General features: G+C 39.0%; 15 protein-coding genes across 34 annotated transcripts; 8 read left to right on the plus strand and 7 right to left on the minus strand.

Annotated features, from left to right (window-relative positions):
• Positions 1–48,984: 48,984 nt before the first annotated feature.
• On the plus strand, positions 48,985–55,929 carry LOC147216914 (leukocyte cell-derived chemotaxin-2). The gene is made up of 6 exons (XM_086177294.1): positions 48,985–49,056; positions 49,302–49,367; positions 51,497–51,757; positions 52,074–52,164; positions 52,467–52,612; positions 55,642–55,929. Exons 2-6 carry the CDS (start codon positions 49,325–49,327, stop codon positions 55,806–55,808), a joined length of 708 nt encoding a protein of 235 aa, XP_086033420.1. The 5' UTR covers positions 48,985–49,056; positions 49,302–49,324; the 3' UTR covers positions 55,809–55,929.
• Positions 55,930–58,003: 2,074 nt separating this feature from the next.
• Positions 58,004–115,763, plus strand: sh3pxd2b (SH3 and PX domains 2B). Of its 5 annotated transcripts, XM_086177289.1 has the most exons (16): positions 58,004–58,451; positions 61,416–61,496; positions 69,794–69,869; positions 75,038–75,114; positions 81,170–81,261; positions 86,466–86,491; positions 86,802–86,837; positions 88,200–88,331; positions 88,563–88,664; positions 90,065–90,148; positions 91,045–91,162; positions 91,609–91,820; positions 92,133–92,179; positions 92,299–92,424; positions 92,564–93,991; positions 115,499–115,763. In XM_086177289.1, the coding sequence occupies exons 1-16, from the start codon at positions 58,380–58,382 to the stop codon at positions 115,607–115,609; spliced, it is 2,820 nt and encodes a 939-aa protein (XP_086033415.1). In that variant the 5' UTR covers positions 58,004–58,379; the 3' UTR covers positions 115,610–115,763. The 5 variants fall into 5 exon arrangements, with proteins under 5 accessions (XP_086033415.1, XP_086033414.1, XP_086033417.1 ...); XM_086177288.1 differs by lacking the exon at positions 115,499–115,763 and having other exon boundaries at positions 92,564–96,112; XM_086177291.1 differs by lacking the exons at positions 90,065–90,148; positions 115,499–115,763 and having other exon boundaries at positions 92,564–96,112.
• stk10 (serine/threonine kinase 10) lies at positions 97,754–134,617 on the minus strand. Its single transcript, XM_086177287.1, has 20 exons — positions 134,063–134,617; positions 123,427–123,591; positions 117,936–117,984; positions 117,167–117,316; positions 114,596–114,668; positions 112,581–112,775; positions 112,163–112,244; positions 109,905–110,036; positions 107,162–107,503; positions 106,606–107,013; positions 103,790–103,914; positions 103,210–103,333; positions 101,113–101,292; positions 100,851–100,943; positions 100,626–100,755; positions 100,255–100,379; positions 99,878–100,066; positions 99,676–99,801; positions 99,452–99,565; positions 97,754–98,999 (listed from the first exon to the last, which is right to left on the minus strand). Exons 1-20 carry the CDS (start codon positions 134,219–134,221, stop codon positions 98,859–98,861), a joined length of 3,102 nt encoding a protein of 1,033 aa, XP_086033413.1. The 5' UTR covers positions 134,222–134,617; the 3' UTR covers positions 97,754–98,858.
• Positions 134,618–145,306: 10,689 nt separating this feature from the next.
• On the plus strand, positions 145,307–208,577 carry stk32a (serine/threonine kinase 32A). 2 transcript variants are annotated; one of them, XM_086177284.1, is made up of 14 exons: positions 145,307–145,390; positions 145,551–145,691; positions 148,240–148,674; positions 153,977–154,032; positions 156,374–156,525; positions 166,566–166,739; positions 181,771–181,808; positions 185,848–185,937; positions 187,677–187,780; positions 193,426–193,542; positions 195,131–195,256; positions 196,881–197,009; positions 204,501–204,565; positions 205,788–208,577. In XM_086177284.1, the coding sequence occupies exons 3-14, from the start codon at positions 148,623–148,625 to the stop codon at positions 205,903–205,905; spliced, it is 1,221 nt and encodes a 406-aa protein (XP_086033410.1). In that variant the 5' UTR covers positions 145,307–145,390; positions 145,551–145,691; positions 148,240–148,622; the 3' UTR covers positions 205,906–208,577. The 2 variants fall into 2 exon arrangements, with proteins under 2 accessions (XP_086033410.1, XP_086033411.1); XM_086177285.1 differs by having other exon boundaries at positions 145,334–145,691; positions 185,881–185,937.
• Positions 208,578–213,315: 4,738 nt separating this feature from the next.
• Positions 213,316–244,245, minus strand: dpysl3 (dihydropyrimidinase like 3). Of its 2 annotated transcripts, none has more exons than XM_086176711.1 (14): positions 244,041–244,245; positions 232,377–232,465; positions 231,099–231,283; positions 229,655–229,819; positions 228,376–228,437; positions 227,471–227,551; positions 225,818–225,886; positions 224,642–224,762; positions 224,278–224,434; positions 221,823–221,964; positions 220,241–220,411; positions 217,523–217,702; positions 215,791–215,944; positions 213,316–214,474 (listed from the first exon to the last, which is right to left on the minus strand). In XM_086176711.1, the coding sequence occupies exons 1-14, from the start codon at positions 244,077–244,079 to the stop codon at positions 214,380–214,382; spliced, it is 1,710 nt and encodes a 569-aa protein (XP_086032837.1). In that variant the 5' UTR covers positions 244,080–244,245; the 3' UTR covers positions 213,316–214,379. The 2 variants fall into 2 exon arrangements, with proteins under 2 accessions (XP_086032837.1, XP_086032836.1); XM_086176710.1 differs by having other exon boundaries at positions 215,773–215,944; positions 244,041–244,244.
• Positions 244,246–259,196: 14,951 nt separating this feature from the next.
• jakmip2 (janus kinase and microtubule interacting protein 2) lies at positions 259,197–312,176 on the minus strand. 7 transcript variants are annotated; one of them, XM_086176802.1, is made up of 27 exons: positions 312,024–312,176; positions 308,978–310,837; positions 305,612–305,704; positions 304,543–304,827; positions 284,943–285,190; positions 281,969–282,223; positions 281,118–281,360; positions 279,661–279,870; positions 278,403–278,501; positions 278,166–278,312; positions 277,290–277,430; positions 276,038–276,094; positions 275,636–275,758; positions 275,314–275,442; positions 271,570–271,653; positions 270,030–270,092; positions 269,639–269,737; positions 269,148–269,249; positions 266,237–266,290; positions 266,086–266,151; positions 265,342–265,410; positions 264,924–265,001; positions 264,690–264,740; positions 263,848–264,000; positions 263,638–263,703; positions 263,223–263,300; positions 259,197–262,046 (listed from the first exon to the last, which is right to left on the minus strand). In XM_086176802.1, the coding sequence occupies exons 5-26, from the start codon at positions 285,069–285,071 to the stop codon at positions 263,250–263,252; spliced, it is 2,469 nt and encodes an 822-aa protein (XP_086032928.1). In that variant the 5' UTR covers positions 285,072–285,190; positions 304,543–304,827; positions 305,612–305,704; positions 308,978–310,837; positions 312,024–312,176; the 3' UTR covers positions 259,197–262,046; positions 263,223–263,249. The 7 variants fall into 7 exon arrangements, with proteins under 7 accessions (XP_086032928.1, XP_086032921.1, XP_086032923.1 ...); XM_086176795.1 differs by lacking the exon at positions 263,223–263,300 and having other exon boundaries at positions 312,024–312,175; XM_086176797.1 differs by lacking the exons at positions 263,223–263,300; positions 308,978–310,837; positions 312,024–312,176 and adding an exon at positions 305,774–305,870.
• A 3,611-nt stretch (positions 312,177–315,787) lies between these two features.
• LOC147216920 (sodium- and chloride-dependent GABA transporter 2-like) lies at positions 315,788–328,648 on the plus strand. Of its 2 annotated transcripts, XM_086176949.1 has the most exons (14): positions 315,788–316,157; positions 316,267–316,401; positions 316,892–317,032; positions 317,303–317,390; positions 317,648–317,780; positions 321,454–321,588; positions 321,670–321,773; positions 321,892–322,016; positions 322,560–322,672; positions 322,755–322,892; positions 324,025–324,127; positions 324,238–324,338; positions 324,909–325,079; positions 326,870–328,648. In XM_086176949.1, exons 1-14 carry the CDS (start codon positions 315,983–315,985, stop codon positions 326,999–327,001), a joined length of 1,794 nt encoding a protein of 597 aa, XP_086033075.1. In that variant the 5' UTR covers positions 315,788–315,982; the 3' UTR covers positions 327,002–328,648. The 2 variants fall into 2 exon arrangements, with proteins under 2 accessions (XP_086033075.1, XP_086033076.1); XM_086176950.1 differs by lacking the exons at positions 316,267–316,401; positions 316,892–317,032 and having other exon boundaries at positions 315,794–316,157.
• Positions 328,649–330,492: 1,844 nt separating this feature from the next.
• On the minus strand, positions 330,493–353,509 carry p4ha2 (procollagen-proline, 2-oxoglutarate 4-dioxygenase (proline 4-hydroxylase), alpha polypeptide 2). 6 transcript variants are annotated; one of them, XM_086177039.1, is made up of 16 exons: positions 353,400–353,509; positions 348,321–348,397; positions 345,820–345,916; positions 344,597–344,693; positions 343,698–343,849; positions 342,144–342,281; positions 340,716–340,955; positions 339,764–339,963; positions 338,922–339,098; positions 338,618–338,688; positions 337,588–337,687; positions 336,676–336,729; positions 336,177–336,242; positions 335,266–335,334; positions 334,752–334,848; positions 330,493–331,623 (listed from the first exon to the last, which is right to left on the minus strand). In XM_086177039.1, the coding sequence occupies exons 3-16, from the start codon at positions 345,896–345,898 to the stop codon at positions 331,553–331,555; spliced, it is 1,611 nt and encodes a 536-aa protein (XP_086033165.1). In that variant the 5' UTR covers positions 345,899–345,916; positions 348,321–348,397; positions 353,400–353,509; the 3' UTR covers positions 330,493–331,552. The 6 variants fall into 6 exon arrangements, with proteins under 6 accessions (XP_086033165.1, XP_086033168.1, XP_086033166.1 ...); XM_086177042.1 differs by lacking the exon at positions 348,321–348,397; XM_086177040.1 differs by lacking the exon at positions 348,321–348,397 and having other exon boundaries at positions 353,321–353,454.
• An 18,135-nt stretch (positions 353,510–371,644) lies between these two features.
• Positions 371,645–416,207, plus strand: pdlim4 (PDZ and LIM domain 4). The gene is made up of 7 exons (XM_086176643.1): positions 371,645–371,924; positions 381,010–381,161; positions 391,158–391,239; positions 401,995–402,251; positions 403,774–403,931; positions 410,961–411,099; positions 413,123–416,207. The coding sequence occupies exons 1-7, from the start codon at positions 371,823–371,825 to the stop codon at positions 413,325–413,327; spliced, it is 1,095 nt and encodes a 364-aa protein (XP_086032769.1). The 5' UTR covers positions 371,645–371,822; the 3' UTR covers positions 413,328–416,207.
• A 44,337-nt stretch (positions 416,208–460,544) lies between these two features.
• Positions 460,545–467,592, plus strand: LOC147216923 (organic cation/carnitine transporter 2-like). 2 transcript variants are annotated; one of them, XM_086176804.1, is made up of 11 exons: positions 460,545–461,007; positions 461,775–461,957; positions 462,948–463,051; positions 463,808–463,962; positions 464,066–464,237; positions 464,484–464,610; positions 465,022–465,122; positions 465,714–465,928; positions 466,515–466,697; positions 466,815–466,950; positions 467,266–467,592. In XM_086176804.1, the coding sequence occupies exons 1-11, from the start codon at positions 460,786–460,788 to the stop codon at positions 467,333–467,335; spliced, it is 1,668 nt and encodes a 555-aa protein (XP_086032930.1). In that variant the 5' UTR covers positions 460,545–460,785; the 3' UTR covers positions 467,336–467,592. The 2 variants fall into 2 exon arrangements, with proteins under 2 accessions (XP_086032930.1, XP_086032931.1); XM_086176805.1 differs by lacking the exon at positions 461,775–461,957 and having other exon boundaries at positions 460,549–461,007.
• A 1,416-nt stretch (positions 467,593–469,008) lies between these two features.
• gstt1b (glutathione S-transferase theta 1b) lies at positions 469,009–476,574 on the minus strand. The gene is made up of 5 exons (XM_086177061.1): positions 473,851–476,574; positions 472,119–472,206; positions 471,891–472,041; positions 470,778–470,954; positions 469,009–469,975 (listed from the first exon to the last, which is right to left on the minus strand). The coding sequence occupies exons 1-5, from the start codon at positions 473,954–473,956 to the stop codon at positions 469,778–469,780; spliced, it is 720 nt and encodes a 239-aa protein (XP_086033187.1). The 5' UTR covers positions 473,957–476,574; the 3' UTR covers positions 469,009–469,777.
• Positions 476,575–476,654: 80 nt separating this feature from the next.
• On the minus strand, positions 476,655–482,654 carry ddt (D-dopachrome tautomerase). Its single transcript, XM_086177062.1, has 3 exons — positions 482,488–482,654; positions 480,237–480,412; positions 476,655–477,458 (listed from the first exon to the last, which is right to left on the minus strand). The coding sequence occupies exons 1-3, from the start codon at positions 482,593–482,595 to the stop codon at positions 477,386–477,388; spliced, it is 357 nt and encodes a 118-aa protein (XP_086033188.1). The 5' UTR covers positions 482,596–482,654; the 3' UTR covers positions 476,655–477,385.
• A 1,661-nt stretch (positions 482,655–484,315) lies between these two features.
• chchd10 (coiled-coil-helix-coiled-coil-helix domain containing 10) lies at positions 484,316–488,511 on the minus strand. Its single transcript, XM_086177250.1, has 4 exons — positions 488,312–488,511; positions 486,188–486,413; positions 485,285–485,426; positions 484,316–484,509 (listed from the first exon to the last, which is right to left on the minus strand). Exons 1-4 carry the CDS (start codon positions 488,350–488,352, stop codon positions 484,490–484,492), a joined length of 429 nt encoding a protein of 142 aa, XP_086033376.1. The 5' UTR covers positions 488,353–488,511; the 3' UTR covers positions 484,316–484,489.
• Positions 488,512–489,784: 1,273 nt separating this feature from the next.
• LOC147216927 (uncharacterized) lies at positions 489,785–506,675 on the plus strand. The gene is made up of 6 exons (XM_086176633.1): positions 489,785–490,270; positions 495,106–495,227; positions 497,128–498,083; positions 502,402–502,555; positions 503,987–504,053; positions 504,557–506,675. The coding sequence occupies exons 1-6, from the start codon at positions 489,982–489,984 to the stop codon at positions 505,426–505,428; spliced, it is 2,460 nt and encodes an 819-aa protein (XP_086032759.1). The 5' UTR covers positions 489,785–489,981; the 3' UTR covers positions 505,429–506,675.
• Positions 505,950–532,941, plus strand: LOC147216928 (uncharacterized). Its single transcript, XM_086176634.1, has 5 exons — positions 505,950–506,055; positions 513,939–514,379; positions 517,045–517,121; positions 517,684–517,792; positions 530,327–532,941. Exons 1-5 carry the CDS (start codon positions 505,950–505,952, stop codon positions 531,343–531,345), a joined length of 1,752 nt encoding a protein of 583 aa, XP_086032760.1. The 3' UTR covers positions 531,346–532,941.
• The last annotated feature ends 8,907 nt before the right edge of the window (positions 532,942–541,848 follow it).

The raw sequence follows: 541,848 nt of genomic DNA on the forward strand, positions 1-541,848 counted from the left end.
ATACCAGGAGCATTTCAGTATTAACGAGCTATCTGCACAGACTTACTGATTTAATAATTCTCATATTAGTTCAGTGCCTTTATCGCGCATATGAAATTATATGCTACTAAAGAGGTTCCCCTTTTAAATATTAAAATTGCATTTATTTCTGCCTTTTCCAAGAAAGTTCACAAAGTTCAGTGCACTTTCTACAAGTTTTCAAACTTCCAGGATGAACCTCTTGTAACCCATCGTACAGAAAAATAATCCTCTGGCCATTAGACTTCTGGCAGGCTTTTACAGACGGACCGTCAGACAGAATCCCAGGCCCGTATTATCTTCTCCATACACATTGACAGTCTAAAAGAGAGGGGCAGCATATTGCATGCAAAGGTGACCAGCAACATGGATGAATCTCTGAAGTCCTTTTTCCCCCTCCCTGCACATTTTTCTACAGAAAAACTATCTTGTACTTCTATTGGCCTAAATAAAAAAGAAAATAAAAAAAAGAATTAGATGAAAAAAACTTCTTTAAATGGGCAAATTGCTTTTAAAGCCACCCCTACTATTGTTTATTATTTGTGTATTTCCTGATCAGAGCCACAGATTGATAGAGATTGTCATGCACGGAGTAAACAGCACTCTGTCAGTGGAAAACTAGAGACAGAGCCACCAAAGGATTATGGATACAGTTCTGGGAATCAGTTGACAAAGGTGTGATTCTTTGCAGTCTACAGCATTTTAATATCTTTACACCAGATACCTCTTTAATGTGGGGGCCAGTTTAACATTAACAGAAGAAGAAAACTATGAAGCCAAAATTTGAAAACAATAATCCCTAGTTAATGGTTAGTGAACAATAACTGGGGATTAAAAAATAAATCAACATGACTATTTGGTATGATGTTAAAGAGTCCTCAAAGCCAAATACATTAAAAATGACAGACTTTTTTTTTTTTTTTTTTTGTGATATAGTAGTATTGGGGAGCATTGGAGTGAGGGAACATTTCTGTTTTGAGAACTTAGCAGGTTGGCACTGATGCAAATAAGCCTGACCCTCCCAGAGCTCTCGCAGTTTGCCAGCACTGGACACTTATGTTATTTTGATCCGGTGGCAGATGTCTGCAAACCATCACTACATAAGGCATGCGTATTTAGCAGGTAGCAGGTTTTTTAATATAGTCCCATTTAATTTTTAATAACTAACTCATCAATTTATGTTTTCTGTTTTTTTTTTGACAAATGTTATAAATGGCATAAGTCCCAGAGCAAGGGTAACTTATAATTATCAGTCAATGCAGTAGCCATTATCTTGATATTTTGTGTGTTTTTCTGACACTGAGGTGTGGTCAGATGTATTGTTACCATTCTCCATGTGTAATTTTGTGTATGGGCTGTTGATCAATTTTACAGCATGGTCATTGAAGAGCATTCCATCCCCTGATGACATTAAAAGAAGAAACAGATTAATGAAAAACAAAAATAGAAAAAAAATCAGTCACATTTCTTCTGGATATGAACATCCACGATGACATCACGAAAAAAATAAAGCCAAAAGTTCTGCCTACATCATTTCCTCTGTCTCGAACTATTTTCTCTTAAAAACAACAACTGAAGCCAACAGGTGGAAAAACCAAAGCTTTTCTTTCTAGAATTTTAATTGCAGGAGTAACTCGAAAACATAAATGAATAAAACTCTCCTCTCTAACTCCCTCAGCCCTTAAATATCCAGGTTCGTGCACTGGACCGGCAAATACTGCTGATGATTGAAATTGCCAGTGACACAATGCAATTAGACAGCACCAAGCACAAATTTGTACTAAGAGGTAGTACAGTAGTACAGCGGGTCACAATGCCCTACTGCTTTCAGAAGGCAGTTAAGACAAATTCATACTTCATAGTTTCCCAGTTAGATTATAAATACAATTTTTTGTCATGAAATACTTTCAAATACATATTCCTTTTTGTGTTGTAGTGCTGGTTAATTGATGGTAATGATCATATTACAATCTTATCTATGTATTTTAATATATTCAATTTTTTCGTCCACATATACATGTGTGGCCATGTGTTTTAATCAATCAGGCAGCGAATGACTGAATCAATCAATCAATTAATCAATCAATCAATTTTCATATTATATGTGTAATTGCCTACTTGCCATTCCTAGCTCCTAGTTCCTTGGATAGTGTAAGTAATCAAATAGTTCTATATTTTCTGTTAAATGATAAAGATAATCTAGTAAAAAGGAGCGCATTTTAAGAGACCCACAACACAAGCAATCCAGTTTATGTGTTCTGCACTGGTCATCATAAAAGGTAATCGAGGGACTCAGGTTATATGGGAGAATGTCAAATGATGTAGTGCTCAAACAGATCAATTTCCCCCGTGGTGAAATTCTCAACAATTGAGTGAACATCAATTTCACACAAACACACACACACACACATGCACACACATACACACACACACACAACCACACAATATTATTTTATTCATTTATTTAGTCTAGTGGCAGGCCGTGGTGACGGACTGAGTAGGTCTCTAATGGCACTCTGGTCTTACCATGATGTTTTCAGGCCAAAGAAGTTAAATATCCCCCCAGTGTATTCTGGTTTCAACAATGGGACCCCCTGTAAAGTACATTTACCCAGAATGTCTTTAACAGAAGGTCCCTGGTAGGTAAACATAACAAGTGACAGACCACCAAGAACAAAGTAGTTCAAATACTCCAATCCCCATTGAGATACATTGCATGTCCTCCTCATCCTGTATCTGATTCCGCCGTCCCGGCAGAGAAAGTAATTCAAATGAGTCAGACAATTGTATCCCAGACCTCCTTCTTTGGGTGATGGGCAAAAGGTCACGACAATAAGCGAGAACTTTGTAAAGTGTCAGTTTGGCTTTCAAGCTCAGCCCATCTTTACCACAGCAGCCCTTGAAGCAATACTTACCAACAAGCCTGTAGGTGCAGTCCAATGGTTTCCAATTAAGAGCAATGGCATCTCACTTTGAGATGTGGATTTTCACCACTTTACATTCAAATGCATAATCCTTCAGTGCCTGACAAAGATCAAATGGCACTGAGACCAATAGAACCCTATCATCCACAAAAAAGTAAAGAAGCAATACCAAGCTGCCCCACCTTTTCTCTGCAGAATACTTCAAAATGTCTTGTGCATGAGGATCAAAAATAGAAAGAGGGCAAAGGCAGCCTAACACTCAGGGGGAATGTGTTTGAGGTTATATCAAGTCAGAGTCAAAGGCTATATAAGGGGATGTAAAAATGTGGACACAGCTCATACAGTGTTTCTACAGAACTAGTTCACAATAACACCAAGACACCAGACTAACACCCTGCAACCTGTTACACCTCAAAATTCAACTTCCAAAACAAAATTAAAAAAGAAAAGGATATACCAAGCTACACAGTCCACTCACTTGCTCTGTTTTCTCTATGTTTCTTTGCTGTTGGCATACAAAGGATACATCCTTTTCTAGGTCAACAGCTCTGTTAATCATTTGGCCTGAATCACCACTTACATTACAAAGTCAGTATGTGTAGGGGATTGATCATCTGCCCACACACTCACTGAAGTTGGTTCAATCTCACTTGTCTTATTCACATCAAGTATAATTTATTTGTGCGGTGGAACAGACATATACAAAGATAACTTAATCAGTATTAGGGGAGAGAAGGTTGGGACTGGATCGATTGCTCAGGCATGCCTTCAGATGAGCGTGTTTGCCAGACAGAAGCGCAGACAGCAAGCCACTATTCTTTGTAATTAATTATATCATCAGTGGTGCCGGAATGGCAAGGCAACTAAAGGATAATGACACTGTTGGAAAAAAGTCAAAACCGGTAAAATGGGATGTAAACTAAGAACAATGTTCTGACATCTGACAGGGTAGAGGATAGAAAAGGATAAAAGCAAGTCACTTCATTGATGCGCAAAACAAAATAAAGCATGGATTAAACACAGTTTTGAAATAAGAGCCTGACATCTACCAAACAGGTTGGAAAAAACATTTAGTGATCAACTTAGCACGCAGATGCAATGGCAGATGTTCAAGCTTACACTGACTGATGTAATGAAACACAACTTTTTCTTTTTTTTTTAAAGGAGCCACTTAAAAGTAACACTCATTTTTTTTTTCCTTTTATTGATAATTTAAAAAGACCTTGGTCCTAGGATGGAGCTGAAAAGTCTATGAGCTATAAAGTTCTCATGGTGGAATTTATTGAGATGGCTATTCTACACTTTTATGAGAAGATTGAATGAAGTGCATTCATTTTTTACCCCTTTTTCAGTGGCATCCATTTTTATAAGATTCTTGACTGAGGCATTACACTTCATTGTTTACTGCTTATGTTTTATATCCCTTATCAGCATTCTTTACACACACATAGGTAAGGCACACATTTGGCCGAAGTAGAACGTTTAATTTAAATTTTGTTGTGGATCGTACAGCAGTGTAGGGGTGGTCTTACCTCTACTTGTAAATGAAATCCATTCGCCTATCCTTCTGGTCAAACATCTCTATGATTTTGGTGCAAAAATCCTCTTTAGTTCCAAGGAAAGCAGGAAAGGTGGTTTCTTGTTGCACAACCCCACAGCTACTCTTTTCGGGTGTACCACTTTGTTTGAAAAGTGTGTGTTATTTTATGTCCCATTGTTTGAAGCAAATCATTTAGCTCTGAAATTGGTCTTCTAGTTTTTATCACTTCCAGTTTTGATTAAGTCCAGTTTTGAGAAGTTTTTTAACTTAAATATATAGCCTTCCATTTTTGCAACCTGGGAAAAAACTAGAAGCAAATGGACTGATGCGGCACACTTGACTTTCTCTACTTGACTGTTTTTTTTCCCTTGCGTATTACCCACAATACTTTTTGTCTGTAACACGTGAAGAAGAACAATAGCAGAAAAATACAGTGTGCTCACACACGCCCCCTTCAATAAGGCAGAGGTACTGGCTGCCTCCCCTCCTGCTTTTTCACAGTGGGGTTTTGTCAGATGAGCAAGACTAATATGCTATACACATATGTGAAATATATGACCTAGACTATGGAATGTGCGGACATATATTTAAAGCATTTACAAACATTACATTGGGGACATGTAATGTCTAGTCAGAGAGATCAATTGCATGCGCTTAATGTGAGTAAAAACAAAAGATCAGTTAAACCCAGTTTGTGAGGGATTGCGTAATCAGAGAGGAGGCTCAGCTCATCACTGCCTCAGTTTGCGTTTTTCCACAATATTTGAACAGGAAAATGCACAAACTCAATGATGTTGGCAATAAAAATCACTGGAACGATTGGAATCACATTTCTGTCTCAGATCAGTGGACAATATTTACAAATTTATTTTTTAGCATTATTTGTTAGTTTGTGAAAAAAAAAACCTGACCGCACATCACTGATTAAAAGATATACAAAATGCAGGATTATGTAAATTCTGTTCAAAGGTTCATTGAAAGGACTTGATCTTCCAATCCCTAGTGTTAGCACCCTTTTTAATTGGGAGTTCTTCAAGGGATGGCTGCTACACGGCTTTTCCAGTGGGACACATCATCAGTTGTGTACCTCGACATCACAGGGTGTTTCGGCCACTTATCATAATACACCCTCTGCTGAGGCCAGCCCACCACAGGTTGATCAAGCCTGGGTGTGTGTCCCACGGTTAGCTGTATGACTTAGAGGCCCAAGTGGGGTCATTCCTATTCAGCCAGAGCTAATGGCTCGTTCTATCGGCAGTGTGGGCCAGTTTTTTAACAATTTGCCAGTGTGCCTATCCCCTGACTGCAACCTCCCTAAGGAGGTTTGGAGTTGAGCTAGCTGTAAAGCCCCTGCACCGCACCTCCACTGGATGCACCCTTATCCTCCAGCCTCTGTCCTCTGCATCAGCTGCCAAGTTGGAATAGCGCAACTTCTTGTGCTCATACGGTTCTTCAATGGCGTCCTCCCAGGGAACTGTCAGCACTGTGATGTAGGCGAGCTGGCAGGACCTTGACCAGAGGACAATGTCTGGTCGCAGGGTTGTTGTTTCTATCTCTGGAGGGAAAACAAGCCTCTGATCTAAGTTGACTCGCATCTGCCAGTCCCTGGCTGCATTTAGTGGGGACAGATCAGGGTCAGCCCTCAGCTTGTCCCCCTCCCAAACAAACACTGAGTGCTGTCAGTGCACATTCTGGTTGTTGAAGGGCCTGGCATTGATAGATACCCTTTTGCATTCAAGTTTATCAGCCAGTCAGCCACTTGAGGACCTGGTTGTATCTCCGAGTGTATCTCCCTTGAGTGAGGCTGGTTCTGCAGCCAACCAGAATGTGTTTGAGTGTTGCAGGGGTGGTACACAGGGGGGAAGATGGGTCCTTTCCAAGCCATAGCTGCAGATTTGTGGGAGAGGGCAACACATCATACATAGCTTGGATATTGAAACTCAGCCGGTTGGATTCGATGCTCCAGAGCTCGCTTCATGTAAGTTTTTTCCTCTCAACCCCCTCCCACCTCATCCAGCGGTCCTACTTGGCTTGTGCTACAGCTTTGGAGTGTCTGGCTGCTTCTTCCTGCCCATGCACCTCCTCTAACACCGTGGCTCAATGCTCAGTTGCAGATGCCTTGTGCCAGAGAGGTGTTGAAACTCCAAGGCCAAAGCGTCCTCTTCCTTGTTGGACATGGCCCACTATGTCATGATGCATGACGCAGGGGTACACTTTTTCCATGTTGCCAGGGTAGGAGTGGAACCTCTCACCATAATGTCCGGGGAGTAAGTAAGGGACATGTCCGGCGTCTCCCTTGGCACACTTGAAATCTTCAACTTGACCAGAAAATGGCAGTGACAGGGCTCCTTTGCTGTAAAGTCCTACACTGCTGACGCTTTGGGTAAGTCCAAGCCATTTCTCCACATGAGTGTTCACCAGCCTTTCCAGTCAGTTGGAATGGCTTAGCGAGACCTCGTAAATGGTCAATAACCACAGAAGTCTGAGTAGCAGCCCAAACCGGTTACAGCAGACCTCCAGTTTCCCCAGCACTGCAATGTTGTTGATTTGCCTAAGATTATCAGCCAAGTCCTGCCAGAGTTGCTGAAGTTGCTGGGTGTCTTTGAGGCTCACGTTATGCCATCGACCAAGGCTCTTGATGGGCTTCTCTCGGGCTGTTGGAATTGGTTCATCACTGATGTAGTACTGCCATCAGATACTGACGATACTGTGTGACTTGCTTGGCTTGAACTCCATTCTTGCTGACTGGATGTTTTCCTGGAGTTTCTGAAGCAACCGTCTTGTGGCAAGTCAAGCATGGTGTGAAATACAATATGTTCTTTTTTTTGTTGATTATATTAAAGAGGTTGATATGGCTGGTACTGTAAAGGAAAACAAGTAAATAAATGTAGGGTTTAACAGTGAAGAGATGATCCATTTTTATCTTGCTGAAGGCAGTTAGTGTAACAGTGTTACATTTTCAGTGTTTACAGTTTGCGTCTATCAACGATCAGGATTACCTAAAGAGGGGCTGTAAGTATTAGACACCATCATCGATAGGTACACTCATCCTATCTACAGCTATTAAAGGGTTATGGATATTGATTTAATATGCAGCACATGGGTCTTTTTTGGTTCTTTGAGGGAAATACTAATATTATTGTACAGTTAATAGTAATCTGAACCTTAGCAAAAGTAACATCTGTTTTGTTTGGTGGCATGTTTGTTTGTTTTTTGCTTGTTTTTGTTTTTCTGATCTTTTTGGTATGAATTAGAGCTTATATTAATACCATGGCATACACAAGGGAACCGTAAGGGAGAGTGATGAAGAAATGATGACTGAATGGGTCCCTAGTTCAGTAAAACAGTTGTGTCCAATAAAAAGTTAGTCATATTCTGTAAATGCAGCACATTGACCCTGTTTTTCATAAACCCTGTTTTAAAAAATTACCATTGATGGAATAAATGCAAATAGTGTCAGTAGTCTCCCTTTTTACCAGGTCATCAAAATCTGGTGGCATTTTTGTTGTGGAAATTAACAGGGCAGCATCAAATGTTCATCAATAAGCTTGGCCCTATGGCATCTTGTGTTTATGTTCATCAAACTTAATGTTTGTTCACAGACATTAGTAGAGCCAAATAACACCACCAACTTCTGTGCCATCTGCCATTTGTTGAAATTGTTGTCTCATTCATTAATTCAATCATTCATTCTATATGTCGCATATACTCTAATCAGGGTTGTATTGAGGCTAGAGCCAATCCCTGCAGTCATTGAGAAAGAGGCGATATTCAACCTGGATCAATGCCAGTCAATCGCAGGTCCACATATGGAGAAAGTAAACCATTCACCCTTCCCTGACACATCTCAGCAACTTATCCATTAATCAAACCAATTGCGTATTTTTGGACTCTGGGATGAAACCAGACAACCCAGAAGAAATCCATGCAGACAAGGGGAGAACATATAGAAAGGTCCCAGTCAGAAAAGAATGAGTAAAACTTCTTGCCTTTAAGATGCCACCATTGTTCATTCAGAGGCCTGGAATGTATCCAGTTTGATAAAGTTGGAATACTCCTATAGGACAGGGTCAGATCAGGGACCAATAAGCTGCAGCTATAATTCCTATGGATCTGCTTAATAGTACAACAAGAGGAGACATGACATGATCAGTTGAAGTCACAAATTAAAACCAGAGCTTCGATGACAAAATTCTCCTTGCAGACTGTCCAGCAATTTATTGTTTTTCCACTAACCTTGCAGCAGTTGCAGTTGTTTCCTCATACAACATCTTTCTTGCATAGTTAGCATGCTTGTTGGCATGGCTGATAATGTTTATGCCTTCTATACAGCCCCACTTTCTTCATAAATGAGACATGAACTTTCATAGCAATTTATTGAAAAAATGTTTTCCAGTCCACTCTTTGTTGAAAATCCAACATTAGCAATTTTTTTTTGCCTTTTTCCTGATAATTTTGAACAGAAGAAAATGCCTGGTGCAGTGTGATATGTCATCAGATAATTGTTAAATTAAGTCTTCTTCTTCTCTCAACTTCTCCCTAATTAAGAATTGCCGCCGTGTATGAACTGTTTCCATCTTGGTACCAATTAAGTATCGTAGGAAAAACAGTGAGATGAGTAATAGATGATAAATCTGCCTTTTGCCACCCTGACCTCATTCATGGATAAGCATCCAGAAATTAAGCGATGAAAAGAGTGGCTGGCGAGAATAAAATATAGTTAATGGAGTAATGTAATTACTTAGCCAGTATAAATTGTAGACATGTTACACATAGGTGGACTTATAGATTAAGCAGATATTCAATGACTGTGGACTGTGTCTCCTACAAAGCACATAAAAGCTGTTGAAATAGAAATGATTGCACAAAGGCTGAAAGATCAGTCTATACAAAATTAGCAATACAACCTTTGAGAGATATGAGATCTCTAATAATGAATAAGTCTCAGTATTGTAATTTTCCTTTATTTAATTAAAAATGTTATACTGAGAAAAGTATATGAAGATAATGGAGAAGTACTGAGTAGCTTCAAATTTGTGTTTGAAGCAAAATCCAGCCAAAGCCTGGAGCTATTTGAAAATTGTTCAAGTGACACCCCGAACTATCATCACATTTGAAAGCATATTTATAATAGTCCTACAATACATCACAGTATAATCAATATTGTATATTATGTTTATGTCCCATATCATGTAACCACGACCTTGAGTCAGGAACAAATAATATGCAAGTCAACTGGAAAATAAAATCTGACAAGCAACTGCCATGTTCTTTGGCAGAGCCCTACTTCCTATTTGTACATTACCGCATTGTATGCTGTTGTCATATATCATGTGTACGTGCATAACATTATACTTTCCTTTGGAGAACAGTTACAATTATGGCCTGACAAGCTGAGAGTCAAAAGTTTCCAAACCACTAGTTGAAGAGATGGAACATAAAAGATTTTGTATTAATTGCTTTACACTTTATTTTGTTTTATACACAAATACTGTAAAGATGATGACTGTAAAGAAATGTTGTTGTACCTGCTGCGTACAGAATGACGGTAAGTCTGTCTAAGTCTAAGTCTAATTACATTCTGAGGCAGCTCTGCTGTAAGTGGTAGAACGTGATTTTAAAAAATCCCTCCTTTGCTTTAGTGGTTCTTTGCCCAGATCATGAGCAAACTGCCCTTAGCCAAAACCAAATATATGAATCAAACCTGTGACTCTCATACCTGATCGGTTGAGGTCAGAGTTGATAACGACCGCCATAAGTGCCGATAATCTACAGGGTACCGGTGGAAATTGGGCAAATGTGGGTTGAAGAAGGAGCTGGATATTCTGGAGCAGAGAGAGAAGAGGAAAAGAGAGAGGAGGAGTCTGGGACTGAGGGTAGGGAATATTGGGACAATGGCAGGAAAAAATAGAAATGGTTGATATGATGCAGAGTCGGAAGGTGGATACACTGTGTGTATATATCCACGGTGGATAGGTAGCAATGTTAGAAGCTTCGGGGCACATTTTAAGTTGCACTTTCATGGTATTGGTAGGAAAAGAAATGGAATAGGATCTATCTTCAAGGAGGAGTTTGTTCTGGTGGTCCAGACTTCAGTGGACATGTTAGTGCAGGTAATAGAGGTGATGAAGAAGTGTAAGAAGCGTTGGTATCCAGGATAGGAACATAGATCGACAAATGTTGGTAGACTGCAAAAAGGATGTAAATGGCTGTAGTGAATGCTCTTATTCCGGAAGATGCAGGAACATAGGGTTTCTTATGAGAGCAGAGGTAGGACTACACAGGTAAATTACATCTTGTATACATAATGTAATCATGAATGAGATCAGTGACTGCAAAATAGCGGTAGGTGAGAGTGTAGTCAGACAACTAAGCTGTAAAATAAGGAGAAAGATTATGATTTATACAAGTTGGCAGAACAGAGAGATAGAGATGGAAAGGACAGGTTTGAATGGTTAAGGATAAAGAGGGATAAGTATAGAACGGTGCCAGAAGAGTGATGGAAAGATATAAAGAGCATTCTGAAGAGCAAATGAATGAGGAAAATGAAAGATAGCGAAGGGTAGAAGAGCTGACCATGAGGTAGCAGAGATTAGTAGGTAGAAGAGCTATAGCTAACAGAGATGAAGATGTTGAGGTTCTCTTTGGGAGTGACGAAAATGGATAGGATCAGGAATGTGTCGGTCAGATGACTTGGAGATATGGTCAGAGATGCCAGACAGAGATGGAGAAGAGGATGTAGAGAACAGGGTTAAATAGAGGAAAAAAGAATCTCGCACAAGTGTGCATAAATATAAAGTACATGCATACAACCCAAAGACACAGACACGGACACACCACTTGCTATAGACAACTTAACATATGGTCATCCATGTAAAAAGCTCTATTAAGTAATTGTCATGTTACCCATCCACCCTTTGCATCCTCTTTGCATAGTCAGTTGATTTGCAGGAAGCTGGAAATTAGTCAAGCAAGTGGAAAGTCGTTAAGAAACAGACACTTCATTTTCTCTGGAGTGAAACAACTAGGTGCAGAAAATATTCTGCATCTGTATAAATTGGATGAACCTCAATTATAAAACCCTTCAGTACTTTCTATCTACACCAAAGCTATGTACAGCAGCTCTGGAGGAAAACCATCATACTGAGCGAGGGGAACGCACTTTATACAGTTAGAAATAGAACCTACTTCTTTCCAAATTGCTTAGTCACAGGGCAATGACATGATTCAAAGATGCATAAACCCTTTCTTATTTACCTCTGTATTGTTCTCCAACAGTATGTCTTAATCTGCTCTATCATGTTCCGATAGTCAATCACTGTCTCTTTTCCCATAAAATTGTTTGTTTGCTGGTGCTCTTTGAGAGAAGATTAAGGAGACCTTTGAGATGGAGTCAGACAATACATAAAAAAATCAATGCAGAGATTGATGGTGAAATGCTAAGGAAATATCAAAGAGATGGCTGGGGTCAGTAACCAATCCATGCAGTATTGAAGTTGTTCCCACTTGTAGCTGTGCAGATCTCCAATACCCAAAACCATTTATGTCCGGTAGATATTCTAAATGAGAATATTCGATTAATTTTCACAAGGTTGTCGCTTGTTCTTTTTTCTGACTGCAACTTGTTGAGTTTTTCATTACTTCAGCAGTCCATTCATCCTGCAGCTTCCATTGTACATTGCTTTTTTTTGTCTATTGTTTCTCCTCTGAATGCAAATCAGTTCACCTTATTGATGTTAGCTTCCTGCAGAACATGCTGCAGGCAGTAAAAAAGATAACACTAACCCACACTGATCATGTATTTCAAATCTTTTAGATTGTTTATGGGGAAACTGTGTGCCTGGGGTTGTTACACTGCAAGTGGACTGTCAGATCAAACCTAATGAAAGGCAGCTATAGTCTATTATGTTGATTTGTTGCAAAGTTTATTTAGATTGGTTGTTGTGCAGAGAATGAAGAATGCAGCCTCAGGGGGCCACAAGCCAGTGTCTCTCTGAGCCGTTCCCAGTATCGATAAATGCAGATCTGGTGTAAAACTGGTGCCAGAGCCAGATATGCAAGACAAACCTACAAATCTCATACTGGATTGATCTTGGCCCGGGTTTACAATACCACCATTGGTGCCAATAGCCTGCAGGGGGTATCATTCGAAATTGGGCTGCTTAGGGTCGAACAAAGAGAGGGGGAAGGTGTGTTCAGAAGTGGGGAGAGAAAAAGGTAAAGCCAGAGTCTGGGATTGAGAGCAGGGACTTTGAATGTTGGGATGACAGGAAAAGCGAGAGTTGGTTGACATGACGTATAGAAGGACGGTGGTTATACTGTGTGTCCAGGAGACTGGGTGGAAAGGTAGTAAGGCTAGAAGCTCAGGAGCAGGCTTTAAGTTGTACTATAACGGTATTGACAGAAAGAAAGTTCAGTAAGAGTTATCTTGAAGGAGTCTATTCAGAATGTTCTTGGGGTGAATAGTGTCAAATAAACTTCTGAGTCTAAAACTGGTCAATATTGTGAGTGGCTATGCCCCACAGATGGGATGTGAGTTAAAGGAGAGAGAGAATTTCTGAAATGAGTTACATGAAGGGATGCAGAATATCCTCATTGTGGAGAAAATGATAATTTGGTGCAGAGGAGGTGCACAGGAGAGTAGTACTGAGACCTCGAATTTGATTTGCTCAGCTTCCGTATTCGTGACGTGGTTGTTGCGTATGGCTGTTTCCGTTGCCGTCATAAGTTCCATTGTTGGGATCCAATCTGGTGTGAACACAAAATTTTGACCGTTAGACAGGACGTAAACCTCGTCAGGGTTAAGTTGGCAGCTGAACTGGGCGGGCCTTCGCCAAATCAGAAACCACCAGGAGGAGGACAACAACAACCGAAAGAACATAGTCATACCTTATGTTACTGGTGTTTCAGAGAAACTCGCAAGGGTGTCCAACAAACACCACATCTTGGTATATTTCAAACCCTAAAACACACGGAGGCAAGAACTGGTACACCCCAAGGACAAAACACCCTGCCACAAGATAGAGAATGTGGTGTATGCTGTCACTGCCACTGAGGGGTGAATGGCAAGTAAAGAAATTCAAGTCCAGTTGCCAAGACAAGAGGATTTCGACAAGAATTTACCATGACCTGGATGACTGAGAACCTCCGAAGTCACTCTGGTGACAAGATAAGATAAGATAAGATAAGATAAGATAAGATAAGATAAGAGGACAGGGAATGAAGTGGTGAATGTTGAAAAGAGAAGATTGTTGTTTTATTTTCAGGAAGGCCTTGAGGAAGGCTCTGGGTGGTCAGGGAGATCCTCCAGATGACTTGACAACTATAGCTAATATAATCAGGGAAACAGGTAGAGAGAACTTGATGCAGCAGACTTCGGAGTGGCGTAGGAGGTAGAGCAATTGTCTGTAACCGCAAATTCCTGGTTGGATTCCCTGTTCCTCCTAGTGTGTTGAAGTGTTGTTGAGCAAGATAGTGGTAGACAACTGATTCCACCCTTTTTTAAGAAAGGATAAATTATTATTGTTATTATTATGTGTCATCTTGAAGGAAAATAGATATGGAGACATTGTGGTGGAATGAGGAAGTGCAAGAGTATATACTGAGAAAGAGGTTAGCAAAGAAAAAGTGGAACACTGAGGGGATTGAAGAGATCAGAAAGGAGAACAGGGTATGCAGGTAAAGGTATAGGTAGCAAAGGTCAAATAAAGGGTGTTTGATGACTTGTATGCTAAGTTGGATAGTAGTGAGGGAGAGAATGATTTATACAGGTTGGCAAAGATGGAGATGGAAAAGGTGTACAGCAGGTTCTTTGGTTCTAGGGATATAAAGGGCTGTAGAAGAGTGATGGGAAGATGGAAAGAGTACTTTGAAGAACTGATCACTGAGGAAAATGGAAGTGAGGGAAGGGTAGAAGAGGTGACAATAGTAGAACACAAAGTAGCAGAGATTATTGAAGGTGAAGTGAGGAAGGCACTGAAGAGGATGAGGAGCGGAAAGACAGTTGGACTGGATGATATACAGTTCCTATGGAGCTGAGAAAGTGTCGAGGAGAGGCAGCAACAGGGTATCTGGTTGGATTATTCTACAGGATCTTAGAGGTGAAAGGTTCCTGAGGAATGGAGACAAAGTTTAATGATGCCCATTTTTAAGAATAAGTGCGGATGTGCTGAATTGCACTACAGAAGGATAAAGCTGATACATTGTATCAAGTTGAACCATAGAATGAAGTTATGTGAAAGAGTAGTAGAAACTAGACTGAGAGCAGAAGTCAGCATTTTTGAGAAATAGTATGCTTTCATGCCTAAAAAGAGTAAAACAGATGCAGTTTTTGCTTCAAAAATGCCAAGAGATGAACTATGGTATTTTATGAGGAAGTCTGGAGTGGCAGAGAAGTATGTTAGAATGGTGCATGAAATGTATGCAAGACAAGTGGCGAGGTGTACTGTAGGTGTGACAGAGAAGTTCAAGGTGAAGCTGGGACTACATCAGACATCCGCTCCCCTTCTTGTTTCCAGCGGTGATGGACAGGCTGACAGATGAGGTTAGACAGGAATGTCCATAGACCGTGATGTCAGCTGATGACATCGTGATCTCTACTTAGAGTGGAGAACATGTGGAGGGAAATCTTGAGAGGTGGAGGTATACTGTGGAAAGGAGAGGAATGAAGCTTAGTCTCAGCAAGACAGAGTATATGTGTGTGAATGAGAGGAACCCAAATTGATCGGTGAGGCTATAGGGAGTGGAGATGAAGAAGGTGGAGTATTTTAAGTACTTAGGGTCAATAGTCCAGTGCAACGGAGACTGTGGATAAGAGGTGAACAAACTGCTTCAAGCAGGTTGGAGCAATTTGAGTAAAGTGTCAGGGATAAGATGTGATAGAAGAATATCAGCTAGAATGTAAGGAAAGGCATATAATTTATGACAGTTGTACAGCGATGCTGTATTGTTTGGAGGCATTGAAGAGAAGACAGGAAGCAGAGCTGCAGGTAGCAGAGATGAAGATGTTGAGGTTCTCTTGAGATTGACCAGGATGGATAGGATCAGGAATGAGCCCATCAGAGGGTCTTGTTCAGAAGAGGGATAGTGAATGCATTGGTAGACAGATGCTGAGTTGTATCTGCCAGGCAGAAGGTCTATACAAAGGCCAAAGGGAAGATTTATGGAGACAGAGAACAAGGACATGAAGTTAGTTGGTGTGGAGGATAAGGGACAGGATAAAAAAGAGGATACAGAGAATAAGGTTAGATAGAGGAGGTTGATTAGCTGTGGCAACCCCTGAAGGGAAAACCCAAAAAAAAAAAAAAGTTGTACAATGAAGGACAGTGTGACACATTATACTTGAACATATATAAATGTATGATTCTTTAAGGCCACTGTCCAATGTTGCATTACTTGGTCTTCTCAAAATTCTGAGAACTGTAATAACTATTACAGTGAATTTTTGATCAAAATACAAATACAAAATATGTCTTTGGAGGCAAAGCTTACCATACAATATCAGAGGTTACAATTTCTGTGTTAGAACTAAGAACAGGTTAATATTAATAATGACACTGTTACAAAGAGGTTTAGAACAGTAGTTGTATGTGGTGAAGTTGCATGTGTTCTTAAGGTTAGAGCAATGTCAGGTGCATGCTCACACTGGGATCTTGTGCATCTCATGAAGACCACAGTCATGACATTGAAACCCATCACAGGAAATTTAACAGATAAACATCAATACCGATCCCTCCACAGTCATTCGGGTGTTTCACTAAATTTTAAAATGCTCTTGCGTTGCACCTTGAAGATGTTTCACCTCTCATACAAGAGATTTCTTCATTAACCTTCACATTCCCTGAGCACGAGCTTCCACCAACTCCTTATCTTAAATACTGCCATCTTCAAATTGTAGGTCAAAGGCAAACAGTGCAACCTAAGGAATTTAATGTGTAACACCAGATATGAAGTTTAGTTGACAGCGACCAGACAATGCCAAAGAAAGGCATTAATAGAAGGTCAATGGAAACTCCCTCATACAGCCAGATCAGACAGTGCAGAATAATGTCAGCATTTAGTGTGTCTAAGATGAATGCCAAACAGCCAAGAAATATTAAAATATAGATAGAAACAGTAATTTGTGTCTGCTGGGGTACAGATGGTAGCCTCTCTGAACCAGAGCAAGCATTTTCATTGTCCAATGACACTTTCACACATTTCCATTCGCTACCTTCATGTCAAAGAACCAATCAAATAATTCCTATACAACCATGAGTGGTTCGGCTTACTTACAGGCTTAGATATTGACATTGTCTTGATCTTGACATTGAATTATGGTGGTAAATGGAAGAAGTCTTGAAAATTTGTGGTGAAATTTTGGTGGCACTTTCAAAAGAAGAACATCAGGCCTAAGATTCACTTTAATCCAATACACAAGAAGTGTAATTCATGATAATTTCAGATATGCATATTTGTCCTCAACTCTGTTGTTTTGCTTTAGTTTTTGTTTTGTAAGATTTTTATATGCTAAGATAACCCTTTCGTGGTGTGATTTTTTTTTTTTATCCTCTCCCTTAAACTGGCATTTCATGAAAAGAAGTGGAGGAATTGAGCAGTGTGATGGGTTCTGTCTTACAATTGCTTTTGGAAATTTTGATGTGGTTTTGAGATGTTAGAACCCACTGGTGGAATCTTTTTAATCTATGTACTGTACTAGTCTGTGTGTGTATATATACGGTGTATATTTGATTTTCTTTTAGGTTTTTTTTGGTAATCCCCCAACAACATATCAATAGAATGCCATTACTTTGATGTATCAATTTTCCTTACTATGCATCTCTATCTTTGTTTTTCTCTTTCAGTAAGACCACCATAAAGCTGTTGCTCCTGTCCGCCTGAGGATTTTAAACTAAATCAATTTTGACATTGACAACATGCACAAACTGGAGGATACTTGACCTCGCACTTTGTTGTGCAGACAGGCTTAAAAATGGCAACTACTCTGCTATTGCTACTCAGTATGACAACCATAGTTATTGTGCTAGGAGGACTAGGGTGCGATTTGTCAGACAATATGACAAATATCACTGCCTTTTTCAAGACCCTCTGAATGTTGGAGGCCATTTCCATGTCAATTTGAGTTAAACCAAGGAGCAATAATATGTATTTTCTTTCTGATATTGTGATAGTTTCATTCATACATTTGACTTCTTTTGGGATTAAATAAATTTAAAGAGAACAAAGTTCTTGAGTCGGTTTTCACATCGACTTAATTGCCTGAAAAGAAGGAAGCAGAGTGAGTGACAGCAAATCCTTTGTTGGATACAAATTCACAGACAACAGATATATAGATGTTTTGTGGGGCTGCTTGTCTCCCAGAAAAATTCTTTGCTTTAGATAGCACTTTTTCTGACAGAATAAATGCTGCAAAGACAGTTATTGTTCAAACTGTCTGTGTTTTATTTATTTTGCAGTTGTAGCTGGTGTGTTTTTTTTTTTCCTGTCCAAGTATCCCTAGAAAAAAAATCCAATCTCAAGGGACCTTACATAAAAGTTCAATAAAGTCCACTCCATCTCACTTGGTTTTTTGAGGGAAAAGATCAGCTATCAAGAGGAGCCAGAAATGAAACTCAATCTTTGCAAAAGTGAGTACATCCTCAAAACACCTCCACACAACAAACCATTTGAGTAAATGAGGAGAATTAGCATGAGAATCTTTCAGTGAATCTTTTCTGACTATATGACTATGTTTTGGCTCATTGGCTTCAGCCAGTGGTGCTCAACCAGTGCGTTGCTGGTTGTAACTGCTGCAGTGATTTCACAGAGATACTGCTCACAACAGATGGAAATTTTGTTGCTTTACAATTTAATGAGTCCTTGTTGTACATCTATAAATAGCACTAACACATGATTTGTTCAGTATTTGTTGTCTTTTCTTTTATAATGCATGAGTGTGAATATAATGTTTAGTTCATTTGGGTAAAAGTGATGCAGTATAATGTTTTTTGAAACAAAAGCTCTTAATATTATGACTGAAAACACAAAATTGAATGAGAGCCAAGCCCATTGTGTGTAGAAGCAGACAGATTCATAAACAAAATACTGTTGATTTTTCCAAATATAAACATTGCCTGTATGACACTTGTATGACATAAAGCAGATATGAAAAAAAATATTGAAATATCAATTACAATTGAAAGCCAGCATTTACAGAAAAATGTAAATAAATGCATGTACAGTATAGATATTTAACATCTTTGTTTTAGACACATGGATCTGATAATTTTCCTTCCCGGGTTAAATAAAATGTAGTCCGGTAAAAACATATATTTCACATTTTGATGTATACTGTACAATAGTGTGGTTTATGCAAAGAAGCAAAACAATTAGTCCACCAAAACAAATTAGTAACATAACAATATGCGTCATTTTTCATCTATAAAACATGTGCACGAAAAACCTTTTTGTACCCTATTGAGTTCCTTTTCATTGTGTTTTGAATAAAATGAAGATGACAGATTGATTTTATTTTATGGCAGTAGTAATCGTGTAAATTCTTTGGCAGAGGATAAACAGACTTTCAGCCAACTGGATTCTCACACTACTATAGCTGTTTAAAATTGATATTTAGAGGACTTCTCAGGGCAAGGGCAATGTTAGCTTAAAGTGTAGTAAGGGACTGTGCTCAGTGCATTTATTTTCTGAAGCTACACTGTGACAGCTTCTCCGGTCTGGCCCAGACAATGTTTTTTTGTTTTTTCTTTTCTTCTGTGAGCTTGAGAGAAGCCAGGATGAGGTAGTGGAAGGACGAGAAGAATGTCAACAGATATAGAAACCAAGATGGAGCTATTGTTTTCAGTCATCGTATCTATAAAAAACACAAAAAGGAAAGAAAGAAAGAAAGAAAGAAAGAAAGAAAGAAAGAAAGAAAGAAAGAAAGAAAGAAAGAAAGAATAGATAGACGCATGATGGGGTAATAAGGTTGACTATCAGCTGTATGTGTGAGTGACACATATGGCAATAGTGTAATATTGTTTTCTCTCTCTCAAGACCATTTCTTCTGTTAACACTTCTATGGGCATATAGACTCTCCATCATGTCACAAATCTTATGTTGCTGGTTGATTGGCTATTAGGACAGGATTAAAATTGTATGAACCTTAGGCATCATGGTAAATGAGGTATTTTATCAATTCAGATCATTCTTATTCATATTCACTTTGGTTTTTCACATTTTTCACATCATTCGCAATATTACTTTTTTCTGGTTTTGTTTAATCCTGGACTATAGCTGCAATAATCATCCAGTGAGGCATTGTTGATCCCCCCCCCACACTCAAAATCTTCATTCAAGGCACAGCACAATTGAAGGATTACATACAAGTGACCATCACATGGCATTAAAAGTTTATACCAAATGATTAATATAGTTAATGTCGCTCCCTTATACACAGTTAAGAGTCTAAGAAACAAATCTTTCTTTCCAGCAGTTTGTCCATCATTTTATATGAAAATAGCTTTTGCCTTAGTTGTCAAGTCCACTTTGGGAAACAAGTTCGATGAACTCACTGCATGGCACGTAGTCACAAGGAGTACGGAGAGGGTCCAATAAGAAGTTTACATAGAGGGAGCATTGAACACTGACTTGAACAGGTTAGGACAGGACACAGAGAGGGCCGGTTGGGGGACAACATCCACTGTTGGGCAGGGGACTCAAAGAGGTTAGGTGGGTGGGTGAAAATCTGACTGAATAGTAAATTATGAATGCTACGCATAGAAAGAACAATGGCACTGGAGATACTTTCGATGTAGTGGATTGAGAAGATTTCCAAATCACAATCTGTGCTGCCCTTGGAGATTCAGTGGAAATGGTAGGCACCGGCGTATGGAGTCCTCGAATGGGACTATGCATGTGGCAACAACATTTTTTCATGTCATCACTGGGGTTTTTCTTTGCATAGCAAAACAGCCATAACAATTAACCAATCTGATTATTTTAATTTCTCTACAAGAGCGACAACTCAATAGATTGGAGTCTGAGTAGTGTAAGTTCCATTTTGGCAAGCTATCCAGGGAATTTTTTTTTTTTTTTTTTTTTCAGAAAGTGTTATGGTTTCTTCCAGCAGAAAACTATCAATTCAGCAAAAAGAGATGTATAATACCAGCTGTAAAATCAGCTGCTCAACCATCTCCAGGGCTATACAAGGTTCTCAATAGCCTCCACCACTTGAAAAAGCAACCCCAATACAGTAACTATTCTGCAAGTGATTGTAATGCATGTCAGGCCTCACATATAGGGGGTGCAGATAACAACATCGACACAGACTTCTGAGTTTATGAACAGCCATGCAGACACCGAGCTCTTTCTATTTTTACTACAATGCAACCTGATAGACTATGGACACAAAAACATATCAAAACAAAGGTCATATTGAAATGAGTTATAGCACCGTCAAATTGTAAAACTCTCCTTTTCAGAATTACTAACAATATAATTTGTCACTGATCATCAGTGTATTTGATTTTCTGTCAATCTAATTCTTTGTCTGTGTGGATTTGAGGTTGCTATTTTTTCTAGGATGTGTGAATGGATTTGTCATGTACCAGAAAGCCCCAAGTGAACAAGCCGTGGATAGAGTCTGCCTCTTCTCTTTGTTTTTCAGCTCCGGTCTGTTCAACTGTCTGGTGAAAGGTAGGGACCCTGTCACTTTCCTCTCCCTTTAACAGAAGTGCAAAACACACAATCACTCTAACACACACACACACACAAGTATTCAGATTTAGATGTACATAAAATTCACGCATGCAGGATTCACTCTTGCAAAGTAATTTGCTTGAGTCTGTGCAAATGCATTAAGACAAAGACAGCTACATACACACTGAATACAGCAGAGCCTTACAAGAATGAGACAACTGAAAATGGTACTTGGCTCAGAGGCTTTACCTCTCAAAATTGGCCAACATTTAAAACATTACTGAAGTCTCACACAATGCTTATTTTGATTTCTCTTTTGTAATACATTTACAATTCTGTTTATTAATTGGATCACATTTCGGGAAAGTACATAAATAAAGCATTAAACATTGTAGTTCCACATTTGATCCTTTCTAATATTGTTTCCATGCCACATTTAAGGAGTCAAGGACCATTATAGCCAGATATCCATGGAACAGATCTGTGGGAACAGATTTACCTTACAGACCATCTGTCACATCTTTGTTATTGGCTCTTAAATGTCACCGTTCCACTTCTTGAAAGGAGAAATGTGATGTAACTAAATTTGAATTATAGTCTTTATTTCTGATTGTTTTAACATACCTTGAAAGTGCATGGGTTCTACGTAAGATTCAAATGTAACCTCAAATACATGACAAAGTTGTAAATATAATAGCTTGATAACAGCTATGAGTGTTGTGGTCACAAAGAAGCACTGCTATGTCAAGCACCACTAACAAATTAGTTTTTTGCATAGATGATGGAGAAACTGCTGACAGATAATAGCTAATTCCTGTCAATACTTTTATCATCAAAACACAAAATGTGCACTGCCCACTCTACTTCATTGAGGAATTTCTTTAAAAAAAAAAAATAAAGCATCATACAGCTCATTGTGTGTGCAACTTTTTTTGATCAGAGCTCAATTGAATTGTGCATGCTCTCAAAAATATAATTGGCTGTCTTTTCCCCCCGTAAGTCTTTTTAAAAAGCCTGCAAAATGATAAGATGAAAGATGAAAAAAAGAAAATCTAGGAAAAGCAATACCTGTATATGGGGATAAAATTCCTGACTACAAACTCTACATTTCATAATTACAATCTACCAGCAGCTTATCACTGATGCGTTTCTCCCATTCTGTCTAAAATACTCCTTGGGACAATTCAATTGGATTCTGATTAGTACTGAATAAAGTTGAATATACAGATTATTGTCTGTTCTCAAAACATAAAATATATAACTGATTTCAAACCAGGTTTGTTTTTTTCCAGAAGCACTAAAATCAAACCTAAATCATTCATGCTTAGAAAATCACTGTTTATTTAGTTTAGAACCCAGCTCTGAAAATACTGGTAAACAATCACCAATACACTGAGTGTTTAGGTCTTGAAGTGTGGTCTATATGTTTGTATGGTAATAACCAAAAACTCACAAAGCAATTTGAATATGTCTGAGAAAAGTATCCCCTTACACTTCATATACTTATTTACTGCATTCAATCTTTTTATTTCATATTCATATTACTAAACTCTGGCAGAGTGGTTAGCACTTCTGCCTCACAGAAAGACAGTCCCTGTTTTGATTCCAGCAGTGGGCCTTTCTAGGAGGGGTTGGTATGTTCTCCACATGTTTGCATGGGTTTCTTACAGGTGCTCTGGTTTCCTCCCACATTATAAGGCATGCTTTAGTTAGAATGAAGAATCTAAATTGCCCAGACATGTAAATGAGAGTGATTGTATGGTTGTATGTCTCTATGTGTGGTCCTGTGTTTGACTGGGCACCAGTTCAGTGTGTATCCTACTTCTTGGCCAATGACAGCTAGGTTCTTCTTCTTCTTCTTCGGTTGACAGTTACATCGTCCTGGCATGAAGGTAAACCATGACTGGACAAGAATATAATAGATAATACAAAGTGCAGAGTCCCATCTCTGTTTAAGTAATAAGATGAGATATATGATAAGATATACGTCATTGATCAAAATTCTTTTGTCAGACCAGTGCAACAATGACAATATCAATAAATATGAGTATAAATATAAATAAAAGAGACAATTAAAAGAGACAAAAGAAGCAAAAGACATCCACAAATAACTAGACAACAGAGTGAACACTAAAAAATAGACAATGGGTGAAGATGAAGAATGGGTGAATAAGGTGAAGATCTATAATATAGAATAATGTGGATTAATTTGGTCAGTCGGGTTGAGCAAAAATAAGGTTATTAGGTTAATAAAATTATAGATATACTGTGGTGATGATCAGCTACAGATGTTACAGATGTAGGTGAATGAATGAATGATAGCTGTTTACAGCTGCCAAAACTTAGTTCACTTCTACTTTACTCAAAAATTCGGCAGGATTCAATAGCCTGTGGTATTCTGTGGGTAAATAATTGGATGCTCTGCAAAATGTATGAGATAGATGTAATTTAGCTAGAGGTATTTTACATTCCCCTCAGTGATTCCAGTCTGCTCTAACTAACTTTGGACTGACACTTGATAATCCCTTACCCTGGACAGTTCTTTTGCAGTCACAACAGAGGAAGGGTCACTGTCAGTGCAGATGGTCTTTGTCGTCCCAGATATAGATAAGGCATTAGCATACCTCCAGTGACAGCAGTGCTGAGTATGGGGGATATACTTTGAATAGATGGGTCTCCCTTTACACAAGGAGAGAGTTGAAGGAATAGTTTTATCTCAAAAAGGGGTGATGATAACAGTACTATAGTTTTGTGGGACACAGCTCTATATGTATATCATGTAGTTGTTAGTGGCTGGTGAATGCTCTGCAGATGGTGAAAACAACTAAATGCTGGAAGTTGTTCTCAGTTCTTTCTTTTATCCCTCGATGCCACAATGTTAAAAGAGCAACGCTCACATTGCCATCTGTGCCGTCTCAGGTCTTTCTTATAATGCCTCTCCAAATCACTTTAACTTCTTTTCCTGTTTTCTTATCCATGGAACACTTTTTTTTCTCTGAAGACTGACTCTTCCTGCTTCGTAAATTCAGTAACGTTTACTGCGGTATCAGTGCATTCAGTGTGTGGGGTTTTCTTGTCGGTTTGTTTGTTTCCTGCAATATCTTTTTCATGCATTCTTTTTTTTTTTGCTTGTACATCTTATGGTTCTTATGTCAATAAGCCCATGTGGTCGCTTCTAACACTGAATTATCCAAGGTTTCTTTTCCAAATCTCTTAGTGTGCATTCTCAAGAAGCTATCTTTCCTACCCCTGTGCCCAAGATTACCAGCGTCTTGAGGTAACCAGACATTCACAGTTTGCCTGGGGATGCAATATTTTCCTTTGCCAAAAAATGGAGCAGCAGACCCCTGCGGAGGATGTTTAAATTGCAAAGTTTTTTTTTTTTGTTTTGGTTCGTTTTTATTTTTCTTGCCAACTGCTATATAAGGAGGTTTGCAATATTTTTGGGATCATTCATCTTCATGTAATATGCCTCTAAAAATGTGGTCTGATGAAACTGCTGTGGTAATATAATCACATTTATAAACATCTTTACAAAACAGATAATGATAGATAACGAGATAGTGATGAAGAAATCACAAATGATTGTATGAAAAAGTATATAGAGACTTAATAAAGTTGAATGAACTGTCAGAAAATATTGTCTGAAATTTTTAAGTATCAGTAAATAATGTTCTGCTTTATATTTAAAATGTGAGGATTTAACATTATTGGCCACAATCTGATCAAATGCATCTACCAACAAATCAAAAGATAATCTTTTGGTGGAGAAATCTTTGTAATATTAGAGCCACAATTGTTTAAATATCCCACAAAGAGAACAATAACAGAGGTGCAAAAAAAGAGAAGTAGTCAGCACAGGATGAAGATATGAACACCATGCATCCCAAATTTTTAACCCAAGCAATGTTTCAAGATAAAATAAAGCAATGAAGCATGCAATGGGATTTTTTTCCCCTCGGACGTTTTATCATAAAATGTGATATTTATCATTGCAATTGGAGAGCAAGGGGAAGAAAGCAAGATGAAAGATTCAACAAAACAAAAACTGTGCAAAGTAGAAAAAGAAGGTCAGAAGCAGGAACTGAGTCAGAGTATCTTCAGAACTGCTGCTCTTGTGGATTGGTCCCAGTCTGCAGTGGTCAGTACCTGCCAAAAGGTATCTACAGAATGAAAACTGGTCAGCCAAGGTCATAAGCAGCTATGTCTGATTAATTTACATGGGGAGCTGGCTTGTAGGGTCCTGTCTAAGAGAGGAACTTATATAAAAGTGAAAGTGGTGAAAGCTTTCATACCTGTGCATATGAAGCATTTCACAACACACAATCAATCACGATTACTTGCAATCCGGGATGCACGACTACCAAACTGTCGGGTTGCCCAGGCTGACCTTTGCACTTGCACACTCTACCTCTTTATTACAGATGTCTGGCAGCCAGAAACAGTCCCGCAACATTGGAAGGACAAAAAAATCATCACTATCTACAAACGCAAAGGAGGTAAGTCCATCTGTGGCCACAGCCATAGCATTTCACTACTTGCAGTTACCGGCAAAGTCCTGGTCGAAGTCTTGCTGCACAGAGTAGTCGATAACATCTCAGAACAACTGGTGCCTGAATTGCAATTGCAAGGCAACTTCAGGAGAAGTGCAGGGAACAAAACCAGGACCTCTGCATGGCTTTATGAACAGACAAGGGCTCTCACCACCATCAACACAGAGTTGAGGGAAGTATCCTTCTAAAATTTGGCTGACCAAGAAAATTTGGTCAACAGTTCCACATTGGAATGATAGCACATGTCACTACTGTACGTCAGGGATGTCTCCCTGCTCCAGCACTTTTTAATATCTTCCTTGCATCTTTGACACTGCTGTTACGTGATTAAAATTAAGAAGGTAAGTGGGATTACAGTGGACTTCAGACTCAAATGAAGCATTTTAAATATCAGAAGACTTCAGATTGTCACGGAAGTGACCTCTGAACACATTATTGAGCTACAGTATACATACAAATCTGCCGTTGTGGCCCACTCACCAGACGCACTTCAAGCCGTACTCACAGCTGCAAGTGTGTGCTGCTTCAAGTGCCTACGGCAGACTGAGTCTGTAAATGTAGCAAAGGCCAAGGTACTGAGCCAGTGGACAGCTACTCCACCACCTCACCCACCAACCTTCACCATTTCAGACAAGCCCCTCGCAGTCACAGAATTATTAAAATACCTCGGCAGTTTCCTCTCCAACAACTGCAGCTTGGAAAAACTGTATCAATCAAGCATCATCTTCTTGGGCAACTCAGAAATAGGGTCTTTCAGAATTAACACCTAAGGTGTGACACATAAGGATGCCCAAGGCCTTCCAAATCAGATGCATACAATGCATCCTGGGAATATCGTGGAGGTACCGCACTCCCAACATGGAAATACTCCAAAAGGCCCACTGCATCAGTATTGAGGCCAAAGTTGCCCAGCACCAACTCCACTGGATTGGCCATGTCATCAGGATGTCCAAAGATTGCCTTTCATGGGAAGTTCTCTCCAGCCAATTACATCGTGGCCATTGCTTAGCGGGTGGCCAGAAAAGGTGATATAAAGACCAACTGAAAATGCTATGAAGAAATGCAGCCCAAAGCCAACCCAGCAGGAGGAAGCTACCACGCAAAGCTTGTAGGCCCTGCCAACAAGGAGTGCATAGAGTTGAGGAGGACCGAACTTATAGACAAACGAAGAAACACATAAGGAGACAGCTAGCACCATATCAAGAACTCCAACCTGTGGATTCACCTGTTCTTACTGCAGCAGACAGTGTGGCTCAAGGATTGGACTCTAGCCACAGTAAGACTCACAAACAGCAGAGGCAGGATTATCATCATCAGACACAATGGACAACTGAGAGAGAGTCAGTGTATGTGGCCCCGCGATCGACTAGCAGCTAGTCCTGGGGTTACGCTGTCTCTCGCCCAGTGACAGCTGGGATAGGGTCCAGCCTGGATAGGCTCCTGTATAAGTATTAGATAATAGATGGATGGTCTATTATCATTATCATTATGATTAGTATTAGTTTTATGTACCCTATTACCATTTGCTGCTGTAACACTGTAAAAGGGCTTGCTTTGGGGCACATATAGGTTTGTCTGAAGGTAACTAATCTTATCTAATGCGCTGCTACTGTTCACTGTCAGATACTACTGCACACCTCCAGTAGTCAAGTGGAGTCAACACCATTGTGACAGGGTTGTTGGTGTGGCAAAAGCAGGACCCATGGCTGATCTATATAAATGCAATGCATTAAGCATATAATCTGACCGTTCTCCCTACTGTGTATTCATTTATGGCAAGTTTCACATAACGTGGCTCTGTTAAATATGTTGTCCCCACACAATTAATAAATTACCCACTTTTCAGTCCGCTTACATCATAGTTTATTACAGTAAAATAGTTACCATAAAGGCATTGAATTCCCGTTTTTTTTTTTTTCAGCATTGTGTCCCCCCCAAAGTCTTTAAGGAAATTCTTGACTGTTGCCACAATGCTGTGGGAGAGTGTGTAGTACCTTATCATTATCATTATTATTGATATTATCCTCATCATTATATCTCTGTTTTCTCTTCCTAAACACACAACATTTTCACTGTTTCTCTCAGTTCTTTGATAAACTGTCCCCAGGTAAACTTCAATTTGTATACTAATATTGCTGAAATACCTTTACACAATATTTGGGTCAAATCTAAACCCACATTGAAAAAAGAAGAGCTGAATCTTGTTTGTTGGTCAATACTTGGGGGACAATCTTATTCAAAACCTGACTACAATACCATAATCCTTTCCGTTGGCAACTAATTCCAACCTCATGTAGCTGTGCACATCAGAACTGCTGATCAGGGTATACATTTCAGTCAGATTCCACGGTCATATATCTGGGTCTATTTGAGACATGAGATAAGAAGGGATTTATGTAAGCAGCCCTGTCCAAAGACCAGAGATACAATATATTTGTGTGAAGGTGTTGCAAGGTGTGTGGTTCCCTGACTGTGTGACAGGTCATTCAAATCCATACATACGCTATTCTGAATGAACGGGAGTCTCTGTGCTCATTCACCACTGGCTTTGCTTTTTAAGCTCAAAGATTCCCCCTGTGAAATGCCGTTGAGATATTTCATGTCTCATGGCACTTCAAATATATCTTTTACTTTGAGTAGCACCATGCTCATTCATCTTTTCGTGCCCACCAAATCACCAGTCTTTTCCAAAATGTATTTTGTAAGATCTAGCAACAGAAACTTTATTTAAGTCAGTCCCACAGCTATACTGATGAGTACTTTTAACATTTCGGATCATTTTGACATGATCGGTAGGGTTGCTTCCGATTTAAATCCAATATAATATGTCGCTATCTTTTTAAATCCGTAAATGGTTTCTTAATTACATAGGCAAAGCATCAAAATGTTCTTCAGCATCTTAACTGTTAAGGTTTGAAATATCATCTTGGATTTATAAAAAAGTATCATACAGACACACAGCATGGTTAGAGTGGACTGGAAAGCCCTTTTCAATTGTTAGTAACCTAAACGTAAGTCGCTTCATCAGCTGTCATTCATTATTAGAATGTCATCATTTAAGAGTGCAATTCCACTGATCATTTTTTATATTGGTCAGTTGTCATCTTTTATACGTCATCAAGAAACCGCCTCCCTCCTCAGGCATCACCATTTTTCTTGCCCTTCACTTTGAGAAAACAAATTTGAGCATGTAATATGTATAATATTGAGGATCAGCTTTTCTGGGTATTTTGTAAAATTTAGTAAAGCAGCAGAAACCTCACGAATGATTCACGAACTGTCTGATTATTCTTATTTTTAAACAGTGTTTTATGTCTTATAAAGCTTCCATTCAGATTATGTTGAAATATTCAGTTGACAGAGTCATGGCTGTTGGTACTGGTGGGATTTAATGGAGAACAGTACTTCATAAATGTGTACAGTAAATGATAGTAAACTGCAGAATCCATCAATGGACGCACGAGTAAATAATTTCTGTTAAGTATTGGTTTGACACACAAAATGCGTCACATGTAATATGTCATAATGTATGTTATTTTAGCAACATAATTAATATATTTTTACTGGCTTATCTCAGAGCTGTCTTCTAAACAGGGTTTTTTGTGGTGGCAGTAGGTTGCAGTGTAACACTTTCTTCTTATGTCAAAGATGGCAAGTCTTGCACTGCTTCCACATTCTGCTGACTAAGGCGACAAAGACTAGAATTCATTGCCTGTTCTTTACCTTGTTTTATAGATTTTTAAGGGTTCAAACTTATTTAACAACATCTACAAGTTGATTAATGTTGCTAGTAAATGAAGTAGCCCGCAGATGTCATATCCAGAGTTATACAGCTAAATGTGAGGGATAATCTATTTAATAGAAGCTAGTCTGTGAACTTTGAGGGGGTTGAACTGGTTGGCCTTTTATTTATTTTCAAAAATAAAAAAATCAGATTTTGTGATTAGTCACCAAATGTTTTATTTTATGAAATAAGATTGAAATATTAATTCTGCCAAGCAAAGTCACATCAAAATGAAGCCTTTGATGCCTGTCCTGCCCCTCCTCCAGCTTTAGGAGAACTCTGCTACTGACATACGGAATACTTTTTGCTGAAGAAATAAGTGAGTTTGTTGGGGGTGGAGGGATAAGGCAAAAATATTGATTGAGAAGTTCAAAGAGTGTAGTATTCTGCTTGACATGTGTTTCATTGATCGCTGGTACTCAAATGCTTTGACTATGTCAAAGTCAACTACGAACATCATAACTAGGATGAGTTTCCCAAAACAATTGGTCATTCTAATGGCAAAATTGTACAAAGACCAACAAATTACATCAGCTGAGGATGTCGAGGAGTAAGGCAACAACATCAGAGTTGCAGAGGACACAACTCAGATTTAATAAGGAGAAGCTGCTGGAGATTGCATAGCTAAAGAGTGATAAACAACGTGCAGAACGAGATCATTTGAATGTTGTTTTAGAAAAAAAAAAAAAAAAAAGTGTCGACAAAGACAGGGAGGACAAAAGTCCTTCCATGATAAGCAGCGAGCAAATCAAGAAAATGGACAACGTTACCTAACTCTCAATCTTCTGCAAGGGATGGATGCATCCATCTTCCCCTGCTTATCCGGAGTCTGGTTGCCTCCTGGGGGAGGCAGCTCAAAACACACCGGCCAGTATCTACTTCGAGTCACACCATCCCCTTGAGGACAAACGCAGGGAAATCAGAACCCTACACCACCAGGCTAAGAACATCAACTGCCAAAGGAAGCAAGACTGAGGTAGAACACATTTGGAAAGCCTTAAGAGCCTGTGGCTACCCTACTTGGGCGTGCAACAGATCAGAAACCACCATAAGCAGGAACATAATACAGAAGGATGACAGAAGGCTCTTCTTATCCTCCGCTTGACAAGGCCTGATCAGCCGCAGGTGTGCCAGCACCCCCAGCTGGAACCATTTACCGGGTCAATCAGGCTCACCGGTGTCGAGGGGAAACGTCTACCTGGCGGATCCGAACAAGTTCTACCAATTAGAGCAGAAACGTTCAATAGCATGGACAGAGGTATGGTTTTGAAGTTGGATTGCAGGACCAGAGAGTGATTGATCAGACCCTGCTCGCAACCTGAGTCAATGAGTGCAGTAAGGCGGAAAATGTTGCTGTTCAAAACAAGAGTAGCAGAGACAGTGAGTCAAGAATGGGTACCTGTTCTGAGGTGGCCCAACAGTCTCCCTGCATCTTCTGGCAGGCCCTCGCTTCTTGGCCAAATGGGACAGGAGGCTACAAAGTGACCAGGGGATCCACAGTGGAGGAATTGATTGGCACATATTCACCACTGCTCTTCCTCCGGAGACAGGCGGGGCCGACCGACTTGCATTTGTTCTGGACCCCGAGTGGTGGACCTGTGGCTTGGATGTGGGAAGAGCTGGGAGAAGAAGAATGGTTAGTGCCATGCACGACCTGTTGTTAGCTTCTCTCCCTCAGGTGACTATCAATACTGATGGCCAAAGATATCAGTCCCTCTTGGGTTTCAGGCTCATCCAAAGGAGCTAATTTATCTTCAAGGACTCATTGAGGGTGTGAAAAAAGGTACTTTTCAATGCAGGAGAGTTCCATTCAGATGCAGCAGCAAGTGCCCTAAATTCAATGGAAAATTCAGAAACATTTCTCTGACCCTTCTTATTAGTCCCAAGATTTCTCAAGTGTGTAGTGTGATCAGAATCCTCATTGATGGTCTGTTTGAGTTCTTGAATGAATTCCTGAAAGGTGCAGCCAAAACTGGATGGGTCCTGGAACCGGGCCTCAGACCATCTTAGGGCCTTTCCAGAAAGGAGTCCAATGACAAACGAAATCTTGGCGTCGTCGTGGGGGAAGCAATGTTGGGAACAATTAAAGGCCAGAGTGCACTGTAGAAGAAATTCCCTATAACGGCATACCTCTCCCAGGAATTTCTCTGGCACGAGTGAGCTAACATTTCAAGAGGTGGCGAGGGCCTGGGAGACTGGGGGCGCACAGGGAACCTCTGTGGGAAGAGGAGGAGATGGACTAGGTGCTGAGTCAGCTGAACCAAACGTTGGTTTATGTTCCCTTTTTGTAAGCTGAGGGACCCAAGAGACAAGAGACAAGAGAACCCTGTTCAGCAACAGCTCTCCGGAGAGCGTCCGCCGGGTCAGAATGGCCAGATTGTTCTATTCTAGTTAAGGAAGGTGTCCCTGACGCAAACGCAAGGACACGCCGGAAGTAATACTCTGATGAGGGGTGAAACATCTTCAAGTGAAGAAAATTGAGTCCAATTACCAAGACAAGAGGATTTCAACAGGAAGATTGGCAATGGCAACAGAGGAAATGATGGCAAGCATCCGCAGGAGCAAGGGGATAAGCTTCAATCTCAAGTTGAGGCAAAATCAGTCTTACAGTGTTCTACTAATACAATGGACAGAAAAACAATCAACTTCTTGTTATTGACCGAAAGGCAAGCGGACATTCCAGAGCTCATAGAGAGGCGGAAGCTACATGTTTTTGGGCACGTCTGATCAACGCAGCTGACAGGAAAAAAACAATCTTCACAGGCAAGATAAATGCCAGGCGTATAAGAGGCTGCCCCCCTGTGTCATGGCTCACGGACATCAGAACAATGATAGGGTTGGATCTGGCAGAGGCAGTCAGAGTAGCAGAAGACAGGAAGGAATGACAAAGGATTGTGGGAAGCACAACATCAAACACTGCCATACCACACTAAGAAGAATATGCTAATGGTTTTTCAGTCTGAAACCTGACGCATTCATCGTCATTCATCATGTTTATTAACTATTTTTATAATTGAGAAATTTAACAATTTTATGTTTGCATGTGTGGGACCAAAGAGGTACATTTAGGGATGAAATTAAAGAAAACACGAAGTTAGTTGGTGTGAGAGGAGGATACAGAGAATGAGATTGAACATGGAAGGATTTGCTGTGATGACCCCTGAATGGAGGAGCCAAAAGGGAAATAAGATGTGTGTGTGTGTGTGTGTGTGTGTGTGTGTGTGTGTGTCCTGGAGGGATTGAAGCTGAATTTGTGTTTTGGCCTATAGAATATTTGTTAGACATGAGTAGCATGTTTCCAACAGGGAAGAGGAACATAATTGGGATACTCATTCACAAAATACATGTCATCAGTTGGCTAGTGTTTTCGTTGCTAACAGGGCAAAAGGCACCCTTGTGGATTTCTCCCAGCATTCTATTGCAATGCGTCCCTGTGATCACACTTACTTCTGGAAACAATGTCCAGGCTACTTATCCCTGTTTGCAAACTGTGTTGCACTCTTTTACTCACATCCCTCCGATCTATTCTAGATTTGATGAAACAGGCATATAAATTATATCATACGCTATGCAATAAACCCCCAAAAATTGTGACTTTCAAAAACAACATTGTCTTGTTTCCATGTCAAAGGATCTCAAAAACTTTTAACAGTATGGTTTATAGACCATCTTGTCCCAACTTAACTGAGTGTTTCCTATTTTGACTGCTCTTTTTTGACCCTAATTTTTTCACCTATATGATTTGTCTATTTTGAACATATTCCAAGTTTCAGCATTATTCCAAGACAAATCGATATACTATTATCATATATCACTTATATCACTTATCACTTGGAGTTTTTTCATGACTGAAATTGCTTGAGTAAATGTATTACACAGAAAATATAGTCACCAGTTTAGATTGCATCCTCCATGTGGTTAATTAACAGAGAGTATATGCTTGGCGACCACCAAAAATTAGTTTTGGGTTCTCCCATTTATATGCGGTAATAAAGCCTCTGATAATTACACTCTATTTCTGAATCATCACACGCCAAATGAATTTATAAGGTACGAGCTAAAAAGCCTGCAGATGATTAACTTTAACTTTATAAATGCATTCATAAAAATGAACAATTCCTTTTAACCAATCTATAGTTTGTAAAGAATGACAATACAATAGTTACAATGGTTACTCAGTTTGATGAATATCTCATCAATCAAGAATTATTCATGTAAAACAGTTTTTTTGATTGCCATTCTAAACTACTGAATAAAAAACGTCAGTGTAATGGGCAAATTTGCGTGTTATAAATGCATAATGCTGATATTTGCAGTTGCCGATTTTGAAGTCAATCTGTAATATTTAGGTAAACCTCTTTCAAAGACTAATTGTCATTTCAAACATCACTGTCTTTATTCTGAATGTCTTATTCTTTTTACACATCCAGTCTCCTTTATAAGTAAGAAAAACCCTCCCTAAACAGCAATTTTAAAATCCAACTCATCCTTATTTGAGCATAAATAGAGACTTAATTGTCATCTGCTTAAGAAGATTTCATACCTTTGAAAATACATACAGCCTTGTTTTCTTCATAAACTATTGGTCCTTTCCTTTCACACTTGGCAAAATAATACAATGCCTATTTTTTTCTCCACTCTTCTATTCATTCACAGTCTTTTCTCAAAGTAACGACAACACCCCTGATATACAAAAGATCCATCACCCTGCAACGCTGAGTGCTGGATGAAAGCAGTATAGATAATTAATTAATGAATTAATTAATATAATTAATCAATATAATTAATTAGTTAATGACTGCACACTAAGAATAGCTTCGGTCTTCAGAATTTGATCCATAAGAATCTTCTTTTGGATAAATCATAGTAGGAAAGGAACTAGTATGTTAGAGGGTTGCACTTACATTATATTGTCGGCGACTCCTGCTGTTTATGTGATGTATCTTAGTTTGAGAACTCACCTAATTGCCAGCGATTTGTCATTGTATTTCAAATTTCCTTAGGCTACATATATACTTTCTATCCAAGTGTCTGCTTGCACTTTCCAGTGAAGCCAAACTCCTGACACAACTGTACCCCGCTGTCAAGCTTCGAGAGCCCCTTCTGATGGGTAGTAGATGGGGAGATGATCGCAGTGATCTCGTCGTAGATTTCCTTGACCCCACACAGCACCGAGCTGTCTTCACAAATCACTTTTAAACCATTTTTCACTGTCTCCTGTTCACATATGCATGAGTGTGTGTGTGTGTGTGTGTGTGTGTGTGTGTGTGTGTGTGTGTGAAAAAGAGAAGGGAGAGAGAGAGAAAGCGAAAAGGGGAGAGAGAGAGAGAGAGAGTTATCTTACTGAGACCCTTATGTAGGGAATTTGAAGTTGAATGGAAGTTCAACAAAGTTCAGTCTTTATGTCATCACTCTCTGCGTTAAAAAAAGAAAACTATTGTATCATCAGCATATTAAAGGCACATGATTTTTTTACTGTCAAAGGGCAGATCATTTTAACTACAGAAGAAAAGGGAATAGACCAGGAGTACTACCCCAGGGTAATCCTGTATCAGAGTGGAAGGGCAAAAGGGTCATATGGACAACTTTGAAAACCAGTTTTCTTTAATAAATATGAGAAGAGTTGAATTTTAAAGTTTAAAGTGATTGAATTTCGAGAAGCAACATGGTGCCACTGTGGTTAAAACTGCCACCTCACAGCAAAATGGTTTCAAGATTAAATCCAGTGGGTGTCTGGGTTCTCTCTGTATAGAGTTTGCTTGTTCTTCCTGTGTCTGTGTGGTTTCCTTTCTGGATTCACTTACTTCCATGAATAATTCAAAAACATGAAATCGGTTAACAGAGGGCTCCTGTGTGTATACCAGTGTTTCTCACATTTTAGAAGTCTTAGTAATTGGATTACTTTTTTGTTTTATACACTCTATTTCAGCAAGCTGATGACTCTGTTTTTTTACTTTTCAATATATTGAGAAATATTGAGTCAATTTTGAGACAGCTATATTTGCTCTGTATTACCATTATAATTCACAATTCCAAATTGCTGTCAATAAACATTTGGTTGTTTCACACTTTGGAAATTTTCTGAGTCATGAGCAGGCTATTGGGCTCCTTATTACTTCTAGAATGTGACAATCATAAAATTCTTGCATGTGTTGTGTGTATCACACCCCAAAATTCATATACTGTATGTTGAGTTATACACTGCATTGATCCCTTGCAGATAATTTTTGGTTCAACATTTTGGAATACACACACATACACACTACATGTGTATGTGTGTGGATTCCAAAGTCAGGTAGACTTATGAGCATGAAGCTGGAAACTGACCTTTCAAGTGGGAGTTTGAGGAGAAGGAGAAGTTCTGGAATGAGTTAGATGACGTGATGCAGAAAATCCCCAGAGATGAGAAAGTAGTAATTGGTGCAGACTTCAATGGACATGTCGGTGAAGGAAATAGAGGGGATGAAGAAGTGATGGTCAGATTTGGTATACAGGATAGGAACGCAGAGGGACAGATGGTGGTAGATTTTGCAAAAATGATGGAAATGGCTGTAGTGAACACTTTTTTCTGGAAAAGACAGGAACATAGAGTAACTTATAAGAGCGGAGGTAGGAGCACCCAGGTAGACTTCATCTTGTATAGACGAGGTAACCTGAAAGAGATCAGTGACTGCAAAGTAATTGTCGGTGAGGGCATAGCCAGAGGGCATAGGATGGTGGTTTGCAGGATGACTCTGGTGACAAGAAAGATCAAGAGGACAAAGCAGAGCAGAGGACAAAGTGGTGGAAGCTGAAAAGGGAGAAGTGTTGTATGGTTTTCAGTGAGGAGTTGAGAAAGGCTCTGGGTGGTCAAGGAGAGCTTCCAGATGATTGGACAACTACAGCAAGTGTTATCAGGGAGACAGGTAGGAGAGTACTTGGTGTATCGTCTGGAAGGAAAGTAGATAAGGAGATTTGGTGGTGGAATGAGTAAGTGCAGGAGTGTATACAGAGAAAGCGGTTAGGAAAGAAGAAGTGGGATACTGAGAGGACTGAAGATAAGACATTAGTACAGGGAGATACAACGTAATGTAAACATAGAGGTAGCAAAGGCAAAACAAAGGGCATACCATGACCTGTATGTTCAGTTGGACAGTAAGGAGGGAGAGATCTATACAGGTTGGCGAAACAGAGATAATGATGGAAAAGGTGTACAACATGTCCGGGTGATTAAAGATAGTGAGGGAAATGTATTTACAGATGCTAGAAGAGTGATGGAAAGATGGAAAGAGTACTTTGAAGAGATGATGAATGTGGAAAATGAAAGTAAGGCAGGGGTAGAAGACGGGACTATTGTAGACCACAAAGTAACACAAATCAGTAAAAGTGAAGTGAGGAAGTCATTGAAGAGGTTGAAGAGTGGAAAGGCAGTTCTGAAGATATTAATGTGGAGGTGTGGAAGTGTCTAGGAGAGGCAGCGGTACAGTTTCTGACTCAATTATTCAACAGGATCTTAGAGAGTGAGAAGATGCCTGAAGAATGGAGACGAAGTGTGATGAATCTTATCTTTAAGAAAAGGGGATGTGCAGAATTGGGTCAACTATAGAGGGATAAGGTGATGAGCCATACAACAAAGTTATGGGAAAGAGTAGTGGAAACTAGACTGAGAGCAGAAGTCAGCATTGTGTACAGCAGTATGGCTTTCTTCATGCCGAGAAAGAGTACTACAGATGTAGTATTTGATTTGAGAATGCGAACAGAGAAGTACAGAGAAGGCCAGAGGGAGCTGCACTGTGTTTTGGAGACCTAGAAAAAGCATATGACAGGGTTCCAAGAGAGGAGCTCTGGTATTGTATAAGGAAATCTGGAGTGGCAAAGAAGTATGTTAGACTGGTGCAGGACATGTATGCTAGCTGTGAGACACTGGTACGGTGTGCTGTAGGGGTAACAGAGAAGTTCAAGATGGAGGTAGGACTCCATCAGGGATCAGCTCTGAGCCCCTTCTTGTTTGCAGTGGTGATGGGCAGGCTGACAGATGAGGTTAGACAGGAATTACTTTGGACCATGATGTTTGCAGAAGACATTGTGATCTGTAGTGAGAGCAGAGATCAGGTTGAGGAAAATCTAGAGGTGGAGGTATGCGCTGGAAAGGAGAGGAATGAAAGTTAGCCGCAGCAAGACAGAATATATGTGTGTGAATGAGAGGAACTCAGGTGTAATGGTGAGGCTCCAGGGAGTGGAGATCAAGAAGTTGGAGGATTTCAGGTACTTGGGGTCAACAGTCCAGAGCAACAGAGAGTGTGGAAAAGAGGTGAAGAGACGGGTTCAAGCCGATTGGAATAGGTGGAAAAAAGTGTCAGGGGCACTGTGTGATAGAAGACTATCGGCCAGAATGAAAGGAAAGGTGTACATGACAGTGGTGAGAGTAGCCATGCTGTATGGACGAGAAACAGTTACAATGACCAATAGACAGTAGGCAGAGCCAGAGGTAGCAGGGATGAAGATGTTGAGGTTATGTTTGGGAGTGACCAGGATGGATAGGATTCGGAATGAGTCTATCAGAGGAACAGCACATGTTAGATGTTTTGGAGAGAAGGTCAGAGAGGCCAGACTGAGATGATTCAGTCATGTACAGAGGAGGGATAGTGAATATATTGGTAGACGGATGCTGGAATTGGAACTGCCAGGCAAGATGTCTGGAGGAAGACCAAAGAAAAGATTTATGGACGTAGTGAGAGAAGATATGAAGGTAGTTGGTGTGAGAAAGGAGGATACAGAGAATAGGGTTAGATGGTGAAAGTTGATTCACTGTGGCAACCCCAGAAGGGAAAATGCGAAAGGAGAAGAAGAAGAAGAAGAAGAATGTGCAAAATTTGAAAACATGCACCAATTAAGATGTAAGTGAGAAGGCTTCCCCTTTTAGGCGGCAAATAGCTGTATAGGAGTTCCGTGCTTTGGTCAACTGACAGGTGAACTGACACCTCTCCAGCCACCAGTCCAACCTCTGAATAAATTAGCACAAGTGTGTCTTGGTCAGGCAATCCCTCCAATCCCTAGGCCAAATTCCTGGGGACTGCGCCATTATCGCTTGATCAAATTTTAACTTGTGAATGATACTGTGCTGAGGTTCTTGTTTCGCCAAACATACACATGCACTTGTCAACTCAAACTAGTGACAGTTCTGTATTGCCTTCCCATTTATTGATCACGCCCTCTTGACTGAAAAATAAATAAAATCAATTTCTCCTGGCTACCCTCCAAGCTACTCTGATTTAGTAGCGCTTCCTTCTCATTTTAAGTGATAAAATGACCAATTTGTCATGCTTAGCTTGATGAGAATGATTGTAGCGGGAACAAGACAAATGGTACAATGTCTGAAGTTTAATTTAATAATAAATGTGGTTTGGGAAAGAACTTGAACTCCCTCACAAAGTCCTTTCTGTATTTTTCATGTAAGTAATGGAACAAAATTCTGCAGAGGTTAATCGGTCTTACTTGATGAAGTTGGACAGCTAACTGAACTTCTGGTATTCATTTAATCAAGTAACTTTGAGAGCAGTAATCAAGATTCTAGCAGTTTCGAGTGATTGTTTAACAAGGTTTCTTTTTTAGTATCTTGTATCGATAGGACATTTTATATTGGTGATTTACATTTGTCTCAGGCTACACATCATCACTGCTGGCTGTCCCCCAGAGCCCAAATTCATTTAGGTCTTTACAATGAGCAACTCTGTGACATCAGTGAAATACTAAATTTGTGTGCTGCCAAGTCTTGTTTATCTTCAGTTATCAGTGGGGACAGAGTGAAACAGTAATGCCAGACTAAAGTGTGTGCTGCTTATTGGCAAGCTATCAAAGTGACACAAAAAATAAAACTAAAGATTGAACCTCTTTTACTTTCCTTACATTTTATTTGCATCTAGTGTTCAAAATCTCTGTTTTCTCCCAGTTTAATACTGTTGGGACGATCACGTTCACTGCCATGAGAGTGCGACGTAATTAACCTATGAGATTCATGCAATGTGCCTCCTGCTTGCATCTGTGGTCTCCTCTGGTAGATTTTTACTGCCATCTTCAGGACTGTCCAGGAAAATCAGGACTATTCTTGAAGTAGAAATGTGTCAGGGAAAGCGATTGACAATTAACCCCTCAAGAATTTACACAAAACACAAAAATCACTGATGACCATACTAAATGTGCAGCCTCTATGTCCCACTCCAGAGATATTTTGAGTCGAGGAACTCCAGTTTAGCATTTCAGAGCTTTAAAAAGAAGGCCACAGTTGTATGGTAAATGAAATGTATTGTTGTAAAGTTTTATTCATACAGCTCTGAATGGATGATCGTATGGAGTTATGACATAGAGACACAATCAAAAACCAATGAAGAGGCAAATGCTTAAACAACATACTGAATCTTAATTTGGTTTCTGTTTATTGCTGTTATTATTTTGTAATGCAGAAACTGGACTGTCCAAGCCAACTTTTCTACGGTAGCATTTACTTGACAATTATGATGTCACTTGCACAATTCTGCAAGTCAAAATTCTGTAAACCAAGCATTTCAGTATTCTGCCCAATTTATGCCCAAGCATTTCTCAATCAATTCTAATATGGAGCCTTGGACCAAAATCGAATGATGTTGCAATAAGATCTCTATCAGTTATAAAGCCTATATCAGTGAGCCTGTACAGAGTAGGAAATTGTATGCCTTTACCTTACCACCTATGTTTATGAACATACAGTGTGTGTGTGTGTGTGTGTGTGTGTGTGTGTGTGTGAGAGAGAGAGAGAGAGAGAGAGAGAGAGAAGAGAGAGAGAGAGAGAGAGAGAGAGAGAGAGAGAGAGAGAGAGAGAGAGAGAGAGAGAGAGAGTCACATTCCAGGTCAATAGTCATGCCAGAATTCAAGGAATTTAAACATTGACATATATTGCAATATTCATTTATTCACACCGGGCTGCAGGAGGGCTTAGCCTATCCCAGCTGAGAAATGGGGCTCACCCTGGACCGGTTGTCAGCCATTTGCAGGGCCTCATATAGATACAAATAACTATAATCTCTCATTCAAACATCTTGGCAATTAAGGGTCTCGAGTAGAGTTGCTTCATGTTTTCAGACTGTAGGAAGAAACTGGAGAACCCAAAGGAAACAGAAAGATCCAATCCAAATACAACAGAGGACGGTGTCAGTCTTCCATGCACATAGGGAAGAGTTTCCATGGCTAAAACAAGCACAGTAGACACAGCACCTACGTATGTATGGCGTGCTGACTCCACAAAATACAGCATTGTTATACAAAAGATACAGTATTCAAACTAACCATTGCACAGTTTGGAATTGAAAAAAAAGTTTTACAAAAGGTGTTACTGACTATGTTTGCTCAAACTGTCATTTCAACATTGACAGGAGGAATGAGCTATGGAGGCAGCAGGTCTCCATAGAGTCCGACTGTTCTGAATATGAAATACCCAGGAAAAAAAAAAATCAGAAAGGTAAATTCATCCAAGGAATGTGGAAAAAATTGAACATAAACTTTTAAATGCTAACCCTGTGTGAGCAAAAGCATCTGCTTCAACTGATCCCGGTCCTTACTGACATTGTGCCAGGGGCAGGGTACACCATCGCAGGGTCACATAAAGGAACAAACAGCCCTTCATTCATTTATTACCATTCACACATCTGGCCAATATTTCGGGTCGTGGGAGGGCACCCACGCAGACATGGAGGGAAACATGCAAACTCCATGCAGAATGGCCTCCTGTGGAAATTGGACCAGCGTTCTTGATGAAAGGCAGAACTGCTAAATGCCACACCAGCTTTATGGCCAGTGGAAACAATTTCAAGTGCTCAATGTTTTGACAGTGAGTGTCTTTCATTTTTCCAAATTTTTATATTTCTTCAGGTATGTTTTGTTTTGTTTTGTTTTGTTTTGTTTTGTTTTGTTTTGTTTTGTTTTGTTTTGTTTTGTTTTGTTTTGTTTTGTTTTGTTTTGTTTTGTTTTGTTTTGTTTTGTTTTGTTTTGTTTTGTTTTGTTTTGTTTTGTTTTGTTTTGTTTTGTTTTGTTTTGTTTTGTTTTGTTTTGGTTTGGTTTGTTTTGGTTTGGTTTGGTTTGTTTTGGTTTGGTTTATCTGTAGTGTTCTGTTAAATAATGGCCATATTTGGTGTGTTTGGCTGTTGATTTTTTTCATTGTTTTGTTTGCTGGTTGTAGATGTAAATAGATTTTCTCTCAATATTAGTATAGCTACTGCTTACTCGGACTTACACTGAAGTTCCTGGAGTTTCATCTCACAAATGTGAAGTTAAAAATGAATAAGTACAGACGATGACAATGTGATGGGATACTTCTTAATAAGCAAAGTTTAAATTAGTTGTGTCTTGTAAGAGAGCATGACAGACTATGACAGAAATTGTCAATGTGTCTCTACTTTTTTGGAGTCTATGTTTCCTGTCAGAGCCTCCAGCAATCGTCCTTGATGTGTAAATGTGGGGATCTGCATTGTTTACCCACTAACATGACCTCATGTAGAAGGCAAATCGATCCAGTAGCCGCTTCGTTGATGATTGCCATGTTTAACTCCTGAAATGCGCCCATGACTGACAAAATAAACCAACATAAATTCTGTCTCCAATAAATCTCAATGTCGCCAGTGCAATTATGCATTGTTCAGATGGTTTTGTTTTCTGGTAAATGTTGCAAGGTTATTTGCAGACTGACAAACTTAAATATGAATCTTAAGAAGTTACAACTGACTAGATGAAAGTGAGGGCTTTTAAGAAAGAAGCATTTCAAAAAAAGGCCCAGGTATGGCTGTGATCAAACACTTGTAAGGGTGACACAGCTGACTGTCACACTATTCAGCAGTGACTTCTCTTAATTCATCTGCGACCCTGTCCGTCCTCATCTTTTCCATAATACATCTTCCTTCCTGCTCATCAAAGAGAAGGGATGATATTTTACCTAACATCCCTGCTGAGTTTTATAATCTCACTCAATCAATCTAGTGAGAATCAATCAGCCGCACGGAACCCCGTTTTGAACCGAACACAATTCTCCAGGACGTTCATCATGATGGCAACAATCACTGCTGACATTTTGTCCATTTTGTACTCTGATGTTTTACTCTTTTGTGCATTTTTTGTGCCTCCTCATGAACTAAAGGTTATGAAATAAATACAAAACATCATGTCATGGATAAAATTACCATATCAAATTTAAACATTATCATCAAACACTGACCTTTTTAGAAAAAAAAGTCCATTCCAGTGTCCAGACACATCTTAAAGATAAAATCAGTTTACCCTCAATGTGATTTTTACAAGACTATTGCTCCAAGTGCAGTGTTCCTGATGCTGTTCCAAATAAATCCACCGTTAAATATCGGGTCATTTTTTTAAGTGCTCTCTCTTTCATCTAATAGCACAAGCCTTGTTGCATGATTGGCATTTAGATTCCACTTACATCCGGCCTTTGCTTGTTTGTCACTCTGCTTGTTGCTCAGTTAAACATGTACTGTTGGTTCATTGCAATTCACCAGAGGGATGAAGGACATGGAGTGACATTTGTATATTTTAAAGTATATGGTCAGTTGTTGTTGTTCCCCACAGACCTACACACAGGGACAGGGGTGTGTGATCAGACTTGTCCATCTGCTAACGCCTTCTGAAACTCCTCTTTCACCAGACATGAAAATGCTTTTAGTAAGGCATATTACTCACACTTTAGTGCCCCCTGTCAGCTGCCACCAGAACTGCATATTTTATTTTCTGCCCTATGGCATTCTGTTTGTCTACTCAGGCTTGCTAAGCGCCTGCTCCCAAAGTCCCATAAATATGTTTACAAATCAACAGAGCCAAGTGGGTGTAACTGGGCTGCTGTGTCGAAAAGCTGCTTTGGACCCACAGAGCTATTACAATCCATCAATAAACCAAAAAGTCCTTTCACACGCCAGTTTTTTTGTTCAAAGTTCCCTGCACCCAAATAGCAGAGGAGGAAAATTCTGTGAAAAAGTTAGTCAGGTTCCTGCAGAGTACATGAATAACTTGAAATGGGAACAAGGGAGCTGCGGTCTTTTAATATTTTGTCAGCAAGCAGTTCTGATTTGCAGGTTGTTTTAGCTGAAAAATTACATATTTTTTTGTTGTTTTTTTTTAGATGACTGTGCCTTGAAAGTCATTTGATGCAGGACTGGCTGGCGGATTGCCAACGGGCAGGGGAGACAAAGAGATGGAGGGAGGAAGGAGGGAGAGTTAGAAGAATTAGAATTTATTTCAGGTCTGAAGCAAATGGTGCATTGCCGCAACTCACATCTCAGAGAAGGAGGGACTTTATGGGAGGCGGGCGGGTGTCGGGGTGGGGTGGGGGGATCGGAGAAAGTAGGTGGGTGGGGGAGGTTGTTGCAGCAAACTGTTGCTAGGAAACACTTGTGGCATCTCTTCTCCCTCTCCTTGAAATGCCAGACTAAAGTGACAGAGAAGCCATAGTAAAATGTCAGTTCTATCCATGGAAGATTTTAAATAATGTTGTGTTGTTTGCATCTAAGTATCACTGTTTGACCGTGGGATTTTCAAACACAAGTCTTTTTTCCAGAAGCACAGCTGAGGATTTTGCATTCAGTCAGGCAAGCGAAGGTTTCATCTGCCACTGCAGCTTCAGTTTTTCTGTATCACTGTGTTGGATGTATTAGATGGATCATCAAATTCAGAGGTCCATACATTATCAGGACCAGTACAATGATCCTGCACATTGGCCAATCAATTGATCAGCAAATTGGTTTTCTCCAGAACTCTCTGCACCCACATTATTTCAGGCTTCTAGGGAGCGCTCACTTGCATTCAAATTTTTTTTCAGACTTTTGACTTACACAAATCCTACCTGTTGGGTCTGCAGAGCGCAACGACTTTGCTGGCAGAGCCATTTTTAATTGTCAGGAGGCCCTATGCATGAGCAGATGTTCAATGTCAAAATGCATTAATGTACTTTAGATTAAGAGTTTAAGGATAGATCTACAAAAAAATCATTTTTTGCAAGCATATAAAACATCTTTAACGTTTGATTTTCATTGAGATTCAAAACCTCTCATCCCTCTTCATCAAGAAAATTCTGAACACTTACAAGGTCAAACAAATTTGCATTGTAACAACCCCCAAATGCATACAGTTTAAGCACACCACTGCATTGTCTTTCAAAGTCCTTGTAAATTGCTGTTTTATCTTTTTTCTTTTTCTTTTTTATACTTCTCTATTTGCTAATGCAACAGTCATTAAACTGACCCACTTGACTGGAGTGACCGTTTCCATTAGATTGACATTTTTCTAATTGACTTTTCTTTTTAATTTTCGTGTCCTCAGTCTGCTCTCTGTCCAAACTCTATCTGGAGCCCAGACACGAAGCAAAACTCTCCATTTAAATACAACTGTCTCTAGTTTTATTTGTTTTTACATTGATGTATCAATAGACCTATTGTATCGAGCACTAGTATTGGATTAGTTTTGTTGCTCAGACAGTGAATGATTGGTATAGAAAATTTATATGACCAAATAAATCCATCATCATTGATTTCAAATACTTCAATGTTAAAAAAAAACATACAAGTGCATGTTTGCAGAATAGCTGGAAGTTTAAAATTGAATTAGATTTTTGTTTTGTAATTAAATAAGCACAAGGCTTGGGAGGTTCTCCAGTAGATTCTGTGACATTGCATACCACACTATTTGGAGGACACAACATTGTTTATGAACCTCATCACTGCAAATACTTGTTCTGTGATAGTGGAGGCATATTCTCTAAATAAAAGTAAATGAAATTCCATTTTCTTAAAACAGAAATTCATTCCCAGAGCTGCTAAATCAGTCAGAAACAATTATAGAGTTATATTTAAAAATGCCTTGCAAAACCAATTGCCAAGTACATCTATTTTCTATGTTTTACAAATCGCTTTTTATGTTACAATCTTATTTTCTATGAATCCAGGACTTTCTGCTATAGAGGACAAAAGAAAGAAAGCATTGGCTTTTGCTGTGCTATTTGTGAAAAAAATAAAGAGTGTTAGCTCTTTGGCACTGGTTTCTGCAACCAGTCCAAGTAACTATACATGACATTCAAAATGACTTTACATGTTGTCATAATACACTATTTTCAGAAATTATGGGTTTTTCTCAAGCCATTATGCTGTCCCTTACAGGTGAAAATGCCAGTGGTAGCCCCAACACCAAATTGACATGCAAACTCTAGGTAAGAGATCTCAAACATGGTCATTTCAGTCACAGTGACTCAACTATCTTGCTATAAGTACCACCGACTGAGTTTTTAAAGAACAACATTTAGGATTAAATGGAAAAAAACAAGCCAGTTTTATATCTATCACTACCTCCTCTCACCTATAAGAGAGTATCTCTAACTTTGTGACTCCCCAGTGTGATATTGCATTCTCAATCCACAGGTGGTCAAATTCAACCTTGCAAACCAATATTGTGAATTGTGCATATGGTAATTCTTAAGATTTAGCATTCAAGAGAAACAACAATGCCTCCTCCTTCTTCCTCTCATTTGAATTGGTTGCATTCAACAATGGGAATCATTCAGGGATGCATTCAGTTTCAATTTATCATTGTGTTTTTTTTTTCATGCAAGATTTTTTTACAGTCCTCTAACTTCTCCATCACACCCTTGTCACTCACTCACATTTATGAGCTATTACTCCATCTCACATTATTCTCCCCTGTCTTTTATTGGTCTCCCTTCACTCTACGGAATCCTTACTCATTTTCTAATCTGCCATAAGGTTCTTCTGTGCAATCCAATGCCATGATATTTGATTAACCAAGCTATCTGCCAGCAAAAGTCTTGAATCACAACTAATCCATCTGCCCTTGGGATGCAGTAATTCTGAAAAAGAAATTTATAGAGTAAAATTAACTAACATCCGTTATATCACCCTCTGTGCACAGCAATGAATTTGTGGAGTAAGTTTCCACTACTTCCTCCTTTTTTCATTGTCCAACATTTCGCTTGATTTTGTAATGTATAATGCCATTGATGAGAAGACAGGTGTTGTAGTAGAGGATATCACTGCATATGATTTTGCCACAAGTGCTGAATACTTGTGGCCTATTTAAATATAATAAAAATCCATCCAGCCATCTATTCACTGACGACGGCTTATCCAGGATCAATTCCAGGGGCAACAGCAAAAGCAGAGAAGCCCAGACTTTGCTCTCCCCAGCCACTTGTTCCAACACCTCTGGGGGGATCCCGAGGGGTTCCCAGGCCAGCCTAGAGACACAGACCCTCCAGCGTGTCCTGGGTCTTCCCTTGGGCCTCTTCCCACATGGAGGAGCAGCACCTCAACTCTGAGCCCCTCCCCGATGGCCGACCTCCTTACCCTATCTCTAAGGGAGACCCCAGACATCCTACGCAGAAAGCTCATTTCAGCCGCTTGGATCCACGACCTAGTTCTTTCAGTCATGAAGCAAAGCTCACGATCATGGGTGAGGGTAGGAACATAGATCTTCCAGTAAATCGAGAGCTTCCCCTTTTAGCTCAGCTCCTTCTTCACCAAGACAGACCAGTCCAGAGTCCACATCACTGCTGAGGCCCCACCTATGTCAGCCACCCCGTCAGTCTCCTGTACAATTCGTTAACAAGACCCAGATACACCTGAACTTCTCCACTTGGGGCAGGACCTCCACCCCGCCCCTATCTTCAACCAGGTGTCAAGAGCCACAGGCTGATAATTGAACTGCAGCCTAAGATGTGCTGTTGCCAAGTGCACATGTCCATACCTCGGACATGTGCACTTGAATGGCGTTTGTTTTGATGATGAGCACAGATGTCCAGGATCAGAACACCGCTCGAGTTCTGATCAGAGGGTCTGTTCCTCTCAATTATACTTTCCCACGTCTCGTTGTCCCACTGTCTCGCTGCCGCTGCCCAAGCCGTGTATCGAGACGAGTATATCTAGCCGCAACCTCTCAGCCTCCAGCAATATCTCAGGCTCCTTCCCTGCCAGAGATGACATTCCATGTTCCGAGAGCCAGCTGCGGTTCTGCAGACTGCCAATGTCCCCTACTTATGCCACCACCCAGCTCGCATCGCACCCAACCCCCATGGCCCCTCCTATGGGTGGTGAGACCAAGAGAAGGGGGACCCATGTTGCCCTTTCAGGCTTAGCACAGCTGAGCCCGCTGGGTGCTGGCCTAGCCACCATCAAGCCCCGTCCGTGGACCTGGCTTCAGGGAAGAGCCCCGGTGGGCAAGAGAAACCAGGTCCGTTCATCTTTTTCCTTTTTTCCTTTTCCATTTGGGGTCTTCTTGAGCCACACTTTGTCTGGTCCCTCACCCAGGACCTGTTTGCCTTGGTTGATACTACCAGGGGCATAAAGCCCCTGATAACATAGCTCATGGGGATCACTGGGATACACAAACCCTCCACCACAATAAGGTGGCAGCTTGAGGAGTTAAAGAGTAAAAATCCATAAAATATAAAAATGTTCTACAATGGGCTCTTGGTTGTTGAACGTGTGACACTTAAGGGCAGTCATGAAGTTGACTCAGTTCCCATCACTAGGTAATATTTCACAATAACCTTAATAGAAACCAAAAACACCTTCCTCTTACACAGTTTTACCCAAGCTGTGAGTTTTATTAGTTATATTAGTGACCACCGAACAGTCCTGGAATTCATATCTTTGAAATTCTAAATTCATTTTCCATCTTGTCTTCTGGTTTTCACCACATTTAGGCTACAAATGCAACTGTTCAGTATCCACTTTTACAGAATTCACAAGTTTCATGTTTTTACTTTCCCAAAGGGAGGAATGGGAATGTACACCATTGATTGATTTCCATTGCTGTGTGTAAGAATCATAAATGTCAGTCTCATGCACGGCCATAATGATTTTCATTTCTTTGATTTGACTATGTGGGTTTATGTGGCTCTGAGACACACAGTTGAAGATTATCATGCTTGCTCACTGCACAATTGATTTATTTAGGGACGTAGAATAACTTCTGGTGTTTAATGCAGGCCTCCTGCAGAGTCACTAAACCATCAAGTGGTGAAAACACATAGATAAAGCCACACAGTGATTTACTGTGCATAAAAAATGGTGAATATAAGTTGAGTTTTGTGATGTTGATTTTGTGCTAAACGCAAAATAAGTATCCCTAAAACAACAGTGGTAAATATGACTACACCTGCAATGCAACCAGAAAGTTGAACTGAACAGCATTTTCTCTGAACTGAAATAATAAGACTTGAAAAAAAATCTGAGCTTTTACTTTATTATTAAAACTTAAATACTAATTCTAATTTTGAATTCTCAGTTTACATTCAGAATGAACACCAGGGAATGAACTACGAATGAATAGCTCTTTGTAACTTCTGGCAAAGTATCCAAAAATGAATAAGGTGAGCCTTTAGCTGCATCTGAATGGGTGTATTTTCCAAAAGCCAGTATCAATATTGACAGAGAACATTCTGCGGTCCAGTTATGCTGCTTTCAGTGCAGTTCGGTTTTCAAACAGCAACTGCTGCGTGTTGCTACCTGCTACACTAACTAACCTCACATCTTCTGCAAAAGACTGGTATGTATTGAAAGATTAGGGAAATCTGAGCAGTAGTCAATCGAAAAGATCATTTGTCCTTCTTCTGTTGCATTCTCGAGAGATAAGACAGGATTATAGCTATGCAGTCACACGACAAGACATATTTAGACGTGAATCTTGGATTTACAGTAGTATGAGCAATGACCATTTAGTACATTTTAACCAGTTAATTATATGATACAGTTCATTGGGTTTGTTTTCTCTTTTCTCTCCCTTTTTCACAGATTTTCGGTTTATTTCTCCAACAATGCTGTTGAGGATCTGTATCATTGCAACTCTATTAGTATGCTGTGAGTATCCAATTTAAAGCCAAATGTACATCGTATTAGCCTCTTTGAACATACCGTATCTCTCATTCAGTACCATATGTCCAAAGCTATGTTTGGGCACTCTGTCAACACAACCACTCAAAACAAACATAAATGCATGCAATGTTTATGCCTAATGATGTATGTCTGAGCACTCTCAAATGCACAAACCCACATAGAGGACTTTGCAAATCTCTACTGTACATTAATAGGATTCTTATTATAGGACCAATAAATTGTGTATAAATACCCTGCGGACATTACCATGAACTGAGCTCCATTAAAAACACTGTAAAATCATATAAATATTACTGTCGGGGCTTGTATACTGGTGTGAATTTGCGCTTGGTTTGCTGGTCAGACGCTCAAAGCATGACTGGATGTCTATTGAATGTCACTACGGCCGTGGCGCGCGCTGATTTCTAAATGTCTGTTGACTGACATGAAAATGAGACAGCAATCTTGTTACTCAAAGGAATTCTAATGATTCAGTTTACACAACTTGTCTTCTGTTTTACATAAATGGGACAAATAAATTTAATGTCATATGGACTTGGAATTGCAAACTTGTCAGTAACCACCCAGAATACTGATCATAGAATACTAGCTTTATGCCTTGAAAAAAATGACACATTTTCAAAAAAGGGAGAAAAGACATGAAGGCAGTATATTATGATGTGATTTACATAAAAGTGTGGCGGACACTAAGGGTGGTTTAGGTCGGGGGCATTATGTTCCGCGGAAGTCCACTGTCAGTTTGGTGTTAAACGAATAAAGTTAGAACATGCCTTCATCTCTTGCACTTTTTGTAAGTCGCTTTGAATAAAAGCGTCTGCCAAATGACTGTAATATAATGCAGTCTCTGCAATTCTTCCTTTTCACACCACAAAAAAATCAAATATATAAGAATTGTCTTTTTTTTTCTTTCTTTTTTATTTTACTGTTTTAGTGTAACATACTTAGGTCAAATCAGAAAAAACTGTCAATGCCGCATATGATAAAATTTGGACAACGAACCACATTCCACAATGTGTACGTCTATTATATTGTTGAAAAAAATGTTTCCAGTTTTTCAGTCAGTGTTCATTAAAAAAAAATCAACCCATGGCAAGGAACAAGCTCAAAAGCAACCCTTAAAGCAGCCAAGCTTATCTATTTTACCATATAATGCCTCATCATCAGTCTGCTCTCAAAATGTCTCTATATCTACAAGCACCGTAGTCCCAAATCTATTAAATGCACTAACAACCGTACAGCTACTCTGTCAAACGCTTAATCTAATTTCTCTTCCTATTAGCACATTTCCAAATCCTCTGAAAAGTAGGAATTTCCCTGTTCAGGGAAACACGTTTCTACATTGTACATGTGACAATAAACACTTTGAATTTTGAATCTTGAATCTCTCTGGCAATTGGCATAACGTCTTCACAATGTTTTGCCTTTTCTAATTTTGGTTATAACGCTGGTGTAATGTTGTTATTTAAACACTACAGCCAACCATCTATCCTGATTGGCTCCTGGCCAATCAAGTCTTCTGGTGATAAGCAGCTTCTTTCAGTCACAGAGCTCAGTGTGTGCTCCTTTTGCAGGGCAGCATGAGGTTAATGGAGTTAATGAAGATCAGAGACTTGTGTCTAGGCTGAATAATTAGTATGCTGTCAGTACTAAAAGACACTGTGAATAACTGAGTAATGACTCATGTCTATGGACAAGTAATAAAGTTCATGAGAGGTTTGCCCCATCAGTGAATAATGTGTTAACCCAGAAGGGTCAGACTTAAATGTTATAATTACAGAATATAACAATTGTTATTGCCTAAACTTGATAAAATATTTTAAAACCATCAACATTCATCTGTGCCTTAAGAAAAGTATCAACCTTGCATCAGGATGCTAAAATTTTGGAGAATATGAGCTTTCTTTATCATCATGTCATCTATGTGTGATTTAGTAATGTACAGTCAAAATCAAAAGTATTCATAACCCTCAGGTATGAATACTTTCGGGCTTGACCCTTGACACTACATTTTAGAAAATGAAGAACAAAATGATTTTTAATCATCCTGTCTTGATTCATACTAATCTAACTCTCAGCATTTATCTCTCCTCAAGATGTCCTGTCATGTCATGCTTCAGAACATGACAAGAGTACAAGAGGGAGAAAAAACAACCCAGCGACACACAACAAGAGACCTAAACCTCCATCTCAGAGGACAGGAGCCACAAAGTCAGGAAATAAGAAAGTTTCCTCACAACCGAAAAATGACTCCGGCTGCACCAGGCTGGGAGGCAACTGCCAGCCAAACCAACTATCCTGTCAAGGCAAATTTCTGAGAGGCAAATGTTCCAAAACACAGCAGTGTTGTCTGTCAGGTGAGACACAATGAAAAAAAGGACATAATCAGAACACTGAGAATGGATTATGAAAAAAATCACATCAAGCACTGATAAGGAATCTGTGAATGCGGCAGAATCACAAACAACTTTTAAAACATAGTATTTCAGTAAAAATTTTTTGATTTACCTGGCTCAGAGTAAAATGTTTGAAGAAGTTGACAGGTTGGATCTCATTTTTATACTTGCCACTTTTGGGGGGGAAACACGTGCTTTAAAAACAGTAATTTTGGGTAGAACCATTAATAAAGAAAGAAATTAAATAACACTTCTGTTTTTGTATCTGCATTTGTAGATGGAGCCTGGAGTGTCCTTTGTGCTGGTCACCACAAAAACAGAATGAGGGCATGTGATCTGCACGGCTGTGGAGCATTTAATCCAAGAGGGTGGTTCCAATTGATCAGCTTCAATGTTGTTTGTTTATTTATTTATTTTTCTTGGTTTGTTTGTTTGTCCTTTTTTGCAGCTGATTGGGAACATTTATCTGTGGCCACAGTTCCGATTTGTTCTTATAGATTAGTGACATGCCACAATTCAGTATGACAGCATCACAGACTTGTAAAGGCTTTTGAACATTAAATGTGGTTAATTCATAACTGACGCTTGCAAATGCAAATCACGACGATACAAATCCCAGAGTGAACCAACATTGGAGTCGGCTTGATTTCAGTGTTTTCTGTTTCTCCAGAGGACATGGTATCCATAAAGCAGTGGACTTGGTGTGTGAGGAATATGGCCTTGTCAATGCTCCATTCTCAGGCTCCCTGGCAGGGCCAGTGAGTCGGAGAGACACTTCAGGTATCCGGTATGACGGGGTCAAGCTTCTGAATGATGGTAAGGATGGCAAAATATCAATCCAGGACTCGAATGTGAATACTGCAATCGAGGATAAATAGGATTAATAAGGATTACATTTGATGATCAGCTCTTGAAATAAAATTCTACTTTGCATAAATCTATTGTTTCGTAGTGTGTATAAGCAGTGAATAAAGTAAAATCATCCATCAATCTTCTTCCGCTTATCCTGCACTCAGGATCGCGGGGGATGCTGGAGCCTATCCCAGCTGTCTTCAGGCGAGAGGTGGGGTACACCAGTCAATCGTAGGGCCACATATATAGACAAACAACCATTCACACACTCAATCAATTGGGGCAATTTTCACAATTTTTTTCCGATTAACATGCAGGTTTTTGGACAGTGGGAGGAAACCAGAGAAACCCACACAGAAACAAGGAGCACATGTTAACTCCACACAGAAAGGTCCCCTGGTCAGAATTGAACCAGGGTCCTTCGTGCTGTGAGGCCGAAGCGCCAATCATTTCAATAAAAAAAAAAAAAAAAAAGTTTTTAATTTGATGTGCTTAATAGAAATTAACAGAATTATTATACCTCTGCCCCATGGTTTTATCCCATCATGCATCCAAAATAATTTTATTCAAAAGAAAAAGAAAAAAAAAAAAATTCCGACAGTATATTAAAGCAAGTGTAACATTGTACAGCTATCTACACAAGCACATTTGTGTAAATTGCAATGAATAGGGCCATGGCCGGGGCAAAGGTGATGTCATATTATTGAGGCAGATTCGTTTTGCTCGGATTAAAAAAAGAGAAAAAAAAAAGTGATTCATAGGGATTAGTGAAGTTCTGGGGAGCGGAGATGAGACTCCGCTGAACTCCATATTCCCTTTTAACACCAGGACCTGTGCTCTAAATGAAAGCCCATCAAAGGCTGTTGGTGAATCATAACCCCAACTGAGGCCCATCATTAAAGAAAGAAACAGCATGTCAGCATTTGTATCAGTGGAGCTGGCAGGTTGAGCACACATGCTCACACATATACATTTGTACATTATTTGAGTGTATTTTGAGAGCATCATTAGCCGCAATACAGTGATGAGAAAACATCATTAGTCCTCACCCCAACTCAACCCCTAATTAAAGTGTATTATCTGAAGAACACATGTGCTGTCAGCTTCTTTAATCACTGAATAAAACACAGACATGATTAGACATCATAGAAACACATTACCTCACCACGGACCACACATTAATGCTGAGACACTGATCATTAGGAGCTCCCAGGACATAATGATGGCCCTGAATCTATTATGTTCTTGGCCTCTTTTTCTTTGTGTGTGTGTGTGTGTGTGAGAGGGGGTCTTTATGACAGCCTTTTGTTTGTGTGCGGATTGGTAAACGTGGGATAGGAAAATAGAAGCAGTTCTGCCTAAATAAGCTATTGCCATATTTCATTGTAATAACAGGACCTTCGCATTATGTTCAACATACCCGCATTTGCCAACATGTTGTACGAAGCATTCTGCAGAAGTGGTGACATGTCATCAAAGATATCAGAGCAGAAACTGAAGTCAGTCTTTAAAATAATCACAACACCTTTAGCTCTTCCTTGAGTGAAGAAATCCCCTCCAGCTTTGACTATTTGAATATATTTTTTCCATAATCTACTTAGAAATACAGACTTGCAGACATTTTTAGCAGATTAAGTTCTTCCAGTGCGTTCTCCAAGTGTCTATTATATTTCCTTTGTTTCTTTGTACCATGATGTACCATGTATCATCCATTGTTCTTGTATTTTTTCAATTTAGTTTCTCTGTTGTGTTTCTCTCTTATTCCATGTCTCAACCTGTGTTCATCACTTCTTATCTACCTTTTCTATACTCCCCACGTCTTTTCCTGTCATCTTCCTACCCTGCCATTGTTTGCCTTTGTGTTCTTCATGTTGGATTACTTCTTGCCCAGGTTTTCAATTTAGCTTTCTTACCAGCTGCTGCTGCTTTGTTACTCTATTTTATCAGTGTCCTATGCTTATATATGCCTGCTCCTGATGATTTCAGCTTCCTCAGTTGGATATAGAGCTAGTCTTCAGTGCAGAAAACACCTTCTAATAGTACATTGTCTTCCAACAAAGTGTATGTTCATACTGCTTGAGTACAACATTTTTCAGTGTAAAATTGAACTGCTGAAACACAATATGGAGCTTGCTCATATTTTCTATATTGCAAATTTGCTTCATTGGCCTTTTCAATATTTTTGCATGAAAACAAAAGCCAAAGCACTCCTCTTGCAAATTACTGTAGATTTTATTGATTTGTATAAAGGCTTTGAGACTTCGAGGGGAAGCTTTATGGTGAACTTTTGAGTAATGTTTCGAAGGGCAAAATCATCACAGTGTTTGACTCCCGAACACTCTGGAATCTTTCTTCTATGAAGAGTTTTCACAGAAATGAATTTTTTTCAAAGCTGTAGTTAAAGAGCCATAGTGTATTTTGAGAACAGTCTTTCAGTCTGAGAGAGACTGTTTTGTTGTCTGTTTGGGATAAAGATGGTGAAACTGGAAAAAGATATGTTTCAAGATACCTTCAAACAAAACTTTGTGGTATGTATCTCTTTGAGAAAGCTTTTCTTTTCTTTTCTTTTCTTTTCTTTTCTTTTCTTTTCTTTTCTTTTCTTTTCTTTTCTTTTCTTTTGATAAATAAAAATGATGATTTTCCTTTGGTAGCAACTGTTCACAAATAATGCAACAAGCAGCCAACTATGACAAAGCCAGACCTATTGGTCAAAAATGTAGTTTTGTGGCAAAAGAATCAGTCATAAGTTTTAGTCTCTTAACGTCTTATGTTCAAAATCCTGCAATCAAAATGTAGGACAAGTTTTCTGTATTCAAAATATTTAAAAGACACTAGATTCTAAATCAGTGCAAAATGTATCACAAAATATCTTTATAGACAGGTCAATGTGAAACAAAATCGCAAGGCATTAAATTACTGTATTACTCATCAGATTATCAACACATGAGAGATCACAGTGAATTGAAAGTTCAGTCTTTGTGCATCTCTTTCAGTTCATTGTGTGAAGATCCTCAACATCCGTCCTCACCATTACTCTGGCCCAGTGAAACGAGGAGAACCGATGGGTTACGTGCTGCCACTGCAGGAGCAATTCTCCGGCATCACCCCACACCTGGAACTGCAGATGTGTGATGGCTCTGACCCTTCACCTTTCATCTGAAACTAAGTGTCACAATTTTTCTGCAACTTCTGTTACTATTTTTATGGTTTTATGCATGACAGCTCCCTTTTGCTTTCATGTTTCTTGTGGTCCAGAACCCAAAATTAGACTCTGATGCCTAACAAAGGGGATTGTCACCTTATGTTTAGTGCAGCAGTGCTTTCAAAAACATTTCAAATTGATTACTTTGGCAATTTTCAACCATAAAGCTATTCTGTCAAACACTTAATCTAATTTTTAATTAATTTTTAAATTAACAATAGGCACATGATTTATCACAGACATTGACTTTAACCAAAATTTCTAAATTGTTGTTTAAGACAGTCAAAAATGTTTTTTTCCCAAACTGCAAGGAATTCTGAAACATTGTGGCTCCTTATTATCATTTATGGCTTCTTGGTTTCTAATCATTATATTTTTATCTCCATATATTTTTTTCTGCTTTTGAATTACATTGCTACCACCTTCTGTTTCTACATTTGAAAATATACGATTTGAAATTTTCTCCGCAGTTTGGTCTGATTTCTGACCTGAGTTTCACGTTCACTTGCGGACTTGCAGTTATCATTTTTACAATTTGTGTGACTGCACCTTTACAATAGATGGACGCATTCGTCTCATAAAAGAACTGCCACATGTACAGTAATGTTGTAACTATGCAAACAGGCCAAAGGATGGCGCTGCTCTACAACAAACTCAAATTACACATTGATTCCGTTATACCCATACTGTATAAACTTACAAGATATGAGCTAAATCTGAGTGATCCTTAGCATCTGTGGTACGGAACTGGTTTATTTATAGACCTTTACCCAAATATGGCAAGAGTGTATCGTGCAACCCAGTCAGTAAAACCTTGTGTTTTCACCTTTCTTGTCAACTCCATAAATGCGTTACCTTTTAATTACCAAAAAGAACAGGAAGAAAATGTATATAAAAAACAACTTTATTTTCAAAAATTGGTGCACTACCTATTTTCACATGAGACTTAGCATAGGAGCATGTAAGGTACATTATAAAAGGATGCTTATTTTTACCACAGTATCCTAAAATACTGTATCTGGCAGCCTACTCGTCTGCTCCACCAGGGTGTATTAAAATAGGTCTATTCTAGAATAGAGAAAAGACCATAAGAAAATTTGATTTGTGATTGTCTGCAGTTCCCTTTGCACATCACTTCATAAGATTGCAAGCTAACAAATACTTTGCTCAATAAACAAATAAATTGTTATTATCATTCAAATGTTTGAAACTAGTGAAATGTGGACATCTTCAGAGAGCCTGTTATAAAGTAACTGCAGTTACTTTACAGACCACTGGATTAGTTTGCTCTGTGATTAATTCATGTGTATTTATTAAAGTTAAGAAAAGCCAGCATAACTATACAGTAAGCAATAGTGGATATGAAACTGAAACATTTGTGTTGATGGTCCAAGTTGGATTTAGCTGAAGGGAGAGAAGGGATATGAAATTGAAAACATGCTAAATTTGGGGTCAGGCCAGGCAGTTTTAAGGATGATAATTGAGTATTAAATCTGTTCGGACTTTGTTGTATTGATAGACCATGATATGGCGCTACAACTGCAAGAGCTAGCCACTGGAAAATATTATCATTGAAAACAAATAAATAGAAGATGGACCTTCAGACTTGTGGGTTATCAAATGTCACAAACTTGATTCATATGCTAACTGTAACAGAGTATTCGATGACAACTTCATTTTCTTTGAGCAATATAAGCAGCTTAAGTGGGCCAAGGGGATATTAAGCTGCTAATTGAACAATTTGGCCAAAAAGCCAGTTTCATTTTGGAAAATAAAATAGTAAAAAATGGTAAATGTATATCTCGGAGGGTGGATTCAGATCCGGTTGTTGCATTTTAGCCCGAACAAGACCGTCCGTTCCACCACCGGAAGATTCCATTTCATTAACATTCACGTGTTTGCTTCATATCAACAGGCAGTGATACGTCGAGCTATCGACGTTAAAGGATATCGCCATTCGTCGCGTTTCTTGTTTGAAAACGCAATGACTGGTTGTTAATAGCATTAAATGAGGAGTTAACAAATAAAATATATTACTTAGGAGGTTTCCGCGCAGCCGGGCTCAGTGCCCAATCCGGGGCGGGAGTCCTGGATCGGCATCCTGCGTCGGCGGGGCTGGCCCACTCAGCTACCGAGCGTTCCATTCGCTCACATGGGAGGTGGCTGAGAAGGAGTCTGCTTGGACGCAATCGGCCGGACGTGGGGAAGAAGGGGAAGAAGAAGAAGGAGAAAAAGAAGAAGACGAAGACGGAGAAGAAGGGAAACGTAGAAGGTCGACCTTCAGAGTCTCTGAGTGGCACAATTGTTAACAGCCTAGGTTGATTTGTGAACGATTGAAACAAACGAATACATACGTAAAAATCAACAGGAACAACACGTAAGTTGTGTTCGCCACGGATCTCGCAGGCGCGGGTGACCAAGAATCGACGCGGTTCAAACTTTCTCAACCAGGTTGAGTTGCTCATCTATTCCAAGGGGAAAAAAAAAGAATTTGTGTGTTTTCAAACGGGGACGGACTGAGAGGACATCATGCCACGGCGCACCGTGCAAGATGTTACCGTGCAAGATGTCCAGAAGCGAAGGAATCCGAGCAAACACTACGTAAGTTACATTTAATGGTCTTACAGAACGGCGCTTTGTTGCTTCAAGTGGGGTAGCATAGTGAAGTTATCCTGCTCTTTTCCACCCTCTCTTCCCCTTTGGCTTTGAGGAAAAAAAACAAAGAGCGTATCAAATTACCGTTTACAAAATGGCCAGATGTTCGAATTGTGACCGTTTAAAGGATTCTTTTTTTCCTTCTGAGGTTTACTCTGTCAGCGGAATTTGTCATTAGTAAGCCAAAATCACATGCAAAATGTAACTGGCGGACCGAAGGGGTTTTAAAGAGCAAGCAAGATTTAGACATCCGTTATTGACTTTATATTGGCTTGCACTGAAGCTGCCTGGCTTTACACATCAAACAGTTAAACAATTTATAAGAGGTTATTACTTATCTCCGTTAATATTTATTGTCCATTTATTAAGCCTATTTTTTCTAATCATTTGATGATTTATCGTTTTGTTTGTACGAAATTGAAATCGCTATGGGTCATGTGACTTGTGACCTTCTTCACTATATGGATGCTTCTGATCTTTGCTTCCGGTCTACAAATCTCTTTCCTGGAGAAGTTCTACAATTGACAGCACGATTCCAGTCCACTGAAAATTCAAGCTTGTCCCCATTTAGACTGAGCTGAAATCGATCATTCTAGCTTTTTAAAAAAACACTAAAAGATCTCAAACTCAATGTGGAAATACTAACTTGGTCATCATCTAACCAAATTGTGTAACCATGACAATTTATAATTTTGTGAAAACATGTAAGCAGTTTAGTTTTAGAAAAAGTTTCTATAAATCATAATTATAGCCTTATTTAAGCTAATGGAGACATCAGAAGAGATTATTGTATCATTATAAAGCCGAAAGGAAAAGAAGACTAGACATATAGTAGCAATTAACTTTCATATCACCCAAACCTTGTCTGTGGAGGTTCTCAGACATCCAGGTCATGGTTAAATCTTGTCAAAATCTTCTTCTTCTCAATTTCTTCGAACTGAAGAAGCCTCTCGGATGAGAGGTGAAACGTCTTCACGGGGAAGAAAAACAAGTCCAGTTGCCACAAAAAGATTTTGATGCTATGTCTGCAGTTTTCTGGAAATTTGATTTAGAGAGAGGAGAATGTATTTTTGTCGGTTTTGACAGTCCTTTCCTTTTGGTACCAAAGACTTCGGTGGGAAAAGACAATGTCAAAATGACAGAATCATGTATTTTCTTCTGCAAATGAAAAACAAACAAAAAACACCTGTTTTTTGTCTTACTTTTAGGATAGCAAGTAAGATACGATTAAAGCTCTTGAGTTTTATCTGCAGAAATGCACATATTCTGTTATGGTAACATGCATGACATCATGTGATCTCCAGGGCCAACAGAGAGAATGAGAGTCTGCCAAAGTCATAGCAGGTACTGGTGTTAGTTCCGATGACACAGCGATCCCCGGCTGTGCAATTGGATGCATATTTTGGTTTGCATCCATTTATGTGTGAGAATAATACCAACAGACCTTATACCGCTGTGTGAGCAAAAAAAGGACAAACAGTTCTGAGGTCCTCTCCTCAGAGGTTTTCTTCATTTGTGTCCTTGACACACCCTCAGGGCGTTGTGGCTCAGGGGATTAAAGCATCTTGGAGCCAAACATTCTTATTTCGATTCCTGTGCTCCTCCTAGCCTGTCAAAGTGTTGTTGAACAAGACACTGAACCTCTAACTGCCCCCGGTGCTGCTCACACAGCTCCATACTGTGTATAGTTCATCTTGATGTGTTAAATGCAGTGGTTGAATTTCTATGATATTGTGCTGTATGTATAACTGAATATTGACAAAGAAGTGACTTCTTCATCTTTCTTGATCTTTAGCACTTTCTACACAAATTTAAACTTTAAACAAATCTGGTCTCTAAATTGAAGCTGGAAGGGTAAATAGTCCTTGTCTGTTTATGTAAAGTAAACTTATTCTCAGTTAAGGGTCAACAACATTTAAATAACTCGGATAAAGAAAGGGCTTTTATTTATTTTTGCCAGTCATGATGTTTATCTACAAGAGCTTGCAGAGACTCTGATAGTGGTCCCTTAAAAATATGCTTCTACATACTCTCACAAGGATAAGGAAAATTTGTGCTATTAAAGTAATTATTATTTTATTACCTAAAACACTTTTCCCGCTGTCTCAACACAGTTATATTGTTGTTCCATCCACTGCCACATAGGAGTCTTTAGCCCTAAAAGAGAGACCAGAGAAGGTCTCGGACTGGGGCCAGCATTATTGAGCCAGACATAGTGAGCCACCAGGGAGTTTCCAGGCACCTCCCTGCATCTTGCGTCTTCTTCTTAAGGGAATAACGACAGAATTTGGTGTTTGGGGGGGGGTGATTCAGTCTGTCTGAAGACCAATCAACTTCATTGATGTTGTTTCAGATGTCTTTCGTGTCCAAAACGTTTTTTTTTGTTTTTTTTTGTTTTTTTTTGTTAACATAAAAATGAACTGAACAACTGTACTTGAAAACCCTCTATACGATTGTGTGTTAATGCACTATAAACCTGTTAAGAATCTAACAAAAGCATTTTATAGTGTAGTATTATAGTGATTTGGGACCCCACCTTGTCAAGGAAATTCTTTGATAGCCCTGGCATAATCTGAAAAATAAGTTCAGGAGACAAAGTAAACATTCTGCTTCCCTCTTGTGGAGTAGTTGATTGGGTCCTGACAAGAGAGCTTGCTCCACCTACATCTAATCTCATTAAGCTACCTCCTTATATATTTATTGTGGAGACAAAAGACTGAACTGAATAAAAGTGTCACCCTTATGGTTGAATGAAAATGTGGTTTATACAAATTTTAATGCAATTGAGACACCTACAACATCTGGCAACACATTCCTTTTGCCTTTACTCAGCTTTGTCGTCATTGCAAGGAATCACATTCAGTGCTATCTACTGGCAGTATGATTCAAAAGTGACTTTATCTCTTTCAGGTTTACATCATCAAAGTATCCTGGAGTGATGGCAGCACAGAAATCATTTACAGACGCTACAGCAAGTTTTTTGACTTGCAGGTGAGCAACTTAACCCATGTGTTTTTTGTGCTTGTATGTACATTTCTGGTATATTCAACTTAAGTGCTAGTTACTCACAGCATCGCATACAGGGTGTAAGTATATTCTCTATCAAATTACATTATACCTCTTTGTACCTATTATTTGTAGCCGAGACTGTCATCCCCAGCTCTACAAGTAATTAAAATGCAGTAATTATATTGTGTGAGAGCAGCTGGAAAAGTTCTCGATGTAATAGACAGAGTGAAGAATGACGACTGTGCTGATGACCACAGAAATGTCTGAATCACTCTCAACATCATGCTGGCAGTGACTGTTGCACAAGGCGGGAATCTCATCAGTATCTTGAGTTCCCCTTCCTCTTTTGAAGGTGATTATCCTGAGCCCATGTCTAGTATTCAGAGCGAATGACTTCAGCAAATTTATGTTGAAACTATCTTACGCACAGCATGCTCTCAAAACGTGATTGGATTAGGTTCATTGTAATATATTAGTATGGTAAATATATGGCCAATGAAATTATTATAGTGTTGTTGCTTTGGTTTCCAAGGCTGTAAATGTTATGGGAAACCGGGAAATGCAAACTACTGCAGTACTAATTTCATTGTATTTTTGATTTAGACCTCCACAATCTCCAGTCATGCTGTCTTATATATATATCATCTCCAGTTCCACTCAATTATTTAACAAATCATTGCACATTTTTGACTTCAGTAAGCAGAGATAGGTATTTATTTATAGTTACTGTCAATAAACATTGTGTAATGAACAGGGGTTTACTAAAACATTGAGTAATGGCTGTTTACTGACTCAATTTAAAGAGATGAAGTAATTTTCCCCCACTGATGAAACACGAGTAATCCTTGTGGGGAACACAGAAATATGACAACAATAAACCCCAACCTTCCTTGTTAGTTAGTAGTCTGGTCATACAACACAATAAGTATAATTATATTTTCCTCCAAGAGACTGGAGTGAACTTTTATTCTAGTTTTAGATGACCACAAAATCTACATACATTATGGTGTCACATCTGTCTCACAATGGTTATTGTCTGAGTTATTTTTTGTTGACCTTTAAATGTAAATTATGATTGAAAGTTATGATGAACCTTTGTAGATATCATTAATGCTGAATGATTTATGAGCTGAATTTGACTGCTAATATTAACATCTAAGAAAGTCAAATTATTTAATGTGAGTTTTATAGTGATTGTAGTAATATGACTTGATAGGGTTGGTGTTATTTTTTCTTTACTGATTTTGTGATATATTAAACAAAAAGAAAAATGGCACTTTAATTGGCACTTCTTAATTGTTGTCTGTGCCCTCCTGCTCTTTTACTGATATTTTAGATTTCTTATTTTTATTGTGTTGTTTTTCTCATGCTATTGTTCTTCCCTGCCCATTGTACAGCACTTTGGTCTAGTTCCTGCTTTTTAAAGTGCTTTATAAGGAAAGTTTATGAATATTGATGATGAAACCAAGGGGAACATAATCCTCACTTGTTCCAACACTTCTTGATCATATGACAAGCACCCATATGAAACCTCAGTATTAGATTAGTGGCACTTAAGTTATATTTTAAGCAGAGGAATTTCCCTTTTGTGCCATGCAGCTGCTTCCTGACATGTTGCAGCCTATGGGTGGGCACTCTCTGGTGAAGGAGGTGTAGACTTATTCAGTTGGGGAGATTACAAGCCAGTTTCTTACCTCCTTTTAGCATTGGCATTATGGCATTAGACTTCTTTGGGGTTGCGGTGCTGCAGTCGTTAAAACACTAAATAGTATCAAATCTACTCTCTTTGTTTGAAAATGTATCTGAATTTTGAAATGTTTCAAGTATCATATAATTCTCTTGATTCCGATCAAGAATAAAGTCTTAGTTTTGATACAATGTCACATTTGAGTGCATTTATCCAGCTATCTCAATTGTGTAATGACATGGAGCTGAATCAAACACCACTCAAATCTTCTCATTGGTCTTTCTTTAGACCTCCTGCCTGGTAGCTTCAATTCCAGCATCTGTCTAGCAATATATTCACTATCCCTCCTCTTTTCATGGCCATCTCAGCATGGCATCTCTGACCTTTTCTCAAAAACATCTAACATGTGCCATCCCTCTGATGGACTCATCCCTGTTCCCATCCATTCTCGTCACTCCCAAAGAGAACCTCAACATCTTCATCTCTGCGACCTCCAGCTCTGCCTCCTGTCTTTTCATCATTGTCACTGTTTCTAGACCATACAGCATTGTTGGTCTCCCCACTGTCTTGTACACCATTCCTTTCATTCTGGCTGATCTTCTTCTATCGCATAGTACCCCTGACACTTTTCTCCACCCATTCAAACCTACTCGAACCTCTTTCTTTACCTCTTTTCCACACTCCAGTGTTCTTGACTGTTGACCCTAAGTGCTTGAAATCCTCCAACTTCTTGATTCCACTCAGGTCCTCTCTTTCACACACATATTCTGTCTTGCTGCGACTAATCTTCATTTCTCACCTCACAAGATTTTCCTCAACCTGTTCCCTGCTCTCACTACAGATCACAATATTATCTGCAAACTTCATGGTCCATTGAGATTCCTGTCAAATCTCATCTGTCAGCCTGTCCATCACCACCACAAACAAGAAGATGCTCAGTGCTGGTCCCTGATGAAGTCCCATCTCCACCTTGAACTTCTCTGTTTCACCTACAGCACACCTCACTACTTTCTCACAGCTAGCATACATGTCCTGCACCAGTCTACTTCTCTTCCACTCCAGATTTCTTCATACAATACCAGCGTTCCTCTCTCAGCACACTGTGTTTTCTAGGTTTACAAAAACTTAATGCCTCTGCTTCTGACCTTCTCTGTACTTTTCTATTTGCATTCTCAAAGCAAATAATGCATCTGTAGTAGTCTTTCTAGACATGAATCCATCCTTCAGCTCTCAGCTTAGTTTCCACTACTCTTTTCCATAACTTCATTGTATGGCTCGTCATCTTTATCCCTCCATCGAACCGTCATACGTCTCCATTCCTCTGGCATTTTCTCACTCTCTCATGAGACACTTCCATACCTTCAAAGGTATATCATCAGGAGCAACTGCCTTTCCACTCTTCATCCTCTTCAAAGCCTCACTTTACTTTTTCTAATCTCTGCTACTTTATGGTCTACAATAGTCACTTCTTCTACCCTTGCCTTTCTTTCATTTTCCTCATTTATTAGCTGTTTAAAGGAGTCTTTCCACCTTCCAATCACTCTTCTAGCATCTGTCAATACATTTCCCTCTCTATCCTTGATCACCAGGACATCCTGTACATCCTTTCCATCTCTAGCTCTCTGTTTTGCCAACCTGTATCTGTTTTGCCAACCTGTCTACATCACTCTCTCCCTCCTTACTGTCCAACCGAGCATACAAGTCATCGTACTCCCTTTGTTTTGCTTTTACTACTTCTATCTTTACCTTACGCAGTATCTCCCTGTACTCCTGTCTGTTCTCTTCAGTCACCTCAGTGTCCCACTTCTTTGCTAATCGCTTTCTCTATGTGTACGTCTGCACCAACTCATTCCACCACCAAGTCTCCTTATCTACTTTCCTTCCAGACAACACACCAAGTATTCTTCTACCTTTCTCCCCGATCACATTAGCAGTAGTTGTCCAATCATCTGTACACTCTCCCTGACCACCCAGAGCCTTTCTGAACTTCTCCCGGAAGACCATATAACACTCCTTTGTCCTCTGCTCTGCCTTTGTACTCTTGATCTTCCTTGTCACCAGAGTAATCCTACAAACCACTATCCTATGCTGTCTGGCAACACTCTCACCTCCCACTACTTTTAGTCACTGATCTCCTTCAGTTTACCTTGTCTAAGTTACCCTATGTTCCTGTCTTTTCTGGAAAAAAGTGTTCACCACAGCCATGTCCATGCCATTTCCTTTTTGCAAAGTCTGTCACCATCCGTAACTCTGCCTTCCTATCCTGTTTATCAAATCTGCCCATCACTTCTTCATCCCCACTATTGGGTGCACCAACATATCCATTGAAGTCTGCACCAATTACCACTCTCTCATCTTTGGCGATATTCTGCATCATTTTATCTAACTCATTCTAGAACTTTTCGTCCTCTAACCAAGAACCAACCTGTGGCGCATTGCCACTGACAACATTGAGCATAACATCTTCAATTTCCTGGTTGTTTTTCAATGTATCTGACAAGCCAATTCTTTTGTAAGATGCGTTGGTTTGAAGATGAACTTGCAGCCAGAAGTTTGCAGCCAGATAATTACACTATTAACCAGTGTTTGTATTCCATAACTGTTAGTTTGCCCACATGAACGGAACTAGCAATTACCATGACAACCTTTAGTATTTACTGTAGGTAAGTACCTCTGTAGGTAAATATCTAAATACCTCAAATGCATAGTCAACATTGTTGAAAGCCTTGCATCATGCTACATTGATTGCAAGTATGAAGGCAATTGTTATTCTGGAACATGAACCAGTATTCCCACACAGGATATTTCTGATACTGCTCATCTGCCCCCCCTTTGGTATACCTGAGTCAGTATCTGCTTTGTAGGGGATCATCCCTGATCAGTGGGTTTTGCACTCACATAACCCAGTCATCAGCTAGTGAAAATTACAGCTACCTCACAAATGGATGGACTCCGCTCCTTAGGTCTGGACTCTTAAGTCCCTTTGGGACTAGGGGCACTCCTTTTGAAGACGTCTTGTTTAAATCTCGGCTGGGGGGGAGGGGGTTTGAGAGAGGAGCAATCAAAAAAAAATCTTTACCAAATGCAGTGATAATTGCTGAACAAAGAAGATAGGTTTTACTCAACTTAACCTTTTGAGGTCTCTTACAGCAGATTAGCACTCAAGTTTTTCCTTTTGACATTTTGACTTGCCTTTGACTGAGTTTTGTTAACCTTCACACTCAAATGGTGGACATTTAGGTTGATAACATGTAGGTGACTCTGTAGACTCCTTTTCACACAATCTCCCAGTAATGCTTTGACCCACCTTCTCCTTAGGTTGGATCAAGATGCTACAATAAGGCTGGATGGGTTGAGAAGTCAATTTTTTTTTTGATGGCCTACATACTTAAAACTCCCCGCAGGCATTCTGAACAGCCTGCATAGCTTGGACTTTCCACATATATCATTTGTTATATTTTAGTTGTTTTTTTTTTTTCCAGTAAGAATTTTTAATGTATAACTTGTGTTACTTCTCCCCATCCTTGTTGATGTCTTGAATCATGTGTAGAAATGAAGTGGTCTATTCCTTTACACATATGGATTGTATAGGACAGAAGTACTGGTTTTGGCATGGGGTTATCTTTGCAGATTTGCAATTTATTTCCATGTCACAAAGAACCTTTTTCCATGCCGCACACATGTCTACTTAACTTTAGAGTTAAATAAACCAGTATTCCCTATCATTTTAAAAACACAAAATACTTGGTAGCAGGTAAGCAAAGTCATTGCCAATGATGCAATTCATCATTTCAAAGCTGTCATATATTTTCCACTTTGAATCATTTTAGTATCAACAAGGAGACTGCTTTATTAGTAAAGACAATGGAGCTTAATAACTTGAATATAAAATACCCCTCATAGATCATTAAGTCATGCATTTATCTTTTGGATATTAACCAAAACCATGTGTGCCCCATAGGAAGTGTTTAAAAACTGTCAAAATGTATGAAAAATGTGTTAAGAATCTAGATGTTAATAGCAACTTAATTTTTGAACATTTTGAAACAAAAATTACAGAGCTTGATTACTTATTTTTGTTGATCTAAACATATAGCCCTGTAGTTTTTGGGAATGATAATTACAATAAATTTTCAGTTTGGTATACTTGAAAAAAATCTGCCATTTTAACACATGTATAGGCAATTGAATGTTCACCATGTGTGCAAAAACCTGTGAAACCAAGTTCAGACTGCTGAATAAGTTGGACATTGTTGTTAGAATTTGAGTGCCCACATGGGGTTAAAAATGACCTCAGAGAAGAATGTACAGTGAAGTGACTGAGTCAAAGAATCAGAAGGCTACTCGGCTGTGGAGAGAGCAGACATTGTTCATTGTCTGAAGGCTGATTGGTTGGTTAAGCGGATATGGACTAGACAAATTATATGCCCTTGGAAGATGACACAGCAAAAATCTGCTAAAATCAAACATCAATGTTTAGTGGTTTTCAGTGTCATATCCTGAGAGCATTAAGATTCTGGTAATGTAACATTTTGACAGTGGACAGTTTAGTTGTTTTGATTTTTCTTCTCTGATGCTCTTCTTAGGTCATGGCACGAAATACATATTATCAATTAAGGTTGGTCAAATTGACAGAATTGATTTTTGACATTGGTCCAATTGGATTTGTATGATTTTTTTTAGCAGCACCCAGGAGTTTATGAATGTTATTCACAGTATCTAAAGAGATCCTCTTTATTGTAACTGTAATGTCTATATGGTAATTTTGCATTCTGTGCCTTTTCATCTTCTTTTTAATTTTTTTATTGTGTCTTCTGCTTGTCAGCTTGATTAAAGGAATTACTTGGAATTTTAAAAATAAGGTTTGTAAAGCTCAAGGGTGGTTAATCAGTATTGAGGACATACAGTATCTAGACAAGGAAAGTAAGGAAAAAAGAAAAATTGCTAATCAGCGTTATAGGATTCTAAAATTTCTTCTATCTGCAGATTTTATATGCTTATTCTATATGTAAACAATCTTGTACATGGTACGACTAAATAATTATTTGGGTTCTACTTTTAAATAATTCCTCAGTATTATCAGTGGGTGAAATCTGAAAATCTCCATAGCATGCCAATGTGGCATGCATTTTCTTCTTTCAGACATAACGGATTACACATTCACAATAATGTATTTTGAAACTGACTTTGGAGGTCATGTCAAGGTTGATGGTTACACTTGCCTGTCAACTTGTGTGTGGTGTATGAACATTTGGTGTTGGTTGCATGATGTAACTGGTATCTTTGCTGTCACCAGATGCCTTTTCTTGACTCGAGTGCCACTGATTAGAGTCTGAGCAAGGTTTACAGTGGACATAGGCTGGGTGTGTCATACACGAGTGCACATGGGAACAATTACAGTGTGCGGGGGAGTGTATGTTCTCCTTCTCTTTCTCTCACTATCTGACTGCCTGTAGCATCTCTTTAGGTGACACTGTTTCAATAGTGAGGCCCCTCACACTGACATTTGCATGTGACTGTCCGGTTGCTGGAATCATATCTCAGAGCCTTGCAAATGTTTTCTGGGTCTCAAGGATGAAATCCTTAGGTTTTGGTTAAATGTTAAGGTAACCTAAAAAGAACCCAAAGTTAATAGGTAAAAATCTCTGGTCATAACTTAACATTTCTTGAGCAGATCTCAAAAGTAATAAAAATTAGACTGTTAGCTAAAGACTGCAGTATGCTCCTTTTCCCTGTTTAACATTCCATATGTGATTTTGTAATCTACAGCTGCATGGACAATGGGGAACATATGTACGTAAATGCATTTACATAGAAATAATAGTATACAGACATATTTTGTTGAAGTACTATAGGAGGGCAGAGTTTAAAGAATTTAGGACTGAATTCAAAACCTAGATAATAACAAATGCAAGTATTTTGCAAATCTTGCGAATAATTTTGCCCTTGTTTATGTGCAACATGGTTGTTTTACAAATAGCATTCGAAACATTTATCAAACATTTAAAGTTACTTTTGTCTGACAAAGCCACAGAACACTGTGCTTAAGTTGCTGTTGAGTCAACAGGTCACAAACATATTCACAATAAGCCAGCAACTAAGATCTAGAATTTGACAAGATCAAAATTAGCAACAAGAGGGCATAAGTCTACCTGATTGTACTTAACACTTGTAGAGAGGCTCTTTCTGCCCTATGTAGAGTAGGTCGGTTCTGTTATATGAGAAATGCTGCCTGCTAAGAATTATTTGATTTAAAGGAAGAAAAATAAATAAAACAAGCAGGTTAAAAGTATGAGGAAAGAGTTAAAAGTTTATGGAAAAAATAAATATTCCACTATGTCAGTGGTGCCTTTAACAGCCGATGAGCTGCAGCAATAGAGGGGGGAAAAAAACAAAACATCTGCTCAGAACATTCCTAATCATTGGCAGACTTCCCCTTTATTGGCTGAAATCCTGGCTGGAACTGCTGATTTGTAAAAATGTGAACTGTCTTTTTCATTCTTAGCTGTCTCATTGTTTGTAAAGAGCATGTTTTGTATGTTTGGGGAAAAAAAATCATGTGGTCAACATTTTTACTTCTTTGTTGTTTCAGATGGAACTTTTGGATAAATTTCCAGTGGAAGGAGGCCAGAAAGATCCTAAGCGAAGGATCATTCCATTCCTACCAGGTGCGAGTTAAAAACCAACCTTTGAGTATTTAACCACACACCCCCTTTGAAAACTTGCAGTATCAATAAACATTACCAATCACACTTTGGTTTGTTGGTCTATAATTTAAAGAAGTGCCTGTCAAATCATAGATTTATATTTGATTAAAAAAAATCCCAGAGAGAAGCACAGGTTCTAAACGTGTAAGATGCAGCTGTCTTGATTCAGCCCATCTGATGAAATAAAATATGATATTGAACTTGTGTATATAACCACAATAGATGCTTACGATTGATTTGCCATAACTGACAAATACCAGTGTGAGGATGTACCCTGCAGAAAATCATCATCAGTTGTGCTTGTTTTTACACCTTTAACATCTCTATCTAATAACAGGAAAATAGCATCATTTGACTAAGGGATCTTTTTCAAGAACAATCAGGGATAAGATCACAGTATTTTGTTTATAGAAACTGGACCCATAATAACATTTCATCATATCAAGATTTTTGGTACCACCATTCACTTCATTAAAATTTCTTCATCGAACATACATACAATGTGACATAATACCAACTGTAACAGTGATAAGAAGGGCCTTGTTCATCAAGTACATCAACCCATTTTTATTATTCTTAATAAATGCTGATGGAATGAATGTATTAAACTGTTATATTTAAACTTAGCCCTCTTATCTTTAGACATAACCCCTGTACTGATCTTTTTTTCATGTTTGTATTTATGTAAATCATTAACCACAGTTGAACACAGAACTGCTTGTCTATAAGTACAGTATGTCAGTCAGTTTTAATTTGGGTATTTTTTTCACATGGTATGATGAGGAGAGGGGCTTGCAGACTGCTTATCAATGAGAATGCGCTGTTCTACAAACAAAATTACAGAACATTTTTTTTCTTTCGAATGGCAGAAGAACACATGGCCCATGAGTCATAATATAGCCATGTATGTAGTTGTTAATATCCTGTCTTGAAAAAATTAGGGAAGTCCAGAGCAGTTTAATTTCTTTTTGTCTAGCAGTCTGAATAACCACATCATCCCTGCAGCGCCAGACTAGCAATACATAGCCCGGGGACTGGTTGAGATACGAATGCTCAGAGGAAGGTATTAGTCTGTGTTCAGTACCTCCAAAGTATTACATTTAACAGCATTTAATCATATATTTTTACCTCCAAAACTCCACCTAAGACCCCACCCGTATCTCTGTTCCCATGCCTGAGACTGGTGGGGGATAGGATTTCTCTGGCTGTGTAAGTCTGGAACTCATTGGGAGGATACACACTCAAAAACATGCAGTCTGTCTGTTTGATGAACTAGCAAGTAGGAGGAGGGGAAGAGAATATAGAAAAACACGTACTTTCATGGTACCGATTTCCAAACCCTAATAACAATGAAAGAAAGCATACTGACAATTGATTATATATAGATTGCGAGACACACTAATTTCTTTCCATCTAGTTTCTTCTTCCCTTGACTTGTAGTTTTCAATGTTTAGGTTTTTTCCGTTTATATTTTACAAGAAATCACAGAGTCCCTTTGCAGAAAGACGTTCCTTCCCAGAATTACTTGAATGTTTATGTTGAACATGTAAGATCTAAAATGAATATCTTTGTTCATGTTATTGTCTGAGGATCCCACAGTGGCATTGTTTGCATTAGCAGAGCATTGCTAAAAATCAGGATGAGGATTCTGACTCTTAGTGACTCAATGTGCTCAGTTGTCTGAGAATTCTAAGAAAGCATTCTTCTGATTTGGAGTCAACTTCCCGTCACTTGACCAAATCTTTCAGTTTTAGAGCAAAAGCCTGGATGGTAGACCAAATGAACAAGGCAGTGGTTTTACCTCCATGGTTTGATTATTTAAAGGCCTAAAGCTGTTTTCTGCTTTGGTTTATCCACATCAGCAAAGTGTGCTGTCTGTCTTTGTGCACAATGCGTGTTCCCTGCAATGTTTTTGCCAGGAGCACAGACCAAAACCGTAACTCCTGCATTTTCTTGAGTTACCATCTCTTGCCTTTAAGAATAGGTTCCAAGAATAGGCTATAAGGTTGTGTGGTACAGGATGACCAGTTTTATTATCTGAGGCAAGTATTTGTGCAAAATGTTTTCATGTGCAGTCATATGATGAGCTTCCTGTCTGTTGCTTTAATAAGTTGAAATGTGACAGTGGGATAACTGGTGTTTAGAATACTGTCTACTTTAGTATAGTAGTAGAATACTGTCTACTTTAGAATACTGAATACTGGTCTTGTAGTGTTAGTCTGAAAGGGATGCCTTGAATGGAACATGGATTTGATTCTTTTAAAGCTTTTTCAAATCCAGAATGATTTTTTTGTACTTAGTTTTGCTTTTCCATAATATTTGATATACATTTACTATTTGTACTGGTTACACCAGCCAGGATAATCTGTGTCCTCTGTATGATTAACCTTGTACTGTGAAGGTCAACTGCATTTTTTTCTGGAGTCTAATAACTCATTTTGCTGATAGTCCACTGATAAAGGTCAAGTGATGAATAACTAAGAATAAGAATGACCTTGTTGCTTATGCTTCATTCATATCACGTTCACCTGCAGAATGTAGTTAGTGCTGCAGTTGTTTGCTAGCAAGAGATGTGTATTTTGAATTTTCCCATTGTGTTGCACTTTCTAGTTTCTAGTAAATTACAAGTTAGTCTAGTAAGTCAGTAAAATAGTAATAGTATTGTTTGGCCATTGCTCGAATAGTGTCAGAATAGTCAATCCAAGTTAGTTGTAAGTTCTCAAAACGTTTGGTGATGACGAAGTAGAAATGAAAGCACAGAAAAACACAACACCTTTCTGTTGTATCTTGGTAAATAAGAGGATAGAGCTCTACCTTATTCACCTTCCTTGTTAAGAAACTGTGGGACCTTGGTTGTTGTAGGCCCTCTGATTTGCCTTAAATGTTGTCCTTCCTGACTACCAGCTTCTGGCTCCCTGATCTCAAATCAAACCCTTTTCATCTTCTGCACCCATGAGTCGCTGTGCATACAGAGTGGCTATTGTTGAGTCAGTATTTCTCTTCTGACCCAGAGTGCTTTGGAAGACTGTCAAGAAAGCTTTCCGTTTGAGGAGTAATGAGAACAGGAAAGGGATGGGGGGGCAGTGACGGAGCAGGGAGAGGGGTAGTAGGTATCCAGGGCTGACTTTGAAGTCAGTTTGTAGTTTTCAGTTCAATTCAACTTCATCTACATAGTGCCAAATGACATCTCAACCGGACTGAAACACTTATATATTGCAAGGTAAAAAGAATTTTTATTGTCATTCCACTGTGAGTGAATGGAACAAAATTAGTTTCCTGAGGCCTGGTAGATACCCAGAGATAGGATAATGACTGTATCACATCTATTATTACAACCATTCCCTCTTAGCCTGGTAGAAGCTTGCGGCAGAGCGAGACTTTCAGTGAGCAGGCTTGTGCCTTGATCAGTTTAGGAGAGAGAACAAAAGGGCCAAAAAAGAAGTAACAAGTGGGTGGACAGATAGACCAATGTAGACAGCAAGGTGATGGGACAAAGATCAGATGGTGCTCTGAGGCCAGAGAGCCTGTATATAAATATGAAGCGAGACACACAAAGGTGTGAGAGTTTACAAACATTGGATGATGCTCCGCAAAGTAATGGCTACGACACATTTCCAGTACAACTCGGTTTCCATTACTTCGTAGTACCTTCTCAGTGGGAGCAGTCATACAGTCGGCAACTGTCTAGTTGTCATTTTGAATGCAAACAATGGCTGCCATGGAGGCAAAGGCGTACTTGCTTTGTCTTTGGCTTCTTGTCACACACAAAGTAAGAGAAGCCAGAGAAGGCTACGGTTGGCAAAACTAGCCTTTTGTTGTTGCCTTAGTATTGGCTTAGTTCGCCTGGAAGCTCACTAAAACAGGTACTAATAAGTATCAGGCACTGGAAATCTGAAAAGAATCAAATCTAGCTATGCTAGACCTGTAGTGGATGTGCACCGTAAATGCATGTAGAGACCGTGAGAAAGAGCAACAGAGAGGAGCCTAGTGTATCATGGGAGTACAGCAGCTTCAGGTGACTCAGTTCTCAAACAATAAGCTTTGTCAAAAATAAGGGTTTAAGCTTGATAGTCAGTAAGGAGTGTCCTCCTTCCAAGAAAAACAGGGTGTTGGTTCCACAAGAAATGAACCTATTACTGAAGGTTGTGCATGTACTTCAAGATGTGCAAACTCTACAAATTACAGGTCATTGCATTGAGACCAAGGTTTTTCTAGTAGGATAATATTTGTAGTGTCTGGAGTTTTATATTGGTCTTCTGGAAATGTTGAACCTTAAATTAAATAATGTGGTGGCTATATGGATAATTTTATTGATGAATGGACAGATGAATTAATGAATTAATGAAATCAGATTTTAGTCATATCCACTGATGATAAGCTGATGGTGGAGAATTGTTCTCTCTCAGTACTTCTGTCTAATTGGAGAGTGTAGGATGTACTGCACCCTTACATAAGTCACATGACCTTACATGTGATGGTCATGTGACTCAACAGACCAAGGATGAGCAATTTTTCACAACCTCTCTTTTTCACTCCTTTCCCTTCATATTGAATTTCAGGTTACAGTTTAGAACGAGAGGTTTCTGACACAGAATAGAACAAGATAGCTTGATTTAAAGACAGACAATAACATACAAACATACATAAATATTCATGAGCCATATGTATGTGTGGGGAAAAAAAGGTCAGTAAATCTTTGACCCCAACACCTGTTTTCTAAGGCTGACTTTGTCATAACATTGCTAAAACGCAAGAGTATTTACTATCAAGCGTCCAACATACTGTGATGTTTAGGTTCAAGCTTGTGGTTATTTATGGTGGTTAATTAACCAAAAGCACCATGAGGCTCGAGATGAAATAAGCCAGAATAAGTCCCCTTTATATTTGTATCTCACCTATCGAGCTGTTTGTAATGTCTGAATATGAAATCATAAATCATGTTTTGTTAAAGAATGAACCTATGAACCTATAATGAAAATAAACATTCTAAAAGTTGCTATCAGAAACATGCTATGTATCCTGTTTAGTAGGCTACAGGTGGGACTAACAATGAATATATCTTTTCCTTTTTTAAAAATATTTGCTAGACACATTTGATGACTGAGTATTTTTTTCTGGCTTTATTCCAGGGAAGATCCTGTTTAGGAGGAGCCATATTAGAGATGTTGCAATGAAAAGGCTAAGACCCATCAATGAGTACTGCAGGGTGAGTATTTTGAACTGTTGCCGGTTTTTACTTGCACTAACAAGTTTCTATCAGTTACAGATATGAATAAATAAATAAGAATATAAACCTAAATACATAGATAGGTATCTATAGGCACACACATGGCAAATTTGTACCAATGAAATACGTAGACAACATTTTAGAAAAAAATCTTTCAAACATGTATATGAGACCTGAAAAATTTTGGCTTTAGTGGTCACAGACGGTTCTCACAGATTCTCTTTAAGTCATGAAGAGAACCTGTATTCACCTCACTTTATAAGATTTTGAAATTAATTATTTTAGAATATATTTCAAAAGATCTCCCACTGATCTCAATCTAGGGTATTTCATCTGGACATTTTTTTAGCAGCCAACTGCTCATGTTTTATCCATGATGGGTTAAATGCAGAGAATGAATGAGGGATGAATAAAGCACAAATTATTATTATTTTATTATTATTATCAAGGGATGAATGCAAGTGCTATGCAAATCTGGTACAGCACATAGGTAATCATGTGTATGCTAAATTGTCCACCTTACATACATAATGAACAATATACATGAAATAAAACCATTGGAATCATTTGGGCAGAACTAAAAATATACTGTAATGCAACTGAAGACACTTGATTGTTTTTCCAATGCAATGTTCAGCTGTTATGAAATCAACAATTAGCTGCAGCTGTGGACAATTTTCAATGGCAGCTGGGGATGTTTATAACCCCTGTTATGACAGTATGATTGTCTCTGATTTGGACTTGGAAGAGTCCTTACAAATTAATCAGTGTATTTTCTTTTTTTGGTTGTTGTTGTTTTGCCCTCCTACCTATGGGCAATCGTTGCCCAGGCACACAAGCAAATATCTTTTGTAACCTCCTTAATAACTCAGGCAGTTCATGAAATTAAGCTCAGCTGTCAACTAAAAGGACCTCGTCGTTTTTAGGGTTTACATTATTCGCAGGCATCAAAACCTCCCAGTTTCATAAGAATAGCCATAATTTTCATTGCTTTTTATTGTTGGTATGCTTCTGTTCTGACAGCTTCATGCTCTTCTTTCACTACGAACACTGAAGCTGATAATATAGGAGGAGAACTTGAGAAAAATGAATAAAGGGTACATACTGAACAATGCATTAGTGAAACCATGCATACCACTGATTGAGACACAGCTGGTATATGAAGGAGTGGGGTTGACGTGTGTTGAACTGCACCATGTAGAGGTAGCTGGACATACATGCTGTTGGAAGCTGTATAATTGAGGTTTGATAAATTACATTTTGTCAGTGGACTGCAGGGAATAGAATCAGCTTAACGAAATGCAGATAAAAGGGATATGAGTGGGCGTTCAGTTGATGTGAACTGACTTGAATCAGACGATCTCTGATGTTACATAATACTCTCAGCGCTTAACCCTTTTGCTTGTGTTTGGATCAAGATTCCAAAAATTGATATATTTATTGCTTTCCTTATTTTTTTTGTTTGACTTTGTCAATTTGACATTACAGGCTTGAATAGTGGTCAGACCAGCGATGCTGTATGGTCTAGAAATAGTGACAATGACGAAAGGACAGGAGGCAGAGCTAGAGCTCGCAGAGATGAAGATGCTATGGGTCTCTTTGGGAGTGACCAGGATAGATAGGATCAGGAATGAGTCTATCAAAGGAACAGCACATGTTAGATGTTTTATAGAAAAGGTCAGAGAAGCCAGACCGAGATGGTTCTGTCATATACAATGGAGGGATTGTGAATATATTGGTAGATGGATGCAGGAATTGGAGTTGCCTGGCAGGAGGTCTTGAGGAAAACCAAGGAGAAGATTTATGGACGTAGTGAGAGAAGATATGGAGTGAGTTGGTGTGAGAGAGGAGGATACAGAGAATAGAGTTAGATGGAGAAGGTTTATTCGCTGTGGCAACCCTTGAAGGGAAAAGCCGAAAGGAGGAGAAGAAGAAGAAGGCTTGAATGGTTGCTTCGTAGTCTTGTAAACTCATTCAATGTAGCAGTAAACCAAGAAGAATTCATTTTAACTTTTATCTCACTATTGTGAGATTGGATTTGCAAATCCAGCTTGTTTGCATTTTAGAATCAAGAAATGATCTTGAGTAGATACTTTGATGACAAAGTGGCCACACAAAAGTCTAAAGTGCACGGTGTGTATGTGCACAAAACAAAGTCAAAACTACCTTGGCAAGTTATTCCAAACAGGGAGGTGGAATCCATGGAGGAACGTACGGTAGCTTTGCTCTGTATCCGTCAGGGCCCTAGATGCCAAAGCTATTGGCCTATTACTGCAGTAGTGCAAGCATCACAGTTGAGAATGACAAGAGGAGTCAAAATGTGCAAGGAAAGAGGTTAACTGTACCTTCAGTGTAGAGAAAGCCTCAGGAAATTCAAATGACAGGAGTTAGTGAAGGGATGCTGTTGTGTCAGAATAGAGTAATCCCTTCAGCTGAGAAGTGGAGTTAAAATCAGAGAAACTTTATTAGTCCCTGTGGGGCATTGGAGGGCACAAGGGGTAGCATAACAACCTAATGCAGATAACATACATCTATAAATATATCAAAAATATATAGTAGAATAAAGATAAGATAAAAATAAAGTGAAAAATTTTGAAGTGAATCACTGGAATTCCGTGCCAGAATAAACATTTTTTTGAGTTTAGATTGATGTTTTTTTCAGCACCTCAAACAAACCATGGAGACGGGCATCATTAGTGAGCTGGTCCAGCTATCCCAAATATTTTGAGGGAATACACTTACAAATGCAAACATGAGCCATTTCATTGCAGTCTCGTGACATTGAGCTATCATAACCACACCTCATAAAGTCAGTCAGACAACAACACTGTTTGATACAGTTTACAAACTCCCAGGCTTGTGATGGCAGGTTTACAATCTAAAGATCAAATTAACATTTGTCTTAGCTGTTGTTAAATTTGACTATAGTTATGACTATGTTCGAAGATGTTTTACTGATATCTGTATTACAAAACATATTCTCTTGTATGTTGGGAAGTTACTCTAATAAGCCATTATTTGGCTTTTGACAGACATAAACATGTTTCCTTTAAAATGTTTGCTTTTGAAAAATCTATGTGTTCACTTCAGTAGAACTGCGACCATAAATCTGCCAACAGCTAGCAAGTAATTGGTAAAATTCCAAAGAACGATCTCAGGCTGCCTAATTGGATTCATCAAAATTAATGATAAGCTTCTCAACAACTAGGCATAATGTTTTGTCGCTCGGTATTCAACTGTAAAGCAGCTAAAGAATATGTACATGTTGTCAAAGCACTTTATTTTTTGGAATCAGACTGCTGCCAAATTGATGTCTTGGCTCCGGAAAACACCAAAACAGCTGTACAGTTGTTCAGAATTACCAGTGGATCAGCTATTTTTATATCTACTGTTGTGGGGATGAAGTTTAACCACAGGCAAAGAGTGTGATGATGGCTGCTGAGCTGGTTCTTGTCAGCACTTTTGCAGCCCATAGTCTATGTTTTTGCTCATTTTAACAAGTGTGCCTTACAGCCCATAAACTGGGCACATCTCCCTCTGTGTCTTGGAATTTTAGGCTTTTTTTATACCATTTGTTCTGATTTAGAAGTTGGTTCTGCCTTTTTTACTAAAATTATACATCACAGGATCAGTTTTTTTCTACACAGAGAACCTCATCAGTACAACTTAATAGTATCAGGGGCTGAGGAAACCCTTTGAAATAGGAAGTGTGGGAAGGAGTGGGTAGTGATTCGTTCATGTTAGTGGGTTCTCCTATACATGGGATCTCATCAATCACTTATCCATTTGTGTCATTGCCTTAGTCATGTTTTGCCAAAGGTAGCCCAAGATGCTTGCACATCACCAGTGTGTCAAAGACTATAGGAGCTTTGGTAGCATGCCTGGTCATATTGCAGAATTAAAGTCTTGTTGTGTGTGTATGAATTATATATATCATTATATATGTATGTACATATATATATAATTTTTTTTTCTTGTTTCCCTTCAGGGGGCACCACAACAAATTAACCTTCTCCATTTAACCCTTTTCTCTGAATCTCCCTCTTTCACACCAACTAACTTCATTTCCTCTCTCACTACATCCATAAATCTTCTCTTATTTGGTCTTTCTTTAGACCTCCTGCCTGGCAACTCCAATTCCAGCTTCCGTCAACCAATATATTTATTTACTATCCCTTCCCTGTACGTGACCAAATATATCTATATCTATATATATTTGTGTGTGTGTGTGTGTGTGTGTGTGTGTGTGTGTACATGCTGAGATAAATTAACTGAATAGTTTGCACTAAAGTTGTGTTTTCATCCACCCACCTGCACTGTCGTGTTTAATAGGTAAAATTTCATGTTTGTGTTTGGGGAAGAGCTGAGTCAGCCCTTTGGTTGCACAGCTGAGGCTTTGACTTGACTATCATGGAATTCCCCCGGTTATGAACCCTTTTGCTCTTATTCAAGTCAGGAAACTGTTGAATAAAAACAAGACTGTTTTCCTGAACCAAAAGTATGAATGTGGCTATTAGAAGACTTTCCAGTTCACAATTTTCAAATGCATTACACCAAGAAAGGAGCTATGCCTAAACCTTGTACTAAAATGAACCATGATTCATGCATCAGAACACATTTCCATTATAACATGTGTAATACAATATTTATTTTCTTAACATTGTGCTTATTTTTGATAATTTAAATCATTTATTTGCTATTTATCACTGTGACATAAATTAGGGATTCTGATTGTCAATTTTATTCTATGCTATTACCAACAACCCCTGTCTGAATATTTCTTTTGACAACAAATAACATTTCATCTCTCAAAATCTTCAACGACAGACTTTTCCTTTGTCGTTTATCTAACAATGAAAAAGATATCCTTTATTTTCATTACAAATTTTTGGTTTGAGAAAACACTAGCAAGAATGAAAGCAGACATGTACTCTTACACACACAGGAACACACACACACACACACACACACACACACACACACACACACACACACACACACACACATACATTAACAATTACCTTAATGCTGCTTTATACCCATAAAGTCCATTTGCTGTAAAGTACCCAAGCTGCTCAACTGTCTTGTCCCTGGGGAGAATTGTAATGCGTGGACAGGCTTAAGGCTGACACAAGGAAGGAAATAAATTCAAGTAAAGTCACTTCAAGATGCATTTTGATCCCTCACAGTGTGTAGCACTCTGGGCTGCGGGAGGCAATTTCAGAGGCCCTCAGGAGGTCAGCAGAATCCCTAAATCAACCATTAATATACTTTAAATTGAGATATATTGATTATCCTATACACATGCTGATAGTGAATATAAATTTACAGTTGAAAATATGATACTTTTGTATTTCCTTGGTAATATACAATTGATGCAAATTTCTTTACTGTAGTGATAAGACAAAGTGCTATGTGAGACACCTTGGCTTGGACTTTGGCTTCTACCATAAGTCCATCAGTCCTGGCATTCTATCAGTTTTTGTCACAGATTGAGACACTTCTATTTCATAGGATAGAAGTGAGACACTTAAGAGTATTAATATCTGAGCTAAAAGGAAACTCAGTGGATAGGATTTATGGTTGCTTGCCAGTAAAAAAAGAGGAGGGTGTGGTCTAGCTCCTTCCAGCAGCAAAGGTGGTTATAACCATTGGGTTGTTGATTGCACATAGTGTGCTTTCTGTTTTTCATAATTATTTTGTTCATGGGATCCCATAAATCAGTGGGGCAAATGAAACACTGGACAAAAAGAAGACAGAATGGGCTAGATACTGAGATTGTTATAATATATCAGTGTCTGTGAACTAAAGGGAGAGTGATTAAGTCCGTCTTTGCCTTTTGTCTTTAGCCGCGTTGACAGTGCTCATCTGTCATCTGCTGCTGTCTCTGCCCAGAAGACCAATATCAACATGGCAAGAGAAACTACCTTTGGGTAGCAAAGAAAGAACAGATCCACCTGGTGTGAATGTAAAAGTAGTAATAATAATGCACAGCAACAAATTTCCATTTGTGTGTTTCCATATATATCTGCAGGCCCTCATTCAGCTCCCAGTCTACATTTCTCAGTGTGAGGAGGTGCGAGTATTTTTTGAGACCAGACCTGAGGATCTCAACCCACCCAAAGAGTAAGTACAGCATTTGAACCGTAATGCAAACTTTCAAATATTAGACATCTGAAAGCTTTAATATAATAGCAGAGGACAGACCTCCTGCCACTATGTGTGTGATCTCATGTCCTTTGCCAAAATGCACTGATAACACAATAATTACCCCATGAAATCATTAGGGTATTAAAAGCCCTCAAAACTTTTGATTCACTAACATACCTGAAAACAGTTATTTTAACTTCACCATGTAACTTCATATTTAATCCCATACTAGACTGCTGAGACTGCATTGGTTGCTCTGATGGCGTGCACACCTGTTCTCGGGTCATCCATATTAACATCACAACCATTGAAGCCAGTTACTATGTGCTTGAAGGAAAACACTAACAGGTTGAAAACTACAGGGTCTAATGCAAACTAGCAGTTGACTATGTGCACCACTCACCACCCAGGTGTCAATTCCACATCTTTTGTAGGTTATCCTCAGCTCTCAGCTCCCAACACCTGTCAGCTGGGGAAACACTCTGATTTTTTTTTTTACAAAACATACTGAGCAGTTACACTTGGTAAGACCATTTCTGGAATGAGCTTGAATTGATACATGTTGTTGTATATGCTGAGAGTACATAAAGCCCCACTGCAAGGGTGCAAGGCTTCAGGAATAGAAAGATTTAATTACTCAAGAGAATGTGTCAAACTCAAATCTGGTTCGGGGTCTCATTTCATGTCCCCCACAATATAATAAGATTCAAACAGTTCGGGGTCTCATTTCATGTGCCTCAAAATATAATAAGATTCAAACAGTGCAGCTCATTGCTGTGTCAAGGAGATGACCAACTACATGCCCCATGCTTCCTGTTTATTATTGTTACTTTGTATAAAATGCATGTAGTGGTTTTACGTTTATCTATATTTCATTATATTTCCTACCATTCTGCTTTGAACTCCTGTTAACATTAAGTCAAGAGAGAATGATGTAACGATAATATGGAAATGCAAGTCTAAAAGAAACCAAAATACTGATGTCACATATTATAAAACTGTGCTTCACAACCTTGCTGCAAATCATGTACCGGTAAATCGTAACTGGTGTCCCTGGATGTGCCATGCTGCATTCAGTATTTAATAGTTTCTTTAAAAGTAATGAATGCCATTCTTTTAAAGTAACATTGAAAAATCATTTTTAAATTATGTTCTTAAACTCTTAGGTAATACCTGGATACCACCAAGTTTAGATTTTATATTTTTTCATTTACATAGAGTATAGCACTCTGAGGAAATGGTCCCGTCAATTTCATTTTTAGTATGAAAATGACGCATGCCGGCAATTTTTGAAAATTATTAATTATTTTCCAGACAGACAGAAAGGTACTTAGTGACAATCTCTTCTTGTATTGTTATAACACTTGGGAAACTGTTGGGAAGTTTTAGCAAGGCTGCATGGTGATGGCAGTATCAAGCCTAGCTTTTAGTGGACAAGATTCCAGTAAGAGTTTAACACAAGCTCGATTCCCTGTCGCATCTATTTTGAATTTATCTTGATCTTCTTCCAACTGCAAATGAATCCATCCCTGTGGTGATATGCATGCCTGTTTCCACATTGCCGTTCCATGTTCCATTCAAATTTGGCAATTAAATAACGAGATTTACTTGAATGTTGTCATCGAGTAATTTGGAGCAACAGACCGCCTTATACGTCACCTTCTCTTTAGTGGTATTTATGAAGGTGCCTCTGTGCAGAAATGATCTTCACCCTGACATTGTAAAATATACTTCTTGAAAATCTGTGTATGATCAGTATAACCTGGAGATTTGACAATGTTCTTACACAGTTTCACTTATTACTGTTGCTAACCAATTAAAGGACAACCCCTGTTTTTCCTTTTCTTAATAATCATATTTTTAAATGATCCAGCTTACTTAGTATATGTACTCATGTCTTCTCAGACAATTATGACTACTTTCCACAGTTGTCCTTCACTTCTGGCATTTTGCTGAGGTATTTATATTGAGATAAGCAAATTTTTTTTGTTATATCAACTCCCAAAATTGAAAATTCCACGCCTGGTTAAATAAAACTGAAATGTTCTTTTCCAGATAAATTATGTGGACATGCTGGTCTCCATTTGCAGTGTGTAGAGGGTTGTATGAGGAATCCTCCTGGATCCAAAATTCTCCTTTTTAATGCTTGTTTACTTGCCTTCTACTTGAAACCCAATTCAGACAGACCTCTGAAATGAGACTTTCACTTTACTATTATATGGTCCATCAGGAAATTGCTAATCATAATATACGATCTACCAGATACATCCCTCTGCATGGCTGCATCCCTCGCAGGCACGGTGTTGTGCATTTTTTTTTATTCTGTCCTCCCTCATAGGTTGTTGCCAAGGACAAACCACTCCTTGCGCACAGCCGCAACCATTTGCTGGGAGAGGCAGGAAGGAGGGGGATCATTGACTTGGAGTGAATGAATAAAGGGAAGACCTTGGCTTGCCTTTATTGAAAATGGAATAATGCTTTCGACTTTTATAGCCTGTTGTTGGTCTGATTTGGAACAGACAGTAGGCGCTGTGGTCAAGGATTTATCATGGCCTTTAAATATACTACACTTAGAGGGATGCCTCGGACTCTCCTCAAGAGCGGTATAGTAACAGGAAAGGAAGTTTTAAGAAAAGCAGAATTGCATGTGTTGGTACAGAAAGAGGAATTACTACAAAAATTGCAGTCTAAGAAAGGAAAGGGCCAAAGGAGATAAATAAAAATGACACAGAGGGCACCCTCTTCCCATCTCTTGATCCACTTAGGTCAAGTATATTTCTCACATCAGGGGAAGAGGGAGATGGTGTATATAGGGAGGAGCTTCTGTACAGTGTGTGTGTGTGTGTGTGTGTGTGTGTGTGTGTGTGTGTGTGTGTGTGTGTGTGTGTGTGTGCTGGGGCAGAATAGAAGGAGTTAAGTAAGCAGGGGTGAACTAAGAGGCATTGATATTGGTTAAACATGCAAATCAATACCCTGAGTCTTCTGTGATACTGCACCTGTTTTCTTGAGTTTTTTTTATATTTTCTTATCTAGATTGATGTATATGATCTGAAATATCTGAAAAAGCCAAAGTAGTTTCCCTACCACAGTGTGTCAAAGTGGGGAAGTCCAAATATTTATTTGATATCATCTTCAAACAGCCCAAAGTCTCATTTAGTACAACTGATCCACTGTTTGTACAAATACTCTCAGGTCTTCCCCTCTCCCATGACCCTATATCTACCAAATGAAAAGTGTTCACTTATCCGAAGGACATTTTATCCTCACAACTTTTTTCAGGAAGTGACTGACATTGCCATTACTGTTTGTTTTAAATAATTAGATTATGGTGTGAATGTTTGTATAATTTTGCCATGCTGTCTTGCAGCTTTTCTTTTAATTCGAAATGGAATTGGAACATTAAAAAATGTCACTCATGCTTTAATCTGCTGAAGGTGACAAATTATTCCTAGTCAGTCTCGCATTGATTTATCCAGAATATTTAGCTACAACTTCTAATGTTTCTCCTGCCATGAGTAACATTGGGACCTTTAAATCTAACCTATATTTTACTTCGTTTATATTTAGTTCCCTTTCATCAGACTTAAAATACCATCCATAAGAATTTGAGTTATTGTACCAGCAAAATTTTTAGTTATAAAAATGAGTGTGAAATTGATGGTTTTGTAATAAATCACATGGCAAATCTAAGATAATCTTTGACACTATTTACTATTCTCAATTTTAGAAAAAGCCTTTGTGTTGCTCACAGATTGCCCCGAATGCATATTCAGTCCTTTTCAATGGAGCTAAGAATGAAAAGCCTCTGCTCAAGTTGTGACTTCACCTCACTGATTTGCCAGTCAATGACAGGATATACTTTCAGTTCCCCTTATTTATTAAAGCACTGCATGGTCTGGAAACAGCTTGTACCTTTGAAATTGTCATTCCTATTCAATATCTGCTGACTAATTACCCCCCCCCACACACACACACACACACAAGTAGTAATTATTAAGCATGTTCTATTGCATTTCAAAACCTCTTCAAAAGGGAGTAAAAAAGATGCTCACATATCGTACACAATGTGTTTGCTCCACAATAATCTCAATCATTGACCCAGCTTTTGCTGTCTTAGTCGTGGATTCCTTTTTGTAGCTTCCATAACAAATATTCTTGTGTGCAAAGATTTATCAAGATTCAAGCCTCTGAAATAATCAACCCTGTTGATCAAGCTATGCTTTGTATCATTAAGAGCACTGAAGTTTATACAGGGGCAAGAACTATGAGAATGAGGGTAAATGAGATGGTGTGTGTAAAGTAGAAGTGGAAGGTGTGCAGGGGGGAAAAGATGATAATGACAGGCAGTGAAGCTAGAGTCTATTATTTAAATAACCTAATGGGAGAGGTAGAGGAAGGGAGAGAAAATAACAAGCAACAGTTGCAGATGACTTACTGGGGCATCTGGACATTGGATTAGGACTGAACTGTGGCTTCAGAGTGATGGTCTATTTATCTAGCTAATGTCTTAAGCAGACATAGCAGATGCTGTATTGAATATAACATTGAACTGGTTTTCTGGCCTAATTCATCCAGAGGCTATCGAGAATATACTGTAAGACAGACCAAATATTTTTCTTGTACAGCAAGATCCCTGCATACCATCAATATATCCATATCCATACAATATGAAAACAGTTGCTATTATCAGTTAGAATTAGTAGTGTGTCAGGCCAGTGTTATGCTAAAGTTCTTTATATATTTGTTGAGACAAATCAAGTACCGTTAAAACCTAAATTCCAGCCAAGTCACATGGATGACTCAGATGTTGCACAGTATACAGTGCTAGTCCACATTGCTGTGCAAAATTAATACAGACACACTATGCAAAGATGAAAAACAGACATCATATAACATGTTCTTACTGTGTATTACTTTAGAAGTGAAATTGCATTTGTAGCACAGTTGTGAAAGCAGAAACAATCCGGGTCAAAGTTAGTATCAGTCATTGTATCATGAATTCATATCATTCACTACTGAATATTAAATACATGTATGGAAAGTTTCATGAGTTATAAAAAATGGCAAGGTATTTAAATTTTTTAAATTTCTTCATTTCAATACAATTTTTTCCCAGGGAATTTAAAGTTATCTGATGTTTTATTTTTCTGCAAGTAATGACATCATTTCCTTTTCACCAGAGAACCAAGTGGAAAGAAGAAATCAGGTAAGATAAATTTAATTATCATTCAGTGAAATGTAAATGTAATGTAAAAAGTTAAAAGCTATTGCTCATATAAGACATTCCCATCATGACCTTACATGGCGTTTACTTAGTTTTTTGTAAATGATAAAATAACATTACCCCCATCTAGTGGTTACATGAATTTGTAATTCAAACATTCAAATTCTCTTTTCTTTGTACTTCATTACCAGAACAGTACTGGTAATTGAAAAACACAAACAAATTTCTCCATCACCATTAGACAACATTCCTTTGCATTCATGTCATTTCCACTCATTTTCCTCTCCATCAGGGTTTGTGGATCGAGCGACTACTTTCCTAAAGCGAGGTAGTAACACACTGTCATGCTTGGTCGTGCTGTGTGTTTGACCCGGTTGGTTGCTAGTGGCATTTTTCCCTCCTGGCTTTGGGCAGCAGGGATGCTGAGGGTGACCTGGGCTTGCATTAGCTGTTCAAAAGGAATCATAGATTATAGTCAGAATATCCATGTTTGTAGTGTTGGGACAGAGTAGCATGGCTGGATTTGGACTATAGACCTACATTATATTTGGCATATACAGTTGGTGCAGTTGAGTCATTTGTAGAACATGGCTACTGATTGAGCGAAATCCCTATATACCTGTATATATATATGTGTGTGTGTGTGTGTGTATATATACATGCATTATTTTTATCAGTCAGGCCATATTTGGACCAATTGAAAATTTGCTTTAAGTCTTGGTTGACCTTAAAAATATGTACTATGGTGGTTGAATCAAATCAAGCTTGTTGCTGCTCCCTGAAGGGTCTGTAAGGCATAACAGTCATACACATATTACAAGCCGGTCTAAGGACATAGATTCTTATTGGAATTAGCCACAATTGAACTTTTTGTTTTTTTGTTCTTCCATTGTTTTGCTTATTTTTCAGCTGTCAAATTTTATTCAGACCAGTATTTTGCCTGGTTATTTATCAAACTGAAATTCTTAACAATCTATCCAACAGTACCTTCAGGGATCTGCATGCTATAGGGGCCTTCACAATTTGCTAATTGGTAAAAGCTGCTAACTTAAAGGTATATTGCTTACAGTTTACAGGCATTAAAGAAGATGGTGGTTTTCACAGCTGATTTATGTATTGACTTTGATGTCTTAAAACGGTTTGTTCCTCTGGCCAGCTTGGTGCTAACACTGGTGGTGGGGTGTGTTTCTGTGTAAAATGTCCAGCCATGTTACTGATTAACTTCCATTCTTTCCTATGAAATCGCCATTTTTTTTCTTTTGTCAGCTTACTGTCTACCCACACTCCATTACTTTAATCACCTTCCATGCTTGTTGAATCTCAATAGTTTAGAATAGCCTCTTGCAGTTCAGTTTTTAAAACTTTCCAGACATAGTTTTGGACTTAAACCCACTCTTTGTAATTGATTGTCAAGAAAGGTATTACATGTATTGTACAAAATTTGACAGTAAAGTCATTTTTAAAATCTGATTGTGTGATCCAAAACATTTTGAAGATTAGTATCTAAAAACTGCATAGCCAATGGAAATAAATTACTATGACTTAATGCTACATTGAGATCTTTGCTGAATAATGACTTCATGAGTTGAGGCTTTTCTTCATTATTGGGATTTTATATTTAGCCTCCCAAAATGTGGCAGAAAGAAGGGGAAAGTAACTTCGTCTGTTTTCCTGTTGGTTCTCCTACCAGGAGATTCTACAGCAGCAGACCCTCTACTCCTTGACCAGTATGTGGCAGTAACAGACTACGAGAAGCAGGAGAGCTCTGAGATCAGCCTACATGTAGGTCAGGTGGTGGAGGTCATTGAGAAAAATGAGTCTGGTATGTCTGGTCTGGTTCTACAGCCTATCTTATATCATTAGTTAAAATTCACTAAACATCACTGTTTTTCAAATGAAGTTTTTGAACAGTTAAGGGACAATGTTGCGTTAGTGTTTGGATTTATGTTTAAAGTAAACTTTGTTGACATAGTAATTCAAAACTAAAACTATCATTAATATGTACTTTATGGTGTTGCAGACACATCACTATTTATATGCTCTGATCATTCAGGATGGTGGTTTGTAAGTTCAGAGGATGCTCAGGGCTGGGTCCCTGCCACTTGCCTCGAAGCTCAGGATGACCCTGATGACTTCAGTATTCCAGGAGAAGAAGGTACATTGTTTTTAGTCTCTGGGTGATATATTTGTAAACACCATATTCCTTCATTGGACAGTTGTAGTTTTGAATGTGTTCTCAAATGTTACAGAGAAGCTTAACTTAAAGGGGTCACTTATTATCTCATGGATAGCGTGCTAGTGAGTCAAGTTTAAAATATTTGTAGTTTTTGGACTTGTATTCTGTGATGCTGTTTCATAGTGTCATTTGTTGTGCATGACCAGAAGGATTTTCCACAAATGAATATACACTATAGGCTTGCTAAACATAAAGAACAAATGCGATGTGTATTCTGCAATGTCACCTTCACATTCCATATCTATTTCTCCACCCAAAATGGAAACTTACCAGTGCAAAAAAACATTCTATATGAAAATTTAACAACAACCAGAAAAAATGGAAATTGACAAAACAATATGTAGCTTATTTCAGGAGTTTTCTCAAAAGTCTGATATTATGTGTGAAAGTATTCAGGACTAATTTGCTTAAGGAGCAAGGGGTCTCTTGTGTTGCCTCACAGAACTATTGAAAGTGGTTGTTTTCACATCAACTGATTTACGGAAAAAAACAAAACCAAAAATAATAATAATAATAGTAATAGTAAGAATGATAAAAATAAATAACTCTTTTTGAGTCAGTGTTTAACTTAGCAAGTAATGTCATGTAACTCGATTGTACTAGAAGCGATGGGAGATGTTTCTCTTTGTCCTGTAACGTTGTTTCAATTGTGTGAACCAGAGCTAGGTGATAGACTTCAGATCAATTCCCTAAATCTTTAAAACGTCCACCTTAATTAGGAGAGATGATCAATTATATGACTGTTGAAAAGATCTGTAATGTTTACGTTTGACTTCACCTTGTTCCATAGCATCTTTACTGACAGCAGAACGTGCCTTACTTGTGGACATGGCAATTTTATTTGTTGTTCTTTCTTAGGCATAAGCTGCATGCACTGAGGCCTAACACACTCTGAAACAAGAACTTCAGTAGCGCTACAAATATTTTATATTTATATTAATTGATATTTAAATAATCTGTCTCTGTTGAGGTAAAAAATAGATACTTGTTGTATATGGAGGACAAATGTCCAACTGCAGCTATGAAGTTATTTCAGATGAGAGTATTTTTGGTTGTATATTGGTCTAGATTTTGACATTTTATGTATCATATCAATAATTTCACTACATTCTTAAAGGAAATATCATGAGCAGCAATAGTCTACCTTCAATAGGAGAAGCAGTTTGTATCATCTTAACAAAAGGACTAAACATTTGCACAATGAATTGGCAAAACTTCACCAAACTTAGTTCATTAATGCTTTCATGTCGAATACAAAAATGGTACAGATGGTTTATGTAATGCTTACTTCCTATTTTGTTACTGTGCTGGGATGTCAGTGCCACCAAGATTCTGGTCATTGCCAAGGCATATGGGTCGTCGCAGAACTTTAGGGGATCTATTCAGCACAGGCTTTGGGCAAGGTGGAGCGCACGCCTTTCTTCTCCCCCCTATTCTCAATGTGTGTTCTAAAAACATTCATATAGAATTGTATGCATGTTTGTCCAGATGAATGCATGTCATGTCGTGTGTTTCATTAGTGACCCAAGCATGTTAATGAACCCCTTGCATGTTATGTAAATTGTACATTTGTCTTTCTTACAAGTCAGATAGTTTCTTGAATAAGAAAGAAGATTAATCCGACAAGCAATATCTGGTAATAACTGGTATTAAAAAAACAACCATTTTAAATAACAGTTAAATGCAAAATAGAAAATAAAAAAAGCTGCATTTATATAGTAGTACTAACTTTTAGAATAACAAGTTTGTCATGTTTGTGGTAAACATCTGTGGATGACATGTCTTGTGTTGCACATATGTGTATTTTTTCACTCCTCAAGTTGCTGCTCAAGCCTTGCCCTCCTTTTATCAGTAAGTCGGCCAAAAGCTCCTGAGCAAGTACAGGATGTAATCTGTAAATTATAGAGTAAGAGGGTTGCGCTAAATGTCCAAAATTTTTCACCAAAAAAAAATAAAAAAAAAAACAGTAAAATAATAGAGCTAAATGGAATTCTGTATTCATTATTGGGGATTTGTTTCAACTAGAACATGTCTACTTTAACCATAGTAGTTAAAAAAATGATTTTTATTCACATTTCTTACCCAGTTTCTCAAGTTCTTCTGAACACCAACAAAAAATATGTCTTTTTATTTTGTTTTGTTTTTTTCTTGCCTCTGCTTTAATTGAAGTGTTACAGATCTCAGCTTTAACCAATTTGTGTTATGCCCCCCAAACTCACTCTCTAATATGCTCTTCTCATTGAGAATCTATGACTGACTTATTCTCTCAAATGGTGTACTACCATTGTTCTTAATTTAGAAGAGAAGTATTCAGTGATTTACCCATACTCGGCACGTGACCAGGACGAGATTGACCTGGAGAGGGGCATGGTTGTGGAAGTGATCCAAAAGAACTTGGAGGGATGGTGGAAGATCAGGTAGCCCACTGTAACCAATCGTGATGGTCTCCTGAAGCCATTAATAGCGGCTGTGCTACAATTTTTTTCAAGTTTTCAGATTTCGGCCCCATATGATTTGACTATTTGTTCATCATTGTGTATGTAAAATACTGCTTGTGTAGACACAGATTAGATCATTGCTCTGCATATTTGATTGTTTTGATTAACTCCATTCAATGCAAATCTACAGTAAACTGTCAGAACATGTTCTCAATTTATTGAATATTAAATGGAGATAATTTTAAAAAAAGATATCGTCATTCAAAAGAAATATAAATTGCCCTAAGACATCTCGGAACACAAAGAACATGGCAAGAAGATCGATATTTAGCCGAATAATAGCTATGCACAGGTATTGCACTTTTCTTTAAGAATTGTGTTAAGTTTTGTGAAGTCACCTCATTGTTAATTTCTTTCCTGACAAGATATCAGGGCCGCGAGGGCTGGGCCCCGGCTTCCTATCTGAAGAAGGCCGATATGCAAAGCCAGAAGCAATCTGCAGGCGTGGCAACACATGCCAGCACGAATGACCTGGATGGCTTTCCCAAACAGAGCCAGCAAAACAACATGGGCCGGGAGAACCGGGACAGTCAGAAAGAAAACAGACTCTCATTTTTCTCTGATAACAATAAAAGCAGTAAGTGGAATTCAGAAAAGTCATTATTGTTTTGATTCTAACGCAATTATTTTACTTTCAGTATGCCATAATACAGCAACGTTGGTGTTTCTGACACGAACTTTTACATTTTATTTAAAAAAGCAATTACCGGTATGTACAAATAAATGAACTGTTAAGCATAGGGGTTTGATTTAGACTACAGTCTTAAGACACCATCGAAAATATCTTATTGGGCATATTAATTCACATTGTGACCATTTCCTGTACCAGATGTGAAAAGGTGACTCTTGAATATTTGATGTTTTTGTGTTATTTTTTTCACCTCCACAGAAGTAGGATTGAGACAGAGACCCCCCCCTCGCAGAGATCTGACCATTGTAAGACACCACACTCTTATCTGTCACCATGAGGAATTTTTTATATTGAAAAAAAGTGCTTTTCTTATCAAAAGATTATACTTGGACCTAAACTTGACATGTTCCTCTTTAATCCACAGCCACGTGGTACAAACCTACCAAAGCCACCCATTCCTCCGCAGGTTGAAGAAGAGTTCTATACCATAGCTGACTTCCAGACCACCATTCCTGATGGAATTAGCTTTCAGGCAGGAGTCAAAGTTGAGGTAAATGAATGATCCTCAAAGTTTTTTTATAAAAACAGTGAATTGTACTTTCTCATTGACTGTTTTGGCAATCGATTTTGTGATATGTTTGATGCAATTATTACTGTTAATTTGTCTTTAAAACTTCTGAACCCACCAGGTGATAGAAAAGAACGGAAGTGGTTGGTGGTACATACAGATAGATGACAAAGAAGGGTGGGCTCCTGCTACATTTATTGACAAATACAAGAAGACAAGCAATGCTGTGCGGCCTAACTTCCTTGCCCCTTTGGCTAATGAAATGGAGAAACTGAAACTAGAAGATGGTGGTTCTTCTCATGCTCCTAGCACAGATGACAGCTGGACCAAGCCTTTACCAGATGAGCCAACCCCAGCCCTTGAATCATGTACCCGCCCAAAGCTAAGAGATTGGAAGACCAGTGCCAACAAAGGGGCGTCTGCCTTCTCAGGGCCACTACCTCCGGCCCCGCTTGCCCCCCCAGTTGAGGAGAAACCGGCTTTACCCCCTCGAAGGGAATCTATTAATAAGAGCTTTGAATTTGAAGTCACAGAGAAACAAAGGATAGATACTTCCAAGCCCTTACCCCCAAAACCTCCAGCTCCAGGGGTCATTATGCCAATGGCAACACCTAAGGCAGCACCTTTCAAATCCGACAAACCACCAGAGCCAAAAAAAGAGGATAAGAGCAAAGCCCTTCATCTCCGCAATGAGATGGGTCTTGAATGTGGTCATAAGGTCTCTGCTAAAGAAGTGAAAAAATTTAATCTAAAGCCAGTGCCTAAACAGCCGCCCAAACCCAAGTCAGATGTTTCAGAGGAGAAACCAGAGATTGCCGGTGCTGCTGCATTTATGAAACCCAAACCAGTAATCCGACCCAAACCGGTTCCTGGTGCAAAGCCAGATCCCCCAGCTGAGGACAGACTTGATATAACTAATCTAAGAAGCAAGCTGAGGCCCTCAAAACCTGCCGATGTCGGTTCGGTGTCGACAAATGGAAACCATCAGAACGAATCCTCAGTAGCAGTGAACAGCTCCCTCCCAAGTTCACCTCCGAGGTCCCCACCTGCCCATATCCCACCTCTCAATAATGGCAAGCTGAGTGACGAACCAAACCCTTCACCAAAACAAATGAATGGTCATGGCCAGGAGAATGCATTGCCTTCTGGAAAGCCAATGTTGCCTCCTCACAAAGAACCCCCTCAGAGACCTCCAGCCATGGCTCCAAGGAGACCCCCTCCTCCAAAGAAGACTGAGCCATCCAGCCCAACTGATCTCAAACCTCCACCTGCTCCAAAAGAAGTCCAGGATATTCCAAAGCCCGGACCCTCCCAACTCAGCAGACCCCCTCCCCCTAAGCCCAAAGGGTTCCCTCAGACACATGCCAACAAAGAAAAAGAAGATTCCAAGATTAATAAAGTCTCGATTCCCCCAAAGCCCCAGGTGAAGGGTGAGAAGCCGGGTCCACCGAAAGACAAACTGCCACCTTTACTTAAGGAGTCCAGCAAAGATGAGCTGTATCTAGCTGTGGCAGACTTTGAGGGGGATGACCAAACAACCAGCTTCAAGGTGGGTACACTGTTTGAGGTGCTTGAGAAAAACAGCAGCGGATGGTGGTTCTGTAAAAATTTAGGAGCAGAGGTTGAGGGCTGGATCCCCTCAAATTACTTGAGCAAGAAACCATAGAGTGTTCAAATTCTGCCAATCATTGTTATTTGGATGAAGAATAATAGGAACAAAATTATTTCTTTGTTGCTAGTTAGCATATTTTGTTTTTAATTTTATTTATAGGTACTTTTTTTGGTAATTGAAACATGTTTTGGTTACTTTTTGACATTTATAAATGGAACCAGCAATAACATGATCCAGTTTGATCTTGTGATGTTTACCTGTTTTTTTCTTTTTTAACATATTTGGACTTGTTTTCATAAAATCTCTGTTACAACGTTACTGCTACAAAGTTACTTGCTTTCATTGTCATGAGCAGCCTGCATTAGTCTTTCAATTACCTAGGCTCTCAGGCAGAGCAGCACTAAATGTATCTACACCCATGCCTTCTATGATATACAGTGCCTAGATATTATATGCAAAGTGTTTAATATGCCATATGCAATATTACACAAAGCCCTTCTTGTCACCTGAAAAAAAAAAAAAAAAACACCATTCAAAGGGGACTTTGGATATTTAAACCCTCTCAGGGTTTCTCCAGCAGTGGACAAAAAAGAAATACTGCATAATCACATTAGTCAGGGAATGACTACAACTCGGCTTTAAATGCTTGTAGCAAAATTGCTACAAGAGTTGTCTTTGCCAAGTAGATGCAGTGTGTATTGCACTTGAAACATACATATTCTTTTTCATTTTTTTATATTTTGATAGTGGGGTCCTTATTTCTGACAGCATAATTGATGTCACCGTTATACTTTTTACACTTATTCTGAATGAGATACGGAGACGGTTTGCACATGCAGATAGAAGTAGATGATTGATTTTGGCTTTTGCTTGCTATGTTTGATGTTTTTTTCTTGCAATGTTTCTAAAGCATCAGAAAAGAGAAAGTGAGAAGAAGCACTCTGTTAACATTTTACACTTTTTCTTCAATTATATGTAGCACGCAAAAAAAAAAAGATTTTTGAAATGTGAGTACAGTTGTGTCCTTGGTCACATGTCTGACCAGGTCTGAGGAATCTAGAGATCCACAATTTGTGCAATTCTTTACAGTATTCTGAGTGTACAGACTGTTAGGGTAGAGCACCGAACTGGTGTTTGACTAATAGCAAATTACCATTATACTAAATGATATTTTACATAATGCTTGACTGGCCTCAAGCATGGTCATTGTACCAAAATATTTTTTCTTATATTGTAGATTTAATAGGCATATCTTGTCACTTTCTTTGGTGGTCCATTTATTACCTCTTTCAAGCTATTCTAATGAAGGGATGAAATTGAGATTGGGCCGCAAAGAAATTAAATAGACTGATGTTTGGGATTTGAAAAGGAATCAGAAATGTGAGTGGAGTCAGTAAAATTACCTGTTAAGATTTGGACAAAAATATGAAAAACAATATATTTGTTTCTAGAAATCAGACAAGGCTAAAAGCTTATAACATTCTGTTCTGCTTCTAGTCGCTATAGTATTTCATCACCTTTTTTTCTTTTCAACTATTTATCAAAGACTTGACATTGAATTCAATTTTAAGCAGTTAAAACAAATTTGTTCTGCTACATTACATGGGAATAAGGCTTGAAACCGAACAGTAATTCCAAGGTCATTGAATTGTAATTTTTCCAAGCCAGGAGGAATAATCAACCTTGTTCGAAATAAAATATAAATGTGCTTTCTGTCCTTAAAAGAAAAATGAAAAAAAAAAAAAAAACAAACAAAAAAAAAATTGATCTTAGATGGATAATTTTGCATATAACCTTTTTGATGTGCATATCATCCTTTCTAAAGCTGTTTACAAGGTAACGTGCATGATACAAAGGTGATGTCTAAAAGATTAATCATAATGTTCATCATGAGTCTTTGGGAGCTCGGATGCAGTGCAAGGGTAAATTGCTTGTATTGATGGTGTCATAATTTTAAAATTGTATTTACTTATTTGGTATTTTGTTTCTGTTTTTTGTTTTTTATGTTAATCAGTTTTCCTTTTTTTATACTCCCATAAATAAACATTTGATTTTTCAGGTCTGCTGTCTTACTGTTCAGAGGAATTTCAGAATTTGAGAGTACATTGTACTGGTAGAAAGGCTTTCGTTTGTTAAGTTACAAATACAAGATTTGAATATAGTTTTTGCTTTATTATTGTATAAATTACAGCTTATTTCTAAATTATTCCAAAGTCTAATTTTATCAATTATATCTGTCATCTTACTGGTTGCTCATAATGAGCCCCTCGTTGCCCTTAGGTTGTCAGGTGTAGTTTTTAGCTTTTATTTAACATTTCTGTAAGTTTAGTGTTTAATGTCACCAGTAACCAATATTACCGGTAGTTTACTTTAAACTAAGGGCCTAAAACTCAGCAAAGAGTAAATTCCATTTCTATAAAGCTATTTACAACTTTCGACAAAATATTGCAATTGTCCACAGAACAAAATTTACAAAATGTATTGCTTCCAGTGTTTTATGAAAACTTTGAATATTCAGACTCTCTTAAGTGCGTTCCACAAGGTTCGGACAGGAAAGCTGTGCACCAATAACCATTAAAAATACAAATATGGTGTGTGTCTCATGACGCATATTACCGCATGACCTCGCCCAATCTGAGGAACCTGCCAGAAAAATTACAGTCATGACCACCCATACCCATTGACCTGTTAACTAATCCTGTTTTAACAGTTTGGTCATACAATAACTCACAAAGTCTAGCAAAACCAGTGGCTCCAAATAAGCTCATAGCTATTCAACCGGCCAACGACCGAGCTGGTCGTTGGCACCGGAAAGCCCCCGGGTGGTTCGTGGGCAGCTGATGTCACATGATTCTTCAGGGATGAGATAAGTAAACACCGGCAATGTGTTGCATGCTGAAAAGCATTATGCAAATTGGTGATATATACTCTATGGACTGCATCATTTATATCAAAAGAGCAGATTCATTTCTATATTATTTTATGTGTTCACAAATTTACTAAAAAAGAGGTAATCCATATCAAAAAATTACCCACATTTTTTTTTTCCCATTTACTTTTTATATGGTCTCATTTAGTCTTTATTAATGACCAAACAGTCTACATTGACATTCTTAAAGGTAAATACGCTTTAAATACAAAGACCTTCTTAAGGAAGTTTATAGACAGAGTTTTAGTTTCTGCTGGATGGGAACTAGCTTCTAGTATGAGCTCTTTATGAACTTGTTATAATGTGTGGAAAAAATGAATCTACGTTATTGTTATTATTAGAAAATCTGTATTTATTAGATATTTACAGCAGTGGTTCTTTGTGATACAGTTTCATTCACACTCAAAACCCACAATATAAATATTGTGAATCGTGAGGCAGAACAGAAGTCATAGGGAGCCATTTAATTGGATGGCCTGTTGACATGGATGACATGTTTTTTTGTTTTTTTTTTATTTATGTAGTTTTTATTCAATTATTCATTTGTTTTTTAATTAACTTGAATCATTTTGGCAGACTTTGAGAGGGAAAGACAATACCTGATTGCTCACCTTATTCAACATACACCGGCAGGCCAAACTGTTAAAAACACAAAAAAATTCAAGACCTAGTGTTCATGTAGCAGACTTAAGTATTTTCACTCCATTGTAAATTATACCAAGAGCTGTGTTCCAAGACCAAATCATAATGACCAGAAAATGACTGCTGACTTTTAATGTAATCAGTTTGTTGCATTTGTTCTTTAATTTTAATTTTATTTATATACTTTCATCTAAATACAACATTTTAAAGATAAATGAACCATCAGGCACTCTGGAAATAAACTTCATATTATGACCCCTCTCAGTGCAAAGTTGAAGGAAAAAAAACCCCATTCAAGCTCACAAAAGACGCACAAGTAATATTGCACTTTGGTTATTTGCATACAGTGAATTTACTGCAGAAATTTTACACGTAATACTTGTTTCACTTCATTGTACAGTATTTTGCTTTGGCTGACAGTTCCTATCCAGTGTGCCTGATTTTTACAGTAAAATCTAACAAAAAAACGAAAATAGTTTTGTGAAAAATAACTTCCCTTGTCTGTTAAAATCCATTCCTAAATATGTATTTAAAATAAATCATTTAATTCAGATTAATTTGGTCGTAAGCCAAATCCCCCTGTTCAAACAAGATACAAACTAAAGCGCATCCTTCTTCCCAATCAATTTTGGTTTTATAAAAATATATTAACAGTGATGAAGCTTCATCCTTACTTTACGTTATTAGTTAGTTGCAAAAAATAAATAAAAGGCAGAATGGCAGCCGTAAGGATAAACTAGTTACTTAGCCAAGGAATGGAGGAAATTTCCCCCCAAAATTGGTTTTAGTCATTACATTTGAACAAAGGCACTGTCAATTTGGGATAAACAAAAAGTGCTTAGTCACTGGCATTCAAACATTCATCCATCCCCTATATGCAAAAGTAATAGATTCATTTGTCACTTAAGAAAACAACACATTTCTTCCACAATAAGGATCACCACTTATCATCATATTTCAACGGTGAGCACTGAAGAGCAGACCTGTACAATACAAAGGATTCCAAACATTGCAGGGAAGCAGATGCAGTTGGGTCAAGCAACGGGAAAACACAGGATTTAAATCTATCAAATACGTAGTTTCCTAGTAAAGAAAATCCAGAGAACATGGGTTAAAACATAAATATATTTTTTAACGTTAAAGGAACGTAATACTACTATTGCTGGAAAAGCAAATTAAAACCAATGCCTACGGGGGTGCTTCGGGGGGAAACTGCACCTGTTGTTTTATGTTTTACGTGGTAGAAGAATCCGGATAAGGAACAAACTTGGAGAGTTTGTTGGGAGAACTAGGGTTTGGGCAATCCGCTGTCTCACTCATCCTGAAGAAAGTCTCCTGCTCCCTTTTCTTCTGGTCTAGTTCATCTTCAAGATCCTAGCAGTGATGAAGGAGACGAGATGGAAATTACATTTTAGATTTGAAACCCTTGTGAAATGAATGGACTTTTGCAGTCATGCAAATGTATTCAATGGTATATAAAAGTAAGACTATTTATCTAACATTCCTGTTTTAATAATAGGGAACTATAATGGAAGGATTTTTTTTTTTTTTTTTGAAAATCTGTGTTGTTAAACATTTAACAATTACACTTGACGAAGCTAGTCAGCCAAAATTGACTTTCACAAAAAAGCTCCAGTTCACCAAAGAGGAAATGGTTTGTCCATCAAACGTCACTGCTATAGCCTTAAAGCGTGTTCCTGACAATTTCAGGTCACACCTCCACCATCAGAATATTTACTGTGATAGAAGGATGCACCTCCCACCCCATTGAACAGCAAAGACCTTATCCCTGTTTCCCGACATAAACTTTGAGTCAGTAAATCTACCTTTTTCCTAGGTTTCAGCTTATCCCTCCAGTTCTTCAGCTGCTGGTTGTGCGTTTCATCCAGATGCTTCAGCCTCTGGGTCTCATTCTCAACCAAGAGGTGGCATTTTTCATTCTGAAACACATTTATTACTTGTAATAATACAAGCCTGCTCTTATGTGAAACTGATGCTAGACACGAAGAGGAAACGCACAGAAAAAAAATAAAATAAAAATAAAAATCACCTGCAGCTGCTGCAGCTCTCGGATGTTGCTTTCGCACTGACCGACCATTACTCGCATCTGGTTCTCGTGTTTCTGCTGCTGATGGAGCCTCTCCGTCTTCTGTTTCTTCTCCTCCTGCTGAGAGAACTGAAGACAGGCGGCCACGATAAGTTAAAGCCCGAGTAACCTATTTGTACGGCGAGAAGCTTTCCTTCCCGTATACCTGTTTTATCTTCTCTCTGTCCTCTGACACGCTGCCTGTTGAATTGATCCGGAGGCTTTTCTTAAACATAGCCATGCGGGTTTTGGCCTCGCTGCGCTGGATCTTAGGCAGCCTGCTCTTCTCCTGCTGGTGCCGGCCTTTCATTATCTCAATCATCCGCTGGTTGTAGCACTGCATCTGTTCCAGCTCCTATAGAATCAACAGAAAATATAAGAAAAAAACAAAAATTCTGTCCATGTAATTCCCCAAATAGGTTGATCCTTCAGATAATTACATCCTCATGCAATCTTCTGATATATTTAACAGGGTGGAAAGTAAACATACTGAGATTGATGGTGGGCGGACATTATTCAATAGGATCGTAATCACCCGTTTACCATTTCGTGTTTCTTGAGGAGCTGATGCCTCTGGAGGAAGTACTGGTCTTTCAGCTGCTGTTTGAGTAGCTGGTGTCGCTCATGAAGGTTCTTCTCCTCCATGTCCCATATTGTGGCTTCGCGCTCTGATCAAGGAGGGGGGGTTCATGCAAAACCATATGCGTGGTGAATATATATTCAACAAGCATCGTGCAGTAGTTTTTCTTTTCGTGAGTAATTTCCGACTGAGTTTAAATAACTCAATCTAGATAAACCACACTAAATGTGAGCTAAACATCAACCTTTTAAAGATCTCGGCTATATCTGACGAGAGACCACCTTGAATAACCTCATCCTAGAATAGTAGTTTTACTGCCCGGTGGACACGGTACCTCTGATCAGGTGCTGCTTTTTGTTCAGGAAATTTCTCTCTGTGTCCACTATTTCCCTCTTATTGTTGGAGATTATTTTCTTCAGCATGGTATCCAGGTGGTTCTTTTGAGCTGCCAGAAAGGACTCCTCCTAAATCACACAGAGGGATAGAGAGTGAAAATGTGGAAGGAGGAGATAAATGCATTTTGCTGATCATCCAGGATCAATAAAACAAAGACACTCACCTCCTTTATCTTTATTTCTTGGAAAGAAACCATCTTCAGCTTCAAGGTGTCTTTACGTTGACTTCTTGGCAGTTTGTCAACAGATTGTTTGACCTAAAAGAAAATTTACATTTTTACAGGTAACAATGATTGCACATTGATTATCGGAATTTAGGCCAAAGACTCAAGCTCCCACTGAAACTTTAAGGGTGTTTACCAAATCATCACACACATGCACACACTTTATATCATGAACTTAAGTAAGGGATTTCTTGCTACATACCTCCTTTTTTTTGTGTTTGAGCTGTTCCTGAAACTTGTAGTAGTTACGTTCCTGCTCTGATTTAATGCGTTTTGACTCATCTTTGAGTTTAACATTATGGTCGGTTTCCATTTTCTCAATGGTCTGCTTCTGGTGCTTCTCCAGGTTCTCCAGCTCCACATCATAATGTTTCTTCTTGGCCTGGTGGAGGAATAATAATTATTATTATAATAGGCAGCTTTTTGACCCAGGAGACTGACATAAATTATGATATCCTTGTTAACCTCCAATTTAACATATCCAATTTATCCTCCTCCTCCTCCCTGAGCTTTTCCCTTCAGAGGTCGCCATAGCAAATCGACCTTCTACGTCTAATCCCATTCTCTGTACCACATCTTAACACGTGGTGGTCCTCCGAAAGACTCAATCCCGATCCTCATCACTCCCAAAGAGAATCTCAACATCTTCATCTCAGCGACCTCCAGCTGTTTCTAAACCATACAGCATCACTGGCCTCACCACTGTCTTGTACACCTTTCCTTTCACTCGTATCGCATAGTACCCCTGACACTTTTCTCCAGCCATTCAAACCTGCTCGAACCCATTTCTTTACCTGTTATCCACACTCTCCATTGCTCTGGACTGTTGACCCCAAGTATTTGAAATTCTCCAACTTCTTGATCTCCGCTCCCTGCAGCCTCACCGCTCCACCCAGGGTTCCTCTCATTCACACACATACTGTGTCCTGCTGCAACTGACCTTTATTCCTCTCCTTTCCAGAGCATACTTCCAACTCTCTAGATTTTCCTCAACCTGTTCCCTGCTCTCACTAAAGATCACAATGTATCATGAATCATGCTCCATGGAGATTCCTGTCTAATTTCATCTGTCAGCCTGTCCATCACCACTGCTAACAAGAAGGTGCTCAGAGCTGATCCCTGATGAAGTCCCAACTACACGTTGAACTTCCCTGTCACACTCACAGCAAGCATACGTGTCCTGCACCCGTCTAACATACTTATCTGCCACTCCAGCTTTCCTCATACAATACCAGAGTTCCTCTCTCAGCAGCCTGTTGTATGCTTTTTCTAGGTCTCTAACTCATCCAATTTATGTATCTAAATTTTTCAATCTCAGATGACTTTAAATATAACAGCAACACACTTTTTGTTCAGAAGATCCACTCTTTCAAGTTTAGTTTGATACAACTATCTGTCTCAATAATGCCTGCCGTGTTACTTTCCCAGCAGTGACGACTGACTTGATGTTACACCAGGTGCTGTCAGAGGTCATATTACAGTTTGAAAATTAAATTGATTCTGACAAAATAAATACACATATTTGATCAAAACCTTGTTTTTCTGTAAATTACCCCTTCTTTGAGGGGAGGAATTATTTTCCACATGTTAAAGCGCAGCTGCAAGCTAATTTCATTTCAACAGACTCTTGCTTTTTTTGTCTAAAAATTGAAGCAGAAGAATGGAAGGTGCGTAAAATGGAAGGATGGCAGGATTAAGATATTCAGGGGGACTTTGAATCGGCGATATGGAACCGCCGAGTATATGATAGACGCAGTTACTTTTGCTACTTCCCCAGACACCACCAGCCCAATTTGAATGAATTCCCCTAACTTTTGAGATATGGTGGCAAAGCAGACCATGGAGATTACCAGGGATTCTTTACCCCAGGAAAATGAATTCCAGGTGATTATCATTCCAAGGATTTCAGTGGAAGGGGGACTATTGTTATCAAAAATTATCTTTTTTTCCCTCCCTAAGACAACATGACCTTGTTGGGCAGATTAATTCCCTGAATATTGCAGTTTCTCTTTCACAGATTACTGTTTTTTTGAATAGAACAAATACTCTCATAAACCACTCAAGGTCTTGAGATAATCTTGTAACCTTTGAAAAGAGATACTTTTTTTTTTTTTTTTTATATATAGATACTGACATCAGGATCTATCTGAAATATATTTTGTAGAGGCCTAACCAGTTTCTCTCAAGTATTAGACTGCATAAAAAATGAGCAAATTAATACAGAGCATGCTTATGTTATAATGCAAAGGTTTTAGTGGGATTTTTTGTTGTGAATTTGTGTGTTTGGCTGCTTACTTACATTCAGCTCCTGGTCGAAACGCCTCTGCATTTGTTCCCTCTGTGTCTCCAGTTTGGCATTGAGAACAGCTTGGCCACGTTGCTCTTCCTTCTGCAGTAAACGCAGGTCACGCAGCTCCTGGCGCCTAAAATCACACACATGCCATCATCATCATTTATATGCGGCCATGGCTGGATGGTTCTGCCTGCCTCTGACGTCACTAATGAACTTGCTTGTTCCTGCCACTAGATGGTGTAAAAGATGCATTTGAGATTTTATTGTAATGAAACGGTAGGGGGTAACTCACGACTTATGTAAGTACTTAATTAGTAATTAATGTTACAATGTTGAATCGGTTATCTAATGGGGGCTGATCATTTTAAAATAGAATTTGTATGAATAAATAAAGAGCAGACCCTGAAATAATATGTGTAACAAACAATTGGTAACTGAAAATCAACAGTCTCTTTAGTGCATCAGCCCTGTTTGTTGAAATCAAAAACAGATAAATGTACCCTGAGGAGGAAAATGAAATATAAAAAAAGGCAGCACGTTGGAAAAAGCCCTCCAAAGAGAGAGAGAGAGAGAATCGCCCACAAACCTGAGGAATCGCATCTCCTCGTCCTTCTTCTCATCATCCTTGATGATCTTCGATGTGGTCACACTCACCTCCACACCGTCAATGACAAATTTTCTCGTCCTCTTAAGGGTCTTACGCGAGTAGTCCTGAGGGCCAGACAAAAAAAAAAAAAAAAAAATTAATTAATCAATTCATTTAAAAAATATATATATATCAGGAGTGAGTCTTGTAAAAAGTATTTGTTTGAGAGTACTTAATTTGGACATAAAAAAAAGAAACTCTTCAAAGAATTCACTTGAGTAGTTTGAGAGAAAAAAAAGTGCTTTAGAGTGCTTCAGATGTAGAGCTGAAAAAAGGCTTCAGAAAATTAGGTCTGTCAATCAGCGACAAGCAACTTGACACTACGTTGGAAGTATGTGTGAAAAAACAATGTCGCAGTATGCTGAATATATGTTTGCATATATAATCTGTGTAAACATATAACTTTCTACAACTAGAACCGAAAAAGAAGCCTGATTTGCACTCGGTAACACCAAAGACTATTTGTTTTGCTATGAACAAAACATCAACAGCCATAAAATCAGCACAATTAATTGCAGTTAAGAGGCACATCAAGTTACAGTGTTATATACTGTAATGCAGGAACTAACTGGCTACATTTCCATTTTAACTTTATTCAATTGGCGGTATTTGCAGAACCAATAAATATATTTTATTTATGATCAATAAATATATTTCATTTACAATGAAAACACCACCCCATGCCTCTTCTAGGTTAAAGATATGATAATTTTTTTCTTAGTAAAATGACAGGGAAATGTCAATGATTATATCATTTGCTTTAATATCCCGTCACAGTTACTTTATCGATGTAATATCATTGTTTGAAATAAAAAATAAAATTACATTGATTCTGATGATAAAACAAAATATTATGGATGAGATAGTTGACTTGATGTCTACAGAAAGTGTGGTAGATGTATGACGGTTCAAAAACTATTCTATAAAAGTATATTTTATTTATTTTATTTTTGCAGTTTTCCAAATCAATGATTAAACTGTGTATATTATTTATACTAAGATAAATAAATTTTAGATCAGATTCATTTTAGATAATGTTAATATTAGACAATGGCTTAAATGCAATGATCAATGAAAATGTTGGCCAGAGAGAAAAAAACATTAAATGTGTGGTTAAAAAAAAAAAGTTTAAAGATTGGTAGAAAATGCAGCTGAAGATTTTTAGAATCTATTCAAAAGTTTAAAAACATTGATGGCTTTTGTTTGTCTTTTGAAGAGTACATGCAAGTTGAACAGAGCATTGAGAAAAAGAAAAACACACCATTGCATCACTATCAACAAAGTACAAGATACAACAGGGAACTCTTTCCTCCACAGACTATATAACAACAACGCAATAAATCGGTTGACTTTTGTGCTTGTGTGCACGGATGCACAGTTCCTGTCAAAAGCAGTTCACAACACTGCTGTATAATTCTTCAATGCTCACAGATAAACTTGAGTTGTTTATCCAGTAGTGTACCAGTCTGTATACATGGGTGCGCTAAACTGTGCGCAATAAATTATCATATACACAAAGACATAAATGCATCGCACCGATACGGAATGGAATTGCAAAGTAGCAAAGTACGCCTCCATGTCCTGCAGCAAAGATGATCCATTCATACGGACTGCGATAGCCTGCTGAATGATCTGTTCTAGAAAAATGTTAACGCGCGACTGAAAATGGACAAGACTCCACGTGTGGTCAATAGGATTTGAATCATGCTCAGTCCATAAGCCCCCAGAAGCAGCTGGGTGACAATGAGCTGCACAGAAAGTCCGATTCACAGTGGTGAATACAGAACTGTGCCCACACAAAGGTCACATTGGCCATGATGAATGGAACATGTTGCATATTTTGCCTCATAAAGTCCTGCTGTCTAATGATAAAACACGTTCCCTCTGGAGTTCGAAATTATGCCATTTCATGCATTATATTAATTTTATTACTTCTTGCAAATAAAAACCCTTATCAATTAAGGGGAATAAATCACTTTAATATCTCTATAAGGCTTTGAAGCATAACTATCATTTAGTTCTGTGCCCTGAGTTGAATGTGCTGGGCAAAGCCTGGTGAGGAACAGGCCGTCCTCTGTTTCGGTTGGTTAACACCCCAAAACACGACACAGTGCACGTTCAGTTCCTCGGTGGTAGCTGAGAAACGGTTTTTCCAAGGAGGGGTTTTCCTGAAGACACCATGGGCTGCCTCTGAGGAGCCTTTACACTGAGACTTCTCAACAACACCATCAAGAGAACCTCTGCTGAGAGTGAGCATAACAGCGATCGCTCAGAATTTCTTCATCCTCCCTGTTTCCATGGGTCGTTGTGGAAAAACAATTTCATCATCCTACTTGTCACTGAACTAAAAAGGACCGAGGGGATATTCAAGCAATATAAATAATAATATGAGGCAGCCTTTTCAAAATAAATATCATGATGCAATAAACTAGGTTTATTTAGATACCTCTGAATGCCTTTTTCCAAAGAGATACTCTAAATATATACATGTTTTTTTCTTCATTCCTTGTGCAAATTCAAACATATTGGTTAAATCTTTCTCAGTAAGAAAGAAAGCTGCCATTTGCTTTGCCAGACATAAAAACTGACTGATACTGAAATAAATTTTTAGAAATGTTCATATCAAAAGAATGCACTGTATGTCAACACTTGTATGGGATTTTTGGTTTTGACCTCGAGGATATTCACCGACCCCAGGTCTAACAGCTCACTAGACCCACTTGGTGAAACAAAGTCAAAATATTGTGTTTACTCACCCTTGCAGATATAGACATGCTCTCCCTGTTGCTTGACATGTCCAAATTATCAGAAATCACACTGCCTGAAGAAGAATGCCGTTTGTTGATGATCCTTCCATTGATATAGGGCGAGGTGGCCTCCATGGTTCCACCATTTGCTTGCCACTCTGTGGTTCCTGTGGCTGGACTTCCATTTTGCCCACATTGTGGAGAAGCTGCTTGGGATGATGGCGTTAGTGTAACACCCCGTCTGCGTCTTGGAGTTGCTAACTCTGGGTTAGCGATAAAACCGCCTCCATCTTGAGCTCCGTCCGTCTTGGTCACCTTTGAGTCAGTCGACTCTCTGATAATCACAATCTTTTCCTGCGATTCGTTCGATTCCGGGAGAGTTGACGGCTGTTCTATCTCTAGAGACTCCACAGTGATCTGAAAATCAATTACATGGCTGATCATATGAAAAAAAAAAAAAAAAAATCTTGAAATACCGGTTGGTAATATCCACATAAATGTTAACCGCTTAAATCACATTAATAAATAGTTGTATCCAACAAAAGCAGAGTCAAAAAAGGGGTACCTTCTCTTCCTCGGATGTGGGCGTGCTCTTGCCATCTTCAATTCCAGAGTCGGAGCATGAAGTCTTGGTTGAGGCTTCGCTTTCATATTTCTCAGACTCCATTGCACCTTCGTCAGAAAGTTTTTCTTCGCAGTCGACCAATTCTTTTGGGGCGCAATTCTGCCGTGGAAGTGGGGTGGGAACCCCCACAACTGGGTCTGGCTGCTCCTCTGTTGGACCAGTCCTTCTCCTGGGTAAAGGTATTGGGGTGGGTGAGGAGGGTGTGGTGGGACTTGAGGTGTCTGGAGATGGGTCTCCCTCCAAACTGGTCTGACTGGTTTGGCATGGCTCCTTGCTGGGGGACTGAGGAGGAAGAGGAAGCAGTGCAAAGAGAAAAACATGGTTTTATTGCATTGGTGAGATGAAAATGCTCAAAGATTCTTACTCAAAGCAAGCTAAGAGAATATAAGTAATAAGCATTCAAGACCGTATGCACACTTTATTTTATGAAGCTTTATTTAAACAAAATAGGTAGAAGATTTGGGGGGTTTTAGCTGCTATCCTTTTGTGGTGGTTGTCACTCCCTCATCTGATTTTAATGTCGACATATAAAAGAAATAATAATTTCACCCAAAATTTTCGATCAAATCTACCACTTAACATTTGTGCATCCCAGAAAAGTACAATCCAGGCATTTATTTATCTTTTTTTGCTCCTGCAGCTGTCTTGGCAGATATCAGCCATTGCTATTTCTTTTATGAATATTAAAGCTATGATTGTATCATTTCAGAAATTACCATGTAACTGTCAGCTTTACTGTTTAGTCAGGGATTATTTGTGCCTGTCGTGCCCAACTCTCAAAACCCACTCTGTCTCTAAGACACACTTCCTTTCTCTCTGTCCCACATTCTTACTTGCTCTCTCTCTTTCTACCCAAACTGGTCTGGACAGAAGGCCACCAACATTAGGATCAGATCTGTCCAAGTTTTCTACTCAGTAAAAGTCATATTTTCCTTGCCACTGTCACCAAGTGCTTCCTCATGGGGGAACAATAGGGTTGTTGCAAGATAACTGCGTTGTAATTTGCCACCTTATAAATAACATCTGACTTGGCTTTCTTTTTTTATTACATAAAAAGGAAAAAAGCAGTTACTGTTGAATGCTGGCTGTTGACATTAATAGATAGGGTAGATGAAAAGGCATTTTAAAGATTTTTTTTTTACTTTAAGTAGCGGTTTTTACTGTATTTCATTTAATCAGATCTGGTACATGTCTTTATGACTTTAGCAGGGATGTGAAACGAACCACATCTGTCTTTGTAAAAAAAAAAAAAAAGAAGCAATTAACAAAGAAGTAGCAATTAGGGCCTTTTTTCACGTTGGCTTGACACCAGGTCTGAATATATATTGGATTTTAAGTAAGACCGTAATTCTGGTAGAGAGTGTGTTATATATGAGGATCGCACATCTAATCTCCAAAGTGAGCACTTCTACAACCTAAAATACTCCATAATAATCCTAAAATAATCCATGTTATCTTCTGAAACACATAAGCTCAACGGGCAGCTTTGTGATAATGACAAAGAACAAGTTTTTTTATTTGTATGTTTTTTTTCTGGCTAAACATGATGTCAAATGTGATAAACTGTAGAAGAATGGACTTGGCCTGGTTTTAAAAATATGTGTTGTGTGCTTCTTCAGGAAGAGATGAGAAAAGAACCTAAATCAGATCAAATCTGAGGAGTATTGGATTAGAGGTGCTGTAAAACACTGGAGGATTTAGAGATGTTCACTTTCCTTTTGAAGGTTTTCTGTAAATACTCGACAAACTTACTGTAACTACCTAACTGTGTAAGGAACCCAGTTCAAGATTCATTCCACAAAAACTTTTTTTAAATAAAAAAAACAGTGGCTTCATTCAGCAGCATAACGTGATGCACTAAAGTATCACCAGCATAAATAGCATGTAAAACAAATATTTACCACCTATCATGAATTATATTTCAAGTATGCATGACTTTTCACTATACAAGACCCAAGTCCTGTACCTCGATAATTTAGGAGGCCATCACACTCATGTTGACATGGGGCACGGAAGGGGAAAGTGAGCAAACATTCATCACCGTGGAAAAATATAAAAAGCTTCCTGTTAGAAGGAAGATTTCCAGGACCCTCATTCAGTCACAGGCTACTTGAGCACAGGAGACCTGGTGTTTACTTGAAGGTCACAGTACAGCAACAGAACAATGTATGACCTCAAATCATTTTCAACCAGAGCAAGGCCAGAAAGCAGCGCCTAAATTTAACCACATAGCAGGCGAATGCCAGTGTTTCTGAGACTGTTCCGGTGTTTGTGTTCGGGGCGGCAAACGGCACCCTCATGTTATGTCACTTTCTAATTCCGTGCCCTTTGTGGATTTATGAATGGCCTCAGTGGCCCCTTTTTGGCAGGAAGACCGTGTTTATCAAGAACGGCTGCTAAAACGAGAAAATAAACATAGACTTCAAAAGAACAGGATGTTGCCACTTTAGAAAGAACATGTCAGCTTTTCGTAAGTGCATACATAGGTATATCCAAGTTTATCTGTGATCATGGTAATGGACTTTAACTTCAAGTACAGGGTATTTTAGTTTATCAATTAAAACCGAAGGGGCCTTTCTAGAAAAAATGATAAAAGACCATAGACCTGCCAATTGCCCCTTTTCTGAAGAAAAGCATGAAGAAATTGGAGAGACACATAAACATGATTAGAATGTTGTATCACCGTAAGTTCCATGGTGTCGTCCTCCTCTCCTTCCTCTCTATTGTCCTCTATTTCCTCCATCACCTCTGCCTTGGCCTCAGCCACTAACTCCCTGAGCGGTCGGTTTGAAGAGACCGTGCTCACAAAGCAGTGCTGTGGGTGCAAAGAAAAAAAGAAAAAACACCAAATTAAATTCCTATCAATACAAATTCTTTACAAATCCCAGAATGAAATGAATGTTCAAAAAAATGTATGTCATTTGTCCAACAATAAAATTCCTTTTTAGGTTTAAAATCAGGTCCAAAAAAACAATTCAGCTACACCGACTGAAAGGCAGGTTTTGATGAAGGTAATTCCCATCAATCACAGGCTCTCAGATAGAGATGAAATATTCACTCTATCAATAATACCTTTGGAAAACTGACAGCCTTCAATTTACCTACTGCATTTTTTATCCTGCAGGAGAAAACCAGATAATTTAGGGCAAAACCCATGCAGGCACGAGGAGAACATGCAAACTCCACATGGAAAGACCCCGGTCATCCACTGGAATTGAACCAGGAATGGTTGGAATTGTTTAGGGTTTCTGCATTGGAATTTTATTAATCTCATATTCAACCAGTAGTTTCATGATATCAATTAGTAAACCAAACATGCTTGTGTCATCCAGGTATATAAGTATATAAGGTATCAAGAAATTAAAAAGCTTCATTAAACAGTGATTAAAAAAAAGTTATACACTGCTGTGTAATCTAATTGGACACCTCAATTACATGTAGAAAGAGTGAGCGAGAATGAAAGATACGTGCATACACATACATTCTTCTGAAAAAATATTTGGCATTTTTTCCCTAATCACCCTAACTCTGCAAAGACCTTTTTTGTAGGTTTTAGTTTATAAAAAGTTCCCAGTCAAGGTGTCTGGGTACGATTGGGTGGAGGCATGTCATTTCTGCTTCAAAGATAAAACTGACTTGACTTTTGACAATAATACCAGTGCAGAAGTGAAGTCTCTTCTATTTTCTTGTAGCGGAGTAGTAACTCAATACTGAATACTTGGTGATTCAGTAAATAATATATATTTATAGCTTTTTTTTCCCCACTAATGGGAAAAGGACAGACTGAGCATCAATATGAGAAAGTATTGATTATTCTGCTTAAAAAAAAATTTAGAAAAAAGAAGAAAAAAACATCTATGAGCTAAATGCCAAGCATCTCAAGAAGTACATGGTGGGAGTATTTATGTTCAGCATAATGAGCAGGAGTCATCCAGATGGTCTCCCGCCAGCCACACAACCACAGTAACTGATAGTGTGTCATGTTTTGTATACATTCCAAACAGTTACACATAGAGAACAGACAGAACACAAAGGAAAGAGCAAAAATGACAACCGTTGCTTTTGGAAAACAATGTGCCATAAACATTTTGGAAGCTTTCTTATCCTCTGATACAATTACACCGCGTTCATGTATTTCAGACTCAATCATTTATCTTTTTTTTTTCTTGTTCATTTACCACACTAAGTCAAATTTTCCACAACAATATGTTTCATAAAACCCAAGTGGGACTCAACATTTGTCATCTGTTGCTGAGATAATTTCATGTCACTGGAATGTGATTGCAAAGATTTTTTAACTTCATCATTGCACAGCTGTCTGGAGTAAATGCTATGCAAGTAGAGGGCATGATAAACATCTATAACTTCCAGCATGGCACCAAAAACCAGGCCGCACCCTTCTTCTCTCCCCTTTCAACACACACACACACACACACACACACAAAATTCTCAGCGGGCCATGGTACGGGAATTTCATTACTGCCCCTCTGTAATTGGGCGGGGGGTAGTGAAGTTAAGGTGGATCCAGACATCTGACTGGATGTAAGCAGAAATATAAATAAATAGAAGGCATTCCCTAAATTGTGGGATGCTGACAGGAAGCCATGGCTCTAAATTCTAACAGATAGTGCTCTTGCACTTAAACCCATGCCATTTTCAGTCTTCCCCTTTCCTGCTTTTTGGGGACCTTTTAACACTTAGTACAGATCTGCATGTTGATTAAATATTTGAGGTGCCCCTTATTTTGTTACATTTTCTTTTATCCTATGCTGACTTGTTTTTTCTACACTGTTTACACTCCTTATTCATAGCTGTGACCACTCACTTCCTGCAATAGATCCCACTAAAAGTCCCCCATAGGTGGGTTTGCATGATAAGCACAGAGCAAGGAAAATGTTCCTTAGTGTTTACGGGTGAAAATATTTCTTCGGGGGGTTTTACCTCCAGGAGTTGTGCTGCAGTCGGGCGGGTCGCTGGGTTTTTATCCAAGGATCTCCGAAGGAAATCTTTAAAGTCTTGTGACCTAACAACAAAGTTTTATATAAAAAATTAAAGTGAATGAAGGGAGAATACGTGTGTGTGTGTGTGTGTGTGAGTGTGTGTAGTTGGGGTGGGAGGGTGAGGGTCAGGAAGAACAGCGACAACACAAGAAAGCATTTATCCGCCCGCCTGCAAAAACAGGAATGAGTATGCTCATTTCTCTACTATATTATTTCTGCATCTGCAACAAAGTTGTATGCCACTGATTCAAATTGAGTTATCAAAAGTCATTGTTCAGTCTCTCCTGTTGTCCAAATAAAGCTCAGGTATAAGGAATGAACTGCATCGATTGCTGATACACTTCTGTATTAGTTCTCACCATTTGTATGACTGCTCCAGAGTGGGAGGGTCTGACTTGGCAATTTTCAACAGCACCCTCATGGGGTTGAGCTCATGATGGGGGGGTTCAATCTGCGCAAGTTCGATCAGAGTGATTCCAAGAGACCAGATATCAGCCTTGTAGTCATATGGTGCATCTTTCATAGTCTCGCACATAACCACCTCCGGGGCCATCCTGAGAGAACGAGAGCCAAAGAGGTGCGGTCATTGTAGAGAGTGATGCCATCCTGTTGTCACATAGAACAGTGTTTCCCAACCACATTAGTGTGCCGTGAGAGATCATTAGGTGTGCCGCGGAAAAATGCCCACTTTCACCTGATTGGTCTGAAAATTATTTATCCAACGCAAATAATGTGTCTTCCTATGTCTATGGGTAGCATGCCCATTCGATGGCAATGGGTAGTGAATTAACCTGTGCATCTGTGTATCAGAGTGATTAGTGACGCTTTGCGTGATACATTTTTAAAATAAAGAGTACTTGTATCTGCGTAAACAAACAGGCAGCATTGTTGAAAACTACCAAGACGAGTGAGAAAGCAGTGAAAGCTTGCTACAAAGTTGCTGAACTCATATCTAAATCCAAACAGCCACACATTGTAGCAAAGCATTAATACTACCTGCCGGCAAAATCATTGTAGAAGAAATGTTCGGCTCTGGCGTTGATAAAGAAATAGCCAGAGTTCTCTCAAATAATACCATTTTCAGACATATTGATGACATGTCTTCAGACATTGAAAAAAGTGTTCTGGAAAAGTTGCACATAAGTGGGAAATTTGATTGCAACTTGACGAATCTACAGATATTAGATATATTAGATTTCACACTAAGTAAATTGAGGCTATGGTTTCATTCTAATTTGTTAAAAACTGTTTATGACATATTTATTTGGTGGTGTGCCGTGTGATTTTTCTAATGTAAAATATGTGCCGTGGCTCAAAAAAGGTTGGGAAACACTGACATTGAACACACTGCCCAAAAGTATGACGGGGTGTTAACATGTACTAAACATTAACAGACACATACATCTCCACTTGTGTGAACATGAAAAACACTTCTGTTGCCACCCTTATGCCTGCTCAAAAAAAATGCAGATTTTTTTTTTTTAATGCAAGCACTATTCTGGCCTCTGATTTGCGGTAACCGGGTGCAAAGTCACACTCACATGTACCTTGCACATAGACTTCAACCAGCTATTTCAAGGCAAAGGTATACACTAAACCTGTCAGTCATGCTCTCCAAATATTATGCAACATTAAGGTATGTCCATGTTTTTATTGAGCAGGGAGGGTTTTTTGTTTTTTTTCTGATGGCTGTTGAACCTGTACAAGACAATGGTTAACTAAATTCACATGAAAGAGAGAGAACTCTGGAGAAGGTTCACAGTACTACTCTCACATGTCCAATTTGTTCAGGTAGAGAGGAGAGAACCCGGGCTGTTGTGGCAACAATGGAGGATTAAAACTGTGAGCTGAGGTATCGAGTCGTGGGCAGGAGTGTGTGCACAATATCCTGCTTTTTCAAGCCTGATGGGTTGGAGATGTTGTGGGTAATGGATCGCATTTATTTGTCAATCCAAAAAAAACAGCTCAAATAAATAAAGATTACAGCTGGTTCTCCTAGGTTATATGGACAGCAAACTATCAACTATAAATAAAAATGTTGAAATGTGTGCCAAAATATGATTTCAGTTGCATTTGATTCAGAAGCCTGCATTCAATGAAATTACAATTACATACCATAATTAAGTAAATGGTTAATTTTCCACTTTTAAAAAGAAAGAGGCAAAAACAAGTGTTTCTTTTTTTTTTTACTATTTCAGCATCAATTGCAGTTGATAATTGATCATATGATTTGCAGTCTTTCATCCACTATGACAAAAGGAAACTTTACAAAAATTGAGAGATAGAAAACACAATATTTTCAATATCCTAAAACTGAAATGTCCCCTATAATCTTCCCCAAGGTTCTATCCTAAATAGCCTTTGCTTCACTCACCAGTAAGGCGTACCAATAAATGAATCTCTTCTTTGCAGCGTTTTGGTGTTTTTTGCAGACACGCCGAAATCAGCTGCAATACGTAGAGGGGGAAAAAGAAGGATGATGTTAGATAACTGCAAGAAGCATCACTTTTTCTTTGACTGAGAACATTTCTTAGTGGCTGACTGTATTTCAAGAGGCCCACTAAGAGCTGACAAGTGTTTTACAGAGGCTTGGGGGATTTTAATCAAGGAGGCAGACTAACCGCCTCAATTACAAACTGGCATGTTCTATTATGGGATGTGAGTAACTGTCTTGCAGACAGCCCAAATGTCCTCCATTTTCCGGGTAAACATATCATTTGGACAACTTAAATCTTGAACATTGGAAAAAGAATGTTTGTGTCCCACAAAGACAATAAATACTACTTCTGTGGTAACTGTACAAATCAGATGAAAGATTACATGTTTGTATCCTGAAGGTATTTAAAAATCTGGTTACATTAAGAATAATATTACATATTTATTGAACACCGTTCAGTTGATAAGTGTGAATAGTAAGACAAAAATCAAATGAAAAAATAAAGAATAGCTCAGATTTACTCATTTATTCCCCAAGCAACATGGGTATGAACCACAGAATGCCGGAGTAGGGCAAACAAGTTTTCATATGATCCCTTTACTGTAAATATTATCAAAATAAATGTTTACGGGCTATAATAAATCAGCAGGCCATTAAATACTGAATGCATGTTTCTCATAGCAACAGGCTAACAAGGCAGTGATTCAAGGAGCTTTCATTTCATCTGTCTGAACAGGAAGTACAACCCGCACTGCACTGATCCCTTTTCTTTTGGATCATTCGCTTAAAAAAGCTGTAAAAATTAAAATGCTTTGTGTTTTGTTTTTTTTTCCCCTCCAGCATTCTGTTTGGCATGACATACTAAAGTCCTCAAGGCATCCAGAGCAAGCAATGCTATGTGAAGATACCGACATAATCGTCGCAGAACGTGAAGCATTCAGCCAAGCCTAAAGACCGAAATTGCTTCCTTGTTTGAATTGAAATGGCGTTAAGATACATGTGGAGAAATGAAGTAAGTGTGTTGCTTGATGAGTATAAAGAGACAATTCCCAGTCATTAGATCGCAACAGGTTATCTTAGAAGAAAATGAATGGAAACAGAAACACTCTCTTCCCAAAAGACAAGAGAGCTAAAAAAAATAATAATAATTTAGCGACTCATAATAAAATCCCAAAGATAAAATGGGACTGATGAATCACCCATCATTTAACTTAATGAAACAAGCATCATTCTTGATCAATAACTTAAGACTGAATAAAACAACTGGCTACAAAGTGAAGATACGGCAGGTACAACCAGTTCTACAAGGAATTAACCTGGCTATGAACCTGAGCAGCTTTTGAATGATTCTACTCATCATTTCAGACCCTAAAAAAAAAAAAAGAAAAAAAAAAGTTGGCAGTCTTTCATGACACACCAGCTAACATTGCACTTTGTAATACACTGTAAAAAGAAAGGAAGAAATGAAAAAGGGAGAAAGTAGAGACGGTAAGCAAAAGTAATGCAGTAAATTTTTGGTTTCCAACCTATGACAGACTTCTGCTTTCTCTATCAAATTTTTAAAAGAGAGATTGCATGGGGAGGTTTGTGTGCAGAGAAAAGTATTTGATTATTTTTCTTCTTATGACAAAAATATTTGGCAAAATACCACCAAAAGTAAACATAAATAAACCAACCAGACCTTCCTGAAAGCGAGTCCTAACCCTGAGAAGCTGCGCTTTAATGCGAGCCACACTGTATCCATGCCTTCAGCTGTGCAATGTCTGGAATGTGAAGGACCCTTCAAAAAGCTAATAAATGAAAATATGACAAAACCCAATGGCGAGCGTCCTTCTCACACAATCCTCCTACAGTGGGAGTCCAACGACTGGGTGTGTTTTGTCCAGTCGCTCATAAGTTCGCCAAAGATAACATATATATATTTTAGATTTTTCCTGATGATTAACTACCACTACTGCACTATCCACTTTTTGCTGTGTGTGAAATTCCCCCCACAGTGGGATCATTACAGGAAAATTCTATTCTACTTTATAAAGTGTCCGTCTTTGATTCCTTATCCTGAATTCAGTGTTTTTGCTCTCATGATGTGTTTCATCCAACATCGACAAACACTCGGGTATTAAACCGTGTATGCTTTCATTTACAATAGCAAATTTGCTTTTTCAAAAACAAAAGACAAATTTTGAGAGTGTATCTTTGGATTTTGCCCACTACTGCCTAACAAGGCTTTTGACAGGTCAACAACGCACATTTTTTTTATTGTGCAAACGCTGTTAAAGTATCCAGCTAAACCCAACAAAACACAACAACTAATTTTTGTACCTATCCTAATATGAACATTAAATCATTGACCTACCGTTGATCCAACATATACTGAACTGGTAAACAATTATCATCCAAATGTGTAACACAGTGATTTAGCGCTGTTAATGAAATATCAGGGTTTCTGAACATCACTTTTGTACATTTAAGCTTTAAAACGAGAGGTTATTCCATCTTATAACTCACCTAGCTTGATATCCCCATCCTGGGTGAGAAGGATGTTCCCAGCCTTTAGGTCTCTGTGGATAATCTTCATGCCGTGGAGGTAGACCAGAGCCTCGAGCATCTGCCGACACACCACCTTTATCTGTGGCTCTGTAAGTCCACGGTCCAGCTCTGATTAGGTTGGAAAAGAGGTGTAAGGGTTTGGGTCGCTCATTAGAGAGAAAAGTGGTGTTTGGATGAGGTGGAATGAGAGTTCAGATGGCTTATCATAGCTGAAGAGTGTTCAAGATTCACACTCTTGGGAGTTTCCATATATGTGCTTTCAACTGGTGTACGAAAGCACAGTGGAAAAGGGAACATTAAAGAGTTCAGTGATTATCAGGACTTTCACCAATGGAGCAAAAATAGTCTTCTCAATTGAAAGAAGCTTTCACCCTTTGAAGCCGGCGCTTCCCTGCAGACTTTATTCAACTTTGTCTGTGTTTGGTTATCTGCAGCAGGGGTACAGACTGTTATGAGTGCACGGATTATCCAATGAAAACAGGCCCGGAGGGATTTCCCACACCGGAGGACTCCACTGTGTCTGGCTGCTTTCTAAGAGCGTTCAAGGCCACTTTAGTGACCATTGTTCAAAAAACGTGACAAATTGAAACAATAAGAAGGTTTGTCAGATAGTTAACCTTGTTCTTTAAGGGATGGGTGTTTAAAAAAACCTAGCAGAGAATGGGAACTTGACCAAGAAAGAATAAGCAACACATTTCACTGCTGATTAGATAAAAAGCATACCTACCTAGCATTGTGGCATCCACAGCACCTCCAGGGCAGAACTCAATCATTATCTGGGGGAAAAAAAAAAGAAAAAAAGAGATTGAGCAGCATTTTAAATTCTCGCAGTCTCATTTTGTTTTATAATTGCTCCTTATATAATCCATATCATATCATACTCTGGAGCAATCATACAGATATAACGTTCTATAGGAATGCATTTGACTTGTTTATATCTTCATTTTAATGGTTGCCTTATCAAGATATGTCACGATACTAGTGATAACCAATAAATTGCCAAGAGGATTTAGATGAATCTCATTTTGTTTTTACTGAAAAATTGAAATAATCCAACAAAACATTCCTGCACTTCCATCTATACAATGCATACCTTTAAACAGCACTCTGTTAACATAACTTGTTGTTTGTGTTTGTGATGTTTTCCGATTGGTACCAAAATCAATTAGTGGTTATCTTTAGTGTGTTTTTATATGTGTGTGTTTCCCACACACCCAGAGGAAAAGATGGTAAGACCAATTCCTTTAAGATATCTGACCGACCCTCTAACACATCTGACGAATGACCTTTGTCATACAATGGCAAAGTGTGTGCAAGCTTGCAAGGCTAGAGAAATTCTGAGAAACACCGCTGAATGGGTTTGGTGAGCGAGAGGAGGGAGGGACAGAGAGAGAAAAGAAAAAAAAAAAAAGAGCTCTCTCTCCCTAAATGGTGTCTTGTTAGACAACAACAACTCTTACAATCCTCTTCATTTCCTCTCCTTACATAGGCAGCTCTTGACATACATTAAAGAGTTCATAAAGTATCAGAAAATCGCTAATTATGATCATACAACCACTGTGTTCATCACTCGCCCATTTAAAATCAATGTCTTTGCGACAGGTACATGCTCGACATAAAATCGGTGACACCCGAAGATCGACCGCACAGTACGTTCTCTGCTGCATACTTGTTGGCTGATCTCATCCTATTTATCAGTGCGACCCGACTTGTTATGACAATGCTGAACCGAACACAGAGTTTCAGTCTGGTCCGAGTCACCGAACAAAAAGATTCATTTGAGAAAGCGCTCTCGCATGCCTCGATGCATAGTCGCATTGCACCGTATACAGAGAGCTTAAGAAGGAGGAACAGCTTTCTTGTTAAATAACTGTGGCTGAAACAATGTTACTTAGTAACTTTCTGACTGACACGCCTGTTTGTGGCCAAGTTCCTGCGGTATCAATGGCACCTTACACATTTTTTTTTCCCCCCAAACAGACACTGTGATATTTGCATTACCACATGAACATTAAGGATGTGTGTGACAGTCAATAAGGAAGTAAAATTGTTCCAAATAGAGACCAAATAACTTATTGCTAGCCTTATCAAATTTAATAGATTAAGCCACTGGGATTGAAAGTCAGTTTTCTAGAGAGAAAAAGAAATCAATTTGCTTGGAAATTCTCAGATTGTTACATAGTCTGGATCAGCAATGGCCATCAGTTTAGTTAAAGCATCGATGTAATGAATGTTTATTCCTCCAATCTTTCTGTAAATCAGCTATATGGTACTTGAACTTCTGTAAACACTTTGTATGGACGATCTTGAAACATTGCACTACAGTTTCAGGGGCAAATGTTGTTTGTATCTGTGGCTCTCCTGGCTTGAAAGAATCCTGGATGATACGTTGCGCTGCAGTGAAGAATGTGCCCCAACTGGTCGAGCGACATACTAATCATAGCCATTATGGGCTGAACTGTCCTGCAGATGCTCCTCTCTCTCTCTTGCTGAAAGCCCAAATTTCAGACAACCAGCTAGTAAGCGCAGCTGTTTTTTTAGACACGCATCTATGCTTTATTATGCTAAAGGAATGGATAAGTTAATTTTCACAACTGTACCGTGGATGCACTTTATAGGAAAAGAAACTGTACTATTCAAGATGTCCACAATGATAATAAGTATAGTGTTAGATGGTAAAAGTTCTTTTGTTTTTAAGAGTCAAGGTGAACAACATTAGACACAGTTCACGACTTTGAATTTTGTAAGCAGTGGCGCAGTATCTGCTGATCCTGCAGTGTCCTTCCAAGCATTTAATGATTTTCTACCGTTTGGGAAGAAGAGGTCTCAAGAATGTCTAAGGCTGCACAAACCGGTCAATCAGTAGGAGAGAACTGCAGAATGATCAAGCTCGAGTCTCTTAACATAAGTATGACTGGTTGTTCAGGTCTTTTATTGAGACTTGGAGGGATGACAAAAATAGCAATACAAGAAACACTGAAGAATAAAAAACATTTGTTCACTACTCTATTATATGCATACTAAGAGCAGCAGTTTCACTGGTTTTAAAATATTCTGATGGAGCTCAACAGCAACAGAAGGACACTATAATGGTGCTTGGGGCCTCACCAGAACACCAAGCATATCAGCACTTCACTGCACTAATAAATAACTAAAATTAGGGCATTGTATCGCACGACGATCTCATTGATCAGATCAGCTTTCCCAGTTTACATTTATTTCTATGTCTGTTGTCCAAATCCAAAGTGGTCTTTTTATCCTGTCAGGGTGTCCATCTTGGAATTTGATTATTCCAGGTGCTGATGACAATTCAAAGAAATCGTTTTGAGATTTTGTTAACAACTTGTTGTTACCAACTACTCCTTGCTGTAAAATCCAAAGTTGGCTTGGGACTCTATTCTCTCTCTCTATTTTGATTTATACCATTATAGAAAGATACGAAAGAAGGACAAACTTTATTGATCCCCATAGGGGAAATTCTTTTCTCACAGCAGCGTCGATAAATATAAATATAGAGACAATTAGAAGACACTTAAAAATAGCAAAAGACATCAACAAATAAATAGACACCAGAGAGAACAACAGCAAGGATAAGAATGGATATTTCAGCAATTTCCTTTGGGATAGATAAAGTTGTTCTTATTCTTATTATCAGGTAAAACGAAATTGCATGAACAGGCATCTTTCTCTTTTACTTATTGACAAGTGAGAAGTACTGATTCCTGTTAAGACAAAAAAAAATCTAAGTGCAATATTTTGTGTTATCTTTTCATGCTGTATGAAAAAAATATCTACCATGCTGTGAGTTCAAAAGATAGGAACATAAACAGTAATGTTAATTTGTTTACAGTTTATGTTTGGGTCCCAAATAGAGAGCAAAGCAACACTGACTGTTTCATGAATTCACCAAAGTTCCTTTTAAAACATGGCAATGATCCACTCACATCCTCAAATTGCAACATATCTGTCAAAGCATGTTATGTTTAGGTAACATTGCAATTTACTGGGGATCTCGTAGTAATCGTGGCTAAATAGTCCATGAATGTAATGGCCTTCAGTGCGATTCCATGTCTTATTCTTTGTATTTAATCCTAAACCATCTAAGGTGCCATGTCAGATTACATGAAAGACAGACCGATCCAATGAAATTAGTTTTTTAATCCACATTAAAAAGAAATCAAATATAATGAAATTCCATTGCGATAAAATCTAGATACTGCTTTGCCAGTGTAACTAGGAAATTAATAAACAAATAGACAAATAAATAAATCAAATATATTCCTGAATTTTCACTTGGTCTGGTTGTTTTCCAGATCAATCATCCACTATATAGATTAGTCATCCTCTAAATAAATAAAACAAACAAAGTTTTGTTTAAATGCCCAATGCCAACTACTGTGCAAGTGTCCTCCTGCAATTCTCTGTGCAGATGTGAACACTGACTTCCCATTTTTAAAAAAACGAAACATTTCTTATGCTATGTTATCAGCACCCACAAGACTAAATTTTTCCTAAACGAAAAAGGAACCAGGAGAACTTCTCCTATCATGTCTTTCATTCTTAGTATGTTCGACTCTTTGGCTGGATTGGAAAGCAGAACGGGTGGGTCGAAAAGGGAATGTGTCATCTCACCCTAGCACAGTCCACCCAAACTGAGGTTTCTGAGGCTTGACGGTGAACCGCTAAATTAATATCCTCACACACACACAAACACATACATACAGACACACACAAATGTAAGGCACGCTATGTATTCCGTGCTGATATTGGTGCCTTTTTAAAGCATCAGACACACTTTGTATGTACATATATGTCTCATTTAAACTAAATGATAGTATCCTAGGACAGTGTGTGAGTGATTCAGCAAAGCAAAAGCAGATAATCTGGAGAGACACACACACACACCCAGAGGAAGCATGAGGCTTTAGTGTATTAAGCCATCATAACACAAACTAACACGCTTGGAATTGACAGATGGAGGGGGTGGTCCACCTTCTGCACTCAGGAATTCGAAATATGACCAACACAACTGTAACCAACTCTAGAGCTGTGACACAACTGTTAGTGAATATGTTTGTGTGTGTGTGTGTGTGTGTGTATACATAATTAGAGGCAAATTCTCTATTGTGTTCAAGTGACAAGTGAATTTTCATGGCAATGTCAGGCGAAAGCACATGTCAAAATTTGAATGTAATGTTTATCTTGACATTAGAATGAAGAGGCTAAAAAAACCCGATACTATCCCAACTAAAATTAGCCTTAACGCTGCCTTGTAATTCCTTAGATATTCAAGGTTGTGGTCCAGCATGAGGTCACTATTTTACTTGGCCCAATGGACTAGGAGATTACAGAGAGAGTTGAAAAGTTTATACTAGACCGAGAGCAGAGAGTTGAGAGAAAAGTTCTCCAAAAGTAGAAAAAACTGAGCTGAAATGGAGCTACATTCTTGCATTAACACCAGGGTGGGGTGAGACCAGCTCACCTCTGATGTATAATTTCACCCAACTCACTACTATTCAAGAGTCCCTCCCCGCCTCTTCTTTCTTTTACGTTTTAACTGCAAAAGACCCCATCCAGTATGTTAAACATTATGGTCAGATTACAAATGATCAGACTAAAAAAAAGTCTAATAAGCTTGTCAACATCTACTGGGAAATGACTTACCCCCCACGTCCTAACTTATTGTTTGGGTTATTTGTGCAGTAGACCTCATTGGGGACATTGCCAAAGTAAAATTCTGCTGGACAATTAAGGCCAAATTAATGTCAACACATCCAAATCTTTAAGCAAATTGAAAAGTCATTTTTTACATAATGTTCCGGTCCCATTCAGTATTTGCGCAGTCACTCTCTAAGACCAGATACTGGATAATAATAAGAGCCATCTGTGGCTCAATGGTTAGAGAAGTAAATTTAGTATTGAACAGTCCAAATCTTTAATTCAAAAACACAAATTTAGAGTTTGGTATGTAATGGGACAGCTGTTTCCACTCTGTCAAAATGCACTACTAAAGTACCTTTGAGCAAGGTGCATATCCCCCAAAAGGAAGTTGCTTCCTCTGTATTTGGTTTGTCATCATGCTTTGGTACTCAAAAAATATTAGACTTTAACCTCACAAAACGAATATAGTATAGTATAGTATACGTAGTTCAACAATGTGTATGTTCAATAGTGTTCATTCATGGAAGGATAGCAACATTGATGTCTTTGTGACTTACCCAGAGTTTGTTGTCATGGTAGAAAGCATCGAGCAGCTTAACAATGTAGCAGTGGTCACATTTAGCCAGGATGTCAATCTCAACCATGTAATCTTCCAACTCATCCTCACATTTGGTCTCGATCACTTTTGCTGCAGCCAAAACACCAGTCTCTTTGTTCCGCGCCTGAAAGACAGAAATATGACAGTATGGATGACGGACAAACTCGCTGTAGCTCAGTTAGTAGAGTAGGCGTCCATCCCATTGGAGGGTTGACAGTTCAACCACCCCTAAAACTCTGAACCCCCAGTTGCTCCAATGGTGTGTATGTTTGTGTGTGAATGGAATCTAGTGTAAAGTGGTTTGAAACATAAAGTTAATGAAATTGTGAAGACCATTTACTTCCGTATAAGAGTCCTGCATTTAGCTTCCCAATAGAAAACAATGTGTCCTATTATTTTCATTTGGTTTTTGACTCCGTTAATCTTGCCTCAATTATTAGCATCAGAAATGCTTTAAAATTACTTGGTTGCATTACATGGATGTGCTTGTCTTAGTGCTCTGGCTGGACAAGAGAAGCTCAAAATAACTCTAAAACGGCAGATCACAGAGGCAACTTAATTGTTGACTTTAAAAAAGAAGAAATAAACCAACGCCCTGCTTGATCCACCCGAAAAAAAAACTATGAAACTTATCAAGCCCGATTGCTGCTTACGGTCCTCCTTGCTAACTAGAATTAAAACCTAAGAAAACCACCAAGAGAGAAACATGGCGGCAAAAAAAATACAATGTGCATACTTTGTGCTACCGACAGAATGTAGGGAATGCTGACGGATGTGATTTTGTGGATACATGCAACATTTGCATTCCTGCACACATTTTTTTTTTTTAAATAATGTGGGGCCAACAGGGTTCGAAAAGCAACAAGTTACACAAGCAGCTCTTCAGTTCAGACTCTGAATCACCTAAAACATTGTCAAGGAAGAATGTAAGTATCTGCTGCGGCCTTACAAATCTCAATAAATATGACACTGCGCTTCAAGGATGTTATATAATGTTATGTACGTTATTTTGACAGAGAAATTAATAGCTTTCTTATTTTTAACTTACTAGAAGTTAAAAGCCAAAACACTTTGTTTACCATTGGGTTCATTGGCTTTCAGTTGAAAAAATGTGATAAATTATAATTTTAAATGTAGAATTAGCTGAAAAATGAGCTAGAAATAGACAGGGAGATTTGTTGAAAAATAACCTTAAAGCTATTTAAAACTGAGAGTGAAAGATTTATACTTTTTATTTCAACCTAAGATTACAGTTTAAGGAAGTAAAGATAGCAAAAAGATTCCCAAAATGTTAAATAAACAAGAGGGCATACATGAAAAGTCCTAAAAACAGCTTAGATGTTTTTATACTTCCTCTATTAGACATATCATTCATAAACCTGAACTATGCTTTGGCTATTGTTACAGCCCTACTGTGAGTGCCTCTAGTTTTGAAGCGTCATCAATGTGTGGGATTGACTAAAACTTTTGTGCATTTCTTTGGTCAAACTCCCAACCCGAGGCATGCAAACAGCGTGGAAACAGAACAAGAAGCCCAGTGGGGTCCTGTGCCTCCATGAGTTACAGGAGCTGTGGGAAAACATCTGAATAAACAAAACAGACTCCCAGTAGCAAACTACCGAGCTCATGTTTTTGCACATGAGTAGGTACATGTCAGCGAGAGAAAGTCCAAACAATGGTCTCGAAGGTGAGAGTCAAAAGGATGCCTCCTTTTGCCAAATCATCAGTCCAACAGTAAACAAGCTCAACAGTAAACACTCAGACACCAAGCACTTTCACTTTGCTGTGAACATGTCAGATCTCTGCTTCACACACCCCCCCACCCACCCAGCCCGCCTTCTACACAAGCACATTTGGTTTCCCTAAAGTGTAGCAGTAGCTCTGCGTGTGCAGCTGTTTCGTTCTACAAAAAAAGAAATTAAGAAATCTAATACTGATCACATCTGCAGACAGCTCATTATAGCGTAAAGAAGAACAACACCAATGAACCTTTGTAAGAACTTGAGTCTGTTTTATATTTCTACTACTTAAGAGCCAGTCCCCCTCCATCTTGGTTAATATAGCTCAAATAGGATGAGGCACCAAATCCCCAAAGAAAAGTGTAGGGAGGGCTGAATCAGGAGCAAAGATCACTGGGCTGCAACCTCAGCAAATGCTATGGCACCCAACCCCCCAGCCATTTTTCATCAAAAACCCATGATCTCTCACTCTCTCTCGCTCTACTAGTGGCCAAAGTGAGATTAACTTTTGTTTAAACATTGCAACGGAGACATGGCTGAACTGTAGAATCAATAATTTAGCTTATTATTTAATTTGTTCAAATGCAGGGACTGCTCAATACTGGAAAGAACAGTTCTTGACCCCAAACGACCTCTACTCATGATAATGGAATAATTGTGAAATTAAAAAAAAAAAAAAAAAAAACAAAGACAGACAAATTGTTTTATTTATGAACAGTAAAATATATACAGTAGAATATTTTGTAACCAGCAGTCAAAAGTATTTTTGGTATTACATCATTGGGTAATTTGCCTCATTACATGCAGTCACCTCAAACCAACCACAAAATAAGGGAAAAAAAATGAAAGCGGGAATCATTCTGGTGTCTATTTTTCTCATGCATGTCAAAAATACAGAACAGTCTAATGTTCTGTGAGTGAAGAAGTTGGTTTTTTGCAAGTCTCTTGTTGAGACTGGACAAGGTTCCAACAGACATCTTGGCTTCTTCTGAGGTTGAGTCAAGACGGAATAGACTGCACACTGAGCACTTCTCATTTAAACAGTGCTTGCAGTTTGTTGGAAGTTGACGTTTCTTCTAACACCGCTTTGTATTTGGGGAGTGCCACAGTACTTTCATTGTTTGCGGCTCATTCTGCTCAGTCCTTTGGTGGGAAACTTAAAAACACAGGGTGTGAGAGGAGAGGGTTGTGGAGCTCAAAATCCATTTTCCGAGATTGCCACCCTCAGAAAAACTGCATTTCAGCTGATGTAGCATTAATGTTCAACTACTTGAGCCAGCTTGACGGGGGCATTCTCACAAAACGCACACACAGACGTACACACACTCACACACCTTCATCTCAGTGGGAACTAGGCAGTGGAATGCAACTCTAGCCTTCCTATGGTTGAGGGAGCGGACAAAATGGGTGCACACAGAGAAAGGATCCTCCTGCACTTTAGCCCAGTATGTAAACAGCACAACCAGGACATTAACCTGGAAAACCTTAGCATGCCATAAAATAGCAGGTCTTCAATGCACTTAGCTGTGTGCAGTTGTGCACATATGTTGGCATGCATGGATAAGGGACGGATAAAATAAGAGCAGGCTGATGGATCCCACAATGATGTCACAGCTTTCTCTCCCATCGAACAACATTCTCGGTCTTATTTGCATCTCTGGTTCAAGTTTGTGTTAGATTAGCGTCAACAAACCATTGAAACATTAGTGGTTTGTCTTGGAGCTAGCTACTAGAGTAAATCTTGACAGATACACACAGTTATAAAATCATGTGGGTGAGACGCCTTGATTTCCTCTCAGAAGATGCTACAGATAAACCCTAGCTATTCAAAAAATTATTTTGTGCGAAAGAAGAACTATCCATAAATGCAGAAGGAAACTTGTATTACCTCACAGGCTTCAGAGTAAATGTTTTAAATCAGAAATATTCTGCTCACGCGATTTTTGTTTAATCATTGGTCAATTGTGTGAGAAGACTGTCTGACATGGATAAGATAAAATAATTTTTTGAAATCAATGCTATTGATCCATTCTTTGCAAGCTTTCCTGTAATTGATGTGCATAATTCTCATTTTAATCTTGATTATTATTATTATTTTTAATGGTCTACAGACTGGAGATCTTTACTAGAATGAGGAGATGAAAAAAACTTGTATTTATAAAGAATCTGCGATGTTGTCCTGCAGGGCATAAGGAAAGTGCTGGAAATCACTCAACTCCAGACTGTATCTGCCAGTGACAGCAGTTCTGAAACAAAACCAGGTTTCACCACTTCAGACCCACTCAAATGTCAAGCTCTATAATTCCCTTATAAAAAAAAAACAACAGTTTTTTGGCTGTGTTGGGTTACATCTGCATGGAAATCAGTGCATCAGTGCATTTATGCATTGACCCTCATCCTCCCAATGAATGACTTAATGAATTAGGTTTAAAAAAGGAAAAGACCTTATATTCCAGAACAAAGCAGAGGTATTTTTTATCTAAAAAAAGAAGAAAAAAAAGACATTTTTTCAAGTCATTACAAAAAAAGACATTTTCATTGATTTTTTTTTTATTATTATTTTGCATTTAAAATAGGCAAACTTGATAATGAGATTAACTCAATGTTAAAATGAGAGCTACAATAATTATTGATAACTATCATGATTTTTTTTAAATAATATCAGCATCAGGACATTTAATTTGCCATTCACTGTGGTTAATAAAAAAAAAAACCCAACAATGACAATTTTTTTAGAAAACTCCATTTATAATAGATTGTCCTTTAAATTAAAATGTTCAAAGTACTGACTTGTATGCGTTACTAAAATTGTATTTATTTTTCTTTTTTTTTTATAAAATATTGGAGTCACAAACTGTGATGATGCTTCCTGAGCACATCATATCCGCCCAAGAGAGTCCCTTAAAAAGCAGCTATCCAACCATATGACATGGCCTCTTTCATGCACCCAACACGCCTTTTTGTCTTGTCTCTCCCTCTTCAAATATGCCTGTCAACCCTGCTTGTCAACCAACCCACACAAAGCTGTGTGGGTTGGTTCAAAATAACTGAAACTAATCATGTTATGGCATCAAACCAAGAAACACCCTGACAGCCCTGGCTTTTTTTTAATCTTTGTAATATAATGGTGACTTAGTTGGAGAGTAATTGTGCTGTTAAATGAATAGATGAAAAAAAAAAAAAAAGATAAAAGCGGTCACCAGCTGTAATTTAATTTCACATAAGCAATGTATACTATACTATAACACCCACACACACATTTTCCTGAGGCCAATGTGTTTATGTTGGACCTTTGCCCCATCATAAATCTATAAACCAGCCCTCCCAAATTCTCACCATGTGTCTATAAAAACTCATGCACATCACTACTCCAACAAAATGATAGCAGTGAAATGCCCCGCCTCTGACAGGAGGATCTCCAATCTGCTATGCACGAAGTGAAGCCAAGCCAGTGACATTTTTCACTGATGTGCCCCTTGGTGGGTCGACTTTTTTTTTTTTCTTTTTTAATGTCACAGTGACTAATTACACAAATTCAAATCTACAAATACATGCCAGGCTAAGAAAAGTCTACAGAGAAGAACATAAACAATTTTAAAACAAAAAAACCAAAAAATTTAAGGAGCTATTCAATCTTGACATTGAATGTTGGCAAAAGAGGTTCTGGAACTTTTACAGTTATGGAAAATTTCACAACTTTTGTATGGTCAAGAAGAGACCTTTTTTTTGTTTGTTTGGTTTTTTTGGAGGGGGTACAAGGAAATCTGAGTTAACCCAAAAGAACTGCAAATGATTAGAAATGTAATCTCATTATTCTTACTCTCAGATATCTTTATTAGAACAGAGACGTGTTTCTACAAAAAACAAATGAATTGGCGATCAATTAAGTACATTTTCAAAAAAAGTGAAGAAATCATCTTTATGCAGCAGCCAAACAGCTCAAAATTTAATATTTTGAAGTCATATGAAAAAAGCATTTATGAAGCGCCAAATGCCACAAAAAAAAAAAAAGGTCACCTCTATAGCTGCAGGCAAAAAGCCACAACAGGACTCCTCTTATTATTCAATTGTGCCTTAGCAAGGCCTCGTGCTGTGTTTTAGAAGCACAAATACCATAATGACACCTCTGATAATGAAAAGGGACTCGAGAGCGATGAAAACTTGCATCTGAAACCAAAGTGCAAACAAGTAGCACAATATATTTGGATTTGATACACAGAAACAAACAGAATTCTGTGGTTACAACATCAAAAGCGAAAGGGGGAGACGAAGAAAAACAGATGTCAAGACAAAAGCAGTGCAGTATTATTTCTCTGACAGGAAGTAAGAGGATGATTTCTACTTCCTGCATTAATGCAAAAGCCACATCAGAATATACTCTTGTTCTACAGCGAAGGAGAATAACGAATTTATTCTCATGAAAATTGAAACCCCTTGGCTGGTTCTTGCCACACCATCGTCTCAGGGACAGAGGGGACTCCCGTTGCATTGCGCTCACACCTCGCTGGTGGGGGGGTGGAGGGGCTTATCAGCCACCACAGCCCCAGCTGGGGCCTAAGATAAAAACAGAAATTTGCACCAAAGGGAAAACTGGACTCGTAGTAAGACTTACGAGTGAAGTGGCTGCAAAAAAATGCAGATCAGTTGACATGAAAATAATTGAAACCAGAATATACTGACAATTGACTTGACGCAGCTGCGCACTCTCTCATCAATGCAATCCACCTTCCTCTTGCAAAGGGTCTTTCAAACCATTCTACAATTGAAGGTTTTCACAGTTCACACTCTTAACTCTGATAAATTAACAATTTAGCAAAATAAAAGATGTTCGGAACCAACTCGATCAATCATCATTGTCAATAAAGTGCAAACTGCACAGACAGCCTTTGTACTTTACAGCAGCTGGGAGACCCAGTGAAACACATCCTATACTTTCAGCACCTACAGGGATAAGATGTACAGTCTTTTTTTTTTTTTTTTTTTTTTTAACCCTCCCATGATGGGAATTCGAGGGGGTGTAAAGTTACAGGTGGCGTGTGTCTATGGAAACATGTCACCTGTGGCAGACAGGCAATGTGCTCAGCAGCACGTGGCCCATTAATTAGTGAGGGGAAACACACAAAACTGTTCATGCTTCAGTTGAAATCCAACAATTTTCCAAGTGTCAGCTTCAGTAGATTGAAGCATACAAAACAAAACACAAAATTTCCTGCATGGTGGACAGGAGGCGAGATCCGACCTTGTGAATGACAGTTAAGAGTTCTAGCCAAGAATAAGAAGATCATAGAGAGAGTGGGGAAAGTAGTGCAAATGTATCACATGCATTAAATGAATTACGATTTGATAGTTGTCTATGCCTCTTGAAAAATGACAAAACTTTGGCCAAAATTGGATTTTCAGGGAGCATAATTGAATATATGTAGTCTCTTACAAATGTTATGGATCAATAATTCATCTGCACTGAGTATTTGTTTGTTCATTTATTTGTTTGTTTATTTAATTCATACTCCCAGCAAGCATCCTGCTGGAAAACTACATTTGATGAGATGTTAAATATAGCTTTATGAAGCTCAGGTGACCAGCATTCAAGGTCTGTGGTGCTGTAACACTGTTTGAACTATGATACTCATGACAGTGCATGATATTTTGCTGGTTATTGCTGATGTGGATAAGACCCAGTACAAATTTTAACATCAGGCTTAATAGTTCCAAATCCTTCATGGATTGAACATAATCTCAATTCCATTTTCACTTAGAACTGCTGTCAGTCATTCAACCTTTATGTTCATTTGCTGACAGTACTTGTATGGATTATATACAGACAAAAGTTACCAAGATATGACTTAAACCCGTTGATATTTTTTTTTAACTGATCATTCAGTGTGACCATAGATCTCAGAGTACCTGATATTTTCATGAATCCTCGTCTCAAATCCATACAACAGCACTAGTCCACCTCACTTTGTGCACCAGGATAGTGACACTGTAACCTTGTGACACAGAGAACCTGAGACTGTTAACAGACTGTATCCATACACATGCATTTCCATCTGGACTGGTTCCCGATCAAATACTTTGATACAATATTACAAGGACGCTTGTTTGTCTTTAAATTAAACATTGCCTTGACATATTCCATCCAAAGTTGTAGTATACCAACTATGATGAGTATGGTTAAGGTTAAATTTACTCAAAAATAAAAAGAAATGGAAATGCCTTTATGCAGTTACATTGAAGATTCATTATTCTTTTACTGTTTGTTTTTTTTGAAACAATTTATGTAGTAGTTTTTTAAGACCACAGGCTGTTCTAGTGAGGATTGGGAAGTGCCACAGAAGATCAATTGAATGGAAAAGATGCACTGACAGGGTGGGAGGAAATAAACAAGTACATAAAAAATACAAGCGATGTGAATTCTTTTCCAAATCCCCTTTGAGCAGGAGTGGTTAGTCTCTGGAATTGGGTCATTACCCTTTTGAGATTCAGTTTGACACGAGGACGTTGAACTAACAAATGACAACAAAACAAAGTACAAACTACTGAGACCGGCCCGTAATTCTGCAGACTGTCACTGGAACCGAAGGTCTTGTATTTTGTGTCACACAATTCTTCTGCTTCTTCAAAAAAAAAAAAGCCTGATAATTGCAGATTAGACTTGTCATAGAAATAACGGGTGTCCCCAATTCACGGTTTCTATCTGAGACATGGAAAATAAGTGATCTTTCCAACTCAAGGCCATTCTTTGCAACATTCAAACTGATTGTTTTGATGTCTGGGAACCGTTAGTGGAGTCCCCAGATACAGTCCCACGATTTCCTCTCTTCTTGGACATCATCTGTTCCCACTCTGCCTCTCTCTCTCTAAGTCTTTCTCCACCCCTCCACACACACACACACACACACACACACACACACACACACACACACACACACACATCTGACAGCTGCAGGTGAGGGACCTGTCCTCCGCAAACACAAACACACGCCAGCAGGAAGAGGCCTGGTATGTGTATGTGAAAGTGCATAACACAGGGTGGGGTAAATTTGAGACAGTTTACCAAATACTGCAAGCAAACTACATAGCAGGTGCTGATATTTTGCAGGAATCTTATGTGAGTTCGTCTTAAATAATCCTCTAAACCAGGGGTCGGGAACCTTTTTGACTGGGAGAGCCACAAAAGCCAAATATTTCTTGATATAGTTCATCGAGAGCCAAATAGTATTTTTAACGCACAAAAAATGAAATACGTCTTACTTTTAATGCGACCTCTGGTGCTGCATGGATTTGCTCGAAGTGCGGCTTTATATTTGACCGTTTCATCTATGCAATTTTATCATAGCATATTAGACAAACCGCAGATCCAAATGCAAATCCCTCTGTCCACGCAGCCTGGAATGCACGGTAATCATCGTCTTTTTTTTTCTTTGTTGCCATCTTTATCCCTCACGAGGGTTGATGCGGATAAAGTGCTTGGCTATTTGATAAAATTAATTTCTTCACCTTTACAATGACCCAGACGTGCTCGGAAGCCAATGGTTCCCAACCCGACCGACAGGTGACCCATGAAATTCATCTTCAAAACTAATTTCTGTTTACTTTAAAATGACACAGTATTATGAAGAAATCTTCTTCCTCTTCTTTCGGCTTTTCCCTTCCCTTCCTCCATCTAACCCTAGAATTATTATGAAGAAATATCACAAGTATTTTAAAATCAGTTCCAAACTGATTTTTTCTTTTTCAACTCAAAATTGTCTGGGAGCCATATAGCATCACCAGAAGAGCCATATATGGCTCGCGAGCCATAGGTTCCTGACCCCTGCTCTAAACAACAGGAATCAAATAAGTCCTCGATGAGTGTCGATGTTATGTTTTGACACAGTACATTTATATGATTAGGGGAGTTGACAGGTAACCCTCCATCAGATGTCCTCAAATTACTCAACTAAAAAACAGCATCCTTTATTTTTCTCTCAGCCTCCCCAATGCCCCAAACGCATACCGTCCAGTAAAAATAGGGCTGAGCTTCTATAAAGCCTGCATTTACTGACCTCCAGTGAGGCGTCACATCTTCCACTGCGCTTCCTGAGGCGTCAAAGACCTTCACTGTGTTGCGTATGGCAAAGGCAGCCTGAGGGGGGGGGGACTGACCGGCGAACAGATCCAGATTAAACATCTAGGCCCGGCCAAAAATGCTGCTGAGGTTTGGGGAGGGGTTGTGAGGGCAGGATTGATGACTGCTTGCACTGACTGGATTTACACCGGGCAAAGATCAGGGGTCGGAGGGATGTTGGATGCTTGGCTATTGCTGAAACCGTTCTGTCACAAAAGTGCATGATCCTCTCCAACCACTGTTGTTCTGACAACTCTGTTGACTTACTTAAGGAAAAGTGACAAGTAAAATAAGAAAGTTGAGAGTTAAAAAACCATCAAAGTTTGAATTTTGTCACAGCATGAGGAGGCTGCCCATCACAGACCGACAACAATTGGATAACTTCTAGGCAAGAGGAACACGACTATTATATTGTGGCAAGAACATGTCAAGACACCCAAAGCCGCAGAAACATCTCCAGCATGGGTTGGATTGGTGACATACTAAAGATATTAGTCATAATATCGAAAATAAATGGGAGAGGGAGGGGCACATCCACAGGTGAGGGAAAAAATGTCTAGTCCTTCCTCATTAAGAAACACTTGAACACATCGTGAGGTTGTATGTGTGTGAACAGTTTGATTTATTTAGACAAAAAAAAAATATAAGGAATATTTTAACCAACGTGTTTTAAAAAGCTAGTCAAATTTTAAATGAAATAAAAATTAACATACATTTTTGTTATCAAATATTTTATTTCTCCTTACCTTGTAGACTTTTCCAAAAGCGCCATCGCCCAGCTCACCAATTATTTCCCAAACGTCGTTCGGGTTGACGTCCCGGTGGACGTGCTCGTACTGTTTAACTTTCTTTTTTATTTCGATCGTGGGAAGGCGAAGGATTTTGCTGAACCTGGAAAGCGCCATCGTTCGCGGGGGGGGGGCGTGGGGGTGGGGGAGAGACTAAAAAGAAAACTCGGCAAAATCCACGCGAGTCAAACGCTGAAGTATCCGCGCGATTTACGCGCACAGGGGCGCGCAGCTTAAAAATAATAATAAAAAAATAAACACGCAGGTTATTGTCTTTACCCAAAAAAAAAAAAAAAAAAAAATCAAGATGCCTTGAAGGATGGTTATTCTACTCCGTCCATGTCATCACGGTGAACCTCGACGAGGTGGGAGTGAGTTTTTTTTCATATTCCCATTCACAAAACTCGGTGAGGTGGTGGACGCGTTCCGCCCACCTGCAGCTGAGCTCCACTTCTGTCGAGTCTGACAACTTGTTGCTCCAGATGGTGCAAAAAAAAAAAAAAAAAAAAAAAGGCCCCACCTTGTAACCCAACAACCCTCCCACTGCCGTCATGGAAATGTAGTTTCTTTGCAAGTTTTTTTTTTTTTTTTTTTTTGTAATGTCGTCATCACCGCGCTGACGCGTGGGCGTGGGCTGAGGGGCATCGTGTCCGGGTTGCTGCTGAGTGGGTGTTTCTAACTAGCGGTGAGTTTACCGAAACCGAACACGGAACCAACCCAGAGGAAGCACCGGGTGTCTTGTTTTGTTGTGGATTTCTTGGACGATTACACTGGATCCTTTTTTTCTTCCAGCGAGACATGCGTGAACAGGCACTGCATCCAATGTGAAACTTGAATATTAGCTTTAGAAGAAAACAAAACTCATCAACCGTGACCCCAGTTTGACAGTTGACATTTTGACCGCGGTTTCCCGTGATCAGTGGTTAAAACACTCTTCAAAGATGAGCATGAAACAACATCTAAAGATAACTGGAATCCTCTTTGCGCCCCGTTTTAGATGCAGTGCCGCTGCGCCCTCTAGTGGCAAAAAGAGCTCAGTGCACTTGTAATTTCCCAGATTGACGTTATTGCAGACAAATTATGTATGATGCAGCCGGAACCAGTGTTTTTTTTTTTTTAATTTAGATTTTCTAATCTAAATTCTTTTTCTAAATGTACTATCACTCTGAGACAGTGCTCCTTCTCATTCAGATTCAGATTCTGCTCTGGGGCCAAAATCCTTTTGAGAGTTTACTCTTTTCCACTCTTGTGTTGCCAATCAGTTTTGTGCAAATTTAATGCTCCCCAGCTCTGTACCTGTGGCCATAGATCACAGATTAACCTCCCTCTACCTTGGGGTTGGGGGACAGGATCTGACTGTTGTTCAGACTATCAGCTCGGTAGGCCCAACATTTTGGATTCCTTAGATGGGATGCTCAACATCCCCTCACTGTCTAGCAAGGGACATCTCATCCTGGACCTCCTAAATGATATTAATTTGGACTTTCTCTGTCTCTGCCATGTCTTAACCAGGACATGGCAATAGTCCAACAACTTTTCTTTACTAAACCCACAGCTGCTTAACAGGGACACGGTCTTGTGAAAATCTACCAAAAGAAGTGGATAGTCTCACCAGTGTTTGCACCCTTTGAATCCATTGTCTGCGAGTTCTCACCAAACATCATTGCTACTTTTTACCATCACCCAGGACTTCGCACCCTGTTTAGAGAGTTTGGGATGTCGGCAGTATACCACTATTCCCACACACTCAGGACACATTATGGACTTGATCTGCTGCGGTGGTGTCATCCCTCTTGACCCTACAGCTGATAAACTCCCCATGACAGACCACTTCCTCCTCTCATTTTCAGTGAAACTCACCCTCTTTCTCTCTCTCTCTAAGATACCACAATTTGACAAACGGATGACACACAGCTCTACCTCACCACTAAACCCCCGTTTACTCTCCCCCCGACCCTTCCAACTGATTGCATATCCAAAATATAAACCTGGTCTAGCCTAAATATCCTTAAATTAAACAGTGATGCATTGGTTCTAAATCCACCTAAACCACACACCATTAATAACTCCTCCATTTCTCCCTCCTCCAAGGTAAAGAGTCCACGAGTCACCCTGACAGTATACTATCCTTTCAAATCCCACATCAGTAACATTACCCAGTTTCCCTACTTCCACCTACGAAACATTATTAGCCTCCTTCAATGGCGCCATCCTCGTCCACAGCCTTGTCACTTCCCACCTGGACGACTTCAACTCTCTACTTTTCGGCATAAACTTCATAAACTGGCCCAGATTTCAGCTGCCCATAGCATCACTTGAACCCCTTCCTTTTAACACATCACTTCTGTCCCTTTTGAATTCGTTATCATCCCAACAGTAATATTCCCCCACTTCAAATCACAACTGAAAACACATTTGTTCAAAAGCAGTCCATTTAATTTATTTTAATTTTTTATGTGTATAGGTGTGTGTTTGTGTATATGTCAATACATGTATATTTTGATATGATTATTTTTTTTTTTACCACTTTATCACTTTTATTGTTTTAATTTCCATTGTTTCTTTGATACCTGTTTTTTTTTTTATATGTCTGTACGGTGTCCTTGAGTTACGAGTAAGGCGGCATAAATAAAATGCATTCTTATTAGTATCATGCAAGGGGGTGCTTCTGCTTGAGTCTCCCTCGTTCTGCTGGAGGACTTCAATGCTCACTTGAGCAATGACAATGAGATCTTGAAGGGTATCATTTGGAGAAATGGCCCCCTGATTTCAACCGGTTTGATGTTTTGTTACTTGAATTACGTGCCTGTCACAGGTTGTCCATAATTTCTTACGGACCTTATGCACCACCTGGAGTTATCTGATGGTGGGGAAGGAGGCCGGTCAGGCCTGACATGACTAAATGTATCGTGAGGGTCCATCGGGAATTTGTGTCAGTCTCCTGTCAGAGCAAGGTTTAATGTCCACCTTCTGCAGAGCTGTGCTCACACCTCAGGGAGGATGGGCAATTGAGTCCAAGCTGCCATGTTCTGTGCATTCCTTGTTGAGGCGGCCAACTGGAACGATGGACATAAGGTGATTGGTGCCTGTCGTGGAGGTAACCCCTGAACCCGTAGTAGGACGCCAGCTGTGAAGGATGCTGCCTAGTTAAAGAAGAGCTGTTGGACCTCTTTGGCCAACAGGTGAAGGAGAAGGTCATCACATTCTCAATAAAGGCGTGATAGAAGGGCGTGTGCTAACCTCAAATGACCTCAACTTCCAGAGCAGGTACTGGTGACATTTTCTGATGATCTCCTCAGTTTTAGAGGAGAATTTTAGGATGTTGTCAAGGACAGTACCCGGCTATCTGTACTCCACTGTTTCTACTGGCTCCCTCTGTATGCCGGTTGCCTGCCTGCTGGAGAACATGATGACCATGTCCTTGGTCTAGCTCACATTTAGCCTCAGGAGGCTGAAATTTGGTGGAGTGAGGGACTGGATAATAGGTACAGGAGAACAGTGTTGCGGCAAACTTCACCAGGTGGCAGTCCTGTTGGATGGACCTGTAGTCATCTGTGTAAAGGACGAAGAGCAGGGTAGAAAGGATGCAACCTTGAGGTGAGCCTGTGGAGGTGAAGAGGGTGTTGGGGAGGACATTGTTCACCAGCACTCTCTGGGATCTGTTGGTGAGAAAGCTGATGATCTACTGAATTAGCCGGTGATTCAGGTGGAAAAGGTTGCAGGGTGTTAAAGGCTGAGGATAATTCAGCAAAAAGGAGCCTGGTTGTGTTGTGGGGGGATTTCCTGGTGTCTGTGTATGGAGTTGGTGAGCAATATTTTAGCATCTGGAAGATCTTGGATCTTAGAGTGGGACATTGACAGGTGGATCAGCACGGCGTCAACACATGTCAATACCAGATGTTAGATGTTTTCTAGAGAAGGTTAGAGAAGCCAGGCTGAGATGGTTCGGTCATGTTCAGAGGAGGGACAGTGAACATATGGGTAGACGGATGCTGGAACTGGAGCTGCCAGGCAGGAAGTCTAGAAGAAGACCAAAGAGAAGATTTATGGACATAGTGAGAGAGGATATGAAGGTAGTTGGTGTGAGAGAGGAGGATACAGAGAAAAGGGTTGGATGGAGAAGGTTGATTCACTGTGGCGACCCCTGAAGAGAAAAGCTGAAAGGACAAGAAAAAGAACATGGCACCAAAACAAGTTCTAGAAAAGTTCCAGTCAGACAGACACACACATGCACATACACATATTTCCATACAGTCACACATCTGTGACAACATTTGCATTGATAATCTCTTGATAAAAATAATTAATAAAATCTGATTGCAGCCAGATGACTAAGTGCAGAGCAAAGTTTAATTTAGGCATATATAACTTTTTTTCAGAATATACAATTGAGGCCAATGCATCAGCAATTTCTGAACTGACTACATGTGTTTTTTAGGTTTTTTACATTGTAGAAGAGAGTTTTTTTTACGTGAGAGATATGAACTGTATTTCTTATTTGGTCAAGTATGTGGCTTTTGACAGGTTGTGTGTAAATTCCTCACTTTCACTCCAACCAAACTGAAGTTTGAAACTTTTTCATTATGGTTCCGACACATTGAGATTCCTTTCTGAATTGATCATAATATCCGCATGTAAATGTTTTGCAGGGTTTTTTATAATTCTGGATTTGTGTATAAGCTCTTTTCCTGGAAAGTGTTTTTTGTATCTTAAAGCATATCAATAAAGTACTTTCAGTTACCCTAAAATTGCAAATGTAAATAAACCTTTGCCCATGCAGCTTGGACAGATCTGCATTGACAGGTCCCAGATGAGCACTTGGCCTTTTATAATCTGCTTCATAAAACCCCATTTAATCTCATGAATTGACTCACTGGGTGTCCTAATAAATGGTATTTCATTTTGAAAGCATCACATCTGTTTTAGTCCTTTTGGATTTTTGTTATTTTTAATTTTGGACTTCAGAGGATTGGTGCTGGCACTGGTGGCTTTCATATTGGCATGTATAATGCTTCCACTTGATTTATTTGAGAGCTACAGGTAAGAAACTTTTTTGTCACTAATTTTTTTAAAATTATGTATCCATCTATACATATAGATATATGTTTAATTAAAAAAACTAAAATGTCATTATTGAGCTGAACTAAATACAACATTTTTAAAACCAAAGAAGAGAAATATAGGTTGAAATAATGAATGGTGTTTTTGGATTGGACACAGATGTGTGGTCATACTGATTATAGTAATCCAATATATTTCTATAGTTTTTCCATTTGCTTAGTTTTTTGAAAAAAATCAAGGCTCATAAGAACTTTTTTATGATAAATTGGGATATTTCTCCATTTGCTTATAGTGTGGCAGTAAGAAGTTTCCTGGTTTGATTCATGAGGGGCATACAGCCTACATTTTTCCACAAATAAGGGAAAATAAATAAAAGTTACATGGATGTAACAATTTACACCAAAACGTAAGTTTAAGTTCTGAAGGATTATGATCTGAGTCCAGAGATTTGCCATGTAACTATTGAGGAAGGAGCTTATAAGACCAATGGAAAATGTAGATTTCTAAAGAAATTAACCTGTACCACCATACACTGTTTGTTTTTTGTTTTTGAATATGTGCTTAAAATCATCATTATGAATCAATGATATATTAAGGTTGGTCCCTGTCACTTTTGAGCTCTCTCTCTCACCACACACACACACACACAACCCTGTTTAATTAAAGTTTATTATCTTTGTAAAGTCACAATTAACATAACTGTCCATAACTGACCAAATTGAGATAGTATAATCTTAATATTTACAGGCAGCTGACAATATCTGGGTTTGCGAATGCTCTACAACAATGCTTTGCAGCTTGGGACAGTTTCTACCTTATAATTTTTGTTGAACATTTTTGCGCAATTGTCATCTGATGATACTTTTCAACCACTAGATGGGGCTACTTTCAAAGAGCCACATCCATGGTGCTTAAAACATAAGACGATTTTTCAAAAACCAAAAAAAAAAAAGAAAGAAACCTCACAATACATTATTTTAAACAGGGAATATAGGCAGACAGCCTCTATGAACTCTGTGACAGCTGTGACACTCAAACAGACACTGCCTGCATGCAAAGCAGCTTTACCACGTCCAGGTGGGACATGTCACTGTCATTGCTCACGTCATCTGAAACACCAGAGTGCTGCTGCTGCCAAATAGCCAATATGTGCTCAGATTGGTTTGAGAGAAACTTGTCTCCTCTTATAGTCTACTGTGAGAGTTAGATCTGTCCTCTCCTTCCACACAAAGATGAATGGCCTGCTCCGAGCGGTGCTTGATTGACCAAGAGAAATGAGCTGTGTGCACAGTAAGCATATCTCCCATCCCATAGTCCCAACACTGAGCCATTCTCCCGTCAACCTTGGCCAGTTCCATTAACAGGGGATAGAAGTGATCGTGCAGTCCTTATACTCAATATATCTTTTCCACAGTTGATTTATAATAATAATCTGCCCAAATTGTAGAAAGCTGCAGCAAGCAGAATCTGATTATACAGCTTTAGTTTTCACCACGCAGATTAATGTTACAAAAATTACAAGTACTTCATCTGTGCATAAACACAATGTTTGAACGCTGAACATCAGAATGGTGCAATTTTTTCATCGTTTTAAGACAAACTGAGCTATTTGGTTCAGGTAAGTACAAGTACTTAGTCATCCCTTCAATGACAATTGTGTTTTTTTTTCACTTATACCACAAATTAATATGACAAGTGACCTTTCCCAGGTTGACAGAACACAGCCAAAGAATGTAAAGTTGCCATGACAACCGCAACAATGTAAAACAGATGTGTCATTCCACTGACTTTGAAAACACCACCAGAAGTAGGTCCAAGTATGACTAGAAATTCTGAAACCATAGCTTCCAAAAGCCAAGGCATAAAAATTGGAGTCAGGGATCTACCTTATGTATCCAAGCAACAGAGAACAGAGTGAAAACAAGGGAGCTAAAGTCGTGAAAAGAGCATCACCAGAATTAGATCTGATAGATAACTGGAGAGCGCTGCACCCAGATGAAAGCAGTAATAGTTTGATTTCGGTCCTCCTAAATGCTACTCCAGACTTGATTGTTTTATGTTAGAAATGACTTATTTGAATGAGAAAGTTGTACAATTATTGACATTTAATCATCTGATCATGATTGCATTATGCTTGTCATCTTGTTCAGGGATGATGAGTCTGAAGAAATGACTGAATATTTTTTTCTAACAGCATATTCAAAGGCTGGGTGAATCAATTGGATAGATTACTGAGAAATAAGTTGAACAGATGAGACCCACACCTAATTTAAAAATTAGAAAGTAAAATGAAACCATGTGTTAAGGAAATTCAGAGATCACGTCATCGAATAGAGACAAAACATTTAATGAGGAACTTCTGCAAGAATTTTTTTTAGCAGAAATTTGTAATGTTTTACATATTTGAGTTTGGTAGCAGAGTAGCCCATGAAAGAATTACTTTATTACTGAAATTACAAAATACAGTGTGGAATATGAGAGGTTTGAGAGGGATTGTGAGCATGTCCTCTGACCAAACATCTTCAAATCATGTAATGGCTTTGGCCGTCATAACACATTTATTAATTAGCTTTGTGACATTTATCAGAAGAATGCATTTGTCAGAGAAGTGGTTTTCAAAGTCTGGCACCTCCAGATGTAGTGTACTTAAGAGTTGCAAGAAACAATCAATCAGATATTTAATCAATTACCAACCACTTTTATGAATAAGTTTTATCTGAAGCAACTAAAGCTCTCTTTTTGCCTTATACATCAAAGAAGAAAACATTCAACTTCTCACCGCTTCATTTCTTAAATGTTGATAAATTGGTGAAGGTAATTTTCATCAAGCAGGTCTAGACCTCACTCTTTACAGTATTATTTACAGGGACCAAACAGTTCCCCCGTAAACACACACTTGGTGACAGCTGCAAGGAAAAAGTCCCATTTAAGTAGAAACCTTGACCAGAACCCATGGTGTGAGGGACTCTGCTGCGACAAATTTGGATGAGAGAGCAATTTTTCAAAGTATTTCTTTCACTTAGCCATCCTAGATCTAAACCTCTAAATTATCAAAAGCTTTAAATCTTCAATGAAAACCCCGGAAGTGTTCCCCATGTAAACCCCCTGTTTGAAACATCTTAGTACTTCTTTCCTCTAAGAAAAAAAAAAACAACAAGCAGCAATTGCTGTAATTCCTTACATTGATTTTTTACTGATAAATTTATTTTGTATAATGAAAACATATGACCTCTCCTCCTGGCTTAATGAGTCCATTTAACCTTTATAGTAGAATATACAGTTACAATCTGTGCAGAAAAAAAATACTTAAATGTTGTCAGTCTTCATAGGTCACTGAGGGTTCATTTCACTTATATTGTTGGAAAGACATTATTTTTAGGCCAGTTCTGGGCAAATGAGGTGCAGAGGCAAGGAGTGCAAAATTTTATTGTGTAACATAGAAGACGCTAACTTTTATACAGCAATTCTCCTTTTGAATTCAATACATTTTACATAGGGTGGCACGGTGGAGCAGCGGTAAGCGCTTCTGTTTCACAGAGTCCCTGATTCGATTCCAACAGGGGGCTTTTCTGTGTGTAGTTTGCATGTTATGTCTGTGTGGGTTCTCAAAAAAGTAGATTAATTGGGGACCCCCAGTTTCCCTGGAATGTGAGTCAGAAAGTGAATGGTTGTTTGTCTGTATATGAGGCCCTGTGTGGGTATAAACTGCCTTTCACCCAATGACAGCTAGGATAGGATACAGCCTCTCTGCGACCATGACAGCAACTTCACTTCAATTTCTTTCATGATGCTGTGTTAAGAAACACGATGTGTTAAGAACAAACCTGGGCATTTTACGGCCCGCGGGGCACATCGGGCCCGTTTTGCTTTTTTATTGGGCCCGCCTATTTTTCTTGAATATTTTAATAAGTATTTTCAATCAATATTGAATTTGGAAACACCTTTATTTTTCCTTTTGTTCAATTTTGTACGGATGATTCCCTACAGAATAATGTCGGTAAATTTTTAGGATCATCAATGATTTTAAAGTTTGGATAAAATAACCCAAAATTTTGAATTTAGAAACACCTTATATTTTTCCTTTTGTTCAATTTTGTACGGATGATTCCCTACAGAATAATGTCGGTAAATTTTTAGGATCATCAATGATTTTAAAGTTTGGATAAAATAACCCAAAATTTTGAATTTAGAAACACCTTATATTTTTCCTTTTGTTCAATTTTGTACGGATGATTCCCTACAGAATAATGTCGGTAAATTTTTAGGATCATCAATGATTTTAAAGTTTGGATAAAATAACCCAAAATTTTGAATTTAGAAACACCTTATATTTTTCCTTTTGTTCAATTTTGTATGGATGATTCCCTACAGAATAATGTCGGTAAATTTTTAGGATCATCAATGATTTTAAAGTTTGGATAGAATAACCCAAAATTTTGAATTTAGAAACACCTTATATTTTTCCTTTTGTTCAATTTTGTATGGATGATTCCCTACAGAATAATGTCAGTACATTTTTAGGATCATCAATGATTTTAAAGTTTAGATAAAATAACCCAAAATTTAAATATTCAAATTGAAATTTTCATTTTGTTTTATTTACATGATACCCAGTTTGCCCGGGCATAAAAATCAAATAGGAAATGTGGCCCGCCGGCCAAAATAATTGTCCACCCCTTGTTAAGAACATCCATCCATGCCGCTTACCCTGCACTCAGGGTGGCGGGGGATGCTGGAGACTATCGGGGTACACCTTGGACTGGCCAGATATATAGACAAACAAGCATTTACTCACTCAATCATTCAGGCAATTTTCCCATTTTTTTCCAATTAACCTGCTGCATATTTTTGGAGGAAACCAGAAAACCCGAAGGAAATCCTGATGGTGTAGGAATCAAACCAGGCTTTGAGGCCCAAGCGCTGACCACTGCGGCACCGTGCCACCTGTGTTAAGACCTTGTGCTTTTCAAAGTAATTATACGATCAAGATAAACTTAAAACCATAGGTTTATTAGGTGAGTAATTCATATTATTGAGAGGTAATAAAATAAAAAGAGACCGCAAATTCATTCACAAGGAGTGCTGTCCATCCTCAGCAGTACTGTAAGACAGACCACCTTGCTGAAGTACCTTCAAGCCAGGCAAGCGTTTACAGTTCTGGCCTGGTGTAAAGTTCACCATGATCTCATACTCTGCGGTGGTGACAGAAAAGAAATACTGCCTGCACTCGTAGACTCACTTGCCAATATATTAGGCACACTAAGATATATTCAAGGTGACATCTAAATGGAACAAATCTATATTTTGTAGGGGGCTACACCTCGAGATCTTTCTAATATACTGTCAGTCCTTCCTCATAAATTCTAAAAAAAAAAAAAACACGCAGATCTCGTAATACAAAACAGTCCAGGTCAACAGAACCACAAATTACAACCTCCGAAATTGACCCTTAAAATAAGAGTTATGAAAACTGAACATTATAATTATGCCAGTGGGGGAATGCTGTTTGTGTTGGTTGGCCCAATTCGGTCCAACTGGAGGTACAATCCTGTAGGGGGCTATGATATTGAAGGTAGAAATATACATGAATATATTTGAATGCTTCAATATTTTCCTGTTGTAATTCCATGCTTTACTATTTAGCCTGCATTCAAGCGTATTGCATGAATGACCTGTTTTAGCCACGATTTGTTGATATTCTATCAAAAAATAGATAGATAGATAGATAGATAGATAGATAGATAGATAGATAGATAGATAGATAGATAGATAGATAGATAGATAGATAGATAGATAGATAGAGCCAAAGGAGTTCATGACATACTTGGTGAAAATTGAGTTTGCAGGAAAAGTCAGTTATGGGTGCTGTATGAAAAAGGAAAATATTTTTGAAAACACGAAGTTAGTCTTCAGTTCCTCTGTACTACTTATAGTTTAATTCGCTCGGATGCTGGCATCGTGAGAGCTGCTGCACTTGTGCGGTGCAGCCTCCCCTGCAAAGCTATGTGATGGGGTGTAATATTTTAAAATATAACCCAAATATTCCCGTTTATCTGACTCGGGGGGTGGAGCGCATTAGAGGACGTAACTTTCTAGATATATTTTATTTATTTCTTTATTTAACCGAGTGGATTTGAACACCTCGGATCAACTTGACGGGGCTGCAGACGTGCCTTTCCAGACGCACGGCAGCGGCGAGCCCACTGCACAGGCGGCGATGTGGAGGTCAGTCGCCCAGTCGGAGCGGCGTGACGCACGGTTTCCCCCCCTCCATACATCACTTTTGGTTTCCCCAGAAACCACGGATTTCATCTTGTCTTAGCCCCTCCGTGTCTTAAATGTTTGCAATTCATTTTTTGCAATTTTAATTTTTCTCGCGCGGCAGGTGTCCCAGTGCGTCGTAGTCCGACCGCCGGACGAGCGACGCTCTGAGCCGCGCTGTTGCTCCTCGGTCACCGGTGTCCTCCATCCGCGGTGGATGTTACTGGAAATTATCCTATGTTCCGTTGGCAGGCGGCGTCCAGAGGTAGGTGTCCGAAGCTGCCCCGCATGGATGCGGGGGGTGGATCGGGAGGGGGGTACTTTCTATTCAGCGCATGTCCTCCCATTCAGTGATAAAGACAAGGGGGTTATGGGCATAATACTCCTCAGTGGGAGGGGGGGGGTGTCGGCAATACGGCTCCCCCGCACTACTTTCTGAATATTTCATTTAAACCAAAAAGGGGATGTTCGATGATGCTGTTCGGTGATGAGTGACATTCACGGTTCCCCCCTCTCTTCCTCTCCCTCCCATCCCGTTGGATTAACGGTAATGCCACGGTGACTCCCAAGTTGTTTTTTTTTTAACTGCTCTGTTTCTCTCATCTTTCCTTCAAGACATTTTTATAGGAGAGGCTAATTTTTGTATATAAATAAATGCATACATTTTTGAAAAATCACATCTAAAATACACACAGCCTACTTTCTTATTCAATGTAGGGATACAGATTTAGTTGTTTGTTTGTTCACATGGCCAAACTTACTCAGAAATGTAATCACTTCATGTCAAACTAGTTTTTTTTTTTTTTTTTTTTTTCTGAATGGAATCCCACAACCTTAGTAGAGAGCAGGCTCAGTGATGTTTTATTTTAAAAATAAACTGATTTCGGCAAAAGCCCACCAGTTTTTAGCTACTAATGTGAAAGTGAATCATAGCAATAATGTGCCGGTGCCGTGAACTTCACTCCCATGGGATGTCTTGAGTAAAGAATACAGAGGAAATATGTTTGAAAATAACAGATGAGAGTGAAAAGGAAGAGGATGTGTAATGATGAATGTGCACGTCCCACTTATAGGTGTTGAAAATATTATGGCATATGAAGCTCAGCTCATTATGGCTGTCAAATGACGATTTGTTACTGATTTAGTCTATGGCACTGTTATTGTTGTATAAATAATTGTAAATGTGTTTGTGGCGTTGTGTAATTGCACCTGTGCATGTAACCAGATCTTTCAATATATATAATGAGCTAATCTCTTTTCATTTTTTGGGGTTTTCACTGTGGCACTGTGATAGTTAATGTATAGTGGACAGAGAGACAGAAGTAGATGTGAAGCCGCTATTCATTTTCTGTGAAAAACAGTTTCGTGTCACACAATAAATCCAACAATCACTAAATAAATGATAATAACGTTACAACTACTACTAATAAGAATATTATTATACGTATGCAAATACGAATGTGAATATCTGTCCCTCGTCTGCCGCTCAGGGTCGAAGGGGATGCTTGAGCCTATCCCAGCCGTTATGGTTGCCAGTCAATCGCAGGCCACATATACAGACAGGCAACCATTCTCTTATATAAATATCATTATTCCACATTAAGTTTCCCTCCTTGGGGTTTTTTAGCCCCACTAAGCAACCCCCCCCCCCCTCACTACTTGAATAATCATGAGACAACTTTACACGTTTATTGGATATTTGAAATGTTATTGGATCAAACAAGTCAAATAAGGTGTAATTTTTAAACAGTTCCTAAAAAATGAGCCCCCATTTTACAAACCCTTCTTTTTCTGTATAAGAAAAGCCATTTTCATTTTATTAGCAGAGGCTGTGACTGTAATGCTACAATTTGGTCGCATCCGTGACTCTGCCAGTATGCACGTTCTCAGCCCAATGCGCAGCCTTGGAAGTGAGATCTTGGAACCGTCAGGGCCAGCACTCTTACTGTTTCCAGTTTTCAGAATGCGTCTGTTTGGCAGGTCTGAAAATACTTTGTGGAAATTTGATCATCAACTGATAACAGAGGCCGTGGGAGAAGAAATTGATCAGTTATCTACAATTCAGGGTATTGCATGAAATTCAAAGACATATGACCCTTTTAATATTCATTTAAAAATTTCTCTGCTCGTGTTAAAAACTTGGCACAAAAGAAACTCAAAGTTGTCATTGAAATATTTATTTGTGCATTCAACAATTTGATTCAACTTGAAATCCAGTTGTACAACTCTAGTTTACAACCAATTTATTTAAAATAATAACCCATGCAGATAAACGTAAAGCATTTGTATGTATCTGTGGTCTGCTCCTGCTAGTTGTGCTATCATTCACTTTTGTAATGAATAAAAAATAATTTTAGAAATAATAACAATTTTATATAGACCCTAGTTTATATGTCACATGTTTTGTCCGTGTTGATATATCCCTGGACATTATGTGAATTTTGGCACCACCACCATGTTGTTGGTTTTACTGACAGCTTTTTTTTTTTAAATATTACCCTTTCTGAAAGTAATTTTGTCAAATTTAATGAATGCAAATATACACACCGATGGGAACAGTTTTCCACAGTCTTTTACATTAAACCTACCTTTTATTGACGACTCCATTTGGTTGATTTTAGACTATTTTATCAGCCTCTTTCTTATATATCTTTCACACTATAATGTCTGAAAATTCTGCCTAAACATTTGATTTTTTTGGGACAGCCCTTCATGTCACAGCAACTTGATCTGTCTACTTTTTCTCCCTCTTTCTCTGTCCCTCCCTCCCTCACTCTGCTGGTGGTGTCATGTTTTCCTTCCTCCCCTCACAGACTCTCAATCTCCAGAGGGTCACATCATTCACCCTCCTCCGTCTGCATTAATCTATACACCAGGAGAGCAGGAAGATCACACTTTAGTGGCCTATGTGTGTGTGCGTGTTAGCGATACAGTGCCTTTAGTGTCTCTCTTAAGCCTTGCGTGGATAAAGATGCATGGCTGCATCAAGGTGGAGAGTTGAGCGGAAGACTTGACCTGTTCAGCTGTTGTGTTTATGTGTGCCAGGGTCGAGTGCTCCAGTGAGAGAGGAGAACAAATATGTGTGTGTGTGAGGAGCAACTTCTGATTAGGCTATTAGTGTGTGTCAGAGGAAGACAAGTTTGATGCTGAGTTGAGATAAGGGACCGCAACAGAAGAATCTGAAAAAGGAGCAGCCATGGGGCTCGGACAGTCCAGCAAGGCTCCAGTCACTGATGACACAGATGAGGGTGAGTATCAGCATGGTTTTAAAAATCTTTCATTTTTGTTTTCATGGATTTTCTACCTTTTTTCCTGAACCAAAAAGAACCATTGTGAAAAAAGGTTATTACCAAGATCTAAATTAGCAACTGGCACTTTATGCAAAAAATAAAAGTGATGGGTAGCCCATGTACTAGCCTCATTATGGCACTGCGTGCCGAAAAGACATCAGGAAAAGGGATTGACAATAGAATTTCATGGAAGTGTTATGCCACTTTTTATAGTTTGGGTTTGATTTGATATTGAAAATTGTGGAAAACTACTGCCTTTTTGCCAGTCCAGAATAATTTATTAAAAGTTATTACCACCAAGGTTGGCATATATGAAAGTTAGTGCTTGGGTTTGGAACTGTCTTGAATTTACTTCCTTTCCCTTGGGACCTGGGTGGATAATACAATGCGAATTTATTGATCTCAGTCGGTCTTTGAAATTAATTCCACTCTGGCAGCATCCCAAGGACGTCAAGTAAGTTAGCCTTATGTGAATCCGTGGTTAAGTTAGAGGCGCGAGGGCTTTCCCATCAAGTTTGTTTTCTTCACTGATCAGGGATATGTTTTGTTTGCACTATCCGCTGCCATTGTTGAAATAAACGTTTTTGCAAAAAAGTCACAAACCAAACATGAAAGACCTCACTTCAGTTAAAACCAGGAGGCATACTTTTTTTATGCCAGGAAATTATTTTGACTTATTTGTTTGCTCAGATGTGCAAAGAGCAATTTCCTTTGTTGCTTTGTTATGTAGTGTAGTGTTCTGGAAATGTCAGGTATAAAGCACCCTCACTTAACTAAACACATAAATGCAACAGTGCATTTTCTTTGACTGCTTTCATCAAACGGCATGGGGCTCTTTCAGCAAAGGCATATTAAACGCAGACTCATTGTTTCAGTTTAGAAGCGGAAGACCCCACTTGCTGGAAACAAAGTAATCCCCCATCTGATGAAACCAATGTCAAAACATGCAGGGTTCTCCTTTTGAGGTCAGAAAAAAACAGAGGGGAGTCTCTTGACTTTGTTTTATTGCCCGACATTGCAACATGGCTATTATATCCACTCACCGGTCTCTATAACCTCTCAAGATACTAGCGAATCACAGTGGTACATTGGAGCAAAGAGTGAGGAAAGGGAGATGGATGAAGAGGAATAATTGCAGCTGTAGACATATTAATAAAGTGAAGCGAAGACAAGAATAATAATAGAACAAATGACTAGGCTTGCTTATTTAACTTTTAGATTAATTGCATGATTTGGCATAAATTGAAATATTCAATCTCAAGAAAGAATCAAAGGTGTTGTTTATTTATTTTCAGATAAGGATGGTTGACATAGAAACAGCTTCACCCAATGTTACTGTACCTTCTAATGTGCAGTGTGTGCGTGATCGTAATCCTCTGACAAGGGTCTGTTGTTAAAGCGCATTGAAAATACGTCATCCCTGCACCCTGTCGAGCATGAATTAAGATGCAAATTGAGTTTTCTGTTTAGCAGCGTGAGAGGTCACTCGTAGGAAAGGCTGACAACAAAAATGGGGAATCACTGTTGATTGTTTTTTCAACAACCATTCTAAAAAAATGATATTGTGGTCACACCGAATTGTAGCTACTGTAGGGCTTTATACAGGAATACAGTGATGTAGGGCATTTAAGAGTATACAAAACTGCATATCAAAAAAGGATGGGGCTGGAGCAAGGCAACACATTGAATACTCTCAAGATATCAAGAAGATGTAATATCAAGGATTTTTTTCTTTTTTGTATTGAGATCTGTGATACTTCATTATTTATCAATTAAACCCACAGATTCATTTCTTAGAAAAAATAGGATTCAATTTGCTATATGCTATATCATATATGTTCAAACCACAGCAAAGTCATTTGTTTTTTTCAAATTAATTATTTACAAAATCACCATTGGAAAAATTTCTAAATCCCCCCCAAAACATTTTATAAACAATTAAAGAATGACCATATCAGTTTGTAGGAATGTACAATTAAAAGTGATATTATGAAGAAATATCTAGAAAATATGAACAAAATCGCTTAAAAAAAACTAAAAACTAAAAATAAAACAAAACAAAAAAAATCATATATCTTTTACATCAGAAAGGTATCAGAAACAATTCAACAGAAAATGTGTGTGAATAATGGGAGTATTGTAAATAAATCACAATGTTCAATTTATGTCATGCTTTATTTCTGATTGCACTAACAGTTGGGCTGTCAATGTTCTCTTATTGTGAAAAGCTTCTGAATGTAACTCTCTACTCATCTTGTTTGAAAAAAACAAGAAAAAAAATTAATGAAAAAACGTCTGCATTTGCTATTCATTTTCAGTCGATTTCTTTGCAGAGTAAAAACGGGAATCATAAAAAAAAAAAGGCACAGTGATGCCCTTAACATGCCCTCTAACATCTATTTTCAATGTATATACAGTACATCACATCTGCTATCTAAAAAGACAGATAAAAACCAAAGAAAATAGCTTTTTAAAAATAATTTCTAAAGTAATAATAAATGTAATGATTTTTTTTCTTTCTCATGTCACTACAAGAACAGAACTGCATGTCACCATTTACACTGAATACGTATTAAACGATTTTACGCAGAAACATGTGTGAGAGCATAAAGATGAAGCCTGTCAAGACATGTTTATCTCCTTAGAGAATGATGTGTGCAGCAAGCGTGTCCCCCTTGTGACTTTGTACATTTTCCAGTATGTGTGACCTGGAGACTCTGGTTAATGGAGAACCCCTGTTTACTGCTGGTCATTATTCTTTGTTCAACTTATACTAGGGTATGGACCCAGGGTTGCTCTTTCAGTTGTCAGAGCAACAACTCTATGGCTTTTTGGTGGGCCCTGAGAGAAGGCAGAGAGGGCATGTCTGCTATTTTTACAGAAATTTGTCCTGAAAGGACAAGATGAGAAGTTTTTCCCAGCTCACAGAAAACAAACACACAGGTCTACATGACAAACTTTATTAAATATAAAAGCTCAGCATCATTTAGCATCCACTGTTAAACTGGATGTACGCAAAGCGGACAGCCAGACCTGATATCCCTACAAAACGATTTTGTAATACAATCCTAACCTACGCCTATACATTATTAAGAATTGAGATATTTACTTTGAGTATACATTTATATTTTAAAGGGCCCTAGCGGAGATCGTGAAATGTGTTGAAGGATAACAGTAAACGGTAATCATCTGTTTTGGGCATGTACAGACCAGACGCTCAATCAAGTTGCTTAAAAGATTTTTGTAATAGTTTTTTTTTTTTGCTCATCATGATATTGGTGGAAGTCAGCGGCTCTAGGCTCTACCAGCCCATACTTAAAAAGAAAAAGACTACGTTCTCATAAAAGTTCTTTTTGACGCTCAAAATATTCTACCCACTGTAAAGCTGCAGTCAAGTTGTTCACAAAAGCATAGACTTCAGGAGTCTTGCAGCTGATGCACGACTAGACAGACAGAATATAAGCTGGCGCAAGAGCGCAAGTGATTGTAAACTGAACAAGATTACGTTTTTTTTTCAGACTGATTAGCATGTGTCAGTCAAAATCAATTTGACTAGCAGATGGGCTTCAAAGTCATATGATTTCCTCATTTAGTTTAATCCATGGAAAGGCTGTCAATTTGTCAATTCTCCTTATGTACGGATATTACTCATTACATCCTCTGCTGCTCATGTGCCTATCATTCAATATCACACATTAAGCCAATCAAAGCTCTGCTGGTTGAAAATGACAGTGCATTTTCTACCAGTGCAAGCCTCACCCTCACAGGAGCCCACCTAGTGCACCTCGCTTTCTCATCGAAACATAGATCGCAGCCTCACTCATCTATGACCACAGCTGTCGCTATGAAAAACCCATCAGCAAAGATTCTCCAGGTAGCTCTGCAGGAAATGTTTATCTGCAAAGCTTGTATAGGTTTTTGCACTCAGATGAAATGATGTACATGTGCATTAAAAATCTGGACTCATATGGACTCAGTCAACGCTAGTTGTGTCAACAGTCTTAACAGAGAATGTGTGACAAGAGGAAGTGCCGTTGATACATGACTAACAGCATTAACTGCCACATCCATTTGATCTTGAGACAGCAGGCGGCATATCCGTGAGTGTGTGTGTTTGCATGCACGGGCACTTGTGTGAACAGTGTACTATTAAAAAAAGTAATTCCCGACACCCGTGCCTACTTTTCATGAAGGCCATGTATGTGTGCATAGCCCTGAGCTTTGTATGGCCAGATGAGAATATAGAGAGCAGCAGCTGTTCTATCATCTGCCAAACAGTAAAGGGGGAAAACCCGCTGTCCTGGTTGTCATGGCAGCAAGAAGCAAACAGACCCATCCGGTTCCAATTGGCATTACATGCTGGTGGTAAATGGATGAGAGTGAGTGAGCAAGTTAAGCTGTGGTTAAGGTTTTGTGCAGGAGAGAAATGGAGAGAGGGCTTAAGGGGAGGGGGAGCATACAGAGATTGGATATTTCGCTTCTGCTTAAAATACAGTATCCATGTCTGATGAAAAATTGTTTTTGTTAAGCCCCTTTGAACTCTCAGCCAGTCACTGTCAGTGACCTCCAGTTGCCCTGGTAACCTCCATCAGCTACAGCTGACAGGCACATTGTTCGAATGAGCTCAAAACAATGCTAACAGTCAACCCTCTGTAGCCGTGATGACGCATTCCATCTCTAATTGCTGCAGGTGTTATCCAGTTTGATTTAGTGCCAAGAGGCCTCAAGCTAGACACATACATGGTTTTCAACCGGATTTCAATTCCAAAAGTAGGTTGTGATATCAGTGCCAGGACATCAAATATCATTAACTTTATTTAGGAAAATGAACACAGCAGATATAGTATTGTATACAAATTTAATTCAACATTATGTGGAAATCCACAGATCATTGAGACTTTGACATTTGTTTCCTTTTTTTTGTGGTGTGGATTTTATTGTCAGCCTAACTAATGTATTCTTTTACATGTCAAATTGAGCTTTTTCTGACATCAAATGTTTGCATTTCTCATTTAGAACTGGTGTTCATTTTAGCTTGTTCGGCAATATAATGCATTGATATCCCTGAAAAATAGCTAGATTTAAATACAAATCAAATATCATGTGTTAACAAACATGGTGATCTGTTCAATAATTCTGACTATATCAAAATGCTATAAATGTATACAGTGGTTAACAATAATTTATTTAAAATTTGGATGTGAGTTTAAATGCCTGTTTTGTTTTTAATGTAAGGTTAAACTACTCCTCTTCTCCACAGTCAATTTTGACCACTTCCAGATCCTAAGGGCAATAGGAAAAGGAAGCTTTGGAAAGGTACGTCTGCATATTCGGGACAACCCCCATACACACACACACACACACACACACACACACACACACACACACACACACACACACACAAATTGACATATGTTAATCATAATCAGAGATAGTCAAATTCCAACTTGCAATTGAACCAAACCAGGAAAAGACAAAACAGTAAACATCTAATAATGACAGTTAACTGTAACACAAAAAGTCAATATAAGGTTAAAGACGAAATGCTTGAAATAATATAAAATCTTTAAATCATGGATGTGTCTATGTACAAGTTGCTTTTATGTGCTGTATATATGTATGGATGTTTGTACATTGGTTATACATTTGCCTGTCTCTCTGTCCATATCCATCTATACCGATGGGTCATAACATTATGACCACTATTTAGGGGATATATTTTCAATCGAGGGGTGGAATTGTTCTTGAATAATGTCTCTGTAGATAATTTGTGCCAAGGTAATTCTCATATGAATTGAAGGACCAAAGTGTTACCAGTAGAACATTGCCCACGACATTACACTACCTATCTCAGATTGCCTTGTTCCCATAATGTATCCTGGTGCTGATGGTGCATGGGATACCTGGAACGGTCTGATGCTATTTAGCTCTGTAAGAAACTGCAATGCAGGAGGTGTTTCGATACCTTCATGACCCTGCACCCAGTAAACACATTTTTCACTCTTCAAGCATTTTTGTTATGTATCAGCCACTGCAGTTAAGAAAGTTCTACAAGAGCTGCAGCTTTGAAGAGCATGAAGAGCACCAATCAATAGCATATTTAGCCATAACAGTTTAGCCCTTCTCAAAGTTGTTCAACAAATCCAGTCACCAATGAGAATAAAATATTCTCCCGCTGTTAAGTATACAGTGTCTACTGCCAGGAGAGATTCATTATTATTATTATTATTATTGATGTTGTTGTTGTTGTTGTTGTTGTTGTTGTTGGTGGTGGTAGTGGTGGTGGTTTTGTTGTTGTTAGTAGTCGTAGTTTGACTAAGACATTTGTTCTAAAAATGGTTAATATTAGGTTTATTGACTTAAGCCTCAGTTAGCAATGTTTTTGGTTTACTTATACAACCCACTGCACAAATCAGAATCAGCTTTAACAGCCAAGTATGTTTGCGCATAAAAGGAATTTGGCGTCAGTTTATGGTTACACATTTTACTGAGAAAAACAACAACAGGACACAATAAATAACATAAAATACAAAGTGCAATCTAATTAAGTAATGAATAAAGTTGTCAGTGATCATTAAGATAATTATTTTCCTGTAAATATAAGTAGCAAATACTTATACTTAACTGGATATGATGTAGCTTCATAACCATGTCAACAGACCAATATGTTCTTTCACGTTGTCAAAATCACATACATATTTAGAGGAAAATAAATACTAACAGTCTTGAAACACATTTATTATTTGATTTGTTATTCTGTGAAAACAATTAGGAAATGAAAGTAGTCACATTTCCTTGTTCTCTTGTGCCACAGGGGACAGAGAAAAGCATTTACAGGCCAGCAGATTCAAACACATGTAGCGACACACTCACACATATGGAAACACAGGGTACACACATGCACAGCTCAATATTCTGTCCAGCAGCAGATAAGCAGTCTAATCACTGTCGATGGCAAGCTGTTCAGAGGGAGGGGGGATGTGATCAGGGTTTTGCTGATTAACTGTGCCAGCTGGTACACAGATCACTCTCTTAAAGAAGTAATCACTGGGTTATTGATGCCTTAACCATATACAATCCTGACTTGTTCGGAGTATTAAGCTTCACTATGTTGGAAACATTCTCTCTACTAAAACATTGCCTGACAGATTAAATCACTCAAAATTCTGTATACACCATATCGCAGCCACCCATAGTGCACTAGGGTTTCCATAAATACCAGAGTTATGGTATCAACTTTCACTAGTCTAAGGAGGATATTTTTGACAAAAACACAATGAACTAAAGTGCTCCCTGAAGAGACTTTACTGCATACAAATATATTTTACCCAGATCTGTTGTAAGTTTTTCTGAGTTGCTCTACCAACAAGTTTGTTTCAAGTAACACTGGTAGTTATTGCCCTATTCTGCTAACCTACATAAATCTAAGACATAAACATGCAAGTATAGGAATGGTCTTTTAGTATCTAAATGTATGATAACCTATGGCCTAGATAATGATGATTCAGCACTGCACATAATATAAGCTGTTTACTCTCAATATTACACTGGCAATTACAGAATAATCCTTGAAAGTTTTATTAGGTAATACAGTTTGCTTTAACAACCACAATAAAGCAATTTAAGTCATTCTCAATGCTTTTAAATTTTTTAACAGGTCTGCATTGTGCAGAAGAAAGACACAAAGAAGATGTATGCTATGAAGTACATGAACAAGCTCAAATGTGTGGAGCGGAATGAAGTGAGAAATGTCTTGAAAGAGCTGCAGATCATGCAGAACCTGGAACACCCTTTCCTTGTCAACTTCTGGTAAGGCAACATGACAAGCTTCACACAGTCGCACTTTCTGTAGTTGGCCTCTTTTGTCTGTTTCTGAATCATGATAAATTCATTTATAATTTAATACATTTGTGCATCAGCATATTATCTTCATGATGGACTGCAGTGCCTTCTCTGCCTGCGCAGTCAAAATCAGCATCATAAATCATATTCCACAATGTCCGTTTGCAAGTTGTCTGCATTTGATGCAATACAAGGCGCTATACAGTATCTGCACTGGATTTGATTTGTTGAATTTTGCAAGCATATGTCTGCTTGAAGAAGCAATATATTAATGGAGGAACATGAAGTTGTGATGTGGCAACAAACAGCTGCTTCAATGTTTGCCATGTGGTTGTAGAAGATCATTAATATTGAGCTGATGGAATAGTGGATAAATTACGGAATTTTGAATTTTGAATGTGGTTGTACTTGTTCATGTATGCGTATGAATGTGCTAGGTACTGAAGGCCCATCTAAAACCTCATTGTCTGCTACCATATCCATTAAGTCTGTGACTATGGGCATGAAGAGAACAACCCACATTTAAACACTTTATTCCCGGGCATGGATCGAGTCTGACATGTGCAGAAAGGTGTTGACCACTAAAGACCTAAAAGCCTCCATTTACTTCATCTCACCCTTTGAAGTTGCTAAAAGGAAAATGTAGTTTGCTCACTGATCCAAGCTCAACTTTTATAGAAACGACTCCTCTCTTTGCAAGTATGTCTTATTTGCCTCACTGCATTTTGGGGTGAAGAAGTTTGCTCCTCTGCACTACGTGCAATTATTCAAAGCTTGCTAACCTTGGATGACTCATCAGACACTTTTAAGGAACTTATTCATCATAATCTGGGAGCTATAGTTTATTAAACAGCATGAATCAGACTTTTAAGATGCCTGATAAGTATGCTTTGGTAAGTTTCCATCTGAAAGGCCTCATTAACTCTTGATAAGTACACCTAATCCACAGCGCCTGAAAGAAGGCAACCCTGTTTTCATCAAGCAAAGAGGCAGAGTGGAGGCAAGAGTGAAGACAAGGATTCAGTGATTTTTATTGTCACTCCACTGGAATGAAATTAGTTTCTTGAAGCCTGGTAAACAGTAAGTAGAAATTCTAAAAATATAATGCAGTAAAATGTGTATGAGATATGCCACAGAAAATAAAATAAAATAAAATAAAATAAAATAAAATAAAATAAAATAAAATAAAATAAAAACATAATACAATAAAATCTAAGAAAAACAAAAAAACAAAAACTAATAAATGATAAAGAAATGAGCATGATTGATATGGAAGCTTGATACATACAAGTCAAGTATATCAAGTAATGTGCAAAGTTTGGATTGTGCAAGGAACAAATCTCAGAATACAAGGAGTTTATCACAGGGGTGCTTGCCCTGATTGTAAAAGAAAAAAAAATCAAGACTTGTATTTATTAATGCTAAGGTAGTTTCTTTCTTGATTAAAAAATGGGCAACTTATCAATTCCAGTGAATAACCAAATAGACAAAATCAGTTGGATATCAAATTGTGTACTAAACAACAAAATATGACATGGTTGCTCGTCTTGTAACTTACCTGGCCACTTTAACATTATTTGTTCAGCCCTACTGTTCTCTCCTCTTCTCAAATGCTATTTCCATTCATTTCAAACACCACATACCTAAAGAACAATCAGTAGCTTTTAATATCTTATCCTAGAATGACACAGACCAACCCTTCCACAGCAGTGATAAACCAAATTGAAAATGGGAAAGGCCAGTTGAGAGTAGGAAAGTACTGAGATGAGGGGCAAGGAAGATGGCAGATGTAATAGATAGCGGTGCAATGTCCACAGTCTCATCACACACACAATAGCAACACTTGCTCTTCTTCTCGACAGCATGCTGTGTTGGACAAAAATAATATGCTGTAACTTAATGACTTTTAGAAGTGTAATGCCCCCTTTGGGGTGGGTGGGTGGAGGTTTGGGGGTTGGGCTAGATTTCCTCAAGCTATGTGCTTAGGTCAACACTGTGCTCACTTACCTACTTACCTTCTGTGTCCTGCTGGGTTGCTCTGGGAAAAGTTACCATTGCCCCCAGGTAAATGTTCAAGGTTAAGGACATGCAGATAAAGTGGAGACATATGGGCTGCACTAAGCCAGCCACATGCAAATACCACAGCCTTTATTTCTCTTTGCCCCCCTGTCTGCCCTTTATTTGCAACGTCCTTCCTCTCCTTATCTTTTTTGAGCTCCCGCCTGCCTTCATCACCACCTGCTTCATTCGATTTTCTCTACTCACGCTCTCTGTGTATTCGGCACTGGGCAGGGCCAAAGGTTTTGTGCACTATATGTAGCCAAGCAAGAATGACTGCAGAAAACAGGAAAAAAAAAAGCTTGAAAACAAGCTTTGACGGTCAGTTTACTGATGCGCAAGCATCAGCTTGTTTCCCCAACACTGCACCCAGTTCCACTGTGAAAGGGGAGCTGTTACTGGCATCTAAATACTTTAATACAAATATATTCTTCAGTGTCATAGGCAGGCAGCAACAGAGAGCTGAAATGACCATTTGTATGTAATGTTAATAAATAATCAGTTTTCCCTGAGTAAGCATGTGCCAGTGTGAATGTGCATTTCAAGAAAAAATACCGTTTTGATTCTTATTAGAAAAACATCAAACCATAACCATTATAGATGAAGACTATTATTTTTACATTAACACTGTTGTATACGGTAATTTATGTTAGGTTTGGGCTAACATGGTTACCTATTCATCATGCCTTTTAAGACAGACCTACAGTAGCTTGTTCAGTAGGAATAAAAAAAGTAGATGTGAAGTTTTGCACCAAGCCAGTAAATAAGGCAGAAAATGCATTAGAAGAAATGCATAAATCTTCATTTGTTGTTTAATAGGGATCAATGAACAGCTACAGGTGGATTTCAATCACCCTCTGCCAAATGTAATATGCTACTTTCACATGCCCGTCAGCGCAAAATGTATTGTTATTTGATCTTTAAGATTTTTTTTTATGTAGAGATAGAAACAGTTTATATTTCGTGTAGAATTGTGTTATTCTCATATACTGGAGAAATACCATGTCATCATTTTTTTTTAACTATTTGAAAAATAGCATATAAGTGTGGTAAATGTACTGTATAAAGAGCGTGTGTCAAGCTCATTATCAGAAACATTATGACTGTGTTGAGTACAAAATAATCAGTGCTATGAAACGATTCAACTAATCTGTAACGCTGATCTTTGTAATATTGTACTCTTGTTATTTTAAGATGCTCTTAATGAGTTGCAGTGAATTCCTTCTCTAAAGGGATACACACATATATGCAATTGAAATCATTCTGTCAGTATTCTGTCTTAGGTTTTGTTTTGAAATTACTTTGGCCTTTTGGTGCGGGTGACCACCACACTGAATTCTCCTTTACTTGTCTTTCAAGATGGTCACCACACTTGTTTCCCCTTTGTCTGTTCTCCTGACAATTACTTCACCTGCGTTCTCATTTATTTATGTTGTACACTACCAATGTTGTGATTCTCTTGCTGAATATTTTGAATAATTTCTTTATCCTTGTGATGCCCATTATGCACAGTTTACGCTGCTCCTGCTCTTATGCTTTCTGACCTAAAATAAACCGCACCAGAGTTTGACTCAAAGTGAACCGAGACCCATCTTGTCAAGTTGACCAGCATTTGTTTCTTTGATCCAAAGTCCATTTGACTTGAGGTAGACACAAGTGAGATGATTGCTTGCAGCAGAGGAAGCAAAGAGAACACAGGCATGGTGGTCAACTGGAAAAACACCCAAATGTGTCTATGTATTATCATCTTTTTCTTTTGGCTCTTCCCTTCAGAAGTCACCACAGCGAGTCATCTGACCTTATCCTTTGCATTCTTTTCTATCACAACAACAGTACACCATGTCACTGTCTTACAGCTTTTGTAGGTTGTGGCAGTCCAGAACATACAGTTCTTCTGTCAACACCCTCTCATTTGCTTTTTCTTGATTGAAAAAGGCACAATACATCTCACTTTCAACTCTACTTACAACATAATCAAAACAAATATTGCATCAATAGTACTCTCCCTTGGCATGAAACCGTGCTGCCGCTTGCAAATGCTGTCTTCTGCCCTAAGTCTACCTTCTACGATCCCTTCCCATAACTCATTGTCCAGCTCATCAACTTTATTTCCACTGCACCTGTAGACTGCCTCAACTCTGCAAGCCTCCCTTGTTCTTAAAAATTGGCACCAGTGTACTTTCCATTTCTCAGGCTTCCTACCACCCCCTAAAATCCTATTGAGTGACCCAGTCAAAAGCTCTACCACCAAATCTCCTACGCACTTCCATACCTTGATGTATATCAGGACCAAAAACATTTCCTCGCTTTGTCCACTGCAGTGCTCACCTCACCTTTACTAATCCCTGCTACTTTGTGGTTCACAACTATCATACTTTCTACTTATACTTAATCACCCAAACCTACCGCAAGTCCTTCACATCTATATTTCTCTGCTTTGCCAACCTTTATAAATCAGTCTCTCCCTCCTTACTGGTCAACCTACCATACAAGTCTTTGTATCCCCTTTGTTTCTCCTTTGCCACCTCTACCTTTACCTCACACTGCATCTGCCTCTATTACTGTCCATCCTCGAGTTCCTCTTGTGTCTCGCTTCTTCTTCGTTAACTTTTTTCTCTGTATGAATTCCTGTACCTTATTCCAACATCAAGTCTCCTTATATAAATATGAAATATCCCCTGCCTGTCTCCCTGATCACTTTAGCTGCAGTTGTCCAGTCATCTTGAAACACCTCATGACCACCCAAAACCTGTCTCAACTCCCCCCTGAAACCATACAATATTCTTTGTCTTTCAGCTTCCACCAATTCATACTCTGTTCTGCCTCTATCCTCTTCATCTTCCTTACCATCAAAGTCCTCCAAAAAACCACCATCCTTGGTGGTCTGGCCACACTCCCACTTGCCACTACTTTGCAGTCAGTGATCTCCTTCAGATCACATAGCTTCAGACTCAGTACTCCATCAGACTCTTTTCACGTCCTTAACATATGTTACAAGCTCCATTTCCCTTTCCATCAATACATGGTAGAACAGCTTAAATCCTGCTCCTAAGCTTCCAGCCATGCTACCTTGTTGCCTGGTCTCCTGGACACAGTATATCAACCATTGTCTTTTACAATTTCTCAACCAACATTCTTGCTTTTCCTGTCACAGTCTCTGCCTACAGACATGCCTTCCTGCTCTCTAACTTTGACCCACAGAGGTCTGATTTCCACTGGCTCCCTGTAGGTTAAAAGTGCCAATGACTATGTATGTACGTGGCTTTGTGTGCTGATAGATAGATAGACAGATAGACAGACAGACAGACAGACAGACAGACAGACAGACAGATAGATAGATAGATAGATAGATAGATAGATAGATAGATAGATAGATAGATAGATAGATAGATAGATAGATAGATAGATAGATAGATAGATAGATAGATAGATAGATAGATAGATAGATAGATAGATAGATAGATAGATAGATATTCACATGCATAAAACATATATTATCTGACCTACTGTCAAATGACCACCATGACAAAATCTAAAAGCAATTGCATAACTTTCAAAGGACAAGAAGACATACATTGACAAATCTTATTTCATCTTCCTCTTTTCCTTCTGGCTTTTCCCTCCTGTACCTCTTCCATCTAAATCTAGTCTCTTTATCCTCTTCTCTCACACCAACTAACTTTGTGTCCTATTAATAAGTCTTAAATATTGTGATATAAAGCTTTCAATTGCTTCAGGCAACCTTAATAAATTGTGTAATCCTGGACATGCTTTCATTTCCATGCAGAACAAGACACATTTTTACTCAGCAATCTTGGCAGTAATCACATAATGTACTAAAAAAGAAATTGCAGTTCTGAAAGGAACCAAGAGGAGTATGCCTCCAAGCATCAGGAAACAAAAAGTCTCAAACAATGGATAGTGTATCATGCGGCCACTGAGCTGTGCGGCAGTCAATTTGGTTCTGGGCTACAGTCTAAATAAATGGTAAAAGGCGGGATAAATGCCATGCTCGACTTCACTGATACAAATAACAGCCAGAATGTCAAGTACTCAGCCCAGTCTAATGGTGTTCTGATGGGTCTGAAAAGCAGCCTGTTAAGTCATATGTAAGACCTATTTAAGTCCATGCAGATTTTACATAATCAAATAAATATCCACATATAACGTAATATACACAAGAAGCACAAAAAAGATGTACTACAGGAATGAAGTTTTTTCTCTTTATTCTATCTATATCGATCTCTACTCATGAGATAAAATGAAAAATAGTAGATATCTTGTGTACAAGTTTAATCATTGAGTTTCAAATATATGAGGAAATCCCAAAGCAAACTTTGAAATGGGTTTGGATATTTTGCTGCTATATTGTATGGTGAATGAACTGCAACTTAAAAAAAAAATCAAATCTATTATCCTGACAAGTTACAGGTTACAGGGAATTTTTTTCTTGTCCCAATTTGAGAATTGTTATTAATAAGCATGCTGCCAAACAAAGTATTTCCTACTTCGATTACACAAAATGGTAAGACTCACACACCTTTTTGCTATGTTGTAATGCTTAGAGCGAGGTTAAGACAAATAAATATATATATATATATATATATATATATATTAAATTAGAGTTTATTGACGATGCGGAATGTTAAAGTTTTTTTTTTCTTGAGTGGTTTTGTAATCGACAGGCAATTTTCATTTTGAATGTGTCTGTGAAGGTTTTTGGTCCTCCAGGTCATGGTCAATCATCATTTAATTCTATTGTGGAAACTAGAATTAGTTTTTCCTCCTCCATATCATTTCACCTCTCCCCTGGGAGGCTTCTGATTAACACATTATTCTGAATGTGTTTGTTTATGTGCATATGCGCACAGGAGGCATTTGAGAGATCAATGAGAACTGACAGTTAAAGGAATGGGTAAAAAATGGTCTGAAAGCGAGGCTGTAGGGCTGTGAGCATCGATCAAACACCTTGGCCTGAGTGCTTTGCTCTTACCGTCCACCTTCTGGCTAGTCGGTCAATGTGTGAAAATTTGTATATGTCTCTCTCTGTGTTCAGTATCTATGATTAAGAACTTAATATATTCGCTGTAAATAATTAATGGTTGTCAGATACACCTAACTTCATCCAAAGATATTATTATTATTATAAAACTGTTGTTCAGATTTTGTGTTCATATTTTAGTTTCTTGTTGTTCTGAGGAATTGCATGCGGAAATCATGACCTTGAAGAATCAAGTTGAATAAATAGGAACAAATGGTACTCTTATTCATACAGACTCATGGGAAAATTTGTCTGTATTACAAATGCATTTATAGGCAAAAGCTTCCCTTTATTTCTGCAAATACTACTGTATGACTCTTGCCTTCTAAATTACAATGTTCTTAATGCATATTTTATGTATCTGAGACGTTCCACTTTGCAAATTTTGGAAAATATGGCTTCTTTAGAATTTTTCTAATGGACTGTGTATTGTTTCAAGGCATATCTTTCACATTTAAAAGAGAAATGGAAAAAAAAGGCCTTTGTAATGACACGCTTCTGTTTGCTGCCGGGCTCCAGTGAATGCTAGAGACTTTCATTACTAAAGTGGCCTGGGGTGCTGCTGCTGCCACTAAAAGCTCCATGCAGGGTGTTCTCCCATCAGACTGGTTGCCTTCAGACTTAGAGAGGTCACGTTCAAATGGATGCATATCAGAGGAACTACATTTTCTGAAAGGGAGAGTGGGTGAGAGGGAAAGCTAGAAGACAGGAAAGACCTAGCGAAAGGACAAATGAGACCATGCAAGTTGTGGGAGGATGCAGACCCGATGCCAGAGGGGAATAAAAAGTCTGTGTGTGCTGGTGATATTATACAGTCTCACTGCTTTTACTTGATGTTCAAGCAAACAATAAACTCTACCAACAGGTCATCTGTGTGTTACATCACTGTCCCTATCTTTTTTTGAAAAAACTTATTTTCCTTTGTTGGCCTTTCCATTCAGGGGTTACCCCAGCAAATCAACCATCTCCATGTAAACCCATTCTCTGTATCCTCCTCTCTCACACCAAATAACTTTATATCCTCTCTCACTAAATGTGATGGTCTCATTCCTGTTCCTATCCATCCTCGTCAGTCCCAAAGAGAACCTCAACATCCTCTGTGACCTCAAGCTCTGTTTCCTGTCTTTACATAAATGTCAATATTTCTAAACCATACAGCACTGGTCTCACCACTGTCTTTTACCCTATCTTATTTGAAACAATTACATTAAATCCCATCATTTCATTTAAAAGATGTCTTAAGCGTTTTTATTTTTTTCTTTATGTATTTTTTTTTTAATGTATTTTTTTCTTTATTGTCCATGAGCATATGTGATGACAGGCTTGAGTTTCCAAAAAAAGTTTTATCATATGGAGATCTTCTTCCAATCATAAGGGCACCTGTGTTACTGTGTAGTAAGTCCTGTTTGCTAAGATGACTGAACAATTTATTCAGGTAAAGATTGCCGCCAAAAGTAGAAAACACCTCATCAGTGAGTGAGATTTTGGTTTTCTACTCAGTCAGACTGTATGTGCAGCTTCAGGTCAGTGTCTGACAGATAGACTTTCTCCCTGTTGAGGCTACTGGCAATCAGAACTTAAGAGGTCTCAGCATTATTTGAGCCTCGGTAGACAATTTGGAGTCAGCTCAATCAATCACCATCCATCCATCACAGCGAAGCCACAGCACTTATTCATCGGGGAGGGGCGCACAAGAAAAGTGTTCTCCTATGAGGCAGAAAACCCACAGGAACCTTGGCTAAAAAACATAATCTCTGGCCAAGATGAAAACCCACAGATGGTTTGACAAATGAAAGGAAACATCTGAATAATTGAAATGACAAAATAAAAGCAACTGCAAGTGTTTCCATACAAAAAAAGAGGTCACTTACAATGATTGATGAGTTTGAAAATGGTGTGAATAACATAATACATCCTTTACAGTCACACAATCTCTACAGCTACAGAAGGTTTTGGACCAAAACCTCTTTGGAAAAATCATGCTTTTTCACTCATTGCGACTATTGTATAGTGTAATAGTGAGTCCACATTTTTGTAATTAAGTCTGAAATTAGAAGACTGCCTTTTACCGTATGTCTGGGAAAAAAAACAGAAAAAAACTCTGTAAAAATGTATTATGGATTAAGAGTACCAACTCAAAAAACAAGTATGAATGAATAAAGACAACAAAAGAGACTACAGTGCTAGATATACACCTTAGATATAGAGATATAAAGAGACTCTTCCGCTACTACTCCAGATGATAGAGTGAGTAAATAGGGAAGTATTTATACCGTTCAAGGAACAGGAAACAGGAAAAAGGCAAAGTTTTCAAGGGATGCACGTGCTGATGTATGAGCTTTAGTAAATACAGGCAGGTTATGACAAGGTCATGTTGACCAGTACCTGGGGTGGTGTTTATTGAAAGCCTATTACAGTCTTTCAAAGTTGACAAATAAAGAATAAGGGCAGATTGAAAAAAAAAAAAATGAAAAGCAAGATGAAGTATCCATATTATTATTACAAAAGTCCAGTCAGGAATACTGTGTTATCATCTAATCTGTCTCCTAGCATTTTATAACCTAGCCTCAACCATAGCCTCTTACATATTGAAGTGCAGCATTACAAATATGGCTTGTTAGTGCAGGGAATAATGGGTGATGAGCATACAGTACCGATTTGGGGCACATTGCATCTGATTGCTGCCCATTTCAAAACTATTAAATGTCCATTTTCCTTCCAGCTTTTTCTATATTTTATTTGCCACACCTTGACTTTTTCAGGTTGAGGTTTTACTCTCACCTCTCTAATTTATAAGCATATACCAATGGATAGGAAATAATTTTTCCTATCAATCTCATCTACACCCATGCGCTTGATATCACGTTTGGTCTTCAATCCATTATATCTTCCTTGTCTGTCCTTGCAGGTATTCTTTCCAGGATGAGGAGGATATGTTTATGGTGGTGGATTTGCTTCTAGGCGGAGACCTCCGCTACCACCTCCAGCAGAATGTCCACTTCTCTGAGAGCACTGTCAAACTCTACATCTGCGAACTGGCTCTGGCTCTTGGGTATCTGCGCACGAAGCAGATCATACACAGGTTAGATGTTCTCTCATAGCTCCATCTCAGGGCATTTTGTGGTAAAATTTGCCAGACTTTGTTTAATAATATGCAGTAACTGCTTTACAAAATAATACAGTAGCTTTACTCATTTAGTGGCAATTGTTTCTCTTCAATCTGCTGTGCATTTCATTTATCTTCCGGTCCCACCCTTTTTTTAACACCACTGAGTGGTGAACACACAATTCTTACAGAGCATTGCATGTGTTAATGTGCTCTGATGTGCAACTATCTTTATACTTGTAACCAGTCAGTTATACAGAACTCGATACATTATTTATCCACCTTGGCGATTTGAGATGGACAGGAGCGCTTACGATCTCCCTTTTAATCACACTATTGCTTTAAAACCAAAAGAATGAAACCTGTGTTGATTGACTATAAAAACAACAAAGCATTAATAAATATTTATTGATTAACTGAGATCACTGCTCCCATTCAACTTTAAGGTGTTTCTTGAACAGAATGTAGTGAGGTGAGCTAAATCCAGCAGCTGGAGGTGTTGTTCTGGGCATAACTGACATTATGCAAGATGGCTTTTAAGTTTATCCTTCAAGCACATTCTTCTGGGTGTTTGCGACATGCACACACACACACACACACACACACACACACACACACACACACATACACACACACACACACACACACGCACACACAAATTCTTAGCGAGACATTTTCACCAGCTTGTTCCATCATTTAGTCTCCTTGTCTTCCACATATCCTCCTCAGCAGAATGTAGTATAAGGCAATTAGCACCACCAGTAGCTCAAATCTGTAGCGTTTCACTTTGGATATCCACAAAGCAGACTGTCCACAAAGGCAGAAAAAGCTGATTCCAGCGTTTGCAGTAGCGTGTACCTTCATTTGAGGACCAACACCACTTGAGTAAGTCTGTTTGCAGCAGTCAGGAGAAGGACTCAGTACATTTGTTGGACCTTAGATCTTCACTGGTTTAGCTTGTTCAGAACCATGTATATATATAATGATGATAAATCTTGTCTAGAAACTGATTTATTTGGACAAAGTATTCCAATTTGAATAGCTACAACTCACTCTTGGCCCAGTGTGTAGTGATAGAAAAGGGGCATAAGTGAGGTGATGGATATGAGGCAGTTGTTGAAGAGGTGGAGAGTAAATAGTTGATACTTCGCAAGCTGGAGCAGACACTGGCTGAAGTTTTTAAGAGATCCTTGGTTACCTAAACCTTAGTGTCTTATTTGATTAATATGTGTACGAGGTACATTAATACATCAATAAATTATCTTAATATATCTTAGTTTGTATAAAATTGTAAAAAACAAACTTTTCACTTGTGGGCCGGCTGCCATGATCGTTTATCTTGCGACACTGTCTGGTTAGTGACGTGATGAGATTAAGTTGGGATCAATCCCATTCATTTCACCCTACACGTTTGAACCCAACAAGAGATGTGAGTGAGGTGGATAATGCTGAAGACAGAAGTCAAAATGAGCTTAAAAATGGAGGTGAACTAAAACATGAATAGCCGTCAAAAGTCGCTGGTGTGTGTGTATGCGCCAAATGCGTTGCTAGGCTAACAGAGAGAGCATCTGTTGTAAGGAACTCCACTTTTTGTCATTGGCTGTTTACTGTAGACGAATGGACTACTGTGTCGTCTGACTAGGTGTTGTTAGCTTGTGATCGTGCCGATTTGTGGTCTTTTGTCATCAGACGGTACTTCTGCAGTAGCAGGTTGTCTATATCCTCGCAAGAGAACATCCAGCATCTCCTACCTGTGGTGTTTCTTCAAGTGAGCTTCACTTGTTTCTAGGAGACCTTTAATATGCCTGTGAAAGAAATCTGTAGGAACAGTGCTCGGCTTTGGTGTCCGTTTAAAACCACCAGCAACCTTGAGCTCTTTCGGCAGCTAAACTCTGCGAAATGCATCAAATACATCGGCCACAAATCCTTAGGAAGTTGTTTACATCCACCATTCCAAGTGAAAGTGCAACCTGTATACGTCATCAACCCAGCATGCATTGTGTTATCAAAACAATGGCTGCGTCTGTAGGATAAATGATATCTTTTATACATGAGATTTTTAAAGAAATAACTTTCCCATTCTTTTTTAACTATGCATTTTAGTATGAGACAAACAGTAAAGCCCTGTTAGTCCACCCAGAGCGGGGGCGGGGGGCCGGGGAGGGGGGTACTCTTTCAAGCTTGCAGTTCTTAGTAAGTTGCAGTATTGCACCCTATGATGAAGCTACCTTTTATTGTCTTTTACTTATTCCGACCCAATAACAGTGGTGCAAGTCTACTAATCTGCCCTGATGTTTTGCCATATTTAGTAATCAATGGTAAATCTGCAGTGAGAATCGGTGTATCATCCTTGGGGGTATTGCAATTCCCCTCCTCATAGTTAGTCATTGGTGCGTAGATTATGTTAGATTATGATTTTTTGAAGGGGCTTTCCCTCCTTAAGGGTAACCTCTATGATTAAAAGTGTTCTTTTAAAATGGGTTGCAGTCTGCTTGAGCACAAGGGGTTCATAAGAAGGTTGAAGAAAGAGATTGTGGTTATTTTTCCTCAAGTGAACAATCAAGACATAATGTACACCTGGCCCTGTGAGCTGAAGTTTGCTGTATGGAACTTTGTATGGAACCGCATTATTATTCCAAATAATGCGGTGGTTAATGGCCATATGCTTAAACGATAAAATTATTCAGCAGATGGTCTCCTACCTCGCTCCCCCCAGAATAAAAAAAAATGACCTTATTTGAGAAGTAAACAAAAACCCATATCTTTGTTCTTTCACCTGCTGTTGAATCACTCTGCACTAAAACAAAGCCAGACAGCCAGATAGTTACTCATCATAGTGAAAAGCAGGGTTTGCACTTTGGTTCTTTACAAATGCCTGAAGCTGTTCATTTTAATGGGCAGAGCATGGATGATTTTTCACGTCCATCACTGTTGATAGAAAGTCTCTTTCTCTAACCAGAGATTATGTTGGACTTCCTACAGCATTTCATCATGAAAGATGTGGTTTTCCAATATGTTGTTGAGTTCACACAGAATGAAGAGTTACTCTTCATCTTCTTCACTCTTCCCAACAACATAGCTAAGAACTCACTCATAATCCCTTGCCCAGTGATACTCTCGCCCCCTTACTCAGTGAGTGGGTTTTCACCTCACCCTTGTACTTCTGCATTATTTGATATGACGCCCACCCACCACCTTGTACGTACAACGGATAAGATATCTTGGTATGGAGGTCATACGAGACACAACAGTTTATGCTGCATTATAAACAAAGGGTTCACAACACACACAAATTCTCTCCATGCTGCTGTGCTGGTGTTTTTTTTAATTTGTTAAAAGCGAGTTAAGTGCTTTTTAGCTGGAAATATCTGCTGTTACAGCAGACACTGGCTTAGATAGCCAAGAAACCCATGGCTGAAGTCCAATGTTATTATTTTAGGTTCTTTAAAAGATTCAGTGAGTATATTGTATGATGCTGCCAAAATACACTATAAAGTGGTACACATGAATGTTAGTGGCAAGTTAAGTTGTAATTTCAGCACAATGTTAATCTAATAGCACTGCATGTATAAGCCAAACATGGCTGAGTTGGTACTAGAATAAACCAAATAAGGGGTAACGGGAGTACCGGGGATGGGTGCAAATGTCTGTTGACTTCTGGCACTTTTGGTTGTTTGATGTGAAAGCCCCAAAAGGTCTTCTTTTTGGGGCCACTGGGCGAGAGGCAGTGTGGACCAGTTGCCAGTCGATCATGAGAAGATAGATGGCAATTTCAATTAAGGTTCTCAGTCATCTATGGTTAATCATTATCAATTACCTCTCATCCGAGAGGCTCCAGTATATTATTGCTGGAATTGGGGGTTGGCTGTTGGTCCAAGTTTCGATGCTGGTTGTTAACAAGCAAACATTCAAGATTTAAAGGCTCAAGATTCAAAACATTTATTGTCAAAGCATTTATTGTCACATGTACAGTGTAGAAACCTGTTTCCCTGTATAGTGAAATCCCTACTTTGCTGTCCGCAGTGCATTTGGATATGTGCTGATTCACACCCCAATTAACACATCTGGACAATGCATTGAATGCAATCAACCAATGCATGTTTTTGGACGGTAGGAGGGTTCCGAAGAACCCGAAGGGAATCCACTCAAATAAAGGGGTAACATGCAAGGTCCACACAGAATGGATCCCTATTGCTATCAAACCAGGGACCCTCAGAAGTGCTAACTACTGCACCGCCATGCTGCTAGTTATTCTTCTAGTGTATTTTTAATCTTAGCAATAAAAGGTCTCTCATCAGAGGCGTTATCAGGGACTCAAACTGATGCTGAAAACACTCATTTACATGGAATAAACAAATAAATTCAAAGCTATAAAACTGTCAGTGTGCCAGGCTGCCAGCATGTGTGTGTTGGATGCATTGTTTAGTCCTGTTAAACTTGTTAAACTCCATAATGTGTTTGATGAGAGCTCGTAAACTGTTAAACAACTTTCTATTCTCTCACAGGTCCATATAACCTGGTTCATGGTCCAATGCAACAAGTTGACTGTCGCTCTAGGTTCTGTTGGCTTTAGCCTGACGAGTAAATGCTGTTTGACCAGGAGATTGCGCAGATGTTCACTGACATACTAGATTTTTAGTTCTCAGAGAAATAGTGTTCATCATTTAGGCCATGCATGTTGTTGCTGGAGCACAGAATGGCTCTGAAGGTGGATTTGTCCAATTGAAGCATTCACTATTGGGGTAAAGACTTGGGCAACGGATTATATCTTAGGTGTATGATGTAAAATTTCTCAGGTCCTAAAAGAATATTTTGGTGACAAAGATTTTGGCACCTTTTGTTGGCAACACCACACACCATATTCAGAGTTCACAGGACTTTGCCAGCAAGGTCAAACAGATCAGGATGGACCTGTATGAAACCATGGTGTCATTTGATGTAACCTCACTCTTCACAGATGGGAGTTTTAGGCACAACCTTTTTCCCACAACACTGCACTAGGATCAATCCCAGGACAGATAAACACACACTGACGAGGGCCATCTGCATCCTCCCCAGAAAGATCCACCACCAGAACCAGTAACTTTCACCTGAGGCTCAGTCCATGTGATCCAACAGGTTTCACTCTTGTGTTTCATATTCGGTCTCTTTGGCTTCACCTTTTCAGATTCTAATCCAAGTATATCCCCAAAAGCTGTTCCTCTGTTCCAACTTAATGAAATCTCCATTAACATAACAACCCCCTTCAACATATTTTCTACCGATCAACTCACCACCATCTGCATAACAAGCCATTTTAAACGAGACCTGTACCCAACTATGGCAGTTATATTCAGAAACTTCCCACAGGCCATTAGAATTGAAGAAGCCTCTTGGATGAGGGGTAGAACAACTTCAAGTGAAGAAAATCAAGTCCAGTTGCCATGATAAGAAGATTTTGAGTAGAAATGACCATGACCTGGATGACGGAGAACCTCCACAGACTCTTTTTAAGTCATTAAATTGTTTCTTTTTAACAGTCCATCCACATCCCTAGATGTAGATTATGCCATCGATCAGGACACATTTTTCAGCCTGACCAGAACTCATTTGCAAAGAATTCCCTGGATTAAACTCCTATGTCTACACTCAATCGCGATCATGAATTAATACTCATGTTCAGAGTATGATTTACAAAATATAGTTAGAGAGTGATCATGTACTCATAATACGAGGATCTACGGGGTTAGTACATTTAATATTAAAAGGGGCAGTGTGTGGTAGACCAGTCATGGCACTGTTTTAACTACACTCTCTGTCTATATATATATATATATATATCATTTACCCACAACAATAAAAAAATGCATTTAGAAATGCTAAATGATTTTTCCATTGACTTTGAAAGTAGCTGTACCGTACTTGGATTTGCAGTAAAGAGCAGTCTTTATATTATACCTGTTCTCTTTTTTTTTTTATCATGTAATGCAATGACTTAAAAGTTCTCTCAGTCGATTGGCCAAGCCTTTCTCGGAAGTCATTCAGATATCAACAAAATCTTGCACAGTCACCTTGACATTTTGCACCATAGGCAAATAATGGTGCCAAGAATGAGTCTTGCCAAATAGTCTCCACTTTTACCATGGATACCTTAGTGAATAGAATTTTAGTTTTACCATTGTAACTACTTATTTCCTCATCTATTTTTTAGGCAGTGTGATGACCATGTATCATTGACTGTTCAAACACTGCTTAGAATAGACTTGACCACAACAGGACCTCCTCAGTTTATGACTAATCTGGTGGAGAGAGTGCCGATTCATCTCAAACCCCTGGATGTCAGAAATTAACCTAAAGGATATGTCTCACACAAGAACTATGGTCTTGAACTACTGTAGAATAGGGAGAGGAATATAAAGCGTGGCTTATTGATTTTCTTATTATTTCTCTCAGTAGAAGGGTATGAAGAGTTTTCTGTTTCAGTGCTGGATTTGACAGACCTGTCATATTGACCTGCTTGAGTTGTGGTTGTTTTTGTTTGTTTGTGCATTGGTTTGTTTTTTAATGATAGCATTATCTGTTCAATCTGAATTCATTTGTTTTGAATGAGATGAGAGTTTGGCGGTAACTCTCATTTCTATGTAAATTGAATATACAGTTCCTTCATGAAATGTGGAGATGCCGACAATGATACTGTACAGGAATACACGCACAGAATCCATGCGTGCTTGTGCATGTGCATATGCACCTTATCATTTGTGCATAGCAATAGTAAAAGAAACACTGAGTTGATTTTCTTTGAATTTGATCATAATGTGAAAACTAAGGTTTCAAGAATTTTATTATATCATACATTTTTGGCTGTATTTAGTTGGTCATTTTTAATCAACCCATTAGCAGTATTTATATGGATTTGTTGTTTTTTGTTTTTTTTTAGATGAGGAGAACGTAAAGTCTTGATCGCTCACAGGTGTTAGACGATAATCACGTTTAAAAAAGATATTCTGAAAAAAACTAAACCTTTATTTTGCTAATTTGCTACGTACATTTTGCAAAGTCATCACTCATGGATTGATATAATCAGCCAAATCCAACCAGTCGCTCTCTATATGGACCTGCAATGATTAAATCATAATCAGCATCCAAAATGCATCCAAAAATGGACTCTAACAGGGAAGGGACTCTGTGTTCTGTTGGCCTAATTCTATCACCTGCATTAAACATATTTTATTGGAAAAAAAATTGGTTATGGGCACTGTAAATTTTTCAAAAAGAACTCCTCCACTGAATTATACATTATGGCAAATACATGCATGACGAATCTGAAGAGAATAGGGAGGAAAGCACTTGATAGAAATCAGCTCAGTCTATCTTTACAGTTCCTGGAGAGGAAAATTAAAGTGAGGCTATCATTAGCGGATTTAGTTCTCGCGCAAGTGAACTACTGTAAAGACATTGTTATCCTGGCTGTTCATTTTGCATTACAAAATCTTTTTCTCATTTTATGAAACATTTTTTATTCATTTATTTTTTCTTCTCCCCAGACATCAAGTGGTTGGATACACGCCACGTGTTTGTGTTTGAGTTTATGTATGTGCTTGTGATCACTCCTACTCTTTTTTTTCCTCTTTTTTAGTGCATTTTGTTTTTGCATGGAGCTCTGAATGAACAACATTCTACAGCAAAGAGAAAGTCAGTGTCTTTCAGTAAAAAATACAAATACTATATTACCGTATATCTCAGAGCCTTTATGTATATGCATAAATACATCAATATATACACATTTATCTAGTATTTGAGACACTGAGCTCAGAAAACAATGATTTCAAGGAGTGCCATGTATCTAGGGCATCCTAATTTAGGGTAAGTAAGTGTTTTTAACAGTAAGCTCTCCGGTGAGTTGGAATTATTTACACCAGGCAGAGTCTCAATTAGACAGCATCTTGGGGGAGTTGATGAGTCACTCAAAACAAGTGGAAAGAAAGATACTGCGCATGGAGTAGGCGGAGATGAATGTTCTCGACAACAGGTATCTCGGGTTGGTTCCACAGGTGCGATGTGCGCACGGGCGACAAGTAGTGGAATGACTCTTTGTTTGACTTTGGAAACTAACTGCTAAATAAAATCAGAAAAGGGGTAGTTAGTGGATATTAACACAAGGAGAGGGATGAGAAGTCTGTAGTATGACCTTACTTACGGTACAAGGGGGGTATTTTGCATCTCTATGTTAAAACACTACACTACAGCAATGTGTATGCTTTTTATGATTTTCTAGAAAGTGCATTTGTAGCATTTCTTGGTCCATTTTTTTATGCCAGTTTTTTCTATTTTGTTTTCAGTTAATAATGTTCACGTTCCTCAATGTTGATGGGCCATGTGACTTATTGGAATTCAGCAACTTGGGTAAAATTACTTGATTTGTCGTCAACAAATCCAAAGAAATTATCGCGACTGTTGTTCTTCTTTCTTAATAATTTCCTTCTATGTTCTTTGAACATAAATTCATTTTCCAGTGGGTTTCTTGGTTTGGTTGCAGACACTGACTCTAAGAGAAAAAAATAGAAAACCTTTTTTTTTGTATTTGCAGTTCTCTTTTTTTATCAGATTAATTAAAGCATAAATTGATTTGATTCAACACACGGTCTTCTATCTCACAGAAAAGTGAACATGCACACATCCTGATTTTCTGTACCTGAATTTTATTCTCCTGCTCCTTTCTTCTCATCATTGCTTTTTCTCCTTCAACAAGCAGGATCTGTCTTTTTCTCTGTGAAGGGTGGCGCAAACCACAGCTCTGCCTCAAATAATTTATTTACTCTTTTCCCCCACTCCCCTTTGGTGGTGTCTAGCCAAGCTGCTGAGGGGAGTATATAGTCTTAAATAACCTTGTTTGTTAATGGAAAGTTTTATTTAAAAAAAAAAAAAGAAACCCATTACATGAGTCGTCTGAGAAATAAAACAATTCTAATATAGGCATATGTTGAGATGTATGTGTAACTTATAACCATTAATCTGCATCTGCTAATGTGGGTGGTGCCATGTCCTTAAGAGTCTTTATATATGAAGGGTGTTAAATGATTCATTTTGGCAAAGATGAAAAAGAAGAAAATGGGGAAAAATGGTGAAGGGGTGTTATGATGACATTTGACATATGTAAAGACCAAGGTCCCAGCTTCTGACAGATCTACAATCTTTACTGAAAAAAAAAAAACGTGAATTTATCATTTTCATTGTCGAATAAAATTTCTCTCAGCTCAACCTGGCTCATGATGGCAGACCGGCCAATGGGAGGAGGGTTCGTACTCCGAACACGATGTAATGTTCACCAGGAAGTTTGATCCAAAATGATCGCTTTCCTCTGTGTGGAACTCACATTGCTGTGCACAGAAGAGAGAGGGATTTCAGCCGTAGAATATTCAGGCAGTCAGAAAAGCAGGTTGGTAGACAGACGTGAACAGATGAAGGTAGAGATACTGTGGCACAGAGCAGGGTGAGGAGAGATGACTTTTTTTTCTGTGTGACATTCCCTGAATGTTTCTGACTCGGTGAATTATTTATCATGTGTAATTTTGCATTGGCCTTGATGTTTTAAGGCTTTTTTCCTGTATCTGCCCAGCACCTTCTGATTTCCCCCAAACTTTCAAAAGGAGACAGACATCAGCAAGCTTCTTACAGTATTTGCTAATGAATAAATAAAAAAAAAATAGCCACATCTCAGCTCAAAAGACACGACTGTCAGGTTGTCAAAACATGCAGCGTGTTTACGTAGTGAGCAAACACAGCAGCAGATGACCGCACTTAAATGCCAGCTCACCCACTTGTCACAGCTGCTTTTCTTTTAAAGGGAGTAAAGAAAGAGAAAGATGCTGGTTAGGAGCATCCATGGTTGTAGATGATTTTTCAATTGATGTTTAAAGGGTGTAGCTATATCACTTTTATTTTTTGTTTTCTTTGGGCTTCCAGATCTCCTTCACGCTCTTTTTGTGAGAGAAGGGACAAGGAAACAACTCTAGCTGCTCCCTTGTTTTCATTGTGAAGTAGAGAAGATAACCACTGAAGCAGCAGAATCATAAAAGACCCTGTGAAAAAAGGTGCTGCAATATTCAGACAGAAAAACAGCAAAAGCAATCTGACTAAAGTATGATTACAAAGAAAAAAAGAAATAGAAACACACTAAATTATATATTCTTTATGGCTTTTCATTCTCATTAAGCCAGAAACCAGAAACCAGACTAACGTCAAGGGCAAAGCAGCGTCGACCTCAATATCTTAGATGCTGTTGGTTCCATCTGAAAGGACCATGAAAATGATTAACAGATAGACATGGATAGGAAAAATTGGGGGGGGTGATAATTTTCTGTTTTCTCTTACCTCTGATATCATAATACATTTTATTGTGTCATAATAGTGGAGATTACATGCAAAATTCAATATATCCTGTTCTGGCCAACTCTCGGCTGCATAGACAAGTAAGAAGCACATGCTAAGAAGCACTGCTATGTATAAACATAGCAGTGGTGACGCGGGCAGAGAGATGAATGATGACAGAGGTCCATTAGCCCTGAGCTTTGACAGGATTGCTACCATTGTTTTCCATGAAGCCAACTGTCAAAAGCAGGAGGCGGCATTGGCCGCATCATAATTCTGTGTAGAGGATAACCCTTGATGGTTGGTCACATTTTTGAGACCTTTGGATGCTTTGAAGGCAATACAGTTACATTAACAGTTGCCTATCTTGAAAACATTGTGTAAAATATGTATACAGTATATTAGACAGATGCACAAAGTACTTAAGGAGTGCTGAAAGCTATGAACTTTGTCCTTTTCAGCAGAAGGAAAATTATATTCTTATATATTCTAATTATATTCTATTACCATAACTGTTGCAGCTTCCCGTTTCCCCCAAAACAGGAAGCTAGATAATCCACTGAGTTTCTCTTATATTCCCCTACCAAGTCTTCTGGTGGTATAAGCATGGTGTTGTGTCCAAAATTAGGCCCAAGGTGTTTTCACGCACTCAATATTCACAGTTAATGGAAAGAAAGTGTCTGTCATTCTGTGTTTGTTCATACTGGCCAATTCATGAGTGCCTCGAGCACACGGACATGAATGCAGGTGCGTTACTTTCATGCATGTAAGTTGTTCTCATCAGGTGTGTTGGTCTGCTCGAGTATCAGCCCAGTATTGCATGACCAGGTAAGGATTCAGTTACCCTCATGCATCTGATAGCAGGCTGTAATGAGGCCATTATATCCTGCTAATAGCTTGTAGGGTCAGTCATCCAAGAGAAAAGCCAGAGGGATTAGTTTGCACCAGCTCATCCCCACTTCTCACACAGGAGAGAAATATATATTTTTTTACCTCCAATCTGTCCTTTTATTGCTTCATTCTTTCTGTTTTTTTCCCCACCTCTTGCACAATCTGCTCTTATTGTAGTAAATGCTGCCTTTTTAATTATCCACTGTTTTTTATCTCCACCACCTTTTCACTCTGATTAATAGATATCACAAAGGCTGTGCACTCTATTTTCTCTATTTATCCCTGTTGCACTGGATAGCGAAATTTATTCATGCAGCTCTTTATCTCTCATTCAATAAATAGTAGCCTGGTTAACCCCCTAAATTTACTCCTAACCACAAATTATTCAATTTCCAGTTGCCCTTTACTATCCTTCAACTCTAGACTAGATTCCCTCCCGATCATTCAGGCTGCAAGTCTTTTATACAGTTTTACATCATAATATCTGCTGGAGAGCTTCTATGTAACCCCTTTCCTGCAGATTACCAGAATTTCATCATCACATGGGGCAGCATCTGGCACAATGGTTAGTGTTTCTGCTTTGCAACAAGAAGGTCCTTGGTTTGATTACAACAGTGTTTATGTTTTCCGGTGTCTGGGAAAACCCCGCCTCTCGGCCAATGACAGCTGAGATAGGCTCCTCTATTTCTCTTGGATTTTCATGTCATGAATATTGTCCTTTATTTTTATAAAAATGTAGTTGTTAAATATGAGACTGTTTTTTTTTTTATTTATATACAGGAAACAATTTGGGTGTTAACATAATAAATGAATCCTGAAGGTCCAGAATCCTAAAACTATATTTAGATATATTAGCACTCTTGTTGTTCCTTGTTTTTTTGAGACTCTTCAGCTTATATGACAAAATAAAGAATCCGCCTCATGCAATATGAATGCAACATAAAGAGATGAGCTTTGATTTCCTACCATTAGCAATTTAACTCTCCAGCTTAGAAATAATTTATTATTTCTGCAAAACTTATACGCCCACAAGGCTAGAGTCTATTTAGGCGATCAAAATGAACTCTTTCATCTTTTCCATGTGCTTTGAATAATTCATTGTTTTTCTTAACATGGTGATCTTTTCTTTACCACTTCACTAAATTACCTGTGTTTTATTGCTTATATTAATTTATTCATGATTTATATCGTTCACCGTCAACTTGTTGTCAATGACAAAGAGTGTGAATGAGATTCATATCTCATTCACACTCTTGGCAATTTAGCGTCTTCAATGAATCTGAATGAAACTTCTTTTTTTTTTTTTTTTGGACCGCAAGGTCCGCCCATGAAGGAATGGGGTGAACAGGCAAACTTCACACTCAAAGGTCCCCTGTCGGACTCAAACCAGGAACCGTCTTGCTGTCAGGAGGAAGCACCATATATAAAAAACTTTTTTTCTGCTTATGAAAAAAATTTGCAGGCTCAGTTAAATTTTGATAATTTTAATTTTCCCCTCACTCAACCACATTTATTCTAGACTTGCACATTGCTTTATTACCTGTCCTTATGCCTAGGTTAAAGATTTAAAGCAGTTATCGTTGTGTCTAAATTTGGTTTATTTATTCAGCATCAAAAATACAATCCCTTTGGTTGCAAGAGTTTTCAGCTGTTGTGTTTAGACTTTTTGTACTCTTATATGATACATAGTGTTGTGGTTGACTGTAAGAAGTGAAGACGATTAAGTTGATAAGGTAAGACGTCTCAAAAGAAGAAATAAAAAGGGAAAACACAACCCTACTTTGGCTTATGGACTCGAAACAATTCACACCACATATGATCCGGCTCTGAAAGAGGTAAACTAGATATATTTGAGGGGAATGTCACTCATCACGTTCATGATAGTAACACGAACAGATACAATAACTACACAGGTAAAAAAATGCATCTTTACTGAGAGGCATTCTTTACTGAGGACTCCAGAGGCGTCCGCCATACCCTCCAGATGGGATTCAGTAATACCAAACACACGTTTTAATCTTGTTTAACATATTTCAAATAAGTATCTGATGAACATAAAAGTGCATGGATGAAAAATCAAACATTATATTTTTCACCGTGAGACTTAGAACAATATTGCCTCTTCTATAACAGAGCTAAGGAGTGAAACTTTAACTGAGCAGTGAATATTGAGGTCTGCAGAGTTTCGTCTTTGAACGTCATCATCACAAATATCAACCCCTGAACATGCTGTCATATTTAGTGTTTACCCCTTAGTTAGCTTTGCTGGTTTCACTTTATCTCTTGATCTAGCTGACACAGCCCATCCCTGTCCCATGACATTAGCAATAAAAGTAACTTCCTTTTTCTAGCCAAGTGTCTAAGCGAGACACGCCGCCCTCCTCTCTCCCCCACGGCCAGCGTTTGAGGCAAATGTCAGCTAATTAAGGGTTACATGCTCGACCTTTCTCAACCCCCGGACTGGACCTTCAGAGCTCAATATGGCAAAGAACCAGAGAGGCAAGCGCATGAATACAGGCTGATTCTGCCACATCAGCAACCCCCCCACCAAAAAAAAAAAAACAGCAGAACACAATATGTGTAATCTATATTTTTAGAGTGGGTTTGGTTACACAATTTGACAGATAGTAAAAAGTTGCATAAAGAAAACGTGGGCAAATATTGTTTGGAGGTCTGAGTGACATTGAAAATGTCACAGAGAGTAGAGCCAGCTGGAAACAAATGCAGGAGTCAGCAGTCAAGAGGGATCTTCCAGAATGGCTCAGAAGAATATGGGCAAAACCAAGCAGACTAAACTGATAGGTAAACAAAAAAAGGCAGAGCTCAGCTGAAGAAGCCATTTTCAAAAATGAAAACATTATCATAGTCTTAACTGTAAGAGATGTATACGCTATAAAAGTTGGCTGACAGTCCCTACGACAGATAAAGGAAGTGAAAAATGGGTGCCAGGAGGGGAAAAAGAAATATTTTCATTTAAGCATAATAAAGCAGAGAATGCAGAGGAGGAGCACAGCAGACTTGACCTTGGAAAGAGTCAATCTACACCTGTTCCTCCTCTCAGGTGTCTCTGCTTCTCCCACAGCTTAACCTGCTGTCGCCCCCCCTCGCATTGATTTAATATTCATTTGTTTTTGTCACAAACCTGGTATCTACCGACCAAACTGCACATCTGCAAGATTCTGCCAGTGACACCTTTTGCATTTGACACGCTCCATTTTTAATTTTGAGCTTTCTTTCGAAGGAATTGTTTTGATAAGAATGATAGGTAGAGTGAGGAATATGTACCGGTAATGAATATTCAGTGGAGTCATCTAATTCTTATCATTTGAAGACTAGCTATGAAGGTCTTTTTTTTTATTTTTTTAGCAAATGTGGAATTTGGATTACAATTATAAATCTACCCTATATTTTAAATGACATGCAAATACCTTCATGTTTTGGGGGCGGCGTGCTTCAGGAAGTAGAGCAATCGTCTTAGGAACCAAACATTCCTGGTTCGATTACTGGCTCCTCCTAGTGTGTCAAAAGTGTTATTTAGCAAGACACTGAACCCCTAACTGCTCCCCTGGCGCTGGTCGATGGCAGCCTACCGCTCATGGTTCATCCATGATGGGTTCATTTATTGAAATTAATTTCCCCACGGTGATTAATAATGGATAAATCATTATTAATTTTTATCATTATTATTTACCGCCCCCCCTCCCCCCCCACACACACTGTGTTCAAGCACATGCTAATCCCACTGCTGTTTGTTTGTATTTACTTACAGAGACATCAAACCCGACAACATACTACTGGACGAACACGGTAAGGTCAATTTTATGCTGCAGCTGTAATTACTTTTTACATTGTTATACTGCACCTTTCTGGCAACTGACTTGACTCATGCTGTATCCTACCTCAACTCTGTGTGCAATATTCACGAAGTCACGGCTTCTTGGGATTCAAGTGAACCTGCACCTTCTGGGATAACTCCTGCACAGATCAAAGGGGTTGTCGAGACAGGGTTCAAATCCATTGCCCTAATAGATCCTGCAGCATAAAGAAGAAAGATACTCATCTATATTAATGTATTTTAGGTTGCCTAAAGAGTGCAGGGTTGCAGTTTATTTCCTATTGCCACTTTTATCTCCTGCACATGTATAGGCATTGGTTAAGAAAAAAGGATAAAAAAGCAATGTGAGTTACGTGTCTTTGAGTGAGGGTGAAGTATGCATAAAAATGACAGGGAAGACTATAAACAATTAATTAATCAAGAGACATATTCAACTTTAATTTTGTAGCAATGTGCTAGTTTAGTTGTATAAACATGATGATACTGTGCAGGTACGGACACATATTTTGTTATCATCTGTGGTACATACTTGCGCATACACATATTCACACGCAAACACACACGCATGCACATGCGCTTGCAGACACACACACACACATACACACACACTGCCAGCATTCAAAAGGGCATGTGAAATGTCGGATGGCAGTAGTCTGCCGCAAGCACTGTCTCGCAACAGGCAAGAAGAAAGAGGCCAGAGGGGAAAAAAGGGAAAACCACAAAGAAAGGAGGGACATTTAAAAAAAATTAAACTGAGCAGACAAAGTAAGAGCAACGACTGAGGGAGGGTAAAAAAATAAGCAACCACATCTCGACAAATTGACTTATGGTTTATCTATCTCTGTGTATGTGTGCGTTTTTGTCCATCTGTGTGCTGTTCTGCTCCGTGTCCATTTAAATATTTAATCCTCCTCATTCAGTCATTTTATTTTTGACTTCAGAGCTATACTTTAACAATTCATGCACTGTGTGCTTCTGCAAACAATGTTATCTCAGGAAGTTTTTGCATGTGTGTGAAATATATAAAAACAATTTACGCATGCATGTATGATGTTAAACCATGTAGCCCCAGGATGCAAATAAAAACTCCAGGGGAGATCTATACTCTTTTCTCTGCAACATATAGATGTTCTGCAGAAGCAAAGAGTAGACTAGTAACATGACAAGGGCCAGAAGAGGCATCAGAGTGCACCCATTCCTCATCGGCTTTTCTGGGATACTTTGTGGTGGTATACAATATTTCTTCATCAGTGAAACTAGGTACAGTTATTGGCATGGTAGAATCAGTAAATTTCAATTCAAAAGGCATTAAGACAATTCACATGCCAGCTAATGGAACCGACAATGACTGTCTTTAGGGATTAGAGTGCTCCTTCACTATAGAAGATTTCCATTTCCAAGATTCTAGAGCAGCGTTGAAAAAAAAGCAGTGAGAAGGGGCATTAATGGGACTTGCAGAATAGTGGAATTCATAACTTCTATCCATCTTCCATCTGACTGCTGATTTAATTATTTTCCAATGTATTGGGTACATCTAGATAAAGGACTGCTATACAACAGCAATCAAATAAATCCTAATGGGAATTACAATGTTGAGTTTTCATATAATCAGTTTGAAAGGGCTTTTTTTTAATGGTCCTTCCTGAAGCTGGTGTTACCATGATGTTGAACTGTACAAGGTTATTACAGGATGTTCCAGATCTTTATTTCGGACAAATTTATGTGGATTAGGGTTGCAAAAATGTCACAACTTCACAAACAGGACCCAAATAATGCAGCCCATATATTGTCCTCTGCGATTTTTTTAATTAATACTATTTATGAGCTGAGAAGTGTTAAGTAATTTGTATTTACACAGGGATATTTGTAATATACTGCAAAGTCTGTATCAATACATGACTGAGAAACTTTTTTTTTATACTATTGGGATAGCCAATGTAAAAGCTAAAATTGCATGATAACTGCACTGACTGAATACAACCTGATACTAAAAATCATGTTCCAGTTTTCTTTTGGGATTAGCTCTGCAGCAGGAGATTAATGTTATGATAAGTATCAGTCCAGCTCATTTTTTTTTTTTTTTTTTTTGTTTTTAATGTAATAACTTATTTTGTAGCTAAAATGATAAATTGCAGAACTCATTGTTGGTTTTTGGGACAAAGGATGTCTTGGGTGCTGGTGGCACCACTGGAAGGGTGACATTTAGAAACACTTTTACTGTGGAATGCAAAAGAGCTACATTCTGAGATCTTGCAAATAATTCTCGTTTCGTTTAGTTTCCATTTAAAAGGTATTTATTTCCAGAGCTTCCAGATATTATCACAGACGAACAACTTTGCTTCAAACTTAAAAAAGAAAACTGCAAAATGTAGTATTTCCCACTCTATTCCTTTCCATTTTATTTCACCCACAGATCCCTTCCGGAGTCACCAGCTATAAGCATTTCATGGAAATGTGTATAACTCTGATTTTTAAGTGATTTATTAGGTTATAAATATGTTGTAATCTTTATAAAAAATTGTTATTTGTTCTACTTTGGATAGTTAAAGCATAGCTGGCATGTATGTTTGTGGACCAGACAATTTTCAACTCAATAATTTTGACAAAAACTATTTGAATAATAGGCAGGACAACCTCAGTGTGCATAATCGGTCAAAGATGGTCACGGCAGTGAACCATCAGTTATGATAGGCTCGGTTAAATCCTTCTAGAATTTAAGGTGCAAGTTGGCCAAAACAGTGGCTGATAATGGCTGTTTGTTCCTAAAGCCAAGTTCAGCCAAGCTATTTTCTAAAATGTCTCTATAAGCCAAGTGAGGTGAGGACAGGGAAGATTGGAGAGAGGTAATAGCAAAAAGCTAAAGACATTATTAAACATGAAAGCCTTCAGTCTTATCGAGGGCTCTGGTTAATGCCTGAAGTAGCATTTCAGTCCATATGGCACCTTTTTAAATCATCCAACATGACACAGCTTTAAACATTATTTCAGCATATATTGTTTATTGGACTTTTATTTAATCAGGAACTCCCTTAATATTCCAAGAAAATACACAATGATCCTATTACAGATATTATAAAACCTAGAATTAAAACACATGATATATGGAATGTATTCTGTACCATTTTGTTGAAAACATACAGAGGACAGTAGAATATGATAAAAAATTCAAATTCAGGAAAACAGTCATACAATTCAAACGCTATTAAAACTCTTATTGGGCTTATTCTAACATTTATTTCCTGAGAGTTAGCAAAATTGGAGAAATATATTCTACTAGGTTCAGGGCATGTGTTGAGTTGCAAAAAAATGAATTTGAAGCCTCCATAGTTTCAGTCAGGAGTGATAAGACATATGAAGATAATACACTGAAGCAAAATATTCTAAAATTACAGTATTAAAAACTGTAATGGTGGAGATGATAGACTATCCATCATAACTGTACAGGTCTCTTATCTCCAAGTCCCAATGTATTTGAGAAAATGTACTCTCTAAGAAGCCAGCTCCTGCCTGCCTTCTTATTACTTTGGTGTGCAAAGAAATAGTCTTTTTCTTTTTTTCTTAATTTTATATGTGTCAAAGCCATGCATGGCCAAGCAGAACATCTTTACCGTGGTCCAATGTCCTTTGGAGGAAGGGGTGGTTATCTGCATGCAAAGGGCTACCAAGGACATTCAGCCAACTGAATAATAACAATGCGGCAAAACGCTTTGCACACTGGGCATGCTGTGCATGCTGCATGCAACATTTAATAAATCAAAATCACTATTGTTAAGGAGAAGACATTTTGCTATCAGGTTACAATGCGAAGAATTAAATTTCAGCATACAAGGAAGTCTGCTTCTTGGCTATATATCGTCCTTAAAAATAATATCATATCAAGAGTTTGACCTTTAAGGAGGAAAATGAAAAGGAATCACTGCTGCACCTTGCATGAAGATTTATCACGCTGTTCAAGGGAAATTTTGTAGATTTACATATCGCTTCAAAAAATATAATCAGTTTGTTCTGCAGGGCATGTTCATCTGACGGACTTTAACATTGCAGCCATAGTAAAAGAAGACCTGAAAGCGACGTCAATCGCAGGAACCAAGCCATACATGGGTATGTACGCAGTTTTGACCTCTGCAATAATTCATTTGTGAATTTACATCTAAATGAGATATGAGATCCTGATAAAAAAAATCAGATAGTGTGCTTCTCTCTTTCTTTTGTGTTGAGTGTGTGGGGGCTTTGCAGTCTATTACTATTATAACTTTCAATATAAGGTATGAGTCCAAAGCATGACACTAAACAAAAAGAATCTGTGGTCTAAGAAAGGGCATAATGTGTCAGCACTGTAAGAACACACAAACACACACATCCCAACCCACTCCTACGCCCCAGTTAGACTCATTAATATAATAGTGAGCCACAATATGCAGAGGGATGTGGATTTAGACAGTGAAAACTATATATCGGGAGGAATGTGCCTGACGAGGAAGTGCATTAAAATGTGCGCACCTGTATAACTCTATGAAGCCTGCCAAATGCCATGCCAGTACTAAGTGGCACATTGGCAAACCCATACCAACCACATAAAATCTTAGACGTTCCTGATGTTGCAGTGCGGTCTTAAAAATCTTGATTATAATGAAAGAAAAGGCTGAATGGTGAGTGTTTGCCTTCTTGCTACAAGGGAAATATAATGTAAATGCAATTCATTCATTCATTATCTATACCAATTCTCCTGCAGTCAGGGTTGCAGGAGGGACTGGAGCCTATCCTAGCTGTCATTGGCAGGGTACACCCTGAAGCAGTCGCCTGTCAATCACAGGGCCAAACAATCATTCGCTTTCTCATTCACATTTCTGGGCAATTTAGGGTCGCCATTGAACTTTCAGCTGTTTTTGGATTTTGGGAAGAAACTTGAGAACCTGGAGGAAAGCCATGCAGACATGGGGAGAACATGCAAACTCCACATAGAATGACCCCCTGTCACAATAGAACAAGGGCCCTTCAGGTGTCTGGCTGAAGCATTAAACACTGCACCACTGTGTGCCTGTCAATGCAAATCATTCCCGTAAACAAATCGTTATTTTATGATCGCAATGGTGTTCAAAAAAGTGAAAAGAAAAACACATTTGTCAAAAACACACATTTGCTATTGTAGCATCTCATGCACTTAAAATTATATTACAAATTATATTACAGGACACCCTTTTAAAAACCCAGTGAAAATTTGAAGATCTCTTTACATCATTGACTATTATTTGGATATTTTAAGTGAACAGGATAAATAACAGGATAATGAAAATTTCTCGGACAAGTGTTTTCACTTAAATGGTGCTCACCAGTTTACACTTTTATTTTTTACTCTTTTGTAAACTTTGACTTATTTTGATCCTTGGCAATTGGTCTTTTTACTGGCATCATTGTAAAAAAATAATGCCTCTGCTCCTGCTCCTGCTGTTGCATTGCATTTACACCTGTTTTCAGTTTTAGTCTGTCTCCTTTTTTCCTGAATTTGCCAGGTCACAAAATGTCACAAGAGAAACCTTTACACATGATATGACATGACATGCAATTATGTGATAGTTAGCTCTTTCCCTTTTTCACTTTGAGGTTCAGGGTAAAATACTTTAATTTGTTGCTGTCCACTATTAATTCCATGCAAGCCACCTAAAGGAAGCTAGAATCAGTTACACATATGTAAATTGTGTAAAAAAATACACAATAAGTAATGATGAGATAAATTGCTGAGTAAGTTGAGAAACATAAATTCTTTGTAATAAAGTTCTCCAAATTGATATATGTGTTTCTTATTAAATGACATTAACTTTTTGTATTATATTGTATCGCAGCTCCCGAGCTTTTTCAGGTCTTTGAGGGGTCTCACCCTGGCTACTCCTTCTCGGTTGACTGGTGGTCGCTGGGCATCACAGCCTATGAGCTAGTAAGAGGACAGGTAAGAGAGAACACCTTCACATTGTCCACATCTCATTGTTTTTAGACACTCCCTGGTTAATGCAGTGTGACACCAAAAAAGCCTTGTCAGGAGAAAAACTTCTCCTTTACCCTGTTCAACCAAACCAATGTAAATTTAATCACACAGCCTAGATTGCTGCTGTGACTTGATGGCAATGATGTTTAAAAATGGCCTGAATGGCTGTCATGAAAGTTATGTATTACCTGAAATGTATTGAGAGCCAAGGCATTTAAATAGATTATCTAAAATATATTTCAACAATTGTTTTGCAAGTCCTGTCTCATAGAACTGAATTATAATTTCATGGAAATAAATGGAGGACCAAACAGCAGTTTGTTTACTGAGAACAACACTGTAGAAATTCCTTTCACATGTCAAGATGATAAATAAAGAGCTATTATAATCTAATTTTGCAACAACAAAGAGCTTTGTCGCTGAAAACAAACAATATTTTTCAAATTATTTCTCAACCTTTCCCCTTGAGTTCCTTTCTACTTTCAAGTTTTCCCTACCTTCATAAAACATGAAATCCGCTTACTTATAAATATTTTTCTAACATGCATTTTAAGGGATGCATTTTAAAATGCATCCCCTGTTCTGATCCCTCAGAGCTGTGCAGAGTTTATTTTAATACCTCCTCAAGTTTTCTTAGCCCCTACTAAGATGTTTTGCCCTGTGTTTGACCTCAAAGCTGTATGAAATGCTTCTTCACACTGGTAAAGAATTTCAACCCACTTCATTCCTCTGCAATCCTTGTCATTTGGCTAAAACTTCTCCTGCTTTTATTTGGAAACAATTCATACCATGACATGGTAAATTTGTGAAAACCTATGATTTTATTGTATGATGTGCTATTATAAAGCAATATTTGGTTTGTGAGGAAGGAATGCAAATGGAGCTTTGCAATCTTAGAAAATCTGAAGTCACTAAGAAAACACGCCTTTCAGGAATTGGTCTGACAAGGGTCTTACTGCTCTCGGATTGGCCAGAAAAACACTGTCAGGCACAAAGAGTCAGTTCTTTTAACCTTAATTTTCAATATGGAGATCTTGCACATGGCAGTGATGCACTTATAGAATACCAACCGCCATAAAACAATGTCCACAAAGCTGAACTGTAATGGTAGTTGACCAGTGTGGCTAGTAGACCAGAAAGTACAGATCCTCACCTGACAATATTGTTTATGTTCATCAAATGATGATTCATTGTCTTTACAATTTCATTGTCACTATTATTACTGCTTTAGTCATAATTATATGATACCTATAAAGTTAATGCAATATTATTAATAATATTGATAAAAAGTAAAGTACAGAGAAGGCCAGAGGGAGTTACATTGCGTTTTTGTAGACCTAGAAAAAGCATATGACAGGGTGCCAAGAGAGGAGCTCTGGTATTGTATGAGGAAGTCTGGAGTGGCAGAGAAGTATGTTAGACTGGTGCAGGACATGTATGCTAGCTGTGAGACACTGGTACGGTGTGCTGTAGGGGTAACAGAGAAGTTCAAGGTGGAGGTGGGACTCCATCAGGGATCAGCTCTGAGCCCCTTCTTGTTCGCAATGGTGATGGATAGGCTGTCAGATGAGGTTAGACAGGAATCCCCATGGACCATGATGTTTGCAGATGACATTGTGATCTGTAGTGAGAGCAGACAACAGGTAGAGGAAAATCTAGAGAGGTGGAGGTATGCTCTGGAAAGGAGAGGAATGAAAGTTAGTCGCAGCAAGACAGAATATATGTGTGTGAACGAGAGGAACTCGGGTGGCGCGGTGAGGCTACAGGGAGTGGAGATCATGAAGCTGGAGGATTTCAGGTACTTAGGGTCAACAGTCCAGAGCAACGGAGAGTGCGGAAAAGAGGTGAAGAGACGGGTCCAAGCAGGTTGGAATGGGTGGAGAAAAGTGTCAGGGGTACTATGTGATAGAAGACTATCGGCCAGAATAAAAGGAAAGGTGTACAAGACAGTGGTGAGACCAGCGATGATGTATGGCCTTGAAACAGTTACAATGACCAAAAGACAGCAGGCGGAACTAGAGGTTGCAGAGATGAAGATGTTGAGGTTCTCTTTGGGAGTGACCAGGATGGATAGGATCAGGAATGAGTCTATCAGAGGGACGGCACATGTTCGATGTTTTGGAGAGAAGGTCAGAGAAGCCAGACTGAGATGGTTCGGTCATGTACAGAGAAGATATAGTGAATATATTGGTAGACGGATGCTGGAATTGGAGCTGCCAGGCAAGAGATCTCGAGGAAGACCAAAGAGAAGATTTATGGATGTAGTGAGAGAGGATATGAAGGTAGTTGGTGTGAGAGAGGAAGATACAGAGAATAGGGTTAGATGGAGAAAGTTGACTCGCTGTGGCGACGCCTAACGGGAAAAGCCGAAAGAAGAAGAAGAAGAAGAAGAAGAAGATAAAAAGTATGAAAAAAATGAAATAAAGACATGAAGCATCTTTAGAGATTGATAACGTGAAACTTAGTTAAGGGTAATTTGACTATATAATCTGAATGGAGAATGGAGACAAAGTGTGATGGTGCCTATTTTTAAGTATAAAGGGGATGTGCAGAATTGTGGCAACTATAGAGGGATAAAGTTGATGAGCCATACAATGGCAACATTCTATTGTAAGTCGCTTTGGATAAAAGCGTCTGCCAAATGCAATGTAATGTAATGTAATGTAATGTAATACAATGAAGTTATGGGAAAGAGTAGTGGAAACTAGACAGAGAGCAGAAGTCAGCATTTGTGAACAGCAGTATGGCTTCATGCCTTGGAAGAGTACTACAGATGCAGTATTTGCGTTGAGAATGCTAATAGAAAAGTACAGAGAAGGTCAGAGGGAGTTGCATTGCGTTTTTGTAGACCTCCAAAAAGCATATGACAGGGTGCCAAGAGAGGAGCTCTAGTATTGTATGAGGAAGTCTGGAGTGGTATGTTAGACTGGTGCAGGACATGTATGCTAACTGTGAGACACTGGTACGGTGTGCTGTACGGTACATACAATATGTAACAGACTGGCTGCTTTACTCTACGGTGTACGGTGTGCTATATATATATATATATATATATATATATATATACAATAATCCTAATGGTATTTTTTACTGGTGGACATTGCATCAAATGAATAAACTGCTACCATAATAAACAATAATTTGTATTTCAAATGGGGAAAAAAGACCCTATTAAGTGTTTTACAAACACTGTGTGGGAAAAATTGTTTCATCCAGTGTTTCTAAATATAGATATTAAGACATGAATAGATGAAGATGCTGTTGAAAGATAAAAATCACATTTTTCGTCTTAAACCATGTCCGGTTAGCCGCTGAGAGATTTCTCTGTCATTGGTGATAAAATGTCCAAATTTTTGGTATGTTCAAATTCCACCCATTAATAGCAGATACACTTGAAGACTTAAGCTGTGGGCTCTGTGTAGTCTGTGGTAACATACATACTTTTGTTAATGCACCAAAGGAAAATCACACCAACCCACTCGTATCTTTTCTGCATTCAGTGTTAGGCACAATACAATAGATTGTTTATTACGTGGATTTAAAGTGTCCTTATTTGTCACCAATAGGTGGAGAGAAATAATAACAACAATAACAATAAAAATAATTGATAATAATAATTGCCATCATCATGACCATGATAATACAATGAATCATCCATGATTAGCATAATAGAGTACCAAAAGATAACAGAGTAAAGCAGCCAGTCTGTTACATATTGTATGTGCGGTGTTAATAATGGTGGTTTAGATCCCATTTTTCAGATAAAATTTTGTCATCCTTTTTAAGCCTGTTACCCAAAATCTGCAAAGGCGGATTCATGGGATAGAAATTTGAATGGTCCTGTACTATTCATAGGGAACTCCAAACTTTCAGATACAAAATATTATGACTACAAAAGCCTCAGTGACTTACTTTATCTGTGCTGACAACATGACAGTGGAGGAGAGAACAATGTAGTAGGAATACTGGTGGGCAATACCTCTTGACGCTATAACTATGATACATATGAAAACAACAACAGCTAAAATGTTAAGATAAGATATGATAAGATAGAATAAGATCTGAAGATCTGAATATAAATAGAGAGACAATTACAGGACAATTAGAAAATAGCAACAACATCCACAAATAAATAGACAGCAGAGAGAACAACAACAACAACAACATCAAGGATTAGAATGGACAACAGAATGGGGAAAAAAAAGGGTGAAAAATAGATAACCAGAACTAAACAACATAAACTGAGTGACAATAGCAATGACAAGAATAAAGTAAATAAATCAAAAAGAAGCACTATAAAATAACACTATATGCATGAGTAATATACAACCCCAGGAAGTTACAGACGCTCACCAAAGATCTTGATTAATTTCTATTTCATCATTATTTCATTCACTGTATTGGATAAATGGGAATGTTTTGTTTTAATTCTCTGTTATCTCTGTTTTCTTTTGAGACATTAACGCTCTCACTTCAAATGATTGAGGTTGGTTGCCTAATTATAGAATGTTGACTTTCATGGTTAGCTCACTGCTAGTCAATATGGAAGGATTGACATTGTATGTAATGAAATAGGGATGATCGTGGCAAAGTTGGTACAAGCGTTTGTTCAATTTCCAATCCCCCCCCCCAAGCGCTACCAAGCAAGGTTCTAAACCCCTAACTGCTTCCCAGGCTTCTGGTTAAATGCAGATTTCTCAGCACTAACCCAATTTGTCACAGTTCTAAACTATTCAGCTTCAATGCGAAACACATACAGGTTTCTCTGCATCCACAGAGTTCATTTCTGCTCTTGCAATGGTCTTTTAGCCAATCACAGCAAATTAGAGGAGGATCAAATAAGATCGGTTCGTCAGATCCTAGGAGCAATGGAGATTAGTCAAAATGGTTGCCTGTTTAAACAGGATACGGTTTGCTTTGTGCTTGTGGGTGAGGCCGAAAAAAAAGAATTTACAATCAAATTCATTGACATAAATTTCTGAAACGATAAATTCTGCCCTCTGAAATTTCTCAATGCAAGGTTTTATACAGTCTGTAATGTTTTCCTTCACACTTTAAATATGGGCTTCATAGACTTTGATGGCCAAATTATTATCTTCATTGGAGAAAATATGACAGTGGGATTGAATAGGAATTCAGTGAAATTTCCTTTGGGAACTCTAAAGTTTAAGGGATGTTTCCAACCTCAACAGCAATAGCTTTAAAGTGGTTATTGAATATAAAAAAACAATGTCTTCCCTGTGACTCGATGCCATGAGTTATTTGATCATACTGAGTCTGTTAATGTCAAATTATTGATTCCTACTTTTATATTCTGTTAAAATGGACAGATGTGTATTGGGCAAAGCTGGAGCTCTTTTCCTTTCTGTCTTTTACTGGTGGTCAAATAAAATCTTTGTGAATAATTTCTTGCAAATTTTTAGCAATAGTGGGCCTTGTTTTGCAATGCTTTTCTAATAAATCAGCACTTTTGATGGTCAACAGATAGTCGGAACTTCCTGCATGTGAGACACGAATCTATCACATACGGGTCGAAAAATTGTACAAGCTCATGGATATTTGTCAGTGGAATTATTGATCCTTGTTATAATCAGTACATCTTGTTTCAGAGGCCATACGTGATGCGATCAAGTACCCCAACCAATGAGATCCTTCAGACCTTTCACAAGGTCCATCCAAGCTATCCTGCAGCATGGTCTTTGGAGATGAAGTCTCTTCTAAGAAAGGTATAATAGAGTTTACACTTGATAAACCAGCACTGAGTGACTGAGAAAAATTGGAGGGTTGCAATGTATGGGTCACGCTTAAAGTTCAACACAGATAATTAATATTGCTCTTCCGTATTAATTTTTGCTCACTGGCAAATACTATGTTTGATTAATGCCATTGCATGTTGAACGTGGCATCCTCAGTGCACAATAGTATAAAGACTATTTGAGCATACCAACATTTTGAAAAATACTCTTAAAATAAATATGTGTCCTTCAGACTGCTAGAATGTTGCAGCCAATCAATTTTACCCTGTGCAATTTCACTGGCATGTTTACTTTTGTTCTAGTTTTATAACAAGAAATTGCTTTTAGCAGAGAATTTTGCATATCCTTGGAGTTTCTTCTCACAGATTATTAATCACTGTCGGATCATGTTTTAACCTGTCACCTTTATGTCTCTTTAAGTCAATTCTAATAAAAAGCATGATGAATACTTGGTGACGCCTCCCATTAAAAGACTAATTGTAGTTCTTCACAGAATCAGTGTTTTAGAAAAGGAACTTTCAAGGGCCGTCAAAGGCAGCGATCTTAGGGTGGCAGGATGAGGCAGGATAACGGAGACAGAGGAGAGTTTAAACTTTATTCCTCAACTCCTGAACCAAAATATTATACAACCAAACATCAGGGACGCAAACCACGCCACCCAGTTATCAGTACTGTTGGGTGAGAAACACCTCAAGAGTCCGCCACATTAGTACCACTTAAAGCACAAGGTCAAAAGGATCACACAAATAGTAGAGAATTTAAAACTTCTTATTATTCCTACAATATGCAGGCGATTTCTTTGCATCACGTTTTGTTTTGTTTTGTTTTGTTTTGTTTTGTTTTGTTTTGTTTTGTTTTGTTTTGTTTTGTTTTGTTTTGTTTTGTTTTGTTTTGTTTTGTTTTGTTTTGTTTTGTTTTGTTTTGTTTTGTTTTGTTTTGTTTTGTTTTGTTTTGTTTTGCTTTGTTTTGTTTTGTTTTTGTTTTGTCAAATCTAAATTAACTTTCACAAATCTATTCTTTCTTTGGTGATTACACCTCTACCAATTCTTACACTGGACTGTTGCTGGAGTATTTGGGTTCAGTTTTGGCAGTAATCCACTGCAGTCAAACTGTTGCATTGCTTCGTGCTCAGACTCTGTGTATCTGATTGGTATTCTGGGCACTTGTGTAAATGTGTGTGTATGAGGGTGTAAAAGCATGTGTATATTTTTGGGCGTGTGTGTGAGAGAGAGAGAGAGAGAGAGAGAGAGACAGAGAGAGACAGAGACAGTGTAAGGGCATGAGAGTGAATGACAGTGGTATAAAAGATGATATTGGTTCTTGCACACTATATTTATCTGCTATCATTCATATTTTGAAATATTTTCAATGTGTCCTCTTTTCTTTCTTTCTTTCTTTCTTTCTCTCTTGTAAAAATATCAAGCAGTCATAACTTTTCCATAAGTTGATCCTCATTCCCAAAAAACATAGTTTATCGGCAGATCCTGTCCATGTATGGCCTGCAACTTTCATCCAAGCTCAAGTGTTTTTACTCTTACTCTCTTTTTTTCCCCTTTAGCTGCTTTGCATAGATGTCCAGAAGCGCATTTCCTGTCTGGCAGAGCTGCAGGATCTGGACTACATGTCAGAAGTCAACTGGGATGCTGTGCTCAGCAAGCAGCTTCCACCAGGGTTTATTCCTAATGTGAGTAAAAGAGATAAATTCAACACTACCTCTGAATAGAAACAAATACAAACATCTGAGCAGACTGGTATGCGTTTCAGACACTGACCTATTATATTTTATCTCTAATCCCCACCATTACACTGTATCTAATCCACCACACCATCCAGTGTTACATAAACAAAATAAGCAGCACTTGTGGGAGACAGGATATACCACATGATGAGTATTCCACATGTGTAGGCTATAATTCAAACTTGAAGCGCGACCTGGATATTGAAATAAATAAATTGTTCTTTCACACAGCCTCCTGTGTTTCTCCTGCAAACTTAATGCATGGACACTCAGGAAAATGCAGGGTAAAGGTGTCGCCATAATTATCCCCTTTCTCAGTTTATCCCCTCCTGTTAATCTTTAGACACCGCCCCCTGGTGACTGAAACTGGATCTCTCACCAAATGTGTTAAAAGGCTGTTGCTATACAGATTACTATTCAGAATAAGTCAAACTGCATTGAGATAGACGTGCACAATTACGCAGTCAACCATATTCACACACACATGGACACTTTACCGCAGCTCCACGTGCGTTTATTGCATTCATTACAATGATTCATTCAGAGACTGTGTTTGAAAAGCAATAGTGGTATTCGATAGAACGTCAAGCTGATTTTCCGTGCCCTGTCTGCAATGTCAGTTACACAAGCTGCACTGATGTACCGGCCCCCGCTTTCAAACCTGGTAATTGTATAGGGTTGGACAGTGCACAAAGTGCAGCCAGCCACAATTTCTGTCCTTATCTTATAGTTTATCTGACTCAGAGCCCAACAGCCTGGATGCAGGGGATGACACAGTGATTTACCCAGAGCATCAACCGATCGAATCAGGACACTTCTGTGCTCTACTACCATGCACAGTGATAATGCAAAATGTGACTCTTTCATTGACTGAAGGGAAGCCAAAATTACTGGTCACTCATTATAATGACAGTCTAATTCAATCAAAATTCTATAGGGACTGTAGAGTGGGTGATGTCTCCAGCGGTGAGGCTGGTGCAGCAGAATAAAAATGCGGAGGTCTGACGGGGAATTTGCAGTGTCTCTAATTATCGGCCGATCCCTCCTATTTAATTCCCAAAGGTTATTACGGTATGATGTTTGACCATGAAGGGAGAACTCACTGCATGTGTTTTGTCTCCTTCCTTTCTAGCACTCTTGAATGTTAATGGAAATTGTAGTCTTCAATGATGATTGTATTAGAGGTTCTAAAACACCTTGCCAACACAAATCATGTATTTCAGGTGATGTAGTTTCCAAAAGCAATTTCATTATTTATTTGTTTGTTTTTCAAAGTCAAGAAAGATTGAAAAGCCACTGATAAAATATAAAAAAATTCAATACAAATAAGCATTATAGTTTTTAAGCGTATTAAGCATAATCGTTTTTAGTTTATATCTTAAGTACAAAGGAAAAAAAATCACAGTGAAAGTATCACACCATCCATAAATTTTGGAATAATATTTCCAGAAGACTTGCTGGTATGTAGGGTGTGACGAATTCAAATGTTTATATCAAATTGAGGCTATATAAAATCCAATCTTTTTTTCTTCTTTTTTTTTCTTATGCATGCACCACGGGTGCTTTTCAGAGGCGGAGACTAAACTGTGATCCTACATTTGAGCTGGAGGAAATGATACTGGAGTCCAAACCACTTCACAAGAAAAAGAAGAGGCTTGCTCGAAAGACCAGGGAGCAGGGATCTGATGGGTCTCCGCAGGTAAAGCTTAAAGACACAAATTAAACTTACATAATAGAGTGTTTGTTCAAGGTGAGAGTGGTAACAAAGTAAAATTTTGGAAACTTTAAGCGAGGTGTTATCCTATCAGCCAATATATCATTTGAGAAAAGGTTCATTCAGAGGATTTTTTTTTTATTTCATCATGAGCATAATTATTAGACTAAGAATAAGAAAAAATATAATTAAGCTCAATTTGAATATATCCTACCAGTAAGGGCTCAGAGTGGCTGATTCTAATTCTCAATGCTCATCATTCATTAGAAAAAGTTACCAGGTGTTCCCTGGCCTAGTTAGAGGTGACATTTTGGTCTTTAGTTTGTCTTTTAAATGTGTCTTGGGCGATATTTAGAACTTCAAGGACAACCTTTGAGAGCTCAGTTCTCTTACCTCAGAATAAACGCCTGCCTCTTTGAAAGAAAAAATGCAATCACCTTGCTCCTTTTAAAATTTTTTCTTTAGACTCTTTCAACCTGTCCACATAAATAAACTGTTGTCCTCTGGGTGTTTAGACAAAAAAGAAAGGCAAGCAATGAAGGTTAATGTCATCGGCCAGTCAAGTGAGACGAGGAATATACTTACACAAACACACACACACACACACACACACACACACAAAAAAAAAAAACACACTCAAATACTGTGGTGATTGAAAGAGCGTGAATGACCTGTTTACGTTTTTCTTAATTCTTTCAGTACGAGAGTAAAAAAAATATTTCGATCATACACCTTAAATTTTTTCAGAGCAAACGTGTGATGATTCAAGTGTTAAAATGTCACATTGTTATACAATATACCGATAAATGTATTTTATTGGCGTTCTTGGTGACATTTAGGGCATCTTTTGCTCATTTTAAAGAATTACTGCCGGTTGTATTTCATTTTTGAATTTCTCGAGATTTTTTGGTCGTTCTTTTTGTGAACTCTGCAATTCCATATCACAGTTGTATGTATTCCAGCCCTTGGGGGGAGATATTTAAATAAAGTACCTTAGAAAAATAGACTGTCATCAGACAGTTGTATATTTTTGTTCCCAATGGTAATAGACTTTATGTTTCAGTCTGATAATGGGTGCATTTTACTCATGGGATAGTAAAGGTTCAGAGACCAAGCAAACACATGAATACACATACACAACATGTATAACAGTCTTCTAAAATGTCACCAGTTTGGTAATTTCTCTTTTCACCTTTAACACATTAGAATAACTACTGGAAATCTGGAAGTCATACAGTTTGTGGTGCCTGGATCTAAAGCGTCTTAGTTGTTTGCCAAAAGAAGTCAGAGTTGGCCTGAAGTGCGACATGTCCTACTGGTAATGACACCAGCTTGCAGAGATATCCCGGTGCACATATATCAGTGATATCACACTGTGTACCCAGACAACATTTGTCATGTCTCAGACCATTCAATAAATAGAAAGACTCTTACTCTGATTAAATGTCCATAGCAACCTGTTTATTTATATGTGTATGGAGACAGGGGAGCCTGCAGTGTGCAAACAGGGGGAAGATACAATGGAATAAAAGTCACTAAATTAATTCTGAAAAGTTCTGTCTTTTGAAATGTCCAGAGTTGTTATATTCTCTTAGGCAGCTCCTGCCAGGAACATAACTGAATGAAGATGAAAAAGGAAAATCTAAAGGAAAACTAAGGTTAACCCTCAGAAAGACAAAGAACAATAAACAGGAATTGCATTACATTTAGTCTTGCACCAAAAAACTACATACACCTGGTTAACATATGTTGTTGTGTAATGGTTCTCACTAACTTGCTTTCTTTTTTGACTGAGCAATTTAACAGCAGAAAAAGAATATATGTTAACATTGTTTGTGTATTATTATAGCACATAATGGTTAGTAAGCGTGCCAAATATCTCAGTAGCACCTTTGTAGGTCCAGTGATTTACTAGGTCAGATGCCTGTTGCGAATGCAAAATCCACACTACTGAGTCTCTGGCAATTCATCTGAGTATTCGAGTATGCTCTTAAATTTATCCCATTGAAAACAACGTGCAATGTGGAGACTTGTCACATGTAGAAATGGAGGTTGGGGAGCACAAACAATAAAACAGAACCCTGTCATCAGCGATGATTTACAATCCATGGAAAAAGTAATGCACATTTGGAGCACACAGAGTGAAAGGGAAAAGAGGAGTTTGTTCAAACCACATTCTGTGATGAAAACCCTAAAAACTCAAAAACTATCTTGCAGAAACACAACTAATAAAATATACCAGCAAGTATAACCCATGATTCAGGCTGAAATAATAAATTGAATGCAGGTCTAAGCAATCAAATATGAATTTTATGAAGAGGCGAAAATGAAAACAATAAAGAAAGAAAGAAACTGTAGCTTTCTTCAATGAGAGTGCTTTCTTTACCATAAAATATACATATTTGTTTATACACAATACATTACTATCTGCAAAAGACGAGGAAGACCGTTTATGCACGAGTGTAGAAACCCGAGAGCTGGACGTGTGACAAATAGCTCTTCTGTCCGTCTCCAACGGGTCCTTCAATAAATGTCTCCCCCTCAAGTCACTATTTACTTGTTTTCCGGCCAATTTTTCTTCTTCCAATCCCTTGTCCACAACCGCGTTTTCATCCTTTTTTCATTTTTTTACTAACATAACATTTATCTCATTACCTGTGCAGTGAATTAGCTCAGTTAGCTCTAGTAACATCGTCCCCAAATTGAAAATCTGCCCAAACAATGTTCCTTTTGTAGGATGTGTTGTTGTGTATAGGTAAAGTAATTTGCTTAGTGTTTGCATTTGTGCTCTCCCGGTCACAAGTCCCACTTTGTGTGAATGCAGACAAAACAGTTTGTTAGTACAGGAAAATGATTTGTTATCAACTGACTTCTATTTCATTTGTCCTGACAGCAAATAATGCATTACAACATTGTAAAGTTTCAAAATCGACTCATCCAATGCTCTAGGTAATTATTGATGCTGTTGTGAAAAATAGGAAATAAAAACATACATGCCTAATACTAGAGCAATAAATTAGTAACAGAAATATGGCCATACTGGGCATGCAAAGAGATTCATTCTTGATCCCATTGCATGGTGGAAGGTGAATAGGATTTTTTTTTTCAATCAAAAATAAATCCATTAAAGACAAGCCTAGTTTTGTTTAAGTCAGATTAGTCTATGTGAAGCTATAATTCTCCACTTATTCTGAATTAGAAAAGCAAGCAATCCTCATACTTGACTTCAGAACTGATAAACAGAAAACAGTCACACACGTCTCTTCCCTTGAAAGCTTGAGAAGATGGACGAACAGACCTTGAAAGAAATGTAAACAGAAAATAAACAGATCGTATGTATACTAAGAGGTACTAAGAACTTTACTTGGGAGCTTGGATTGGAAAAATGTCTCTTCAGCCACCAACCCATTACACTGAAATGGCAATTCTAATTCTTTTGAATGCCTTTCTGGCTTGTTATTATTCTAAAACAACTAGTCTGTAAGTACTTTCTTCCCTCTCCTCATGCCAACTTTACATACTTAATTCAATTAATTACTTGTGTTAAATTCATTAACAATTCGGGACGGTCTTTATATTAAACGGGCAGGAGCCCAGGCCATCATTGATTTTTCTCTTTGCTGACCGGTGTTTTTTTTTTCGGCTATGTTATGTTTAAGTAATTCTCTCCTCAGTTCCTGGGAATGAGTTTCCTTTTCTTTTTTCTTCTCTATAGGTGGATTGTCTGACTTGTGATTTGTCTATATGTCATTAATCTACATAGTAGTGGCTCCAAATGCCCTTGTTAAAAAACACAACATTTCTCCTGCCTTACATCTAAATCAGACGTATTAGAGATAATTGTTGCCAATTTTTTTACCTTAGATGCAGGTGCATCGGTCAGAACCTCTTTTCATCTTCTTCTGCCTCTCTTATTCCTACATCAAATGGTTTTGATTTTTCCTGCATATAAACGTGGTCTTAGACCTTGATTTCATGAATTATTATCTTCATCATCATTATCATTTTCCCAGGGATTTTCCTGCATGGCTTTGGGTCAGTTTTCCTTTACATCGATGTCCATTTCTTTTTATCACGACCGTCATTAGTGGTGACATTTGCAAGTCGCAAATTTTATGAAAGGTGATTGAGCCATCCCTTCTTGGGAACAATCACAGGGCCAACTTCCAGCTGATTTCAGGCACAGAGTTTTGGCTCCTGACATCTTATTCTTTCGCACCACATGGCCATAACACCATAAACAGGCCTCCTGCTATTGGTGCTACTCCCATGAATTTCTACACATCTTAATTCCTGGTGATCTAACCGCTTAGGGCCAAAAGCCCACTGAAACATGTGCATCTCCACTGCATGTAATACCTGCTCGTGCTTGACTGTTGCAGGACAACATTCGGAGCCATATCGGCCGACCAGGCAAACAGACTTGTAAATCTTCAAGGGTACAGCTATTTTTCGGTCACAGAGGCCTCTGGTGACCTGGCACCATTTCAGCCTGGCTGCATTTACAAGGGTCTGGGCATCTAGAATTGTGTCACCGAGCCCATGTATTTAAACTGGCTCACCTTATGGAAGTCCTGGTTGCCAACTGTGATGGTTCCATCTTCTTTTCACTATATAGTACACCCTTGTTTTTCGTGGGGGTTACGTTCCAAAAAGAACCCGTGATAGGCAAAATCCGTGAAGTAGAAACCTTTATTTTTTTTTTACAATTATTATACAATTAATGCAGTCATTAATTCATAAAGCTAATGCACACTCCATCCTTACCATGGTCTTGTTGCGGACAGTTGCAACCCTTTTTGCATCCTTATTAAAACTTATTGCTGCTGTCGTCCTTATGTTTTTTTCTTCCTTCTTTATGGAACAAACGGAAGATTCATTAATTCCGTAATGCTGACCTACAGCCGCATAGCTTTTACATTCCCTTAGCATGTCCAGAAGTTTAACTTTATCTGCGATAGATAGCATCTTCCGCTGCCTTTTGGGCCCTGCCGCAGGTGCTTTTGTCAGTCCAGAGTGTTTTGTCAACATTATGGGTTTTAGAGAAACTCGAAATTGCAAGAGAATTTGCACATACGTAATGCAAATTTGGCAAGCTGTTTTACGTACGTGTACATATTAAACTGCAACGTTATTGACTCACAGGTAGAGAAGAAGCGGAGTGACTTTTTAGCCAATCAGGATGCAGAACACAATGCACGATGCAAATCCGTGAAGTTGTGAAACCGTGAAAAGTAAACCGCGTTATAGCGAGGGATCACTGTACTCTATTCCATGAATTATATCCAGGGCAATCTGATTAGGCTGCATTGTTTATTGTGCTTGATACAGAAAAATATATGCATTTGAATCTCCTCCTTTGCATTCTTTATAAATGCGACATTTTATCAAGTGGATTCACCAAATTTTACCAAAAATACTGGTCACAGAATCGTGGTCGATGAAACAGTTTCATGTTAAATTTGCATTTCCTGGTAGTCCACAGCTAGGTTGTCCACAATTGCTTCTCCATCTCACATAAGCGAAAGAGCTGCTTGGTTGGAAGATAGGAAATTTATAACAACTTATATCTAGTTGTGCCACATGTACAACATTAACGATAATGTGTTAACGATATTAACGATAATATTGACATATTAGTAGTTCTAGAAAACCCACATCTATTCACAGACAATTAATTGTGATTTTGTGAACTGAATCATCTTTTTGGTGGTAGATTGAGATACTTTAAATGCAGACGTAATGTATATACATGTAAATATTCTGCATATATGTGTGTGTGTATGGTAGCATAGGGGCTCGAGCCTATTCACAATGACATTTTATGAGAGGCAGGGACTAAAGAGTTGAACGTAATATGCTCCGTGGCAGATATGTTTGCCTACTCCATAGTCACATGACTGTTTACTGGTTACAACAGTATGTTTATTATTTATTTATCTATATATTGCTACTTATCTGGCTGCATTGCAGATGGCACAGTAAGAAATAGTACCTGGAAACACATTTCCAGATTGTGCATATGACAATACAAACTATGAATCTTGAATCTAGTCAGCAGCTGATTGCAAAGCCTTATGCAGCAATCGACCATTCGCTCTCTCATTCACACATCTGGTAATTTAGTGTCTTTGGTTATCCTACTGCATGCAATTGGACTATGGAAGGAAATCCAGGAAATCCCAAATCTAAAATCAATCATTGGATTAATTAGCAAATTACTCATTTCTGTCACTACATATTTATTTTCTTTAATCTGCAGCACGAGTTCAATATAAAAAGACACTCTAAGCTCAGACAGAAATAACAGGCCTGACAAGCACACTGTGTAATGCCCCTGCCGGGTGTTAGTCCAGCGGGTGTGTCCAGTGTGCTTCTAATCGGTTGGTCTCATTACATGGGAAGTTCAGCGTAGTGGGTTCTACAACTAGCCTGTGAGCAATCTTTTAAAGTCATTTAAAAAATGGGAAAGCTACTGCAGGAGATTCTTCACAGTTAATGCTTTGCTGCTAATCTTGCCAAGTGGCAAAGCTATAATCTTGTTTTGGTACAATACATTCGTGCCATTTCAGCACTCTGTCTGAAATTGCCTTTCATAAACTTCTTAAATGTGGAGGAATAAAAGCTTTGACCTTGCTCGTTTTGTAATTTCTATCATGACGCCACATTGACACCGGCCCCTTAGATGAAGACATACCTTGATTTTATTTACTTTCACATTATAACATTTGTATTAAACTCAAAGAGTGCTTTCAGTTCTTTTCATTTCCTTTTTTGTCACCTTTTCCTATACACCCCTCTCTCTCTCTACCTCTGCCTCACCCTAATTTAGCCGATGGCTTTCGGCCCCTTACAGTAGCAGCACCTGTACCAGGTCTCTCTGGTGGGCCGTGTGACTGACAGCAATGTGCATGGAGGTAGCCATTTCTTTCGTAAAGAGGCGTCATGCGGCTTCGGCTTTCATTAGTAAGAATTGGGAATGCAGGATAATGGCACATGCTCCGGTTCCTCATCATGTATTATTTTTATGTAAGAGCATAATAATGACCAGTCTCCATAATAACCCCCCTCACCGCCACCTAAATAAAAAAGTGAATGTGGTTCAGTATAAGAGTGCTTGATGTTCCCCTCTGGTTAAGTAGGCCAAATATGTGTAGGAGGGCTGGCCATACACTAGAGCACAAGGTTCCTCTAGAGTTGGTTCAATTTTCCCCCATGGCAATTTTTTATAGGAGGAGAAACTGCATCAAGTGTAGCCCACTTCAGACAGAAAGGTCAATTCATTCATTCATCCTCTAACCTGCTTATCCTGCAAGAGGGTCATTGGGGCCGCAGCGCCCTGCAACCCTGCAAAAAGGGGGTTTTGCGCGATTTAAAATGTAATGAGTCTCTGCAACACGGTAGAGAATATTGACTGACGCTTGAACCCTTACTTTTAATCTGGTAACTGATCTCCTGTGTTTGTCTGTCCTCTAGAACGGTCAATTGCAGCAACGTTTGGATAACGTCCAAAGAGACTTCATTGTCTTCAATAGAGAAAAGTAAGTGAGCTCCATTTGTTGACAATATACCGCATACACCTCGCAACTGGTCCATGGCTCAGTTGCGCATGCAATAATATTGGTGTTTTGCAAGTAATGTTGCTTTCAAAATAAAATAAAATGAATAAAAATTATAGAATACTTGACTTTTTGTATGAAGATTGATTTAATGGAAGACACTAAAGATTGCATTATTCAAACAACATGATAAACAGAAGTAATCACTCAACTATGTTCTAAAGGACTGTGTGAAGGAATGGCATTCTGGCTATTTGTGGCTCAAGATCTGGTCCAGATATGTGGGTGTGTGATTAAGGCAAGAACACAACAAATGTTCCCCGTGCCATTGTTTGAGGTCCTTCTTAAGAGATAAACTCCTGAATTGGAGATGTTAAAAAATATATACAGTATGTCCAACCTTTCACGCTACAGACCCATATATAGTTGCAGTGTGTTTGAGCTCACAACAGGTTTTATAAAGAATATTCTAAACACTGGAAGTGTAAAGAGATTTTTTATCAGTTGTCAATGCACCTAAAACAACATTGTCAAAAAGTTCTGTCCAAAGAATGTTTTTTGGCAGCAATTTTGTAATATTAGCAGATAGTCAAGAGAACACTGAATGATAGAGACAATACAATAAAAAGGGACCATTTTGTAAGCAGCTTCAAGTTTGGTGTTATTTCAAAGCTGAGAAGCCCTTCACACTTTATCTCACATTAATGTCCCTGTCTATGTGGCTTTAGTTGCATTTCTGTTATGAAATAATGTCCAGATAATTATATTAAACATTTCCTCAAAAGTAGGAGCATGTCTGTCTTATTCAAGCAATGTTTTCATTAGGTACTAGTATCACTACATCTATTAAAATGCTGATATTATTATTTTTAGTTATAGCATAATTATCATATCAATTTCAGGAGACAATATAATTAAAAATGTGTAAGAGGCATTTCAAATCATTTTAAATAATTATCTTTTTTTGTTATTCATTGAAATCCACGTTAAATTCCTAACATGTTACCTGAGATTTAAAAAGCATTTCCTTTATTTTTTATGAACCACACAGTGTTTACAGTTTGATTTATAATCAAGGTTGGAAATTTTGCAGACAGAAACATGTTTTTTCTAGGAACATTTTTGATCAAATACAGATGTTGTCAGATTTATAGCGGGGCTGATAAGCGGTGTGTTTCATTAACGGATGTTCTTTAACCAACAGGTCCAAGAAAGCAGCAACAGATTCTGGATCCTCTGAATTGTCTCTGACTGAGAAGAACAAAGCAATAGAGGATGGTCAGAATAACAATGTCGAGCCAGCTGCCTACCTATCAGGATAGACCCCGTACATCACGTGATCCCCTGGCCATCCACTAACTCCTCCCTTGCACCGCTCCACAGCTTGTAGCTCAGCAATTCTTATACACTGCTGCGTCTGCAGAGGCACTGTTCAATGTCACCGTTCAACTCACGAACACGGATGCAGCTCTCACTGCACACACGTCGGATCACAAAGACTATATTGTTGAGAACTCTTGTAAACGCAGAGGGGGAAACAGCTTTGTCATGCAGCAACAAACAGACTTAGAGAAGGATTTTACCCTGCTCTCACCCTGAAAAATGACTATAAAAAGTAACTAAGTACATCACGCTACCTACATGGCTTTGGTGCTCTGATGCCTGGACGACCTCTCATCCAGACGTGACGTTACGGTGAGAAACGAGTCATCCCGATGTGACAAGGGTAGATGGATTTCGAATCCCTACAAGGCATCTCCTGGTTCATTGCAATCATCTGAACACATCATCTGACACAGATAAGGTTATTTATATTGAAAATAATCATGCAGATGGAAGGGTATGTGCTGTGATGCATACTGTTATGTAGCTGTTCTTTCATACTAAATACAGGAAACTTAAGTAAAACAAGATACTTCTGTTTAAGGCAGCATCCATGGATACTAGAATGCTGCAAAACTGAACTGTCTCAAACATGAATGGCTCAATTTATAATAGCTGCAGATACATGGATCTAGAGGTCATTATACTCAGCTTCACAGTCTATTAAAGATGTTAAGATTCCAGGAATATCCCCTCTCTGTCATTTGCACAAAGAAACAAAACCTTGGCTTCAACTTCCGCTTTACCATTTATGCTTCGAAAAAAAACATTTGCGCAAAAATTTCATACTTAACCTTAGATAAAGGACCTGTACAATACTAGATTTTGGAACCCCATTCTCAAACTGATCTTTGAAAACCGTGATACTAATCTAATAGTCTCCGTTAGTTTAAGTCTGTAAGTGGAGCTCATTTACATTACGCTTCTGAATAATCTACAATATTTTGGAACAACCACCTGCAGTTGTAGGATTTTGCTCAGTTACAACAAAATTTAAAAGTTACACAATGACAAATCATCCGTCACCAGTATTGTGAATTATATTGTGAACATGTTATCCTCTTCTTTTTTAATCTGAAAATACATCAAATCAAGCAGTGAACACTGGTGGTTGCCAAACACAAAAACAAATATCTGTGAAAATCCAATAAAATCATTTGACCATCGTATTGTTCAGGCTTTACTCAGAAATGACAGTTTACGTGAGGCTGTGCAGCTAAGAACTGGCCGACGTCATCATCAGAGAAAGGCCAAGCCATATGGCTCAGGAAAAAAAAAAAAAAGCTTGATATACACTTTTTCTTTCTCAGTATACAGTGAACCAGCTGGAATTTTTAATGAAGCAAAACAGTAGATGGTAGACACTAAACTGTATGTTTCACAATGACCCTTGCTTTGCACATTCATATTTATCAATTGTAGCATTTTTTTGCACAAAGAAGAGAACATTCTAAAGCTGTGACTGAATACTTAAGTTTGGGGTAATTTTCTACACGAGGATTAAGCTCCGTCATTGTCGGCAATTGCCTGCATTGAAAACTCTTCTGTGGAATGATTCTAAATGTCATTCCTCCTCTTTTGTGTAGAAAACAACAAGTTACAAATGTGCCACCAGATAACTCTGTACTTGCATATTCTGAATTAATTGCTCCGGTAAAACAACACATTTTGGATTCTTTGAGTGCAGATAATTGTTGGCAGTCATGGGAAATGATGTGCCAGCTGGACGGATTGGAGGGGGGAAACTCCGTGCGTGGAGTTCCTTCTCATCCAAAATGTTTAGCAAGAAAACAACAAAGGAATCTAATAATTCACAGATGGAGGAATAATGTTGCATTTTGCCATATTTCATATAGCACAAGTCTGACTCTGCAAGAACATTTTTCTCAAAAACCACACATGCCTATAATACTTGCAAAAAAAAAATCAAAAAATAAGCCTAATGTGAAAACAGACTCCCACAACAGTTTCTGTAGGTGTCAAACAACCCGATTAAGTCACTCCTGATGCCTATTTATTTAAATGACCACAATCTCCTTGCAATTAAATCAAGCCAAGCCTGTCCTTGCGAGTATATTTGAAACATCAGTGTATTTCACTCCAATGACTTAAGTACTAGTAGCAGCATTCTCTATCCAAACAGTCTAATGTTTTAACTTACCTTTGTGTTGGTGTTGTTGTCATTGATGTGATTTAACCAATCCCAAGGTTTGGTTATGTATGAAATTTAAGCTGTAGTGGAATCGTTAAAGAGATGGATTAGCACTCGCTATACCTGGAGGAAATCATATTTGTGAATGACAATCTAAGTTACTCTGTGAATAATTGATGGGTATTAGATTGGAGGGGCTTACTGCATCAGCTCAACAATGACAGCTTAACACCATCAATACTCCCAAAATCAACAGTTGAAATGGTTGATGTTAAATCATTCTGACACAAATATATAAAGATTGTTTTCCAATAGCCATCCACAAAGACTTTAGTATGAGAAAAGATTTGTTCCACACCTGTGAATTTCCTCCCAAACATTTGTTGTCCTTAAGTTGTCACTGTGTGTTTCCTGTATTCAACTGTGATAGAGTTCCAATCTATAAAGGTGTGCCTTAAATAATGATGCTCTTTTTTTCTGAACAAATGCGACTCTGCCTTGTCCTTTATTTAGAATTCCTCCAGTTTACCAGAATTTGAGATTTTTCATTCACTGGGTAAGTAGCAAATTCCGTAATAGGAGTTTATATAGGCTGAAATCATTTTCTCTAATGCTGAAATACTCATAGTAGATAATGATAAAATTATATATATATTATGTAGAGTATACAGATCTCAGGTTCAAGATAAACAGTAAATTCACACTTTTTCAGACTGAATTTCAGGCTGAATTAAATATGTAACAAACAAAAACAGTGGACCTAAGAGCCAGTACCAGGTCCTAACTTCTCTATATCAATTTGTTGCCCAATAAGCCCACACACTGTTGAGCCTAAAATTGAGGCAGCACTTCCACAGTAATATTCTACCCAGGGGGGTATTTGGTTGATAAATATTTCCATTTTCTGATACATTGACAACCACTAAAAAAGGGGGCTACCACATCAACATCTTCCTCTTACAGTGAGAAAGCTTCTTTGTGTCAGTGACATGTAAAATATAGTCTATGTGTTTTTTTAACACAACCCATGACTATATTTCAAAGTGGTCATTTCTGTCATGTTTACATATACTTGCTCATGTAAAACCACTTTCTGCTGAAACTCAGAAAAATAAGCTGGAATAAAAATTGCAAAAGAATATAAATGAATCTGTAACGCGGCATCAGAAAAAAAGTCAAGTGAACGTCATATTTTATTAGTATAGCACTAATTCATAACACAGTTGTCTCATGACACTTTACCTATAGAGCAGGTATTTAAAACAATTAACAGAAACCCAGCTGTCACCATGAGCAAGCACTTGGCGACTGTGGCGAGGAAACACCATCTTTTATCAGGCTGAAATCTTTGATAGATCTGGTCGGGTTAAGACCGAAAGAGAAAGGCGGTGATGAATGCAAGAGTGTGGTAAAGACATGGGGTGCGAGGGTCTGGAGAAACAGGCACAAATGATCTCTTACTACTGGTAATAGCTGAAATCATACAATGATAGCCTTAATATTCAGAACAGAAATAGCAATGGTGGACGTCTGGCAAGACTGCAGCAGCAGTTCAAGCCCTGGGAACCTATGAAATGAGAAAGCCCAGAGATTAGAGAGATGATATGATTTTACTAACATGCATTGATGAAGGGACGTGAGTTCAGACACGATAGGAAGAGCAGGTGGAATGAGGCGATGAGGAAGGAAAGGAATTTAGTCATCGTGAATGATCTTAATTGGAAAAATTAAGGAGAAAGTAGTTCCATGTTTTGTGAAAGGATTTGGCCCTGCTGTTTCTAGTGATATTCTTCACATTCAGACTGCATTATTACATTTCATTTTTTACATTACAGTCATTTGGCAGACGCTTTAATGAAAAGCGACTTACAAAAAGTGCAAATCAGTCACCGAAGATCCAACGTACCAGTAGTCGGAAGTCAGAAGTGACCACTCTGCCAAATAGCCATCTCAAAACTATACTGCTCAAAAAAATAAAGGGAACACTTAAACAACACAGTGTAACTCCAAGTCAATCACACTTCTGTGAAATCATAGTGTCCACTCAGGAAGCAACACAGATTCATTTTGACTTGTTTTAAGGACATTACATCAAAGTTGGATCAGCCTGGAGTTTGTTTTTACACTTTAATTTTGAGTGTGATTCCTAATCCAGACCTCCATGGGTTGATACAATTGATTTCCATTGATCATTTCTGTGTGATTTTGTTGTCAGCACATTCAACTGTGTAAAGAGCAAAGTATTTCAGAAGAATATTTCATTCATTTAGATCTAGGATGTGTTTTTTAAGTGTTCCCTTTATTTTTTTGAGCAGTGTATATACATAAATACATTCATTTCTTTGTTTTTTTTTCTTTTTTTTTCGCGGGGGTTGGGGGTTAAGTGCGATTAGTGGTAGTGCTTGGTGAAGAGATATGTTTTCACCTCATGGCAAAAGATGGGCAGCGACTCTGCTGTTCTGATCTTTTTTCGGGAGTTCGTTCCACCACTGAGGAGCCAAGACCGAGAAGAGCCGAGACCGATTCGATCGGCAGCCGGGGGCTCTGAGCGATGGGTTGGACGGTCGCCGAGAGGCGGCAGATCGGATCGGGTAGGGACATGTGGCTTGACCATATCCTGGAGATAAGATGGGGTTGTCCCATTCACTGCCCGGTAGGCGAGCGCCAGGGACTTGAACTGGGAGCCGGTTTAGGGACATAAGAAGGGGAGTTATGTGGGAGAATATGGGACGGTTGAACACCAGGCGGACGGCCGCTTTCTGAATAATCTCCAGAGGCCTGATGGTCACCACTGGGGCACCGGCAAGGAGGGAGTTGCAGTATTCCAGACGAGAGATGACTTGAGCCTGGATGAGTATCCGCACTGTATCCTCCATGAGGAATCTAGAAATCTTCCTGATGTTGTAGAGGAGGAATCTGCAGGAACGTGCGACTGCTGCGACATTCGCTGAGAATGACAGTTGGTTGTCTTGGACCAAAGAGGACCAGTTATTAACCAAATAGATTAAAAAAAATCTATTACTGAAGCTCAACCTTCCTACTCCTTTGTGAATTTCAGCATATTGACCCAGCTTACAAGAACCTGGATTTATTTGTCTTTATGAAACAAAAAACAGGAGCCATGGTTGGCTTTTTGTAGTTCATCAGCAACAGGATTTTTCTTCACTGATGAAATCCACAGCCTGTCAAAAGAAATATTTTTCCAATGACAACTTGTTTTGATTAGAATTTGCGCAATCTGTGTTTTCCGGGTGTTCTGGGATGTTTTCTCATATTTCCGAAGCTGCACGTGGACCAAGTTATAAACGCCCTTATAAAAATTATAATTAAAAAAAGGAAAATACAAACATGAAAACAAAGATTATGACATAACCTCCAAGGTGAACTTTTGAAGTTTTAAAGCAGTGCAGAGTCATTTCATTTCCACAAGAACCATTTATAATTATATAGACAGACACGATCGGCTTTCACCGTGATATTTCACGTGGGGCTATATTTCTTCATACCAAGGGACTATCAGAAAAGAAAAAGAAGAAGTTTTTAAAAAAGAGGGAAAAGTTCCTGGAACAGGCTATATAGTCTAATACGTCATTGAATCTCAAATGGAAGCTTTTGCAACCATTCATGGAAGTACTCCAAAGGATATTCAAAAGGGGAAAAGAAATGTGAAAAAGATAGACAATAATGGAACTCGTTTACTCAAAGATCAAAACTTCATGAAAGCAATAAAAAATATATAAATGATGCCTCTGACCAAATCATTATTATTAATCATCTTTAGGCTGATAATATATCCCTTTTTTTTCACATTGAAGTGATAAGAAGTATTTTTTGTTTTGGATAGTGATGAAAGAAAGTAAGTGACGAGTGTCAAGATATTTCAAAATTGGGCCAACTAAGACGTTAAGACTGAGGCCACTGACTTGTGGTGGATTACAGTATATGCTCACTGCGCCCCCTAGTGGCTAAAATACATAATACTCGAATATGCAGCAACATAGGAACATGGTGAAGATCCAGAGTATTCTTAATTTGTAAAACCTGTGGCCTCAGATATTTGACTTGTCAGCTGGTGCTGCACTTCTGCCTTGTACTAGGATAAAAGGTGCATGTGTGTTTTTCGGTATCAATAAGTTATCTCTATGGAAGACACAGGCTGAATGTGATTACTAATGTCAACAATGCAGTGTTGCTCATGACTTAAGCCACCAGGCTCAACCCTATGGTTTATTTATTTAGATTAGTTGGGCATATAAAACAGGTAAGCAGATGGATGAAAATCATGGTTAACATATTTACCCCAGATGATCAAGTCTGAGTTGTGGGCTTTAAGTATTTGCGTCTCCCTATATAATCAAATTAAATGCTGACTGAAGATGAAAGACATAGCGTTAAATACACATAAACAGGAATATTAATTCAAATATTTATAACATATTATCTTAAATGAAATGTAATCATTAGACACCAAATAACATCGCAGTCAATCAGTTGCAACTCATGTTTATTCAGGAAAAAATTCATACCGCCACAACACACTGTATTTTTGACCTGCCATTTCTGGGTTTTGATACAACAGTATAAAAGAAACAACATAAAACTGAACTAATATAAATACACAAATCACAACATATTCCTGCCTCTGATTCTGCCAGACCACTGCCAAATAAAAACATAATCTCATTCCCTTTCTCCCCCCCACAGCAGAACTGCCACAAAATCAAACCTTCCATTACTTCACCGAAATCCTGTGCCTCACTGGAAAAAACAGCTGAAGGATTTAAACAGTTGGAGAGCGTCGAGGCCCTCCAATGCAATCAAGAGCATTTTCGGTGAACCGTACTGGACCAGTGATTGTGGTTGGCTGATGTTACTGGTCAAGAATTGGTCATGTTTACGTTATAGAGCTCTGCTGGGGTGGCAAGGCATGATGAGCTTTCTCTTGTCCAGCAAAATCCTGGTTCATCAAGAATGGAAATGCAAAGTTGAAGTAACGCAGAAGACATTTAAGTTACCTGAAAATGTGTTTTATTTCATTGAATTCATTGCATCTGTGTTTGTTTGTTCTTTGTTTTTTTTCTTTTTGAAGGCGGGGGTACAAAAAACTCACCATTACAAGCGATAGTGAAGCTATGAGTTGACTTTATCTCTTTATTTCCTGTGAACTATTTTTTTTTTTTGTACTAATTTCACTGTCTCATGATCATTTTCAAGATGCAAGGCGATATGCTAGAAGCAGGTACAAGCAAGGATTTCTTAGAATGCTGTTTTTAATGTAGCCATGAAAGGGTGCAGAAAGAAATTAAAATAGACACTAACCTTTTGGGAGTAAAGACTAAAAACCTTTTTTTTCTCCTGCAAATTCTTCTCTCGTGTATCTTGCTTTTTTTTTCTCCATTTTATTAATTATGCCATCAGTACATCATGGTGTGGTTTTCATCAGTGAGCCAAGCGGAGAGTTTGAAAGGATCATGGATCACGTCACCAATATTTATGCGGCCCATGCAGCTCCATGTCCGTCGACTCCTGCTCTGGGCTACGACAAATACATTTTACTTGATCCAGTAAACCTAAAAAATTCTGCAACAACATCATTCACAAAGTTACGTTACGTCTACTGTATATACACTGCCGCCTAGAGCTAATTAATAGTACTGCATGAAATTCCATTTCTAACAAGGGGGGTCTAGTGTTATGTGTTGCTTACTATGAAGAGAGCGGGCTACTGAAAGAGGAGTGACACTGAAAGCCAAATAGGATGAAACAACCATAGCAGAGAAAAGCTGTATCCATTTTCCTTTGAGAAACTGTTGTTCTTGGTTGACCACGAGGGTATAGTTCGACTTTTACCCCACTATCAAAGCACCGAGGGAACGATATTTTCACAGTATTAGTACTGTAGCATCAAGGTAAAGTGAAGCAAAGGAGTGATGTGTGTTGTTTGGTGGTACCTTTATCTTTACAAACAAGCAGTTCCCTACCACTCTTATACACCACTTTTTTTTTGCACTGCCAAGGAAATGGGATACTGTTCTCATCTGAGCAAGGTAGCATAGTGACAGGTAAGGCATGAGGATTCAGTGTTTTTACGTTTTAACTAATCCTGGTCCTATTTATATATACCCCCTCCCCCTTCCCCATCCCCAAGCCCCACCTCTATTGATCCCCTCCCCGCCCCACCCCCCCCTGACACACTCCCAATCGTGCACTCTGGCTGTTGTCATTTTCTGGATGTGCCTCGCCCCCTTGCCCACATGCTGTTTAACTCAGGGATGTGATGTTGGAGCGGCCACCAGGGGGCACCACGATGCGCCTGCCGGCGGGCCTGATGGGAATATCATCTGGAGTCGGTGGTCCTGAGGAGGGCAGAAAGAAGCTTGCATGAAGATTTTTTTTTTTTACTTTTTTCAAATGAAGTGTGTATTTACATGATCTATTGTTTTTTTACCACAACTATCTTTGATAAGTGGATATCGGTTGAGCTTTCTTCCCGTCTCGCTTTAAGTGGACAAAGACATTTTGCTGTTTTCATTTCAGCTAACAATGGAGTTATCAACCAATACTTTTAGCAGAGAGTTTGTTTTATAACTGCCAAAAATGCAGTTTAAGGCAAGATGTTTTGTAAGCAATGTTCTTAATTTCAACATAAGAGATACATCAACGAGAAGACATGGTAAACAAATTTCAGACTGAATTTCACTGAAATATCACAGTTTACCAGTTTGACATAAATCATGGTGTTTCCAATTGATGAGTCAGTCTTTCTGCTGCAAGAAATTATCACGGAGAATATATATTTAGATGGGAAAGAGAATGATGTCAGTCTATGATACATTACTTTCAAGCTCTTTACCCAAGAATGTAAATCAACTCTGCAGGTGGTGGCCCACAACTGACGTTAGAGTGAGTCGAGGCATATGCACAAACACAAGAATATACAGAAAATCTTAAACACACATAATCATTAAAGCCTGGGAAACCAGGAGCAGCCAAACTGCCTTGTAAATTCATGCGCACAAATGTGGAAATTCTTTCCAGTGGAGGTCACCATCCTTTTTTCATCCGTGACGTATCCCACTCCGGCTATACTTGCTAAAATGTGATTCTTGACTTCAGCTTTTTGAAACATGGTATTCCTAAGATCTGAGCTGAATACATATCAATAGAATCATTAACTGTATTACAAAGTCCATAATACACTAAGACACAAATATGCTAACTAAAAGCAGCACTAATTCATGTCAAGGAAAATGATATTTGTTTAGCTAAATGGGTCACATATATATATAGTATTGTCTCACTTTGTGGTATTATTGAACTCTAACCTAAATTAAATGGCCACCTTTAAATGTATAAAATTCAACCTTTTTACCGATGGGGAACAAACGTGAAACATAAATACATACATTAACAGATCCCGCAAACTTTCAAATAAGCATGCATGGGGAAAGTTAAAGACAAATTACTAATGTTCACTACAAAAATGAGATGACCCCATTCCCGTCAAATTCAATATTTCACACGACAGGAACAACAACATGCGTAAATCGGATGATTGTTGCGCACCATGAACCTGAGTTGAGGTACAAAGAGGCACGATGCAGAACAGAAGAGTCGGTGGAGGGAAGGGTTTGTATAAAGAAGTTGGGCTCACCACATGGTGCAGGGTTACCTGCTAGACTAAATCCAGACTGGTGCAGGTTTCTGACAGGCTGTTTGGTGGGAGACGTACGCGCTGAGGCAGAAGGAGTGCCGCCACGGGACAAAGAGAATTCAGACACCGGGCCGTCGTACATTCCCCGGGGTACTGCCCTCAGGACCGCCAGCTGTAGCAGTGGCAAGACAGGATGCAAAGTACATGAAGCAGATTGACATAATGTCAGCATTCTTTGGTAAGAGAGACTCTGGCACTGAGCCGGACTGCTTATCATTTTATTTTAAAGTCCAATATGAAAGGCTGCCCCTTTTGTCTCTTTTAAAAATATTGACTATACTTTGTCTTATTACCTTCTGTGCCCTATATCAATTACTTGCTTCCCTCTCTTCATGTAGCTCCTTTTTTATTTTTAGACACTGCTAATAAATGTCATTCTGTGGCCCCATACTTGGCACAATGCCCCACCACCTCCATATTGTTAATTTTTCCAAAAACTTTATTCACGGCAGGAATGACAAACTGCATGATATGTACACATGAACAAAATCTTATGGTAGAATTGAGACAACTCTATAGGATGAATGTTTTGATTGGAAAAAAGAGAAAAAACATATCTGTCTGTACGTCGGTCTATCTGTCTGTCAGTGGTGTGACTCTTAAAATCTTAGAAACCTCTGTGACGAGCTAAAAGGAGACATCTGCAAATGATGAAAGCATAACATTGACCGCTACCAAGATAAACAGACCACTGTTACTACAGCTCCATTTTGAGAGCCATCAGCCAGCTGCAAATTAGGAAATTGCTGAACAATGAGACTTTTGGCCGGTGAGGAGGAGCACGAGAATGTGGAAAGTAGCTGCTCTGAATGAAAAAGTAAATTTTATTATGGAGACAGTGAAATGAACTGTGCAAGTTGCACATAATAATACTGATTATATATATGAAGATGTTCAATATGTTTTGTGTTAACTTTTGATTATGTGGCTTAATGTTACAACCTCATCCTGTTCCTCATTCCCTGTTGTTTCTAGCCTAATAAAGAAACAATCTGATGTCATGTTAGCACAGTTGATATCTAAAATATTATGAATTTTATATAATTTTTAGAGTTGGCTTTGGTGTCTATTACAGTGTGCGGTAGGTTGAACAGAAACACTCTATCAAAACTGACTGTATCTTTTCTAAAACCATCATTAGTCAGTCTGGACCACCCTCACTGCATGATCCTGTTTCACCACGGTATAAAAACAAAAATTTTCTCATGGCTGAACTTAAAGCAGCTGATGTCAGACGAAGTTTATCTGCCCCTTGTCCCACTGCTGTGTTTCCATGCCTTCTTCCCTGTGTGCTTTTTATCACACTCAAACGCTCGGTGTTTGCTCGCTCACAATACAAGCTTTTAACTTTTAACTTCTGTTCTCTTGCTTTTTCCCTGTTCTTTGACCCTACTTGGTCTGAGTAATTGCTCAAAGCTGGAAATACTGTTCCTTGATCGTTGTAGTTTTTTATGGCAGCCATTATTTAGTGTTTGTACATATTTTAGCTACTTTCCTGAGCAGGATTTTTTATTTATTGAGAATCACCAATATGGCATTGTTGCTTTGTATTTGTTTAAGTTTTATCCGCACTTGAGCCATCTGACGCAGATTTGCCCAGAAGTTGAACCCACCCTTTAAAAACTTTGCAAACTTTACATGTATTTTTTTTGAGGAAATAAAATGAAAATGATGAAGAAGCTGCATTTACCTGCTTCCGAGCTTTAACGCGCTTGTAGGCAAAGTCAGGGAAAGGTGAGCACGGAATGAAGCGGCCCACGCCGGATGTGGCATGCAAATTCCCATCTTCTAGCACGATCTTCCCCTGGCAAATCACCACAAGGGGCGCTCCGCGCAGCTCCATTCCCTCAAAGACATTGTACTCGGCAGCCTAAAACAGAAATATATAATGAAATCAGACTAAAAAAACATTACAGTGGAGGAAGAAGAAGACTGAAGGCCTGAACTTTTTTACTGTTCTTCATCTTGTATTTGCAAACAGCTGCCATTGCAACATTTTTCACGGTTATTTGTGCTCTCTCCCACTCCCTCTTCACGGTCGATCCACCCCGTCGTTATCCATCCCGCTTTTGTACTCCTTGTAAACTTCTTGCTTAATTTACATTCATTATCCTGCCCATTTACCCTTGTTCAGCTTTCATGCCCTCCAACTTTGTATTTTTCTATGAGTGAACTATGAAGGGTTTAACTCTCCCAAGCCCCCACTCCCTTCCCCGAATCAATCCTGCTGTCACTGTTATCCTTTGCGCACGGCCCTGTTTTCAGCTGCCATCCAAATTCAGGCCAGAACAGGACATAACTAAGACCTGCTGCGTGCCAAATATGATGTAATGGCTAATCTGTATGTGTGCCTCAGAGGGTGCACATTGTCACAGAGTTTAATTTTTGAACATATCTCATATCACGCATCTTTATATGGCAATGCTGCCAGCAACAGGTAATTCAGGACAGAGTTTGGTTTACTGATAACAAACTAAAACAATATCCTCCACGAGGGAACAGCTGATAAACAGAATGGCTTCTATTTGGCCAGGCATCAGACTATCCATTAAGGTAGATTTATTGGAGCAGGGAGCTGACGTGCTCTAGTCCGTAGCTCCCTTGAGTTATTTTATCTGGAATGACAACCAGCAGGAAATGAAATGGTGACATCATTATGTAAGAACCCACCAATCCCCAGTCCACATTAGGAGAGAGGAGAATAGTTTCTCCCTAGTTTTCCTATTCTCCCATCTGGAAACACAGCCCTGTTTTTTTTCTGTTTTACACAACCACCTTTTAATATGCCAAGGAAATGAAAAATGCACAGAATTCAGTATACTTTTTTGGCAATCTGAGAAGTGTAAAGTTTTAGTTGCCTTTAAATAAGAAAAATAAGAGGAAAAAACACTATCTTAACATGACTGGAGCAGTATTTGTCCCTGCTGTTCTATTTCTGTAAAGGCATGATATGCGGCAAGCGAGGACAGCCTTAATTTCCTGTGCAGACACTTGATTTTTAGGTGCCCAAGTTTTCTTTTTTTATTTCTGTCCATGTGGTGGTTGACTCTGAGCCCTTAACAAAGACACATAATTATAACAGATTTGGAGAAAATCAGAAAAGCTATACCTTATATTATACTAACAGACAGTGACAAATCTTTTTGATCAACATTATTTTTCAGATATGTATTTTGATGACCTCTGTTATTTAGTTTTAGTATGTTTGTCTTTTAAAGGTCTATTGGGATGATTGTGTACATCTGTTTTCTCATCTTTTACACCATACTATTAAAATGTTGATCATTTTTATTTTGTTGTGCTGTTTTCTATTGTTCATGTAAAAGAGTTATAAAATCATATGTTAAACTGTATCATCCCAATCTAAATAAAATTTTATTCTATTTTAGTGCATTTGCAATTAATAATGCAGCAAATTAGAATAATTTAGTATATGTTAAGACATCACTATAAAACACTGGTCAAAAAAATTTGAGGAAAGTGCAACTTACACCATAGGGTATTTTCAATCAAAATGACAGACCCCTACATTTCAAAGCAACCTTAAAAATTTTAACTTTACTATGACCCTGGTTATATTTTTCAGTCTTAATAAAAAGAGAAGATTTGTAGATAAAATACAGGTCATGCCGTGCTACCAAATCTCACTGTGTTTGCGTCTTGCATCACATATTTCCCGTGAAATTCCCCGTGTCTTATGCCCAAAGCTGTTTTCCACCAATTCGACAAGTTGTTTTCCAACCAGAAATGTGTAGTTGTCCCACATGTCTGCGGTTCTTGAAAGATTTTTGAAATATAAGTTTTGCTCGAGCATAATCATGTGCCTCAGTAATCATTACATAGTTTAAACCCACTAATCAGGATATTATTTTGATTGATCTGCTCAAGTGAAAGGGATATTTAATAGGAATTGAGCACAGTATTTTTATTGCACCATAGGTTGACTACAGAGTGCATTAACTATAGGAACACATTATGGATTTACATAGCTTGTATTTGGATAATCCATATTATTCCAAATGATTGCTTCCTTCATTTCGGAGGAGGATTTTTTGGATTTCTCCGCGTGGCGAGTAGATTGTAAGTTATATGAACAGTGAACATCCACCGAGACCTTGTTTCCGCTCGGAGGAACTCAAAGCTCACTGGACACGGATCAAAAATGTGCTCTCTCCCTAACCCTCTCGATCTATCTCTACGTTTCATTTGGTCTTGTGAACACATACACAGATGTACTATTCTATCGCATTCCTCGCTTCAACCTAGTTCCTTTTAGTCTTTTTCAGTTTTCTAAGTCTGGAGTTAAAAAGAAGAAAAGTTGAGGATCAAAATGCTAAGTTGCATAAGCTGCAAGATGGAAACAGTCAGAAATAAGAAATGTAGAAAGTATATAATCTTCACAACGCACTGAGTTGTGTGTCTTCGCAGTGATGGTACGGATAGCATCGGTGTCCCAAATGACCAGGTCAGCGTCAGAGCCCACAGCAATCCGACCCTTACGAGGGTACAGGTTCAGGATCTTGGCCGCATTGGTGCTGGTGACCGCCACGAACATGTTCTCATCCATCTTACCTGTAGTCTGGAAGGAAGAAAAACAAGCCGAATAAAGGTTGGCAAAACAGGGAGTCGGCTTTTGTCAAACAGCAGCGGAGCTTTAGATGGCAGTGATTGTCACTTTTGATGCTTCAGTTCGACGGAGGCTGTTCAGTTACTTTTAAACTATATTATATAATTACCTCATTTCAATGGTTACTTTTAAATGGCATGTACACTTACAGTTTTTACAATTCAACTGAATCCTGATACGAAGCAACAAACACATGTTTAAGGGAAACACAGGTGACCAAAATATGCTTTGACATGAAGCCATTTCACATTTATAGTTTAAGTGATTCTAATGCAGGGTTTTTAAACACGTCCTCTCTTAACAGCTCCCCGCTTTCCTCGGTGCTTCTGTCATGACTTCTTCACTGACAATACCAAGACCAGATTTTACCAACTGGCAGACGTTTGGATTACACAGTGTCTAAATACAGAGCTCTATTAGGGAATGAAAAACACCTCCTAAAATGGCACATTGCCTAAAGTTATCATGTCAAGTGTTGTATTGTTCTTTTTCATTTTTCAAATAGTAGAACACTAAATAATAATTTGACTGATTCACATAAAAATAATAAATAATGTGGCAAAAAAAATCACTTGATTTTCCCCTATATTTCTTAGCTTGGATATTTGACAGTTTATTTAACAGTTTATTAGATCAGTAGTATGAGGACTCGAAGCGCACGCTATATTTATGCCTGCGTGAGATGACTATAGCGACAGCTCGGGAAAAGTTCTTCACCTTGTATAATCTGGAACAAACGGTTTGCTCCACTTTGAGCGACACGTCCAACAGTTCAGTTTGGGCTACATTCAGTCAGATTTTGTTGTTGCTGTGGATTTCATGTGCCTGCTTTTAGAACAATATTTTGTCTTTTTTTTTTTTTTTTGGTTTTCTTTTACATGCTCATCATCCATATTTGGGTGGCAGCCCAGGAATTCACTACAGTCTCCTGCTTCCAGGCTCCATGTTTGTCAGCCATGCAGTGATAAGAGGAAGGGGGGGGGGGGTGAATGAGACAGAAAGACGCATGCAATGAGGGTGAAAAAAAGGCCAGATCTTGAGATACAAAAAAAATGGGGATAAAACACAAAACAGAAAACTTTGAAAGGACAGAGAGAATAAAGGAGAACTGTTTGTGAGGAATAAAAACATGTGAAACTTTGAAGAAGAGCGCCCGTGAAAAAAAAAAAAGACAAAAATAGAAACCATGAAGACGAGGGATTCAGGGAACAGCAAACAGCGCAGACGGAACATCACAAACACTGACAGGCTTATGACAAAACCGTGGTTTAAATAATCCGATTCAGTGAAGGGAAAAAAAGTGAATTAACAATACATATCTATTGTTCCTCTGTCTTCATAAGTTATAAATAACGGTCCTCACCACGGCTTTGTCCCAGATGAGCGCCATCCGCTCCTCAACCCCATTGACACCCTCGGGGATCTGAGTGAAATCATCCTTACCGATGGCTTTCTGAGCCACGCTGAAGGTACAGTGAGCACTGCCAGTCACACTCAGGTCTCCGCTGTCAGAAAAGGTGCAGGGTCAATGGAAATAGTAACATTTGTGACATATCAGCGGAACCAGACATTTAAAAAAGTACCTTTTGCTCGCTCTAAGCAATCTCAGGCAAAACTGTTCTCAGTTCTACTACCTCAGTGGTGGAACAAACTTCCAGAAGCAACAAGACCAGCATCATCTATCTCAACCTTCAAGAAACAGGTAAAAACTGTTCTCTTTCAGGACTTTTTACTGCGCTGATGCCCCAGATCAGGTTAGGCAGCAAGTTAGGCTATGCAGTGTGTGTGTGTGTGTGTGTGTGTGTGTACATTTGTGTATGTCTTTGTCCAAAAAAAAAAAAAAACCTCGCTAACCCAGCTTACTGTTCTGTATATTTCCTGTGCATCGTGTATTTGCAAGTGTATTTGCAGTCCCTATGTCCTCTATTGTAAGTCGCTTTGGATAAAAGCGTCTGCTGAATGCAATGTAATGTAATGTAATGTAAAACAATCTTAGACGTATGGAGGAGGCATTGCAGCTACAGTTTAAACCATAGGTGTCAAACTCTGTCCCACTGTAATTATATTTGGCCCGCAAAGCCATACCAAATGACTATTAGACCTGGCCCGCCGGTATGGTCTGCAGTGCATGTATTGCTAATTCTACAAATCACAGAATTTTCTGCTGATGTTTTGGCACGAAAATCACAACAGGACCCATAAACGCCTTCTCCTCTGCATACAGTAGTCATAGCAATCTCATGCTAATACTGGAACCCTGCTACTTAGGCAGAAAACGGGATTTTGCATGTGTGCAATGTTAAGTTATATACTGTTTAGTATTAAACTATACTTGTTCCATGTTTAGTTTTTAAGCAAAACTTGTTTGGGTCCATATGAAAAGGTTCATTGTTATATCTGGAGGAAGATTTTTTTCAATAAATATCAATGTTGGCCTGCGACTTTGTCCCAGTTTTGAATTTTGGCCCACTGTGTATTTGAGTTTGACATCCCTGCTTTAAACACTTCCTATTTTGTCTCTCTCAAGATAAGCACCATTTGCCAATTTAAAAATGAGCTAAGAAACCTGCATGGATTCATTATAAATACTTGTGCAATGGGTGATTATTATTAAATCCCATCAATCTAAGATATCGAAGACTATTTCACAATTTATGCAAATTGCGCCCTCCTTTTAAGATCAGCCAAATGGTTCCAGTGAATTTAAGCATGTTATTCACTCACAATTACTGGAAACTTACTCTGCAAAGCAAAGGCGCTATAATGAAACACACATGCGCACATTCTCATTTTAACTTTGGTTGCTTTGTTCCATGTCAACAAAGGCCACAGTAACTGTCGGCCTTTGTTACTAAATACATCTCCATCTGTCGATTTCATTGTAATTCAATATATCATGCCTTTTTTACAAGCAACATACATACAATGACCATGGAGGTAATTAAAAATAATAAAAACATGGATGCAATACTATCAAAGCACTTGCAGCGTTTAGAGATCCTGCACATAGTGGGTTTTGTGTCGTGTTGACCTACGACAGGGGTCGGCAACCTGCGGTTTCGGAGCCGCATGCGGCTCGTTCATCCTTAACACTGCGGCTCCGAGTGGCTTGGGAAAATAAATGATAAATATTTAATTGAAGTGTATTTTATTCGTGTTAGTTCCCTTTTTTTAATTCTAGTTCTAAGTTGGAAGATTACTGTGATCTTGAAATATTCAAATAAAATTATATTTATTTTTTTCACCGCCAAAAGCCACTCTCGCGGAAGCCGGTATACCAGCTAGCCGGTATAGTCCCGATTTGCAGATGCTGTGCGTAGAAGTTCAGAAGCAGAAGTCCCATTAACCTGATAAAATAAATATTTATGAAAATATTTTCCAAACATTTATTTTTTATTGTTAACTGACACAGTGATTTTTTTTCCCAATTTACTTTTAAAATGCAGGTCAAGGCTACGCTACACGCCATGAAAGCCTAAATCTCAAAATATTCAAAATGTGTTCATTCCATATATAAAATTGAATTTTCTCTGTAGCACTTTGTGGATTTCATAAGCGACACACTGCACACTTGTTTATACAACGTGTAAAGGTAATAAATAGCAATATATACAGTGGTACCTTTATTTTAGACGTCAAAAATTATTTGCGGCTCTGAGTGTTTCTTTTCCATGGAAACCGGGTCCAAATGGCTCTTTGGGTGTTAAATGTTGCCGACCCCTGACCGAGGAAAAGTGACTGCCCTACACTGAGCCTTCATAACACCCTAAAATGCATAATTTATATTTGAAAAGCTCAGCAAGCCAAGTGAGAGGTACCTGGACAGCAGTGTGTTCAGATAATCTGGAGTGGTGGGATCAGGACTGAGAGGAGGTGAAGTTACAAAAGAGGCCGCCTTGGCCCAATTCTTGCTCCAGTAATGCGTCCCATCAGTCCCAAGACTGGCTGTGATTGGCTCCCCGAACACAACATTTCCTGGGGAGGAAATATTTATGAAATTCATGCCATCTTACATCGCATGTATAAATTTGGCTTCATCCTGTTTCGTTGTAAATATCCTCCAGATTTCGGAGGAAAAATTAGCCCGACGTAAGCGCTTCACCAGAGCGTCGGAACACTTTTCAAAATTCTTCTCAACATCGACGACCGTGTTTCCATAAAGACCCCGGAGCTGCACGTTACCTTTTTTCCGTGCCTGTGAGATGATGTCTGCGGCACTCTTGCTCATAACTCGAGTCACGTAGAGAGGACAGTTGGTTTGGCTAGCAATGGTGATGGCTCGAAACACCGCCTCAGCCTCCAGCTACAGAAGAGTCAATACATTGCGATTAATGTTTATTCTCACTAGAAGGTCCCCAGATGGTATAACCAATTATATTAAGGGCTGCATTGTTTGTGTGTTTAATCAATTTAACATAAAATGAAGAGTCATAGATTAAAATCAAAGAGTAAAAATTAGTCTACTTCTTCTTCCTTTTTTCTTTCACCTTTTCCCTTCAGGGGTAACCACAGCGAATAAACCTTCCCCATTTAATCTTATTCGCTGTATCCCCTTCTCTCACACCAATTAACTTCATGTCCTCTTTCACTACATTCATAAATCTTTGGTCTTTCTTTTAGTTTTCACTTCAACTAATATATTCACTAAAATTTGTGCAGTTTTGAATTTGCTCAGTCATTGTCTGTTTTTTTCTCTTGTTTGTTTTTTTTTTTACATTTTTAGAGGTCACTGAACTTGTCCATTTACATTTTCATTAAAACCAAATTAAAAGGGTCAGGAAGAGACGTAAACAAAACGATCGCCAGTGGAAAGACAATTGTGCATCTTCTGCGGGTTTTGTACTTTGCGTGGTGACGTCGATGTTTCTAGTCCACAACCTCAGCCTGGGACCAATAACCAATAAATTAAAACCAAACAGGACACAATACACTAATCCGTTTTGGACTCCACACAATTAAACCACATTGCCAAGCTTTTATTTCGCAAGACTGCCCTTAATTGCATGATACTTGGAGACTAGTGGAACAGCTTCGCTCCACTGCATCAGAGGGCGGAAAATCGTAGTCAGACTGACGGCAGACGAGCTGAGAACATGACTTTTGTTCATTTTGCTGTTTTTTATTTTTTTGAACAGTACAGTCAATCATTAGGATGTAGGACAAATTTCAGTCAAGGTTTCAAACCTTGAGTGTTAATATAAAAATCTTACTGTGCGTGACTATGATTATTCTGATGGTTGCAGATTTGAAATTGGTATCTAATTTCAGAGTCCGGTCTGAATTGCAGACAAAAATAATGTTTCATATAACCTTGATATTTTAAGTTGGAGTTAAAGGGGTTAAATTGACTTTTATCACCTCCTCAGGCCTGCTCAGGACATGTCCCTCCGGTCCGGTAATACCCATCTGCAGCATACGAGCCTGCTCCTGTGGAGCAAACGCACAGAAGAAAGAATTAGCAGGTACTCGGAAAATAATTGATCTGGGTCTAAAGTGGATACTCGGATACACGCATGTACACACATTCACACACATACACACATACACATGTATATCTTATTTATCTGTGACTGAATTTAATGGATTCTATCACAGGAGCAATGGTACTTGATAATAACTATTTAAAATGTTATCCTTCTCACACTTATAGGTTTTATGCCATATTAGATACAGTATTTCACTGCCATAAAGCAGTAATAAAACAAAAAAACAGTCATCATTACTGTGACCATGTTACACTTGTTTATACTATATACTGTACAGTACAATACCACAACATATCAATATGGCTGCAACAAAGAACAGGGCCGAATGAAACTATTGATATAGTATAGAAGGCAGACGCAGCATTTTCCTTTGACCTATGAGTCAACTGTACAAATGTATTTGTGCAGACAAGAAGGGGCTTTTAATACATACAACTAAGTCTGTATTTGTGTGTGTGTGTGTGCGTGGGGGGGGTCCTTTAGCCCTAACAGCTGCAGTTAAACTGCTGTTGTGTACTCAGAAGGATGAAGAAATCGTTACTGTTCTATTTGTCGGATTTAAATTTAACAGTAAGCCAATGTAATTCAAAAAAGGCAACATAAGAATAGAATAGAATGTGCCTTTAATTGTACCACAATAGGCACATTTCAAATAACAGCATTAGCATCGCAGGATCATGCAAGTTTCTATTGGTAATATATTATATATATTATATATATTAATTAATATATTACATATAGTGGTTACATTTACATGAAAAACATATAATGTTTTAAACAGCAGTCTAGGGTAACTTTATTTAAATTCAATATGCATGAGCAAGTTTCATGAAATTCTACTTTTACTTAAAGCCTCACTTTTCCACATTTGGAACTATGACACTTGACAAAACTTTCTGTGCATGTTGACCGCCACTGTACAGGCAAAACTAAATAAAATGAAAATGAATACGTATATTGTTTTGAATCTGATACAGATCCGGTTGTGAGGGGATGAAAACCCAAACCCAAATTGCTTTGGTGCAGGATGGATTAAAATCAGCACCTGCATAGACACAGACATGCTTACGCACCACAAATCCTACTGATACGACATTATCCTCCATTAAATATTCATAGTCTGACACAGACCCCGACCAGAACAAAAACTAACCTTAATTGACTTTTTAACAAGGACTGAGATCTTAACTGGGACCTCAGAAATTACAGTTAGATCCCATGAGGACTATTTATACCAACTAGGTCAGTGTGAATACCAAAAACAGTCCCAAAGAGGTTATAAAAATGAGCCCACATACATAAAATACACACAGAATTGCACAGTGACAGTATGGCAATATGCGGTTCATTATTTCCCATTACTCAACAGCTAAGCAGAGACCTGCATGAGATGCCTTGAGATGAGGTGAAACCAAAGACACTAGAAGTTTGAAAAAAATATAAAAATCCCATAATTGGACTGTAAAGGAATAGTTTATGAAAGGATAACAATAAGACAGATGTTTTTATTTTCCTTAATTTTTACCTCCGCAATGATCTCGCCGTTTTCAGCATGGACCTGAGCGACGCCTCCTCTCTCTGCCAGGAAGGTAAAGACTTCGTAGAGCTGGATGGGAACAGCACAAAAAAGAAGGGAATTACTGTGGCGCTTTTTTTTTTCTCCTTGCCTTTGCCTGATTGTTTATGCAAAAAAAAACAACATTTTTTTTATCCGCAAGCTCATCTTCAAACCGTCATTTAAAAGATGCCCACAATTTATATGATGCCCACCACAAAATCACTGCAATTAGTGCGTGTGGTCTCCATAAATGGTTACACTCAGGGAGTGATGAGCTGCTGTAGTTGTTATTTTCCTGTACCATAGTTTCTGAGCCAGCTGCATGAAATTTCTTTTTCAAGCTAAACTATTTCAGTTGCCTCATGTGCTTCGTTGACCAACAGAATTAGCTACAGCTGCATGAGAAACATGAAAACTCTTGCCTCACACCATCTTTTTTTTTCTCTCTCCTTAAATCAGGGACTTGTGAACATGAACTTTACTTAACCCGCTTCAGTGCAGTTTTCCCTACACTATTTTTTGGAAGCAACGTTTAATATTTGCGGTAATGCAATTATGTTATGCATTTGGTAGCATAGTGGCTCAGCTGTTAGTGCTTCCGTCCTTTGTGGAGTTTGTGTTTCTCCCCGTTTCTGCATGGGCTTCTTCTGGTTTCTTCCCACAATCCAAAACGTCGAGTCGGCTGATTAGAGGCCCTGAACTGCCCAGATGCATGAATGAGCGAGTGAATGGTTGTATGTCTCGATATGTGGCCCTGTGGCCTCTTGTCCAATAACAGCTGAGATAGGCTTCAGCTCCCAGTGACCCAAAGTGCAAGAAAGCTGAATAGATGATGAATGAATGAATGTTATGCAGAATATAAAATATTGTACCTCGCTGTTACTCATCTGGTAGTAATCTTTATAAGCCATGTACACCTGGAATGAGTTCACTCCTGCAAACAGAAAAGGCATGTCAATGGCATACCGGATGATCGGATATTAAAATTTATAATGTCGAAAATCAGTCATGCAATTTTAGTAAAGTTAATTTCAATATTATTTTATTTCAAAAATGACAAAGTCTTGATTTTCAGATGAGCTTATACTGTAAATTAGAAATGACTGCTAATGGGGTATCATCACTTTAGGTAACAGGATAGCAGGACGACTTTCTGTTAACAATTTACCTATTTAAAAAGTTTTTCCGCTATTCTTTGCTTGAATATTTAATTCAGAGTTCATCCAGGAGATATTCAGGTTCTAGGCAAAATAGTCATCAGTTTCTGCAACTATAGATTTTCAGTTATCACTTGCACTTAGAAAACAATGTGCTTCAATGTTTTTTTGTCTAACTTATAGTATTATTTAAATATGATGTATCATAATTTTGTTTTTGAGCCCTGAATTTTATGATTATCCCAGACACTGGAACTGGCTACTTGGTCTAACACTTGTGTGTTTGTTTGTGTAAAACTTGACATTGGTAACAGATCCTTGTGATTTATTTTCAAATGCAGTTTTCCCGGGATACATTAATGATAAAATTATGAATGTGTTTAAAAAAAGGGGTACATTTACATACCCTTTATTTCAACAATTGTGCTCCAAAGCTTATACTTATTCCTTGATAAGCCATCACTGAGCACAATGAATTGAAAATTAGTAACTGGTGATTGGCTAAAAAAAACACGCTAAGTTTAGATTCCTGTTGCCTCTGACCAAATTGTTCCAGTCATATGGTACAAATTAGAGTAAAATCATGAGACATTGGTAGTATATTAAAGGTCAGGTTGCATTTTTTTTTTTTAATTATTTTTTATTTTCATGATTTTGTCACATCTTCTCATCAAATTTGTAATTTAAGCCTGAACTTTTTTTTACCCATCAAAATCTAATTTAATTTCGATTAATCTTATTAACATGTATTAAATAATAGAAGCGCCAAGCACTGGGTCAACTAGTTAGCGGAAGGTTTTCATCCCCCCGTGATCAGCAGACACTCAGTTATCTTTTAAGAAACAAAACTCATGCAGCATAAGAAAATTAAACCCTTTTTAAAAACTACTACATGCGATTTAAGTATAATTGATCCATAAGGAAACAAACTGAGCAACTTGGAAAATTGATAGTGACATTAAATGTTTCTAAATATCATCCCCTCAATGACTACCTTTATCCTTGATCAGGTTATCCACTTCCTGCTTCACACTGTCATTCCAGTGGGTGATGTCCACGTGGAGGGAATAGTCGCAGCAGGCCTTTTCGTCAGCCCACTGCCTCCACTGGTCGTACGCCTCCATCAGGCTGCTGCCAGCCTCTGGGATTACATGGTCCACTGGATGAGGTGAACAGTGGGTGAGAAGGAGGACAAGGAATGAGGACAAGTCTTCAAATGAAGCAAGAAAGATAAAGAGGATGCATTCCCTTCATATTTTCCAGCACTATTTCTTGTAGAATATTAGCCCTGTCTCTTCAAGTCTGAGTCTGAGTCTCGAGGCAGCTTCAAAGTTGGGCATGTATGTTGTCTGATTATTGTTTTTGATGCATCACAGCAAAAGATCTTAATGTGTTAAAAAAAAAAAAGGCTATGGACTTTTCACTGTAGGTGACAAAAAGGAGAATGGTTCAGACATAGAACGCTGTATATTCTGGAAATTTAGTTTTTCTCTCTCTCTTTCCACAAAAGCACAACTCCCTGGTGAAGTTGTTATTTACTGAGACATTAAAAAATTAAATGTAATAAGTGACAATAATTCTGCTGAATCATTTTATTAAATATCTGGGAAAGAGGGAATTCTCAGTATACCCAGCAGTTTCAGAATGTACAAAAACCCCAAATATAATAGTATACGGACACCCACTGGCTCCTTCTGTCCACCCACCTGACCAACTTCTTTTTCCCATTAAATACAATCCAGTCTTATTCTTTGCATGTTAATAGGATTTAACTGGCAATGGGAAGCACACAAAAAAATCTCACTTTAATCCCTATCCTCTTTTTTTATTTGCTGTCAAGCTGATAGGCCATCGTTTGATTGTGTGGTAACAGATTATGTGATACACGCGAGCGGTTACAAACCACCACATAAGGCCTCGAACACACATGTCATTTCATTATAACCGCAGGATAAATGTGGCACATTATTAGAACTTACTACAGTAGCGAGTCTGTTGGCGGACAGGAAGGACTGAATACAGAGCCACACATGCAGCAGAGAAGCAGCCGCTCAATGGAAGTTAATGGCATTAATGAGACCTGCTATCTACCAGCTGTTGGCCATGACAGTGCCTGCTGTCTGAGTTACTTCACACACACACATAGAAAGCTTAAGTGCAAAGAAACACACACACACACATACGTGTAGACAAACACCAATGGACGATTTCCACTGGAGCATTCTTTTTCTCTGTGCCCTCCGCCCCCCTCAATCCTAATCCAGTCTTTTGCAAGCTCTCATTTTGGGGAGGTGCCCACAAATATCCTTTCTTTTTCGGCATCTTGGCCCAACCCTTCTTCTCTTTTCACCCTCTTTTTCACCCACTGTCTGAGACAATCTTTGCCAGTTTTTGTTTGCCAGTTTCACTGGACGGGTGACCTTTCCTTCGACTCTTACCGATCATGGTTGTGCCCCCGGCCATAGCAGCCTTGGATCCCTGAGCAAAGTCATCCACGGTCGTAGTTCCACGGTATGGCATTTGAAAGTGGGTATGGATGTCAATTCCACCGGGGATCACCATTTTCCCATTGGCCTCGATGGTCTTCACCCCACCTGGCACGATCAGGTTGTCACCAATCTGCCTATTGAGTGAAAGGCTCATTGTGAACTTTTGCAAATATCGATGATTTTTCAACTGCTGATTTATTGCCCTGGAGCTAAGATTACAGGTACCAAAATAAACATGAATCATAAATTTTAGATATTGGACGCTTGGTTTCTCTTCCAAACTACATCAGCGCAACTCTTGATGAATATGACATAGATTAAAACTGTGCTTACGTAGCAGTAGATACCTGGCTCTATCAAATCATTTTCAAATGCAAAGACGGCACTTTTTCGAGCTTCCATATGCGAACTGCTCTCTTCTTTTATAGACACAGTGCTTAAAATTAAAAAAAAATATTCGTTCTAACTCTAAATAAAATTAAAGGTCAGTATGGCAATACATCAACAATCTCCTTGTAAACTTTGCAAAGGAGACCAGACAGGCAAGCAGAAACCAGCGTCTGTGTGTTTGCCAGCAACTTAACGGCATAGCACTCATTTGGGTGTTTATTATGCAAGACTAGGCTTCCTGTGGGTGCCTCTCTGTGAGCTGCCTCTCAAAGGGACAGTTGGGACAAAAGGCTTATAATTGGAAATCGGGGGAGGAAAGGGGACTGGGGAAAGACTGGGAGGACAGTCGAATTCAGGGGGAAACAGGGGAAATTAGCCAAACTAGCCTAGCCCTGTCTGATGGGATACTGTTGGGGCTTCATGCACCCCAATAACTCAATACAACACACATTTTTTTTATTTGGGTAAAGAAAGATATTGTATTCATAACTATTCAGACAAACTTTACGCATTTATTTGTCTAGTCAATGCAGTGTCATTCTGGAGTACATGCAAAGTGATGGGTGGTTATTTTTTCAGTCCATAGTTTTTGTATTTGACAGAAAAAAATGTCCAAGATATAAATACATCTCATACTTAATAGTATAATTCCATTGCGTGCCGTTTGAATTTCTCTCTATAATCTCTGAAATGAACTAATTTTGTGAAATATTCAGAATTTCTTAATTGAAGTACTTAAGATATCAATAAATGTTTGAAATCATGCACTCACACAACGCCCGCTAAATCTGCAAATAGAAGGATGAAAGCAAAGTAAGCAAGAAAAGAAGGACTTACTTGATGAGGCCATCTTCCATGTAGATGTCAGCATGGAAGGACTGATCATCATTGACGATCCTCCCGCCCTTGATCAGAAGCCTGTCACTCTGTGAAGGGAAAAAAGAATGGGATAAGGTCAAAACAAAGAAAATTACACATTTCACCCAAAATATTTTCAAACTGTGCACACATATGTACAAAGGAGCTCCAACAGCAGAGTTACAATGCGGAGTCTGGTCTTACATCAAAACAATCTAAACATGGATTATGGATGTGAGTCGTTTTTAAAGTGTTCATGGCCTACTAACCGTAAGCAGTACTAAAACAAATGTAGATAATAAGAGAAATAAAATTCAAAAAATGAATACATAGGCCTTGCAGTTGGATTAAACGGAAAGCAAGCATCACACACACACATCCCTGCTGTTTGAACAGGACAAGAATAAAATCCCTTGACAGGAGAAGTTCCTACTCTTTTCTTTTATTCATTCATTCACTCGGTCATTTATTGCCTTTACTGCTTATCTTGCACACAGGATTATGTAGATGCCCACCTGACATTGGGTGACAGACTAGTCACCAGTACCTGTACTAGTCACCTGTTGATCACAGGGTCACACAGAGAGTCCGGTACAACCGATCAGTCTGTCATTCACAATTACAGACCATTTACAGTCTTATATTTATCTGTATTTTTATTTATCTGTGTTTCAATTGTCCAGTTACCTAAAGAAGGGCAACAATGATTCACTCATGAACTAATAAAGGCAGCAAGGAGCTACAGTCATCTGTGATCTTGTGTTAGAATCCAATTGTCAATACTCCCAATACCACAGAAGCTAGTCTAAAATATCACCTCTCATTGAAGTACAGGAAAAGCCAGTAGTGCTCTAAAAAGCACCTTGAGGATTTCATCTGTTTGAGGAAAAAAATTACAAAAAACCCGAACACTATCTTTTGAATATTTATAAATAAGCCACAATAAAATTTGAGCTCCCGTTAACAAAAATGTATTTTCTTATTTCTTTGAACTGAAGTCTAAGAACTGGCGGAATTGTGTTAAATGAAATATTTTGTGTCAAACAAAACATTCTGTTGAACTGGCACACTGTTTTCCATTCAAAATCTATAATCATATATATTTTGATGAGTATGCATGCATTTATATTCTTGCAATATCAATACCATTTGTGTATCAATACATGCAAGTTCCTGTTTAATAACATCTTAACATTGTCTTTCTTCCATATAATATGCAGAAATATGTGCCTCTGTGATATGAGTGCTAGAGCAAATTAAGTCATATAAAATTTGGATTCCATCAAAAGCAAAAAGGGAGAGATTTTCTTTGACAAAAGACCACCCCTGAGCAACTGGAGTATTAAAAATGCATACCAGTGTGTATATAAAAAGAGATTTATATCCTTGGCTGTATGAGAAAATGTGACATAAATAGATATGTAATTAACTGAGATCATAAATCCACTCTGTTGTACAACCTGGCTTGTTTCATGGAAACTAACACCACTTAACAATAAAAAAAAAAAAAAAAAAAACATGGTAGAAAAATATGACAAAACATTTATTTTCATTGAGTACATTACTTCATTATTATTTATTTTAAAATCAGTTTAACTTTGATCTGCCTCATGTCCTTGACAATATACATGGACCAGACACTGTGCCAGTATTTGCATGGTTGCAGGTTTACTGCTCAAAGCAGAGCTGAAGCTGCTTTAAAGGGACTGATCATGGATTAACATCTTAACCATGCATGCTCAGATTTTGTTGCGCAACACAGCTCGCTGCAGACATTATTTTCCATTTGTACAACAGGCCTTGCACAATAACAAATAACTGATATTCCATCAAATTGTGAGGGAAAATTTCTTAACTTTCAACAGTCCTCTAAAGTGCGCCCCTCCTGCAAATATGCAGCAAAACTGAGGTTCTCCCCTTCAACTGCACATTGCGTCATGTGGTACGATCTGGGCGTTGCCATGACGCCACACAGGCAGACATCAAATCCGCTGGTGCTGCTGCAGCGCAGCCTGACTCTAGCAGACCGTTGCTATGGCACTGAGTCCACTGCAGGGAGGGAGACTAGAAATGAAAGTGCGCACCTGGTTTATAATAAAAGGGCTGTCAAATGCTGTCTACGGCAAAGGTGCTGGGAATAGCTGCTGAGTAGGGTAAAATTATTTTAAGAAAAACAAAAAAATTGCTAAGGGTTAAGAGGTCAAAATACTATAATTTGCCAGGTAATATAAAATAAGATTAACTTTTTTGGGGTTCAATGCAAATTAAGGACAGCACTGCTTATAGCATTTAACATACCACTGTATTCTTTCTTTCTTCTAATCAGTTTTTGTACTGATGATGTTTGTTTTAAGGTAGTGAACAAATTCTTTCAGTTGTGTAGACCTGGTAAATTAAAGTAAATGTTTAAAAAAACACATGTAACCAATGATTTATATGACCTCTGCCATTGTTAGAATATGACCTCAGTAGATCTTGTCAACTGAGATTTACAAAAGCAAAAGTATTTTTTGCAATTGGCTCATGTAATTATTACAGGGAGATAAGGAATGAAGAGTGGCCACAGTCAGTAGCTAGAAGAGGATCTATCCCCTTTAACTGTGTCCTGCTTTTTTCCAGACTCACGCTATGTGTGGCACAAAATAAGATCTGGGTTGCCCATTTTATTGTATTATGCTTTTAAAATCATAGTGCTTACTTTTCCCGTTTTAAATATTGGGGAAAATTAAATCACCTAAAGAAAACAACAGCTTTTACACCAGAAAAACCGTCTTGCTTAATCCACCAGCGATGACATTTTATGGAACATGACTGAAAATGATGTAATCCCACCATATGCTGAGTTTAACACGTGCAACATGTGATTAGACCCATGTTTTTGTGTGTATCTGATGGTGGAGTATTGTGAAAAAAAAAAAAAAACCCAGAGAGCAGCGCCTTTCCAGGCAACCACACCCAGTGTATTACAGCATGCCGTCTAGAGAGGCTGGAGCGCAGACACAGTATAGGTCACTCTGTGGAGCAGGCTGCCCCAAAACTGTCATTCATTAGCTTACAGACAGTTCCTCTTAAAGCAGAGCAGTATTCCATCCCCGTGTCTAATGAACAGAAAAAGCCGAATCGAATGATTATATGTAAATACTTCAACTATAATGATGGAACCGAAATCAAATGCCATTACTTGTCCTGTAATAGAAAGCATCAACAGCTAAGAAGAGGGAACGTTTTAGCGCAAGAAAGGACATGTTTTCACAATGCTGGACTTTTGATGCATTAAGGAGGCGGCCATATTTTTTATGACTGTTGGAACATGATCTAAGCAAATGGAACAAAGGGGCTTTTGAATTTCAGTATTGCTCAGAATGTTCGGAAATGTTTTTGTCTCTCCAAATGAATCAAGCACCACCATGTTTGCAGAGAGGACAAGCAGATAAAGCCGTGCAATATGTTTAAGCAATTGAGCAAAGAGCATCTTGGGTGAGCTTACACCATCTCCCTTAGCATCCACAGTAAGACCCCAGAACAGCCCTGCATGCATAAACTTTTCTAGCAATTAACCAGAGCGGTTGTTTTTATTGCTGTTTTTATTAATCACATCAATCTGAAATGTTTTAAGAAGACAAGGACCTGCTTGATGCAAAAATGTTCACTTCAAGTGTTAGAAACAACGTCATAGGTTTTCAGTATAAGCTCTTATCCATTGTGCAAGAACAGATTATGCAAGTGCAGTGCATTTAAACCAGATTTCTGTCCGCCGCTGACAACAGCGTTCAGAAGTACATCACTATACAACAAACCGGGCATCTGCCTCTTAAGGCTATGACAAAAAATCAGGTCAAAAATAAACAGGCTACGTTGTAACCAGTAAAAATGTCAAATAAATGTGTTTACATAAACAAACATATGTATATGTGTGGTATATCTACACAGTATGATCTTTGTACAGGGTATTCCAGCAACCTTGCGATACAGTTTCTCTATGGCTGCATCCGACAAAGAGTTTTTTCAAATTTACAGGGCTCTAATTTAAAGAGACCTTTGCGCTCATATTTTTCTCTGGTAGTATGTGCCGACCCTCCTCGCCGGCCAGTAACAGCACTCGACAGACCACAATAATTAACAAATCAATTGGTTTCCATTTACATCACAACTCTGAAACTACTGGTATGCCGGTTTAGGTATTTCTCACTCCAAGTATCCAAGAGGAAAATAAATCATGCTACAACACCACAAGACCATATAAAGATATGGATCTTTTGTCGGCACCGAATTTCTAAAAGCACTCACCAAGGCATCACAGGCGACCACAGGGTGGAGCATTTTTGAAATTAACTACAACATTTTTGAACACCAGTATCATTTGACCTGCATGTTAACATCTTATCAAATAATAAGGCCTAAACTTGAAACAAGGTAGGGGATGTTGACGATAGACTGTGCACTTGAGTCACATGCGTCATCAGGAAGTCCTCCCAAACACTTAGTTCATTACATTTTTGCCATTTCACATCATCAGGTAGGAAGTCGAACGCTCTGCAATGGCAACGCAGTGAGAGTAGAGCTGTTCTCACTGCGATAAAATTTCTTACATTACACACATATTACATATTAATCAAATGACTAAATCATAACGTCGACCTTCTTGCTTGCTTGTAATTTGCTGCAGCATGGGCAATTTGTCAGCATTCCTTGGCTGCAGTGGTAATCACATAAGGAATCTGAAATGTGACTGTACTATTTAAAAACTGTGTTCTGAGGTATGATAATCACAGAAATCGTGTAATGTCCGGCCAGTGACAGAATTCCTTGTCACGCGACAAACTGCAAAACAAAAAGGATTATATGTTTGGGCTTCGCAATCATCCCTGACCTTAACTACTTTTTTGGGGGGGAGAAGGGGGGGGTATGTCTCCTTTTTCCAAACATGTTGTGGTGGATACATTATCTGTCCACAGATCCTCAGGATTGCCTCTCCACTCTCTTTACCTCTGCTCTTTCCGTCGCTGCAGGAATCAATCCATGGTTGTTATCCATAGTTCCTTCGGAATCTTTGGTGGACACCGCAAAATCTTCCAAGTGTTTGCAAGGAAAAGCCTGTTACTGTTGGTGACGGATTTGTTTTTTAAAGCCAGCAAACTTGCATTTTATAGTAGATATTGAAAAAATCATTGAGACCTTTCTCACATTTAGTGATGCTCTCAATCTTGAATGAAAATTCCTGCACTTTGAAGCTTGGATTTAGAAGTGTTTTACCCGGTCAAATTGAGGCAGACTGTCGCCCTGTGTGCTTAAATGGTAATAATTCAATCTGACAATGTTCGATATTTAGGTCGCAAAGATTTATACTGACATTGAACCAGCTTTGGTAAAGGGGTTAGGGATCCCCCATTAGAGCCGAAGCACAGATTTACTCTGACTTTCAAGGTCAACTGTCCAAGTCTGTCAATCACCATCACTGCATCCCTTTTACACTCAAGTACACTCTTATCAGGTGATCAATAAACCAAATAATTAGCAGAAAAGAGTCACATGTATCTGGTGCAAAGTTGTGTGTGTAAATGCGCTATAAAACACTCATTCGCTGGGCCTATATAAAATGTTATGATGGTATCTTGGTCTCATGCTAAGCATGCTCCAATGCGGCCGCATGGGTAGCAGATGACCGATCACAGGGATGTAGAGGTGTAGAGCCGTATCCCCACCCCCAACAGGAAATGCCATAAGCCTTAACAGATATCTGGGATATAAGCCTACTTTCTCAAAAGCTCAAAGTTTAGGAGACAAACAAAGAAAAAATAACTGGTCAAGAAAATTTTGACTGTTTGAGAGTCAAAGCAAACAAACTTACCAATAAACACAACTTAACCCTCATACTATGTTAAGGGTCAATTTGACCCATTTCACCCATTGACCCAATGGGTCAAATTGACCCTTAACATAATATGAGGGTTAAGCAAGTTCTTTTTTTTTTTTTCCAAGTTCAGGGTCCTAAGATGATTAAGGATGCGCTGCTAAGGATGGTTTAAATCCAAAAAAAGGAAACATTTTATAAGAAATCTGGAGCTACCAAATAAGTAGTTTATATGTAAGTGTTGTTTCTGAAATATTTGGAAAAAAACAGGTTATTCCTGTCATAATAGAATAATACCAGTTACTTATGGACTTGCTGAAGCGCCTGCAGCTTCTCTCAACATCTCGGCACTGAATACAGAGAGGAGTTTATGTTTACAAGATGTGCGGGATTTTATCAACACTTTGAGAACCATAAAAACAGATAGAGGACTGATAGCTTTAAGTGAACAATTAAGCAAAGCAGCAGCTGCATTGCACTGATCATTTCTACATTTGATAAAGATCTGTCACAACGTTGACGACTTCTTTGCTGTTAAAAGTGTGTCTCGCAAAAAAGAAAAGAGATTAAACATATCTTGTCTACTTTACTTCATAACTTCTTGTTTCAAATGGTAATTGAATAACTTCTGGAGGCAACATGGAACACAGTTTAGATCGAATGGAAAACAGTGGTGTCATTCAACTTTGAAAGAAGCAGATCACTAAAAATAACCCCCCTCTCGCCAAACAGGAAACTGACATTTTCAAGCCAAACATTAATCGAAAATAGACGGCAGGATGTTGGTTTGCGCCGTTCACTCCACTTTAAGCAAAGAGAAGAGCCTTCAGAAACGGGGAACTCATTTTACGAAGGTTGATGTTCAATGTTTAAGCAGTTAACAGCTACAAACAGCCTGGGGAGGATATAAGAGACCTCTATTAGCTGTCACCCAGACCCAGATGTTGGTTAAAAAAGCAGCAGGAAGGCAGGCAGGGACTCAATGGAAGAAGGGAAGTCATCCGGAATGTGCCTGTGCTTCAGCCCTGTTGCCTAGCGAGCAAAAAATATTTACTCCTCACCCAAAGTGGCTCTGGATTTTCTTTTTTTCACTCTCTGAAAAAAATGGCAAAACAAAGACGAAAAAAAAAGAAAAAAAAAAAGAAGAGACTTATCAATCTCAATGAAGTGCAGTGGTTGCTGCCAGCCGAGCTCTGAGAAACAGAGCTTGACTGAAATCGTGATCTTGCCCCAGACTGGGGTGGTTTAACCCTTTTATCCATGGAAACAGGAAAAATAAGTCTGGGGTTTCAGAAGTGTCTGTGCCTGCTAATTCATGCCAGCATTAAACACACAGCAAAACAGGGGTAGCGTTCTCCCGCCATCGAGAATTCTATGTATGTCTGTCGCCATGGTGAGTTGCACGGCAACATTTGGGTGGCCACGGGGTATTTTGTTTGCACTTCTGCCCACTCTGCTGCAGCCTGTGTGGTGATGCCACAGTCTCATGTGGCAAGGCACTTTCTTTTTCTTTTTCTTTTTCTTTTTCTTTTTTTTTTTTTGTGTGCGGTGAGTCAAAAGTGGGATCGGTTTTAATTTCCCTGGCAGTACAACGGAGCCCCTTTTTTCATGCCTACAGATGCTGATTCCTCCTGGAAGGGGGATTACTGATGACATGGAACAGCCTGAAAGAACAGTGAGGCTGCTGTGAACAAGTATGAGGGAACGGAAGAACCACACCTAGAAATCTGACAGAGCCATTCTGGCAGAGGAGATGTCAGGAAACAGCTGGAATAGAATGAACAAATGTGGAGATAGGGTCAGAAAGTCTAGAAGGGAAGGAGGGCAATACAGTACGGAATATCTTTATGGAGTGTGAGAGTTATTCGTCAAATCATACATGTGATATAACAAAAGTGACGTTTTTAAGTGTTTTTGTGAGGCATTTTACAGCTGCATGGTGCAAATTCCCCTCCCAAAATCTGCCTCAAACTGTCATATAAGTGAAGGAAATAAAATTATAATGGAGCAGCTGAAGTCCAGAATTCTCTGGAAACTATTATCATATATCACGTATCGTCGTCGTCTGCAGCTGATGATTATTTTCATTGAGCTTCAAATGAATGCCGTGAATTAGAAATTATGGTAAGAATATTGAAGCCAAAGAAAATAAATAAATAAAAAAGAGGCAGTCACAATTTACATACATGGCGAAGGAAACTCTGCACTGCTGCAGTGAATGTGATGGATGGGTTGGGGAATGGGACGGGTGGGCAAGCTAGCAAAGATACCGCATGATGATTTTTTTTGGATAAGAATCCACAATATATGTCACAATTCCTCTTCCCTCTTATCAAATATAGGCTAGCTACAAAAAAAAAAAAAACCTAAGCATTTCTTTTTTTTCTATTACACTGATTAAACATCAAAATTATGAAAGTGATCTCAATAAAAATGTCATTTCCATTTTATTAACAATTCAAAAGTATTTATTTTATGCTACCACAATGATGGCATGTAGTCAAGGAAACGGAACACCCCACTGCAATTAATGAGATGATCTGAAGTCATTTTTACTTAAATTTTCACTACCCGTTGGTAAAACTACACCTCAAAGCAAAACAAAATGCAAAAAAACTCCCCCTTTAAGTTTCTTGCATTCAAGCAAAGAAAATAAAACTAGCATAGAACATGTGAAAAAGCAACCATTTAACAACACAACTTCTGGATGTAATTTCCGCTGCTCGTAATTTTGCGATACGGTTAATCCCATTGGTCCACCTATAGCAGCAGTTTGCTTCCGGCGATGGAAATGGGATGGGAGGCCGTGGAGCCAAAGAAAAAAATTGCATCGTTCACTGAAACTACTGGACCAATTTCAAAAACTCTGGTCAAAAACAGATTTACGGTAACGCAAACAGAGGGAACATTTCCGTCTACATTCATGAGGTCTAGTCGTGGAATCAAACTGGGTTATGATATCATCTGTCCTCTTGAAAGCATAACTTCTGCCAAATCCAATAATTCAACTCTAATATCTAAGACCCCCGACCTCTAATCACAAACCAATCACCAACCAACTGATGCATGTTGCTAAACAATATATAGGACTTTGTACATCAGTAATAGTACATTAATTACCCTCAGTGGAAAAAAAATGTTTCTTGTAACTTTGTTGCAATTCCTTGATGCCATTGCTTTTTGTTAAAACCGAACTGACTTCTTCAGTATTTTACTTAATGTAAAAGATAAAGAGAAATTGTGATTGGATTTATTGCTATACTAACATACACTGCAGTCCTGCACTAACATGTGGCTCAAGCTGAACAGAATCATTAAAAACAACTGTGCAACAAACATCGCTGAAGAACAATTTAAAATATGTGTTTGGAACAGTTTGGGATTTTGCACAATTGACAGAAACATTTTGGAACACTGAGAGAGACAGATAGTTGTGTGCGAGCTATGTAAACTACAGTTAGCCTACTGTCTTACTGCGAGCAACCAGAGGACACATTGACAAAAAATCCAGCCACTAAGAGCCCAGATGTGCGGTGGAACTCCGTCCAAGCGGCCACGTCTTGACTCTTTATTTAACACCAGCTGGGACGAGCTCGCACCTGGAGACGTTCCACACTTCAAAACTCGGGAGAAAATCAAACTAAGCTGGTGGGAAACCTGAGGAGAAATTGAGAGCAACCTCTGGTGAACGCCCAATGTCCCCAACCAGGGCGATAAAACTCAGACAACCACATGCTATCTGCAACACAATATGTCTTTCGCAATAAGAGACTTACTTCATTTACTCGTAAAGACAAAAGGCAATCGGTGAGGTCGATATGACCTGAATCAGAATATTCAGTTCGGAGAAGGAGCCGCTGTGGTGAATGCTTGGCCATAAATACAAAAGTACAAATATACAAAGTCCAACCTCCCAACCCGTTCTTATGTTGCCACATTTGGGGCTCAGCAATACATTCCACATCGGTGGACGGTACTGCTGCTGATCGTTTCCTCTGGGGTTCTTAGTCACCAAAAATGACATGAGACCATAAATTCAGCCTTGGTGTTTTGGTGTGTTTAAAAGAAGCTCTTAAAAGAACACCATTCAAACCACACGTTGTCCCCAGACATGTCAAGGATGTGATTCATTTTGACGATGGAAAAGCTTCCTTGACAAACAGAAACGGTATTCGTTACCATCTCAGTTTGAGCCGATTCCATGTGAACACTGTAATTTCTGTTATTTAGATAATATAAACTACGATGCAGAGTTAAGTAGGTAATAGAAATACTGATAATGGGGTGTAAACGCATTCTTCCTTCCTTACCTTAACCTTGTTCAGAGTTGTGACAAATGCAATGCTTAGAGGAGGAATCTCATAAATATGGATCCAACCAGATTTGGGAAAAGAAAAAAAAACAAAACGTTATATCTGATAAATGCGTAATTCAGTTTGCAGGAAATTTTTCAATTGGCTCGAATTCGCCCCAGGTAACTCAATTGAAGGAAGAAGAGAAGTGACAGGTCACGCCTCGGTCACAAGAGAGCTTGTCGTAACAGAATCCCAGATGCCGCTTATGGATAGATCTTTTTAAAGAAAACCGAGCTCCATGTAGCCTTAAATAACGTGATCATCCACAAGTAATCTGCTGAGATGATATCAACTCAGCGAGGCATCAGATGAGCCTCGGCGAACACCAAAACCACCGCCACCACCCAGCGGAGGAGTATCAGCCAAGCAGACAAGACAAAGGCCTCTCCCTCAGCCCTGCAACACACCCCTAACTGCAGCCCGGGCGGCTTACAATGAAGACTGACAGGGATTTCACACACACACACACACACACACATACACACACACACAAAGAAAGGAGATGAGGAAAGGGAGTGGACTGCTTGTATTCTGCAATTGTACAGAAACACACACACCAGCGCCCACACCGGCGTCTGCCCTGAATCCGACCTCCGCCCTGGATGCTCCAACGGGATCCCGGAGTCCTTTCGATCCGATCCCCCCCCTCCAGTAATGGGCGTGTCCACCCCCACCCCTACCCGCTACCTCCACCCCTCCTCAATCCCCCCCTCTTTTTTTTTTTTTTTTTGCTCTCTGCACCAGCCCGCAACACAAACGCAAAACCCGTGGCCGTGGACTGCGGGGATGGGGGGAGGGCACTCACGTCCCGCAACGCATTTTCACAAGTTTCCGGTTTGAGACAATGCGAGACGTGATGCTGAAATTAGGCTTCGAGTGTCAATCATGTAAGGAGATGACATGAACGGATGGACAGCGGGGGAGGGGATAAACTCACCAAAAAAAAAGGGGGATAAAATGAAAATAAAATAAAAGTCTCTTAAGTGAGGGGAATCGGATAAATCCTGATTTTTGAGGCTGGAAATTTACGAAAATGTGGGTACCGTTAAATGACCCATATCCCTGTTATTATCTTTTTTTTTCCCTGAATTAAAAATATGTTCTTTTGATGGGTATTCCGGCTCGCCACATTACGCAGGTTTGTCCGCAACAAAGAGAGGATGCAGTGAAACACGATTTTTTTTTTTTTTTTTTTTGGGTGGGAGGGGGGGTTATAAAATAAAAGAAAAGAAAATAACCGCGTTCCTAGCCTGCGCGCCTATTTTATTTTATTTTTTTACCACCTATCTCCCCCCCTATGGTGGTCCTTCAGGGAGGAGGCTCTGGGAAGACGCAGGGGAAAGAACAGAGAGCCCTTTTCGCCTCAGGCCGAAAAACGGTAAACGCCGGTGATGCGCAAAAAAAAAAAAAAAACACAAGTTCCCGCAAACTACTCACCGTGATCTTGGGGATGTTCTTCTTCCCTTGATAAGACATATTCGCTTAGGTTCCACCCTTTTTTCTTTTTAGAAACAGAGCTTATTTCGCGACGCGGTATTCCCTTCGGACGGATGCTGCGGCGGGAGCTACGGGGAATGCTCGCCCCTCTGTCGGTGCGATGTGCAGTCAGGAGGCTCGCAAAGTGGAGAAGGAGCGTCAAAATGGTCCAGCCGCCCTGCCCCTCCCTCCACGGGGCTCCACGGGAGGAGGCAGAAACACGGTCCTTCCACGAGAGGGCGCTTACGAGACGCAGCCCCTCCGACGCAGCAACCAGTTGTCCGCATTTCTTAACTTTGTTTTGCACAAGCAGCAGAATACCTTCTTATACCCCATGAAAGAAAAATAGGTCTTCCTTTTCTTTAAAAATCTGAGCATCCCCAGCAGTCACTTATTATAAAGTGACTAAATGATTAGGATCATGATATGTCTGGTTGTGAAAAACGATAACAAAAAAGAAATTCATCATTATATAATTCTGCTACAAACATGGTTTCAGACGAGATGGAATTCACTAAAGCACATCTCTTTGTGAAGTTTCATGAATATATCACACTTTATTAACAGGAAAATGAATTTTCTAAAATAGCTAAATATTTCCTGAAATACCTCTATTATTATTTTGACAAAATGTACTAGAATGTGATGCTTATTTATTTTGTTGCACTAGTCTCTAATAGGAAATGCCAGTTTTTTCAGACACTCAAATGTCTGGAAGCAGCTGTCACATAACATACCCTGCATGTCTACTCAAGACAACTTTCTCACTCCCTCCCTCTCCCTCTCTCTCTCTGTCTCTATCCCTCGCTCTCGTCCTTGCACTGTCTTGTCCCCACCATGCCATGTGTCCCTATTGTTCAGCCATAAAGTGGATCAGCCCTCACTCAGCCAGTTGTGCACCACTCCCTCCCTCCTCAGTGCTAATTTGCCCATGATGAGGGTCTGAAACTGACATGTGTGACAGAATAGCCATTAGAATGAGTGTGTGTGTGTGTGCGCACGCGCATGTGTGCGTGTGTGTGCTTATGTGCACATTTTATTATCCAGGATTATTCAGTTCATATTTTCAAAATGAATCTTTATTTTGAGTGTAATGGCAGGATGTTATTTATCTCTTTGTATTAGCATGTTAATAATAAACACTGTGTAATGTGTGCTTTTTGTCATATTGTGTTTTGGTACCATTTAACTTTCATGTTATACTGACTATACAAACACAATACGGTACATACTCAACTATTTCCCTTGAAATAGGACAGATTTTGTTCATATACATTTCAATATTCTTGTTTGTCTCATTTATTATTTTAAATGAGCCAGTCTTCTTTAACCAGAAAAATACAAAATAAAAATTCCAAAAGTTCTATTCAAGCGGCTATGTAAGGAATAACATTAAATTTTTCACACCTTATTCTGTTAATTCGCAAGACTTTCTGAAATAAAATTCATAATTGAAAATCGATTGCGATATCTTAAACTACAAGAAATACTGATAATTTCATCTTTTAATTTGTGAAATACAAAAGAAATGTGATGCTAAGCTGTGTTCAGTACCCAGATAAATACATTAGTATGCAGTGATTAAAACAGACACCTCTTCTCTAAAGTTTTCTTGTTTATTTTAACAAGAGAGCACCGTAGCCCTCTCCAGGCGTGTCCTAAGCATTCTCTGGTTTTGAAAAATGCATCAGCATGCTCTAAGTTTGCAGACCTTCTGCCTCTACAGTCCGCATTAGCAACCCGACACTGATGGACATAGAAGGACCTGACAGATCGATGATGCAGAGAGAAATCTCTCATGTCATCAGAGTTGCACCAGCAGATCTAGCATTTAGGCGGCCCCAAAAAAGTTCAAAAAGGCCAAAGTAAACTTCTGCTATAACTTCCAATCTGCAAGTTCAGTAATGTGTGAGATGTGCCAGAGACAGGATGGCGTGACATCTGCTCTAATGACTGTGGCAAATCTCTCTTCGACAGTGTTTTGGGCCTCTTGCTGATTGGATTTAACGCATGTCCTCTCGGTTAAATGTGGGACACCTATTGCAATAACCACATTTTGGTCATGGGGTGTATCTTCAGACTTGGAAGTGGTTTCTTTCAATTCGATAATGCTATTTGATCAAGCGCAGTGACATGTAAGACTCTTGAAAAATGAATATCTTAAAAACAAAGTAGCAAAGATCAGAAACACTGGGGGGTGCCAGGCCTTGTTATACATCCCCCGTCTTCACATTCAAACTAAAACAACCTTTTGACATCAAATAACACATACAACGCGGACGATGAGAAATTTTGGCGTTTACGTTTTATGAATGGACATCGCAATTATTGTATCAAGGTCACCTACTGGTAAAACTGTGACCCTAATGAATGACATTACAAGGGGTCTTTCCCAAACCAGCTCCTCCAGACATCTGGCGGGATATGAGAGAAACAATTAAACCTGTTATCCTGTTAACTAGTGTAATGAACAACTACATGTGTCCACGTTGACCAAGGGGGATACCGATTTATCTCTAAAACGATGGGTTGGCAAAGGAACAAAAGGTTGGCAGACTTAAAAAACAGGCATCTTCTCCACTTCTTATTCATTTGCATGAAAAAGATTTTCCAAAAACCTGGTCGGTATCCAGAATGGACTCGGAATTGGAAGTGAGCGTGTCTCTGTTATCAACGTGATGTCCCCAGACACCCCACAGCCCACTGTCTGCTCATTTCTGCTGAATCACTGCAGTACTGCGGATCCCCTGAGAGGCCAAATGGGATTTCCATGCTGATGCCATTTACATACTTAGAAAAGGTTACATTTAGATTTCGGGATGGAAATTATTATAGGCCTATGTAGACAGCAACGTGATGAAGCTTATAAACCTGACTATATATTGCATCTAAAATTCCCGACAGCTGGATATTTTTTTATTTACTATTAAATATATTAAATGTTTTTTTCACTATGAGAACTAATCATACTACAATTCTTGATTTGCTCTTTGTTTGCATTCAGTCACACTGTGTCTGGTACCAGACACAGACTTATGTTTATTGTCTAAATATGAAACCTAATTACTTAATCAACAAGCCATCAAAACATGAATTTAGGGTCTGATGCATGTATGTATTGAATTGAATTTGTTGTAAGGTTTTTCAGCAGTATACTTGCTATTGTGTCTTTACTGAATTACAACCAAATACATGCAAACACAAAAGAAATCCATGAGTTGATAGTACTTGATTTTACCATCAGTTTCAGTCTGCTCATGTGAAACATTAATGAGCAGATCTATCATATGGCCACACAAAAAGGTTTAAGTATTATCAAATCATACAAATTCTGTGGTCTGAATATTAAAGCCCAAATACATATTATGTTATCAAAAGATTAAGAAAGACAATGCTTCAGATTAAAACACTTCCAAAATGTTTCAGTGGTGGCTGCCATCAAGAAATATTGGATTATATTCCAACCCCCTTAAATATTCACAAACTGTCTTTGATAAGTTGATAAATACGGACACCTATGTGATGCAGACTGATTGTATGCCTTGTTCTGTTAAAACAGTGCAAATGCTCATATTTATTTTGCTTTCCTTTATCAATACATACCGCCTATGCTGTGTCGTTTGCCTGTGACTGAATATTTACAGGGATCTTCCAGACATATATTACCTAAGAAGGCGCAATCACTTAAACTCATTATATGTTGTTTAATCCGATGGTGCTTTAAAGAAGTTAAATGTACGTGAAATAACATATCCCTCCAAAACATGTTCATTTTATCCATTCATTCATTCATTCACTCATTATGTATACTTGGGGGGTGGGGCGAGCGAGGAAACTGAAAAAAAAAACAAAAAAAACCCTCGTGATTATGTGGACAACACAAATATCCACATAAACCCCATCAGGGATGGCATGGTGCAGGGGGTAGCGATCATACTTGAACCAAACGTTCCTGGTTCGATTCCCGGCTCCTCTTCGTGTGTCAAAGTGTTGTTGAGCAAGACACTGAACCCCTAACTGTCCCCTGCTAAATGGCTGCCAACTGCTCATTGTTCATCCATAATGGGTGGAGAGGAATGCAGAGAGGAATTTCCCACAAGGGATTAATGTTGTATAACACATAAATTGAAAAAATTCAGAATTGAATCAGTAATAAAATTTTATATTTCAAACAGACTCAGTAATCCAAGGTGGGTGCAATGTAGCCATCATGTTGGTTCTTGATAATAAACATACAAAAAAATGCAACCAAGAAACATGTGTTTCAATATGATATCGAACAGTTATTTTCAACAACAACAACCATCCTCATCACCTTAGCAACCACCATTCTAGCAACTTCTCATCAATTCATTCAATTTATGCATTCAATGATATCCTGACCAAACACATTGTGTTTGTTTTTGTTGGTTTTAGAATTGTGGGTATTTTTGATAAATGAGGATAAATAGAAAATCACTTGTTAATTATTTTTCGGTGTGCTTCATCCCATTACACAGTGGTTGTCAATGAAGTCACAAGATTGACTTTGACACACTCTCAAATATCATCAATCGTTTTCTTGTAACAGAAAACAGCAACAAAAAAATATCAAACTTATATATATACAGGACTGTCTCAGAAAATTAGAATATTGTGATAAATTTCTTTACCTTCTGTAACGCAATTAAAAAAACAAAAATTACTTTTTCATGATATTCTAATATTTTGAGATAGGATTTTTGAGTATTCTTAAGATGTAAGCCATAATCAACAATATTAAAATAATAAAAGGCTTGCAATATTTCAGTTGATTTGTAATGAATCCAGATTGTATGGCATTTTGTTTTTGTAATTGCATTACAGAAGATAAAGAACTTTATCACAATATTCAAATTTTCTGAGACAGTCCTGAATGTATAAATCTTACATATATTTACATAAAATTGTCTCGTATATAATAAAATTTTATATATACTTGCCTTTGTCTGGGCAATCCTTCCTTCTCACACAGCACTATATATATATATATATATATATATATATATATATATATATACACACACACACACACACACATATACATATACATTTATACATATATATCTATATATGTAACCATAGAGACACATTTCCATTTTGTATGTACAATATATGCTGGAAATGTGTATCTATGGTGCTGTGCATCAAAGTTATACATACATACGTACATAAATACAAATATATCTATCTAAATAGACAGACAGACAGACAGACAGACAGACAGACAGACAGACAGACAGACAGACAGATAGACAGATAGATAGATAGATAGATAGATAGATAGATAGATAGATAGATAGATAGACAGATAGATAGATAGATAGATAGATAGATAGATAGATAGACAGACAGATAGATAGATAGATAGATAGATAGATAGATAGATAGATAGATAGATAGATAGATAGATAGATAGATAGATAGATAGATAGATAGATAGATATTTTAGGTTTTTCATTAGCTTTTTCTGTTTTGTGTTTGTTGGTTGTTTCAGTTTCGGCAAAAATCGAGTCTTAGAACACATTTAATTCATCTCTATTGATAAACAACGTGCTGCTTCCTTAAATAAAAGGAGAGCCAAACAACCGCAAAACTCAATGTAATTGGAAAAGAGTCCAGACGGTGGAGAAAAACCCAGCCGTCATGGTCACATGCTGCAAAGAAGACTGTCGCTGTTTTCAAAAGTTACAGGCCGCTCACCTTTTCCTCTCTACCTCCCCCGCCGCTCCTCTCCACCCCCAGCGCATCTCTCCCTCTTCCCCGCCCGGCCGCGGGGCTTCGCGGACCGGGGGAGTCCTCGCCACTCACCGGGCTCCCCGCCTCGCGACCGGTGTTCCGTGCGACGGTCTTCGGAGTGCGGGAACCCCTTTGCCCGATGCTCAGCGCATCGAAGTCTAGAGTTTTGTTCTCGAACGCGTCCTGAACGCTGCAAAACACTCCGCCGTATTTCTGCCGGGGAACCTGGTCGGCGGTACCGGGTCGGGCGAGGTAAACCGGGAAGGTGTCCGGTGCCACGTCCTGGTTTCCCCTGCGCTCTGCCATGGTGGAAGCCCTGCAGGAGTGACCGAAGAGGACGGTGCAACTGGAAGTGGCGCTGTACGCTGCGTGTGCGTGTGTGTGTGTGCGTGTGTATGGAGAGGTAGGCTCACACTGGAGTGCTTGATGTCCCTAAACCCTTCGCACCAGAGGTTATTTTTCTACTTTCTGCCACAATTCCAACTACATACTTAAGATATGGACATGGTATTTATTCATTATTTCATTATCAATGAATTCACTATCTATGAATTTAATCCTGCATTCAGGGTTGCAGGGATGCTGGAGCTTCTACCAGCTGTCATTTGATATCTGTCAACAGGCTTTCACAGGACCACATATAGACGTACAACCACTTATTCACATGTCATATTGAGATAAAAAAAAACCACTTTAACTCTGTCATTCAAAAGTCATAGATATCCTACCATTTACTCTCTTATTCGCACATCATATAGAGACAAAAGCATTCACTCTCCGACTCTAATGCTGGATAGAAATGAAAAACATTCATTTTCTCAAACCCACATCATAGTAGGACAAAAACCATGCACTCTAATTCACATGTCGCATAGAGACATACAACATTCACTGACATTTACAGTGGATGTTAAAAAAAAAACAAAAAAACAATTACCGTCTCATTTATATGTCGAATAGGGACAAAAACCACTCTCTAACTCACATATACAGGACTGTCTCCGAAAATTAGAATATTGTGATAAATTTCTTTACCTTCTGTAACGCAATTAAAAAAACAAAAATTACTTTTTCATGATATTCTAATATTTTGAGATAGGATTTTTGAGTATTCTTAAGATGTAAGCCATAATCAACAATATTAAAATAATAAAAGGCTTGCAATATTTCAGTTGATTTGTAATGAATGCAGAATGTATGACATTTTTGTTTTTGTAATTGCATTACAGAAGATAAAGAATTTTATCACAATATTCTAATTTTCTGAGACAGCCCTGTAGAGATGGGGACAGTGACAGGAAAAGCTAGACAGATGGTTGACATAATGCGAAGAAGGAAGGTAGATAATACTGTGTATTTGGGAGAGTAGGGGGAAAGAAAGCAACTGTAGAAACTTAGAAGCAGGTTTCAAGTTGCACTATCATGAAACTGACAGGATGAAGAATGGAGTAGGAGTTATCCTGAAGGAGGAGTTTGTTAGGAATGTTCTGGAGGTGAAAAGAGTGTCAGATAGACTTATGAGTCTGAAACTGAAGGTGTAATACTTAGTATTGTTAGTGGCCATACCCCACAGGTGGGATTTGAGTTAGAGGAGAAGGAAATTTTTTTGGAGTGAGTTAGATGAGGTGATGCAGATTATCCCTGTAGGTGACAGAGCAGTAATTGGTGCAGATTTCAATGCAATTGTTGGTGCAGGCAATAGAAGTGATGAGGAAGTGATGTGCAGGATTAGTATCCACGATAGGAACACAGAGGGAAAGATGGTAGTAGATTTTGCAATAAGGATAGAAAAGACTGTAGTGAATACTTTTTTTTTTCCAGAAAAGGCTGGAACATCATGTAACTCATAAGAGTGAAGGTAAGAACATGCAGCTAGGGCAGGTAGACTACATCTTGTATAGACAATTTAATCTGAAAGAGATCAGTGACTGCAAAGTAGTGGTAGGTGAGAGTGTAGCCAGACAGCATAGGATAGTGGTTTGTTGAATGACTCCGGTGACAAGGAAGATAAAAGAGGACAAAGGCAGCGCAGATGATGAAGTGGTGGAAGCTGAAAAGGGAGGAGTGTTGTATGGTTTTCAAGGAGGAGTTTGGAAAGGCTCTGGGTGGTCAGGGAGAGCTTCCAGATGACTGAACAACTGCAACTAATGTGATCAGGGAGACAGGTAGGAGAGTACTTGGCATGTTGTCGGGAAGAAAAATAGATAAAGAGACTTGATGGTGGAATGAGGAAGTGCTGGAGTATATACAGAGAAAGAGGTCAGCAAAGAAGAAGTGGGACACTGACTGGTGAGAATTACAGGAGTACAGGGAGATGCATTTCAAGGCAAAGGTAGATGTAGTAAAGGCCAAACAAAGGGCATGTGACTTGTATGCTCGGTTGGACAGTAAGGAGGGAAAGAATGATTTATACAGGTTGGCAAAACAGAGAGATGGAGGTAGAAAGGAAATACAGCAAGTTTGGGTGATTAAGGATAAGGGAAGGGTATTGACAGATGCTAGAAGAATGATGGGAAGATTGAAAGATTGAGTACTTTGAAGAGCTGATGAAAGAGGAAAATGAAAGAGAAGGTAGGATAAAAGAGGTGACTATTGTGAACCACAAAGTAACAGAGATTAGAAAAAGTGAAGTGAGGAAGGCATTGAAGAGGATGAAGAGTGGAAAGGCAGTGGGTCCTGATAATATACCTGTGGAGGTGTGGAAGTGTCTAGGAGAGGTAGGGTAGAGTTTCTGACTAGATTATTCGACAGGGTCTTCGAGAGTAAGATGATGCCTGAAGAATGGAGACGAAGTGTAATGGTGCCCATTTTTAAGAATGAGGGGGATGTGCAGAATTGCGACAACTATAGAGAGGATAAAGTTGGTGAGCCATACAATGAAGTTCTGGGAAAGAGTAGTGGAAACTTGAGAGCAGCCTTTGTAGGCACGATATTGTTTCATGCCTAGAAAGAGTATGATAGATGCAGTATTTGCGTTAAGAATGCTGAAAGAGAAGGACAGAGAAGGACAGAGGAGAGGGTGTTGCATTGTGACTTTGTAGACCTAGAAAAAGCATATAGCAGGGAGATGAACCATGGTGTTGTATGGGCAAGTCTGGAGTGACAGAGAAGTGTGTTAAACTGGTGCAGGACATGTATGCAGGATGTGAGACAGTGGTGAGGTGTGCTATAGGTGTGACCGAGAAGGTCAAGGTGGAGGTGGGACTACATCAGGATCAGCTCTGAGCCCCTTCTTGTTTGCAGTAATGATGGCCAGGCTGAGTGAAGAGGCTAGACAGGAATCTCCATGGACCATGATGTTTGCAGATGACATTGTGATCTATAGTGAGAGCAGAGAACAGGTGGAGGAAAATCTTGAGAGGTGGAGGTATGCGCTGGAAAGGAGAGGAATGAAGGTTATTCACAGAAAGCCAGAATATATATGTGTGAATGAGAGGGACCAAAGTGGCACAATGAGGCCACGGTGAGCAGAGATAAAGAAGGTGGAGGATTTCAAGTACTTAGGGTCAACAGTCCACTGCCATGGAGAGTGTGGAAAAGAGGTGAAGACACAGGGTCAAGCTGGTTTGAAGGATTGGAGAAACATATCAAAAATACTATGCAATAGAAGAGTATCAGCCAGAATGACAGGAAAGGCGTACAAGACAGTTGTGAGACCAGTGATGCCGTATGGTTTTGAGACAGTGGCACTGAAGATAAGACAGGAAGCAGAGCTGGAGGTAACAGAGATTAAATTGTTGTGGTGCTCTTTGGGAATAATGAGGGTGGATAGGATCAGGAATGAGTTCATCAGAGGGACAGTGCATGTTAGATACTTTGGAGAGAAGGTCAGAGGAGCCAGACTGAGATTGTTTGGTCATGTACGGACGAGGGATAGTGAAAATATTGGTAGATGGATGCTGGGGTCGGAACTCCCAGGCAGGAGGTCTAGAGGAAGATAGAAGAGAAGATTAATGGATGTGAAATGAAAATAAGTTGATGTGAGAGAAGAAGACTAATAGAATAGGGGTGAAATGCAGAAGGTTGTTTTGCTTTGGTGACCCCTGAGAGGAAAAGCCGAAAGTAAAAGAAGAAAAAGATATAGACACAAAAACATTCAGTCTCATTCATACATTAGACAGAGACGAAAAAACATTCCCTTTTGAATTCAAACATCATTAAGGGACATACAACCATTCACTCTCATTTAAATGTCATAGAGACAAAAAAAACATTCACTCTCTCATTCGCATGTCATTAAGGGACTGAAAGCACTCACTCTGTAATTCCCATGATATATAGACACACAACCATTCACTCACTTGTTCACACTTCATACAGAGAGAGAAATATTCATTCTCTCATCCACACATGACATCGAAACGAAGGTAATTTATTTTCTTATTGTCGTGTCATTTGGAGACAAACAACCATTCACTCTCTGATTTGCACATTTGGCCAATTTAGGGTCTCCGATTGACCTACTGCATTTTGGGCTGTGGGAGGAACACCAGAAAACATTCACATGGAAAGAACCCGCAAACTCCAAACAGATACTGTATGCAACCTGCTGGAATGATACCAGAGCACCACATATTGTGAAGGAGAAGCGCTAGCCACTGTGCCACCGTGCCACACAGAAGTAAAGTCTTCTCACACTATAAAATTTATTCTCAAAAAATCAGAGGCTTGCTTCAAAAGCGAACAAACAAGGATGAGGCCATAAGAAGGGGTTCAGCAGGAAGCATCAATGGTTGGATTTCAAAGAGAGGGGGGAGCTGTCCGTTCAGCACCACCACACACTTTTAATACCTACACCTAAACTAGAAAATGCTTGAAAATTAAATTTTCCCAAAGTTCATGCCTCAACCTGCGGTGCTTCGGTAAGCAGGAGCGGGAAAAACGGTGGGTGTCAAACAGACACAGACAGCTCAGCGGAGAGGTCAGCAAATGGAGCATGTGTTAGCTCAGCAAACAGCATTTATGTAACATCCCCTCAAACCAAATCAGCATGGCTCAAAGCACGGCGGAGGTCAGGTTTAGGTTACCCCAGGGTCACAGAGGTTAAGAGTAAAAAGTTACAAGTCTTTGATTATTTTGTCGAGTTCTGAGTCATTAGCTGTTTAACTGGAGTCTGACCACGACCATATGATTCCAGTCTATGTGTGAGATAGAAAAAATATTGATGATTATAAACATGAGAAAAATCCCCAAAAAGAAAACAATAATCAAACAAATAAAAATCAACTGAGGAACATAAACGAAACTCATGCTGAATTTTGCTGAATAATTTTGTAGTCATATTTTAGTCATCATTATATCTCGGCCCTGTCATAAAGAAGGTATCGAACATTGGGATGAGTTAATCAGTTAATAATCATCAACATACTTACCCTGCACACCCCTACCTCTGTGTAACCCCCAGTCCGACGATTCAAAATAAAAATCTTTACTCATGATTTAAGTGAAGAACGTTAAGAGCTGAAACATGAAGACGTGTTTGAAGGTTGACTTGATGCTGCTGCTAGGTGAAAAGTGGAAGAGAAGATTATCATGAGCTGGATTAAGAAATAATACTCTGCTGCTTTAGCAATCCGACGGTGTGGGGCCTGTGTGTGTGTGTGTGTGTGTGTGTTAATAGATAGATAGACAGAACAACAAATTCTTCATAGTCCAAAAGAGGATGAACATCCCAAACCATGGCTCACAAGGAAGTCCAGAGAAATGTAGAGTGGGGCCTTTCAGTGTGTTTGTATGCTTTCCCATTGTCTGGTGTGTGTTTCTCTGGGTTCTCGGGCTTCGCACAGCAAAACAAAAACATGTTGAGTGTTAAGCGAAAGCAAAAACATCATTGCCTGTAGGTGAGACAGCATGTGGATGCCTGTGCTGTATGCAGTTGAAATCGACAGGCTGCAGCTCCAAATGCTTCATAACGCTTAGTCTGATTTTTTCCACACAATAGTATTTAAACCATTTGGTAATATACACGAAATGTGCAATGTTCAAGCATTATTTGATGAAAGGAAGGTTTAAAAAAAGATTATACCAAGTGACTTTGGCTGAAATGCAATATGTAACTCCATTTCCACACTAAGCACACCAGCCTGACATGATTTTGATTAAAGCATCACATTTTAAGGAAATGCCAATAAACTCCAGTCCAATGTTGCACTTATTTACTTCTCTTGTGGGTAGGCGTAAGTGTCCCCCATCAGTCTGCTTTCCTGTCAGTTCTGCGTTCATTCTTAGATTTCTGCAAGCAAATCACAAAGCAACGCAAAGGTGAGAAAACAAGATTCCAATCCGTGACAGCTTTTTGTTGTTGGAAGCCATAAAAATTTGAAATGCTGACACAAAACCTGTCCCAGCTATTTGAATGTTATATGTTGTGAGTGAACAGGGACAAACCTCAGAGGCTGGAGCAGATTACACAGTCTTGTTATTGTCACGTGTTTTAATGTGGTCGGGACACATTTGGCTTGGAGGAAGTAATCACTTATCACTGTCCGGCTTGTAGCGACATCAGCAAACCCAAATCAGGTGTTGGATTCATTTTGAAGCATGACCTATTTTCAAACAACAAACTGCAGTGAAACTTAAACAATCTAATAACCTGCACATTTTGGATTAACAAGTTGTGTAATTATTCAAACATGCTTTTATTAATTGAGTTGTTTTCTGCTGGAAAAAAAATTAAAAACTACAGGAAATTTTAAAGACTAGGTTTGTAGAAGAACGCGCCCTTCTGATCATAGTTTACAATTTTTCGGAGTCATACGTAGGTCACATTTCTCATGTTAAAATTCATAAAAAAAACACAAACCAACCATAAATCAAAAGATGTGTGTGTGTGTGTGTGTGTGTGTGTGTGTGTGTGTGTGTGCATACACACACATACACATACACATATATGTAAATGGCCTATACCGATCAGAATTTATTTCTGTTTCAGTTTAGGGCTTTACGATCATTACTGCGGAGTTCAGGTGATTGCTTTACTCTCAAAGGGAAATAACATTTTCAAAAAAGTAAAATTTGGATCAGTTAAAAAAAAACTGATGTGATCTATCACACAAGTTATTGCCATTGACATGAGGTAATCAGCTAATGATAAAATTGATATTACAGTACAACTGTAATGAATATTAAATACATTACCCTGTAGCAAGCATTGAGACATGTACTTCATGAGGCAGCATGTTGCTTTCATTTAATAGGGGTTTTAAAGCTATAGCAGCAGAGCTAAAACAAATGCACACTAGGCCAGAAGTAAAAGGCACGTCTCTGAAAAGACAGCAGCACTAATGCGCCACTTGCTTTAAGTGCATGATCATTCCGGCATGATGGAATGGTGGCAGATAAGACAAGGGATTGGCAAATTCATGCCCAGTGGTCGTTGCGGTTTTGGCACAAAATACCTTGCGGCAAGGGAGACCTTTAAAAAGTGGGTAAGTGGGTCGATGGTGGGGGCAACAGGGGAAGCAGGTTTTTGTTTTGGTCCTCACCTTTATTGCAAAAAGAAGACACATTTAAAATGTCAGAAACAACCAATCGCAAATCGTATCTGAAGTCTACATTATCTGTAAAAATATGAAAAATCACATGGTCATGTAACTCGTAGTCAGTCGCAGTGGAATTCTAGTAAAGACAATCATGAAATTGACAGAAGAACGCTCTTGTGTATTTTGCATAATGTGTAAACAGATAGAAAGATGAGGCTGAATTAAGGACAAAGCGTTCAGGATGCATTCACAATGGCAGCCCTTGTTGGGTGTGATTGTCTAACAAAACAAAATGTCACAGTAGTCACAGCATATTTATCTAATGAAGTAATATTACTTTCTGCTCTTCTAAATTCTGTAATCACTTAAGTCTCTTATCCATCAATCATACTATGACATGCTGTCCCTTATTAGTTACAATCAATATGGAGATTGAATTCCAAATTCTCCAAAGTAGCTGCAAACTCTCATTTTAATTATTGGGCAATACATTTGGACCAACCAGTGTTAAGTGATATCAGCATCTTTGATTTTCCTTAAACTACCTATATGGATAAGTTTATGCAAATGTATTTAAGATATTCTGTTTATCTTGCTGTTGTTTCTGTTGTAGACAATATTTAGAAGGGGCTCTCATCTTATTTCTTTTCTTTTTTTTCTTTGTTTGGGTGCTTTCTTGCCATCAAGTTGTCAGTTCTGGGCTATTCCTTTACCTAAGGGCCTGTCTGTGTCTGTGTGTTTGTCTGGGCTTTGGATTTTTGTCTACTTGGCACCGGTCTGCAAAGAAGTTACTGAGTAATGCAAGTCAGGCCCATCCTGAATTTTTGTGAAAGTAGCTCATTAATATCTGTGCAAATATTAGATGAAATCAAATTATATTTCCTCTGGTTATCTGTTCGACGGCAGTATGAGGGACGGCGTTAAGGACCAAGCAGAACAGACTGGGCAGCTGTATCCGGATTGCTGACCTGCTGCTGATGAAAATAAAATTAAAGGGGCCCAGATGATGCACTGTCAGTCATTTCATTCTCTTACCCTTCAGACGGGCTTTCAATCACTGTCTGTCATCCAGAACAACCTCTAACTAAAACAGGGGATGAAAGATAAAAACTGTCTACTATCCTTTTTTCGAGATTAAGTTTTTGTTCCCATATAAGAAATACTGTACATTATGATTCAGCATAAAATGATATCTAATCGAAGAAGAAAGACAAGCATTTTAAACATAACACTGCATGGCTGGCAACAGAAGAGCAGGGGGGGATTTTTTTTTTCTGCTTTAGCAGAGCTGGTCTTCAGTGCCAAATCTGGCTTGAACCCTTTTTAACCTCAGGCATGGTGAGGACAGTCAAGACAATTTGGAAAAAAAATGTAGAAATTGTATGCCAAGTTTCTGAAAGATGTATAAATATAGTTTGTTGTGTCATAAAAAAAAAAAAAACTGAGGCCAAGACTGTCATTAAATTCTGTCTGCAGTTGTGGAAAAAAAAAATAAAAAAAACTTTATTGACCTGAAATAGAATAGACATTTCCATCTATTGATTATGGACTGAAATGCGTGTCAGATTGGACAACCCAGCGTCAGCTATGCTCAAAGCCTCTTTTTTTTTCCCTGATCTAAACAAAGCAGAGTACCATGAACCAGCTGCTGACAGGAGCCTGGAGGTCAGAGAGGCCCTGACATCAATGTCATTATTAAATAACAGCAAAAGAAATATTTTATAAACTACAAGTGTACTTTCAGGGTTTGTCCAAGTAGCAATCCTTCTTAGAAAGATGCTGCAATGACAAACTGTATTGATGGAAGTAACGAAAAAGTGTGAGCACGCTTTATATTTAAAAACCAATGATGTGTAAAAAAAGACAACTGACCCATCACTGTCAAAGGACAAGTTTTTTTTTTATTTTATTTTAACAGCATTACTCCTTTTTTCTTGTTTATTTAATCATCTAGGCAAAAGTAGGGAGGGGGTGAATTGTCATTGGAAGACAGGGGGTTCATGACATTAAAAAAAATCTGCAAAATAAAAAATATATACATTATATGACTTTAATAAAGTTAAAAAAAAAGAATGCAAACAGAAAAAGGGGTAGGTGCATTTAAGGCAACTGCTAGTTAGCAAAGTTTGCTCAAAAGTAATCTGTCATTTCCCTCGGCGATTGAAAACGAGTGAATCTGACTGGGGTAGTTGCACCCATTTCATGTAAATGACTTGAGAGAGCAGTGCTTCCCTTGCCCTGCAGGGGGAGCCAGAGGGACAGCATCATGGCACTGAGCTCAATCTCCAACAGGACTGAGCAGTGTGTGAGCTCATGAAGGTTGCAAGGATTGGGCTGGATAAGAATAGTAGTTTAAATTGAGTGAGGCATGGACGAAGCTCCAACACTGATTATCCTCTATGTTGATGTATGAAATAACAGTGTGTCGTTAAATAGGGCTGTTAGTATCAAATACATTTTCGTTAGTAAAAAGGGCCAGTGAACTTGCAGTTTTCTTAGAAAGTAATGAAGTTTTGCTTTTTTTCTGTGTTCTGATTGTTTTTCTATGCTAACAATAAATCTTGCAATCGCTCGGTTAACCGACCACAGCTTACAAGAAGTTTGCAACAAATATTGGAGAATATTTACAAGGTAAAAGAGGGGAAGATTGCTGGAGGGGGGTGTGTTCTTGAGGGTTCGGGCGCCCTTTGGCAAAATAATGACATTTGATCCATATTTTTATGCATTACAACTGAACGAGGGAAGTTTTGAATGCAAGGTATCTGAAACAACAAACTGCCGTGAAACTTGAAATCTTATAATCTTCACATTTTCGTATTAACAAGTTGTGTAATTATTCAAACATGCTTTTATTAATTGAGTTGTTGTCTGCTGGAAAAAAAAATTAAAAACTACAGGAAATTTTGAAGGCAAGGTCTGTAGAAGAACGCGCCCGTCTGATCATAGTTTACAATTTTTCCAAGTCATACGTGGGTCACATTTCTCAAGTTAAAATTCAGAAAAAAAAGACAAACCAACCATAAGTCAAAAGGTGTGTGTGTGTGTGTGTGTGTGTACACACACACATACACACACATATATAAATGGCCTATACCGATCAGAATTTATTTCTGTTTGAGTCTAGGGCTTTACAATAATTACTGAGGAGTTTAGATGATTTGTTACGGAACATAGCAGTTTGAAAATAAGGTTCTTGAGCTGAAAACTACTCAGGCGAAACCAGCGCCCCCTGCTGATCAGCCAAAGAAAACCCTCTTTTTTTCAATGAGGGATTCAATGAGGTTTGGAAAGAGGAGAGGGGGTCGGGGAATAGTGGGGCAGGTATAGCGATATTCCACATTCATATTAGGACCATTTATATATTTATAGGACCTGTTATAATTTAAACAAAAAATAAACACCATCTCTGCTGTTTCGACAACACACGAGCAATTTATACCTTCCCTCCAAGTAGATCAATAAATGAATTTAAGGTGTAACTATATGAAGTAAAAGGGAGGACATTGTGAACTATTTCACAAACATGTACATATCAACAGATGTTTATACAGTATATCACAGTACAAAATAGGGTTTTGTTTTTCTTTTTGAGATCTTGTAATAGATTATTTGTGTTGCTGTAAAAAAAACAAAACAAACAATAAAATCCAAGAAAAAAATTCTTAATGGTCTGCTGGCTTTTTTTTATTTTTTATTTTTTGGAAAAATTAAAGGTGTGATATTTTGAGTTTTTTCAGGAGATAACCAAGCTGAGCATGATGCAGGGGCTTTATTACTCACTTTTGCACTCTCTTTGCCGACTCTGGGTCCATTTGTGTCCAACCTGAGCATCTTCTGTCCCCCCACCGCACGTGCACATACACAAACACAAACACACACACACACACACACACACACGCGCACACACACACACACACACACACACATACACCTTCAGATTTGGAGACTGTACACAGCAATGTCCTCAGTAGTTTTCCAAGGGGCTTCCCTCTGGAGGGCCCAATCAGTCTATGGAAGTCCCTCCCATTTCGCGTAGCGAAAAGCAGCGAGACACCAAATTGCAAGTGCTCCTTCTTGAAGTCTGTTTCGAAACCAGTCCCTCGTATGGCCTTCACGCTTGTGGGCCCTGAGTTACCTTCCTTCTATTCCCCGGCAGGTTCTAATACACCAAGAACATCCTTTGAGGTCGCAAAAAAGGAGGAGAGATGAGGGACAAAGATGCTGTATTCGGGCGGGTTAAAGTCGGTGGCTAAATGGTTGTGACTGGCAGATTAATACCCTGCATGGCAGAGAGAACATTTCCCAAGCTTTGGTTCGGATTTGTCAAAGCATATTCCCACATGTTTGTGTACGCGTATATGTCTGTAAACGGCATGAGTGTAAATATATGAATGTGTCTTCACATTGCGAGTGTCTTTCATTTTCTAGAATTCCGTCGATGTTCTGGCAGCCTCTTGCAGTGTCTTCAGCTGTTCGGAAATACGGCTAACGTCCAATAAAGCTCTAAAAATATCACCCTGGGCAGCGTCCTGAGAAACCCACCCACGTTTAGGCAAGGAAACCAAATTAAGTGGTAAGAACGTGAGTGTGAGTTTCCATGGCTAAAACCATGCATCTTCCTGTAATGACAGTGGCCACCGTAGGTAAAGTGTGAGCAGCCACTCCTAGACTTGTTGTGAAAATAAATAACGCTGCAGTCACAAACAAGACCTTCAAGCTGAGACACCACCTAGAGGAAACACAGAGAAACATGTATCAAAGAGGTTCATGGTATTAACCAGTAACCATTATCAACTAAGTTTTTAAAAATAGAGAAAATGCATTATTTTCAACAATGGTGTTTTTAAGGGTAAAGCAAAAAATAAAACTGTGCTCCAAACCAGGCATCAACTTTCATCAAGATATTTCTGATGATCAGCATGGAATTACCTAAAGTGCTCCGGTTATTACCTGAAAATTAGCTAGAAATTACCTGAAAATGAGCATGAGATCATGACAAATTAGAAAGTATATGACATTAGGAAGCAACATTTTAGATCATGTTAGATGAGTGGTGCTGTGTTTATGAAAGTTTAAAAAAAATGTAAAAGTGAATTAAACTATGAAAGATGGTGGGAACAAAGTCTTTCATTTCTTTGTCAATCTAGCTTCTGATTTTATCCATAATGCAGCACATGTATTTATTCAATGATATTTTTAAAGGCTTTTTGGCCTGATACAGACAGCTATTAGAGTACTGAAATGACTCTTTCCCTGAAAAATTAACAAAAGGAAAATAAATAAAAGCGATGCAGTTGTAATTGTAACAACTGAAAATTAGTGGAAAAAACAGCGTCTCGTCAACAAAATATAAAACAACAGGATGACACTCATGAAACCACTGCTTGTTGAGTTCTGAGCACAAATGGATCCTGACAGGTGCATCGGTGAAACAAGCTATGGTGCTGAACAGCGGGAAGTAATGACAGCTGATTGACAGACAGCCTGAAGCAGAGTAATATGTGGGAGGGAGATGAAGGATGCCAGGGTCAAACAAGTTTTCTTTCCTTCTGGTCTGTTCTGAAGGCCCTTTTAATGTCACCAGTGAGTGACTTTATTTACATTTTTTTTGTAACCCAAAAAAGAACAAAACAAATAGACTGAAAAATCTGTCAATTTGAGAGTAAAAATTACATAATACTTGGAGCAGAATTGACAGCTGAATTTTTAACTATATTAATACAAATGAAAATGACTTTGTAACTTTTTAATTTTTCAGACTTCTTTCTGTTTTCAGACGGACATGCTAAGTGAAGGCCAGACAGGGAATTTTCTCAAGCGGGCTTAACAAATTTCAGAAGAAATTCGCCACCCCAGATCCAGGAGAGAGTGCTTGTTTGATACCCACTAGTTCTACCGGACTCACCTTGGCTATGGGACACGCCAAAAAACCTCAAGGCCAAAGGATAAAAGCAAGAGAAAAGAACAAGAACAGAAACAAAAACTGGGAAGAAAGAGAGGAGATGTGAAAGGGACACAGAAAGTTAGAAAATACTCTGAGGAACACTTAACATCGAGCAGGTTAGTAACAACAAGGGTTGCTAAGCAAGGACACAGATATAAATTAGACCATATAAATGTATATTAAAAGTCCTTATATTAATAAGATATTATTTTACAATACAAGGCTTTCGAGGGTCTGTAAGCAACAGGCTTGAACTTCTAATCATTCAAAAAGGCGCTTTAAGTTCAAGCTGATGACATTTTATCAATGTGTGTATTTACATTTTGTGTCAAGGTCTAATGTAACACTTATATTAAAGATATCAAGGCCGCCTTACTTTTTCTTCAAGGTCTTTAATCTGCCGCCTCTGGATCTCTGTCTTGTCTTCAAGATCTCGAATTCTCTGCAATTGCCAAACAAATAAAGCAGGGATCATGTAGCTGAGTTGCATGGACACACTTGGAGGCTATGGCTATTTGAATTAGAGGGCTTCTCTGTTAAGTACACACACACTCATCTACTGCTGACACATGTTACTGAGACCAACCTGGTGCGCCTGATGGAGCAGCTCCATCCTCTCCTGGAGGATCTGGCAGTCATACTCCCGACTCTTCCGTAGCATCTGTCTCCGGAGCTTCTCCACTGCCGTCCGCAACTCATCCTTCTGAAGCTCATCCAGGGGCTCCCCATACTTGATTACCTGCGAGGCAGAGTTAAAAAAAAAAAAGCATCTGGTTGAGCGGGAAAGTTGTGAAAATGTAGAGTTGATCATATTAATTGAATTAGTACAGTTTTGTCAAAGTAAAATGCTGGAAATGAAGAAAAAAAATGAAAATCATATCAAAATTATTTGAAAAATGTTCAGTAGTAATGTTCTGGATGGGGACAGTAGAGCGGCGTGTCATCTTTGTTTTTTGTTTTTTTGACAGATGTTTGATAGAATATTGAAGTTTGAAATTAATTGACCGATTTTAAAATATCATCCGGCCCTTTGTTGGTCTTTGCTGGAGGAAAACTGCCTCAAACGTTAATTGTTCTCTAATAGCCAGTATGATGATGTAATTAATTTTCTGTAGTCCAGCTCCTCCTCTAGATATCCTTTTTGTTTACAGAACATCTCCTGGACAACATGAAAGTCAGGATTAGTAACAATGCGATACTTACAAATTTATAATCTTGAGAGTAATGCCAAAATCCCTCCTTAATCAGCCCAATGAATAGTTTCCTAATGATTTTGTCCTTCTTGATACTTTAGTTGTTTATACTTGATATTTATTATATTTAGATGCGTGTGACCCTGATGTGTGTGCTTGTTAACAAAAACATCTTTTTTTCGTTATTTGTATGTGATAAAAAAGTTGACCGTACCAGGATGACAAATCAAATTACCTTATCCTGCTGCAGGGCGTTGTACAGCGTTGCCTCCAACTCCTGGATTTGCTGTTGAAAAGAGAAAGAGAATAATTTCCTACTTAGCATCTTATCAATAAGTTACTATTTGAACTTTCACTGCCAATTACAAGACTTGGATATTTGCAGTGGTGGGCCACTATGGAGCACTATTGAAGGCCTGGGTGTGAAATACACAGCCCGCCACTGGATATTTGTATGGATGACACTTACCATATAGGCCTGGTCCAGGGCCTGTTTTCTGTAGTCCAGTTCCTCCTCTAGATATCCTTTTTGTTTACAGAACATCTCCTGGACAACATGAAAGTCAGGATTAGTAACAATGCGATACTTACAAATCCCTGACAGGGTTTGTGCGGTTATGAGCTAAAATCTGTAGAACGAGCACGAGATTCCCATCTTACACCATAAATACAGGTACTTCACACTGTCAAATAAAAGGGACTGAAAAAATAGACGGTAGTCCTATAATGTTTTAATGTAATCTTAAATGTGGCTGTTATTTTTTTGCATTATTTCAAATTCCAATTTGAAAAACAAAATCACAGTAAAAGGTGATTTCTGGTGTTTTCTGTGGATTTCCCGAACTTAAAGTATTGTATTTTCTTGCACAAGACAAATTGTTGCTCACCATCTCTATCTCAAGGTCCATCATTTTCTGATGAAGTGCTGCCTCTGTCCCTTCAATCTGCTGAATCCACTAGAGGGAGACAAACAACAACAACAAAATAAGTTCACAATGCACAGTGACATAATTCACAATGGCGACATGAAGGTCATCGTCCAGGTGGAAACATGAATATCTCCAAGAGCTCGTTAATACGAAAATATTTAACTTAATCAATATGGCAAAACTGTAAAATATTCTCATGGCAACTTAAAGGGAAGACAAATATATAAAAAACCTTTACTTACACACCTGATACTACATGAAAAAGCACCACCAATAAATGATTTAATATAACCTTTTCCCAGAGTTGCAAACTGTCTAAAATATCTAACATTAAATCTCAATTGATTTATTAGTCCGGCCGAGCTGTTAATGACAACGAGTCAGTAGTGATCCCATCCAATGGTATTTAAAAATCATCCTCCATCATACTCCATGTGTATTGTGTTGAGCAGGAGTTGCAAAGTCCAGGTCAAAGGAGCTGCAAAATATGCTGCAAAGTTTGAAGGAGAAAGTATTTTGTAACTTATGGAGTCTTATGGATGTCTTTGCATCTGGCTTGCTTAAAAGGGACAAAATGCACACCTGGTTTGGAAGTACAAATACCTCCAAGTACTAGTTGGGCTTCCTATTAGGTCATGTGAGCAGGTCACCAAAAGAGAGACCCCAATGAAATTATAACAATGAAGAGGTGTCTTAAATTACCTTTTCTGCAAGAGACAGAACAGTGCTGGCTTGAATTATGGCCACTTGCTCCTCGTTTCTGAGGTTCTAGAAAAAAAAAAGAAAAAAAGGTGTCAATTGGACACTGATGAGAAGAAGATGTAGAATAGAAGATGTAGTCTGTGCAACTTACTCCATTGTCTCCAAGAATATCAAGAAGTTTGATGAGATCGGGTATACACACATCCTGTGGAAAAAAGAAAAGGAAAGACTGTGAGAAGTACATATATATCTTCTGTCTTCAAACCATCTATTCAGATTTATATTAATTTTTATTTATTCAATTTTTATTTTTGACATTATAACTGTTACGCTTCTGTGACAAAAGAATTTCCCCTATGGGGATCAATAAAGTTTATCTTATCTTATCTAAATATAAAAAAAGAATTACTTTTGGATTTTAGTTTTCTTTCACCTGTTTGACTTATAACATTAATTGAAACACTAAGTTCTGTAGCCCTCAGGGAAACTGACAATTCTTGTTTAAAGTTGAAAACAGATCGTATGAAAAGTAATGAGAAATAATCCTTTTCAGGATTCAGGAAGTTCACTCAAGTTTCAGCTTCAAAATGTGGATGACAAACATGACAAAACAAAATGCATGACAAGTAGGAAATAAATAAAAAAATGTATAAAATTCAAAACTTGCCATAATGCTCACATCCCTTAACTATTATTATTAATTTTGGGGGTATTCATGTGTCACATGACCAAGACAGACACAGAAGGATGTATTTCGGAAAGAATTCAAACATTTTCAAAATGAGATATATATCACACTGATAAGAAAATGACAATACAATACACTATATATGTGTGTGTGTATGTGTATGTGTGCATTTTATATAATATATATAAATATACACACACAGACACACACACACACACACATACACACAAATAAAAACACAGACATGGTTGCGGAAATTATTATTCTTTTCTTAATAAACCTAAATCTTAATGAGACAAAACTCTGTTGGAGTGATTTGTGAGTTATTCTCACAAGAAGAGAGAGTACAAAGCTATCTTGTAAGAAAAGAAGGGTGGATGCGAGATGGTTAAACAGGGTTGGATATATGGTGGTTAAACAAAGGTTAGAGAGTGAGTCAGCTCATCCCAATTATTGACTTAAATATAGTTTAGGGTTAACTCTCCCCCTTACCATCACAAGCTTGCACGAAGCCCTGATTTACTAGGTGCACAGAGCACTAGTTATGGCCATGCAAAGACAAGAGGGAATCTCCAAGGGTAGTCTCACAACAAACAGTATACATCTCAAGAAAAGGCCTTGACAGTGGAATTTCCTGCTACACATACAGTAGGGTAAAAAAGTATTTAGTTGGCCACCGATTGTGCATGTTCTCCCATTTAAAAAGATGACAGGGGCCTTTAAATTTCATCATTGGTGCACTTCAACTATGAGACTGAATTTAAGAATCCAGAAAATCACATTTTTAATGATTAAGTTGGTAAATTCCCTAGTAAAATAAGTATTTGGTCACCTACAAACAGGCAAGATTTCTGGCTCTCACAGACTTGTAACTTCTTCATTAAGAGGCTCCTCTGTCCTCCACACATTACCTATATTAATGGTATCTGTTTAAAGTAGTTATCAGAGTAAAAGACACCTGTCCACAACCTCAGTCACACTCCAAACTTCACTATGGCCAAGACCAAAGAGCTTGTCAAAGGACACCAGAAACAAATTCTAGACCTGCACCTGGCTGGGATGACCGAATCTCCAATAGGTAAGGAGCTTGGTGTGAAAAAATCAACTGTGCAGCAGTTATCAGAAAATGGAAGACATACAAGACCAGCGATAATCTCCTTCGATCGGGGGCTCCGCACAAAATCTCACCCTGTTGGGTCAAAATGATCACATGTACAGTGAGCAAATATCCCAGAACCACACAGGGGGGACCTAGTGAATGACCAGCAGAGAGCAGGAACCAAAGTAACACAGGCTACCATCAGTAACACACTACGCTGCCGGGGACTAAAATCCTGCAGTGCCAGACATGTCCAGGCCCGTCTGAAGTTTGCTAGAAAGCATTTGGATGATCCAGAAGAGGATTGGGAGAAGGTCCTATGGTCAGATAAAACCAAAATACAACTTTTTGGTACAAACTCAACTTGTCATGTTTGGATGAGAAAGAATGCTGAGTTGCATCCAAATAACACCATACCTACTGTGAAGCATGGGGGTGGAAACATCATGCTTTGGGGCTGTTTTTCTGGACGACTGATCCGTGTGAAGGAAAGAATGAGCGGGGCAATGTATTGTGAGATATTGAGTGAAAACCTCCTTCCATCAGCAAGGTCATTGAAGATGAAACGTGGCTGGGTCTTTCAGCATGACGATGATCCCAAACACACCGCCCACGCAATGAAGGAGTGGCTTCGCAAGAAGCATTTCAAGGTCCTGGAGTGGTCAAGCCAGTCTCCAGATATCAACCCCATTGACAATATTTGGAAGGAGTTGAAAGTCTGTGTTTCCCATTGAAAGCCCCAAAACATCACTTCTCTAAAGTAGATCTGCATGGAGGAATGGGCCAAAATACCAGCAAAAGTGTATGAAAACCTTGTAAAGACTTACAGAAAATGTTTGTCATTGCCAACAAGAGGTATATGACAAAGTATTGAGATGAACTTTTGTTGTTTACCAAATACTTATTTTCCACCATAATTTGCAAATACACTCTTTAAAAGTCAAGACAATGTGATTTTCTGTTTTTTTCCTCATTCTGTCTCTCACAGTTGAAGTGCACCTATGATGAAAATTACAGGCCTCTCTGGTTCTCTCTCGTGGGAGAACTTGCACAATTGGTAGCTGACTAAATACTTTTTTCCCCACTGTACATTGATGCATATACACACACACACATACATACATATAATTTTTTCCTTTGTTTTCCTGTTACCTGTGCTGTACTAAATGACCTGGTTCCAGTCTGTGGTTGGTGACCTCTGCTTTATAGATACTTGTTTTTTTGTAAATCCCAAAGAACTGTGGTTTAAAAACATAGGGAGTTATTTTTGCATACCTTGACCCCTTCTTTCATACAGTAAATCTGCAGTGCACTGACCCCCTCAGAAAAGGGGTGAATCCTCAAGGGGTTGAATGGGGGTGACCTCCTCTCACGCTCCTGAAACAAAGTGAAACATACTGCATTTCATTGTATTCAAGAAAAACTGCTAATCTTATTCCTTTTATAATAAGGGTCTACACAGGGGTGTTATTTGGACAGCTTCCTTAAAGACAATTAAGACTGGTAGTTGCATAAATTATGCTGTTTCTTTCTAAACATACAACACAACGGACTGTTTTTTCTTCTAATCCACCACGTTATGCCTTACCCTCCTCCCTTTTTTATAGCATTTAAAACCCTTAAGGAACATCTCACACAATGAAAATGTAATAACTGTTTTTATCAAAAACATGAGTTTTGATTTTTTTATAATGATGGGCAGCGAATGCGTGCCACTAAGTGCTTTTCCACAACAAAAATGAAACATTGATATATGCTGGTCAGACCTCTAACTCCAATATCCTGAACTCCAGTAGTTCATTCTGGTCTTTGGAATCTTGTAGCTCCTGTTGCAACCGATTGCACTCTGAATCCATCTTTTCTACCTGTGTGCCACACAAACTCAGGGTAAACAAGACAGGGAGAGACAATTTGGACTTCCATTGTAGATACAGTATGGGGATGAATGTAAAAACACTGATTGCAAGGCTGATGAAAAACTGTCTTTGCGTCAATTAACAATTAAAAAACATTAACATTTTTATGTATGTAAAATATCAAACGTTCAACTAATCCATTTCAACTTTTTTGCTTGTCTTTTTTTCAACATGAATAACAAACAACTTAAGAATTACTGTCGGTGGTTGCTCTTTAGAGGAAAAAAAAGTTTCTTCAAACCTTCTCTAAAAGTTCCTGATTCCTACGGAGAAAGAGTTGTTTCTCCTCCACCCATTTGGAATCCTGATTGATTCAGAGACAGAAGAAACACATATGGAAGAGAGATTCAATGATAATCTAAAACATGTCCGGGAAACAAAAGGGCTAAATCTACATAGAAGTTGATTTCCAAAATTACACATTGCCAGAAAACTGTGGTATGCCTATGGTTATATTACTTGTGGTGCAACAGGCCACTGAAAACACTGTCCATCATTAGCAATGGGAAGATCCGAACAGGCATCTGCTGGAACATATTCATATTTTTGATGATGATGTTGACATAGTTTTTGGGCTGAATAGCACTTTGCTGAACTGGCAATGCCAAACACTTCTCAAAAACCAAATCAAACTGTCAGGGTATTCTGTTATATTTCACCCAAATTAGAATGACTCCACTTTAGCCAAAATATTAAAAGTGTCTGCCAAATATTGTTCAAATCAGGTGTTGTACAGAAACAGCCCTGATCCATCAAGGCATGGACTCAAGTAGACCTCTAGGTTCTCACTGTAAAGCCTAGCAACAAGATCCTGGAAGCGTATGCTTCAAGATTGACAAGTCCTGGGGTAGGGTTTCTCAGAATAAGACTTGTTTTCCACAGATGTTCACTTGGACGGACTTATATGGAGTTGGAAGACCAGTCTCATCCCAGTAATCAAATTGATATCCTGGTATTCAAATAATTCCTGAGCCATTTAGCAGCGTGGCAGGTTATGCAATGCCCCAAAATAGGGCCACTGCCATTAGATGATGCCACTCCAATTCACGGGTGTATATTTACTACAACATTGGTGTAATAGCAGTATGTGTCAAGTTAACATCCATAAAAATGTCAGAATCAACAATTTTTGGGTTCACAGCAGGGTAGGCATGGGCATTCCCATTGCAGACTGGTTCATAACAGACCTAGAATGAACTACATGATGCAGAATTCACGTTACCCATGCCCCATCCCTGTTGCTGTCCCCATCACATCTGACAGGTGCTGATGCCCTAAACAGACCTATAAGACTCAAACTTCTGGAAACGCTGACCCTGGGCACCGAGCTGTCAAAATTGGGCCCTTTTAAAAGTCTCCAGTGTACTTACATTTCCCCATCTTCCCTGATTTCAACACATTAACTTTAATGTATAGTCACTGACTGCTTAAATACATCCCACAGAGTGGCCAGTTATACATGCAACCAGATAATCAATTCTGTTTACTTAACTTGATCAGTATATACATGCATGTTTACAGGTATATGTATGCTGATTCAAAGGAAAAATTATGACATGTATATTTAACAAATATCAAATCAAAGATTTGGTCTGGTCTGGTATGATAAATAATAAATATTGCAATGAAGTTGTACTCAGACTTTCAGTACATGCGTCTTAAATAAAGCACATTACAACCAAAAACAGCATATGTTTTCCTTTAATAGTAACTACATGATAATGTTTTATTTCAATTCATTCCCATGTGGTGACTTTAATTTCTGGTTTTGTGTGCCTTACTTGTCCTTTCAGAGTCAGTTCCTTTTCCAAGTCCTCTATTTTGGCCTTATACCTGAGAACGTCTGCTTGGAGCTGTTCCTGAGCCTGAAACATGACCACAGCAGCAAATCAGCAATAACCAGAACAGGTTTCTCCATTTTACACTAAATATACTTTTTTTACTGGTGCGGAGCTGGTTAGAACTCAGACATGATCATCACTTGGCAGTTCATTAGATTGAAATAATTGTAATCCAATCAGTTATGCAATACTTGGGACTAATTTATAGCCATTATTCTTTCGCAATTTTCATTGACTGACCAAAATTTTAAAGCAGTCCCTACAGACTGATGTAGAATCCTTCTATGCTGTTGGATTCATCCATCTGTGCAAATATTTTTGAAAATGTGTCTTTTCACACCCCTGGCAGGAGCCACTGCTATTCTGTGTTGGCCAGGGAAGCAGCTTTAGCACTTCAGGGAAGAGGTTGAAGGTCCTGGGTGTGCCACCAGACTGGCAACAGTACATACTGGGAATGACTTTTTCCTGCCGTCACATGATTGCCAGTCCTGTCTGGCAAGTCACAATAGATCAAACAATCTGAGGAAGCTTGAATATCTTAGCCAGGACCCGGTGACCCAACTTCCTCTGCTCACATACAACATTTCTTTGAAATCACTGCAATGAAAAAGCCAGACTGAAAGGCAAATGAGATGCAGATGGCATTTCACTTTTTCAAAATAGAATAGAATAGTCTTTTTTTGCCATTGTAGAGCTCAAATATTACAGTATAGCTCTGTATAATGCTTTGTATAAAAACAGTATTTTCAATAAGTAGAACAAAATACAATATAAATCTGACTTAAGAGGTACATTTTGTATGGCTCAGATGTATAGAGTATAAATATGAATGAAGATATACATCTGACATGTGACTCTGGAGAATATACAGATGTTTTGTTGTGAAACATAAATATCAATACCAATTAATATTAATTGAGAATGAAAATATGACTGTTGAATGCACAGATATTACGCATAGTGCTGTGCAAATTAACATTCCAGTTAAAATATAACTATATCATATCATAGCAGCATGATTACAGTGTAAACTTTTGATGCGGATTGTGTTTTAGTTCCAGTTTTTTGGCCTGGTTTAGATCAGCTACAGCTCTGGGGTGGAAACCTCTTCATCCTGGCTGTGTGGTGTTTACCATGACTCCAACCCCCTTTCCACCCTGGTGTTGCATTGTCTCTTCCAGTCATCCACTGTATCCACTGTATAACAAACTGTATCACAAACCTTACCAACAATGACACATTGGAAGAACTGACTCATCTTTGGATCCAGTCCATTTTCTCTACACAGCTGCCCCTCTCAGTCTGAATTGCTTTCACATAGTGGATCGCAATTGCAAAGACACAGTACCAGTTCAGCATGGTTACTTATTGTTTTTCATGTAATCAAACTCAACCGCCCACTGGCTGGAATGAGCTGAGGTAAGGTATTTCAACAAAATCTGAGAAACGCACAGCCAGATGCTGACATTTCCTATGTTTTCCATTCACCTTGGCTGAGGTCGCTATTATTTGAAATGTATTTTCAGTGAATTTTTAAATCAAATTAGTGTACATGGTGTCTCCTGAAGCCCCTTCAGGGCTCCTCACAGAACAAACCACTGTTTACACCACATGTGTAACAGAGTTTTTTGTCACAAGGAGTCATAAATTCAGCAACTGAGTCATTGCCATAATGAATGTCACTGGGTTATTCTGCACACCATAGTGGCAGCCTCCATCTGATTTTACATGACTGACCTGTTTCATGTAAGACAATATTTTCAAGGACTGGCCTTATACAGTGTGGTGAATCAATACAACATTGTAAGAAATACAGCTCACTAGGCTTGGCACACTGGAATCATCCCCTGTTATACACTTGTATTTTAAGTAAGACACTTGTTTTTATCTCATTATCGCAGCTTTTGTTTGCGAGTCCACTTATGTCTACTTATAAGGTCTTTTCTACTTTGTAAAGAATCTTTCCAATGATGCATTTGTTTTTTTTTTGTTTTTTTTTTATCTAGCTTTTGAGCTTAATTATAATGCATTGCATGATCAAGACAAGCTTTTTGAACTGTGTCAAGAGGCTCCGATGTAATCGGAACAGAAACCCGTCATTAAAAAATATATTTTTCAGACTGATGGGCCACATTCATTTATGCAATCCAGACACCTTCTGAGAATTAAGAGACCCAGAGTATCACCAGAGCACATCAACAAAACATTTCTTGGCTGTAGGGCTGTCCCTCAAGAACTCAGTTTTAACTGCCCTAGTGGCCTCTGAAAGCAAGTCGAGATCACGCAATGCTTTGCAAAAAAATCGTAAAAAAACAAAACAAAAAAATACCATGCGAGAACAATGAAATTTCTGAAATGAAAGGAATATGGATTGGGTGTACAACCTTCATGCCACAGGCCAAGCAGTTTTGATATGACTCAATGAGGATCTTAGTTGTGAAGATTGTCACTGACTGAAATTTCAAATTACTCCTTGCCTGCAACCTTCACAGGTAGCGTGGCTCAGGGGGTTCGAGCAGCTGTCTTTGGACCCAAAATTCCTTGTTGAATTCCTGCTCTCCTCCTAGCCCGTTGAAGTGTTGCTGAGTTGAACCCCTAACTGGTTCCCTGGCTGTTGTTGTCGTAGCAGCCATACTAAGCATCCATTTTTCAATGTTTTTATATCTTTAGCCAAGTCAGCAAACATGTTCGAATGGCACTAATAAAAGCTTTACAATGAACAAATTGTGTTACAGTAGCGCTTGCAACCACCTGCCTCCCCACAGCCCCACTATAAGATATTTTCTCCATATTCCCAGTCTACTCTTCATTTTCAGAGCTAGTCACGAGCACTGAGCTGGACAGAGGCCAGTGGTTCCCAGAGAACATGTCTGAGGCCCTTCATCTGATAGCAGGTCAAGTACAAAATCATTGCTTACGACAGCCTACCATTATGAAAACTAAGCTCCCTGACGGTGAACCAAAAAAACACGGCTCTTTTAAAGCTGCCATGTAAGAATCAAATTCCTAAAAGAGAAAGTTTACATAAGAGAACACGAGAAAAAGAAAAAAGGACACCCTATATGTCTGTGAAGTTATAATCCAATTAACGATTAGCAAAATGCTATAGTGTCTGTCAGACAGCTGACCTTATACTATTGAATGTCCTGGCTTGTTCTCAAGAATCAGATCCCTGCGGTTTGTCTCGATGACAATTCACGCTATTCATATAATGCATGTAAAGCCAGACTTTAAATTGAGAGTACTCCTTCCCAACAAGCAAAGATGTCACATTATAAATCACCATATCACATTGAAGTGGATTTTTTGAAATTAAATGGTGATCACTCTATTGGTTCATGCTCTTAATCAGGATAGGAGCCTTGACCACTTATTAAAAGTTGGATGCATGACTTTTTTATAACATACATTGCAGAACATAATCAATAATTTCTTTCTGCTATGCCTTAACATCACACTACTATAAAGGAAGACATTGTTCCGATAGACATTGGATAGTTAATCTTCATGATGACCACCCTAATGCTAATGCTAGCAATGTACATTAAGCTAAAAAAATTAAGAAAACATTTAAAAAAAAAACTTATATGCAACCCCTGTTTGTGATGGTCAGACTTGACATTCAGTGACAGAAGTTGTCAAATTTGTGACAAATTAAGCTGTGGTTCATTTTCTGTTAGGTACCTTTGCTTCCATCTCAGCATCCAGTATGCCTCCTTTCTGTTCTTGCAGCAGTGCATACGCTCGCTGCAAGGCCTGATACTCCCTGGTTAGTTGGCGGAAACGTAGCTCAGACTCTTCATTGGCCAGACCCTTTTATGACAGAAACAGGTAAAATGATGGAAGCCTAGTTTCTGCAATTTTTGTTCATTGGCTTACTGCAAACCAAAACGTTTCAAACACAATTATATTAGAATACTGACATTAGTGTAAAGGCAACCTCAGTCTCCAAGAACAGAACATGACTTTCTTTCGCAATTTGATAAAAAACATGGCATGTCTTCACCTCATCAAGGTCTTCCTCAGGAGTAGCGGGAGTCCTGTCCATCCTAAATGAAGCCACGGACGACGACTCGGAGTCCATAGACTCCTCATCATACCCAAAAAAGGTATCAACCACTATGTGTCTCTATAGAGAAAAAAAGGAGCTGCATCTGTCTAATGATCATAACTCCCATTTCAGTTTGAAAAATAATTAAAAAAAAAGTTTTTGTAATGAGTGAAAGTTTTTCCGCATTCGGATATAGAAAATTATATTAAGCAATTTCATAGGTAGTTTCTCCAAAATGATAAGAAAATGCTAGTTATCAATTTCTCAACAACACAGAAAGAGATTCCAACTGTTACGTTTACATGAGTGAAATTAAACATCCATACATATAATTATAGGTGCATCAGTTTCCTTCACCTTAATTGGCCTTGAACTCCTTTTATGTCTTTTCTTCCGAAGCAGCTTTTCACGATCCTGGATGGTTCAAGGAAAGGAAAGATATTATTACCACTGATGTTACTTTGGACATACTTTTGCTATTTTATTATGTAAACATCTTAACTATCAGCATGTGTGTGTCTGTGTGTGTGTTCAAATCATGTGTCCTATAAAACGTGATAGGCTCATGAAAAAATCAAATTTATAGCGGTGTTGAGAAAACTATTGTTTTCCCCGAACTCTCTTCCAGCTTAACGGTATCAGGCTTTGTAGTACTGGACAAAATGTGTCTTATGACTTTTAGTAGCCTTTGCGTGTGTGTGTGTGTGTGTGTGTGTGTGTGTGTGTGTGTGTGTGTGTGTATGTATGTAGGTATGTACAGCCGGCCGGTGTGCAGTTGAACATACAGAGTAAGAGAACATGGTTTTGAAACATGGGTGTTCATGCATTGCCTCTGTTGCACCATTTCTAGCTCCCACTGATGTAGCTAAGTCAAGGAACAGCTACAAGGCCATCCACCAAGACAGTCAGGTGGATGGCTACTGTCCTGACTGCTCTTTTTGCGCATTCTCAAGCTAAGCTTGAGAGCTATGTATTCAGTGCAGCTTAGCTCCCCTAGCAGGTGGCTTAATACCACCTGCCAAAGCCTTGAACATTACTTGATAGTGGTTAGCAACCAAGGGCTGCACAGGTTCCCCAGCAGCTGCATAACATGCACTTGAGCCAGTGGGGCCCCAGTGCATCCATCAATCCATCCATCATGCCAAGTGCTTCAAGTTTAAGAGTTCAGTTCAATCGACTGAAAACAGTCCTTTTAATTAGAACGATGGTTATCATTGAAAGCAGCCAGGTAGTGAGTTCTGCTCACTAGTTAACTCTTGTCAACTGGCACAATCACACACTAACAGATACTAAAACTCCAATAACAATGTAAGATGTTTTGTTTTTGGTTATACTTAGAAAAAAAAACATCCCATCTTGGCTTTAACTCCGCCTGAAACATATTAATGTTCCAATGACCCCACCAGCACGGCGTGAAATATACGGCGGTAACCTAGACAACCAATATGAAATGCCCATTGCTTCTTGTCTGTGAGAAATCAGCACTCACAAAAGCTTATGCCAACTTTGCAATCTATTAAGAGACATTGTGTGAAACTATGAGACAGACACTTGAATCCATCCCATAGCATATATATTTATCAAGACGTGGGAAAAAGAAAAGGCATACCCTTGTCAGTTCATCAATCATGCTTTGTTGTTCCAGTACTTGGAGTTTAAGAAAAGCTATTTCCTGGTCATCGTGGGCTTGGTCCAGGTCATTGAGGGATTTCAACTTCTTTAGTGGAGGATGGGAACTGATCTTCTCCTTCTGCAGAAACAATCCAGTGACAAAATCGAAAGATTATGTATACACCTGTAATAACCCTTTTTATAAGGTCCAAATGGATAGTGTGAAATAACAGGACTGTATTTTGTGGACTTTTGTGGATGCAACGTTAGAGGATGTATGACAGATTCTGGTAAGAAAAATAGGAGTTGGATGAATCAGCCCCTATCTATGTACCGTTTATTGAAAAGGCACACATTCACACACAAACACACACTCACAGAAACAAAACAACAAACAAATTGATATTAAACTAATCACAGGCACAGTAAAGTCAGAATACAGAGAAACTATAAGGAAATCGGCGAATCAAATCTAGTTCTATAATGTAAATCTTACGGTGCTGTATCAAGTTGCCATGGTGACAGTTCTAAGGTCCCTCCCAGGATGGCAACTCAATGCAAACACACTGGTTCGCTGGTTCTGTTCTTCTGTTTTGTTTTGTTTTTTTTGTTGAGGCCACAGAGAACTGAAAAGTGCATAGTGCACGTACATACAGTATGCTTAGTTATATGTTAACTAATAAGTTGTACTTGTAAGGAAGTGCAGTAAAGCCATTATGACTACTTTTACAAAACGATTAATCATTAGCCAATTATGAGGCATGACAAAACTTGGAATTCTTATCTTTAAATTCTCTGTATCAAATATATTGTCAGATTGTATTTTCATGACAAGGCCGGTAGGTCTAGGCTCTGAATGTGAATAGTGTCTCACCATCTCAAGATTCTCTTTGGCCAAAGTTCTGAGTTTATCCTCCAACTTCTGGATGGTCAAGGTCAAATCATCATTCCTCTTACTGAGTAGCTTGTTCTTGTCCAGCAAGGGCTTGCATTGCTTCTCTGACTCACGAACTCGCTTCAGCTGGCAGAGAAAGAGACAGGACAATTGGTCAAGTAGCTCTTTTAACAAGGAAGTCAACAAAGGAAACCATTATGCGCTTGTAGGATTTACCAGTTCATTCCTCTCATCAACAAGCAGTGAGTTACGGTCCTCTAATTTTCGAATGGTTGAATTAAGTTCAGCAAGGCGCCTCTGATTTCTCCTCAGATCCTGAAATTAAAATATGAAGTTATTTGTGACTACATCGAGAAGGCTTGCAGGATGGGAATTCTAACCCACCCTGTACTGACAATGTAATAAAAAATATCTAGATTTATCAGCCCATATTTGGGCATCAGGCACACATTTTACGCTAGTTTTAGTCTCTGGTAACTTATGGTTGACTTTATCTGAATATAAGGTCAATGCCGGATAGGCAATACAATATAGACAATACACTTGCCATTTAATTCCGAACTAACAGTAAATCAACACAAAATGTGTTAAACTGGAAGCTTTATTTTGAAGGGTAATAGAATTTGGTAATACGGTAAAGGAAAGTTTCTAAATGTTTAACATTCTGACATCAATGTCATGACCCAAAACCAAAATATACCGGTCTAATCGGTCTAGATGTAGAATATTGGATTAAGTGATCACAAATTAAAATTGATCAATGTCATTGTGTATGCTGATAGCGATATATCCTTAGAGAAGTGATTCATGAATGGAATTTTTTTTAGATTGCATGGTAATCATAACTACAATTATCCATCCAACAATTGTAAAACAGTGTACAGTACAGAAAAAGCCATTGAAAATTATAAAATTTACAATGCAGAATATTCATTTTATTTACATTTATTTTGATTACAGCTTTCCAGGCTTTTTTTTTACAGTTTTTGTCCTCAATGCACTGTTCCCTATTTTCACTGCTATCTGTGTAATGTCCAAAAAGGCTTTCTATGCCATTCTTTTCTCATTATATAAGATAGCATGCAACAAATAAAGAGGAGGTCATGAGCTGACACACTCAAATCATATCTAATTACAATTACAATTTAAGTTTCTTTTTTTTTTTTTTTTTTTTTGTCTTTGAAATTATCATGGGACTATAAGAATCCGAATCACGTTGTTCTTGATATCTTGTTCGCCCTGGTGAGCTAAAAAATTTAAATGAAAATAAATAAATGAATACATACATACACACCTCTCCATGGATAAATAAGAATTAAAAAAAACAATAGATTTTCTAAAAAACACCTGTTCATGTTTTTGAAAAGCCAGAAGTAAGTAAGGAAGAACTTTGCAGAACACGATAAATTGTAAAAATGTGTATGAGTCTGCATTTTTCAGGTAATGTAGAAACATGTGATTAAGCTGTTCTTACTGGGCTGCCGCAATGCTCAGCTCCATCTCCTGCTCTGCCTGGAATCTCTCTTTTTGGGCTTCCCAGGCCACACTCTGCCTCTTTGACAAGAAACAACTGCTCATCTAGTGCATCCTTCTGAAGCTGCAGCTTCTGTAGGAAACCTGTGGTCGACTCTAGCTCCTTCTCCAATGCGAATATGGTGCGGTCCTTTGACTTGATCTCATCCACCTATTCCAAAACAAATGTAGACAAGGTTGAAATGACAGTTTTTTTTTTGTTTTTTTTTGCCTCAAAACCCCATGATGCCATTTAAAATCATTCTCTTAATTTCTATTGAACAAGAATCCAGCAAGCATCTGTTAAGTCACCTTAGATGACATCAAGCAGACATAAATGATGACATAATTGAGATTTTCCACATCAGTGAAAGGAATTACATCCTTAAAATCTAATTTAGACACCCATCATTTTTTGGTAAAAACATCTAAGAAAACTGACTATTCATAAAAGCAGTATTGGAACAGTCCTCGATTACACTCTCTACTGTATCTGTACAATTTTTCAGTGCGGTAAGTGCAGTCACACATTACTACTGCTAGAGACAGGCTTTTAACTGTAGAAGATAGACAGACTCCTAAATCTCTTCAAAGACTTCTTGAAAGAAAGTGCTGACAATGCCAAGGTGTCAGCGAGGGCAGATTTATCCACCATTAAACCCAAGGAGGACTGGAGTTTATGTGAGTCAACAGGGACAAGATTGGCGGCTTCAAGCAGCTTAAGAGTGTCGAATCACTAAGTATCAGTTAGGTAAAAAGAGAGGTTTGAGGCGTGGCATAAAAGGTTGTGATCAAGGAGGAAAAACACCTATTAAGCAAGAATAAAGAAAGGGGAGGGTTTGTCCGAACAAGAGGAATATGTGTGCGTGAGACATTAAATGTAATCATTAGGCTAAAAATGTTTGTTTCATTTACGATGTATTATAAGAAATATAAATTTGACGCATGTGTTTACATTTCCCTGCACTGTTTTCATTTCCCTGCACTATTACATCAGTACGTTTATCATCATTGTTTATTTGTTACACTTATGTGGATGTACGTGTACAGCAAAGTAAGAATTTCACTGTATAGGGAAACAGGTTTCCAGACGGTACATATGACAATAAACACTTTTAATCCTGAATAAATAACAACTGAAAGAATAATCGACTATAATGGCTCAAATGTCATATCTTTTTTTCATGTCTACTTGTGAAACTTCACAATCAAAGACCAAGCTGAACGCATGAAGACCGGCTACGTGAGCTTCCCATTTACCGTTAAAGATAGCTTCAAGCTGTTCGAGTACAACAGAAATCCTGCTGATGCTAGTCACATTTCAATCATGAAATTATGATTTTTGAGTTTTGGTGGGTGAAGAGCTACAGTACAGCCGATTGTGTTAGTTAAGGGTGCTGCTGTGAATAACCTGCATACCAGTCTGCGGATGTCCCGTTCACAGTCCCATTTGATCTTGGAGATCTGCTCTTGGTGCTGCTGGTGCTCAACTCGGAGGTCACCAGCCTTCATTTTGTCAGCCTGGATCATGTTGCTCAGAGCTTCATCGGTCTGCTTCTTTGTACTTTTTAGCTCTGCGATCTCCTGAAGGAGCTTGACTCTCTCTTGGTCAAAGAAGCGGCGGGCCTCTTCCTTGGCTTCCAGGGTCAGCGCTGTGCGCACCTTGACATATTCAGGATTGAGACAAGGGATTGTGTGAGTGTGAAACCGTCCCCCAGGAAGTTATTTTTACACATTTTATCTATTATGGATAAACCATGAGCAGCTGAGGAGCCGTCTTGCTCAGCAGCACTCAGGCAGGAAGAGGAGGAGGAGATTGAGAATCAAACCAGAAAATTTCTGGTCCAGGATGACCACTCTTACCGCCTGAGCTATGCTACCCCATTTACGCCATTTAAAGATTCTTTTATTCTTTTAGATTTTGCCTTGTTTTTGGTCAATTCTTGAACATTTGATGTTTTCTTGCCAAATATTTAGGTGTTTTGTTGTTTTAACCAAATTGCTTTTCCACATAAATTACAGAATTTGAACAATAATGAATAAAATTAAAAATTTTAAAAACTAAAAAGCAAGTTTCCAATGACTGTTATTTCATGATTTGACAAACTGAAAACAGTAATTATGTTATTCACCTACGTGTTAGTCCCCTATTTAAAAACCCGAGAGGTTAGGGGGCACCATTATCAGGGACACCTTGTTAAAGATTAAGATAAAATAATTACTTTTGCCTTTCATTTGATTTAGGTCAGGTAATTTTAACACCAGCTCACCTTCTCCCCACTACCATCCCGCATTGCACTCAGTGCAGCTTTGAGCCTCTGGTTCTCCTGATCCTTGATTTTGCCATGGCGGGCCAACTCTTGCTCGTGCTGACGTGTCAGGTTTTCTCTGAGAGCCTGGAGCTCTTTTTGCTTTTCCTCGTGCCATTTTGCCCGCTGTTCCGTCAGCATGGCGGTGTGACGGTGCTGCTCCTGCTCTCGTACACGCTTCACCTCCTGCACCTTGTCACGCTCCAGCTTGCTCACCTTTAGGACATGTCAGAGAACAGATGATATAGGTTAGTGGCATGTCTTTCTTATTGATTACTGGAGTTTCAATCATGAGCTCCTATTTATATTATATCAGTAACTCCATATCCTGTAGCGAATACAAGATACAGGTGGTCCTCACTTAACAACAGGGTTGCATTTCAAGGGGTCCATCGTTAAGCTATTTTGTTGTTAAGCAAAACACAGCGTTTCAACATTTATAGCGTACAGTATTTGCATACATATCAGCCATTTGTGCTATTTACCTTTCCTTCTCCGATAATGTTTATATTTGCATGAACCAATTAGGACAATTATAAGCGCGGGTAAGCCCGTACAATACATGCATTCCGTGCATATTTTTATAGTATCGCAAAGCCCGTCTCCGAAAACTCAGAGTTGCAGAGTACGTCGATAAGTGAGGACCAGATGTAGTGTATAATATCATGCAGCAACCAACTACAAAATAACAGTTAAAAATAGGATTTTAATTCATACTATGTACTAGTCTTTAATTTTTTTTTTCATTATTCCATTCTTACACATCAGAATAGAGAATTTACCAAAACTTGCCCAGGATTTGGCAGCAAGATTGTTCACCGAAAACAACATAGTAAAAACTAAGAAGGGCCCCCATAAGCTGTAGGAATTCGAAGAGGGCATGACTTGGAGATAAGTAAATTACCCTCACTTGTGAAGCCCCTCTACACCATATAATGCTCTTTATTAACCCATAACACACCCTCATGCAGAGATGGCCACATTGAATAGGGACCTGTTCATCAGGGGTAAAATATTGATATACAAATTTTAAGATGCGTGCTGAGGGCCTTGCGGACCAAACTCTGAACCTCCAGATGAGAAGATGACCAAAATAGCTCCTTCACAGTGGAAGTCAACCAAGGTCTTCTGTTAATATGATACCATCTCTCACCGATTTTAAAAATGTGTGCACTGTGTCACTCCATTTGTTAGAGGGCAGACATGTCCCTCTAACAAACCTTAATATCTGATAGGTGCCCCCTTGAACATCAAGACAGCTTTATAAATCCACCCCCCAAGAGTTCACTCATTCATTCACTGTGTTTTTGTAGTAAACTTTAGATGAAAACATGACAGACACTGGAGGGTGTAATTATTTTCTTTTAAGACAGGGGAATAAAACCAAGGGCAGGTGATAATTCCAAGACTGGCTTTCTTTGAGAGTTGAGAAAGTCATTCACTTGCCCTCACTGACACCTGACCGCACAAAAAAATTGGACATAGGTCTATAGTTGACTATAGATATGTAACCCATGCTATGCATTTATCGCCAGGAAAACAAATGAAGATGAATATTAACATGTAAAATTGCTTAAGAGCGCAGCATAGTTTGGCTGTGCATTTACTTTGGGCAACATATTTACTTAATGCATACACACACACACACAAGCACAGATGATGTAAGCACTTGCAACAGTTGTTTAGTCAAGGCTTACAAGTGAGGAGACTCTTGGTGGATTCATCTGAAAAATAGCAGATATTTAAGATATATGAAATTAAAAACATAAATGTCTACACTTCAGGGAAGAGTAAAAAAAATACTTAATTTGTTGTTTAAATCTGCAATGAAAATGTTTGCATGCAAATCCCTGTAATTCCAAACTTTACCTCAGGTTTACCTATTTTGGGTACTTTTCAGAAGCTACCTTTTTCAGTGACTGGCATTTACATGAAAAGAGCGTTGTGTAAGTGAACATCTGCCATATGTGTACTTGGTTCTACAGCACTGATGCATAGAAAATCAAATCTAGAATTTAAGTTGAAAAAAAAAAAAAAAACAACAAATTGTTCAACTCCTGCATTGCAAATTCCAAAGTTTAACAGGGCAGTTCACTTGAAAAAGAGAAGGATGCTGTAATTTTCCAAATGTTATTATGACAGAATGGATAAACTCAATAAAATTCAAAAGTAAACACTTAAACAGCTTCTAATTCAATGTTAGTTTTCTGGAAAAAAAAAGTCTGAACCGAAAAATGTCTGTGTTCAAGATATCGCTAAACTCTACACGTTCAGTTAAAATTGTAAATAAAACATGATATACTGTGCTGCCTTATAGCCCCAATACCAAGTGGCTACATTGAAAGAAAACACAAAAACGACACTTTTCAGTTTTATATGGGCCCTGTTTCAAAGATATGTTGTACCTACCCTGCAGCCCCATGTTCTTACACACCCAACCCTGAATCAGATACTGACGCATTTTGTGTTCATCAAAACAGCCCCAGGTTTCAAACTAAGGGAGTATAAATACATTAAAAAACTATATTATTAACTATATGTATGTACTATATGTATTACATGTACTGTGTTAGTGTCATTTTGTGTCATTTTGGTTGGTTGTGTGCCCCAGGATTTTGTAAATGTAAAAAATGTGTCACGGCTCAAAAAAGGTTGAAAATCACTGGCTTAGATGAAGCATGACATGAGAGGCATAGACAAACATTAACGGACAACACCGCACATAATACATACAGACGTAGGCTGTAGGGGATAGTTGGGCCTTGGCACCCTATTGAGATTGGTAAAGCAGCTGTAAATGGTTCAGGGCAAGTCAAACATGTAAGTCATAAATGAAATCCAATGAGCTCTCAAAAGAGACACTTTTGCTGTGTAGGGTCACAAACGGACGGAGTTTCAGAAAAATGTATATACCATACTGACTTTTGATTCATACCTTGCATTTTTCTTGGTGTAGCTCTATCTGAATGTCAGTCAGCTTCGACCTGAGATCTTCGTTGGCTGCTTGCAGGGCAGAGATGAGTGCTTCAGGCTTCTCGCCCTTTGAACGCCCTTTCTTGGCCATTGGTTTCAATTGCTAGAGAGCCTCTTCCAATGCTTTCATGGAGACTTCACAAAAACTGCCCAAGGCGGTCGCGAAGATACAGTTCCTCCTCTTCCTCGTTCTTCTGTTAGGCAAATGGGCTTTGGATTGAGGGGAGACAAAGAGGGAAAGATTGGACAATTTAAAATATCTTGTAAAATTATTCTTTAACCGATCTATCCACCTTGCTAAGCAAAATTTCTTGGCAATGTCTGCACATGAACAACATGCGCAGAACAGACATGCTGAACGTTGTATTCATTCCCACTAATTCTAACCTAGTCTTCTTCCAGACGTTACTGCATCCACAACAGTCTTGTAAATGACTCACAATCACCTATATAACCAAAAAAAAAGTAAGTACAACTGTAATTTCACATAATTAAGTATGAATAAAGAAATACTTAAAGCCTAATGCCATATTTATGCACTTTTTAATACAAGACATGTTTCATGCAGTTTTATACATTCTTTTACTTAATTAGCTACTCAATAATTGTGTATTTCATTTTCATATTTTATAAATCAAGGGGTCAACCTTTCTAAAAAACATCATGTGACGTCAATCGGCATCTATTCAATTTTAATGAATAAATTCAAGTTCAAATGTGAATTTGACCAACCTTTCCGACAAACTCAATCTTTTCCTATAGCTTATTATGCCATCTCTTCCAGTACTCAAGAGTGAAATAACTGCTTATTGTACTACTTTTATATTCTTATACTTCAGTTTATCATCTGATGCTGCTATAATATGAAGATACCGGCTTCCTCGTAATTGGTTGAACTTTGCATCTCAATAAGTAACTACAGCATGCAGCCACTTTTTGTTAATCACTATAGACTGTCCAATAACCAATTAGTAGATTGATTATTACTAGACTTATTAACCATATACATTCAACAAACAAACACTTATTTTATTATCTTTATTTACAAGTTCCAAATAAACCTGGTAGCTAAAATGGGTTTTAGCTCAAGGGTCTCTAGAATTAGAGCCCACAATCAAACGGCGCAAAATCAGACCTTCAGATGTTCTTCTGCTGTAAAGAAAAAACAGAATTTTACTACTTCGATAGAGCACAATGTCTACACAATCCATAAGGGATTAACCAATTGCTATCTCAGAACAAAAATAAAGCATGAGTGTTACAATAAAATAAAATACAAACACACATAAATTAATGTATGCATTACATACGTATACAATTTTCTGTACATTTTGAAAAATTGTAACATTTCAATATTCTGTTTAACGTCAACCAGGTGAATATAGCAGGTTTGGGGTTTTCAAGTGTTTCAAGTTGTTTGAGCTTGAAAAGAAAGAGAAAGAGGAAATCTAAGAGCACAAATAGACACATTGATGTAGACTGAAGAGGCTTTACAGTATGAATGGCAGAAGTGCTAAGGAGAATTGGAATATCAAAACCATCACGATAAGAAAATTTAAAAAAATACAGAAATCTAATCTGTACTCTGCTCCAAGAAGACAACTATGTATAATACACCAATATCAAACAAAATCTATTTTTATAAGATGATGGTAGACAAAGGCTTGCTAACTCACTGCATTCTGCAAATAATTTAACTCAAATTGTTTGGAATGAATGCTGTTTTGGTTGAAAAGAAAATCAGTTTTGACTGGGAGTGGATATCATCTAATTTTCCAGCGGATGCACCATGCGGATAATCTTGGAAATAAGGCTATAAAAAGTAGTGTAAAAAGTCAGTGATCACTTTGTCACTGTGGCCCCAGTAACGCTGGGCATAACTAAAAGTGCTCTGTCCCAACAAAAAGGCAATAATCTGTCAGTGGCGGTGATACACAATCAAACAGCCTGTAAAATGTATATCATGAGCCAAAAGATGCAGTAACACTGTATTATGAAGAGTGTTATAAATGACATGGTTTATGGAATAATGCAAATGCATCACATGAGATAAATGCAATTTTAATTTTATTAAAGCACATCCTGTTAATGATGGAAAAAAATAAAAACAAGGAATTCAGAGAAACATAAACACTTGGAGTTCAAACATAGTGACTGCATGACCTCAAACTTGTCGACTAGGCTGTAGTACTCTGATGGATAAAATAGAAAACGGAAGATGTGATTTGATGAGGTTTGTCAACATTGAAGTAAAAGTGCCAGGGAGAGCTACCTTGATACACGTCATTGAATCAATATATGGCTCATGGAAAATCAAAGGGAAACAGTAGTAAAAAGAAGCTTAAAAAAACATTCAGACAGGCAACAGCCTCTTCCCACTTAGCCTACAGGAGGAATCTCACAAACGACTAGATATGCCGACATGCTCACATCATCCTCTGCTCATGTTACTGTTACTATCACAACTGTCAACTGACACTAAACAGAGTGCACCTGCTAGATAGCATTACATGCTGCAATGGCTGCTTAAATAGCAAATTATATACAAATGCGTGGCTTTGCTCATATATTTAAATTATTTCAACAAGATACAGCATTCTGCTCCTGTTACAACCAAGTATTTTTAGAAATGGGTTAATGTATCAGGTGTCGCTGCCAGAAGCGAACTGAATTGCAAGTTGACTTCCACCAATTTCCTTATGGCAAATACAACATTTCTTCAGCCTGAAATAGCTGTACAAAAACAACTCAACATGGGCTTAAGACAGAAATTTAACTGTCTTTCCCTATTCATTTTCATTACATGTAAATAAACATGTAAATACCCATTGGTTGGAAAATAAGTCAAAGTAACTGCTCCAAATATGTTCTGGGCCATATATGTTCAAATATATGTGTTTTTGTTGGTGTGTGTGTGTGAGTGAGAGAGAGAGGAATGCATACCAGATATGAATTACCAGACAAATTTCCAGACATTACCAGCAGTCAATATGCATGCTGCCTATCGAAAAGGGAATAAGATACAGTACTCATGAGTTCTGTATGAATTAATGATTTATAATTATGATAGAAGAACTACACAAAAATCAACGACTTCTTCTTTGAAAACTTACCCTGTGTTGTATTTGTAGGTCATGAAAACAAAGGAAGGGCTGTGGTTTGCCTCAAAATGGATTTTGCATATCGTATTGGCTTAATAATCCTGTTTCAAGGCATTTTTAATGTACCATCGTGGGTCATCTTTGAGTCAGATAATTGAAAGACTGTCTTGTTTTTAAGGGAATTGAGATCAAACTCAAAACTATAAAAAAACGTGGAGAAATAACAAAATTAATCCTCAAAAATACCACTTGCCTAATATGCAGTGTAGTAATTAACCTTTTTCATCTTAGTGAAACACATCAAAATCTTCTCATTGTGAACCTAAATTTCTTTCTTGGATCCAAGTCCAGTTGCCATGACAAGAAGATTTCGACAAGAATTCCCCATGACCTGGATGACCGAGAACCTTAACAGACATCTTAGTGAAAATCACAACACTGTATCGCAACATGCTTTACAATCAAAAGAGGCTTGTATCAAACTTTAGGTTTCACTTTGCTTTATCGTGGCTATGAATATAGCTAAATCACCAAAATCTCAACCAGAATATATGAGAAGTTTATTTGACAACTATGAAACTGGTCTCTATTTGCAGTATCATAAACCATAGTGTAACATTGGCACAAGATTTCCTATGAGTCTGAACACTTTCAACTATGAAATCCCCTCTTTAGGAAGTTTTCTGCAGATTTGCAGATTATTTAACATAACAAGCTATATATGTATTGAGAATAATGTATATAGCAGGCTTCTGGCCCGAGAGGCAGGTGCAGTTAAAACGTTTACCCAAAGTTTGCCATTATTTAATATTAGGATTAACTTGATAAGTATTTTAATAATTAAAATAATCACATACCCTTTATTATGTATTGACATCTGTATCGATACAACATATCATTAATACCTGATCAGACATAATACAGGTACTCTTCACCATCATAAATCACAACTTAGTATTCAAATATACATTTGTTTATCTCGCTGGGGATGTCATTAATATGTTATGGAAAACGTATTTAAAAATGAGCCACCACAATTGCAAAGGTCCCATGGGTCCCTTGATGCAGCAAAGAGAAACATGCATGTGGATCTGGAGATCCGAAGATCTGTATCGCAAAACTTTTCAAGCAAATCTTCCTCACGCATCCTTGGACAATAACAGGCATTCACCTTAAAGTCTCGGGATGTGGTGATTAGTTTCAACATTCACATGTTTTTCTTCTTTCATCTGATGATGTCAAATGGACATCAAAAAAGCACATATTATCAAGCAAAAAGTCTTCTCAATTATTTCAAATGCATGGTTTCTGTAAACTATACACGAAAGCAATAAAATCTGGTGGTTTTGGGTTGATCTATTTTAATGTTTTTTTTTTTCTTTTGTCTGTAGTCTATAATGCTTACCCTGCAGACAGGGTCTCTTTGGAAGTGGAACCAGTCCAAGCTGACATTGGGTGAGAGGCAGGCTGTAGTCTTGACCAGGCACCTGTAAGTTATGGGGGCACCTATCTAAACATATCACCATTCTATCATGCAAACTTCATACAGAAACCCCCAGTTCTAAATTAAACCAAGAATCTGCTGGTGGTTGAGCCTGATTTGTGAAAATATCATCTGATATGTAATCACAAAGTGGCACGATTGCAGAAATGCTAGTGCCACCGCCTCTCATCAAGAAGGTTCCTGCAACATGTCTGGTTTGCCAAAACCTTTCTAGCTATACAGTCTACCTTAGAGACCTAGCAAATATTTGTACACCACTACATTACACATTTGTAGAATATATCTATCTTCACAAACAAAATAGTGTAATATCCTTTAAATTAATTTATTTTCTGTGTTTAGTATATCCTTTGTTTTAGTAACTCCCATTATAAAGCTAAAATCTATATTGACGTTACATTAAGCAATGAAGGTAAGTAAAGCCATATCGTTTATCGGAGTGTCAGTTAAGGCTACAGCAAATCCAATTTTACACATAATCGACAATCACAGATGTAATTGAGGCTGACTGAAAACTAATCAGGATACTGGCAGTCCCTTTATCATCATGTGGCTGAAATAAAATATTCTGAGACACTATGGTGGTCTGAGTAGAAACCAAGGATATTATTAAAGCTGTCTTCGCTGATCCAGGTGTACAATTAAGAATTTTAAACTATACTATTTAGTTAGAACAGAAATGCAGCTCGGTGGGGCACAGGCCAGTCTCTTCCTGAGCCACACTCAGGGGGCGCAAGCCAGTCTCTCTGAGCTGGTCCCAAGCCCGGATAAATGCGTCAGAGAAATGCGTCAGGAGGGGCATCCACCCGACTACTTGTAAAGCAAATATGCAAATCAAACCTAAGAATCTCATGCCAGATCAGCCGAGGCCTGGGTTAACATCAACCGGCATTGGTGCAGATAACCTACAGGGTACCAATGGAAATTGGGCCACTTTTCAGTAGCAGAGAGAGAAGAGGAAAGGCAAGAGTCTGGGACTGAGAGGAGGGACGTTGTATATTGGGAGGATGACAGGAATAGGTAGAGTTGGTTGACATGATGCAGAGAAAGAAGGTGGATACACTGTGTGTCCAAGTGACCAGGTGGAAGGGTAGTAAGACTAGAAGCTTAGGAGCGAGTTTTAGGTTGTACTATCATGGTACTGACAGGAAGAGAGATGAAGTAGGAATTATCTTGAAGAAGGAGTTTGTGAGGAATGTTGTGGAGGTGAAAAGAATGTTAGATAGACTAATGAGTCTGAAATTGAAAAATGAAGGTGTGATGCTCAATGTTGTAGCTATGCCCCGCAGGTGGGATGTGAATTTGAGAGAGTGAGAAGATGCCTGAGGAATAGAAAAGTATGATGGTGCCCATTTTTAAGAATAAGGGGGATGTGCAGAATCACAGCTACTATAGAGGGATAGAGTTGATGAGCCATACAATGAAGTTATGGGACAGAGATGTGGAAACTAGAGTGAGAGCAGAAGTCAGCATTTGTGAACAGCAGTATGGCTTCATGCTTGGAAAGAGTACCACAGATGCCGTATTTGCTTTGAGAATACCAATAGAGAAGTACAGAGAAGGTCAGGGAGAGCTGCATTGCGCTTTTTAGACCTACAAAAAGGATACGAAAGGATGCCAAGAGAGGAACTCTGGTATTGTATGTGGAAGTCTGGAGTGGCAGAAAAGTATGGTAGACTGGTGTAGGACATGTATGCTAGCTGTGAGATAGTGGTGTGGTGTGCTGTAGGGGTAACAGAGAAGTTAAAGGTGGAGGTGACACTCCATCAGGGATCAGCTCTGAGCCCCTTCTTGTTTGCAGTGGTGATGGACAGGCTGATAGACTAGGTTAAACAAGAATCTCCATAGACCATGGTTTGCAGACGACCCTGTGATCTGTAGTGAGAGCAGAGAACAGTTTGAGGACAATCTAGAGAGGTGGAAGTATGCTCTGGAGAGGATAGGAATGGAGGTTAGTTGCAGCAAGAAAGAATATATTTGTGTGAATGGGAGGAACAGTGAGGCTACAGGGAGTGGTAATAAGAAGTTGGAGGATTTAAGTACTTAGGGTTAACAGTCCAGAGCAATAGAGAATGTAGAAAAGAGGTAAAGAAACGGATTCAAGCAGGGTGGACTGGGTGGGGAAATGTGTCAGGGGTACTATGCGATAGAAGACTATTAGCCAGAATGAAAGGAAAGGTGTAGAGAACGGTAGTGAAATCAGTGATGCTCTATGGCCTTGAAGCATTTACAATGACAAAAGGCTCTGTTTGGGAGTGACCAAGACGGATACGATCAGGAATGAGTCTATCAGAGGAACAGCACATGTTAGATGTTTTGGAGAGAAGGTCAGAGAAGCCAGACTGAGATGGTTGGGTCGTGTACAGAGGAGGGATAGTGAATATATTGGTGGACGGATGCTGGAATTGGAGCTGCCAGGCAAGAGGTCCAGAGGACGAGCAAAGAGAAGATTTATGGACATAGTGAGAGAGGATATGAAGGTAGTTGGTGTGAGACGAGGATACAGAGAATTGGGTTAGATGGAGAAGGTTGATTCACAGGGGGTTTTCTCCAGGGGAAAAGCCGAAAGGAAAAGGAAGACTATCTCTTAGAACAGAGAAAATATTCGCAAATTACATGCAGAATTAGTAAGACTTGCATTAGTTGGTGTGACAGATGATGATAGATTGCCCATTTCAGTCCAGGGGACTAGACTGAAACAGACTATCAGCTGAGGCAACTCCTAATTAGGTAGAAGTCGAGAGGGGAGGAAGACCTACAGACTTAGCAAGAAAAACTTCTGAAATTAGAAAATATAATACCTCCTGTTGAACCTCAAGTTTAATGGCTTGATGATGTTTGTTTTTTTTGGAAATTGTATCTTTAATTTCTGATTACAGCTGCTTTTTGACAGGATATTTCAAAGAATACATTTATAAGTTATAACTTACCAGCTCAAATGTTCATATATGAATTATTCTCAAACAAAACTTTTAGTTTACAGACAGCAATGGACAATTATAGGGACTGGTGTGACGCAAGTGTCCGTGACGGTCACATGTATCTTAAGAACTGAACCAAAAAACAAATCACGTTTACGAAGAAGACAAGGACACGGAAAGTTTTCACAGTATTCAAGTTCTGCATTGTGGGACAGTCAGCCATGGACTATGAAATAGGGCATCTAATGTCAAGGCTATAGGTCAGGGGTCGGCAACCCGCGGCTCCGGAGCCAGAGCTCTTTCATCCTTACACTGCGGCTCCGAGTGGCTTGGGAAAATAAACAGTAAATATTTAATTGAAGTGTATTTCATTTGTGTTACTTCCTTTTTCAAATTTTAGTTCTAAGTTGGAAGATTATTGTGATCTTGAAATATTCAAATAAAATTATATTTATTATTTTTCGCTGCTCAAAATAAATGGCACACTCGCGGAAGCCGGTATACCCACCAGCTGGTATAGTCCTGATTTGCAGATGCTGTGCGCAGAAGTCAGAAGAGGTCAAAAATTATTTGCAACTCCCAGTGTTTTCTTTTCCATGGAAACCGTGTGTGTACATATATAAGTAGCTGACAAGCCAAAAAAAGTGTGGGCACTCATCACCTGTTATATGAGTTGTCATGGAACCATAAGAGGACCTTGCCTCAGAGTAGGAAATCAAATTGTTTCAATAATTGAGGCCAGTGGCCTTAGTTCTTGAAGAGTAGGAACTGCAAAAAGGTCCTGCAGTATGAAAGTTTTCACATGGCAAAACAATGCATTCAAGGTTGCGCATTCATTGAGTCTGTCCCAGGGAGAAATTATGTAGAAAATTAAATTTATGCAAGGAAAAGTATAAATAATGTGTGATTATCCAGTATAATAGGACAAAAATGTCCTGTTCTGCGAAGTGAAGAAGAGGATCAGACTGTCTGTGGCTCCCAGTTCATCTGATTAAACTCTAGGAACAAATGTTTTTAAATTATTCACAGTTACTGCCATGTTTGAAAAAGAAATGGTTTTAAATGGAGAATTACATTCCCAGGATTTACATGAATTATTTTTGACAAGGACTATAAGGCCCACATTATACCTACATCAATATGTGTAAAATTAACTTAACATGATAACATGTGAATGTCCTGTGGTTTCAAATCAACAGATCCAGACTAAGATAATATCATGGTCTTTACTAAGTCTTAGGTGAGATCAGGGATAAACAAATTCAGCGGAAAAACACTGATGAACATGTGGTGCTTGACAGGTTATGATGTGTTTCACTGTCATGGCCACGATTGCAAAAATCGCATTAACCAGGTAACATAAACATTTTAATGGGGTATTTATATTTACAAATGTATATTTTGTATTGTTCAGTGAAATAGTCTTTTTTTTATTGGTGGCCACAGCTGATTGCACAACCCACATGTGATAAAATAGATGCAGACGGCCTTTTTGGTTTGTTGAAGAGTGATAATTTAAATGTTGCTTGTTATTTAATAATAATAATAATTATTTATCCTTTATTAATCCCCGCGGGGAAATTCGTTCTCTGCAATTAACCCATCATGGATGAACCATTAGCAGTAGCCTGCCGTCCACCAGCGGAGCAGTTAGGGGTTCAGTGTCTTGCACAACAACACTTTGACACACTAGCAGGATTTTACATGGATTTTACATAGACGCAAGCTGGCCTTAAGTTTTGCTTTGATAAAAGTGTGCACATCCAATACTAAATTTTAGCCGATTTAATTTTTAGAACAATTTCAATCCAATGCTGCCAGTCTTCTCAGACATGTTTTAGTCAAAATAAACTGTTTTCAGAGTACTTGAACTTTGGTCTCTTCACCAGAAGTCCATGTTCTTCCATCCATGTCACATAACTGCCTCCGTTATTTTTGCAAATATTCAGCTTGACATAAGACTAACACAGGATCCTCCATTATATAAGAGGAAGCAGAAGTTGAAACGACCTGTTGTTTTAGAGGTTAACCTGTCTGCATTAAAACAAAATTGTATTTCTTTTCAATTATTTTCAATTTATAGACCAGATTATGATATAACAAATGTAATACTACACCATAAAAAAAAACGCTGTAGCAGTTAAAGTATAAGTTCCATGACACTGACTTGTATTCATGATATGTAAAATTTACCTCAGTGTATAATTTATTCAAGCCAGTTTTTGGATTAGCTTATATATATATATATATATATATATATATATATATATATATATATACATATACACACACACATATACACATATATATATGTATGTGTGTGTATATATATGTATATATATACATAATATATATAATAAATATATTTTATATATATATATATATATATATATATATATATATATATATATAATTATCGAAAAAATGCTTAAGTGGTAAAGGGAATGATACATACACATGCTGGTCAGGTGAAATTCAGTACCTTTACACAAAGCTAAACTTCATTTGGTATGATCACTAATACTGTATTAACCTAGAAACCACCCAGAGCAGACAGATACTGAGAGGATGGACTAGATATGAATTTGCAGAGTGTCCAAGTCAATCTGATTATCATCACTCAAGACTGCATGGATGGGCAACCTGCTAGCTCAACAACACTGGGTTGTGTCCCGAATGGTGGTTGTCACAATACCATTCTATTTTAAAATCATTTGCTGTCGCTGGTGAAGGTTAATTTCATTGTTTTAATAAAAAAAATATGAAAAATCCATCCTGCAATCCCATCACTGCTGGGATTTCCAGTTCTCCCCTTGGACATTCATAGAGACACTTTACTTACTGCTATGCTCCATTTATACCATTAGAGGTGCATGATAATAATTTCAATATTTTAAGATACGGAGGCACTCCAATCGGTTTCCCCTGTTCGTTTATCAGGCAATACTATGTATAAGTAGCCCAGGAATGACCCAGAATGATGTATTTGTATTGGGTTCTATGCAGGTGTAGCGCTTCCTTGAAGAGATTGATTATTATAAGACATCCACCTGCAATGTTGCTGTTATATTCAAGCAATTCTAAGAGACTTACTGCTATTGATGACAATGTGTAGATTTGTAAATCTACAAATGCAAATAAAACTAATGCAGGTAATCACAGACAGACAAAAATCACAATATCATTTTAGCACATTGAATAATTTTTGATCACACTGATTATTGTAATACAACAGATCTTCTGTAAATACAATTAACACTGAAGTTGTATATCTGCTTTTAGCAAGAAATACCCTGCTTTGATTCCCACAGGAGTTTGCATAATTTTTGTGTCTGTTTCTCTGTTCTCCTCCCACAAACCAAAAAATCCAGAAAGGTTATAAGTACATTGCCCAAATCTGTGAATGGTTGTTTGTCTCTATATGTAAGACATGTAAATGGTCCAGGGTGTACCTCACCTATTTTTACAGATAAGCTTCAGCATCCCCATGCTTTAAATGCAGGGTAAGCAGTAGATAATGGACTGATGAAAGGACTTCCCCTTCCAGTGTTTATCAGCTGCCTGAGGCAGCATTTTTTTTCTTCTTTTTTACAAATGTTACCACCCAAAAAGTATCCAATTAATAAGGATACTTCCACATAGAAAACTGTACATGTACTAGCCTCCTTTACTCTAACTGAAAAAGCTCTTAGCCTTTGGTCACTTTCATCCAAGAACCCACAGGCCGAAGGACAAAAAGGTTAAACAATTAAGCAATGTGCAAGCCATCAAATCATGACTTGTGAGGATGGTTCAGAAAATGTATGCCTCATGTCCAAAAGAACTTATTGCAATAAGCCATCTCTTTCTTGGTGCCCTTGTTCATTTAATTGGTGAAGAGGAGATGGAGAGTCAATGCAACAGTCTGATGTCAAGAGAATCACTGGCTTCCACAATCCATCTGCTACATATAAAGATAGTCAAGAATCCTCGCAAAAATTACAGCTAAGTTCGTGTCCTTAGGTTAGAACTAAACTCACATGGTTGCACAATGATGTGTTAGTCACCAAGCTATATGGAGAAGTTCAAGTTATGGGATTTTTTACTATTAAGACAAAATAATTGTGAAATATCACATTGCACATACTGCCAGACTTGCTGTGATCATAAATATGAAATAAATAAATACCTTCATAAATATGTATAAATAGACATTGAAATCACAGGCCATTGAAAATTTTCAATGAAAAATGTAGCATTTGGTCAAGGATAGTCTTGCATGGACCATCATGGTGATGCTGAACAATAGCTGGCACTAATCAATGTGGCATTTGTATCAGTGCATTACCTTCTTTCATGATTGAAAGAAAATCAAATTATCTCGCAAGTTGTGAGAATCACCAAACCATCACAAGATCAAAAGAGATCACAAGACCATGAGATTGCTCACGTAGCTCTTGCAGAAGAAATGCCACTGCCAAATTTTTACCAATGGACATTTATGCTATCATATGATACCACTTTATTGCCCAAGTCTTATTTAAAGGAGCACTGCTTTCGAGGACAGATTGTCATTCCAAAGTTTTGTAACAAAAAAAAACTAAAATTGTAGTGTATTTAAAGCTTACCCAACACTTTGTGACGTAACTGACGGTCCTTTTATAAGGACTTCAAAGCAATCTCAGAGACTGACATAAGTTCACAAAATCACTAGGGGTAGTGCCAGAAAGGGTTTAAAAGATTAGAACTTGGAACTTTAAAAAAAAAAAAAAAAAAAAACAGATCTATTATATCACTCGCTTAGTCCAGGTCCATGCACATATTGTTCGATCCTAGGGGATAGGTACACACCAAAAAACAAACAAAAAAACACATCATTACAGAAGCTTTGGGGGGGCGGTGCGACGCAGGAGGTAGAGCAATAAGCTTTGGAATCGAACATTCTTGGTTCAATTCTCGGCTCCTTCTAGCATGTCGAAGTGTTGTTGAGCAAGACATTGCAGCCCTAACTGCTCCCCTGGCTCTGGTTTACGGCAGCCTACTGCTCATGGTTCATCCATGATGGGTTAATTGTAAAGGACAAATTTCCCCACAGCGATTAATAAAGGATAAATTATTTTTATTAAAAGACAGATCAAAAATAAGTGGAGCTTCTAGGTTGGTACAAAGTAAGTGTGGTGTGCAGCTGTCAGTCAGGACAGCAATAAAAAAAAACAAATACTGTGAAGATTCTGAAGTAATTTTTGGCACTGTTTTGAAAATTTAAAAGATCCATAGTCACTAGGGACACAGGACTCCAGCATATGATTAAAGCTACTGATATAATATCCTTCTAGTCATGAACATTTATGTAAAGAAAATTGAGATAGAAGTTGTCAGGATAAGTTTAGACTTTTGAACCAACTTTTGCACCAACTTTGGGCACCTTGGAGAAGACTACCTTGTGAAAGAATAAATATGAATAATTTTGAAATTAAAATGCACCTGCCCCTTTTTTACCAAAATTTCACTCTAAATCAAGCCATTAATCCAGACCCTATAACAGTGAATTAGGTGAAGCATAAATTTGAGAACTGTTCCATTCACAAATGTGTTGATACTAACAAGCTACATTCTGTTAAACTCTCAAGCCATGAACCAAATGCAAATCCATGCCGCTCTCTGACAGAGAGCTTACAAACCTACTGCTGAACACTGAACCGCAGAATTTCTGATAAAAGACTAAATTCTTATTCCCTCAGTAATTCAGATAATCTCTGGTATAAAATATTGGTGCACTTCAAGTTGTCTTTTAAATGTTCAAAATTACAATATTGTGATAACTACAGTTCAGCAGCTTTTTTTCATTTCTGCCAGTCAGTTTGGCAATGGATTGTGAAACAAGCTTCACACATATTGGAAAAGAGATGAAACAGATAAGACTCTGAGGAGCAGAACAGCCACTCTCTCTCTTTGTGCCTCCAGCAAGGGAGATCTTATGTATGGCAGCATTTATCTGCAATATATTACTGTGAGCTTGTGCGCATTAAACACTATATCAATCACATTGGCGCTACAAGCTAAGTTTTCTTCCCGGATGTCCACTTTGTTACTGCAGCTTTACCTCGACAGTCTAGAAGCCAAGCACTGACAAAAACCCAACAGTGGTCAGTCTGCAACTGTACTCTGATGATTCTGATTTCGCACAGTAAAAGCCATGTATCATCTGTTGACTGATGATAAGCACCTCTTCTGCCAGTCTATTGGGTGATTCCCGGTATAGCAATGTAGTATTTTTACTGAATATGACATACCGAGTTTACTACCCTTTGAAGAAAGCAAAACCCATCTATGACGTTCTTAGAGGAAGCCCCTACCCTTTTACAGAAAACACATAAGACACCCAAAACATCAACTCCAGACAGCAAGACCCTTGATTTTCAAAATTCAAAATAAAGTTACACATTTATAAGTGCACTGTTTTTATGTCAAAACCTACAATCTGCCATCTAGCTTTTGGACAGTGGCTAGCAATAGCTGTCATTTTTTGCCGAATGATAGCTTGTGTTAATAGAACATTTGGCTGATATCGGAGGTGAGTGGATATCTTTGGTGGTGTGGGAGGAGGTCAGGTGGGAAACATAGTATTTGGTAAGACAAACTGGCAGGATGAAAAAATACCTTCAGGTCCACATTTGAATGTTTGTGTCACTACAAAGATTAAGAAACCCTTGTTCATAAGTACATGAAAAAATAAAAACCAAGCAGCTACAAAACTGCTTACTGAAGAGAACACTTGAGTCAAATCAAATAACGTAACAACAAGCAACAAGCCTTAAGGCTGAAGTTCTAAACTGCCCATCTGATTGTGAATGACACTTATCATTTCTTGCAGCCATATATCAGACCTAATAAAACTAAACAAAGCAACAGAATATAGACATACATTTTTATCTTTCCAATGAAAGACACACGGTTGGCCAATTAAAGTCAAAATCGCTTTCAAAAAGCTTTCTCAAATTCATCCATTTAGACACGCACTTACGGACCGATGGTGGCAGACCTACCATGCCAGTCGCTATCTGGATTAACTGAAGGTTCAGTGTCTTGCCCGAGGACACCTGGGCATCCAAACGGGAGCAGCCAGGGATAGACCACCCAACCTTCCGGTTGAAGGGACCCCCATCTACCAACTAACCCACAATCATCCAAATAAACTGTGAGATTTACATTAGCCCTTTCATAGGTAATTGAATTACATGGAATTGGGGTTCGGGGATTGGGGCAAATCTATTGCCTTGCCAGGTTACACAACTGCATAGTCATAATCTCACAATTTCAACATGGAAATGTTTCTCATTCCAAATAAATCCATACTTTCCCATATAAAAAGGAGCTGAGCCAAGAATATCTACACCTGCAGATTTTGGTAATATTTTTCATTCTACTAGTCTGCACTTTTTTTTAATTTAATGTCCCTTCTTGTAATGTATGGACTCAGCAGAGCAATAAGCACCCTATCAATGCAGTGATCATTATCTGAGCTAAGTCCACCCTAGTAATGACAGCTACCTCTGCAGCACTGACCAAATCACTGAAACATCAATTTGCAACATTTTAGCATCTATCATTTTAGCAAACCTGACTTCTCTTCTCTGTGCACTACTGGGTTTGTTTATCTGAAAATTGATATGTGGGCACATTTAGTGAATAATAAACTTGTGCTGCAGGCATGATTGGACCTTATTCTAAAACATGATAATTCATGAAGAAGGAGCAATATTTTAAAGGAGAGAGGTGCCAAAATCTAGACACACAAAAAAACACCAACATACAAACTTGGGCCCAAGGTCAGAGACACCATTCATGCTAAGTTTATCCTTTGGGATTTTGCAACTCATTTTTCTTTATGAGAGTCTAAACAAAGCCACTAAAGAAAATCATATGAGTTGTAGATAAAATCCATAAGCTGACAAGCTGGCATGGATTGTGATCATGTGGTGGGTTTTATCTTTGTGTCAAAAAATAATAATTGGAGGCAAATCCTGTAGAACAAGCAAGGGACTAGTGGTTCATGCATTATTTGTCACAAGTTCATACACTTTTTCCGGAAGACAAGTTATTTGTACATGATAAAGACTAACTCCATTACTGAGTTTGGCCTTAAAATTAGAAACAAAATGAATGCATACTTAAAAATGGCGCTTTTCCACTACACAGTTTGAATATAACTGAGTTTGCCTTGGTTTGAGTGGTTCTCCATTACTTCACATGTACATCCTTAACATTTTCAGAAAACACAAAAAAAACAAGCCATATGTTGAATAAGGATATGATTTTGGCCAAAAATATCCTTTTTTCAAAATGAATTACTGTAAGAGAGTGGCATAATTAATAAAAACATCAAATGCTGCTCTCTCAAACTCTTAAATGACTAATTTGGGGGGATGCAGGGGATCAAAAATCAGTAGCTCAATTGATCAAAAAATGAAAAAGTCAGCAGAAAAAAAAAATCTGAATTGTTATTTCTGATCATTACAAAAACATAATGATAATTATTAAGTCAAATTCCTAGATGTTGTGCCTTGAAGCCTATGCACTTTTTCAAAATAAATTGTAATGTCATTATTGTTCATAATATCTAAATATATATAAATATAAAATATATAAATATAAAATATAAAATATCTAAACAGTATTGTATTTAGATTTGTGTGTACATATCATCACAGCTACCCATCCATCCATCCATCTCCTGATGCTGGAGCCTATTCCAGCTGTCATCAGGCTAGAGACTGGGATCACCCTGAACTGGTCGCCAGTCTATCACAAGGCCACATACAAAGATGGACAACTTTCACTCATTCGGGGCAATTTTTCCTTTTTACCTGCATGTTTTTGTATTTACCTGCATGTTTTTGTGATATGGGAGGAAGCCCACGCAGACAAAGGGAGAACAATTACTCACATGGTGGTCAGGAATTTAAATATGATTTGATGTCTGTCTATCTAACACAGACCTCTTTAGTATTTTTATTTTTTGGAGGGGGGCTGGGTCAGCTTATGCAATCAAGTCAGCAAAAGCCGCTCAATATCAATGAGCAACAGAACTTAATCGGTCTGGTACATGACAGTGACGTAAGATGGTCCCCAGGAAAAGTGCCACACTCCTGGATTACATCCGTTTGCTCCCTAATCTGTGTCCATGAGGGTGAAATACCATTTAATGCATTAACACTGCTAATGCTGGACAGTGTCATTAGGGCAGCATCAAACTGCTTTGTTGGTGTGTTGTAACAGTATTAAATATTGATTTTTTTCACTATGTGAAATACTATGAAAAAAAATTCTGAATTTGGTCCGTAAGGAAACAAAGTCACTTTTTTCGTTTTCATGTTCCTGAATGTTACAGTGGAATAATACAGCTGATTGTGAATATTACTTTTATATATATTATACATTATATATATTATATATATGATAACAGAAATGACCACATTAAACATGGAGAATTGTGATCCTCACCCGGCACCAAATGAATCATCTACAGCGGCCGTTCCCAAACTGGAGTTGGGGACCCATAAGGGTCAATGAGCCTCAGCTTTGGGGCCCATGAAATAATTTGCAACAAATTATTAAAGCTACCAAAGCAACCACTCCGCATCATCAAAGATTATCAAAGATGACCCATGAGCAGTTGGAAGCCACTTAGCAGATCCTGTGGTTGCTAAACAACAAGCAAAGCTGAACACTAACGGAAAGGGAAAGTTAACTCAATGCAAACAATTTATGTCATTGGCACAGCATGTAAAAGAATGGCAGCTTTCATAGGTTAGAATATGTGTTATACATTGCCATTTTTAAAGAAATAGCAATTCTTCATGTTTCTTTTATCATCATATTCTAGGATGAGACAAATATTACCCCTCCTTGAGATACCACCTTATCGTGGTGGAGGGGTTTGAGCGTCCCAGTGATCCTAGGAGCTATGTTGTCGGGGGCTTTATACCTATGAAAGGGTCACCCAAGGCAAACCAGTCCTGTTGAGGGACCCCACGGAGCCAGGCCTAGGGGTAGGGCTCGATGGCAAGCACCTGGTGGCCGGGCCTGCACCCATGGGGCTCGGCCGGGCACAGCCCGAAGGAAACAACACGGATCCCTCTTCCCAAGGGGTTACCAACTATAGAAAGAGCCAAGGTTTCAGTGTGAGCTAGGCAGTGGCCGGCGCAGGGTACCTAGCTGGTCCGACCCTCAGCTGCAAAAGCTGGCTCTAGGGACATGTAATGTCACCACTCTGGTGGGGAAGGAACCCAAGCTGGTGCATGAGGCTGAGACATTCCAACTAGATATAGTCTGACTCACGTCAATGCACAGCATGGGGTCTGGAACAAGACCTCTTGAGAGGGGCTGGCCTCTTTTTTTATTCTGGCGTTACCCACAGTGAGAAGCGCCAAGCAGCTGTGGGCATATTTATTTCCCCCCAACTCAGCACCTGCAGGGTGAGGTTCAACCCGGTGGACGAGAGGGTAGCCTCCCTTTGACTTCAAGGGGGGGTTGGACTGTTGTTTGCATGTTTGCAGTTTATCCACCCTTCTTGGGGTCCCTAGAGTGTCTGCTCGGTAGCACTCCTACTGGGGACTCCCTCGTTTTACTGGGAGACTTCAATGCTAACGTGGGCAACGACAGTGCAACTTGGGAGTCATTGTCATTGAAATACTTGAATCCTTCAGTTTTAGCTGAAACGTACCAGAAACAAATGTCAAACAGTCACATTTACAAAGTGGACCAGTTGCAGTCTGTGGTCTGTGACGCTGTCATTTGTGGGTTAAGCTAGTAGGGATGTAACTATATGATGCACATCCCCACCAGCTATAGTTGTAGTTTTATATGGCATAAAACCACAACTCATTGTGAATGACAAACCTAAATTCGGTGCAAAAGAAAAAATGAATCAGTTTTCTTAGGAGCACTATGTAGGCTTATGTTGTTGGTTCTTTTTTCAATGTTTGGTCTGAGCAGCTCAAATGATTATGTGTTATTTAATGCCTCTAAATAATGCTCACAAAATAGTCCCTCAATCACCGGCTGCCAAAGAGCCATCTTAGGATCTAGAGTTTGGGAATGCATAAACCGAAATGATGGCTATTTTGCTACGACAATCAATTGGCTGTGAATTTCATAATGAAATAAATTAGAAACATGGCAATATTGCAATTTGTGAATTTGAAATTCACCTCCATTACACAAATTGTAGAAATATCAGAGGTCCATTAGCATGAGATTTGAGAAGAGTTTAAGGATGAATCACCAAAATTCACAAAACTGGCACATATATACACATGCACATAAACATTTCAGATTTCATTCTCTAAATATGGGTCTATGTTAGTTAATCTATAAGGTGTTGACTTGTGGGCAGCCAGGTTATCTGCAATGACCCGAAAACTGGCCAGTGTAACAGCCCTAAGTAGAGGCAGTGTTTGTTATAAAATAAATTAATAAATAAAAAGCTCACGCCAGCAACGGATGGACATGCATCCTCTTGCAGCATCACCGCAGCATCCTGCTTGGAGGTCTGTCAAATGCACACCGAAAAGCTAAATCCACATCTGGCTTAAATTGAGCATCAACAGCTGGATGCTTGGCTGCACAACAAGTGCACCTGCAAATTCAAACGAATTAAAATACGGATAATATTAATAATGCAAAAAAAAAAAAAAACGTGCTCAGTGAAAATGACCCCTTTGGAAAAAAAGAGAATCCCCCAGCGGTCAGATCTTCTTCTCCACAGCTCTTACGGAGGGCTTGCAAGTGTAGGCCCGGCTCTACCACCTCCAACGCGGAGGCTAACTCGATGCTACATGCCTAGGCTAGACATCACACTGGGAGGGGGGGTGGCGGTCCGACGTCGCACCGAATTGAGGAAGCGTTGAGTGAAATCAAATGTATATGTGGGGAAAGGTAGTGAGAAAAGACGATTCGTGTCGTCGTGTCCCGACGAGGAAAAAAAAAAAAACAGCAGGCCTCGCTCGTCCCAGTTACTCCCAGTTTAGCTGCTTCGAGAGCCCGTCGTCTTACCTCGTGTTCGGTTCCCACCGCCCGGTGTCCTAATATAGACGGAAATGTGTCCATGGCATTGTCCCTCTCTACAGAATCGAATTAAAATTGCCCTTCTCGTTGAGACCTCAGCATCAGCAACAGCTCCCCCCCGGCACAATGGAGCGGTGATGGCCGGTGGTGATGATGCTGGGAGCCCCGCCCTCCTCCCGGTGGAACCACGATGAGCTCACTGCTCTCCCCGGTGCAGCCGCAGTCCAACTGGCATGCGTCCCGTGCGAACCGGAAACGTCACTTTAACCACTCCTTTAACGTCGAAGCAGGTAGTTGAAATAAAAGGAAAAAACACTCGCTTATAAAAAAAACATGACATTGTAGCAAATATCGGGTATCGACTAGGATTATTCAAGTTGAAGATTCGTGTTGCAGGCTGGCATTCTCTAATGGAAGGGAACTAAACGGTAAATAATCCTAACTCTGGTGCATGCATTAATGCATCACATAAATACTAGCATGGGGCACGTATACAAACAATTGAATTTTGTAGGATGAAGTCAAAAAGAAGGTTCACAAAGTTCTAACTGGTTCAGTAAAAGGATGCTGAAAAAGTTTCCTCTGGCCAATCCTCACAATATCATATCATATCATATCATATCATATCATATCATATCATATCATATCATATCATATCATATATCGCACCATATAATATCACCTTTGCAAAGCTGATAAAAGCATTTTTGAAATCAATTGATGAGGCAGGAAAGGAATAAAATATTTAAAACTCAACAAATTAGTGGCAAAATTTTTTTTTGCAAAAAAAGTCATTAATCATGTAGATTTTCCTTTAGGCCCCTTGAAAGTGTTATTGAACAAAGTAAACCTCCCGATTGACCAGTGATGCAAATAAATTGGACAGGTTAGTGTCGCACATGTGCACCTGTACAGGAAACACACATAATCACCTGGGTTTTCAGGTGTTAAACTACAGGAGGCCAGCAAAGTTGCCATTATGGACCAAAGGTCCATAATAAAATCCTTTAAGTGATGTGGGACCCTATACCATCAGCAGAGGCGGTTTGATGCCTACCCAGTAGCCTCTGTAGATGGATTTCGATCCCGAGGCTGGTATCCCGGCCTCACCCTCGGCTGGGGTCAGTGGTTGACATGGCGCCAACCTGTTCTGGTATAGGACAACCACACATCAACCTGACCCTGTACACAACATCTGAGAGCTTCACCGGGAACGTACAGGGTCCATGCCTGTTTAGGGGAAAGCCCTCTTGGGGTGGTAGACTCACACCTGGGTCCCAGGAGCAAAATCCTCTCCACGACAGCGATAGTCATAGGCCTGTTTCCATTTGGACCCGGCCTTGGTGATGGCTTGTCTGGTTAGGTCATGCATTGTCCTTAGTTTTTCTCTCAGATGGTAAAGCCAGTCCAAGCCAGGCTACCCTCCTATCTTGGGTTAGGTTGGGGGTCCTGCCCAAACATAAGGACAGCTGGGGTACACTTGGTGACCTCCTGCACTGCTGTCCAGTAAGCCCACATGACCACTGGTAGATGCAGGTCCCAATCTCTTTGCTGCTAGCCGGTCAAGATTGGTAGTTGGGTGGCCAGGGTGAGATTGAACCACTAAACTAACCTGATGCTCTGGAGGTGCAGTGGCGTCATTCGGGGTTTCTTTGTGCCCAGCCACCGGCAGACCTTGCTAAACACCTGAGCCCTCAAAATTCCTTCCTTGGTCACTGTATAGCTCCTCCATCATCGCATAGTGGCAAAAACCTAATCTACTTAGCACTCCACAGTGGTGATGGCACTCTGGTTGGGGACTGCAAATATTGCTGGACTTCAGTGCTCATTGTGGACTGTCAATAACAAGCATCATGTTCAGGCAGAAATGTCTGCATATGTACACCAACACACCCTAGGCCACGATTTAATGATCAACTTTGTGGTTATATCGTTGGACTTGTAGCCGCATGTTCTGGACACTTGGGTGAAGAGAGGGATGGAGCTGTCAACTATAGGAGATCACACTCCTCAGTCTTCCGGGAAAGGTCTACTTGGCAGGGCTGGAGAGGAGGGTCTGCCAGGTGGTTTAATCTCGGATTCAGCAGGACAGGTGTTGTTTTCCTCCTGGTCTTAGAACAGTGGACCAGCTCATACCCTCTGCATGGATGCATGAGAGTATGCCCCACCAGTCAACATGTGTTTTTTGTACCTGGATAAGGCATTTGACCATGTCCTGCGGGGAATCCGGTGGGGGTGCTCCAGGAGTATGGAGTACCGAACCCCCTAATACGGGCCGTTCGGTCATTGTTTAATCTATGTCAGAGCTTGGTCAACATTGGCATCTGTGAGTCGTATTTGTTCTGGCAACATCTTGGGATGCCCCAGAAGTGGCCAAAGAGAGGAGGGGTCTGAGCCTCTCTGCTTCAACCGCTGACCCTGTGACCCAATGCCAGATAGAGGATGGATGGATGGATGGATGGATGGATGGATGGATGGATGGATGGATGGATGGATGGATGGATGGATGGATGGATGGATGGATGAATGGATGGACATGCATCCTCCTGCTTCTAGAATGTGCTCCACTCAATCTGCCTCAATGAGGGCTTCAGCCAAGGCCTCTTAAACGCTTCATGCTAGGCCTGTTTGCTAGATGCCCAGATAAAGGCTTGGTAGGCCAGTCCTTCCTGTGGTGCTCAAGGTGGGGTATCCTTGCCGTGCAAAGATGGGAGATCCCAGACATCCCAGCTCTCTTCTCCTCTCTACCAATGGTTTAATAGCTGGTGCTGAGAATATTTAGGATAAATACAGCAGCCAAAACGTTGCTTTTTTGCTCTTTGAATGGCCCACCAGCTGAACCACTCCCATGGCTGAAGATTTATAAAGATCTGTAGAGCGCTGCCTTCCAAGGGTAGAACATCATTGGTTGCTGTTTCCTCTGGACTCCTTCTGCCCTTGAATGATTATTCACTGCTGGCAATCTGCTGACATCTGCCTCACCAGCTAAACCCCTCTTGTGGCTGAAGATTTTCAAAAATCTATAGAGCTCTGTCTTCCAAGGCTATTGTGTCCCAAGTTGCTGTGTTCTCTGGACGCCCTCTGCACATGAATGATAATTCACTCATCATCTCCAGCTGGATAACTGCTGACATCTGCAAAGTCTTCAGCTGAACACTGCATGGCGGCCTTACAGTGATTTCCTAAATTTTTCCAACCATTGTTGCCATTTGTATCGCACACAATATTAACACTTTCCACGCATTTATTTGAACACAGTGTTCATCCTCTTTTAGGTTTAAATATCAAATTCAGCACCCAAATGGGTTACCACCTCTGGAGTTGATAGTTTTCTTCATCCACCACTAAGCCATGATTTCAAGCATCTTCAAAGTGCAATTCAGTCTAAAGGTCAGAGATATAATTGTATCTATAATTGCCAAACTCATTTGTTTTATTCAGTAATCATGGGCCCAGACATGGAGCCAATGCAGGAAGTGCCTTTGACCACTATTCATAATTTTCTAATTATCCATCCATCCTGCAATCAGGGTCATGGGGGACACTGGAACCTATCCCAGCTATCATTATGCACCCCGGACTGGTTGCCAGTCAATGGCAGACAACATTCACAAATTTTTTTCCAATTAAGCAGCTGCATTTTTTTAGAGAAAACATACGTCAACATACTAAATACTAAACAAACTGCAACATACTAAAGGAGGGCTGACCCCTTGGTGAGCATGAATGTGGAGAGGATTTTACTCAGGGCCTGATTATATATGGTGGGGGACTCACAATCGCCCTGGCACAGTCAAGTAAAGGTGTAAGGCTTATCATTGAATTTGAAAGTGAACCAGAAGTGACTATTTTTGTGAAGCGGTACGCTAAACATGCATTGGAGAGATCTACTACTGAAGGAATTTGTGATAATATAGTGTATGGATTTGGAATTATTGCAGCCTAAACTGCAGTATTGACAGCAACGAGATCCTGGATGAATCTCCATTCATGCGGTGGTTTGTCGAGGGATCTACTTTCCTAGAAACATTGAGAGGCGCACGGGAGAATCCAGAAAGGGAACAGTAACAGCTACTGCGAGAAGAGAATCGAAAACAGGTTGAATGCCTTGTACAGCTTCGGGTTTGAGTGGATATTGTGGTTAGATTGGTCGGTAACTTGATTTGGCCCAAATGCGGACAGGCTGTGCAGGTTTAATGAGGCCCACAGCATATTTGTGTGTTGCAAAGAGAGAATCAGGAACTTAGGAGGGAACCTGGTTCCCAGAAGGAACATACGTGCATGTGTGTTTGCTTTAAGCATATAATCGAGAACATAGTCCGGAGTACGGAAGTCGTCATGGCGTGGGTGGTCTTGTATGTGATGGGACAGAGAATATATGAAGGAGAGTTTGCCCTCTGCTCCCAATCAGAGATCTGTGTACCTCAAAGTGCAAAAGGATCCAGATCTCTCCACCTCTTTGTGGGGCTTTTCGGCAGCGATATGTGTGGGTAGGAGTCCAAGATCCGGTAGTACTGCATCTGGCTGTTGGTAAGCTGTAGGGTGAAAACACCGCGCCAGGTGCTCCAATTGAAGTGTACATATTTGGATTTCGTCATTCAGGTCAGATGCAGAAACCATCTGCATAGTCATTGTTTGTGCTAGGAGAAACATGGGTAGTACAGTGGTCTGGTCTCACAAAATCTGCATTCGTGTGGACCTTCTGGGAGATCAGAGAAATAAAAATATTAGCCATTGTTAGCGGAATAAGCCACCGGCACATGTATAAAACTTCAGTGTGATCTTTAAAGAACATGTGTGTGAAGTCAGACTGTGTAACCTTCAGCCCCTCTGTAGCTAACAGCAAATTTGGGCTGAAAGTAAGAATTAAATCTCCTCCCAAGAGATTTACTGGGCAGGAGGAAGATAGCAGAAAGCTGTGTTTCTGGGTTTGTGGTGCGGCGTCTCCCTGGTCTGTGCAGCGGATGAGTTTGGAGAACCCCCCCCTCACTGGTATCCCAGGCGCGCCCACCAAGCAGATATATCTTCCGCTGAGCTGACATTCTGGCAATTCTGACCGCTTTATGACAGAATTGGTGGCTCCTGAGTCAACTCCAAAGACATTTGTGTAACATAAATATTTAGGGTGATTTCTGGAAATTTCTGTTTCATACTTTGTGTAAGTTCACGTCTTCATTTTAGCCTGGGACTGTTCTAGTATTTGTACATTCTGCAATAATTGTCGGCATGTTTTATGTTGGGTTGGTTGCAAGCTAGTTATCATTGCGTGTGCTGTGTGTGTGTTATCACTTCCCTTTTCAGATGCTGCCCCCATATCAGTCAGACTAAACAAAGTAGCCATGCCCTTGTCCTCAGCCTCATCCTCTTGGGCGATCCTTCTTCCTTGGGGCAGTCCCTGGCTCAATGTCTGGGATCTCCATAGATGAATCAGGCGCAGTCATTGGATTGGAATAATCCACACTCCCCTTGTGGTTGTCCTCCTCTTCCAAACATCTCCCCGGGAATATTTGCAGCTCTGGGGTGGGCCCTGGGAGTGGGCGTGAGGTTGGCGTGGCTTCTGATAGGGGACGGTTTGAACGATGGTCAGGTGTGCCTTGTGCTTTGCCTCTTGTTTCTTGGTCCTGTTTATGCTTGTGAGATGTCTGGCAGGACACCAGTGCAAAAGGAGTTGCAGGGATATGTTTCCAACACCCGTTGCTCTGCTGGCAGTGGGTCTGGCTCCTTCATGCCACAGTTCTCCTTGAGCACTGCATACAGCCTCTGGTAGTACTCTGCCAATGGATCATCCTCTTTCTACTTACGATTGGTGATTTTGGCCATGTTCACAAATTTGATATTTTTTCCTTGAAACCATTGCGCAGGGTGTCGATAGCATTCCTGTGGTCAGTGTTTGGAGCATATCCCAACCTTACATCATGTCGGTGTTGTTGACCTTGAAGGTCACAGATTTTTGCAAATTGAACCACACTTACTTTCTTTATGAGCAGATGGCTGAGCTCTGGCATGGTGGGGCTGAATTCCTGACAGAAGGTCAGCATGTCATCCACAAACTTGGCGCCGTCATTTCCTGGGTTGGGCAGACGTTGAACAGCGTCTCTTATGTCATCAACTGACCAGGGTCTAAAGGCTAGGACCATGGGATCCTCTGACCTAGATCATTGACGGGTTTGGGACGGAAGAGTCAGGAGCCCTCCCCTTTCTGGTGCATCTAGAGAATCGGGAGGAAGGCGACCAGTTCCTTCTGCCGTGCTCGATGACACCTCTGCTTCTCTTCCCCATTTATCTGCCGAAGGAGAGAGGGAGGAGCTGTCAGTGGCGGCGGCTGGCTAGGGCAAGGAAGAGGCAGCCATGAGGAGAGGACCCTCCACTCCTGCCAGAGTGATACAACCAAGAGCTTTCATCTGTTTTCTTTTCACATGCCCTACTTTTCCGTTTCCCCTTTTTGACACCCGTCTGAACCATCTGCGATTCATACTACTGACGTAGCTTTGTCTGATGACGTTCAGTTTTCAGTTTTCCAACATTCTGTATCCCTTTCAATGGATCCAAAGTCTTCAACCTTAATTGTTTTTTTTTTTCTAATTTCCTTTTCTTTTTCTTTGACTTTCATTTCCAACTACGCTAAACGTGTTGGACTGAATGACCACCGTACCGGAAACCCAAACTGTTCTGACCATTCAGTGAGACAACTTACGGATTTTTGTCCACATTTGTTCACCGTGCATTTCACTATTGGAACCTTGGAGAGCGGTACTCCTCTACGCTGACCCTTTCCCATGAGCTCATAAATTCCTTATAGCTCCTTAAACTTTTGATAGCTCTTAAGCTCCTGATGGGCTCTAAAATTCCGAATGACCTAAACTCCCGATCTCCACACTTATAAGAATCGACCTGACGTCCCAAACATCTAAACGCGGGTCTATAGACACGAGCGTCCTCGTGAATTCCTTTTGTTTGCATGGAACAAAGGATTAAGCCTCCCGGTCTTACAAAGGTCCACCTTGACCCTGGCCTTTCGGACTCTACTCATTCTAATTCCAAGAAATTAGCACTTAATTCATTTGGCATGACAAAGTTCACAAAATTCTCTTCCCCGCTTTGTCTTTACATTGCTTGCTGAACTTGTTTGGTCCTCAGAAGAAATACAGCATGTTGATCCCCTCAAAATGACCTTTTTATCACCCTTTTGTTTCTATCAACAATTAAGAATTCTACATTTCACCGGCGCCGCGGTGATTTTGAGTTCGTTGAATGGTCATGAAGTCGATCAGGTTCTCTCCTTGAGCCGTCCCTTTCATCTCAAAATGGCTACGCAAGGTCGGAGGAAAATTGTTGATGATCCCGGTCGCAAGCCGACGCCGTCACAAAGATCACCAAATTATCATGGAAATTTTCTTTTCCTTTTGGAAGCTTCTTTAGGAAAGTCAGTGAATGACAAAGAATAGCCAGGATGGTCTCAGGATACTTACTTTTGAGGCCCCAAAAGGTACAAGTCTCACAGAGTACCGAGTAGTCTGCAGGAGAGTACTAAGAACACACGGCGGGAGTAGGTTTTGATGCGTGAAACGGAGGCACAATCTCGAGGTACATAGTCAGGGGATGTCGGGTCACAGCGGTCCTGAAATAAGAGAGGAGGCGGTATCTTGAAGGACACATTCCATGAGGAGATGTTAGGTCATGGTAGTCCCAGGTAATGATGATGATGTTGGAAGTTAACATCCTGCCAGATAGGAGATAGGCGATTACTTGGGTTTACACACAAGATAGAGAGGAGCATATTGCTGAGAAGACAGATAGTATGATTAAGCTACAGACATCCCATCGCGTTCCCTAAAACCAAGTACATGATACGATTCTGACAATTTGCCCCCCACCCCCATGTGAGTTTCACATGCTCAGTACTTTTCCACTGAGAACAAGACATGTCCTACAGCATAGACATTGGTTCAGATAATAGGCATAGACAAGGCAAGAACATAAATTACTTTTACTATAAGAAATAATTAAAACAAAGTAAAATGTTTATCACTTGACTACTGGTACTTCAGATTACAGTCACTAAGGACATTTGTTTTGAAACCATTCAAAATTTTCATTCAGTCACATGAAGTAACACCTGTTGTGTTCCCCATCAAATGTGATCTGGACGGTTTTATTTTTGTACATTGGAAATGTTCCCAAAAACACTTGCGTCGTCTTCAGCTTCTGATACTTCTTCCTATGATCCATCCCCACTTTTAGTTTCCTGACCTCTCTCCTCCTCATCAATATATCAAATACAAAATTTAGAGCATACTTAAGGCCTGTACATACACGGCACGAACAGAGAATTTTTTCTTGCACCCAGGAGTTAAAAAAAACATTCTTGCACACTGATCCGGGAATTTTTAGTAGCTTGTTCTCAACAGCACACACACACACATTTTTTTTTCTTGTGTGGTGTCTGACAACTGTGTGATTGGTCAGAGATTTGGAGTAAGTGAGGGTAATGTGGAAAAGTGGAAGTTTTGTCATTCCTGCTTTTTTTGCTGGTGCAGTTACGCAGTGGTGGATAATTTTGAGGATAGTACAAAAGGATGAACTCCAAAAATCCATGTTACATATTGGTTGACGTAAGAGAAGAAAAAGGCAGCCTGAACTTTCAGCACAGAGGAGATAGTCTGTCGCAAAAGATGATACCTTCATATCAAATTTGTAAAGGTCAAGAGATGAAATGAAGAAGAGTGGTGACCCTGTCAGGAGGACATCAATACCAGCACTCTACAACTCATTGCAGTGGCCAGTAACACACCAGCAGCCAAAACAAATCTTCCTCCTCCTCCGCTTTAAATATGTTCTTCCTCTCCTCTTCTTCCATCTTCATCAACTAAAAAACTGCCACCTGTGCCACTGTCTACATGCTGTAGCTGTGTTTTTTATCAATATTTCTTTTAAACTGGTCAGATGGAAATACTCTCCGATTGCATAATTAAAATTCCGATCGGACAATGATGTCAAATGGAAAGGGCGCATACTATTCCCCCTTGATGGTTAATAAAAGGAATAAATCTAGAATGCTATTTGACATGGTCTCCAGCCTTACACAGCCCAAACAGGTGGTCAGCAGCAATGTTCTGTCTGGACCGACATGAACATGACTTTCCATAGTTGACATTTTCACAACCGAAATGACTGAATCTGTCATGAGGATTTTGAACCTTTCTCTTATGAAAGTTGTGATGTCAGCCAAATGTGCGACTTGATTCCTTGAACCTCTGCTGACTTTGGTTGTCAAATACAATGGTCTACATTTATCACTCTTTTCAGAAGTCTTCCCAACATATTTCACAACTGCATTGGTCAATCCCTCATTGAGGAAAAGAGGCCTGGATACTGACTTGGTTTCAACACTGCAATTCTGTCACAAATACTTCCTTTCTGTCAAAGTTTTCTTTAGTATCTATCAACAAATAAACTCATTGAGTCCTTTCAGTTTTCCTTTAGAGTGAATCCCTCCACTAAGATAGTTATTACACAGGCGGTAAATGATTTGTTATTGGTGGTCGTCTCAAGAGTCATCCTCAGTCCAAACATTGTTACATCTGAGTGTTGCCTAAGATACTATTGAGAGTCATATTTTGTTGGGCAGCCTGCAGAGTCAGGTTTTATTGTGGTTGGATTCATCTGAGAGATCTTCCTGTGTTCTGTTTAATGATATCCTCTTTGAGTCCTGTATCATGAGGTATATGGTTATGAGAGCGCTTCTGTTTTGGGTTTGCTGCTGTTCTTTCCATAAATTATGGTACAAGGCCGGACTCTGCACTCATGTTCAAATTGACGGTCTGGAATACAGATGAGCTACAGCAGGGGTGTCAAACTCAAATACACAGTGGGCCAAAATTCAAAACTGGGACAAAGTCGCGGGCCAACATTGATATTTATTGAAAAAAATATTCCTCCAGATATAACAATGAACCTTTTCATATGGACCCAAATGTGTTTTGCCTAAAAACTAAACATGGAACAAGCATAGTTCAGTACAATACAATATACAGTATAACTTAATATTGCACACATGCAAAATCCTGTTTTAGTGGGGTGCCAGAATTAGCATAAGGTCGCTATGACTACTGTGCACAGAGGAGAAGGCGTTTATGCGTCCTGTTGTGTTTTTCGTGCCAAAACACCAGCAGAAAATTTTGAGATTTGTAGAATTAACGATACATGCACTGTAGACTGTACCAGCGGGGCAGCTCTAAGAGTCATTGGTCTGGCTTTGCTGGCCAAATATAATTACAGAGCGGGTCAAATTTGGCCCGCGGGCCAGAGTTTGACACATATGATCTACAGCATTTTATGTCACTAACCACAGAGAACGCACCTAAACTTAGTACCTGTCTGGTTGCTGTGAAGAGCTGCTCATCAGCAAAGTAGCTGTTTCTGAATGCAGCCAAGGGGGAAAAGATTGTCATTCTGTCCCAGGATGACAGAGTCATCCAGTGCAAGGACAGAGTAAGGAATCTTGGGGTATTTATCGAAAGACTGTTTTCTTTCAACCTTCATATTGAAGAAGTCACAAGAGTTGCCTCCTTCCATCTTGGACACATTGCTAAGATCAAACCTGTCTTGTCATTAAAGAATGCAAAGATCTTAAACCACGTGTATGTGAATTCGCAAGTAGATGATTGTCCTTTCATCCAGGAGTTAATTCTGGAGAAGAGTGTCCAAGGCCTGCAGGCTGTCCAGAATGTACAAGTGTCCGACTAAACTTTAACACATTTCTCCAGTGCTCATCTTTATCCCTTGGCTTCCTGTTTGGGCAACAGCAGGTTTAAGGTGCCTTGGGTAATCCTTCCCGGGATATAAAGCCCTCGACAACATAGCATAAAGGATCACTTAAGACCCGTAAATCCCTCCACCGCGATAAGGTGGCAGCTCACAGAGGGGCACTAGATCATCATTACTTCTTTTATTATTCATAATAATATTTGCCAAAAGGTGTTCATTTCATTTTCATTTTGTTTTGAGTTGAACTACTCAGAGCAGGGACTTTTTGACTTTTACCTAAGAAAACCTCACGGTCAGTTCAGTTTTTAATTTTGAAAAGTTTGAAAATAATATTTCCATAACAACCCCCTCCCCTCTGCAACATGCTCTCATCCCCCTCATGTGTCCGGAAAAACAGACAGTGCACGGTTTGGGGGCGGGATGGGTGGTAGGGGGTGTTATCTAGATTATGAGACAGGAACTTTTTTTTTATACTTTGGACACGTATGAACAAAGAGGGAACTGTGGAAATGCTACGCCCAAACAGGCGTATGTTTAACCTGCCTGGAGTGACAACGCCACCCCTACATCTGCTCTTATATAAAGGGTCTCGGCCGTCGGTATTCCTGTGCCGGACAACCGGAGAGTAGAAGAGCGGCAGGAGAGACGACCCTGCGTGAAAATGGTCAGTGAAAGAAATAGCGATGTGCACCTCGAATACCCGCAAAAGGCCAAGGAGTCGGAGAGCCGGGGTTACTGGGGGACCAAAGCTGAGTTCATTCTCACTGTGATGGGCGCGATCATCGGACCTGGAAACATCTGGAGGTTCCCCTATCTCTGCTACAGAAACGGCGGAGGTCACTGATTTCTATTCTTTCTTTCTTATTTTTTTCTTTTTTCTTTTTTTTTTCTTTTTGTAAAAAAAAAAAAAAAATCTATTTAAATTGCTAACCCTCGGTCCCGCAGGTGTCTTCTTCATCCCATACCTTCTGTTCATGTTTACTTGCGGGATTCCATTGTTCTTCATGGAGACCGCCCTGGGACAGTACACCAACCAGGGGGGCATTACTTGTTGGAGAAAAATCTGCCCGATTTTTCAAGGTAGAGGGCAAAACGATTTAAAAATGAAATTTTTATTACTACCACTAATATTGTAATTGCAAAATTGTGTTATATTCATTTATGTTCATTTAGTTGTGGTTGTTGTCTTTGTTATTATTATTATTATTATTATTATTATTATTATTATTATTATTATTATTATTATTATTGTTGTTATTATTATTATTATTATTATTATTATTATTGTTATTATCGTTATTATTATTATCATTATTATCATAATTATTATTATTAGAAGTATTAGCAGTAATAGCATTATTATTAGGATTATTTTAATAAAAACCCATACTTTTTTGTGGGCAGTTTTTTGATAATTTCTTTAAACACATGACATCACTGTTGATTTTCCATAAAAAAAAAAAGGTCAAGATTCCATCACACAAACACCAGTGTCTATGTGGCGACAGCGCAAAAAAAATATAGCTCATGCATTTGTTTTCCTCGCTCCTCTTCCTTTTTTTTGTCTCAGGCATGGGCTATGCAAGTCACCTGATCATTGCATTCAGTGCCACTTCCTACATCATCATCATTGCATGGTCCTTCTTTTACATGTTCTCATCCTTCAGCTCAGAACTACCTTGGTCATCATGTGGAAACTACTGGAACACAGGTAGCCTTTCCTCAAACTTGACAGGAGGATGGGAAGTTTAATTGAAGAAACCCAAGGCTGTTTCACTCTCATTATATGTATTTTTGGTGAAATGGTGCAGTTGTTATAGCTTTATGCGTTGTGGTGATGTTAATTGACCTTTGGTGATTTTGGATGTAAAAAAAAAAAAAAACACTTCTTGTGATTTCCAGTGGTAACAATATGAAGTGCACTCAGTGTTTGCTATGAGAAGAGATATATGTTTTTTATGTTTTAATTATTTTCCTCCAGACTCATGTTTTGACCTTTATAATCAAAGTCTGAACCTCAGTGGGATATCAAGACAGAACATCACACTTCCTGTTGTGGAATTTTGGCAGTAAGCAAACCTCACAAGTCCATAGAATGTCATCATATTCTGTCATCTACCATTTTATTAATCCTCTTGGCAACTCTATGTCACTGTTTTTCCTGGCTTGTTATATTCATAGGTCCATCATTGCAACTAAACATCCCTCAGAGCACAACGACCCATCAATCTGTCTCTCCCTCCGTTTACCTTCCTGTTGATCTCCATTCGTCTATCATATATTCTTCTGCTCCACCCCCGAATTGCTCCTCTCCCGTTTTATCCAGGAGGCGTGTCCTCAGTATCTCAGGTGGCATCGATGAGATTGGTGGCTTGAGGTGGGAGCTTGTCCTGTGTCTCATATTGGCCTGGGTCATCTGCTATTTTTGCGTTTGGAAGGGGATCAAGTCAACTGGAAAGGTGAGGATTTTTATTTGTTTTTTTTTTAATTTTTTTATTTGTTTGAACATAATTACACGCACATCATCTGCCACTATTTTTTCAGGATCTCGGTTTTGTTCATTTCAGGCCGCTGCATTGGCATTTTCTCACATACCTGGCAAAATGCATTTCGCTGTTTTATTCAAATTTGAAACCGTGAAACAGTGTAGTAATATTTTCTACATATTTTATTTGAAATATTTGACCAAATGTTAGAAAAAAAAAGTCAAAATAATATTTTGTATCAAACAAACATATTCCTATTCTACCAATAGATGCCCTCTTGTGATTGTGATAATTACGACACGAGAAAACATGCTGAAGTAATCTTAAGCACCATGTCACTGGGAAGTGGAGAAACTGGTGCCAACCATTTCTTACTGTTTAAACACTCTGCATAACTTTGTTCTGACTTTTAATGAGAGTCACATCCCCTTGTCAGGTTAAATTTTACTTAACTCAGCAACAATGCTCTGTCTGTAGGCAAACATAGGATGAAGGTTATACAGTACGTTCTTGTCTGCATCGCACAAAAATCTGGATTATATTAGTTGCTTGATTAGTGTTTGCTGTAGAAAATATGACTCTGAGACTGATTCCTGAGACAGCAGGACTTGCCACTTTCAGTTCTGCAGGAACTCTCAGATATTTTCTGCACTGATTGGCAATAGTGTTTGCTGGATCTGTTGTTTCAACAAGTTGATTGTTTTTTTGTAAATGCTACCTTTAGAGGAAACTGAACCAGACTCTAACCTTAACCCTACCCCTAACCTCAATCATAAACTGGCTGAGATTTGTTAGGTCTTTGACAAGATGGAGGAAATTATATATGCCGTAGGTCAGATGAGGTTCTCGGTCATTCACGTCATGGTAGATGTCGAAATCTTGTCGGGACAACTGGACTTGAATTTCTTCAATTCTAGATGTTTTCACCCCTTGTCCAAGAGGCTTCATCAGTTTTAATGACCTGTGGGGAGTTTCCAAACATAACTGGAAGGGTTTTGGCTTGTTATACTATATGAATGTAGTGCAGATGTTGTTTGGTCTCTCCAGTGTAGATGTCGTCACGCTCTTCAGTGTAAATGACAGCATACACCACATCGTCACTGTAAACTGGGATGACCTCTTCACTAGAAAGACCAAACAACCTCTGCACAAACAGATAGCCCAACACAGGAGTGGTCCACTGTGGTTGAAGGACAAGGGCCATTATTGAGAAGACAGCAATATCCAAATTCTGGCCAGAGAAGACAGATGATTTGAGAGGAGTCAAATAAGCCTTCTTTGTCAAATCAGAAAAAACATCTGAACAGAGGAGGGCCTCAGACACAGACTTTCACAAACATATAACATTGTGCTGGGATCAATACCAAGACAGATTTTTACACACATACCAGGCCCATCTGCACCCTCCAAACAGCTAGGAGAGATTCACACCAGAATCAGCCCCCAGTAACCATAGGGGCCTTAGTTCATGAGATCCAAACGGGTTTCACTACTCTTTTAAGCTTTACCTTTTCACCCTCATGAAGAAGAAAGAACTTTGGATCAAGTCTTCTCTTGCCCGGCCGCAGGTCACTGGGGTCCCTCCCCAGTTTTTATGCCTGGGGAGTGACATGGGTTTTTCCTCCCCTGGGTTCACCACCCACAGGAAGGCCAAGGGTGTCGGGTGCAGTGCGAGCCCGGTGATGGTCGGAGCGGGGCACCTCGGTGGTCCAATCCTCGGTCGCAGAAGCTGGCTTTTGGGACGCTGGATGTCACCTCTCTGGCGGGAAAGGAGCCCACGCTGGTGTGCGAGGCCGATAGATTCCGACTACGTATAGTCGGGCTCATCTCGACGCACAGCGTGGGGTCTGAAACCAGGCGTCTCAAGAAGGGCTGGACTCTTTTTTTACTCTGGAGTTGCCCCCAGTGAGAGGCGCCGGGCAGGTGTGGGCATATTGATTGCCTTCCCCCCTCCGACTCGGCACCTGTATGTTGGGGTTCAACCCGGTGGACAAGAGGGGAGCCTCCCTCCCTCCCTTCAAGTGGGGGGATGGGTCCTGACATTCTTTGTGGCTATGCACCCAACAACAGCCCAGTTTACTCACCCTTCTTGGGGTCCCTAGAGGGGCTGCTACCCGGGACTCCCTCGTCCTACTGGGATACTTCACTGCTCACTTGGGAACTGACAGTGGAACATGGAAGGGCATGATTGGGAGGAATGCGCCCACGCCCCCATCCCTCCGTTCTGAACCCGAGTGATGTCTTGTTATTGGCCTTCTGGGCTCATCACGGATTGCCCATAACAAACACCATGCTTAGGTGTCCATATGTGCACTTGGACTCAACACACCTTGTGGTCAGACTTGCTGCAGGATGTCCTGCACATTCGGGTGAGGGGCGAAGCTGCCAACTGATCACCATCTGCTGGTGAGCTAACTCTGATGGTGGGTTAGGATGCCTGTCAGACCTGTTGGGACAGCAACCCCTGAACCCGCTAGTGGACACTAGCGGTGAGGGATGGCATCATACTAAAGAAGGAGTCCTTTTGAGCCTTTTTGGCCTGTGGGGCTCTGGAGGTAGCTGACAGGTAACGGCCAGCCAAGTGGCATGCGGCTTTGGCGGTTGCGGAGTCAAAAACTTGGGCTTAGGGAGGAGTTCAGGGAGACCATAGAGAACGACTTCCGGTGGGCGTCGAGGAGATTCTGGTCCACCATCCAGCAGCTCAGGAGGGGGAAGCAATGCTCCGTCAACATTGTGTACAGTGGGAGCGGGGCACTGCTGACCTGTCAAGACCAACTTGGCCTCCTCAATCCTGTTGAATTTGGTGACTGCAAAATCGAGTCTCTGCTTTAAACAGATGATGGGGTTCTGTTGGCTTTATCAAACCATGATCTCCTCTCACTGGAGTGGATCACAGCTGAGTGAGTTCACAAGTTAGAGAAGGATAGCGTTGGAAATTGACAGGCGGATCAGTGCAGCATCTGTTGCGATGCAGACTCTGTACCGGTCTGTCGTGATGAAGAGGGAGCTGAGCCAGAAGGCGAAGCTCTCAATTTACCAGCCAATCTACGTTTCCACTCTCATCTATGGTCAGAAGCTGTGGGTAGTGACCGAAAGAATGAGATTGGAGATACAAGCGGCCGAAATGAGTTTTCACCGCTGGGTGGCCGGACTCTCCCTTAGAGATAGGATGAGAAGTTTGGTCATCCAGGAGGAGCTTGGAGTAGAGCCGGTACTCCCCCGCATAGAGATTTGTCAAATGAGGTGGCTCAGGCTTCTGGTCAGGATGCCTTCTGGATGTCAGGGGGTATTCTTGGCATTTCCATCTGGGAGGAGACCGCAGGGAAGACCCAGGACATGTCTCCAGGCTGGCCTGGGAAGGTATTGGAGTCCTCCCAAAGGAGCTGGACTTTGTGGTGGGGGAGAAGGAGGCCTGGGTCTTGCTGCTCCAGCTGCTGCCGGTGCAAGCTGACAGTTATATTCGGTCATTAGAGCTAAAGAAGCCTCTCGGATGAGGAGTGAAACGTCTTCGAGTGAAGAAATTCTAGTCCAGTCGCAACGACAAGAAGATTTCGACAAGGATTATACACGGAATGGAAAATACATACACATATATACATGCATACTGAGGCTGTATATAAGGTATAGTATCTTTTTGGCATTTCAGGCAGCATTCTTCACAGCAACTTTCCCCTTCGTGATCCTGCTGGTCTTGCTCATACGTGGCATCACGCTACCAGGGGCAGTAAACGGTATAATCTACTACCTCTATCCAGACATCACTCGGCTTTCAGATCCCCAGGTATAGATATGGATGCACTGTCTTGACATGTACCTATGCATTTGTTCTAATGTGCACTTTGAAACCCATGGCGTGGATCAGGTATGGATGGATGCCGGCACTCAGATCTTCTTCTCTTACGCCATTGGCCTTGGGTTCTTGACCTCCCTTGGAAGTTACAACACCTACAACAATGACTGCTACAAGTAAGACTTTGTCTTCTCTCAGTTTTTATGAACAGATTTGATGAAGACCTTTATGGTCCACAACTAAAAGAAAAAAACAAACCAGTCTTACAAGGATTATATTTTGTTCCTTTTTTAGGGATTGTTTCTACTTGTGTCTGCTGAATAGTGCAACCAGTGTGGTGGCAGGTTTTGCCATTTTTTCCATTTTGGGTTTCATGACCTACGAACAAGGTGTAGATATTTCTGAAGTTGCTGAATCAGGCAAGTCAGTACTTTCATAACACTCCAACTTTTTAATTATGGAAACATTACATCCTGGCTTTCTGATGATGTGACACAATGGTTGGATGGTTTTTGGGGTCCTTTTCTATCACTGTTCTGACAAGTGAGAGGAGAATTCAAAGTCTGAAAATGAAGGATCAGAATTGCTATTTGAAAATGAAAAATGATGAAAAAAGATTCAAGAATAATCTTTTCTCCAAAATGAAGGATATTATGGTATGTTTTTATTCATTTCAAATTTTACTTTGTAACTGCTGTATAAACATTAAGCTAACATTAAGTCTTAGAATTCTTAAATTTAACTGCCGTCCCCATTGCAGTGTAGTAACTGTGGTTTCATAGACATTCACATGTGGAGTGGAAACATGTCTTACATTATGTGCGTGTGTGTGTGTGTGTGTCTATGTTTGTGTGTGTGTGTGTATGTGTGTGTGTGTGTGTGTGTGTGCGTGTGTGTGTGTGTGTGTGTGTGTGCGTGCGTGCGTGCGTGTGTGCATGCGTGTGTGTGTGTGTGTTACATAGGTCCAGGGTTAGCCTTCATTGTTTACCCACGTGCTGTTGCCATGATGCCCATGCCACAAGTGTGGTCGGTGTGTTTTTTCTCCATGATCATCCTGCTGGGCCTGGACAGTCAGGTATTTACTGGATCAATTGAAAAGAATTGGTCTGAAATACCTCATGAATGTGTACACTTATTTTCTTATTGTATTCTTCCAGTTTGTTGGTCTGGAATGTTTGATGACATCACTGGTTGACTTGTTTCCAACATATCTGCGCCAAGGCTTCAGACGCGAGCTGCTCCTGCTGGGCATCTGCTGCACCAGCTGTTTGTTTGGATTCTTACTGGTCACTGAGGTTAGTAATACATGCACGCTGTGCGTGACAGCTGTCGTAGTATGTTGGTTTTCATGTGGTCCAGACAAGTTCTTTACCAAGCCAAGTAGTAAGACATAAAGGCCACACAAAATTGCAAACCCCACCGTCCTGATTTGTTTTTGATAATATATTTTTTGAATATACACTGCTCAAAAAAATAAAGGGAACACTTAAAAAACACATCCTAGATCTAAATGAATGAAATATTCTTATGAAATACTTTGCTCTTCACACAGTTGAATGTGCTGACAACAAAATCACACAAAAATGATCAGTGGAAATCAATTGTATCAACCCATGGAGGTCTGGATTAGGAATCACACTCAAAATTAAAGTGAAAAAACAAACTCCAGGCTGATCCAACTTTGATGTAATGTCCTTAAAACAAGTCAAAATGAATCTGTGTTGCTTCCTGAGTGGACACTATGATTTCACAGAAGTGTGATTGACTTGGAGATACATTGTGTTGTTCAAGTGTTCCCTTTATTTTTTTGAGCAGTATATTATTTGTAGTCTGTTTTAAGTGATAAGTTCATGCTTTAAAAAAAGACTACTAGCAAGATGGCTTATTTATTGCAAATGTTCATGTTAATACCTTCATGAAAAGTCATTCCGAAAAAGCACGGTCTCCTAGTCGGTTCAGTTTCCAAGATTTTTTTTCCTCATGATTCAAGTTTGATATTCTGTGATTCTTGGCCTGTTTACGAAAGAACACATTTAGTTACATAAACGATTTCTCAACATCAGTATCAAACTAGAATCGTATAATTCATAATTCATATGAGTTCATAATCTTGGATTAGTAGACTACCAGGTGTTTTCCACTTCAATTCATAAAATTGAGATGAAATAAAACACTCCTTTATTTATCCATTGAAAGGGAAATGTTTGGAAATTTGGTCTTGCTTTTATATCTTTTGCAGATTTTGTTGCTAATATGATTGTCATTTTATTATGTTGTAGCTGTGTAATTATATGATAACTCTTCCTATAATTACAAAAGGTTGACAGTTCAGGCATAACCTTGCAAATATAATTGACATTCCAAAAAGACAAATTTAGTCCTGATTTAAGAACACCTTTTTTGTTGTTTTTTTCCTTTGTGTTTCAGGGTGGGATATATTTACTCCAGCTTCTGGATCATCATGTGTGCAGCGGCACCACTCTGCTCCTGCTCTCCTTCTGCCAGTCTGTCAGCATCTCCTGGGTGTATGGTAAATTCTCAACCACCAATAAGAATAAGAATTAAAAAAACATTATATTATCATATTATATTATTATCACAAAATAATAAACAGTAATTCTCTCTTTTCCTTTATTGAAGGTGCTGATCGATTTTATGACAACATCACAGACATGATCGGATATCGTCCTTTCCCACTCATGAAGTATTGTTGGTGCTACATCAGTCCTTTATTCATTTTTGTAAGCACATTGGCAATTAATGACATTTTTTCCCCCTCTCCATCCGTCTCTATATAGTTTTAAAATTATTTTCATTTAGGCCGGAATATCTGAAGACAAAAAAGAGGACCGCTCTGTGGTAGCATTTCTATGTATTGAGCAAACAGAGGCACATATATAACCACTTTTGGATGTGTGAATATCCAAACACTTTTTGCAGATTCAATGTATCTTGATCTTCTCCTATTTTAACAGTCAAATGTGAAAACTGCCATACCTAAAAGTACAACTAAAATTGTAAAACTTGACTATTGTCATCTCAAGAGAGTCATAATAACTGTCATCTAAGACACGGACTCATCTTATGTTTACCTTGTCGCACAGATTCTCACGATCAGTTGTGAGTGTGTGTGACATTGAATAATTGAAAGTGTAATTATTTCAAGGCGTCTAATAAGTTACTTTTATTTACAAAAATTTGAATAATGCTCCGAATACCTATTAAGACATATGTGAACAAAAACAAAAGGTCTATTGATGAGGTGCCGTTGTAAGATTTAACATGATAGTTTTCCTCTCCTCTCATCACAGGGGACCTTCATCTTCTCTATTGTTAAATATTCCCCGTTGAAGTTTAGCAACGCATATGTTTACCCACTGTGGGCAAACATCCTGGGCTGGTTCATCGCGATGGTTTCCCTCTCTCTCATCCCCCTTTTCATATTATATAAAATAGTCCAAGGAGAGGGCACTCTTCAACAGGTAAGCCTGAGACTATTGCTGTCCCTGTATTGAAAATATTCAAAAAACAATACACTTTTTTCTAAGAAATATTCTATGTATTCCATTGAACCAAACCCAGATGTTCTGCCATTCAGCCAGATAATTAGTGACTTGTTGCTGATCTTCTGAAGCTAGTTAACAGTACAAAACACTGCTTGGTGCTGAGTTTTTAGTTTAAATTTGTTGCAGGCAGTGATCTTTCTCAGAACTCATGTGGTATCTGATTTATGTGTGTCTAATGGCCTAAATTGAACCCTGGACTGGAACAGAGGTTATTTAAGTACTTCTTACAGCTATGTTTGGCAATATTTCTTCTTCTCTCCTATCTTTAGTATTTGCATTGTGTGGGAAGGGAAAAAAAAGACCCGTCCTTTTTCATCTTTCATAAAACCACTACATAACCTCAAGATCCTGGTGAATGATTCAGTCTAAAACTCTACTGCAGCCTCCCCCAGACATTTCTATCCCTCCTGTATAATCATCAAAAGTAACTACCTTTTCACTTTTCTTCCTCTGCATACCCTCCTCACTTTTTACTATTATACTAATATACTAATACAGATTTACTATTCTTTCTTCATGATCCGCAATAGCCACCTCTTTTACCCTTTGCTCTCTGTCATTTTCCTCATTCATCAGCTCTTCAGAGTACTCTTTCCATCTTCCCATCACCCATATGGAACCCGCAGATACATTTCTCTCGCCATCCGCAATCCCCAGTACCCGTTCCATGCCGTCCCCATCTTTATTTCTCTGTCTTGCAAACCTGTACAACTAAGTCCCTCCCTCCTTACTGTCCACTTAAGCATACAAGTCATCGTCCACCCTTTTTTTGCCTTTGCAACATCTCCCTGTACTCCTGTTTACTATCAAAGTCCTCTCAGTGTCCAGCTTCTTCTGTGCTCACCTCTTTCTTTGTATAAGCCCCTACACTTTCCTAGTCCACCCACAAGTCTCCTTCTGACCACATTTGCTGTAGTTGTCCAGTTGTCTGGGATGTGGAAATCCCACCGGTAGGGCATAGCCAGTAACAACACTGAGTTCCATCTTCAATTTCTCATTACAGACTCAGATAGACTTCAGTCAGTCTGTCTGACACTCTTCTCTCCCACAACATTCGCCACAAATTCCTCCTTCAACATAACTCCTTTTCCATTTCTTTTCCTTTCAATCCCATGGCTGAGCAACGTAAATCCTGCCAACTAACGTTCTAGCCTGCCACCTAATCTACCTGGTCTCCTGGATACAAAGTATATCCACTTTACACCTCTGCAGCATGTCAACTAACTTGTTAACTTTTCCTGTCATTGTAAAGTCTCAACTGTCATTCCTGGATTCTTGCCTTTTCTGTTGTCTCAGAGCTTCTGAACACGTTCCTCCTCTCCTTTTTCGACCCACAGTAGCCCGATTTCCACTAGTGCCCTGTCGGTCCAACCATTATGAAAGTAATATTCTGTTTTGTTACGTATTTTTGGTTTTCCCAAAAGTTTTGTGACGGATGCCTTTACTAACCTAACCCTCTTGTGTCCCCCTGAGGATGCATTAAAACAAAATGCCATTGTATTACATAAACAGAGGATGATAGTGACGTGTAATATGTAATATAGAAAACATTATAATGAATATTATACAGAGGATGTATCAATGAAAGAGTCAAACTCCAATGAAAGTTATATGATGTGCTTAGATGGAACAACAGTGCAGCCAGTGTACCAAAGCCATGATTCCCTACAATGAGTCTTGTTACACCTGCCTGTATCTTCTCTCAGCGATTGCAGGTGCTGGTCGCACCTGCAGATGATTTTACCAAAGGTGGAAAATGTCATCCTGTCACATCCAGCAGCACCAGTTCTCCTACAGAGCTCAAACCGTTATCCGACAAAGGTGAACTCCTCAAGTGAGAAGGACTTGAATGGACGATGAAGAATGAGTTCGCCTTTGGAGGTCAATCTTTACGCACTCTCCATCAAAACCACTTCTAACTTAATAGGGAGAAGTGTACTTTATTGAATAGAACAATAGGTTTTGTAAAGTATTTTTTCCAAGAAAAGCTCAAGATTTACTATCTCGGTTCCCCAGAGGGATGTACGAATAATACAATGGCGGTTATAAAAGATCCAGGATGTATAACTTCATGATCATTCCATGTCTCATTTTTGTCTTCTTGCAGTTTAAATTTGGAAGTAGAAAGGAATTAAATTTCTTTATCCTCACATTTATTATATTTTCCGTACCCCCCAAAGCTGACAGACCCTTTTGTGGTCACAAAAATAGAAACAGATTAGGTATTCTACTGAAGAGATATTATTTTCTTCCAGACTCTCCGTCCCCTCCTCAAACCACAATATCTGAGGACTCACTACAGGATATTTGATGATTATTAACTCTTTCCTGGATTTTGTTTTTTTTTTCTATTTGTTTTTAGAAGCTATGGAACCCCCAAATTGTCTTGCAAGAATAACTACATTATATTTTTTTTTTTAAAGAAAACATATGTAGGATCAAGCAAAAATGAGCCAGAAGGTCATGCAGGCCTTGCAGGTTTTTCTTTGAAAGGTTGAAAATACAACTTTTGAGTTCCACGGAAGTAAATCACAACCTCTTTCAACAAATGTTTTTAAACATTTAAACATAATAGCTTGGCCACTCACCTCAATAGCTTTCTAGCTTTGCTTAAAATAAATACATGAATGTATGAACTTACCTGAAAACTGGACTGAAATTACAATAACGAGGAAGGTTTAAACATGGCACTAGGTCCATTTTAATATAAAGCACAGTTTCATTCAATTCAAAAAAGAGCAGAAACCTGTTCTGTATATTATGCAAGTCCATGTTGCCATGACAAGCTATCAGCAAACTATGTTATCACATAAACAACAAAAAAAAATATATATATATAATATTGTGTTTGTTTAAGCAAGATATAACAGTAACTGGCATTCAATCAACTGAGGGTTGAAACTTATTCCAGAAAAATATATCTGTAGGTATGGGGCTTGAGGTAATTATTGATGTACTAAATGAGACACAGAAGGTTTCAGAAAATATGCTCCGCAGTCATCAGAAACCCTCACATGAGCCTCCATATGTGTAGCTCCAAACCAATTCTTGTTTGTTGAGACTGTTTTATATCGTCATGATACATTGGTTCATTTTTTACATTTCCTTTTTAAAATATTTGATACCTCTACTGAATGTGGTCACTTAAACTTGGTTCAAGTATTGGCAGTATCTTTACCATGTGTTTTACAATATTTGTAATTAAATATAATATAGGAAATGAATAGGCAATAAAGTTCTGTACTGCTTCATATACCTCTCTAGTAAGTGCCCTCTACCGACTCTATGTGATGTCATCTCACCTCCTGTAAATTGACTTTTCAAAATCAAGTGGCAGAATGGGGGTCTGATCATAACTGTTTGAGTTTGAGAATTATTTTTTTTTTAACATGTTGCAAATTTGTAATCAATTTTGTCTGTTTATATTGACTTATATTTTATGGCAAAGCCATGTGTGGGGAAAAAAAAATAAACAGTTTTCAGTATTTCAGTGGTCTTACTTGGCCCTACATTTAGTCTATTGCTATTTACTACAATCTATGCTACTCAAGACTTCCTCATAGAATACCGGAGTTCCTCTCAGCAACCTGTCGTATGCTTTTTCATAAAACCTCAAACATATCCATGACTCACTTTCCAGACGTGGAGAAGTTTCACAGGACGCGTACATGTGTCAGTTTAATTATTTCTGTCACATCATTGCTAATTGGAAAACTTGCAAGTTTCTCTTTAGATGTTGCCGAAAGATATTATCAGTTCAACAATGCTATAGAATGTTCTGATTGTCCCGATATTTGTTTATTTATCAATTACATCTCCATGGTTGCTGATGTGTAAGAAGCACAGCCTGATTTGATAAGGGATAATTTCACAAAGATTGAATCTTGAAACAGTAAATACAGTATGAACTGTTGAAAATTAACTTATCAAGCAAAGACACTCGTGTAACTGTATAAACAAATCTGAGCAATACTACTTTGTCAAGCTGGTTGGAACATTTAAACTGATGCGCAATTCAATTAAAACCTAGTTCTAAGAAAGAACATTGTCCAACACCTGTACTCAGTAACTTACCAATGGCCCAGAGAGCTGGACAGAACTTTCCTGAACATCACATACAGTAAATATATATACTGCTCAAAAAAATAAAGGGAACACTTGAACAACACAATGTAACTCCAAGTCAATCACACTTCTGTGAAATCATAGTGTCCACTCAGGAAGCAACACAGATTCATTTTGACTTGTTTTAAGGACATTACATCAAAGTTGGATCAGCCTGGAGTTTGTTTTTACACTTTAATTTTGAGTGTGATTCCTAATCCAGACCTCCATGGGTTGGTACAATTGATTTCCATTGATCATTTTTGTGTGATTTTGTTGTCAGCACATTCAACTGTGAAAAGAGCAAAGTATTTCATAAGAATATTTCATTCATTTAGATCTAGGATGTGTTTTTTAAGTGTTCCCTTTATTTTTTTGAGCAGTGTATATGTATGTATAGACACACACAAACACATACACACAAAATGAGTGATGGGAGTGAGCAAATCTTGAAAATTAGATCGAAAGTAGGTCACCCCAGGTGTAGACTGCACAAAGATATCCCAACCCAGCATGTAACAGCAGGGAGAAAAGATGCTAGTAGGGAAGGTATACTTAGAACGTCTTAACCAGGTGGCTGGCATTGCGAACATAAATATCTATACCGAGTATGGCCCAGAGATTGATGGATTAGGATGGTGGCTGTTTCTAAAGGTGATTCGCAACAGCTGAGCCAAGGTCCTTTGGGACTTCCAGTTCCAGACAGAAAAACCAGGGATGCCCAACCAGCTTGGCATGCACGTTGGCGGTGAACAAGAAGCAGAGGCTAAGTTAAGTCATAAACTGGTATTCATTCAAGGCTAAAGAAGAACCTTTGCAGCAGTTCCACTCTAACTTGAGGTTAAAGGTCAAGGCAGTGTTGGTTAATGAAGCCGATAACCCCTGTGTGTGACTGTGCTGTCACTGTATGAAACCACTGGCAACAATACCGAAGACGGCACGAGATCCTAAAATATTCATATAGATTTGTGTGAGAGAAGAGGACACAGAGAACAGGGTAAGATGGAGGAGGTTGATTTGCTGTGGCAACACCTGAAGAGAAAAGCCAAAAGGAGAACCTGTAATGAAAGGTTCAATCAGGTTAATCAATGACTGATAAAAGCTGTTGAAAAATATTGCGTGAATTCAGCTCGCTTGAATAACCGAGGAAGTCGTTGCTCTCACCTTCTGGAAAGACAGCATTCTGGAAAATTAAATATGTCAAACATAACCTAAAGAGACCAACTTTATATTGACAGACCTTTTATTGAAATTCCTCAGTTGCCAGTTTGTAGAATTATCACATGAATGTAGTGACACATGTTTAATAACTTAAACACTCCTTAAACAGTGTCTGAGTAGACAAAAATGCATTTGTCACACATAACAGAACATAAAAAGCTTTGAATAAAAAATGTTTAGAACCCAGGACATGATAGCATTTTTAATGACAAAATTAATTTGCCACTGACTGCAGATGAAATGACTTGAAATTTTGATAGCAACTGTTGTGTGCATAAGATCAACGTCTTGACGCGTTGTGTGTTTGTTTCCTGATAGCAAGCTCTCAATATATGATGTGTTCATTAATAAGGCATAATTGAATGGTAAACTCCCAAATAAATGAAAACACTGAGGCATCTCCAGGACTATGCAGAAAAAAAAAAAATCTCATATTTTCATTTTAAATTTGGTTGATGATTTTTGAAAATTTGTATCAAAATTAAACTTCTTTCTCCACCTTGAAGAATATAAAATATTATCTTTAAAACCTCAATGGCTGTAATTTACTGAGTGTTTCATTACACTCTATTTATATTTTGTATGTAATATATTTTTATGTTGGTGACAGTTGGCAGATGAAATTAAAAAGGATCTTTCAATCCAGTGATTTTTCATTGTTCAACCTGAAGCAATTAGAGTCATATACCCTCCTCAATTGGCCCTCGGGGACAAATAAAATTTTCTGATCCTGCTTTACTGATTTTTGGTAACCACGAAAACACAATCTGCCAATAGGTGCACACAGAATCAGCCATATTAATAATTAGCATCTGAATTTTTTTTGAGAAAGGAATACATGTGCATTTTAATTCAAATCATTTAATTTTTTTTATTAAACAATGGGTAGCTGAATATTAAAAAATATAAAATGAAAATCCACCAGCCAGAAATACGTAGGAATAATTTTCTCAAAAAACAGTTGATCCTGCAGAGTGAGTGAGCAGAAAAAGGCTTATGTAAGAGTGTAGAAGGTAAGTTCTTATATAGTTCATATGGTTCTTGTATGTTGCACTGTCAATACTTCAGTCCACCTCTGTCAGGCCACAGGATCTCTTGAACTCTTGTCCTCGCTCATGAAGCCACTTGTTTGCCACTGAAAACAAGAAAACAGCACTTCAGTGCCAAAATCAACGACAGGACGCTCACCAGAGGCTGTTCATCGTTCAGTTAACTGTTTCCTATCATAATGTAATTTCTTGTCATTGGACCAAAATTAATTATGATAAGCCACTTTGCACCCCCAGTGACCAACATATTGCAATCCCACCTCTAAGGTTAGGCTAACACAAGGGAAATATGACCATTGTCCTTTTAGGAGTTACTGTGGGTCCTCTTTTCAAAGTAGGAAGTAGACAAACCAAAGAGTGTTGTTTCATCTTGTTATTCCATCCATTCATCCATCTTTTTCCGCTTTATCTGGGATCGGGTCTTGGGGGCAGCAGCTGAAGCAGAGAAGCCCAGACCTCCCTCTTCAGGTCCACCAGTTTTCAGCTGAGAACCATGGTCTCAGATTAGGAGATGCTGATCCGCTTTCCGGCTGCTTCATATTCAGCTGTGAAGCAATCCAGTGAGAGCTGATGATCACTTCTGATGACGCCAACAGAAGTGATCTTCATCAGAGACCCAATCCTGAGGCCACAAATCAAGACCAGGTCCTGATTGTTGAGCAGTTGACGCATGGGAGTTTGCCCAACCGGTCTACATTTGGGAAAGTATTTGACCGTGACCCACAGGCAGTCCTGTGGGGTTGCTTGGGGAGTGTGGGGTTTCGAAATTCAGTAGTATGGGCCGTTAGATTCTTGTCTGATCAGCGTCAGAGCTTGTTATTACTGGCACCCGAGTAGACAGGTATGACGTGTCCTCCTGGGTTATGGCTGGTTGATGCAAATGCAAACAGGCCCCTGAGACACAGTTCATAAGTCATATGGACAACACATTTATGCGGGGTCTAAAACCCACTATCAAATTTTTAAGTGGACTTTTGCTTCAATGATCTTTCTGAGCTCAATAGGTGTGATTTAGAGAATGGTAACAAGTGACGTGTTCAAGGTTTTTCAAAGGGGTTGTTCTCATGGGTCTGATGGCTCAATTTGGAACAGTCTTTCTTTGGACCCATATCAAGAACATAAAAATAGTTAAATGGTTAACTTGAGGCACATACATTCTCAGACCATCTGCAATTATTATGGGGATCATTTCTCTCTTCAGAATCAAGTATTTTCTACTAGTTTTTTGAAACAGTATTTGTTTGTCTCATACCCATATGTATTGTATTTACTGAGAGTAAATGGCTATCCGTGAAAAAATGGATGAGGAAAAAAAAACATCAAAGGTATTTGAAATGGATAGCAAAATTACACTATGTAAAATAACAATTTATCATTTATGAATGCCTTATTCTCTGCAATTTACCCATCATCGATGAACCATGAGCCGGAGGGTGCTGTCCACAAGCACCAGGGGATCAGTTAGGGGTTCAGTGTCTTGCTCAACAACACTTTGACACACTAAGAACAGTCTGTAATCGAACCAGGAATGTTTGATTGCAAACACGATTGCTCTACCCCCTGTGCCCCACCACCCCGCAAATAGCCTAAATCAGCAAAAAATTTGCAGGCATAAACATGACAGGACAAATCAAGATTTTGAATTTTTGCCTACCAATACAACTTTTAAGGATGGATTTGGAAACCCTACAAAATCTCGATTATTTTTGAGTGGTTGAAACGTTACAAGAGTTCATGTCCCTTGGAAGTTGCTGAAAGTACTTTCCTATTATTCAAGAAGCAGTATTTCTGGGCTTAAATTCCTAAAGACATGTGTTTTGGTGTGGGAAGTTTGAAGGTAAACAGAGAAATTGGATGTTTTAGCTTTGAGGCCCTTAAGAAGGAACCAAAGAGCACTTTGGGATTTATGAAATAAAACCATCTGGTAAGATTCACATTCAAAAACAACCGCTTGGCGGTGTGGTTGAAATACTCATTACCAAACCTGTAGACTGTCAGAAAGGGAAAATACTTTTGATTAAAAGGTATTTTTATTTGTTAATTCAATCTTCACTAAGGAGTTGTTTTCCTCTGATGCCATGAATAATAGTTTATCCATTTAAGACTGTAACCTCTATCTCACTTTGGATATTTGTTTACAACTTTTTGTGCCAATTTTACACAGGCAAAATGAGGTGACTAGAACAGTGATACAAACATGAGATCTGTTTCACTGAGTGTTCTTACAGTCACATCAGCATGTATTAACAGTAGTCTTCAAATTCCTAAAACTCCTATGAATGATTGGAATTATGGGAAAGTCCATGGTTTAATTTGGGGTTTTAAGGTCATGATTTGATTCCATTTAAAATCATTTTTTCTATTTGGACTGGCATTTCTTCTGCAGTAAAAAAAACACTACAACTACTCAAGCCACTGGAACAGAGTGGTGTTGGGAATTTCACTTTGAGCGGTCCCACACTGCTTAGCAGCTGCTGCCATGTGAGACATAACAAAACTTAACAAAACATACATACATACATATATATATATATATATATATGTGGTCATATAGGCCATGCATTGTTTGTTGATACTTCTGCTTGTCACCCACAGTAAACTCCTGCTTTGACTTTAATTTGATCTTGAAATTGTTGATGGGAAGTTTCTCGCTGATGACCAGAGAATAACAGTTTTGCCCTGATTAATTTAGAAAACACCAAAAAATGCATTAAATTCTTAATGGAATTTGATAAAACTGATTACAGCCATACTGAGACATATTTTTCAAAAGCTCAAAAGATTATACAAATGCAATTAGCTATATTTGAACTGCCATGTATTTCCACGAAAATGCATGAATATTTAACAACAAATAATTTGCAATATATAATGGCGGACCTTGGCTTGCTTCCCACAACGGGCCTTTCTGTGTGGAGTTTGTATGTTCTATCCATGTCTTTGTGTGTTTCCTCTGGGTTCACCGGTTTCCTCCGGCAGTCCAAAACATGCAGGAGGTTAATTGGAATACATTGTAAGTATTGCCCCGATGTGTGAATGAGAAAGTATATGGTTGTTTGTCTCTATATGTGGCCCTGCGATTGACTGGCAATCAGTCCGGGGTGTAACGGGGTGCCTCTTGCCCAATGACTACTGGAACAGGCTCCAGCATCCCTGCAACTCTGACTGGAAACTAAACAGTAGATAACGGATCGATGTCTTGACATCAACTTACCCCATTTACTTCCAACTAAAACTGGACAGGCTGCGTGTCTCGTCCTGTAGTCTCCTTCCCCACTCCTGAAGAGGTTATACCAAAAAACTGCCGTCCCCTGCACAGAAATTTGAAACACTATAAATATATTGGCATCATCCAAGAACCTCCAAGGAGGTGGACAAATCACACAATGAAAATATTTATCAAACCAAAGATGGTTTGGGGCGAGACACAAACAGTAATATAATACAAGAACATAGTCACACATTTTTATAAAGTGTGACTACATTATTGCAAGTTAAAATTGTAAGCAGTGATCTTACTATAAAATGATGTCCTAAGCAAACACCTTTGCAAGAGCGAAGGTAATTTTTTCACCATGAAGTTAACCTGACACAGTATTGATAGGATTGCCTAATTTAAAACTAGGTAGACCAGCATTATAGAAACACATTTAATGGGCCATAAACCTTCATATAGAGCAGCAAGGCCTTCATCTTATGAAAGAATACACACTCTCTTTTGTCATTACCTTTCTGGGCCAGATGACTGCTCCCAAGTCAGGAAATACAGTAGCACCTCCCGCCTCAACATCACTCATCTGACAAGAGATAACACGCCGGTTTAAGACCTCATCTGTTATCCTGGAGGAATATGGACAAGCTGTGAATAATGTCCAAAAAATGCATTTTGACTTGGGAACAGATACATGTATGTATCCACATAAAAAACAAAACAAACAAAAATAAAAATAAAAAAAATATTATCAAAAACTTTGTTGCTATCAGTAGTCTATCCATGACCTAACATCACCAACTGAAATAATGGCAGAAAACATATACATATAAACATCACTGGTCTGATACTATTCTGTCCTCGCATTTTTCCAAGGTGATTTCTATTTAAGGCACAGACTCACAATAGAGCAGAACACACCATGCACTGGGGAAACAGTGAGCTTCAATCAATCAAATGGGAAGCTAATTCAGCCAATAGTAATTTCTGCTCTTTTTCTTATTCAGTTTGATTTGATTTATTACAGTTCACTGTCAGCAAGGGTACAACGGGGGGCTTCCAATGTCAGCATGTTAATGCAGGATAGTCAACAAAACTCTCCACAATATGTACGAGAACTGATTGACAAAGTTCAATATTTATCATTTAACTTTTAAGGCAATATAGAATTATAGAGCACTATTTAAGCGCATACACCTATAGACATATCGCAGCCCCATGCCCTATTACATTAGCAAATTTTGTTTGAAACTCGTCTGATTCGCAACATAAATTCCATTATTATTGAGTCAATCAATCCAAGTCCAAGATTGAACCAGAGCTTATGCAGTTGCAGATGACGGTAGAACAAAAGAGGAATGCAATGTAGATTTGGGGAGACTGCCACAACTGCCCTTCAGTCAACGGCGCATAGATGCACGTACTTACATAGCTCAAAAAAGTTGCCACACGATTTCCAGTGCCTAATCTTTTGAAGGCATCTGGCTCATCTTTCTATGAAGATAAAATTCAAGAAATAATACATAATGAAATCATTGCAAGCTCACATGTGTACTTACATAATTTAGGAAGGTAGCAAGTCTATTTCCATCGACCTTGAGGTTGCTGTCAAAAGGACGCTGCAACAGATGTTTATAACTTTAACCCATCACCAAAAAGATTTCAGAAGGAGCTCTCTCCTAAAATAATTCATATTTCTCAGATGAATCAGAACCTTTTTATCATTTGTTTAAAAATAAATGTATCAGTCAAAACTTGCCTGTTACTTGAAAAAGTATCTTGGATTGTAAAGATAATCTGGTTAATTTCACAAATTGCCAACGCCAGGTTTAATTGTCAAGCCAGATCTTATATATTTTCAGACAGACACATAGAAATAAACACAGACACAGAGAAACACCCACATTAACCCACAAGCTGAACTCACCCTTGAGAAATCATAATGCGGCTCATACTGTCCTCCAACGCCGTAGTTAGCAACCTGGTCAACCATTGACAGAGTATTTAAAAATTCTTTAGCATTGACAAATAAATTATGTTATTAAGTATAACATCAAGTGTACCATCTTTAGGAAGACATTTTCATGAGCAAATATGGGTATCAAAAAGATATGCTCAAAAGCTGTGTTTTGGAACACATCCACTGATATAAGCACTTAACAGACCAAAACTTCAGATCAAAAACAAATTATATCATTATTACAATTATCGAAATTTTGGTTGTTATAACAAGGTATTACAATTCAATAATGTGAACAATGGGGGGACAGCTGATATTAATGCGTTTGCTAGTTTAAGTTTTACCCTGATGATTCTGTTTGGCATTACACCACTGTGTGGGTAAAAGAATTAGTCCCCTAAGATACTTTTTAATTTGTACAATATCATCAGGAGGTTTTAACTGATTCGGTTTTCTCGTTGATATAAGGTCCTGATTTCAAGAGAAGGCTTGCCCTTATTTTTGATGTCACCATGTATTCTTAAGTAACACAAAATAAACACATATCAGGGAAGTTTGCACCAAATTTTTACCCAAACACTGTTTCTATATTGCGCTCCTGGAGGGAAAGGGGTACATAGTGAAAACATAAGAGTTTTTGTCATGAGTGACTGTTTTTTTTTAATATTCTCTTTCCGATAGTATTTTTGTGAGGTCTGAACATGGGGAAATTTTAACTTTACAATCCATGAAATGTAGCATAGAATCAGTTTCACTACCGATCGCTTGAAATTCAGGCCGGACAGATAGGTCAAAATCATTTAAATGGCTTAATTCCGTGATGTGAAAGTAATGTATCATTCATTAAAATCTTAAATTCGGTAGTATAAAGAACAATACCTGCAATAACTCAGCAGTGTCTACTGAAAGGCCTGTAATGTCTTCTACTCTCTGATTGATTGTGGAAATGACTGCATCATCATCTTCCTCTAACCATGCACTGAAGAAACACAAACATGTTGTTAAATACTCCACATACATGCAAACACATGCCACCAAAATGAGAATTTAAAGCTTTGATCTTTACCTTGAAAAAAGATATAATAAATAATTATCAGGGATGGAATCCTATTCTCAACACCAATAAAATCCAATTATGAGCTTCTTTTATACACACGGTGACCCTTTTTCAGAAAAATAAAAAAAGCTTTGGCACTTGAAATCTAGTCTAAGCTATAAGGTGTACCTCGAAGCTTGAGAGACAGAGGTTGATGACATGGAAATGGCTAGCTGTTATATGCCATGTTTTATAACACAACTGTGAATTAATTTTGCTCTATCTCTAGCCAACTTGTCTGAATCTCAAATTTAAGTCCTCCAGTTTCCCTTTACCTACAGTACATGCAACTTGGTGGTCAACTGCAGAACTTTGGTGGCGCATTAAGGCCATTGTAAAGAAGAGAGACCATGGTATTACTAGGAAAAATGCTGGTATATGAATTATAATTTGTGAGAATCCATTCAAATTCACTTGAGCCATCATTTGTGTATTGAATGCAGACAAGACATGCAAAGATATGTAATGTGGTTTCTTGGCTAAAAGAAATTCTCCCCTGTTTACAAAAACCCATATGCTTATGTAAATTTGCCAATTTGTAATCTCAGAGAATTTCCTTTAGGTCCTTATTGCTATGAGCCTAATATACCTAATTCCAACATACACCACAACATTAGAGACTAGTGATCAAGTGCACAGCAATTGTTTTAGTGTTCTGATTTTCATTTTTGTCAAGATTAACATTTTTCTTAAAACCTGTCCTTTAAGACAAAGGTGACCCTGTACTATTGGCAGAAAAGACAAAAATATAATCAAGAAAAAATAAAACATACAATACAGAATACGGCAGTAGTAATCTGTTTCATTAGTTACCTTTTTGATACTCTGTAGTTAGCTGTGGTCAGGACTCCTGTTTTGGGGTCACGGACAGTAGCTCTGGCAAGCTTGAAATGAAAAAAAAAAAAATGACCTGTGTATATACCATTAGAAATTCCATATAATGGAAAATGTACTTGTAAATATGAAATACTGTGGGACAAGACCAATTACCGATATATGAAACTTGAGTAAAACAGTAATATTGATGATCTCTTTAGTTTTCTTTGGCTATCAAAAGTTACCGATGTTTGTTACCACTTAAGTCATATCTGACTTGGTATGTTGCTTCTTTTCTCACCCTGGGTTTGGCAATTTCTTTAATCTTCTCCATCTCCTCTTGGGATAAGACATTCAGGAAGCGTACAATATGGGGGCTGTCCCACTCATCCTCCTCCATTATGGGCCTCAGGAGTAGACGGGGGCTCCTATTACCATCCTGGTAGCGACAAAATAAACGGCTGCGCCTCGCTTCATTCTGCCAAAATAATCAAATATACCAAAAACATTTGTTATGTGTATCACTAACATATCAAACTGTCATGAAAAGATGAACGTTTGGCTTATCATGTTCGATTTTGACTCTCAATAATTCTCTCCCTAATTTCTGACTTTTAATTTCAGGGCAGGAAAAGTTGCATTATTTTTTTCCATTAATGTTCTGTTGTCCAGCTATTACTTAATTTCCTTTTATTTTGGGGGGGGATTATGAGGGCTAACTTAATGGAAAAAAGGGTTATAACAGGAGAACACAATGATGAACACAGTAAACAATGAGGAGTACCACGCATGACAGCTGCTACCCTACAATGTGGAAAGCATGTGAGTTTGTTCATTTATTTGCTTGTTTACTAGTTCACAGCTTGATTCAAAATCTGATCAAAAACTCTGTTTGTAGGCTGATTTGTTCATAATTTTGGATGTTCATTAGCTGATGTTTTACAGCACATGATCATTCTCTTCTCCACTCTGGTGGATTTTACTGAACTTTAATTGAAATTAAACCTACTAAAAATGAACTACCAGTACAACTCCTACAGGGACCCTTTTCACATAGCTTATACCTGGGTGTGAGGTGAGGTGTACTTTGGACCAGGTTGCCAGATACATACAGTACATACTTTATCTCTTTACATGTCTTACCATTTTGTGCCCCTCTCCTCTGCAGAGGGCCTCATATGCTTCTCTCTCTGGCAGATGGTCCTTAGGTCTGTTGTAAGTCCCCAACTGGATGGGCTCCTCTGAAACAGGCTGGGAGGAAGGCTCCTTCTCTTCATTGAGTTGTTTGAGCAGCAGCCTCTCAAAAAAACGAAGGTTTCCTCCTGCCCTCTGGTGGCTTGGATCTGCCAGTACAAAAGACGTTATGCATGGTTATTCCTGTTGCCAGTGAAAATTGCATTAAATTTTTCAACGCCAATGAATAGAACAACAAAAAAACAGAAGAAAATGAAAATTAATGGAATACCCGAGTGTTAATTCTCTGTCACCATCAGTTTTTCGTAGTTTGTATTTTTATATTTTAAATGAATGTGATTTAATGGAATAATTGGCTTATCATAAAATTAAAATAAAACATTTTTATGTTGATATCTATGGAAAGAAAAATAATAACTTTAAATATACTCTTTGTTCTCATTTTAAAGCCCCTAAACTTAATTTGCTGATGATTGATTGTGATAGTTTATATATTATTAAATATGTTGTTTAGTATGAAGTGCTATGTGAGGATTTCATCACATATTATTGCTTTCTCTGGCAGAAGTGCTTACACTTCCAGACTCTTATGTGTTCTAAACAATGACCGTCAGCCCACTATGTCTAAAAAGTTTGCCCAGATAAAGATGAAAGAATAGGTCTGTATGAACTCAATTCAAATTCTCTTCAGATTATGTATGTATGTATTATGTATCAGGTAACCACCTGAGCTACCAGTTTGTTGTAAGCAATTAGGTCACTCTAACCTGACAATTGTGCCAAAATGGTAATTGTGACATGCACATAGACAATGGATAGGTGAAATTAATAAAAGACAGCACATCAATGTATACAATAAATTAAGTTTGTATTTTGATTGTTAAACAAAGAATTATCTTACCAATGGCTACCAACCGGCGTGTCAGCTCAATGGCTCGAGGCAGGTCTCCCATTTGGTAAACAGAATAACTGAGGTAGTCTAATATGTCTGCCTTGGAGACCACGGCCTCCTCCCCGGCATCAAGCTGCTTTAAGGACTGTTGCATCCATAAAACAGCGTGGTAATAGTCTGCATCATTATAGGCTGTTTTCCCCATGTCAAAGCAGTCATCCACTGTCAGTAGGGCATTGGGGTGCATACCTGGGGCACAGTTCATTCCATGTAAGTATTATTCATGAATAAATACAGTAATCAATATTTCAATGTACTGAAAATGTACTGATGTTATTTAAACATGGGGGATGAGCTCATTGTTTTGCTGGCTTGTAGCAGGTCCTCTGTCCTAGACCTGGAGGATTGTGTTTGGGTCCAAGTAGTCACCTATTCTAACAATATATTATTTGGAGCATGCTGGCAAACATGTGCGAAGATTCTCCGCATCTCAGAGACTCAAAACCAATGTTACGGGCAGTTTTAGCCTTTTACCTTTCTAATCAACAATGAGAGCATGTTTTTCTTAGAGCTTGATGGACAAAGAGATGTCAGTGTAAATGAACCATTATTGCAATTGTACATTGGTGTGGACAGCTGCAGACAAAAAATCGTGTCACTGCTGTTAAGTGATGATATAATACTAATTTACTATGACTTTAGCAGAAAGCTGTTATAAACACTGTAACACTGTACAAATGGATAGTGACTGTGATTCAAAGCGAGAGAAAGGAGCAGATTGGGACAATTAAAGAATGAGACATGGCACATATGGAAGATCATGGGTTCTAGACTGCAGGCCATCAGCGGCTTGTGTATAAATTAAATCTATATTTATAATTACCTTGTAAGCCACTATTTGTGTGCCATTTTCCTGTAATTTGTCTGAGAGGTGATTTTTTTTGATCAAAGAAGACAGAGTTGAGAAAAGCATTTTTTAAAAACAAGATTGAAAGAAGTTAAAATTAAACATTCTTTTAGGCAGTGAGTGCAAGTATAGCACTTGAATAAGTAACTGTTCAACTGTCCAAAGCATAATGTAAATTGTTCACAGAATAAGCTTGTTAAAGATGCAGTTATACATCTCCGCCGATGGGTGGCACTAAGGAGTAATGAGTAAGGGGTCAAGGTGCACAAAAAAAAAAATTGAAAAAATGAATTCTGTTGTGAGCGGAAAAGACTGAAGACCACTGATATACTTATAAAAAAACTTGAAGAAAAGTTTAGATCATTGAATATGACACATAGATTTCATTGAAGATATCAGGAGTGGTGAAGATAAGCTAATCTGACAGATCTGTACACATTATAGCATTGACACATTGTGTATTGTGTAAAAAACTTTGCCCCCAAACAATTTTCATGCTCTCTCAAACGAACAGTGCATTCTCCAATTACCTGGTAACTTTCCTTTGGAGAAGGCCTCAGAATCCAGTTGGTAAGTGTCTTGAAGTCGCATTAGTGCCTTTGCTGCACCCGTCTCATCTTCCTCATCTGGAAAGTACTGTCTGTGAACTGACATGTTGGAAATGAACCCTGGAGAGTGAGAGAACATATCAGTTTGGTTATTTGGATTGACAATCTTATAAAAAATCAAAATAAGTGTTTCTAAGTAAGTAAGAAAGTAATTCTGATGTATGCAAATGTATGAAAAATAGAAAAAATATATTCCATACACATTTATAGCTGGGGATGTTCAAGTTCTGCTTAAAGGTCCACTGGTTCTCTTATTTACTAAGAGTATTGTAAGTTTTTCAAGATTCAGGCAACAGATTTCAGGTTGGCTATGTTTTTGTTAAACATAAAAACTTACAACTTATCTCATACAAGAAGGACCCAAATAGACATTGAGTATTTTGCTTAAAAGTAACCTTCAACCAAACAATTTTTTGGGGAGTTCAAAATGTTGTTTCTCGCAGAAGTGTAGTTTTGTTTTCCTTGCAGTTCATCGATTTAAAAAAAAAAAATCCAACATATATTTTGTTTATACATAGCATAAAGGCAAAAAAATAGTGTTATATGCCGTTTAATTCATTTTAAATTTCAAAAGAGTTGTGTGGCTCGTGATGTTTTCTCAACTGTGGGGAAACAAGTCCAAGCCCCTGGATTAGGAAAATGAATTTGAAGCTTTTTTGTTGGAAATTTAAGACGTTAAGGGAGAATCAATAATTGTATTTTGGTAAATTATCTACCGACATTCGAGTTGACCTGCAGGGCAGGTTGCACAAAGAACAACATGACTACATTCTTATTTCTTAATGTTTGTGCTGCAAGCCATTCTATAACTAAACAGAGGAATTGATGAATATTTGAATGTTTTATTGAAAAAGAATGAATAATATGACATTTGATGACTGGAACAAAAATACAAAAGAAAATTGTAAGGTGTTTTTCTTGAGTGTTGGTTGTAATAATGAAGGCCATTCCCACATGGCATATTTCTCTGTACATAATGAATACAATAAAGTCTGCCCCTTTTATGGAAATTATAATGAAAACAAAATGGGACAATGTCAATGTTTGTAGTACAGTTGGAGATGTAAAACCTTAATCTGTAAAGGCTGGATTGCTCCAATGTGTTGCAAAATTGTTGAAAAAATATGTCTTCCTATTTAAAATTGTCTCATGACTAGAGTAAAATAACAATCATTGTCAAAATCATTGAACAAATCTGTCTTAAGGAAACACGTGTATTATAAAAATACACTCTTATGGGCTCTTTTTAAGTCTGAGCATTTACATAACAGGCAAACCCAATCCTTACAAATTGGCATGTGATCTGCTGTATTAAGAAAAAACAACAACAAAAAAAACACAGATACCCAAGTCATTATATCAACACAGCTCTTTTGCCTTATCACTGAAATAACATGACTATGCCTCAGGAGAGATTTGAAAAGCTTCTGTCATGCTTCTAACCCACTCACATACAGATTGTGGAAATGGTCTTACCGTCTGAAGGGCTCTGAAGGACTAGACTCTCTAGTTCAGACCACTCTGTGTTGAGTCGCTTCATCAGTTTATATGCATTAACTGGATGAGCTAGGTAACCCTCTGGGTCAGAGGTTGCGACTCGGGTAAGTTCATCCAGCTTCTTGGCCCAGCTAAAAGACAAGCTGCTATTAATATTACTCAGAGAACTGAAAGCAGTAAAGATTTATTTGTCTTTTTATGAGTTCTCATAGTGAAATTCCTCGCCCAAAATCAGAATATTCATTATTTGGAATGGATAAAATAACAGTAACACTCTGGATATAAGAAATGTCCATGACTTGTATCATTCATATTAGAAACAAACAAAAAGCTAAAACTAAAGCTGCAGATAAAATAAAGCATTTTAGCAAATAAAATAGCTAATAAAACTTTCAAGTCCACCAATTGCAAGGAAATGCAAGGAAAAATGAACAGCCTTGTTTGCAAAAGACATCTGAGGTATGTTACATGGTAGGAATGCATATCATCTGTAAGTTGTCAGCAACACATTAAAATTAAAAACAATTCTCCCACAAATATTTACAATGCATCTTTTTTTCTAGTGTACATTAATAAAAATAACAAATGGTACTTTTCATGTGCAACCCTGTTAAATAGAAATGTTAGATTTCACAGCAGCCAGTTAAGGCTGGCAGTTTAAGTTTTAAAATAGACTGTGTGTAAAACTGTGGGTAAAACTTGGGGGACAAAAGGGTAGATTTTTTTTATGACCACAGCTAGATTGCTTTTTTGGATCAAAAATAAATAACAAGGCTGCAAAAAACAAAACAAAAGTAAGCAACAAAAGAAAAAAATACTGGCTTCTTTGGCTTCAGTTTCTTTTATGCTACAAAGATATTTAACAATGGTCAGTGTACCTTTTAACAGCAGCTAGCTTGGACTCCTCTGCTTTTATGTAGTCTCTGAGAGACTGGACCAACTCCTTCTCTGTGAAAACTAAGTCTGTCATTTGGCCTGCAAAGGGACAGATAGTTAGCTCGAGACTGAATCTTTGTCTCAATTTTCTCCCTGTATGAGTGAGTTACTAATACATGCTTGGAGACTATAAATTAAATTTATATTTGCCTTGTTTCTGATTTATTTACCATATCTTTCTCAACTGACTATTGCTAAATTACTGAGACAGCACTAAAATGTTGCTAATTTGTATAAATCCAATGATGTGCTGTATTTAATCACCTGTCAGCCTGCCTGCCTGTCTTATCTATCTGTTCTTATTTAATCTATCATGCCAGTTAAACTGTCTTGAACTCTGAAAGCAAAAGTTCTGAGTGGGAATCATGATGTTTGATGGTCACTTTTTAAAAATTAACATTGTTTTCTGGCAGACCAAAAAACTCCATTATATGTATCAACTGCGCTGCCTTATTGACAGTGCTATTAATGAAATGAGTGGTGCCTTCGTGTTCTGTTTTTGGTATTGAAATAGCTGTCTACTGACATCATCAGTAACTAATCAAATCTTTATTATACCCATAGTTAAGTCACCACACAGTTGGTTCCTTGGACCCCAGCCAAATCAAAGCAGCATCTAATAATTTAGCCGATGGCAAGAAATGAAAAGGGTCAATAAATTTGCAGTTCAACAAATGTGTTGGCAACAGCGATCAACTGTTCTGGCACTGGATGACGTTTTTTCTTGGTATTATTAACAGATGGCAAACATCCCTGTAAGCAGATTTTCTGAAACATGGCAATTTATTAGCAAATCAAAACCTGAAGCTTAGAAATGAGGCACATTTCCAGTGGTGCCTGTTCCTCTGTGCTTTCTTTAGCACAGTCACAATCCACACAGATAGCCTGAATCTGACTTGCTTACTTTCCTAGCTTTAACAGGTAGGTTTTACAATTTTCCATCATTTTCAATGATGGATGTAATAAGCTTACAGCAGAGCCCAAAATGTTAAATGAGAGTGCAATGACCGAAATACTGGTGTAGTATCTTAATTCTTTAGTGAATCATGTATGAAAAGTTTTCTACAAACTCCGGATTCAACATCTTTTGGAAAAGCTCCTCGGGAAAAATGAAAGGTGACTAATTGAACATCAAAAACATGGCAACCCTGGTCCTTATGCCTACCTATGGAGGTGAAGATCTCTGCTTTTGCTGTCCGGTAGCAAAGCGAACTACACAAGATGAAAGACAGGAACTTCCACATTTTTTCTTTAATAAAAATCTGCAAAGGGAAACATACAGAGGATACAAATTATTGAGTGTCTTGGAAATGCAAAACGTACTATTCACAACCTAATAATAAGGTGTGTAAGCAGAATATTTAGCTAAATCTTGACCATAACAAGTGTAGATTTGTTACCATCTTATTTCAGCATCAAATAAAGACACAGAGGGAAACTGTCAGGTAATCTAGTAAACAAGCACTTTTATTTATTATGGCAGACTAACCACAACATCACAAGAATTGAAGTTTTAATTGAAAGTTTCTGTAAATACTGCACATGCCTGGGGATTAATATTTAATATCTAATATTTAATTATCTAACATATAAATGTATGCAAAAAGGAATTCATGCCATCGGTGTATGGATGCTGTATTAGCACAAATAATATCGTAGCAATACACAATATTGATTTTTCTCCCTCTCCCAATGTCTATGTCCATCCCACAACTAGCCAATAAGCATTTGTTCTGTTTGACATCCATAAATAGGAACTACATCTGTGTGGCTGCTCTTCATTTAATCGAAATACACAGATCCAGATGATGAAGATTTTTACAATAGACTTTCATGCATACCTTTCAGTTCGGCTGTCAGTTTGATAAATCAGCCAGCAAGTAAAGCAACAAAGATCCTTACGTATTTAAATATCTAAAATCTAAACAATCTAAAGTATATTTACTCATCTATTTACAAAAAAGCAAAATATGCCATATCAATGATATGTGATACATCTTTGATTTTAGTAAATCATTATACTACGTACAACACATATTGACAAATACACTTTCTAAATCTAAAAGTATGACAAATTACTGAAACGTTATTTAAAATATTTAACATATTGGTTATTCATGCATGGTCCATTGTGTTCAATGTGCTTCGGAGCCCTTCATGCATGGACTAGTCTGGGCAGTAAAGCAAACTGACATCAGTGTCCAAGAATTGCTTGGTTCCTGCTCATACATTCTTCAACCCATTTCAGACAATGCAATTAAAAAAAAAACCTTTCTATTCAAAGTGCAAGACAAGAGAACAATAAATGTGTTGTTATTTTTATAGCTTCATTAAAGAAAATTTCAGGTGATCTCTTCCTATTTTACCATTTGTTTTATTTCATTTTAATCTGCATAACCACAGATCTGCTAAGAATGTTTTGAACAAAGAAACACCAGTGATTTTATTTTCAGTACCTTTGTTAAGCATTTTCACTCCCAACAACACTAAACTCCATTAAATGTGACTCTGAAGATATGAAAACTTTGCTCTCCTTGAGTTTATGTATTCTGATGGAATATTAGTCAGATTACTGCCATCACAGTCCTTAAGTAAAACAAATGGGACTAGTCCCTCAGCAAGTCACTGCTAGGCGTAAACACTGTCTCCGTGTTGTTTCAGGCTTTAACACCCATGTTACATTCTTGGAAAGAGGCCTGTTACATTTTCTCCTCAGAGTGTCATTTCCTTGGTCTTCTGAAAAATGAGGAAATAGAAGAAATGGGAGCTTGGGGGATGTTGCGATATTAGGACAGGAAAGGGTAACCGTCTTAAGTAATTCAATGTACCATATTTCAGCCCCGCCTATCTATTTAAGGTGCTGTTCAATAATGTTGTTTTTAATTTTTTATTGATGCTCTGCATTTGTTCCTGCGTTTATAAAACGTACTTTTGATCCCCTTATTCAGGGGGTTATAAGGGATTTTGGCAGACATGCTATGCTGCAGCAAAATGTGACTCAACTAAAAGAACTGTCCCATATGACCTATTTTCCTTTACAGCAAGCTGATGGGGGTTGTCTCTTTGTATTTCTCTATAACCACTGAATGGAAGTGTTGATTCATGACAAATAGTAACCTTCTGGCTATATGGTGTGGATGAATTACAGCAGGGTGTTTCCTTAGAGGGAATCTTTCAAGCAGTACACTCTGTGCACAATTATTAGGCAATTGATTATTTAGATCATATCACCTTTTTATCCATAATTTCTAACTCCAAGTTATATCAACTTGAATACTTATTGGATTTAGTGCATATCAGGTGACAGGGATTTGTGTTACAAGGGACGGTGTGACCTAAGGAGATCAACACCCTATATCAGGTGTGCATAATTCTTGGGCAGATTCTTCTCCTCAGGAAAAATGGGCCAAAAAGAGATTTAACTGACTCTGAAAAGTCAAAAATTGTAAAAAGTCTTTCAGAGGGATGCAGCGCTCTTGAAATATCTAAGATATTGGTGCATGATTACAGAGCAATCAAATGTTTTGTTGCAAACAGTCAACTGGGTCGCAAGAAACATGTCGAGAAGACACAAATTAACCGCCAAAGGTTTGAGAAGATTCAAACATGAAGCTACCAGGAACCCATTATCCTCCAGTGCTGCCATATTCCACAACTGCAACCTACCTGGAGTGTCAAGTAGTACGAAGTGTTCAGTTCTCAGAGACATGGCCAAGGTAAGAATGGCTGAAACCCGACCACCTCTGAACAAGACACATAAGTTGAAATGTCAAGAATGGGCCAAGAAATATCTCAAGACAGATTTTTCAAAGGTTTTGTGGACTGATAAGATAAGAGTGACTTGATGGAGCAAATGGATGGGCCCATGGTTGGATCAGTAACAGACACAGAGCCCCCTATCGACTCAGACGCCAGCAAGGTGGAGTTTAGGTTCTGGTACGGGCAGGTATTATTAAAAATTAGCGAGTTGGACCTTTTCAGGTTCAAAAGGGACTCAAAATCAACTACCAGACCTATAGCAAATTTTTAGAAGACACTTTCTTCGAACAGTAGTACAGGAGAAAGTCTGCCTCTTTCACGAAGACTTTGATTTTTCTGCAAGACATCGCTCCATCTAATGCATCAATGTACTCCACTGTGCTGGCCAGTAAAAGCCTTATAGTTGAAAAACTAATAACATGGCCCCCTTCTTCATCTGACTTAAACCCTAGCTAACTAGTATACCTCACTGAACAGTGTCTGGGAGGCTATGGTTGCGGTGATACAAAGTTGATTCTGACCAGACCAAGACACTGACTCTGTGAATTGAAGGCTTGTAACTGTTACCGAAAAAAAAGTGTGGCTATATTGGTCCCTTTTTTTTTTTTTTTTCCCCAGAGATGTTTATTTGTAAACTTATGAGTTTATTATTCTCACTTTTACAGGGAAAATAAAACAGGTAAGATAGGAGATCTTTCATTATTTGCATAATAATTCTGCACACTAATACTTGCCTAATAATGGTGTACATACAGATGCTTTCTTACAGAAGACAAAACTTCACTTTTACAACTAAAATGTTCAGGTTTAAGGGTTTAACATTTTGGATTGACCAAAAGCACTGTAGTTGTACAATAACAAAATAATCCTCAAAAATACAATTTGATTAATGATTGTGCACACAGTGTAAAATTTGAAATCCTTTTTTATGACATTTGGTCCTCGCTCAATAGCAAATTCACAAAGAAAAACTGTCTGTGCCGACCCACAGCTGTGTCAGATCACATTTTATGTAACAAAAAAGTTATTGATGTCGAATCTTGTTTTTGATTAATTCCAGAATACAAATCAAGATGACTCAATAGAAAAAGATAAAAAAAATACTTAGTATGTTGTGGGGGAAAAAAATGCCACAGAAAGAAATATGTATATCTTTTTGAAGTTCTACCACAACTGTCAGTGATCATACAAATAGTTTCTGTAAACAAATTCATTCTTTCGCAATCACACTTGAAGCACTATAGCTGAGGCCCCTATGCTAGCTTGCAATAACTAACAAAATCTGGCAAAGACAAGTATGGGGAAAACAATAACAATCACACTTGGTGGATGTTTATACTTTGCAAAGACCATTACGGAACCGCAGTGAAAATTTCCAAAGATGGGAATGAAAGCACCTTTCTACGTGAAAGAAACCTCAAGTGGGGAAAAAGTACAGATACTTAAGATCTGTGCATAGAGAAACAATATTTAGATGGTTGTCACTGTGTTCACTGTCCTACTGCATGTTACCATGTATTTGGGCATGAACATACAAAACCATATTTTAAAAATCCTGATCGGGTTGAGAACATTCTCAGGCAATTGCAACTTATTTGGATTTGGAAAATCTCTATCCAAATTTGTCTGTATTTAAAAAGACATAAGAAAACTTTGATAGCTTGCAAAGATATTCAGAAAATATTGCTTTTACATAGGTATGTCAAAATTTGATTGACAACAACTGGTGGGTCATTGCTTTGTTTGAAGAGTCACTTTGCAAATTAATTAATTCTACTGCCATTTTAAGGGATGATTGGAATTCAAATCTGTTCCCCTGAAACTATGTGATGATAAATAAAAACCTGAATGGTTACATGTACTTTGTCAATCTGAGACACAACCCCGGAACATTTTTAATACTCCCACAGCAATGAGCCTAAATTGTTTTTTTAATAGAACCATACAACACCTGTTATTTTCGGCAGCATTCCATTGTTCTGAAGCATTTACTTAGTCATTGAGGAAAATGTTTTTGCCTCAGTGAGATAATCATGCTGTGCTGTCCATATCCACATATTAATTTAGAGGCACAATAATTTGTTTAGAAGAAACACCATTATCCTTCCCTGCTATGTAAACACTAGGGTTTAGGCATGCAAAGCTTTATAAATCTGTCACAAGATAAAACTCATACAGACAACTAAATGCTTAGATCTTCAAGGACACAACAGACTAACACATAGCAATGGAATACAATAAGTGATTTTTGTTATACCAATCATTGCAAAATATGGCAGTGTTTGCAGTTGCAAACACTGGGTGTAAGCACAGGTAGGTCCTACTGGGTATTTCTGCCTGAAGAAACAGCAAAAGTTACTGGGGCATCTGCAAGGTCTTTGGCTGGAAGCCATCCTTCCTTGATGTTTTTTGCTCCTAATCCTGGAGCATCTTTGAATGTTGGAGAAGAAGGGGCATCTCCTGGCCAACCCTGACAACCCTAAAGCCAGCCTTTGGTTCCAAGTCAACCCTGCACTGCTATATGGGCATGGCTGAAAATTTAACACCCATTTCACACTTTTAACAACACTGAAGAAAAACAAATACATTATCCACTGTTGACTGTGACATAACAGCCCCATACCATTGCTCACTATGTTAGTCCAGGCCACCAGATGTTTCTGCTCCAAACAACCGATTTTCTCCTGCTTGGTTCGGCCACAAGGCACATCAATATTTAATGCGACCATATATATTGGCTTACTATTTCTTTCTGCTTCAACTTCTTAACGTGAATCCTATCATGAGAACCAAGCAGTCCCCTGCATTGGTATGCAAACATGCTTTGGTAAAACCTCCTAAAAAACATTATACAGTTCACTACTGCCACACATTTCACTTGCTTGCATACATTTTACGGTCTACTATATCATAAGGCAGATGAAAAAAATCATCTATGGGATGTATTAAAAAAATCTTAGCACCATGTACTGGCAAAAGGGAATTATATGGCTTTCTATTATATATATCTGCTCACTTGCTGGCTTGATTCAGCTTACTATTGGTCATAAAAAGTTTTTCTGTTTTAACTAAAGTGATCAGTTTTCTCAAAGAAGGGGCATGGGCATGCCATTAAGTCTGACGTCTCACTATGAAACAAGATGTTGTAACTTCCCTCATAATGGTCAGATTCTTTCCAAAATTTAAATGGTGAATGAAAGCGGAGGACTGTGAATATGAGAAAAAGAGGTGAGAGGTGGGTGAAACTGCCAAAATCATTTTATAGGTAGTTAAAAATCCATAGATTGAAGCAAAAGGTGTGTGAGCAACCACAAGAAGCACAGATAACAGCTGATGAAGAGCTGAGTTCAGGGCAGGTATAGGCTACACCAGGAAAATCAAAATGACGGCATCTGCAAGAACCCCACAACATATGTGAAGGTGTGAAAACCACCTTCAGTCCTGCTTGCCGGGAAAGAAATTACTATCATATGACAAATGGCTTGCAAAACCTGGGGGTCAAAATATACTCAAAATATGAAATGCAACTCAACTTTTAATAAACATAAGACCTGGTGAAAATTTATTTTTTATAGATTTTGGGTCTTGTGTATGGCTCCGTAACAACATACATTCAGCAACAACATTTTACAGCCTGATTTTGCTGTGGAAGTGCAGCCATGGTCTAATTCCGAACAACAATGTGATATTTTATTTTATTTATTTATTTATTTTTGCCATTGTCTAATATTCCTCCTTACAACAATCGACCTGTTATCTGTCTTCAACTGTTATTAGATATAAGCATTGTAAATGAAAAGGCAATAATATTAAATAACAGAGCTTATAAGGTTTGATCACACAGTCTGGGTATCATGGCAAATTTCAACTCTAGTCTGAGTGCTATCCTTGGCAAACAGAAAGTATTCTCGAATGACAAAAATCCAAACATGATCAGGTTGCATCAAGCCTATGTTGTGTCCTTACAATACACACACATGCTTCATTCTCTGAGGTACCTGGAGGTAAGATAACAAGTTCAATCCTGCTACTAGGACTAGTTTTTATATTATTATTCACATGGTTCCTTACTTTAGCTACCCGCCTGTTCACTTTCTATCTTAGCAGTTGTCTGTTCGCAATATTCCTGAATGAAGCGTTGATCGTATTTTGAGTGCAAAATGCATCTTGGAAAATAAAAATGATCTCATCAATGTCATCAAGTGAATAAAACATTAAGAAGCAGATAGCTTGCTTACCATAATGAACCCCCAAAGAATATGGTTTAAAAAAGCTACTCCTCTTGGAGGGAAATTACAGGCCCGAGCAAAAATAGCATCACAGTTTAACTGGTCATTTGGATATAAAAAAACAACTAAATACACACCCACAAGGCTTCAGTCTATACTTGTATTCCTGGGAGGGTGGACGTGGGTAGTGAGAGTCTGCGCATCATCTGCTCCAACAATGACGTCACCAGAAAATACTTTCTAGAAGTTCCCTTCGTTTTGCGGATGCCGTCAAAGTTCTGTTGCCAAGTGTGCTACACGTTCTGACATTTAAAGGGGGCAAAATCGAAGAAAACGCCACGCCGCTCTGAAAACTGAAAACAGAATTTGAAACGTGAGGCGTCGTCAATAACAGCCCGCTATGACGTCTCACACGCCAAAAAGCCAACTTTAAGTTTCTGAACTTCTCGTTTTGCTGTGAAACATGTAATTGCGAGGGCCTTCCTGACTTCACGGCTTAACAAACATTCGGCGGGCGGTCACAGTGATTCGCACTCAAGTAGCCATTTACAGCATGTCACTGTGAATTGTATCGCCTGTATGTATTTCCCCACTTATTCTCCTCCTACAAGCTATTGGCTAGTGTTAATAACAACAACAACAACAACTACATCATGATTTTAAGGCAGGCGAGCTCACCGTTTCTGACTTCTTCGACAACGTTTCGGGCCTGTCAGACTGTCGGCAGTTTTGACACAATATTGCCAGAGCCCCTTACCTTTAGACTCTTGGGGTTTGGTGATTTATATCTGGCAACTCCCAGCGACTCGAACACGATTTCATTCAGCAGTCCAGGGATACCGATAAATGGGATAGAAGAGCGTCGCTGCCACGTACAGAATCGGTCTAACGGCTGACGTTAATGCATGTATTAGAGGCGCAGTACAATTCTTTCCATGTATTGCCTTTACCCCGACTACGACATCTAGTTACTAGACGCCGTAGTCGGGCATTTGGTACCATGATACGAACCTTAACTAGAGTCTAGTTAACGTTCCAAATACCGTTGTTGGTTATTTTTACAAACATCTTAAAAACATAAAAAAAAAAAAATCCCAAATCATCGTCACTCTTCCATTTTTACCTTGTATTTTTTCGTGATATATTTTAGTGCGGGATATTGTGATCAAATTTGACTGCACTGTGTTTTTGATCTGCACGGTAATCTTTAACACAAATCATTTTTAATCTTTTTAGATACGTTGCAGAGTGTGGCAGAGAAATCCAAAAATAAGCTACTTATTTACAATGTGGTTGCATAGGCGGCTCAATCGTAGCTAACACACTAAGTAGGACTGCATTATTTTCTTCAGATTCTATTTAGTGATATTACGTAAGCACTGTGACTGACACAAGTTCAAATAACATTTTTTAAATAGAAAATAAATATAATGACACTTGTTATTTAGGTTGCCAACTTTTGTACAAATGCCCCATAACCTTCACAGAAAAGCATTACTTGCAGAATAGTGTTATTGAGCCCAACATCGTCGTTCACGTTAGAAGGCTGATATTGTAAGTCCCTCTGAGGACTGCGCGAAGGGGCTGCTATTCAAAAGCATGCTAGGGTGGCTGCATCTTTTAGGATACTTACGGTAACACAATTCATGCACTCTGTCACGTTTACTGTAACATCTGGATGCGAAGGCCACGCTTAGCAGAGTGAATAAAATGTGTGAAAGTCTTTCAGATTCATAGATTATGTGTGTGTGTAGTTGAAATGACGCCAATGTAATCTATATGGATGTAAGGAATTATTTCAAGAGAAAGGGATACCTTTGCTCTATCTGAGCAACATGCCTGTAGGGAGGAGGCAAATGAAATGACAACACTATCATCATGTCTATTATGCATATGAGTAACATATATATCTGAACCATGCGAAGCACATTACTATGTACGATATATGTGTTTCAAAGCCATATGAGTTGCAAGACCTTCTTCTTCTTCTCCTTTTGCTGCTCCCTCCAGATGTCGCCACAGTGAACCAACATCCTCCATCTAACCCTATTCTCTGCATCCTCTTCTTCACACCAACTAACTTCATGTCCTCTTTCATTTAATCTATAAATCTTCTCTTTGGTCTTCTTCGAGACCTCCCGCCTGGTGGATGCAATTCCAGCATCCGTCTACCAATATATTCACTATCCCTCTTCTGTACATGACCCAACCATCTCAGTCTGGCTTCTCTGACCTTCTCACCAAAACATCTAACATGTGCTGTTCCTCTGATAGACTCATTCCTGATCCTAACCATCCTGGATCCTGGTCACCCCCAAAGACAATCTTAGCATCTTCATCTATGCGACCTCTAGCTCTGCCTCCTGTCTTTTCATCATTGTAACTGTTCCTCCTGTCAAGACTAGCTTAACTTAATTGCAGTGAAAACTGACTGATGAATGTCGATTACAATAAGACATTCTTTTTATTTGTTGTGGCTGTGTGTGTGTAAATACATGTGTGTGTTTGTGTATCTTAGCTATTTTTGTAAGTGTGTTTATTAGTGCAGTTGTTTTTGAAATAGATTTGCTTAGTGTTTCGCATGTTGTTGCTCATATTTATGTATTTATGTTTTTATTGATTTTTATTTATTTGATTTGCCATATAGGTTTAATACACTATACCCGATTTTATTATTAGAGTCGACGCTTGTGATCAACTTTGCCCAGCAGGTGTCCCTATAGATCAACATTACCCCAAAGTTTCCAGAGTTTTCGATAAATAGACATCATGTTACATTAACAGGCTTTCTAACAAAGAGTAAGAAAGAAGAAATGCCATTATTGTCACATACAGTTATACATAGAGCACAACGTAATTGAAATTTGACCTCTGCATTTTACCCATCATGGATGCACCATGAGCAGAGGGAAGCTAAAGATTATATTTCCCTATCATTATAAATTCTGCTATTATTTTAACCATCAGTTGGTATTTGGTTAGATGCCTGAACTTTAGATTTCTGAACTTTAACAGAAAAAGTGCCATTGCAAATTTCACTGTTTCATGTTTTCCGTGGGCCTTGAAGGTTTATTTATAAGGAATTCTACATGATGAGCCAACATTTAGAGTCTGAGAAGAACGACAATATACAATATTTAATTGTCACATTAATATAGCTTCAAAATGATCCATCATTTACACCTATCATTCACTATTTGATGCATCAGTTAACTGATGATAAATAAGATAAATAAGAATCTATACATTTTACAGAGAAGTACCGGTGAGACTAGTGATGCTGTATGGCCAAGAAACAGTAAAAATGACGAAAAGACAGGAGGCAGCGCTGGAGGTCCTGGGAGTGACCAGGATGGTTAGGATCAGGAATGAGTCTATCAGAGGAACAGCACACGTTAGATGTTTTGAAGAGAAGGTCAGAGAAGCCAGACTGAGATGGTTCAGTCATGTACAGAAGAGAGATAGTGAGTATATTGGTAGATGGATGCTGGAATAGGAGCTACCAGACAAGAGGTCTTGAGAAAGACCAAAGAGAAGATTTATGGATGTAGTGAGTGAGGATATGAAGGTAGTTGGTGTGAGAGAGGAAGATACAGAGAATAGGGTTAGCTGGAGAAGGTTGATTTGCTGTGGCGACCCCTGAAGGAAAAAACCAATAGGAGGTGAAAAAGAAGACATTTTACAGAGAAGTCAGAAGCCAGGGAGGCAGACATGGACATGTACAGAGAAGGAATAATGAATATATGGGTAGAAAGATACTGAGGTTGGTAATACCAGGGAGAAGGCCGACAGAAGATGACACATTGGATGGGGTTAGATGGAGGCTGATGATTCAAGTTGGTGACTCCTAAGGGGAACAGCCGATAGAAAAGATGATCCCATCCACTCATTGAGTATGATGTCACCTCAAGAGACTATCTTTTCTGTGGAATAAAAAACTCACCAAAAAAGGGATGAGAAACATATTGGCTATGTGCTGGACTACTGTTGTGCATTTGATAATGATATGTTGACATCAAATATCTGTGAGATATTATGTAATGAGGTTTAATTTGTTTTTACAAGCTGTTTATGTTTTGGACTGCAATTGTCACAGCACCCATTGCTTATTTCACATGAAATAAGCAGATAAATCAAACAGTTCATTACTTCATAATCATACGTCATGATTTGTTCATAACCATGCATCACCACCCACCCAAAACCAAAACAAACAATCAAAAAAAATCAGATAAAAGAATCGGAATAATGATTTCAGTGCTAAATTCATTTCATTTTGACGGCACAAGATAATGTCCTTGGTCCTATCTAAACTCAATAGGATCTTGCTTACCAGAGGGAAGTATAACAGAGCAACCATCAGGTGCTTTATGCATCTGCACAGAAGCTCTGTGCTAAAAAAAACAGCAACAAAACTGTCATACAGTAATTACACATTGAGAACTGAATGTCTGGCATGTAACACACCCCACAAACAGAAACTAATCAGAGAGGAGTAAACACACAGAAGGCGAGATCTAACAATGTCTCATCCACCTTTGATGGGAATTGTTGAAGACATGACATCAGTGTACAAAAAATGTTCTCTGGCTCCACCTGGAATCAGTGCCATCGTGTTTTGGAGTGTCAAATGATGAAAATATGACTGCAGAAATGTAGTATCTTCTTCCACCCATTCATTTTGTCGGGTATAAGGTTTTCCAGATGTTTCAAGCACTTCCACACATTAGGGCTCCTCTTGCACTTGAATGTGGCTTGTAAGAGGTGTGTCAGAAAAATCTGCTAGATAAGCACACCCCTTTGCTTTAACTGCATGATTATAGAGATGTAGTCAATGTCACGTGTGTGTGAACATTTGTGTCAGTCCCAACGGCTCAAATGACAAGTCCCAATGTGTTTGGCTTAATGCTTAATTTAATCAGAAATCATCCGCTGACCACAAGAGGTTGTCAGTTACCTTCGGCAAATTGACCATTTTTTATCTCTTGCAGGAGCAGAACCCAATGTTTATAACAACCTGTAAAATTACTGTAAATCACCCCTCTGAGGCCAAATGCAACTGAATGAATTTTTCATGAAGCTTGGCCCGAAAACTCAAAATGTCACTGAATAATACAAGAACAATGTAATAATTGACTCTGGTCTCTAAAAGAGGCGGGATCTCTCGTAATTTGGTTTTATAAGCCCTGCATTCTTTAAATTCAGAGGATCTCAAGTCTCAAATGATATTTTCCTTGCAGCAGAATGGAAAAGAATGAATGAGAAAAATGACCAATGGTCTTATGATAAGAGGGTTTATTCCCTTCCGTGTGTTAAAAACCATATGTATCTCTGAAAAAGATACTAAATTGTGCTTGATCATCAAAGATTCTGCTTATTTGTAATAAGATACATTGGCTGTTTAAAAGGATCAAAGTGAAATGTTATCATCCCAAGTGCCCATGTTGAAATCAGAAGCCTTTCTGGTTTCTTCCCAAACTGGTTTGTTTAGATTGAAGCCAATGGCCTCCCTTTTTGACAAAGAAGCGACACTCTCCGATCCAGGTGATGTATACTCAATAACATGATGCAGGATTAAGGTGACGTTTCCCAAAGTTTAAGAACAGTAATGTTCTGTGTTTCTGCTGCATTAACGTGACTATAATTACATGCAAATATTATTATGCAATCAAAGCTTTCCTTGTTGAGCAGATGTGCCACAAGATAAGATCAACGACAAGTTGAAATCCGCTCAAATAGATTTGATTTGAGCTGAAAACTTGTTTCACTTGTTGGGCTTTCAGATTATTTGAGACAAGGGGTCATGAGGCATTCTTTCTTTTGCTACTTTGAAGGTTTGGTACTAAGTTCGCATTAACTTTGTGTCTGCTTTGTGGACTCCTAAATGTCTCATGGCCTTCTTTCAGCATGGGGAGGATTAAATTATGACAGACTTATAACTCTGGTCTGAACTATTCCTTTATGGTCTAAGATAAACAGTTAGCCTCTTTGCCTGTTGCTCCAGATTATTTGCTATTTCAAAACATATGAGAATTCAGCTCTCTCACAAAGTCTCAAAGCAACAGAAGTCAGTGTAATTTTTCTCCAAGAGGATGGAAAGATGAGTGTGTGTCCGGTCATCTGAACTCTGTCAAGATGATCAATCCAAAATATACAGAAGAAGCCGACCAAGGCTTAATCATGCAATTTTTGCTCTGATTACCCTCGTTATTACGATTTCTCTTTGTTTATTTCTATATTTCTCAATGTGAATGATTCTAATTGAAATAAAGTGTAAACAACTTTCCAAAGCGCATATGCTGTAGTTTTGCAATGGTCTATGTGTGAGTGTGTGTATTTAACTCCGGCGTCAAGTAATGACTCAGGGTCGACTATTCATTCAGTACCTGAGTATTAGGTTACATGAGCTGTGTGTCAACACGGCCAGACTAAGTCCTCCCCACCCCTCTTGGGACAGCAGAGATTAAGTGCTGTTCACAACAACACTGAAATCAAATACTATGTGTTGGTGTGCATGTATGGCATATCGCACTAAATACAATCAGAAGATTGTGAAATAGGCCTCCCTGGTGTGTTACTGGAAACTTGCATTGTGAGAAGTTGAATCCATCATGTTTAAATCTGCCTCTTATCAAGTTCAGGTCAGAGTATGATCTGATCCCAGGCTGTGCTGTATGAATTATAGGCTGACAAACTTTAACACTCATGTTCACTGCTTCAGGCATCTCAGAGTCATGGTTTTGTCTGCCCTACACCTTTTATGTCCGTGGAAGTTCTCAGTCATCCAGGTCATGGTTAACTGGAAAATGGACTTGATTTTCTTTCCTGGAAGATGCTGTCTGAACTGAAGAAGCCTCTCAAATGAGAGGTGAAATGTCTTCAAGGAAAGAAAATCAAGTCCAACTGCCACGAGAGAAGATTTTGACAAGAGTACAACTTCTCTGTGTTGAATTTGCCCAGCTTTAGACAGAGCTATTGACTCACAAGATATACGCTGCCAGGAATTGGATCTAGTCACTCATCTAATGACTGTGTGAAAGATGAGCAATTCACAAAATGGATCAATGAGCAAGCTTGTCATCTAAACATTTAGAGGCTGTTTGTTTTTTTTTCCCATTTACGGTCGCTCAGACTGAGTTCACCGTCCAAAAAACAGTGACAGGGTCACTTCCACTAATTTATATCATGTTTTATGATATGATGCCGATGGAGCCAACAGACTCTTTTCTCAGGAAAACTGGCCCAAACATAGTTTATTGCACAAGCTTTGTGAGTGAAACCTACCATATAATAGTACCTTTCAAAATAAGACCCAGCAGGTCGTGTCTCCAGAGGACCCTCTAGGTCCAGAGAGGACTGTGTGGACTGTAGATTTTATACTGCAAGGATTGGAAACCTTGCCTCTGTCTAGTATTTCAGTACTTTCCACAGCAGTAAAAGATGTGAATGAGAAAGGCAGATTAGAAAACATGGGCTGGCTTTGGTCTTTGCGTGACCCAGCACTGTATGACCCAGTTGGCTCACTCTCACGTTACCCCGGTGTCATTAATGCATTATAATGCATTATTTAACTAAATGTTAGGAAATGATCGAATAATTCTATTTTTAATGTAGATTTCCTATGATAGTTAAGAAATGTGACCACTTTAAAGAGCTAAAAACAATATTTGTGTTTTATTCACAACTTGGCAATCAATATGTTCCAAGTTGAGAGGCCAGTTAAAGGATCTTCACAGTACAAATAATGACCACACCACATCCACAAAAACACATTTGTTCCTGACCTTGTGTTGAATTGCTGTTGCTGCCTGTCAAATTGCATGACATCCAAAACAATTTATCTTAATTTGAAGTTACGGTGGACACATATCAGTACAGGGAGGCATAGAAAAACACACTCCCCCACACATGTGCTGAAGTAATCAAGCAATCTTTGGGGATGGCAACCATTCAAAGAGGAACTAAGGCGAGAGAGCGAGTGAAGGTCCCGAGGTTGTCTTCTCATTCCTTACTAAATCGTATTCGATCACTTAAGTCCAAAATAATAAAACAAACAAAGTCGAGACCACAGCCTGTTAAAGGAAATGAAGCTGGTTGCTGAGACAATGACATCTTCAGAAGCAAAGAAAACAAAAAAAAGCCCCCCTCAAATTGAGAGCAATGTATCGAGCCTTCAAAACAAACTCAAAATACTAAGTTAGTCTGTTGTTCAACACTTTGGAGATTCTAATTCTCATATCCGGGTCTGACATGATGTCACTGACATGAGCAGAAACATCTCAAGTAGCTAAAAATAGACTCCCGGACGTCAAACATTAGGGTATGTGCAATTCAATTACTTTTCGGGGAGTGACTGGAGATTCAATTACATGATTATGTTTCGGTATCAGGTCCACAAAGGTCTGATTATTGAAGCTAATCTCCTGAGGTTGTTTCCTACTGGTAGGTCTGTTTGACATTTTTGTTTTTTCTTTATAATTTCTTTGACTCCTATTTAGCTACTTTAAGGGTTGACCACTGATGTAGTGTAATGCTAACATTTTGTCCATACCATTTATATAAATAAATATCAATGATTAAACTTTACATGATGGTTTACATGAAGGGATGAAATATTGTAGGATCAATGACTATAGATATATTTCTATGATAAAGAAGTTCTGACTTAACTTTAATTGACATAAATTGAAATAATAGAAATAATAATAATAATAATAGAGATAATGAGAAATAATTCTTGTTCCCTTGGAATTGTTGAAGTGAAAAAATTCTATTACTTTTGACAGGTGGGGCTTCACCATAAAATCCCTACTCAGCTGGCTCATTCTAGCACCCAATCACAACCGACAACAATCCACCTGATTTGATTATTCCCCGAATTCTGTTGTTTCTTTTTTTTGGTTGCATATTTTAAAATTCTGCATTTTTGTGGTCCACCATATGTTGGGGTAACCTTTTGTGCAGAGCAAAGTAATTTTACCTCAGAAATAAACTCCAAATCTGTGTCATAAAGTATTATGTATAACTCAGGAATAAACACAATTATGGACAATGACATGATTATGTAGCCAAAAACAAACACATGATAGTCTGGAAGTTGTTACACACAGAACAATAAACTCTCCATCTTTTAATTCCACTTAAGCTTGTGATGGAAATCACAAGTCTTTGAAAATGCCTTGATTTTATGGTTCTGTTTCTTTCCAATACCATTCAAACCCACAACTCTATCTGTTTTCTTTTCAGCTGAATGGAAACAGCCAGGTGTCCATCACAATCTTGTCATTATTATCCAGCTTAAAAAAATTGCTGGTCAAACCTCATAAAAATAATGTGTTAGATCTTTGCTTCGGAATATTTTCAAAATTTTTCAATTAATTCATTTCAAATTCATCAACAATGGAAAGGGGACAATTGAATAATAAAAATTACAAATGGATTATAGACATAATGAAAATAAAACCATGATGTAGATAAAAAGCTGGATTTTTTTATAAATGACAGTAACATATCAGTGTGGGAAAGCTGAAAACACATTTTTCCTCCAGGGCTCAAGTGACACATTACTCAAAAAGATATGTTTTATAACATTTAATCGGGAAAAACAATTTGACAGAAGGTTCCCCTCAGCGTTTTCCCAATTTGCATGTTACACAATGTGTGTCATACTGATTGCAATTTCTAATTGCCTGACAAAATTCATGTCTTTTTATGGATGGCAGAATCTGCCATGGATTATCATGGATTGAAACCACTGGGTTGCGTAAAAAGTTATTTCTCTCACGATTAAGAAGTGTTTGCAAAACTTTTTTTTATTGACACTAAAGACTGTTCAAGGTACTGGTGCGATATTACAGTATATTCCTCCATTGCCCCCAAAGGAGTAAGCAGGTCATCTAGTGAAAAAGTGGTCTTTCAGCAAGATGGAGCAGTTGATGTAAATCTGCTTGTTCCTGATGCATCTGTGACATTTGTGTAATGAATTTGATTACATTTTGTATGCATTATCACCCTGCATTATTATTATCATGTATGCAACAAACTCTAAAAACTTGCTTTTTTCCCCTTTATTTTTTCCAAAGTTCAATATTACTTCTGATAATTGTTCAGTCAAAATAGCCTTATTCTGTGTTATAAACAGCTGCCTGTTTAAGCTCAGTCTTTGGAAGAAAAGGGGGGAAATGTGGGTAAACAAGCTCTCAAGAAATAAAAAAGAACCCAAAAGCCAGACACCAGGCTATTTCCTGAGAGAATGTGAATGGGAGGCTCTGTTAGTTTTTTCTGTTTAATTTTCCTTTTAATGGCTGTATCTGCCATTTGGCTCCCCTCTGAAAGTGCAAACAAAAGTTTCTAAAATTCCAAACCTGAGACATAAGGCTGCAACAGGAAAAAAAAAATACTGTAAGCTGTTTCTAAACTGTAACTTGTGTCTCTTTGAAGCCTTACAAACATCTTAATGTTTGTTTTCCACATTCTTGTGGTGATGCTGGAAGCAAAACACCTCCACGTCTCTATGTATTCAATCTTTATGAAGAAGGATTTCGAGAAGGTGTCAAATGAAAAGTCTTTCTGTATGTTATGTCCTTATATATGTGTGTGTGTGTGTGTGTGTGTGTGTGTGTGTGTATTTTTTGTAATGATGAGTAAGTGAGCCATCGGATGACGAAATCAGAGGATGTAAATGTCTTGTGGGAGATATTTGATCATGAATTTTAACCCAAAAATTAATTTGATTAAAAAAGTTGAGTCATTAAATTTACTGGGTCACTTTCATTCCTGGAATGCAAGCTCACTGTGTAGCAACAGCTTGCGTATTAATCCAACTTGAGCCTTTCCTTGTCATGCCCTCTTAAGTGCAATTAAAGGAGTGTAATTGTGAAGGTGGTATTAGTTAATTTCTTGCACAGCCACTTTATATAAATAAAGGCTGCAATATAATCATCATGGTCCTGGTAAAGTTTTGCATTTTCCTGACTGAGTCAAAAATGACCACCTTGTATTCCAAATATGGCTGAAAACAGATCCAGTATTGTCATCATAATCAAGGTGATTACAATTCACAGCAGCCAAAGGACCCCGTCTCCAAATTCTCCAAAGTGTCATAACAAAACTTGATTGCTTACAACACCGAACTTACCTTCTTTATGCAGCGACTGGAGTATGCTTATTACAATGGTTAATCTGCTGATTATGTTGTCCAGTTCCAAATTGGAGTGCAAGCAGCAGCTAATTTTGGTAAAATGTGGGAAATTAAACTGCCATTTTTCACAACAGGTGCTCTAAAGTGTCATGGCAGCAGAATAATATTGTTTCTACAAATACTGTTCCAAGTATCCCATTGAGTTGAACCCTTCTAGCCCATAGTTAGTTAAATTATTTATACCTGTTTTAAGTCTTCCGTGGAAATTCTAAATACCATTTAAGCTTTATAATACCACATTGGAAGAGATTACTGAACGAAGAACTGCCAATTACATCAAATTGTGCATGGAGGACTTTTCTTTTGATCCTAAGCCTGGGTCAAACATTAATGTCAGTTCATGGATTTGTATTTCAGATATATTTCCGCAGTATGAAGGCAATGGTAATGAAATGGTTCAAATGCCGAAATTATTTAGGTCTCAGTGTGGGCAGGATCCTCCCATCATATTGAAGAACATCATGACTCAGCACCTCCCCAGCTGTAGGGATTTCTTATAGCTGGCCACTTGTATGTCAGTGCCTGAGGGGTAACACAACCACTCTTTGTGTGTGTGGACAGCATTCTTGGCAGGAGTGAAATGGTCCTGTTCCTCCTTTTTCTGGTCTCCCTGTTATGTCTACCATATAATTGCTTGCCTCAGATTCACAACAAGAATTGTTCAGCAAAACCCCTGTTGGTGATGTTCTTTGTATCATGACTTTGCGGGTGCCCATGTGTCTGTAGTTAAACTGAGATAGATGCATTTGTACAGGGCAAAATCTGAAAATCTCCATTCTCATCGTTCTGAAATTGTATCTGAAGAATTAACATGAAGCCCTGGAAGTAATAGTCAAGATTTCAGATTTACCAGCCTTCCTATCAATCGACACCTTTCCAAAAATGATACATACTGTACGTTCCCAAACTGTTTGTAATATGTATCCGGAAAACAGCTGAGATTGAACATCACTTGGTTTAATTTAGATGATTTCATAATATTTGATATCAAACATTGAGTGACACTTTTATAAACGATCCCCTGGAAAAGTTTTTAATGTACACTTTAGAATGGATTAACTTAAGTTAAACTCCAATTTGTTGCATTTCTCTATCAATCACATGTCTAGTTTGCCCTCGAGACTCTCCAAAGAGAAACTGTATGCACATGGGAATTGTTGTTCTTGTATATGCAAGGAATAAACAAGCTAAAAACACACCAGCTACAGCCATGTATCTCACTGGTCTAACAACAGTGTATAGAGTATAAAAACACCTCATTGGTCTGTATGTTTTTCCTCTCAAGGAAACCCACTACAGCTTAGCCACGTGTCATTTTGTGTGTAACGAAATCGAAGTGCAACACAAGACTCCACACCAACAGAAGAAAAAGGGTTAACTCAAGGTCCAGATGAGGATGAACAGTTACTAAAAACCAGGTGGGCAGGAACAGAAGGCATCTACTGTCAGAGCAGGGGACTCAGATAGTAGGTGATACTAGTAGTGAATATATTGGTAGATGGATGCTGAGGTTAGAACTGCCAGGCAGGAGGCCTAGAGGAAGACTGAAGAGACGAATTATGGATGTAGTGGCAGAGGACATAGTTTTAGTTAGTATGAGAGAAGAGGATACAGAGAATAATGTTAAATGAAAGAAGTTGATTCACTGTGGTGACCCCTGAAGGCAACAGCCGAAAGGAGAAGAGAAAGAAGGAAAATACAGAAGAAAAAATAAAACATGTGTGACCAATAAACCAAAACAAAAATATCATCATATTTAAAAGGCAGTGTTGTATGTATTCCATTTTTGAGCAGCTTATCAGTAAAGATTGAGAATGGTAGAATGAGTCCAAACAAAGAACCCTAAGATGCGCTTTCCAATACAGTTAGAAAAATGTTTAACTTTGTTCCCTGTTTCCAGTGTCTATTTATGTTGTTAGGGAGAAAAAAAACAAAACACATATATCTTGGATATGTTCACATGCTCATTGCTGTATCTCATCATAATACAAAGGCAAGTAAAAATATAAAAATATTGACAGGAATCTGCTCCAACTCCAGTACTGGATTATCTGGAACCTGAAACACCGCTCAGATACGTATATGTTCTCTTGAATTTCAGGATGATATTTAAATGACATAAAACTATGAATCAAGTCATAAACAACCAATCTGTCTTGATATTTGAAAATGGCAATGCTCCAAGTATTTAACCACATTGCCATCTTGGCAACTTGCATTGCCATCAGCAGTACGTTTTTTTGTAATCCCCTTTGCCTTGCATGGCAAAAATGTATTCCAATTTATATACTTATCAGGATTTACCCCAAAAGCTCGTCTATAATCTGCACCTTAAAACACCTGTTCCTCTTCTAAGATCTCCTGGCCAAACCTCTCCTTGCGTTGTTAGCATTATGCTAATCCTTTGAAGCAAGTAGAAGTCTAACCCTGGGTTGATACTGAGAAGAAAGAAAATTCTACACCTTTTTATTTTCATGATTTCAATAGCATGATGATATTTTCTAATGAACAGTAGATTGCAAATAGCCATGTAACATTCTTCTCAATGTCAACTCAAATTTTCGTTTACTCATCCCAACTAACGGTGGGATAATGTATCACCATGTATTTAAACCCCTGAAACTCCATTTACAACCACAGATATGAAAAGGCTGATTCTGCTACTTCATGCAATGTTACTGAGACATTATATATATAGAGATTGTAGAAGTACTTTGGCTCGATAAAGAAATGCGGAAAACAATTCTGAGAGGTACACAGATTGTTTCACTTATTCAAGTATTTGTTTAAAGTTGTTCTCATCTAATGACAGATCATTCGTCTTCAAATGATAGGATCAATCAAATTTCACAAGATTTATTTGTGCTGCTTCAAAAAGGCCTGCGGTAAGCATTAATTTGTGTCATATTCTTTTCATGAACTGTAAATAATGAAATATTGGGGTTTCAATCCAGTATGATTTGGCTGCTCTGTCTTGAAAGTGATGCTGTGGTTCAAGATTTCCAGGAAATATTGGTTTGAAGAGTTTGGTAGAAACATGTTGCTTCACTGAAAAAAAAAGGGAAAATCCTTTGTTTAAAACACATTGTAAAGTGCCAGCTGGCAATGATAGTAGAAGCCATTAACTCTCACACCGAATCTACCGTGAATAATAAGAACAAAGCTATGAATGTGCAGAAATCTGTTGTAAATAGCCTGCATGTTCACACGCGGGACACATTTGTGAGCTTTTCGCAGATTGTAAAATCCAGCACAAGAGAATTTCTTTTCTCATTTTCTCCTCCAGCAGGGGTTTCAACGACCAATTTTATTTTTTTATTCTTTTCTGTAGGTGAGGACCACTGCTTATAACCTTCTGATCAGGAGAAGGGCCTGCGCAAACTTTCAGTCTGTTATTGACTTGTCTTCAATAGCCCTCACATTCATATGTACTCCTTACAAACTTATAAAACTTCTTTTCATATGATCCCTTTTTGCCAGCTGACTCAAATAAGTCCGCTGACCGCAAATCAAAGTAGATACTGATGTATTAGTGTTACGAATCTGATTAATAGCTTTCTTATCAAGAAAAAGGCCCATAAATCCTTCGTGAACACATGATCGGAAAGAAAATTCGCCCTTAACACATATGTTGAAAACAAAATTGCTCATGTGGGCATCTCTATTACTCCCTGTCTTTATGCCAATAATTGTCTTAATGTTGAGTAGTTTATTACCACTATTTTATTTATTTGTTTCGTTATATCACTGCTTTTATTAGTTATTTTTTATCATAAAGCAGGTGATGATGTTTTTTTTGTTGTACTTATTATCATGTTATCTGAACAATAATCAATATTTGTATATTACAGTATTTGTAGCGCTCTACTGGATCAATATTCTGAACAAAGGAGGCAGATTGGAAGGAATAAATATTCCTTGCACCCCAATTCCTTTATTCCTTTATTCCAATACCCTCCCTTTCATATTTTATGTAACCACGAAAGTCCCTATGAGATTGTATAGTTGTTTGCTTGAAAAAAGATGGGCACAGACATAAATCTTTCATTTATGTGTGCAAACAGTGACACCACAGAACATCATAAAATATCGCCACAGGAAACAAAACACGGTAAATTAAGACAAAACAAAATAGAGTCAAGGGTTAAGATGAATCATGAGGGGAAAAGGAAATGTTAAAACAATGGTTTTGTTGTTAAGCTGATTTTAAAACACTGAGATCTTGGTCTTTGCAATGAAGGCTAAGCACTACTGTTTAATTGCTAAAAAATGTAAAAATGAGCTTCAACCATTGAATAAGGAACAGGCTAGAAAACCACACATGTTTATGTATAATTTCCTGATAAATAGATACTTTATAATGACGTGAATAAAACCCATCAATTCATCCATCTTCTGCTTATCAAGGTTGGGTTGCTGGGGAGCAGCCGAAGCCTGCTGTCTTCAAATAAATATATTTTTGTTTATGAATAAACACAAACAAAAACACATTTTTATTTTTCAAGTTTATATAAATTATGCATTAATATATACAGTGGGGCAAAAAAGTATTTAGTCATCCACCAATTGTGCAAGTTCTACCGCTTCAAATCATGAGAGAGGCCTGTAATTTTCATCATTAGTGAAAATTCTGTCTCTCAACTATGAGAGACAGAATGCAAAGAAAAAATCCAGAAAATTACATTGTTTGTTATTTAAAGAACTTATTTTGCAGATTATGGTGGAAAATAAGTATTTAGTCAAGAACAAACGTTCATTTCAATACTTTGTTATTTACCCTTTGTTGACAATGACAAAGGTCAAATGTTTTCTGTAAGTCTTCACAAGGTTTTCACACACTGTTGCTGGTATTTTGGCCCATTCCTCCATGCAGATCTCCTCTAAAGCAGTGATGTTTTGGGGCTGTTGCTGGGCAACACGGATTTTCAACTCCCTCCCAAGATCTTCTATGGGGCTGGGATCTGGAGACTGATGATAGCCTTCATTACTTTGGTCCAAGTTCTCTGCAAGTCTTTCACTAGGTGTCTCCCCCCCCCCATGTGGTTCTGGGATTTTTGCTCCCCCTTCTTGTGATTATTTTGACCCCACGGGGTGAGATCTTGCATGGAGAGATTGAAGGAGATTATCAGTGGTCTGGTATGTCTTCCATTTTCTAATAACATTGCTCCCACAGTTGATTTCTTTACACCAAGCTGCTCATTGGAGATTCAATCTTCTCAGCCTGGTGCAGGTCAACAATTTTGTTTCTGGTGTCCTTTGACAGCTCTTTGGTCTTGGCCATAGTGGAGTTTGAAGTGTGACTGTTTGAGGTTGTGAACAGGTGTCTTTTATTACGATAACCGGTTCAAACAGGTGCCATTTATACAGGTAACGTGAGGAGGACTAAGCCGCCTCTTACAAAAGAAGTTACAGGTCTATGAGAGCCAGAAATCTTGCTTGTTTATAGGTGACCAATTACTTATTTTCCACCACAATTTGCAAATAAATCCTTTAAAACCAAGCAATGTGATTTTCTGGATTTTTTTTTTTTTTTGCATTCTGTCTTTCATAGTTGAACTGTGCTTATGATAAAAATTCATGCAACATGCATTTTACACCTAGGACTTCAGTAGCACTCCGAATCAATCCATCCCCCAATAATTAGTTTATGGCTATGAAAAAAACATCTTATTATGCAGAAATGCAGTATAAGGAGAGGTGCATCGCAGATAGATAACCCGCGTAGTGTTAAAATTTGCTCGCAGGAGCGCATCACGTGGCGACAAAGGGATGCCCAACTCTGTATACTTCCACTGACACCCCCACGCGTAATCGGTTGACCGGCACCCCAAGTGCCACAATTCCAAGAGTGTGTAAAACAAGTCCTTATTAGGAAATTAACCCGACTGTTGAGGCGATGGTATAAAATGACCGCGCCTCCTCGGCCCGGGGCCAGAACCTCATCACCTGCACATCCACTGGAGGCTCAGTGGGTGTCCAGAGAGATACTCTAAGGGTGACAATATCTCATAAGTGTATTTCCTGACTTTGAATAAAACATTCTTCCTTGATCAGTCCCTGAACACACCGGGACAATGAAAGGGACCATAAAAGTCCGGTCCCATGGCGGGAGCCACAAAAATGGACAGTAGCCACAATAAATGCATTTCTAGTAAACAGCTGTGACACATAAAAAACACCAGTAACAACCTTATAAACCTGCAGTATTATTTAGGAAAATAGCAGCATATTACTCTCCAAAATTCTGATCATTTGTAGACAAAATCCATCCTCCTTTCTTTCCTCAAACAGAGTTCAATTATTCTGTTGAACAGATTATCCGTGTGCTTCGGCTCCAAGCACTCCCAGCAATGAAATTTGCAGTGTACCTCAGAGCCTGTGAGCCAGGGGAACCGGTCGTAGTTCGTGGCTTGGAAATGTCGGACAAATACTTTTCCTGGTTTGTGACAGGTTCGCTAGCTTAGGAGTGGCCTGACCTTTCTTCACTATGTCCAGCTTTTCTTCAAAAAGAAAATCGCTTTAACAATATATTAGTAACTAAATCCGTTTCTTCTCCTCCTGCAGCCATTGTGGGTTGAAAAAAATGATATTAAACAAACACAACTATATTTCTGTTTGCAGCTCGCTAGTACGCTTCTCCTCGCTAATACGATTGTCCACTCTGTGACTATGCAATCAGAGGGCGTGAATACGCTGACGTTGCTGAAGCCTGCTAGAAGGCTTTGATGTCGCGAACTCAAAATCTGATTGGTTGAAGCAACAGCGTCACACTCACTATGTTTCTTAAATACAGCTAATGGAATTGTGGATAGCCACCTCCACACAACCTGCAAAGAGGAGTCAAGGATTCAGGGAAGGAGGAGACTGATAAGAGAGGATTACTGTGTCCCTACATTAGACCCATGTAGGAAGAAGATCTCACCTTCCTGCCACCATGTTTGTTTGTTTTCTCCCCAGGGCAAAGGACATTTGAAGGCTTCATCTTGTTGAAGCAATAGTGTGATATTTTCAAGGCTAATATTCTGCAATCTGTGTCTTTACACGGCTCCATTAATGCCGCAAGCCACACAAGAACAACATGTAATCCAGGTATCCTTTTGAATTAGATGTTGTTTTTTTTTTTTTTTAATTGGTGCTTTGACTTTGACCTTTTATAGTTTTATTTGTATTTCTTATTCCCCCCCTTTTTTTTTACTGTTTATACAATTTCCTACTATTATTTATTATTGTTATGTTTTACTTGAAACTCTGGCACAACAATTTCCTCCTTTGGGATAGATAAAGTTGTTCTTATTCTTATTCTTATTCTTATTCTTATTCTTATTCTTATTCTTATTCTTATTCTTATTCTTATTCTTATTCTTATTCTTATTCTTATTCTTATTCTTATTCTTATTCTTATTCTTATTCTTAAAGATGTTGTGGCGAGCCAGGTTTGCAGAGGACAATTTGGTTGAGGAATCAACTCTTCAAAGATTATGTCAACATCTCCTTTAACTTTAATCCAACTATTTCCAGTTGGGAATGCTTTTTTTATTGAATCTGTAACATTGATATTGAGGTAGAAAAATAATGAAGGGAGTTTCTTTTTTTTTTTACTTCACTATTTTTTTTTTCTTTGCTATCGAAAAGGATTTTCCTTTTCTTTTTTTTTTTTTTTTAATTATTATCATTTTAAGATTGGCCTACAAACCAGATAAGATTATTAAGTAAGACGCTCAACAGCAGTCAAGAAAAGTGAAATGTCAGATCAGCGTCTCCCCTCCTCCCTTTCAGAGAAACCGGGGGCGGGCACGACTGCCCGTCACCGTACGTCAGAGACGGCTTCGTTATTTAAACTTGAATGAAGAGTGAAAGAAAGTTTTTTTTTTACTCGAGCCGAGACTGTGGAAGGCAGAAGAACCAGGATAGTTCCCGTTATCCGCGGACGGAACGCCTCTTACTCCGCCTGTCACCGCCCGCTTCTCGCAGCCCTCCATCATGCCGAACGTACCCCAGACCGTGACACTGACGGGACCCTCGCCGTGGGGGTTTCGTCTGGTCGGGGGACGAGATTTCAGCACACCGCTAACCATCTCCAGGGTAGGTAGTCCTATCGGTCGGATACGTTTAGTCTCCCCCGGAGAGAAGACGAACCCTGACCGCTATTCCACGTCTACCTGCTGATGACCATTAGTGACATTAATAAGAGTAAAATGCAATTTAGAGTAAAAAAAAAAGGGAAAGTTGCAACTGTTTCCACGTATTTCAGATCCCCGGGGTCTGACTACACGCAGGTCCGGGAGCTCGACGCTGTAATCTGCGGAAGGTGTTGGCTGATTCCCGGTAGAGCAAACTTGCCACTTAAAGTTAGTCAGTCTCAGTACTCGAGACAGAAGTACTGCAGAAATGAGGTTAAACACCATTTAAGTGGCTATTGGAATTGAAAACAACAAAACAAAAGTGATGATAAATGTTGACAATAAAAGTTGACAACAAAATTGGGGGGAAAAGACTTTGCAAACATACATGCATAAATTGTAACCTGGAGGGGAATATAATGGAACACTTGTGTTATCTGCCACTGAGTCAACAAGACTTTGACCCAGACTAGAAATGTTGACAACCAGATAGGGGGAGTGATAATACATATTTTTAACACTTTATAAACCATTTATAGAGACTTAAACATTCAAACACATATTATATTGAGGAGGTGGACACTTGTGTTATCTACCAGTGAATCAATGAGACGTTGACCCTTGACAGTGAGACTGTCTATGAAAATGAACTCACAGAACTGTGATTCAAAAGTGTGTGTTTGTGTGTGTGTGTGTGTGTGTGTTTGTGTGTGTGTGTGTGTGTGTGTGTGTGTGTGTGTGTGTGTGTTTAATCACCTCTCCAATGGCTTATACGGTCTCCATGGGGCAATGTTAGTCACCAAATTCTTGACCATTTTCATGTGGTGATATTGATGTTGTTGCTGTTATTCACAGTCCTTTATGAACTTTCCTGACCCTCAGTATATGGGTCAAGAGTCAGTGTGCTGGCAGTGGATCTGGCAGTAGCCAACAGTTGATTCGAGCCAGGGTAAACACACTCAGCTCTGGCTGCAGGGCTTGTAGATGGGGCTGGGGGGTGCTGGTGCGGTGAGTGAGGTGCTGACATTTGTTTTTCATCAGAACTCATTGGCGTTGCTGAAGGATTCCAGGTGTTGCTCTCAGTTGGATCACCGGTCCCACACCCCCTTTAAATACAGACCCCAAGCTCCTCAACTTAGTGGTGTAAATTTTTGATTTATGGTGGCCAATGAATGAGTCGGAGTGAGGTGTAACAACTCCTGACAGTTACCTGAAGTGTGGTCTATGTTTAGCCCTGCCAGTTTATCCCTGTGAAAGGAGTGAAAAGATGGGACATGCTCCAACTTACCAAGTCCTCTCATTTTAGACTTGGGACCTTTTTATTTAGAAAGAATAGCTCGTAACTTTAACAACTTCATGATGTCATGAGAGCTCTCCACAGTCCTATTATTTTATTGTCTTCTCTTAATAGTAAGACCATAAACAGCACTACATTATGTGATGTGTATAATGATTGCGGTCTTTCTGTGAACATCCCGAGTCTTTGAAAATATTACAGCAGCATTTGATCTTAAGTTTTTAGTGTGATTAGTGTGGCACTAAATTATGTCAATCATTGACATACAGTAAAGGTGGCAATGACAAGCCAGTTGTCTTGCGATATATGTGTTCGCAATGAAAACCAATTCAATTGAATAATTGCGCCATAATAATGAAAAATGTAAGTAAGTGGTACAATCTGAGCATAGTTGGCAAAACATGTAATAGCAGGGGCACAGATACAGACGGTCATTTGGCCTCAATTCTCTGTCTGAGTTGCCCCCTGTAGCTTTTGTTTGCTCTGTATCAGCCATGTGGGAAAATCTTACTGATGTCACACGTTCAGAAACCCTGACGAGAGAAACAAATTTTATGAGATACGTCTCATAAATGAGGTTTCTTCTGACATCATGTTTTCAAAATGGGTATTGTTTAGAGGCCAGTTGGTTGGACAGGAGCCATCACGCATGGGACCAGGTTGTCCCCTGAGGCTCTAGAAGGATATTTTTTTCGTTGCTACTCATATTGGAAAGTATCTCCTGCACTTGCTGCGTTTACGCTGCGACCAGCAAAACCCAAGACAGCAATTAAATGGATATACATGCAGTTAACATGCTTGTGAAAGTATTTCAGAGAATAGTTTATTTCTTAGAGTATCCGAAATGCCTCTTCAGGGGTCATTTTGGCATCGAGACTGTAAAACGAGCTGGTGACAACAATCCTAAGAGTCAAAACAGGAACAATCTATTAGCAGCCACTTATTCTTTGGTAGAAGAATGCTTTAAACTAGGTTAAAAAATGCAGGGATATCTCTTTGTTTGAAGTCCTTATGAACTATCTGCTTTGCAAGTTCAACAGTTGGCCTGTACGCCTTTGTTTTTCATATATTCAGAAAAGCAAAACACCTGCTGAGGTTGTGCAATCATCCTTGACGGTTACGTTAAAGGTATTTACAACAGCGCTACTTGCCACAAAACTTGTAAATACCATTAAGTCGTGATTGCACCGGCATGTTCTTTGCCGAAGGTGATAATGTTCCAACCTTAATAGTGCCCTGCCAGCCTATGAGGTCTCAATCCGGTTATTCTTGCCTTTGCCTGACTTGGAAGTATTTTTACTGACACTGTGGCTGCGTTAAATACATATGACACTAAGGTTATTACAATACTAGAATTTAAACATTTTACCACAGGACTATAGCCATGGTAGCAAGAAAGAAAACAGTCCCAGTCACGCAAAATGAGATTCCATGAAACACGTTGTGTGGGCATTCGTTCTAAAACCAGAACTCAGAGGAGATTTTGAAATTAGTCACATGATACTGATTTGACGCTATTTCTTTTATGGATTATTTGCAGAGCCATTGCCATAAATAGAAACACACGTCTCCTAACTCCCAAAAAGAATTAGTTGCCTCCTTCTCCACTTTTTGAACCTCACTGTCCAAAATTCTTGATACGTCTCCACATCATCGGGCACTGCCAGATAAACAAACTGATTAATGTTCCATAGCTTTTAGCTTTAGGTCTAGAAAAAGTATCAAAGTACTGATAGTTTTGACAGGCCTGCTGGAAACAGTATTAGTTATCGCTGATGTGACTGCAGCTATTTAGATAGCAAGCATTGAATGTGGCAGCTGTGTCATAAGCGCTGATGTAAAAACTTGTAGAAACTGAAGCGTGGGGCTGGAGGGCTTGTAACACCTGCCAACAGTCTGCTCCTCAATGGGAATTCACATCCAAGTGTTGGCCAAGTGATCCAGACATTCATTCCTGGAATCTTCCATACGGATACCTTTTTGCTCTTTTTATTTTGTGGTTCATCTTGTATAGTTTGTTCTTTGCATCTTCCAGAAATGTCAACGTAGGGTTTTATTTTGTACTGACTAATACAGATCGTTCAGCTTAAAACACAAGACCAAACTATTTGAATAAATGTTTAAATTGTCATTAATAGCAGAGTTTCAAACATTGCCCTTTGTTTGCACCCCCACCCTGCATTTCAGGTTAGATCATATCCAGAAAGCTGTAATGCATAAGAAACGTTTCAAATGAGAGATTAATTGGTACTTATATACAGTATGACAGTCCAGGTAGAGTGGGTGGGTCAAACACTGGAGATAGTTTGTTGTACATTTACAATAAAAAAAATACATCTGTTCCCATGTACTTTCACACTTATAAAAAGCAAATATGTCTTGCTTGAAGCATATGAGAACCTAACATCATTGTAAATCATCATCTTCAGCTAGGTGGTCTTGCTGTCATCAGGGGGAGATTAAGGCAGAGTCATAGAAGAATGAAATGTGACAGAAGTTAGTCGTATACTGTTCAAATGAGCTTTCAGCTCATTCTTTGTACACAGTATTACTTACTAGCTCAAACTAAGACCACTTTCTATACTGTAGGGAACCTATGTAAGTTTTGGGCTCAGAATATTCAATGAGTATTGTTAGTATTTTTTAATCAAGACTGTACACTTGTGTTATCATCAAAAGTCAGAGATGCAATGAACCCAATGTCCTTTCCTCGCTTTAATTTCTCCTCGTCCATCTGTCTGTCCTTCTGCCACATACCAGAGGGAGGTCATGTGACCTAAAGCCGCGCGGGTCGTGTCTTAGTCACTGCTGGTTATAATTTTTAGCTTAAGGCTGTTCTTTTGGCATCTTGTCTCTCCAGCCTAGAATTATAGATGCTCTGACCTGCATCTCCACAACAAACTGAACAAAAGATAACAGATGGTGTTCTTGGGGGAATTTCCTGTTGTCAGTAAATATGTTCTGTCCTTGAATTACAAGGCAATGGAACAATTCAAGCCCTTGAATTGTTTTTTTTTATGCTTTTCCTGGTCATTTGGTCTTCTTTTTGCACAACATACACGTAATTAACCATCTGTGCCAATCGCTGTTATAAGAATAGGTCACCATTTAATAACAGATCCATACTGAACAAGCATATTGTTCAGTATGGAAAAACAAAATAATTGATTTTGGCACAAAAACATTATTGATTTTTGGCATTATAAATATTTTGATGCTACAGTAGAGACGCTATAGACAAAGCAAACTCATTTAAGGGAAGAAATATTTGTTTTATTTATTTATTTCTTTATACCACCAAAAGGTGAAAAAAGGACAGATTTTTGATCCTTTTATTTTTTTAAGCATGGTTTGTCTTGAAAAACACATTTTTCATATATGTATACGTTGCAAATCACATTTACCATTAACTATTGAGACTAATATTGATGACCCATGACTCATGGTCATGTTGGAGACACACACCAGAATTTCAGACTGCTGTCGTGTTCCAGTGACTCACATTTTTGTTATGTTCTCACATTGCTGTCGCTTCATGTCTTAGTCATCATTTGTACTTTCACTCATTAGTCTTGGCAGAGTCTATATCTTTGACTGTGAGAATCACCAGTTGGATCCTCACAACCCACACTAGTTAATAGCTTTTGAAAAAGATTCACATGAGTTGTAACCATGGTTGTTATCGTAGGTCCAACAAGCACACAAAGGTGTCAACAAACTGCTAAGAATTATTCTCTCAGTTGCTGAGACATATGACTTTATGACTACACCCCTAACAGATTCTTTCTTTGGGATCTGAAGAAGTAGGAGATATTTTAAAGAGATTGCTGTAGACAGTCAGAAAATATTTTTTCATGTTAAAGTATCACATAACTACCTCATGACTGCTGGCGGCTGAAGTTTATCGACAGAGCTGTGATAAATCCTTCTTTTTATTTGCTATACAAATGATTTGTATGAAATTTTTGTCCAAAATGGAGTAGATTACACCTGTGATGTGCAGTGACATCAGTCAACATGTTGACTGTGCTGGAACTAATAACATACGCAGGACCACAAATACTTATACCAAACACTTGAGGCAGTTATTACCTCATTATTACTTGAATATTAAGTACCCGTGGGAAAGAAATCACAAAGCATGGCATTGAACTCTGCATTCTGTGCCAACTGGGATTCAAACCTGCATAGTTTTCTTTTGACTACTTCCCATGCAATGGCAAAGCTATTGCAGTTCAAAAATCAAAATTCTCCCCAGACGCTCATAAAAATGTGCAGAAGTGCTCAGCCACCTTGATCCTGCTATTTTGCCTTGACAGCACACACATACACACACATATACACAGACACGCACGGTGTCCCACATTGTCTCATAGCGAAAACAATGCATGATGTTCTAACTGTTAATGCTGCATTAAAGAGCATTGAAGAACTGATACAAAACAAGTCCCTCATCACAAGCTGGTCTCTCGGACTTTCCACAGCACTTTATTTCATATTGTCATGGACCAGTGTCCATTTATTTTGTGCCCAATCTCTGTTACTCTCTGTTACAAAACACTCTGCATGACCTAATCCACTGAGGTCCAATCATATTTTCTTTGAGACTGCTCTAAGACTACTGGCATAGAATGAATCAAAGAAAAAGGAAACTAGGAATATCAGCACCTTTGTAGGATTTCTTTAATTCTTTGGCTGCTGTTTTTAATATACTCCAAGAATGTAAACTGGAAGAGACTAGGCTTACTGGATAGAAATTGCTGCTTTGAGCAAAGTCGGACCACTCAGTAGATTTTACTGTCTTTTTTTTCTGTCCCTCTAGTGGTTTTAGAAAGCATGCTTCATCTTTCCAAAGGACTTTGGTTCCATGCGAGGCCAAAGCCAAGGCAGTGATCCATCATTTCATACATACGCATTTCTCAGGTTTGAGGGAGATATTTTTTTCCTGGCTTCTACTGTGTGAAATTAAACATTTGTTTACTATAGTGAAAGTAGAAAAAAAGAGTCATAGTGAAAAACACAAATGATGTATGGCTCACCAACCCTTGTCAAATTAGTGTAGTAATCTTTAAAATTGTATATGTTCAAGTCACAGAACACTCCACATCAGCTTTGTATATATAGTACATTGTGATTAAGTCTACATGTGTACACCCTTCTTACATTTCCTAACTTGAAAGTATGTCCTCTTGTGAGGACCTCATTCGACAAGCTTCTGGGATACCAATGTGTGTGTGTATGGGTGTGTGTGTGTATGTACGTGAGTGAGTCAGTGTGTCTCAGAGGTCTCTGAACTTTGGTCTAGCCCAGACAAAAGTCTTAGACATACACAAACACGCAAACTCCATCCACAGTGCAGTTTGTAACCGCTTGTGCCAAGCCTCACGTACATTCTCATAAAAAATAACCATATTCATACTTGTTCTTTCATTGACATCCCAGAATTGGGGTTTCCCAATCTTGTTACTTAGTCACATCTCTGTGGCTGTTTTCTCTCAGAAACATATACAGGCACACACATGCAGGCACACTTCCCATAAAGCCTCTGACCTCTGAGTTTACAGGAACTGAGTTGGGGGCAGAGGGGTCGTAGAGGCTATAAATTAGGAATTCCAGGTCCAACCCACACGACTCAGCTATTAGTTCTTCTTTGAGCGTGAACTTGCCTTCCTTTACTCTTGAACGCTTCATCATGTCTTCTTATTTAATATGTTTGGTTCTCTTGCACAAGAAGATTCTACACAGCCACTCCTCCTACACCATAACATACCATAGACGTTTTTTTTTTTTTTTTTTGGTAATCATGTTGTTCTGTTGTAATTTGATTACGACTACCCGATTGTGAAATAGGTCTATCATAATTATTGCATAGTTGCCAATAGGGCAGTGGTGAGAGGATGGTCTCCTGTTAGGCTAAACGCTAAAGAGTGGTTTCTTCTTGCTTGAAAGAAAGAAATGGAGAACAGAACTAGGAATGACAGCTGAAAAACAAGGGGTTCCTAAGCCCCCCAAAAATTAACTTTTTTGGCTTCCTGCTGTTTGGATACACATATTGATTTAATTTGACTGAATCATCCCCCATCTGAGGATTCGGGGAATCATTTCATTTTTTATGTTTTGGGGTGACATTTCATGCCCCTATTTATTAGCTACAGAAGATAAGTGACATGCAGTGATCTGGAAGGCTAAAAAAAAACTGTTACTTACAATCCTTGGCTTGGCCTTTGACCTTAAGAGGGTATCAAATTACCCAGTTTTGCTGCTTCTGTACATCCATTTATTATCTATACCGCCTATCTTGCACTCAGGGTCTTCAGGGTGGGCTGTCACTGGTCAGGAGTGGGGCTTCACTCTGGACCTGTCCGCTAGTCAGTCCCAGGGCCAAATATAGAGACATAGAACCATTCACTCTCCTTCACACATCTGGGCAATTTAGGGTCTCCAATGAACCTACTGCATGTTTTAGGAGCATTAGAGGAAACTGGAGAACCTGGAGGAAACCCACGCAGACACAAGGAGAACATGCAAACTCCACATAGGAAGGGCCCCTGTCAGAATAAAACAGGGGACCTTCTTGCTGTGAGGTGGAAGCCACTGACCTCTGTGATACCGTCCAGCCCATCAGAGTATAGTTTATGTATTTTTGGCAATTGAAAGATAAAGCAGGTATTCTTCAAACAACACGGAAACTTCAGGGATCATTTCTCAAAGTCGCTCCAAAATCAGTGCGACTCCAGTAATTACACCCAGCTGCAGGAAACCATCTGACAGCTCATGGTTGGAAAAACACAGTCCAACTAATATATGTCAAAGCTTGACAGCCGGAGGAACAGACAAAAAAAGATGAGGTACATGATGACAATTGTTCACATTTAGTTTGGTTTGGTTATGGACCGAGTAAAGTATTTTACTCTGCAGCTTGCTGCCATACGTCTGATTCACGACGCTTGTTTGGAGATGAAATGGTATTCTTGAAGCCGGAGATCTAGAAATGCATGTGTGCGTGTGTAATAATAGAAAATTGCAATCATATGTTGCACAGTGTGTGTGTATTTGTGTGTGTATGTGTGTGTTAAGGTAAAACACTGGGAAACCCACCTCCCGCTTTCATTCCCTCCTCATCCCTCAACCCTCTCCAGGCCAGTGCTTCTTTGGAATGTAGGATTACAGAAAAAGACCTGTACCCTATCAAACGGCTGACAGATTACCCTCTAAATTAAAGGGATGTGGACATGTGTTTTACAAGGTCAAAATGGTCAGTGTGACAAACGTAGAGGAAATGAAATGGGTGTATTGAACGGGCTTTGCATATTATTTACTGGATGTTCCATCGTGGCTCTCGAATGTTTGAAAGTTTATTTTCTCAGCCTGTTCAAACAAGTTGTCACTGTAACTGATCGGTGAGTCAGTTACTCGGTGACTGCAGATGGCTTTTTGCTGAATTTTCTGATGACCGGCCACAAAAATATTTCTTCCTGTCTTTTTACCACTGTCATATATTCACTTTCATTGTCCCTGCGGTTGGATTTTAGAACTGCCCTAAGGAAAAAGAAAAAATCACATTAATCAAAAGCGCGACTTTTGTTGAGTTTGGCTACTGTAGACACTCCCATGCTTGTAATTGTTTTTTTTCCTTTGACGTTTTTCCTTTTTTCCTAATATGATACCACTAACAGCGCCTCTTTTTTTCCCCTCATATGTGGTCTTGTGTGTGTGTGTGTGTGTGTACGTGTGTGAATGTTGCTTTTAGGTCATACCAGACAGCAAGGCGGCTAAAGGTGACCTCTGCCTAGGCGATACCATCCTGGCAATAAATGGTGACAGCACAGAGCACATGACACACATGGAGGCTCAGAACAGGATCAAAAATTGTACCCAGAGGCTCACACTCCTAGTTAGCAGGTATGTAATTATGTTAGTGTTCTAATTCCACATTAAAACTACAGCGTGTTGACATTAAGTTTATCTCCGGTGTGTCATTGGATTTTCTGTACTTGTCCATCTGTTCTCTTGAAATGGAAACCGACTCACTGAATAGTTTCAATCGAGACCTGACGGACATTATGATGGAAAATCGATTAAAGTTATCTCAAGTTGTTTATAAGGTGTGATATATCAGCGGAATGCAGAAAACTACACATATTCTCATGTGCTCATGTTTTCACAACTCGAGGGTGATTGTGTGTTAAGACCATTTGACAGAATAGTACAGAATAATAACATCATAATACATAATACATTATAATACAGAATAATTACATCACTGACTTACCATCGCTCTGCTTGGAGTTATAGTTTCTGGTTTGTGCTCAGATGCTCTTTGAGTGAATTTAGTTGAAACTATTGATTGAAATAATTCCATACTCCTGGCACATGAGCGAATTTTATTTCTGCCTTGGTTTGGGCCACCCAACTACAGAGTCCAGAGATTGATAGATGACAGGATTACAGCAGTCATAAAGTTTGGTTTCAGTTCTATACATTTCTGTCAAAGTCAATAATGTTTCACAGCTAGATAGTGTTGGAGATGGAAGCAAAGGGCCAACTTTTTGAATTTAGAGTTATGAGGTTGAAAAAGGATATCTTCTCTTTGCCCTGTTGAACTGATATGTGACTGTATATTGTTTGGATTAGTTTCTTGGCAAAAGCAAAGATGGGGCATTTAAAAACAGCGAAAATAGTGAGAAAAAAAAGAAAAGAAAAGAAAAGAAAGGAGCATCCTCATGCAATCTTTTTTTTTTCATCTTGCCCAGTTCGGTTTTTTATTTTGGAGCTGGATAGGAGGGAATCCTTGTCCAAAGAGTTAATGACAAGGAGGGTTGAGGGAGCAAGTGGGATAACCAAGGAAAAACTGAAATGTCAATCGCTTCCCACATTTTTATTAGATGGTTGCTGAGGGCTGCCAGAGTGAGTGAGGTGAACTCTGAATTCCGTCTCCTTAGATGTAGAGCGCTGTGTGGTTTCAGCCTCAGCTACAAGCCACAACTGCCAAACAGTGCCTCAGCTTTCCTTTTAGGGTAGCAGCAACACATGCACACTCTCCTCTCCCATATTGGTTTGGAACATTCAGTTAACTTGCAGATGCAGTGGAAATATCACTTCTGGGGTAATTGGACCTGGCAGATAAGTAAAGCTTTACACATGCACAGACTCCAAACTAGGAAGCCATTTTTTTTTTCCTTTGTTTGTGTTTTGTTGCATCTGAAGTGTTTTGTCTCATCCGTAGCAAGGAAAAAAAAACATCTACCATTCACCAATATATCAAGCAATGCAGTTGACCGCCGAGTGTTTTTTAAACAATGGAGATATAACGGTTATTTCAGAATGCAAAATGTTGCATTCAAGGCAGAAGATGGAGCTTAACTTAAACAGCTACTCAACAAAACCAGCCACATCCACCACTTTCATTGTACTGTTTCCAGTTTTTTCTCATATTTGCCAAAATTCATTCTTCCCTTTAGAAGGCTGTTGTTTTTGCGTAGCAGTGGGTTCATAGAACCTTTGTCTGTCTGCATAATCGTGACTGCAGCAGCTTTCACAGCCACAACCTTCACATACAAAGCGCGGCGTGTTTTTTGAATCTACACACTACCTTTGGCAGCAGTCACCTCAACTTACTTTTTCCTTAGGTCAAAGCATAGATGTGAGCATAGATGGAGCCACTTCATTTTCAACTTAGAAAATGTAGATAGTTCACAATTTATTGGAATAAACATACGAGACGCCAACTGTCTAGACACAGCTGTGTGGACTCTTGAACCTGTAAACATGGGTGCCAGAATGAAAACCAAGAAGTCGGATGCACATGTGATTCAAAGGTAAAATGCCTCAACCAGGGGTCAGACTGAATTCTGTTCAGTGGAAAACAGGTTGAGCTATGGAGCTCTTTCGTTTACTGGCATTGCTTTCCCACAGAGGTCTGTCAGATTTCATGAGAAAATTACATGGTCTTTTAAAATCCCTGGAAACCCGTGGCAGTAAAACTTTGACATGTATGCAGGAGGATCAAGGCCAACTGCGATTATTTTTCTGGAAAACAAACACACCAAAACATTTAAATTCAGTCATGGATGGCCTCCTTGCACACTAGTTGGAACAAAATAAACATACGTGAAGTCAGTAATCTCCCCCAGAAACAATAATTGTGTCACAGCAGAAAAAAACAATTGATTGTTTGCCTTTTTTAAATTCACAACAAAACAAAGGCATCATGTGAAAGTAAAGACTCACAACAATGATGTTTGAACGTCCTCAGACTTTCATCCATCTACTGAATTTTTTTTAGATATTATTATTAAAAAAATGGGCTTCCTTTGTAGAAGAGCTTGTTTCTCAAATTAAAACCATGCGTTTGGGGAACTGCCATGGCAGTTGATTGGTTAAGTTAATTCATATTATACTGTAACACATCTGTGAGCCTGCTCCAGACTCTGTGCTCATATATTCATCGTTTAACCCGTAAGAGCGGATTAAAAAAGACTGCTCACCTGTCATGTTGTTGTGATGTTTGTTTAAAGGGATCATTGTATACATTTTCTGTGTCTCTCATTTTCTCCCATTCAATCACTTAAAAATCTGTGTCACTGTGGGAGAAATACTGTTTAAAAATAATAGAAAAATGCCATTCGGGCTAAGAAAGTACATACAGTATATTATAATATAATTCAGATAAGTGCATATTAATTCTCAAAATAACCCTATTCACAGTAGTCACATGTCATTTTCCTTTCTCATGTCAGCTGCAAGACAGCAACTTACTGCATGTCCATATCAGAGCGCTGCGGCTCTGTGACCTCTGCTTTATGTCGGAAGAATGAGTGCCCTGCTGTACAGGAAGAGAGTAAAGCGTGCCTGACAGACACCCGGCTCCTGCTCTATTTAGAAATGAGTGTGACATGATGGAAGAAAAAATACATAACCATCAATGAGATAATGGCGCTACAGGGAATGAAAGAGAAGAAAAGTAGAATAGAGGCCAGAACAAAAATGTGACTCATGGACTAAGTGAGAAATCCAGGTCTTGTTTTGTGCCTACGCTGGTGTTCTGCAGCTACCATTTTTGGCCTCACATTTCTGGAAATTCAATCGCATAGACAAAAACAGTCAAACACACTGTTTAAAGGATATAAAAGAATCTGATTGGACCTAGAAAGGGAAAAGAGATCTGTTTTCAGTGCAGTTTTGCAATGGATTGTCGAAAGGAACCAAACAAAATACTTGAACCAGTTATGAAATGGAAAAGGCCACAAGAAACAATGCAAGGGTTCAACAACAATCATGTTGTGGAAAGACATTCAATCAGCTAGAAAAACAATGTTCAGCTATTAAGTCATTCTTATTATTTGGCAGATGAGGACTTACTTTGTTGGTGACTGACACAAGAACCTGGTTAGCATTTCATCTTGTCATGTTCTCAACAAACTTGCTTGTCAGCATTAGGCCAGTTATTCAAATTGTGACTATATTAAAAATAAACAGGAGGGACAGGTTGATGTTAAGTTGACTCAAATAGAAAATAACATTGTGTATGACAACAGTTTCATGCCTGAATTGAAAAGACCAGATCATAAAGCACTCCAAACAGTCCCCAAGTCACAGAGCAAAAGAGGAGACCTGTAATTTTGAACTATTGCCGACAGACAAATATATGAGTCCACACGTTTGCTATAAACCAAAATTACAGTGCATTGGTCTTATCTGAGCTTTAGGTCTTATGCAGGCAAGAATGTTTCTTCATGGTGCATTTATTACTCTCTCTTACCCATTTTTTAAACCAGTTCCTATTATTTAGTATTTTTAATAGAACTACAACCTTAATTTTTGAATTTCGCTATCTTGGAAGTTCTGTCTCAAAAGATGAGCATTCTGATTTGTTTTATACCTTTAGTTTTTTTTTAGTTTTTTTTTTTTTGCTTTTTTTCAGAATATGTAAGTGCTCCTGAAATTTGCTGAAACCAGAAGTCCAGGTCCGAGTTGCAGCCACAACTTCCCTTAACTTAAGGCTTTGACTATTTATAAGTAAAGAACATAAACATTTATCAAACCAAAATTATCAAGAAATAATTTACATACAAGCCAAAATTGAGATTGCATGAATTTAGGACAAAATTAGAAGAAAGCAACAGTGTCTTTCAATAACTTAATTTTTAAGCAGGTCAAACAAAATAGAAGGATAAAAGAAAAAAGGGTGGAAAATAATTTTAACTTTCAAAATTATAGACCATTTAGTTGAAAATAGTTCAATTAGTCTATTCCTTGACTTGGAGAAAAAATGTAGTTATATGTTGTGTGTCTCAATATATGCTTTTCCCATACCCTAGCCAGTGTGTTACTAAATATCAAGAGAAACTGGATTCTGAATGTCATATTTTTTCTGTCTCATCTATACTCAGTCACTGTATAATATCCTACTGTTTCAAATTCATCCGCACAAAGGAAGAACACAAAGGAAAGAATGTTGAGGAAGGTGAAAAGGAAAAGTTCAGAGGGGTCAAAACTTTACCAGAGGTTTCCATTTTCCATCAGGCCTCCCTTCTGATGCAAGCCTGTCAGCACTCCCCTGTGAGGTCAAACACGATTGCTGGTTTCTCGGTTCTTGGCTTTGGCGATCAAACAGAGCTGCAATGTCTGACCGGGGAGGGAAAAAAAAAGTCTTCCACCCCGTCCACACGCGCCATCCAAATGAACTGTCATGACTGGATGACACACAGGGCTCATAATGTAATGTGTAACGTCAGCTTCCAGGCTCTAAACCCACAGACTAGAGCAGAAAGTGAATATCAAGCCAGCTACGCAAGCAAACTTCCCTTTCATTCTGCTCCCAAGTTATTTTCAATCACTGCTTCATTTTTTCCTCTGTTCGGTTCCTTATCCTTTACCTCCCTTGACCCCCATGAACAACTCCCTCAGACCTAAACCCCAGGCTACTCATTCTATTATTCTTTTTATATCTTCTCTTCATCTTTCCATTTTCTACTCTCTGCTTCACCTCCCCTGCAGTTTTCCTTTCTCTGCCAGAGCATCTTTGAGGGAGCCAAGTGGTTCCAGAGGCCTGAGAGGCAGCTGGTGGATGGGATGTGTTTCAGGAAAGAGCCCTGCTGGGGTGGCAAGTTCACACACCATGTTTACATCACTAGTGCAGATAGTCTGGGACTGAAAGGATCAGTTTGCCAACAAAACACAAAGTTATATAAACAGAAATGTTGAGATACAATAGTGAAGCCCAATTTATCAGGGCTTATTATTGCTGCTTTATCCAATTATTGTATATTATTGTCTGACCTAAACAGAACGTCCTCCAGCCAAGTGTAAATTTTTTTTTTTCATTTTGCAATTTTTTTTTTAGTGAGTTTGTTTTTCCACAAGAAATTTATTTTAAATATGCAACAACTCTAGGTTCATGTGTCTGGTTCATGTTTCCGCTAGTTAGTTACTGCCATATTTATTTCTACCATATATAGTATACTGAGTGTTGTGTCGATCTTGTGTTGTCAAAATGTGTTGTTTCATTTGTGATTGAATAACCTTTTTCTCGTGAGTCTGCTGAACAAGCTGAATATCTCACTTACCGCTAGGATATAGTCTTCATCCAAAAGCGGGGTTTGGTGAAAAATTATGGCAAAGTATTAAAACACAGAACAGAGAGAATCAGAGAAGAGCTGCCAGAAGAGGACAGATTCAGGCCATTCTGGTAGAGGACTTCCCCTCACCGTCTTGCTCCGTCTCCGCGACCTGTGACTCACAGCATAGGAAGAATGCACAAAGCTACAGGAGACCAAAGGATCACAGACCTCCGGCTGAGACAACGACAAAAAGAAACCTCAGAAGAAACAAAAACACACACATACCCCTGCAATATCAGCAACACTGCCTTCTCCTCCATCATCTCTTCACTGCCTTGTGTCTCTTGTAGTGTTTTTTTTTTAGTGGTTGATGTAAATGTAACATTGGTGGAGGTTTTGTTGCAGAAAGGCTTCTTTTGTCATGCCATGATCCTGTTATTATGGCAGATTCTTCATATAAACCCCAAGGTCTTATTGATAATAGATCCAAAATTGGCACATGAAAAGGGGTTTACTGTACATACTTGAGTGAAAAGATAAACCTTATACCACATCCCAATATTAGACAGAAACAACTTTGGTAGTATTTGATAGATGGCAAAACTGAAAAGCTGCCTCTCTCTTGTTGAGTTTCGGCGGGACGGTGACTTTTCATATTTACGTTTCAGCTTCAACATGATCTTCCATCATAATCAATGAAAGTATATGAACTAGAGTTCCCAAATCTAAAACGTGAATGGCTTGGCACATGGGGGGAAGGGAAAGTCATACATCTTTTAAAATTTACTGAGATGTTAGTTTTTCCTCTTTTGTTGTTTATCTACCTATTCTGTGTCTGCCATCCACTTCTTTTATTTATTTTTATTATCCTAACTATCGTGTGCTTTGGCATTTCATTCCCAGATCATGAAAAAAAGTGGCTACTCAAATCTATTTTAAAAGATCTGTAGATTTCTTTCCATTTTAATAGATCCTAACTGATAATGTCTTGCCCAGTTAAAAATAGAAGTGTTAATAGGTTAAAGTAGTAAGTTGTAATTTACCCGTCTCCTTTCTGGCGCTCTACATCTGGGTTTTACAAAAGGACATATCTGTTGGTGTTCACTGTCTTCTCAGAACACGTCTTGGCTAGACACAGGAGGTAGCAATAAAGACACTAAATCCAGCCAGTCTCCATCTGGATTTTAACAGAAAATATCAACTTTGCATCAGAAACACAGATTGTGGTTATCTGGTTCGTAAATCGTCAAACTTGAAAGGCTATTTCCTGTCTAGAAAGAGGTTTACTGGTCAAGCTAAATTCATCATTGAGCCAGACAGAGAAAGAGGTAGTAAAAAATAAAAAAAAAACACAAAAGAAAGCGCTGTTTATACATAAAATACAATACTTCTTTGGAAAAATTACAATTCATGTGCAGGTTACCAACAAAACTGACGTTTCCATTCATTGCCATCGATCAGTTATCCCCGGGTAGATAGTTTACTAAATTTCACATAATTTTTCATTAGAAAAAAAACAAACCAAAATATATTCCTATATAGTACATAATGTAGTATATGAAAAAACACCTTCTTCTTGCAGGAATCTGTGATTACGATCACAAACCCTTGAAGTATTGTGCCTGTGTCATTACATGACAAGATTGTGTCAGTGTCATTTTCTGGCCTGACACTAATGGCATATGAGCATTTTTGGAAGTGCTTATTAGTCAGCAATTTTACTGCTTCCAGGATTCAGTACAAATAAGGAAACTATTTCACGCTGTCTGTGGAACGGAAATCCATTTTACATCAACCAAATGCTTTGTGACAAGTGGACCATATAAAAGGGGATAATCTAGCGTTTGTAATGGACAGACAAGAAAATCGCTGAAAATTAATGCTGCAGAAATGTTGAAAAACCATGGGAAGCCAAATTGTGGTGTTTAAAGTATACCCACTGTAAATTAATTCATAATTGCACCCATTAACATAGTTTCTTTGTTGCAAATGAATTCATTGTATATATTTTTTTGCATTTGTTTTCATAAGATATAAAATCAAACTTAAAGCATGTGTTACAATCACAAAAATTAATAAGAGGAAACAATAATGACTGAATGGTGAATTACTGATAAACCTGAAGTGTGACATTCATCCCCTAAAAGTAATTAATGGTTTGAGGATGTGGTCCTTGCACAATTAATCTTTCTACTTTTTCCCTTGTTTTTAATGCCATGTTTTTTTAAGCAAGGAATATCTCACAAGGGTTAAGATGATGACATATGCTAAATATCAAGGTAAATTAATCTGAATGGAAATACAGAAACCCATAGATGGTTTAAAATACAAAATAAACATTATTTGCTGGGGAATATATCTTTAAAATTCTAATTGTTCCCATTTCAGTTCTGCTTTCCTGTTGAGTCAGAATCCCCCTTTTGAATTTAAAAATAGTTAAAACTTATGGATTTAGAACAAGGTTAATTGCTTCTGAGACCGAGGCCATGTACATCAATATTTGAAGCAGAACTGTAATGGATATTAATCGTTCTAGTTCCCTGAAGAAAGCGTTATCAGATGTCTTGCAGACAATATTTTGAGTAACTTGTATGTACTTCAGTTTCTGTTCCCTTCAATTTAATGTTAATGTTAAATACTCCCACTGAATGTTCTGGTCTCTAGCCCTGTTTCTCCACATATGCATTAACAAACATATTGTACAGATTTCTCTCATGCTTCCATCGCCTAAAAATTTTGTTCATATGGGAGCCTCTTTTCAAATGCCAGAAAGCCACTCTCAAGCGTTATCCACAAATCTCCGTTTGAACCAAGTCTGGTGTTTGCTGCACGGTATGAGGAAGTACCGTATAGCTACCAGGATAAGATAATCCTTGATTATTCCCTTCAGTAAACAGGTCCTGCAAAATATCCGGCCTTCAAAATCAAAGGGTCGCTGGAACAGATAAACAGCTGAAATTCTGTATTTTGTTCAGCATTTTCTTTCTCTGACACGGTTGAAATGGGTCATAGCAGCAATTTGTCCATCGTGCAGTCGTATGCAACATGTCTAATCATTCAAAAAACAAACGTCAGCCATTTTTAGTTTGATTTAAGTGACATCTGTCTTGGGGTTGCCTTCAGTACAAAGACTGATGCAGGGTCCTGAATCCCACATTGATTCATTCCTCAAAGTTTCCACTCAGCATTCACATCTTCAATATTATGGATAGATGGTAAATCCCTAGTTTGTGTCTCACTGTTCCAAAATGTCAGTTCAAATAAGCCACTTCAGACTGAACTTTCACTCTTTTCAATAGGCTGTTATTGTAGTAACCGTAGAAACCAAGCATAAAAACTTGAATCCTTCCTGGCCAATTTGTAGAATTTGCAGGGGGAGTCTGTCATCCTACGCAGTAGCTGTTGGTCATCTACCAGACACTTGGTGCCTTGTAAGAGTTTCTTTAAAATCAGCACCTTCATCATTCATATCTGTAGCGGAGCCTTAACTCAGCTAACACTGTACCAGCTGCGGCCCGATGACCTCAACCCCTTAGGATCCCAATGCACACAGGCACACACACACCCTTGTGGTGTGACGCTGTGAATAAATGAAAGGTATGTAGGCGAACAGAGGCCCGCATAGACAAAGACAGCCCTTCAGACACTCGGCATGACGTCCCAAGTTTACCCTTTTGGACGTTAATGCCTTCTCCATTTCAACCGCCAACGCCATGGCAACAAGAACCTGCCAGGCCAATGTGGCAAAGAATTTCCCTCTGATCTCATCTTTTATTGTATGAAAGATAGAAAAGCAAAGTAAAACCAAAGTGCTGCAGCCTAAACATGCAATTTAAAAGTAAAATATTAGTGAAGCTTTTTATATAAGTTATGCTCTTATCGTCTTTTTTTCTGCCTTTGCTTTGACTGTTACTGGATTTATTTTATGATTTGTCCGTTTATGCAGGCAGGAACGGATGTTTCATTTTAATTTTGACAGAAGCCTACGGTTTTTTTCTGTGCAGTGGATCAATGGCAGTGGGAAAAAACACAGCAGTCTCTAACATCTGCCCCCCTGCCACCTCAAAAGAACTGCGTATGGGCGGGATGTTTCAAAGATGATTTTGTTTGTCGTTTTTTCAGTGCCTTTTGAACGGCATCCCAGGAGGAGAGTCTGTTTTGATTCTGTGATTTCTTTTGTCGTCCCCTGACGTACCCTGTAATTCCCATGCAATACTTGTCAACAAAGAGAAATTCACATGTCAAGGCAAAAAACGAGTTTCAGAGCTCGGGTCATATGGTGGCAAGAGATATGTCTGACTCACTCTCATTTCTCTCGTGGGGTATTGTTTTTCAGGTCAGGAGCAGGAGACAGAGTGTGGTCACCGACAGTTGTTGAAAATGGCAAGACAAGCCCGTACATGGAGCCTGACTCACAGGTAAGCACCGTTTTTACAGGCTTTACTGCAACTAAAGTCACAGGCTCTCTTTGAATGACATTCACACCCACTGGGATTCTGTCAGTGTTGCTTAAACTTCTCAAGCTGCCGGTATAATCAGCTCCCTGATAGTTTTTTTTTATTTAAAAATACAACCTGACTCGATAAAATTGAAAGCAGAACGAACAAATGAAATCAGATGGTGAGGCTTTTGTTAGCCAGTGATTTTTTTTCCTCAGTGACAAAAGCAAGATCTTTATGTCACAAAAAACAGCAACACTGAATAAACTACTTCTGAAAAAAGAAAAATAACCTGAAGCATATAGTCAGATCCAATGTGAAAAATTTGAGAGCTTGCAGTCCTTTCAAGGCTTGTATTAATTGCTTATCATAGTCCTGATAAGCATTTTTATTTATATCAACTCATCCAAAATCCAGGACTTTGTTTGAAATTACATCAATAGAGCCAAAACTTAAGCTTGTATTTTTAGATAATGTCACTATAAAATGACTTGTTCTCAAGCCACTTGCCAGCTATACTCAGACATTATAATATGTTCTGAAAACTAAAACTGAGTATGTATATATTTCATAACAGCACACTGGTTACTCCGTATAATTCACAGGCATGTTTCATGTCAGTGCACAGCAGGACCATCACATCATACATAATACCACAGAAACACAAGCCACTGAAACAGAATTATGTGCTTGATTTGATAGAAATAGGGTGAAAAGTCTTATTTGTGTCAGATAAAAGAATAAACTAATGAGACCCAGTTTCTCACATTTAGAGGTAGACTACAAACTGAGAAGCAATTGCATGGGGCAATCTCATACTTGGATTTATGAATTAAAAAAAAAAGAAAGTCTTCATCATTAATAACAAAATTCAAATTCTAATGCAGAGGGACATCAGGGTTTTTTTTTCTCAGGAAATAAAAGACTTACAAACCATCTACCCGGGTCAAAAATGTCTGAAACAGCGAGGCAAAATCCATGCAACTTGAAAAACAATGGGATTGCAACATAAAATGGACATGAAATGTCAAGGAAACTCTGTAACTTAATGCTTTATTGCAAAAGTGAAGCTAAGTGACTGACTCTTTTGTTTTAATGTTATCATCAGTTTCCAAAGAAACAGGCCTAACAATCTCTTGGTAGAGGAATACGTCCGTCATATTCAGCATGAGACAATGCATCAGTCTGTTTACTGGAATCGCTTTAAAATAGTGTCTTGATTGTTCTCCAGTCATTTCTGCCAAATGGATATTCAAGGCCTAATGAAGTCAGACGTGCAGATGATCTTTTCCAGTGTTGGCGGGAAAACGTGTTTCAGAGGATGGACAAAGTAGTTGACCCAAAAAAAAGAGCCACACAAAAAAAAGGGAAAAAAAAAGGGTACTGTGGCTTTAATATGTGAATCTTAATCTTAATTTTCACAGGTGGTTATTCTTATTTTGTAGCCTACTAATTTTGGGGTAGAGAAACAAAAAGAAATAACAAAAGAAAGAAGCTGTGGCTCAAAATGTCCTTTATCAGGAATTGGTGTAATGGGATTGGGATAACTTGCCTCATTAGCTCTTACTTAAATGCATTTTTCTAAAATTGATGTAAAAATATAGTAGCCAAATTACGGTGTGCCCTGAATGCCACTCTTTTTTAGACCATAATGAAATGACATGATCTGACAATTAAAAACATATTCCAAAAAAACAACAGAAAACATATTGTATAAACACTGCAAAGAGCCAGCGCGAAGTATTTTGATATTATAATTTTTTCACACGCCCATGAACTTCACTCATTGTGATCACAGTATTTTACACATAAAAAAAAAATCTCAGAAAATAACAGCCTAAAATATTCAAATAAGAACAGACAGCCGAAATTATTTTCTGATTTTTGCATATACAATTGAACTAATCAATATTCATAATATGCCTTTGAAGTAAAAATGCACCAGATTCTAAACCATCTGTTTTGCAATCTCTTGTTTCAGTGTAAAGTTTGCACTTCTTCTCTGCAACTGCTTTAAATTGCTTGGATCTTGGTTTCATTAACATAGCTAAATACCCACCACGGCCTGAGAGGATCCATCAGCTGCGCTTGTTTATACAAAAACAGACAAGCATGACGGGGGTGTTGTGTGTTTGTGTGTGTGTGTGCGTGTGTGTGTGTGTGTGTGTGTGTGTATGTGTGTGAATGGGTGCATGAGGATGATAGAAAAGGGGCAAATCTGTGACCTTCACTCACTATAAGCATGCTCTCAGCAACATGTCATACAGTTCCTTCCTCTCTTTGGAGTCTGTCAATGTTTTGTGGTCCTTGGATATGTGAACTTGATGGAAACTGATGAGTCAGAGCTGCTCTAGTGTTAGACTTTGGTGGATTATTCTTAGCCTGAAAAAAGGAAATGTTCTTTCCCCCAAATCCTGTAAAAGAATCCAGTTTTCTCTCATTCTGTTTATGCATTCACATATGCATCAACATGGGGGATTGACACTGTCTAGTTCTTTGGGAATGATACACAAAGCCAGGGCCTGTTTGTCACTGGCTGCACCACATCCAGTCTATACTATGTGATACTTTTGGCCCACTTAAAAAATAAATGACTGAGTCAAACTGCAGGATGGGAAGGACTTCTGAAGGTTGTCTACAACCCTGTCAGTAACTTGCAACTCGCCCGCCACAGTGGCTTGACTGAGTGGAACATCTGTGTCTTATGACTTCAGCTGAGGCCGTGCACTCTAGATTAAAATGCCAAACTGAAATCATAGACATGTGCCAAGACATTTCTACTTTAAAAAGCTCAAATGTGGAAAATGTGCCACATTTTTACAGTTTACACTTCTATTTATTGCACTCTGTAGTGTGAAACCTATTTGCAAAGGATATAGTAAAAAAAACAGAATAGAATGCAGTTCTTTTTTTTAGTATTCACGAATGCAAGTATTTTTAAACATGAAAAGATTGCTGTTAAAGGTATTATGCATTTAATCTTTTACTTTTCTCACCATCTTATTGTACTCTTAGTTATTGGAATTAGAAACAGGACAAAAAGTGATGACATTCCTGTCACCTTGGGAACATGGACCTGTAAAAGTTGATGAGAATCTGTTCTTTAGGATCCCTAACAAAACTGCATATTGTTTGAAACTAGAAATGTTGTTTATTAACCACAGACCTACATTGTAATGTAAAATTAGAATTCATTCAGCAGAACAGCGTAAATTCTGTAAGCTAGAGAAAAGTCTGGATTTAAAGATTAATTATATATTAGTACAAACAAAGTGCTACAAGTATCTTCAAGTGTATTTGTAGAGATGTATGATAACAATGCTAAAAATAATCATATAATAATAAATAATATAAAAACACCTTGCGTTTTCAGAGGGATTTACACTAGATAGCATTCACCCATTTACACACACACACACACACACACACACATGAACAAAGTTGCTTTTAAATTGACGTGAAACACTTGCTTCTGAAAATTGCCTTGTGATATGGCCATTATTATCAGTGTATGTGGAACGGCAATGAGTTTGTGGAACTCTGACCACCAGATTTTGATTGAGTGCCCACTTTGTTCCCCTCGTAAGACAAATGAGTTGTAATCAGATGTTTCAGACAGCTAAAGAGCAGGGTGTCCATGAAATGTGGGATGCAAGGCCATATATTAAGGAGCCAAAAGAACTGCATGGAGTTATCAGTCATCAGGAAGAATTTTCTGACGTTGCTGAAAGACTAGCCTCACATCCACCCGCCTTTAGACTCTTTCATGTGATCTTTCTCTAAACACCTGGTCTCATCTGGGGCAACTTGCTTCAACGTTAACGGAATTATAATGCATCATTGAAAACATGGATTTTCCATTTTTAAGAAATGTTCTGTTCGGACTTGATTCGATTGAATGACATCAAACATCCTGTTCTTATTTTCCCATGATGTGACACTGGCAGAGCAAATTAAATTTCTCATCAAATTGTCTGTCAGAATCACTTTTCAACAACAGGTCATGAAGGCTATGGGATTTTTGGAAATGCCTTTTTAACTTCATGCTTGATCAGTTATACCCCTGGATCAGTTTCATGCGCAAGTAAAGTACTGCCAATTTCTGACAGGTTCAGTTTAGAAGTAGGTGGGAATTGTTTCATAGTCAGTGTTAAAGTGAATCAATGTTAAGGTAATTTTTAGGGGGGATGAAAAATCAGGACAGACTTCATTGATGTTATTCAGGCTACAGATATTGCATCACAATAGTGCTGTGGAAAGAAAGTAAAACTGAGCGGTCATGGACGAATGTCTTGGAAGATTCTGAGCCTCAATTTAAATGAAACTGAAAGGGGCAAATCATCAAAAAAAATACCAATCTTCAAAGTTGAGAAGTTGTTTTATTTGTTTTTTTGGCATTTCTGATAGCAAATGGTTGAAAACTTGAGAGACTGTAGTCCTCTGAAATCAGGGTTTAGAAAGTGAAAGAGAAATAGATAAAAACAATCAAGGTAGCAGGATTAGCTTTAACAGTACTGGTCAGCAAAAGGGTTGTTTCCCATGAAGCTTAAAAAATACGGGTATTTTACTTGTACTTAATCCCTTGCCAGGAAATCTCAGTCCAGTGGAGCATTGCCGGGAAGTCTTTTTAAGAACTCCACATACACTCGCATGGCAGTCCTTTTAGATCTAAGACCTGTGACCCCTTTTATTTACTTGTTTGTGTTCACTTATCAGCCACTAATCCCTTGAAATGTCCAAATCAGTCTATTTAGTTTTCTGATGAGCCCTGCCCTCCTCTTCTTGTTCGCTGTCAGAGCCCTGGACAGCAGCTGTGGTCACAGACAGTTCCTTTATTATAAAAAGGGGACGCTATCCATTTTCTTCTTCTTTTTATTTGTGTTTTTTTTTCTTTTTTTTTTTTTTGCCTAAGTATCGTGTGTGTAGTCTAGACGGTTGCTGTTTGGTTCATCTAATGCACCGTATTGTGCATTATATCTAATGCACGACTGTATAATGTATGACCATTATTTTTTCGATAAATTCATTAATGTCACGATGGGCAAACTGCAGTGACTGTGTAACTTTGGTTACAATTTTTTTTATTAAACTTCTCATCAGAAAATACGGCTAAGGTTACCAATCAGCTGTTCACAAACCCTTAGTAACTGCAGGCAGGTCTATAAATGGTCATTCATTTGTCTTCACTTGAACCAAAAACATGTGACTGATCTGAAAATGGACCAAGTAGACATCCATGGGAAAAACGCGTTATTACATTAAGCTTATGGGCCGTTTCAAATATCTTTGGAACCATAGTCTTGGATATGCGTGTCTATTTTTGAGTGAGAAACATTCTGTGATGATAATGATCACAATCTCATTTAAATAACTGCCGCATCAAATATTGGTCTACCATTGCAATGCTAAAATAAGAATGAATCAAGTGCTTTAATCAGTTTTATACAACATATGGAGAGCCCAGAAAAATTAAGAATTTCCTTCTGACCTGTTCCTACATTTCGGAAAGTTTTGCAATAATTCTATCACAGAGTTTTTAAATTAAAATGAACTGTGAAAGAAGCATTTTTTTAAATGTGAGGAATTTGATGAATATATGTATTTCATTCAATCCTGGTTTATCTCCCTCAGACAATCCCTGCACCAAGGAATCCCAATTTCAATTTCTGTCTTTTTGCTTGCCTTGTCGACTCTCCATCAGTCGGTCCACCTCTCATCTCAAAGAGGTTCCCAGGGCCAGACCCAGGGAGTCATAAAGGACTGGTTTGTGTTTGGTTAGTGGTGCAAAGCGCCATGCAAAAAGCCTAATTTTGAAGATCTGAGGGGATTAAACCAGGCAGGAGGCAGGAGAGAAGTAAGTGGGTGGGAGTCGTCTATGTGCGGGTAGGCTGGGGTCTCAGACTTCATTTAAAAGCAGGCATATGACTTCAATTAAGATCCTCCACCTTTTCCCTCCTCCTTCCTCTCATCAACTGAGCCTCTCATCAGACCCTTCACCTTCTCGGACTATGTTGTGGTTGTGGTACAAAGTATTGTCCCACATGGATTCTTATGTGAATATATGAAATGACAAAAATGAATTAAAAAAAAAAGTGCTCTTTCAGTCTTGCATTTCTATCCTTCAGGCCTTTGTCACTTGTTTTTCTGTCTTTGGTTACACCATCATTAATAACACATTTGCACATGGTCACTCCCCACTTGGTTGCCACTGTGAAAAAGGGGCTCTGGTGTCAGATAGAAGTTAGAATTTATGAACACATAATATTTGTTCTAATAACCAGACTTTTTCTTTTTATGTGTCTTACTTTGACCCAACTGCCATTGTTTCTCCCTCTGAGGCAGAAGGAACAGAATCAAATCTGAGAGAGAATTAAATAGTAGTCAATGCTGGCTCAAGGGAGAGATATTTAGAAATATTGTTGATCACACAGATGGCCCTTGGCTGCAATCGTGTTGTGTTGAGCTTATGTTTGACATTCATTGAGGACGCCACTATTTCCAGACTTTCTTTGCACTATATTTGGGAAAAAATGTTACACCCAGGGATTTAAAAAAAGAGTTATATCTAAACCTATACATGATCCAGACATGAAAAGCCTGGATAAATCATTTTAATGAGGCAGTTTGGTTGTAGGCTCATTTTACTAATAAAAACATACTGAATCACCATACCTGTCAAGAAAGTTACAAACACTCAGAGATTCTGAACTTTACCAACCTAGCATTTTTAGAACGCAAGTGCCAGATATGCTGGCTTATAAATCTGCTTTGCAACACAAGAGAGAGAGAACGACAAAGAAAAGGGGGAAGATGAAAGTTTTAGCATTCAGCTCCTCTTGAAGCAGAAGTAGTAATGTCAGGAGTGTCAAGGTGAAAACTACAGCAGTTGTGCTGAGAGCAAGGAGAGACCTAAAATCCACAGGGTTATACTTACGCCCTCTCATGTCAAGGCTAATTTTTTTGTCACTGAAGCATGATGGTTTAGCAGGAGCCATTTTCAGTTATATTTTAATACATTGAACTCACAAGTGCTGAAGTCACAAAGCATGTACTTTTGGGACAGTGCAAATGTGATTATGGTATATAATTGGGAGCTTTTTAACAAATTGACAGAATTCTTTGGGTATACCAGTATTTTGAGCTTCAACCTTGAGCCCACGTCCACCCAATAATCACTTGCAAAGTTTTACATTCTTCTCAGAAACTAGCCTCCTGTGAGATTTAAGAATGAGATAATATTTTTAGAAGAAGAAATGCCTTTCTGTCGCAGACAGTTATACATAGAGCAGATCAGTGAAATTTGACCACTACATTTAACCCGTCCTTGATGAATCATGAGCAGAAGGCAGATAAGGTACAGTACCAGGGATCAGTTAGGGATTCAGTGTTTTGCTCAACAACACTTCGACAGGCTAGGAGGAGCCAGGAATCAGACCAGGAATGTCAGTTCCAAGGACGACCACTCTAACCCTCTGCGCCACCCCCTCTATTATCAGACAGGTGATATTGTTACACCATTTGTTTTGGGCAAAGCACTCCTTACAAACATTGACATATCTCAGCATTCTTGAGTAAAGGATGTCCCTGTCAATCACTCTGACCTACATACAAAGACGGAGAAAAATACTCGATAATTCCCCTCATATTAAAGTTGTCTGATTTTAACTCAAGTGTTCTGAGAGTTAGCTTGAAACAACAGATCTTGAAATTTGAGGTTGTGACCTCCAAAATATGAGCAGCCTATCCCAGAGTCCCTGCTCAAAACTACACACACTGGTTGATCCGTATCTAAAAACTATCTCTTCTGATAGTTCTGATAGTTCTGGGAAACTAAAAATCCCAGTTTTAGTATATAAATTGATTGTATTTTTAATAATTTTGGTGATTTTTTTTGGGTGTCAATTTTCTTGTCTATTTTATGATTATTGCAACTCCTTGTCAGTTTTATTTTACTTTTTTTTATTTCAAAGTATTTCCAGATGAAACTAGATGGCGATTTGAATTTTGTTTTGATAGGAAGATTATGAAAGCACTCTAATATCATTTTTGGGAACAAAAAAAATGCATATTTGCACCCAAAAAACAAAATTTCACTCTTTTATCTTAAACATATATATTAAATAAAAATATTTATATTATCAATAAATGAGCTTTGTTTGAGACCTTCAAATTTGATTTGATTGAATAATCTCCCAACCTCCTATTTGTATCCCATGACCTCACAGGTTGTGTGGGGGGAGGTTGACAAAAAAAAAAGAGTTCACTGTCGGAGGTGTGGTTAGCTTTAAAAATCTCTACAGCTGTTATTAAAGATCCTGGTTATGCAAGGGGTCATTTTGGTTCTTTTACCAGTCCTTTCAACAGCAAAGCATACGATGCATGAAATCAATATTCTTGGATGTCTCGAACAGATGACTGAAAAGGCTTTATTCAAAAATTCAAAGCAGCATGAAACTAAGGTCAGAATCCACACAGCTCTAGGGTAGAACTGGTTTAAAATTGAAAACAAATGTCTTGTTTGTGACATTTGCCCCAGTATAAGCAATAGTAGTGTAGTAGTTTGTTTTTCACATTTACAACATTCCCATCAGAGATACATATATAGAGCCATTTATGTGTGCACATCTGTATCTTTCACATACTGCCTTTTACTGGCCATTGCACGAGCATGTGCTTATTTTACACTTATGTTACTATGGTGTTACTGATACTTCTGTCGTACTGTCTGGCATTCACTGCAGGCATTAATAAAATAATTTAATTGTACAGGGACTCACGTTTCCTTACTGTGCATATGGCAATAACGCTTTGAATTCTTGAACTGAATGCATACACATATATGAATTGCAATCTATGTTACTATCTGATCACAATAATACAGAATTCTGTTATTGTAATCTGCAGGTGCTTATCTTGCTTAAACTTCAGAAAGAATAAATTGGCTCTCAGTAAGACTAAAAGGCAAATGTAACCATTTAAGGAATTACTTGATCAAAGCTAGAAATAAAAGATTGTAAAACCCTTTTGACTTTGAAGAGCTCACCAGAAATGGGACCGGCATAAGAATTTACACTTGTGCTGCACTTTTAAGTGATCAGTTGTGTGATACTGATGATATAAGCTTCCTTTTTTCAACCTCAGCTTGCATTCCTCTGTTTGTTGGCAAACCAGGGTATAGGCAAAGAAGAGTTGTAAAAGCATTACCAATGTGGTATTCCATCTGTTCAGGAATTCCAAGACCCTGTAATTTTGATCAAATTCCATTATTCCTCGTAAAGTGGTACAATAACTTTACATTTCAAAGTCCTGAAACAGAACAGACACACCATCTGTGCAAATGAGGTTGAAGAAAATATGGTTTGGCTTGTGGCAAGAACAACAGTTTATTCCTCTGGGGAACCCAGGGAGAGCTGGCTGTTTTTGACATCCAGCCCAAACAGGGCTTGGCTCCGAGGCCGAAGCCGAATCCAGCTCTGACATCCCTGCCTCCCTCTCTGAACCATGAATTTGTGTCTGCTAACATTGTTTTTTCTTTTTTTGGATGGTTTCTGGACTCTCCAATATTATGGTTCAATGTTTTGAATAATAAATATAGAGGTTTTAATTTCACATAAAGTAGTCAATCGGGAATTAAAGAAGAGTAGCAATGTCTTTCAGATTAATTCCCAGTTCAATATGTGAGCTTGTCAGAGACTTGAAAAGAGCCTATTTCAGAAGACCTGTGTGGGTTCTGCATGTGTGTGGTCCCACCAAGGACTGAGGACAGGATGACATCCAGCAGACCCTTGAAATGACAGGGGTCCTCTATGGAGGGACTGTGAACCACAACCTCCTGTGGCTTTGGCACTTAAAAACAAGCAAAAACACACATACACACACACCCAGGTTCCCCCCATCTCAGCGCTTTTAGGTCACAACAGTCTTTTTTGTATCTGCTTTCTCATCCTCCTGCATTGCTGTACTTGTAAACACGTTTCGTAGTCCCGTCTTCAGTGTTTATAGTCCATGGAGACCTGTTAAACCATACATAAAGACTCGCTATCTCTAAAACTCAAATACTAAATCATAATCATAGGCGGAGCCATGATCTCGAGCTGTGTAATAAAAGTTTATCTGTAAAGTTCAGCCTCTGAGACGGACGAGCCAGGCAGTAATGTGCTTTATCAGTGGTATGCTGATAGCTGTGTGTAAACACTGCAGGGTTTGATGATGTCACTGTCGACTTTGTGCAAATGCATGAAAAGGGTGTTGACCCCAGGAAAAAAAAAAAAGAAAGAAACTTTCTGGGTACACCCTGTAGGTATCAGTGCATCTGCCCCGCATTAGTCCAGTAAATGTTTCCAAAGACCCAGCAGAACATCAGGGATTCAAGAACTTGTGAGAGAATATTCATTTAAATCATGGGTTATAAAACCTGTCCAGTACATTGAGGCAGCAGGAGAATTTACATATGTTAGCAATAAACCTCCTTAATAAGCCTTAAGATTAAAGAAAGAGAGAGAAGAAAAAGGATTAAAATACTACAGGGTGTCAAACCTCAAGGCTGCAAAAGTTCGTGAAGGATGAAGAAAATTTTTGCATCTGAAGGATTGTGGTTTCTCCGTGGGTACAACCAGTGTTGTTTACTCATTCGTTTTATGTTTTCCTTTCATTTCTTGAGCCAAAACAATTTTGCATCCTGTTAGCATCTCTTGCCCCCAAGGTGATGTGTCTTGGTGCTTCTTGTTGTTTCAGGGTTTTCATCCTATCACCAGTGGATTTGGGGGTTACACCCGCAAACCCTCTTACACCTCCGAACCCCAGTCTCCACTTGCTCCCCAGCCAACTCAGCAGACCAATGGACACTCCAAACCAAATAGCCCCAGCTATGGATACGGGAATGGAACTCCTCACTACAACAGTCCGGCAGGACTATACACTCACAATGGCAGTAACGGAGAGCCATCCCTGTCAAGCAAAATGGGAGGCCTTAGTCTCAGTGCCACACACAGGTCAGGATGATAATGTGTTTTTACAGGAGAACGAACCATTGTTTTAAATGTGTCTCATAATCAATGTTTCCTTTCACTTTTTACATTTTGATGCCAAAATTTTGTTACGATACCATTCAAAAATTAGAAAACACAACAAAAACAAAAGAAAATGAAACAAAACAAAAGAAAATAAAACAGTGTGCCTGTTCTAATGAAACTGATGATCAGCTTTCAAAAAATCATGAAAAAAAGGAAATGTGAAATTCCTGCTTAATTATTCTATATAGAATATATATAGCTTCTATATAGACTGTGTCAAAAAAAATGTATCTATGTGTATATATATATATGTGTGTGTATATATATATATATATATATATATATACACATATACACACACACACGTATATATGTAGTATATATGTATACACACAAGTGTATGTGTGTATAATTCATTTTTATTTATTACACCAAAGAGGAATGTGTGCAGGCCCCTGTGAAGACACTCCCTCTTACCAGACTCTCGAGCAAAAAGAGACTTCTTTTATGTCTTCTACCTGGACAAATGGCTGAGTAGACTGGGAAAGCCATTTGTTGTTTTGCATCCCCTCAAGTGGGTCATAAACGTCTGTGTTATGTCTGCTGAGTGCTCCCTTGGACTGCCCAGCTAATTCCAATTCCTTCGTGAAAATGCACAGAAAAAAAAAGACCCCAGCAGTGTTAAGAAAAGTCCCATCACTATGTGAAGATATATTTCCAAAAAAGTGAGTCAAGCTCTGAGCGCATAAACCAGCAGTCCTCGTAACACAGCACTAAAAACTCAAGTCTTAGATTTTTCCTGATTTGCTCTTTAATTCTTAAGTGAACTAGCAAGCATACTCTTTTATCTTTATACTATTTCTTATACGTGGTATTTCTTTGAATGGGTCAAATGTAGTTAATTCACTGATAAAGCTGCTTAGAGGATTTACACTGTTTTTTTTCAAAACTCATTCTAGTCATAAATTACATTTGCATATTTAAGAGGTCTTGTTTTGCTGTATAGTGAAGTAAAATAAAGTGTTCAGAGGTTTGTCAAGGGGACACCCACTGTTTTAGATTTTTATAAACACTTGCTGTACTTTGTTTGACAATGCTTTGTTTGGGCAAAACTTTTGGGAGAAGGTGGTATTCGTCTCCATGACTTTTATTTGCTTTCAATGCATTTTCAATAAGTTTGCCTTGATCTGACTGTAATTTCAGAGGTAGGAGGGACTTTACCTGTAAATTAAACATGCTAAAAAGGAAAGTTAAATGGGTTACACTACTTCATTTGTGTTTTGATCCTATCTGACACCAACTGAAGTGCTTTTAATGTCATGGGAATAAAAAAGCAATCCTTGCAAATCATCTTTCTTCAAGTCAGAGCCTTAAATCGTAGTCAAGTGAATGACTGATTTCTCAAAGAAATCACATTCTCGTTCACCACCTTGTAACTAGTCATCAATACTTGAAATGCATTGTTAAAAAGATATTGTTTACCTCCTTTGTGTATTTTCAGCCTGGAGTCTCCAATCAGCTCTCCTGTTAGTCGTAATGGTGTTGATACTCAGTCTGATGTCTACAAGATGCTGCAGGACTGCGAAGAGCCCATCACCCAACCCAAACAGTCGGGGTCCTTCAAATACCTGCAAGGAATCCTGGAGGCTGAGGATGGAGGTAAGCATTACTTAATCTATTCACCCTATTTATTCATTATCTATATCACTGATCCTGAACCCAAGGTTACAGGGATGCTGGAGTCTCTGCCAGCTGTCCTTGGGCAAGAGGAAGGGTACACCCTGGCCACATGTAGAGACGATAAAACATTCACTCTCAATCACAAATCTGGACATTTTTGGGGTCTCCAATTAACCTGCCTGTCGTAGAATTGCCAAAAAAATGGAGAGCCATGAGGAAACTCGTGTCTAAAATGTCTCTCTTAATCCATGAACCGTGATCCATCAATTTTACCAAGTGTGATTTATACCTAAATCTGATAAGGGGAAGGCAATAGCAGTCATTCTAAAAAATATATTTTCATAGTGTAGTCGGTTACATCATCTTGTGACTAGACTGCTTGTGAGTTAAAGCATGGGGCTTTGATACTGAATGTCAAAGGCTTTTTAACCTTAAAACTCAATGTGTTAGAGTAACATGACTCTAGGTCATGTTATGAGTAAATTATATTAACAGTTTGTAAGGAGTGACATAGCACCTTCAGTAAGGGATGTAGACCCTTACTATATCTATAAACTTGACATTCATCCCCTCTCACCTCATAAGCCTCTGGTAATTGTGAAGGAGGGGTTTGGCTTTTCTTTGGGCCTAAAATGAGGTACATATCAGCTCAGCAAATATGCAACTTCAACAGAAAAAGCTTTCAAATCTTTAAAAACATGTGGCCAAACTACTATGTTTGATTAACGCTGTAGAAAGAAAATGAATTATTATTAAATTAGCCATTATCATTCAATAACTTATTTACAATAACAAGGGATTTAAGGCTTGCATCATAATCAGATTTTAAGCCATGAATGTATTACATTGGCAACACTCTTCATTTTTAATATAAAAATACCTTTTTTACAATATTTTCAGTACTAATGGTTTTCCTTGCTCTATCTTAGTATAACGTCTAGATCAATGCTTCTTTTGTTTTAGGCCTTCGCCTAACATTTCATAACAGACCTAGTGTTGAGCGACAATAGATAATCTATTAACATAAAAACAACATCCCTCAGCCTGTCAGTGGTACATGTCAGCGAGGCGCTTTAACAAAAAAAATGTTTGGCAGCCCCAGATTCTTCTGTCTTATCCAGTTTCTGTCAGGGGGTTTGTTTTCCCAGTTAGGAATCAGAACAAGAGGGATGAATTATTGGTGAATTATAAATCAGAAACTGAGTGTATGAGATGAAATAAGGTGGATTACATCAATATAGGCAGAATGAATATTGTAAGTCCCTGGTCTTCTTTCTGTTGTTCTCCAACAGTACCATTTAACTTTTGTTTTCCTGGCCTGTTTAGATTTTCACATATAACAATGATGAGGAGGGAGCATTGTATAGGTGTGTATATGACAGACCAGTGCAACCCCCAAAACTGTCTTTGAAATTCCTGTCATTTATATTTGTAGTTCCAGAGCCATGCGGTTTAAATGTCCGGGTGAATATTTCTCCAGGTACAAATAAAGCTCAGGATTATTGCCAGAGGAACATCTTGTTTTCTTCGGCTAGCTCGCCTCCCCGTCTCATTTGAGCTTGTCTGTCTGACTGGCATAGTTTTCCTTTTATAGAAAGATGAAGCCAGTGATGCTAGAGGATGGAAAGGGAAAAGGGGAAAGAGTGAGAGAGAGAGAGCAAAATAGAGTGTTAGAGGGTGGGAGCAGGAGAAAGATGAAATGCTTTAAATAGCTCACGTAGTGATGAACAGACAAGGGAAGTTTTGTAAGGCTTTTTACTGCAAAAAAAAAACTGCACAAAAAGGACATATAGTGGGAAGTATGGTTTTCCTGTTTGCCTCTTGACCGTTCAACATTCCAGGTTTTGAGGAGGACTCATGATGCTGACAGCAGCAGAATAGCGGCTAATGCTCTTGAATAAAGCCTGTCTCTTCAGATTCTTTGCTTAAAGAAGTGGCTAAGGTTAACACCAAGATGTGTTGGCATGTCGACCTAGGGAAAGTATCTGTTTTTAAGCAACGACAAGAGTTGAAACCATGGGAATAGCATAAAAAGAGATTGCACTTACCATTTTAAATGATTACATGCAAAGAAAGTAAGTAAATCTTATGGTTCTTCCTCATCATAATCTCCCCTTCTACCAAACTAGTAGGCCTATTACCCCAGAATCGAAGTAACGTTTTAGTAAAGTTTATTTTTTACGGTCCAAGTCAGCTGCTACTGTAGCGAAACTTGAAGCAGCGGCAAACTTATCCCATCACTGATTCAGCACATGCTTAGCAAAAGACAGGCAAGTGAGGCACAAAGATGGATTGTAATGACGGATATAAGTGGTTACACACTGCAAAACTGTCTTTCACTGCTGTCAGTGGTATTTAAGCTTGACCTCAGGTTTATTTTAAAAGGTACTTGTCTCTTTGTTACTGTCCAGGCTGGTACTTAATCTATGTCGGAGTATGAAACACTTTCCTTTTTATTGGTTTCAAATTGTCAAAAGGGGGAATAATGTCAAATGCACAAGCAATCCACCCTTTTGAATTATAGGTCATAGTAAAATGGCCATACCTTGTTTTCATGCTTTGACAGCAGAGTTGGTTTCCTTTTGAAGACTAAAGCATCTGTCGAAGAAAAAAAAAACTCATTGTCAAGGGTTTTAAGAGTGATACCCAAGAAGAGTGCCAGATTTCCACTGCCCTTGGCTTGACTGGAGGGCAATATGATGGTTATTAAATAGCAATGTTACATGCAGAAACAATTGTAACACTCCAACATCCTTTTTAGGTTGATACTCTCTTGGCTTTATGTCCAATACTGGGTTGTAAAATCAATATGATTTTATTTCAAACTGAAATGAATCTGCAGTCCAATTTCTGTCTAATATTAAAGCTGTCTGGCAAGGCTTGTTGTTAAAGACGACTTCCCTTTGAAAATGTTCAGTTTCTGCTCCAGCATCAACTGATTTATGATACCATATTTTTTTTTCACCCACAGATATTAGCTCCAGAAATCAAGTAATAATAGTGTTCTATTGTGCAACCCGTTTTAATTAACTTTAATTAAAACGGGTTGCACAATAGAACATAATGTATTAATTTACTTTTTCAGCCTCATTGCTGATTCAGATTTCACATTTTATCCTATTTTGTCGTATTTCATTATTTACATTAAATATTTCCTCACAAATGATGTTGATTAGTAAAATAAGAAATAATTACTGTCATAGTGAACCATTTAGGTTAGGTTAGGTTTTTTTTTTTTTTAAATCTGAGTTATAATAAATCCAATGAAGTTGTGCAGGAAGAAGGCTTCCCTTTTCTTTCACATTAATTTTAATTATATTTTCATCTGAATATATATACATATATGTGTATATATATGTTAGTTTTATATATATATATATATATGCATATATGTGTGTGTGTATAGTTATATAGATATATATTACACTAATTATGTTTAATAGATTACATTGTTTTGGCTTCAAGGGTGCTTCCATAATTGAAAGCAAAAGGTTTCAAGAGGAAGGGAAATAAATATGTTTTTTCCCGTTTTACTGTGCATATGGTGGGTAATTGTTACAGTTAAGGGGACACATGGTGGTACTAATGCTGTTTGGGGTGAAATGTTTGTAGCAGTGTCAATTCGAATAAAATATGGACAGTGTCGATATTTGGCAACGCAATATACACAGTGTGGTTTTTAAAAACCTCTAGTTAAGACTAAAAAAAGCACTCATTCACTGTTTTCCTTCTCTACTCCAAAATGTGTTCTTAAGGTATTTATTGGTCAGCCGTCCCTCCTGAGAAAGTCACCAGCCTGCTGCATGTAACAAAAATGTTCCATTAGTAGGGGTCATTCGGTTATACAGACATTGAACCCATAAATTATCAGCCAAATGTTGGCTCTTAAAACCAACCCACAGGAATTAGATGCTGTGATAGGTGGGTTGTTGGCTTTAAAAGCATCTGCTGGCATTTCATTAGTACCAACACTCAGAGCCCTCCAAAAGTTAAGTATGGTGTCTTACAAACAGTTTGCAGAACTGTTACATCATGTGCAAGAAATGGCTTTCAGTGTTCTCTGATGCACAGTACAATGTTTGTAACAATCGGATTACAAACATTCATCATCAATTGGTATCTTACTAGCATGCTATTGTAGCATTTGCCGATAGCCTTCCAGTTATTTCCTACAAGATAATAAGGAAGTCATGTCAGTCAATTTGAAAATGCTTTGCTTACTTTGGTCCTCATGAAGTGTAGTAAGGTCACACTCTAACTACAACAAACATGTACAACTGCTGACTGACATCACCTAACATACATTAGGAAGCTGTTGAAGAAAAATATCATACCATATTGGTAGGGGAATAAGGCATTAATAAAAAGCTAATTAGAAAGTAATATACATGATATGTCAGACAACTTGACTAAAATGTCTCCAGTGGTACTAAAGGCTTTATTTTCTACTATTTCATATATTTTGTGATGGAATATAATCTTTTACTAGATATCTGAATTCAATTTGAAAATAAAAAAATTGTACAGTTTCACAATTTGGAAATACAATTTGGAAGATGTGGTTCTTTGTCTTTTCTATTTTTCGCTAGTGAGATTAATGTATTGTCATTACTCTTCCTGTGTCAGTGGCAGATGTCATGTGTCCTAACGGAATGGTGTGATGTTCAAAGTTTGAAATTTGGACATTTTCCCGGCTTGGTGTCTTGGCAGGCTGACTTAGGAATTCATTCAAGCAAAAATGTAACCATTAAGACTTATGACCTATTTTGCTTTTTTTTTTTTCCCCACTGAAAATACATTTCTTGCCAAAATGCTGCATTTCCTGACACCTGACATTATAAATCTCTTCAGCGTCAGTACCAAGAGAGAAATATAAGGGAGAAGCTTATTAGTGGACAAGAGTAGACATCCTGTTAGTAAATGCATGCTGCAAGGTCATTGAAAACATAAACTTTGTAGAAACATGCAGAAGCAGAGTGTCTCATGATGGAAGACTCAGTTGAATTACTGGAGTTGTGATTACATCTTTGATTTTTGCTTTTTGGGAATTTGAACACATCTGTTATCAGGAATAACATGCTCACATTTTTGCGGATGTATGATTGTCATTTTGTCAAAACAAAAGAGTCACTGATATTACATAGCAAATGTGCTATTACCATTACATTCACTGTTAACAACACATTCTTTTCCTCCGTAAAAAGTGATTGCACTGTCAGCGCACTTGTTCTGTACATAGGAAATGATAGTATACGGCATGCCATGGCAGTGGGGACTTAATAAGAAAAGTCGCACAACAAAATAGAAAGAGAATGACCCTCCAAAGCAGGTTTTGACAATGTGTATTTGTGCGATACCTCCAGGTAGCTCTACTGTGTCTTCTCCTTCTAAAGGCCATTAGACAGCAGAGGATAATATTCGCCACAATGTTCAAAGGCCTCCCCTCTGGAGTTAATAATCCCTCATGCGCTGGATCATATGGCCTCGGGTAGAGGTGAATGCTCTCTCATCAGTCTTCCTTAAAAGCAGTTCTTTCTGCTTCCATTTTGACATTGTCCTGGCAATTCTTTAGTGAAATAAGATAATCCTGTATTAGTTCCAAAATGGGGGAGAGTGGGTGCAGGAAGTATCAGATCACCGACATTTATACACATGACTCGATTTCTTTATTTCTGTAAAGTTCCATTGTTCCCAGATTTCAGTTCATTTATAAACTAAAAAAAATGAAACAGTGGAAGTTATAGGGGCTCAAAGTTTTATTAAGTATGATGCAGCTTTCATCACACAATCCCAGTGAGATGAGTAGTCTTTCTACTGACAGGGAAAAACTTGGAAATCATAAATAAGCTCTACCTTTCATAAAATGCAAGCCTGTCAGTTATTTTTTGTGTATATTTAAGTGTTGCTGTAGAAATTTGTTGTGAATTTTAATTCCATGCTCAGATGTCCCTCAGTGATACTTGTTTCTAGAAAGAAAAAAAAAAAAACATGAATACAAGTCTTTCTCTTCATAACCAACCATAGCTGAAATAAGCACAATGCTGCCTTTTACCCAGATAACTGATAGTCATCCAAATTACAAAATGCTGACATGTCCTGGCTTAAATCATTATAATCACATGAACACCTGGATGGTTCTTTTGAACTGAATTTTCATGAGTTTCATGAAGATCAGAACAGTTTTACGCTGCTGTCTCAAGGTTTCTTACAAGGGCAATGTAAGGACGGGGCTCGGGCCTTACGACCAAAAGTAGTAACACAGATGTGCATAATGAGCTATAGATGATTGTGTCAATTTGTACCTTTGCCAATATTTGGAAAAGTAATCATGTAAAAAGGGGCGGTGTGGCGCAGGAGGTAGAGCAATTGTTTTTGGAATCGAACATTTCTCGTTCGATTCCCGGCTCCTCCTTGCGTGTCGAAGTGTTCTTGAGCAAGACACTGAACCCTTAAACCGCTCCGCTGGTGGATTGCAGCCCACTGCTCATGGTTCATGGGTTAATTGCAGAGAACAAATTTCCCCACGAGGAATTAATAAAGGACAAATCATTATTAAAAGTAAAGACCAAGATATATATTTAGCTTGCCTTGGTGCCTTACCTTCACCATGACTTCTTTCCAGCAGTGTAACACATGCCTGTGAGGAGGGCTGGAGATTGAGAAATGAGTCAGTGGAGAACAGAATCTGACACTGATACCTCCTTGAAAGGTTTAATTCAGGGTAGCCATTCTATAATACACCTCTGAATCAGAGAGTTCTCAAACTTTGCAGTGGAACGTTGTATCAATCCCACTCAGTGCCAACACACTCATACAAATGCACACTCCTCTGTGAGCCAGAGCAGCTTTTCCAAGACCTGGAATTTTGAGGCCCTCTGAACACATGGAAACAGAGGCCCACAGAGGTTGGCAATTTATAGTTTATATATGCTGCCCCAGTTTCTGGGTGGTTTATGGTTTACTTTCCAAAGTTCTAATGTTTATTCTGTGGTTATTTTGTTATTTTAGGTGTGTCCCCAACGGAAAGAATGAGAAACCTGAAGTCACCAATCCGATCTCCGATCCCGAAGCTCGGAGGTCCAATCCCTAGCCCAATGTCCTGTCTCCAAAAGCTGCCCCAGTGCACGCGCTGCTGTAATGGTATTGTGTGAGTATTGTGCACATCTGCTTTGGGTGCATCTAATTTATTCTTAATTTTGGGATCGTTTGAGGGGGGTTAGATGATTGCCAAGAAAATTCATTCCAATGTCAGTTTTCCCTCAGAAAATCCCATACATGCTGAAAAGGAAATTTCATTTGCTTATTTGTAGTGTAATGTATGTGCAATTCATCCATCCATCCATCATCTGCTGCTTATCCTGCACTCAGGGTTGTGGGAGTATGTATAATTATCAGTGTCAAAAAATACAATATTATTATGAAAAGGGGCTGATTTGCTAAATTAATGAATATCTTCAAATTATAAATGTCCCATTTCTTTTTATCCTGAGGTTTGCAACAGTGTAAGCTGTTTAAGTTTCGGTTATCAGTCAAATCAATTGAGAGAAAAAGAGAGAAAAGAGAAAAAAAAAACACATTTTCTTTGTTGTTGTGGACTTAAATCAAATTGCATGTTAAATCTTATTTTAAATAGAAGTTGAGGAGGAAAAGAGATTTTTGCACACTGACAAAGCTCATAACAAACAATCATAAGCAGTGTTTATAGTTTCTAAGCCAAACCATTTTATTACACTGTTTTTCTCATGAACTATGTGAGGTGAGTTAAGGTCTTTCTCTTACTTCAATACAAATAGGTCAACTCCCTTAGACTTGCAAGCACTAACAAGCCCTTTTATAAATACTCATGGGAACTGTCTTTCATTTATGCAGAAACATTAGAACCACACCTTCAACACGTCTCCACACATATACATTGGCTAATATAATACAAGCATTTAGAACTTATCCAGACTCACACTTCTATGACAAAAAAGGTCACATGCACAGGTAATTCCCCATCAGCAAAAATGATCTGATGATGTCATTGCTTGCATCACATGTTAACAAGTGAGCTTTGTAGACCCTTGCAGGGCACAATCGCCCTATTGTGTCTTGGGAGCATTTTACAGCTTTTAAACAAGTAAAGACCACTATGTCTGGGGTTTATATTACAGTTACCAAGTTTAAAGGCTAGTTAACCTGGACAAAAATAGAACAGCCCTTAAACTGAATGTTGTAGATCTCTGTTCTAGAGAGCAGGCCTTTTTTCAGAGAATGACATGTCTGTGTGTGACTGATTCAAGCAAAGAAACCTGGATTGCAAAGTGGCAAGCTATCAGAAAAAAATATTTCCATTTCAGCCCCTAGGTGTGAGTTCATCACCTTTCCTCAACGTATATATGCTCTCAGGGCCTGTTCTTTGAAAATGTTCTGTTCAAATATAACATGAAAATGCATTTTCTTACATGTAAAGATAAGGGTATGTTTATTAGAGGTATTCGGCAAGTCAAGAAACAGGTCACATTTCCTCACTTTCTAACTCTTCTGTTTGATTTTCCTGTTCACCGCGATGAAAGAAATCCTAAAAACCTACTTGAATGTATTCATTTTAACAGTCAAGTTTAATACCTGGTGTTGAAGACCCAAACCATGGCATTCTAATCAAGTGAAAAATTCATATTGGCCAGAATTTGGGTTCACAAACCCTGAAATATGTAATCGCTGACAAACACCATGAACGAATGAGAGCGTTTTCTTGTGGGGAAATTAAATCATTAACCCAGAATACAGTTGAAGCATAGGAAAAGTTTTCTAATCTAATGTAGTCGGTGTCCCCAGAGATCATGAAAAAAAGCGCGGAGTCTGGTGGCCATGGTTACAGAATGAATCACAAACAGCTACTTGTCTGGTGTAGGTGGGATTTAAGCAATGATAATAAGCTGTCAATGCAGTGAAGGTGCCTGAGTGTCCTCCTGTAACAAATTCTCAGCAACATTAGTGTTCAGAATGGGAGGAAGGACTGAGGAACTATTCCGAGTTAAGTCTCAAGAGGAATCATCCTGTCTTTGTTTTCATCACGGAAGAGCAATTTATTGTAGGCGCCAGATGTCCTCTGCTGCCTCTCCATTATTTCCAGATTTGTTGAATAAACGCCTTGGGAGTCTAACCAGTCTCTTCATGTCTTCACCCAGTGGAACCATTGTGAAAGCCAGGGACAAACTCTACCACCCCGAGTGCTTCAAGTGTGACGACTGCGGCACCAATCTCAAGCAAAAAGGCTATTTTTTCATCGAGGAAAATCTATATTGTGAGATCCACGCCATGGCACGCGTCCAGCCCCCCGAGGGCTATGACGTTGTCGCCGTTTACCCCAACTCCAAGGTGGAGCTTGTGTGAGAAGGAGCTGGCTGCATTGTAAAATACTGGGAAACCAAAATATGCGAGATTGGATCTGAGTATCCTAAGGTAGATTTATCAGGCTCTGTCAAGCAGGAATGCTTATCTTCGATAAAGGATGGTTCAGAGTCTCAGATCAGTATTTCTACACTGACAAGCATGGTTGTAGTGTATAGTGAGCATATTGAAATAAGTTGACAGAAGAAGTGTTGGATCTTGTGAGAAGCCCAATACTCCTATCATAGAAACACTGACTAAACACCACCATTGTGTACTGTGTTCTGCCTTGAAAGTTTCCATCTCTCAAAGAATCATGTTTATTTTAAATACAACCAGGTTATTCAACTAGTTTAATATAAGCAACATTGACAAATTAAAGGAAAAATGTCATTGTACCATTGAACAGTCTGTTTTGGAAGGATGAGGCCTTTCAAAAGAACCGTGCTTTCTAGACGTTCAGGAGTTAGAACAACTTTTAAACTCCACAATATAAACATAATCTGCCATCTTAATTCCAGATACAATCTTTTTTTAATGATATATGATGCTGCCATCACAACCTAGAAATGAGAACATGAATAAAAGTGCTCATGTTGCTGCCTGCTTGGAACGTAGATCTAAAAAAAGTCAGATCACATATTTTGTATGTATCTTTCAAGTTCTCCTCTCAGACAAAAGATATGCCATCAGGGACATAACAAAGAAAGACCAATACTAGTGGAGCTCTCTCAGGGAGTTTAAACTCACACTCCATGCCATAAAATCCCATATGTGGAAGTATCTTCATATTTCATTAAAGTCGATCTCAAAATAAATGAAAAGGGGATGCGTTGCGGAAAGCCGCAGATTGCAATTGATGTTCCAAACTCAAATGTGCCACAATTCGTCTCCAATTTTTTAATCGGAGTTGCACAAATCTATCTTTAGTTCACACCGCAATTTACTGACCAATTGACTGATTGGATTTCTTCGTGATTTCATTAAGCCCTCTAACAAACCCTGCACCAAATATTTGCAATGACCTAATTTTTGATGTTCAGATAGAAACTGATGTTATCAACATTGATATCACATTGCTGTCATGTAGCCTCATAGCATAATCCTTTGATTTGCCACTAATCTGCACATCTGCAACATCATAACACAGCTATAGCATATTACAAGAGTATTCAGTGTGCATGTATTAACAGTAACATTTTTCATCATATTTAGTGGTTAAATTTATGCAGTGTGAAATAACTCTCATTCTAGCCTTAAGGGAACTAGAGACTGTGTGTGTATGTGTGTATGCATAGGTTCAAGGATGTGATATTGTGATGCGCCTCATCAAAAGTGTTAGGCGACTGGTGGTTTTTGGAGTTGAACAACATAGAGGAATCATCTCCAAATCATTAAAGTTGTAATTGTGCTCAGCGCAGCAAGATTGTTAAGGTTTAGTTTCGTACTTTTCAGGTCATGGTTAAGGGATTTAAAGGATTCAGTCTCTTTTATCATGCTACAATTTCCTATTATATTCCTTTTGCTAAGCAGTTTTCAGTTTTTTTTACATCTGAAATGTTGAAAATGTGGGGAATATCTTAATTTGATGGTCACATGACATTTTCTTCTTATTCTAAAGAGTTGTAAAAAAAAAGTTTAGCAGTACTCCATTACACAGATCTCTAATGGTAAGTGCCTGGAATGCCAGACAGGTAGTGAGTCTCTATAGCCTCTCCTAAATCTAATCCATATGCCAGTATGCAAGCTGAACCTCGGATACATAAACAAAACCCCTTTAGGAGAAATCCCAAACATTCTGTTTGAAACTCAAGATCTTCTCAATGTCATGACAGCAAACTCTTCTAATAAATACATCAATTATAAAGCAATCTGTTAAAATGAGAGCAAATGAAGATGATCAAAACTAATGATATACAGTCACATACTGAAGTTCTTCTTGAGCACCTGACTGAGAGAGGAATTTCTGCTCCCACTAATGTTCGCACTGAAAAATTCCTCTTCATTAAGTCAACAGCACAAAGTTCACCGGGTCTCCTAAGTAAAAACACCCCAAGATGACACCAATATGCTCTCTCCCAAGACCTTTACTTCAGAGAAATACTCTTGGTAATGTCACAGGGAAAATGGACAGAACTGGTGGAACCTGTAAACAGGGTTTTCTACAACTGTTCAACATATGGGACTAATATTCACATTGTTTGGTGTTTGGACCCATTACTTAGATACACTGCAGTGTATGCAGTAGATTTTGAAGACAGAAGGAGATGAGATTGTATTCCCTTCCAATCATTAATTCAGACTTCTTGTCACAGCCAAGCACATGAAGTATACCACCACATCAGCAGAGAAGACAAATACATTCACTTGTTGAAAAAAATCTATTGCCAGAAGAAAGGATTTTGTCATTATGACTTAAACGCATGGCCATCTGTTTTGGATTTTTTTGGTGTGTGAATAATGCTGTTTTGAGTTTGATAGAAAGAGTGATTCTAATCTTAATCTCAATTTATTTTCTCATTAAACTACTTTTCTACATTGAAATGAGAACGAGAAACGGGCTTTTGCTTATCAGCCTTTCTTAGATATGGGATGTTGTGTAGTTAGCTGTTAATAGGTCCTCAATACTTTTTTAATGTAAATTATGTGAAGATTTATATAGCTTTTTCATTGTTTCTGTGTATTGTACATAGCTGTTGCTGTAACATATAGAACATGTAACTCACGTGCCTTTCATTACCCTGTTTTTAAATGATTTCCAAAACAAATCATCCTCTTGTGCGTAACTTATTGCTTTGCTTGAACTTGTCTTTGTCCTGGATATTCTTATTTTCTATTTTTTCATGGTTTAAATAAAAGGGGAATTGCATTAAAACAAACAAAGTTTTTTCAGTGGTGTTATGTTGCATGATTTCCATCAAAAGAAAAGTTCCAAAAATGCATGCTAAGTAAAATAAAGAAATTAAATCTCTCTTCCCAAAAGATAGACTTTTGTGGGCTACCGAGGGCCAAGAATATAAAGTCCAGGGTGTGAGGAAATCGTTGCTAAGTTATCAATTTCATTCATGGACACCTAATACATCTCATAAATTTTAGGTATATCTATAATTCCTAATATATCTCGTATTAGTCCTAGATGTATATTTTAATCAGCTACTTTGTTGACCCTGTTTCTTCATATATTTTGATAGTGGGTCTTTTTCAGTCTATCTAAATTATTAGCGGGACTTGATTATTTACAAAATGTATATTCCAACTCTCACCATTCCCAAAGATACTTGTTTTTCTCAGTGCGTATATGTTTCTTTTAAACTGTATATATACTCTCGCACAGCTTGTGTTTTATCGATAAATTAACTTTGTCTTTTTCATAACGAATTTTCCTCGTTTTTAGATGTTCTGCTATAGAGAGCTGTTACACCATGACTAATTCCTCTGTACATTGTGCAATTGGTGTATAAAGTGATTCTGATGGGCAAATAATCATGAGTCAATTTGATGCCTTACATTTTCAGAGAAACTACTCTGTGCAAACAAGCTCATCAAGGGTTTTTGCTATGCTTCTGGTCTCATGTTGAAGGTATGAAAAATAATTAAATGAGTAAAAGAGTGGAATCGACTCAAAATGACATACCCTGTGATATCCCCTAAAATCAACAACCCTTGGCCCACACATTATGCTGGAAAAGGAAAATGTTGGAAATGTGTGTGCTTATTTTCCACTACCTGTGATCTTGGGCAATGCAGTGACCTCTTTCAGCTAGTTAAAGTCCATTTTAAATAACTGCAGTGCCCGGTTCAATCAGCTATACTTCTTGTTGGGTTCATCTTTCGTTGTGAACATTCTTATCTCGCTCTCTCTCCACTCACCTAAAGATTTGCAAAAGATTTCTTATCTCCGCCTCATGAAAAACAGCAAAGGCAACAGGATATACTGTATAATTTTTTATTTAGCTTTTTTTTTTAAAGCCTACCATAAATATAAGGCATTGTTTAAAATCATTTCGAGGCAGTTAAAAGTGCAGTACAGAGTGGTTCCAGCAATGGAAACCTGTTTTCATTTGTACTGGTTGTAAAAATAATTTAATCATAAACCCTTGGGTAATTTAATGTTGGTTGTGAAAAAGAGTAAGAGAACTACAGTAAAATATCCAGCTGGAAAGGATGACATACTTGGTGTAATTCTGAGGACGCATTCTTAAAAGAATGTATATTCCAGCAGATTTATTTATTTATTTCATTAAGTAAGAAGTACCGGTAGATATGCAACAAGACATTAGATTAAAAGACAAAATGTATGTGCAGGGGAGTGGGTGTCCAGCTAAGGGGAGAAAAAAAATCCAGCTGAGGATATGAGTTTTATCATTGATACCAGGTTTTTCATTATCTCCTCAGTTCTGAAGGGGTGGAGCTTCGGCCGCTCTCCAAGAGCTGGGGCCGTAGCTTTGGTTCTACAGTAAACACCATTGACCAATATGACGGAATCAAAGATGCTAAACTCGAGAAACTAAAACTTTTTTTTTTTAAATAAATAAAGCTCAAGTCCCACAGGGGAATGATTGATGCACGTCAAAATTGGATTCTACTCAAACAGATGAGAAAATTGCAACTACCATTAAGTTAATGCCTATTTAGTGGTTTTGGAAATCGAAAAAGGCATTCATCACTCTTGTGAGATGCCATAATCTCTAATGCTGCAGCAATTGAGATTTAACCAGCCCTCGCTAGACCTGGCTTCTATTTTATCCTTTCTTAATTCTGATTAGGGTCTAGAATGTAAACTGGTTTGAATGGAATGGGGTTTAAAAGTCAATTTAGTGAATAACTGCAATGCATTTCTGGTAATCAGCCTTTACAGAAATTGTCACTTTCAATTTCTGATTGTTATATAGTGCATCACAGTGCATACAGCTGCAATGAATACAACCAACTCAAGTACTTTTCTAATTAAAAACAGCCTGTAAGAGGGGATCTCATTCCTCATTTAATGATGAGAGAAGGGGGAACAAAGAAGAGTTTTACACCAAGTCCATCCCACAGCATGGCAAGGGAAGGAGTTGTAAACTTCAATTTTTAGAAACATGCCCTTCCCCCATCTTCCTTGATCTTTCATACCAGCTTCTTCATCTCATCCACATGCCTTCCCCTTCAGCAATCACAGCTTTTTTTTCACATTTCCACCATCATTTTAAGATGGTGTGTCATTTATCACGGGTTAACTTGCAGAGTCTTACTTGAGACAACCTACTTTGGAGACTTATCAGTCACTCCTTTCACACTCACAATTGTCTTACAAAACTGTTATGACACCCACCTGTTCACAATAAGACATTTCCCAGATTTGAAAATGCTGTTTCTTACATTAAAAACAAAGTAACAAAAAAAAAAAAAAAAAAAAAAGTATAATTACCACCATCTGGCATGCTGTTCTGATTCCATTCATAAAATTGTAACAATCAAATAATTTTTTAGCTTCGAGATTTGGGTGTTTCTTGTCACAAATACAAGTTCCAGACTGCTATGCACACAAATAGTTCATTAGGTGACTACATTTTGCTTACAAACAATGACTGTAACATACAAACCCTGTCACTGAACAAATCAAACAAATTGAATCATAAAAGCTGTTGAGTGCCATGCTGGACTGTTTTGCTCTGACCAACTAGAATCTGTTTAAAGCTGCAGCAACACAGCAGGACTCCTCTGTCAGCATAGAGGACTATGCTGACTATGCCACCGGGTACAGTAGCACTTGTGTTGGCAAGATCGTGTGAGCTAGAGGAGTCAGGATGTTCCACAACCAGAAGTTCTGGATAAACAGTAGGGTACACCACATGCTGCATATTACCTCTCTCCCATTTGGGTCCAGCAATGAGATGAACTTCAAAGCTACAGAACACAGACTGAGAAAAGCAATCACAACAGGCAAGCGGTAGTACAGAGAAGCAGAACGTTTATATTCTACCGCTGTCCCTGGGCAGGAGTGGCCAGGTCTGGAAGTACATCACTGACTACAAGACCTCCACCAGCAGCAGCAGCAGCTCCACAGACAGCTTACCAGGCAATCTTAACACCTTCAGCTCCTCTTTGAGACCTTCAGGAACAGCACAGAATGGGGGCACACACACAAATGGACCATCTTCCTCCCCCGTCCTGATACTCCTCTCAGGAGTATCATCAGGCCAGGTCACTGAGGAAGATCGACCCCTGCAAGGACGCAAAACCAGACAACATCCTTGGGCAGGCCCTCAGAGCATGTACTGGCTTGCTGGCTGATGTTCTCACCTCTTTAACCTGTCCTTCAGCCAGAGCACCATTCCCTTCTGCTTCAAGACCTCAACCATCTTCCCCCTTCCAAAGGAAGAGACAACCCACCTGTCTGAATAATTACAGGCCAATCAACATGACACCTTTTGAGAAAGTGGTACCGGTCCACATGCAGGGCAGACTACAGGTCATGCTGAATCCCCAGCAGTTTTTGTTACTGACCCAACACGTCCACCACCATACCGGCCACCCTTCTTTATGCTCTCCCAAATCTGTCAGACAAAGACTACTACACCAGGATGTTATTGTTGACAACTCCTCCTTCAACATGGTCATCCCCTACAAAGTCACCACCAAAATGTCCACACCTGACCTGCATGGTTGAGAACTTCTTCACCAACAGAATCACCATGTGTGTCCAGAGGCACCACAGCTTTGGACAGTAAATGCCTGTAGCAAGTGAGAAGATTACCAGGATAACCACGTGTTAAGCAATTGTGGGGGAAAGGTAGGGTGTAGTGAACCAGGGAAAAGCCACCAGCAAATGTTGAAAAACATCATCCGAAGCTAAAAAGTTGGTGTGTGTTAGTGGCCCAGCTCCCCTTGTGATGCACAGGAAGGTGGCAAAAGACGCAGGATCAATTGAATGGCTTGCAGAGCAGCCTTTTAATTTTTCTCATTGGTCTCATTATTGTTCATAGAACTGTGCTTTTTCTTCTCTTTTTTGTCTGTCTTTCTGTTTAAACAATAATTAACTCAACGCCATGATGGCTAAGTACACTGGCTAGTGTTAGCTAGCATTAGCAAGTCACCACTCCGCTAATCCTGCGACTCCGGTTTATGCAATTCTCTTCACTGACCTTTCTGGATGATTCCCCTCAGTATCGTCACTCACAGACCTTTACTGGTACTACTACTGCTACAGCTTTTTGCTTTTCATGGAGTTGGAAACCTTGAAGGAGCCAGACTGTCCCAACAGTCTGCGGATTACCTACTCCAGGGACTATTCAAACTGGCTGAGCTACAAGCTAGTGTTATGCACCTATATGAATACAGGGTCACCTCGATTCTTGCATTCACGGAAATGTGGCTGAACAACGATGATTTGGAGAGAATGCTGCCAGATAGCTTTGGCCCCCTCTGAGACTGGATCGGGACAGTGTGCTCACTGGGAATCATCATGCCGGCAGTGTGTATGTCTGAATGTAAACATGCGCTGGTGATCGACACTCGCCATGAGGGAGAAACTATGCACTGCGGACCTTGAACTCCTGGGTGTCTCCCTCCTTAGAGAAGTTCCACAGCTTTTCCTCATTTTAGTCTACATTCATTCAAAAGCGAATGCCACCACTGCCACTGGACACATCATGAGCTCACTGAATAAACTGGAACCCATCTCACCAGATGCCCTGAAATTTATTCTTGGTGATTTCAACCGCTGCTCCCTGGAGAAAGCTATAAAAGGCTATCAACAGTATGTCACACACACCGCACGCAAAGGTCAAAACAACATAAATGCTACAGCTCAGTTCCAGATGCATATAAGTCTGTTGCACTCCCACCTCTGGGCTCTGCTGACCACACACCACTCTACTAGTTCCAACATACACAAGCACACATTACCATTATAAAGAGAATTAAAAAAGTTACTCGTAACATCAAGCAGCCGACCAAGGACACTGTTTTAGTTCTCAAAAGATGCTTTGAGTTCACAGACTACAATAATCTCTTAACCTCCTCCGATAACATCAGTGATCAAGTTGATAACATCTCCTTGTATGTCTCTTTCAGTGTGGCTAGTATAATTCCCTCCAATACAGTCAAAATCTACCCCAACAACAAAACATGGACTACTAAGGACCTCAAAGTAATCCTCAACAAAAAGAAAAAGTTGGTTTTAATAGATGTGAAGCGTTCCATTAAAGCAGCCCAGCAGAAATATAAGGATAAAGTGGAGGAAAAACGTCACACAGAGGAACCTCCGTTCTACCTGGCAAGGCCCTAAAAACATGGCTGCCGTGAGCACTGCTGCCACCTACTCTAACACCCGGTGGAAAGCAGGAGCCAGTCATCACTTCCTAATGACCCCATTTCCTTTTACACCAGATTTGAGAAGGACAACACCACCCAGTAAGACATGATCAAGACCTGATCATCACCTCTGGTGACTCCGCAATCACCTTCAACACAGGGGATTTGGTGAGAGCCCTGAGGAAGGCCAGAGAGACCAGTTTACCGGGCCAAGATAACATCAGTTGCTGTGTTGTGAAACACTGTGCTGAGGAGCAGCTGGGAGCTGTATTTCAGGTCCCGTTCCAGAGATCTACAGATAGCAGAATAGTTCCTGAGCAGTGGAAACACTCCACAGTGATCCCCATCCCCAAGAATAGAAAAGCTATTCAGCTATTCAGATGACTTCAGACCAGTGGCTCGAACCTCCCTTGTGATAAAGACGATGGAGAGGATAGTTAAAGAACATATCATTGGCATAACAGGCTCATTGATGGACCCTTTCCATTTCATTGCATACTGTAGCTGAGGTGTGGATGATGCCAAAGAACTCACGTTAGACACCATGCACAGACATCTGGATTCTTGTTTGCTGACTTTTCCTCTACATTCAACACACTACAGCCTCACATCCTAGCTAACAAACTCTCTTCCCACTTCCACCTGAATGACCAATTCATTGTGTGGTTACTGGACTTTTTAACCCTCAGATCACAGAGTCTTGACTAACAACATCCTCTGTGACCTCTGACAAACTGCGTCCACTCGCCACTGCTCTTCATTCTCCACTCCGATGACTGCAGATTCACTCAGCCCACCTTCCGCCAGGTTAAATTTGCTGATGACACAGTCCTCCTGTCTCTGCTGTCAAGCCCTTGGAGATGGTGGTGACTGTTTTCCAACAGGCAGAGGCAGCTGGCTGCAGCTGTATACAACAATATGAAACTTACGTTAGCAAACCGTGTCCTCCAAAACCCCTCACACACTCTGTTTCCAGTGTTTGAGCAGCTGCTATCAGGTAACTGGCTTTGCTCCCCCATCGCGCCCCTTACCCCTTACTTACTTACCCCTTATCTCTATTTACCTAGTAATTGCTCCCAAGGGACAAATAATAAATAATGTATTGGAATTAAATATTTTTTTAATTTTTGATGCTTAATTTGAATTTGTACCTACCTTTTGTTGTGGGGGTTGTGTAACAGCTGCATGGCACGCCTTGTGGACCGCTGGTCCAGCGACTAAAAAGTATCTACAATTGTCTGTGAAAATTTCACGCAGGTGGAAAAGCACTTCAGCGTGCTGGAACCTGGAGGCCGAGTCACTCTGCCAGAATTTCGGAAGCTTCACAGCTGCGGCGAGGACTGCCAGCTATGGGAGTTGGGGCGACGTGGCTGAAGTGGATTTACATACCTCGTTTTAGTCAGATATTTTCAAAACGGGGTCACCCGCTTTTTTTTTTTCCCAAACAGTGCCTGTAACACATCTGATAAAAAAATAAAAAATACAGTAGCCTATCAGGAAAAGTCACTGATCACTTTCCTTGCGCACTAATACCACTAAAATCATCATCTTCAGTGTCAAAATTAGTTACCCTTCGCATGCAGACGGTTTCGGTAAATGATTTCTCGCCGCCAGTCTTCCAGGCCTCCGACTCAATTCGGAGTGCCACTTTAAATGCACGATTCACAATGATGTCCAGTGGCTGCAAATACAATGTTGTGCCCCCAGGTATCACAGCTGGAACTGAATTTGTCTTATGGAAGGCTGCTTTCACAGAATCTGTTATATGGGCCCTGATGCTGTCCAAAATGAGCAATGCCTTTTTTTTTTTTCCAAAAATTTCCCACTGTCGCTTGCTGTAGCACTCGGTCAGCCATTCCTTCATTAGGCTTTCTATCATCCCCCCTTTCTTGTTGACTTCCTAAATCTTCAGTCTTTTATTTGGTGGCGATTTTTTTGGCTTTCAATTGGATCTGCGCAGTGAGAACTACACCGGCCATTGGCTCCCTGTGTGTTCATCCAGTCTTCAAGTACATTTTCAAGTTCAGGCCATCTACTTTTCTTACCTATGAAAGCTTGTCGTCTTTTTACAATGAGTCTGTTCTTCACGCCGTCGTCTCCAATGTCTAACCATCAAATCATTGATACCAAGCTTACAACCAGCAGCTCTATTTTATTCTGTGACAGCCAAATGGATCGTATTCAACTTGAAAGGGGTATCATGTGTATTTCTTCATGTGTTTTCAATGTTGAGGGTGTTTGCATGATGTGTAAGATGACTTATCTAAAGAATTTAGCGAAAGTGCATTTGATTAAATTGTAACAGTTACATTGGTCCGCTGTAACCCGTTTGGTAATTTCACTGGTCCGACGTGACAAGGCTAAATATTTGGGGGCATGACGCACGTTAGCCCATCAAAATCCATAAATTAGCCGCATCTTTCTTTAAGCCGCAGTGTTTAAAAAAAAACACTTTGTGTGAAAAAAGTAGCAGCTAGTAGTCCGGATATTACTTTTTTCCCATGAGAAAATTTTGACAGAGACTCCTTGAAAGAAATAAAGCCTTCATCTGTCAGGAAACACAGGTTAAATTTAATTCTTCCAAACAAAAAAATGAACACATGTGAGGCCTGTTGTGGACGCATCACCTCATTTCTCACAAAGCACCCGTGGAGTCAAATTTAAGCAAAATGCCTAATGACAGATAAATGAACAGAGAATATCGGTAGATGGAAAAAATTCTGTCTTCTATAAACATTTTTCTAAGTTCAGATAAATAGTCCTGCATTGCTCTGAGGCTTTTCTCTCTTGGCTTTCGTTTTGGCTCGGATTCTCAAAACAGTTCATATTGCTCCAAAGCAGCCTGTAAGTGGGGGGGTAACAGCTTATCCTTTCTCTGTGCCATCTCTGTCTGTGTTGACATGGAACCTTACATGCCAGACAACATTAATTTGCTCAAAGGATGCAGCTATGTGGTTTTCAAATTCCGTTCTTTCCTAAATCAGAAATCTTGGATACAACGAAGACACATAAAGAAACCATCATAGCACAGCACTTTAAAATAGAAAGGCCGTCAGAGAAAGAGTACAGCCTCTTATGGCAAAATTCACTTCATGAAGTGCAAGAATACTTAATCCCTGCTACCATTCTATGTCAGTTAATTCAAGTGACCTATGTACATCAGCCGATGGGATTAAAATCTTTATCTTGTTGAAAAATGAGATACGTTGGCTCTATTGCAGCATATTTCAGAACTATTCTGCCTTTGTGACTTTCCCCCCTGGGAAAGAAGTGGCACATATTTCAACATTCCATTCAGCCTTTTTTAACTGGCCTGTTAAAAATAGGGAATTGCATGGTTAGATATTCTGTCTCTTGGAATTATGGAGAGTAGTAGCTCAGTAGTAGTTATGTAATGGGAGAACTTCGACAAAATAATATCAAAATTCCTTTTTTTACACTTCTGCTATGATCTTTTGGTTTTAACTACTGATCAGTATCTCAGGTAAAATAACAATTATTTACTTCAATTCCCAAGCATTTCTCCATCATTGAGTCCATCACCATCTGGTACGCCACCGCCAGAGACAAGGGCAGACGAATCAGCGCATCATCACTGCAGAGAGGGTGATCGGCTGCCTTCCCTCTATACGTGACCTGTACAACTCCTGGTCTGGTAGGCATGCAGGCAGGTCCTGGGCGACCCCTCTCACCCAGGACATGAACTTTTCCAACCACTCCCCTCTGTCAGGAGGTTGCGGTCCATCAAGACTTAAACTACCCGCCACAAAAACAGTTTCTGCCCATCTGCAGCCTGCCTCATAAACAATGCTCCGGTCCCCAACTGACACTGTACCAACCCTTCTAAGGCACTACCTTGCACTGCTTTGCACAAGTTGCTCTTTTGCACAACCAACCTCAATCGCCCTGATCTCACTTTTATTTCTCACTCATTTAATGCCTATTACATGTTGTCTGTTTAGCACCGCAACCAAAGCAAATTCTTTTGTAGTCACAAAATTACTTAGTGAATAAATTAATTCTGATAGTGATTGCTGCACAATCAGTGAGAACGAGATGTGTTTCAATCTCTGACTCTTTGATGCTAAAAGCCCGCCATTTACAGGCTGCAGCCTGTGATTATTCCCAGGGAAGTGATCTCACATGCTGAAAGTGTAAAGAAATTAATAATACTTGGCAATCTTTTTACATTTTTTCACATTGTTTTGACATCCTTCCATTGTAAGTTGCAGAATTTATGGGAACAGCAGGAGCTGAGGAAGACACACGTTGTGCACAAGTGTTGAAAACAAGAGATATGTCATCTGGTTGTTTTAGAGATTTTGAGTGTAATAGTACATAGAGAGCTGTTTGAACCTGGTTGCTGAAGCCACAGTCTGCGTTTGGGAAAGGGGGATGCTGTAACTCCTTCAACCCAACAAAGTGAATTTCTGAAATTATATCATTAATAAACCTTCATTTATGACTGTAACCATGACACACACTTGTATTTCATGTTAATCTCGGTAAATGAGGTTTTGCACTACATAAGGCTCTTGATTTTGATTGAAAACATTTCTGTGAAATCATTCAAACCTTTGACAACTTATAGAAATATTACTGAGTCTCACTTGCATCTCATCTTTTTGTCATATTTACAACAATATCTTTCTTCAAGTAAATGTTTAGTGTATGTCAACATTTGCTTTGTGAAAAAATGTATTATTGAAATTTGCTAAGCACCCTCAACATCCTTAATGACTTGGTTTGCTTTATGAAATTCTGCTGCTTGGATCTTACTGGCATTAAAAAAGGATCACGGAATCTGCCATTCATGCACTGGCTGTTTCGGGCCAAGTTAACATGGATGTGAAAAAAATGAATTGACAGGGGGGTAAGAAAAACTGAGCTGGTGCTGCCAGACAGAGCCAGCCTTCCAATGAACATGTTAAAGTGTTAAGTGTTTGTGTCCAAAAAGGAAAATTATAAAATGGAAATGCTTAGCAGTCCGGAAGCCAGGACATATTTACTTTTGTCTAGGGTCTCATAAAATAATATCCTCTCCCATACCAACAATTGTGTAATGGTTAGAGTTTAAAAAGCTGAGCCGGAAAACAACCAGACCTGCTTGCATTTTGGAAGTCTTATTCGATTTATCTATATATTTTTTTAATTCACGGATCTATTTGTGTGTACAAAGTAGCATGGGATATTTATATCATGACATAAGTTATTAGTAAAACATAGTGTAATGTTTATTGCCCTCAAAAATGGCACAATCTACCATTTAGATTTCAGATGATTCAATTCATATATTTAAAATAAAGACAAATGATTCATTTATATACCGTCTTCAGATTGTCTTGCATCAGATTTTTCTTGTTTAGATAGATGGTTAATTCATCAAATGGATTATTACATTTGAAAATATTTTTAAGAAATGACAAGTTAGATTTATGGCTCTGGAGAGACCGGGAATGGAAAAACATATCAAAACACTGGTATTTCTTTGCCTAATTACAAAAAGACAAATACTGTAGGTTTTTGGGTCATGAAGAGTTTATTTATCTGAGTTTATTTAATTTTTTGCATGAATATCACCAAGATGTGGTTTGAAGCTGATACTCTGAATTATTCTAAACAGCCATGTCATTGTTAGTCATGAAAAACTGTCTTTGTTGGATTGGACAATAAACATTTTGACTTGACTTACATTGAGTTATTTCAATTAATGAACAGTTGTTTAAAATTCTGAGGCAAGATATGTGATTTGTAACTGTTCTAAGGATATTAATCTTGAGCAGTTTCACAAATAAAGCTATAGACTAGTCTAACTGAACGGCGAGCCGTTAGAACAAATCAAGTGTTTCAATCGGTGATATGAGCATTAAAAAAAAGAAAAAAAAAATGTAAGGAAAGGCCTTTCAGTTTAATTTACTCAGCATATCATATTTTATATCTCACTTTTCTTTTGTATTTTTCTGCCTTAAATTGCATGGTATAAAAAGAAAATGGAACAAACAAACCCCCTATGGTCTTCTTTAACAGCCTCCCCCCCCCTCTCCCCCTGTCTGTCTTTCACAACAACACCCTTGCAAGAGGCAGTGATGTGTTTCAGTGGATGCCATAGTAACAAAAAATTCCACATTGGGCACCATAAGATACAACTGCCAAGTCTCTCCCCTCCCTGAGGCTTTATTTCCCTTTCTCTTTCCCCCCTTTCTGTCTTTCATCGCTCCAAGACCTCTTTGGCCAAGAGAATAATGCTTGTGTCCCTAAACAACTCGGTTTGGACCACATGATGCAGACAGACAAGAGATACGATCGTCTGAGGGTTTTAGTGTAGTGCAGCTAGAGTCATAATTCTATCAAAACCATAAATATCAATTCAAATCCAAGTTCCCCATGAAGGTGGATGCATTTTTACAATATGTTAGCGTAAAAGTCCAAGGATAAATGAGAATTAGATTTTCAAGAGGGCATCTTAAAACTTTTTATCATTCTATTTAACTCCGTGTATTTTGCACACTTGACACCACAGAAAAAAAAACGGTATAAAGTAAATAAAGTCACATGGGTCAGCAAAAGTATTTTTTTGATTTATCCCCATGCCATTTGAATGTATTTATTGTGTAAAAGTTCCAGTTTTGGTTTTTTACCTTTTTTATAATTCTGCTTGTTTCTTCAAATGTTTTTCTGAATATTCTTGAATTTAAAGAAATTCCCCAGAAATACCAGTCTTTTATCTTTATCAGGTCATTACAATCCTCCAGTCAAAATGCAGTATACCCTAGAAAATAGATAGGTTATTCAAACAATGGGCATATACATTTTCATAAAAATAAATTAAAATATTCTCTTAACTGTTACATTTCTTTTTTTCTGTTCTTTGCCCTCAGAGGGCAGGGTCAATGACCAAAGAGGTATGGGTCAATGTCTTAAATCAACAACCCAACAAATCTAGAGGTTTTAATTTTGAGAAGAAGAAGATATGGATAAATGTGAGGGTGACGCCTCAAGTTTAAAGTGGGATTGACGAGTAGACTTAGGAACTCGTGTTTTTTGTGGAGTTTTTTTTTTCAGCGCCCTTTTTATTGAGGTTCTTAATAAGGATCTAGTGGTTGCTAAAGGAACTCTATCCATATAATTTTCCCGATGAATGAACAAATTACGTCTGTCTAGATTAAGAGCTGCCCATCTCCAGACAACTCGATTAGTACCAGTAACTGGTAAACAGGAATGATTTCAAATTCAATTTTCAGATTCTTCAGTGCATACTTCACCCCATTTAGACTCAAGGAGACATCTAATGGATTTACAGAAAGTATGCTGTTGATCCAGGAATGGACTCATTTTCTCACGTTTACACAACATCAAATAAGATTTCAACTTTTTGGGACGATATTTATTTACATTTTGTTGATCTGATGATTCATTTTGAGTTTAAAGTTGGAAACAAAATTTAGAGTTAGACAAAAAAAGCCATATGACCTATTTCCATGGTCCTATGGAACTGTGTTACAGGTACTGTTGCATTGGGATATTCTATTTCTTCTTTCGGCTTTTCCCTTCAGGGGTCGCCACAGCGAATCAAACTTCTCCATCTAACCCTATTCTCTGTATCCTCCTCTCTCAAACCAACTACCTTCATATCCTCTCTCACTACATCCATAAATCTTCTCTTTGGTCTTCATCAAGACCTCCTGCCTGGCAGCTCCAATTCCAGCATCCGTCTACCACTATATTCACTATCCCTCCTCTGTCCATGACCAAACCATCTCAGTCTGGCTTCTCTGACCTTCACTCCAAAACATTGAACATGTGCCTCTGATAGACTCATTCCTGATCCTATCCATCCTGGACACTCCGCAGAGAACCATAGCATCTTCATCTCTGCAACCTCCAGCTCTGCCTCCTGTCTTTTCATCATCGGAATTGTTTCTAGGCCATACAGGATTGCTGGTCTCACCACTGTCTAGTACACTATTCCTTGCAATCTGACTGATAGTCTCAGACCACATAGTACCCTTGACACTTTTCTTCACCCGTTCCAACTTGCTTGAACCTGTCTCTTCATTTCTTTTCCACACTCTTCGTTGTTCTGGACTGTTGACCCCAAGTACCTGAAATCCTCCAACTTCTTGATCTCCACTCTCTGTAGCCTCACCGTTCCACCTGAGTTCCTCTCATTCACACACATATACTCTGTCTTGCTGTCTAACTTTCATTCCTCTCCTTTCCAGAGCATACCTCCACCTCTCTAGATTTTCATCAACCTGTTTTCTGTTCTCACTACAGATCACAATGTCATCTGCAAGCATTATGGTCCATGGAGATTCCTGTCTAACCTCACCTGTCAGCCTGTCCATCACCATTGCAAACAAGAAGGGGCTCAGAGCTGATCCCTGATGGAGTCCCACCTCCACCTTGAACTTCTCTTTTACCCCTACAGTACACCGCACCACTGTCTCACAGCTAGCATACATGTCCGGCACCGGTCTAACATACTTCTCTGCCCCTCCAGATATCCTCACACAATACCAGAGCTCCTCTCTTGGCACCTTGTCAGATGCTTTTTTGAGTCTACAAAAACATAATGCAGCCCCCTCTTGCCTTATCTGTACTTCTCTGTTAGCATGCTCAAAGCAAATACTGCATCTGTAATACTCTTTCTAGGCATGAAGCCATACTGCTGTTCACAAATGCTGACTTCTGCTCTAAGTTTAGTTTCCACTACTCTTTCCCATAACTTCATAGTATGGCCCATCAACTTAATCAACTTTCCTTCTATAGTTGCCGTGAAATATGCACATCCCCCTTATTCTTAAAAATGGGCACCATCACACTTTGTCTCCATTCTTCAGGCATCTTCTCACTCTCTAAGATCCTGTCAAATAATCTAGTCAGAAACTACAACTACCTCTCCTAGACACTTCCACACCTCCACAGGTATATCATCAGGACCAACTGCTTTTCCATTCTTCATCCTCTTCTTTGCCTTCCCCACTTCACTTTTACTAATTTGTGCTACTTTGTGGTCTACAATAGCCACCTCTTCTACCCTTGCCTCTCTTTCACTTTCAGAATTCATCAGCTCTTCAAGGTACTCTTTCCATCGTCCCATCACTCTTCTAGCATCTGTCAATAGATTTCACTCTCTACCCTTAAGATAGACCTGTTGTACATCCTTTCCATCGTTATCTCTGTTTCGCCAACCTGTATAGATCATTCTCTCCCTCCTTACTGTCCAACTGAGGTCATCGAATGCCCTTTGCTAGCTCTATCTTTACCTTACATTATATCTCCCTGTATTCCTGTCTGTTCTCATCAGTCCTCTCAGTATCCCACTTCTTCTTTGCTAACCGCTTTCTCTGTTTATACTCCTGGACTTCCTCATTCCATCACCTAGTCTCCTTATCTACTTTCCTTCCAGATGACACACCAAGTGCTCTCCTCCCTGATAACACTAGCTGTTGTCCAATCACCTGGAAGCTCTCCCTGACCACACATAGCCTTTCTCAACTCCTCCCTGAAAACCATACAACACTCTTCCCTTTTTCAGCTTCCACCACTTTGTCCTCTGCTATGCCTTTGACCTCTTGATCTTCCTTGTCACCAGAGTCATCCTAAAAACCAGCATCCTATGCTGTCTGGATACAGTCTCACCTACAACTACTTTGCAGTCACTGATCTCTTTCAGGTTACCTCGTCTATACAAGATGTAGTCTACCTGCGTGCTCCTACCTCCACTCTTATAAGTTACCCTATGTTCCTGTCTTTTCTGAAAAAAGGTATTCACTACAGCCATTTCCGTCCTTTTTGCAAAATCTACCACCATCTGTTCCTCTGCGTCCCTATCCTGTATACCAAATTTGCCCATCACTTCTTCGTCCCCTTGATTGTCTTCAACAACATGCCCATCTGCTTCAATTACCACTCTGATCTCTGGGGATATTCTGCATCACTTCATCCAGCTCATTCCAGAACCTCTCCTCCTCAAACTCACATCCCACCTGTAGTGCATAGCCACTAATAACATGAGCATCACACCTTCAATTTCGAGTTTCAGATTCATAAGTCTATCGGACATTCTTTTCACCTCCAGAACATTCCTAACAAACTCCTCCTTCAAGATAACTCCTACTCCCTTTCTCTTGTCAGTACCATGATAGTACAACTTAAAGCCTGTTCCTAAGCTTCTAGCCTTAAAACCTTTCCACCTGGTCTCCTGGACACACAGTATATCCACTTTCCTACTCTGCATCATGTCGACCAACTCTCTACCTTTTCCTGTCATAGTACCAAGATTCAAAGTCCCTACTCTCAGTCCCAGACTCTTGCCTTTCCTCTTCTCTCTATGCTTCCAAACACACCTTCCTCCCCTCCGTCTTATTCTATATACACACACACACACACACACACACACACACACACACACACACACACACACATATACACACAGTCCTGGCCAAAAGTTTTGAGAATGACACAACCATAGAAACATCTGGCAAACACCTAGAAACCCTGAAGGAACTGACTTTGTGAAACTGTCACTCAAAACTTTTGGCCATGACTGTAGTGTATATATATATATATATATATATATATATATGATTTTCATTCTCTATACTGCTTAGCCAACGTACAGGTTTGCGGTGGTCCCAGTTATCATTGGGCAAGAGATGGGTTTCAACATAGACCAGTCACTTGTCAATCACAAAGCCACACACTGTACAGAGACCTACAACCTCTCCTTCTGTTATTCACACATATCGGCAACTTGGACATTTCCAATTGACCTACTGCATGTTTTTGGTCTGTGGAAGGAAACTGGAATAAACCTATGTGGGCACAGGGGAGCACATTAACTCCACAAAGAAAGGCCAGAATCAAACCAGGATACTTTCTGGTGAGAGGTGGAAGTGCTAACCACTGCACCACAATGTGAACCACTGACATATATTCAGAATAAATTTAATACATGTTTATTTTTATATTTTATAATGGGCATATTGGGAATTAGTTGAACATTAGTTTATAGTTTTACCTTAAATTTACTTCCTTCACTCAGGACTTTCAAGGCCAGTTGAGTCCCAAAAACCTGCACTTTCAGATCAAGACCACTGACAACTTTAGCTTAAGGTATTTGTATGCCAACCGGTATAAGAAATGTTTTAGGATTTGTAAAAAAAAAAAGGCTATCACAAAATAAGAAAGTCAAAGCTGTAGAAATGAATGTATTTATCAGCTTTTTATAAAGATATGAAAAATCTAATTGGGACTTATTATCCGACGTACATTGATAGGTAAGGATTTTACAGAAGGTTGACCGTGATGTGGGAGGAAGAAAAACAGTCATTGAGCTGAGCTGTGAGAACACAAAACCACAGTGTAAATTACAGGGATGAAAGCATGTCTCTTGCAAACATGAGCTCATCTCCACATTTGGAATCATGACTCAAACTTGAAGCTCAAAAGTTGATTCATTCAGGAGAGAAAATTCCATAGTCCCAGCATGCAATACAAAATTACACCTCCTTGCTTGAAATCTATGTTTAGTTGAATTAAAATGGGATTGAAGTGAAATGGATGAGATTTGGATTGTGTCATTGAAAATGGACAACAATAACTTTTTGTCATTAATCCACAATACATGTGACATAAATATGATCCTATTGCAAGGTCTTGCAACTATATGTACATAAAACTTTGCTTTTCATCTTGCACAAATTACAAAATGTCTTAGAGGAAGCATGGCTCTTGCAACATGTCCTTTATTTTCTAAAACTGAAATTTCCCCGCTGTGGGCACATTCTGTTCTATTAAAAAAAAAAAAATCAAATAAAGATAAGATAAGCATAACGAGTCACATATTCTTGTGTGCTCAAGCCATGGCAAGCAAATAAATGGCTGATGGTTGCTCTAGAAATGGAAGTAATGAGGAATATATGAACACTATGTTATCAAGTCCTGTGTCCTTCGGAAGCCACGCTGTGATTCTAGCATGCATTGGGAAGTATTGCAAGAAACAGCAGCAGTTATTTTTTAAGGGGATGGGGGAAGTGAAGTAAATCTAGGGCAAATATTAGCTCACCAAGTCTTGATGATTTCATGTTTCAAACAGGCCTGCGTGGTGTTCTTTCATGCAACTGACATAGTGGCTCACTACACACACACTGGTTCCCAAAGACAAAGCCAGCAAGCTTCCTGTCTGCCAAAAAGTGAGCGCTTGTTTGCTTGGTTTCCATGGGCAAGGAGTTTGCAAGGCTTTTCTGTGTGTGTGTGTGTGTGGCTGAGACAGAACACATGAAATTACTCTTGAACACTGAAATCCATGCACGTATGTCTTTAGTTAATGTGCATGCCCATTCAAAGATGTGTATGCACATCTGTTTAAGCATGATGCAGTGGAAGACCCAGACAGTTTCAGGATCAGGTAATAAAAAATGAAAGGAGTATGTAAATAAATTAAAATTGAAAGTCACCAGCTAAGCTCATGCTTTGTACACTAAGAACTAATTTTCCAAGAGTGAAAGAAAATATACCAAGGTTTTTTAAGACAATAAGATTTTGGGGGAAGACATATAAAAGAAAAAATCATATAAATGTAAAAAGTCCTTCAAATAGTTATGCTAGTTCATTCTGAAAAAAAAAAATAAAAAAATCAGTCATTGAATTCGTCACCAGTCAATCACAGATCCACATAAGTGACAAACAACCATTCACTCTCTTATTCACACATCAGGGAAATTATCCCAATTTTTTCCACTTCACCTTTTGCATGTTTTTTGGATTATGGGAGGAAAGGGGAGAACCTGGAGGAAGCCTGTACATGCAAACTCCACACAGAAAGGCTCACTGTGGGTATCAAACTAGTGTCCCTTCACCCTCTGTGGCAAACTCACTAACCACAATGCCATTGGGCAGGACTCTATTTAATTTAGTCGTTTAGATGCCTCCAGGAGGGCCCTTTTGCAGCATTTCCTTCTGAGGCCCCCTTGAGTCCAGCCATGGGCTATGTTTTTAACCTTGTCCGAATAACTATTCCAGTTGGCCTTCTGAGCGCCCTCTCATGGATCACAAACTGTTTGTCATAAAATCCCCATGACACAATACTCAGGTTTTGTATACGCACCATAAAAGATTCTGTTTTGGATGACAACTACACTGGACCTATTGTGCTCCACGCTGACAGGATTGCTTACTTCACCATTTTATTCAGTCACAATTCAGTCTGGGCAATGACCATGAAAACTAATGATAGGCACCAAAGCTTTGAGGCTCGATGCCCGACAACTAAAAAGCTAACCCGATGTGACTACTCGATACTAAATGACCCACCTTCATTACCCTTATGAAGACTCTGATTCCTTTTTTAAAGCGTATGTAGCACATTATAATTAATGTTTTCAGTGAAGTCAATATACATCATATTCCAAAAGAAAACAAGATGTTATCCAGAGCATAGAAACATCATCAATTATTACAGTTATCATACAGTTGTTTTTTTACTGTAAGAGTGATTCATGCCTAACAACCAAAGTCATATGTTCCACGGGTTCTGGAGAACTACTTAATTTCAGACCAAAATGCTTTCCTGATTTAGGGGCAATGGGGCCTTGCTGCTGCTTTCAGTCATTCATTTTATTTCATTAAGTGGTGTATTCATCGGCATTTCCTCTTTGAGCACTTCTCAACTGGGTGTGTCAAGGTTTCAAGTCCTTCACTGGGTCAGAAGCCTTTGTTTGGAAATTAGATCCGGAATAGCCCTGTTTTTCACTCGGAAGGTGAGTGTTGCCACGCTAATAACAATGTTTGCAGACCGTGACCTCTTTTATCTTAACAGCTACTGGATTGCATGGAGAACTTTGTTTTGTTTTGTTTGGTGAACACATTTCTGATATGAAAAACAGGCGTGACAGTGTGAACTATTGGCCTCAATCTTGGCTCATGAAAAATACATTGTTGAAAGAAAGATTACAAAATAGTTTGATTTTGTTTTCTTGTTTTTGGTCTTGTAATGATACCCCAAGGCAGTAAATCCATTGCAACCCCAGCAGCTTCTTAAATCCCATACCCAAAACTGATACAATCACGCCAATGTTGTTGTGGAAGTTGCCATATTATAATTTATTCAAAATTTGAATCAGTTTATCTGTTCCTCAGCACTATCAATAATGATGCCGTGTCCATGAGTGTCTGTGTGTGAGGAGTTTTCAATAGGGAACATAGTCAATTGAACTGGTTGTTCATTTATAAAATATATTTCATAAAGCACTGTGAGCTGTTGCATGCTTTCTTTTGGGATATTTTGACCAGCAAAAAGGGCCATATTTACAGTAGTTCCTCAGATGCATCATGCAGGAGCATTTTTTCTGAACTTATCTCATGGTTTCAAGCAGTAGTGAGGAATTCTACAGTGCTGGCTCATAAATAGACAGAGACAGTACAAGAGGTGCATGTAATTTGGCCAGCTCAAGATGGATTTCTTTGTAATGACAATTTGTATCCCTCATAAGATCAATCAGAATCCTGCATACAGGTTCAATGAAAGGTCATAGTATGATCATGGGGAAAAATAGAGTTCAATCCTCAACCAAAGCCAATCACCCAGCTGATCTACAACTTAATCTGTCATCAATGTCAAGATCTAGGGACATGTGATATTTCCTCAAAAAAAAGAGTTATGTTGGCATTTTATGAGGTGTTTTTAATGGGTTCCTCCTTTGTCCATGCGCAGTTTCAAGAAAAAAGGTAAGTGAAGTCCCATAGACTGACAATTTACCTCCACATGTCCATTGAAGAGTTATTTATAGCATCAGTTACTATCAGTACATATATTAGTGCCTGCTTGGCTTCCAAAAGGTTTTTTTTTTTAAAGGTGAAAAACTTTGTGGAACTATGACAGAGTTGTTATTTAACCTCAGTGAAGTGGAACAAAAGTTCATTCTTCACGCTGGTTTACAGTAAAAAAAATTGCAACGTGGAGCATGAATTTAGCATTGGTTAAAAATGTTTCGAATGGAACACAGTTTTGACTCATATAGCGCTGTAAATGTAAGTTTGCAATGGTCAGATTCTGTTCCGCTCATTCATCTGGCCTGAGTCTATAGCGTAAAATCAAAATCTGAATAGCGAAAAAGCTTCAGCAGAAAAATGTGAATGGAGCCATTTTCCAAAAGGCCAACTGACTGTGCTAGTTGAAATCCAATTATTCCCAGGCCACATTTTCTCAAAGTAGGGAAATCCCTCAGTTTTTCTACAACAGTCATCCTGTGTAACATGAGTTTGATGGAGAAGTGTGTGTCAGGAAGAGAAAGATAGGGGAGCTATGAGTGTTATTCCATTGAAACTAAATGTTAAGTCCATTTCAAATTCCATAGATAAGCATTAGTACAATATGCTGATGAAACATTAGATTTAAATGGTGGATTAGGAATTCCTGTGATGTTGACTGTGCAAAACATGCAGCTCTGTCAGCATTTTTTTTTTTTCCTTGTCAGCATTTATTATCAGGAATAAGATATTCTATACATTGAGTTTACCAGTTTCAAAGAAACAATCAAGTGAACAGAAAAAAAAATCTGAGTCAACAAAGTATGAGATTTTACTGTTTCCAGTTTATTTCAGTAGTATATTGTAATGGCTGCATCTGCAAAACATTTAATTTCCTGCATCCTCTCTCTGTACACACATATTAATCAGGAGTAGTGAAGATAAAACAAATGTATTTGACACCAGGGATGTGACAAGTAGATCCAGAGTTTAGATAGTGATATGAGCTTGGGAACACAAGTGGAGAAGAAAACTCTACTTGAAAAGGTGTAACTTAAGGGATTCTTAATCCAAAATTGGCAAAATATTAGCAGGACGAAAGCACCACAAATTTGGCATAACACCTTTCCTTTTCCCTTTGGGGGGTTGCGACAGCGAATCAACCTCCTCCATCCAAACTTGTTTTCTTCACTCACACAAACTAATTTTATGTCCTCTTTCACTCTATCCATAAATCTTATGTGTTTTCCTATCAACCGCTTGCCTGGCAGTTCAACCATCTCTCAACATTTTCCTCCACCTGCTCTCTGCTCTCACTACAGATCACCAGGTCATCTGCAAACATCATGGTCCAGGGAGATTCCGGTCTAACCTCATCTGTCAGCCTGTCCATCACATCTGCAAACAAGAAGGGGCTCATGCTTGACCCCCGATGTGCTCTCACCTCTTCCTTGAACTTCTGTCACACCTACAGCACACCTCAGCATGGTCTCGCAGCTCCACCGGTCTAACATACTTCTGTCACTCCACACTTCCTCAGACTGTACCATAGTTGCCCTCTCGGCACCCAATTGTATGCTTTTTCAAGATCTACAAAGCTCCCTCTGACCTTCTCGACCGGCAGTCTTAAGGCAAATTCTGCATCTGTTGTATTCTTTCTCGGTATGATACCAAACTGTTGCCCACAAATGCTGACTCGTCCTCTCAGACTCCTTTCCATTACACTTTCCCATAACTTCATTGTATGGCTTATCAACTATATTACAATTATGCAAACTCCCTCATTCTTAAAAATGGGCACTATCACACATCTTCTACACGGTCCAGACATCCTCTCACTCTCTAAGATTGTGCTGAATAATCTAACCAGAAGCACTGCTGCCTCTCCTAGACACTTTCATACTTCCACAGATATATCATCAGGACAAACTGCTTTTCCACTCTTCATCCTCTTTAGTGCCCTCCTAACGTCTGCTTTACTAATCTCTGCTATTTTGTGGCCCACAATAGTCACCTCCTCTACCCTTCGTGCCCTCTCTCGCTCTTGTTTTCTTTATTCATCAACTCTTCAAAGCACGCTTTCCATCTTCCCATCACCCTTCTAGCATCTGTCAATACAGTTCCCTCTGTCCTGAAACACACGAACCTGCTGCATGTCCTTTCCATCTCCTTCTCTGTTTTGACAACCTGTATGAATCACTCTCTACCTCCTTACTCTTCAACCTACCATAGAAGTCATCACACCCTTTGTTTGACATTTGCTCCCTCTAGCTTTACCTTTCGCTGCATCTCCCTGTACTCCTGTCTGGTCTCTTTAGTCCACTTCTCCAGTAGTTATTTTCTTTGTATGTGCTCTTGCACTTCCTCATTCCACAATAAGTCTTCCTTTCTAGTTCCCTTCCAGACAGCACACCAAGTATTCTCCTACCTGTCTCCCTGATCACATTAGCTGCAGTTGTCCACTCCTCAGGAACCTCTCCCTGACCACCCACAGCCTTACTCACTCTTCTCTGAAAACCAAACACCACTCCTTTTCCTCTTCTACCACCTGCTCTGCATTGCCTTTGTCTTCTTCATCTTCCATTTCACCAGACTCATCCTCCAAAACACCATCCTATGCTGTCTACACTCTTACCTACAAATGAGAAGTCACTGATCTCCTTCAGATAACAATGTCTGCTACAGTGGGTTTCTACCTCCACAGTTACCATGTGTTCCTATCTCCTCAAAAAAAAAAAAAAAAAAAAGTATTCACTTCAGCCATTTCCATCCTTTGTGCAAAGTCTACCGCCATCTGTGTTCCCATCCATTCCAAACCTGCCCATCACTTCTTTGTCATCTTATTTCCTGCACCAACATGTCTTTGAGGTCTGCACCAGTTACCATTCTTTCACCTCTGGGGCTATTCTGTGACTTAATCTAACTCACCCCAGAATTTTTCCTTCTCTAACTCACAACCCGCCTGTGGAGCATAGCCACTAACATCTAGCATCACAATGTCAATTCCTCGCTTCAGCCTTATCAGTCTGACACTCTTTGCAGAGAACACCTCCATGGCTTCTGTCAATGATGTGACAGTACAACTTAAAACCTGCTCCTATCCTTCAAGCAAAGCTACCTTTCCACTTTGTGTCCTAGATTTACAGTATATCTACCTTTCACCGCTACATCATGTCAACTAACTCTAGCTTTTCCTGTCATCAAGTCCGAGACTCTTGCCTTTTCTCTTTTGAAACAACCTTCTGCATTTATCCAGCCTAGGGGCCAGTTCTGTAAGTCACGGACTTGTGCCAGTTTAGAAACAGTAACAGATACTGCTTAAAAAATAAATATGCATATCCAGATTTTGTGCTTGATTCCTTTTTAAACACATGCAAAAGATTCCTGCACAAGAGAAAACTCTTCAGAAATAATTTGGGACGAAAAGAAAATATTAAACTGTGGAGGAGTCAGAAACAGCCTTCTGAGAAATTCAAATTGGGATTTGGAAGGCAGATGGCAACTAAAGCTGCTGGTTTAAGAAAATTATGAACACGCGATTATGACATGGCACAATAGTTTGAAAAAAAATTGAAAACCTCTTCATTGACCAAAAATCCAACACCTGAATAATCAGCAATTAATTGTTCACATTCAAAAAGGATTATTTTACAATAAGAAATTAAAATGACAGATACATTAATTTCTGCTTATTTACTGTTTATTATATTACCTAAAATGGCCTTCAGTAGATTTTTATACTGTGGACGAGCCACACAAGAAGTCTAAAACCCCCAAGCTGATCATTGAAACTGAAGCTCACTTGAGAAGGGGAACTTTTTCTCTGTCCAAAAGTTGATTTAGGCAGAAAGACTTTCCAATGAAATGATCTCTAAATGAGACCTTTCATTGGTCGAAGTTGAAAATTCTTGTTTTAGCAACCTTTCAATATGACAATGGTGCCACTCTGTGGAATAAAATTGTTACTGCATTGCATTTAAGTCACCTGCAGCTCTTTCTGGGGCAGTAGTAGCATAAGCTCTACTTTTTCCGTTACTTTATTTCACGCTTTCTTTTTTAAAGACTTTTGACCTCCAATGGTGTATCACTGTTTGGAGCAAGTAGTGCAGGATTTCAGTTTGTAAAAAGACTTTTCCATAGACAAAAATGCAGACAGATGATAACAGCAAACAACCTTAATAGAATTGCACCATGAATGCCCAAGCTACATAAACAAAAAGATATGCTCCTCCTTGTCTTTCGGTTGCCCCTCTAACAAATCTCTTTTCCACAAGCTGTGATGATCTGTGATCACAAACTCATGAAACTTTGTGTTTTCTGCGGTAAAAGGCAATTACTATAGAATACAAAAGGCTGATATTTAGATCTAGCAACAGGTCTTATTGATACAAACTTAGAGATATTTTCAATTCTGGTCTTCCAACCTTGTAAGCAAAAAGGCAGCCTTAGTAACACGAATCAATTTCCATTTGGAAGTACAAGGATTTATCTGGCAACAAGAAAACCACCACAAGAGACTTCCACACTCTTAATCCCCTATTGAAGTTTTACATTATCAGTGATCCAATCTGGCCTAAATGTAAAAGCTGATCCCTGATAATATTTAGTCTCTTCAGGTGAAACCCAACTGCTCCCACTCCTGTAACATCCTGTCTGAGGTGAATGACAACAATCTGGTCTTTTTTTGTATCCTGTGGGATGGAAACACATTCTCTCCCCAACCCCCCCTACCTTTCCCACAAAAATTGCAAAAAGCACATGGAACCTGTGGACTAATATTATAATCTCTCATAGCCAAAACCAGATAATGGACAAGCAATGCTCATTTCTCTGGAACTGCTGCCGATATTGTTGCAGGATGAGGAAAAAACTCCAGAGATAAAGGCGGGTTCAAACTTAAATTCCAAAACCACAACTAACAAAGGAACACCTTGCACCAGAAACACCCATGTGTGAAACATGCCTCCGGCACACAGTCTTGTAGGATGGGAGGCAACTCCTTCAGTGTCAGCCACACAGTGCAACCCCTGAAACAAATTAGTCTCTCATTAGAGGCTTGAGCAGCCTGCAATATCGGCTGTCATCCCTCAGCTAAAACAGAAGTTGCCATTTGAGAGTGCAGGATGCAGCGCTGCCTTTACTGAACGGGGAAATAGTTAAAAAATAAATAAAGCCATTAGCCCGGGTTGGTATGTGGTAGTACCCGATGGTCGTGCAAGTTGTTACCAGAGCTCTGAAACAAACTAGGGGCCCCTGTCTGAAGTGAAAACCGATCGGGTAGTAAAACGGTCGACCCAGGAGGAAAGTAAAGGAAAGCACGTGCGACCTCTTTTCCTTGGGTCGGTTTTTCTTTCTCTGGTTGGGGCCTGCGGGAAGAGAGGAACGCTACAGACTCCGTTGGTGGAGTTCACTATGCCTCCGACAGTCTCCGCTTAGGTGCGCTGCGCTCTTCCTCCCACTTGGCCTTGCAATAGGACACCTAGGTTTTTCCGCTTAATAATTGTGCCTTAAACAATCTTGTGAGAGGTCCGGTGTAATCTGGTTTTGGCCAATAACTTCGTTTCTCATGTTTTTCAACTTTCTTAACCTACAGTTATCATCTGGGGGATGGTCCTGTACGCCCCAGATGTGAGTGTTTCTACGATCACCATCCATCTCTCGATGGACCACCCTTACCCTCCTCCGCCAGCACCATCTTATGATCAGCCTACCTTTTCACTCACACTGCAATCTGCACTTTCACGCCTACTTCAACAGGCTGCCAGTTTACGTTTGCAACGTTAAGTTTCCACTGACACTGCTGCCTCGGCGATCCAGCACAGCATTCACACATTTGCAATATGCATATATTGTTACCTTACCCTTATAATTTTTGGTCTTCCGAATATTCCATTGTTTTTTTGTCTCTTTGAACACTAACAGTTGACACGGAGTATTCTCTTTCTATAACTTTGGATCCCACACAACGTTCCTCTGACTCCGCACTTTGATCGACCACTTCCTCGGTCTCTTTGTATTTTCCTTAATTTATCTTCCAATTGCTTTTCCCCTCCCAATTTCAGGCTCTACTCTGTATCAGATTACGGTCACCCGCCGATCATTCAATATATCCAATAGCGGTTTCTTGAAAAGGAAACTGCTTACCTTTGAGTGCGCTGTTTGGAATAGACTGTTTCCGCCCTCTAATACCTTCGAGCCTGCTTCCCTCACGGATTTGGGGTCACCACTTTGTGTTCAGATTATCATTCAGGGGAAAACATCACAACGGCCAGGAACTGATCAATCAAGAATGGGTGATTCAAAGTCAGGAAATACGCTTACGAGATATCCCGGGCCAGAATGAATGTCACCCCACGAAGATTGTTCAGCTTTTCTAGACACCGGCTGAGATGCGTCCAGTCAAATGTGTAGACGATGAAGTTCTGGCCCGGAATAGCTCTTAAGTGTATTTCCTAACTTTGAATAAATGATCGGTTCCTGGCTGTTGTGATGTTTTTCCCTGAACGATAATCTGAGCACACCGGGACCACAAAGTCTGGTCCCGTGGTGGGAGCCACAAAAACAGACACTACCATTGTGAACCGGTGTGTGAAACTTTGTGAAGCAAGCAGAGGGCCTACAAGGTCAACGTACGTGGTCAAAACGCCCGGCCAGGATCGGCTCAACCAGGTCCTCGGCTCAGTCATGTAGGGAGAATCCACCACCGTGACGATACACACTTGTCACCTTGAGACAACCATGGTGATTAATCTAAATTAAATCCAGAAAGATTCCAAAAGAAAAATTTGTTCAAGCTGTCCTGCTTAGCACTGAGAGCAGAGACTTGGAATGTTGGGACTGTGACAGGAAAAGCTGGAGAGGAGGAAGATGGATAAAGTGTTGGTCTAGGAGACCAGGTGGAAAAGTAGTAATAAAGCTTGGGAGCAGGAGTTAAGCTGAAGAAACACATTCAAGCAGGTTGGAACAAGTGGAGAAAAGTAGGATAAAGGAGTGTCTTAGACAAAGAATGACAGTGCTGAGACCAGCATTGCTTTAAGGTTATGAGACAATAGTATTTAAGAAAGGAAGCAGAGCTGGAGCTTGCAGCGATCAAGATGCTGAGTCACCAGGCTGGATAAGATCAGGAGTGAGGCCATCAGCGGGACAGCACGTTAGAGGTTTTGGAGACTGAGATGGTTTTAACATGTACAGATAAGGGATAGAAAATGTAAACGTTTGAGGGATGCTGAGGTTGGAGAGATTTATGGATGCAGAGAAAGAAGACATGAAGTTAGTTGGATGTTTTTGTACTGAAGGAGGAAATTTAGGATACCTCACCACTGTTCTACATGTCCTGCACCAGTGTAACATACTTCTCTTTGTCACAGTAGTGTAGTTCCTCTTTCCGTGCTTAGTCACACTTTGTCTAGATCTACCAATGCACAACAAATTTCCTCAGCTTTCCCTCTGTTCTTCCCTATATACCTTCTCAAAGCAAACACGGCATCTGTGGTACTGGTCTGGCATTTAGCCATAGTTCTGTTCAAAATGTTCACTTCTGACTTGGTCTAACTTCCATTACTCTTTCCCATAACTTCATTGTACGGCTTGACTTTTCACTCTATAGTAACCCTTGTACTTAATCAGCACTAGTGCACTTCCTCAGGCATCCTCTCACACTCTAGGATCCTGTTGAATGATCTGGTCAAAAATTCTCTTCTACCTCTCCTTTACACTTCCATACCTCCACAGGTATATTAGGAGGACCAACTGACTTCGCCAATCTTCAGTGCCCTCTCTGCTACTTTGAAGAGTTTATGAATGATAAAATGAAAGCACAAAGTACTCTCTCGCCATCGCACTTTTGGTACTTGCCATTAAATTTCTGTTTTTGCCCTTCATCACCCGTAGGCGCTGCACATCTATCCCATCTTTATTTCTCCAACCTTAAAATTCAGTCTCTCCCTCTTTACTGTCCTAGCATACAGTCACCATATGCCCTTAGTTGAGCCTTTGCGTTGCATCTCCCTCTATTCTTGCCTCCACTCTTCAGTCCACTGTGTCCCTCTTCTCCCCCCCCCCCCCCCCCCAGTCTCTTTGGCTGTATATAATACTGCACTCTGTCATTCCACCACATCTCCTCTACTGGTTGTCTCTTCTCACTCTTATCCTGGATACTCAACTTGTCCAACAATTTTTTTTAATCACCTCTATTGTGTGCACTAACATGGCCGTTGAAGTCTGAACTCATTACCGCTATCACCTCTGGATATATTCTGCATCACTTCATCCGTCCATCTTCTGCTGCTGATCTTGCACTCAGGGTCACGGGGGATGCTGGAGCCTATCGCAAGTGTTATTGGGCGAGAGGAGGGGAACACCCTGGATGACAGTCAATCACTGGGCCAGTAAAAAAAAACAAAAAAAACTATAGGTTATTTTGAAACTCTTAATTGCCTTGACGTGTAAATGAGTTATTTATTGGTTGCATGTATCTTTGTGAGACCCGTAATCAACTGGCCCAGATTGAGCCCCAGCTATCACCCAATAACAGCCAGCATTTTATCCTATAAATAGGATTTAAAATCAAAATTGCATATTTTAGATTTGAAATTCTAAATGTTTTTCTTGCATTCAGAAGTAGAATTTCACTTTCTCTGTAGCTGTTTGTTGATTTCATAACACAGTCACTGTAGTATTTTATACACAGCAATAAGGGAACCATATTTATGCAGTATTTTCTTCATTTTAGATGTCAAATGGGTTTTGTGGTTCCTGGTGTTTTCTGTGGGAAATGGGTCTAAATGGCTCTTTGAACATTGAAGTTTGCGAACCCATGAGCTAGTTTATATTGTGGTAGACTAGTTTATTGACATTTATATACTCTTTAGATACATAGGCTTATTGCATACATATACCTGTGACGGTTACATTGGTCAGCCTTAAATACTCAGGCTTGATCAGTTGATTCCCCTCTGGTGTGGCGTGGCCTCCAGGTGCAGAGATTACTGTGCAGCTGGCCCGGTGACCCAAGGAATCGTGACAGTACCCCCCCCCCTCCAGCCTCCTCCTCCTCCATGGACGAGTGGGGCGACGGCAGGGACGGTCACAGGGATGCAGAGCAGGCTGACCAGGGGATCTGGCGGACTGTGTAGAGGGGACCCTCGCCCAGGAGGAGAGGCGATGGAGGAGGCACAGGAACCCCAGGGCCGGACCGATCCGGTGGGAGACCAGGAAGGGACCGATACATCTCTGCCCAAGTTTCCTCAGAAGAGCCCGCGTCGAGAGCCACACCGTCTGCCCCACGGCATAGGTAGTGGCCTGTACTCGGTGGGCAACTGGGCAGTGGCGCGGGGAGGCGTCGACACGCTGGAACTCTGGAACTAGGCCTGGCCGGGGAGGGGGCGAAAGCAGCAGTCCCTCTGCGGCCGGCCCACACTGGAACTGGGCAGTGGCGCAGGGAGGCGTCGACATGCTGGAACTCTGGAACTAGGCCTGGTGGCGAGGCGGCAGCCCTCTGCGGCCGCGGGCGAGCAGTTCGGTCCAGTCTTCTGTTACCGTTTCCCCCAGGAGGACAGACGCAGGTACAAATAATTGCAGGCTGGTTTATTCAAGCGTTCTCAAACAAGACTGGACAATCACTGAAGCGTTGGGTCGGCCTTAAATACTCAGGCTTGATTAGCTGATTCCCCTCTGGTGCGGCGTGGCCTCCAGGTGCGGAGGATAACCGCAGTGATTACCAGATACCAGATTGTATGGATTTCCAGTCTTTTCAAAGGTATGAGTCCATATCTCCACATATCTCCACATAAAAATGCGGACATCCTGATTTTATCAGCCCATGTTCACAGTGATATTCACTCCAAGAGATTTCAGACTTCTCTCTATAATCACAACATATGTGTTCAGTGATATATTTAATAAATTGCATATGATTGATATAGATAAATGCTTAGTGTGTTAAATCATACAGTAAGAAAACATATTCAGTATATGTTCCTGTAACGCTACAGTGGTACTTTTTGTGAAATACACGACTTCTGTCACTTGATTCAGCAATAACATCTCAGGGTTGCCTTATAAAGTAAAAATAAAACGGAAAATTTAACTGACCCAAACAACGATCAAAAAATATTATGACATTTAAATTTGTAAAATTTGTTCCAGTTACAGTAGAGTAAAAAGGTTTTTTGACTGGCTGATATTTGTAATGAATAATGTTCCCCTGTAGAACAACAATAAGGTGGCGTAGTTAAATTGGAATGCAGACGGGTGAACTCTAAAACGGTTCAAAGAAATCTAAAAACACTAAGATTAGGACATAGGTAATGCAGTTTACTTGACCGCACTGTTCATTTAGCAACAAAGCAAAAGGCTACAAGTGGTAAAGCAAGAACACATTAATTTATGAATCAAAACAAAGTTTGCATTAAGAGTCTTGCAAGTAAATTTGAAATTGACAAGTCACAACAATGATAATGGTCTTTTTGTGCTTTCAGGGCAAAGAAAGCAAGCTGTATCCTCACAGGCTGTCAAATTAGAGGAATGTTTCAAAGCCGACATACTGCGCTTGAGGATCTTATATTTCTGATTTGTTTGTAAACCTAGCTCGAATTGAAGGTGACCGAAGGTCATTGGGAAGAAAACTCGACATTTTCATGCTCTGAAGACAAGCAAAAAAAAGGATTTACGAGGAACATTTTAAGAATCTCTGAGTTTCTTGAAACAAACAAACAATTAGATGAAGGATCTTCTTTTTGTTTGGTGTGCTTCATTCATGGGTCCCCACAGCAAATTAACTTCCTCCATCTAACTCTATTCTTTGTATACTCCTCTCTCAGTCCGACTAACTTCATGTCCTCTTTCACTGCATTCATAAATCTCTTTGGTGCCCCTCGAGGCCTCCTGCCTGGCATGTCTAACCTCAGTATCCTTCTACACTGATATTCACTATCTGTGCAATATTCAGAACTGTGCAATATTTCATTTCATAACAGCTACACTACAATTTTTCCTTTTATCATACTATTGTGCACTTCTTACCTCACTTGTTACTAAGACACTTATAGTTTTATCACTTGTTTACTAAGACACTTTATAGTTTCACTGAGACACTTTATAGTTTATAGTTTATTTTTATTTCTAATTCTGCCTTTTTCTTTTTATTAGTTATTACTGTTATATTTTCTGTAACTCTGGCACAACAATTTCCTTCGGGATTAATAAAGTTGTTCTTATCTTATCTTATCCTATCTTATCTCTTCAATACATGTACAAAACATTACTCTCACTGCAAACAAGTTGTTATCCCAATGTGCCCATTGGGTGCCCATTCTCAGTCCCAGACTTTTGCCATTTAATTTTCTCCTCTCCTTCTTCAACCCATTGAGAAATAATTGGATGAAAATTTTTTGGTTTTACCCATTCAATTTGAATTTTTTTTTTTTTTTAAATAGAACCTCCACCTGCCCCCTTGACTAGTGCCCTACATACCCTCAAAAAGTTTTAAATTGTAGAGCTTGGCAAACACTGGAACCGGTTTGAAAAAAACAAACAAACCTGAATTAATTTGTACTAAACAAACTTGGGGCCAAAGCTCTCTGACATGCTGTTAGGAATGTTGAGGAAACTACTCTGTCATGAGATGAGATGAGATGAGATGAGATGAGATGAGATGAGATGAGATGAGATGAGATGAGATGAGATGAGAACAACTTTATTTATCCTGAAGGAAATTGTTGTGCCAGAGTTTCAAGTAAAAACATAACAGTAATAGATAATAGTAGAAAGGAGGAAGAATAAGAAATACAATGAAATATAAATTGTAACGTAGATATTACATAAATATCTCAAATTAGGTCTTAGTACAGCAGTTTGACAGTTTGTCAAGGCTCCAAACATCAATAAGCTGATGTTCCTATAGGTCTCATCCGGATAAACAATGCCTGTTTTCGTTGTATGTTTTCTTTCTTTAAATGTTCTGCTTATTAGCCCTCCGGCATATTTGAAACTTTGATTAATTCAAAGCTGTCATGTTATGAAATATACATCGGAAATTCCATTCTGCACACACCTCTGACGTGCCTGGCTCCTCTGCTGATTCATGTGTTTTTCAAGGTCAAGATAAAAAATAAAGATAAAAATGCAAGAGATATATTGATATAGCATTTTGGAATTGTGTGTTTGCTTCTGACTTCATATGGCTTCTCTATGCAGTTTCTAAATGAGTTAAATTGCTTGCTATCTACTCAGAGAGTTTACCAGATACTGTTTGTCAGACGTGTCTTAAGCAGCAGCAACAGAACTGCATTATAATCTGTAATTCTGTACATAAAACAGTTGCTTTAAATCCGGCCGCCCTGACCCATAAATTGTAATAAATTGTATCATCAGACAGCACAGAGATGATGTAAAACTGTCAGTGTAACAGGATGCAGGTCCACATGTTTCGATGAACCCTATCAGATGGCTTTACAAGATAAAGAACTGACATCACGGAGGAGACAGTGAGCATACATTTATATTGGCTTCAAGCTTGTTGTTAAAAGAACAGGCTGAAAACCTGCTCTCTGTAAACTGCCTTCAGGCACATATTTGGCCTCAAGTGACAGCATGAGATACGGTCCTAATTTTCTGACTCAATTCATTTCATTTGAGCCACACACACAAACAATTTGCATTCTGTGCTGGAGCTGATTTGCAGTTGCAAACTATGTGTGCGTTGTGTTATTCTGTCCGTGATTTTTAAGGGTTTTGATGTCCTACAGTCTAAATCTTGGTTATCTATCTTGGTTTGTGTTATTGTCGTCATCGTTGAAGAGACTGCTGACAGTCATACTTCTGCTTTCATGGTATTTGGGGAACAAAAGCATCTAATAGCATGAGTTATTGGTGACGGTAAGCAGAGAAATAGTTAACCACAAATTTCTTTCTTACACTGCTTAAACTTGTTCTCGCAGTCACATGACTACCAAAGGCAGGCAGTAAATTAAAATGCTCATGACTTCAGTCAAGTGTGTATTTTTGTATGTATTGTATTTGTGTATGTGTGTTTGGGGGGGTGGGGGGGAGATATGTGCGTGCCTGCGTGTGTGATTGTTAGTGTCTGTGGTACTTCAACATTTTGTTTTGATGAGTTATTTTACATAAATCATGTTTTGTACAATAAATGGCTCATGGGAGCAGAGCTTGATATGGAACAAGCGCCATTATCCCTAATAAAGAGGACTGGTATTCATAAATTATCTACTAGCTTCATGTTCATACAGCTCATGAAATTTGAGCCAGTTTGAGCTCAGTATCTTGTTGTATGTCAGTAGGATGCTAATCCCTCCTCTAACCGCCGCCTTATTGTGGTGGAGGGATTTGCTTGTCCCAGTGATCCTAGAAGCTATGTTGTCAGGGTAACATACCCTGTATATTGTATAAGGGTAACTTACTCTGTATACTATACAGTATACAGTACCACATATTGCACTACATTTAACATGAGTACCCTGAGATAATTAAATAGCAATTAAATTGTTGGATCTAATTCAATTTTGATAGTTAAATGGGTCCCTTTATGGGGGTTGGATTTCATAAGAGTAAATGCTTCTTATTTCACATTGTAATGTTATAAGGAATAATGTCTGGGGTTCAAGTGCTATGATACTTTTGTAATCTTACAGTTTGCCCTCCCTGTGTCCAGGATATTTTTGAGAGAGTACTAAATCAAGAATGCAAAACAGAGCACCAAAACAAGTAACATGAAGCTGCCACATTTAAATTCTAATATGGTGGAAGCACAGTTAAAATCTTGGATAGGCATAATACAGCTAAATACACAAATACATAAATGTAGGTGGCTACCATTTATTAGGTGGCAGGAAAAGCGTAAAGGTAGTGAAGTTCTTGGCTTTTGACTCATTCTTTGTGAGAGGTGATAATTGCATAATTGCAAGGTTTCAATAATGAATGGCTAACAAAAAAGACTATTTTTTGTTAATCTTCTAACACTGACTACACCTCAACCAGAACACGGCTGAATGTTATGCTGGGCTGGGCACCAGATGTTCTCTTTTGCCCAAACATGTCTTCTTTTGTGTGTGTGTGTGTGTGTGTGTGTGTGTGTGTGTGTGTGTGTGTGTGTGTGTGTGTGTGTGTGTGTGTGTATGTGTGTATGTGTATGTGTGTGTGTGTGTATGTGTGTGTGTGTGTGTGTGTGTGTGTGTGTGTGTGTGTGTGTGTATGTGTATGTGTATGTGTGTGTGTGTGTGTGTGTGTGTGTGTGTGTGTGTGTGTGGTGATGGGTGATGGGGGGCTCAATTAGTCAATTAGTGAAAGAGTCCAGCTTTCAGTGTTTTTCACAGGACCATTAATCATATACTTAAACTGACTGATGCTTTGCGCAGAATACTACAATATTTGGGACATACTGTATCAGATCTCTTTCTACAGTATAATTACCAATTGCTTTGTTAGATCAGCACTACAGCAAGATATGGATGGGTAGACAAAGAAAATAAGCAAGATGAAGAAGAAAACTGAAGAAATATTTTTGCTTGTTATGGGGCTACTGTTAAATTACTTACATAATGAAAACCATCTTATTCTGGTGGCGGAGTTTGTGCATGCCAGTGATCCTAGGAGCTAAGTTGTCAGAGGCTTTTTGTCCCTGGTAGGGTCACCCAAGGCAAACAGCTGCCAGATGAGGACCAGACAAAGTGTGGCTCACAAGACCCCAATGATGAAACCCCAATGGATCTGGTTTTCCCCTGCCCAGGGCCCCTTCCTGGAGCCAGGCACGAGAACGGGCCTCAATGGCGAGTGCCTGATGGCCTGGCCTGCACCCATGCGGCTCTACTGGGCTCTGCCCAAAAGGGCAACATGGGTCCCCCCTACCTTCAGATCACTACCCACAGGAGGGGCCAAGGGGTCGGGTGCAATGTGAGCTGCATGGTGGTCACAGGGGGGATCTTGGCGATCTGATGCGCGTCTGCAGAAGCTGGTTCTAGGAACATGGAATGGGACTGCTCTGGTGAGGAAGAGATGTTCCAGCTAGATATAGTTGGTCTCCCCTTGATACACAGTTTGGGCTCTAGAACAAGGCCTCTTGAGAGGGGTTGGACTCTTTTCTACTCTGGAGTTGCCCCCAGTGAGAGGCACCTGGTTGAGGACCATCTCTATGCTCTTGGCAGGGTCCTTGAGGGGGAATGGGAGTTTCCCCAACCTCTCTACATGTGTTTAGTGGACCTGGAGAAAGCATTCAGCCGTGTCCCACGGGGAATCCTGCTGGGGGTGCTCCAGGAGTATGTGGTTGCAAAGTGTGTAATACAGGCTTTTCAGTCCTTGTATGATTGATGTCAGAGCCTGGTTTGCATTGCTGGTGTTAAGATTTGTTTTTGGCAAGGGTTGGACAGGACTGCAACTTGTCACCGATTCTGTTCATAACTTTTATGGACAGAATTTTTAGGTGCAGCCAGGATATTGGGGCCCCAGGGAAGACCCAGGACACACTGCCTCGGGCTCCTCCCAGAAGAGCCGGGCCAAGTGGCTGGGGCGAGGGAAGTCTGGAAGATTTGGCTACTGCTCCCGCAACCAGACCCCGGATAAGCGGCAGAGGATAGATGGCTGGATGCATGGACAATTGACAACACTAACATTATACAATAATATGTTTTGTTGAAAAAGGATTTTCTATTACAGGAGAGGTATTATATAAATAACGGTTTTTTTTTTGTTTGTTTTTTTTGGTTTTTCATTTTCCAGGAGGACTTGAAAAATAATGATTTTGTTGAAAGGCATTATCATTTGTATCATTCCTTCCTGAGTAAGCTGAGATCCTTCAACATATGCAACAGGATGATGGCGAAGGTTTACCAGTTGCCACTGTTGCCAACATAGTATTCAACGGAGCTGCAGCATCAGAGCTGGCAAAACCAACAGACAAGAGAAAGCTGGCTCTCTCATTGGTCTCAGGATGGCGACCTTTGACACATGATGGAGAGGAAGACAGAAACTGTTAAACTGTTACGCATCACAATTCTGACCACCCTCTCCAGCACAGACACTAAGGAGACAGCAGAGCACTTTCCCCCATACACAAGTTCAGCTTCGCAGTTGAACAGCAGATTCAGGAAATCCCTCTTGCCTCCAGCCCATTCACTTTATTACAATTCCCCGTCCTGATCCAACTGTTTATCTGGAACATCAGTTGGTCAGACTTGTGGAAGATGGCAAGAATTATCTTTATTATTAGGCAACATGCGACACACTTCCCTATCCCCGTTCACTCCACCAGTGGTTTGGAGTGAGGAACCGCTGCTACCTCTGCAATGCCAGCAATGTAAGCCTCCAGGAGTTCCTGTCAGGCTGCAAGATTGAGTTCTCTCAGGAGCGCTACAGCTCCTGTGGAGGTTAGTAAAATGTCGCCATCAGCAGAGAGCAGCATCAGTCTTGTTTCAGAGGGCAGGCAGACGGGGCAAAGAGAAGCAGCTTGACTCTTTTCCCCCGACAAGGAGTGGGAACAGCCCGAAGGATGACCACCTATCTCCATATCTTCCTTCTATCACCCCAGGTCGTCATGCTGTTCTATTTTGTCACAGGGCAAGGTGGATGGAGAAAAACCAGCCATCCTGACAAGAATAACGACATGATTTTGTTTGCTTTGTACTGCATTAAGAGAAAGCAGTGGGTAACTGATGCCGGGCGAGCTGTTGAATTTACCTCTCCTTTTCTACCACCACGTCGTCTTCCTATTTCTATATTCAATGGGTTGTACCACGGTCATCCAGCTAGGCAGGAATTTCCAGCTCTGTAATTATTCAGCATTTCCTGGAGCATGTTTGTGGTTACAAGAATGAAAAACACAGCACCAGCCTGTAAGCACATGAAACCGACCACCCCTGCGGTTCGCACCTTACACTTCGTGTTTTTGCATTATTCCACTATTAACATGTCAATCTGCACCTTTCTAAACTTGTGCATCCTGTGAATACAACTATTTACATTTCAATTTGATTATTATTTATTATTTTTGTCTAACAAATTTCCTGGCCTCATTGTGAATAGCAAAGAAACATTTTCATTGTTTCCAGACTGTACACGTGACAATAAACACTGAATCCTGGATCTCCTTTCGGCTTTCTGGAGAAGAGCTGTGTTTACCATCAGATTCCCTTAGATGCCATGTATTTTATTTACTAACATCACATGTTGATTTTGTTAATTTCAACCACACATATGGGCCCAAGCTATTTCTTCAATATTAGTATTTATTTATAAGGAAATATTTAACCATGATTATTGATTATAACTATGATTATTGACTCCTGTCAGTTGTTCAAGAGTCAAACGGCAGTTAGGTAGTATGATTTTTTTAGTCAAGTCGTTCTGCCTTTCACACTCCTGTCTGGTCTGTTATTACTTGTTGTAACCATAAACATACTCCAGGCAATGCTGAATGAATAGAGAGCTGAGAATTCCTGCCTCGCTGAATAACTGCTACAACCCATTGAATATAGACATAAGAAGACCATGCAGTAGTAGATAAGGAGAGGAAAATTTTCACTTCTCACCCAGCATCAGATTAGCTCATTGTTTTGTCTTTATGCATTGCAAAGCAAACAAGATCATGTAGTCACTCTCTTCAGCATGGCTGGTTTTGCTCCATCCACCTTGCCCTGTGACAAAACAGAACAACATGATGAGCCGGGGAGATAGAAAGAAGATATGGAAGCAAAACTAATTAGGAAAACTGAGAGAACACAAAAAACACCTGTTCTTTAGAGATGCACATAAACGACTTTGCTCCGGCATCATGTACAGAATAAGAAACGCTGATATCGACATATTTTTATTTGCAAAACTTAGTACAGAAACAAATACTTGGCAAAAAAATGACAACCAAATAATTTGTATAAGGTTCTGGATTACAATCAAGACTTTTTGTGCTGGGTTTGCATGTTCTCTGTGTGCACACTCTGTTGGTCCTCTCTGGGTTCTCCGTTTTTCTTCCAAAGATGAAAAATATACAGAAGATTCTTGGGTCATCAGGTGGTTACTGATCATGGGTGCAGCCCTTTGAATTGGCTTGTATTGGCTGTATTTGCCCTTGTATTGAGCAAAGGGCTCAATACAAGCAAGAATTGCTCCAACCCTCCACCCATATGCAGGATAAGTGGTATAGATATTTGATTGTAATAAATCCTCAAGTGTAAATTTAGAGCAAAAACCACTGGTTGATGCATAATTTCGAACACTTTCAAAGTTTGTGACACTATGGCACCAAAAGCTCTGAGGTGTGTGATTTGCAGACAAAAACATAACATTTATTACAGTTACAATTAGCTTTATTTAACATCCTACTCCATCCATCCATCCCTCCATGTGTATTTTGTAGCATGGACCTCTGCACTAATTTTCAAAGTGATGAATGTCAGCCCTACCTTTAACACTGCAGCTATCTTCAGCTATCTTTTATATGTAACCCCTATGAATATAGGGCTTCAAAAAGTGCTCAGTGAAGACTGAGGGCGCTGAAGAAAGGGATGTGGCCAACCATGTGATTTCCTCAGAGGAACCTGATATTGGATCCCTTCGACAACAGATGAGACACCAAATAGTAGTACACCCACTGACTCAACTCAGTCATGTGATAATACACATTTTTTGGGGGATACTATCGAAATTTATTTTTGGACTAACGGACTGAATTCCTTCTTTTGTTATTGCTTTGAAAAGCTCTTCTTTTTTTTCTTTCTTCCAGGTAGATGTTTAGTGCTTACAGGTCCAAGTCTACAACTGCTACACTAAAAGTGGCAAGCCAGCCAGAAACAGTATTGAGATTTTTTTTTGTTTTTTTTTGCTGAAAGTTGAACATTTTAATTTTTTTTTTTATTTTTTATAGCTTTGTACAGTTCTTCTTTTTCTTATTTCAATACATTTGTTAACCGTTCAACTCATTTTTACCAGTCTCCATTACTTTTGTGAGACACTGAAGCCATACCTCTCTCCCGAGCCGAGGTAGATGTAAGTGCTACACATACATCACTGTTGAAGGGAAATTAACTAATCAAACTCATCCTCATGACAGCTAGGACTTAATTTCTTTCATTGTCATTTAAGTACCATTGCTGTAAGTCATACTTAATCACAAGCCTGCTGACGACCCAGGGGCAAGCGCCGAGGGCAACATTTGATGGGCCACACATCCCTGCTGTCTATCTCATAATGTGCCACATGCGTTCTCCCCACCTCTTCATCACTCAGCGCAAAACAATCACAAAACTCCCTCAGTACGTGCCGCAGCTGCTCCTGCTGCTTGGGGTCAAGGCCACCACCATTCCTCCTCCATATCTCCCTCACTGTTACCAACACTGCTAAGGCAGGGCAGCTGCAGAGCTCCCCCCCCACCCCCGGGGCTGGAGGAGCGGTTGCCACTCTTGGGAAAAGACACCTGAAACTGGGGTCTGGGGATGGATTGCCAAGCGACAGACTCCATGCCATTTAACATAGAACAGACTGGCCTTTTTCGAAGATCCAGCTGGTAGCCTACTACTTTCAAAGAATACAGACCCAGGATACATGGGTCCTACACTGTGGCGACCCAAGCTGGGTGATGTACATTACCTAGTGGCCCCTCCGGTACCCAACCAGCCTCACTACAGTCACTGTGGACCCCGTATCATAACAGTTCAAACTGGGCACCAAAATCTTCCTAATCTGACCTGGAAAAGAACTCTGGGATCTTCATGGCTGAAACAATGGCCGGACGCGGCACATTTTCACCCCTGCTGTCATTACTTGCCTGTCGGTCACTTCCGGCATGGCAAGGAGTGGCGCAAATCTCCTACAATGACACCAGGCCGGCCTCGTTAGCCAATTTCACCGCGGCGTCTCTCACCCGGTCTCTGGCTGCATGCGAAGATCTGGTTAACTGACCAGCCATTTCCTTCGACCAGCCAAAAGGAAACCACCATCCTCCCTGTTGGACCTCTCCTCCATCTTCCGTCCTCAGCCGCCGTCCATGCAAGCCAACTCCAGCAAAGCTGCGACAACCTCCGTCAGGACGCCATCACTTATTTGAAAGTGCTTCTGACACCAGTGTAACATTTAATTGAAGACATCTGCAGTGAGGCTTTTACTCCAAAGGTCACCGCTTTGTTCCCATCACTTCTCTTGGTATCACTGTACTCGACTCAGTGCTCCACAACACTCTCCCTGCTCATTTCTCAAGTCTTCCCACTCCCCACCCACGTCAATCCCCCGTCTCTCTCCCACAATCAACGGACCACATCCTGTATGACAAACATGCCATCCAATGATCAGCGAAGGGCCAGTGAGTTCAGGTCAACAGCCTGTAGCTTTTATTGCGGGGTTGCTACAGTATGTAACAGAATGCTCCAGATGTTTTATGTCTGCTGGTGAGCACCATTTTCTTTACTGTTGTCTGCTGGGGTGTAGGTATCAAGGCAAAGGATGCCAACAAACTGAATAAACTGGTCAAAGAGGCAGGGACCATTGTTTGTTGTCCAGTGCATATCACCACAGAGGATGTGATTGAGGACAGAATATCGGCAAAACTGCTGGCAATCATGGACGATGCCCCCCCCCCCTTCCCCATAAAACACTGGATAATCTCAATCCCGCTGTCCAAGTGAATGTTGCAGGAGATCATTCCTGCCGGATGCCATCAGACCCTTTAATATGTCTGCCTCTTCTTAATAAAGTCTATCTATCTATCTGTCAGATTAACAATTTAGTTTGGGACAATGTTAAGAGAAGTATCTTTAACCATATTATTTTTGTATTTTTGTGTTTAGACATAAACTGTATGCATGACATCCCTGACTGCTGTCACATGACATTACCATTATTTATTTACTATTATTTTTGTAAGAGGTTGTTTTTTTTTTTGGTTGGTTCTTATTTCATGCTTCTTGCTCATTTGGCACCCATATGTTATGAAGAAACAGATTTTGTCATAGAATCTTTAATCCTCAAGTAAGTTACTGTTGGACTTTGTAATTTGGGAAAGAATACCAGCCTTAAAATATACAGTTTAAGAATAACTGCAAGCTTCATTAAATTGATAACTTCATTTTAATTATACAATACAACACAGTTCTACAAGAAAAGGGTAGATCCATTCATTTTCTCTTTTTTTAATTTTACATCAACAGGCAAATTAATTACACCCAAAATCTTTGTCTTTCTCATATAATTCTTCATCATTTGTACATGTATTGACATATCCATGTATTCATGGACAACCACTTGTTATACCTTACCATTTGGTAAGGGAGAGACATTTATTATGGGAGTTTCCCAAAGAAATGGAGCATTCCTTTAATCTTAAGGAGTGGCTCAGAAGAAACAAAGTCTCTCTTCAGTGTGACAGACAGTGAAACCATTCAAATAGTTTAGCTGCAGAACAGCAGTATGTGTCTTACATTTGGAATTTGTTTCCGCATTTATCTTTAGTCATGAGTTCTCCTTGTCAAACCGAGCCAATCCAACTGGAGGATGCTGCACCTGACTGTACAAAAAAGAAAAGAATACTAATTTATATTAGTAATTTATATTATAGTTGTAGTTAACAAAAAGAGATATAACTTTATTGCTAAAATTACATAATTGTCAGTATTCTGACTCAATAGGAGGATTAATATTTTTGAATACAGCGCATGGCTGACTTTGTCATGTTACAAGTCCATAGATTCAACAATTGTCTCTGGAGAATAACAAAAGTGTCTTTGTTGTTTTAAAGTAAATAATGATTCTAATCTAAATGAATCTACATAAATTAAATTGAACATGTTTTTTATTCACTGTGCGAAATACTTTGGAATGGAGTTATGGTGTTTTTTTATCCCTGCAATCTAGGCAAAGGGACGGAGTGGCGTAATTTACTGAGCACACCTTATTTGAGTTTTTTGTGTTTTTAAGCAACCCAGATATGAGACTTAAATCACATAATGAAGGTAAACAGAAGATAAAGAAATGTCAGTGCAAAACAAACACATATGTTTGATTTCAGCACCATCACTTCACCACCCTCTTGTTCCACATACACCAAAAATTCAGTGGTGGGCTGTGCATTTCATAGGCCTTCAGTAGTGCTCCGTTTATCAATCCATCCCCCAATAACTGTTTTATGGCTATAACAATCATTTTATGATGCAGAAATGCTGTCTAAAGAGCCATCACATCACAGAGATAACCCATGTAGCCACAATAAATGCTGTTGCTGAGAAAACAAACCTGGAGTGCACAAGTCTCTTTCTACTGCAAAAAATGGCACAGTCTATAAGTCTGTTCAAGATTTCCCTATTTTTCTTTGCCAATTCATTGTGGAGCTCTGTTTCCCTGCGCACTGCCTCACTCAGGTGATTCACTCTGGTTTCCCCAAAAGTTTTGGACAGCACTGTTGCTTTTGAGTGTCTAGTAGTGCTTTGGTGTCTTGTTGCTACCTTGGTTAGGCAAGTCAAGTGTACAAGCCCAGTGTGACTCCAAACATCACGTCAATCAGTGGCAAATAACAAGCACTACCAGCAATACAATTTTCAGTGTTACTCAGAGCCTGTGAGGCAGGGGTTCTGCTAATAGTTAGTGGACTGAGAGAGACAGACAAATCCTTTTCCTCACTATAACAGGCCTGCTAGCCTTTGGAATTGCCTGATCTTTCATGACAATGTTCGGGTTTTCTTGAAAAGTCCATCTTGAAAATGGCTTTGACAATAAATCTGCAACCTCATCAATTTGTTCTCTTCCTTCAGCCATTATGGGTAGAGAAATTAGCAATTATATCAACACAACTATATTTGTGTCTGTGCAGCTCACTACAGATGTGGCCAGCTAGCTCTGTCTAGTACACTCTCTGACTATCCAATCCAAGGGTGTGTGACACCATGACGTTACCATACCCTTCTAGAAGGCCTTAGTGTCTCAACTCATAATCTGATTGGCTGAAGCAACAGTTTCATCGACACTTCTTTTTTTGCTGGAGCCCCTGGGAATCTGATTCTACAGGCCTCCAGGCAGATTTCTTTGATTTTGACCCTGCCTGGCAACAAGTAATGGCTGAAATGTGATTGATTAAATGCTTAAATATGAAAATACATGTCTGGAAGCAGCACAGCCAGGGAAAAGGCTATGAAATGAAGTGAACAGACCATTTGGAATTATATTTTAAGTATACATGGACAAAATATAATTAAAATCAGTTTGAGATTCTTTTTTTTTTTTTTAGGCCAGCAGAGAAGGCCTTGCAGGCCCTGACGGCCCACCACTGCAAAAACGTTACCTAAATGAACTGACAGATGCAGGAAAAGATGCAGCTCTGAGAGCTGACGCTTTGTAGCAAATCCTCAGAGCCGGGGCGCATTAAGTGAGAACCGGCTCCCAGTTTTCCCCTTTCCATCCTTGGGTCTCACAACGCTCATCCCGGATACTGCCCCCTCTCTGTTTTCACACAATAGTATGGTCCTATATCCTCACATGTGATTGGCCGCAACTCCGCCACGCTGGCCAATCAAAACAAACTTCTGCCCTAAGCAGCGCTGGGGATGAGCTATGTGAGGGCAAAACGGGGGAAAGGGGAAAAAAAAAAGATTGAGAGCCCGGCTGTCACTCAGTGCGAGTTCTGATTCACTGGCGCTGAGAGCCGATGTTTTTGCACATGGCACATAACTGCTGCCCAATCCCATTTTGTAGCGGTATACTTGACTCGAGACTTTGATCTTTCTTCCAGTGGCTCTCTCAAAGTAAAGGCCGTTGAAATTGAAGCTTCAAACCATTGTTAACCTGATGTTAAACAAGCAATAACAACAAAAAAAAAAAAATCATAAACAAATCTATTTACGCGTCACTTTGTACTGCACCTGAACGCATCGCGCTACGTCACGTCGCCCGCGGCGTATTTACAGCAATGCCTTTGACATATGATATTGCCTCCACGACTCCTCCTTCTGGAGGCATTTAAGCCGTGTATGCTTGGAGCTAAATAATTTAAAACATATGCCCTCCCTTTCGAATGCCTCCTTAACCATTTGTTGGTTCGTCTGTTTCAAAGTCTTAAGCGACGGTGCCATGAAAATGTATGTTTTCCCCCGTCATCATCGTCTTGTTTTTGAGCAACCGCACGACAGGTACATGTTGTCGTCGGTTGTCTCTTTTCGAGACCAGTCAGCTCTTTATGCTTCGGACGCTTGTAAGTGAAAAATTAAAACCACACGGAATGGAAGGGGGGGAGCTTTAGTCTATATTCAAACCCTCACTACTGAGCAGTCTTCCAGAGTTATATTACTCTTGAGAAACTCCATCGATGGGCGGAGGGCGGTGGCTGGCGAGCAGATGCTTCGAGGCGCCGATCAATTAGCGCGCTCATTAGGGGAAAGCTAACTCGGGTTGTTGCTTCAAAGAATTCATTAGACGTGGAAAAAAAATTATGGGACGCTCGGCTGCGAAGGACTACAGCGAATCTGTAGCTTTTCTGGGTCAGTTTGGACGTTTCCAGCAAGTCGTCTTCTTCTTGCTAGTGGCCAGCATCGTCCCAAATGGATTCGGCGCCTTCACTCTGGTTTTCGTGAATGACATACCGGTCCACCACTGCCGGGTTCCGGAGGTGAACCTTACGGAAGAATGGCGTGATGCAGTCATACCGGTGATGGTGAGTGACCGCCCGGTATCTAAGCGATGTGGCTCACCGGCAACACCTGGCTTAGGAAATGACACTGTCAACAAAGTTTTCACTTTAAAAAAATAAAAACGTTTTCCCTATACTTGCTTAAAGTCTTTCGTTTTTGGCTAACAGTGAAAACGTCGCGGCCGAACGTCATTATCGAGGCAATAGCAAAAGTCCAAGCCTTGATTTGTTTCTCACCCGAGATCAAACGATGAAGCGGAAATCAGTTTGAACGTTACATAGTAAACCTCCCAGAAGCTCTGAAAAGTCCCTCTTTTGCGGAAGAGTTTTTAATACACGGAGGTGAAAAACAAATCGCTGACAAGTGGGGATTCCTTTTTTTTTATTTAAGATACGAGGCAAACCGGCACGCTTTGAACTCACCGTTTGGCTACGCTTCCGTTGGACAACTAAGAAAACTTTAACAATACTCTTCTAAAAACCAGATTAAAAGAGAAAAGGGAACAAATTCAGAGCGAGTTGAAACGGGAAACAAGGACGTCTCGGTGTTTATATCTGTTTGTTGTCCTTTTCTGGCCTATACGTTATTATTTTGTTGATTGTTTGCGTGGCAAGCGATTCGCCCGTTGTGTAATACATATTACATCCTTGTTTTGATCAGTTAGTCAATGCCTCCAGGTTCGACTTCTAATGATCATGTCCTCTATTGTAAGTCGCTTTGGATAAAAGCGTCTGCCAAATACAATGTAATGTAATGTAATGTAATGATCATACTTTTGTATGGCTGGCAGATGGTGAATGGGCAACTGCAGCGGAGCAGTTGCAGCAGATACAGGCTGGATTTAGTTCAAAATCTCTCTCTTCAAGGAGTCAGGCCTGGCCAGGATGTCAACCTCACAGAGCTAGAGCAGGAGGGTTGTCGAGATGGTTGGAGCTACAGCAAAGATATCTACCAATCAACTATAGTCTCAGAGGTGAATTGACAACTTAAAACTGAGCTGCGAAATACAACACTGCTCCTGTAGCAGCTCAGTCAACCCTTCGCTCCCCAACCCTTCCCTCCCCACTCATACACCTTCGCCCGCATACCTCACATTTAGTTTTCCCTGTTTTGCAGCCTCAGTTTTGCCCACCCTTCCCTCCCCACTCATAGACCTCAGTCCGCATACCACACATTTGGTTTTCCAGAGAAAGTCTGGCGTCCAGAGAAAGCAATAACGCTTGTCAGGCAAACTTCACTAGAGTTTAATAGTTAGTATCAACTGTTATAATTCAATTATAAATGTTATAAATATGTTCTTACTACGGCTTCATGACTTTGGAATATGTGATTTTGAATTCTTTTACACATCTTGGACTCTGTTCATGGTTTTATAATATTTCAGGCAATGGTAATTGTATTGTAATTCATCATAAACATATTCACATGCTTATCGCGTAGGTTTCACATTATAAAGTGATAATGCAGCATTGTGGGGTTCTTTTAGGAGTCCCATCATTGGCATGGTTGTTTAAAGAAAATAATAGGCTCAGTTATCAGTAAGCAAAAGGGTTACAAGCTTGTGATTGACCATTTTCTATTTTATTGGGTAGCTTTGCACTTTCACCAAAGAGATCTGTTAATGACTTTGGCTCTTCTGTTTACTCTGATGCAGAAGTGGGTTGTGGTTTATACCCTCAAACTGCAGTATGATGTCTGAAGAACAGAAATCAAATGTCATATATATCAGTGATCAGACTTGAACATTTCACTCAAATGTATTGGAAAACTCATTTTTCATTTTAATTTTATTTTAATTGAATAATACCAGCTCCTTCTATCAGCAAGCGTAAAGTAGGTAGTACATTTGGAGGGGTGAGGGAGAAAAAAAAACATAGGAAGAACATCTTTCAATAAACAGCTATTGACTGCTCATGAATGATTGTTTCCTGATCCATGTATTTTTAATGCATCCATATTACAGTTTGACTTAGTGTGCAGTGATGGGTGGAAGCAGCCCTTCACCACCACCATATATTTCCTGGGAGTTTTATTCGGATGCTTCTTCGCAGGGCAGCTCTCAGACAGGTACAGGAAACAGCTGACTATGTACTAAATATCGGTCACCAGTCGATTGCAGGGCCAAATAAAGACACATGGAACCATTTGGTCCCTCATTCACACATCTGGGCAGTTAAGATCAAAATAGGCTCCAATTTGCCTAATGCATGTGTATGGACTGTGGGAGGAAACCCAAACAGACATGGGAAGATCATGCAAACTCCACACAAAATAGTTCCAAATGGAATCGAATCATGAATTGTCTTGCTGTGAGGTGACAATTCTAACCACTGTGCCACATTGTTGACCTCTTATTCTTTTTTTTCAGGGCAGTGAGCACAATTTGATAGATATGACAGTGCAATACATTAACCATTGTCATTATTTGTCATTCCCTTGATGCATATGGTCTTTTTTATCATAATATAGTCTAACCACAGTGATCTGTTAAACCACTGCTTTTCGAAAATGATGGAAAAATGGAATAGAATGCAAAATATGTTCCAATCCTTAAAAGATTGTCAGGAATATAACTTTTTTCTCTCCCCCTTTTACCCATAAAATTCCCATGACTGGAAAATTGCTTAACTATCTTCCAGGTTACCTCAATTAGTTGTATTGTAATGTTTTGATATACATACAGGTTTTTTTTGTGACTGTTTAGATCTTCATCTCTGAACATTACAAGGAATGCATTGATCTTAATTTAGAATTTTTGCATCCACCTTGAACAACTGTGTGTTTCTCCTGTAATCCTGTTTTAATTCTTCTGCTTCTTTATAGATTTGGAAGAAAACCAATTCTTTTTGCAACAATGGCAGTTCAGACAATTTTCACCTTTATTCAAGTCTTCTCAACTTCGTGGATGGTCTTCAACTTAATCCTCTTCATCAATGCTTTAGGCCAGATGTCCAATTATGTTTCCGCTTTAGTGCTGGGTACTTCTCACAAACTTTAGTGATCAACAGTTTCTCAGAAATCCATTACAAATGACTTGTTTGTTTATCACCACCTGACCATCTCTTTCTCTGTTTTGTTAAGGTGCTGAGACCTTGACTGGCAATGTACGGGTGCTCTACTCATCCATGGGCTCAAATTTTGGCTTTGCACTGGGCTACATGTTCCTGCCCCTGTGCGCTTACTTTTTTAGGAGCTGGACGTCCCTCTTATTGGCCTTGTCTGTGCCCAATGTGGTCTATATCCCCCTCTGGTGGTTTGTTGCCTTTATTACATTGACACTCAAAAGTACTGAAAATCCTGTTATCATCTATGTAGAATGAGAAAACGGTTGAAAGGTATTTCTGAGTATAAGAAGTCTTGAAAATTAAAAACTGACCCAAACAAAATATTGTGCATTAATAACTAAAACTAATAGAGATTATGTTCTATCCAAATAATTGCACTACATCAGTCACTGTAATTTGAACATCTCTTATTTTTCATTTGCGTAATGTTGCAGGTTCATTCCAGAGTCTCCTCTGTGGCTGCTGTCCAAGGGAAGAGTGGAGGAGGCAGAGGCCATTGTGAGGAAGGCAGCTAAATGGAACAAAGTTGAAGCACCACAGTTCATTTTTGAAGACTACACTGTAAGTTAATCCTATTCAATCTTGGGAATTTATCATAGACCTGAAAATTAACACAAAAATGCTGTTTCATGGAAGAGAATATAATTCTTTATATTTACATTTTGTGCGATTGTCAATTGAAGCACAGGCTGGCACCATGCAATATAACAAGATGCCATTCCCGTTTCCCCCCAGACATTAGCTATTTTACTACTACATTCAAGGAAAATATTGAGATATTTTAGTGCTTCACACACAGCCTTTAAAAATCTAACTAAATGCATAGTTAATGCTTGAGCTTGCTCAACTAAGTTTATGTCTTACTACAACAAAGAATTGGATTCTATATATTTGGAATGTGGGTGTATTTTTGGCTAAGAGGTTACAATACACGTCGAACTTAGGATAAGAACTATGTTTTGTATCTTGCAGTTCATTAAACGAAAGACAGACTCTGTGGAACAACATAATATCTTTGACCTACTGAGGAACAGCAACATGAGAATCACAACAATAATTCTCAGCTTGGTGGCGTGAGTTAACAGGCCTAGCACTTCAGTCATCATTATTTGTTGGACTGGTAATCGAAAAGGGGACAACACATTGATACATTTCCGCACACTATCATAGAGCACATCTTTATATGTCATGAAATATAATTTCCAATTGTGCCACTCTTCCAAATGACCTCAGACTTTACTCCTTATCCAAAATGCTTTCACATACTTGACAGGCATCTTGCAGAGAGCTAAAAAAGGTCATACAAAATAAGCTATTTATTCCGCATTAACATGTCTGAAAACATCACTTGTATTCAGATATGTGCATAATTGTTTACTGCAGAGTGATTATCAGAGTAATATCTGTAAACGGCTTGGCATCCAGTTTGTCTGTTTATCGTGTGATTTTCTGCTATTACGTCGTATGAGTAACTGCAGTGTCTGCTCCTTATGTGAAAGTAAAAACCCCCAGAGTAATTAAATCTATCAATGGGGCTCAGTGCCTGCTTTGCATTACTATTTTCACTATTTCTATCACTTCACTGTTATTTACTTTTAAGTATCATCAATGTTTTGTTTTTAATGTGTTATACTGTATATACCATCTGTCAATCGTCTACCCAGGTTCACTATGGCTGCTGGATATTATGGGCTCTCCTTCAACACGTCCCAACTCCATGCTAATCCATATATCAGCTGTTTCATCTCAGCTGTGATAGAGGTGCCCGCATACATTACCAGCTGGCTGGCGTTGCACTATCTTTTACGGCGACTTTCTATCATCAGTACTTTGCTCCTCACTGCTGTGGCACTGTACCTCATTCAAATAATACCCCTAAGTAAGGAAACACTGCACGAGAACTGTCACTTAATGAATGCAAAGCAGAGATAAGTGAATTCTTAAAGCTTAAAAGGAATAATTCTCCATCACATCAATCCTTTGGAACAGTAATTGTATTAATAAGGTGTATTTTTGTAAAAGGGGTAATAAACTTTTTCACAAAGAAATAAACTTTTATGTATGTATCTGTAATAGATAATGTATTCATTAAGAGTATATTATTGAATAGCCGCTCAGGTTGAAAAACAGAAATGTTCAATACACTGATCACTTTCTTAGTAAGCAACAGGCATTTATTTTACAGTCACTTTCAATTAGTTGGGTATCTCAGTGTTTTCAGTGTTGTCATCTGTGTGACAATAGAGAACAAAATCATAGCACCAACCTCTTCAGTGTGTAGTGCAAAGAGTTTGTACAGGTTGACCACAAAAATGTTACACATAGAGATGATTTGCAAACAAAATGGAATTCCTCTGCAGGATTAGAAAAGAGGCATGAACACAACTCCATATGAACAAATAGTAAAACAAAACAACTTGATTATGATTTTTTTTGTGCTAAATTCTTTCTCCTTGTCCTTCTAGACCTCTCTAATCTGTCCCTGGCCCTGGAGATGGTGGGCAAATATGCCATTACCAGTGGTTTCTCGCTGATGTTTGCGGTCACAACAGAGCTTTACCCAACAGTGGTCAGGAACACAGCGACTGGGATTTGTAACACTGTCGCGCGAATAGGCAGTTGCATCACCCCCTTTTTGCTGAAACTTAGTGAGTACATGGTGATTTGGGAAAGAGAATCTTTGGAACAAACTCTGACAGTCTGTAATGGCTAGCAATTCATATGGTACGTTTTCCTTATTGCTATTTTCCCATCTTCCGGTATAGGCATATACCACAAATATTTACCTTACATTTTCTTGGGGAGTCTGGCTGTTGTGTCTGCCTTTGCTACTTTTTTCCTTCCCGAGACATTTGGACACTCTCTACCTGAAACGGTGGAGCAGATGGCAAAAAGAAAGAGGTAAACGCAGTAACAATCAACTATATAGGCAATTTATGTTCTTAGTTCATTGTTTGTGACATTAACTATGTTTCCCAGTTTAACGTAGTAAAAATAAACAAACTCTTAAAAGAAACCACAGCTATTTCGGTTGTGTTTCTTTTCATCCAATCACTTATATGTGCTTGTATTATGGAAAATCCTACACTTCCATAATACAAGTACAAATGTATTTTAGACATTTGTTAATTTTTCTTTTAAAATGTTTATACACTTTGTAAAAATTGCAGAACACCAAAACCAATAATCTTTGGGTGTATTTTGTCTCTGTAACAGGTTGAAGTGTCCATGCAAACAAAGAAGTGAGACCCGGGTACCTGTGACACTTTTGGAAAGTCCCCTATAATTTCCAGATACGAAGTGGCTAGTTATGTTTTTTGTTTTGTATGTTTTTAAATTTTTACTGTATTATGTTTAATTTGTGAACTATGCAAATCCTTTTCTACACAGTTGACAGGGTAAAAAAAATAAATCAAAGCTTATATGTGACTTGCACATGTCACTTTTAGCCATAAGGTTGTTTTTCATGATTATATGTACATGTATTCCCATTTCATTCTTTGTTTGTTTATAACAATGTATTTTGGATGCATAAACACATGTATAAACATCCAAATATTCGACCCTCATTTAAACCATGCTCTCACCTCAGGTGTTTAGAAATATCGTATTGATGAAAGCGTGCTCCTGTACTTGAGGCATTGTCCAGGAATCTGGAAATCCAGTGGCAGCTCGCGGAGCCATCGGAGAAGTCATAACACAAATTTTAGAAATAACTTCAGCCGATAGTTTAGATATAAGTGTGAAATAACGGTCATTGCTGAAAAAGAAAAATAAATACACAGTTACGGTGTATCTATCTCTCTCTCATGAGCCTACTGCTCATGGGTCATCCATGATGGTTTCATTGGAGAGAACGAATTTCCCCTCAGCGATCAATAAAGGATGAATTATTTTATCAGGCTGCATATCAGTAATGCTGTTAGTTCAGATGAGACTGATATCAAGACATACACACACACACACGATTAAAGCCTCCGGTTCATTCAGAATGCTGCCGTGCAAACTCCAACAAGAACTAGTTATGGGGGTTTATATCACTCCAGTATTAAATTCTCTGCACTGGCTCCTTGTGCAATTTGAAGTAGAAATGAAAATGAATTGAAAAGTGCCAACTAGGAGTGTATAAAAATGCTTACAGCAGCGGCACCTATGGGTATAGAGTGAGTGAGTTAATTAATTAATCCATCAATCAATTAAGTTTAGAGGAGAGCTGGGTATTTAACAGTCAAAAACCAGCTGGAGGGAAAGACCTGCGAAATCTCCTTCACATCCTTGGGGTGAATAAGTGTCACCGAAAGAGCTATTCAGCGCTGCAATCATGTTTAGAATAGGATGGAGGACATTGCCCATCAGAGCAGATAGCTTTTCCTATTATTCTCCTCTCTCCCACCACCCGACCCCCCTGGACAGAGATGGCCTTCTGCTGCTCTGGCAGACAGTGCCAAAGAAAATGGCAGAAACAAATGTGGTACAGTGGCGGAGAAGGTCTCCATGAAAGCCCCCTTCACTCCAAAGGACCTGAGTCCCCCCAGCAGGTACAGTCTTCTCTGACCTCTCCTATAGAGAAAATCTGTATTGATTGACCAGTCAGGATTGTTCAACAAAATAAAAACATTCAAACTCAATTAGATTTACTCAGTAGCATAATGGAAATTCTGTCCAAACAACTGAAAGACAAAACGGAATCATACCTTCAAAACGTCAAGTGCTTTACTCAAAACAAAATGATTTTTGTGTTCAAGGCTTTGCATGGAGTTGTTTCACCTCCTTTTCCATGTAGGAAATATATTTCTACTGAGGCGGAGTACACCCTCATTCATTCACTTAGGGTAATTTTTCCCAATTAACCTGCTGCATGTTTTTTGGACTGTTGAAGGAATCCTGAGAACCAGGAGAAAACTCACGCAGACACAAATTCACAGAAATGTAAACTCCACACAGAAAGGTCCCCTCGTCGGAATCAAACCAGTTTTAATATAAATCAACTCCAGTATTCGAAGCGCTAACCACATGCCAACAGTCAAAATATTGGTCAAAGGTAATTAAACAAGGTGATCAAAAATTATGATTGAAATATTATCAAATTATTAGTGACTGTAAACTACAAAGACAACAACAGTTTATTAATATATATATATATATATAAGAATTTAACATCTTGGTTGTGAATTGTGGAGGGATACTGAAAAGTCAGCACCTTTGTTTTCAAATTAGGATGAGTCATTTCTGGTGGACCAAAGAAGGAAAAGACCACATGTGTAACACTTTGCATTCCAATATTCAGGCTTAAATAAACCTGGACAGCCCAATCACACACACCACCTACTTTACATTAGACAAAACCACAAATTAACAGGGACAAGGCTTCACTGTCTTCTTTATTCACACAAAATTTAGAGTGACTCAAAAAGGAAGTGGTGTTATATCAATGTGCATTGTTGTTTATTAATGATATCACTTCATAAATTTTAAGAAGCCATTTTGGTGATAAATGAGATGATTTTCATGTAATTTATTTTAGATCATTTGAATAGGAAGAAGAAAACTAAGTTCATACTTTTTAAAAAAGATGTAATGTTCTAATCAAGATTTTCATCTTGACATTAAACATTCACCATTCTTCATTGAAACAATATTGGAATGTATATGCTACAATCCGGACCATAGAGAAGTATGTTTTGCGTACTGTCAAGCGCGATGGGCACTTTGCTATTAAGAACTTTCTTCACATGAACATCTTGAGTATCTTGGCCTTGATGAATTGCAATTTGCTGGCATCAACCTGTTTCAAAATCTCCTGGATGCCACGGATGTCTTGATGAGCCTCATCGAACAGCTCCTTTCCGATAGCAGTTTGCACTCTGTCCCTCCACGCAGTCAACTTAGGCCGGCTCCCAAACACATCCAGGCCAGAGCTCACAGGCTATCAGGGAGACACAAAAACGACAGTTATGTTGCCTTCATAATTCATAATAACTGTTTTGCCGCAGTCTCACTATAAATACTGGAACTGGTTTATTTTAAATCATGTGCATTTGATGTCAGTATTCAAACTGTTGATCAAAAGAATTCCAAACTTGCTTTCATTACTATTTTAGCATTAGGTACATGAAATATTTTAAATATATCTTCAATAAAAAGTTGTTAACTGCATCAATTGGACTTAAGAAAATTTCTCAGAATAAACAAATTTGAAAGTATTACTGATAGCTTTTGGCTAAAACCCAAAGCTTTGCTCGCTCTGCTGCTGCTCTGACACTGCTCACTACCCTTGATTTAAGAATGAAGGGATTTAGTTTGTTTTGGGGGAGGGGTCAAGATGAAGAAGCATTACAGTAACACTGCTGAATTCCGTTGCAACATATATGACCTAAAAATATGTTACATTGAGTGGGAACATGACGGCCATAAATTCTCTTAGCTTCGATTGCAGATTGTCCATCTAATATTAGATTTTTTCATGTTGCAAAATATCCACTAGCCCTAAAACGTCAATACCTGAGAAAAAAAAGTGCAAGTTACAAAAACATAATACAACCATCCGATCTACTTTAAGTAGCATGAGATATCTTGCTCATGTAAAACAACTACTTTTAATTTGAAATCATACAAATTTATTTTAATAATAATCATTTATTCTAGGTGTGTGTGCGGGGGGAGGGAGGGTTCTACTCCTACAACATTTGTTTGCCAATCTAATTGTGTATTCTTCAGACAACACACACCTGCATGACCTCAACAATGGCAACCAGATCAGCCAGAGAAAAGTGATCTCCTGCAATAAAAGGCCTGTCCTGGATGAACTTCTCCTCTAGGAGTGTCAGAGAGGCATCCAGGTCCTCCAAGGCTGCATCCAACTTCTCCTGTGGAGCACCTACACCCATCACCTTGGGGAATAAAACCTAGAATCCAAAAATAAAAAAAACAGCATTCCATCTTTGTGAAAAGATAATAGCAACAAAACAATTGATGAATGACAATTCCTTGTTCCTGATACAAAATCAGATTTGAATTTTTAGATAAGATGACAGAACCTGATCCACGAGTGAGTGAAAAAAGGAGTGTGAGATTGACGGGCAGATTGGTGCAGCGTCAGCAGGACTGCAGACTTTGCACCAGGCTGTCATGGTGAAGAGGGAAGCTGTATCAGAAGGCACATCCTACTGGGCAGGGGACCCAGGGTAGGCCTACGACAGACTGGAGGGGATACATCTACTGGCCGATTTGGGAGCGCCTCAGGGGAGAGGGCTGCTTCAAAAGATCCACTGAGTATGCTGGCACTGTGTCCTGACCCCCAATAAGAGGATGATGATAATGAAGATAATAATGATGATTCAAATTAATTGAGCCTTAAACAAGGTATTTCAAGATGTAGGAGAGACAAGTTATTACAGATCCCCACATAATTAACTAAAAAAAACATACTAATCAATCATGATGACAAGTATAATGCTGGCGGTAGACAAGTCTCAGTTTATGTAGGCTTAAAATTTGGATAGTTAAGCAATGTTGCCATCAGCATTAGTAATTAGCTACTGTATGTTTTAAATGACCCCCTTAAGTTAATTTGGAAAACAAAATCCATCATCTTTATTGTGCAAGCTTGTCCCTTTTGTTTTTACTGCATTTAATAGAACACAATCAAATTCAAAATTGATGTCATGCATTTTTGAATAAAGGCTACAAAAAAGGAATTCATTTACACATAGACATGTGCAAACAACCCATGCCAGGCTAAACTGAATAATGCAGGTTTGTTTGTGTCTGCACTCCAGGAAATAAAATACAATACATGTGGAAACTTAAGACACTCCATTCCATATTAGTATTGAACGTACTCGTAACCAGAAAATCTTGGACCCATGCAGACGTATTGCCATGTGTTGCCAGGAAAGATACTCATTGACACGAGCGCGTTGCTGGAGGTTTGTTGGGTACCAGTTCTCTGATGTCTTGAACTTCTCTGCCATGTACAGCAGGATGGCAATGCTGCGAAGGAAACGCCAATAAGCAACATAGCAGGCGAGAAAAAGTGAAGAAGTATTTATGCGAATTTCGATAATCACCTTTCAGCAAGGCAAAAGTCTCCATCGCGAAGGGCCGGGACTTTTCTTATAAGGTTGACCTTTCCAAATTCTTCTCCTAACTGTTCACCTGAAACACACCAAAGAAGGAATGACCTTAAGGATCTGTGACATTACAATTAATGATCATAAGTAGTTGGTGCTCCCTGTGCACTTGCAAAGCTCACACTGTTAAATCTGCCCCATGTGAGACTCAGCTCACACCTACAATAGCAACATGCAGAGAGTGAAGATAGCACGGATGGCACCGTGTGGTTTCCTCAGAGGAACCTGATATTGGATCATTTAGACAACCAAATAAGACACCAAATAAGAGAACTCCCACTGACTCAACTCAGTCATTGGCTAATACACATTTTTAGGGGGGAATACTGTTTGGAATTTATTTTTGGACAAAGGACTGAATTATTTTTATTCCTGCAATGAAGACTCCTTCTTTTTCTTCTATTCCCTGTTCATTTAATCAAAACAAAATTGTTAACTGTTCAACTCATTTTAACGGTCTCTATTACTTTTGTGAGACACCTGAGCCATACCTATCTCCTGAGCCTAGGTAGCTGTTTAATGCTTACAGGTCCAAGTCTACAAGCGCTACACATACAAGTCCTGCACCAGTCCAACATACTTCTCTGCCACTCAAGACTTCCTTTCTTAGCACCCAGTCGTATGCTTTTTCTAGGTCTACAAAAGCGCAATGCAGCTCCCTCTGACCTTCTCCGTACTTCTCTATTAGCATTCTCAAAGCAAATACTGCATGTGTAGTACTCTTTCTAGGCATGAAACCACACTGCTGTTCACAAATGGTGACTTCTACTCTCAGTCTTGTTTCCACTAATCTTTCCCATAACCTAATTATTTGGCTCATCAACTTTATCCTTCTATAGTTGCTACAATTCTGCACATCCCCCTTATTCTTAAAAATGGGCACCATCATACTTCTTCTCCATTCCTCAGGCGCCTTCTCACTCTCTAAGATCCTGTTGAATAATCTAGCCAGAAACTCTACCGCTGCCTCTCCTAGACACTTCCACAGCTCCACGGGTATATCATCAGGACCAACTGCCTTTCCACTCTTTATCCTCTTCGCTGCTATCCTCACTTCACTTTTACTAATCTCTGCTACTTTGGGGTCTACAATAGTCACCTCTTCTACCCTTGCTTCTTTTTCATTGTCCTCATTAACTCTTCAAAGTACTCTTTCCACCTTCTGTTACCCCTACAGCACACCTCACCTCTGTCTCACAGCTGGCATACAAGTCCTGCACCACCCTAACATACTTCTCTGCCACTCCAAACTTCCTCATGCAACAACTTGGGCAGATAGAGGTATGAAGGCAATCGCCCTCGTTCTGGGGAACGTTTCATGCTTTTGAGATTCATAGATACTAACGGTTTTCTCAGATGCGTGAGAGAGCGAGGAGAGAAAGAGAGAGACTTCAAAAGCAATCTTAAAATTCAGGGCGAAGTCGTCCGCTTTACACTGACTTCACAGTTTACACCAAACAACAATAAAAATGTAGAATTATATGTTGTAAAATTGCATCAAAAACAGATTGGACAGTTTGTTCCTAAAAGACTATCTCAAGATAACACACTGTCTACTTTGGCAACCAAATTATCCGCACCCCTAAGCTTAGTCTAGTCTCTTGAGCGTGCAGAACTTGCAAATGTGCTTTTCATTTAAAAAATGTTCAAGTATGCAACATAAACTTACCTTCCATGAGAGAAACCTTCTTGTGTAAGAAGGGAATGTTGTTCTTCTTGGCGAAGATATAGACGGAGCGACAGGGCTGGGAGAAGAGGTCCAAGAAGAGCTCCATGTTTAACGATTATGCAACACGCTTTTTTTTTTTTTTTTTGTCAGCGAAACTTAAACTCCACTGGTCAGTTCAAGCGCTCAAGAGCATTCGTTCAACTGAGAGTTCACAGTGGGAGTGAAATGTTTGTTCAAAAAAAAAAAAAGAAATGAAGCATTGCTGACTTTTTGAATAAAGTTATGTAACTTGAAAATCTGTTAAGTATAACTTAAAAAAAAAAAAAAAATCAACCAAATCGCAAATGTTCCGCGTTTTTTGGTGTTTCCCAGATGATTTATAGAATCCTTTCGTCCACTTGCTGCTTATTTAAATTCATAAATCTGTGCTCCATATCAAGTTCTTACCATTCCACCATCGTTTAACCATTGTTTCTGTACAGATCCTATATTGGAGTTGTAGAATAGAATAGAATAGAATAGAATAGAATAGAATAGAATAGAATAGAAGGTGGAGTGTTAGTGGTTCTGCCTCGCAGAAAGAGGGTTTCCAGTTTTATTCTGATAAATTTAGGGTCTGCAGGATAAGGATAATAACAAAAGAACGCAGGCTGTGCAGAGCTACAAGATTTGGTTTTTAGCTCTGAAAGATGGTCCATATGAAAAGAACAGTTAAATATATATGTATATTTACTATTTAAATATAAATATAAATAATACATTTAGGATATAAACATAAATATAAGTCTGACATAGCTGTTATACATACATTTTTGCTCTCAGTTTGATGTGTTGGACTTTAAAAATGGGAAAGCGTCTGTGACTGTATTGGAGCAACTCCAAAATTTCATCTTGGTGCATTTTGAAAAACTTCCTTCCAAAATTATGCTAAGATGGATCTAAAAGAGTTTGAGGAACCTGATGACAAGTTCATGTTGCTAAGCATTTAGGAACATGCCAGAATAACAAGCCTGATCTATGCAGCCTGATCCATCTTCTAGCACTTAAGATCAGCTGCTATTGTGATGCCAGATATTATGGAATCCTGCAGATCCTTCAAAGTTCTGTTGGAGTCCATGCCTATCTGTTGGTGGCTAAAGGAGGAGGGGGCACCAAATCAGGTAGGTGGTCATAACATTATGGCTGATTGGTATATACATTAAGTTCTCACAACAGAGGCAAAATAATCCACTAAGACATTGGAATCAATGGACACAGAAATGCCATCTTTGTGTAAGTTATCTCTTTTAAGCAAGAGAATAATACTGCATGTGTGTACCTTGGGAGGCAGTCAATAATTAGTGCTGTTTAGTTAAACTATCACCAGGAAACAGGGAGCAGGGAAGAGGGAAATCTAGAGAGGCAGAGGTATATCCTTGCAAGGTTAGCCAAAGCAAGAGACAAAATATGAGTATAAATGGGACTATGAGGGTTGGGAGGGACAGGCACAAACAATCTCATACTAATAACAGCAGTAGCAGCTACAAGTGACATAATGCAATGATGGCGTCATTTATCATGAATAATGGGAACCTGGTGGGACTGATGCAGTAGATCTCACCATCTCCCTTGGGAATCTCCAAAATCAGGGAACCGAGGGACTCGGGAGAAGACAAGAGGTTACTACCATGCATTGATGAAGATGAGAATGCAGACACAATAGGAAGAATGGAAGGAATGAAAGAAATGCCTCAGCAGAGAAGGCCTATGGCAGCATAACTAGGGACTAGCCTAGCCCTAGACATGGATGTAATGAAAAAGAACATGACATTACTTGCTGTGAGAGGAAAAAATTAGGAGGACAGTGATTCGCAGTGGAGACCTCTGAGGGGAGCAGCAGAAAAGGAAAAGGGAGAAGTTATACCATCCCCTATTTTATGACTCGTAGTTAATGGCAGTGTTTTGTTTTTACACATTATCATCTATGTGTATATGTATATATATATATATATATATATATATATTAATTTATTCGTCATCTGTACAACTTATTCTGGCAAGGGGGGAGGGGGGGTTCCAGCATTCACTGGCCATGAGGTGGGGTCCACCCTGGATAAGTCACTATTCAATCACAGGGACAGATACAGAGGCATATAACCAATCACTCTCTCATTCACAAGTCTGGGTAACTATGGGTCTTTAGTTCACCTACTGCATGTTTGTTATTGGCGCTGTAAGAGGAAATTGTAGAACCAAGAGGAAACCCACGCAACATGCAAACTTCATACAGAAAGGCCCTTGCTTGAGCCAGGGACCTACCTACTGTAAAGTAGAAGCGCTAAAAGTGCTAGCACGCCTCCCTCCTTTTGAGTTAGTGAAAAGTTTGATGTCAGTGTGACTCCATACACTCATGTATGGACCCTGGATGACATCAGGTATGAATACGTGAATGCAAAGTAAAAATGTAAATGTTCCTACCACTGGTGAACAATAGAAATGACAATCTTTTCTGAAACACCAGAATAGTAGCATCAAGAGAAGCTCTTAAAAGATTTTTATCATATTTTTATAAATGAAAAATGAAACATAAATGAAATTCTTGAGGCTCAGCAAACAGCAATCCATAACCTGATGGTACTCTTTCTTTCACTGTAATGTTTTCATATGAAAAAAATAAAAAATAAAATCACCCACTGAGTTTCCGCTGTTGGGGACAGCATTATCAAGCTGATTAACTAAAAAAAAAAAAACATGAAACAGTTTAGAATAAAAAAGAGCAGCGGTGAAAAGAGGACGTGACAGAAACAGAGTAATGACACTCAAAAGGTGATCAATTATATTTTACTTCATTCAGAAAAATTACAATTTGTTAATTTTTGCTTGATTATACTTCATATGAAATGCCAACCCAACAAGGAACAGCCATCTCTGCTTGTCAATACTGTTCTGGAAAACTATTTAAGTTCTACACTTCTTTCAGTCTCTCTTTTAGCTGTATAATTCCAAGGGGAACATCTAGTGGAAAATATATGACCACTTTAAATCAGATTGACCATATCCTAAATATCCATACTTTGAAAGGATTTTGAAATGACAAAAATTTTTCTTAAGAAAATGCATCAGGAACAACCAGTAAATATATAAACCATGACATCTAAAATCTTTCTATTACAGGATTGGTGTTCACTCTCCTCCAGCTGCGTTGCTTGCTTGTTGAGGTTGATCCAATAAAAAGCAGTGTGGTTCTTTGATCTACCATAACCAGGAAATTTTATCATAATGGACAGACTATTTCTGCAGAAAATGCTCAAGAATAAATTTCTAGTTTGAGATGTCACATGCCTTTCATTGAAGTTTTGAAATATTGGAATATTCAGTGCCTTTTATGAGAATGCGAGTACTCATCATGATCAGCCGAAACAAAAGCATATGACCTAAACATGATTTTTATCAAAATGCTTTTAAACAAAGTATGATTTTCATTAGTTTGAAGGTGACGTCACACTGATTTTTAACTCCAGGAATCATGTGCATACGCCCGCAAAGATAGGAGCATTTACAAGAAACTCATGACGGTTCCCTTCTTCCCAACCTGGTGAGGTTGCAGCTCATGAAACAGTATTGCAATCCTGCAAAGAAAAACAAAGTCGCCAGTTAGTAACACAAGCATGAAACTACAAAAAAAAAACAAAACAAAACCTGCGTGATATCACTGAAAGAATTTCACAACAAACACTGAAAGGAGCTGCACCAGTGGACCAAATACACACTTGAAACCCCAGAATAACTGAGTCTTATATGTGCTTGAAGATGAATCCTGTCTGGATTGTGGTGGTGCGACTTTCTCCCTACTGAAAAAGGTTGATTGTATAGATCGGGCTGCTGCACCCTCTGTAGATTAGAGTGTCTCACACTCACCAAATAATGTCAAATAAATTCAATAGGTTCATCTTCTTTACGAGGAAAAAAACAGCATATTTATTGTGTGGGCATTCTCATGGGAACTACAGTCTACTTATCTAAGTGTAAAATATACTTATCAGTCCCAATGACACATTGAACCTAAAACAACTTTTTTTTAACATGGCTACAGAGCTGAAAATACCCTAAACAAAAATATGTCTCAAGACCAAAGAAATAACTGTTAAATAATTGAAAGCATCCTTACAAGTAGTCTCTTAGTCTGGTATGGCAGTTGCCCTGTTACTGACCAGAAGGCCTAGAATGGGTAATGTGATCAGCAGATTAGCTCAAAAAATGTCACCAAGATCACCAAAAATGCAAATATCACCCAACCAGAACATGGACTATTCACCCTCCCACAATCTGGCAAGTGCTACCACAGCATGCAGTGAAAGATTAACAGACTTTACAAAACCTTTTCCCCCCACTGGCCATCAGACGAATCACTTGAGAAAATGACAACCCCGTGCCCTACAAAGACCAACTAAAAGCAGATAAACAGCACATATGTTGACATTAATCATCTCAATGATGCTATTCTGCACTTTCACAAAGTTGTGCTATTATTATATCTCACTAACATTCTTCTAAGGAACATTCTATTCTGAATAATTTACATGCCATCTGTCTATACACATACATATAAATATATATATATATATATATATATATATATATATATATATATACATATAAATATATATATATATATATATATATGTATATATATATATATGTATAAAATAAAATTCCTTTAAAAGGAACCCTCGCCTGGGAGGACTTATAGGCATAAATATGCTTTACTGTTTGTCTCATACTGGAATGTATTATTAAAAAAATATGCACAAAAAATTATTATATTCAATATTACATTAAATATCTCAATTTATAACACATTTTAACCCACGGGTGCCACCATTGTTTTACTAGTGCAATGCATCCTTGTTTGATGCCGTATAGAGGCTGCTCGTGTTAACGTTGGCTAAAAAGAAACTTTATAGATCCTTAAAGGGGAAATTTCTTTGTCCCAGCAACGTAACAGTTATGTAAAAAAATAAAGTAATAAGTAAAATAATAATGGACAACATAAAGGAACAGAAGGGGTGAAAAATCCCCACCCAGAACTTAACAACAATATAAATAGAGCGACAATAGCAATGACAAGAATAAAATAAATAAACAAAAATAGAAAGGATGCAACTGGGATAAGAAAGACAGCAGAGTTAGGGTATGACATGTGAATGGGTGACGTACTGAATGGGGTGAGGCAGTGAGATTGCCGAAGCAGCACAGATGCACCTCAGGCCGGTCAGAGTTGTGTGCCGCCCAGACTGCTGTTGTACAGTCTGATGGCCATGAGTGCAGAGGAGCATCTCAAGCGTTCAATTTTGCACCGGGGTGGGATGAGCCGTTGGCTTAAGGAGCTGCCCATCAGCCACAGCTAGTCGTGCAGGGCTTGGGAAGGATGTCCAGGATAGCTCCCAGTTTATCCTTCACCCTCCCCACTGCCACCCATTGAAGGTTCAGTCCCAGGACAGCACACTATACCGAAGAAGAGTGCACTGGCTACCAGACTGGTAGCAGGTCTAGAGGAGCGTTGCTACAGACGCCAAACGACCTCAGTCTCCTCAGGAAGAACATCCTGCTCTGACCCTTCCTGTATAGTGCATCAGTGCCAGTGACCAGTCCAATTTATTGTTAATGTGAACTCAAAGGCACTTGTGGGAGTTCACTATCTCCACCTTCTCACCCTGGATGGTGATTGTTACCCATCTCCTCTGATTCTTCTGGTAGTCCACAACCACCTCCTTGGTCTTGGAGATGTTGAGTAGGAGGTGGTTCTGGTTGCTCCACTCAACAATTAATAATTTATCCTTCATTAGTCCCTGTGGGGAAATTTGTTCTCTGCAATTAACCCATCATGGATGAACCATGAGCAGTAGGCTGCCATCCACCAGCGCCAGGGGAGCAGTTAGGGGTTCAGTGTGCTCAACAACACTTAAACACATACCGGTACTTCATTTTGAAGCTCATTTTGACTTCTGTCTTCAGCGTTATCCTCCTCATTCACATCTCTCTCGGGTTCAAATAGGGAGGGTTGCACGCATGACATGATTTTGCATCTTATGTCGAAATGAATAGAACCAAGCCCAGGTCAACCTTGTGACATCATGCCCAAAAAGCATTGCGACGTAAACAACAATGGCGGCAAACAAGTGACAAGTTTGTTGAAATCTTGAAAGATTGTATCGTTTTTATGTAACGGGCACAAATATTGATCAAATAGTACAATGATGTCTTGGTATCTGGAGATTACTTTAACAAACTGTTGCAATGAAGGAAGCATGTTACGTATAACAATGAACTAAAAAGAACTGCAATAATGATAACAAATTTACCACTAAAAATTACTTAACCTGAGGGTAAAAGCTGGCAGTGCTCACCTGTCTTCAGGCAAAGTAAGCTCTCTGCACAGGAACTGAAAGATCTTTGCGCTGTGCTCCTTATTCTTGTCTGCTGTGTCCGTCACACCAATGGCACTTACTGACAGTATCACACAAGGAGAGCAAGTGCCTGCCATCAGCATGGGCAGCCCGGCTTTTACCACCACGTTCATCCTCTGTAATCATAAAGTATGGCAGTTTTATTATGGTTATCATTAGTGTGCCAGGTACACAAGGCCTGATTGGTCTGGGTGAATGGGAGGGGAATCATTGCCACATTGCCAGCACACCTATTTTCTATAGGACAAACTTGCTGATTACAGCACTTTTAATGACAACTGAAAGTAAACAAATTAGATTTTAAACATATTTTTCCTTGAATCAATGAGTTAACCCTACAACACGGCTTAAGAGTATTTTGCTGTGAAAATTAAAGACAGACAGGCCATTATGAAGTGAATGAATAATTGCGCTCATTCATATATCACATGGTATAACAGTTTACTATTACCAATGGTCAATCATGCTAGTAAATATGGAAATGCATCTCTCAATTGTTGAAGCCTCTGGTATTTAAAAATTGTTTCCTGGTGAGCCACTGTCTCTCTGCAGTTTGTCCATGATATGTTTGACACAAAAAACACTTTCTCTTACCAAAGCCATATCTATGAAACAAACACCAAAGTCCAAATACCAATTTTCCGATTTTTTTTCCTTGTGTTCACACACACACACACAGACACACACAGACACACACAGACACACACACACACACACACACACAGTAATTTTTTCATACATACATGCTGTCTCTATACATATTTTAAAATCAATAATCCAAAACTTTAATCATGAATGTGCTCGCAAGTGGTCACCTCTTAAAAAGAGTTACCCGTGCCTAAAAAATAAGCTTGGAAAAGTAACAGTTCAGTTACTCTGTAACATTCAGTGTAACAGGCCTAACTTGAAACAACAGGAAATATTAAATTCTGCCTTGCTGTTTGTTTACAGGGCGGCACTTTAACCACTTTGACCGTATAATTTATAATGATTGAGTGAAGTGTGCAGCATAGCACAATGATCAAATGCACAGCAAAGCGCATGAATGAATCTGTTCAAAAAGCCAATTTGAAAATGTTACACTGGGTTTTCTTATACAAGACTTCAGTCAGAAATATTTACTAAAATAAAAACCCAATTTCTCCTAAGAAGAGGAAAACTAGGTGGAATGTTCATCTGATGTGTTTTGGATAAAATCATGACAAAAGTGGATACCGTGGTTGTCATCTGGATGTCATGATTTTATATCTATACCACTCAAATATCATTTATCTGTTCTCTTGTGCAGTTGGAACAACCTAGGGCTGACCCCACTCAAGAAAGTGGAAATGACAGTGGATTTCATCACCTTACTAAAGAGCACAGTTGCAACACCACAGAGTTACAGCTCCAACATAGATGGCGTGATCAAAAAGGTCTAACAGGTGATGTACTTTCTGCAGCAGCTCAGGAAGTTCAATCTGCCTCAGGAGCTGCTCTTGCAGTCTGTTCTTGACACCTGAGCAGTACCAAAGATAGGAAAAATCCCCCCCCCCACACACACACACACAACCCACCACTGTTCAACACATGATCCCTGCAACACCCTAGAAATCATGCGCTAATAAATACATCTTTACCAAATCATAAATTTCCAGAAATACAGATTGCATCTTAACCAACATGGAGACTCATGCCATCAGTGGCTCACTGTATATCCGACGATAAATATCCTTGTTGTAAATACCCCACATACTGTATATATACCCTCCAAATCATGCACTAACAAATACATCTTTACCAAATCATAACTTTCCAAAAATACAGATTGCATCTTAACCAACATGGAGACTCATGCCATCAGTGGCTCACTGTACATACGACATAAATATCCTTGTTGTAAATACTCCACATACTATATATATGCAGGCATGTTTATTAGTGTTATCTATCTGTACCACTTAACTTAATAGGTAATTTTGTTTTGTGTAAAACGTCAATGTTTTTGACCTTCACGTTCGTATTACAAGTAACTGCATGATTGAACATGCTAGACCAAAAAAAAAAAAAAAAAAAAAAAAGAAGATTCTTATTCTTATTAAAAACTAAACCTAATTGAAACCAGGTTCGATGCAGCATGGTCTCGGACAGCAGCTTTGACATTGAGCCTGGCAGGGAGTTGATAGTTCCGGTTTAAAATAAAGATACTAACTTCTTCGGGTTTCCCGAGAGTTGCAGCGACACTGGAACATAGTTTTTTCAAGAAGTCTTCTGAGAAGGAGGTGGAGGGTAAATTGCTTTGTAAGTCGACGAACGGCATCTTTTTTGCTGGAAAAGAGGAAGGAGTGCGACGCAGGAAAGTTGTGCGTGAAGGCTTTCTCTGATGACGTGCATGCAAGGCTTCCGGCATTGATTTTCAAAATAATTTCCAAAATAATTTCTGTTTTTCATTTTTAGGATCAAGAGTGCGAGGAAGAGATAATCAATTCCTTTTAGTTTCACAAAATAATGCAGGTGATGGAACTTCTTTATACAAATGCAATGAAAATATTTTGCAAAATCCAAAAAATGAATGCAAATATATTTAAACTGTGTGCACATTATTTGGCAAGTTGTATTTTTGAAAATTTTGTTATTGTACAACTCATGCTCCTGGTCAATCCAAAATATTAAACCCTCAAACCTGAACATTTAAGTAGTACAAGTGAAGGGTTGGCTTTCTTAAGAGAATACCTATATGTACACCATTATTAGGCAACTATTAGTGTTCAGAATTATTATGCAGCTAAATGAAAAACAAAGATTTTCCCATCTCACTTGTTTATTTTCACCTGTTATAGAGAGAATAATGAACTCAAAATTTACAAATAAACATTTCTGAAATAAAAAAAAAAGAAAAAGACACACACACCTCAGTGACCAATATAGCCACCTTTCTTTTCGATTAACAGTCACAAGCCTTCCATTCACTGAGTCAGTCTGTTTCTTGATCTGGTCAGAATCAACTTTGTGCAGCTGCAATTACAGCCTCCCAGACACTGTTCAGAGAGATGCACAAAAGTTCCCAATAGGGTTTAAGTCAGGTGAAGAAGGGGGTGACGTCATTAGTCAACTAGGTCCTACTAGCTCGTCTTTAATAATACCTGCCTATACAATTTCCCCAACTCCACCTTGCTGGAGTCTGAGTTGAAGTGGAAGCTCTGTATCCGTTACTGATCCAACCGTGGGTCCATCCATCTGCTCCGTCAAGTCACTCTCATCTCTTCAGTCCACAAAACCTTTGAAAAATCTGTCTTCTTCTTAGCCCATTCTTGACGTTTCAACTCATGTGTCTTGTTCTGAGGTGGTCGGGTTTCAGCCTTTCTTACCTTGGCCATGTCTCTGAGAACTGAACACTTCTTACTTGTTGACGCTCCAGGTAGGTTACGGTTGTGGAATATGGCAGCACTGGAGGATAATATGTTCCTGGTAGCTTCGTGTTTGATTCTTCTCAAATCTTCTACGGTTACTTTGCCACTTTTCTACTTGACAAGTTTCTTGCGACCTTGCTGACTATTTGCCACAAAACGTTTGATGGTTCTGTGATCACTGCCAAATATCTTGAATATTTCAATAGTACTGCAACCCTCTGAAAGACTTTTTACAATTTTTCATCAGTTTTATCAGTTATAACATTTTTGGCCCATTTCTCCTGAGAGGAATCTGCCTAATTATTATGCACACCTTAACTTAGGGTGTTGATCTCCTTAAAGCATACCTTCCTTCATTACAGAAATACACATCATCGGATAAGTATTAAATCGAATAAGCATTCAAGTTTATACAGCTTGGAGTTGGAAATTATGGATAAAATGATGATATGGCACTTACCTAATAATTGTGCACACAGTGTATTAAGTAGTTCACAGTAAGCCTGAGTCATGGTTTGTCCTTGTCAACATCTTTTTTCCCTCGAAGATGTTTCACCTCTCAAGAGCTTCTTCATCAAGACAACAAGTCAGGACTCAACGAGGTAAAGAAATTGTCAATAGATGACACCATTTTTATATATCTTTTTTATTTTTTAATCACTGATCATCAGAAAAACTTTTCCTATACACCAATGTCATCATTCGAAAAAACAATCATAGCCAGAGGTCAGATATTTACAGACATCAGAACGTGCAGCTTGGTGTTGAAATTCAAAATACATTGTGAGAGCTGACACTCTTCCTTCACAACAGTGATGTTACACCTGCAGAAAAAAAACAGTTGGTATGGTAAAACACACTATGAAACATGATATTTCATATAAAATATAGCTCAAAACTTCAAATGATGTAAAGCCAAAGATAGTGATACTGTGACATCCGCCAATTCCAGCTATAGTGAAAGAATGGCCATCTAAGCTAATGCATTATCATGCTATGGATTACAAGGCAGTGTAAAATTGATCAATTTGGGGGGGTTTAAAGATCCACCAATGTAACTATTGATTTCTAAATTTAAGATCAGCAATCAACTTTAATGTGTGTGTTTGTGTGTGTATGTATGTATGTATATGTATATATCCAAAACGATGAATATGTATCGTCTGCTTACATTTTGCAAACACTGACATTTTTACTAATTCAAATTTTAACACTGGAATGAACGGGACATATTGTATAAAATGTTCATATTTTAAAAAAGAATGTAATTTTTTCTTAAAAAAAACATAATGAAAGTACACTAATGTTGTTTAATTGGTATTCAAGTGTAGATGCCCAAATGAAAATCAAATTGTATCATACCTGTGATAAATTTGTATATTTTAACATATTACTTTCGAAATAATTAATACAACCCCCCCCCCCATTTAACAGCAGAATATAATAGCGGGAATGTGATGAGATCAGACCCTTTGGTGTGGACAAGGCAGCTCTGTTTTGGCTTGAAATACATTTATAGTTAATCATTTTGGCTCTTGGATGATCCTTCACTTAAAAGAAAAAACAGATGACTGACTGTAACAAGGTCATAGATCTCACCATGGGAGTTCTTGCACTGTTTGAGAACCTCACTGAAACCTTCACATAAACTCAGGTCATTCTGAGTGGTGGCACAATCCAGGAATTGTTTAACCTCAAAATGACAGGGGCCTTGAGGGGCCATTTGAGGTCGAGGGGGCTCCTGAATAAATACAAGTCATCATAAAAAAAAATATTAGTTTTCTATTCTAAACAAATGCTGGACACACAAAATCTTGATGAGCTTGGTAAGCTCGCAGCTCAAATAAATGGAATGAGTAAAAAACATCTGGAACAAATGTTATGAAGATAGTTTAGAAAGGGGGTGAAAAGATAGACGTAAGAAAGAGGAAAGGAAAGGGTTCATTGGGCTGGGTTGTGAATATGGCTGTAGGAAACTGAGGCACGGAGATAGCAGAGCAAAATATTAGTGATGTCCTGGCTAAATCAATAGTGTTGGAAACGTTTTCCAAATGTTTTTCTTGAAAATATTGTGAATATTTTGAATATCTATTGGGCCATTTAAGACGGTTCCGGTTTGAAATCTCCGAGCACATAGTCAACTTGGTGTTCTTTTCTTGTAAATATAGAATAATGGATCATTGAAAAATTATATTATGACAACACATATAAGCTTTGATATGTATCCATTAGATAATATGAATGATCTGTTCTTGAGAAGATAGGATGATGATGCGCACACTTTGAATCAGTGGTTGGTGCGTCACTGTAAATAAAACAAAACTAAAAATAAACTCAATTCAAAAAAGATGAAGGATATCACAACTTGTTTGATTGTAAAAAGCAATGGTTTATACTAGTATTAAGTGCATAAAAAACTAGTTCCTGAAGTAAGTACTAGCATTTGGGGAAACAGATTAAACAGATATGCTAAAGCCTCACACAGATCACTTAACCTCTTACCTGGTGTGCAGGTTTAGCAGGTTCTGGAGGGCTGCTGCTGCTGCTACTCCCCCCACTGAAAGTACCAGTGAGGGCACTGCCAATCACATGGCCCACAGCTGAACCTACTGCCACCCCAGCAGCCGTGGTGGCCATCTGAGCCATAAGGCCTGGGCCCTGGGGCTGAGCTTGGGCTAAGGCAGAGGGTGGTGGATGAGTGGGAACAGGAGCATGGGATGGAGGAGGACTGTAGAGACAAAATCATTACTTGTGCATTAGGGAAGCTTAAGGAACTTAAATAAATAACTGTAAATAACTATTGACATTTATAGGAATATTCACCTCAACGGTACCTAACAAACCACATATTAACAACAGGTCTTTGCAAGTTGAACTTCAATTCTATTTGTTAATGTAGACTTCGCAAGCATTTACCTTCAATAAATCTGTTGCAACGTCACTCATGTGATTGTCAAAGATTAAGTTTTCAAAACCAGTATTGAAGTTGTGTTTTTGCTTTACTTTAAGATTATTTATAATTGAGAAGTTAGACTGAGACAGTGACATACAATTATCATAAAGGCAATTGAGAATCAGGTTCTTGTTTTATTCTATTTTTGCTCAGCAAATTTCTGAGTGGACATGAAAAATGAGTTGCTGATTAACAAACCTTACTTTAATTAGAACTATCATGACCAATTATGTCACACTTAAGCAACAGCGGCTCAGCGCCTCCCATGCTCTCTCTTTCCCACACCCGCCCCTTGCTCTCTCATCCCAAAACACATTCACAGCCAGTAGGAAATCACAGAACCCTGAACAGTCCACCAAACAGTACTGCAGTGTCACTATATATGATGTGATTTGTTGTTGAGTTTGCATGTTCTCCCCATGTCCGCGTGAGTTTCCTCTGAGTACAAAAACACACAGCAGGGAAAATTGCCCCGAGTGAGTGTGTGAGTGAGTGGTTGTCTGTCTGTATATGTGGCCCTGCGATTGACTGGCGACCAGTCCAGCGTTTATCCCGCCTCTCGCCCACTGACAGCGGGGATAGGCTCCAGCATCCCCCACGATTCTGAGTGCAGGATAAGCGTCAGACAATCGGATGGATGTTGTTGAGTGATAATATCTGCAGCCTGCTATAAGATCGTTTTTCAATTACATGAGAGGATGACGCCTCAAGAACTAAAATTCTACTACTGTGCTAACTTTTTTGAAAATCTAGTATTATATCCTAAAGCCAGATCAGTAATCTAAGTAGTGCAAAAATACATGTTTAGTACAAGTGTAGCAATAGAGACTAGACTCTGTACAAGAGATGAACAATTTAAAAGCTTCCACAAAGTCTACAACTCTGGATTTGGTGTACAGTAAATTTCAGTGTCCGCACCTATACTCCTGCTCTTGGTATTACAATAATAATAATAAAAAAATGTACTGTCACCTATTACTGTGTTTTAAAATGTGAATTATTTACATTTCAATACAGCAAAAGGTGTCATCAGCTTTGGCAGATATATACTGTAGAATTGGTTTTACTATATATTACCTTGACGACTATATCAAGTAATATAGTCCATTGCAATTGCATTACTGGACCTTGGGATTATGCGTCTTGTGGCGTTAAACAGGCCAAGTTTCCATGTCTGACTTAACCATGTTGACGTAGTATACTGATTGTCTTTCCTACCTGAGGCTATCAGACTTTTTAATTCCTCTTCCTTCAGCTGCAGGGAATCTTCAAATCTTTGCACTTAAGACCTTAAAACACTTTAAAGCCTTGACTTTGACACTTTATAGTTTTATTTGTATTTCTTATTCTCCCCCCCCCCTTTTTTTTTACTGTTTATACAATTTCCTACTATTATTTATTATTGTTATGTTTTACTTGAAACTCTGGCACAACAATTTCCTTCGGGATAGATAAAGTTGTTCTTATTCTTAAATCAATTATAATTAATGTGAACTAACGGAGAGTAGTCAAACAACGACATGCGGTAAGAGCAAATGTCTTTATAACAATTTAGCGTTAACTTTTTCTCAATAAATAAACCGAACTCAACAAGCTCTAAAGGATTGGGTCACTGAAAAACGTGACCCGAACATTTAGAACAGGCAAAGGGGTCAAGTGAACGGCGTATTTACCTGGCCGGAGGAGACGACCGGCTGCGACTTCCTCTCGCCATCCTAGTAATAACGGAGATATAAAAACACGTCTATAATATATTGCAAAAGAATATCAATCGCTCTTTCAAGAGGTTACTTGACTGACGGGCACAAGGGTACGTTTCACTGTGACCTTGTGCAGCTTACATGGGTCTTGCAAAAACAGAAACAAACCTGCGCATGCGCAACTCATTAGATTTTTTTTTTCCTTCTGGAAAGAGAAATTCTGATTGGTTTACTCAGCAAAGTAAGCCAATCAGCTTTCAGGACGATAATAACAACGTCACGTTGTTCTGGTGCATTGACACTTTTCACAGATTTCAAATTCCATGCAGTAATAGAGCTCTCCTTGACTTTGTGGTTTAGTCATTATTATTGTAATATGAGAGAGGAGGATACAGATAAGAGGGTTAGATGGAGAAGGTTAATTCGTTTGGCGACCCCTAAAGGCCGAAAGAAGAAACAGCCCAAAGAAGAAGATTTATTTCACCCTCACTGTTCCTTTATGTTGTCCATTATTATCCCTGATGTGGTTGTTGTTGTTGTTGTTGTTGTTGCTGCTGCTGTCTATTTATTCATGGGTCTCTTGTTATCATCCGTCTTCTGTCTTTCTATTTATTTTTATATTCATGTTTATTTTACTTTTTCACTTTTTGACATTATAACTGTTACCCTGCTGTGACAAAGGAATTTCCCTTATGGGGATCAATAAAATTTATCTTATATTGCCTTGTATTCATTACCGTTTATATGTGGTAGAATTTAATTATCAGATGATTTCATACTACTCATCCTTCCCTCACTGAAGGTGTGTTCAGCTTATGTCATTGTTGAATGAATGTTAAACGTTACGTTCATTATTGCTCATGGCACATTACCATGAGTGTAAGAAATGATTCAAGTAAAATTGGTTAGGACTTTAGCCAAAAGTTCATTCAATTGCAGGAAACTTTAAAATTGTCACATTAATGAATGGACACATATGCAACAAGGTGACACAAATCTACTTGTGCCAAAAGGCAGGGATAATGAATTACACCGTGACTCTTTGGATCAGGTTAAAGTCAGTTATCATTTGTGCGGTACATGACAATGTATTAGAATTTAATTCTCGAATCCAGGATTAAAATGTCAGATAATTCTTTTGACAGTAATTTTGCTTTTACCAATTAAAACCAAGGACTTTTTAGTTCAAGATTGACCATAAAATGTCACCTGCAGTCTATAAATACTGTGAGCATGGATAACAGATGCTCTGGACTGTTGACCTCAAGTACCTAATGTGGATAAGACCATGCTGATCAATTGTTTATCTTTCTCTTCTACCATAAGTTAGAAACTCTTGAAAGTTGTTATTGTTTGGCCCTCACCCAATCCCTCGTCCCACACTTCATGTAGTCCGAGTGTAATGTTGCTCCCAAACAGCGAGGCGCTGTTTTACTTTGTTCGCCGGAAAATACTGCCCATTAGCTTTCGTGCAAACATATCAAAAGAGTGTAGACTCTGTACACGAGTTTTTGTTGTTTCTTCGAAATAGGAAGACCTGATTTTGATAGTATTGTGGGGTCGATGCTAAGGTCGCTGTGAGGACACAAGCTAGTGTTTCGTTTTTTCCAGCATCAAACCCCTACGAAGCTAGCTAGCAAACAATGTCGACCGCAATCGATTTCCATTCTCAGATTTCCTCCATCATGGAGATGCTGGCCAACGCAGCCGTCGTGGAAATTTGTAAAGCTGTGGACGACGGCTCCGCCGTGGTACACCTGGAGCTGTCCCGGAGCCAGAAGGAAAACGAGTTTCTGCGGCGGAAGATCAAACTGCTGGAGCTTCAGGTCGCCAGGTACCGAGCCGAGAGAGTGAGGGGAGCAGAGGGTTCCATCAGCAGCCGCTTCCACGGGGTCCGCCTCCTTAACCGGCCGAACAGGGAGGCTCTGACGGGTAAACTAGACCAACTAATAACTCTCCGTCAAAAGTTTTGACATATTCTTTAAGCTCCATGTTGAGTGTTTATTATTAAATTAGACTTTGCTCTCCAAGGTATTTTTATGTACGGTGGCTCCTACGGTCAAAAGCACAACGGCAATTCGTCAATCACTACAAGTCACGACAGCAATAATAAAAACCGTTTCCTCTATAAAAATACGTTTGACGTTTGCTATTGTGATTAAAGTTACTATTGACTTAAGATGGTCTAAAATATGCGCATTGTGAAATTTCGTTTTAAAATCATTCTGATTTTCCGACACAATATGAGGACTTAAAATGTAGAGATAAACTGGCAGCTCTTGATATCATGCCGAGATGAAGCATGTGTGTAAAATACCCAGGATATTCTGCCCGAATCAATTACATTCATCATTTAGCCATAATATACAAGGTGCCGAGACTAAAAAAACAATGTTACTAAAGTTGAATGTTATTGAAGCATAAAACAATTTTCGCGAATCAAATGCATCATAAAGGAATGTAAAATGGACTAAAGGTGAAAGTGATCAATCAAAGCTGAATAGATATATACAATTCTCAGCCAGTGCAACCGATTTCCAGCCAAGGAACTTTTATTATCTCTTATGTTTATTCTCCCTGCAAGCGGCCCATTGTGTTTTTTTTTTCTTCTCCATTTATTCAGTGGCAAACAGAGGTCATTAGTAATAATGATCCTTGTGTTGTTTCGGTTACTGTTGGTGGTTGCGCTGAATGGATAATTCAGAACCAGAAGCATTGACATCTTCCTCTTAGCAGCATGAACATATTTAACAGCATTAACTTGGAGTGCTTATGGCAAATCACTGGGACCCGTCCTTTCTCTCATCAGGAGTCACATACATGCAGTACAACATCAGCAAAATTTGATAACTGCATTTAACCCATCATGGATGAACTATAAGCTGAAGGCAGCCACTTTGCATTGCCAGGGCGGCACTGCTTCAGTGTCTTGCTCAACAATACTTCGACTGGCTAGGACAGGGGTCGGCAACCTTTACCTCTCAATGGGCCATTTGACCTGTTTCTCCACAGTAAAGAAAACACGGGGAGCCAAACAACCCTTTTGAAATATTAAATGAATTCACACGACATATTACATTTTTTTTTTGCCTTCATGCTATGTAGAAACCCAACGTGTTGTAATTTTTTAAATCAATAAACAGCTGCAGAGAAAATGAAATTACATTTCTGCATGCAACAACTTGGGGAAAAAAAGAAGTTGGGTTGAAGGCTACTTTAAAAAAATACTCTGTTTATTTTAGTTCTTCTTGCATTTGTGAAAAAAAAGAGGAACTTTAATTATCCACCAGCAGCAAACCAAAAATGCCATCCTCTCATTGTGTGCTGTCATCCTTTTACTGGCACGAGCAATCGCTTATTGGATCGATCCATGTCATTCCCTCGGGCAGTGGCCACCAGGCGCTCGCCATCAAGCCCCGCCCCTTGGCCTGGCTCCGGGGGGGGTCCGTGTTTGGGCTGGGGAAAACTGGGTCCAAATTCTTTTGTCATTATTGGTGTTCATTTGAGCCGCGCTTTGTCTGGTCCCCCACCTAGAACCCGTTTGCCTTGGGTGAACCTTCCAGGGGCATAAAGCCCTAGACAACATAGCTCCTAGGGTCACTGGAACACACAAACCCCTCCACCACGATATCACGACAGCTCAAGGAGGGGAGGAGATAACTTTACTTTCAAACAGCAAGTGAAAAGGGCAAAAGCACATTTGAATTGTATTTGGGATGACGGCAGATGTCTGCTTTCTCGCCGATATATTGAAACACTTGAATGGCTTAAATATGGGAATTCAATTCATTATGGGAATTTAAGACCTTAAAACACTTGATAGCCTTAACCTTGACAATTTATATTTTATTGTATTTCTTATTCTCCCTCCTTCCTACTATTATCTATTACTGTTATGTTTTTGCTTGAAACTCTGGCCCAACAATTTCCTTTGGGATAAATAAAGTTGTTCTCATCTCATCTCATCTCATCTCAAGGCAGAGGCTAAGCTGTCAATGACCCTGTTCAAACAACATTTTGGCGACTGATTTGAGCACCAACAGAATGCTACATTGTCCTCAGTCCGCAAAAACATCTGTGCATACAGCTGATGTTGCAACAAATTTCATTCCAAAGTTGAAAGAACTTAGCTAGTTGCCAAGATGGATATGTTCCGCCCACGCAATTAATTATCTTTGCCAAAGACCCTTTCACTTTTGCAACAGCAGGGAGCTCATCCACAAAAGCAAAGGAGGCAGTCCCCTCCATTTACAAAGGGAAATTCATATTTCAGCTTGTGGGCATGTTGTCATCTGCAAGTATGGCAGAAGAGCTTTTGGACCCAAACGAACCTGTGAAGTTTTGGAATGATGTCAACAAGCACCAGTTTCCAAACTATCAAAAAGTAGCCACCCATCCTCAATATTGTCCCACCACTTTACTTATTCAGCTGCCTATACTCAAGGCATGAGTTTGTGACCAAAGGTGAGAGCTAAAATCTAAACTTTAAACTTCTTCAAAACAGATGCACTGAATACATCTCTGCAGATGCCTCTATGATCTGCCTTTCAAGTTGATTCTACATTCTGCTCGTGAACAAAAACCCAAGATAGTATAACTTCTTCATTTGAGGTAGAAATAATAAGGCCACTTAGATGATATAACCCCAACCTCCTCTGCAACGTTGGAAAAATTCCCCCTGAAGTGCAAACTAAGAAGCTTTCAGACTCCACTCAGCATTCTCAGTTCACACAAACTAGCAGTAGGGGTTCAGCAGACGTCCTCGCCATGTGATCCAACTCACAACTAGATGATCTTTGGCCAAAGATGTTATGGTACTATTTACACCTATGAACTCCGTTGTACTCAAATATGTTTGTTATGGCCATTCCAAGCTTTGTTCAGGATTCCATTTGCAAAACACCATTTGGGTTAGAAAGATGGTAAATGGCAGAGTTGCTGAACCAGAAAGAGTATTGTACCTATCATGTTATATTATGTATACTGGCACAAAAATACTTACTTTTAATAGACTTGCACTGTGTTTTCAGCGGCGATTGCGTACATGATTTGTTAATGGTTTAGTTTTTTAGTGAATTGAAAATTGAAATTGAAAATTGAATAATTGAAAAAAACCCTCAAGTGTTGATTCTATGCGTCTATGAATATGTGTTACCGAAATGAATGGGGTCCTGCGTCAACTTTTTATCCTTTTTACATTATACATCCATTTGTAATGTGATGTATTGCCTTATTAATCAGCACACCACAGCTCTGACAATTTTGTCTGGATGAGAGTAACTTTTACTTAGTGACATAAGAACAGGCAAGACAGTGGTGAGACCAGCGACGCTGTATGGCCAAGAAACTGCTACAATGATGGAAAGACAGGAGGCAGAGCTAGAGGTTGCAGAGATGAAGATGCTAAGGTTCTCTTTGGGAGTGACCAGGATGGATAGGATCAGGAATGAGTCTATCAGAGGAACAGCTCATGTTAGATATTTTGGAGAGAAGGTCAGAGAAGCCAGACTGAGATGGTTCGGTCATGTACAGAGGAGGGATAGTGAATATATTGGTAGACAGATGCTGGAATTGGAGCTGCCCGGCAGGAGGTTGCGAGGGAGACCAAAGAGAAGATTTATGGACGTAGTGAGAGAGGATATGAAGGCAGTTGTTGTGAAAGAGGAGGATACAGAGAATAGGGTTAGATGGAGAAGGTTGATTCGCTGTGGCAACCCCTGAAGGGAAAAGCCAAAAGGAGAAGAAGAAGAAGAAGACATAAGAACAGGCAGCTTTCCTTCAGATAGCTCAATGGGTTGTCAGGTTGTTGTGATGGATGGATTGTAATTGAATATTTTTGTAAAGGTTGGGTTCAACAGATGGCTTGGAGAGTTCATTTGCAAACCGAAAATGCTTAGTAAGCCATGCATGATGACTTTACAGCATTCACTTTCAGACCCATGTGAGTTACGTAAGGGTTCTTGAAACAGCCCTTAGAAAACGGCAGAGATGAGAATATGATATTGGATTGTTATGAAAAAATATAGCTGTGCTTTATATCTTTATATTTCTGTTGTTATACTAATAGGACTGAAAACAAGTTAAAAAATGTCACAGCCTGTGTAAATGCATATTATATCCATTTTAAATATAACACTTTTCGTAACATTAATGCTCAACAACCATTGTTTGCATGGCCACAACATTTGTAATTTTTGCTTGCTCATTTCATTGTTTCACTTTAGAAACTCGAAGGTTTCTGTGTAGTTTGGCTAAGTGGTACTGGAAGAAAAACAAAAAAAAACAACTCTGGATCAGGATTTTCCATGCTCTCAATGAGGAGGGGAAGTGATGTACATGTGACTTGTATGTGTCGCATGCCTATTAGAAATAATGTAGGCTAAATATACTGGATGTTTTGATATATATTGTCTAATATCAGCAGTCACACTTTTCAGAAATGTTGTTCATAAGTTCCATCTGTTTGTGGACTTTCCTTAGGTTTTCACCATTGCTCTCTCTATGACATTTTCTCTTATTAAACAATCGATAACTTGCAGTCTTTTTAAATGATTGAATTCTTGCTGCAGTGTTGCTTTTGTTACCAGATAATTTTCTTAACTTTAAAATAAAAAAAAAAATGTATCAGGATTTGTGTAGCCCAAATATGAGGTGTGGAATTTAGATGTTTTTGAAATAAAAATGAAAATAATATGACCAAAATTTGTCTGTGTGCAGAGAAAGTTCTGCATTGTTTAGTGATAGAGAACTTCTTTCTTCCCTGACAGGACCAACTCTGCAGAGCAGAAACAGATCTGTTGTCCAAGATCAACAGGCCAGGCAGAAGATCCAGTCCATCAACCTGGATCAAGACCCAGATCAGGAGGTTGTCACCACCACTAAGACAGAGGTAGCCATCCTTAGTACAGTAAATTTAGGTGTTGACCCTTTATTTAGCTGTAAAAGTTCTATGATCTTGTGTCTTTTTTTGGGCAGGATCTTGTTTCGATATGAACACACATCGTAACATAGGCAGTACTTTACCTTCTGATTTTGGTTGGGAACTATCTACTTGGAGGGCACATCTCATTAATAGAGATAATTCATAAATCACAACTATGGCAGAAAGCCAGCAATTAGGTACAATAAAGTGCAGCAAAAGTACAGTATGGTTATTTGTATTCTTAATTTCTGCCATTAATTGCTTGGATAAATCCTGATTGTTACTAAAGCAAGAAAGGGACATAAAAGTAATTGTAGTGCTTTGATAGTTATGAAAAAATATTGCTGTGCTTCATATCTGCCCTGACGTAATTAGGAAATACATTTTTAACATGAGACGATGTGAAAGACAATCTTAAAACCAGGCCTCCACAAAAAGAACAGTTTTGGCTATGGTAGTATTCATTGCTATCATGTATTTCATTTTCATATCTTACATCTTGACTAATCTCTTTCATCCATCTTACATAAGAAATCATAGACCTCTCTTGCTTTAAATGAATAAATGGTGGCTGACAGGGTGGCTGTGTCTGTAACTCGAGGAAATGAGGAACAAAAACACGCGTGGTGGAATCATATGGGTCATAGACTGAGCAGTACAATCTGGAACATATATGAATCATATCAAGATAAACTGACTTGCCAACTGCTTCATTAGGATTTTGACCCCTCTCCTTGGCTCCCAAAGAATGATTTTATGCAAATCAGGGCTGATAAAAGGCAGGTTTTTCTTATAAGACTTCACATAACTGATCCTGACTTGCACATGAAATCATTGCAGCTTACTTAAAAAAAGTTCAAAAGTGTAGTGGTAAGGGATTTCAAAGTGTAATCAGTAAATTGTTAATTCATTCATTTACTCATTGTGTACACTGGTTATCCTGCAGTCAGGATAGCAGCAGGGGCTTGAGCTATCATTGGGTAGGAGGCAGGGTGCACCCTTTAGTGGTTGTAAGTCAATCATAGGGCTACATATAGAGATATACACATTTCAAATTAGGGTCTCCAATTAACTTACCCTGCTGCATGTTTTTGGACTATGGAAGGAAACTGGAGAATCCAGGAGAGACATGCAAACATGGGGAGACCATGCTACTCCACACAGAAAGGCTCCCTATCATAATCAAACCAGGGACCTTCTTGATGTAAGGCAGAAGTGCTAACCACTACGTCACTGTGGCTCCTAAACAAATCATAATTAAAGTACCAAAATAATGCAAATGATATACATAAATGATAAAGTAATTGATGTTTAAAGCTGTTCTAAATTTACTGAAATTTACCATTTATTAGATGCAAAATTGGTGACTATGTTCTCTCCTTTTTGTCTGAAATGAGTCCGCCTAAATAGTTGTGTTTCATATAAATTAACTTAACCAGTATTATTAATTTCAATAGCATTTTTGTACTTTTAAACACTTGGTAATTTTAATTCCATTTACGTTTTGGGTTACTGCATTTTTGTTATTCAAGTTACCGATCTTAAAGCTTTTAGAACATTTATTTTAATAAATTGTTAACCAGCTTACTTAAAGTCGAACAACTTTAACATAATCCAAAAATTGACACTTATTGAAATTATTGGCAGAAAAGGTAACATCATAACAGTTGTCAAAGTCTTATTGCATAAACCAATGCAAACATCCCTCTGTGTGCTTAATTAATTAGATGCTGCTTTAGCTTGGCTGGCTTCAGGGCTTCATTTGCTAGCACCTGAAGACAGAAAACACTTTATATTCTTCCATCATTGTTCATTTCATGATCATAACTAGTACAAAAAGTTGCTGAATCAATGTTTTTCTTGTTAGACAACAGAGCCCGATCATGAAGGCGAGCTGCTGATTGTGAAAGTGGAAGGGGCATTGGAGGATAATACCAGGAACTGTGTGGTAGCCGTGGACACCTGCATGAGCACCATAAGAGACGCTGACAAGGGATCACCTCACGCTGCCCCGAAGGATCCCAGCTCTGGGGGGGCGACCAAGTGCTGCAGAGAAAGTGAGGTCAGTGAATCTGACGTCATCACCTTTGTTGTCGGCAGGACAGCTGATACAAACATCAGCAGTGATACTGCCCATAATCCCCAGCTGGTGGTTACAGGACATGATGTGAGAAAAGACACGGCTGCTTGTTGTAGTGATGTCAAAGATGGCAAAAAAGATAATGCCGCATTGTTAGACAGCAGCAGCAGCAGCAGCAGCCTCACCTCCACCTCCTCAACGACAGAAGTAATAGTCATTGATGGAGGTGAAGCACCAGACAAGTGTGGAGAGGTGCATGAGTGGCTCAGCAATTTAAACCCAAGCAGGAAAGAAACTAAGTCGCCAATGATACAGCGTGTTTGGGATAAAACAGCAGAACAAAGGATAGTACAGATGAAATCTTGTTACCCTCACCACGACTCACCAGGAACATGTAGCGCTGTTACTGACACTCAAACTGTTTACCAGTCAAACTGCCCCATGACTCACCCCAACCCCAGCTCCCCCCACCTGGCCTTCTATCACGCTGCCACCATGGAGCGGCCATTCGGTTGCACCAGCTGCTCTAAACGCTTCTTCCTGGAGTCTGACCTGCAGAAGCACATGGCTAGGCACACCAGGGAAAAGCCGTATACCTGTTTGGTATGTGGCAAAAGTTTTGTGTGTCAAAGCCAGCTGGACATCCATGGCAATGTTCACACAGGCGAGAGGCCCTTCAGCTGCTCTGTTTGCAACCGACGTTTCTCTCATCCCAGCAACCTCAAGAGGCACCAGAAGATCCAGCACTGAGTGTGAATACTGCCAGTCAGCAGCACCAAAGTTTACTTTCTTACATCTATGTTTAAGGAAGAGGATTTTTTTTTTTTTTCTCATGTTACTTCTTTTTTTAGTAATAGCATTATTTTCTTACTAATATATTGTTCTAAAGTGGATCAAGGTCAGAAAATGCCGGAGCTGATGAAATAATTAAACAAAAAACAAAGCCATTGTACCAGTTAGGTACAGTGATGTGACAAAAAACATGACAAATGGGTATTATAGATTAGCATTTTAATTGCTTAGGCAGCTTATGCCATTAAACAGGCATTCTACTCAATAGCAGATTGTGGAAAAATTGAATGTAAAAATTGGACTAGGAAGTATATCAAAATTCAAATCATCAAAGTGTCCTACTAATATAGTGTGGCTTTGTTAATATGGGGACTTTTGATACACATTTAGGTCTTGTTCTGGAACAGGGAAAAAAATGTGTAATGGTATTTGCTTTTGACCAAAATTAGTAAATTGGCAAGAGATCACTTTAGAATTAGCCAGACATTTTTTTCTTAAAGTTTATCTAAAAAAGTAAATACATGAAATATATTTTTGTATATTGATATATTTTGCATTTGGAAAAAAATGCTGTCTATTTTACATGTAAACACATCAGACCTCTGAGAGATGCAGTCATGATCAATTATTGAAACAGAGAATGTGGTCGCCAACACTTTTAGATTATCTCCTGCTACAATCTGAAGAAAGTTACCTTTGAATTGTGTTAGTCCGTTATCAGAAGACAAAGGGCATTATGTGTGACATTGTAACATCAGTTATATATCTCATTTGTTTTCAGCTCACATCAGGTTTGTCAGACCTGGGAGTCTCAATTCATACCCTTAACCCAATTTTTGCTTGATGGTTCACTAAAACATGACTATCCATTGGTGCTTTATTTTTAAATCCCAAGCAATGATGTCGCATGGATGAAGTTACCTCACAATGGGACATCAAACTGCCACAGCTTTTATTATGTGGAGTATTATGTCTACTGGCATTCATGGAGTTGCCTTGCAGCTACAGACCACTCAGTATTGTCCCTGTCATAAACTGAAGTTGTGCAATCAATAATAGATTGCGCCTTGTGGTTTAATTTACTGTAACTTGTACACCGAAAATACCGCTACTTTTATATCTTGTGTTTTTATTTATGGATTAGGAAACTAGGAAAATCCACATTCTCAGATACCATTAATATATGTTGAGAACAGAAACTAGACCGTTTTGCAATGATTGAATGGCAATAAAGACATTGCTCGTTAGGAGGACTTTTATTTGTTGGTTAGAGGAGTAATGGATAATTTAAGGAAAAAAAGTAGATTTATGCCAGAGTTGATTTCTGTATCATTAAAAGATGAAAATGAAGCATTATCTCTACCTATTATATATAATAGGTAGAGATGATTATATTTTTTTAAATAAAATTGTGATATATTTAAATTTAATCAAAATTTTGAAACATGTTAACATGACTTAAAATTTATTTTGGACTAGTTTTTGCTCAGTATTCTCAAGGATTACCCTTGGTGTAATCCGAATCAAAGGAAAACTCAAAGAGTTAATTTGCAGTGAGTCACCTTCACATAGGTATTAGATACAAATCAATAGGGAACATGTAACCACATTAAAGAAATATATACATTTTTGAACGAGTAATTATATTACATAATTAAAGTTGTTTCTTAGAATCTTCTTGAGAGACGCATGTGAATAAAAGGTGGATTAAAAGACTACTGGAACACTTGTTTAATTTGTAATGGGTATTTGACATATGATTTACAAATCAAATTTGATTAGCAGACATATCTCAATATGAGGTAACAAAGGCTTTGAGTTTTGTAATACAATTTCTTTCATATTGCTCTGCCCCACTGGATAAATATGTTAATGTTATCCGTTTCAATGGCGTGAAACTGCTCCCGTGTTATGAATACTATAAAAGTCCCAGATCACTAAAAAAGATATCAACTTTGATTATGTGGATTTTAAAATATTGGGGATCTAAAACAATTGGTGGTGTAAACAAGGTACGGATGGATAGTTTTCAGAATTTTCGGTTGTTTCTCAATACAGCAATATTATTTCTCAATGACATAAGGTTTTCTGACATTGTGCTGGATGTGTAGTAGAGGGCCAAGCCTGAGTTTTACTTTCTATTGACTATTCAATGTCTATCTAAAATATTCTTGCCTATATTTCAACTTTTACCCAGCAGAAATATGACTTAACATGTATGTATACAAAATCAATAAGCTTTTGTTTTGTATTAATAAAAGTCAACTCTTTGTTTGGATAAAAATATGTAAGTATGAGACTGAAGTTTCTGATTGGATAATGGCAGTTCATTTTGTGTAAGGTTTCACATTCTGTATCTGTTAGATTCAGTTGTTTTGTTTTTTGAAACGGCACAGTATTTGGATGCAAGTTGAATAAGGAATGGCAAATGATGAAGATACTTTATTGAAGTATTATCATTTAAATTTGCTTAGTGACCTTACTTTCCTATTTCATTATGTGTAAATTATTTATTTAGACCTGTTATCTATTTTATTATAAGAACGTTCTTTTGAATTGAACAGAATAAAAGAGCAGTAATGTGGTGGTTTTTAAAGCACAAGAATTACAATTGATAGTTTCATTCATGTTTTACCCAGTTCCTCAGTTTCATCCAGAGTTTGTTATGAACATAATTGGCATACAACTTTTCAAATAAAAGTCACTTTTAAATCCCCAGAGGACAAAATGCCCCTTTCACTTAATTGTCCTTTCTCTTTTTCATCTTTTACCTGTATATTAATTTATGAACCCCACCCCCCCAATTTGGCCAAATCTTTTGACTAATTTCAGCCTCGACAATAACAAGTAAATGACTTCCAATTTAAGAATTAACCAATTAAAATGCCATTTTCATATTATAGCTATTCGTAATTAATTCAAGAAAAAAACAAACCCCTAAATGCATTTGTATTTGCACCATTTTTAAATGATTGAATTCATTGTTATATTTGTAAAGGGGTGTTACAATTTTGATGCATTTTTATTTTTTGTGCAGTGACTGTGTTAACATTTGTTTTTTGTGCTGAAGAGGTTAAACTTGTCTCCTAATAAAAGAGACAGGTTTAGAAGTGCAAGAACATCCAACATCCATATCATTTTTTTCTTCTTTTTGGTTAATGAATCAAACCACTTCATCCACAATATCAATTGCCAAATATACAGTTAGAGAATTTGTTTTGTTTATTGTATTATTACTATTATTTTTATTTAAAGGTCTCTTTTTCACTCCATCCATAAATTTCCTCTTTGGTCTCTCTCTTGGCCTTCTGCCTTCCAGTTCCAATCTCACCTGTTTTTCTACCAATATAGTCACGAAAAACATTCCCCTAAAAAAAGTAGAGAGGGATTTGAAAATAATATTTCTTTACATGTTTTAGCACATTTGATTTATACACAAACAATAAAACATCAAAAATTAAAACAAAAGTGTCAGAATGGTAAAAAAAAAAGAACACACAGAATACACACACACACACACACACACACACACACATATATATACACTGCTCAAAAAAATAAAGGGAACACTTAAAAAACACATCCTAGATCTAAATGAATGAAATATTCTTATGAAATACTTTGCTCTTTACACAGTTGAATGTGCTGACAACAAAATCACACAAAAATGATCAATGGAAATCAATTGTATCAACCCATGGAGGTTTGGATAAGAATCACACTCAAAATTAAAGTGTAAAAACAAACTCCAGGCTGATCCAACTTTGATGTAATGTCCTTGAAACAAGTCAAAATGAATCTGTGTTGCTTCCTGAGTGGACACTATGATTTCACAGAAGTGTGATTGCTTTGGAGTTACATTGTGTTGTTCAAGTGTTCCCTTTATTTTTTTGAGCAGTATATATATATATATGTATATATACACAGTATATATTCAGGCCCAATAATGGGTTTAATCCAGCCCACAAAACTAAAGAAGTCAGGTTTCAGGGGTGGGATAAATCAACATTATCAATAGATAATATGCCATGATTTTCCCATCCAGCCCATTTTACAAGATTTTCCTTCATGTGGCCCCTGAGCTAAAATTATTTTGACACCCCTGAGGTAGATGATGAAGAGGAGGGGCCCCAGAACAGAGACCTAGGGCACACCTGTAGTGACGGGGGAAGGGATCATTTTAAAAGACTTAAGTTTAATGAACTGAGTGTGGCCAGAGAGGTAACACATGAACCAGTCTAACGGAGTGTGGATGATGCCAATGGATAGCCTGTTGAGCAGGGTGGTGGGACAGATGCTATCAAAGGCTGAGGATGGTGAAGAGTCCAGCATCAGCTGCCATATGGAGGTCATTGGTGATTTTGATGAGTGCTTTTTCAGTGCTATGGGGTGGGCAGAAACTGGACCGGAACAGTTCATACAAGTAATTATATAGGTGAGAATGGGGTTTGGAGGAAACTGCTTTTTTGAAATGAAGGGGAGATTTGAAGTAGGATGGTAGTTGCTGAAGTTTGAGGGGTCAGCACTTTTGTGGCAGTTGGACTTTTGGACTAAGGAGTTTCTCTCCTTAAAGAGGCATCACATCCCATTTGAGAGGAATTTTAACAACTATGGGGCGTTGGCAGTATATAAGTATTGGGGGCAGGGTTCGGCTTTGGTCAAATTTGAAAGGATATATTATATTAATGAGTGAGTTGTCCTGCAATTTGGTTGAGTGATGGGTGCTCTGTAAATGTGCATGTCATCACGTATGGGGCATTCGGGGGACAAATCTAAGAGACTCACCTGCAGGATTGTGATGATGTCCACATTGGGGAAAACTACCTTTCCCCAAGGGATGACCCAAAATAGTAAAGCGACCACTTCCAGGTAGGACTATGCAGTCCACTAACACCTGAAGGGCAAGGGTCACACCTTTGAGGACAGCAATTTCAGCATTCTGGCCAGAGAAGACAGATGGCTTAAGACAGAGGTCAGATAAGCCATCTTTGTCAGAACAGAAAAAAACATTTTGGTCTTCCTTGTGTTCATTGTGCTTTTTTCTATTGGTTTTTGTTTTACTTAGGCCCCGATCAGAGTAGCCACAAGATTTTAGGCTAAAATGTTGGAACTTTGTTTTCTTTCTTCAACAACCTTATTGATTTTGGCAGTTGGGACGTTCTCCGCCCGATTTTCAAGAGGACGGTAAGAGTCAGTACTAATCATGCGTTGGATTTATGGCACTTCCTTCTGTCCTGTAGAATACTCCCCGAGCACTCCTAGAAGTGCAGTTCGTCATCAGACATTTTCCCTAGTGAATTAAATGTGGGTGTCAAACTCGTTGAGATGTGCCATAAAGGTTCCGAAAGCTTAGTGCTGTTACTACACATTGTCATCCTGCACTGTGAAAAAATGTACATCTATTCTATGTAAAATTCAATTCATTTGTCCATAAAGACCAGTTATGAACCAGTGGCGGGTTGGAGAATGACCCTATGTTTTATTCCATCTAATGAATGCATGCTCATGTATCAACTGTTAAAATGTTAAAATATTTCAAGTGTTTTTTACTGTTTATGCTACTATATGTAACAGAGGCAGTGTCAAACTCTCTCATCTAGTTGTTATTATACTGTTTATATATATTATATTTATATTATTATATATTATATTATACTGTTTCTAAAGAGTTGAGTTTTATATTGATGCAAAACATTATGATACCTTCAATAAAACAACCAAAAATTGGCTGGAGGTTAAGCATAATTCACATTATCAGTTAGGGTTCTTGTATTTCCCTTTAATTAATGAGCACTTCATAAAAACAAACTTCATAGTGCTATACTATGCTGATCATCCTCCCTCTTCTCTCTAGGATTTGGAATCTCTCACAAACACCGGCAGTCTTCGACACAAGGACGAGGATGTAGATGAAGTGCCAGGTATCAAAATATTATTAACAAAATTAATTTCCTTTTTTCATTCAAATATCTGTAATTACATTTTGATATCATTATTGCAGTATTTATGTTATAGTCATTTTTTCGTTTACATTTTATGGATAGAGGTGAGATCAGTTATACTTTGCAACTCATGATTCAAAAGCTAAGTTAAAGTTAAAGCAAAGTTAAATGATATTAACTACCAAAGTCCTGATCATGCCTTTTTAATAATTTTAATAATTTCCAAATAAGCGATTGGTATCAGACATGTAGCTGTGTTGTACAAGATCACCTCGACTCCCACTGTAATGTAAAAGGTTGTTGCAGGACACCAAACCAGTCTAGTCAAGTGTGAACAGTAGCCCTACACTGTCCCATCCTCAAAAATGTCGTGCATGAAGGGCTTTACTATTTGTCCACAAGAATGAATGAACTAAACGTCTTTGTAGCTATGGAGTAATTATGAGATATAATCATAAATGTGCTTTCCTCCCCCCCTTTAGGTGACACCCCAGTGAGAGACTGTCCTCGTGACCCTCAAGAAATGGAGCAACCATGTTGCTCTGCGCTCGCCTCACAAACTGGCCTCAGAAACAGGGCGCTCCGTCAGTCTCGGGCAAACCCCACTTCTCCTGCGATCACAAATTCTAAAAGGGACACAAAACCGGAGAACCCTTCATCAAAGCTTGAAAGAGCAGTGGAAAAAAGCGGTAGTATGTTGTCCTCTATGCACGGTGGCGGTAAAGGTGAGGGTCGAGGACAAAACACTGCTATGTCTCAGCATCAGTCACTGTTCTGTATACAAATCAAGGAGCCACCCCGTGGGGTTAACTCTGGAAGAAATTCTACTTGTAGTCGTCATATTTCTACCTTTTGCAACACCCCTGCAACCATGACGACGTTGGTCTCCTTTAAGCAGCCAATCCAGAACTGTTGGTCTGGAATAGGAAATGTGGATAACTCCGATCAAGCCCAACATTATAAAATAGAAAATCGTAATGACCAAGAGTCTGGTTCAGTTGAGATCCACCCCTGCCTACCTTATACCTGCACTTTCTGTTCACGGCGCTATGCTCACCAGTGCCAACTGCGCATTCATGAGCGTATACACACTGGGGAAAAACCATACCAGTGCGCTCAATGTGGCAAAAGCTTCGGCCAGTTCTGCAGCCTCAAGCGCCACAAGATGGTTCACACAGGAGAGAGGCCCTTCCCCTGTCCCCATTGTGACAAGCACTTCTCCACTTCGACCAATCTCAAGGTTCACCAGAGCGTCCATACTGGGGAGAAGAGGTTTCATTGCTCCAAGTGTAGCAAGAACTTTTCCTTTCTCAGCAATCTAATTCGACATCAGGGCCTTCATTCTACCAAGTAGTGGAAAAAAAAATTTGGATCCACTGAGTTTCCAAACACAGCAAAATGATGAGACAAATTATCGGTTACAAAAACCAGCATTGCATAATTTTCAATGAGTAACAATGAAATAAAAACATATCACGATTCTCAAGCAAATTCATCACTAACCGGCCCCTGGGGTTGCCATCATTTGCTTTCCTTGTTTTTCATAAATATTGCAGTAAAATGTCTTAACATTTATTTGCTAGTTAGCTCTTGCCCAGCAAGTAAACTGCAGTGTGACCTTGCAGGCTCTGCAAAGATGCCCTTTGACATGATCCATGACATACAAGATGTAAGATGCTGGCAGGGAAGGCATACATGAAGCTTCTTTATCATGTTGCTCGCATCTTAAACAGGAACATCTTAACAAAGTATTGGCTGGAAGTTTCAGGATCAAGGTAGGGGAGACTACTGAAGGTGATCCAGAATTACAGAATCATTCTGGATCCTGATGAGAGCCTGTTGTACTTCCAGTTCCAGATTTCAAACCAATCGGACATGGTGGTGGACCAGTATCAGAGGACAATCATAGTGATGGATGTGGTGATCCCAAATTACCATAATGTCAGTGCAAAAGAACACAAAAAGCAGGAGAAATACCAGGGTTAGGCAACGGATCACAGTTGTGATTCGAGTCACTTGGTTCAAAAATCCCCAAGCTGGGAGAATAGCTCCAGCAGATTCTAGGAAGAATATCTGCTATCTGTGTCCAAAAGAGCACAGTCCTGGGAGCAGCTAAGATACAGCAAGAAGGGAATATGCACGGACAAAACACATTTACAGTATACATATTAATACGAATATTTCAGGTCAGATGGAATTATTTGAATCTATGCTCCGGCAGTGTGAGAAGTACAATTACAGAATAAAAGTTGACTATAAAAACTAGTGATGGCCAGATGAGGCTTCATTGGACTTTGAAACCTCCCAGCCAAGTGGTTCACAAAAAGGTTCATCTCCCAAGGTGTGCATGGAAACCCACCTACTGTTCAAAGAGACATGAGTATTTAATGCTTATTAAGAGAATTATGTTCATCTACATGTATTGCATTTATGATTTATGTAGTGATCCAAATAAATACAATTTCAATTTCTAAGTGTATTCATGTTGGCAATTACTGTAATACCTTTTTCAATATGAATTTTTTTTCAATGTCTGATAAGATGTCAGGCCAATTAGAGTTGTAATGTGTTACAGTTTTTTGACAAGAAAGAAAGACAATATTAGGGGTTGTGCTTATGAACATTAAAGTGGTGGGGTTTGTGATGGGCGGTTTTATTGATTTTTATTTAAGAACAGTATTTCTTTCAGGTGGTTTCTCTTTTTGGAGATAACTTCTCCTGCTTTAGAGAAAACTTTCACATGCCACTGAAGAGGCCGGGGTGCATGAGTATCCAATTGCCAGCCTGAACAAATTAGGATAAATGCACTTCCCTTTCCCAATACACGAGCGGGTCCTATGAATATTTGCTTCTGAGAGATATCTTTGTACGTTAACTGTGGCATCAGCAATCACATTGTGTTCTTCTGGACTCTGTCACCGTGGTATCCAAATGGCACCATAGCTTGAAACATGAACAGCTAGAATACAATAATGTCAGCAAGATAATGATAATGTAAGCAAGAGTTACAGAATAGCAAAAAAAAAAAAAAAAAATTACCAGGTCTTTCAGCTACAGTTTGTGATGATGTTGATGTTGCAACTACTGGAGATGGAGATGGTGATGAATTTATGACCTGTATGACATTTGCACTCTCAGATATGAGTCATTCCACTGCTTCATTTGCTTTTGTAGGACAGGAGAGGCCTATCGTTTCAAATCTGGGGTCAAGTAATGTTGGAAATGTCATTTTCCTTGAGCTCTGCAGAGTGTGCAGCTTTTCTTGAAGGAGCTTGATAAGGTTCTCTCAGAGCTGTGTGGCCATTGCACTTGCTGTTGTCACAACTTCTTCTTGGAGCATGTTCTCCACCACTTTGAGTAATGGGATCACCCTTAAGGTGGACACTCTTTTCTCCTCAGAAAGCTCCACAGTGGCTTCATGGAGATAAGACTGACAAGCATCCAGTGACATTATTGTACTCCTCAGACGTCAGTCCAGAGATGTCATTATCCAAGCCAGCCATTGCTGCTCCCACTGGGCCCTTTAGATCAAGAAGTCTCTTTATCATTGTAAAGGTGCTATTCCACATCTGGTTTCCACCTCCGAACAAAACAAAATAACAAAACATGCAGCAATACAAAACAAATACTGCATTGATAGATGAAAAGTAAAAACAAAGTGAACTAACTTTTGCAGATTTGCTGCTCCTGAAACACCACATCAGCCTCCTTGCCTTTGCACGGACAGAGGACAGCATGGGGGTCATATCAAGACCCTTTTTCACAAGCAAATTCAAGTTGTTTGCAATGCAGATGGCATGGTGCATCCTCAGTGCCTTACCACAGGTTGTCATATTTGCTGCACCATCAATGTTGAAACAAGTCACCTTTGATTTAATGCCCCATTTGTCCATGAAGGATGTTTTCACATACTTTCACACTTTCACATTATGAATTGTCAAATTCATTGCTGTGTGTGCGTCTGGGAATTGTACAACTCCTGGGATAGTTGACCTGAGACGGGTATCTTCATCAATATAATGACAAGTAAAAGCCAGATATGTATCCATGTTTATGGATATCCACATATCTGCGGTCAAACTAACAGCTGTAACATTTTGGAGCTGTTATTTGGCTTTCTGCTTCTCCTTCTCATATTTTCCCTTGACCAAAACCTTTCTAATGGAAATGGAGTGGTTAAGTTTTGACATATAGGCTACTGCTCCTGTCATATAGTGTCTTATTATCCAACACAAAAAATCCTCCACAATGCTGAAAAGGCTGGTTGGCTCTCACAATCATGGAGACCAAGGCCTCATCCAGCTCCTTCTTCCTGTTCACTTGCAGAAAAAACAGTAGCTTTGTGAATAATAGGATGTATATCTTTTTAATGGGACTCACCTTGGCTGGGTGCACCTCCATTGTACCCAGAATTTCCATGCAAGACACGAAAATGCCTCAGCATAGAAGAGGTGTTGTTAAATCCCGACTCCGTGGCATACAACAAACATTTTACCTTGGAGTAACACAGAATATGTTCAAAATATGTTGAACAATAATGGCTGGTATAAAATCAAAATATGTAGGCCAGTGTAAATAAAAAAAAAAAAAAAAAATCTGAATCCCTTTAGATAAAGGGGTATATTAAATAGGTTACCATAATATACAAAACAATATGAGTAAACATATACTGTACCTTATTGGGAGAAATTCGATCAAAGTACCATACTTGAGAATATCTCAATTTCTTCGCAGGCTCCATGAAAGCAAGAAACGTGCAGGAAATCTCACCGAAAAGCTCAAGCAGAGTCTACCTACACCATGACTAGGGAGGGGATCCGTCGGTGTTTACATGCGTCCGTGAAACACGCAAATTCAAATTCAAACCCCTTCCTGAACCAGCTAGGCTTCATTCATCATCAGTGGTGTAACTGCTCCCACACAATACAAGCCTTGATATGTGCTCCTTAAATACTTCATGTTATTACTCGACGCACGCTCCGAAGCATCGGAACTCCCCGTCTCATCACTACCTCCACCCTGTATGCCCAGTTCCACAGTTGACACACGAAACAAATAATTCCGCGCCGGCATTCTGCCATGTGCTCACACATGCGAGAGCGCTGCCACAAAGGTATGGAACATGTGCAGTCCGTCCACTACCGTCACAAACATCAAGTACTTTCCTACTGGTCTTGCTAAATGCATTAGCTGCGGTTGCCCACAGAGCCTGTCTCAACTCTGAAAACCATAGTACACCTTTTTGGTCACCATCCTTTTTGTCCGCTGCTCTGCCTTTCTCCTCTTCATATTCCTTGACACTATATTCATACTACAAACTACCATCCACTTTTGTCTGGTTACGTTCTGATCCACCTCTACTTTGCGCTCAGATTACATTGACTATACAAGATGTAGTCTAACTAAGGGATTCTACCTCTGCTCAAATGAGTTACCCTATTTTCCTACCTCTTCTCAAAGAAAGCCTTAACTACAGCCATTGCCACTCTTAACAAAGTCTATAACCATCTATCCATTAGCATAATTATCCTGGACACTATACCTGCCCATCTCTTGGTCATTTCTTCTGTTGCCTGCAAATCCTCTTTGCTGTAGTGTGCTGGAGCTTAGACATCAAAGAAAAAGGACACTGAAAGACTGCCTTTCCACTCTTCATCCCCTTTAATACATTCCCCACTTCACTTTTCCTAATCTCTGCTACTTTGTGGTCTGCAATAGTCACCTCTTCTACAATTACCTCTCCATCATTTTCCTCATTCATCAGCACTTCAAAGTACTCTTTGCATCTTCTAATCACTTTTCCTAGCATCTGTCAGTACATTTCCCTCTCTATCCTTAATCACCCGGACCTGCTGCACATCCTGTCTATCTCTATCTCTCTGTTTTGCCAACCTGTATAACTCATTCTCTCCCTCCTTACTGTCCAACTGAGCATACAAGTCATCACACGCCCTTTGTTTTGCCTTTGCTACCTCTATCTTTATCTTATGTTGTATCTCCCTGTACACCTCTCAGTTCTCTTCAGTCCCCTCAGTGACCCACTTCTTCTTTGCTAACCGCTTTCGGTGGATACACTCCTGCACTTCCTCATTCTACCACCAAGTCTCCTTATCTACTTTCCTTCCAGAGGACACACCAAGTACTCTCCTACCTGCCTCCCTGATCACATTAGCTGTAGTTGTCCAGTCACCTGGGAGCTCTCCCTGACCACCCAGAGCCCTTTTCAACTCCTCCCTGAAAACCATACAACACCCCCCCTTTTCAACTTCCACCACTTTGTCTTCTGTTCTGCCTTTGTCATCTTGATCTTCCTTGTCACCGGAGTCATCCTATAAAACACCATCCCATGCTGTCTGGCTACACTCTCACCTACAACTACTTTGCAGTCACTGATCTCTTTCAGGTTACCTTGTCTATACAAGATGTAGTCTACCTGTGTGCTCCTACCTTCACTCGCATAAGTTACCCAATGTTGCTGTCATTTCTGGAAAAAGTATTCTCTACAGCCATTTACAACCTCTTTGCAAAGTCTACCACCATCTGTCCCTCTGCATTCCTATCCTGCATACCAAACCTGCCTGTCACTTCTTCATCACCTCTATTGCCTGCACCAACATGCCCACTGAAGTCTGCTCCAATGACCACTCATCTCTTCGGGATATTCTGCATCACTTCATCTAACCTGGAACTAACTTCTCCTTTTCCTCTAAGTCCCATCCAACCTGCGTGGCATTGCTAGTAACAACATTAAGCATCACACCTTCAATTTCCAATTTCAGACTCATAAGTCTATCTGACATTCTTTTCACCTCCAGAACATTCCTAACAAACTCCTCCTTCAAGATAAGACAGTGCAACTTCAAGCCTGCTCCTAAGCTTCTAGCCTTACTACCTTTCCACCTGGTCTCCTGGACACACAGTTTATCCACCTTCCTTCTCTGCAACATGTCAACCAACTCTACCTTTTCCTGTCATTGTCCCAATATTCAAAGTCCCTACTCTCAGCCCCAGACTTTTGCCTTTCCTCCTCTTTCTCTGCTTCTGAACATGCCTTCCTCCTCTCCTTCTTTGACCCACAGTTGCCCAACTTCCACTGGTACCCTGTAGGTCATCGGCACCATTGGCAGTCGTTGTTAACCAGGGCCTCAACCGATCCGGTGTGATATTATTAGGTTTGATTCGCATGTTTGGTTTTGGCACAAGTTTTACGCGGGATGCCCTTCCTGATGCAACCCTCTGCTTTTTTTTTGGGCTTGGAACCAGCTTGGGGAGACACTGGCCTGTGCCCCTCCGAGGCTGCATTCTTTATCTACCTCGCAGTGCTTATCCCAAAATAGATCCTTAGAGTTGATAAATAAGGCTCATCTCAACAGCTCCTTAAATTCACAAATCACATTAGAAGGCCATTTTGGAAACTTTATTTTGTTAAGCTACCCACCAAAAGGCACATTCAACACATAATCAAATATCCCTTTTCCCCTACACCACCCTGGTCTCACTCGCTTCCCTGTTAGCTTGTCAGTAGGATTTCTGTTCTATTGCATAGCAAGTGGGTGTTTGTGAGTCTTCCCAGAATGACATTTTAAATAAAATCATAATGCAGAACGGTCTTGGAAGAAATCCGTTTGAATTCAATAAGTACAATTGACCTGCATTTGTACAAAATCTTAAGGGTTTCAGTCTAGGATTAGGGGGGGGCAATTATTTTGGCTGGTGGCCCACATTTCTTATCAAATTTTAATGCGTGGGCCAACTAGGTGAACAAAATGAAAATTGCAGTTCAAATATTTCAATTTTATGGGATTTTATTTCAATTTTAAAATCATTAATAATAATGGAAATGGACCAACCAACATTATTTTGGAAATAAATTAAAGGAAAAAAATTGAAAAGGAAAAAATATGTTTCTAAATTCAATATTGATTGAAAATACTTGATAAAATATCAAAAGAAAATAGTTTGGCGGGCCGGATAGAAAAGCAAAACGGGATGGATGTGGCCCGTGGGCCGTAAAATACCCAGGTCTGGTCCAGGCATTAATGATAACAGCAAATAAGGAGCAATGCAGTCTATCAAGAAAAAAGATAAATTAAAAAATGTTTTTTTCCCTCATCATTAGTGCGAAACTTGTATCAGCTTGTTGCTGCAGCTCTTCAACTAACAGGTTGGTGTCACTGCTCCTTCTTATTTCTGTTTCTCCCCTGCAATAGAATAAGAATCTGACACCCTCCTCCTTCCCCCCAAAATACAATCAAAAACTGTTAGTTTTGCTATTGACGCAGTATCAGTGAATGATCCAATGTGTCTAACAAAAACACACACACACACACACATGAACATTTGCTAATTGATCACAAGAGAACAAGGGATATAAACATGTACTCACACATTCATGCCACCAACTAATTCAGAGAACAGAAAAATGACATCAGCATTCCATCGTGTGTGTGTGTATTCTTTGTTATATATTGTTATATACTGTTTTAAAGCAACATTGCAGCATGGGGCGGGGAGATCTTAAATTTTCCTTTTAAGATGTAAGCCATTATCAGCAATATTGAAATAATAAAAGGCTTGAGGTATTTCTGTTGATTTGTAATGAATCCAGAATGTATGACATTTTTGTTTTTGTAATTGCATTACAGAAGATAAAGAACTTTTTCACAATATTCTCATTTTCTGAGACAGTCCTGTAGTTGTCTCAGTATAACTGTTACCTCTGAGAAATATTTCCATTGTTAGTTTGACTGTTGAATAAAAACTAAAGAGCATAATGCCGAGAGAAAGTTATCCTTGACTCCGATTGTTATTTTGCTGCTCGTCACAATATAACTCAGATCAGCTTTGCATGAATAATTGCAGAATAAACCTGAGTAAACTTTCAAAAGCATTCTGATCGCAGACACGTCCTTGTTCCCATTGCCATATACAGGACTGTCTCAGAAAATTAGAATATTGTGATAAAGTACTTTATCTTCTCTAATGCAATTCCAAAAACAAAAATGTCATACATTCTGGATTCATTAAAATTAACTGAAATATTGCAAGCCTTTTATTATTTTAATATTGCTGTTTATGGCTTACATCTTAAGAAAACTCAAAAATCCTATCTCAAAATATTTGAATATCATGAAAAAAGTTTTTTTTTTCTTCAATTGCATTACAGAAGATAAAGAACTTTATCACAATATTCTAATTTTCTGAGACAGTCCTGTGGTTGTCTCAGTCTAACTGTTTGCTCTGAGAAATATTTCCACTGTTCGTTGACTGTTGAATAAAGATTAAAGAGCATAATGCTGAGAACAACTTATCCTTGACTCTGATTGTTATTTTTGCTGCTCTTCACAATATAACTCAAATCAGCTTTGCATTAATAATTGCAGAATAAACAGGTCCTTGTTCCCGTTCCCATATACAGGACTGTCTCAGAAAATTAGAATATTGTAATAAAGTACTTTATCTTCTGTAATGCAATTACAAAAACAAAAATGTCATACATTCTGGATTCATTCAAATTAACTGAAATATTGCAAGCCTTTTGTTATTTTAATATTGCTGTTTATGGCTTACATCTTAAGAAAACTCAAAAATCCCATCTCAAAATATTAGAATATCATGAAAAAAGTTTTTTTTTTTAAATTGCATTACAGAAGAACTTTATTACAATATTGTAATTTTCTGAGACAGTCTTGTAAATTACCCGTTCGTGTAAACGCATCGGTTAAAAAAGGTGTGTATTTTTATCCATCAAAATATGCAATAAAATAACTTTCCCGTTCGAGGAAACCTGCGCTTCAACAAACTGACGTCATCAGAGTGCGACACTCGCACCCCGAAGAGGTTTAATGTTTTGGGGTTCATAAGTAAAAGACTGTCAGCTGGGACAGAATCGCCTCCGCCTTTTACAGGTCACACCGCGTTTATGTTCGCCGTCACGCATCTTTCCGCTCAGCTGTGGACCCGGTCACGTGTATCCACGCACGGCGAGGCAGGGAGACCTGGGGATGATGGCGGCAGACTGTATTGGATTTCAAGCGCAGATCGCCTCTATCATAGAAATCTTGGCCAATTCGGCGGTGGCTGAGATCTGCAAACTGGTGGACGATGGCTACGCGGCGCTTCGATCACGGATGGAGCAGGAGCGAGACAAGAGCGAAAAGGAAAAGGATGTCTTGCGGAGGAAACTGCGGGAAATGGACGTGAAGATGCGGAGCTATGAGAGGAAGATGAGGAGACGGAGTCAGCGGGAAGAAACGCACACCGTTCATTTCATTGCAGCCGAAGGTGAATCTGTGGAGATGGCAGGTGGGAAGTTGGCCAGCATCGATGCACCTGACAGATATGAACTGACACACGCATGAATAGCGCGCGTTCACCGATGCCGTGATTATTTGTGATCTGTGATCACTCGAGGTCATGCAGTTGCGTGTATTGGCTGTCACGGTGACGCCAACCCCCCAAGCCATGACGTCATGGCACACGCTTCTTGTGGTTCATATCAACATCATTTTCGTTTTTAAGATATTATTCAATCATAGCTGCAGCAAAAAATAAATAAATAAAAAAACTTTTCATGTGCATGCTCAAGGTGTTGCTACTTCTGCACATTAAATTATAATTGGTTGTCTTCACGTCCCCTCTGGCTTATCTTTTAAACCTCCAGGGTACTTGTATGAAACTGCTGAATCATGACCAAATTTATGTTGACATGCAAATACAGAAAAGCGCATGCATTATTCCCTTCTGTCAAATCATAGCCCCATGTAATCCTTTTGTATGATTATAGGTCATTATTGTTGTGCGTTCACACCCACAAAAATGCTATAAATGGAAGCTGACGCACTCATAATGAGCCTATTTCGATATAAGTGGCCTCTAAAGTCCATTAACGCCAGCATAAAAATGAATATGATATAAATGAAGAACCGACAAATTCTTACTCCACTTTCTGGAGCCACGGCTGGGGTAAAGAAAACGCCTCGATGAAAATAAACAAGATCTATAACATAAATCTTTTTTATCATGGTCATTTAGTCTTTTACTCATTAATTCATTTTTCGAGATGCAAATCTTGCTTAAGATAACACGTAGGTGCTGATCTCATTCCCGCTGGGTGAGACACAGGGTTCGATATGGACTAGTTGATGTAGAGCCATATGAGTAACCCTCATTCACCCCTTTTGGACTGTGGGAGGAAACCAGAGTAAACATACTCAGCCATGGAGCCCACAGATAAACAGTACTACTCGTATAAATGGTTAATGAAGTAAACAAAATGAAATCATTATTGAGCAACAGCAGAACAGGTGTATGGTCTCTCACAATATAATTATAAAGACATAAGAAATCACTTACTCATCATGAAATCGGATAACAATGACACGGGGTCAATGTAAGTAATGTTAAACCAGTCACCCAAAAATTTTGATTTTCTTTATTTTCTGCTCTGAGAGCCTGCGGACATGTTTCCCAAGTATGATTATGATAGTGCCATTCTCTAGCTCACCACAAGTTTCTGTTTTGTATCTTACTTCTATAATCTAAAATTTATGAAAACAATAAATAATCTAAAAAATTATTCATTATACCTCAGCGAGTCACAAACGTGGAGGTTTATGTTGATGCTTGTTTTCTGTGTGATTTTGGGGTTACTGAAAATGATGTGGGTGTGGTTTGAGATGCAATGAATTCTGTTTTTTTTTTTACCTAGAATTGAACAGGAACAGTTATATATATATAATGATAATGATAATGATAATAATAATAATAATAATGATGATAATATAATAAAATTATATATATATATATATATATATATTTAATGCAGGCTTGTGTGGTGTGCCTGTGGCCAAAAACACCTATTGCTCATTAAACAGACGTTTTACCGTCACCCGGGTGTTTCGCTGACTAAAACGCAACAATATCTTGCTTATGATACCTTGCAACCTGTTGCCTCAGTTAAAAAAGAACCAGAAAATCAAACAAATGGTATCATTAACTGTTATTAGAATTTTAAAACAGGCAAGGTTTAGAAAACTACTTTTTATACCTTATTTAACACTGTGACAGGCTATTTTTGAAAAAAGACAAAAAAAAACAGTATCAGCAGTTAGTCTATGGGTTCCTTGTTTGACCTTTGATAGATGATTGTTATTAGGAGTGTGATGATATAGTAACCCAATGTCAAGCTCAAAATCATATTTTCTCCAATTCATAATCAGATTGTCACATTTTTAAATGTGATATATAGTTTTAAGTATTTTTATCATGCAGTAACTAGAATCAAAACAATCTGCTCTTGGACTGCATTCAGTACCAACATTGGATGTACCATGACAATATGCAAACAACGAAGTGTAGGAAAAATCTGCTATTAACATCCAGCGAAATAATGATTTTTCTCCGTTGTTGAACAGTAGGTGGAATGTTTTTTGTGCTTCTACTATTATTTTACAGAGTCATACAATTTCTTTTCCTACTAAGGTAGTGCTAATAACTGAAAAGTTGGATTAACAGAAGAAAAATTTGACAAAAATTTGGAAATTATGTTATTAGTACTTTCTAATAACTGCTACTTTCAAGAACCACCTTATTGAAGATATAATATTCCATGTACTTTCAAAACAACCGGGTGGTGCGGACTATACAAGCACAAACAAATCGTCAATGTCAAGTTTGTCTAAGACGTGTTTTGGCCTTTAGGGATCAATGAGGCTACAGACAAAAAGAAATGCATATGTAGAAAAGCCAATTCTGACTTATTAGTGGTTCAAAATCAAATTTAATGTTTGATTCAGAATACTGAGGTAGTAACCTTGAGTTATATTTTCTAGCCCTTTTTGGCTTTACCATGCTAATTTATAAGAAGTGTTGGAAGAATACAATTATAAAGCTGTAATTGCTTGATTGTCCCCCAACCACCTTCATACTGACCACAATTGAGTGTTTTGTACTATTTGTGTTTTTTTAGAGCCTGAAAACTATCAGCCATTGGTTACACTCACTCCTGCCAGTCCAGAAGAGAAGCCCTTTCATCACATTTCAAAGGTAAAGAATAATTATGATTTTTATATTTTCCATGTTTTCTGTTACACTATCAATGCATAGAAATGAAAGACTGTCGAGGTTTACAACTTTGAGTGGCATGAACAAATATTAATACCACTTAAACTACAGGACCCTATTGTAACAAAATAGCATTTTACATGAGGCAGACATGCAAATAATGACTTGATATGTTCAACTGAACCAGTATGTTTTATTTCAAGCCTAATTCAGGGATTCTGAGGAAGATGGAAGCATGCAGCTTGAAATGAAAACGTGTCATGAACCTCAAACTACAGCTGAAGATTCCATGTGTTCTTATTGTATATCAGCTTCAGACAATAAAATAATGTCTTTATATTTATATGATGTAACAATTGTTGTACTTGAATTTTTCTATCCGAAATATATATTGTCCGTCCTACATGACAAACTTGGATCTTTAGATTAAAATGGAAACTCATTGTTGTGTTATGAAATTTAGTATGCATGTTGTGTATACGTTGAGCAGTTTTTTAATACTGTGAAAATGTAAAAGGAAAAATGTCTTATCGTGTGACTTCAGAACTCCAAGGTGTTACCACTAGTGAAGCAGGAGAAGGTGGAAAGAGAGGACTGTAACTTGGACTTGAAGGTAGAGGTCAACATTAGAGCTGAGTGTGGGCTGACATCTGGTGAGTTTACCACTGACATGTTCTTAAGGAGGTTTTCTCTACTCTCATTCATTGAACATTTTTTCTATGAGCATTTTAAGAAATGCCAACTTATAATCTGTAAAATCTTTGTGAAATCTCAGGACAAGACTAGTAAGTACACATCACAAGTTGTTAATGTGCCGTCCGTGTATCGACACCTTGATGCTGTGGAGTGGTCCTAATTTTTAAAAAGGGGGCTGGAGGGGTACACTTCTATCATTGTTTGGCAATCCTGCCTGCCTGTGCTTTTCTGGACTCTATGGGGGTTCCCAAGGAAAAACAAACAAATATTGTAGTCAAACATGTTCCCAGTTGGCATTGGACTTTGCCACTGTTGTCTCCCATCCTATTAATGGCGTTCATGGATAAGACCTGAAATCCAAATCTGGAGGGTTTGGGCCCTGGGGGGCGGCATGGCGCAATAGGTAGAGCAATCGTCCCGGCTCCTCCTAGTGTGTCGAATTGTTATTGAGCAAGACACTGAACCCCTAACTGCTCCCCTGGCGCTGGTCGATGGCAGCCTACTGTTCATGGTTCATCCATGATGGGTTAATTGCAGAGAACGGATTTCCCCACGGGGATTAATAAGGTATAAATTATAACTTCAAAATGGCATTTCTGCTATTTGCAGATTAGTTTATGTTTTTTTTTTCTTTTGAGCCAGGACCATCAACAGGTACTGGGGCAGTTTACAGTTGTGTGTGAGGCAGTGAGGATACAAGTCAGCACCTCCCTATCTGAGGCCAAGGTGCTCTGGTGTAAAACCCGTAGACCCCCCCTCCCCGGGTAGGGAGTGAGCTATTTCACCAAGTAAAAGAGTTTAAGTATTTTGTGGTCTTGTGAGTGACAGATGGAGTGTGAGATTGCGAGGTGGATCAGTGCAGCATCAGCAGTTCTGCACACTGCACCAGACTATCACGATAAAGAGGGAGATGAGCCAGAAGCCAAAGCTCTAAGCACTCATGAGTCGAATTGAACCAATCTTTGGTCTGACTCTGGAGACCTGATATTTTGTCTAAAACACTTTTTTACCAGAGTAGGCACTGTTTTGCAGTTGTATATGTTCCAGTTTCAATTCCAGTGGATCGCTTGGGGTAATCTCCAGGTTATCAGATTTTCATGTTTCCTTTTATATTCCAGTGGCATGCAGAATTATTAACTGAGGACTCCATATTGTCCACGTGTGTGAATGAGACAATTATTTTTGTCATTTGTCTCTACATTTGGCCCTATTTGGAATTCAATGGAGATTGATGTGATTTATGGGCAAATAAACTTTAAACAGCATAAAAAATATAAAGTTGAGATGACACAGAATACATTTTACAGTCTATAAAGTACAAGACACTGAAAGAAAATCAACCCCTAAATTCCATTTAAGTCATGTTGAAGGAATGTTATACTGTTAACTTCATACTAAAAAGTCTTTGTGGTCAGAGACATGCAATTGCAAACAATTACATCCCTAGAAATGTAGAAATTGTGGCTCTCACTCATCAAACTTTGTTACAGATTTTGCCATTCAATGTCATGTCAAACAAAAGTAACTGAAATTATTATCTTTGCATTTCACTGCCAAATATGACCATTTTCAGTTGCTATTAAAGTGTGCAAGGGGCTCTATAACAATTTTTCTTGCTGTTGTTGCTGATGTACTAACAGTATAAGAAATACTTACAGGACAATCTATGATCCTAAATTAGGTTTGTAAAGTTATCACGAGCTAAATTTTAGTTAATCTTATGTGAGGCTGCAAGGGGTCTCTCATGGCAAATTTTTAACATTTTTGGGTTTTAGGAGTTTTATTCCTGATTACAGTTAGTTTGTTATGATTACATATTTTCATTGCCGTATTTTTTCCTTTTTAAAATGTACCTCAGCCCGATATTAGTAAACACAAAATAATAACATTGTTATTGTTTGTTTTAATATAATGTCTTTCTGTTCATTGAAGCATTATGGATGTTTTTGTTGTACTATTCCACTAAAACCATTTTACCAAGGAATGTTTGGTGTTAGTTTTCTGATATTCACATAAATAAATTAAATGCAGCCTTAGGAGTCGAGACTGAGAGGTGGGAGTTTGAGGTTTAGAATTATGACAGGAGAAGCTAGAGAGAGATGGTTGACATGTTGCAGACAACAAAGATGGACATACTATTGTCCAGGAGACCAGGAGGAAAGGTAGGATTTTATGCCAATCTGTCTTGGTACTGATGGAATAAGAAATGGAGTAGGAGTTATCTTGATGGAGGAGTTTGATAAGAATGCACTGGAGGTTAAAAAAGTGTCAGATAAAGATATGAGCCTGATGTTAGAAACTGAAGATATGATGTTTAATGTTGTTTGTGGTTATACCCCATAGGTATGATGTGAGTTAGAAGAGAAGGAGAAATTCTGGAGTGAGTTAGATGAGGTGATGCAGATTATCCCCAGAAGTGAGAGTGGTAATTGATGCAGATTTCTACGGACATGTTGATGCAGGCAACAGAAGTGATGCCCGAGGGATGGGCAGGTTTGGTATCCAGGACAAAAACACAAAGGGACAGATGGTTGTAGACTTTGCAGAAAGGAGGGAAATAGGTATACTTAATACTTTCCTTGGAAAGAGACAGGGAAATAGAATTACTTATAAAAGAGAGGTAGCAACACTCAGGTAGACAACATTTTGTATAGACAGTGTAATCGGAAGGGGATCGCAGACTGCAAAGTAGCGGTAAGTGAGAGTATGGCCAGACATCAAGGGATAGTGGTGTGAAGAATGACTCATGTGGCAATGAAGATGAAGCGGACACAGGCAGAGCAGAGGATGAACAGGTGGGGGCTGAAGAAATAAGCATGTAGTGCGGTATTCAAAGAGGAGTTCAGACAAGCGCTGTGTGGTCAGGAAGAGCTTCCAGATGAATGGATAACTCTAGCTAATTTCATCATTGAGACAAGTAGGATAGTACTTACATTGACAAGGAAAGTTGATAGGGAGACTTGGTGGTGGAATGAAGAGTTGCAGAAATGTATACAGCGTAAGAGGTTGCAAAGTAGAAGTGGGACACCGAGCGGGAATAAAGAGAGTAGACTGGTGCTCAGGGAAATGAGGGATAAGGTTAAGGTAAGGTGGCATGAATGGTGTGTATGATGACTTGTATGGTAGGTTGGACTGTGACGTCTAAGAGACAGATTGGGGAAGCAGAGAGATAGAGATGGGAAGGACGCATAGTTAAAGTGATTAAGTTAAAGTGACTAAGAATAAAGAGGGAAATGTGAAGGCTGGAGGGAAATGTGTTGGCAGGTGTCACAAGTGTGAAGATAAGATGAAAAAAGTTTGAAAAGTTGATGGAGAAAATTGGGATAGAACAAATAGTAGAAGAGATGTCTGTTGTATCTTCGGGCAAAAACGGAAGTGACTGTGGCACTCAATGCAAACCATTGCAAAACAAGTTGACCGTTTTGGTCGGTACTTTGGACAAAACACGTGATGATAGGTCCAAACAGGCCTGCCAATGCAATAGAAGCGTGGCTACCAGGCTATTCTAGACCAACTCTACCTATTTATGACGTTTGGGAGTGTAACCAGCTCTGCTTTGCTACCTTTTCATCTCTTTTCTGTGAGGCCTCCCCAATTCTTCCCCACAACATTATCATGTCACAGAAATAAACTGTGGTATTTCAGGCCTTTTTTTTTCCAGGATTTGATCCGGAGGAGAAGAGCAGGTCATGATAATAAATCCTTTATTAATCCCTTTGGGGAAATTTGTTCTCTGCAATTAACCTGTCACAAATGATCCATGAGAAGTAGGTTGCCATCCACCAGCGCCAGGGGGGCAGTTTGGGGCCTCAGTGTCTTGCTCAACAACACTTCGACACACTAGGAGGAGCCAGAAATTGAACCAGGAATGTTCGGTTCCAAAGACGATTGCTCTGTTACCTGCACTGTGCAGGCCCAAATGTACCCAATTTACTTCAGCGGAGGATATAAAAGCAGACTTTTCTGTTAATTTAGCTAATGTGTCAATGCCGTCCTCAACCTTACTTAAAACAAGATCATTGACATAGGCAGATAAAATTATGTTGAGGTTAAAACCCAGATAAAGCATGTCATGGATACAAGTATGTATTTTCTGAAGGAGGGGTTCCAGGGAGAGTACATAAAACATTCCGGACAGTGCACAACCCTATCGCACACCTCTGTGCAAAAGGTTCACACAAGCAACCACTGATCTGCAGGACACTATCAATGCCACTGTTTAACGCCTGGATCTTAGCAATGAGAGCAGCACCAAACCTGAACCTTGCCACAGTTTTTCTTACTCTGTAACCTTAGTGTTCTGTAAACTATGCTTATCTGAACCAACGTCTCTGCTCTGTCCATGCAAAGTACTGAGTAAGTGGAACCCATGTGGGAAGGGGGGCCGATTCGTCAAAACAGTAGCATTAGGAATTCAAAATGGGATGTCTGCTACTTGATCAACTGTCTGCCTTAGAAACAAGTCCATAAGTCCATATATGGAGTGTTTTTCCTGCCCTCGTTTATCATTGGGCCTGACGCATCTCCTGACTGATGGAATGGACTCTCCTGCAGACTACTATGTACTCTTTGAGAATTGTACTTTGGGGTCTCAAATTCCTGAGACCATTCCTGAGACCATTTTGACAATTCTTTGTCATTCACTGACTTTCTTACAGAAGCCTCCAACGTTCAATGCCTTTTCTTGATCCAATAAGATCAAGTCCATGTTTCCCCAAAATGAACAGGAGACCTCTAGAATCGCCCAAATTAGGTAGATGAACAGCTCCATAGCTTATTTCTGTCACGATGTGCTGGGGCGGACCCGAGCAGGGAACCACACTTCGGGACAGAGATGGGTGGAAAGCGCTTTTATTTGGTTGAAGTTGCAGACTGGACGGGTTGCAGACTGGACGGGACGAGTTGCAGACGGGACGGCAGAGGCTGGGCCTCAACAGTACGGATTGCAGACGGGGCGGGCCCCAGGCAGGGTGGCAGACTGAACAGTACGGGATGCAGACAGGACGAGTTGCAGACAGAACGGCAGAGGCTGGGCCTCAACAGTACGGGTTGCGGGAGGGAACAGAGGTCACGCCGGCCGTCTGGGCCCGGCCGTGACTCGGGAAGGGAACGGAGGTCACGCCGGCCGTCTGGGCCCGGCCGTGACTCGGGAAGGGAACGGAGGTCACGCCGGCCGTCTGGGCCCGGCCGTGACTCGGGAAGGGAACGGAGGTCACGCCGGCCGTCTGGGCCCGGCCGTGACTCGGGAAGGGAACGGAGGTCACGCCGGCCGTCTGGGCCCGGCCGTGACTCGGGAAGGGAACGGAGGTCACGCCGGCCGTCTGGGCCCGGCCGTGACTCGGGAAGGGAACGGAGGTCACGCCGGCCGTCTGGGCCCGGCCGTGACTCGGGAAGGGAACGGAGGTCACGCCGGCCGTCTGGGCCCGGCCGTGACTCGGGAAGGGAACGGAGGTCACGCCGGCCGTCTGGGCCCGGCCGTGACTCGGGAAGGGAACGGAGGTCACGCCGGCCGTCTGGGCCCGGCCGTGACTCGGGAAGGGAACGGAGGTCACGCCGGCCGTCTGGGCCCGGCCGTGACTCGGGAAGGGAACGGAGGTCACGCCGGCCGTCTGGGCCCGGCCGTGACTCGGGAAGGGAACGGAGGTCACGCCGGCCGTCTGGGCCCGGCCGTGACTCGGGAAGGGAACGGAGGTCACGCCGGCCGTCTGGGCCCGGCCGTGACTCGGGAAGGGAACGGAGGTCACGCCGGCCGTCTGGGCCCGGCCGTGACTCGGGAAGGGAACGGAGGTCACGCCGGCCGTCTGGGCCCGGCCGTGACTCGGGAAGGGAACGGAGGTCACGCCGGCCGTCTGGGCCCGGCCGTGACTCGGGAAGGGAACGGAGGTCACGCCGGCCGTCTGGGCCCGGCCGTGACTCGGGAAGGGAACGGAGGTCACGCCGGCCGTCTGGGCCCGGCCGTGACTCAGGAAGGGAAAGGAGGTCACGCCGGCCAACTGGGTTTCGGCCGTGACTCAGGAAGGGAAAGGAGGTCACACCTGGGGTCCGGTCATAGCAGGGGTGAGGTCCGGGTTGGCAAGGGTGAGGTCCGGGTCGTGGCAGGGTCCCACAGTAATCCATGAAGACCACAATCCCCCGGCGCCAGGCAGAGAGTGCCGCTGCCCTTTATAGGGATCTCGATTAGCGGCATCTGCTGCAGCTGGCGCAGATTACAACGGGGATCAGCTGTGAACCCTGACAATTTCAGTCGGATGGCTAATTTGGAGAGGATTTTGTAAAAGACATAGAGGAGAGATACAGGGCACCTATTCTTTATTTCTTGATGGTTGCCATTTTTGGGCAAGAGGGCAAGAGTGTGTTGTTTACATAATAGTCTGATCTGAACCTTCCCATGGTCCCACCCTTGCCTTAAACAGGTAAAATCGATTTTTTTTTGTCTAAAAGCAGTCCAGAAATGATTCGGAGAGTCTGTGAATCATTTGAATTGTCTGCAGTTTGTGTGCATCTTTCTCCATACATCCACCAGGCCATTGAAAGCGACCAGTTGCATCTGAGTGCACTGAGAGGCTGGATGAGGCTCTACTGTATATCAGGGCTGTCAAACTCATTTCACATGGTGGGCCATATATGGCCTAGGTAGATGTCAAGTGGGCGGACCATTAAAATTATAGCATACTCAGCTATAAATAACCAAATTATCATGTCTTTCCTTTGTTTTCGTGTGAAGAAGTACAAGAACATTAGGAAACTCTTGAAACAATACTTTTACAAAACATTCATGAAACACGTCATATTTCCTTAGACCAGTCCTTCTCAAATAGTGGGGCGCGCCCCCCCAGGGGGGGCGTTTGTGACCCTGGGGAACATGCTTTTTTTTGCCGTACTAAAATAAAGGGTAATTACACATCCACTACAGTAGTTTGCAGTGGGGCTCTCATTGTCAGAGTATTAACTCTGTGGTGTAGGGATTTTTTTTTGCACTGAGCAGGCGATACGAAGTGCAGTAAACAAACCCTTAAGAGACAACACCAAAAAATTGGGAGACGAGGAAACTTAACACTTAAAATCTTTTCTGTTACAGACTAAAAACAATGTTAATAAAGTTATTCTTTGTTGTAAGTTGAACTATACATCTTTCTTTTTTGTTTTTTTTTTTAATGTTAAGGATATAATTTTATGCAAATGTGTACTTATAACAATTTTATAGACAAATAATATTATTTATAGTCACGGCGGAGAGTGGGGGGGGGCGCGAATTGTTTTCTTCTTGCTGGGGGGGTCTAACAGAAAATGATTGAGAAGCACAAAGGTGCAATTTACTTTTATCATTCACATGTATGCACTGCAACTGATCCCACTGATTGTACAAAGGCACAAAACTTTAACAAGTAATTGGTATTGAAAATTATAGTAATGCACTTTAAGATTGAGTCTTACAAAGAAAGGGATTTTTAAATCATTTACACATGTGCATATAAAATCTAAATTGAATCCCTGCCGACACCTTACAAATTAAAGAGAGTGCTATTTAATGTGTAAGGAAGAAAGTATTCACCTGTCCTGTAAATGTGTAAACTTCATACATGAAACATACATACACATACGATGCATACTGAAAATATATGGAGTTGCATGAACAGTAGAATTCCACCATACCCTTTTGTAGTGAAGCTGCTGACTAACATTAAATTGTACATTTTCGCTAGCAATTAGGTAGCTGGCTTTTACCGGTGCTTCACTGACTTCTCGGCTATGGGTGAAAGTGGACTGCTGTTTCCTCAGACCCGCTAGCAATTTGTTGATCGTAGTGGTGCCAACTATGATATTCCATAAATATTGAAACTTCTTGCAAACACACCATGCACAAAGGTTTCCCATGTGTCTGTAGATAAATAAGATGTAGTCAATTTTTCTTTGAAAATTCGACACTCTTTATCTACTTTTCTGTGTTTTGATAATGACATTTTGGTTAATGAGGGTGCAGCGGGGAGGTAGAGAACAGGGTAGAAACAGCATCGTAACAAGCAGCAGGGGGCACATTGATTACGTCTGCTGTTTGGTCTGTCTCAGTGATGCGGCTTGTCTTCTACTCTGAACAAAACAGTGCAACCTTTAGCGGATAATTCTTGAATTGCATTTACTTAAAAAGGAATTAAATCCATGTCTTTTATGCATTTTTTCACTTCGAAATTATCCTGCGGGCCTGATCGAACCTCGTTGTGGGCTGCTTCCGGCCCCCGGGCCGTATGTTTGACACCCCTGCTCTTTATGGTTGCTAAAAGTTAATTCTCTGTAAAATTCAAATCGATGCCTAAGAAAACTTAGTATCACAATATACAGTCATAATTTCTCATTGAATCTGTAATAATTTCTCATTGAAGAATTGTCTCTCTTCACTTTTGTTTGGGGTGTAAATATTTATCAAAACAATAGTAAAATGATCAGAGGCCGCCTAGGGGCACCCTAATTCACAATCCCTAAATCACATGCTCTATATCGATGGAGTTTGGAACAAAGGTTAGAGTGAAGATGAAGTGCCATTGCTCATAATTAACCTCCATCTCAATTCCTCCATTCACATGAGATGGTTGTATAAATAAGATATCAATGTTTCATACAGACGCTTTCATGTACAAAAGTTATTGTCTTTGCCTCTGGCACCATTCAGTTTATATTTCCAAAGTTAAAAGTAGCCATATAAGGTGAGAGGCTTAAGAACTATACTAATAATACATATAAGAAACAGACAAAGTCCTGAGGGAGTTCCGTCCGATACCACACTAATATATCTGTTTTCTGACTTTTGACTTGTTTTAGTCTTATTGTGTTTGCACTTCTTGAGTAAAAAACTATTACTCAATTTAATGTCTAGCTGAATAATGGAACATTGTAAGGTCTGGGAAATAACACTGAAATGTAACACTTTTTATGCAATTGGTTTGCTGAAGACAGGTCCTCAGCAGTGCAGCAGGGTAAAAGTTCTCCCGATTGGTTGAATGTGTGGGAGTGAACCATCACTGATGTCAGAACAGCAGCTCTCCCTGTTGCTGCTGTCTGAGACAGTTTGTTTCCCTTTCTCCTGCTTGCTGGCTCCAGTTGTGGTTAGCACCAGTTTTTGCTTGTTTCTCCTTTTTTTTTTGGCAGGAGAGTCACAGAAACTTCATGCTCCATCATGTCAGATTTTTACTTAATTGTTCTCTAACTCCAGTAATAGCGCAGATCTCGGTCACCTGTCTCTCACTGACCTTTGCTACCTAACCTGCCTCACTCACCTGGCTCTGATCCACATCACTCACTTGCATGCCACAGTTCTCCACAAACTCACCCGTTGCATCAATTGCAACACCATCGCTCACCTGTACACTCTCACTCACCTGCTCCATTCTTTCCTCACCTGTCTCTCCACTCAGTTCTCCACTCACCTCACTAGCCTCACACTTATTGGTCGCAATGAGACCGTGCACAGCCAGTCTGCCCTCTGCCATGCAGGGGCTGCTCTGTGGTGGCATGTAGCACTTCAGCGTGGGGGATGAGGGTCCTGAAAAATGCACTGGCTGTGTCATTGGGGCCAAATAGATTTGGTGTGGAAACATCCCGATAACATGTCCCTCTTCACCACGTCCAAAACCATTCATGTGTCAGGAGGTCGCAAACAACATGTAATCAGAGTTATTGACCCTGACGTGTATGCAGAAATTGAATTCATCACAATTATCTAGTACTATTAAAAGAGACATATTAGAGACCTATTGCCAGAGGGAACACCCTCCCTTGTCTGGACAAGTCATCGTTGATGAACGGAGGCACGTTTGACAAGGTGATCTTAGCAGCCAGCTGAGTCACCCTTGCAAAACACCTTTTCAGCGGTAGCCCAGGTTCTACCTGCTGGTAAGCCAGCTCCACTTTCTCCACTCACAGAATTATCGATTCATTCATCCGTGCCGCAGATTTCATAGATCTGTGGGTGATCAGCTCTCTCACAGCACGGCCAAAGCTACTTCCTCTACACTGCAGGGAGAGCGCCTGGCCTCCTCCTTGATTCCATGTTCCTGCGTTAGCTTGGGAAAAAACCCTGGCCGGAAGAACAAAAACACAACAACCCTCAAAAAACATACATCTAAACCAACTAAACTATAGACCTGTCGCTCTGACATAAGTGGTCATGAAGAATTTTGAAAGACTCATCCTTCCTCAAACCAATCACTGACCCCCTACTGAACCCCTTACAGTTCGCCTACAGACCAAATGGCTCAGTGGATGATGCCATCAACCTCAGCCTTCACAACATACACCATCACCTGTACCAGCTGAGTTCCTACATCACGGCCCTGTTTGTAGATTATAGCTGGGCCTTAAATGCCATCCTCCCAGGCCATCTGCACACCAAGCACCTTCTGGAGCTGGAGGTACCCCATCCCATCCATGAATGGATTACCGACTTTCTCATCAACAGGAAGAAACAAAAGGGGATTAGCATCCTTCTATTGGCCCACCTCACCACCAACACTGGTGCTCCACAAGGTTGTGTCCTCTCCCCCTATCAATTTTCCCTGTACACCAATGGTTGCACTTCCAGCCACTTCTCCGTCAAGCTGCTTAAGTTTGTGGATGACAACATGGTCCTGGGCGTTATCAAAGACCACGATGACACAGCTTTAAGGGACATGATGTCACAGCTGGCAGCATGATGTACAGCATAAGAACCTGGAGCTCAACAACAAAATGATGGATTTGGTTATGGACTTCTGCTAACACTCACCCTTATACTTTCCACTCCTCATTAACAACTCTGTAGTACAAGTGGTGAACTCTGAAATGTCTGGGCATCACCATAGCCAGTGACCTGAAATGGAAGATTCACTCATCAGAGGTCATCAAGCATGCACAACAGAATCTGTTATTCCTCAGGCTACATCACAAGATGAAGGTCTCCCCCAAAGTTTGCACCAAGTTTGCAGATTCAGGCAGCGGGCTAGGAGAATTGTTGGGGACCAATCACAGCCCAGCCCATCCCTGCACACATCCCTCCTAACAGGCAGCAGGCTCAGTTCCATCAAGACCAGAATCACAAGACATTTGAGCAGGTTTTTCCCACAGACCATAATGCCCCTCAACATATCCTTGTAATCCTCCATACCCCACCATTCCCAAAGACACTTGCCCTTCTCATTGTGTTCATATTTAACTTAAATCGTATCTATGTCTTAAGACCACCCTATGTTTTCTGTTGCTAAGTTAATGTTTCTTTTCTTATAACTTATAACTCTTTTATTCAATTTCCTGCCGTTTTAATAATAATTTATTAATCTCGTGTGTGGAAATTCCTTCTCTGCAATTAATCCATCATGGATGAACCATGAGCTGTCAGCTGTCGTCCATCAGCACCAGAGGAGCAGTTAGGGGTTTGTTGTCTTGTTCAACAACACATCAACACACAAGGAGGAGCTGGGAATCGAATCAGAAATGTTCAGTTCCAAAGAGGATTGCTCTACCTCCTGCGCCACGCCGCCCCATTTACATGCTGTCATACCATGTTAAATTTCTTTGTAAATTGTACATTTGCTGATTAAAAAGATTCTAACTCTAACAAATGTCATACCACAGACAAAAAACTGTAGAAAACAAACATTTCCCCCAAGATACAGTAACTCACTCTTCCCCTCTCCACTAAGATGACAAACACTTACATTCATTTATCAATGTATTTGTTTAAAAAATGCAGGCTTTAGTAAAATTTACAGGGGAAATGTAAATGTTGATTTCTAATGAATTTACACCAATGATAAAGCGTTGTTTTTATTATTTTGCTGTTTAACTTTGAAGAAATCTAGGTAAATGCAGAGGCTTGTGTCAGGAATGGCATGCAATGTAAAACAATGTGAAACCTAATCCACACATACATATGAACAAATCTATGGATAGAGGAAGATGATTTGCTGTGGCAACCCCTGAAGGGAACAGTTGAATGGAAAACAAAGCAGAGGTCCAATATATTTTTTATTGTACGTGTATGTAATGACAATAAAGAATCCTTTTTTTCATTTTTTCCTTCTTTCCTTCTTTCCTCTGTGAAATTCTGGTATTGAAAATATTGAAAGGATAAACGTACCTATTCTATGCAAAATTGCATTGTGCAGTTTAGAAATCTAAAGGAAAATTGATCTAAATCTGCAGTGTTTAAATTAGAAAAGGGATCTAAAGAAGAACCTGTTTCTCTCAAACAAAGAAATGTCCCAGAGTTTCCATTTCTTTTCCTGCTCAAAAAAGAAAAAATACTTTCACTCAACCCGTCCAAACTATATAACTTGAATTTTTTATACTTCAGATCATGTGATTTTCTTTATTCTCTGCACTTCATTTCCTTTGAGTTATAATCATTTTCATAGTTGACTCAAATTTCCTGTACAAATGCATTTAAGAACAAACACCAATGATTTCTTTTTTCAATTGCAATGTTATCAATCTTTTTTTCTTGTTTTTTTTTTTTTTTTTAGCCCTGGAGCCCAATGAAGAGTCTGCCCCTCATGATACTTCACTTGAAACTAATGTCACCTCCTCCACAATCCATCCCCCATCCTCCCCAAATGATACAACAGTGGACCTGACCCATAAGCCTCAAGCAAAACGCAGACCCTCCAAAACTCAAAGTAACCGTTTAAAAGTCTGCATTAGCGGGGTACCTGACCCAGAGGCCACACGCAGAAATCCAGAGGGGAGTTTAACGGATGGTGCACTGAAGCCAGAGATCCAAACAGATGATACTGAAGATGAACTACACCCTTCACAGCTGTCAGCGCCTGTAGCCTCAGATGAGCCCGGCATTGAGCGTCTCCACAGCCTAGGGCTTGACTTGGCCTGGATGCAGGAGAGGGTCAGCCATCTTGGTGCAGCATACGCAGTCGCACAACTAGGCTTGAGCAACACAGACAACCCGTCAGCATCTTTCCCCACACAGGCAGGAGGAGACAATTTAGACGGGCCTCCGGCCATGATTTTTCCAGGTGGTGCTCATGAAATGGCAGCTTTTGCTGCCTCTTTTGACATAGCTGCTGCTGCAGCTGTTGTAGCTGCACCACCTGCACCAGCCCAACCACCGCCTCCTCCAGCAGCTCCTTCTGCAACCACCACTAGCGAAAGACGGCCTTACAGAGGTTTCAGTGTAGCTGCTAAGGAGCTCATGGGTTGCGCTGTGTGTGGGCGTGTTTTTCCCAGCGCAGCTGCCCTTGAGTTGCATCGAAGGGTTCACACCGGAGAGAGACCCTACACCTGCCCTCACTGTGGAAAGGGTTTTGCCCAACCCAACAACCTGCGAGTCCACCTTCTCATCCATACCGGAGAGAGGCGTTATCGATGTACATTGTGTGGGAAGAGTTTCATCTCATCCAGCCATCTGAAGAGACATCGTACTGTCCACACACAGGAGAAACCCTATAGCTGCTCCCGCTGTGGACAGTCTTTTAGCCAGATGTGCAGTGTCCGCAGACACAGGCAGCAGTCTCAGTGTGGGCTGTAGTCTGACAGTTGTGTTTCTAAAAACCCAAATTTGGGGTAAAGGATTGAAATCCGCACATATTATTTAGGCATGAACAAACAAGAGAAAAGCCTGTTTCCTGTGATATCATGACATGTATACTTGACACTTTCCTAGAGTTCAGCAGTATTTGTGAATTTTGTCTTACAGTGGAACTTCCATTTCAGGCCCTTTAACATTTGTTTATTTTGTTTCAAAGCGAGGGGATTATTATGTACTGGGATCAAATGTCAGAGAAAGTGCTGAAGATCTTTATTTTATTAAAAGCATACATTTATCTCACAAGAGTAGCGGAATGTTTCAGACTGTATACCAAGGTTGCATACCATGCATTATGTGACGTAGAGGTTTGGGTTACTGTTCATGACAGAGTTGTTCAGACTGTTACTGTCTCAGCCTCAGACATTGCTTGGCTCATTGCTCAAACACAGAAATTCGCTATGTGGTTTATTGGCAACTTGTATTGAACCACAGCAGTTTTACTTTAAACAGAGAGTTCTGTTGAGTTCAGCTTCAAAAATGTTATGGAGCATCGATGTAGTGATAGTTTACAAAGTCAATGCATTGAAACCCTTTGCAACCAAAAGGGGATTTAATTCAGAAAGGTTTGATGCTACTCCCACAACATTGACAAACATCGCTAAATCGTTACTGTGACTGCTTCCAAATCCTGAGGCATACTCATTACTCTTAAAAGTTGGAACCTTGATGCTAATTTTGAATATAAACCGCCTCTCTAGCACACTCTCAAAGATCATATTCACATGCGCTCAGTTGCTCTGCAACCTTTTTTTTTTTCTTAATTTTAACAACATAACATTGAAAGTAAATAGTTAAACAGACCCCAGTTGCTAAGTCCTGGTGGGTCACTGAGCTGCTAAAACCACAACCCTGCATTAGTAATTAAAATGTAGAGTTAATGAATGAGCTGACACCCATGAGAAGTTAGTTACCTCTGAATCTCTGCCTTGTTTACTGTGATTTTTTAAAATGCCAAATCAACATGTCTTTTCAGAAAGCTTTTATTACAAGACTGAATATCTTTCTACATATCTTACACTGCAGTGTGATTTATTTACAGTGCCTGGAATCTGCTTGATTACCGAGCACATTTGGAGCCAAATGCCTTTTGACTTGGATCTTGTAGTTCATGTAAAATTTGTACCAACTTGAAAAACATAGGATTTAAAAATTTGTCTACAGGGGAAATTATTTATGTTTTGGGGAAAAATGATGCCCCTTATATGATGCTACACTGAAATCAGAGGATGACTTTGTTCCACATATTATCCATACTAAGTATGACTTCCTATTGAGGATAGAGTGTGCTTAACCTCTATAGTATTCTAAATTGATGCAAGTATTTGTGAGTATATATGGTTAGCTAATAGCACCAAATGCCATTTTTTATGGCATGGCTTTTACTATTTGTCACTTTATGAAGATTTAATCATGAATCAGGTACTAATCAAAAAACATTAAAAAAAAATAGCCTGTAATTATGGGTTGTATATTTCCAAAAACAATAACAACATTAAAGCATATTTAGGCCAAGTAGTCCTCCCTCACAGGGTTCCCTTTGCAAGATGTTTCACCCCTCATATAAATCAGTTTCTCAGTTCAAAGTGACTGTGGGGGGGGAGGGGGGGGTCATCCTGTTAATAACAAATCAAGAATCAGACATCACTGCGCAAATTGATGACCCAAATTCTGAGAGCCAGTTCCTCAGGCCATGGCCAAGCAGTCCATTTAGATTATCAAGACAAGGAACACTACTTTGCAAACAAAACTGTCCACATATTAGGCAGGGGCAGCGGGTTGTGTCAGAAAGGGGTAAAATTAGCCATCTCTGTCAACCCTAGAATGACCATCATTCTACGGAGAAGGACGCCCTACTCCGGGGACAAAATCTCTCGGCCATTTACAATTAGATTCTTAAATCATCCTTATATTAACATTGATTTAAACATCTTGCATAGCTTGGTATATCCCCAACAGCATCTATGACGATGAGAAGAATTGACAAGTCACAACTTTCCCTAACAGAAGTCAAATTACCTAACCTTCTTCTGTAGGTGCTAGTGACTCACCGTGATGACTTGTTGGGTCAAGAAGTAACTTTTTCCTTCATTTTCAGCCCCCTTGATCAATCTGCAAAATCAATTACTGAATAAGCCTCTCGGATGAGAATTGAAGTTAAGATTTATCGTAATTCCATGATAAGGATGATTGAGAACCTTCATGAGCATAAGGAGATGTTGTCTATCTGCTGCCTATTTACAGATGGATAGATAGATGGTTGGATAGGTAGGAAGAATAAAGAAATGAACAAATTTATGTTTGTGTCTGTGTGTAAACAGAAGAGGACGTAATCAATATATTACAAAAATGCTGAATAACATGGATGCTTCATATTCTTTGCTTGACATGTTGCATCTTTGATCAGCATCATAAAATTTTAATATGTCTGTGCTATTTCTCATGAAAAATTATTTTTTTCATGGCTGAGACCTGGGAATACTTGAGTCTCTGTCAGTTTCAAACATATCTGTTGGTTTTGCACATATGAAATATTCAGGGAGATTATAGCAAAGACAGCTATTGGGTTGATGAATTAAATATTACCAGCGTCAGAAATAATTCAGCACATGCATTTTCATCAATCTTTCAGTGCACAAAACCTTTTTTCACCGCCCAAAAGCACTTCACAAAAGCACCTGAAATGCTTTTCGCAATTACACCAGATTACATTTTATTTTAGTTTTTTGACATTTTTGATAGAAACATAACATCATTGAGCTATTGAGAGGTGAAATGGTAGATAAGTAGATATACAGTACTAAAGGTAGTATTGCGAAACCTAGTCATTATATTTAGATTAGCTTTTATGAAATTATATTTTATTTTCATATACATTTTTTAGTCTTGATCCCCCCCCCCCTTTGCATCTGCAAAAGCTTTTCTTTGTATATTTTCTTCGAATGTTTTCTATAGGATTTCTGATTGTCTGAAGGTCTAGAGGAATCTTTGTCCATTCATTTTAAAAACACAATTTTGAGTTCAGGCACTGATATTGACCATCTTCTAAAACATTTTGGTTTTAATTTAAGATAAGATAAGGTAGCGTAAGATATGATATGATATGATATGATATGATATGATATGATATGATATGATATGATATGATATGACAAAAGATATGTTTTAGTGATCTCCATGGGGGAAATTCTTTTGTCACAGCAGCGCAACAATAACAGTATCAATAAATATGGGTATAAATATCAATAGAGAGCCAATTAACAGATTGCATTAGACATCCACAAATAAAAATTGACAGCAGAGAGAACAAAAACAAGGACAAGAATAGACAACATAATGGAAAAAGGTTTAAGCCCTGCACGTAGATCAAGGTCACCACCTTTAAACTCATCCAACGATGTGTTTATGGATTTTCTTATGTGCAGTAGAGCAGGAGCGCACGATTATGCTGGAACAGAACAGTATCCCTCCTCAAACATGTTCCACAAATTGGATGCATATTATTGTAAATAATGTCTTGGTATGAAGCATTCCGATGTTCTTCAATGGATCAAATCTACACCATTGTCCTTCCTGGCCTCCAATAAACCCAGCCATTAGGCTGCTGTACGAAGAGATGCGGTTAAATACTCCAGACAACACAATTTTTGCTGCACTGCAGTTCAGCTGTGGCTTGTTTTATACAAAAAAAATTCTGACATTCTGCTCAGTGATGTAAGTCTTGCATATAGGTACTCAGCTATGCAAGCCAATTCCATTAAGGTTGCAAAATATAATTTTTGTGCTGTGTAAATGACAGAGGAAATGTTGAACCAGTTTTTGCATGATTGCAATAGCACTGGGTGATATCACTCTGAATTTTCATAGTCTGACATTGTTCCTGAGTTTCACCAAAGAATTGAGTTATTGTCAAGTTGTCATTCATAACTTACTCTCAATTGAATTGAATGAACTCTTCAAAATGATCAATTTTTTCACAGATGTTTGAAAATGCATGGCTTTTTGCTTCATGTCATACACCCGTGGAGTGTCTGACTAAAAAAATCTGACTTTACTAATGAAGACATATGTCCAAATACTGGTGTTCATGCACTGTAACTCAGTTAAATGAATATAGGGCCAGGCTTCTTCTACTGCTCTCCTTTGCTACTTTGCAATACAATCACCCACTATAGGTCCCACTTTACTCTTGGTGACTCAATTGTCCATTTTTTTTGCAGTTCCTTTGAGAAAATTGTCAAATTAATGAGAAGTGGTAAATATCATTTGCTTTGGTGTCATTTCGAGTGTCTTTCTCAAAGTAGCCTTGTCTTAAAGATTAGCCTTGAATGTTAAATATTGGCACTTTGTTGAACAAATATTTTAGTGCAAGCTTGCACTTCTGATGTACGTGTCTAGATATGTGCTTTACCTGTTTGACAGTATGTATATGTATATATATACAATATTTATATTGAATGTCATATTGTCTTATTGTCCAGGCAATACAGTTTAGTTTTTTCACATTATAGAAGAAAAACATTTTATGAAATTGTGAGATATATTCTCCTTTCCTTTATTTTGAAATGGCAAAAGCTTTTTTATTTAAATGTCAGTCTTTCATTTTGCCAGTGAAACACCATTGCTGAGAGAGAGAGAGAGCGAGAGAGAGAGAGATAGTTTGTGTAGGATTTTGGATTTAAAGGTTCTGGCTGCAGGCTGAACAGTTAAACACTGCTCTCAGTTTGCTGACAAGTTCCATTGTTTAAAATGTCTTGTTATCATTGGTATCATAAAAATGTTAATGGTTTGTTTGCAATTAACTTATTTTTTAACGTCTGTGATATGTTATGATAAAGACTTTTATAATCCAGACTATTCAGATTTTCTGGCATTCATTTTTAAAAAGACATGTTAAAACAGTGTGTGTGTATGTATTTGTGTGTGTGTGTGTGTGTGTGTGTGTGTGTGTGTAGGTGTGTTGGGGGGCTATGATTGTGCTTGTGTGTATAGGTATGTAGGTGTTGCTGTGTCCCCAAGGTCACCTTGAAATCTAGGAGAGATTTCAAGGTGACCTGGTTTCAAGGTGACCTGATTTCAAGGTTGATTTGAAAATCAACACTTTCTTCAGTGAATTGCCAGGTAACCTACTAGAGCAGGAGTGCCCAAACTTCGGCTTTTGAGCTATTTTTCAAAAGACCATGTACCAATGATCTACCTATACTAAAAATGATGAATATATATATTTAGAATAGAACTTAATTAATCCAGAAAAAAAATTCTTTTTCTGGAAGGCTCTAAGATTACATACATTCACTCAAAACATGGTATTGATTTTATTGCTGTCAGGTTTCCTTCTTGCAGAAAGGGGAGGAGTTATATAGTTTGATGGCCACAGGTAAGTAATACCTTTTGTGGCATTCTGTGGTGCTCCTCAGGTCTCAAGTAGACTCCTCAGGTAGACTGGTCTCAGTCTACGGCTGAGAGTGCTCTGGTAGGACGTCAGTACATCCTACAAGGGGGTCTGATACAGAGCAGCTTCTTGAGCAACCTCCTCCAGACGCCTCCACTAGCAAGTCGAATTCATTTCCCAGGATGGAGCCAGCTTTCTTGATGAGCTCACGTCTGTTAGCGTCAGCTGCCTTCAGCCTACTGCCCCAGCACACTACAGCGTAGAAGATGACGCCTGCAGCATGGCTCTGCATAAATTGAAAGACCTGAGTCTCCTGAAAAAGAACAGGTGGCTCTGACTTTTCTTGTATATGGCATCTGTGTTTTTAGTCCAGTCTAGTTAAATTGTTTATATGGATGCCTAGGTACTTGTATTTATCCACAATGTCCACATCTGTCCTATTGATGGAGACAGGGTTTGGACAAGTACTCCATTTCCTAAAGTCCACCACCAATTGCTTTTTCTTCATTACATTGAGTTGCAGGTAGTTTAGTCCACACCGCTCCACAAAGCTGTCCACCACAGTCCTGTACTCAAACTCCCGGCCTCTGCTGATGCAGCCCACGATGGTAGTCATGTGGGAACTTCTGCAGGAGGCAGGACTGTGAGCAGAAGCTGAAGTCAGAGGAGAAGAGTGTGAACAGAAAGGGAGCCAGGACCGTTCACCTGTGATGCCCCCGTGCTGCTCGCTCATGATCATGTCAGGCACGACATTCTGCAGACTCACACACTGTGGGTGGCCTGTGAGGTCAGTAATCCAGGCCACTAGTGGAGCATCCACCCGCATGTCCAGTAGCATACTCTTGAGTAAGTCAGATTGAATGGTGTTAAAAGCACTGGAAAAGTCAAAGAACATAACTCTAACAGAGTTCACCTTGAGGTTAGTGTAAGCCATGTGCAGCTGGAAGATGATGGCATCTTCCACTCCAATATCGACATGGTATACAAACTGCAGGGGGTCCAATGCTGGTTTTACAATAGAGCGAAGGTGCCTGAGGACGAGCTGCTCCAGTGACTTCATGGCATGTAATGTCAAGGCTACTGGTCTGTAATCACGGTTTGTGTTAGGGTGTTTTTTCTTTAACACAGGGACCAAGCATGAGGCTTTCTACGAGCAAGTGACAATCATCATACCTTTTCCGGCCAAAGAGGACTGAAGACTCTTCTCCCGTCCTCTACAGTGATGACAAGGGAGGCCAGCAGGTTGTCAGAGAGCCCCAATGGGTAATGGGGGCAGGGCAGAGGTGAATAGACAGGCGCAGGGAGGGTTGTTGAGAAGAGATGATGTGAAAAGGGTACAGCTGAAAGGTAGAGAGGGGAGATAAGATGTGTGGTAGTGGAGGGTAGAGGGGCAATGATGGTTTTGGGAGGGGGATGGACAAAGGTTGTTGAGGTGAGTGTGCAGGGTGAGGGGAGTCAGAGGAGCTGGGGCTTTGGAGTTGTATGCTTCTTTAACATTAGCATAGAGCAGATCTAGGGTTGTATCCTCACTGGTCTTGCAGTCTACAAACTGTTTAAGAGTTGGAAGGGTTCATTTAAGGGTGACATGGTTGAAATCCCTTGTGATCGCTACAAAGGCATTGGGGTGCACAGTCTGTAGTCTCGCAATCGCAGTGCTGATGACACTAGCAGCTCGCGATGTGGGAGGAATGTAAAAAACATTAATAATGGCCTAGGAAGACTCTTTGCAAATAATATGGACAGACACTTACTGCTAACAGTTGGATGTCCGGGTTGCACACACACACACACACACACACACACACACACACACACACACACACACGTTCTTTCACCATAATGTGTCCAGCGTTGCATCACTTGTTAATGTAAACAATGACTCCATCTCCACTTTTTTTGCCGCCATCACTATACCAACTGAAAGCCAGCTACACTCACGGTCAAATCAATTTTGTTGTTGTGCAGTCATGTCTCCGTTAAACACATGACCGAGCTCTCATGAAACACCCCTTCGCTCCTTGTGAGCACTTTTAACTTGTCAGTCTTATTCACCAGTGATCTTACATTTCCCATAATGATTGAGGGTGGATATGGTCAGTATCTCCTCTTCCTTAGCCATTGTCTCCTCCTGGCTCTGCAACCCCAATATTTCCTATTTAGCTCCTTGGGGATTTCATGTCTCTCGCTGGTCAGAGCCCCAAAAGCTGAGACCTGGTGTGAACAATGGAGCCTCAACTAGGATCTGGATCCAGCACAATAAAGGTACTCTAAACACAAACAAAAGCAGACAGCACATTGGTTACTATTAATAATTGTAGTAACAACTTTAAGGAGAAGTGCTAGAGCAAAAAGCAATGAAAATTGAGACCATATGGGAAAAGTGAAAGAATGGAAGGAAGTGATCTGGCAGGCTGCCACCTGTGACAGCACCAAGAGTATTGAATTATTTATAGATTTATTGAGTATACATTATACATGCAGAAGCTGAGCAAATCTGACTCCAGGTCTCAGCAGCACTCTCCAGTGCCAAACCACACCCATCTAATTTGACATCTGAAGAGAAGACAGTGCTCTCCTTACTCCAGAGGGATGAGAGCATCACCATCCTCCCAGCTGACAAAGGTACAGTAGTTCTGTAGAAAAAGGTTTACCAATCAAAGATGGACAATCTCCTCTTGGACGCAACAGAGGGACGTAAACAGCATAAGCAGTATGGCTGTGAATTCCCATGGCAAGAAGGACAGCTGGCACCTTATAGCTATAAACTCCACCCGTGATGAGCAGTGGTTAAAGAACACAACAGCATTGTGGCACTAGGCATCGCTGATGTAAACACAGAGCCCGTCACCAAGGGTCTTACCTCCATTGACAAGAGCTCTGTCCACACAGTAGCATGTTTGCCAATCGAGCTGGACAGCGCTGTTTGGTCCTCCGGAGCAGGTTGTGGTCCCGTAACTCTGCAATGAGCGCAGAGTTTAACTTTGTTGGAGAACTTCTGCTGATGGAAACCAGAAGCTTTCGGCTTTATGTGAGTATTGTGATGAACAAGACAGACAAAGACAAACAGTAACGGTGCCATTTGCTGGATGAAAAAATGAAAACAGTTACTCAGGGACAGAGAGAAGCCGCTGTGAAAGCCGTGTTGAAAACTACAGAGCCGATGGACTCAACGTTGCTGAGGCATGAAGGACACCGATGAAGAAGGCCCCCTGGTGCAGCCAGACCCAGTCCCCACCACCTCACACGGAGTAGAGCCACAAGCAGAGACTAAGGAGCCAGTAAGAGAAAATAAGATCAAATGTCCAAAATCAAGCAACGCAGATGCATAGCACACATTGGACACAGACCTGACAAAGACACTGGAAGAAGCGTTGCCTGGAGGTGTCAAGGCAAAGCTTAACCTGTTTGGGGACATAATATACCAGACCACTAAGGACAGGTTCAGTGAATTTTTTCTCAAACAGGAGACTGATTGAGAGAGAAAAGGGGAAATGGGAAAAGGAAAGATGGGAAAAGGAGATCACCCAGTCTGTGCAAAGGTGCCGACAGCTCCAGGGAACCGATGGAACAGCAGGCTTAAAGACAAAAGACAAAGACAAAGACAAAGGGACATCCCCCTTGGGAATGGCAGAGTATGTACCTTAACCCATTCCACCACCAACTGAATTCAATACTGTGCCTCCCAAGCTCAGCAAGGTCAGGTTAGTTGTTAAGTAGGCAAGGTCTGCTTCTGCCCCTGGGCCCCAATGGAGTCCCCTATGAGCTCTACAAGATCTGCCCCAATGCGCTAGCACTGCTGTGTTACCTGATGAGAACCGCCCGGAAGAAACCACTTATCACATCAGAATGCCAAGAGCAATAGCGATCTTCATCCCCAAGGAAATAAGCCAATTCTGAAATATTGCACTGCTAAACATAGAAGGAAAGATCATCTTCTCTGTATTGGAGAAAGATGCCAAAGGATGACCTCCTATCTCCTAGGGAGTGGCTACATGGACACCAACTGCCAGAAAGCAGGAGTCCCGGTTTCCCCGGGAGCATAGAGCACTCCACAATTATCTGGGACCAGATCCAGAAGGCCATGCGGTGGAAGACTGACCTCAATGTCATCTGGTTTGACCTTGCCAACGCATATAGATCAGTCCCACACCAGCTGATCTGCTTCACTATAGAGTTCCTCCTGGTAGCCTGAAACCTGGTTACGGCTTACTTCAGCGACCTGCAGATATGCTTACCCCTCCAAGACTTCACAACAGTGTGGCAACAGCTGCAGGTAGGTATTGCAATGCGATGTTTGTGTTAGCCTGTGAGGAAATCCTAATTGGAGCAAGACGAATGATTGGAGGAATCAAGCTGCCATCTGGTCAGAGGCATCCCCCTTTGTGGAGCTACATGGATGACTTCAGAAACCTCCTTCAGAAAGCACCATGTACAGCTGCCAAGTTGATGACTTTGGCAAGAATAAAGATCAAGCCTGCCAAATCATGAAGCCTGTCACCCAGAAGGGGGATCAGAAATGACTCCACCACCTCTGTCTGTGGAAAGAGAATCCTGGCAGAATAATCTATCAAAAGCTTGGGGGAGGCAGTATACCGCAAAGCTATGTGACCAGCAGATGGGGAAAACTGTCATGAAGCAGCTAACAGACGGCCTGGGAAGGATCGACCAAAGCTAACTCCCTGGCAAGTACAAGGTCTGGTTCTACCAGTTCATCCTCTACAGGAGGGCAATGTGGCTGGTGAAGATAAGCGAGATTGCCTCATCCACCGCAAGAAAGTTAGATGGAAAAGTCAATGTCTTTATTTGAAAGTGGTTGGGGCTGCCACGCTCCCTCTCCGAAACAGGCCTCTTTGGGAAGAACACACTCCAACTGCCACCGCAATCCATCAGTAAGAGCTATATGCAAGAGAAGACCAAGTTGGTCCTCGAGTTAAAGGAGTCCGCTCCCATAGGCCGGAAGTGGATTGCCCAAACAGAAGTTGAGCAGGCTGCAACACCAAGAAGTCATCGGCAGAGTCCAGGTTGGTAAAGCAGGAATTGGATGGGGGCGGGGG

Source organism: Fistularia commersonii, chromosome 29 (assembly GCF_037954325.1).
Source record: "Fistularia commersonii isolate RoL2024-O1a breed Wild chromosome 29, RoL_Fcom_v1.0, whole genome shotgun sequence".
NCBI lineage: Eukaryota > Metazoa > Chordata > Actinopteri > Syngnathiformes > Fistulariidae > Fistularia > Fistularia commersonii.

What these genes read in the sequence shown, in the direction of transcription:
- LOC147216914 (XM_086177294.1), top strand. Translation starts at nt 49,325, where the DNA reads ATGCTGTTGAGGATCTGTATCATTGCAACTCTATTAGTATGCT. An exon ending in TGCAACTCTATTAGTATGCT is followed by an intron (nt 49,368 to 51,496) that starts GTGAGTATCCAA and finishes TCTCTCCTCAAG; the next exon opens with ATGTCCTGTCATGTCATGCT. An exon ending in ACAGCAGTGTTGTCTGTCAG is followed by an intron (nt 51,758 to 52,073) that starts GTGAGACACAAT and finishes CTGCATTTGTAG; the next exon opens with ATGGAGCCTGGAGTGTCCTT.
- sh3pxd2b (XM_086177288.1), top strand. Translation starts at nt 58,380, where the DNA reads ATGCCACGGCGCACCGTGCAAGATGTTACCGTGCAAGATGTCCAGAAG. An exon ending in GATCTCAACCCACCCAAAGA is followed by an intron (nt 81,262 to 86,465) that starts GTAAGTACAGCA and finishes CCTTTTCACCAG; the next exon opens with AGAACCAAGTGGAAAGAAGA. An exon ending in AAGTGGAAAGAAGAAATCAG is followed by an intron (nt 86,492 to 86,801) that starts GTAAGATAAATT and finishes CCTCTCCATCAG; the next exon opens with GGTTTGTGGATCGAGCGACT.
- stk10 (XM_086177287.1), bottom strand. Translation starts at nt 134,221, where the DNA reads ATGGCGCTTTCCAGGTTCAGCAAAATCCTTCGCCTTCCCACGATCGAA. An exon ending in AAGAAATAAAGATAAAGGAG is followed by an intron (nt 100,756 to 100,850) that starts GTGAGTGTCTTT and finishes TGTGTGATTTAG; the next exon opens with GAGGAGTCCTTTCTGGCAGC. An exon ending in ACAGAGAGAAGATAAAACAG is followed by an intron (nt 99,802 to 99,877) that starts GTATACGGGAAG and finishes GCCTGTCTTCAG; the next exon opens with TTCTCTCAGCAGGAGGAGAA.
- stk32a (XM_086177284.1), top strand. Translation starts at nt 148,623, where the DNA reads ATGGGGCTCGGACAGTCCAGCAAGGCTCCAGTCACTGATGACACAGAT. An exon ending in CACTGATGACACAGATGAGG is followed by an intron (nt 148,675 to 153,976) that starts GTGAGTATCAGC and finishes TCTTCTCCACAG; the next exon opens with TCAATTTTGACCACTTCCAG. An exon ending in CACCAGGGTTTATTCCTAAT is followed by an intron (nt 195,257 to 196,880) that starts GTGAGTAAAAGA and finishes GGTGCTTTTCAG; the next exon opens with AGGCGGAGACTAAACTGTGA.
- dpysl3 (XM_086176710.1), bottom strand. Translation starts at nt 244,079, where the DNA reads ATGTCTTATCAAGGGAAGAAGAACATCCCCAAGATCACG. An exon ending in TCCTGAGCAGGCCTGAGGAG is followed by an intron (nt 224,763 to 225,817) that starts GTGATAAAAGTC and finishes ACTCTTCTGTAG; the next exon opens with CTGGAGGCTGAGGCGGTGTT. An exon ending in CTGAACACACTGCTGTCCAG is followed by an intron (nt 221,965 to 224,277) that starts GTACCTCTCACT and finishes CTTTTCTGACAG; the next exon opens with CGGAGACCTGAGTGTGACTG.
- jakmip2 (XM_086176795.1), bottom strand. Translation starts at nt 285,071, where the DNA reads ATGGCCAAGAAAGGGCGTTCAAAGGGCGAGAAGCCTGAAGCACTCATC. An exon ending in GGGATGGTAGTGGGGAGAAG is followed by an intron (nt 281,361 to 281,968) that starts GTGAGCTGGTGT and finishes GAATATGTCAAG; the next exon opens with GTGCGCACAGCGCTGACCCT. An exon ending in ATATTCTTGGAGACAATGGA is followed by an intron (nt 266,152 to 266,236) that starts GTAAGTTGCACA and finishes TTTTTTTTCTAG; the next exon opens with AACCTCAGAAACGAGGAGCA.
- LOC147216920 (XM_086176949.1), top strand. Translation starts at nt 315,983, where the DNA reads ATGGTCAGTGAAAGAAATAGCGATGTGCACCTCGAATACCCGCAAAAG. An exon ending in CTGCTACAGAAACGGCGGAG is followed by an intron (nt 316,158 to 316,266) that starts GTCACTGATTTC and finishes TCGGTCCCGCAG; the next exon opens with GTGTCTTCTTCATCCCATAC. An exon ending in TCAGTCCTTTATTCATTTTT is followed by an intron (nt 324,339 to 324,908) that starts GTAAGCACATTG and finishes CTCTCATCACAG; the next exon opens with GGGACCTTCATCTTCTCTAT.
- p4ha2 (XM_086177037.1), bottom strand. An exon ending in ACGCCGGTTGGTAGCCATTG is followed by an intron (nt 339,964 to 340,715) that starts GTAAGATAATTC and finishes TTGTACTGGCAG; the next exon opens with ATCCAAGCCACCAGAGGGCA. An exon ending in ACACTGCTGAGTTATTGCAG is followed by an intron (nt 336,730 to 337,587) that starts GTATTGTTCTTT and finishes ATGGTTGACCAG; the next exon opens with GTTGCTAACTACGGCGTTGG.
- pdlim4 (XM_086176643.1), top strand. Translation starts at nt 371,823, where the DNA reads ATGCCGAACGTACCCCAGACCGTGACACTGACGGGACCCTCGCCGTGG. An exon ending in ACATGGAGCCTGACTCACAG is followed by an intron (nt 391,240 to 401,994) that starts GTAAGCACCGTT and finishes TTGTTGTTTCAG; the next exon opens with GGTTTTCATCCTATCACCAG. An exon ending in CCTGGAGGCTGAGGATGGAG is followed by an intron (nt 403,932 to 410,960) that starts GTAAGCATTACT and finishes TTGTTATTTTAG; the next exon opens with GTGTGTCCCCAACGGAAAGA.
- LOC147216923 (XM_086176804.1), top strand. Translation starts at nt 460,786, where the DNA reads ATGGGACGCTCGGCTGCGAAGGACTACAGCGAATCTGTAGCTTTTCTG. An exon ending in TCATTTTTGAAGACTACACT is followed by an intron (nt 464,611 to 465,021) that starts GTAAGTTAATCC and finishes TGTATCTTGCAG; the next exon opens with TTCATTAAACGAAAGACAGA. An exon ending in CCCCTTTTTGCTGAAACTTA is followed by an intron (nt 466,698 to 466,814) that starts GTGAGTACATGG and finishes CTTCCGGTATAG; the next exon opens with GCATATACCACAAATATTTA.
- gstt1b (XM_086177061.1), bottom strand. Translation starts at nt 473,956, where the DNA reads ATGGAGCTCTTCTTGGACCTCTTCTCCCAGCCCTGTCGCTCCGTCTAT. An exon ending in GAAGGTTTCTCTCATGGAAG is followed by an intron (nt 472,207 to 473,850) that starts GTAAGTTTATGT and finishes GGTGTGTTTCAG; the next exon opens with GTGAACAGTTAGGAGAAGAA. An exon ending in CCATTGTTGAGGTCATGCAG is followed by an intron (nt 469,976 to 470,777) that starts GTGTGTGTTGTC and finishes TCTCCCTGATAG; the next exon opens with CCTGTGAGCTCTGGCCTGGA.
- ddt (XM_086177062.1), bottom strand. Translation starts at nt 482,595, where the DNA reads ATGCCGTTCGTCGACTTACAAAGCAATTTACCCTCCACCTCCTTCTCA. An exon ending in CTCTCGGGAAACCCGAAGAA is followed by an intron (nt 480,413 to 482,487) that starts GTTAGTATCTTT and finishes TTATGATTACAG; the next exon opens with AGGATGAACGTGGTGGTAAA. An exon ending in CTTACTTTGCCTGAAGACAG is followed by an intron (nt 477,459 to 480,236) that starts GTGAGCACTGCC and finishes TTTTCTTTGCAG; the next exon opens with GATTGCAATACTGTTTCATG.
- chchd10 (XM_086177250.1), bottom strand. Translation starts at nt 488,352, where the DNA reads ATGGCGAGAGGAAGTCGCAGCCGGTCGTCTCCTCCGGCCAG. An exon ending in CGGTCGTCTCCTCCGGCCAG is followed by an intron (nt 486,414 to 488,311) that starts GTAAATACGCCG and finishes TTGTCTCTACAG; the next exon opens with TCCTCCTCCATCCCATGCTC. An exon ending in ACAGTGCAAGAACTCCCATG is followed by an intron (nt 484,510 to 485,284) that starts GTGAGATCTATG and finishes TTTTTTCTGCAG; the next exon opens with GTGTAACATCACTGTTGTGA.
- LOC147216927 (XM_086176633.1), top strand. Translation starts at nt 489,982, where the DNA reads ATGTCGACCGCAATCGATTTCCATTCTCAGATTTCCTCCATCATGGAG. An exon ending in GAACAGGGAGGCTCTGACGG is followed by an intron (nt 490,271 to 495,105) that starts GTAAACTAGACC and finishes CTTCCCTGACAG; the next exon opens with GACCAACTCTGCAGAGCAGA. An exon ending in AAGAGGCACCAGAAGATCCA is followed by an intron (nt 498,084 to 502,401) that starts GCACTGAGTGTG and finishes GCCAATGGATAG; the next exon opens with CCTGTTGAGCAGGGTGGTGG.
- LOC147216928 (XM_086176634.1), top strand. Translation starts at nt 505,950, where the DNA reads ATGGTGGTGGACCAGTATCAGAGGACAATCATAGTGATGGATGTGGTG. An exon ending in TGAATCTGTGGAGATGGCAG is followed by an intron (nt 514,380 to 517,044) that starts GTGGGAAGTTGG and finishes GTGTTTTTTTAG; the next exon opens with AGCCTGAAAACTATCAGCCA. An exon ending in TGAGTGTGGGCTGACATCTG is followed by an intron (nt 517,793 to 530,326) that starts GTGAGTTTACCA and finishes TTTTTTTTTTAG; the next exon opens with CCCTGGAGCCCAATGAAGAG.